Below are 521715 nucleotides of genomic sequence, written 5' to 3'. Positions count from 1 at the left end.
AGCAGTTTCAGGAGACATAAACAATTACAGAAAGAGCTGGCCAAGGTCGCCCGAGGGCTATGTCAACCAGAATAGAATGCTATTTGGTTCTAACAGTAAGACGGAACCTTGCGATGTCCTATCCAACTATGTCGTGAGGTTGCTGCGGTCACAGGTGAAAGCATTTCCAACTGGACAGTGTTAAAAGGCTCAATCCAGGTGGATTCTATGCAAGAAAGCCAGGGGTTTGTATCCCATTAACCCCAAACCCGCAGAGCTCGTCGAAACTGGTGCAAAAACCATGTGACTTTAGCATTAGCATTAGAGAGGCATACGATACAAGAAAGCAAGGTTATGCAGAATATTTGGAGCCCTGAGAGTCGGGATACAATTCTATTCTCTGATGAGTCCCGTTTTAGCCTTCAAACAAATTCTAGACGTTATTCATTCTGGAAACAACGAGAATACAGTACCGCCCCTCCAACATAAGAGAAAGAGACACGGTGCAACGGCCACACTCCACTTCATATTTTTTTATAGGTGTACCGTAACCGCTTAGAGGTAACGAGAACAATTCCTCGAATCCTATGTGCGACTTTTTTAGGGGTGCGGTTGGCCCTGATTTTCTTTTCATGCAAGAAACACAACTGCACACGGAGCTCAAGTGGTGGAAGAATATCGTAAAACTGAAGATATACAACGACTGCCGTGGCCAGCACGGTCACCGAAATTAATTCTTATACAACCTCCCATAAATTTTCAACAGTTCCACATTTCATTATCATTCTGCGGTACACCACCAAACCAAATTTCGTCTCACTTCATCACAAGCTGCAAGAGTTACACTACGTTTTCTACTTGTTCTATTAATTTTGTCCAGCAGTTTTTCTTGCGGAATTTCTTTGAGAAAAAGAAATTCTTTAATATTTGAAAAAAAAATAAATAAAATAAAAGAATTTTGTCTTTCCATCGCACTTATTACTCTAATGCAGAACAAGCTTCACGTTATTAAACAGCTACTTCGATATCCAATTACATAAAACAACGCTCGATTTAAAAATTACCAATTATAACTAATATTTGGCTACCAGAAAGATTAAATATATGATTTTCTTAACTGTTCATCCAAAACACAAAGCCATAATACACCAGTTCGCACTCGTTATGACAATCGGATGCACCAATTAGTAATGAGTGTTCTAGAACTCGCAGTCGCCCAGGGGCTCATACCTGGTGAGCGTTAGTTGAACTTCGTTAGCAGTTAAATTGTACGTTTAAATAAATACATATAACGACTTAGATTACAAACGTAATATAATTAATAACATAACATAATTAATTAATAAATTAATAGAATCATGACTCAGACCAGAGCAGCAAAGCAAAAGGCTCAAGCTAATGGAAGTGCTGTGGCTCAGAGCAGAACTGAGGGGGGCAGTTGTCCTCTGACTCACAGCCTTATAAAATGCACTGTTTGCTTGATGTTTGCAGAGCAATCGGGTACGGGACATGATACTGCCAAGGGGGATGTCTTTGTGTGTGCGCGATGCAAGGAGTGTATCGATATCAGGCAACAACTCGGCGTTCTTGTGGGCCTATATGAGAGCTTGAAGGACAGGGTGGATGCCCTCGAAGAAACTAAATTGAGGGGCCCATCAAGCTCTCAGCTGACCACATCAACGCCAGAGCTTGCACTTGGGCATCGCGTGACACAGAGACAACCCCTAAGGCAGAATGCGCTGGTCCCGAAGGAACTAGTAGTTGTTGGTGACTCTATTGTCAGGGAAACGGGGAACATGCTTTGTAAAAAAGATAGGTGGAACAGGAGCAGGGTATGTCTGCCAGGGGCAAAGGTTGATGACGTTGTAGAGCGAATATCATCTTTTAAGGGCACAAAAGGTGATATAGTTGTACACGTTGGCACTAATAATATTAAGAGTAGGAGACCGGCAGAATTACTTAACAAGTACAGGTCACTGTTGAACAAAAGCCGAGAATTAGGGTTGAATTTGAAAGTGTCTGCAATTCTGCCCAGACATGATAGGAGGGAGTATATGATGAGAGCCTTGTCGATCAATTCGGCCCTGGAAAGATTGTGCAAGGCTCAAGGGGTAGAATTTTTTTCAGCCTGGACTGTACTTGTTAACAGGAGAGATTGCTTCTACAGGGATGGGATACACTTAAATAGAAAGGGCGCAAGAATATTTGCTGATGCTTTCGAGGCAGTGTTAGGTGGGTCGGAAAACTGCTAGCTTGGGGGGAGACAAAGACCAATAGATTGACAGTAGCCACTGGCAGAGGTGAAAGAGATTCTTGCACTGCTTCTATTAGAATGAGCAGAAGCCTGAAAAACAAGGTGCATGGTATTTCAGAGACTGCTGGGAGCCATTGCGGTACATGTAAACACATGGGTTGTGTTAGGGTAGCTAAGAATAGAAACAGGTGCAGGTATACTTGCGTGTACACCAATGCTAGGAGTTTAGTAAATAAATTTGATGAATTTTAGGTATTGCTCAAAACATCGAAGGCAGATATTGTTGGGATATCAGAGACGTGGTGTCACACAGATATAAGGGATGCAGAACTGCAATTTGGGGAGTACAACGTCTACAGAAAGGATAGACAGGATAGGAAGGGGGGAGGGGTTATGCTATTAGTTAAGAAACACATAAAAACCAAGGAAGTGAAGCCAGTCGACATCGCTGGAGAGTGCAGTGTGGAGTCAGTTTGGTGTGACATAAACATTGGGAGATCAAAATTGAGAGTAGGAGTGTGCTATAGGCCTAATGACTCTGATGAGTATAATAAGAAACTGTACAGGGAAATAGAGTGGGCCAGTAAATCAGAGTGTCTTATAATGGGAGATTTTAATTTCCCAGATATTGACTGGAATTTGGGGGCTGATTACTCACACACTAGCAGGGCTTTTGTGGATTTATTGGATGATTGTTTTCTACATCAGCATGTTCGGGAGGCAACTAGAGGGAGTAATACTCTTGATTTGATTATCAGCAGTGATTCGTCATGCATTAAGAATCTGCAGATAAATGAACCACTAGGTGGCAGTGATCACAGTGTGCTGAAGTGGGATTTACTCAAAGAGGTAACTACCATTAGGGGTAAAGGGAAGGGTTATTGCTTCCGTAAAGGCGACTAGGATGGACTGAGACAGTATTTAAATTCAATACAGTGGAACCAACTGATGATGTTACCAACAGCAAATTCAAAATGGGAAGCATTCAAAGAACTTATCTTGGAAGCTACTAGGCTTTACATACCAACTAAGAAATATTGTTCAAGGTTTAGGCCAAAATGGATGTCAGATGAACTAATGAGGCATATGGCAGAGAAGAAAAATGCATGGGATACATACAAATTAACACATGACACAGAAGCCTATGATAGATACAAGTTGATATGCAACCAAGTTACAAAGGAGGTTAGGCAGGCGAAGGCAGATTACGAGAAATCCTTGGCAAGGGATGCAAAGAAAAACAGCAAAGAGTTCTTTACTTATGTAAACTCTAGAAGGAAGGGGATGAATCATATTGGTCCACTTGATATTGATGGGTCAAGTGTTGATGATCCTGCTCAGGTAGCTAACAAACTAAATGAATATTTTGCATCGACATTCACACATGAGGAGTTATTCAGCGAGGGGAATGCCAGAGGTGTATTCAACTCTAGCAGTAAGCTACAGAATCTTGAAATAACTGGGAGTAAAGTGGAGGAGAAACTGTTGAAGATAAACACAAGAAAGGCACCCGGGGTGGATGGGATCTATCCAGTTATATTAAAGGAGGCTGCAAAGGAAGTAAGCAAACCCTTAGCCATAATTATGAGAGCTTCCTTGGACTCAGGGGAGGTACCCATAGACTGGAAATGTGCAAATGTGACCCCAATTCACAAAGGAGGATCAAAGGCTGACACAAGTAATTATAGACCTGTGAGCTTAACTTCTGTTCCAGGAAAATTAATGGAGGCACTGGTTAAAGAAGCACTGCAGGATCATTTAGACAAGACTTCAGTTATAGCTCAGACACAGCATGGTTTTGTTAAGGGGAAGTCTTGCCTGACCAACTTGATTGGATACTATGATGCAGTCACAAAAGAACTGGATGCAGGGAATAACTTTGATATTATATACTTGGATTTTAGAAAGGCTTTTGATACTGTTGCACATGGAAGACTGCTACACAAATTGGAGCAGTGTGACATTGGAGGCAAATTGCTGCTATGGATAAAGGGGTGGTTGAGGGGGAGAAGACAGAGAGTGGTAATCAATGGACACTGCTCATCGTGGACTGATGTTATTAGTGGAGTCCCTCAGGGCTCAGTGTTGGGTCCATTATTGTTTTCTGTATTTATAAATGATATTGATGATGGTATATCGGGCTTAATGTCCAAGTTTGCAGACGATACAAAGGTTGGCAGGGTTGTCAAGGACACTACTGACACTATGCTGCTGCAACAGGATCTGGAAAGGTTGAGCAGATGGGCTGAGAGGTGGCAAATGAAGTTTAACATTGACAAATGTAAAGTACTACACATGGGAAACAGCAACCCCAGAGCAACGTATGAACTCTGTGGTACTACACTGACAGTGGTAGAGAATGAAAGGGACTTGGGGGTGGTTGTGCAGGCAGATATGAAGTTCTCTGAGCAGTGCAGACGGGCTGCAAGAGTAGCTCATGGAGTATTGTCAATGATATACAGGAATTTTTCCAGCAGGAATAAGGAGGTGATTATTCCATTGTATAAGGCGATGGTCAGGCCACACCTAGAGTACTGTATACAGGTCTGGAGGCCTCATTTCAAAAAGGATGTAGAGCTGCTGGAACGAGTACAGAGAAGGGCAACAAGATTAGTGAATGGAACAAAGGGGTGCTCTTACGAAGAAAGGCTTAAGTTTTGCAAATTACAGTGTCTGGAGACTAGGCACCAGCGAGGTGATCTGATAGAGGTGTATAAAGCCTTGAATGGTTTAAGCATGCTCAATGCTGATGGGATTCTTCCTCTAGCTCAGAAAAATCACCTGAGAGGGCATAAATTCAAATTGAGGAAAGACAGATGTAGGATAGACGTGCGGAAATTTGCCTTTAGCCAGCGGGTGGTTGGTTGGTGGAACAGACTTCCATCCCTTGTGGTGGAGGTTGATAGCCTAAATAAGTTTAAGGCTCAGCTGGACAGGTATTTTGAACGAACAGAGGGGTGAAGTGGAAGTGGGTTCTTTTTTTTTTTTTTTGGCTGATGCTGCATAAGCTTGCTTTCTTGCATCAAATGCCTCTGCTAATGCTAATGCTAATGCTAATAGGCTTGGCACACCCAGGGTCCTGAGCTGGATATCATCATTCTTCTCTTTCTTGGTGATTCCTTTCTACCTCTCTCTCTCTCTCTCTCTCTCTCTCTCTCTCTCTCTCTCTCTCTCTCTCTCTCTCTCTCTCTCAGGGTACTCGGGAATTTTTTTTTTTTTTTTTTGGCTGGTGCAGCATAAGCCTCAGGCTTCCTTGCACCATATGGCTAATAATAATAATAATAATAATAATAATAATAATCAATTCAGTATTTTGGAAGGCTGGAAAGCGGAATGGTGTCACTTAATTTCAAAACGGAATTTTTCAGCTAGAACAGCGACGTGTTCAATTCGAGTACTGCTTCTCACACACAAAAAAAAAATAAATAAAAAAATCACTGTAATTTTTATAATCCGTTTTTTAATCGAAGTGCAAACGTTATTAACTTGTTCAGTTTTGCCCAAAATCAGCAAAAGCTATGGAGAATCAGTATATTGTGCCCATTAATTTAATGTGTTTTTTTATAAATATTTAACATGGCAAGTAGTTAAGAAAAAAACTCATCCGAATATCTCCTCTAGTAATTTATCCAGTTTAAACTTAAATCTATTCAAAATTTTTTCTTAAATCTATTCAAATCCATTTCCACAACACTAGATGGTAGTTTGTTACAAAAATTGCACTCCGAAAGAAAGCAAACTTTTCATTTATCTATCCTGCGACCATCCACTGTCCATTTAAGTTTATTACCTCTAATGTCTATTATTATTGCTATTAGCCATATGGTACAAAGAAGCCTTAGGCTTGTGCTGCACCAGCCAAAAAAAAATTCCCGAATTACCCTCAGAGAGAGAGAGAGAGAGAGAGAGAGAGAGAGAGAGAGAGAGAGAGAGAGAGAGAGAGACAGAGAGAGAGAGAGAGACAGAGAGAGAGAGAAGTAGAAAGGAATCACCAAGAAAGGGAATAATGATGATATCCAGATCAGGACCCTGGGTTTGCCAAGCCCATACTCACCATATGTGAGCTTGGGGTTAATGTCCGAGAAAGTAACGATTCCACTTCCAGCCTTAAGCACTTCAACCTGTTCTCCTCGTATGTGCCTAGTTTCCCAGAAATACAATTTGTAAAACTGAAATCTTTCGTTTTAAAGTAGCCTTTTGTGTCCTTAACTAATTTGGTTGTCTATTTTCTCTCTTCCTTCCCAGAGATCCACATCATTCTTCCAATGAGGCTTCCACACCTGTATGTAGTACTCAAGCTGTTGCCCAACTATTGTTTTATACATAATGCTCTTTAACAGAGGCAGCGCTGGTTACCCACTACTCAGCGTTTACTTCTCTGTGAAACATATAGAACTCTGTAGAGTACAGAATGTGCGTAAAGTGTGCTTTGTGTTATTCTTCTAGTAGTTTAGCCGTGGAGCTCCTATTGGGGGGAGCTTCTGCCTGGTGGAAAAATGCTTGTATATCATTGAGAGAATCCTATGAACTTTTCTAGTAGTCTGACTGCGCTGCTTAGAGAATTTAATGTCTAATTGTACAATTACCTTTGAGTCTTTCTTTTTTTTTTTTTTTTTTTGTTCTCCCTTTTTTTTTTGTGTGCTATATCCAAATATCCAATTAGTATGTAACTCTCGGATTACTGTATGAAACCGTGTACGGCATCTTGCCGTTATCAATGTTAACCTTCATTTGCAACTTTTCAGCACAACTAATTAATTTATCTTGTTATAGTAGGATGCTTTGATTCTTGTCATTAACTGCCCTGCCAATCTCTTTATCATCTGAAAATTTAGAAAAAAGGCTTAAAATGCCTTCATAAATATCATTAATAAATGTTGAAAACACTAAGAGGACCCAAAACTGAACCCTGAGGGACTACCCTAACAACATTAGTTGAAGCAAAGTAGTGTCCACTTATAACTTCCCTCTATCTTCACGACTCAACCGTCCCTTTATCTGTAGCAGTAACTTGCCTCTAATGCGCCCTCGTGTTTAGCACAGTTGGTAAGATCGCCGCTCTTCACATACAGGGTAGAAAAGATCTGAGTTTGAGTTCCGCCGATGACGTGAGGAATTTTTATGGGCTTTTCTCACAATGTGGCTGAGTTAGTCGATCTCAGGCGAGAGTAGCATGGTTTTTTCTCCCGGAAACTCGGCTTTTTCGTACAGCAAAAAAAAAAAAAAACAAAATCGACTACAGAACGGTTGCAATTTACTAACACTATACACTGAGAATTATGGCCTTAGTCGCTAATGATCATCATCATCAGCCATTTTCAATCCACTGCAGGATGAAGGCCTCTCCAGTAACTTTCCAGTTCCTTCTGTTTTGAGCACTGGCCATCCATTTACTACTCAAAAACTCATGAATTTCATCTATCCATCTCCGCCTTTGTCTTCCAGGTTTTCTTCTAGCTCCTCTTGGGTACCATTCTGTTATTTTCTTAGTCCATCTGTCATCATGTCTTCTAGCTATGTGTCCTGCCCAAGACCATTTTAGTTCTTTAGTTTTGATAAGAATGTCCTTTACATGAGTTTGCTGCCTAATCCATGTGTTTCTCTTCTTATCTAACAGCCTGATTCCCAATATAATTCGTTCCATTCTTCGCTGTGTAGTTCTTAGCTTCTCTTCCATTCTTTTGGTGAGTGCCCAAGTTTCACTTCCATAAGTCATGGTGGGGAGTATACATTGATTCATTATTTTACGTTTCAGACAAACTGGGATATTGCTCTTCAGTATGTGACTATATTTCTTGAATGCTATCCATCCAAAATTTATTCTTCTCTTGACTTCCAGCAATTTATCATTATTACAGCTAATAACTTGTCCCAGATGAGTATATGACTCCACCTTTTCAATTACTGCTCCTTCAATCATTATTTCCCTTTCCGTGGCATACATGTTCATCATTACTTTCGTTTTAGCCATATTCATCTTTAGTCCAAAATCCTTACTAACTGTGCATAACTGATTAAGATTTTCCTCTAATTCTTTGGGATCGTGGCTTATGACCACAATATCATCTGCAAATCGTAAATGGTTTAGGTACTCTCCGTTCACATTGACTCCTTTCTGCGACCAGTCTAATCTTCTGAAAGCTTCCTCAAGGGCAGCAGTAAACAGCTTCGGAGATATTGTGTCTCCTTGTCGAACTCCTTTCTCGATTTTAAATTTCCTACTGTCTTTGTCTAGTCTAATAAAGGATGTAGCACTCTCATATATTTTCTTCAAAATCATAATATATGGAGTATCTATGCCTTGTCTTTCCAGTGCCCCAAACATTGCCTTATGCTGTATGGAGTCAAATGCCTTTTCATAATCCACAAATGCCAGGCATAATGGTGTTTTATATTCATTTGCTTTCTCCATTAGCTGTGATATTACGTGAAGATGATCCATAGTTGAGAATCCTGTCCTAAAGCCAGCTTGCTCTTTCAGTTGATTCTCATCAAGTATTCTTTCTAATCTGTTAGTAATGACCCTTGTGAACAACTTGTAGATATGGGATAACAAGCTAATTGGTCTATAATTTCCAATTTCTGATTTATCTCCTTTCTTATGCAGCAAAACTATGATTGCATTATTCCACTGCTTAGGCATCACACCTTTTCTAATGCACTTTGTGAAGAGCCCTGCCAGTTTTTGTGTTATGTCTCTTCCTCCCAATTTTAACAACTCTACAGTAACTTCATCTTCCCCCGGGGCTTTCCGATTCTTCATTTTCTTCAATGCATGTTCTACCTCATCAGGAAGAATATCGGGTATGTCGTATGTGTTGCTACTTTGCAATCCATCTTCCCCACTGCTGGTATCATTCCCTCGCTCCTTGTATAATTCTCTATAGTAGTCTTCTGCTATTTGAATTATGCCTTCTCTGCTGTTTATAGGTACACCATCGCTATTCTTCAGTTTCAGTATCATTTGTCTTTCTGTATTACTGCTCATGGTTGCTGATTTAAATCCTTTGTTTTCCCTTAATGCTTGTTCTACCTTTCTTGTGTTAAATCTTCTTATGTCCTCTCTGAGTCTCTTTCTAATGGCTTTGCATAACTCAGTGTACTCAATTTTCTCCCTGTCAGTGTTTTTCTTGCTCTTCATTTGTCGTCTTTGGTTCGTCATGACAAGTGTTTCTTGACTAATTTTTTCTTCTTTGGATTTCTGTTTCCCTATAGGTTTCTTGGGCTTTATCACTTTCAGAAAGTTGTAATATTCCTCGTCGATATCTTGGTCCTGAGCAGTCTGCAGAAGCTCAAACTTGTTCTTAAGTTCCAGTACATACTGCTTTTTCTCCTCCTCTGTTATTTCAAAGACCTTTGTATTATTTACTCGAGTCAGTTTTTTCCTTTCCTTTCCTACATCTATATCAAGTGTACATCTTACCATTCTGTGATCACTTCCAACATTTACCTTACTCAGGACGGTAACATCATTCACAATATATCTTCTGTTAGTGAGGATGAAGTCGATTTCATTAGTTGTTAATCCATTTGGACTCTTCCATGTCCACTTTCTGTTCACCCTTTTCTTGAAAAAAGTGTTCATTACTGACATTCCTTGAGATTCTGCAAATTCCACAAGTCTTTCACCTCTTTTATTTCTTTCACCAATTCCAAAATTTCCTATAGTTCCTCTTTCTGCGCTGTTTTGCCTTTTTCCAACCTTAGCATTGAAGTCCCCCATAATAATAGTGTAGTGGGTTTTCTGCTCATCTAGAAGACTCTCAATTTCAGTGTACATTTCTTCAACCTCTTCATCATCGTGGCTCGATGTTGGTGCATAAATCGTTATAATCTTTAGCTGGTACCTCTAAGAAATCTTGAGTATTAGTCTTGACACCCTTGGTGATGTACTTTTGAATTCCAAAATGTTGTTTTTAAAATCTTTATGGACCAGAAACCCAACTCCACCTTCACTCCTTTCACTGTTTCCATTGGTGCACAGCAGATTTCCACTTGATAAACTTATAAGTGATTCATTTCTTCTTCTTGTTTCAGCCAAACCGATGATATTCCAATTCACATTTTCTAATTCCTTTTCCAGCTCTAATATCCTGTCTTCACCGATGAGTGATCGTACGTTATAACAGGCAAAGTTCAATTTCCGTGCATGGCAGCCTGGTCGTACCCAGAGATTCTTAGCACCCTCTGCTTCCACTCTGATCCTCTCGCTGCCGTAAGAGGGAGAGTGAAAGCTGCTGGGGACTGAGGGCCATTTGTATTGTTGTGCTCTCATTGCTGGAGGGTTTGGTCTTTTCCTCTTCACGCTGACCAGGCGTCTTGAAGAGAACCACTCTACACGTTCGTTGCCACCTAAGTGACGTAACAGGGCTTACCATCGAGAAGGTGTGCATGAGTGGATTTTAGGGAGGCAGGCCAACCGGACTTCTCCTAAATCTTCTGTAATAGAGAGATATTGGATCCATCAGTGTTTTAGGCTGAGTGTCTGATAACACACAGGATACCTGTTCCCCTCTAAGCCCCTCGCTAATGATACTAAACCCTAATGCATACACACACAACCACACGCATGTAATGCCACAATTCTTTAATTTTTTGAGCAGCCTTTTTTGCGGAACAGTAAAAAGTTTTACTAAAATCGAAGTAAAAAAAAAAAAAAAGAAGTAAAGTGCAGTCATTATCAACCCACTGCAGGATGGAAGCCTCCTCAACAATTCATGCTGAGGGAAATGGACCATAATCTGCACGCTGGTCCAGTGCGGGTTGGCAGATCGACCGTATTCAGCAGTCAGGGGCTTGACCCCGGTCTACTCAAAGAGCGTGTGCTACTGCACTCCCGCGGCAAAATCGAAGTATGTGATGTCAAATTATTTTTTTTGAACCCAGATCGTTTGTTACTGAGTTGCAGCTCATCAGATTTGAAAGACAAAAACTTCCACTCTGTAGTTCCATATAGCTCAATTCCTATCAAGATGATCCTGAAATATTTCTTTAAAGTTCTTTAACCACTGACTTCATTATTTTGCCTGGAACAGAGGTTAGACTTACAGGTCTGGAATTACTCATTTTTTTCTTTGACTCAACATTGTGAATAGGAGAGACATTTGCACAACTCCAATCTATAACCCCAGGGGCTCACATCTGGTGAGTATGGGCTTGGCACACCCAGGGTCCTCAGCTGGATATCATCATTTCATCATTCTTCCCTCTCTTGGTGATTCCTTTCTACTTCTGACTCTTGTTTTCTCTCTCACACAGGGTAATTCAGAAATTTTTTTTTGGCTGGTGCTGCATAAGCCTCAGGCTTCCTTGACCACCATATGCTAATAATAATAATATTGTAACCTTCTTCACTCTAAGGATGCTTCCATAATTATGGTCAAATGCCTGTTTATATATTTTACTGCTCCTTTTGTTATAATGAGATGCATTTCATTAACCTCAATTGCTTTTTTTTATTATTTTTTTATTTTCTGCTTCCAAAACCAGGGTCCTGAGCTGGATATCATCATTCTTCTCTTTCTTGGTGATTCCTTTCTCCTTCTCTCTCTCCCTATCAGGGTAATCCGGAAATTTTTTGTTTTTTTTTGGCTGGTGCAGCATAAGCCTCAGGCTTCCTTGCACCATATGGCTAATAATAATACAATACAATACAATTTATTTTTATCAAGAGAATTTGTTTACAATAAATAAACTTGTTAAGAAAAGTAAATTTCTTGACAAGTTGTAATTTTTCATTTACAACAGTTTTTGCATACAAATTTGTTTATTAACAGAAACGATAATGAAATCACAACACATAGTACATTCCGCACTGCAAACAGAGATAGCAATTTATCTGCATAGCAATTCTAATCTACTGTATCATTGAGTATCAAAAATTTTCTTATTAAGAATTTTAATTTGGAGCTAGAATAACTTCTCCTGAGCCTGAAATCTACACTAGCCAACAAGTTGTTTATTATATTCATTGTATGCCTATCTCCAAATCTCTTTAGTACTCTAATGTGAGGCAAAACAATTGCTTTTGGGTTCCTTAAATTATGTGAGACATTTCTTTGCAGATTCGACTCTTCAAAAATAGTGTTAAGATTTTTCAAGAGATTAAATTTAACTTCAGTTTTTGAACTGGATAAAGTATTTTATATTTCAACAAAAATTGCCTTCTCTTATTCAGGTCATTCCAAAAGTTTGTCCCCATTAAAAGTCTCAAAATCCTGTTAATTAAGTTGTTTATTGTCCCTATTTCAGTTATATTTGCTCGTGCCCATTGATTTACAAAATAATTGAGTTGGGAGTCCACTAATGCATAATATAAGGTAACTTTTGTTCTACGATTTAACTTATTCTCAATGTAGTAAAAAAAGTACACATAAAATCTCATTTTTTGTACAAATTTGTTATATGCATTGCCCAACTTAGACTGTAGTCAATCAATCCATAACCCAAGGTAACAATGATTTAAACTTCTTCCACAGTTAGACATTTGCAATTCCAGAAATTCTGATCACGTAGGCATTATTTATGTAGCTATTGTTTATGTAATTTAATAGAGGGATGAATGTCCAAGGTTTGATGAGGTCTAATTACCAAAAATTTTGTTTCTTCAAAGCTGAGTGCTAATTTATTATCGTGCAACCAAGTTTGTAAATGTATTACATCCTGCTGTAAATCTTTAGCCATTTTTGTCAGGTTCTTTCCAATTGTATATAAGATTATATCATCTGCATAAATTTTTATAAAGGAGTTCTTTATTACTTCGAATATGTCATTTATATAGATGTTGAACATGATTGGCCCTGCATGAGTGCCCTGAAGTACTCCTTTCTTTACATTATATGATTTTTCCTTTGTATTTTCTACTTCAACTGTTATTTTTCTTTTGGTTAAATAACATACTAAGAGTTGATTGATTCTTCCTCTTATACCATATTTCAGTAATTTTTGTTGCAATATTGGGATATCAATTAAGTCATATGCTTTGGTCAAATCTATAAATAAAACCATGAAGTTATTGTTGTTTAAATGTAAGTTAAAAGAGTCTACTAAATTCTCTAATAATGTCTGTGTGCTCTTTCCCTTCTGATATGAGAATAGAGAGTTGTTTAACAGTCCCTATTGATGTAAATATTTGCTTATATGGGAAAAAATATAATTTTCTATTATCTTATTTATAACTGACTGTATTGTTATTGATCTATAATTGCTAAAGTCAGCTGGTGATCCCTTTTTATATATAGGAATTACCTTAAATGAAAGTAAATGTGTAGGATAGCTTCCCGACTCTAACATCTGTGTTATAAGCTCCACCAAGAGAACAGAGAACTGTTCTTTATTTCTCTTTATTTTGGTTACTGTAATACAGTCCAGTCCGTAAGATTTATTGTTCTTCAACTGTTCTATAATCTTAATTAAGAATCTCAGTATATTGTGGAGTTAAGACTACACAAGAGTTCACTTTCTGAGGAAGACTATCTTGTTGATTAAAGGAATTTTGGCAAAAATGAATATAATATCTGTTGAGATCTAATACAGCTTTGGCAAACCTATTTGCAGCCTCATATTGTTTGTTTGTACCAGAAATCTGTTCTAATAGTGTTTTAATTTGATTTCCCCTTGATAATTTCTTCCTTGTTGTTATTTGTTATTTGGTTTTTAAGAGTATTAGCAACTAAGGCCATATTGCTCCAGGATATGCGGTGGTCATTCCCTGACCTTTCCGCATCCTCCGTATTTGGTGGTGACGGGCTCGAACCCCGGTCTAATCAAGAAGCGTGTGCTACGCACTGCTGCTCCAATTTCTTCCTTGTACTTAACAGGTTATTTATAATGTTCCATTTATCCTTTTGAGTCATCTGCTTATCCATAAAAAGTTGATTGTAATAAGTGCTTTTTTTGTTTTATAATCATACCTGTGGATCGTAAAGTATGGAAGAATATCACAGAGCAAGTCTGAAACCCTGCGGCACCTACAGCAGCATACTGGTTGCGTGGCCAACCGCCTCCCCCAGCTGCCAGCTAAGGACCAAGAAGAAGAAGAAGAATCATACCTGTCAATTTATTTCTGAATATTTTATAATTGTGATAATGTTCTATCTTTGATGGACAATTTCTATACTACCTGAAGTATTTATCCCTTTGTACCATTAATTCTTCTATTTCGTTAATCATCCAAGGTTTCTTAAGCTTAATCCTGCTACTCCTAGACTTTACGTTTGCAAGCTGAGCGATTTACTTTTCTCTCTGTATTAAACCTCAAATTGTTTATCATTTGTATTATCTTATTTGAAAAGACATTTACATTTTTTGTGTAAGATACTTGCTCTTGTATTAACATATTATCTATGTTCTGTTTCAGTTTACCTGTTGATAAATAATTTTTCTTCATAACATTTGTTAATTTTATATCTTCACATGAATGTTGTTTTGAGTACATATCCACTATTAGTATACATGTTCTGTGTTCTGTCACCCTCCATCCTTTGTTGCCTATTTATTCCAAATAAGGTATGTTCAAATCCATAATTGTTAAAGATTGTAGAGTATCTGAGTAACACATTATCAGTTTCATCGGTTAGTAAAATAATATTAAAATCTCCTACTATGGTCTTATCAGCCTGTATGTCATCCCGTAGCAGAATTGTGTTACCTAATTCAATTAGAAAACTGTTTATAGAATCTGATGGTGGCCTATAAAAAGCACAAATCATGAATGTCTTTTCTGGATCTTCTCCTAATAATTTGATACAGCATTTTTCACAAGACTGAGTTAAGTGGTAAACCTGTACTGCCTTAAAGCATATTCTATAGTATATTATTATTCCTCCACCCCTTTTCAAATCTCTCAACATATAGACCTTGTCATAACCTTGTATGTTATAATTAGAAATTTCATCACTTTTTATGTTAACCTCTGTTAAAACTATACATAAAATAAATTCTTTCATTTCATTTATATATTGCAAGAAGTTAAACCAATTTTTTCTTAATGACCTGATATTTAGAGCTACTAGAAAGAACTGATTTTTATCAGTTATAAGAGCTTGGATATTCGGATTATTTAAAAAATGCGGATTATTTAAAAAAAAAAAAATTAAAAACCCGTGATGTCTTAATTTTACCTTAGCTCTAGATTTCAAGAAATTTCAATTATGCACAATAAAAGAGTCTATTTTATATACTGCAGAACATTTGAGCTCAAAATTCTTATGGCTCTTGAGATTCATTCTTCTTCACATAAATCCTTCCATGTTTCAACCATAAATATTTGTAACTGTGAGTTTTTACTAATTGTTTTTTTTTTTTTTCACAAAACAACTGCTTGAGGTGAGGAGAGTGGTCATTTATGTAGATTGGAATATTCCTATTGTTCTGATAGATATCATTTGCTGTCAGTCCGATCTCCTTAGCCTTTCTAATCCGCTTTTCCTTTACCATATGATTTGAAAATTTTACAATTAGTGTAGGCTTGTCATTTTTTTTTTCTGATTGTTAGGTATATAATAGTGTACTACTTCTTCTTTATTGTGCAGTAGCTTTAATGCAAGCCTTAGCTGCTGTATAACAAGCTCTAGATCTTGACCTGCTAATCCAGTTAAACCTACTATTTCTACATAATTTGCTAACAATTGTTGTTCTATTGAGTCAATCCTTAAGTTAATTAAGTTGGAATTTTCCTCATTTTGCTTGAATGAAGCTTCCAGATCCGCAATTCTTTTGCTGATTGCAGCATTGGAGTCCTGCAGTTTACTTATGATTTTTTGAATTTTGTCAAAGTAATCTGAGACAAATGAAATTGATTTCTTGATATCTTCTGCTTCTGTCTTCAATTTACTTCTTTATTGGTACAATTTCTATTAGTAAATCCACCAAATGGATTTTACTGGATAGCTTCATTGGTATGTCCTCTATATTTAGGGTGTTCGCCTGCTTTTGTGTAACCTATAAGTGTTCGTTTACTACAGTTAGTGAATGCAGCAAATCGTGATATTCTTCTGCCAAGGAGGAAATATCACTTTTTTCTTCCTTCTCTTCTTTCCTGCATAATCCTGCACAATGCAAGAAGTATCAACCGTCTCGATCATCGTGTCAACCACCGATATGGTACCAACGACTCTACATAGCAGCCTATAGCAGCAATAGGTCTCCCAGAGAACACATCCAAGGAACTCCAGAAAGTCACAATCCTGAACACCTGTAGGACAGTAAGAGATTTCCTCGACCAACAGTAACACCAGACATTACAACCACCCTGTGTACTTGGTAGCAGTACCTGTCACGGAATGGAATCCCCCAATCAGGGAGAAATAACATATAAGAGCAACAATAATAATAATAACTCTTTCACTTTCTTCTACGCAAAATCTTTTAACTCTCAGTGATAGCTTGTTGAACTTCTGCTATATCCATCCCAACAAAATTTCTTCACGGGTGAATGTCGATGCAAAATATTTATTTGGTTTCTTATCGATTTGAACAAGAGCAAGAATACTTATGCCATTTATATCTAGTTGGCCAATGTGTTTCATCTCTTTCTTTCTAGTGTTAGCATAAGCAAAGAATTCTTTGCTACTTTTCTTTGCATTCTTAGCCAAAAAATTGCCATAATCTACCTCAGCATTCCTAATCACACAGATAACTTCATTACAGATTAGTTTCTACTCTAGGTTTCAGTGTCCCGTGATAACTTATAATCATCCCATGCATTTTTCGTCTCTACTACTAGTCTTATTAGTTTGACTGATATTCCCTTAGGTATACCTTGAGCAGTATCTCTAGATTTAGAACAAAAACAGAAGCTCAATTTCAATAAAGTGAAATGGCCTGATATGAATTATGCATTTAAAAACTGTAATTGGGAATTACTATTAAAAATCAATGATCCTCAAGAAGCACTGGACTGCTTTTACCAAATCATTAATGAAGTAACTAACAACCTTGTTCCATGCTATACTGTTCCTGATCCAAATTACCCACACTGGTTCTCTAAGGAACTAAAATCCCTACTGGAAAAAAAAAAATGAAAAATGCATAGTAGGTTTAAGACAAATAAAGAAATATGCCTTTACAATAAATATTTCTCCTTAAGAAGACAGGTTAAAATGACATTAAAACAGGACTACAACAAATACTTGTGCTTTGTCGAAAGAAGAATCTTCGAGGCAAAAGATATGAAGCCTATATTCAGCTATTTCAAAGCAAAAAATCAAAATGTGGCTGTAAACACGCTAGATATTCCCAGTGAATTGTCATCTTTGTCTGAGGCAGACTACCTTGCTAGCAGCTTTGAAGAAATTTACAAAACAGATACAGCAGATGACGGGATGGAAGGTAACGAAAATTTTTCTCTCAACTACATTGATACACTAACAGCATTTGAAACCAACCAAGCAGAATTGTTGAGCACAATCCATAGTATGAAAAAGGACCTCACACGAGGCCCGGACGGTATCCCTACTGTCTTATGGAAAAAATGTGGAACCACACTTGTAAAGCCATTACTTCACTTAATAAAATTGGTATTTGAGAGTGGAATCTATCCAGCTCAACTCAAAATATCCTTTGTTACCCCTCTTTACAAAAAAGGAGACCCATCCTCACCCAACAAGTACAGACCAGTTTGTCAATTGAATACACTCTCAAAGATAATTGAATCCATTGTAATGAAGCAGCTATTTAACTTTATGAAACTTAATTTGTCAGATTACTCTCACGGATTTATCAAGGGTCGTTCCACCTGCACAGATATGATTTCGCTTGTTTCGAATATATCCCAGGCACTTGACAAAGAAAACAAGTCGACTCCATCTTCCTTGATTTAAGCAAAGCCTTCAACAAGGTAGTTCATCAGAGACTAATCAATAAACTGCATCACTATGGTCTCAGAGGACAGGCACTAAACTGGATTGAAAACTACTTGGAAGGTAGAGAAATGTCCGTGACATTTAAAGGTAAAACCTCATATCCTTTCAGTCCTGAAATTGGTGTCCCACAGGGTTCATCCTCAGTGCTGCTATTATTTCTTATCTACATCAACGACCTGCCAAGCACCCTTCGAGACTACCAAATCAAAATCAACGTATTTGCAGATGACATAAAAATTTATAAAGCAATTCGCAGTACCAATGACTGCATCATTCTAAATGAAGCTCTTCAACGAGTTATTCAGTGGCTGAAGGAGAACAAAATGGCAGTCAATGAAAACAAGTGTGAGCTGATGAGCTTTGCTAATGCATATCATAAACTTAATTTTTCTTATTGTATCAACAACAACGCAATCAAAAAAGTTAGTACAGCCAAAAATTTAGGTATCTTTATTAAAGAATCATTTTCCTTTGATGTCCATGTCTCTAACATTGTGAAGGCAGCTCGCAAAAAACTAGGTTTCCTGAAAAGAATTAACCAAGACTTCAATCAGTTGGCACTTTTCATCTTTCTTTACAAAATCCATGTTAGGCCAGCTCAATGACACATGTTGACGATGCCACCTGACCTCCGAAACGATACAACGGATCATTGCGGGAAGCAAAGTGATCACCCAGATTGAATACACTCATACACACGACCAGGTAGCCAGGATAATACATCAGAAGCTAGCAAGGAAATACCAGCTGGTCGAAGAAAGTGTACCGTACTACAAGTACGAACCCCAGTCAGTACTAGAGACCCCAACCCACAAGCTGTATTGGGACCGTGCCATAATAACGGTTAAGACAATCCTGCACAACAGACGGGACATAACCCTTGTGGACAAGAAGGTAAAGGCTACCTATCTGATTGACTTTGCAGTACCCAACACTGGTAACCTGTAGAAAACCCATGGGGAAAAAATCAGGAAGTATGCTGACCTAAGACAGGAGATCAGAGAGATGTGGCATATGCAACAAGTAGCGACCATTCGATCATCGAGTCAAACACAGGTATGGTGCAAAAGACTCTACATAACAGCCTAGCAGCAATAGGTCTCCCAGAGAACACCTACAAGGAACTCCAGAAAGTAGCAATCTTGAACATCTGTAGGATAGTCAGAGAGTTCCTCGACCAACAGTAATACCAGAAATAACAACAACCATTTTGTGTACTTGGTAGCAATACCCGTCACCAGGTGGAACCCCCAATCAGGGAGACATAATATAAGAGAACAACAACAATAATAATAATGTTCTTTATTATAACAGACTAAATGGCATACGAAAATAGTTCAAAATGCTTATGTTGCGACTTTTTATGTGCCCAACAGAGGGCGCTGTAGCAATTCTTAAGCAGTTAAGATATTTCGAATTTTCCAAGCAAGTCCTGTCACATATCTACTCTTGTTTCTGTAGAAACCTTAAATTATTTTTGTTCCAAGTGTCTATGTCGATGATAAACAGTAAAATGAAAATTACATGACGGACAGTAAAATAAAATTACATGGCGACCTCTAAAAAAGAACTTAAAGAAGTTCAAATTAAACATTGAGCATACAATAAGTTTTGGAAGACTTGATAGATAATGGTTAACCAGCTCCACAATTTGATGCAAGAAAGTCAAGAGTTGTAAATATTAACAAGAACAATAATGTGATTCTGAAGACTGGGGAGGATAACGACCGCAACGAAAGGTAATGAAAATTACGTAAAACTAACAAAGGTTCTATAATTTTTACATTTTCAAAATTTTTCCAAAAATGATGCATTGATGTTTACCAAGAATTATTGCAAATACGGGGCAACATAAAAATTGAACTCCACACTAGTGATGTAGCAGTGGCAGACTTAAAAGTATTAGAAGATTGGAAGCACAAATTATAAGGAAATTTCCAGAAAAAAAAATTTTGGTTCCGAAATAATCAACGGCAGCATAATTTTATATTGGGGCTACCGAGAACAATAGGATTTTTTTACGAAAATCCGAGTTTCAGAGAGAAAAAATCTTGCTCTTCACGCGTGATACCGACTAACTCAGTCAAGCAGTGAAGGAAGGTCATAAAAGTTGCAAGCGTAATTGAGAGGATCCGAAACCAGACTTTTAACACCCGATGTAGTAGTAGCAGTGGCATGTGATGCAAGAAAGCAAGTGTATGAGCTTATGCAGCATCAGACGAAAAAAAAAAAAAAAAAATTACAAACCCTCTAAATGTTTCTCCAGTTCCTCCTTAAATTTATTTAACCTATCAACTTCAATAGGCCCAGATGGAGGTTTGTTCCAGCAATTAACTACCCGCTGGCTAAAGGCAAATTTCCGCACATTTATTCTACATCTTTCCTTCCTCAATTTCAATTTATGCCCCCTTAGGATCGTAATCTGAACAAGTGGAAGAGTCCCATCAGAATTCAGCGTGCTTAACTCATTCAAGGTCTTGTATACCTCAATCAGATCACCTCGCAGGTGCCTATTCTCCAGCTGCTGCAATTTGCAGAACTTAAGCCTTTCCTGGTAAGAGGATCCCTTCATTCCCCTCACCAATCTTGTTGCCCTTCTCTGTACAGGTTCAAGCAAATCTACATCCCTCTTAAAATGAGGCCTCCAGACCTGCACGCAGTACTGAAGACATGGCCTGACCACTGCCTTATACAGAAGGACAATCACTTCCCTTTTCCCTGCTAGCAAAATTCCTAGATATCATTGACAAAACCCCATGACCTGCCCTGGCAGCCTGCCTCCATTGATCAGAAACTACATATCTAACTGCACAATTACTCCCAGGTCTTTTTCATTTTCTACCACCTTAAGTTTAGTACCACACAGTTGGTACGTTTCTCTGGGGTTACTTCTACCGATATGCAGTACTTTGCATTTTTCAATGTTAAACTTCAGTTGCTACTTCTCAGCCCATCTTCCCAAATTTTCTAGATCCTGTTGCAATAACACACCGTCATTAACAACCCTGCCAACTTTTGTATCATCTGCAAACTTTGACACTAAGCCTGATATACCTTGATATATATCATTGAAAAATATACAAAACAGTGGACCTAACATCGAACCCTGTGGGACTCCACTAATAACATTAGTGCACGAAGAGCAGCACACGTTGATTACCACCCTCTGTCTTCTCCCATTCAACCATCCTTTTGTCCATTGTAGGAACTTTCCCTTAATACTATTCTGTTCCAATTTGTACAGTAGTCTTCCAATGCGCAACAGTGTCAAAAGCTTTCCTGAAATCCAAGTATATGATATCAAAATTATTTTTTGCATTCAGTTCCTTTGTAACCACATCATAATAACCAATCAAATTTGTCTGACAAGACTTTCCCTTAACAAACCGATGCTGTGTCTGAATTATTGTTGCAGTCTTGTCTAGATGATCCTGCAATGCATCTTTAACCAGTGATTCCATTATTTTACCTGAAACAGAGGTTAAACTTACTGGCCTGTAATTATTCGTGTCACCCTTCGCTCCCCCTTTGTGAATTGCGGACACATTTGCACAACTTCAGTTCGTGAGGGACCTTCCCTGAGTCCAACGATGCTCTCATAATTATGGCTAAGGGTTTACTTACTTTTCTTTCCCGCTTCTATTTTTTCCCCCTCTGGAGTGGTCCCTCAGAGGAATCTGGCCCATCTTTTGCCAACGTCCAGGTGGGTCAGAGTCCCGAATTAAGGCAGTGCGAGCTCCATTGAGACTGGCCCACCTTCCTGTGGTGCGGACCAGTACCCAGAATCATCTGTCCAGGTGACTGATGATTCTGGGTAGGCAAGTGGTCAGACACAACAACAGAAAACACACATAATACCCACAAACATACACTACTTATTTCTGGCCAATGTACATTGGTACTGTTCTTCACAGAGATACGAGGCAGAGATGAATTGACGTTCCAGGTGCCGCTCATTACAAAAACACATGTGCACATGTTCCTTTGCCGCGTCCTTTAATATAACTGTATAGATCCCATGGACTCCAGGTGCCTTTCTTATGTTTAACTTCAACAATTCCTCATCCACTTTGTTCTCAGTTATTACAAAATCATTAAGCACCCTGTGACAATTTGATAACCTTGTGGCATTTTCAAACCTTAATTACTCCTCATGTGTGAATATAGATGCAAAATACACATTCAGTTTGTTTGCTATCTGAGCAGGATCATCAACAGTCGAACCATCGATATCAAGCGGACCAATCAGATTCATCCCCTTCCTTTTAGAGTTTATATAAGTAAAGAAATCCTTGCTGTTTTTCTTAGCCTTCTTTGCCAAAGATTTATCGTATTCTGCCTTCGCCTGCCTAACCTCCTTTGTGACTTGATTACAGACTAGCTTATATATATCATAGGATTCTGTGTCGCCTGATAATTTATATGCATCCCATGCATTTTTCTTCTCTGCCACGAGTCTGATTAGTTCATTTGACAACGATTTAGGCCTAAACCTTGAACAATATTTCTTAATAGGTATGAAACGTTTAGCAGCTTCCACGATTTATTCCTTGAATGTTGACCACTTAGTATTTGCTGTTAGTAACGGCATCAGTTGGTCCCACTGTACAGAATTTAAAAACTGTCTGAGACCACTGTAAGAAGGCTGTAATGCACTGTGCTTTACTCGCAGACCAGTTAGAAATGGATAGTTTGAAGGAATTTAAAGAAGAATGGGACACATTATTAGAGGTCGTGGGAAGATAATATGAGGTTTTTTTTTTTTTTTTTTTTTAGGCTAATTCTCTATAAGTTTGCTGCCTTGCGTCATTTGCCACTACTCTTACTACGACTAATACTTATTTAATTTGCAAATATACATGGAGCCTGCAAAAAATATTTCCACTTATCACATTCCACAGAGCACACAAATTTTATTATTTTTTTCAAAATGCCAGCTTGAAAAATACAGTAATGGGAATAGAAAGCCACACTCATATTCGTTTGGCGAATGTTTATCTTATATATTTGTTAAGAGACATTCTTTTTGTTGTAGGATTTCGGCTCCTCAGTGCCTTAGACCAGTACTTCTCAAACTATCTGTGGTGAAGGATCAGTTCCTTTTATTTCCAATCCGTTGCGGACCAGTAATGTCCACGATGAAGTTACAATTCATTGCGGACCAGTAGGAAGCAGTTCGAGGACCGGCACCGCTGCGCTGACCACATTTTGAGTAGCACTGCCTCATACCACATTGCACTGTGCATATTATTTCTGTAAATACCCGTGTTCTGTGGTTAATTTGCCGAAGTATTTACAGAAATAATATGCACCGTGCATATTATTGCTGTAAAACCCGTGTTTTGTGGTTAATTTGCCTGGTTTGTCAGGTAAAAATCTCGAGTTTTTGGAAGAAAAATCATGCAAAACCTGCGTTGAGAATATTCGAGAAACATGAGTTCGAACGTTTCGAACCCATGTTGTGAAAGAGCCCATAAAAAAATTCATCGCTTGCTGACGGGATTCGAAATTGGGTCTTTCCATTCGGTATGAAGAGGATGCCGCTTTTGTGTAATGTGCTGCCGAAGATGGCAGTTGAGCAATGCCGCAATAATTTTCTATATTAAAATTATTGCATATGATTTTATGTTGCCATTACAGGTATATCTATAAACGTTGTAATCATATTTGCTGTTTGGTTATTTGTTTATTTATATTAGTTCTATGCCCTTCCTCTTTATCAGTGAAGAATCACTGCAACTTTCTGCAATATTTGGACATATGGGAGAATCGTAACCAGGCCTTTTCCACCGAGTATAATGAGGACGCACTGTGCATGTGATAATGATATTGGACATCGCACAAAATTTCGTAATTAATCCACACGATTTCTCTCAGAACTTTGTAATTAATGGATTCACTCCTTCCAAAATTGTCCTCATCTGTAACTTGATCGTAAAATACACTGGTGTGCAAAATTTAAAGACCAGTGAGGTTTTCACCTGTAGCTTCCCATAGGAGTGGCCTGGATATGGGAAAAGCATACCAAAGAAACCTCGGCAGGTGCAGAAATGATGAAGAAAACACCGACACAACAATGGAAACAAAACGGTACAGAGGGACTTTATTCTAAAATGGCAACATAGCACTGGCTGCCATGATACAGATGCATCACTGCCAAAGATGGAACAAATGGAAGAGGAGGTGCTTAGTAGGAGATATGGCCACCCCTAATGTTGATGCTGGCTTTGCACCACCTGTCCATACTTAGAACAATGTTGTTGATAAGTTCTTGCGGAAACATTGACGTTGTAGAGCGGATATCATCTTTTAAGGGCACAAAAGGTGATATAGTTGTACACGTTGGCACTAATGATATTAAGAGTAGGAGAGCAGCGGAATTACTTAACAAGTACAGGTCACTGTTGAAAAAAAGCAGTGAAGTAGGGTTGAATTTGACAGTGTCTGCAATTCTGCCCGGACACGATAGGAGGGAGTATATGATGAGAGCCTTGTCGATCAATTCGGCCCTGGAAAGATTGTGCAAGGCTCAAGGGGTAGAATTTTTTTCAGCCTGGACTGTACTTGTTAACAGGAGAGACTGCTTCTACAGTGATGGGATACACTTAAATAGAAAGGGTGCAAGTGCAAGAATATTTCCTGATGCTGTCAAGGCAGTGTTAGGTGGGTCGGAAAACTGCTAGTTGGGGGGATACAAGGACTAATAGATTAACAGTAGCCACTGGCAGAGGTGGAAGTGATTCTGGCACTGCTTCTATTGAAATGAACAGCAGCCTGGAAAACAAGATGCGGGATATTTCAGAGACTGCTGGGAGTCTCTGAAACATCCCACATCTGGAATTTGGGGAATACATAGAAAGGATAGACAGGACAGGAGGGAAGGAGGGGTTATGGCATTAGTTAAGAAACACATAAAATCCAAGGAAGTGAAGCCAGTCGACATCGCTGGACAGTGCAGTGTTGAGTCAGTTTGGTGTGACCTAAGCATAGGGAAATCAAAATTGAGAGTAGGAGTGTGCTATAGGCCTAATGACTCTGATGAGTATAATAAGATACTATACAGGGAAATAGAGTGGGCCAGTAAACCAGAGAGTCTTATAATGGAGGATTTTAATTTCCCAGATATTGGCTGGAATTTGTGGGTTGGACACTCACACACTAGCAAGGCTTTTGTGGATTTTTTGGATGATTGTTTTCTACACCAGAATGTTCGGGAGGCAACTAGAGGGAACAATACTCTTGATCTGATTATCAGTAGTGATTCTTCATGCATTAAGAATCTGCAGAAAAAAGGAACCACTAGGTGGCAGTGATCACAGTGTGTTGAAGATGGGATTTACTCAAGGAGGTAACTACCTTCAGAGGTAAAGGGAAGGGTTTTTGTTTCGTAAAGGAGACTATGATGGTCTGAGACAGTATTTAAATTCTGTACATTGGGACCAACTGATGATGTTACCAACAGCAAATTCAAAATGGGAAGCATTCAAGGAACTTATCTTGTAAGCTACCAGGCTTTACATACCAACCAAGAAATATTGTTCAAGGTTCAGGTCTAAATGGTTGTCAGATGAACTAATGAGACATATGGCAGAGAAGAAAAATGCATGGGATACATACAAATTAATGGGTGACATGGAAGCCTATGATAGATATAAGTTGGTCTATAACCAAGTCGCAAAAGAGATTAGGCAGGCAAAGGCAGATCATGAGAAATCCTTGGCAAAGGGTGAAAAGAAAAACAGAAAAGAGTTCTTTACCTATTTAAATTCAAGAAGGAAAGGGATGAATCATATTGATCCACTGGATATTGATGGTTCAACAGTTGAGGATCCTGCTCAGGTGGCTAACATATCTAAACGAGTATTTTGCATCTACATTCACACATGAGGAGTTATTCAGGAAGGGGAATATCGTAGGTGAAGTAAACATTGGCAGTGAGCTAGATGATTTTGTAATAACTGAGAGGAATGTGGAGGAGAAATTGTTGAGGATAAACATGATAAAGGCACCCGGGTGGATGGGATCTATCCAGTTATATTAAAGGAGGCAGCAAAAGATGTAAGCAAACACCTAGCCATAATTATGAGAGCTTCTTTGGACTCGGGGAGGTACCCATAGACTGGAGAAGTGCAAATGTGACCCCCAATTCACAAAGGAGGATCAAAGGCTAACACAAGTAATTATAGACCTGTTAGTTTAACTTCTGTTCCAGGAAAATTAATGGAGGCACTGGTTAAAGAAGCACTGCAGGATCATCTAGACAAGAATTCAGTTATAGCTCAGACACAGCATGGTTTTGTTAAGGGCAGGTCTTGCCTGACCAATTTGATTGGATACTATGATGTAGTCACAAAAGAACTGGATGCAGTGAATAAATTTGATATTATATATTTGGATCTTAGAAAGGCTTTTGATACCGTTGCACATGGAAGACTGCTGCACAAATTGGAGCGGTGTGGCATTGGAGGCAAATTGCTGCTATTGATAAACGGATGGTTGAGTGACAGAAGACAGAGAGTGGTAATCAATGCACACTGCTCAACGTGGACTAATGTTATTAGTGGAGTTCCTAAGGGTTCAATGTTGGGTCCGTTGTTGTTTTCTGTTTTTATAAATGATATTGATGATGGTATATCAAGCTTAATGTCCAAATTTGCAGACGATACAAATGTTGGCAGGGTTGTTAAGGACAATACTGATGTTATGCTGCTGCAAACGGATCAGGAAAGGTTGAGCAGATGGGCTGAGAGGTGGAAAATGAAGTTTAACATTGACAAATGTAAAGTACTGTACTACATATGGGAAACAGTAACCCCAGAGCAAAGTATCAACTCTGCTGTACTACACTGACAGTGGTAGAGAATGAAAAGGACCTGGGGGTAATTGTGCAGGCAGATATGAAGTTCTCTGAACAGTGCAGACGAGCTGCAAGAGTAGCTCATGGTGTCTTGTCAATGATATACAGGAATTTTTCTAGCAGGGATAAGGAGGTGATTATTCGCTTGTATAAGGCCATGGTCAGGCCACAGCTTGAGTACTGTATACAGGTCTGGAGGCCTCATTTCAAGAAGGATGTAGAGCTGCTGGAACGAATACAGAGAAGGGTAAGAAGATTAGTGAATGGAAGAAAGGGTTGCTCTTACGAAGAAAGGCTTAAGTTTTGCAAATTACAGAGTCTGGAGACTAGGCACCGGCGAGGTGATCTGATTGAGGTGTATAAGGCCTTGAATGGATTGAGCAGGCTCAATGTTGATGGGATTCTACCTCTTGCTCAGATTACAAACCTGAGTGGGCATAAACTGAAGTTGAGGAAAGACAGTTGTCAAACAGATGTGCAGAAATTTGCCTTTAGCCAGCGGGTAGTTGGTTGGTGGAACAGGCTTCCATCACTTGTTGTTGAAGTTGATAGCCTAAACAAATTTAAGGCTCAGCTGGACAGGTATTTCGAAAGAACGGAGGGGTGAAATGGGGGTGGTGGGTTTTTTTTTTTTTTGGCTGATGCTGAATAAGCTTGTTTTCTTGCATCATATGCCTCTACTAATGCTAACATCGTTCATTCCTGTGTCAGCGCCATCATCAGCTGGTGAACATTTTCTGGTGGGTGTGGACGTGCCGCTAGGCGTCTCCCAGAGCGTCCCATATGTGTTCGATGGGATTTAGATCGGAAGAAACGGGCAGGCAAATCCATACGAACAATGTTCTCACTTTCCACAAGCATATCACAGTGCAGTGCGATGGGGTGTGGCGTTATCCTCCATAAACATGAACCTGGGGCCAATGGCAACTCGGAACAGACGCACATGAGGAAGTATTACTTCAGTACAGTAGCGTGCACTGGTTACAGTACCGCCTTGTAGTATCTGGAGTTGTGTATGTCCATCTAAGGTAACTCCTCCCCAGACGAGAAGACCTCGACCGTCATATCGATTCCTTTCAGTGATGTTTGTGGGGTGATACCGTGTGCCAACCTCTCGCCAGATTATCTGACGTCCAGAATCGCTACTGAGACTGAATCTACTCTCATCAGCAAAGAGTACCTTAAGTAAAAATTTTGTCGTTGTAATCTTTAGAAACAGTGTTGGTACTTACGTTTTTCACACCAGTGTAGTGATATGCATTCATTTCTCTCCTATTGAGAGAGAGAGAGAGAGAGAGAGAGAGAGAGAGAGAGAGAGAGAGAGAGAGAGAGAGAGAGAGAGAGAGAGAGAGGATATACATCAATAACAGTAAGAAGATATGCGGTAGAAATTTAATCAGAGCTTTCTGAAATGTATTGAGCTCAATATCTGCCGAGTTTGGAGCATGTGTAGAAATAAATGTTATGACTTTTTAATGAGTTAATATATAATTGAATTTTAATCACTGAATTACATCAATATATGTTAGTAAGGAAAACTGATATAATGCTAAAATTTTGGCCACATCTTCTGGGATCCTACTGGACATCTAATGTGTCGCGGATAGCTCTGCTCTTTCTTATACATTTTTTACATCGGTACCCGGATGTTGTTATTATTGGAGTCTGAAAGCGGTGACATGTAGGCACCTGCTGCCATTGGTAACATAATGAACTCTATTTTATCTTTGGCAAGGTTGGCTGATTATTTGGAAGTAGTGCGGATACAATTCTGGTCACGAGATGTCAAGACCTTCTAACTTGACTGCAGTGTGAAAATCCTCAAAAAAAGTTTTATTATGCAGACGGGGCACTTGTGTTGGCTTAGTTCACATAGTTTGGAGAGACAAAAAAATGATGTCTCATATTAGGATTACCCGAAACCTAATTCAACTGTCTATGTGTACAGTATTACGTCCGTAAATTGTTTGTGTTCTCTGGTCGATTTGCCTATTTTTCTGGACGAAAAACTCGAGTTTCCTCTGGGAAAGAACTTTTCCGACCACACCTGAGATCGACCAACGCAGTCACAAAGTAAAAAAAAAACAAAAACACCCATAAACGTTGTCCCTCGTGTAATCGACGCAGTTCGAACGCAGACTTTTTCCACCTGTAGTGAGAAGGACGGTGATTATCACACTCTACTACCGCGTGGACGTTGCTCAGTTGATATAATCACCATTTTGTCCACACAGATTGGAGCACCAGAGTTCGAATCCTGTTGATGACAGGAGTAATTTTTATGGACTTTAAATTTTACACAAGAAGACTGGTTTCATCGCACGGAAACTAGGATTTTTCGTCCAGGAAACAGTCAAATTTTGACAGACAAAATATACATGGGGCAACTATGGACGTAGTCGCTGATGCGCCCGAAACCCTATAATAACAAAAACGTCTCGGACAGTGTGGAAGGAGACAACGATCGTATCTACTGTGCTTGTGGATAGATTATTTGGTAAGGAGGTACGACTAATGCCGGATTTAGATAGTCTAGAACACTTGGAGAACACGTTTTTAATAACTTAATAATGTCGTTGGAGCCAGGGACAACCAATAAATGCATTGTTCGGGCGACTTCGAGACTGTGGAGCCCCTGTAGCAAGCAGCTGAGCCACTGTATCTCGGTAGATATACCGAGACACAGTTGCAGAGCGGATATCATCTTTTAACGGCACAAAAGGTGATATAGTTGTACACGTTGGCACTAATGATATTATGAGTAGGAGACCGGTAGAATTACTTAACAAGTACAGGGCACTGTTAAAAAAAAGCCGGGAATTACGGTTGAATTTGAAAGTGTCTACAATTCTGCCCAGACACGATAGAAGGGAGTACATGATGAGAGCCTTGTCGATCAATTCGGCCCTGGAAAGATTGTGCAAGGCTCAAGGGATATAATTGTTTTCAGCCTAGTCTGTACTTGTTAACAGGAGAGCCTGCTTCTATGGGGATGGGATACACTTAAATAGAAAGGGTGCAAGAATATTTGCTGATGATTATTATTATTATTATTTCGTATGGCAAAAATGAGGATACATTTTTAACAAACAATGTCAAAAAAAAAAAATAATAATAAATTACAATAAGCCTAAAAACAATATTTACAGAAAAAAAATTATAAGTAACATTTGATGAATTAAAATGTAGTGTCCAGTTTATTCAGCCACTTAATAGCATCATCAGTAACACTATGTAGATCTTGGATGGAGCCTTCAAATCTCCTCTTTGGGCACTCCGAGATGACATGCTGGATGGTCTGAGGCACGTTGTCACAGTCACAGAATGGGTTTTCAGTTTTTCCCCACTCATGCAGCCAAAACTTGCATCTTCCGTGTTTTTTTCGGATTCTGTTCAGGGATGTCCATTCATCTTTCTTGGTAAGTTGAAACCTGGAACAGCTCTGCATGGATCACTGACTAAGCCCAGGTGGTCGGGATTTGAAGTAGTCCAGTCTTCGCGCCAGGTCTGGTCAGCATTAAAATGTGACTTGATAAGTTTCTCACCTAGCTTCCGTGAGGGGTTCCTAGACTTCAATCTCTCCGACTTCTGTGGTTTGCAATCCTGATGTATGGGCAATTGAGGATTTCTTTGACATTTTTGCCATTCTTTCAGCAAAGCTATTTCTCTTCTTATATGAGGGGGATAGATGTTAGATAACACTGGTAGCCATTTTAAAGGTCTCGATTTAATGGTGGCTGATATTGTCCTCATTGTGTCATTCAGTTGGGTATCAACTTTTACAGAGTGTGCACTATTAAGCCATACGGGGCAACAATATTCTGCAACTGAGTAGACTAGAGCAAAGGCTGATGTTCGTAGCACCGTTGCGTTTGCTCTCCAGCCTGTTCCACTGAGTTTATGCAAGATGTTATTCCTAGTTTTTATCTTTGCTGCAATATTACAAAGGTGTTGTTTATACGTCAGTATTCGGTCCATTATAATTCCCAGATATTTTGGACAAGGGTTGTGTTTCAGTCGTTGACCTTTATATTCCACTTGTGGCATGTAATTAGCCCTATGATTATCCAGATGAAAACAGCTAACTTCGGTTTTATTTAAATTAGGTTTAAGTCGCCATGTGTCAAAATATTTATTCAGGTTATGAAGATCCTTTGTAAGTACAATTTCGGCTGCATTGAAGTCAGTAGACTGGGCAGTGGGGGCTATGTCGTCTGTGTACATGAATTTCCTAGAAGCAGTTGCTGGAAGATCTGCAGTATAGATATTAAATAATAATGGGGCTAGAACTGATCCTTGTGGTAAACCATCATTTAATGTATAAGGCTTGCTCACTCTGCCATTTAAGTGTACTTCAAACACTCTGTTGCATAACATATTGTTAAGTAGGATCGCGAGGGGCTTACAAGGAATAATCTTCAAAAATTTCAGAACATTCCTTGTCACCATACTGTGTCATAAGCTGATGTCAAGTCCACAAAGACTGCAATGGTCTTCTTCTTCTCTTGGAATCCGTTCTCGATATGGCTGGTAAGTGCCAGTACCGGATCACAGCAGCTTCGGCCTGATCGGAATCCCGCTTGTTCAATTGGTATGTGTTGGAAGGTTGTGGTTGAAATTCTATTGCAAACCATTCTTTCAATTAATTTATAACATATATTTAAAAGTGCAATTGGGCGATAATCTTCAGGGCAAGATCCACTTTTCCCAGGCTTTAGGATGGCAACTATTTTAGTTCTCGTAAACAAAAACGGGAACCTACCATTCTGCAAGATGTCATTAAAAAATTTAACTAGCCAATTCAGAGCTCTTGCACCACAATGTTTCAGGAACTCTGGATATATTCCGTCCACTCCGGCTGCTTTGCCTGGTTTTATTTCCTTCAGAGCTGTTGAAATCTCTGCAATTGTGAATTCTCCTGAGAATTGGGAGGTTGGTTCAGCCAAGGATAGTCTAGTTCTTAATTCCTTCTTAAGTTTTTTGACTTCATCTTTGTTAGTATCGGTTGGTCTCTTGGAAATGTTGACAATTCTCTTGGCTACTTTTCCTGGGGATACTTCTGAGCTCTTATTAATATATTTGGGAGTACTACTTCCGAGTTTCCTCAGAAGTGTCCATGCTTTTCTGCTTGAGTGTTGGAAATTCATACCTGCTGTCATTATGTTCCATTACTCTTTCCTAGCAGAGTCTAAGCATTGCAATAGTTCATCAGCAATTTCTGTTCTATTGCTAAGTTGGTATTCTTCATATAGCTCATCACATCTTCTGTTCCAGCCAGGAATGTATTCTTTCCTATATCCTCTGGGAATATGTTTCTTTGCTATGGAGCATATTAAATCAACAAATCGCTTATAATTGTCGATTTTTGATGGGATCCATTGAATATTGTGATCCACCTCATTAGTGAAGGCTTCCCAGTGAGCTTTTCCAAAGTTCCAGCGAGGTACAGGCTCTAAGGCATTAAGAAAACATCTTACTATTGGAACTTCAGTACAAATTTTTACAAGAATTGGTCTATGCTGACTACGAGGAAAATTATTCAAAACTTTCCTGCTACACTGCAAAGGTCTTCCGCACTCATCTCTTGAGGCAAAACAGAGGTCTGGGTTGGTATCTTTGTTCCATCTGCCTGAATGAAAGGAACCTTTCTCTTTTGCATCATACATTCAGAAAACATCCCCGACTTCAGACCAGACCATCACACCGAGGCAGTGTCAGCATAGCCCCAAAGAGTACTCCTACTGTTGAAATCTCCCATAATAATTGATGGATAATGCACATTCTGGATAATTTCTTTACACCAAGGTCGAGATGGTGGTTTATAGATATTTATTATTTCTAGGCCCATCACCCCAACCCTAGTAGTGAAAATGTCATTAGAGCTTATGTCCAAAATTTCTATTTGGTCAATTTTATTTCGGATATGCGTAGTGTTACCATAGCTTTTATGGAAAGTAGCCGCGACAAGGCTGTATCCTGGTAATTTACATCTAGAGTAAAGTTGGTTTTGATCTTCACAATGTGTTTCTTGTAGCAGCACAACATCTACATGGTAGTCGTTAAGCACTTTTAAAAGGTAGTCGCTCTTTGATCGGCTTATACCCTCGATATTAAGTTGAAGAATATTCAGAGGGTGTCCTATGTTCTTTGTTGTTGTTTGGTTCTGAAAGGAGCCATTAAGATTAGGATAATGTTCCATGTTCTAAGTATTAATATAATGTATCCTCTAATTGCTGGGATATCCAAAAGCAGAGCTCGAGGTCCAGCAGCCAACACAGTTGCTCACTTAGCACCACCCGGGAGACACGTGTAGGGCAATTTAAGGTTATTCCTACGGACGTGTAGCAACGTTTGTCTCCCATATTTGCTGATGATATCTATGCAGTGTTAGGTGAGTCGGAAAACTGCTAGCTTGGGGGGATACAAGGACTAATAGATTAACAGTAGCCGCAGGCAGAAGTGAAGGTGATTCTTGAACAACTTCTATTAGAATTAGTAGCGACCTGGAGCGAGGGATGTTGGGGGTTTCATGGACGGATGGCAGTCATCGTGAAATACGTGGGTATATGGGATGTGTTACGGTAACTAGGAATAGGAATAGGAGCATGTATGCTTGCATGTATACCAATGCTAGAAGTAGAGTAAATAGATTTGATGAATTTGAAGTGTTGGTCAAGACATCAAAGGCGGATATTGTTGGGACAGCAGAGACGTGGCGTCACACAGATATAAGGAATGCAGAACTGTAATTTGGGGAGTACAATTTGTACAGAAAGGATAGACAGGACAGAAAGGGAGGAGGTATTATGCTGTTAATTAAGAAAAACATAAAATCAAAAGAAGTGCACCCAGTTGATATAGATGAACAGTGCACTGTTGAGTCGGTTGGTGTGACAAAAGCACTGCGAAAGCAAAAATAAGAGTAGGAGTGTGTTATAGGACTAATGACTCGAATGAGTACAACGAACAATTGTACAGAGAAATAGTGTGGGGTAGTAAATCGAGAATGTCTTATAATGGGGCATTTTAACTTCCCAGATATTGACTGAAACTTGTGGGTTGGTCACTCACATACTAGTCAGACTGTGGATATATTGGATGATTTCATTCTGCAGCAGCATGTTCGACAGGCAGCCAGAGAGAGTAATACTCTTGATCTGGTTATCAGCAGTGATCATTCGTGTATTAAGAATTTGCAGATAAAGGAACCACTAAGTGGCAGTGATCACAGTGTACTGATGTGGGTTTTACTTAAAGATTTAATTACCATCAGGGGTAAAGGAAAGGGTTTTTGTTTCCGTAAAGGTGAGTACAGTGGTTTCAGAAAGTTTTTAAATTCTGTACAGTGGGATCAACTGACGATGTTACAAATAGTAAATTCTAAGTGGGAAGCATTCAAGGAATTAATCGTGGATGCTACTAAAAGTTTCATACCTATTAAGAAATATTGTTCAAAGTTTAGGCCTAAATGGTTATCAAATGAACTAATGAGACTAGTAACAGAGAAGAAAAATGCATGGAATGCATATAAATTATCAAGCGACTCAGAAACCTATTGCAGATATAAGCTAGTCTGTAATCAGGTCACAAAGAAGGTTAGGCAAGCGAAGGCAGATTACGAGAAATCCTTGGCAAAAGATGCTAAGAAAAACAGCAAGGATTTCTTTACTTATATAAACTCTAAAAGGAAGGGGATGAATCCGATTGGTCCACTTGACATCGATGGTTCGACTGTTGATGATCCTGCTCAGATAGTAAACAAATTGAATGAGAATGTTTCATCTACATTCACACACGAGGAATTATTAAGGTTTGAAAATGGCAGAAGGTTATCAAATTGCAGCAGGATACTTAATGATTTTGTAATAACCAGAGCAAAGTGGAGGAGAAATTGTTGAAGTTAAACATAAGAAAAGCACCTGTAGTGGACGGGATCTATCCAGTTATATTAAACGAGGCGGCAAAGCAACTAAGCAAACCCTTAGCCATAATTATGAGAGCATCCTTGGACTCAGGGGAGGTTCCCACGGACTGGAGATGTGCAAATGTATCCCCAATTCACAAAGGGGGATCGAAGAGTGACACGAGTAATTACAGACCAGTTTGTTTGACTTCTGTTCCGGGTAAAATAATGGAGTCACTGGTTAAAGATGCTTTGCAAGATCATCTAGACAAGACTGCAGCAATAATTCAGACACAGCATGGGTTTGTTAAGGGAAAGTCTTGTCTGACAAATTTGATAGGGTATTATGATGTGGTTACAAAGGAACTGGATGCAAAAAATAATTTTGATATCATATACTTGGATTTCAGGAAAGCTTTTGACACTGTTCCGCATGGAAGACTTGTACAAATTGGAGCAGAATGGTATTAAGGGTAAGTTGCTACAATGGATAAAAGGATGGTTGAATGGGAGAAGACAGAGGGTGGGAATCAATGGTGCTGCTCTTCGTGGACTAATGTTATTGGTGGAGTCCCACAGGGTTCCGTGTTGGGTCCACTGTTTTGTGTATTTATCAATGATATATATGATGGTATATCAGGCTTAGTGTCGAAGTTTGCAGATGATACAAAGGTTGTTAGGGTTGTTAATGATTGTGTGTTACTGCAACAGGATCTAGAAAATTTGGGAAGATGGGCTGAGAAGTAGCAACTGAAGTTTAACATTGAAAAGTGCAAAGTACTTCATATGGGTAGAAGTAACCCCAGAGAAACATACCAACCGTGTGGTACCAAACTTAATGTGGTAGAAAATGAAAAAGACCTGGAAGTAATTGTGCAGTCAGATATGGAGTTTTCTGAGCAATGCAGATAGGCTGCCAGGGCAGGTCATGGTGTTTTATCAATGATATCTAGGAATTTTGTTAGCAGGGAAAAGGGTGATTGTCCCTCTGTATAAGGCAATGATGAGGCCACGCCTTGAGTACTGCGTACAGGTCCGGAGGCCTCATTTTAGGACGGATGTAGATTTGCTTGAGCGTGTACAGAGAAGAGCAACAAGATTGGTGAGGGAATGAAGGGATCCTCTTATCAAGAGAGGCTTAAAGTCTGCAAATTGTAGTGGCTGGAGACTAGGCACCTGCGCAGTGATCTGATTGAGGTGTATAAGGCCTTGAATGGGTTGATCACGCTGAATTATGATGGGATCCTCCGACTTGTTCATATTACGAACCTAAGGGGGCATAAATTCAAATTAAATGATGACACGAAGGTTGGCAGGGTTGTTAATGACAGTAATGGCAGTGTGCTACTGCAACAGGATCTAGATAATTTGAGCAGATGGGCTAAGAAGTGGCAACTGAAGTTTAACCTTGACAAATGCAAAGTACTGCATATGGGTAGAAGTAACCCCAGAGAAACGTACCAACTGTGTGGTACTACACTTAAGGTGGTAGAAAATGAAAAAGACCTGGGAGTAATTGTGCAGTCAGATATGAATTTTTCTGAGCAATGTAGACAGGCTGCTAGGGCAGGTCATGGGGTTTTGTCAATGATATATAGGAATTTTGCTAGCAGGGAAAAGGAGGTGATTGTCCCTCTGTATAAGGCAATGGCCAGGCCACGCCTTGAGTACTGCGTACAGGTCTGGAGGCCTCATTTTAGGAAGGATGTAGATTTGCTTGAGCGTGTACAGAGAAGAGCAACACGATTGGTGAGGGGAATGAAGGGATCCTCTTACCAAGAGAGGCTTAAGTTCTGCAAATTGCAGTGGCTGGAGACTAGGCACCTGTGCGGTGATCTGATTGAGGTCTATAAGGCCTTGAATGGGTTGAGCACGCTGAATTCTGATGGGATCCTCCCACTTGTTCAGAATACGAAGCTACGGGGACATAAGTTCAAATTAAGAAAGGATAGATGTAGAATAGATGTGCGGAAATTTGCCTTTAGCCAGCGGGTGGTTAATTGCTGGAACAAACTTCCATCTGTCGTTGTGGAAGTTGATAGGTTAAATAAATTTAAGGAGGAACTGGACAGGCATTTGGAGGGTATGGTGTGATTTTTTTATTATTTTTTTTTTTTTTTGGCTGATGCTGCATAAGCTCCTACACTTGCTTTCTTGCATCAAGTGCCACTACTACTACTAAGTAAGGACAGATGTAGTATAGATGTGGGGAAATTTGCCTTTAGCCAGCGGGTGGTTAATTGCTGGAACAAACTTCCATCTATCGCTGTGGAAGTTGATGGGTTGAATAAATTTAAGGAGGAACTGGACAAATATTTGTAGGGGATGGTGTGATTTTTTTTTTTTTTTTTTGCTGATGCTGCCTAAGCTTTTACACTTGCTTTCTGGCATCACATTCCACTACTACTACTTTACATGTTTGGGAAAAGAAAAAAAATTTTTTTTTTTGGTCTTCTTGCTTATAAGTCGTGTACAGCCCTCGGTGCTCTAATATTCACTCTGTCAAGGCGAGTGCGGTGTTTGAGTACAGTATTGTTATAAAAATTTCTAAAAGCTCCCCCTATCTGAAGTAGATTGAAATTACCCACGAGTTCTGTATATAATTTAGGGCAAATGTACAGCACGTTTTCTTGACATGTGTTCTGTTTGAATGTTTAATGATTTTGAGCATGTTTTTCTTTTCAGGTTTCGGTATAATTGTGTTAATTATAAATTTATCGTTATGTTCGAAGCAGTACAAAGGTGAAAAGCCAGACTGGGCTAAGAAGGATATACGCGACTATACGGATGCTGATTTGGAAAGACTTTATGACCAGTGGGAGGTATGGTTGTCACACAAAATAAAGTACAGTACTGTATTTAAAAACCGATAAATAAGTAAATATACATTGTTTTTATATTTTAGCTTGGTATGCCTGTGCTCCCATATAAGTCTGACCGCGTGAATTGCGATTTTTTAAACTAATGTATTATATAATTTTCTGCCAGGAATTTGTAATACAAATTTGTATTATAGTTTCGACGAATTTGTAATTCAAATTCGTCGCAACTATAATATATTGGTTAAAAGGACTAATGACAAAGTAAATGGTATGTGAAGGCAGGGCCGGCGTAAAGCGTATGCAGTGGATGCTGTACACACAAGCTGCTAGCATGGTAGATGTTTGGAACTGACCCGAACGGGAAGGGAATCTTAACCCGTTTGGGAGAGAGCAGCAAAAAATAATAATAATAAATAAAAATAAAATTGGTCGCTTACAGTAGGGTAGAAAACAATTAGCGGCCTAAGGTCATTCAGTGGGCCTCTTACTCTGTACTAATACCCTGGATGAGAAGGCCAAGTGAGAAACCTTGAACCACATTTCTGTTTTTTTTCCTTGCTGTAGTGTCAATCGGAAACAGAAATCTTTTACTGATAACTTAAATATATGAAAACTGTGCATAAAAAAAGATATTACTTAAATATTTGGTCAAGCAGAGCTATATTTTTAGATTTGTACAAGTTTCGTTGTGTACATTGAAGTAATTTATGAAACTAATAATAATTTTAAAAATTATTTATTCCCATAGTTTGAAACTTTATCTGCCCAAAGTTGTGACTGCTGGTTATTGTTTTTATGATTTGTAAATAAATAAATAAATATCAACGTGTGTTAGTTTAGTCAGGGGTGACTTGTGCAGGTTGTGCACCACATAAAGGCACCTAATCAAGGTGGCCACCATTTTAAATTTAATAATTACCTTAAAATTTTTTTAAAAAAAATTTAAATAATTAAAAACAAGGATGATTATTCTGTTTTCTTTATACATTTCTAAACATTACTAATCCATCATATTATCATCAAAACATTTTCTGCTTATTAGAGGGCAGGGGAGCTGATAAGACTTTGCACAAAGGTGCCTCATGGATGCACAGTATTTCAGAGTATAGTGATATTTAGATATTAGCAATTATAGCATTAGGGTGGTCCTTATTTCTGAATTTTCAAATTTTTTTTTTTTTGTGTTATGTGCTAGGTTTTTTTTTTTCTGGTATAAAAATTTTTTTTGGCTGGTCCAGCATAAGCCTCAGGTTTCCTTGCACCACATGGATAATAATAATATTAAAGGTGACCACCCAGGTGCAAACCAACGTAAGCAGGGGCCAAAGTGTGCCTTCCACACCACATGGATGAATGTCGCCCTTCTGTGTTACCAGGCAATCCTAGATGGTAGGTGACTGATCGATTGGTGCTTTACCACCACTTTGCTTATTGGAGGCTTGAAGTGATGGAACCCATGTTTAATTTGCAGAGCAAAGCTCCAGCACCCCCCCCCTCCCCCATCTCTTCCATCATGCAATATGATTCATGTTTTTTGAGGTTATGTGTATCATGGCAAGATCAGTCTTCCTTAAATTTTGAAGGTACAACTCTAAAACTGTGTTTGCAAGCTGACCTCTAGATAGTCCACCAGACTGAACCTTTTTGTAACTCTCTAGGAGGTTTCCGTCAGCAAGTGTATAATCTCACTGCCTCTACTCTGCCAGATAGTGACAGGAGGGAGTCTTAGTGCTGTCTGTGGGAGACATTTTTGAAGCCACATTATGTGAAGGAGCTGGGTATATTCTTGCCACATGTATGCCATATTTAAAAATTTCATTACTTCATTCAGCATGTCCTCCCGATATATTCTTACTGTTGAAATACATCATGAATTGTCAGACCAGTAGAACAAACTTATCTGCAAAAAGATATAAACCTCTCAAATACTTCCTCATTCATTTTACAAATATATGTGATCTCAGTCCCAATCTCAACAATTTCCATTTCTGTTTACAGTCTTCCAAACCCCCACATACTTTTTCTGACAGAATCCCAGTTATCGGTTGATTGAACCACTGCTCATCTCAGTTGTCCAAATTATTTGCTGTATGATTCCTTTTGCTTCAAAGGTGATGCTCGTGCATATGTCAGTTCTGATATTCCTGTCAGAGACTTAGTAATTTGGAATCTCCTCTTTTTGATCTTCTCTGACTTTAAATCTCTTATCACATTCTGTCAAATTCATCTGTTGCCTCTGTTGTTCCACTAATCACTTGGAATTCTGACTTCTCTCTTTGAAACTTGATTTTCTCCAGTTTTACTTTCCTAACAGTGAGGTAATTTTCCTTGATGATTTAATGTTTGCAATCCTAGCTGGCTTCAATTTTTCTAATTGAGATGCTGAGGTCTTTACAATTACCAATGACCTCACATGGATTGTTCATTTACCTACCAGAATATCAGACAATCATAACCACACAGCCAACATGCATTACCTTTTTCTCACAAACAAACATTCTAAGTACACTATCTAGGTGACTGGTCCTCTAGGCGCCTCAGATTACAAATTGATGGTCTCTTCTCCATTTCTCTCATGGCCATTCTCATTTTTATGTTGTTTGGCATTACGAGAATGCAAATTGGGATCGTCTGCGAGATTTCTTTTCTTTTCCTTGGTCGGATTACTGTTTCAAATCTTCTGATGTCAGTGTGCTCAGATCATTCAGTGAAATTATTCTTGTAGGGATGAATAATATTTCTAATTGTTTCAATGCAGAAATCCTTTATTCCACACTCCACCTTAAAATTTTGTCCTTTATCTAAACCTTGGTTTTCCAATAAATGTGCTAAGGCTGTTCAAGATAAGAACATTGCATATTATAATTAGCTTGTATTCAAATCTCCAGGTTAATTTTCTGCCTACACCAAAGCTTGCGACAATTGTAAAGCAGTTATTAATCAGTCTAAAAAATTAGATTTTGAATATGCTAAGAGTAGAAAACTTGCTTCTTGTCCAAATGGTTGTTAAGCATTATGGTCTCTTGCCAAAGCTACTGGCTGCATCTTTTGCCCATCTCTATTCCCACCTCTGTCAAAACCTCTTGTATTGATGATCATGGTAAACCACCTATTAGAGTGAATGCGAGAACACATTCCCAGTTCACTCCATTCAATATCTATGATCTTCTATCAAAAAGGATGTCAGAAAGATTTTGAACAGTCTTGATGCTAAGAAAGCTTTAGGTCCAGATGGTATTTCTCCACTTGTTCTCAAAACCTGTGCCCCTGAACTTACTACTCTGTCACCCTTTTTTCACTTTCTTATTCCAAAGGTGTTTCCCTTCTGCTTGGAAATTTGTTCATATCCAGCCAGTTCCTAAAAAGGGTGACAAATTCCTATCAAATCATTGTCCCATTGCACTTGCTTTCACTCTTTCTAAAGTAATGGCGAAATCAGTTAACTACTGTCTAGAAACCTATATGATCAATGATTGCCAGTATGGATGCTGTCAGTGTCAATATACTGGTTATATTGTGGCTTATATTATCTATCTATGGACAAATTCATATTCTGGAAAAGTTGTGAAACTCAAGCAGTTGCTTGACATTTCAAAGACTTTTGATCATGTTTGGCATAAAGGCTTCTAAATAAACTGCCATCTTATGGTTTGCCAACTGTTTTTTGTAATTGGGTATCCAGTTTTCTCACTGTGGGTGATGGTAGATAGTTCTCTGTCTTCTAACTTCTGCACTAATGCTGGTGTTCCCCAAGGTTCATTTCTTTCTCTCACTCTTTTCCTCTTGTATTTTATCAACCTTCTTCCATTGACTGGAAATCCTATCCGTAGTTTTGCTGATGATATCATGTTGCATTCCACCTTTCAGTTTGAGAAAACTTTCCCTGCACAAACAGCTTCAACTTCTCAAATATACCCTACCAATTTTTTAAATGCTGATCTACAGGTAGTTCTCCAGTGGAGCAAAGGTAACGTGTTGATTTCAATCCTTTTAAAACTCAGTCCTATCTTATATCTAGCAAAAAGAATTGTTCTGCTCCTATGCTTATCTTTGATGACGCTAATTTTTAGTCAAGATCAAACGTCTTTATTAGGAATTACCCTGAATTCTATTCTCTCTCTCTTGGCATAAGCACATTACAAATATTGTTTTGAAAAACTGGATCTTCTCTTTTGCTCTTAGCATTACATTTTTTCTAAACAGCTGTTCACTCTGTACAAGTTGCAAATCTGCCCTACTATGGAATATTGTTCCCACATCTGGGGCAGTGCCCCAAAACCTCTTTCAGACTTCGATTCCATTCAAAAGAGGGCAGTTAGGTTAATTAATGTCTCGTCTTTAACAGAGGCTCTCCACTTTCTGTCTTATAGACTATCTCTTTCTGCTGCATGCCTTTGCTAGGTACTTCCATGGGCACTGTTCTTCTGAATTTGCTTCTATAATTCCCACTCCTTCCAAAGCAGTGCCACATGTTGAAACTAGTCGACATCCTTTTACTGTCCAACTTTTCTTCCTCATTTATTCATTCAACTTCTGTTTTCTGGAACAACCTTCCTTCATATGTATTTCCTGAAAATTAAAATCTACAGAAATTGAAGTGTAATGTAAATAAATTTCTTTCATCTTCGCAACCTTCAACCCATGCACAGTAATAAGTACTATAGTTTCTAATACCTCTCGTTTGGGGGTTTCATAAAAAAAATCAGTTTACAAACCCTATTCCAGGATCCTGTTTTATAAGCACAATGAGTAATAAAAAGGATGAAAATTTGACTTTTTGAAAATGCGTACATTGCATCATGCATGAGATCTAGTGTCTAGCATTCTTGCAGTCTATTGTTCTCTGCCAACCCTCCCCTTGCCTCATTAATCCCTACTTAATTTTTTGTTAGTATTGGGAGTGGCAAATGATGCAAGAAGGAAAATGCTTATAAAGTATCAGCTAAAAAAAAGCTATACACTTTGCCCATCCATATCATCTATGAATTTGTCTAGTTAATGGGATTTATTTAAACCACTCACTTCCATGACAACAGATAGAAGTTTGTTCCAACAATCAATCACCTGCTGACTAAAGGCTAACTTCCACATTTTCCCGCACTTATCCTTCCTCAGCTTGAATTTATGCCCCCTTGTAATCTCAAAAAGAGTAAGATTACCATCAACATTTAGCTTACTCAATCCATTCAAGACCTTAATCAAATTGCCATGCAATTGCCTGGTCTCCAGATGCTGCAGTTTGCAGAACTGCTCTCTCTTCTTGGTAAGAGCACACTTTTTTTTTTCAGTTAACCAAGCTGGTTGCCTTTCTCTTCATCTATTCCAGCAGATCTACATCCTACCTAAAGTTAGACCTGTATATAGTACTCAAGATGCAGCTAACCCTGGCCTCATAAAAGGGGATAATCACCTTCCTATCCCTGCCAGCAAAGTTTCTGTATATCATTGACAAAACCCCATAAGCTGTCCTGGCAGCCTACCTTGATTGCTCAGTGAATTTCATATCTGACTGCACAATTACTCCCAGGTCTCTTTCATTTTCCACTTCCCTGAGTATTGTGCTATATTTATGGAACTACCATAAATAGTCTGCACATACATATTAATGAAATCTTGTTTTAAGATAACTGCAAACTGGTGTAAAACCATAAACCACCATCATGTAGTTCCCTTTAAAGTTGGTACCCAAATGTATATACAGTGGTACCTTGGATTGCGAGTAACTTGGTCTACGAGTGTTTTGCAAGATGAGCAAAAATTTTTAATAAATTTTAACTTGATAAACGAGCAAGGTCTTGCAATACGAGTACAGTCAGTCCTCGTATAACAAGTGTTCGCACTACACGAATTCGATCATACACGATTTATAAATACGCGAACGATAGCTTATATAACACAAACCGAATTCGCTTATGCACGATTCGCCTTTGTGTTTACAAGAAATGGCAGTCGAACGCAGAATCACCCCAACCGAATGCAACACGATCGGAATGAAGAGAAGATTCTGAAAATGTATTTTTTTTAATGTTTTTTATGTCAGTGAAGGGGAAACACATTTCACCATAATAACGTAAAAACCAACACAATTTCAGCTATCAGTATAATCACAAATGCAATTAGATCGAGTTTACTACCAGTTTATAACAGATTCCATTAGCAGAAACGTAATTGGAAATTGTTCTATGGTAGTAACCCCTAGAAATGTGCTTTAGTAAAATGTGAAATGTTAAGTGTATCTCTGCCTTTACGGTGTTTTTTATTCAATTGCTACACGCGGGCAGCTTTGTTTATGTGTATCAAGCGTGCCTCCTCATTTTGTAATAGTGCGAGCGATGAATCTGTTTAACGACAATGCAATGTCATATTTCCGTGAAATCCTCAAGAGGAGGCAAAAGCAAGTGTCATTGGAGAGGTTCCTTGTTAAAGTCGCACAAAAAGAAAGAGTCAACAGATAGCAGTGATTCCGTTAGTGACAGTGAAGGTCGTCCTACCATAAATTCGATTGCTTTATGTATATTAAATTTAAATATTAAAAATATGAAAAGGTATGTATATATTTTGTATTAATCATTTTTACAGTATATGAATATATTTGAGTTTTGGAACAAATCATCTGGGTTTCCATGATTTCTTATGGGAAAATTCGCTTTGATATACGAGTGCTTTGGATTACGAGCACGTTTCTGGAACGAATTATGCTCGCAAACCAAGGTACCACTGTATTTAGATCCCACTGTTAATTCTAAGTATCACTTCATGTATCCATACTGAAATCTCAGCTGCACAGTTTGAGAAATATGAACTAGTCTTACAAGATGAATGGAAAAAATTATGGCACAAAAAAAAAAAAAAAAATTTTTTTTTTTTATTAGCCGAACATTTGATTAATAGATAGCAGAGGCATATGATGCAAGAAAGCAAGCTTATGCAGCATCAGCCAAAAAAAAAAAAAAAAAACCCCTTCCACTTCACCCCTCCCTTCATTCATTCGAAATACCTGTCCAGCTGAGCCTTAAATTTATTTAGGCTATCAACTTCAACAACAAGTGATGGAAGCCTGTTCCACCAACCAACTACCCGCTGGCTAAAGGCAAATTTCTGCACATCTGTTTGACAACTGTCTTTCCTCAATTTCAGTTTATGCTCACTCAGGTTTGTAATCTGAGCAAGAGGTAGAATCCCATCAAGGCCTTATACACCTCAATCAGATCACCTCGCCGGTGCCTAGTCTCCAGACTCTGTAATTTGCAAAACTTAAGCCTTTCTTTGTAAGAGCAACTCTTTGTTACATTCACTAATCTTCTTACCCTTCTCTGTACTCGTTCCAGCAGCTCTACATCCTTCTTGAAATGAGGCCTCCAGACCTGTATACAGTACTCAAGGTGTGCCCTGACCATTGCCTTATACAAGGGAATAATCACCTCCCTATCCCTGCTAGAAAAATTCCTGTATATCATTGATAAGACACCATGGGTTACTCTTGCAGCCAGTCTGCACTGCTCAGAGAACGTCATATCTGCCTGCACAATTACCCTCAGTGTAGTACCACAGAGTTGATACGTTGCTCTGGGGTTGCTGTTTCCCATATGTAGTACTTTACATTTGTCAATGTTAAACTTCATTTGCCACCTCTCAGCCCATCTGCTCAACCTTTCCAGATCCTGTTGCAGCAGCATAACGTCAGTAGTGTCCTTAATACTAACCTGCCAACCTTTGTATCGTCTGCAAACTTGGACATTAAGCTTGATATACCATCATCAATATTATTTATAAATACAGAAAACAACAATGGACCCAACACTGAACCCTGAGGGACTACACTAATAACATTAGTCCACGATGAGCAGTAGCCATTAATTACCACTCTCTGTGTTCTGCCACTCAACCATCCCTTTATCCATAGCAACAATTTGCCACCAATGCCACACTGCTCCAATTTGTGCAGCAGTCTTCCATGTGCAACAGTATCAAAAGCCTTTCTAAGATCCAAATATATAATATCAAAGTTATTCCCTGCATCCAATTCTTTTGTGACTACATCATAGTATCCAATCAAATTGGTCAGGCAAGACCTTCCCTTAACGAAACCATGCTGTGTCTGAGCTATAACTGAATTCTTGTCAAGATGATCCTCCAGTGCTTCTTTAACCAGTGCTTCCATTAATTTTCCTGGAACAGAAGTTAAACTCACAGGTCTATAATTACTTGTGTCAGCTTTTGATCCTCCTTTGTGAATTGGGGTTACATTTGCACATTTCCAGTCTGTGGGTACCTCCCCTGAGTCCAAGGAAGCTCTCATAATCATGGCTAACGGATTGCTTACTTCCTTTGCTGCCATAGTGAACAGACAACTAGTTGAAGGCGCCTCCGTAGCCAGGTGGGCATGTGCAACAGTGCGTAGCACACGTTTCTTGATTAGACCGGGGTTCGAGCCTGTAACCACCAAATACGGAGGATGTGGAAAGGTCAGGGAATGATCACCGCATATCCCCGGAGCAATATGGCCTTAGTTGCTAATGCTCCTAAAAACCCAAATAACAAACAACTAGTTGATCTACGACTACCATATGTGACAGTGAATTTCCATTGCTTACATAATTAGAGTTGAAATTACACTGGAAGACTCTGGAGTTATTACCTTGGTGAGTAAAACTGTGTTCATATAAAATCATTTTTAAGAGCAGAAAGATGTCACATTTAAATCTGTATTACAGTGTTTATCAGATATGGAGTTTTTAAAACTATGACATTTCTGAATGTTCCCAATGGCAAACATTTTGGATATGTATGAACTTTTCCTAAAAAAATTAAGATGGGAGAGAAAAGAAAACAGGTGACATCTCAAACTTATTGTTTTCAGATATTTGGTGCTGTTACTGGAATACACAGTGTGGCAGCGGGAAAAAGACTAATGCTATGAAAAAAAAAAAAATAAAAATGATCCCACGTATGAGTAAATTGACCTTGGTTTATTCAAAGTAACTTCCTCCTGCATCCACACACTGCATGCAATGATCACAAAGTGACTGGTGGAATGTACTGTTCAATGTTCTCATTTCTCTTTGAATGGTGTCGATGCCATGAAAATAACAGCCTTTCAGTGGTGCCTTGAGCTTTGGGAACAGAAAGAAATTGCACAGGGCTGTCTTGTGAATACAGTGAGTGTGACCATAGGCAAACTTTTTTTTTTTTTTTTTTTGCCTAGCCAAAAACTCCTGAACAGTGAGCCTTGTGGCTTGGTGCATTGTTGTGCAATAGGAACCAATTGCCATCTTCTCCATACTGAGGTTGCATATTCAATTGGCAGACATTTGACAGCTTGATTACCAGGGATTTTTCCTCACACAATCCTAACCACCTTAACTCATCTGCTGCTAATGAATTGGTTGACATCTTCAGTAAGCACTAATAAAGGCCTCGTATAAGTCGGCAGTGAAAAAGTCCATCCATCCCACTGTTTTCTCATGTTTGCCAGGGTGGTGTAATAAGCTAGCAACAATGCGTAAGGAGGCCCACAGAGCACGACGGATTTATCAGTGCCATCGCAACTGGTTCCCCCTCTGAAGTGGCAAGATTACCCAGTAGCTACATTGCCAAAAGAATGAATACGCAAAAGCCATTGCTGCCAAGATGAGAGCAACCTGGACTACATTTGTTAATGTTTCGGGGAATTCCAATCCATGGGGCCTTCTTTATAAGATAGCGAAGGAGAAAACATACATGCCTGATATCTTTGGCACAGTCACAACAGTAAGTGCAGAGACCTCTAACTGGACTGACACAATAAATCAAATACTAGACAAATTGTTTCCGGAGGATATTCCGAAGGGGATCTACCAGAGCATTCAGTTATACGAATGGCCAACAAAACCTATGACAATAAGGCAACTACCAACCCCTTTACCATTGATGAACTGTCGGCAGTGATTAATAGGATAAATCCCAAAAAATGCCCTGGGATGGACCTAATAGAATGTTTTTATTCTGCTCTTCAGAGCGGTCTTTTTGCCTATTGTGACATATGCGGCTGGAGTGTGGTTTCATAGAGTGAAGCTAGTCAAAATGAGAGACAAACTTAACTCCATCCAGCGAAGCATGCTTTTGTCTACACATAGAATTTACCTACAATTACTGTACAATAAGTGCCTGCAAGACGGAGTATTTCCCAAAATTTGGAAAGTATCTCTCCTTTGGCTCATCAGGAAATCTGGTAAACCTGCTGATGCCCCCTGCTCCCTCAGGCCTATTGCCCTCCTGGAAAATCTTGGGAAAATACTGGAAAGACTCATGGCACTAAGAATCATGCAGTTGCTCTGTAAACAAAACCTCTTCTCCTCAGCATAGTATGGCTTTATGCCAGGGTGCTCTTCTGAGGAGGCACTGTTTGTCCTGGTACTCCACATAGAAAATTCTACATCCAAATATGAACTGGCTATCTTTGTTAATTTCGAGGGTGCCTTTGACACTGTCTGGTGGGACAGTCCATTGGCCCGCCTCCGCCAGGCTCAGTGCTCCCTCCAGCTATATCAGCTCTTTCGAAATTATTTCACAGAGTGTGAGATAGTAGTTAAATCCAACTACCTGCAGGTAACCAGACCGACCTCTCGAGGGTGCAGACAAGGTTCTGTTCTAGGGCCCTTTGTCTGGAATATGGTCCTCCACAGCTGGCTCACAAAACCCTTGAATGAATGGAGAATAGTGGCTTTCAGTTTGGAAAATCCCGCTTTGACCTAGAGTGTAAAGCAAATCGTATCCTGTCTGATCTTAACTCCTGGACGGTGCTCAATAAACTACGAATCAATCCGGATAAGACAAAAATGATGCTCTTCGAATCCAAGCTAGATCTCAGATGCCCACCACAAATTAACATCTCTGGAAAGCAACTCCTGATCGTAACACAGACGAAAGTCCTGGGGGTGATTATTGATCACAAGCTGAGCTTCCACCAACATCTTATGTACTTACGAACCAAGACTAAAAGATTCTCAGTGGCAATCATTAGATTTTCCAGACATGATTGGGGACTCTCAAATAAAACTGTCCTTATACTACAGAGCGGTCTTTTTGCCTATTGTGACATATGCAGCTGGAGCGTGGTTTCACAGAGTGAAGCTAGTCAAAATGAGACAAACTTAAAATGAGAGACAGACAGACTCCATCCAGCGAAGCATACTTTTGTCTACTCATAGAATTTGCCGGACAGTGCCCACAGCTGCCATTCAAGTGATTGCTGGAACATTACCACTGGATTTGTACGTCATATATCGAGGTCTAAACTTCAGGATCAAGAAGAAAATTCCAACTAAAATCCTTGAAATTGAACTGGATCTAAACAGCAACCCCAAAGCTGAAAGACTCGGGTGCTACAATGAACTAATAAACATTTGGCAGACCAGGTGGGATACCTCTGTAACAGGCGCCGTCACTAGAAAATTCCTTCCAGAGGTCTCGTTTACTGCAATGTAAACTGTTAAGTCCTGGCTGTCGCTGACCTTGGAATCCTCCTTAGTCACTGGACATGGCTCTCTCAATGAGAAGCTTTTTCAGCTAGGACTGTCTACAACAGATAACTGTTTCTGCGGAGAAAAGGAGAATTGGAAGCATCTCCTACTTGAATGTCTGCTGTATGAAGACATAAGAAGAACTCTTACACAGGCAGTACCAAATATCACTGAGCATCAACTGAATCTCCTACTCCGAACACGAGAAAATCTCTGAGCACTGCAGACTTATGTTGCACAAGTCTTTGAGCATAGAAGGCGAACCCATGCTGCAGCAATACACGTTAGAAATTCTCATGCACCAAACTGAAAGTCCACAGTGAAAAACTTTTTTTTCCCTTATTTTTTATTTATTTATTTATCTATATATTTATTTTAATTTTTAATTATTATTATTTATTTATTTTTTATTTTTTTTTATCGCATTCTGCCTGGAGTTAGTTCATCTGCTGCAGCTGGTTTTTTTTTTCTTTTTCTCAAACGCACCAAATTTAAAAAAAAAAATTTTTATAATTATTTTTTCTGCTTAATTTTCCACTTAGATATGACCTTATTGAAATGTATTGTCTACTTATTTTTATTAATTACTTTTTTTTTTAAATCAGTATCACTAGTTTTTTTTATTTATTTTTATTATTTATTTTTTTCCCCCTTTTATTTATTTATTAGTTTTTTTTAAATTTTATTTAGTTAATTTACTACTAATGATATTAAGAGTAGGAGACCGGTGGAATTACTTAACAAGTACAGGTCACTGATGAAAAAAAAGCCGTCAATTAGGGTTGAATTTGAAAGTGTCTGCAATTCTGCCCAGACACGATAGGAGGGAGTATATGATGAGAGCCCTGTCGATCAATTCAGCCCTGGAAAGATTGTGCAGGGCTCAAGGGGTAGAATTTTTTTTCAGATGGTCTGTACTTGTTAAAAGGAGAGACTGCTTCTATGGGGATGGGATACACTTAAATAGAAAGGGTGCAAGAATGTTTGCTGATGCTATCGAGGCAGTGTTAGGTGTGGTGGTAAACTGCTAGATTGGGGGGATACAAGGACTAATAGATTAACAGTAGCCACTGGCAGAGGAGAAAGTGATCCTTGCACTGCTTCTATTGGAATGAGCAGCAGCCTGGAAAATAAGATGCAGGATATTTCAGAGATTGCTGGGAATCATGGGGGTATAAGTAAACACATGGGTTGTGTTAGGGTGGCTAAGAGGAAGAGCAGGTGCATGTATACTTGCGTGTACACCAATGCTAGGAGTTTAGTAAATAAATTTGATGAATTTTAGGTATTGCTCAAAACATCAAAGGCAGATATTGTTGGGATTTCAGAGACGTGGTGTCACACAGATATAAGGAATGCAGAACTAATTTGGGGAGTACAATGTCTACAGAAAGGATAGGAAGGGAGGAGGGGTTATGCTATTAGTTAAGAAACACATAAAATCCAAGGAAGTGAAGCCAGTCGACATCGCTGGACAGTGCAGTGTCGAGTCAGTTTGGTGTGACATAAGCATTGGGAGATCAAAATTGAGAGTAGGAGTGTGCTATAGGCCTAATGACTCTGATGAGTATAATAAGAAACTGTACAGGGAAATAGTGGGCCAGTAAATCAGAGAGTCTTATAATGGGGGATTTTAATTTCCCAGATATTGACTGGAATTTGGGGGCTGGTCACTCACACACTAGCAAGGGTTTTGTGGATTTATTGGATGATTGTTTTCTACATCAGCATGTTCGGGAGGCAACTAGAGGGAGTAATACTCTTGATTTGATTATCAGTAGTGATTCTTGATGCATTAAGAATCTGCAGATAAATGAACCACCAGGTGGCAGTGATCACAGTGTTCTGAAGTGGGATTTACTCAAAGAGGTAACTACCTTCAGAGGTAAAGGGAAGGGTTTTTGTTTCGTAAAGGAGACTATGATGGTCTGAGACAGTATTTAAATTCTGTACATTGGGACCAACTGATGATGTTACCAACAGCAAATTCAAAATGGGAAGCATTCAAGGAACTTATCTTGTAAGCTACCAGGCTTTACATACCAACCAAGAAATATTGTTCAAGGTTCAGGTCTAAATGGTTGTCAGATGAACTAATGAGACATATGGCAGAGAAGAAAAATGCATGGGATACATACAAATTAATGGGTGACATGGAAGCCTATGATAGATATAAGTTGGTCTATAACCAAGTCGCAAAAGAGATTAGGCAGGCAAAGGCAGATCATGAGAAATCCTTGGCAAAGGGTGCAAAGAAAAACAGAAAAGAGTTCTTTACCTATTTAAACTCAAGAAGGAAAGGGATGAATCATATCGATCCACTGGATATTGATGGTTCAACAGTTGAGGATCCTGCTCAGGTGGCTAACATATCTAAACGAGTATTTTGCATCTACATTCACACATGAGGAGTTATTCAGGAAGTGGAATATCGTAGGTGAAGTAAACATTGGCAGTGAGCTAGATGATTTTGTAATAACTGAGAGGAATGTGGAGGAGAAATTGTTGAGGATAAACATGACAAAGGCACCCGGGGTGGATGGGATCTATCCAGTTATATTAAAGGAGGCAGCAAAGGAAGTAAGCAAACCCTTAGCCATAATTATGAGAGCTTCCTTGGACTCAGGGGAGGTACCCATGGACTGGAGATGTGCAAATGTGACCCCAATTCACAAAGGAGGATCAAAGGCTGACACAAGTAATTATCGACCTGTGAGTTTAACTTCTGTTCCAGGAAAATTAATGGAGGCACTGGTTAAAGAAGCACTGCAGGATCATCTAGACAAGACTTCAGTTATAGCTCGGACACAGCATGGTTTTGTTAAGGGGAAGTCTTGCCTGACCAATTTGATTGGATACTATGATGCAGTCACAAAAGAACTGGATGCAGGGAATAACTTTGATATTATATACTTGGATCTTAGAAAGGCTTTTGATACTGTTGCACATGGAAGACTGCTGCACAAATTGGAGCAGTGTGGCATTGGAGGCAAGTTGCTGCCATGGATAAAGGGGTGGTTGAGGGGGAGAAGACAGAGTGGTAATCAATGGACACTGCTCATCGTGGACTAATGTTATTAGTGGGGGCCCTCAGGGTTCAGTATTGGGTCCTTTATTGCTTTCTGTATTTATAAATGATATTGATGATGGTATATCAAGCTTAATGTCCAAGTTTGCAGACGATACGAAGGTTGGCAGGGTTGTCAAGGACACTACTGACACTATGCTGCTGCAACAGGATCTGGAAAGGTTGAGCAGATGGGTTGAGAGGTGGCAAATGAAGTTTAACATTGACAAATGTAAAGTACTGCATATGGGGAACAGCAACCCCAGAGCAACGTATCAACTCTGTGGTACTACACTGACAGTGGTAGAGAATGAAAGGGACCTGGGGGTGGTTGTGCAGGCAGATATGAAGTTCTCTGAGCAGTGCAGACGGGCTGCAAGAGTAGCTCATGGTGTATTTTCAATATATAGGAATTTTTCTAGCAGGGATAAGGAGGTGATTATTCCCTTATATAAGGCAATGGTCAGGCCACACCTAGAGTACTGTATACAGGCCTGGAGGCCTCATTTCAACAAGGATGTAGAGCTGCTGGAACGAGTACAGAGAAGGGCAACAACATTTGTGAACGGAACAAAGGGGTGCTCTTATGAAGAAAGGCTTAAATTTTGCGAATTACAGTGTCTGGAGACTAGGCACCAGCGAGGTGATCTGATAGAGGTGTACAAAGCCTTGAATGGTTTGAGCATGCTCAATGCTGATGGGATTCTTCCTCTAGCTCAGAATAATCACCTGAGAGGGCATAAATTCAAATTGAGAAAGGACAGATGTAGGATAGATGGGCGGAAATTTGCCTTTAGCCAGTGGGTGGTTGGTAGGTGGAACAGACTTCCATCCCTTGTCGTGGAAGTTGATAGCCTAAATAAGTTTAAAGCTCAGCTGGACAGGTATTTCGAACGAACAAAGGGGTGAAGTGGAAGTGGTTATTTTTTATTTATTTATTTTACTTTATTTTTTTTTGGCTGATGCTGCATAAGCTTGCTTTCTTGCATCAAATGCCTCTACTAATGCTAATGCTAATTTTGGCTCTTTGTATATGTTCAAAGGTTGATTTACATGTTGCATGTGGAAGAAAAATGGAAAAAGTTATGGAGGGGGTCCCTAACACCTTCTGCTCAAGCATGTGGGTCAAGTAGTCCTACCCGAACTGATCTTACCTTGCCGGACTGATTGCAAGGACAGAGACAGTGACTGCTGTACAGCGGAGCCAGAAATCGCTTAATCCTAATTCTCCTTGTGGACTGCTCCTGGTGTGAACGAAAACTCGCGGCTTGCTGGACTAAGTTAAAGTCAGGTGTTTCTTCCAGGTGGGGGTTTAGTTTTGTAACAAGAAAACTGTTAACCAGTGTAATGATGTCTGATGATTATTCTTTATTGGACATGCCTGGAGATCTAACATTTAGCTCCAGACTTTCTAAATACTGGGTTGAAAGAACCTTCAGACGAATTTGTAGATATGCTAGGGAAGGAATTACCCCAACTGGGATCACCTGAAGGTGCAGCTGAACCTCACTCGGTAAATAACCCGGAACATTCGAATTGTACGTTTAATTTAGATTACTTAAGTGTTCTGAAAAATAATTTTCTAGATATTTTTAAGTCAGGATCCACCTTACCCCCCCCCCCCTCATGGTGGTGGAAGCTGGTAAAATCTGGAACGATTGGTGATTGATCTCACCATTGATAATGAGAGGCTAAAAACAAATTTAGATTTAAGAGTATTGCCTACCTCCGCCCGCTGCTGAACTGATTCCCTCGGGAACTCAGTCAAAGCATGTAGTATTGATTAAAGCTAGTGAAAAGTGTGAATTAAAAATGAGTGAAGAAGTGAACAGGTGATTGGAATGAATTTTAAATCTGAACTTAAACAGATTAAAATAAAATCTGTCACAAAAGTTAGAGAAAAAGGCATTGCAATTGAAATTGCCACTGATAAAGACATTACTAAATTAAAGAACTGCCTGAAATTTGGGGAACACAAATTAATTGTAGACTTGCCCCGAAAACTGAACCCGACTGTTGATACTCTATGACATACAAAAAGATATGTCAGACCAAGAATTCTTCGAGGATCTGTATGTCAAAAACTTGTGCGAGCACGATGTTAGTGAGGAAGATTTCAAAAAGGGTGTTAAGGTGAGGTTTAAGATTAACACTAAAAACAAAAATAACACACACTGGATAATTGAAGTTCCTGCCTATATCAGGTGAATCGTATTAAAAGATGATGCTTGCATCTACCTGGGCTGGTCGGTTCACAACGTGAAGGATTTTATTATCGCTTCACGTTATTTTAAATGTTTGGCTTTATGGGCATTCGGCTAGATATTGCAGACAGCAGGACTACACATGTGGGCATTGTGGAGTGAAAGGTCATCAGTCGCAATCGTGTCCCACTCCTGAATCACCCGTTACATGCCCAAACTGCAAAATAAAAAAGAGGAAATCAGATCATTCATATCGTGACTCGAAGTGTCCTGAGTTCTTGCGAGCTCAGGAGGTCACCAAATCTCGCACAAATTACATTCAGTAAGATAAAAAATGTACAGCATGGTGAGAGATTAAAAATATAACAGTTAAACTGCCAGCGTTCTGCATCTGCAATTAGTGATATTTCGAAACTAATTACGAATCACAAAATTGACATTCTAGGATTTCAGGAATTATATTCCTGCAAAGTTAAAGGATTACCAAACAGCTGTAGGGTGATTCAACCTCTTGTATCTGTTACAAGACAGGGTGTAAATGCTGTGACAAGGGTGTGGGCAGCTCTTGTTATAGTGGACAAGCAGATCACGATCACAAGGGTAAATGGTCTCTGCTCAGAGCATGCGGCATGTGCATGCTTGGAAGGTAGTTTTGGACAAATATTCTTCATCTCAATCTACATGCAGTGCTCACAGCATTATGAACAAATTGAGCCTTATCTAAACTTCCTTGAGACAGCTTTAATTAGGTTATCAGGCAAAAAGATTATTATTATTATTATTATTATGACCGACGCAAATGCGTCTTCCACCATGTGGAACAGCCCCATAACGAATAATAAAGGTGAATTACTGGAGGAATTCATAATAACTAACAGATTGATTGTCTGGAACTCCCCTGGGCATCTGCCCACTTACTCATCCCCTTCTGGTCAGTCTTACATAGATGTCACTCTGTTGAATGCAACATTTGGGAGATGCATAGAAAACTGGACTGTTCACTCCTCTTGGTTGGTAAGCGAACACAATGTAATAACCTTTGACATAATATCTAATGAAAACGCAGCAGCTTTGAGAGGCACTCATGACTTCCCAAGATACAAAACTCGACAAATCAATTGGAATCCTTTTGAGAAACTACTTAAGGAAAAATTTATGGATTAAAAACTGACAGATCTTACTTTGGACCAACATCCAAAAGAATTGATGGCAATCATCACCGAAATATGTGACAAGACGATTGAGAAGATACGGAGAAGACAAAATTCGGTTCCTTGGTGGTCCCAGAATCTTTCTACTCTAAGGAATCATACTAAGAGTGCAAGACGAGATGTTCAGAGAGCTAGGAGAGATGGTAGACCTGAAGATGAAATAAACCGATTGAATGAAATATACAAAAATGCGAGGAGGACATATTTCAACAATATTTACAAAGAAAAAAGCTCTGCTTGGGAACGCATAGTTAAACAAACTATGGACCAGGAGCCCTGGGTCTTGATCTACAAGCTGACTCTAGACAAAATTCATCCGGGGGAAATATTCTCCTCTGTATTTAGACCTGATAACTCCGAATCTCTGACATGGGCCGAGACTATGGAAACAATTTTGGATGAATTGATTATGCAGGATGAAACTGTACCAGAAAGTCCCATCTTTACCAGAAAGGCCCAACTGTACCATCTTTCCTACGTAGGCCAAAGCCACGAAGATGATTTTGACAGACACGAAGTAGGTCTTGCTGTTGCGACTTTGCGTGATGGCAAATGCCCTGGACTGGACTTATTAGAAGTTACCACAGTTAAAAGAATCTGGAGCACCTGTCCCCAACTGATGATGAACCTCTTTAATGTCTGCCTACAATATGGATCCTTTCCCTCTCCTTGGAAAAAAGCAAATCTTAAATTACTCATTAAGAATCCCAACAAAACAGCAAATCAGGCAAATTCATACTGCCCAATCACTCTACTTCTGGTCTTCAGAAAAATACTAGAGAAGCTGATTGTAGCGAGATTCCAAAAGCACTATAAAGAAAGAAACCTAAACTACCGATATCAGTTTGGCTTCACTGCTGGGATGTCTACAGTGGATGCCATTAACCTAGTTATTAATAATGTTTCAGCCTCCAATGAAAAGTATGTCCTCGGCCTCCTTGTGGATTTCAAAGGGGCCTTTGACACTGTTTGGTGGCAAAGTGTCCTGGAGAGGTTCTGAGAGGTCGGGGTCTCCGTGCCTGTTTATCGTCTCATCACGGATTATTTTCAGAATCGCTCACTTGTGGTCTCCAGTGGATCCTGCTCTGTTGCGAGACCTATGACTCGCGGTTGCCTTCAGGGATCAGTTCTCGGACCAGTATGCTGGAATGTGGTCCTTGATGGGTGGCTGGCTACTGAACATAATTGCACTACTAAGATCACTTATGCAGATCTTAGTAGTGCAATTATCCTTAATTATCCTTGTTTCTGGAAACTCCAGACTACAACTTGAAATCCGTGCTAATGAAGTCCTATCAGACCTAGATGAGTAGTGTAGTACACATGAATTAACTATTTCTGTTCCCAAAACAAAAATTCTTCTCAAAGGAAAATTAGACCCAAATAGACCTCCAAGTATTATGATTAAAGAACAATCAATAAAATTAGTTAACTCGTACAAATACCTAGGAATTATGTTAGATAACAAACTTCAATTCCTTACCCATGCTGAATATGTACTAAGCAGAATCAAGACTTTAGAGGCAAAATAATCAGAATTACCAAAGGTTCTTGGGGTCTGAAACCTTCCACTCTCAAGCTGTACTACTAATGTATATTTATTCCTATTGTCTGTTATGCTGCGGGCACTTGGGCCCCCAGTATACGCAGAGTCACGGTGGAAAAAATCTTGACTCAAGCCCAGCGCTTCTTCCTGATTGCAACTTCAAGAGCTTGTCGCACAATTTCAACATCGGCACTACGTGTAATCAATGGTAAACTACCAATTAAATACAAAGTGCTTTACAGTTACTTTCGGTATTGTAGAAGGAAGGGTATTGCAGCACAGTTCAACCAGTTTTCTGTTAACCTGGACGTGCCAGTGAAAGAAGACAACACTAGATTAAGAAACCAGTTCCTCCAGGAATGTGAAAACGAATGGACTAATGCCAACACTGGAAGAATTACTACCCTTTATACCTAAAGTTGCCGAATTTGACAAAAAACATTGGCCCTGGTTTAACCCAGGTCTTCACCTAACTTTCCTTCTATCCAGGTATGGCAGCCTAAACTCCAAGTTATTTACTCTGGGTTTGGCTGCGTCTCCTCTTTGTAAATGTGGCTCAGAGGAGACGGTCCAACATAGAATCTTAGAATGTCGATATTATGTAGATATTCGATTTGAACTTCAGGCATTGACTGAAGTTTGGTGTAAATAACTTCAAGTATTTAGAATGTAAAGAAAATTATCAGGCACTGGCTAACTTTGCAGACAAGGCTTTCCGCAGAAGGAAAGGACTTGCCAACTGAGAATAATTATGTAATAAGTGTACTACCACTGTATATATATTGCCTTGATATTAATTGAATTGTTACAGGAGCCCTGATGAGGAAATTTGTGTTTATTGCCAGAAGGCAATATTGGCGTTTAGAATATATAAGTCGATGTGCCAGATTCACTGTTGGGTGGGTGGTGTCCTGGGACTTCAGCCTCTAATAAGGTGCATAAATTATAAATCTTAAATTGGAAAAATTGTAAGATATATATCGGACCTCATTGTAACCGAACTGGAAGGTTCTAACTATCTGTATAGTTGTATAAGTTGTGACAGTATGGTCAAATGTGCAGCTATACTACATTGGTCTCAGGCAAGAGACTTATCGTTTGTAATAATTCCTGTGAAGTTGGTGGATCAAGATGTTTTGTAAAACCACAAATTGTAAATATTCTACAGTTACTCTTCAGCGGCGGATAGGGAAAACACTGGAACCCGCAGAAAATAATAAAATACTTTGTCAATACTTTGCCCAAGTTCCAGCTACAGCTTCAGTTGAAGAGGGCTAAAGAATTCATCTAATTACAGATGGGACTTTAACTCAGACATCTCTCAAGATGAATGGCAGGCAATTAAGTTTCTGACTACCAAGCTGCCATAGAGGACAATAAGCATGTACTAACTTATATTTGTATATTGTGTTTGTTATTAAATGGATACCAAACTTTTACAACCAAGAACTTAAATATGTGGTTGATTTTTAAAATAATTAATTTTTTCTTCATAACCTGCACCATGGGTGACTTTTTTCTCTTTTCCCCCCCTTGGGAATGGGCCCCCAGAGGATCCTGGCCCACCTGGCAACACTAGGTGGATCAGCATATCTTTTGAGACAGTATGTGTGTTACTGAGACTGGCCCACCTTCCTGTGGTGTGGATGATTACCCAGAATCATCTGTCCAGGTGAGTGATGCTTCTGGATAGCCAAGTGGCCAGACACAACAATAGAACACACACATCTGGCCCATTTGTAGTGATACTGTTCTTCAGAGAGATAAGAGGTGGAGTTGAACAGACGTTCTAGGTACCGCCCATTACGCATATACACATATTGTGAGATGAAAAGTATTCAGTGACTAAAAAAGTTTGGGAAATGGTGCTCTACAGCATGCATGCTTTGGCTCTTTGTATATGTTCAAAGGTTGATTTTCATGTTACATGGGGAAGAAAAATGGAAAAACTTATGGAGGGGGGGCCCTAACACCTTCTGCCCAAGTTCCAACTACAGCTTCAGTTGAAGAGGTCTAAAGAATTCATCTAATTACAGATGAGACTTGAACCCAGACACTTTCCAGATGAATGGCAGGCAATGAAGTTTCTGACTACCAAGCTGCCATAGAGGACAATAAGCATGTACTAACTTATATTTGTATATTGCATTTATTATTAATGGATACTGAACTTTTACAACCAAGAACTTAAATATGTGGTTGATTTTTAAAATTTATTGTGTTTAGTTTTTTTAAATTATTCAAGTGATTTAAAGTGTGGGTTAAATTGATTTTTATTATCATAATTGGATCATGAAATCATACTACATGCATCTTAATGAATAACCAACATTGGCTTTCTCTAAAAGTTATCTCAAGGAAATTTTTTAAAAGATTGTCCCATATTATTTAATGATAAAGCTAAAATTCATCCTTTTCTTGAAAAGAGTGAACAGAAAGTGGATGTGGAGAAGCCCAAATGGATTAACAACTAATGAACCCGACTTCAGAAGATATTTTGTGAATGATGTTACATCCCGAACAAGGTAAATGTTGGAAGTGTTCACAGAATGGTAAGATGCACACTTGATATAGATGTAATTTTCTTACATCTGTGCATCTTAACAGAAGAGGAGAAAAAGCAGTATGTACTGGAACTTAAGAACAAGTTTGAGCATCTGAAGACTATTCAGGGCCGCGATATCGATGAGGAATACAATTTTTTGAAAGTGATTAATCCCAAGAAACCTATAGGTATTTCCGGCTCCAAAGAAGAAAAAATTTGTCAAGAAACACCTGTCATGATGACCTGAATACGACAAATGAAGAGCAAGATAAACACTGACAAGCACAAAATTGAGTATACTTGAGTTATGAAAAGCCATTAGAAAGAGACTCAGCGAGGACATAAGAAGATTTAACACAAGAAAAGTAGAACAAGCATTAATGGAAAACAAAGGACTTAAATCAGCAGTTATGAGCAGTAATACAGAAAGACAAATGATACTGAAACTAAACAACAGTGTTGGTGTACTTATAAATAGCAGAGAAGGCATAATTCAAATAGCAGAAGACTATTATAAAGAATTATATGAGGTGCAAGGAAATGATGCAACTAGTGGGGAAGATAGATCACAAATTAGCAATACGTACAACGTACTTGATATCCTTCCTGATGAGTTACAACATGCATTGAAGAAAATGAAGAATCAAAGCCCCAGATGAAGATGTAGTAGTGGAATGTGATGCAAGAAAGCATGTGTATGAGCTTATGCAGCATCAGCCAAAAAAAAAAAAAAAAAAACCACACCATTCCCTCCCAATGCCTGTCCAGTTCCTCCTTAAATTTATTCAACCTATCAACTTCCACAATGACAGATGGAAATTTGTTCCAGCAATTAACCACCCACTGGCTAAAGGCAAATTTCCGCACATCTATTCTACATCTGTCTTTTCTTAATTTGAATTTATGTCCCCTTAGGTTCGTAATCTGAACAAGTGGAAGGATCCCATCAGAATTCAGCGTGTTCAACCCATTCAAGGCCTTATACACCTCAATTGGATCACTGTGCAGGTGCCTAGTCTCCAGCCACTGCAATTTACAGAACTTAAGCCTCTCTTGGTAAGAGGATCCCTTCATTCCCCTTACCAATCTTGTTGCCCTTCTCTCTAAATCTACATCCTTCCTAAAATGAGGCATCCAGACCTGTACGCAGTACTCAAGGTGCGGCCTGACCATTGCCTTATACAGAGGGATAATCACCTCCTTTTCCCTGCTAGCAAAATTCCTATATATCATTGACAAAACCCCATGACCTGCCCTGGCAGCCTGTCTGCATTGCTCAGAAAACTTCATATCTGCCTGCACAATTACTCCCAGGTCTTCTTCATTTTCTACCACCTTAAGTGTAGTACCACACAGTTGGTACGTTTCTCTGGGGTTACTTCTACCCATACGCAGTACTTTGCATTTGTCAAGGTTAAACTTCAGTTGCCACTTCTTAGCCCATCTGCCCAAATTATCTAGATCCTGTTGCAGTAGCACACTGCCATTACTGTCATTAACAACCCTGCCTACCTTTGTATCATCTGCAAACTTTGACATTAAGCCTGATATACCTTCATCAATATCATTGATAAATATACAAAACAACAGAAGACCCAACACCAAACCCTGTGGGACTCCACTAATAACATTAGTCCACGAAGAGTAGCATCCATTGATTACCACCCTCTGTTTTCTCCCACTTAACCATTCTTTTATCTATTGTAGCAACTTACCCTTAATACCATTCTGCTCCAATTTGTACAATAGTCTTCCATGCGGAACAGTGTCAAAAGCTTTCCTGAAATCCAGATACAGTATATGATATCAAAATTATTTTTTGCATTCAGTTCCTTTGTAACCACATCATAATATCCTATCAAATTTGTCAGACAAGACTTTCCCTTAACAAACCCATGCTGTGTCTGAATTATTGCTGCAGCCTTGTCTAGATGATCCTGTAATGAATCTTTAACCAGTGACTCCATTATTTTACCTGGAACAGTTACTGTAGAGTTGTTAAAATTGGGAAGAGACATGACACAGAAACTAGCAAGGCTTTTCACAAAATACATTAGGAAAGGCATGACGCCTAAGGAGTGGAATAATGCAATCATAATTTTTCTGCATAAGAAAGGATAAATCAGAAATTGGAAATTATAGACCAATTAGCTTGTTGTCCTACATCTACAAGTGGTTCACAAGGGTAATTACTAACAGATTAGAAAGAATACTTGAAGAGACTCAATTGAAAGAGCAAGGTGGCTTTAGGACAGCATTCTCAACTATCGCTTACCTGCACATAATATTGCAGCTAATGGAGAAAGCAAATTAATATAAAACACCATTATGCCTGGAAATTGTGGATTATGAAAAGGTATGCATAAGGCAATGTTTCGGGCATTAGAAAGAAAGGCATATAGACACCCCATACATTATGATTTTGAAGAAAATATATGAGAACGCTTCCTCCTTTATTAGACTAGGCAAAGACAGTAGCAATTTTAAAATTGAGAAAGGAGTTTGACAAGGAGACGCAATATCTCCGAAGCTATTTACTGCTGCCCTTGAAGCTTTCAGAAGATTAGACTGGTCGCAGAAAGGAGTCAATGTGAATGGAGAGTACCTAAACTATTGCAGATGACATTGTGGTCATAAGCCACGATCCCAAAGAATTAGAGGAAAATCTTAATCAATTGTGCACTGCTAGTAAGGATTTTGGACTAAAGATGAATATGGCTAAAACAAAAGTAATGATGAACAAGTATGCCACAGAAAGGGAAATAATGATTGAAGGAGCAGTAATTGAAAAGGTGGAGTCATACTTATCTGGGACAAGTTATTAGCTGTAATAATGATAAATTGCTGGAAGTCAAGAGAAGAATAAATTTTGGATGGATAGCATTCAGGAAATATAGTCACATACTGAAGAGCAATATCCCAGTTTGTCTGAAACGTAAAATAATGAACCAATGTATACTCCCCACCATGACTTATGGAAGTGAAACTTGGGCACTCACCAAAAGATTGGAAGAGAAGCTGAGAACTACACAGCGAAGAATGGAACGAATTATATTGGGAATCAGACTGTTAGATAAGAAGAGAAACACATGGATTAGGCAGCAAACTCAAGTAAAGGACATTCTTATCAAAACTAAAGAACTAAAATGGTCTTGGGCAGGACACATAGCTCGAAGACATGATGACAGATGGACTAAGAAAATAACAGAATGGTATCCAAGAGGAGCTAGAAGAAAACCTGGAAGACAAAGGCGGAGATGGATAGATGAAATTCACGAGTTCGTAGGTAGTAAATGGATGGCCAGTGCTCAAAACAGAAGGAACTGGAAAGTTGCTGGAGAGGCCTTCATCCTGCAGTGGATTGAAAATGGCTGATGATGATGATGTCAGAATAGCTAACCAGGTTGGTTAACTATTTTGGCAGCCAACCACGTTGGTTAAACATGATATTCCCTTTATACAACAATCCTTGTTTCCTTCACAATTACATTTCTCCTGTTCTGTACTCTTGATCACTGCCTCCATGATTTTCTTTACCACTAAAATCAAACTAACCAGTTGGTAGATATTCACTTTGTTCTTAAAACCACCTTTATGCATTGATGATACACTGTCATTCCAAGAGACTCTCACTTGAGTTCAATAGTGCCCTCATAATTAACCTTAATGGTTCAATTCACTATCTTGCCACCTCTCTCAAAATTACTGGGTATATGTCATCACCACCAAGCACCCTACCGGTCTTTAGGCTTTAGGCATGAGAGTTTTTCAATAAACAACCATCTATAATTTCAATAGTGATAATTTCATAATGCTTTCAAAATTTCATAATCAGAAATTATCAGATAATTTCCTAGCTGATGTTGCTGATGAATTCATCAGCAACATCAGCTAGGTTCATTTAAGACTTCCACCCATTATGCACAGGAACAATCTGATTTGTTTCCTTCTTCTTTGTAATCACATTTATGAAAAACTTCTTATCTCCCTTCTTTAAGGTTCAACCAGCAATTTTTGTCATCCTCATCTTGCCAAGTTAACCTTTTCTGTGGTACTATTACAATTCTGTTTCTATTACAATTTCATAGACAGATGAAATTCACGAGTTAATGGGTAGTAAATGGATGGCCATTGTACTAAACAGAAGGAAGCAGAAAATTGTTGGAGAGGCCTTCATCCTGCAGTGGAGTGAAAGTGGCTGATGATGAAAGCTAAAATTTATTTTAAATGCTTATCCATTTTAATTTAACTTTAAATTCATTTTCTTACTGTCTGGAAATTAAATTAAAATGCAATATGGCTGATCCTGTACCAGTGTTGTTTCAGAATAATCTATTTTTACTCAACAAATTCTGGGTGCTAGGTTGCTATGGTAGCTAGAATATCAATTATGGTACTTAGTGTTTTTTACAGTATTGGTTTAGTGTTTCTGTCTTCATACTAAAAATATTGAAATCTGTACTTTGATTCTAATAACAGTTTAACTGGTGATTATTATAGCAGCCCTCTATTATATGGTACAAATCTAGTTGATTAATACAGCAGTCATATATAACTGCTCTCTCTCAATCTCAAAGTGCTTCCACTAACAAGAACTGGCTTTCATTATGAGAGTGAAAATGAAATAGTTATCAGAAGATGTAGCTGCCTTTATGTAATGCATGTGATAAATGGTACTCTTAGTTTTTGTAACTGGTTTCCTGGTTTTTTTTTTTTTTTTTTTATTTCCACATAACTATACTATTTTTGAATTATCATTTTACTTTTGTGCTAGTAATTTTCAGTATCACAGGAGAAAATTTTTTGTTTTAATCGTTATTTGTAATTGTGTTAGCAGAATTTAAGATGTATGTTGAATATATAGGAAGTTGACTTGTTAATAAAAGTCAACTTTAATTATTGTATTGTAGATAAACTAGTTAATTAAAAAAAATTTTTTATTACTATAATAGATTCTTTAAAAACATAAAGTAACATAAAAAAGTTTCTTTTCACTCAGTTATCTTTTTCTACTCTGATGCAGGAGGAAGATGAACCCTTAGAACCTGATGAGTTACCTGAACATTTGAGGCCTGCACCAAAGCTAGATATTTCTAGTTTGGATACCAAGAATCCTGAGAATTTGCTTAAAATGTCAAAGAAGGGAAGGACGTTAATGACGTTTGTAAGTCTAACAGGCAAGTATCAGGAATATTTCTATAAACAACTTCAGAAATGCAGTCTTTTGTCATAGCAGATGTATGCTTAGAAGAGCCATGGAATTTGTTTCATATCATAACTTTTAGTTTTAAATTGCATATTATATATTTTAAGGTCATTTGAGAGTAAAAGTTGAGAGTTTTTAGAGTCATTTGAGAGTATGGTCTGAGATGAATTGAGCACCAAGAAAGAAAGCTTGGGGGAGAGGTAATTTTGGTACCTGAATCCTTTCTTTCTTGGTAAATAAAATATAAAGAAATGTGATATAGTTTAGAAATTCTTGTTTGCAAATATAGAAGAGATCAGTTTTATAGTCTTCAGTAATCTGATACTTTATTTTTCTGTACAAAACATGTCCACTTGATATGCCATCCAATGATCATTTGAAGCCTGATGGCTTCAAATGATCATTGGTTCCAGATTGATGTGAAACAAACACTGTATAGAAATTGTAGTGTTTGTTTCATATCATCTACAAGAAATGATACTTATTCCATATCTAGAACAGTGTTTCTCAGCTGTGTTTTTACTGTTATCACTCTTAAATACATTTTCAGAATTTAATAGAGAGCAATCTCCCTTCTTAAACTCTTTTTAAATCATGGGTGTGTATTGGGCCCAAAAGACTTAGTATTGTTTACTGAATGAGAAAACTTCTATGAACATAATTTTTATTTATTTTTTATTTTTTTTTGTAATTTATTTGTTCTACTGGACTTTTAAATGAAACTTTTGTATGTAAAATACTACCTTTTCTTTGATGGTAGTTCTTTACATATTTTACAAGTTTTGAATGCCTATATTTATGTATTGCACTAGCATTGGCGGGTTTAGTATTATGTAATATGTAAGACATTAACATTTTATTATTCAAGCAAAAAATGCAGTTAAAGCTCTTTACCCTTCCCCCCCCCCAGGGGAATGAGAAAAATGGTCATATCAAAAAGATGCTATTTTGACAGTTCATAAAATTTGCAAAAGAACAAAGAAAAGCTTGAATGTTTAATATAATTCTCCTAATACAATATAGCAGCAGCTCTCAACCCTTTTCAATATTTGTACAACCAAAACTGAAAAACTTCTGTACCACTCATTCAAATATGCATTTGTATTAAGAGGAAAAGTCAAGAATATTTGCATAATAAGGCAATATTATAAATTATACATATTTTTATTTCATTTTTAATACAAAAATTGAACAAACTAAATAAGTATTAAACAAAACAATACAAAATAAACTAGAAAATGCTTGATTAACATTGCAAGATAAGATTCTGTTGCGATTTTAAACTTTCCGTGAAATATATACCTATCCGCTCGGAGGTTGAACAAAAAAAAATTTGAAAATCAACCCGATTTGTGAACTCCTGTTAGATTGAAAAAAGATAAGTAAAACATCTAATTATTTATCTTTAGAGGGGGAAATTTTTAATGTTTTATTTTTCATAATTTCATAAATTTAAAAAATTCAACCATCCATTATTCACGTACCAAAAATATTTTTCCCAGTACCACTGGTTGAGAAACTGCAATATACATGTAGTATAATCTAATTCAGAATATGTACTACAGTATTAAGAAGATGAAGATTGTACATTTTACGTTGATTGTACAGGATAGTAAGATTAATTTGTAAGTCTCGTATGTGCAGTAATTTACAAAAAAAACTACATATTAAGATTAGTATATATGTATAGTAGCTGTGTATACACTCACGAGCCAAAACATTGACCTTGCTTATCTCTCCATGAGTGGGTGCATTCCATATCACCTAGGAGTGATGGAACTGACCGGTGCAGCATATAGTGACGGCACAGTTCATCAGAACTGTCTTTCGGTTCATCAGTACAAAGCCTTTACAATGGGGAATGGAAAGGAACTGATAGAGTTTTGGACAGGGAATGATTTGTGGTGCTAGGATGGTGGGGCAGGCATCTCAGCAACTGCAGGCATTGTTGGCTGCTTGAGGACTGCCATAGTGAAGGTGCAGCAGGAATGGTCTGAAGAGGGATAGATAACCACCCAATGTGCTGGGATGGGGAGATCACCTCTGGTTGACAGTTAAGGTGAATGACGGTTGGCACGTGCTGTCCAGGACCACAGATAGGTCACAGTCCCTCAGTTAATGGCAGACTACAAACCAAGGTGCACAGAGAAATGTTTCTGAGCATACCCTCTAGAAGACGCCCTTGCAGATATACCTACAGAGTAGCTGACCTGTTTATGTGCCCATGTTGACCTGACCAATTGTCATTGACATTTCCACTTCATTGGGCATGGGAACACTGTTCCTGGACATTGGATGGCTGGAAAAGAGTTGCCTGGTCTGATGAATCAAGAATGTACAGTAGTTCAGGGTTGGGTAGTAGAAAGAGAGATGATCCTGTATAAATTTCCAGATGGTTTTGTTAGAACTTCTTTCATCTTCTTTGGTGTATAATAGAAGAGAACACAGAAGGTGCCAAATATGCTGATACTGGAGCAAGACTAACAGCATATACGTACAGGTAACCCTCGTATAACACTGTAGTTAGGTTCCTATAAAATCTCGTATAGTGCGAAACCATGTTATATGAGACTAAGAACCAATACAAAAAGGGGGCTTAAGTTCCAAAAGCTAACAAAGAATACATTTTTTATAACTATCGGAAACTTAATTTAAAAATTATAATAACTGAACAAACATCTTACAAACTGTGATAACTAATATGTCAGTTAATGTATGTTCATTGCTGCTAAGCACAATCAAACGAGAACGTTTTCTTGGCTGCAGAATATCTTCACCTTCTGAACTTCCTTCTGCAGCATCTAGATTTTGTGTATCTTGCTCTCTTTAAAATATCAGTATTCTGGGATTGTCTGCTTTTGCTTGATAGATCTTTGTAAATTGCATAGTATGGAGCTAAGCATCTTTGAAGCTCCCTTTTGAACTTTGTGTTCTTTCCAGTCGCAGGATCTGCATTAAAAAAAATAAATAAGATTCTAATTGCTCGGCCAAGTTTATGCTTTCCCATATGCTTTGTGTAAAATTTAGAACTTCAGAATTTTCATCTGCGCTATCACCTGAATTTGATTTGGTTTACCTTTGATGCCATTTCCACCAAATCCACTTTACCAGCCTCTTTTCTACCAGTAATTTGTGAATGTGTTCGGTAGTCATATCATAAAAACCTTCCCCTCTACTGACTTAGCAAGTTCTACAATTGTCCCAATATTCTGTTTTCTGCCGTTTGGACCATATTCCTGAATGAACTGACTCTGGCCATACATTTTTCCAACACGCACGTGTTGATGGTTTTACTTCTTTGAGCGATCAAGCGATGTAATATGATTCTGATACAGTCCACAATTGAAAAATGTTTCCATGCCTCCATCACTTCAATAGATTTGGAATCAATTTTTTCCAAAATCCATTGTAACGATTTTCTGATGTAATGAGTTTTAAAGGTAGATATATAATGCCTTTATCTAATGGCTGAATTAAAGAAGTTGTATTATGTGGTAGGAACATTGTTTCAACGTTTTGGATTACTTAAATCTTTTGGATGGTCTAACAATTTAGAATCCATTCTTTAAATAAATCGGTAGTTACCCAAATTATGCCTAATTTCCTTAGGCATAATTTAGAGCTGAAATTTAATTCACAACAAAGAAATTATTCCAATACACTTTTTAAAAACAAAGTTTAGTAATACATACACTGAAAAATTTATAAATGATCAAATAAAAACCAAAACAACCTTACAAAAACCTTAAAGTTACAAACGGCACGTTTCGAAGTCGCAAATTTTTATGGCCTCAAACTAGCAAAAGTTCAATAGCACAGAACCTAACACGGGGATTTTCAAATATTTTATATACAGTAATACCCCGACTTACGCTACCCCGACTTACGCGAACTCAGAGTTACGCGGTTCTTGACTTTTTCGTTTGGCAACGCTGCCGCCCACTATCTTCAAGGTCGTTTTTCATATGTTATCGATATACGGTGCGACGGCGGAGAATGAGAGCGAAAGATGAACAAAATTCAACTTTGCTGCTTTTATGTTTTTTATATCAGTGAAGGGGAAACATATTTCACCATAATAATGTAAAAACCAATACAATTCCAGCTATTGGTATAATCGCAAATGCAATTAGATCGACTTTACTACCAGTTTATAACAGATTTCACTAGCAGAAACGCAACTGGATTTTTTTATTGTTTTATGGTAGTAACCCCTAGAAATGTGAGGTGTTAATAGTGTATCTCTGCCTTTATGGTGTTGTTTATTCAGTTGCTACATGCGCCCAGCTTTGTTTATGCGTATCAAGCGTGCCTCCTCGTTTTGTAATTGTGCTTTATTCCCTAAAAATTAGTAAAATACTTAAAAGGTGTGAAAAGGAAGCGTACTGGTGAAGACACTGCAGATTCAGAGAGAAAAAGAAAAGCAATTATCGATAAACAGAGGCGGACTGGGTCAAAAATTCTTACCCGGGAAAATTTATAGTGGCCTCATACTACGGTTTATGGCCAAAATCACACCGGCCTCCAGCCCACCGTGGTTTTCCCCGTAAGGCTTATGGCCAGTCCGCTTCTGTCAATAGAGAAAAAATATGAAATTGTGAAACGCTTTGAGCGAAATGAAAGACCATGTGATATTGCACGTGCTACAGGCCTAAATGAAGCAACGGCGAAAAGCAGATGACAATTGCAAACTTGACAGGTTGAAAATTGAAAAGGGCTCAATTGTAAAGGGCTTAAAAATTTTAGAAAACATAGACTCCAACGAAGAACGCGTTATAGCTACAAAGCAAGGAATAAAAAAATTATTAGCTTGCTACGAAGAAATTCTGCGTGAAAAAAAGAACGCGCTGTGTCGTCAGACGAATTTGTTAGATTTTATGAAGTCATCGACATCGAAATAACTTTTTAACGTAAGTCATTTGTTTTTTTTAATACATATTTTGTATTAATATGTATAAAGAACTGCAATTTTATTAATATTTTTCTTCTAAACTAGGTGTTTTTGTTAGTCCTTGGTCCCAATTAAGCAAAATTTATATGTATTTATATGCAAAGTTGTACCCCGACTTACGCGAATTCGACTTACGCGATTTTCGTCGGACCCACCTATCGCGTAACTTCGGGGTATTACTGTATATACTATACATTAATTTTATGAAGTATATTAGTGTGTGATAATGAATTTTCATTACCTTCAGCTAATATTATGTTTAATTCAATACTAATTTTAAACATCAATACATTTACTTACCTATATTATAATATAGTACATTCCATCACGTGGCCGTCAATCCCCTTCTTCGGGGGCTTTGAGTGGATTGACAGCCCATCTGATGTAATGTCTCATACCTACCCGTTTCTGTTGTCCCTATACCAGTTTTGCTTTTTTGTTATATTAATTTAACTTTCAATTTTACATTTAAAATTTTTAATTTTCAATTTTATATTTTAAATTTATTATTTCCAAATTTACTTTTAAAATTTTCAATTTTACATTTTAAATTTAATATTTTCAAATTTACATTTTAAATATCTCATTTACTTATTTTTATTTTAGTTTAATTTTTATGATCGTTCTCTACAGCAAACTGTGATAGGGGACACAAAGCCCATCCGATATTGTGCAGGCTCTTACCTACTGTTGCTGTCCTGAGGAAGTTGCAGTTTAGAAAGGGGTTTATTTCCCACCTTCTAATTGTTATATAGGTAGCGAAGCATTTTACTGTGGAGTCGCACTTACTTTATACTGTGTCGTGTTGGTGCATTAGCCTCAGGCCCCGACATGCTATGCTAATGTCTGCTGTGTGTGTGTGTGTGTGTGTGTGGGGGCTTTATTTGGTTGTTGGGTGGTTGGTTTTCTGTTAATTCCTTATGAAATATGCCTACAATGGGATTTAAGTTTGTCTTATCAAATTCTATTTACATTTACCTTTGTATTTACATATCTTTTTACAGTTATTTGTACATTGTTTTTGCCTTACCTCGGACTGCGCCTGTAACGCGTTTCTAAGGCATAACAGCGCATATATGTCCCCTGGTATGGCTATATACATATATACAGCCTCTTACTAGGTGATATTTTCTATTACTTTTATCTTATTTTTATCTGAGGGTTGTAGTGTGGTCAGACGACGAGCCTCGTCTGAGCGCAAAAAACTGTATAAACATGGGGAATTTTATTAAATGTTATGGTATTTTTAGATTATTTTCTAAGAATGTATGTGGGTCGACATTAGGGTGGTACGTTCTAATATTTGCACGTATGGCTGCTTTTCTATGATACCTACTGTATTGGGTGGGTATTTTTTTTTATGTTGAGAGTTTTAATGAGTTTTTGAATGGCTATCTTTACGCTATTTATATTGTTGCATATTTTTATCAACCTGTTTGTTTGATTTCTGATTGTATTTCCGTGTATGTGTTTTGCTATATTGCTCTCCCAGTGGGTGAGTTTTATTGTATTGAAGTTAAAGTGGTCCCTCTTATCGTAGTGATGTGTATATATTTCATTATGGTTGATGGCGATTTTGCTGTCTAAGTAGACTGCTTGCTGGTTGTTATCCGGGTTTGTCCGTTCAATGGTTAGGTCTGTTGGGTAAATATACTGTGCTACTGTTCCAAAATTGTCATGGTTGATCACAAGTACGTCATCAATAAATCTGTAAAATGTAATATTGTCTGTGATGCTGCTTTCATAGTGGTGCAGGTGAAGGTTAGCTATGGAGCATGAACTGCTAGAACCCATAGCTATCCCCCTGTATTGCATGTATATATTATCTCCCATTAATACATAGTTGCCTTTGACACAGAGTTTGACGAGGTCATTCCAATATTGTTTGCTGCATTTTATGATGTGATATTTTTGGTAGTATAGCAGGAGTACTTCTATTAAATTGCCGTGTGCTATACTTGTAAAGAGGTTTTTGAAGTTGTATGTGTATATACTTTTTATGTTATTGCTTTGTTTTGTGATATAGTCCAAATATTTTTTGTTGTCGTTGATAATTCTGGTGTTTTTTTTATTTCATTAGTAATGTCTTTTAATTTATCTTCCATTATCTTACTGGAATACTTTAATAGCTATTTTTGCCTGATGTAATAAATCTTTTTCCTGTTGGCACTTTGTGATAATTTGGTATCCAATATATGTAAGGGTAATGCATCCTGTCTATTTTTATTTTAAGTTTTTTATGCATAGCCAAGATTTTTTTGCTGATGCTGTTTGGTTTGGTGTCTATAAGTTTGTATGTGTCATTGTGATTCAATTCTTCTTTGATAGCTTCTATGTAGTATTTTTTACCCATAATGCTGAAGTTATTATTTTCTTTATCTGTGCTTGTGATCACGAATTTGTTTTGTATTTATTTATTTTGCTGTTGAAGTTTCTTAGTTTAATTTGTTTATCTTGTTTATCATTTTTTTGTAGTGCTATGCTTTCTTTGAAACTGTTTAATATGCTTTCAGTGGTGGTGTTTATCCAGTTTTGGAATGATTCTATAGGTTTGTTGTGTTTGTATGCGGCTTTTAATGCAAATTGTAATAGATCTGTGTATACTGATTTTCGTATGTATTTTAAATTGATTGGGGTGTTTGGTCTGAATTTTGTGCCCTTTTTCATGGTCTCTCTAAGTGTGTTATCTTGGATAATATTGAGGTCACCTGTGATAATATGGTTGTAATGTGTATTAATGAAGTCTTTATATTTACTTTCTTGGCAGTAACACGGTTGGTCTTCTTCATTAATTTTATCTATCGTGTTTTTGTAGTTGCAGATTGTTAATCCTATAGGTTTGGTGTAGCTGTATCTAACTTTAATTTGGGTGTTTCTAATGGGTAGGTAATTCTTATTATTATTTATGATGTTACTTATTCTTACCTTGTTGTATGATCGGTTTAGGAATTTGATTAAGCAGTATTCTATTTTGGTGTGGTCGGCATAATTTATGCCTATTCTGAATATGAATATGTCTTAGAGGGTATGGTTGAGGTGTTTGTTCTGTGTTTTTTGCTTTTGGTATACTTTATTTAGGGCTTTTAGCTTGCTTATTTTAATTGAGAATAGAGTATTGTGTATGTTTTTAATATTTATGGGATCAGTGTCCCATTCTATTAGGAGTTTTTCAAAGTCTTTGATATTTAGTGGCTTTTTATAGTTGTCTTTATTATACTCTTGTAATATTTTACCGTTTTTGTTTCCGTTATTTTGCCAGTTTTTGCTGAGCTGAAAAATAGTGTAAGTACATTTATCGGGGCTAGTGTATGTGAAGTTCCTGCAGTTGAACTGATTGTTTAATCCATAAGGGTATGGGGATTTATATACGAGTATGTACATGTCTTCCATGACTCTTGGTATTGTTTGTGATAATGGCCAGAATGGCAATGGATGTGTTGGTGAAATTATACTTTTGGAAATGCTTATATTCTATTTCGTTATTGTATTTGTCTGTTTTGCTGAGTTTGTCATCTTTTGTGGAGTTTTCATCGTATTTGTTAATTTGTGAGCGGTGTAGGTTCATATGAAGGTGGAGTTCTGAGCTAGTTTGTCCGATGTATTGTATACCACGTATTTTACAAGTTATTAAGTAAATGACGTTTTTTGTGTGACAGAAGGTTGGTTCATTTTCTGTGTTTGCATGTAAGGACAGGTCTTACAAAGTTTGCTACTACATTTTATGAATGTTAGCGGTCTATTTTGGTGCATGTATGTACTATCTTCTTCGTTGTTTAGCTGTATGTGGTTTTTTGTTTCTTTACTTATTATATTAATCCCTAGTGGTGTGGCAGCATTGGATGCAATGTGACCGTTTTTAGGAAGAAACGGGTCCTGTGTGGCCATTTCAGGTCCCGGGGTGCAATTTATGCTGTGATACCCATACAGCATGTTATTCTTTTTCGTTTTTGTGTTCATATTTTATATTTAATGTGTAGTTTGTATTTATATAAGGCCCCTTATTTGTATGTAAGTACCATAATACCTATATGTATGGAATTTATTCTAGAAGAATTTAGTTTTAGACAAAATAGCCTTTAGTCCCAGTAGCTAGTTAGCAATGAATGGGTACTATCAGGGTAAATAATATTATTTTTAGTATGCATAATAGGTTAGATTTTAGCTTATAGTTTAATGAATACTTATGTGCTGATAGTACATAACTGATACTGATAGTATCAGTTATGTACTATCAGTAACATAACTGATAGTACAATGAATGGGTACTGATAGTACCCATTCATTGCTAACTAGCTACTGGGACTACAGGCTATATATATATATATATATATATATATATATTTTTTTTTTTTTTTTTTAATTTTTTTTTATTTTTTTTATTTTTGCATAATGACTAGGAGTTAACAGCGGAGATTCACAAAAAAAATGCAAATGTTTAAAAATTACATCCAACATAATAGCAGGTTTTTCCCCACACAAAAGCTCAAAAATACCGTGTTATGTGCGGTTTGCTGCAATTCTCTAATTGTGTTAGAGCAAAACTGTGTTTTAGAAGTACCGTGTTATACCGGTTGCCTGTGTTTGACAATACAAACATCATTTTATTGTCAACTATGATATTTTAATGTACATTCTGGCAGGATGCATATTAAACTGCACTCTTAAGTCAGCTGACTGTAGGCGTCTCCGTAGCCAGGTGGGAAGGAGCAGCAGTGCGTAGCACACGCTTCTTGATTAGACCGGGGTTCGAGCCCGTCACCACCAAATACGGAGGATGCGGAAAGGTCAGGGAATGACCACCGCATATCCAGGAGCAATATGGCCTTAGTTGCTAATGCTCCTAAAAACCAAATAACAAACTAACAGCTGACTGTGAGAAGGGCAAAGATATGAGTACTCTCCAGAGAAGGAAGTAAGTGGTGCAGTGTGGCTTTGCTGTTATATAAGGCCTATACAGGGTGTCTCAAAAATATTGGTACAAACGTTTAGGGGACGTAGGTAACATCTAAAGGAATGTGAATTGCATAGGTGTATAATTGTATAGGAACCCATAACCGGAAACATCACGGGAAAGTAGTAGCAGAGGCACAAGAAGCAGAAATGACACAAGACAGTAATTAGTGGTAAACATTTATTTGACATAATATTAACAATGGATTACGAGATGGATGCATTTCATGATGTTATAACAGATGCTTGAAGGTTCCACCATGAGATGCAATGCATGCGTGACACCGATTCAGCATGGATTGGTGGACACGGTCGAACACACCTGGAGCTTCTTTGACAGTAGCAGCAGCACAGACAAGTCTCACCACGAGATCCATTTCTGTCTCCACAGGCGATGCATACATGATAGATTTGAGAGCCCCCACAGAAAGAAATCAAGGCTCGATAAATCAGGTGAGCCCCCACAGAAAGAAATCAAGGCTCGATAAATCAGTTGAGCCCCCACAGAAAGAAATCAAGGCTCGATAAATCAGGTGAGTCCCCACAGAAAGAAACCAAGGCTTGATAAATCAGGTGATCGTGGGGGGCCAGGCAACAGGTCCACCACGACCAATCCATCGACGTCCAAAATGCCTCTTCAAATGGTCACGAACACACCTTCCATAATGGGCAAGCACCCCGTCATGTTGAAACCAAATGTTGCGTCTCACATTTGCTGGAACATTGTCAAGTAACCCTGGTAGAACTTGTTCAAGAAAGATCCGATATTTAGCGGAGTTCATGCGGGATGGTAACAGGTATGGGCTGACTAAGCAGTCACCGACCATACCTGCCCACATATTTATTGCCAAGCGATGTTGTGCCAAATGGGGGTGCACATCGTGTGGGTTGTCTTGAGCCCACATATGAGCATTGTGCTGATTGAATAAGCCTTTTCGAGTGAAATAAGCCTCATCCGTGACCAAAATATAGGCTGGAAAATTCAAGTCTTGAACACCTTGGAGAAACCACTGCGCAAAAGCCACACGTGCAGGATTATTTTGGGGGAGCAGTAACTGAACCCTTTGGAGATGAAAGGGGTGTAAGGAATCATTGTGCTGGACACGCTGTACACTGCAACGAGACACACCTGAGGCAACGGATTATTCTGGATGGCATTCAACACTTGGCATTCAATTAGTAGGATGGCATTCAATTAGTAGGATTATTCTGGATGGCATTCAACACACTTTCTTTCATGGCGGGAGTTCGCGTCAAACGTGGTCTGCCCGCACAACTTCTGTTACCTCTAAATGACCCATAATCGCACAAATTTTGATGCACACGTGCAAACAAACGGTGGTCCGGTACACGTCTGTCTGGGAAACGTTCTCCATAAATTCGTTGAGCAGCTCGTCCATTGCCCTCTGCTAATCCACACACTAGGTGCATGTCTGTCAGCTCACAGTTGGTATATCGATGCATGTTCTTCATGCGGCGACTACTGCTTGAATGAGTAAACCATAAATTTTCCCTCTCGCGAACTGATGAACAGCGGCGTCTACCGACTTATGGTGACGTTTCCGGTTATGGTTCCTATGTGATTCACATTCCTTTAGATGTTACCTACCTCCCCTAAACGTTTGTACCAATATTTTTGAGACATCCTGTATATAACACTGGTTAGCATGTAAAATGTTATGAAAACAACCAATTTTGACTAATTTTATGCTGCTAAATACGAAGGTCACATTAAAATTTGTTGATTGGCTCTTGTTTTTGAATTACGGTTGGGGTCTTGTATTAGTGAGTTACTTTACATTATCAATTACGGCTCTCGGCAAAATGCATGGCAACATCAGTTTCAGTACCATCACACTCTTATCACATCTTAGGAATAGGCATAGGAGCATGTATGCTTGCATGTATACCAATGCTAGAAGTATAGTAAATAAATTTGATGAATTTGAAGTGTTGGTCAAGACATCAAAGGCGGATATTGTTGGGATAGCAGAGACGTGGTGTCACAAAGATATAAGGAATGCAGAACTGGAATTTGGGGAGTACAATGTGTACAGAAAGGATAGACAGGACAGAAAGGGAGGAGGTGTTATGCTGTTAATTAAGAAAAACATAAAATCAAAAGAAGTGCATCCAGTTGATATAGATGGACAGTGCACTGTTGAGTCAGTTTGGTGTGACATAAGCACTGCAAAAGCAAAGATAAGAGTAGGAGTGTGTTATAGGCCTAATGACTCGAATGAGTACAATGAACAATTGTACAGAGAAATAGAGTGGGCCAGTAAATCAGAATGTCTTATAATGGGGGATTTTAACTTCCCAGATATTGACTGGAACTTGTGGGTTGGTCACTCACACACTAGTCAGACTTTTGTGGATTTATTGGATGATTGTTTTCTGCAGCAGCATGTTCGAGAGGCAACCAGAGAAAGTAATACTCTTGATCTGGTTATCAGCAGTGATCATTCGTGTATTAAGAATTTGCAGATAAAGGAACCACTAGGTGGCAGTGATCACAGTGTGCTGAAGTGGGATTTACTCAAAGAGGTAACTACCGTCAGGGGTAAAGGAAAGGGTTTTTGCTTCCGTAAAGGGGAGTACAGTGGTCTCAGACAGTTTTTAAATTCTGTACAGTGGGATCGACTGACAATGTTACAAACAGTAAATTCTAAGTGGGAAGCATTCAAGGAATTAATCGTGGAAGCTACTAGACTTTTCATACCGATGAAGAAATATTGTTCAAGGTTTAGGCCTAAATGGTTATCAAATGAACTAATGAGACTCGTGACAGAGAAGAAAAATGCATGGGATGCATATAAATTATCAGGCGACGCAGAAGCCTGTAGCAGATATAAGCTAGTCTGTAATCAGGTCACAAAGGAGGTTCGGCAGGCAAAGGCGGATTACGAGAAATCTTTGGCAAAAGATGCTAAGAAAAACAGCAAGGATTTCTTTACTTATATAAACTCTAAAAGGAAGGGGCTGAATATGATTGGTCCACTTGACATCGATGGTTCGACTGTTGATGATCCTGCTCAGATAGCAAACAAACTGAATGAGTATTTTGCATCTACATTCACACGTGAGGAATCATTACAGTTTGAAAATGGAAGAAGGTTATCAAATTGTAGCAGTGTGCTTAATGATTTTGTAATAACTGAGAGCAAAGTGGAGGAGAAATTGTTTAAGTTAAACATAAGAAAGGCACCTGGGGCGGATGGGATCTATCCAGTTATATTAAAGGAGGCGGCAAAGCAACTAAGCAAACCCTTAGCCATAATTATGAGAGCATCCTTGGATTCAGGGGAGGTTCCCACGGACTGGAGATGTGCAAATGTATCCCCAATTCACAAAGGAGGTTCGAAGGGTGACACAAATAATTACAGACCAGTTAGTTTAACTTCTGTTCCGGGTAAAATAATGGAGTCACTGGTTAAAGATGCATTGCAGGATCATCTAGACAAGACTGCAGCAATAATTCAGACACAGCATGGGTTTGTTAAGGGAAAGTCTTGTCTGACAAATTTGATTGGTTATTATGATGTGGTCACAAAGGAACTGGATGCAAAAAATAATTTTGATATCATATACTTGGATTTCAGGAAAGCTTTTGACACTGTTGCGCATGGAAGACTACTGTACAAATTGGAGCAGAATGGTATTAAGGGTAAGTTGCTACAATGGATAAAAGGATGGTTAAGTGGGAGAAGACAGAGGGTGGTAATCAATGGGTGCTGCTCTTCGTGGACTAATGTTATTAGTGGAGTCCCACAGGGTTCGGTGTTGGGTCCACTGTTGTTTTGTATATTTATCAATGATATTGATGAAGGTATATCAGGCTTAATGTCAAAGTTTGCAGATGACACGAAGGTTGGCAGGGTTGTTAATGACAGTAATGGCAGTGTGCTACTGCAACAGGATCTAGATAATTTGGGCAGATGGGCTAAGAAGTGGCAACTGAAGTTTGACCTTGACAAATGCAAAGTACTGCATATGGGTAGAAGTAACCCCAGAGAAACGTACCAACTGTGTGGTACTACACTTAAGGTGGTAGAAAATGAAAAAGACCTGGGAGTAATTGTGCAGTCAGATATGAAGTTTTCTGAGCAATGTAGACAGGCTGCTAGGGCAGGTCATGGGGTTTTGTCAATGATATATAGGAATTTTGCTAGCAGGGAAAAGGAGGTGATTGTCCCTCTGTATAAGGCAATGGTCAGGCCACGCCTTGAGTACAGGTCTGGAGGCCTCATTTTAGGAAGGATGTAGATTTGCTTGAGCGTGTACAGAGAAGAGCAACACGATTGGTGAGGGGAATGAAGGGATCCTCTTACCAAGAGAGGCTTAAGTTCTGCAAATTGCAGTGGCTGGAGACTAGGCACCTGCGCGGTGATCTGATTGAGGTCTATAAGGCCTTGAATGGGTTGAGCACGCTGAATTCTGATGGGATCCTCCCACTTGTTCAGAATACGAACCTACGGGGACATAAGTTCAAATTAAGAAAGGATAGATGTAGAATAGATGTGCGGAAATTTGCCTTTAGCCAGCGGGTGGTTAATTGCTGGAACAAACTTCCATCTGTCGTTGTGGAAGTTGATAGGTTAAATAAATTTAAGGAGGAACTGGACAGGCAATTGGAGGGTATGGTGTGTTTTTTTTTTTTTTTTTTTTTGGCTGATGCTGCATAAGCTCCTACACTTGCTTTCTTGCATCAGGTGCCACTACTACTACTACTACTACATGATCAGCAACCGTCATCTCGCTTTGCATCATGTGATAAGTTGTTGCCTCAAATGTGTCAGCAACTCTGTTACAGTAATCCTTGAATACGGCTAGGTACTGGGTGATTTGGTTGTTGTCTGTGAGATTACTACTTTTTGCGCAGTATTTATATTGTGTAAGATTATTATGCTCTATAATTTTATGAATAGTTCGGATGACTTCTGTTACGTATGTGGAGAAGTCACATTAGCTTCAAGAAAGAGTCCCTTAACTCGAGCCATATAAAAGGCATACTTCTTTTACTTTGGGTGTAAAGTAGGCAACCAGGACAAGAAGTGGGCTCCACACATATGCTGCACTACCTGTTCATCAAAACTCATGGATGAATCAAAAGGGACGTTTTATGCCTTTCGTAGTGCCCATGATATGGAGGGAGCCAGCAAATCACATCAAAGACTGTTACTTCTGTATGGTGCTCCCATTGCAAACTTGCCTCATGGTGAAGTACTACCTATTCTTGAACCACCTGTCTGTTTTTCTGTACACTCTGATGAAGATGAAGACACTGATGAACATTAACTATATACACTAAGTACAGCAGCTATCTACGTCAAGGGATCCACCATTTTGTCCAAACCTTTATCTTTCTGAACCACATAAGATCACAGAAAGTGAGCTTAATGACCTCATCAGGGATCTTGAACTGCCGAAGAATAAGGCAGAGCTTTTGGCCTTGAGGCTACAACAATGGAATCTTTTAGATCATCTGCTCCCAAACTACTGAGATCTACAGATCCCTTCAAAAATAAAAAGTTTGCAGACCTGTGTGTGTGTGTTACTTGATACCCCATCCGAACCTTTCGCAGGCCCCGTGGAACTGGTCTATAGACCCTCAGGGGTCCACAGACTCCAGTTTGGGAAATGATGTTCTAGAACATTCTGTGACAGTGACATTTTGTAGTCGAAATAAAGACTGTGTGATAAATTCTATGAAACAGAAGGTGAACTTGCAGTTTGTAAGGATGATCTAATGGCAGCAATGAACATGAGGCATGTTCCTGAAGAATGGCGACTATTTATAGATGCTTCTAATTTTAGTACATTGTGTATTTTCCACAATGCAGTAACCTTAGATTTTCCATTGTGGTATATTACACAATGGAAAATATGCTGCCTTCAATGCTTCTTGTGTATGCTGTCCACAAAAAAGAAACATACACAAACAAGGAGAACATCCTCTTAGGTGTACACTATCAGAAGTATGAGTGGCAGATATTTGATGATTTAAAGGTAGTCGCCATTTTATTAGGATTACAGAATGGTTACACTAGGTATTGTTGCTTTCTTTGCGAGTGGGATAGTTGTGCTAAGGAGAAGAGGAGTTGGCCTCAATGAAAGTATTAACACCTGGAATGAAGAATGTAGCATTTGAACCTCTGGTAGATCACATTAAGATATTGCTCTACTACTCCACATCAAACTGGGGGTTCATGAAAAATTTTGTGAAGGCTTTGAAAGTGAATGGTCTTGCATTCATATACTTGCAAGAGAAATTCCCAAGACAGTACAGAGAAGATGAAGGCAGGCATTCATTGGCTCACAAGTAAGTTAACTTTTCAAAGAAGAACAGTTTGAATGTGTCCATAGTGATAGCAAGAAATCAACGTGGAAAGCCTTTTGAAATGTTTCGACTGGTTTTATAGGAAATGTTAAAGCCGGCAATTACAGGCAGCTTGTGGAAGATCTCATTACTTCTTACAAAAACCTGGGCTGTAACATGTCATTGAAGATGCATTTCTTGCACTCACACCTGGATTTCTTTCTGCCAAACTGTGGTGCTGTCAGTGACGAATGAAATTAACACTAGAGTGTTAATGCTTCCATTAAGACAATTGCAGTGATGGAACAAAAATGCAAATGGAGTGCTGCCAATTTAGTTGATTATTGTTGGATTGTGAAAAGGGATGCTCCCAAAGCTGAATACAGGCGAAAAGGTCCAGTGTTTGATTCAGGTATGTTCGTTGCTACATCTTGCTGCCACATAAATAAAAAATACCTTGTATAAATATAAAAAATTACTTTTTTCAAAAAAAAGAGCCAATCTGCCATTTTAAGCACTATTTCCATGTTTAGCACCCCAAAATCTATAAAGTAAGCTTACTTTCATGCCTGTAACTAGATATGACCTAAAATTGTTGTTCAATGTAATTGGAGGAGAGCACTGTATTCTGAGTGTCAGGGGGCTGAATTAGAACGTTTGGCATGAATGGAGTTTGGATGAAGATATTCATGGATAATTTTATGCTTTGCAATGATCCTGTATGATTTCTTTGAGCAATCTAATGAAGAATTCTTTAAGATTCTGCCTCTCTTGATAATTGCTGCCAGAAAATCTGTTATGATTCAATTTACAATTGATCTTCCTCCTTAATTCAAGCATGTTTATGCTAGCATCTTGTAACACCCTTCCTTGAGGTGTTCGTGTAACCTAAAATTATGACTCCCACAAATTTTATAAAATAATTGTAGTGTAGAGAAGGATGCTAGTGGATATCTGGTTATGCTTTAATTTCTAATGATTTTGAATTTTCTTCACAAAATTGACAGAATTTTGTCAGTTTTATGAAGAAAATCTGGACCCTCTGCATCATCAGTAAAAATGGAATTTTAGAAGTGGAGATATGGTTCACTTATCAAATTACTGTCTTAACTTTTTTTTTTTTATTATTATTAATCTCTAGAACTAGGAATATAGCATACACACCATATTCTCAATCCTTGCTTTGCATATTCTGAAGACTGGACAATATGTACTTCCATTTTGAAGGTAAAATGCAGAACTTTGCCAGTATTTAGTGGATTTTCTGTAGATACAGAAGATGGAGGCAAGACATTTGAAATCAGGATGTCTAAGAATAGAACATGTTTGCTAATTTTATTTCAAAAGTGATGCTTGAATGTTTGTTGTTAAGATATGAGTGGAAATTGTGAATATATTTAGTGTCTTGCACCTAAAACAACTGACATTTTGTGACAGTTTGTTTTTCATACTTTCAGTTTTAATTGGTGTCATCGGGATATCTGATGGAATGGAGATTGTGAGGGGAGTTTTGTATTAACCGAGAAATTTTAAAGTGAGAAGAATTTTTTCCTGGAAGAAAAATTTAAGCTTGCCTTTCAGTTAAATAAGCTAGTCAGACATTTTGTTTAGCAAGAGGAACAGAAGTCTGAAACTTTGGAAATCTAAAATTTTGGGTGGTAGAGGATATGTTTATCAGAGATGTTAAATGAGCATAGAGTTGACATCTAAACTTATTAACAAATTACCTTGCTAGATGTGAATAGAGTTAAGCCTGGAAATTCACAGTTTAAGTGAAAGCTTTTCTAGAATAGTCAGATTTTTGCTCCATTAAAACCTCATTCACATTTGAAAATGAAAACAGGCAACCATTCTCCAGCTACAGTTGACAATTCTCTCTGTAGACATAGTAACACTCCGATTTTTGATTTGCATTGTCAGTGCAATAAAATTTATGTAGGCCAGATTTTTACAGGGTTATCCATTTAAAATGTAACTCAGTTGGTAATAATCTAGTTAAAGTGCAACTATTTTGTAATAAGACTAAATTTAATTAATGATATTATAGAATGTGCTGAAAGTATCCAATCTTGTTAAGAGTGGATAAGCATTTGCTCTACTTTTAATGTTGTTTGATGTAACTCTGCAAAATGTTTTTTTGGTATTATTTCCAAATAAACATTTTCTCCTTGGGAATACACATTGCACTAATAAATGCTCCTCAAATATTGCTGTCATAAAGGAACTTCTGCCTGTCTGAAAATACCTTTCTCAATGTCAAATGACATTTTGCCATAGTAACATTGGTAAAGCATATTTACCAGTGGACTGCATGATAAATAGCCCTGTAGAAGGCTGTATTAGTGCTTTGGGGAACATTTGGGAACCTTTAACTGAACTCCATGTCCCTGGTTCTAATTTGGCCCCACCTACAGTACAAAATACAGGCTCTTTCAATTATTGCCTTTCATATAATAGTGAAGCCATTGTACTGCTTCTTATTTACTGTAGTACAGTGCTGCCATCTTTATCCATCCTTTTGTCAGCTTCTCTAACAATCCAGTTCCATGCGCACCTTACTGTAGTAAATGACTTGTCAGTTGACAGCAGCATAGTTTCTGCTTCATGTGCTTAATGCTTTTCCAGTGTGGCATCTTCAAATGTAATTTAACCTTTGAACTGCATCTTTTGTGTTCTGTTTTGTGCCTTATCCCCTTTACCTATCTAGTGGTGGAGTGGATTTTGGGAATCTAATGCAGTGTTACAGAATCGTCTGTTTTTTTTTTCCTGCTTCCTGGCTTTGAAACCAAAAATACTTGGTTCATTATTTCTAGTGGTAAGTTCAGGATACTAGACTCTCCACTAATTATTAGTAATTACAGTTACTAATGAACTATCCATAGTTCATCCCTTTTTTTTCCAGTGTCTGCCTATATTAAATTTATTTTATAAAAATTTTGTAACATTAATGATAAAGGTAGGTAAATTAATAAGTATCATTATGCAGTAGTCAAATAGAAAATAGCAAACATCTGAAGAAAGCGGTTAATTACTTTTACTGCTTCATAGTCAAGTTATTCTCTACCTGGGCAGTAGCATGGCATACCTGCAGTAGATATGAGGATTTTTTATGGACCATTTGTTTGTTTTGTCTCTTATAAGAGATGTTGTGCACACTGACCAAAACTAGCCTCAAATCTTTAATTCATGGTAAACAGTGTTTTATCAAGGTAATGGACAGCTAAAATTTTTTTTTTTTACTTGACTTTTGTTCTTCATTGCTCCTAGTAAATGTATTCTTTGAATTTAGTAAAAGAAACAGATATATATGATATGTAGATTGCTTTGTTATTGATTGTTCCTCTTATGAATGTATGTATAGCAAAATTAAGACATCCTAATTACTTAGACTATATACTTTTTTTTTTAGTGTTTTAACACTCTTGTATGTTAAAGTTATAGTAGTTTTATTATTTTTAGGAAATCCAACAAGAGATGAATTGGAAGAAATTACAAAGCTCTGGCAGACAAGTTTGATGAATAGTCATATAAATGTTGATAGGTATTCCAAATAATGATATAATAGATTAGGTTGTTAATATAATTAAACCAGTTATTGTAAAAAAATAAATGTTTAATTGAGTTTAGGTACAGTTAAACTTCTGAAATCTGGTGACCTTGGGACCTGATGTCTGGATCTTGCAATTTTCCAAATTTTGGGTGGTCATATTATAGTCATAAAAAAAAAAAGCAGCAAAAGACTGTAGCTTACACTGTAAATGTAGTTTTTTTCTTTCAAGAAAATGTATCATTTGGTACTTGGGAAAAGCACAGTAAATATGCTCTACATACTGTGGAGTACAGTAAAATTAATTTTATTTTCCCTAATAGGGTACATAGTGTTGCATGTTCATTGTTGGGCCCCTTTACTGTTTTGAGTATTATTAATGATATTGATAAAGGCTTATCAAGCTAAGTTTTCTGATGTCTAAGCTTTGCTGATGATAGAAAGATTGGCAGGGTGGTTAATGACAGGAATGAAGGCATACAACAAGGTTTAGAAAAAGGAGGTAGGTGGGCTGAGAAGTGGAAAGTGAGGTTTAATGATAAGGATAAATGATCCAGTTGATAAATTGGTTAAATGAATGTTCTCTGAGCAGTGCAGAGAGACTGCTAGGAGAGTTTATCCTGTTGTATAAGACAATGCTTATGCAGAATCTTGAGTACTGTATACAAATCTGGAAGTCTCATTTTAGGAAGGATGCAGATCTGTTGGAACAGGTGCAGAGAAGAACAAAGAACACAAATATCAGACCCAAAAGGGTACTCTTAACAAAAATCTTCAGCTCTGCAAAATGTCAGTGCTTGGAAATTAGGCACTTGTGAGGAGACGTGATTGAAGTGTTTAAAGCTTTAAATGGATTGAATGAACTAAATGCTGATGGCATCCTTACTCTTTCTTAGACAACACACATAAGGGGACGTACTTTTAAGTTGAAAAAGGATGGTTGCAGAATAGATGTGAAAATTTACTTTCAGTCAAAGTGTAATGAATTGCTGGAACAATCTGATGTTGTGAAAGTGGGTTGTTTGAATAAATTTAAACAAAGGATTGACAAATTGTTAGAGAGTATATACAGAAGAGGTAGGTAGTTTTTCTTTCTATTTTTTTATTTTTTTTATTTTTTGGCTGATGTATAAAGTAAAATGCTTCCTTGCATCATTTGCTAATACTGATTTCAGAAGTGTAAAGTCTGTGTCAAGTATGTTTGACAAATATTACCCTTTCTACGATAGATAATGATCTGTATATGTGCTTTGAAAGGCCAGAAGTAGCCTAGACACACCTCTAGGCTACTTCGTTTTCTTTTAGGTGGAATATAGGCAGTTTCATATGAATGAAGTTTCCTATGTTGATGCTTCAAATGAAAATCTAAAGTTCTAAAAACATTCATCAAATAGTAAATGTGTTTTGTGAATCTGAATGTGTTTTTCTCAGTATAATGAATCATGACACTCAGAAGCTGAGTAATGTCCCTTATTATCGATGCGTCATTAATTTTTTTCAGTCATAATGTCCTAACAACAAATTTCCTTGAGTACTAAAGAAACTTAATGGCTCTGAGGTGAAATCTGCAATCTGCATAATCATCGCTAGCTGTTGCTTTGAATGGTCAGTCTGAGAACTAAATTTTTATGTGATTTGCTGGATTTGCCCACTTTCCCAAAAATCTGGAAAATGGGTGATGCCAGAAGGATTTGCCAAATTTGAAAGGTTTAACTGCATTATTAATCATCTGATTGGCATACCATTAAAAATTTCTAAAAGCACCAAATTAGCTGCTGTCATAATTTTTAAATTTAAGTTGCACCAATAGCTTATTTGGTGTGCAGAGTTAACCATTCCATCAGCCATCTTTATTGGCTCAGAAAAGTGTTCCAGAAGTGTGCAATGGTTTTGCTTTGTATACCATTTGTATTGTTTTGCAAAGAATAAGCGTGTGGAATAGAGGAGAATGTTTGCTCTTTATTGTTTTAGCATTGTTTTAATTTGTTATATTTTTAATAAATTTTTTTGATAGTCATTGTGTTGAAAATAGTTGATTGGGTGTGTTGGTTAAAAAAAAAAAAAAAATGGTTAAAAAAAAAAAAAGCATCCAGTCAACTATTTAAAAAAAAAGTTTTGCTATTTTTTTTTTTCCCTTTCTACACCTTGCATTCTTAACATAATTTAAATTCAAAACTAATGGATGAATTCAATGATTAATGTTGTCATAACTTCAATAGAATTTTTTTTTATTATTATTATGAATGCAAAGTAATGTGTACCAAGAGACAAAATCCAAAAATGGAGAACAGTTCTTTTTTTTCTCTTAATATAAGCAGTCAAAAGTCAACACAGATCAGACAATTCCATAGTTGATTGCTAAGGCCTGTAGCACATGCAATATCACATGGTCTTTCATTTCGCTCAGTGTTTCACAATTTCATATTTTATTTCTCTATCGACAGAGGTGGACTGGCCATAAGCCTTGCCAGGGAAACCGCGGTGGGTCGGAGGCCGGTGTGATTTTGGTCACAAACGCTAGTATGAGGCTACTACAAATTTTCATGGGTAAGAATTTTTGACCCAGTTCGTCTCTGTTTATCGATATTGCTTTTCTTTTTCTCTCTGAATCTGTAGTGTCTTCACCAGGACACTTCCTTTTCACACCTTTTTAAGTATTTTACTCATTTTTAGGGAATAAAGCACAATTACAAAATGAGGAGGCATGCTTGATACACATGAACAAAGCTGTGAGCATGTAGCAACTGAATAAACAACACCATAAAGGCAGAGACAACTCTTAACACCTCACTAGCTCACATTTTACTAAAGCACATTTCTGGGGGTTACTACCATAAAACAAAAACAATTTCCAGTTGCGTTCCTGCTAATGGAATCGTTTATAAACTGGTAGTAAACTCGATCTAATTGCATTTGTGATAATACCAATAGCTGGAATTTTACATTATTATGGTGAAATGTGTTTCCCCTTCACTGATATAAAAAACAAATGCATTTTCAGAATCTTCTCTTCATTCCTATCATGTTGCTTTCAGTTGGGGTGATTCCGTGTTCGACTGCCATTTCTTGTAATCACAAAGGCGAATTGTGCATAAGCGAATTCAGTTCGTGTTATATACGATATCGTTCCCCTATTTATAAATCGTGTATGATCGAATTCATGTAGTGTAAACATGTGTTATACGAGGACTGACTGTACTGTATTTATGTAAAGTGCAGCAATTATCAATCCACTGCAGGATGGAAACTTCCTCAACGATTCATGTTGAGGGAAATGGACCATAATCTGCCACACTGGTCCAGTGTGGGTTGGCAGATCGACTGTATTTAGTAGTCAGGGGCTTGAACTCCGGTCTACTCAAAAAGTGTGGGCTACAGCACTCGGCTACAGAGGCCATTGAACTATTTATATAGTGAAATATTAAATTATATAAAACTGTTCTATATTTGTGACTTTGGGCCCTCAAAAAGTTTGCACAGGCTGGAAAACATAGGTGTCTTCAACACTTTTTGTGTAAGATAGAAAATAAAATACATGTTTCAGAATGAGTAAAATTGTTATATTCAGATATGGTGTATAGGAATACAAAACATTATTTCCATTAAATATACTGTCTTTTTAAGGTTCTCTAAACTTTGGTAATTAGAGGTGGTCACCAGTGTGTTTACCAAAGGTAAACCCTAATATTTAACTACATTTTAAATAAGGCCACATTCAAACTCAAAATACATAGATGTTAAATATTAATCCCAGGGGCTCACATCTGGTGAATATGGGCTTGGCACACCCAGGGTCCTGAGCTGGATATCATCATTCTTCTCTTTCCTTGGTGATTCCATTCTACTTCTTACTCTCGTTTGTTTTCTCTCTCTCTCTCTCTCTCTCTCTCTCTCTCTCTCTCTCTCTCTCTCAGGGTAACTCAAATTTTTTTTTTTTTGGCTGGTGCAGCAAAAGTCTCAGGCTTCCTTGCATATGGCTAATGTTAATAATAATTTAATTTCCAAATATTAAATTAATACTAATTTCCAAATACTTGACATTATTACAAGGGAGTCTAAAAATCATGTTTCATGGATGTTTTCTCCTCCACTTCTTCACTTATTGCAATCTTGCTGTTACACTGTCACATAAACACTGAAAGATCAAACTGGTCATCAGTTTGGTTTGCTGTTACACCATTACTGAAAAAGCAGAGCAGGAAACATCCACAAAACCTAGGATTTTTAGATGGTTAGTAATAAACAGATTCTAAACTTTACACAGCTGAAGTGCTTTCATTTCAAATATTTTTATCAAGATAACCTGTACAACATGCACAGGTTATATTAGAATATGCTAATAAACTAATACTAGCATTAGTAGTAGTGAGATGATACAAGGAAGCAGGCTTAAAAAAAAAACATTTTCCCATTTCAAGTAATCTGTCTAGTCCTTTTAAAATTATTTGATTAGACATATTTCAGCTATTCTGCATACCAGATAAACATCAGCTGAATTTATGTATTGTCTTGTTAAATGCTATGGTTCAGTCACCACCGCATTAATTATTTCCTTTAACAAGACTACATAAAAAGATTTTAAAAATATAATAAATAAGAGATTCTTAAAAAAAGCTTTTTATTTTGAGGTGAGATTTAATTTTATTTGCACATTTTTCATCTAGTGATTTTTATCCTAATCTCCAAAGACATTTCACGTGACAATAATAGCTGTTTCCATGAAATCATTTTCCAGCTGATTCTTTTTAGCAGACTTGAATAGTAATAATTTGTTCAAACAAATAAATTGGCTTTTAACTCATTATATTGTGCACTTCAAAACTTATCTCGAATTTAAACTTGACTGAACTTAAATTATTTCTCGAAGCATGTGTTTTGCAATATAAAAACAATCTCCAGCTTGAATAAACCTTTCAAACACTGTTCAAATGAATGCAGTGAGAGAGAGAGAGAGAGAGAGAGAGAGAGAGAGAGAGAGAGAGAGAGAGAGAGAGAGAGATGCAATGTAAATTTCACATAATGAATACAATGATTAAAATATGGAAATATAGCAAGTACTTAAAAAAAACGGTACTCACGGTATTATGAGATTTCTATAATTTCTAGCAATTTGAATACAATGATTTAATTCATAAGGATATATCAACGACATTATTTGATAAGTACTCAAGTAAAATCTAACCTAATAATATTATTACAGAGTTATTAAAGCTATATAAAAATCAAAATAAAATCTAAGTCTTACATTGTGACAAATTAATGATCATTAATGATTCTGGATAACACTTGATATTTGACATAGTGTACTTCATAAACAGTTGAAAGTCCTAGTAGAGGCAAAGCCATATTCTGTCTCCACACTAGCCTTTTTACTTCGTATCCTTCCTGAAATGAGAGTTTTAAACTCGTAAACTCAAAATTTAGCCTAACTAAGGTTTCATGCAATGGGATACATCTTGTTTGTCTTATGACATACATAAACCACCGAAGTTGCTGCATAAATAAAACACTGCTAGTGAAAAGGTCTTGAGTATCAGGAAACATGACACTAAAAGATTTCTTGCAAGTGGCTAAATGCAGGAGTTGAATTGAAACAAAAAGGTTTATATAACATATATGTAAGCAAATAATATATATATATATATATATATATATACAGGGTGTCTCAAAAATATTGGTGCAAACGTTTAGGGAAGGTAGGTAACATCTAAAGGAATGTGAATTGCATAGGAACCCATAACCGGAAACTTCACGGGAAAGTAGTAGCAGAGGCACAAGAAGCAGAAATGACACAAGACAGTAATTAGTGGCAAACATTTATTTGACATAATATTAACAATGGAGTACGAGATGGATGCATTTCATGATGTTACAACAGATGCTCGAAGGTTCCACCATGAGATGCGATGCATGCGTGACACCGACGCAGCCTGGATTGGTGGACACAGTCGAACATACCTGGAGTTTCTTTGACAGCAGCGCAGACGAGTCTTGCCAGGAGATCCATTTCTGTCTCCACAGGCGATTCATACACGATAGATTTAAGGGCCCCCCACAGAAAGAAATCAAGGCTCGATAAATCAGGTGAGCGTGGGGGCCAGGCAACGGGTCTGCCACGGACAATCTATTGACACCCAAAACGCCTGTTCAAATGGTCACGAACACACCTTCCATAATGGGCAAGCACCCCGTCATGTTGAAACCAAATGTTGCGTCTCACATTTGCTGGAACATTGTCAAGTAACCCAAGAAAGATCCGATATTTAGCGGAGTTCATGCGGGATGGTAACAGGTATGGGCCGACTAAGCAGTCACCGATCATACCTGCCCACACATTTATTGCGAAGCAATGTTGTGCCACATGGGGACGCACACCGTGTGGGTTGTCGTGAGCCCACACATGAGCATTGTGCTGATTGAATAAGCCTTCCCGAGTGAAATAAGCCTCATCCGTGAACAAAACAAAGGCTGGAAAATTGAAGTCTTGAACACTTTCTTGGAGAAACCACTGCGTAAAAGCCACACGTGCAGGATGATCTTGGGGGAGCAGTAACTGAACCCTTTGGAGATGAAAGGGGTGCAAGGAATCGTCGTGCCAGACATGCTGTACACTGCAACGAGACACTCCTAAGGCAGAGGCAATGGCACGTGTGCTGGTAGTAGGATTATTCTGGACGGCATTCAACACACTTTCTTCCATGGCGGGAGTTCACGTTGAACGTGGTCTGCCTGCACTACTCCTGTTACCTCTAAATGACCCATAATCGCACAAATTTTGATGCAGACGCGCAAACAAATGGTGGCCCGGTACATATCTGTCTGGGAAGCGTTCTCCATAAAATCGTTGAGTGGCTCGTCCATTGCCCTCTGCTAATCCATACACGAGGTGCATATCTGCCAGCTCACAGTTCGTATATCGATGCATGCTCTTTGTGCGGCGACTACTGCTTGAATGAGTAAACCAGAAATTTTCCCTCTGGTAAACTGATGAACAGCGCCATCTACTGACTTACTGTGACGTTTCCGGTTATGGGTTCCTATGCGATTCACATTCCTTTAGATGTTTGTACCAATATTTTTGAGACACCCTGTATAAACAAATAAAATAAAATAGAATAAAAGCATTTTATTAGTTTTGATTCTGTATGTTTTATTTTATACTTATGTTTGTGTGTGTACAGAGCTTTTTTTTTTAACTGCCTGAAATTGTAAACTAAAAATAAAAAAATTATACTAAAGTTTCTATAAAATTTACCCAATTCATAATACTGCATATACTTTTGAAACATGAAAATAGCCCTAAATTTTTCCATTTGGTGGCATAAAAAAAAAAAAACTGGGAAGTTCACAGCATTCTGGTAACTTGCCTTTTTTTTTCTTTAAGAAAAAAAAAAGCCCGTGTGCTTGTGCAGAGGTTTGGTTTTAACTTCCATGTTTATTACTTTGTTGTAAGAAATATTTCAGTGTTAGCATTGTGTTGTTCTAACAGCATGTCAGTACTGTTTCACAGAATGATATTATTGGATTGCACAATTACTCAAGCATTTTTGATTTCTTTTAGAATTTGATCATTAGAACCCCAAAGGCTTTTTGAGCCTTGTAACTGAAGGAATGCATTCTTTTTTTTTCTTTTCAGATTTATAATTGATGAAAATAGAGCTATATTCATGTTTAAAGATGGAAGTCAGGCTTGGGAAGCAAAAGATTATTTGATTGAGCAAGAAAGATTGAAGGAAGTAGTCATAGAAAATAAATCATACTTTGGAAAATATAGTTCACAGGTGAATTATAAATAACTTAATTTTTCATATTTGTTGTTAGATTGTGTGTGTAAGTATTTAGTTACATATTTAAAAAGAAACCAAAAGCATAATATGCTTTAGTGCAGTAACTGTCAAAAATATAGATTGTAGTAATTAAATAATTTTTATTTGAAGTTTATTACACTGGAGGGAAGCATGCCAGGGGGTCCATTTAAGCACTTGCAGGGCTAGATAGTTTTATTTTAATTTTGGGATTTATCATGCTGTAGGTTAGGGACCCCCCCAAACTAACCAATTTTTATGTGCCCCCTGATATTTTCATGGATGAATGACAAAATAAAAATCGCTCAAGATTAGTAGCAAATGTCGAACATATCATTACAAGAAGTAAAAAGCAAGTATGCTGCTCTCATTATCTCATTAACACTTGTAAGTTGTGAATAATTTATCATATTTGCCTGCCCGCCCAGTTGACTACTTATTAAAATAGGTAATATAAAAGGTGAGACAATTTTTTGTATCTGGCCTCTGAATATTCCTGTGTGGCCCTCCTTTCAAAGAGTTTGGGGTCCCTTCTGTAGGTAAACAGTCTGTGTATGGTATTAATGATAAATATTTTGATTCAGGATTACATGTCATAAACTCTACAGTGGAGTTCTTGACAACAAAAAGAATAAATGATATTTTTTTTTCTTTCAAAAAAATGACGTTATATTGGAATAAATTTAATAACATAAAGCATGCTCATAGCACAATCGACATGAATTTAGAAAATAAAATTTATTAAAAAAATATGCTTATTGATTTATAGGTTACTATTTCCTGCATTTACTGAGTAGAAACTTTCATTGTATGATAGTTATTCATAATGGAATGCAGCACAGGAAGCATTCGATTATGCAAATTATAAAAAAAAAAAAAAAAATTGCACTGTTCAGAGGAGTTTTTGTTCAGACTTCCACATCCTACTGACTAAATGCAGGAAGTGGTATCCTGTAAATCAACAGGAATTTTGTGCTTTTTAAATTTTTTTTTTTTCTAAATTCTTGATAATTTATGTTTTACATTATTTATGAATTCCAGTGTAATCATACCATATTTCATTCATATTTCTGATATTGGAAGTGGTGTCACAATAACCGTAGCATAGTTTGTTTTAGCATTAGCATTATGCATTAGCATTAGTAGAGGCATATGATGCAAGAAAGCAAGCTTATTCAGCATCAGCCAAAAAAAAAAAAAAAAAAAAAAAGTACAGCCACTACTCCCATTTCATCCCTCCGTTCGTTCGAAATACCTGTCCAGCTGAGCCTTAAATTTGTTTAGGCTATCAACTTCAACAACAATTGATGGAAGTCTATTCCACAAACCAACTGCCCGCTGGCTCAAGCCAAATTTCCGCACATCTATCCGACATCCGTCTTTCCTCAATTTGAATTTATGCCCTCTCAGGTGATTATTCTGAGCAAGAGCAAGGATCCCATCGGCATTGAGCATGCTCAAGCCACTCAAAGCCTTATACACCTCTATCAGATCACCTCGCCGATGCCTAGTCTCCAGACTCTGTAATTTGCAAAACTTAAGCCTTTCTTCGTAAGAGCAACCCTTTGTTCCATTCACTAATCTTGTTGCCCTTCTCTGTACTCGTTCCAGCAGCTCTACATCCTTCTTGAAATGAGGCCTCCAGACCTGTATACAGTACTCAAGGTGTGGCCTGACCAATGCCTTATACAAGGGAATAATCACATCCCTATCCCTGCTAGAAAAATTCCTGTATATCATTGACAAGACACCATGAGCTACTCTTGCAGCTCGTCTGCACTGCTCAGAGAACTTCATATCTGCCTGCACAATTACCCCCAGGTCCTTTTCATTCTCCACCACTGTCAGCGTAGTACCACAGAGTTGATACGTTGATCTGGGGTTACTGTTTCCCATATGTAGTACTTTACATTTGTCAATGTTAAACTTTATTTGCCACTTCTCAGCCCATCTGCTCAACCTTTACAGATCCTGTTGCAGCAGCATAGCATCAGTAGTGTTCTTAACAACCCTGCCAACCTTTTGTATCGTCTGCAAACTTGGACATTAAGCTTGATATACCATCATCTATATCATTTATAAATACAGAAAACAACAACGGACCCAACACTGAACCCTGAAGAACTCCACTAATAACATTAGTCCACGTTGAGCACTGTCCATTGATTACCACTCTCTGTCTTCTGCCACTCAACCATCCCGTTATCCATAGCAGCAATTTGCCTCCAATGCCACACTGCTCCAATTTGTGCAGCAGTCTTCCATGCGCAACAGTATCAAAAGCCTTTCTAAGATCCAAATATATAATATCAAAGTTATTCCCTGCATCCAGTTCTTTTGTGACTGCATCATAGTATCCAATCAAATTGGTCAGACAAGACCTGCCCTTAACAAAACCATGCTGTGTCTGAGCTATAACTGAATTCTTGTCCAGATGATCCTGCAGTGCTTCTTTAACCAGTGCCTCCATTAATTTTCCTGGAACCGAAGTTAAACTAACAGGTCTATAATTACTTGTGTCAGCCTTTGATCCTCCTTTGTGAATTGGGGTTACATTTGCACATCTCCAGTCTATGGGTACCTCCCCTGAGTCCAAAGAAGCTCTCATAATTATGGCTAGGGGTTTGCTTACTTCCTTTGCTGCCTCCTTTAATATAACTGGATAGATCCCATCCACCCCGGGTGCCTTTTTTATGTTCATCCTCAACAATTTCTCCTCCACTTTCCTCTCAGTTATTAGAAAATCATTTAGCTCACTGCCAATGTTTACTTCACCTACGACATTCCCCTTCCTGAATAACTCCTCATGTGTGAATTTAGATGCAAAATACTTGTTTAGATTGTTTGCCACCTGAGCAGGATCCTCAACTGTTGAACCATCAACATCCACTGGACCAATCTGATTCATCCCTTTCCTTCGTAAGTTTAAATAGGTAAAGAACTCTTTTCTGTTTTTCTTTGCATCCTTTGCCAAGGATTTCTCATAATCTTCCTTTGCCTGCCTAATCTCCTTTGTGACTTGGTTACAGACCAACTTATATCTGTCATAGGCTTCCATGTCACCCATTAATTTGTATGTATCCCAATAATTTTTCTTCTCTGCCATATGTCTCATTAGTTCATCTGACAACCATTTAGGCCTGAACCTTGAACAATATTTCTTAGTTGGTATGTAAAGCCTGGTAGCTTCCAAGATTAATTCCTTGAATGCTTCCCATTTTGAATTTGCTGTTGGTAACATCATCAGTTGGTCCCACTGTATTGAATTTAAATACTGTCTCAGCCCATCATAGTCGCCTTTACGAAAGCAAAAACCCTTCCCTTTACCTCTGATGGTAGTTACCTCCCTGAGTAAATCCCACTTCAGCACACTGTGATCACTGCTACCTAGTGGTTCCTTTATCTGCAGATTCTTAATGCATGAAGAATCACTACTGATAATCAGATCAAGAGTATTACTCCCTCTAGTTGCCTCCCGAACATGCTGGTGTAGAAAACAATCATCCAATAAATCCACAAAAGCCTTGCTAGTGTGAATGACCAACCCAGAAATTCCAGTCAATATCTGGGAAATTAAAATCCCCCATTATAAGACTCTCTGATTTACTGGCCCATTCTATTTCCCTGTACAGTATCTTATTATACTCATCAGAGTCATTAGGCCTATAGCACACTCCTACTCTCAATTTTGATTTACCCATGCTTATGTCACACCAAACTGACTCGACACTGCCCTGTCCATCGATGTCGACTGGCTTCACTTCCTTGGATTTTATGTGTTTTTTTTAACTAATAGCATAATCCCTCCTCCCTTCCTATCCTGTCTATCCTTTCTGTAGACGTTGTACTCCCCAAATTCCAGTTCTGCATTCCTTATATCTGTGTGACACCACGTCTCTGATATCCCAACAATATCTGCCTTTGATATTTTGAGCGAAACCTCAAATTCATCAAATTTATTTACTAAACTCCTAGCATTGGTGTACACGCAAGTATACATGCACCTGTTTCTATTCTTAGCTACCCTAACACAACCCATGTGTTTACTTGTACCGCAATGACTTCCAGCAGTCTCTGAAATATCCTGCATATTGTTTTTCAGGCTTCTGCTCATTCCAATAGAAGCAGTGCAAGAATCTCTTTCACCTCTGCCACTGGCTACTGTTAATCTATTTGTCTTTGTCTCCCCCCAAGCTAGCAGTTTTCCGACCCACCTAACAATGCCTCGATAGCATCAGCAAATATTCTTGCACCCTTTCTATTTAAGTGTATCCCATCCCTGTAGAAGCAATCTCTCCTGTTAACAAGTACAGTCCAGGCTGAAAAAAATTCTACCCCTTGAGCCTTGCACAATCTTTCCAGGGCCGAATTGATCGACAAGGCTCTCATCATATACTCCCTCCTATCGTGTCTGGGCAGAATTGCAGACACTTTCAAATTCAACCCTACTTCACGGCTTTTTTTCAACAGTTGACCTGTACTTGTTAAGTAATTCCGCTGGTCTCCTACTCTTAATATCATTAGTGCCAACGTGTACAACTATATCACCTTTTGTGCCCTTAAAAGATGATATCCGCTCTACAACGTCAAACTGTCACTTTCTTGAATATTTTTTATTTGTGTTTGTGTGTGCATGCACACCTATTGTCTTTGCCGTTTCCATCCATCTGCATGTAACAGGACTCCCAGCAGATGGATCTTCATCAAATTTTATATTTGAGCCTTTCCTGATTTCATTAAAATCAGACATAGAAATCTGGCAATTATTTTTATTTTTTTACCATGCAATTGAGAAAAACACAAAAAAGTGTGGTGTTGTGTTTTCTTACTATGTTTGTAAAGAATATTTCCTTTGCAGTAGCTTTGAAGGAACTAGTTCCTTTTTAGTGAACTACAAACTCCAGCCATGTGGATTAGTTCCAGCTAGTTCACGTTTTCAAAGGAATTATCTCAGAACTAAGTTCCTTTTTATGATAATTTCTTTTCCAGTTTTAAGTTGCTTTGTCAATTATCATTTTGAAAAATTTTGGGGAAAAGGTTAACTTGTTTTTTTTTATTTCACCGTGACTGCACACTTACTTTACATGTAATATCACAAAACTGCTGAGCAGAGGTAAATTTACAGATAGTGACTTAGAGTAGTGTTTCTCAACAGGCAGTCTACTGTATATATACATGAGGGCTGTTCACTAAAGAATGATGATAAATTTTTATGAACAGCTGTACTGTTTACTATTTCTGGCTGGACTGTGGAATTTTTAAGACTAATATTGCATAGCAGCTGCACAGTTCACTTTAGTCACACAGTGTGACCTTGTCGGTTAGTCAGGTTCTGCCTGTTCAGTTTTGCCTACATAACAATGGATGCGACACGTAAGGAAGAATATGCTGCTCAAATTTTGTTTGTCTCCAGAAAATATCATCTGAAGCATATGAAATGTTAGAGGCTTATGGTGAATCTATGCTTCCATACAGCACAGCTTGTATGTGGTTTTTAATGATTAAAGATGGACTTGATTCAATCCAAAAATCAGTGGTCCTGGAGATCCAACCACCACTGTCACTGCAAAAACCATAAACACTACTTCTGTAATATTGACAGAAGATTGTTGTATAACATTAAGGCAACTGGCAGAGACGTTGAGACTATTAGTAGGAAGCATGCACAGTATTCTCCCTGAACTTTTGCATATGATACATGTTTGTGCATGCTGGGTTTCAAGAATTCTTGCACCTGAGCAACAGCAAGTTTGCATGGAGGTTTGTTAGGAGATACAATAGATAGTTGCTGACGATGGCTGAGGTTCTGCACAAGGTGATATTGGCAGATGAGACATGGCTTCATCATTTCAACCCAAAGAGTAAGCAACAAAGCTCTGTTTGGAGGTCTACATCATTGCCAACATCAAAAAAAGCAAAAGTTGTGATTTCTGCAGAAAAGGTTATGGTCAACTTTTTTTTTATTGATATTCAAGGAATGATTTACCAGAATGTTGTGCCATGTCATATGACCATTATAGGACCTTATTACAGAATTGTACTGTGCACTTTGGGGATCACATTCATTGCAAACAGCGCCTCCGTAGCCAGGTGGGAAGGAGCAGCAGTGCGTAGCACATGCTTCTTGATTAGACCGGGGTTCGAGCCCGTCACCACCAAATACGGAGTATGCGGAAAGGTCAAGGAATGACCACCGCATATCCCGGAGCAATATGGCCTTAGTTGCTAATGCTCCTAAAAACCAAATAACAAACAAACAAATAACATCATTGCAAACAACCATAGCTGCATGCAGGTGGGTGGATGCTGCATCATGACAATGTGAAAGCTCACATTGCTCATACTGTTATTGAGTACTTAGTTGGCATTAATATCAAATGTGTTCCTCATCTGCTGTACAGCCCTGACCTTGCAATTTTTTTTAAATTTCCAAAGTTAAAAAAGCAGCTGCAAGGAAAGCATTTTCAGTTGTTAAAGTTGTCAAGACATCAGAGATGATTCTAAAATGCATGTCAAAAAATGGCTTCCACTGTTTTTGAAGAATGCCAGAAATATTGGAGTAAGTGCATTCATTTCATCAGATGGGGACTATTTTGAAAAGGACCATAAAAATATGAATGATTAATAAAGGTATGTTGTGAAAAAAAAAATTATGAACATCCTTTATTGAACAGCCCCATATTTTTTTCCCCACCTGCAGAATTTTATTGCTATATGTCCTATTATTTGCTATACTGCTTACAATTCTTTTACCTCAATATTGTTTATTGCTTGTCATGTATATATCCAATAGTGACTTATTTCAAAACATAAAAGAATTGACCAATACTTACCATCTTCTCAAAACAAAGTAACTATTGATTCTGGGAAGCAAATATTGAGTTGGTTACTGTAGACAGTAACCAACCAAAGCCAATATTTTCTGATCAGTGGAAAACCATATTCCTTACGTGGCACCCCACTCATAGCAGTTTGTCTAACTTGCCTGTATCTTAAATCTAGGAGATTCTATGGATATTCTTGGAATATTAAAACTTAACTTCTTAAATCATTTTTGTAATGCAGTTATAGCCCTCTTTCATTGGGTTGTTGTTGGACGCAGGATACCAGGAGAAACCTTTAACACTAGAACTGCCACAACAGTCAATTTGAACGTTTGCCTACTTTAAATTGTTGCAGTATTGCAGCCCTTTTAACTACAGAAATGAGACCATGACATTTCCTAACTTTCCATTAACTTAGAGCATGCACAATTGCAAATAACTTGGCATACATTTTTCTTTTAAATTTTAGCTCTTATGAACAGTCAAATTGACCGCCAAAGCAGTCAATTTTACTGTTTGTAAAAGTTCGATAAAATTAGCTAATTTTTATATAGGTAATTATATAGTTCACTACCCTGACACACACCCTTTGAAGTTATTTAGGCTTGTTTCCTTAGCTGTATCATCCTGCTCATTTGAAATGCTGCCACCCTAAAAACATCTTGCCAACTTTGGCTGTTTGCGGTAAGAAACAAGAATTCTTGAGACATTTGCAAACATTACTTTGATCCATATTATCAGATAAATGTGTGTCTATACTCTCCTTCTCTCCCTAACTAGCAGCTTCCTCTGAACCTTTAAGGTATCCTGAACAATACTGGAAAAAAACCCTTGCATCACCTTTGTTCAAATGAATACTGTCTCTATAAATGGATTCCTTCTATCCAGAAATGTGGGCCACACTTTAAAAAAAAAATAATTTCCTGCTTTTTTTTTTTTTTTTTTTTCTCTCTATGTGAACCCCAAACACGAGAGGTATTAGAACCTATAGTACTTAGTACCGTGCTTGGGTTCTTATATAGTACTTAGTACCGTGCTTAGCCTTGTAGGGTCCTTCAAGTCTTGAGTTAATCCACTACGCTTTCAGCATATAATCCTTTGTATTGTCAGCAGAATTGCAGATACATACACATTCTGACCTAATACATGGCATTTTTTCAGCATGGTTATTATTATTATTTCACATGAATAATAATGCTCTCTTTCCCCTGTAAATTCTGACAATCTGTTGGTAACAACATCAATTGTTGCTCCTTCAAACACACCCTAGTTCTGATCCACCTATCTTTATTACACAATGTTTTACCTGTTTACCTGATAATAGTCTCCCAATAAAACTAAATTTCCTTCATCAACTAGAGCAATATGCACTTGAGCATTCTGTTCTGGAACCTGAATGGGGTTGTATCACTTGGTCACGAGATACTTGAGTTCTGATGATCTCCCAGTTACATTTGTTTCTAGGGCAAGCACCTATTTCTTTGGTAACTCAAATCCTTCTATTAATGCACCAAGCTTTAACTTGAGATTGTATGCTCCTTACATTGCAAAATAAAGAATCATCAGTTGAGCTTGGTTTGTCTACCAGACTGACCTTAGAATATATGCCAGGCTATAGAAGTGATGTACTTGAGACATACCGGACATGCTTGCAGGCATGTCTGAGTCGTGGTGTCCTTGGACAGTGTATTGAAAGTGGATCCTGTAACAATCATTATTTAGGTAAAATTTGAACTTAAAGATTACAAAATTGAAATTTACATTGTTTACATATTTTAAATTAAGAAAGTATTACAGAAACCATTATCAAAATTTTATCCACCAGTGAAGTTAAAATTAAGCTACCAAAGTTAACGGAAAGAATTTAACTTAGCTTAGCAGAAATATTTTAGAAAGTTAAGAATTAAATTTACAAAATGTTGTAAGAACTAATTTTAATGAAATTACTGAAATAAAATTTACAATTACAGAAACTAAATTTAAACAAATTTAGTCTACCAGACGCCTAATTTTAATCCCCTTCAATTAAGCTTCCAGAGTCAACTTAAAACATGTCTGCTCTTTTTGACTACCTACATTTAAGTCTTGGGATAAAATGGGACAATATTCAACTGTTTAATCAGTTTTATAGCCAGAAATTTCTGCCATGAAAAGAACAGATGATAAATGCTCTGTGTGGTGCACTATGGCCATAGATGCTGATAAGCCTAATAAATTTCCAAACAAACAAACAAATGCTGTGAGTTTCTGATAGACATTGCACCCCTATATCTGGCTCAACCTGTTTGTTATTGTTGTGTTTCAATGTTTTTAAACATTGAGCATATCATACAAGTTAATTTAAAATTCTTGTATATAAGTCGATTTTTGTAAAATAGGAAGCAAGTGAAGCATCCAACCAGAAAGGAGAAAAACATAGTAAAAAAAAGACATCCAAACATGAAGAGTTATAGTGTAAGTATAAAAAGTAAGTTAAGCTTTTTTGCATTTGTTTTTAGTGTTTGAAGAAGTTAAATGTAAACTTGTATATTTTTATTATGTTAAATGAAATATATAAGCAAATAATTATATGATATCTTTGCTGATTAAAAACAAGTTATAAGCTACTACATGATAATTTTTAAAATTACGTAATTTACTTCTGATACAGTGTATAAATTCAGAAATGGACTTTCAATCTATCCAGTAAATACGGATCATCCAAATTCAGAGAATCATTCACCAATCTAACCTTGCTACACGGTTGTCAACTTGTGAATATTTATTTGCTAAACAGATAGCATTTGAAAACCAACCAAGACAATAACACTGCTATGAGATTACAACAGGAGATTAATATCCAGTATGAATATAATTTAAATCAACTTAACAATTTTAATATTGTATCGTTGTTTTGGAATTAGAGTACTGTTATCAAGCAGTCTCTAAAACAACTTTTCCTGATGCCATTGCTGCTTAGTGATTTGATATGTGGTTGATCTGATAAACATGATGATAAACAATATATAAAATTATATGCTTACAACAAATTTAGCCAATATTTTTGTTGTAGGAATAACAAACTAGAAATCGGAAAATTATCTTTGTGAAATGGTAACATTGATTTCTGCATGTTCCTCATAATAGAAATGGTGTCATGGAAGTCTCTGGTTATATAATTAATAGCTATGTTTTAAATTCAGAAATATCTCTAGACTTTTTAGTTTGCATTTTAGTGACTCGTCCTTATGAAATATTGACCTCCAGTTTTGAATTATTGATCTATGAAGGATAAGAGAAATATAGTACAATATGCTTCATGAAAGGCTCATAACTATGATCAATTCCAAGAATCTCTTACATAAACATTAAGAATTGTACCCAGTTGTATGTGGCTTTCTTGGACCTCAATTGAGGTTTTAAAAAAAGTATCTGATTCTTAAGTCCAATGTCTCAGCTCCATCAAGTAATGCTTTGAATGATTCTAATGTCAAACCCTTTCTGGGGTTTTGTCAAAAGTTTGGCTAAATCGAAACATATGCCTACTTTCTTTGAAGAGCATAATGTTGCTTTTTTTTTTTTTTTTTCCTTCTGCCAAAAAGGCAAATCTTTTCTCCCCATTTTTCTCAGCTTCCTTGAAATGTGACAGTGTTCCTGGCTACTATTCTCAGTTAATAGTTGACATTCAGGATTATCCTGAGTTCACTTGAACTTCAGTTTGGTGATATTTTACATTGTTTATGATGTCAAAGACCACATCACTACAGAATCTGATAGGATACTGGTCACTCTTTAAAGAGTGCTCAAATACATTAGTGCTAACTCTTACTAATTTGTGTTCGGTTTCTGCATTTTCTCAGGTGTTTATAATGCTTTTAAAAGTTCACATTTGTTCCTGTTTACAAGAATTGCAGAGATGAGTCTGATCCCTGTAATTACTGACCCATCTTGATTATCAGTGTTTTAAGATGTTGGAAATGCAATCTTCAAGAATTTGAGTGCGTGCATACATCCATACTTTTATTGATGAACTTCAATTAAAGTTCATGGCCTTTAGTTCAACCTACTCCAATTTGGCCTTAATTTCCCACTTCAAAGGGTCATTTGATTCTGTATGCCACAGTGCTTCATTCTAAGTTATTGTCTTGTGGAGTGCAATCACCTTTGCTTGACTTTATTCAGTCGTTAAATAACAGTTCTTCAAATAAGACTTGGGAAAATAACAGTGCCTACTAGCTGCAATAAATACACCAACTCATATATATGACAAGGACTGGACTTTAATAAAATTAAATTAAATTAAACACAAGATAACACTGTATATTTAATTAAAAAGAAATACCGACAACTATGGAGTTAAAAGGGATAAAAAAAAAAGGCAAAATTAAAATATATGAATATTACAGAGTTAAAAGCAACAAAAAAGCTGCATCATGATCTTCATCCATTGGCTCATATAAATAACATTGTTCCCAAAGCCTTTCTTCTTCTTGATTTCATTAAATGCACTATTTCTGCTTTTGAATAGTGAAGCTGTAGCTGATTGTATACTCAAATTAAATTTGTTTCAAGAAACATTGAGTTCCATCACAGAGATTACAATTGTTTATTCAATATTGTTTATGTTTAATTCTTCTTAGTCTATGACATAATCTTCAGCTGTTTTATTTATAACTTAGTCCATTTTATTGATTCTCCTTGCTCTTCTCTTATTCTTGGCACATTCCTCATGCAGATTCTTGTCTTGAATATATGTTTTCCTTGCCTCTTCTTAGAACAACCTGTTCTTCAGCATCCTGTATCTTCATATGGTTGATATTTTTGTTTCCCAAAATTTGTTCCTGAAGCACTCTTGATGTGGTAAAATAACCACACACACACACACACACACACACACCCCCACCCACCCACGTAAATTGTATTACTCTAAATTTTCATTGCACTTGAAATAATTGCACCTATAGCCTCAAATTTATTATACACTGAAGTAAAATGATTATGCATTTTATTGATAAGAAAAAAACTATTTAGACATGATTTATTTACAAATAATCACAGAAATATACTTGTCTTTCTGTTGTGACCAATAATATTTGAAATTAGGGAAAAAAATACCAGCAGCAAACAAATACGGTTGTGGTACTAATGGGTCTTCTGTAACAGATATTAGTATTTTGTTGGCCCATCATGAGCTTTAATAATCTCTTTGCACCTGTTGCTTGCGGTGTGTATCAGATTCTTGATATAATTGCTTTCATGAATAACGTATTTTTGCCATGTTATCTTGCTTAATGGCCTTTTAGCAGCAATTTTCTATCCCTAAACACTCCAGAAATTTTCAGTCAAGTTCAAATCAATCCTATTTCCTGTTCACGGTAAGGATTGGATATTAGTCTTGAATGAACTTCACCTAAAGATCTGATAAAACAGTCAGTGTTTGAAAAATTATGTAATATTGTACTAACCTTATGTGCAGTGTGGAAAGGCAGAGTCTCATGTTGGAAAACACAATTTTATAGTCCTTGAAAGAGGTCTCTGATAAGTCTCCTTTAAAATTTTTGTGTAGTAGGCACCATTAACTGTACTACTTACAAAATGTATTTTACTCAATCCTTTGCTCTTTATTCATCTCCACACCATCTGGCCCAGTGGAAGCTTTATTGTTGATTTAAATAAAGTCTGGGTGATGAGCTTTGTTAGATCTATGCTGAATGTAGCGTTTACCACCTGATCCATGTAGGTGAAATTTGGATCCATCATAGAATATTAGATTCCTATTGCTAAATTGTCCGATTAGCATGTTCTTTAGCCTAGGTTAGTAATTTTTCCCCCCTCATGGATTTTGTCAATAAGGGCCTTCGGTAATGATATCGTTACCACGATATCATTTCTGACCACTCAACAAGAGTCTTTGAGTGGTCGGAAATTGTCTGGACAATCTATCATTTGCAATTACTCCAGTATGTTCTTATGTAGATTTTTGGTCTGTGGAACCTGCATGATGATCACAGGCATAACTTCAAAACTCTGTACTGCTGCAGTACTTTTCCATTTGTCTGGTTCCAGATTTTTGTTCTGACATCTCCACTCTTGTTTCTTTATAAGTAACCTTAACACAGCAGATGGGTTACATCCAACTTTTGCAGCTATGTGTGGACTAGAAAAGCCCTTCCTATCAAGAGCAATAATTATGCTTTTCTTCCTTGGAGTTAACTGAGAGTATGTGATACCACTGCTGAACAGGAAGTGAACACATAGCAGCAGATGGATGTTTTTATAAACAAGATGATGCAGTATCACTAATTTTACAGGCTTTTTTAAGTGTCTTGAGATAACATAATTTTATCTATAGAGGAATTATTAAACTTTAAGAGTGTGATGCAATTTGTGGCTGCCACTGTATATACTGCCATTAACCTGTTTTGTTTCATTAAGTTTAATGGAGATTATTTAGCCTGTCAATTTTTATGTTATTATCCATATTTTATTATATTTTGTTCAAAGCTGTAAATGGTTTTATATTATTAATGATTGTACATTAATATTAATTTCTTATTTTGTGAGGGCGCCTCCGTAGCCAGGTGGGAAGGAGCAGCAGTGCATAGCATACGCTTCTTGATTAGACCGGGGTTCAAGCCCGTCACCACCAAATACGGAGGGTAAAGGTCAGGGAATGACCACCGCATATCCCCGGAGCAATATGGCCTTAGTTGCTAATGCTCCTAAAAACCAAATAACAAACAAACAAACAACTTATTTTGTGAAGTATTTCTGCATACAGATGAACTAATCTTTTTATCACTGTAATGTAAGCTTTATTTCAAACAAACAAATGCCAGCATATGTCAAAAATAGAAGCAAATTTCAGGTAATTTAGTTTTGACTTTATCTTTCAAAAACCAGTTTCTTTTTATTCAAAAAAATTCTTGCAGGTGGCTAAATTTATTTTTGTTTTCCAGTTTGTATGTGTAAAATGAATTAATTTTGATAGTGCTTAATTAAATGCTTAACTGTAGCACTGCACTGACGGCATGGCCTACCCTATGAAACTGATGCTTATGTGAATGCCACATCACAGTATAACCTTGTCCACCAGTGGTACAAGGTTATACTGTGAAAGCATAATTTGAAAGAAGGCCATCTATGTTTGAACTGTTTTAGTATTGTCCATTCATTTAAATTTCACAAAATTGCTTTCAGTATGCACTGCAAATAGCTCATATAGGTTTTATATGTAGCTAATGGGTAGACAGGAAATTAAATATAGCCTAGACCTTTGCATAACTAGTGTGATCTGTGGACCAGTGCTATATGAGTATAGGAATTGCAGATACAGGTCGACCATTGGTAATCCGGTTCCACTGCTAATTCGGACAACTTCTGCAAACGTAATTTCAAATTTCCACAGTCGGCACACCAACCTGCCACTACTGTTTTGATGGCGTTGGTTGCAGCATCAGCTGTTGGTGTGAACTCTTAAATACTGGCAAGCTATTCCTACTTGTTTTTGTGCATTTATTATTATAACCTGCTCACATTTAGCCCCAGCCATGGTTCCAGTGCACAAAGGAAGTGCTTCTCGTGGTGTAAAGCGCAAACTCCATACATTCTCCATAACAGATAGTCAAAATTCTGAAAAAAACTCTACAGCGGTGTATCTGTGAGTAGTTTAACTCTGCTTAGTTGTAAATTCTAGCAATTTCTCTCAGTTCCTCTTATTTTAATAATTTTCTTTTAGCCATTCCTTTTTAGGTTTTTTTTTTTTTTTTTTTTTTTACAACACACTTGTACAAACTTGTGTAAAAACACAACACAATATGATGGATAATACAGTGCGCTAACGAACTTGTTTTCACAAACGATACTGACAAACGTATTGCGCCGTTTGAGTTTATTTTATCGCAGTTAGTTTTATTGCCGCACATGCAATAAACTAATCGCAAACTACCTTACTAGCGTCACACGTACATGGCTGACGCGGCTTCTCAAGAAATAAAATAACCTACTGGGCTAGGTCGGCCACATATATATGACACAAAAAAAAAAACAACAACACTGACATTACAATATTTTAGAATTACTAATCAAATTATTTGCTAAATATTTTTTGACTCCTGGGAAATTTTTTTCTTAAACTAGCTTTGCAGTCAAGGTAGGATGAGGTGGTTAGCTGTTGGGTAAACTGTATGTGCTAATATAACCACTGGTGATCTGGCAAACTCACTAATCCGGCACCCTGCAGGTCCCAACGCTGCCGGATTAGTGAAGGTCAACCTGTATTACGTGTAGATACGGGTATAGGAATTGCAGAATTTTTACCTGTAAAACATTCTTTAAATCTTTTGATTTTTATAAACTTGTTAAACCTATTCCAAATATAAGAGCATAGACAGAAGCATAGAAAATAAAGGGATATTAATGCATGGCAAAATAAAGGAGGATATTATAATGCATGGCAAAATAAAAAAAAAATTGTAGAATAGAATTAATTCTGTTCTACAAAATTAAACATTTTGTAGAATAGCTTGATCAGGAAGTTCCTCAATTTCAGGTTGTCATCAATTGAAGTTGTTTGCAGAACATTTATGCAGGCCCCCTTAAAACTTGCAGTGACTTTTTGATTCATAGGCTGAATCAAAGGAGTGGTAGTTTTGAGGCGAGAACAGAAGTTTGAAAAAAGCTACTGCAAGGTTAAACTGTTAGTAAACTTATGTTCATAGAAGGTACATTGTCCAACAAGAGAGCCTTTAATGGAATTTGTTCATGATTAGGTAGGCCCTGACTGAGGGAGGAAAAAGGCATTGGCCACCCATTCTGAAAAACAATCTTGTGACCCACACCTTTTGGTTTGATTTCTGGCAGATGCTTAGATGAACCCAGTTAACCTGCTGATTGTTTAAAAATCTTGGGCATGTCTAAATGATAAATCAGTATGGGCTTCAGTTTGATGTCATCAAAGGGATGGGCAGATAAGGTGGGTAATGGTGTTTTTATTTATTTATTTTTACTGATTCTGTAGAAGCTTGCCATATGTCTTGCATCATTTTTATGATGCAAAACATATCATATGCAGATAATTTAAAGATGCTAACCACAATAAATGCCTTTAGATAACGTGCAAGATGTGGTAAATATAATCAACAGCAGCCTCACTGAACTAGGAAACTAACTCAACTATCAGACAAGTCCCCAGGGATGGTCTTTTTATTGAAGCCCAAATCAACAATCATTTTTCCTACACATGAAGAAAAAATCATAAAAAGTGTAGCAAAGCATCATGATCTCACAGTGATCTTAGACACCAAGTTATGGTTCAACCACCATCTTGAACTTCTACGCTTACAATTGAGTTGAAATCACTGGATGGCAAACAGTATCTTCTCTATATCATGAACCCAGGCATTACCAAGAGATTACATAGACTGCCATTTTCCAACGTGTCCTCTACAGAGTAGAAATTTGGGGTTCTGCAACCAAAACTACACTAAAGCCACCATATGAAGCTGAGTTTTAGTTACCGAAATGGGCTACATGGAAGTTTCAGTTACCTCCACAGCAGCAAACTACAGCTCTCGGGTTGGAGCAATTGACAGCAAAGATGGAAGAGAGATGCCCAACTTTCACTGTAAAAATGCTCAGGGGAAAGATTTCCACCCCCAATGTCTGGGATGTGATTCATTGGAGAATTCCTCTTCCTGTGCCGAGAGAAATGCCTCAGCTGTGCTCGACCCATGGGAGACTGCACATCTCTGAGAGATTTCTGCCCACAGAAATGTTAACAAGGATACAGTCGCTTGCCTGTGACAAGCAGTAGAGGAGAAGGATTCTATTGCATGCATGTGATCTGCTCCCTACCAAAGTAGTAGCAGGGAGCTGTGGAAAACTCTGTTGGTGCCACGCTACCTGTGAACCACGTATCCCCTTATCTAGATGTATGAAAAACTGGCTCACATGGTATCTGATCATGGATTTTAATTTTATTGATTTATTATTGTAATTTTGTTACTAGCATTATACACTGTTACTCATTATCACTATTTTGTATATTTATATCCATGTGAGACCCCTGGCAGAATGCCATGATGGGTATATTGTACACAGCATCTTTATGCACAAAGATTATTATTTGCCACTACTACTAACAAGACCAAGTCTGGCAGTACAGAGCTCTGAATATCAAACAATGAAAACAAAGTGCTAAGACTTGTGAATGGGTGCTGCTGATTGGCTGCATAGACCACTTGGACCAAAATTGGCAATCATGTTTCCATCATGTGGAGAGGCCTATTATGCAAAGTCGTCATTCAGGGGTTCATTATAGAAGTTTCATGAAAAGCAACTTTTTTTTTTTTAATTCATCAATGCTATCAGGATAGTTTTTTGGTGATATATTTATTAATTGTTTATTATAAATTTAGCAGAGATGTTCAAACCTAGATTACTGTTAATAATCCAGCCTTACAAAGATTCAGCACATCAGTTTCATGCCTTTAAACACCATATCCAACTCAATTGCAATGCAAAATAAAAGAAAGAAAGATGCTCTCCCATTTCTTGCTGCCATTGTCAGAATGGCCCTACCAGTATATAAGAAAAAGATATAAAAAAGAGTTGGTCATCACTTCTAGTATGAAATATCAGTAGACTTTATGGTATAAATTGATAAGTCTAATAGAGACCAAATCAGCAACAGCTAAGTAGTCTACTAATACAGGTACACAGTACAAACAGCACTGGCAGTGCCATTTGTACTTTGACAGTTTCCTCCAGTGTTAGCCTGAACCATATTTTCCATCTCTTACTCTATGGGGTGACCCTCCCTTTTGCCACACACACACAGCTTGCATATTTCTAATCCTTCTAGATCTTTGCTATAGCTGTGTTGGTGTAAGCGGCACCTGCACATTTTGCAGTGCAGCTAGCTGTAGGTTAAATGTCATCTTCATTGGATGCATAAGTATTTTACAGCATTGACACTATTATTTGCAGCGGCAAGAGTGTTTTGTATTTCAATAAGGAGAAAGTATGTATATATGTTTGTTTTTGTCTGTGTACAAACTTGTATCTTATCTGTCAACCCTTTGTGTTGCTATTCTTTTTAGTTACTTGTGTTGAGATTTAAGCCTGTTGAGGAGAGAATTCTATCATCCCTATACATAAAACTAACAATGTTTAATTTTATCTGAAAAAATAGTATCTGTAGTATTGTAAATTTTTAAAAATCTGAAATCGTATGGTCGATATTGAACATTTAAATACAAACTTCATCCATGGAAATTGAAGACAAACACCTAGATTAGGATATTATCAGTAACTATACTGAATGTAAAATCAAATGAATCTATTTCCCCAGGAATAAATACTTCCAGCCAGTACCTGACTTGGTTTCATTTAATTTAGGTGCATGTAAGATCAAATTCTTATTAAGGCTGTAGCTAGCTGATAGGAGGGTTTCCTGCAAGAGTTATTTTTGGGTTTTTTAGTCCACACAGCACAGATATCAGCTCATTGAACACACTTCCACAGATATAATACACTTATGTGTATTATTAATGACACCAGGAATCAATAATATTTGTAAACTATTGCAAAGATATTGTTCTTTGAAGAAGTGAAGCATTTTATCCAGATTGTGTGTAAGGTGTTGCACAAGCATCAGTGATAATTTGGATACTTTAACTATTATGAACTGGTTCCCCTATTTGAAATACCACCCAGTATGAATCAGGCTGAAAATATAAATATATTTTGGATGATTGGGTTCTACCTTTTTGCTGAGCATTTGAGGGACACTAATGATTATTTTCAACTTTTTCTAGGGCAACAGCTGTCCTTCAGGGCCTCTGCTGTTTTAAAGTGGCAGGAAGGTGTGATAGGGAATTTAAATTAGCTGGGCAAGTCACCAGATTTAATTACTATAGAGAAATTGTGGTACTACCTTAAACAGAAAACACAATAACAGCATCCAAAAAACCTGAAGTGCTGAACGAATTATTGTCTCAGCTGTTTTCAGAATGGCCTAATATTGGTATAAACTATTTAGGGGGGGGGGGGGTCTAGATGAATCTTTGCCAATTAGAATTCATTAAGTGATTCATGCTGAAGGAGGGACTACACATTATTAATTGAAAAAATTACACAGGTGAATAATTTTGTCTGGTCTGTATAAGCATGACAACTTTAAAATACCCTATCTGAGATAAATATGAAATTAACTTACATATTAATTTTTTTTTTTTACAGATTCTTTTTTAAGGCAAACTATTATTGAGAGCAGTCGATATCCATAATAAGAGATAGTTAACAAGGTGTTTAAGATTTTGGAAGATTTACTGCCAAGATTATTGATATATTTTTTCATATAACTCAAAGTAAGTTGTCATGATTATAAAATTTGTGAAGCAGTATCGTTTGTGTGAATTATTTTACATACTTGGCTCATTCATTATGTAGAATGTAAATTAACTCTATCCCCTTCAAAACAAAATCCTTCTACTGAAGGATTTTGTTCTATATTTGTTTAGTTTTTTTTTACTGCCATGATGCATAGCGAGTACCACTCCCATGCCAACATTAATGATAATTCAGATTACTCTGATTGCAGCAGTATTATGCACAGCCTAGGGCAGTCACTGTCATCCTCTTGTAAAAGTGCATGTGTTCAGAAATTTCAAAAATAATAATAATATTGTGTTCTTTAAGTACAAAGACTTTAGACAATGACCTGGGCCAAAAAAAAAAAAACTAAAATCAATTGCCATGTAGTATGAATGCTTAGTTTGTGTTATGCTTTTCTGTTCTTAATTTGTCAGGATTACTTATAACCACTGTATACTTGAACTCATGTTATAATGGCAGACTTTAAACAATTTGTTCCCCCCCCCCCTTTTTTTTTTTTAGGATTTACTGGCAAGTCAGGTATGGCCTTTCATAGGTAGAACATGTTTTTTAAATACTCATGATATTCATTTTTCAGAATATAAACAAATTTAGAAGCAGTAACTATATCCTACAGTCATTACCTCGCTGAAGTTGTGGTGTCTCCTAGTCCTAAAGGTGTCATTATTCTTTTCAATCCTATTCTTCATACAACTGATTTATTTTAGTTGGGGCCTTGCCTTCCAAATCTAATCACTTGAACTACAGCAGTGAGAATGAATATATTTTGTAGGCAGCTTCGCAGCTATTTATTATTACATCATAAGATATTCTAAACTTCTGAAAAAGAACACTTCAAAGAATTCCACTGCACACTGATGTAGAAATTGGGACACATTTTATGCATTTAAAGATTTTTAAATGTAGGAATCAGAATTTTATTCTTTGAGTGTAATTGTTGAAAGGTTATCGAAAATATGCATAATTTTGTCCACTGCTTTTATTAAGAAAAGTATTATTCCTCCCCACATCAAAATTTGTATACAAAAGAGTTAAATGTACTTACATCTTAAAAAATTAACAGATATGTACATAATTTACAGATAATTTCTTTTTTACATTATAAAAATAAGTGGGGTTCTTATGTACTACAAATTCAGTAGAATTTATGTCCTATGTCTAATCACTTTATAATGAGTGTATGGTGCATAAGGTGGCCTAGAAGAGCAGTTCTCTGAAATGCAAATCACTCTGTACTTAGAACCATCCCCTCTCAATAACCAGTCTTGACAAGCTTTTAACATTCCTTGAGTGACATTCTCATCAAGCCAACTTTTATGCCAAGTTGAAAACTTCTGGGACATTAACAGTGACAAGTGATAATGAGTCTGTGAATAGAAATGTGAACAATGAAAAGATACTGAGCAATAATATCAATAAACACATCTTCAAAAATAAAAATGTAGCACTAATAAAACCTGGAAAACATTGATCAGTAACTGTCATAGAAAATTATGAACCCTGCAATTAATATGGTTATAGTTAATGTACATAATATATATACACAAAGTTGTCTCGACCATACAATCATCAATTTATAAAAATATTTTAAGAAATTTCATAAGGAAAACATGGTTGTAATAATTTAGTTCCATAACTGGTGAATATGTGTTCCATTTCCACCATCCAGCCTGCATGACTGGCCATTTGTTTGGAGAGGTCTAGGTTCAGATCATTCTGTTGGGGACTAGGAATTCTTAAAGACCTCTTCAGTTGCAGCTGCAGTTAGCTAATCTCTGGCGGGGGAAAATGGGGTCCATCTCAGACTTAATTCAGTCTCAGTCCCCACCTGATCTATGCAACATGCAAACTAAGTTCTCAGCTAAGATGTTGCTAACAAACTCAAATGGCCAATGAAATTTGGAGCGAAAGGCCCTGTGATATGGAAACCAAGAAGCATATTTGCACAGGTAGGACACAGTTTTGAGGAAACTGTTTGCTACTACTAAGTGCACCAATCTCACCCATCATGACATTGATGCACTCACTTACTTCATCAAAGGAGTTACTTTGATATTTCCTATTCATAGTGATATGATATGCACTTACAAAAGTTCCCGATTTGAAAGGAAATTGATCCACTGATTCCAAAATTGTCTCTATTACAAGAGTCTCCACTAAAAAAAAAAAACTACTGATTTCAAATGTCATACAATATGCTGCCTTAAAAAAGAGCCTTATTCATTTTAAAATACTTTAATCAAACATAATGTATTACATACATTCTATTTGCCTAGAAATGTTTACCACTCAGAATTTTACTTTATACTCCATTTTGTTTTCCCTCTTATGAAATCAGCAGTCCCATCAACTTTGGTACCAATATGAATGTCATGAGGTAAGCATTCCTGTTCATCACATTTTACAAAATTTGAGGGAAAAAAAAAAACGAACTTGAGGGCATTCACCAGCCCATAACTTTAAAACATTGCAGTAAAATTTCCATCAGATTCATAATAATTTTCTTTCCTTCTTACAAGGAATCTATGCAGGACTGCTTTATATGATCACCATTAAGATGGTGCAAGAATTTTTGCTGATGCTGTCGAGGCAGTGTTAGGTGGGTCGGAAAACTGCTAGTTGGGGGGGGGATACAAGGACTAATAGATTAACAGTAGCCACTGGCAGAGGTGGAAGTGATTCTTGCACTGCTTCTATTGAAATGAGCAGAAGCCTGAAAAACAAGATGCAGGATATTTCAGAGACTGCTGGGAGTCATTGTGATACAAGTAAACACATGGGTTGTGTTAGGGTAGCTAAGAATAGAAACAGGTGCATGTATACCTGCGTGTACACCAATGCTAGGAGTTTGGTAAATGAATTTGAGGTATTGCTCAAAACATCAAAGGCAGATATTGTTGGGATATCAGAGACGTGGTGTCACACAGATATAAGTAATGCGGAACTGGAATTTGGGGAATACAATGTGTATAGACAGGCGAGGAGGGGTTATGCTATTAGTTAAGAAACACAAAGTCCAAGGAAGTGAAGCCAGTCGACATCGATGGACAGGGCAGTGTCGAGTCAGTTGGTGTGACATAAGCATAGGGAAATCAAAATTGAGAGTAGGAGTGTGCTATAGGCCTAATGACTCCGATGAGTATAATAAGATATTGTACAGGGAAATAGAGGGGGCCAGTAAATCAGAGAGTCTTATAATGGGGGATTTTAATTTCCCAGATATTGACTAGAATTTGTGGGTTGGTCACTCGCACACTAGCAAGGTTTTTGTGGATTTATTGGATGATTGTTTTCTACATCAGCATGTTCGTGAGGCAACAAGAGGGAGCAATACTCTTGATCTGATTATCAGTAGTGATTCTTCATGCATTAAGAATCTGCAGATAAATGAACCACTAGGTGGCAGTGATCACAGTGTGTTGAAGTGGGATTTACTCAAGGAGGTAGCTACCATCAGAGGTAAAGGGAAGGGTTTTTGTTTTCGTAAAGGCGACTATGATGGTCTGAGACAGTATTTAAATTCTATACAGTGGGACCAACTGATGATGTTACCAACAGCAAACTCAAAATGGGAAGCATTCAAGGAACTAATCTTGGAGGCTACCAGGCTTTACATACCAACTAAGAAATATTGTTCAAGGTTCAGGCCTAAATGGTTGTCAGATGAACTAATGAGACATGTGGAAGAGAAGAAAAATGCATGGGATACGTACAAATTAATGGGTGACATGGAAGCCTATGATAGATATAAGTTGGTCTGTAACCAAGTCACAAAGGAGATTAGGCAGGCAAAGGCAGACTACGAAAAATCCTTGGCAAAGGATGCAAAGAAAAACAGAAAAGAGTTCTTTACCTATTTAAACTCAAGAAGGAAAGGGATGAATCAGATTGGTCCACTGGATATTGATGGTTCAACAGTTGAGGATCCTGCTCAGGTGGCTAACAATCTAAACGAGTATTTTGCATCTACATTCACGCATAAGGAGTTATTCAGGAAGGAGAATGACGTAGGTAAAGTAAACATTGGCAGTGAGCTGGATGATTTTGTAATAACTGAGAGGAAAGTGGAGGAGAGATTGTTGAGGATAAACATAAAAAAGGCACCTGGGGTGGATGGGATCTATCCAGTTATATTAAAGGAGGCAGCAAAGAAAGTAAGCAAACCCTTAGCCATAATTATGAGAGCTTCCTTGGACTCAGGGGAGGTACCCATGGACTGGAGATGTGCAAATGTGACCCCAATTCACAAAGGAGGATCAAAGGCTGACACAAGTAATTATCGACCTGTGAGTTGAACTTCTGTTCAAAATTAATGGAGGCACTGGTTAAAGAAGCACTGCAGGATCATCTAGACAAGAATTCAGTTATAGCTCAGACGCAGCATGGTTTTGTTAAGGGCAGGTCTTGCCTGACCAATTTGATTGGATACTATGATGCAGTCACAAAAGAACTGGATGCAGGGAATAACTTTGATATTATATATTTGGATCTTAGAAAGGCTTTTGATATTGCTGCTATGGATAAGGGGATGGTTGAGTGGCAGAAGACAGAGAGTGGTAATCAATGGACACTGCTCAACGTGGACTAATGTTATTAGTGGAGTTCCTCAGGGTTCAGTGTTGGGTCCGTTGTTGTTTTCGGTGTTTATGAATGATATTGATGATGGGATATCATGTTTAATGTCCAAGTTTGCAGATGATACAAAGGTTGGCAGGGTTGTTAAGGACACTACTGACGCTATGCTGCTGCAACAGGATCTGGAAAGGTTGAACAGATGGGCTGAAAGGTGGCAAATGAAGTTTAATATTGACAAATGTAAAGTACTACATATGGGAAACAGTAACCCCAGAGCAACGTATCAACTCTGCGGTACTACACTGACAGTGGTGGAGAATGAAAAGGACCTGGGGGTAATTGTGCAGGCAGATATGAAGTTCTCTGAGCAGTGCAGACGAGCTGCAAGAGTAGCTCATGGTGTCTTGTCAATGATATACAGGAATTTTTCTAGCAGGGATAAGGAGGTGATTATTCTCTTGTATAAGGCAATGGTTAGGCCACATCTTGAGTACTGTATACAGGTCTGGAGGCCTCATTTCAAGAAGGATGTAGAGCTGCTGGAACGGGTACAGAGAAGGGCAACAAGATTAGTGAATGGAACAAAGGGTTGCTCTTACGAAGAAAGGCTTAAGTATTGCAAATTACAGAGTCTGGAGACTAGGCACCGGCGAGGTGATCTGATAGAGGTGTATAAGGCTTTGAATGGTTTGAGCATGCTCAATGCCAATGGGATTCTTCATCTTGCTCAGAATAATCACCTCAGAGGGCATAAATTCAAATTGAGGAAGGACGGATGTCGGATAGATGTGCGGAAATTTGCCTTTGGCCAGCGGGTGGTTGGTTGGTGGAACCGACTTCCATCACTTGTTGTTGAAGTTGATAGCCTAAACAAATTTAAAGCTCAACTGGACAGCTATTTCGAACGAACGGAGGGGTGAAATGGGAGTGTTGTGTCTTTTTTTTTTTTTTTTTGGCTGATGCTGAATAAGCTTGCTTTCTTGCATCATATGCCTCTGCTAATGCTAAAGATACATCAACTTCAAGGAGGCACAATGAAAATTCCTCCTTTCAGTTTTGCAATAGAAATTTGGAAACACTTTCCTTAGTTATTAGAATCCATTTCTTTCTTCATGCAGTCTTAAATTTTTCATTATCCTAACCTTCATACTAAAAGGTGGAAGAACCTTTTTTTATTATTATTATTCAACCTGTGGACCATATTTTATATTACTTCTCCCTCGTAAAAATTCCTACTGCTGAATAAACGTAGAAGTAACTATTTTGGGGGAACCTCCCCGTAGACCATTGAACCTTAAAGTCACTGCAGACATTCTGAGCAAAGCCGTGGAACTTTATTACACTCAAGATTATTACTTTCAGGTTGAAAGAAACATGATGAAGCAGAGGACTGATTATATTTGTATTGTTTAGCCAAACATATGCCATTCATTAGGATTGTGCTCAGTTTATTCAGAAGACCACTGTTTCTGTAACGATGGTAGTGGTCTTCTGAATAAACTGAAGACCACTAACTGTTTCTGTAAGGATGGTAGTGGTCTTCAGTTTATTCAGAAGACCACTACCATCCTTACAGAAACAGTTATCACAATGAAATATATTAAAAAAACAATGATACATTATAATTTTAGTTCCTTCTTCAAGTAACTTTCACTGTTGTAACCTAGAACAAAGGCATTCTGCTTGCTCTTCAGATAAGTTTAAATCACAAATCAAAGTTGACAGTTCAGCAAAATCTGCAACATATGAATCTTTACTTTGTTTATTGCATGATTTTGGGAAGGGGGGGGGATCCAGTAGCAGAAGTTCTTCATTGTGGAACAGGCCTTATTGTCATATTGACAGGGTATTTGATGTATGTTGTGCTACTTTTTCTGGGCATTCTTGATAATTTTTGTCATGCAGAAATAATCATCATCAGTGTGGGTGTGCAGTTCTTACAGGAAGAGCAAAAGGCATACTTTTCCCAGTTAGCCACATTTTCAGGTTTGTGATGCAAGTAATACAGCATATACATGGATATAAGCTCTGTTCTAATCACCAACCTTGATACCAAAGTATGAAGAATACGCACGTTTAATAATACTATATAGATTTTCTTCCTGTGTGTTTTTGTAAACTGTATACAGAGCAGAAACCGTTGGAGTGGATCACACACTTCATTTGTTCTGCTTACCAAACTTTTCCATTGAATTTGTTCATAGATGAGTAACATAAGCCAGTATATCACCAGTGGATTGACACTGACAGAGTCCATACTGGCAAACATTGATCAAATCGAAAGTTTGAGTTGGTGGTTAATACATTTCTCCATTACTTTAGAAAGAATAGAAGTAAGTGCAATGGGACAATAAAATAGGAAGGATTTATCATCCTTTTTTTGGAACTGGCTGGATATGTAAATTTCCAAGCAGAAGGGAAAACACCTGTGGAATAGGAGTGAAAAAAGGTGACACATAACAGGAGTAAGCTCGTAAGCACAGGAAAAGAAGTGGAGAAATATCATCAGGATCTGGAGCATTCTTAGCATCAAGATTGTTTGCTCAAAATCTTTCTGGTGGAAAACCACAGGAAGCATTGAATGGAGTGTACTGGTAGGAGGTGGTTTACCAAGGTCATCAATACAAGCATCAAAGCAGGTCAGCTTTATCTTTGGCTGTAGTGGCATTAGAACCCAGTGCTTATCTTTGCCCCTAATGCAAACAAAGCAATTGCCTAGGACCCCTAAACATGGTGCCTTTTATGACTGTAGTGTTTTGTTGAATCATAAAATAAAATTTTTTATTTACAATTCACAAAATTCTACCTAGTGCCCTCTACCAATGCAAGAACCCTAAAACTATGGATAAGGAAATGCCAACTGTTCTTCCTTGGCTGCACAAAATGTCTTCTTCTGGAAAGTTTCAGAGTTACCTTCGTATTCATTTTGCTTTAGCCATCAGTGAGCCGCTGGAGTCTAGATAAGTGCACAAACAGAGTTATTGCTACTTGTGTGTGAATGCTTGTATACACCAGTGGCATGATTGGACTTGTTAAGCCCTGCGTAGAACCATTGGGTTTGACAGAGGTGAGAATACAGATGGGCAAAAGTTGGAACAATAGCTTTGGCAAGAGACGAGAATGCAGACTACCATTTGGACAAGAAGCAAGTTTTCTACTCTTAAATGACTGTTCAAAATATAGTTTGGACTGATTAATAACTGCTTTACAAGTAATGCAAACTTTTGTCTTGGCAGAAAATGAACCTGGAGATTTGAATACATTATGCAGCATCCTTATCTTGGGCAGCCTTAGCACATTTATTGGAAACCCAGGATTTAGATAAAGGATGAGATTGTTAAGATGGAGTGTGGAATAAAGGATCATTCCTATAAGAATAATTTCACTGACACAATCCGAGTAAATGCTGACATCAGAAGATTTTAGGATTGTCTGGTAATCTGGTAGGTAAATGAACAATCTGTGTGAGGTCATTAGTAATTGCAAAAGCCTCAGTACCCCAACCAGCTGGGTCTGTGTGACTAGAAAATGTGAGCCAACTGGAGTTGTGAACATTAAAATCACCAAGGAAAATTATCTCACTGTTAGGAAAGTTGGACTGGAAAGAGTCAAGTTTCAAAGAGAGGAAGTCAAAGAGTTCCAAGTGATGAGTGGATGGAGATGGGAGAACGACAGACGCAACAGATGAATTTGACAAATTGTGGTAGAGAGAGATTTTAAGCCAGAGATCCCAAATTACTAATAAAATTATTCACAGTTCTATATGTATGAAATTCATTGGGAGTTGTTTACATTTTGCTTCTCAAAGTGAATTTTTCAAGATTGTCAGTTTCTTTCTCAACATTCTTCCATATTGCGGCATTATTTAGAGATAAGCCAATATGTAATATAGCCAATAAAGAATGGCTTAGTTACATAATCAAAGCCTGCCACGTGCACGCGCACACACGATAGCCCTTGACTAGCTGTTAGCAACTTAACTGAGGTTTTTGGGCACCCTAATATTTGCCTTTACAGATGTTGCTGAGGTTTTGTTTTCATAATCTTTCATGTAAGGATATTGGACATGTTTTCTTCACAACTTACTGTCAGTTAAATAATGTCACAATGTAAACAGTGATTTTTTAATGTATTTTTACTGTAATACATCACTATGCCAAAGATGGGTGGGGGGGGGATTGGTAAATATCAGTATGGATTTTCAAACAAAAATTTAGATTTGTTGCATTTCATTTTTAGGGGGTGATTGACAATGGCACTTTTTGAACACCCTGTATACAGAGAAAACCAGTGACACCTTTTATATTCTGAATTGCAAAGCTGGAGTACAGTAAAACCTGATATGTAGAAATTGATTCATACCTGAATACAGTCGTTGTCATTTACTGAAACTGAACAGAAATGATACTTGAAAACGGCTGTTACTATATTTTTAATGATTACTCAGTACCACTAGAAAACTTTTACAATTGGAAAATAATGTATTGCCATTTGTGCTACTTCAGCAATGACCTTCACTTATAAGATCATTTTTCAGTGGGAACCTGTGCACCATATAAGCACATGCAACAACGAAGTAATGCAAGTGTTAGAAGACAATTTTTGGTAAAACAAGTATTGTACATATCTGAAACAGAAAATCATTAAGTTGAAGAATGAAGATTTTACTTGTGGTTACTGTCACACTAATCATTATTGACGTGTAATCTGATCTTTGACTTTCTTCAAAGAATGTGTCATCTTCAGTGCTGTCAAAGGAATTGCTCTACACAGTTTTACTGATCTTTATTTAGGGAATAAAGAACAAGTTCCAGTAAGCACGGCTAAGATCTCACTCAGATATGTGAAGCAACGATATACAATCTGACTCGTAAAAAAAAAAATCACTGCATGCATCTAGGTACAGTAAAACCTGATATGTGGAATTCAAAAACCCAGAACGTTTTTGAATATTTATCTGAGTGTAATTGACTGTACATGGGCAGAGGGAAAATAGGTGGCTGGACTAAACCAGGTGCCAAATTTATACATATTGCTCTATTAGTAATTTCCACATTTCCTAGAGTGTTATGTCATTGCTACTATGCACTTTTAACATATCAAATTTCATTTCGCAAGACATTCAATACTAGTTCACAGTAGTTTTAGTTTTTAAAGATTTGACTGCTAATCATAGCACACTATTTACACCTCATAATAAAAGTATTGAATAATTGCAACACCCATACCGGATGCAGCATTCAAATTTGAAACTTTAATTTCTTAGGCAAATAGAGTTACCCACTAGGACAATCCAACACTACAGGTTAACATTTTATCTTAATGCTGGTGTCTCCACTTTTTCAAGTTACTGTGGTTGTAGGGAGCAGAGCTACTGCATTATCTAATAAAAATAACGAATTACTCCCGATATCTTGAATATCTAGGCTTACATAAGTAATATGTAAACAGTGCATTTCATAGGCCAATAATTTAGTGATGAGAAGGGGTGGAATAGAAATGTGAGTAACCTTGTCCCACCTATAAAAATTCTCTTTATAATCTTGCCTGTATGTAACTAGTGCAAGAGGATCACAGGGTGAAGATCTTGCCATTCTTTGAATTGCAAAGCTGGTTGACTCCAGCTTTGCAATTCAAATAGTCATGTGGCAATTCAGAATAGAAAAGGTGTCACCGGTTTTCTCTGTATACAGGGTGTTCAGAAAGTGCCATTGTCATCACCCCCTAAAAATGAAATACAACAAATTTAAATGAAGGGAGAGGAGCCACTGCGATGCCATGTATGAGAATTCCTTGCCACAACACATAACAAACCCCCATTTATTAAAAAATAATCAAAGCATGTGTGTTTGGATGATGACAGATATAAACAAACTACCTTAAAACTTACCTCCCTGGCCCTCTGCAGTGCTCTATACTTGTACATAAAGCTTCCTGTGTTTACTACAAATGACATTTTATATAAAGTTCCATTAAATCTACATTGAGTATTATCTTCTAGGTAAGCTGGATAGCTATCATCAAGAGAAAATGAAGAGGATAATTCTGAGAAAACAACTGAATCTTCATTTTCTTTGTTATCTTTTCTTTCAGGGCTGCAACTAATGCCATCTGCTTCTCTATTATTTTCACCAAAACATTCTTCTCCTTCATTTCCTGCCTTAGTTTCTTCACAGTCGTCAGCTATTTTTCTCCAGGGAGGCAGTTTGTGTCTCCATTTTTTCAAGTTTCTGAAAATAAAATTATATACTGAAATTGGATGTACTGACTGCTCTGGCACTAAAATAATAATACTAAAAGACTTGCATACTTATTGTTTCAATTATTAAATAGACATTGATCAAAAGACTGCTCATCAGTAACATTACAGGAATATTCCATGTGGATGTAAAATATGCAAGTATTTTAATGATATGAGTATGTTAATTTTATTTGGCATATTTATATTAAAGCTGACTTGTATAAAAGGAAGTCACTTGATAATATTTATATCACATAATTTACATTTATGCCAACATTATTGATTTCATCTGTAAATAAACTCCATCTGTAAATAAACTGTGTAATGCTATAATAAAGGCAAATGCTTTTTTAAATAAAGTTGTATTTAATAATAAGCATCATCTGAAGTTATTGATCAAACAGTGTGTGGGTGTACCATTTACTCTAAAAGTCAACGTTGTAGAAGGTTGGGGGGAGGGGGAAATTGTCATATGCCAATGACAATCATGTTTTCAACTATTCTATCCACATGTTCTTGCCATTTCAGCCTCTCCATAAAACAGGACAGAAAGAGGGTGGTGAATAGCTAAGCATCCAAATAAGGTAGTGGAAGTTATGTCATGTGACATTACAGGAATGATATTCCCTCTCAAAACTATGGATATGTATATGTTTTATACATATATTATAAAATTCTTCTGTTGTTGTTGTTTGGTTTTTAGGAGCATTAGCAACTAAGGCCATATTGCTCCGGGATATGCGGTGGTCATTCCCTGACCTTTCCACATCATATTTGGTGGTCACGGGCTCGAACTCCAGTCTAATCAAGAAGCGTGTGCTGCTCCTGCCCACCTGAGGGAGGCACCTAAAATTCTTATAAAATCAATGAAATAACTACTGAAAGCATTGCCCCAAACTGTCAAAAAAAAAATAAATAAATAAATAAATAAATTGGCAGAATGAATGGGGAAAGATTAGTATTAGCAATGGCCACACAGTACAAGATGGCTTATGCTCCACCAGCCAAAAAAAAAAAAAAAAAAAAAAAAAATAATAAGAAAATTAAAAATAAATTAATAAAAGAAATAGACAACCTATACATTTCCCTCCTAGGTAGGTAACTATCCAGCTGACCTTTGAATTTCCCTAAACTGTCAGCCTCTACCATCCATGTAGGTAATTAATAACTCGCTGGCTAAAATAAAACTTCCTGCAATCCAGTCTAAATAACTTGAATTTAAGGCCCCTAGTTCTAGAATCATTTATAACTGTGAAAATTTCGTCTTCATTCATTTTACTTATGCCTCTCTTTTGGCCTCAGCTGCACCTGTGCAGCTGAGGCCAAAACCAATACTTATGCACACAAAACTCTTAAACACCTCAATCAAGTCTCCTGTAAGGTGCCTAGTTTCCAAGCTCTTCAACCCACATATTCAAAGCCTTTCCTTGTATGAATGCCCTTTTGCAGATCTTACCAGGCGAGTTACCGGTCTTTTGACCCTTTCAAGAAGTGCATACTAGTACTTGTCAAAGGATAGTCAACATGGAAAGAGGTTACAGCAATGAAGAGTATGCGGACATGCACTTCATGTACGGTAAAGCCAATGGCAGTGCACTCGAGGCTGCATGTTTGTATCAAGAAGCATTTCCCCGCTGAAGGCAGCCCAACATTCATCAGGGTACATCAACGCCTTAGAGAACATGGGCGCTTTGCACATGGAGTATGAGCAGGTAGGCCTACAAGCATAACACCTGATGTTGAGGAAAGGGTGTTAGAGAGAATGAAACAAAATCCAGGAATTTCGACAAGGAGGGTTGCTCTGCAAGAGCATGTACTTAGTGTGTGGCGAATTTTAATTAGCCAATTACTGTACACCTACCATATCCAGCATGTACAAGGTCCCAGCAATACAGACTACCCTCCCAGACTGCTCCCATAGCCAGTGACGGATCTTAACAGAAAATGTGCATTATCTCGAAAATGGTTCATTTGCAGCCCGATTGTCACTGGGACTTTTTTGCTCTTTAGTTTATACTTTTCACCTTTAAATTATTGACTATCATTTTTGAAACACAGTGTATATGGGGATTATGATATCCTTATCTCTACTAGCAAATGTTCGATAAATCATTGATAAGACACCATGGGCCTTCCTTGCAACCTGCCTACAATGCTTGGAGAACTTCATAACCGTATTGTAACACCCCAACCATATAACACCCAAGTCCCTTTCCTCCACTACTGGCTTTTTTTCAACTCCACCAAGTGTTTAAGTTATTTTGGGGTTGCTGTTCCTCCAGGTTTAATACCTTACACTTAGCTGGATTAAAGCATAGCTGCCATTTTTCTGACCATCCCTGAAGTCTATCTAGGTCACTCTGAAGCTCGGCTTGGTGGTGATCATTAACTACTCAACCAATCTTTACATCTGCAAATTTAGACATCATACTCTATACCTTCACTGTCATTTATGACAATCAAAAACAATAGTGGTCCTAATACTGATCCTTGGGGAACCCCACTTCTAACATCAACCCAATCTGAGGAATAACCATTTATCACAACCCTCTACCTCCTGCCCTGAAGTCATCCTGATATCCATCTAAGGATTTTCCCTGTGATTCCAACATGTTACAGCTTATAAAGTACCACTCATGTGGGACTGAGTCAAATGCTTTGCTGAAATCCAAGTAAACAATGTTGAAATTATTCCCTAAATCCAGCTCACGAGTGAACCCTGTCAAAAATTTTCCCACTTCACTCTTAGAACCACCTTTATGCATTGGAGATACATTGGCAGTTTTCCAATCCAACAGAATCACTCCTGAGTCCAGTGATGCTCTCATAATTAGCCGCAATGGTTCAATGCACTCAATTGCCACTTCCCTTAAGATTATAGAGTATATTGCCATCAAACCCCAGGGGCCTTACTGACCAGTATGCATGAAAGTTTTTTCATTAAATAATCATGTGAAATTTCAATATTATTAATTACATATTTTTCAACTTCACTCCCATAATTTCTCTTTGACATAAAGGGTTTTTTCTTCTGTAAATATAGATGCAAAGTAACTGTTGAGTCCACGCCCAATCTGGTTTGTCCTTCTCTTCTTTGCATTTATATATGTAAAGAATTCCACATATATAAATTCAGTCATTTCTGTGCTACTATTACAGATTACTTTGTAGCTGGTATAGGCTTCAGTACTTTTTATTACTCTGAAACTTTTCCATGCCATCGTTTTCCGCTCAAGTAATCTGCCAACTTCATTATTCATCCAACTTGGAATCCTCCTTGTGGAGTATTTTTAAAATGGTCTATATGCATTCAAGGCTTCTGTGATTAATGTTTTAAAGGTATACCATAATTCAGTTGTATTCACTCTCTGTGCAATATCTACCCAGTTAATAGAGGCCATGTAGCACCTTAAGGCATTGTAATTTCCTTTTCTGAAATTATAACCCATTCCTCTGCCTTTAACTACTACTACCTCTCTCTTCATCATCCACCGTAGAACTCTGTGTTCACTTCCTGCTACAGGTTCCTGTACTGTCCTGAACCCTATTATGTATCTGGTTCATGGGTGATGATGAGGTCTAGAATATTCTTTTCCCTAGTACTTTCCCTCACATGTTGGTACAAATAAAAATCATCTAGTTGATTTAAAAATTGTCTCCCAGGTGGAGTTTCATTCCCATTTGCTCCTATCAATTAGAGGCAAATTAAAATCCCATAATAAGACATTCATGCTTACTTGCCCAGTCCATTTGCATGTAGAGGCTCTCATCATAATCTTCACAATCACCTGGCCTGTAGATTACTCCCACTCTCATTATACCTTTGCTTCCAACTATCTCACACCATACAGATTCTATACGAATACGATCATGTGAAATGTTTGAATTTGGGAGAAAACTTTTGTCGTGCTCAGGCTGCTTTTGATAAGAAGCATGATCACTACCCCTTCTATCTGCCCTATCTTTCCTAAATACATTATACATACTGTACTGAAACTCATCATCCACTATTTCTGGGTGGCAATGCATTTCCGTTAGCACTATTATGTGTGTTACTTGTCCTAACCAGCAGTTCGAATTTACTCATTTTGTTGACGACAGTTCTGATATTATTGTATAAACAATTAAGACTTAGTGTTCTTGTATAGTTAACTATACAAGAACACTAAGGAACACTTAAATAACCTTAAAGTTATTTAAGCTTGCTTCCCTGGCATTAGCTACCTGCTCATTTGAAATGTTTCTGCCCTCAGAACATCTTGCTAATATGTTCTGTTGCAGTAACAAACAAGAACTCTTGAGGTATGTGCAAGTGTTACTCTGACCAATATTATCAGATAAATGTGTATCAACATTACCCTTATCTTCCCAAACTAGCAGTTTCTCTGAACCTTTAAGGTATCCTCAATAGTACTGGCAAAAGATTATTGTGAGATGATGTGTGAACTTTTTACCATTAGCATTTATTTTAGTACTATATTTCTTGATGCTGTATTTCTTTATTGGTAGACATCTCTAGAAGTGACTACTAGGGTATTGCCATGGCAATACCCTAGTAGTCACTTAGTAATCACCTAGTAATCACATTTGTTACAAATGACCACAAAGAAATAAAATTAAAAAAAAAAACCACCTTTCTAAATATATACCTTCTATACTTTGTATTATGTCATTTTAATTTTATCAACATCACGATTTTGGCCTTTTGTAATAAAAAATCAAACAATGGCTAACAGCTGCAATGCTCTTCCTCCTACCTTAATATCTATTTTCATATTGCTATCTGTTAAAAACTGTTTACAATTATTTGAAAACACGGATAAGAGATGGGAACACTTACTGGAAGCTTTTAAGCAAATTCATACATAAATGATGATTTTTGTGATTGAATCACATCTATCTTTAAATATTCTAATGATAATAATTTTTCATGGATAACTGTACTGCTTGCTATTTCTAGCTGAGTTGTAGAATTTAAGACCAAACCAAGCTGCAACTGTGAAGTTTGCTTGTGGGCATGGCATGACCTTGGCAGTCAGTCAAGTTTATGCCTATTCAGTTTCACCTAAGTAATAATGGACATGACGCGCAAAGAACAGTAGGCTGCTCTCAAATTTTGTTTCCATCTCAAGAAAAGATCAGCTGAAGCAGATGAAATGTTAAGAGATGCAATGGATGGTTACTGCTGCAGCTCCTGACAAAGATGGGGAGGTTCTACACAAGGTGATAAATGTGCAAGTGTTACTCTGACCTTTCAAGTTAAATAAATTAAATGAGACATTGCTTCATCATTTTGACCCAGAGAGTAAGCAACAAATCTCTGTTTGGAAGTCTACATAATTGCTAACACTAAAAAAAGCAAAAAAGGAAAGGTTATAGTCATCTCTTTTTTTGTTTTTTTGACATTCGAGGAATGGTTTACCAGCATGTTGTGCCACATCATACGACCTGTATGGGACCTTACTACAGAACTGTACTGCACACTTTGCGAGTTCACATTTGTTACAAATGACCACAACTGCACGCAGGTGGGTGGGTGGACGCTGCATCATGACAATGCTAGACCTTACATTGTTCATATAGCCAGAATTAATGTCAAATGTGTTCCTCATCCACCCTACAGCTCTGGTCTTGCATCCTTCAATTTTTATTTTTACTTCCAAAGTTAAAGAAGGAGATGCAAGAATGTTTCCAGTTGTCAGAAGGTGTAAAGACATTGGAGGTGATTCTCAAACATGTCAAAAAATGGCTTCCCCCATGTTTGTTTTTGAAGGATGGAAGAAATTTTGGAGTAAGTGCATTTCATCAAATGGGGACTATTTTGAAAAGGACCATCAAAATATGAGTGATTAACAACAGAGGTATGTTGTGGGGCAAAAAAAAAAAAAAAAAAATTATAATTCTTTATTGGATAGCCCTCGTATCATGCTAATTTTGTATACTATCAAACAGTGACTATTAAAATCTACAGTCTAACAGGCGCCTAAAATGCAATTTCAAGTTTAAAAATCTTCGTGATATGGTTGTTGAACTCTGTGCTTTCCATTAGTTTTGTTGATAACCTTTACCTTCAAGTAAAGTGTTTCATATACGCATTTTCCTAAACTTGCTTACAGCATTAAAAAGAGTGGCAATGATTGTTACCTGAAGATCCCAAATTCTTAGGGCATTCACTTTTGAAGGTTTATCCTACTGGTCAGCATGTATTGGTTGAGTGATCTTGGAGTGAAAGCTTTAAAAGAGGAAGAGCAAATCAAAGTGACTCTCCTCTAGAAAAATTACATCTGGTTAAATAAACAAACAACCTTATTTTCAAGTTAAATAAATTTGAAAGAGTTCATTGTGCACTAATTTTAACTAACTAAACATGGGGAACACTAGAGTTTTAAAGTTTCTGACACTGATTATTTTGATTACAGTATGCCAGTTTATGTGACGTGCTATTTCACTCTTTTTAGGCAAGTTAGCATATACACAAAGTGCCTCTTTTCTTCTCCCTTGTCCGTCTGCTTATCCACATGTAACAACTTGACTGCTGGTGGAAGAATTTTCATAAAATTTTATATTTATTTGGCTTTTTTAGAAAGATTTGTGAAGCTGATCTGAATTTCATTACAATCGTACCAATAGAAACTCAGCAATTATTTTTTGCCTGTCCCTCTGCATGTAATTTTTTAAGAAATTTTACATTTGGCTTTTGATTTGTCAAGCCATCCCAAATTTAATTGAAATTGGACCAAGAGAAATCTGGCAATTATTTCTTTGTCCAACTATCTGTATGTAATAACTTGGCTCTCAGTTGATAGATTGTCAAGAAATTTTGTATGTGGCGCTTTTAGAGGGTGATTTGTCAAGCTTTCCCAAATTTCATTATAACTGTACCAACAGAAATCCTGCAATTATTATTATCTTTTTTTCATATATATCATACCACATAGGCTATTCACATAACATATATTGTAGCTGAAGCACTGGATATTATGTTTGTGATTGGAGAAATGAGTGAACAAAATGGCAGATGTACAGAAACAATGTTCTTAGATTATGCAAAAATGTTATTGCTTTTTTCTACAAATCATGAATTTGCTAACATGCCTGAAATGTATTCATGAGCTGATATGCAGTGCTGTGTGGGCAGAATTTGAAAATTTATTTCCAAGGTAACAAAAATAAAATGCATTCTCTTTCCCAACCCTTATAAAATCCAGATACAGTTTATGAGATCAAATGCAAAAATACCTGTGCAGGCCAATTATGCAAAATTAATCCAATTATAAAAAAACTATTCAGCATTCATAGAAAAAAAGCGATTACCCCCGCCGAAATAAATATTTCTATTCCCATCCTGTGATCACAATATCCTTTTCTAACTTTGCCTACCCTTTCTTACTTCTGTTCCATTGCTAGAAAGCCAAAGCTGAATAAAATCTTGCTATTCAACTACATCCAGATATCGTGAACAGATACAGTAGACTTTCAGAATAACAGCACCTTCAGGGATTCAATGTGGCATTATCCAGAAAGTTTTATTTTTGATATAATGAGGCTAAATAAGAAATAGAGAGATTAAGAATGAAATTTTTTTAACTGCACATAAAAAACAAACATGTTGACGATCCATATCTCCTGCTTACGCCCCGTTCTATTTTCTTTATTATATAAAGTTTAATCTGTGTGGGTGGCAACAGTGGTATCGTCACTGTCCTCCCAACATTGGGTGGAAAAGACCCGGGTTTGAATCCCATCGATGACGCGAGGAACTTTATGGGCCTTTTTCACTCCTTGGCTGATATATGGCAAGGTTTTTTCCTCAGAAACTGGTTTTTCATCCAGCAAAACAGGAAAATCAACCAGAGAACACACGCAATTTACAGACAAAATATACATGGGTATATGAATTAACTTTCAGGGTGAATAATGTAATAGTTTGGATTATATCCAGTTTGTCACTAAGCTTTAATGTTGTTGTTTTCTTCTCTGTATGAGGTTTATTAACTTTAGGAGCCATAGTGAGGGGTTTTTAATTTAAAATAAATGTAAAACAGCGGTATAGTCCGTGATATCAGTACAGAATTCACTTTCAAAATGGCTAATGTAGACAAACACAGTAATTGCTGTTAGCTTGAATGTTCTGTTATTTCGGCAATCTACTGTACTATTAACTAACGTCTCTATAGTTAGGTCAGCACAAATGGTAGCTAGATAAAGCCAATCTGAACAATATGACCGTCAAGCCCACCATGTATTTCTCTTTTTCATAATCATCTTCACCGGGAGGAGCTTTAAATAGAAGAAATCTTAACCCTTAAAAACTTTATTTAGTGAAATGATTAAATCATTTTTTTTTGGGGTGGGGAGGTTTGTTGTTGTTTGTTATTTGGTTTTTAGGAGCATTAGCAACTAAGGCCATATTGCTCCGGGGATATGCGGTGGTCATTCCCTGACCTTTCCGCATCCTCCGTATTTGGTGGTCACGGGCTCGAACCCTGGTCTAATCAAACTTAGTAAGCTACAGAATTGTTTGACATATAAACATTGAAAGTATTAAGGCATCCATTTATACAATATTTAATAGGAAACTACAGAACAACCGATGCATTCATCATCACCATAAAAACTGCCATTGCCAGAAATGACATGACCTTTCCATTAATGTATGTTTATAATAATCATCAATAAAGAAGCTCAACTAACCTTGAAAGGAAAACTGGTGTCTCCACTAAATGTTCTATAATATCGTCACTAGACAAGTCATCCCCTATTATATAGTTGTCCAAATATGTTGACCACTTTTCTACTTCTGCTGGATCATCAACAGGTTCTGGCTCAGAATCAAGTAACTCAATTGTCATCTTTGTTTCCTTTTTGTACTGAGAAATAAATGTTGAATGAAATATAGTTATTTAACATATTAAAAACAGGTAATTTTTACAGAATCTTTAATTTAATAAACTAACCCAAATAACTATGGATTTTCATGCATATTTTAATATAACTACACCAAAAATAAATAAAATAAAATTTAGTGGTTATAATTTTTAAAAAGCTTTTATTTTTCCCAACTTAGTAACTAACAGACTCAGCTTTTAAAGGGGGTAAAGAGCCTTATTATTCACATGGAGACTAATGACATTAAGTGCACATGAACTGATGATGGCGAAGGTAAAGAAAGTCAACACGAGAAACGGATAACTTATGCGGAAAATTAGTTTCCCGATACGGCACTCTAGCATTGCTCGCCCGGTAAACAGATGGTAGGTGTTATCGGTCTGGAGCAGAAGTCAAGAATGATATATTGATTGACAGATAGGCGTGGAAAATGATGTGCTGATTGGTGCGTGAACACAGCACACAATAACATAGGTTTAGTATCACTTTAGTAGCACTCAAGCACTAATGGTCACTTGCCCTAACTGCACATTCCCTAATGAATGCTTTCCATAATGGTGAAAAAAGGTCACGTTACCTCCACTTGAATCCCATGGAAGCTTGAACCCCTCCCAAAATGGAGGGGGTATAACTTTTTTTCTTTAGAATCATGGGTGGACTAGTGCATAAATTGTTTATTAACAAAATATTAATTTTTTATTACTGTACTTTTATTTTTAAAGACACTCGCGTGGATACACACATACCATGTCAATCAACACCTCAATAGCTATTCACTATATACAGGGTGATTCACTACCAGTGCGACAAACTTGCAGGAGGTGTAGGGGGCACAAAGACGAATCGGAATCACATAGCATTGCAGGGTCTGAAATGCCTTCGTCATGCGGTAGAGGTTGGACGGGAGGTCGCGTGAACAGCGATCCCGCTGGAAGTCAGCATTTGCGAACCGTTTCTGTTGAAGAAATCAAGTAGCAAAAGTCCTCCGGAGTGGATAATCCGCAGGCTCCAATGATTGGACGCATTGCAGATGGTATGAACTCATTTGGTTTGTTGACAGTATCCTCCATACAGTGGATTGGGAAATACTCAATCGTTGGCCTATCGCTCAAGTACTCGGATTGCCTTCTGCAAGACGTAGGACATTCTCCTCATTGTCTGGTGTCCTCGTCGTTCGCTCTTGATTCATGGTACCTCTCGTGAAACAACCAGTCTCACATAACCTTCTGTGCACATGTGCGAAAATCGTATGATGAGGAGCACGCCTGTGCGGGAAACGTTCCTGGTACAAGTGCAGAGCGGCGTGCCCGTTACAGTCTGCAGCTTCATACGCGAGGTGCACGTCAGCCAGTTCAACGTTTGAATACTCGTCCATCCTACTGCCTCAGGAACTGGTTCGCAAATGCTGACTTCCAGCGGGATCGCTGTTCACGCAACCTCCTGTTCAACGTCCTCTACCGCATGACGAAAGCATTTCGGACCCTGCAATGTGATTCCGATTCAGCTTTGTGCCCCCTACACCTCCTGCAAGTTTGTCGCACTGGTAGTGTAACAAACTTGCAGGAGGTGTAGGGGGCACAAAGACGAATATTCTTTATATATATATATATATATATATATAAAGAATCTTTCTTTTCTTATTATTTCCTAACCTACCATTTTAAGGTCAGGCTATGAAATATAACGAAAAATAAAGAAACCTTTTCCTTTTTTCGTAACCAAATCTAAATCAACAATATAGTAAAAACACTCATGAACTCCAAAAATCTGCTTTTAATAATGAGAAAAAAACATAATGAAGAACAAAAAAAATGAACGGAACGAAACTTTTATTAATTTATTTTTCATCAAAAAATCAACTAACGTTTTATTTTCCTTACAAATTTCTTCCATCTTTAAAAGATTCATTGCTACTATTACCTGTTTACTGTTCATCACAAAACTATTATGCACTGTTCTTTACTCATAAATACACACTATAATGCCAACCAATGACTACACAGTAGCTTGTTTTCTGTTGCACCTACCACCAATCATTTCATCATTTGCCATGCCTATCTGTCAATCAATATATCCTTCTTGATTTCAGCTCCAGACCGATAACGCCTACCGTCTGTTTACCAAGCAAGCAGTGCTAGAGTCCGGTGTCAGGAAACTAATTTTCTGCGTAAGTTATAAATATAGGAACATTCTGAAAAAATACTGGGAGTTATGTTAAAAAATGTGTCTGTAATTCTATCCAGCCATACTATATTCTTATAGTATGCCTGGATGGAAATGCGGATTTGGCAAGAATCCTGAAACGTCAACTGTCAACAAATCAGTATAATACTGAGCTTGTATTATATATATTATATATAAGTTTAATAAAAACTATCTAAGAATTTTCATGTAGTATAATATTGTTATTGTATTACTATATATATATATATATTATAATATATATATATATATATATATAGTATAAATTTTACTGTATTCATAGAAACCACGTAACGTCCTTTCCAATTATATCATAAGGGGTCATGCTTCTTATCAAAACCAACTTGAGCATAACAAAATCTTTTGCAGAAGCATGTGCTAGTGTAGAATCTGTGTGAGTTAGTTGGAAGAAAGGTATAATAAGAGTTGGAGTAATTTACAGACCAGAAGAATGTGAAGATTATGGTGAGAGCTGCTAGATGTAGAGGGAATGGGTGGGCAAAGGTGCATGTCTTATGGGCAATTTAAATTTTTTCCCTTATTGGAGCAAGTGGGAGGAAAAGTCAACATCAGGATTTTTGCTATTTTCATTGGTTTTTGATGCATCAGCAGCTTAGGCCACATTATGCTATTGGGTATTGTCTGTAGCAGTAGGTGATCACAGATGATTTGAATGTTGAACAGACTGAAAAATTGGAATAATTTATAAGGAAAACTTAACTCCTTCCACCTGATATTGATTAACTACATCAACTAAAGAAGACTTTAGAAATTCCTCCAGTCACAGATGGGAATCAAACAAACCCAGACCTCTCCAAATGAGTGACGAGCAGCAAAACCAGCATATTACTGAGGACTTAACACGAGAAAAAAATTCTTAGACCAGCTAGATTATTATTAGCATTGGCATTACCTGAGGCATATGATGCAAGAAAGCAAGCTTACAGACCATCAGCCAAAAAAAAAAAAAAAACCCACACCCTTCCCATTTCACCCATCCATTCACTCAAACGTTTGTCTAGTTCAGTCTTAAATTTATTTAAGCTATCAACTTCCGCAATGACAGATTGAAGTTTGTTCCAGCAATCAACTACCCATTGGCTAAAGGCAAACTTCCGCACACCTATTCTACAAATGTCTTTCCTCAATTTGAGTCTATGCCCCCTCATGTTCTTAATCTGAGCAAATGGAAGTATCCCATCAGCACTGAGCCTGCTCAAACCATTCACAGCCCTGTACACTTCTATCAGATCACCTGGCAGGTGCCTAGTTTCCAGTGCTGTAACTTGCAGAATTTCTCTCCTGGTAAGAGAACCCCTCTGTTCCCCTCAGCAATCTTGTTGCCTTCTCTATACTCGTTCTAGCAACTCTACATCTTTCCTAAAATGAGGCCTCCAGACCTGTATGCAGTACTCAAGGTGTGGCCTGACCACTGCCTTATACAAAGGGATAATCACCTCCTTGTTTGCTAGCAAAATTCCTATATATCATTGACAAAACTCCATGACCTGCTCTGGCAGCCCGTCTGCACTGCTCATAGAACTTCATATTCGACTGCACAATTACCCGCAGGTCTTTTTCATTCTCCACCTCCCTGAGAGTAGTACCACACAGTTGGTACATTTCACTTGGGTTACTGCTACCCATATGCAGTACTTTGCATTTGTCAATATTAAACTTCAGTTGCCACTTCTCAGCCCATCTACCTAATTTTTCTAGATCCTGTTGCAGTAGCATACTGTCTTTGCTATCATTAACAACCCTGAACATTAAGCCTGATATACCGTTATCAATATCATTAATAAATACACAAAACAACAATGGGCCCAGCACCGAACCCTGGGGGACTCCACTAATAACATTAGTCCATGTAGAGTGGTGTTCATTTATGACCACTCTCTGCTGTCTCCCACTCAACCATCCTTTTATCCATTGTAGCAACTTGCCTTTAATGCCATACTGCTCCAATTTGTACAGCAGTCTTCCATGTGCAACAGTATCAAAAGCTTTCCTGAAATCCAAGTATATACAGTCCATTTAGGTTATTTGGGACACATCGGGACTAGTGCATTTTGGCCTGATTAAGCAGCTGCCCCAATTATCCCAAGTTTCACGTAAATAGTTAAAAATACAATGTACCCCCCCCTTTACAATTGGTTCAGTGTACAATCAAATCACGTTACGACGAACTCACCATAGTAAAGTACCGTTCACTATACGATGTGTAGTAAGCGCCAGTCATTGTGATCACATTTGTGAATTGAATTTTAATTCTAGTAAACAGCGATTCTAATCAGAGAAAATAGGAGGAATATTATCCACAGGCTATAAAAGCAAAGATATATTAAGTACAAATTTACCTTTTATTACCTTACCAATTAAAAAATTAAATGATACGTGAAAATTGGAAGAATATACGTGATAATCGGAATAATTAATACGTACTGTAATATGTACATACGAACTAGTTGACATTTCTGTTCACTGACATTTGTGGGTGGAGGTTAAAATTTAAAACAGTAAAAAGATAAGCAATCAATAACAAAGAAAACGGCACACACAAATTGCAAGTAACACAATACGCACAAGTGAAAACGGAGTAACGAGTTATAAAGCTTTAAAAATAGGAATGAAGAGATCTGAAAATTAATTTTTTTATATGATTGAAGATTTCATGGAAGTGTAAACACATTTCACCATAATAACCCACAGAATTCCAGCTGTCGGTGTTATCGCACATTCAGTAAGATCAAGTTTACTGTCCATTTATGATAGATTTCTGTTTTATGGTTGTGACCTCCAGAATTTCGACCGAACCACGTGGTACCGTCGGAGACAATCGTAGGGTAATCTCCAGTGCTGCGGTCTCCTGCCCTGATTAAACGGCATGCTGTCCCAATTAAGCGAAGTAAGCCCTGGCTATTTTCTCGATTGGTTTCTGTTTTTTAAGATTTGCCCCAAATAAACGGCTGCCCCGATTAACCGGTGGCCCAAATAACCGGAATCCACTGTATATTAAAATTATTTTTGGCATCCAGTTCCTTTGTGACCACATCCAGAGGTGTATTGCTAAAAAAAATATTACTGGAACACTCGATCTCCAGAAGACTATATGATAATGCCACATCGACTGTACAGTAACTGAATCAGACTTTGAATTCACGATTCATAGAACAACCAGTTCTAGTGTTCAGCTCATGGCGAATCAAAATGCAGCATTCATCGTATCACAGTATATCTCATTCGTTGGATCTCTTTATATTTTTGTTTTTAAATAAATTTTTAAAGAAATCTATTAATTTTAAAGATTACTATTAATATATATTTTTAGTAGCAACGGGTAAAATAGATATTTCTCCCTCCCCTTTGATTATGCCATTGTTTCATAATATTAGATGTATAAATTTAATGATTTTCTATTATGACATTTAGAAAAAAGTACCAGAACGTTGTTCTGGTGCGTTCCGGCACGAATACACCACTGACCACATCATAGTATCCAATCAAATTGGTCAGACAAGACTTCCCTTAACAAATGCATGCTGTGTCTGAACTATTACTGCAGTCTTGTCTAGGTGATCCTGCATCACTTCTTTAACCAGTGACTCCATTATTTTCCCTGGAACACATGTTAAATTAACAAGTCTATAATTATTTGTGTCACCCTTTGAACCCCCTTTGTGAATTGGGGATACATTTGCACATCCCCAGTCCATGGGGGCCTCCCCTGAATCTGAGGATTCTCTCATAATTATGGCTAAGGGTTTGCTTCCCTCACTGCCTCCTTCAATATAACTGGATATATTCCATCTGCTCCAGGTGCCTTTTTTTATGTTTATCTTAACAATTTCTCCTCCACTTTGCTGTCTGTTATTACAGAATCATTTAGATCCCTGTTAGAGTTTAGTAAACTTCTGTCCTCCCCTTCCTAACAGAATTCCTCATGTGTGAATGTAGATGCAAAATACCCATTCAGATTATCAGCTATTATGTGAGCAGGATCATCAACAGTGGAACCAACATCAAGTGGGCCAATCTGATTCATGCCCTTCCTTCTAGAGTTTACATAAGTAAAGAAGTCTGTTGTTTTTCTTTACATCCTTTGCCAAGGATTTCTCGTAATCAGCCTTCGCCTGCCTAACCTCCTTTGTGACTTGATTGCAGACTAGCTTATATCTGCCATAGGCTTCTATGTCACCTGCTAATTTATATGCATCTCAAGCATTTTTCTTCTCTGCCACGAGCCTAGCCTCATTAGTTCATCTGACATCCATTTAGGCCTAAATTTTGAACAACATTTCATACTTTGTATGAAAAGCCTAGTAGCTTCCAAGATTATTTCTCTGAAGGCCTCCCATTTAGAATTCACTGTTTTTAACATCATCAGTTGATCCCACTGTATAGAATTCAAAAACTGCCTGAGACCACCATAGTCACCTTTACGTAAACAAAAATCCTTCCCTTTACCCTTGATGGTAGTTACATCTTTAAGTAAATCCCACATCAGTACACTGTGATCACTGTCACCTAGTGGTTCCTTTATCTGCAAATTCCTAATGCAAGAGTCATCACTGCTGATAATCAGATCCCGTCTAACATGTTTCTGTAGAAAACAATTTGTTTGCTTTAAGCAAATACATCAGTCATTACATTGCCATATTCTAATTGAAAACTATTAATTCTTTTAGCAACAGCCCATGGCAGCAGCACTCACCTCAAAATCCATATTAAAAAAGTGAACTCATATGCCTAAAATCCAAATTTGGATTTTAATACACTTGATTCTTAATATGCAATTCCGATTCTTCTTTTATAGACGACAACCTGGGAAAAAGTTGTGAACTTCTTTCTTTCTTCCTTAGGGCATGTTTTTAAATAGTTTAATTTCAACTCTTTTCACTTTTCACCTCCTATGAGTTCAGTTTTTTAATACAGATCCTGAGGTGAGCACTGCTGCCGCAAGCCACTGCTAAATTCGAAAATTGTAGATCTCTTAAAGTACCATTTATAACTGACACAATATAATAGCGTAGCTTAATTTAATTTATTATGATACTCACCTTTTTATAATCTGCATTGATGTTGGAATAAATTGGATGATAATTTTAAATTTAAGTTAGCATGAATAAGTTAGGATTTAAAAACAGAATTAAAATGTGCGCAAGGAAGTAGAAGTGCACGTCTTCGTCCTTGGTTGTCAATGTTGAAATTTGAAATGATTTAAGTTATACGGTTGGAAACAGAAGGCCAATAGCCATAACAAGTGGCTTTTGTTTTACACGTCTTCAGTTGGCAATGGTAGAATGAGAGTAAACACGTGTATTTAAGAAGACTAAGTTCCCGTGATGCTCCTGGATACACGTGGGAATCTCAGGTGCATGAGATTCCAAACCGGTGCTATGTTATAGGGTAGTTTGGAATTTAATACTTGGAGAGTGGAATGGCGGCGAAACCATTCTATAACTAGGGCTTCATATTAGAAAATTTTAAAACTGGATTTCAATTTGATAATAGGAATGGCTGAATCTACTAAGGGGGTGTGGTTGTGGGATTGAACATGTGTTGCTAATTCGGTATTGGACTGTCCCGTCCTAAAGTTATTGTAGTGGTAGTACGCACGTGTGTTTGATGTTTTGGTAGAACTGCATTTTGTGGTGGTGCTACCAATGTAGCAAGTGTTACAGTTATCTTGATATTTTATTAAGTAGATGATATTATTCATGTCACTAATGTGGTAATTTTGTGTATCTTTATATGAGTTGAATAATGAACCTAGTTTATTGTAAGATGAGAATGTAAGGGTGATATCAGTACTTTTGAATAAACGGCAGAATTGTTTGGCAAAATTACTATGGTAAGGGAGGATAATACGTGGATTATTATTGGAAATGCGTTTGGGTGGGTTGATGATATTATTTTGGACTGTGATAATAGTTTGTTTGATTAATTTAATAGGATATTTTCTAGATATGAATTTACTTGTAAGATATTGCAGTTCATTATTAAGGTCATAATGTGTGGAACTGTATTTTATAGCATTGTAAATTTGATTATAAAGGACTGCTTTTTTTTGTGTTGAGGGGGTGATGCAATTCAAAGTGTAAGTATTTGCCCGTGTGAGTATTTTTTCTGAAAATTCTTGTTCCTAGTTTTGTATCGCTTCTGTATATAGTGAGGTTTAGGAAATTAATTTGTTCCTTTTCTTCCAATTCCAGGGTATATTTTAATCTATTATGCATGGAATTAAATTTAATGAAAAGATCATTTATTGTGGATTTGTGCCCTATTAAGAGGATATCGTCAGTGTATCGTATAAATAATTTAATATCTGGGGGGTATGGTTGTAATATATGATTTTCTGCGGAGGCTAGGTAAATTTCAGATGGGGGGCTGAGATCCCTAATCCCATAGGTAGGCCATAGGTTTGCTGGTAAATCTGATTAAGAAATCGGAAGTATCTGGCATCTAATAGAAAGGTTGTGAGCTCTAGTATGCTATTAATTGAAAGGGAAATGCGATTGGATAAGGTTTTGTCGTCTGTTAAGAAATTATGTAAGGTTTGTAAATTTACGGCAAATGTACATTAGTATACAATGAGACTACATCAAAAGATGCTAGGATGTCATCATTGGTTATTGTGATAGAATTTATTTTTTTAAAGGTTTGGGAGGTATTGTTTATTTTAAATTTTGAAAATCTGGTGAGGGGGAGATAATTTTGACCAGGAAGGAAGATAAATATCATCTACTTAATAAAATGTCAAGATAACTGTAACGCTTGCTACATTGGTAGCACCACCACAAAATGCAGTTCTACCAAAACATCAAACACACGTGCGTACTACCACTACAATAGCTTTAGGACGGGACAGTCCAATACCGAATTAGCAACACATGTTCAATCCCATAACCACACCTCCTTAGTAGATTCAGCCATTCCTATTATCAAATTAAAATCCAGTTTTAAAATTTTCTAATATGAAGCCCTAGTTATAGAATGGTTTCGCCGCCATTCCACTCTCCAAGTATTAAATTCCAAACTACCCTATAACATAGCACCGGTTTGGAATCTCATGCACCTGAGATTCCCACGTGTATCCAGGAGCATCACGGGAACTTAGTCTTCTTAAATACACGTGTTTACTCTCATTCTACCATTGCCAACTGAAGATGTGTAAAACGAGAGCCACTTGTTATGGCTATTGGCCTTCTGTTTCCAACCGTATAACTTAAATCATTTCAAATTTCAACATTGATAACCAAGGACGAAGATGTGCACTTCTACTTCCTTGCGCATATTTTAATTCTGTTTTTAAATCCTAACTTATTCATGCTAACTTAAATTTAAAATTATCATCCAATTTATTCCAACATCAATGCAGATTATAAAAAGGTGAGTATCATAATAAATTAAATTAAGCTACGCTATTATATTGTGCCACTGCTAAATGAATTAATGAGAAACTAACAGTACTTCAAGCTCCAGCTAATTAACATAATTTTCTAATTGAAAACTTGTTGAGAACAGTGAGAACCAAGAACATCATTTTCTTAATTAAAATTTCTGTAAAACATGGAACCAGGCATGTAATATTCAAAAGTGGTTTTTGAATGGAATGTCCCTAAGGTGGTAGATAACTTTCATCAACCGGTGAAATACCACCACTTTGCTTATCGGAGGCTTGAAGTGGTGAAACCCACGTTTAGTCTCTAGAGCAAAGTTTCCAGCATCCCTCCCCCCCATACTTTTCCTTCAACCCATGCACGGTACTAAGTACTATAGGTTTTGATACCTTTCGTGTTTGGGGTTTTAACAAAAAAAAAAAAGCATACACAAGTAAAAAGTCCAACTTTTTTTTTTTTTTTCAGTGTTTAAGAGCAAGCTGAAAACCTGTATACTTAATGTACTCTTCATGCTGTTTTGGCACCTTAAATTTTTTTTTTTTGTTTGTTTAAAAAGAACAATGAAATATTTCAAAAAGATTTCATTAATCTTCTGCTGTCATTTTTTAAAATTTATAAATAAAATTGAAATTTCTTGTGTACCTTTGTCCACCAATATTCCCTAAATATACAAATTATCATTTGTATAAGCATATTGGGGAAAGTTAGTACTTGGGGAATATTCTAGACCTGTTCACCCATAAACCATACGACATCATACAGGTAACTGAACAAAAATCATGAGAAGGATTCTCGTACTGTGACCAGAATTAAGGTAGAGTTAATAAGGGCAAAGGAATGGGTTTTAATTTCATGAAAGTGGGCTATGACAATATAAGGTGGTACATGGCCTCTAACTGGATAATTAGTACACAGGAAAGAGGGGGAGGAATAGATTTGAATTATGGAGTACCTTTAAACCAATAGTCAGAGAAGCCACGAATGCATATATTCCATTAAGACAACAGTGTAAGAAGGATGCCGAGATGATGAATAATGTACTAGGAAGAACATGAAAAGATGGCATGGGAAATTTACGGAACAGAAGACCCCTTCACAATGAGGAGAAACTATACGAGTGAAACATGAAATTACAGAGATTGAAGAGACAGGACTTCAGTTACAGTTCGGACACAGCATGGTTTTGTTAAGGGAAAGTCTTGCCTGACCAATTTGATTGGATATTATGATGCAGTCACAAAAGAACTGGATGCAGGGAATAACTTTGATATTATATACTTGGATCTTAGAAAGGCTTTTGAAACTGTTGCACATGGAAGACTGCTGCACAAATTGGAGCAGTGTGGCATTGGAGGCAAATTACTGCTATGGATAAAGGGGTGGTTTGTTTGTTATTTGGTTTTTAGGAGCATTAGCAACTAAGGCCATATTGCTCCGGGGATATGCGGTGGTCATTCCCTGACCTTTCCGCATCCTCCGTATTTGGTCTAATCACGAAGTGTGTGCTATGCACTGCTGCACCTGGCTACGGAAGTGCCGGATAAAGGGGTAGTTGAGGGGGAGAAGACAACAGAGAGTGGTAATCAATGGACACTGCTCATCGTGAATTAATGTTATTAGTGGAGTCCCTCAGGGTTCAGTGTTGGGTCCATTATTGTTTTCTGTATTTATAAATAATATTGATGATGGTATATCAAGCTTAATGTCCAAGTTTGCAGACGATACAAAGGTTGGAAGGGTTGTTAAGGACACTACTGATGCTATGCTGCTGCAACAGGATCTGGAAAGGTTGAGCAGATGGGCTGAGAGGTGGCAAATGAAGTTTAACATTGACAAATGTAAAGTACTACATATGGGAAACAGCAACCCCAGAGCAACGTATCAACTCTGTGGTACTACACTGACAGTGGTAGAGAATGAAAAGGACCTGGGGTAATTGTGCAGGCAGATATGAAGTTCTCTGAGCAGTGCAGACGGGCTGCAAGAGTAGCTCATGGTGTCTTGTCAATGATATACAGGAATTTTTCTAGCAGGGATAAGGAGGTGATTATTCCCTTGTATAAGGCAATGGTCAGGCCACACCTTGAGTACTGTATACAGGTCTGGAGGCCTCATTTCAAGAAGGATGTAGAGCTGCTGGAACGAGTACAGAGAAGGGCAACAAGATTAGTGAATGGAACAAAGGGTTGCTCTTACGAAGAAAGGCTTAAGTTTTGCAAATTACAGTGTCTGGAGACTAGGCACTGGTGAGGTTTTGTTGTTTGTTATTTGGTTTTTAGGAGCATTAGCAACTAAGGCCATATTGCTCCAGGATATGCAGTGGTCATTCCCTTGACCTTTCCGCATCCTCCGTATTTGGTGGTGACGGGCTCGAACCAGGTCTAATCAAGAAGCGTGTGCTACGCACTGCTGCTCCTTCTCACCTGGCTACGGAAGCGCCACTGGCGAGGTGATCTGATAGAGGTGTATAAAGCCTTGAATGGTTTGAGCATGCTCAATGCTGATGAGTTTCTTCCTCTTGCTCAGAATAATACCCTGAGAGGGCATAAATTCAAATTGAAGAAAGACAGATGTTGCATATGGAAATTTGCCTTTAGCCAGCAGGTAGTTGGTTGGTGGAACAGACTTCCATCCCTTGTTGTGGAAGTTGATAGCCTAAATAAATTTAAGGCTCAGCTGGACAGGTATTTTGAACGAATGGAGGGGTGAAGTAGAAGTGGTTTTTTTTTTTTTTTTTTTTTTGACTGATGCTGCATAAGCTTGCTTTCTTGCATCATATGCCTCTACTAATGCTAAACCACCTGTGAGGTGTGCTATACGGAAGCATGGATTCACCATAAGTCTCTATTAACATTTCGTATGCTTCAGCTGATGGTTTTTTGAGACAGAAGCAAAATTTGAGAGTAGCATATTGTTCTTTGCATGTCACGCCCATTGTTACATAGGTGGAACTGAATAGGCATAAACTCGCCGACCTGTCAAGGTCATGCCATGCACACAAACTGTGCAGTTGGTATGTGATGCAGCCTGGTTTGTTCTTAAGGTATCACATGGGTAATTTTATTTATTAGGTTTTTTTTAATTAATTATTATTATTATTTTTTAGCCTCTTCAGCAAAAGCCTTGGCAATTCCTTGAACACACTATATGGCTAATACTAAATAATAAATGATATGATATGGCAAATACATCAAAATAATAAAGTGAAATTATGCTATTCAATAATGTGCTAATCAGTACAAAGAATAAGATGATCAGGTATAATAAATTAAAATTACTAAGATTTTATTATCTCAATGTATATGTAACTGCATTAAAACACTTTCTTTCATTAAATATCAAATGAGTAAAGAAAGTGATGCAGGATGAATAAAACTATTCTACAGGAGCATGCAATTCAATGCACAGAGAAAGAGATGTACAAAGAGCATGCAAAAATTATACAGTCGGTTAAAGAGGTTCTTGGAACTAATAAATGATTCCTCAATTAAAGACACATTCAAAATAAAGAAAATGGAAGAGTTCTGGTGTGATATAAAGGATGCATATCCTAAAAATGAGTGATAGTCTTTCTCATTGTTAGTTATTTGGTTTTTAGGAGCATTAGCAACTAAGGCCATATTGCTCCGGGAATATGTGGTGGTCATTCCCTTGACTTTTTCGCATCCTCCGTATTTGGTGGTGACGGGCTCGAACCCCGGTCTAATCAAAAAGTGTGTGCTATGCACTGCTGCTCCTTCCCACCTGGCTACGAAGGTGCCATTCTTTCTCATCTTGTTGCCCTTTGAATCAACTTATACCTGTGAGGGTAATTTCTCAAAGATATGGGTAGATTTAAAACAAGCTGACAGTGCAAAATGATCTGTGTAATGCTTTGGCAAAGATGATTTTGAGATAACTCAGATAAAGCACTTTCATAGGTCCTGTTTATTAACTATGAATTTTCCTTAATCACAGTTACATTATTTTTTATATTAAATCAAAGAATCTATAGTAATATGTCTTCTGCAGTAGTTATATTTCTTGTATGACATTACATTTGAATAAAACCAAAATATAGGATTTTGTTTATTTTGCTAAAACTTTCTGCTTTTCAACAGCGAGTTTCCTGTATATGGGTGGATTCCCTCACAGTGAATTTTTATAATGGTGGGCTTGGTGGAGTAAGCTTTTTAGAGGAACTTCAAAATTTTGCATAAATGCTGTAAAATATTAATGTATTCTTATTCTGACTTTAATGCTGCCAAAAAACAGAACACAATTACTGTCAGAAATAAAATCAGAATTTAAAAATTATATATATAAATAAAATCCATTGTTACATTTTTGATGCAACAATATCCTCCACATCTATTTATGTATTACTTGATTTGGCATTATTGAGTTGCAGTCACATTGTGATTGAAGAAAGGGATGATAGTGATGATTAAATCTCCAATTCCACCTTCCCCTCTTCAAAGAGTGTGAACATCAAAAGTTGAAATCAGAAGAGACAACAGGAATCATGAAGAATTTCAATCCCAACATTGGAAGAAGCAGTAATGTTGTCAGGATTCTTTGTTATATCACTGCTTGCTCTAAGATTATGATGAAAAGAAGGCAGCTCATCAGCTTTCTTTAAATGAATTTTTGAAATGATTAGTTCAATGGATATGTACAGTAATGTATTTATTCATATTTAATTTTTTTAAAAAAATTAATTATTTGCAAATCATCAGGAATATATCTCAGCAGTTTATGAGTTTATATGTTTATTTAACATAGTTTTCCAGGAATGCACTGCTTATGTTAAATGAGCATTAGGTGTATTGAAAATTTTAGTAGCAATCTAATGGTGGGGGGGGGGGGAGAAGTAATTTATTTATCTCAGATAATATGTCTCATTACTTTATCTCTGATGGTATTTCTCAGTCAGGCAAGCTTTGGTTCCCTGGTGTTATAATTGTTTAGCTTACATCATCCCCAAGTATTTTTAGGTCTCTTTCTCTATCATGGCTTCAGCTCATCATCAGTCTTAAGCTGGTAGTTTCAGCCAACTGAATTTCCCTGATGCAATCATTGGGTCTCACATTTGTCTAGAAATTTTTGCCAAATTGCACACCAGTTTCAACGATGAACTCTTCGGTGATCTGAAGTAACCATGGAAGTTGAGAGGGCGTACAGTTTTTCCTTTCTTCTTTAAGGGTACCATACTCGCTGTTGTTGAGCATAGTGGACATAGGATTGACAGAATCAGAGTGGATACGGGGCATCTCCCTGTAAAATTCCTCTTCTGATGGGGATCAGTCTGATCGTGATGTTCTCTTGATGGTAGTGCTCCACTTTGCTGGTTGCTTCTAGAAAGTGCGTCAATGTCAGGTTGACTTTGTAGATCTGTGTCTCTATCAGCCAGCTATGAGACATGGAGTCAAAGGTCTTGCAGTAGTCAACATAAGCCACGTACAGGTTGCGGTGCTTCTTGTAGGCTTGTTCTATAATTGCTACATCAATGGTCAATTGCTCCTTGTATCCTTTGCTCATCTACTTACATCCCTCCTGCTGCTTGGCCATGATGTTCTAGCTCTCCAAGTAGTCTCATATCTCTTGGCTATGCAGCTGATCAGGATCTTATAGTGTTGGGAGAGTGATCGGTCTATATTTTTCTGGGTTTGTGGTGTCTATCTATAGCCTCCAGATAGATTCTTTGAGTCTTTGACTCAAAGAATCTATCTGGATTCTTTGGTTTTCTCCTGTTTTTCTTGGTTTTCTCCTGTTCCAGGTCTATACAGGGGGGCAAGGCCATTATGGATAATTTCACTGCTCAACAGAACTTCTTGAGTGCTTTAAAGTCAGGGAGTGGCTATTGCTCTCCTCTTCATGTCCAATGATTCCTGTAGAAGGTTTTAATCAAATATCCAGTTGTTTTTCTCTGGAAACTCTCCCTGTATTAGCAGTCTCTTCCTGATTGCAAGAAGATTGGTCTTCACTTTTCTGATCAGCTTCTTATTTCTGGTACCCCATTGTTACTTGGTCAGTTGGCTATCTTCACCCTTAGCTCTTTTATCTTTTGCTGTAGCCTCCTTTCCCAGGCTGGTAGTTCCTTCTCTTTGTTTTGTTTTCTGTTGGTCTCTGGTTTCTCTTCCATTCATCATGGTGGCTGTTACAGTGGCACAGTAAATGGTTGTGTGGATGGCATCTAATGTTACCTCGTTGTTTTTGAGATAAACTGGTATTATGTGCCACTTGATATGGTCTGCCACAGGATTCTGTTGGGTCTCTGCTTCAGTATGGTGTGAGTCTTTGTGGGGTGTATTCCCTTGAATTCTGCTAGGACCTTCTGCTTTTTTTCTATTCTGGATACTGCGACCTCATCTGTTTCCATTTTGGCTGCTCAAGTTTGTACTTCTTGTACTTGTTGTTCCTCCTCTTGTTCTAGTTTGGTTATGTTTGTATTCTTTGTAGTTGGCCTCTCACATTCCGTTTGATTTTTTCCAAGGTTGCAGGAGCTACCAGGTTCTTCATGACTATGGTCCATCTCTAGTCTGCTATTTACTGTTTGGTGACCTAAACAGTCAGGAACCATTCCAAACAATTAGTGTGTAGTTTCATTCTGTACATTGCCGTACTGGTTACTCTGTATTATGCTTGCATGAAGAATATATTCATTTCCCTGCTCCACTTTATGTGTTGGCTTTTCCTTCCTGCTTAGGTGGTCACTAGCACAGTTTTGTAGGAAGCACTTCCAATTGGTTGGGCTGGATGGTCTTGCACTTGCCTTGTGGTAGTTGTATGGCAGGATTAAAACTTGGGTCCAACAGAGCCCCTTTTTATTGCTATTATTATAATTATTAGCCTAACATCAACAAATTACTTATGCAGTCAGCCATTTTTGGTGAATTCAGTAAAAATATTGGCCTATGTCTACGAGTTCACTGAAATGGCAAGTTGCCAGGCTGGCTCCAAGTAGCTGCAAAAGGCCTTAAGCTAAAGGTGTCCATGTTAATTGTATTCCTCCTATTCCTGTGAATTACATTCCTACTAGCAGTTGGATTACTACACTCCTATATTTGCTAACAATGGCTAGAGATGAGCTATTCATGTAGAGATATAAGCACAGAGATAACCATAATCAAATTAAATCTACGTAGTTGTCTGAAAATTCTACATATACAAAGTTCTTGGTTGTTTTGCTTGTAAGAGAACAAACTGGAGCAAAATAAATAAATAAATAAATAATCTGAATTAACAATCATTAAGCCTGTGGCCTATTCAGATTATGGTGATAAATATGTTTTATCTTTAATATTGATTTTAATTATCATTATTATCATCATCTTTGCATGTGTTATGTAATCTCTACTTTACAATGAAGTTTCAGAATCAGATGAGTACCATAAAATTGCAAGCTTATGTGATTGTAATAATTGTAATCAGAAATTAGCTACTCATAAGTAAACGGAATCTCTATGCACACATTATGTCTGAATCTTAATGACAGACACAGTTGAAGATATTTTTAAAGGCCTTTCAGTTTCCCTTTCCAAAATTAAAAAATACATACCAATAAAATTTTGAAACAGTTTTCTTCAGACATTCTTAGTTCAGCTTGTTTTCTATACATTAATTCAGCATTTGAACTATGCAGCATTGAAGTAGAAGTCATTTCATCTTTATTTTGCTGAAGAAAAAGCTGAGTGCAGAAAGTACATGTTTCATCACTGACCACATGTTGCAACTGGAAAAAAAAAAAAAAAATTAATAATACAGTTGTATATATGTAACTAGCTAATTACTATAATCAAACTGAATGAAACCGAGTTAGAGTAGAAGCCCTCTTATCTCTGTTTAACTGCCACTACTCCTTCCCTCTTTAAAACATACATACTCAGCACTCCATGCACACTTAATTCAGTGTCTTTGTAGCAGGTGGGCTAGTGTAGTATAATGCACCAACCTATAATGCACTTTTTTTTTGCAAGTATAATTGCAAAAAAAAAAAAAAAAAAAAAAAAGTGGAGGGAGTGTTGCAAAACATCACATTTCATCATCTAAACAAATGAAAATGACTGATTTTAAGTAAATGAATATATATGTATATGTTTTAAATGATGATAAAATTCCTAAGGGATGTAGGAATACTTTTGTATGATTGCCTGCTTTAACTGACTTTTTCTTTTCTATTAACAAACCAACTATTGGTCCTGATGATGTTGCATAAGAGGGCTTCTACTGTACATCCCTAATTAGTTAAATTTAATTGAAATGATAATATCACAGTGCAAGAATACACACTGTTCAGAACAATGCAAGGAAGCAAAGCTTATATATAATTTACAACAGAAAATAAAAATAATAAAATAAAATAGATAAATAAAAATGTCTCCTAGTTTTTATATTCTTCATTCATCTAATTCTTTCTTAAATCTACATAAGTGCTCTGACTAAATGAAAATTTTTTGCATACATTCTACAACCATCTTTAATTTGAAGCTATGGCAAACTGCTATATGAGGACTAGTTTCTAAACTTCTCCTTACAAAACTGGCAACTCTTCTTGTAAGATATCTCTTTATATCCATTCTAGTCCTGTTGCCCTCTGCACTCCAAATGTATCCTTTCAAGCAAGTCAGTATGTAATTTTACACTCATTTTTTTTGAAATGAGGTTTCTAGACCTGTATGCAAAATTCAAGGGGCAGTGTGACCACTGATTTGTACATAATTTTTTATTTGTTGCATCTTTCCATGGTCATCAAAAACATCTAAAAATTATCCTATATACTAAACTGGATGACTAAGCTTTGCTACCATGCAACAGTCCACTCTTCTCAGGAACAGGTTAGCAAAAACATCAGGCTTATTTATTATTATGAACTACCACAGCAAATAAAGCCTGGATTTTTCATACACTAGTCAAAGTGCATGAAAGAACCAAAGTCCTTTAAGAAAAACCCTACAATTCTTGCCTAAGACTATCAAACCATGTCTTGATCTCAGTTAAGGGGACTCAAGGAGACAGTTCAGAACCAGGCCTCAAGAACAATGGAAAGTGAACAGTCTATGGACTGTTCACTCTCCACCTAGGCTGATTAGCCCCATGTTCTGGCCCTACCAAATGGGTCAGTTCCTCATACTGATTTAAGCTGTCTAACTGCACACTCATGTAATCACAAAGCCAGGCATTTAATCCTTTTCTGAGAGTAGCTATTCATGAATGGGAAGTTTCTTTTCCCCTGCCTTTTGTTGAGTTTACAGTGCACCTCTGCTAAGTCACCAGATGTGCCTCCTTTTGCCCTGAGCAATCAGTACATGATTTCTCTTTCCACAAATATGAGGACTACTATAAAATCAACTAATGAGACTGTGCAGCTCTTTGTTTACATTGTATCAAACATATGCAATAATGAATGGCTACTATCAGAAAAGGATTAATCTTGTGATAGCCCCATCATTCAAAGGGGTGATGGGGTTATCACCCTTTGAGTGACTGTGTGTGTGTGGGGGGGGGACTATCACAAGACTGACTTAGCTAGAAGCAGGCATATTCTTCCCAGTGGAAGATTTGCTAAATTCCTTTTCAAGGGTAATGTACCGATGCAAAGCAAATCCACCATGAAGAATATCTACTGCAGAGGTATATTCTACATATACCCATGTCTGGTTTGAAATGGATTGGGAGGATTCTGGCAAGTTCCCCCCTCCCCTCATTTCAGTGTATAGAAGATGAGGGATTTTTTTGGTATAGGATAGCATAGTTTAACTTACTTCCAGTTTTATTGTCAGAAACCATGACCTGGATTTCTGTGATAGGAACCTACGATTCATATTTGTTGCCTTTTACCATTAATTTAGTAAATTTACTCATTAATCTATATTAAATTTATTTTATAAGCACAAAATCATTTTAATTTTTTTATTACAAGTGTTTAGCATAAAATAAATTTCTTTATGTAGTTAGCAAAAACATTTGATAGCACTAAGTGCAGATCAGTAAGGGGAAGGATGATACTGTTTTCTGATAGCTTCTGAATCTGCTTCTATATGGCATGTGATGCATTTATAACATGTGGCACAACTAGGGAAAAGGAACCACCTATATCTCTGGTATAGGAGGCAGCTTCAGAAACTATGCCCCCCCCCAACACACTCAGAGCTGGGCAGGGGCAAAATCCAGCCCAGGAGACCAAGCTTGCTCACTTTATAGGCCAATACTTTCTTGGTTGCAATGCATTCAAGGCACCTACTTCTGCTTCTCTACTTCGACCTACTTCTCTATTCAAGTTCTGCAGAAGTTGTAGGTGGTAGTCTCAGCAAGAGATTTTACAGTTTAATCAGAAAACCGAAATCCAATACAACACCTTCCAGGAAGTAATAGTTAGGTGTAAATATTAGAGACCGACCTTTCTCGATCTTATTCTTTTATTCCGTTCTTCAGCAGGATAAGTCCTCCATTGAAGGATCTCACTAGGAATGGATGCTAAATCAGACTCACTTCATTCACACAAACACACTCACAAGCTAGTATAAGTCAACATCTGGATTTGACTGGAGACCAACTAACTGCAATGGCAAGACCAAAAAGCTACAAACCAACCAGTGGATAGGAGGGTATACTTGCTTCAGACATCAAGAATACAGGATTGTAACTTTAGTTTACATATTTCAAACCAAACCTTACCTTTTTAAGTTCAGTATCAATGATACTGAATAAAAGACTATTATTCCATAATATTAAAATCACTTTGTTAATCATAATACACTAATGAGGATAAAGTTTCAGACCCTTTGACAGGTCTTTGTTTACACACACAACTACTTATACTATGAGAATAACCTAAGCAGATTTGCCTAATTTGATCTAATCTCCAGGAAATTTCATCAAATTTTGGCACAAAAGTGGTTATACGGGCTAGATTCTACCACAAAACTTAAATGCTCATTGCATGGCTATGTCTGAATATTTCCAGTTAAGTGGGTTTTTTTTTTTTTTTTTTTAGTGCCCAATCCCGCAGCCATTCTATAAACAAAAATGCCAAATGCATAACATCAATAGCCATGATTAAAAAGGTCACATAATTAATATTGACTGATTTTTGCAGAACAACATTTAGAAACACATAATATGGCTGCTATTAAAGATTGCATTTTTTCCCTCTTCATCAGAAATAATATACAAATATCAAAAGTATTATGTAACAAAATAATATATAAATATTGAAAGTAAAATTAAGTTTGTTTTTTTTTAAACTAAACTTCTAAACTTTCCTGATAGAAGAAGACACATAAAATCATTTACTACCCTAAATTGAAATGATCACTATAAAGATTACTCAACAGATTTTTTTCCCCCATTTGTCTCAACAATACAATATTCACTATAAATAATTTGAGTCAGAAGGTAATTTTCATATCTTTAATAACTATTTAAAAAATTTCAAACCTGAGTGATTTCACATAAAGCAACATAGCACTGTTTCTTTGTGGCGTTAACTGCACGTAACCCACCATCCTGACAGAAGCAAGGAACGACTGCAACTCTTGCAGAGGGTGCTTATATAGCTGAAAGTAATAACTATGCAATATTACGTCATTACCTATGCATGTCAATCTTATCTGATGAAATCTATAAGAAATACTGCCATATACTTATGTTATTTGGACGACAATTACAATTTTAAGGGGTGATGCACTTTCTTTGAACACCAGTGTATTGCAATAGTTATAAGGGAATAAACAAATGAAAAATAAAGTTTTTTCTGAATGATTGTTCAGTAGTAGAAGCCATGCTAAGTGTGCAAGGACTATGGACTCAAATTTAATGCAAAAACTGGTGGGAGAGCATCACATGACAAATAGCACACTCAAGCTAAATGCATCCAGCATTCATATGGAGTATGCTCTTTAGAATAACAAACAAATAGGCCAGCAAGGTGCAGTGGATGCGTTATGCTGGTTTCTTACCTCGCAGATTACTGATAAATAAAACGGCAGTTTTTCTGAAAGAAACTAAAACTTTTAATTGAAATTGTTGAATTTTCACTATATGTAAAAATACTTTATTGCTGCCAATAAAATTGTGAAATGTTTTTGAAAGATAGAGGGAAGCTCAGGAAAAATATCTGAAACAATTAAACACACAAGAAACACTGGAATTAGAAATCTACTCCCACACATCCTGCATAGGATTGGGTTAAAAAAAACCACCCGATATCTTGGCATCCAGTTTTACATCCAATGAGGTCAATAAAGTTAACCAAATGATTGGTTAATTTCATTTAATTCCTGTCATAAGTTAGAGAATTCTATCACTTTGCCATCACAATCCTCTGTTAAGTTACTAATTACCTTGTTTGTTTTTTCTTCAAATATACTTCTAAGTTTTCTTAAATTAAGTTTTATTTTTATATTTAATTTTATACATTTCACTATGAAAATCTGATAACTGACTGCCATATTATTATAGTACAAAGTAGTGATTCAAGTTATTTGAATCCCACTAAGTGCAACATACCTAAAAAAGGAAGATTTATAAGGAGATTATTATAAAGGATTGTTTTTTCAAGAAATTTAGACTACTCTGTTTATTTTTAAATGTTTTCAGAATACAGTTATAAACATTACTACTCTAGAAATACTGTTTTTTCAGCAAATTTACAAAACATTTAACTACAAATAGAGTTACAAGATAAACAGCATTAATATAATTTATATAATTAAAAGTTTAATAAATGAGATAACAAGTAAAAAAATTGCATTAAATTACCTGTCGAACTGTGTTCTGAAGTACTTTGTCCATGGTAAAGGCAATGAAAGCATGAATGCCAAATATATTTCTCAATGTATCTTCATAATAAGTTCCATCTATATTTCCATCCAACAGTCGTTTTACTAAATTAAGAAGGGATAAATAAGGATCCTCTACTGTCTGCTCATCTAAACAAAAAAAATCTCACTTTAATTTCAGTAATAAAAGATATGCATACACAGAAATCTATAAGTGGAAATTATAAGCTTAAAAAGCATAAACATAAACAGCAAACCATAAACATTAAAATTATAAAGATGAAACTTTTTGTACACTGGGTATTAAAGCAGTATACTGAGCCATTCTCATCAATACAAAACAACTTTATTATGGTATGTGTGTGTGAGAGAGAGAGAGAATTTTTTTCAACTAACTACAAGTCAGGTAATATATGTATTGTGATACATTTCAGGTGCATTTCATTATCAAATAACATCTTAAAAAAAGTCCTGAAATTTCATAAACCACATCAGCTACAAGAAGATCTATAATAGTACCACAGAAAAACATTAGGGCAGCCAAGGCTGAGTATGAGAAAGCACTGGTTAAGACAGCAAAGAAGGGAGACAGGGAGACAGGGAGATTTTCATGAATCTCCCTGTCTCCCTCTTTCATGATTTTCAGGGTCAAATTTATTGTAATATTTCTGTGTTGGGGGAAGGGGGATAGAAGAATATGGAACCCGGACCAAAGGAAAAGCAAAATGTGTTGAAAATTTGGTGTTTATTGAACTTCTTCAAGCAATAGTTGAACATCCAAACTCATAAAACTCACCAGACTCTAAAATCTCACTAGTAACCACCAGAACATACTCCTCTGAAAACCTGGTGCTTATCTGACTTTTCCTTATCAAGTAATGCTCAAACATCCAAAATATACTTCCATTTACATACAAAACTCATTTTATGTAGAAGGGTTTGTTTGTTTGGTTGGTTTTTAGGAGCATTAGCAACTAAGGCCATATTGCTCCGGGATATGTGGTGGTCATTCCTTTGACCTTTCCGCATCCTCCGTATTTGGTGGTGATGGGCTCGAACCCCGGTCTAATCAAGAAGCGTGTGCTACGCACTGCTGCTCCTTCCCACCTGGCTACGGAGGCGCCATGTAGAAGGGGAATACGAAATTTTTCCAAAGGGTCCAAATATAACACTTACCAAAAATCCATCCACTGGGAGTAGAGTGTTCAAGGGTGTTCTTGGCCTGACTCACTTCCAAATTTTTTGACAAATGGGTGTCAAATTACGAAAGAACATATCTTTTTACGTTAAACGTACCATTTGCCTCAAAAACGCTAATATCCATTTTTATTTTTTACAGATTGAAGAAAGAATTTCAGCCCAAAAACATCACTTTCAGGAAAACTGAAGGTAGAATGGTTGTGAAATACCTATTTCTACAGAGGAAAACATCAAAGGAAATTCATATTGATACATTGGTAATGTTAGAAGTCTTGATGCATTTCAACCATGAAAAGCTGGACTGCAAAATTATTATTATTATTATTATTATTTTATTTATTTATTTATTTTATAACACTGAGGATGCAGAGAGGACAGGAAGATTAATTTCTGTGGCAGTGCCTGAAAATGTTGATGCCATTCACATCATGATATTGTCTGATAGATGAACTTCTGCTAAATGGATAGCCGAGATTCTAGGCATGCCCAGGGAATGTGTTGGATATGTTATTTATGACATTTTAAACATGCAGAAGCTTTCTGCCGAATGGGTCTCCAAATGTCTGAAAGCTGATCAAAAGTGACAGCTTGTCCTGTCTTCAACTGCCATTCTTTACCATTTTGAGCAAGGTGCCAATGATTTTTTCATGTGAATCATGACCATGGATGAAACATGGTTGTTTCATTATGATCCAGAGACCAAAGAACAGTTGAAGGAGTGAAGACACAGTGGCTCCCTCCCCCTCAGTCCAAAGATATTCTACATCTAGACTAGAAATCTGCTGGGAAGGTCATGGTCTCTGTTTTTTGGGACAAGGATGGGATTTTGTTTATTGACTACCTGAAAAGGAGTAAAATGAAAAAAAAACTGTTGAGCATTATTCATCACTTTTGGATAAATTGAAAGATAAATTGAAGGCCAAGCACATGGTTTGTTTGTTTGTTTCGGGATTTATTGGACGCATCATCAACTATGGCCATAGTGCGCCATACATATGGTAGCCAAACACATGGAGATGCTCACCTGAGGGAGTGCCTGTTTTTGCAGGACAGTGCCCCAGTTCACACAGCATATCAAACACTTTCCAAATTGGCTGAACTAGACTTCTGACTTCATCATCCCCAATATTCACCAGACCTTCCACCCTCAGACTACCTCTTTCCAAATCTCAAAAAACATTTAAAGGATAGCAAATTAGCATCAGATGATGATGTCGTACAAACAACAATCTTTAGCTTTCTATATGATCTAGGGTACAGTTTTTAGATTTCTATTTGAGGTTTACAAATGTTGGAACATCACTGTAGAAAGTGTGCGAAGTTGAGAGATGAATACGTTTAATAAACTATGTATATAATTGGATCATCTTGTTTCTTCCTATCATAGGCTGAGAATTTATCAGCACTCCTTCATATGTGGAGATATATGGATAGATGTGGTGACGACAATAGGCACCACATTTGCGAACATGCTTAAAAAGTCTCTATATCAGGGGTTCTTAGCCTTCTTAGTTCCACGGACCCCTTTGCCAGAAAGGTGAATGCCACGGACCACTTCTCAGAATAATGTTTTTAAATGCATAAAATAAAATTACAAAAATACCAGTTTAATGAAATAGTTACCAAAATTAAAAAAAAAAACATACAGTAATATATGTGTTTCTTTCTTAACACATTGAATAATAATACAATACATTTAAAATGTAGGAAAGTTGAAGTTAAATTTTATTTTTTAAGGACATATCAGTGTGAAGACTGTTGTTGTTTATCTTGAATAAGAACATTAAACTGTGATGTGGTATTTGACAAGGCAACACGCATGTCATGTTGGACATCTAATAGATTTCGATTTTTTGTTTTCATTGTTATAAGTGCTGAAAATCCCGATTCACACAGATATATTGTTGCAAATGGTATCAAAGCTTCCATAGCTTGCTTTACAAGATGAGGATAGGCTTCTTCAGGGAACACCAGAATTCTCCAAGGCTTTTTGAGGTAAACTCAAAAAGCCTTGGAGTAAGTTTTTTGACCTAAGATCAATGAGTTCATCTTTGGTTAAGTCAACATCTTCAATACAGTTTATATCAGAAAGAAAAGGATTTCGGATCCATGTTTCAATTTTCATGCCATCAAGGTAGAAATAACTTTTAAAAGAGTTCTGTAATGTTTCCAAGCGTTCGCAGATATCTCTTTTCAAAAAAATTGAGAGAGAAGTTTGCATTTAAACTACATCTTGGTAAAGCACTTCCTGCAAAAGTGGAAGGTTTGCAAGAATGTCTGTCTCTACTCTCTTCTTCCATATTGGTAACTTAGCCAAGAAAGCTTGTAATATTTCAGTTGCATCCATAACGGTGACTTCATGACCTTGAATGGAAAGATTTATCTCATTCATATGGTGAAAAATATCTGCCAGGTAAGCCAACCCATGGATAAAATCCTTCCTTTCAAAATGTTCCAAGAGTGGGTTTTCTCTTTCTTCCAGAAAAAGTGAAACTTCTGCCCTTAGTTCGAACAAGCACTTCAAGACGCGTCCTCTGAAAGCCAGCGCACTTCTGTGTGGTAGAGAAGCACTTCATATTCTGCTCCCATTTCTTGACAAAATCTTTTAAAAATACGATGATTCAGATAACTTCTTTTGATAAAGTTGATAACTTTTATGGCTGTTGACAATACTTCTTTCAGGGTTGTTGGAAGAGTCTTTGTTGCCAGTGCATGTCTGTGTAAAAAGCAATGAGTGACGATAACTTGAGGAGCTTCTTTTTTCACTAAAGTAGCAAAACCAGATGTATTACCAAGCATCGCAGGAACTCCATCAGTGCAAAGAGAATGAAGTTTTCCTTTCTATTCAAAGTTTCGTTTGTAAAAAAAACTTTTTACCATTTCGAAAACGTCGATGGCCTTTGTAGTTTCCGAAAGAGACTCACAAAATAAGAATTCTTCTTTGATGGCGTCAGCATGCACATAGCGAACAAAAACAAGGAGCTGGCTACATAGAAATGTCTGTAGTTTCATCCAATTGCATACTGAAGGGGAATGGTGAGGCTGCCATTTCCTCGATGACCTACTTCGAAATATTAAAAGACATATCAACTATTCTAGAATGTATTACATCATTTGACAAGGGAACAGCTTCCAGTTTTTTTCTCTATTCCAGTCCACAGACCAGTTCAACCATTTCTAGTGCACATGGCTTTACTAAAGTCTCTCCAACAGTGTGGGGCTTCTTTTGCTTGGCAATCCGGTAAGCAACTTTATAGGATGCTTCAAGAAAATGTTTTTGTGAAATGGCAAAGCCAAGTTTTGGAAGTGTCCCTGCTTTTTTGAATTGAGATTTTTTCGCACAAAAAAAACCAGCATCTTTAGATGCATTTTCAGCACAGACAGACTTGAGATGGTCTTTCAGTTTTTCTGGCTTCATACTTCCGTTTGCAAGAATTTTTCTGCACAAAAAACACTGCGGTATTTGAGTCTCGTCAAGTTCATTAATGCAAGTGAAACCAAATAATGCATAGTTTTCATCATACTTCCTTTTCTTCAACATTTCAACTTAAATTTGGTCTGTAACAAATGTTAAATAATTAATGCAATATTAGCAACTAAGAAAGACATATACGAAGACTGTATGTATCGAGAGACACATGGTGGGTGTACATACACGCCTGTAGCACTGCAGGGGCCTCCACCGTTGGACCAGCATACACGCACATAGCAGCGAAAAGGTTGAATTACACACTTCAACTGTTATCTAAACCGTAGGACGTGTTTGAACATACCTGGTTTACACTCGTAGCCAGCACGTTTATTCGTGTTAAAAGTGGCCTACTAGGTGCTGATTTGCTAGATAGTTTGCCAACTATGTCGCACGATAGTCTGTCCACAGCAGGACTGCAATGAAGTGCGATCTAGTGGCAGGTCTAATAACTGCCATAATTTCAAAGTAACGATGAGCGTAAGCGATTTTTCAAGATATGCAATAACTATAATATGATATGAAAATAAATGTTATTTCTATTGGTGACTACAGATACAGCTAATACAATTGTAATTTATTACATACATTCATAAGTGAAGGAAATTAATGAGTTGATTTTTTTCCCATCCAAGCTCACGGACCACCTGAAATCCTTCCACGGACCCCCAAGGGGTCCTTGGACCCCTGGTTAAGAAACCCTGCTCTATATTCATTAAAAAGGAAAACAGTATGTATTAAGTGGCAATTTGAACATTATTTGCTGTGCTAGGAACTGTTAAATAACTTTCCTACACATTAATAAAATCTGTGGAGATTTGAGGACAGTTAGTCATTTCAGGTTTGCAGCAAAAGCCTCACAGCATTTAATTACTTTAGTTCATCAAAGACATTATATTGTGGTTCCTGATGTTTGTTTGTTTGTTATTTGGTTTTTAGGAGCATTAGCAACTAAGGCCATATTGCTCTGAGATATGCGGTGGTCATGGGCTCGAACCCCGGTCTAATCAAGAAGTGTGTGCTACGCACTGCTGCTCCTTCCCACCTGGCTACGGAGGTGCTTGGTTCCTGATGTAACTACTTTTTAAGTAGTAGCATCAGTGAAAACGAGACTTATTCTATCAAGTCACATTTAAAAGAAGTTCTTTCAGAGTTGCTTTTCACAGTATTCTTGCTCTCATTAGTTCAGAACAGAAATAATGCCTTATATTATAAACTAATGCAAAACTAATTTAAACTTTGTATTTAAACTAATGTAATAAATAAGTTACACTGATGTTACTCATATAAATAAAATAAACATTAAACAGCTGGTATACCATTTGGCCCTATTTGAGCTTCAAATAAACTCCACATAATCTGTTCTGCTAATCTAATTTGTCTAAAGTACATCTACCCAGATAAAGCTGACCCTCCATGGTAATACCAATTGTGATGAATTACTCAGATTTTGCATGGTTTTCGATGTATGTACACTAATAGCTGTTTTTAATGCTGATTTCAGAAATGTTATTAATTTTTTTCTGTAACATACCATTTTTTCCCAAATCACTAAAGCTGATGTCATGAGTTGTATTATTCAATGTATTAAGGTAGCAGTTGTGTTATTGGGTTTTTTTAAGAGCAATATCAACTAAGGCCATATTGCTCTGGGGATATGCAGTGGTCATTCCCTGACCTTTCCGCATCCTCCGAATTTGGTGGTCATGGGCTTGAACCCTGGTCTAATCAAGAAGCACGTGCTACGCACTGCTGCTCCTGTCCAACTAGCTATGGAGGTGCCATTAAGGTAGGAGTAAATGCTGGGAATATGTAAACTAAATCTTCACACGTTTGGCAACACTGCCTTCAGTCATTTGTTTCTTGACTTAAGAGCCCATGCAGCAGTTTTATAAGCACAAACTCAGTTCATTTTTGAGGATATCATGTCAACCTTGTGCCAAAAAGTGAGCAAAAATATCTTAACACAAGTGTTTGAACAATCCAAACTTATTTTATATTCGTGTAAGTTATGTAGTCCTTAAGCAAAAACAAAATATTACATAATTTGTAAAAAAATGTGTATTGTACTTATTTTGAAGTGAAACTCTGTGACCAAGATAAACAATGGGGTCCACATAAAGTTAGCCAAACCTGTGTTGAAGCACTGAGATTGTGGAAAAATGGTAAAAAGAAGGCTATGTCATTTCCAATTCCCATGATTTGGCAGGAGCTTGCAAACCACTGTGATGAATGTTACTTTTGCATAGTTAATGTAGAGGGATACAATGTAAAGTGTAAGAAGGGTATTGTGTATCCTAATATTCCATTCGCCATTAGACCAGTCCCACATGGGATAACCTGCCGATTCCATGCCCTCCATTTATATTGGAGAATGTAGCAGCAGAGAGTGCTGAAAGTGAAGCTTCTGAAGATGAAATTGAAGTCTATACACCTGGAGAGATTGAGTCTAGCTCTCAACTGTTTTCACAGCATTAACTCAATGATCTGGTAAGAGATTTAAATTTACCAAAGGAATGAGCAGAACTTCTTGGTTCTAGACTTAAGTCAAAAAATCTTCTAGGAAGCATTAGTGAATTACAGGGTGAGAGGTTTTACCAGGACATTAAAGAAATGGAGATGAGGTCCCAGGGGAGGTGGAATGTCAACATGATGGCTGATTATTGCTGGAAAATCAAAGAAACAAAAATTTGTTTCATCATAGATCAGTTTTTAAAATTAGGCGAATGGTTAGTGGACTTTTCACCACACTATCCTTTTTTCAACATGTATTTAAATATAAAAAAATTTTCATGAAAGAAAATTCAAATTTTCTTTCATGATTTTTCACAAATTTTTTCTTTCAAGAAACCTGATGTGATGGAAACAAATGGAAGTCATTTGTTTGAAACACACATGATTCAGAAACGCTCTTTTTTGAGAAAACATCAGTGAAATTTTTTCAAAATGCACAGTAGTGTTACTGACCTTGGTATAACATGTGGTGCCAAGTTAGTTTCACCCTCATCTGAAAATCTAAATATGAAGATGCAGTGGAAAATTAAATAGAATCAGTGCTACACTACAGTGCCAACAAATATCACCATTCCTTCCCCAAAGATAAGTAGAATTCCTTATAAAATACATGATATATGGCCTACCAATATTACTACAGTAAATATAGTTCACAGCCTCACCTCTGCTCTAAGTGTTTAGGAAACATGATGCCAGAATAATCCTCAGATGTAGCCCATGTTGGTGCTGTGTGTGTGAGGAACAGTTTGCTTCCTCTTAGGATATAAACTGTTCCTCACACACAGATTTCCTCCAGGACAATTGATTTATGTAGTTCAGTTTTTGTTGTTGTTATTTGGTTTTAGGAGCATTAACAACTAAGGCCATATTGCTCCGGGGATATGCGGTGGTCATTCCCTGACCTTTCTGCATCCTCCGTATTTGGTGGTCACGGGCTCAAACCCCGGTCTAATCAAGAAGCGTGTGCTATGCACTGCTGCTCCTGCCCACCTGGCTACGGAGGCACCCTATGTAGTTCAGAACCTAGACATTGATCTCTGCAAATTCAAAGAGGGGGAGGAATACCAGAAGCAAATGAGATTCCCTCCAAATTAACACAACAGCTACCAGTTTGTTCTCAGTGACCTCAATCTGAATTCTCATGAAGGTCATCAATGATGTTTGGATATGGTGCTTATAAAAACTTTCCTGGATGTCTCCCTGTCAATATAATCTCCTACCAAGGGGGTTATTCAGGGGGAAGCAGAGGGGGAATATGTTCCCTAACCATGCATATAAGTGTTTCTAGGTGTATCTAAATAAAAAATTGGTCGTCATGCCCCCCTTATGATGATACCTGGATACGGTACTATCTCCCACCATGTAAACAAGTACAGAACTCTCATCCTAATACATAGTATATAGGCCACTGTGATGAATTCAATTTTCTTTGAGGTAAAGCTTTATCTTAAACTACATTAATAAGTTTAGGCTCCAACTCAACTGTTTTATTACCTCCCAGTGTATACATCTCAATAATCTTAATTTTAGAATTTTCCTGTATATTTTTGCTAAGGCAGAGAGAAGGAATAATCCTAATGGTACGCTGTCTCATGTACAATAATGTAAACCCCCTAGCACTATCACCATCATAGGTGACATTTAGATGAAATACATATCAAACGTGATAAGGATCTACATTTGTAGCAATAACAATAAAACCTTTTCAGAAATAAAACAAAACAAAACTGATTCATTACCTTGTGGCATAGGCTCTTTTTTATCTGTACTGTCTTCATTTTTCCTCTCAGAAACAAGACATGCACTGGCCTCATGCATTTTTCCAAGTCGTTCACACAAGATGTGATGCAGTCGGAAAAAGAGGTACCAAGTACTGTTGACGTAAAACACTGAGTATGCATCGTCCTATCACAAAAAAGAAAGGAGAGAAAAGTTGAAAAATTTTTTTTTTATTTCAACAAACACTTCATTCTGATAAGTGTTTTTTTTTATTCTAACACTTGTGCCTCAATCAAGATGGTGATATTAGCATTAGCATTAGTGGAGGCATTTGATGCAAGAAAGCAAGCTTATGCAGCATCAGCCAAAAAAAAAAAAAAAAAGTAACATAAATAAATAAAAATAACCACTTCCACTTCACCCCTCTGTTCGTTCGAAATACCTGTCCAGCTGAGCTTTAAACTTATTTAGGCTATCAACTTCCACGACAAGGAATGGAAGTCTGTTCCACCTACCAACCACCCGCTGGCTAAAGGCAAATTTCCGCACATCTATCCTACATCTGTCTTTCCTCAATTTGAATTTATGCCCTCTCAGGTGATTATTCTGAGCAAGAGGAAGAATCCCATCAGCATTGAGCATGCTCAAACCATTCAAGGCTTTGTACACCTCTATCAGATCACCTCGCTGGTGCCTAGTTTCCAGACACTGTAATTCGCAAAACTTAAGCCTTTCTTCGTAAGAGCACCCCTTTGTCCCATTCAACAATCTTGTTGCCCTTCTCTGTACTCGTTCCAGCAGCTCTACATCCTTCTTGAAATGAGGCCTCCAGGCCTGTATACAGTACTCTAGGTGTGGCCTGACCATTGCCGTATTAGCATTAGCATTAGTAGAGGCATATGATGCAAGAAAGCAAGCTTATTCAGCATCAGCCAAAAAAAAAAAAAAAAAAAAAAACCAACCACTACTTACTCCCATTTCATCCCTCCGTTCGTTCGAAATACCTGTCCAGCTGAGCCTTAAATTTATTTAGGCTATCAACTTCAACAACAAGCGATGGGAGTCTATTCCACAAACCAACTGCCTGCTGGCTAAAGGCAAATTTCCGCACATCTATCCGACATCCGTCCTTCCTCAATTTGAATTTATGCCCTCTCAGGTGATTATTCTGAGCAAGAGGAAGAATCCCATCGGCATTGAGCATGCTCAAGCCATTCAAAGCCTTATACACCTCTATCAGATCACCTCGCCGATGCCTAGTCTCCAGGCTCTGTAATTTGCAAAACTTAAGCCTTTCTTCGTAAGAGCAACCCTTTGTTCCATTCACTAATCTTGTTGCCCTTCTCTGTACTCGTTCGAGCAGCTCTACATCCTTCTTGAAATGAGGCCTCCAGACCTGTATACAGTACTCAAGGTGTGGCCTGACCAATGCCTTATACAAGGGAATAATCACATCCTTATCCCTGCTAGAAAAATTCCTGTATATCATTGACAAGACACCATGAGCTACTCTTGCAGCTCGTCTGCACTGCTCAGAGAACTTCATATCTGCCTGCACAATTACCCCCAGGTCCTTTTCATTCTCTACCACTGTCAGCGTAGTACCACAGAGTTGATACATTGATCTGGGGTTACTGTTTCCCATATGTAGTACTTTACATTCGTCAATGTTAAACTTCATTTGCCACCTCTCAGCCCATCTGCTCAACCTTTCCAGATCCTGTTGCAGCAGCATAGTATCAGTAGTGTCCTTAACAACCCTGCCAACCTTGGTATCGTCTGCAAACTTGGACATTAAGCCTGATACACCATCATCAATATCATTTATAAATACAGAAAACAACAATGGACCCAACACTGAACCCTGAGGAACTCCACTAATAACATTAGTCCACGTTGAGTAGTGTCCATTGATTACCACTCTCTGTCTTCTGCCACTCAGCCATCCCTTTATCCATAGCAGCAATTTGCCTCCAATGCCACACTTCTCCAATTTGTGCAGCAGTCTTCCATGCGCAACAGTATCAAAAGCCTTTCTAAGATCCAAATATATAATATCAAAGTTATTCCCTGCATCCAGTTCTTTTGTGACTACATCATAGTATCCAATCAAATTGGTCAGACAAGACCTGCCCTTAACAAAACCATGCTGTGTCTGAGCTATAACTGAATTCTTGTCCAGATGATCCTGCAGTGCTTCTTTAACCAGTGCCTCCATTAATTTTCCTGGAACCGAAGTTAAACTAACAGGTCTATAAATACTTGTGTCAGCCTTTGATCCTCCTTTGTGAATTGGGGTTACATTTGCACATCTCCAGTCCATGGGTACCTCCTCTGAGTCCAAAGAAGCTCTCATAATTATGGCTAGGGGTTTGCTTACTTCCTTTGCTGCCTCCTTTAATATAACTGGATAGATCCCATCCACCCCTGGTGCCTTTTTTATGTTTATCCTCAGCAATTTCTCCTCCACATTCCTCTCAGTTATTAGAAAATAATCTAGCTCACTGCCAATGTTTACTTCACCTACGACATTCCCCTTCCTGAATAACTCCTCATGTGTGAATGTAGATGCAAAATACTTGTTTAGATTGTTAGCCACCTGAGCAGGATCCTCAACTGTTGAACCATCAACATCCAGTGGACCAATCTGATTCATCCCTTTCCTTCTTGAGTTTAAATAGGTAAAGAACTCTTTTCTGTTTTTCTTTGCGTCCTTTGCCAAGGATTTCTCATAATCTGCCTTTGCCTGCCTAATCTCCTTTGTGACTTGGTTACAGACCAACTTATATCTATCATAGGCTTCCATGTCACCCATTAATTTGTATGTATCCCATGCATTTTTCTTCTCTGCCACATGTCTCATTAGTTCATCTGACAACCATTTAGGCCTGAACCTTGAACAATATTTCTTGGTTGGTATGTAAAGCCTGGTAGCTTCCAAGATTAGTTCCTTGAATGCTTCCCATTTTGAATTTGCTGTTGGTAACATCATCAGTTGGTCCCACTGTATAGAATTTAAATACTGTCTCAGACCATCATAGTCGCCTTTACGAAAGCAAAAACCCTTCCCTTTGCCTCTGATGGTAGTTACCTCCTTGAGTAAATCCCACTTCAGCACACTGTGATCACTGCCACCCAGTGGTTCCTTTATCTGCAGATTCCTAATGCATGAAGAATCACTACTGATAATCAGATCAAGAGTATTACTCCCTCTAGTTGCCTCTCGAACATGCTGGTGTAGAAAACAATCATCCAATAAATCCACAAAAGCCCTGCTAGTGTGTGAGTGACCAACCCACAAATTCCAGTCAATATCTGGGAAATTAAAATCCCCCATTATAAGACTCTCTGATTTACTGGCCCATTCTATTTCCCTGTACAGTATCTTATTATACTCATCAGAGTCATTAGGCCTATAGCACACTCCTACTCTCAATTTTGATTTACCTATGCTTATGTCACACCAAACTGACTCGACACTGCCCTGTCCATCAATGTCGACTGGCTTCACTTCCTCGGATTTTATGTGTTTTTTAACTAATAGCATAACCCCTCCTCCCCTCCTGTCCTGTCTATCCTTTCTATACACATTGTACTCCCCAAATTCCAGTTCTGCATTCCTTATATCTGTGTGACACCACATCTCTGATATCCCAACAATATCTGCCTTTGATGTTTTGAGCAATACCTCAAATTCATCAAATTTATTTACTAAACTCCTAGCATTGGTGTACATGCAAGTATACCTGCACTTGTTTCTATTCTTAGCTACCCTAACACAACCCATGTGTTTACTTGTATCACAATGACTTCCAGCAGTCTCTGAAATATCCTGCATCTTGTTTTTCAGGCTTCTGCTCATTCCAATAGAATCATACAAGGCTCATTCCAATTCCAATAGAATCATACATCTGCTCATTCCAATAGAATCATACAGTCTCTGAAATATCCTGCATCTTGTTTTTCAGGCTTCTGCTCATTCCAATAGAATCATACAATCAAACAAAATCATACATTCCAATATTATACAAGGGAATAATCACCTCTTTATCCCTGCTAGAAAAATTCCTATATATCATTGACAATACACCATGAGCTACTCTTGCAGCCCGTCTGCACTGCTCAGAGAACTTCATATCTGCCTGCACAACCACCCCAGGTCCTTTTCATTCTCTACCACTGTCAGTGTAGTACCACGGAGTTGATACGTTGCTCTGGGGTTGCTGTTTCCCATATGTAGTACTTTACATTTGTCAATGTTAAACTTCATTTGCCACCTCTCAGCCCATCTGCTCAACCTTTCCAGATCCTGTTGCAGCAGCCTAGCGTCAGTAGTGTCCTTAACAACCCTGCCAACCTTTGTATCGTCTGCAAACTTGGACATTAAGCTTGATATACCATCATCAATATTATTTATACAGAAAACAATAATGGACCCAACACTGAACCCTGAGGGACTCCACTAATAACATTAGTCCTCGATGTGCAGTGTCCATTGATTAACACTCTCTGTCTTCTCCTCCTCAACTACCCCTTTATCCACAGCAGCAATTTGCCTCCAATGCCACACTGCTCCAATTTGTGCAGCAGTCTTCCATGTGCAACAGTATCAAAAGCCTTTCTAAGATCCAAGTATATAATATCAAAGTTATTCCCTGCATCCAGTTCTTTTGTGACTGCATCATAGTATCCAATCAAATTGGTCAGGCAAGACTTCCCCTTAACAAAACCATGCTGTGTCCTAGCTATAAATGAAGTCTTGTCTAGATGATCCTGCAGTGCTTCTTTAACCAGTGCCTCCATTAATTTTCCGGGAACAGAAGTTAAACTCACAGGTCTATAATTACTTGTGTCAGCCTTTGATCCCCCTTTGTGAATTGGGGTCCCATTTGCACATCTCCAGTCCATGGGTACCTCCCCTGAGTCCAAGGAAGCTCTCATAATTATGGCTAAGAGTTTGCTTACTTCCTTTGCTGCCTCCTTTAATATAACTGGATAGATCCCATCCACCCCAGGTGCCTTTCTTGTGTTTATCTTCAACAATATCTCCTCCACTTTGCTCTCAGTTATTACAAGATTCTCTAGCTTACTGCTAGAGTTGAATACACCCCTGGCATTCCCCTCGCTGAATAACTCCTCATGTGTGAATGTCGATGCAAAATATTCATTTAGTTTGTTAGCTACCTGAGCAGGGTCATCAACAGTTGACCCATCGATCTCAAGTGGACCAATCTGATTCATCCCCTTCCTTCTAGAGTTTACATAAGTAAAGAACTCTTTGCTGTTTTTCTTCGCATCCCTTGCCAAGGATCTCTCGTAATCTGCCTTCGCCTGCCTAACCTCCTTTGTAACTTGGTTACAGATCAACTTGTATCTATCATAGGCGTCTGTGTCACGTGTGAATTTGTATGTATCCCATGCATTTTTCTTCTCTGCCATATGCCTCATTAGTTCATCTGACATCCATTTAGGCCTAAACCTTGAACAATATTTCTTAGTTGGTATGTAAAGCCTAGTAGCTTCCAAGATAAGTTCTTTGAATGCTTCCCATTTTGAATTTGCTGTTGGTAACATCATCAGTTGGTCCCACTGTATAGAATTTAAATACTGTCTCAGACCATCGTAGTCGCCTTTATGAAAGCAAAAACCCTTCCCTTTACCCCTGATGGTAGTTACCTCTTTGAGTAAATCCCACTTCAGCACACTGTGATCACTGCCACCTAGTGGTTCCTTTATCTGCAGGTTCTTAATGCATGAAGAATCACTACTGATAATCAAATCAAGAGTATTACTCCCTCTAGTTGCCTCCCGAACATGCTGATGTAGAAAGCTGATGAAGCAAGTATAACTGAATGCTACTATTATTATTACTTATAAATAACAGACAGTCAATCAACTATACACTTACATTATTCACATAAGGATCTGGTTCTTTACTTGCAATTTCATTATTGGCCTGTTCCAAAGTAGCATTTTCTTCCTGTGGGGGCAGTTGTTCTTCTTCCTTTATTTCCACATCACTTTGTGTACTTATACTGTTGTCAACTGATGGTGATGCCTTACCACCATTCATTTCTGGATTCTCAAGGTCAGTTTTGTTGTCAGAAGCCCTCAGCATTTCATTTGAAATTTCTTCTGCCTGTAATTCTTGAAAAAGATTTATTTCAAATGTAAAAGATTATAAACTAAAAAATAAAAATCTTCCAAATATTTCAAAATTAATAGTATATAGAACCATCTTTTTCATACACACATTTAACATGGCAACTATTCAAAGCTACACAGTCATAATATTCACCTACATCATTATAACTGATATGTGAAGAACTGTATGCTGCTCTTATATTTTAGTATCATTTAAAAAAAAATCTGTTTAGAAGGCCTACTCTGTGATGCAGGTAGTCCACAAAAAACTCACACTACTCTATAGCACAAGTAGCCTGCAGTTTAAACAATTTAAAGAATGAAACAAGTTGGTAGCAAAGGCTGGTAGTCCAAGATGTTCAAGCAGCCACCTGTAATAACTAATCAAAACATCGATGCTGTTTCTGCTACAGTGCCTGAAAACTGTCATTTTATATTTTGAGAAGCCTTACTGATATTGTGGATGATACTTTTGGATGTCATAATTATTCATGAATTATGTCTGTGTGTATTATTCCAATATTTTTTTATTTCCAAATATATGTCAGAACAAAAATATACATGCTAACATATATTGAAAATAAAGAAAATATTCACCAATGACTTCTTGACAAAAATTATAGCAGCAACACTCCATGCAGAAATACCCAACTTCTCCATTGCCAAAAAAAAGATAAGATGACAAACACTTACTGGCTAGTATTATGTTTTAATACCTAAGAACCAGCAAAAGCATCTTCACCAGAAACATTTAAAATTCTATATCTGTCAGTGGATGTCCTATCATGACAATTCTCAAATCATTGTGGAATTCTCGGCTTCCCTCCCTAAGCAAAGTGCACTACATAGTTCAGACTGTTAGGGAATGTTAAAAAATCTCAGGCTGGAGTACACTCTCATTTATATGGAACTTTGTCTTCATTGTCATCACTAACTTGGTATCCCTGCTACCATGAATTTTGTTTGTTTATTTATTTTTTTATGTATGAAACCCCTACAAATGAAACAGATTAGAACTTAAAATTACTTAGTTCCGTGTGCATGGACTGAATGTTGAGAAGACAGAAGATACGTGCTGACATTACACTTGAAATTCTGAATATTATAAATTTCAGGAAATACATATGAAAGAATATTGTTCCACAGAACAGAAGTAGAAGGGATAATTGAGGAAAAGTTAATTTGTTAGTTTGGAGATGGACCATGAATTTGATTTTGATTGGTTGATTGTACTGGTTTGAAAGAGAGTGGTAGATTTCAATTCAGAAGAACAGTTCCCATTGAAGTATGTAGAGAAAAGGTATGCAGGAAAAACTGAATTTCTGAGACAGAGAGTGGAGAGACTTTGTATGATATGGGCCATTAATTAACCTGACTGCTATCTCTGTTTTGAACAGTCAAGGTGCTTGAGAAAGGTTTTGGGGGCACCACTCCAGATGCGGGAGCAATAGTCCATGGTAGGAATGAATTTGAGATTTCTAAAGTGTGAGTAGTTATTTAAAAGAAAAGTAATGCCTAGAACAAAAAAAAAATTTTTTTTTTTATGCAGAGGAAGCAACATTTGTGATGTGCTTATGCCAAGAGAGATTAGAAGTTAGGGTAATCCCTAATAGAGATATGTGATCTCATTTAGAAATCTGAGTGATATCAAATATGAGCAAAGGAGCAGAAGATTCTTTTTTTTTGTGAGAAATAATTACAGAACTGAGTTTTAGAAGAACTGAAGTTAAGTTTTCTCTGCCCCACTGGAGAATTACCTGAAGATGAGCAGGTAAGGAATTGGTGGCAGATATTTAAGAAGTTGAAGCTGTTTGTGTAGGACAAGGTTTCTCGAACTGGATGGTGAGATGTAGTGTACCACCATCAGCAAAACTGTGGATAGAATTTCCAGTCAGTGGAAGAAGGTCATTAATATACAACAGGAAAAGAATCAGAAAAAAAAAAACTGAATCTTAGAGAACATTAACCTTCAGAGAAGTTAGAGAGATTGCACTGTCTACAATCACTCACAGTGAGCATTAAGAATGAAAACTGGATACCAAATTGCACAGAATAGTTGGCAAGCCATACAGTGGGAGCCTGTTTAGAAGACCATTATAACAAACATGATCAAAGCCTTAGACATGTCAAGAGAAACTGATTGAATTTTAACAAATGTTTTTATTAATTTGTACAAGGATGAGTGGCATCTTTGGAATGCACCAGTTGATCCAGACACCTCCTGGAGTGTAACTGACATGTTTGGTCTAGTAGATTATCTAACTTCTGGTCTGTGAAACCATTTTATAGCTGTATCGTAGAAATATAAAGAATACTGAATGTCACCATGACACTCATCATACCCTCAAAAGACATCACTCATACTGCATTACACAAGAGATAGGTGTTTGGCACAGTTTTGTTCTGGAGACTGAACATAAAACAGTATTTAGCATTTCAAGCCTCCAATAAGCAAAGTGGTGAGATTGCACTGAATGATGGGAGTCACCTTCCACCTAGTATTGCCTGGTGACACAGAGGGACAGTATTTGTGTGATGCGGATGCCACACAATGACCCATGCTTATATTGGTTCACACCTGGGTAGTCACCTCCAGTATACGAGGTGCAGTGTTTCAGACCTTGTGTATGGGGTACACTCAGGACCACAAACAGTTCCATCATGAAGGTGCAACCAGAGAATTTAGTTGTGCAGAGTGACTGGACTTTATTGAAGTTTGGTTCACTTGACTCATAAGTGGGACCTGAATATCATTTCCATCAGCATTTTAGATTTGCAGGTTGAAAGCCCTAGCTGTCATATATGGAAGGATATTTGTGGAAAGCTTCAGGGACCATTGAAATTTTGGACAATTCCATACTATCTACATTCCATACTATCTACACTGTGACAATGGTTTGGAAATGCCTCTCATGTACCACTGTAAGCTTGGTTCCTTGCATCATTCTGTCAATACTAATATTAATCACAAGAAGATGCAAAGAATTCACTTCCCTAGAAAAGCAAGAGAATCGTGCATTGTCCATCATTCTGGAATCTAAAGGGTACCTTCCAAAGTATGGAGGAAGAGGAGTAGGAATTGGTGTGGGGCTCCTTTTTATGGTTTGCACAAGGGCCACTAATCATAGAAACCTCACAGCAGTGTCTAACATTGAAAATTTCATACTATCTACACAGTTGTAATTTTTTGGAAATGGTTCTCATGTATAAGTACAATAATGCTTTGTGTTACTGGGCTTGTAGATGATGCATCATTCCTTTCAGGCCATTCATGTATGGTGCGAGAGAATCATGTTCTATACATGGGCTTAGCTGAATCCCGTGCAATGAGCTAGAGGTTCAGGACAAAATAATATCAACAATTTTGTCCCATAAATTGGCTAAGAGTATTTCCAAAAGGATCACAGCAACATTTAAGATAACAGATGGGGCAGCCAAAAAAAAAAAAAAAAAAAAAAAAATTTATTTCTGAATAAACATTCATTTTCTTGAAAAGTACTAGGTGTCCAAATATTTTTAAGGCTATAGTGAACTTGCAATGGATTAACAATATCTGAGAATTACATGTTCAATTCCCACTGTGTTCTACACAAACTTTTTCAATATATTTCATGCTCAGTTCTTATTTTGTTAGTCTTAGCCACAGACAAAGATTTCTTCTGAGATAGTTCTGATTTGCTTCTTACAAATACAAAGGACAAACAACTACTCTGTGCATAATTTTAAAGCTAACAATTCTTGCTAATCTTTTTCAGAGGGAGTTTCTTGAACAGTTTTGTCCCCAGTTTTTTGTGGCAGTGGACTCTGTGGGGTGAGTTTCTTCAAGAAATTTTGAAAATTCATAAAAATGAATGTGTTTTCTTTTTGACTTGGATGATGTCCAATATTAGAGTGAAATTATTTCAAAAATCAAAAGAAGAATTTTAAAACAAGCGGCAAAAAATTGTAAAAAGTAAGAATTTGAAAATCATAAAAAATTCGTAAAAAACTCATTCTTTTTTGATGTAATATTCTCTTCTACATCTTTTTATGTATCATGTAATTCAATCAACTTCTGGATCTGAATTCTGGAGAATTTTGCTTTAGTAAGCCATAATCAAGATAATAGCTGACAGGTGCATTCCTCACCTCTGATTCTAAACTCACTTGCTGCCATCTATTATAAACTGTGTCTAAAATTACTTAGAAAGACAGATAAAAGGTAGCAGTACATTCTGAAGTTACATGAAATATATTTGAAATTACCTTTAAAAATGTATTTATACAAACTCCTCAGGACCCACACATGAAAAACATGTATATAGGTACATACTCCAGAAAAGGTTAACAATAGAAGTGTTGTGGGATACCACATTTTGAATGTATTTTTAACTGATATTACATTTTTGCCTTATTACAATATGGATTTGTATCTACAAGGTTACTACTAACATTTATTATTTCATACTGTTATTTAATATGTTTTAACTGATAAATATTTTTATTTATTACTCAGAATGTGCTCATTAGAAAGCAACTTTTTTTTGCAAAATGCATGAAAATCTGGGAGTCATCTACTAATGAAAAGACATTTTATATATGTGCACCTGCATGTGTGTGTTTGTGTGCATGTGCACTTTATATGATTTTAATTCAATTCAAAATATTATGAGCATTCAATGAAATTTTGAAAAGATACCCTCATCTTTGAAGTCTTCTATTACTTCACCAGGAGAAATTCCCAAAAATTCAGGAATAAAATTTCGAAGTAGTTGTGAGATTTTATGCCTGTCTTCCTTATGAATGCCTATAAAAATGTATTATGAAAAAAAGTTTTGAAACCTTTTAAAAGAATAGTCCAAATTTTATATAGTTAAAAAAAGGATAAATAAATCAAAGTAATTTTTAAAATAATTAATTAGTCATTTAGCAGTTTCAGCCATTATTAAATTGAACCTGCTAAATTATTTACTACAATATAATCCTTCACAAAGTGATGGATATAAGGATAATAAGGGGATACTGTAAATGATAATAATAATAAAAAAAAAAACTGAAGTTTTGAAAAACTGAAAATTTATTTTAGCTTGAATTAAATACATATATTATTCAGAATTTATCTGAAATCATGCAAAACTAAGAATTTGTGAAGGTGGTGCATGCTCCAATATGCTATTTTATTAGTGCAAATTTTTTATAAATAACAAACACACGTAAACAATCCTCCCCTTTCAAATACAAATGGATGAATGTTGTTGTATCAATAGTGTTTACAAACATAATATTTATAAAAGTTGTTTAGCTAGCTGAGAAATGAACTTTCTGAATATGTGTAGGCTCAAGGGGACGAGTTTTCTAAAAATGGCAGGCTCTGGGCAGTGTTTCTTCACCGAATTTTGAAAATCTGTAAAATGAAAGCCTTGTATATAAATTAATCTGTTCTTATTTTGACTTAACTGTTTAATATTAGAATGAAATTATTGTCAAAATTTATCAAAAAAAAAAAAGAAAAAAGAAGTTACATTTTTTAATGCAATATCCTCTACATCTATATATGTATCACTTGATCTGATTTCATTAAGTTCTAGATCTAAATTGCAGAGAACTTCAGCTTGTATATGTTGAAAATGGATAATCATGACTGATAGGGGCAATCTTCTCTGATTTTCGAAGCCATTTTTGTGATGGAAAAAAAAAAAAAACTGTGCCTATTAAAACCACATCTACTATTACTTGGCAACACAGGTAAGAGATGACAGAATGTGCTGGAATATTTCAAGACAATTTATATATAAATGGACACAACTGAAGTATGGTCACTCCTCGACTTATGACGGAATTCCACTCTAATTCCACTTAAAATATTTTTCACAGCTGTGAAAAATATTTTAAATTTTTTTATGAAAACAACCGTCATAACAAATTTATTATTTTTTTATTTAATTATTTATTTAACTATTTTTCTTTTTATTTATATTTTAGTTTGTTTTATTAGTTTTATATTTTTTTAATTTAGTTTTTATAAATCTCTAAAACCTGTTTCTTTACAGCATATAAAATTTCTGAATACCCATCATCTAATCAGATATTTCATGTTATATGCATTAAATAAGTTGGTGCCTCCGTAGCCAGGTGGGAAGGAGCAACAGTGCATAGCACACACTTCTTGGATTAGACCGGGATTCGAGCCAGTCACCACCAAATACAGAGGATGCGGAAAGGTCAGGGAATGACCACCGCATATCCCGGAGCAATATGGCCTTAGTTGCTAATGCTCCTAAAAACCAAATAACAAACAAACATTAAATAAGTTGCCAGAAGTCTCCTTGATAAAAATTAATACACTTAGAATTTATATTTTGTCTCATTCTGTTCTCCATTTTTTTTTTTTTTTGTCCCTGTAGGCATGATTTACGTACATAGATAGATGGGTTTTTGAATGTGGATACATGGAATTAATTTTTAGAAAAAACACATCTACCTTGAAATTGATGATTCTGGGAAATTTCATGGGCTACCTGTGCAGGTGCTCCCTTAAAATACCACTGTGCAGGTAGCTGAGGTAGTTGTACGGCAACGTCACAGCTGTGAAAAATATTTTAAATTTTTTTATGAAAACAACCATCATAAGTTGCATACGTCTAAGTTGAGGAAAGACCGTACTTGAAACAACTTTGAAAAACACATATTTCATATACATACTTGTCAGCTAATTTCGAATTGATTGTTAAGTGTTCACACAAATAGACTAGACAATTCTGTGATCATGACAAACTTTGGGGAACAGTGAAAATTTAAGTGCTCCCACCTGCATACAGTTAATTTCTTAAAGGAATACAGATAATTTTCAGACATTTTGTGGTACTTCCTGTATCACTTTTTCAGTGACTGAATAAGTGGTACAAGGTTACCACGAATCTGAGAATTATCAGCATTCCTTTCTGGCATGGTATTCTGTTTCCTGCTAAATCTTTAGCAGAAAATAAGTAAGCCTCTTTTCTCTAATGCTTGCTTAACAAACTAATCCTCCTTCCTTCTGGTCTGCCTCTAGGTATATTACTATTTCTTTCTGCTTCAAATATCTGTTTAGCTAATTTACTTCTCTAATCCTTTCTGCATGCCCATACCATCTTAGGTTTGATCCATTTATACCTTTGATTGGATAGTTTTAGGCTTATAATCATTCATTTTTGCTTCTAATATCTGTTTAACTAATTTCCCTTTTTCCATCCCTTCCATTGCCCATGCCAAATAATGGCTTTCTCACTTACTTTTGATTGGATATATATATATTTTTTTTTTTTTTTTTGATATTTTATGTCAAAAATTTAAAAAAAAAATTATTATTTATAATATGGTCTTGTCATTTCTTACTTTTGTTAGTTCTATTTACTTTTTGTAAAACTCTTTCTGAAGACTGAATTGAAAATATCTTAATCCATTTAATTTAAAGACTGTTTTATTAGTTTTTAATCAGGAAAGAATGATAAATTCTAACTGTGACAAGATAATTATACACAGTTATCACAAAAACATAAAAATATAGTACAGAGTAAAGGCTTTGACAACTAAAGCTAAAACAGAAATCACTACCATAAGATACGGGCATAAACTTACTCGGATAATCTGTCAAAAATATCAATTGGATTGATCTCAAACAATTCTTGTAGTATAGATTTGGGATCAATATCAAGCTTGTTGATTGCTTTAAGGAGAAGTGGTAATACCTTTCAACTGTCTGTTAAGTGGTACAATAGATGGTAGATGCTTACTAATGTGTTCGGATATCTAGTTACCATTCAACCAATGACTAGAGATCAGGGCAACCCCATTGAGTGTTATAAACTTTAAATGAATTATACTGGCTTGCTTATAGTGTTGCACTTTTAAAGTCATTATTTCAACAATTCAGCCATTAAGGATTTTGACTTAATCAATTCAAATTTATCTTTAAAAAAGGTCCCTCTGAGAAACCAATATTCTAGAGTATAGATTTTTTTTAAATTTGTCAATTTAGCTATAGGGATGATTAATACATCACTGTATCTAGATGACTCACTGAACACATTCAAGAAGCTGCAACTCACTATGATGCTGCAATTTCAAGTGCCAAATTCAGTTCCTGAACTCTTTGATCCCACTTTATATGTTTGATGATAATCAAGATATGCTACTGCAACAAGATCTAGAAAAATTAGGCAGATGGGCTGAGAAGTGGCATTTGAAGTTTAACATTGACAAATGCAAAGTACTATATATGGATGGCAGTAATCCCACATTAATGTACCAACTCTGTGGTACCACTCAAGGTAGTGGAGAATGAAAAATATGCAGGGATGGGTAATCGTCAGATCTGAAGTTCTCCAAGAACTGCAGACAGGATGCAAGACAACCCATGAGGTTTTGCTGATAATATATAGGAATTTTGCCAGTATGACTGAGGAGGTGATTATCCTGCTATACAAGGCAATGGTTAGGCTACATCTTGAGCACTATTATAGATAGGTCTGAAAGCCTCATTTTAGGAAGGCTGTGGATATGTTGAAACAGGCACAGAGAAGAGTAATGAGATTAGTAAAGGGAACAAAAGGTGTTGTTACCAGGAAAGGCTTTAGTTCTGCAAACTGCAGCATCTAGAGCAGGCCCGGGCAAACTATGGCGCGCGGGCCGCATGCGGCCTGCCACACAGCTTTGTGCGGCCCGCGAGCTTTAATTGTATTTTATAAAAAAGTTTACTTATTTTATGCCTTTTGCGACACCTTTTTGGAAAATAAATTTGTATATATAATACATTATAGAATTTGTTGACTAGTAAATTGTTTTATCATCTCTGTATTGTTCAAATTGAGATAGAATTTGAAATTGTGCGCGAACCGGAGCGAGCCAACGGGTGCTTTTATAATGGTATAATTTGCGATTAACTAACCGCGCGAAACTACGGTAACAGACAACCAGTGATGACGACAACTGCTTCGGCGCCTCCGTAGCCAGGTGGGAAGGAGCAGCAGTGCATAGCACATGCTTCTTGATTAGACCGGGGTTCGAGCCCGTCACCACCAAATACGGAGGATGCGGAAAGGTCAGGGAATGACCACCGCATATCCCGGAGCAATATGGCCTTAGTTGCTAATGCTCCTAAAAACCAAATAACAAACAAAACAAACGACAACGGCTTTGCTGCGGTGGCGGAGTAATAGGATAGGACTGCTGACCGGCTGCAGTTCCAATCTGTTTTCTCTGACGGTCATCCCGCAGTTAGATTTTTTCGTTATCTTCGGTTATCATCTTGGTGCCAGTAGCGATAAAAATAATATTTACGCCCTTTTAAAAATGAATAAAAAACGAAAAATTCAACAAGAGCATCGTGTCTTCAATGAAGAGTGGAACACAAAATATTTTTTTGCTTACATAAATAACGAGACTGTTTGTCTCATCTGCCGGGATAGTGTCTCAGTGTTGAAAGGGTACAATATTAAAAGACATTTCACTACTAAACATTCCGAATATGGTGCCAATTTAACTCTGGAAGCGAGAAAGAAAACTGCTGATGGATTGATTCAAAATTTATCTATAGACAACAAAATGTGTTTACGCGGCTAACTAAGAAACAAGAAGCTACTGTAGAGGCAAGTTTTGTTATTTCTCATATGATTTGCAAAAAGCAACGAGCCTTTTTCTGATGGAGACTATATTAAAGAATGTATGACTGAAGCTTGTGGAATTATATGTCCTGACATTAAACACAAATTTGAGAATAAGTTTATCTCAGCGAACCGTAGTAAGAAGAATTGAATGTATCGATACAAATTTGAACGAGCAACTATTATCAGTATTAGAATCCATAACATGGTACTCGATGATAGCTCTCGACGAAAGTAACGACCAAAAGAATACTGCGCAGTTATCGATTTTCATACGTGGATGTACCTCTAATTTTGAAATTATTGAAGAGCTTCTTTCAATGGAATCTCTTAAAGGCCAAACAACGGGAGCTGATTTATTTGAAAAAGTTGAGAAATGCTTAACAAGATATAATTTACAATGGAACAAAATGGTAAGCGTAACAACTGACGGAGCACCAAGTTTGACAGGTAAAAACATTGGAGCGTTAAAGAAAATTCAGGATAAAATTTGTGAAAATTATCCTGATTATAATTTAATTACAATTCATTGTATTATACATCAACAAGTATTATGTAAGAATGTGTTAAAATTTGAACATGTCACATGTGCCTTCTGTATATAATAAAGAGTTCTTCTTCATCTTGTATTATTAAACTAGTAAATTTAATACGATCGAAGGGGGCCTGAAACACAGACAATTCGTTAATTTTCTTCAAGATATTGAATCCGAGTACAGATATTCCTTAAAAAAAAAATAAAAAAAAAAAAAAAAAAAAGGTAAAGTGCAGCCATTATCAATCCACTACAGAATGGAAGCCTCCTCAACGATTCATACTGAGGGAAATGGACTATAATCTGCCACGCTGGTCCAGTGCCGGTTGGCAGATCGACCGTATTTAGCAGTCAGGGGCTTGGACCCCGGTCTACTCAAAGAGCGTGTGCTACTGCACTACCGCTCCTGACCACTCGGCTATGGAGGCCGTTTATCATAGCCAAATTTGATGGCTTAGCTTAGGAAGAGTTCTTCGGCGAGTATGGGATCTTAAAGATGACATCGTTCTATTTTTAAAACTGAAAAATATTATGGAATTTCCCGAATTAACTGATAATAACTGGATTTGTGATTTTGCGTTTACCCTGGACATCGTGACACACTTAAATACTTTCAACACTGTGTTACAAGGGAAAACTTTATACGCCCATGATATGGTAAAAAGTTTGAATGGATTTCAATTAAAACTCCAGTTGTTCCTTCGACATTTATTGATTAACAAGGTAGACCACTTTCCAACCATGAAGGTGCTGAAGATTCCAGAAAATAAATTTGAAAATTATTGTGAAATTATCAACGCTTTGAATGACGACTTTTCACGAAGATTTGGCGACTTCCGAAAAATTGAGACAAGTTTGGCAATAGTGCGCAACCCATTTTCAATAGAAATTGATAGTGCACCGAGTGAACTCCAGCTTCAGATTATAGATCTGCAGTGTGATACCGATTTAAGGGAATTGCACCGTCATGAGGAAATCTGTAAATTTTACAATACTCTTAATTCGAACAAATCCGACGAACTTTGCCCGAAAAATGTTGGTTATTTTTGGATCAACCTACATATGTGAACAAACATTTTCCATCGTGAATCTAAATAAAAATTCTTTACGATCGAGCATCACCGATGAACGTTTACAAGCAGTTTTAAGGATTTCAACTACAAAATTAACACCCGAAATTAAAAAAATGTTAAAAGATGTAAAACAGTTCCATTCATCTCATTAAATCCTTGGTTCTTAGAGAATAATTTTTTAATGTTATATTTCTTCTTCATGATAACAAATAATATATATCTAAAAATAGTATTTTACGTGCGGCCCGCCTTCTTTTTGAATTCCTATTGTGGCCCTTCAGCCCAAAAGTTTGCCCAGGCCTGATCTAGAGACAGCCAGAAGATCTGATTGAAGTGTTTGAGACTCAATGGATTGAGTAAGCTTAATGCTGATGGAATGCTTCCTCTTACTCAGACTACATATATGAGGGGCCACAAGTTCAAATTGAGGAAGGATGTTTGCAGGGCAGATGCGTGAAAATTAGCCTTCAGACAGCAGGTAGTTGATTTTTGGAACAAACTTTTATCAGTGTTGTAGAAGTGGATAGTTTGAATAAATTTAAGAACCAGACAAACTATTAGAGGGCATGGACAGATGATATGGGAAGGTTTTTTTTTTTTTTTTTTTTTTGCCGATACTGTGGATGCTTGCTTTCTTGTATCATTGCCTCTACTAATACTAATATTTTCTCACACTAAGAACTGCTATGAGGAATTATTAAATTTCCATGTATAATTTGAGATAATTTGTTATATTCCACACTTCCTTCCTATAACCTTAGCAGTATAAATGCCTATGACTAGTAATTTCCAAAATGGAAGTGGGAAATTTTAAAAAAAATGTTGGTAAAATAAATTTGCACAACAATCAACATATCTAGGAGTAATGACCTTGGTATATGGACGTGAGGTACACTGGATTGAAGGCACAGGCAAATTCAAGCCAGAAGAGGGAAACACAAACAGACTTTCAGCATGAGTAAGGATAACATGCCTAGAATTATCAGCTTACCTGGCTTGTTAAGGTTGCCTTTTAAATTTCCTTGTTTTGTCTTCTTTCAAAACTTTTTGGATCTCGTACTGTTCCAACATGAGTCAGTGCCACTCACTAGTGATCACCTGTACTTCTTCAATTTGGTAACTCAGAAAAGTGCTTATATTGCTTATCTCATGACTTCTAAGGCTGTCATTCTTCTGCTAGCTTAGTTACACATTTAACCACAGATGGTTAACAATTTACACATTTAACCACAGATGGTCAACAATTTAACAATTTACACATTTAACCACAGATGGTCAACTGATGCACACAAATGTGTGCATCAGTTGACAGTTTAAATCTAGGTTTCCTTTTTAGTGCTTCTTTCTAGATAGCAGTAAACGTCCACCAGATATTTATCTACTTTCGTAGGGAGGCATGTAGAGCACACAAATTAATAAGATAAGTTGAATCTCTTAGCACAAAGTGCTCAACCTCCTATTTTAATATCCATGCTTTCAGGTTGATCAGAAAAAGATGTTCAACATTGTACTCTGTATTCACCTTCCAATGCTGGCACTGATAACAAGCTGCTTTCAATTTCATGATTTTTTTCTTTTTTTTTAAATAAATAATCATCACAATGGAATATACCTTGGAATTGCATTGATTACTACCATCTATAGCAAACTAAAAATGGCTTATTTTTCAGAGCCATTACTACCTCTTCTTTTCCTATCCACACAACTTAACTAACAATGCTTGTTGGTTTATTCTTCCATAATTTTTTTGCTGTTTAGTTATTGGGAAACATATTTCTGAAAAATGTGCCTGCATAATCAGCACATCTCAGAGGAAGATTATGTTCTTTAACAAAAGATGCAAATAAACATCAACAGAGAAGAGTAATGAGATTAGTAAAGGGAAAAGCTGTTACACATTTGCCATGTGCAACATCATCATCACCATGAAATGCGCATCTATTTTTGCATTTCTTTCTATGCACTGTACTCTATTAGTATGTTTATTTCTTTGCAAATGTCTGATTTGATTGTTTCCTGCCACTTGAAACTGAAAATTCACATCAAAATTAAAAATTCACATCTACGGGATGATTCACTACCAGTGTGACAAACTTGCAGGAGGTGTAGGGGGCACAAAGACAAATCGGAATTACATAGCATTGCAGGGTCCGAAATGCCTTCGCCATGCCGTAGAGGACGTTGAATGGGAGGTCGCGTGAACAGCGATCCCGCTGGAAGTCAGCATTTGCGAACCGGTTCCCGAGGCAGTAGGATGGACGAGTATTCAAATGTTGAACTGGTTGACATGCACCTCGCGTATGGAGCTGCGGACCGTAATGGGCGTGCTGCTCTGCGCTTGTACCAGGAACGTTTCCCGCACAGGCGTGCTCCTCATCATACGATTTTCGCATGTGTGCACAGAAGGTTATGTGAGACTGGTTGTTTCACGAGAGGTACCATGAATCGAGAGCGAACGACGAGGATGCCAGACAATGAGGAGAACGTCCTACGTCTTGCAGAAGGCAATCCGAGTACGAGTACTCGAGCGATAGGCCAACGATTGGGTATTTCCCAATCCACTGTATGGAGGATACTGTCAACAAAATAAATGAGTTCATACCATCTGCAACGCATCCAATCATTGGAGCCTGTGGATTATCCACTCCGGAGGACTTTTGCTACTTGGTTTCTTCAACAGAAACGGTTCGCAAAAGCGGACTTCCAGCGGGATCGCTGTTCACGCAACCTCCCGTTCAACGTCCTCTACCGCATGACGAAGGCATTTCGGACCCTGCAATGCTATGTGATTCCGATTCGTCTTTGCGCCCCCTACACCTCCTGCAAGTTTGTCGCACTGGTAGTGAATCACCCTGTATATACAGTACACAATGCAAACATCTTACTTTTTTCAGAAATATATGAAATATCTTATATATATATACATTTTACGTTGTATTTCTTTGGCACCTCACTGAAAGACACTGTTAATTAGCTTTGCACTACACAAGTATACAAACAGAGACCAAAGCTATTCTCAAGAATTTCTATTTTGCAATGTAGGCTACAACAGCACACCTCAGGCTAATTTGTTAATGAAAATAAAGTTGAAATTCAAAAAAACAAATCTAATTTTAATGTAGTTTTATTATTTTTTTGTGAAAAGAAAACAACAGAGAAACTCCTTGTCACTAATTATACGACAGTCAAATAGAGCAGAAGAGATTCTCTGTCATAAATCCAGAGAGTTGGCAGCTGTATGTCAACCTCAACCACTTATGGAGATAACTTATTCCCATAATTAAAACTTACTGGCTAAAAGAAAACTTCCTACAATCCAGGCTAAATCTCTTTTCCTGTAATTTGAATTTATGGCCTTGTATTCTGAAATCATTTATCACAGTGAATATTTTGCCCTCAATCATTTTATTACCCCTCTCAGGCTTATAGACTTCAATCACGTCTACTCTGATGTGCCCAGATGCCGAGCTCTGTTTTTTTTTTTTTTTTTTGGTAGTTGTTGGCGCATAGGCTTCTGTGGCCATAATGCACCTCCCAAGGTTTTTGTAGTACTTTGATCCAAGCACGAGGCGGGAATCGAACCCGCAACCTTTGGGTTGCCAGGCAGGCACTTTACCCACCCGGCTAGCCCGGTCGGCGCCGAGCTCTGTGGCCACATAATCAAGGTCTTACCTTATACAGTCACCCTTTTGCCAGTCTCAACCACGCAACTTGCCTCTTTCGACTCTTTCAAGAAGCTCAATGTGTTTTTTTAGGTGAGGTCTCTATACTTGAATATGATATTTCAAAGTGCAGTCTTACAGGCCTTGCTGCCTGTCTACGCTGCTTGGAGAACTTATGTCCACTTGTATCATAAGTCACAAATCCCTTTCTTCTTCTTCTACTTTTAATTCAACACCATAAAGTGTATAAGTTATTTTGCAGTTGCTATTCCTCAAATGTAAGATCTTTCATTTTGCTGTATTAAAGCACAGCTGCCACTTTTCTATCCATCCTTGAAAGCCTATCGAAGTCATCCTGAAGGGGCACCACTTAGTGTTAATCATTAGCAACTCTAAGATTATTGACATCATGCCCTATCTCTTTGTCAATGTCATTAATGAAAATCAGAAACAACAGTGGTCTTAGAACCAAACTTTGGGAACCCAACTTCTAATGTCAGATCAATCTCCAGAGCAACCATTAATTACACCCCTCTGCCTCCTGATCTGCATTCCATCAAAGAATCTTACTTGTAACTCAAACATGTTCCATCTTATATAATCTCTCACAAGTGACTGAATCAAATGCTTCACTAAAATCTAAATAAACAATGCCAAAATCATTTGAGTAGGAGACCGGCGGAATTACTTAACAAGTACAGGTCACTGTTGAAAAAAAGCCGTGAATTAGGGTTGAATTTGAAAGTGTCTGCAATTCTGCCCAGACACGATAGGAGGGAGTATATGATGAGAGCCTTGTCGATCAATTCGGCCCTGGAAAGATTGTGCAAGGCTCAAGGGGTAGAATTTTTTTCAGCCTGGTCTGTACTTGTTAACAGGAGAGACTGCTTCTACAGAGATGGGATACACTTAAATAGAAAGGGTGCAAGAATATTTGCTGATGCTGTCAAGGCAGTGTTAGCTGGGTCGGAAAACTGCTAGTTCGGGGGGATACAAGGCCTAATAGATTAACAGTAGCCACTGGCAGTGGTGGAAAGGATTCTTGCACTGCTTCTATTGAAATGAGCAGCAGCCTGGAAAACAAGATGTGGGATATTTCAGAGACTGCTGGGAGTCATCGCAGAACAGGTAAACACATGGGTTGTGTTAGGGCAGCTAAGAATAAGAACAGGTGCATGTATACTTGCATGTACACAAATGCTAGGAGTTTGGTAAATAAATTTGATGAATTTGAGGTATTGCTCAAAACATCAAAGGCAGGTGTTGTTGGGATATCGGAGACGTGGTGTCACACAGATATAAGGAATGCAGAACTGGAATTTGGGGAATACAATGTGTATAGAAAGGATAGACAGGACAGGAGGGGATGAGGGGTTATGCTATTAGTTAAGAAACACATAAAATCCAAGGAAGTGAAGCCAGTCGACATCGATGGACAGGGCAGTGTCGAGTAAGTTTGGTGTGACATAAGCATAGGGAAATCAAAATTGAGAGTAGGAGTGTGCTATAGGCCTAATGACTCTGATGAGTATAATAAGATACTGTACGGGGAGATAGAGTGGGCCAGTAAATCAGAGAGCCTTATAATGGGGGATTTTAATTTCCCAGATATTGACTAGAATTTGTGGGTTGGTCACTTACACACTAGCAAGGCTTTTGTGGATTTATTGGATGATTGTTTTCTACATCAGCATGTTCATGAGGCAACAAGAGGGAGCAATACTCTTGATCTGATTATCAGTAGTGATTCTTCATGCATTAAGAATCTGCAGATAAAGGAACCACTAGGTGGCAGTGATCACAGTGTGTTGAAGATGGGATTTACTCGAGCAGGTAACTACCATCAGAGGTAAAGGGAAGGGTTTTTGCTTTCGTAAAGGCGACTATGATGGTCTGAGACAGTATTTAAATTGTATACAGTGGGACCAACTGATGATGTTACCAACAGCAAATTCAAAATGGGAAGCATTCAAGGAACTAATCTTCGAAGCTACCAGGCTTTACATACCAACTAAGAAATATTGTTCAAGGTTCAGGCCTAAATGGTTGTCAGATGAACTAATGAGACATATGGCAGAGAAGAAAAATGCATGGGATACATACAAATTAATGGGTGACATGGAAGCCTATGATAGATATAAGTTGGTCTGTAACCAAGCCACAAAGGAGATTAGGCAGGCAAAGGCAGACTATGAGAAATCCTTGGCAAAGGATGCAAAGAAAAACAGAAAAGAGTTCTTTACCTATTTAAACTCAAGAAGGAAAGGGATGAATCAGATTGGTCCACTGGATATTGATGGTTCAACAGTTGAGGATTGTTAGCCACCTGATCACCCTGCTCAGGTGGCTAACAATCTAAACAAGTATTTTGCATCTACATTCACACATGAGGAGTTGTTCAGGAAGGAGAATGACGTAGGTAAAGTAAACATTGGCAGTGAGCTAGATGATTTCGTAATAACTGAGAGGAAAGTGGAGGAGAAATTGTTGAGGATAAACATAACAAAGGCACCCGTGGTGGATGGGATCTATCCAGTTATATTAAAGGAGGCAGCAAAGGAAGTAAGCAAACCCCTAGCCATAATTATGAGAGCTTCTTTGGATTCAGGGGAGGTACCCATAGACTGGAGATGTGCAAATGTAACCCCAATTCACAAAGGAGGATCAAAGGCTGACACAAGTAATTATAGACCTGTTAGTTTAACGTCTGTTCCAGGAAAATTAATGGAGGCACTGGTTAAAGAAGCACTGCAGAATCATCTAGACAAGAATTCAGTTATAGCTCAGACACAGCATGGTTTTGTTAAGGGAAAGTCTTGCCTGACCAATTTGATTGGATACTATGATGTAGTCACAAAAGAACTGGATGCAGGGAATAACTTTGATATTATATATTTGGATCTTAGAAAGGCTTTTGATACTGTTGCACATGGAAGACTGCTGCACAAATTGGAGCATTGTGGCACTGGAGGCAAATTGCTGCTATGGATAAAGGGATGGTTGAGGGGGAGAAGACAGAGAGTGGTAATCAATGGACACTTCTCATCGTGGACTAATGTTATTAGCGGAGTCCCTCAGTGTTCAGTATTGGGTCCATTGTTGTTTTCTGTATTTATAAATGATATTGATGATGGTATATCAAGCTTAATATCCAAGTTTGCAGATGATACAAAGGTTGGCAGTGTTATTAAGGACACTACTGATGCTATGCTGCTGCAACAGGATCTGGAAAGGTTGAGCAGATGGGCTGAGAGGTGGCAAATGAAGTTTAACATTAACAAATGTAAAGTACTACATATGGGAAACAGTAACCCCAGAGCAACGTATCAACTGTGCGGTACTACACTGACAGTGGTGGAGAATGAAAAGGACCTGGGGGTAATTGTGCAGGCAGATATGAAGTTCTCTGAGCAGTGCAGACGAGCTGCAAGAGTAGCTCATGGTGTCTTGTCAATGATATACAGGAATTTTTCTAGCAGGGATAAGGAGGTGATTATTGCCTTGTATAAGGCAATGGTCAGGCCACTTGAAATGAGGCCTCCAGACCTGTATACAGGTCTGGAGGCCTCATTTCAAGAAGGATGTAGAGCTGCTGGAACGAGTACAGAGAAGGGCAACAAGATTAGTGAATGGAACAAAGGGTTGCTCTTACGAAGAAAGGCTTAAGTTTTGCAAATTACAGTCTGGAGACTAGGCAACGCGAGGTGATTTGATAGAGGTGTATAAGGCTTTGGATGGTTTGAGCATGCTCAATGCTGATGGGATTCTTCCTCCTGCTCAGAATAATCACCTCAGAGGGCATAAATTCAAATTGAGGAAAGACAGATGTCAGATAGATGTGCAGAAATTTGCCTTTAGCCAGCGGGTAATCGGTTGGTGGAACCGGCTTCCATCACTTGTTGTTGAAGTTGATAGCCTAAACAAATTTAAGGCTCAACTGGACAGGTATTTCGAACGAACGGAGGGGTGAAATGGGAGTGGTGGTTTTTTTTTTTTTTTTGGCTGATGCTGAATAAGTTTGCTTTCTTGCATCATATGCCTCTACTAATGCTAATGCTAATTTCCTGCATAGAGTTTATGAGTGACTATGTTACCGTCCTGAATAAGGTAAATGTTGGAAGTGATCACAGAATTATAAGATGTACGCTTGATATAGAGGTAGGAAAGGAAAGGAAAAAACTGACTCGAGTAAATAATACAAAGTTCTTTGAGATAACAGAGGAAGAGAAAGAGCAGTATGTACTGGAACTTAAGAACAAGTTTGAGCTTCTGCAGACTGCTCAGGACCAAGATATTGACGAGGAATATTACAACTTTCTGAAAGTAATAAAGCCCAAGAAACCTATAGGGAAAAAGAAATCCAAAGAAGAAAAAATTAGTCAAGAAACACTTGTCATGATGAACCAAAGACGACAAATGAAAAGCAAGAAAAACACTGACAGGGAGAAAATCGAGTATACTGAATTATGCAAAGCCATTAGAAAGAGACTTAGAGAGGACATAAGATTTAACACAAGAAAAGTAGAACAAGCATTAAGGAAAAACAAAGGATTTAAATCAGCAGCCATGAGCAGTAATACAGAAAGACAAATGATACTGAAACTGAAGAATAGTGATGGTGTACTTATAAACAGTAGAGAAGGCATAATTCAAATAGCAGAAGACTACTATAGAGAATTATACAAGTAGCGAGGGAATGATGCCAGCAGTGGGGAAGATGGACTGCAAAGTAGCAACACATATGACATACCCGATATCCTTCCTGATGAGGTAGAACATGCATTGAAGAAAATGAAGAATCAGAAAGCCCCGGGGGAAGATGAAGTTACTGTAGAATTGTTAAAATTGGGAGGAAGAGACATAACACAAAAACTGGCAAGGCTCTTCACAAAGTGCATTAGAAAAGGTGTGACGCCTAAGCAGTGGAATAATGTAATCATAGTTTTGCTGCATAAGAAAGGAGATAAATCAGAAATTGGAAATTATAGACCAATTAGCTTGTTATCCCACATCTACAAGTTGTTCACAAGGGTCATTACTAACAGATTAGAAAGAATACTTGATGAGAATCAACCGAAAGAGCAAGCTGGCTTTAGGACAGGATTCTCAACTATGGATCACCTTCACGTAATATCACAGCTAATGGAGAAAGCAAATGAATATAAAACACCATTATGCCTGGCATTTGTGGATTATGAAAAGGCATTTGACTTCATACAACATAAGGCAATGTTTCGGGCACTGGAAAGACAAGGCATAGATACCCCATATATTATGATTTTGAAGGAAATATATGAGAGTGCTACCTCCTTTATTAGACTAGACAAAGACAGTAGGAAATTTAAAATTGAGAAAGGAGTTCGACAAGGAGACGCAATATCTCCGAAGCTGTTTACTGCTGCCCTTGAGGAAGCTTTTAGAAGATTAGACTGGTCGCAGAAAGGAGTCAATGTGAATGGAGAGTACCTAAACTATTTATGATTTGCAGATGACATTGTGGTCATAAGCCACGATCCCAAAGAATTAGAGGAAAATCTTAATCAATTATGCACTGCTAGTAAGGATTTTGGACTAAAGATGAATATGGCTAAAACAAAAGTAATGATGAACAAGTATGCCACAGAAAGGGAAATAATGATTGAAGGAGCAGTAATTGAAAAGGTGAAGTCATATACTTATCTGGGACAAGTTATTAGCTGTAATAATGATAAATGGCTGGAAGTCAAGAGAAGAATAAATTTTGGATGGATAGCATTCAGGAAATATAGTCACATACTGAAGAGCAATATCCCAGTTTGTCTGAAACGTAAAATAATGAACCAATGTATACTCCCCACCATGACTTATGGAAGTGAAACTTGGGCACTCACCAAAAGAATGGAAGAGAAGCTGAGAACTACACAGCGAAGAATGGAACGAATTATATTGGGAATCAGACTGTTAGATAAGAAGAGAAACACATGGATTAGGCAGCAAACTCAAGTAAAGGACATTCTTATGAAAACTAAAGAACTAAAATGGTCTTGGGCAGGACACATAGCTCGAAGACATGATGACAGATGGACTAAGAAAATAACAGAATGGTATCCAAGAGGAGCTAGAAGAAAACCTGGAAGACAAAGGCGGAGATGGATAGATGAAATTCACGAGTTCGTAGGTAGTAAATGGATGGCCAGTGCTCAAAACAGAAGGAACTGGAAAGTTGCTGGAGAGGCCTTCATCCTGCAGTGGATTGAAAATGGCTGATGATGATGATGATGTCAGAATAGCTAACCAGGTTGGTTAACTATTTTGGCAGCCAACCACGTTGGTTAAACATGATATTCCCTTTATACAACAATCCTTGTTTCCTTCACAATTACATTTCTCCTGTTCTGTACTCTTGATCACTGCCTCCATGATTTTCTTTACCACTAAAATCAAACTAACCAGTTGGTAGATATTCACTTTGTTCTTAAAACCACCTTTATGCATTGATGATACACTGTCATTCCAAGAGACTCTCACTTGAGTTCAATAGTGCCCTCATAATTAACCTTAATGGTTCAATTCACTATCTTGCCACCTCTCTCAAAATTACTGGGTATATGTCATCACCACCAAGCACCCTACCGGTCTTTAGGCTTTAGGCATGAGAGTTTTTCAATAAACAACCATCTATAATTTCAATATTGATAATTTCATAATGCTTTCAAAATTTCATAATCAGAAATTATCAGATAATTTCCTAGCTGATGTTGCTGATGAATTCATCAGCAACATCAGCTAGGTTCATTTAAGACTTTTCCACCCATTATGCACAGGAACAATCTGATTTGTTTCCTTCTTCTTTGTAATCACATTTATGAAAAACTTCTTATCTCACTTCTTTAAGGTTCAACCAGCAATTTTTGTCACCCTCATCTTGCCAAGTTAACCTTTTCTGTGGTACTATTACAATTCTGTTTAAAATTACTATTACAATTTTTACTATTTTTTATCTCCTAAGTGCTCTTCAAAATGGGATTAAGCTCCTGAAGATTTACTTCATCCATAATTTCAATCTTCCAATTGAAATGAACAGATGTTGCTAATTTCCTTTTTTAAAGATATATAAATATAAAAAAAAAACAAAAAAACTTGCATTTTTAATAGCTTTTATTGCAATAATAAAATAATCAGTGATTATATTAAATATTTTATTATAAATAAATACTCATTGCAATATCAAATTTTCCTAACCTGCTTGCTTTTTTACATGGTGCATTATGAGATTAGCAGCATCTTGCAAAACACATGTATTTTTGTATACAAATACCAGGTGAGGTCCAGTGGGAACATCAACTGAGCCTTCTTCTTGCTGTTCACGTCTCTATAAAAGAATCTGATATTCGTTAATAATAATAGATAAAAAAAATTACATGTTCCATAACCAAATACTATAGTTGTACACAACCAATAAGATAAGGAAAAAGTTTAACTTAAATATTCAAAAAATCTGATTAAAAATCAAACAAAAAGGGCCCTCTGCATGGGGAAAAAATGAGATAAAATGTAAAACAAAGTAAAATTATCTGCACACAGTCAGTAATAAAGTATTTTTGAGTGGGAAAGAATCTCAACAAGTTCACTGATGTCGCTGTGTGTACAAGTAAGCACCGTGACATCACATGGATTGATTTATATGGTTTAACTGGTAAATAAAGTGGAAGGGATGACTGAAAACCTCAAATGGAAGAGCCCAGAATCTGTAGCTACACCACTATGATCAGCGCAACAACCCAAGATAACAAAATCAAATTAGACATAGTTAAGTGTAGGGCAATGGTTTTCAACTGGGGTGCCATGGCACCTTAGGGTGCCCCAAAACATTCCAGGGGTGCCACGTAATTTAGGTTTAAGTTACTTAACCTTATTATTATTTTTTAATTGATATGTTTATTTCATTATAAAGAGGTGTACAGTATCTTTTTAATTTTCTGGTGATCTATAATTGATGTTTACTTAGTACCTCTATATAAAGAATAAAATTGTATACTGTATATATATATAATTTGTATTATGAAATTCAATTTTTATAATTATATTATTGTAATAAATATCATATAACATATATTTTTTAATATTATATATAAATATATATATATTAAGAAAATTGAGTAGGGCTGCCGCAAAATAAAATAAATTACTTAGGGGTGTTGTTATAAAAAAGGTTGAAAACCACTGGTATAGGGTAATAGTCTCAAGCTACAAAAGCTATATAAAGTCATTAAACGTGCATGTCGGATATAGCCTTTCCGTACATAGCTATGATCAAACATGGTTTGCTAATTAGGGCATTAATCTCATATTGTGGAGGAACTTTGCCACGATTTGCCTTAGTATTGCACTACTCTAAATAAAAGGCACTGCTCCAGTGGAGAAGCATATTGCTTTTTTATTTAAAGTGCATGCCACTACTCAGACCTGAGTTTTGACTCTGAATGGAATATCATCACTCAGCAACCCAGTGACGAGATATATCCACATACTATAGACCTCATCATGCATTTTATTTAGAGTAGTGCAATATCAAGGCACAGTTCTTACTTGTAACAAACTTATTTCATCAATTAACTTGCTTCAGTTATTGAAATTTGTTATTTTTTAATTTTTATAATATGGGTTTTACATGTCAAACCAATGAAAAATTCTGTTACATGAAGCAAAAAAGAAATCTTTCATAAAATGAAATTTTGGACAAACATAAGTTAAAGACATAAAAAAGCACAATTTATAGTAATAAAAAACATAAAATACAAAGTCAAAGATTATATTTTCTTCAAATAATTTAAATATAGTTAAAAGAATTGGTGAACATTTAAATAATAAATTATATTATTTGCTTTCGTGCTGTTGAAAAGATTTCCATCCTGAGAATGAGGTGAAACATTAACAGAATTTATATTTACTTTGGGAGTCAATATTTGTTTTGAACCAATTTACTTTTTGTTTTTTACCAATGCACACATATATACACATAAAACCTGGTTAAATTCAAAGTTTACATACAAATTAAGAACAAGCTGGTATTAATTAATCAAGTGAAATTTTTAATCAGATATTCTTATTACCAATGTGGAGAATTTTCATAATTCTCATTTAAAATATTAATAATCTTTTTTTTTTTTTTTGGTAGATTCATAAATAAACTAATTCATGAATCTACTTCATGAATTTAGCTTATTCAAGAAGCAGATTGATGAATAAATTAAGTAGTAGTAAAGTAGTTTCACTACTATTAATTCATGAATTAGAGCATTTGTTAATTTCATTCACAAATGCTCTAATTTAGTCAATATAAGAAAGATAAACACTTACTATGTGGAGAAATTCGATAAATTTCTCACACGCAATAACTGATTGCTAAGTTTCATTTTTGCACCTTATTAGTCATACAGCTTGTTTATAAGCTATATGTTCATAAATTAAAATAAATGTTGTTTATTATGTATAGTTGTACATACCTGCTAAAGTGAGAGGGTATTCATCCTTGGGATATTATTGGGATGATATTATTTACTATTTAAATAGTTGCAATCTATACAAAAATGGGAATCTCTCTCTCTTGCATTATTGTTTTCAATAAATTTGTAACTAAGTTTGAACTGTTCTTGCTAATTACTAGACATTGGATTATATGCATTAAAAACAGGTCAAATATGCACTACAATTTTTACATTTATTACAATAATTGAACCACAATTTCTTTGTATTCAACATGTTAAAGTAATAAAACTATTTATGAAAATTTTAACATCTTTTTTATAAGTTTTCTCTATCAAACTGACATCTGGAATAATTTTTGTTACAATACACAATATTTTTCTCAAAGTGGTCCATTATAAATGTGTGGTGTTTATCATCTAAGATCATTTTAATGCCCTTTCTACTTCTATGAGAGTGACTTGAGTTGTATTTAAAAATGTGAGCTTTTGAAGCCTCTATTTGAAACAGAAGTTCATTTCCTTTCCCTTTTATAAATTCATCTATTTTCCTTAAAATATGAAATTCCAAGTTATTTTCTAAAACATAATTGTATTTTCTTCTTATTTCTTCTCCTATGCCTCTAGGCATGGTTGAAATTTGAAATTCAACTTTTTTCATCTCTCCACATGTCAAGTTTGGTTATACAACTAGGTAACCAGCTGAAATGAGTGCATGAACAATAAATGTTTTCTAGCCAAAGAATCAGAAAGCATTGCCTTAGCACTATCAATAGCTGCTGAATACTATCCAAGGAATCAACAAATTCTTTTATAGAATCAAAATTTTTAGCATAAAACAATGCTGCTTGTAACCATGTTCCCCATCTTGTTTGTTGTTTGTTATTTGGTTTTTAGGAGCATTAGCAACTAAGGCCATATTGCTCTGGGGATATGCAGTGGTCATTCCCCGACCTTTCCGCATCCTCCATATATTTGGTGGTCACGGGATTGAACCCTGGTCTAATCAAGAAGTGTGTGTTACGCACTGCTGCTCCTGCCCACCTGGCTACGGAGGTGCCTCCCCATCTTGTGAGAACAGGATCAAATGAGAGAGGAAGAGTAGGTAGCATATTTCTGTAAGTTGCTATTCTCGAAGGTGCTTTTGACAAAACCTTTTTTATACTAGAAATAAGTTTTCTAATTTCACCAAAATTCTTCCGAATTATCTCTGCCAACCAATGTATGCTATGGGCTAAGCAAGTAACATGGATCAAATTTGTATAGAAAACTTGTAATTCAGAAGTGGCTTTTACCATATACGAAGCAGTGCCAATAACAAAAATGCAGACTCTTTCGCTATGGGTCAATTCTGGCCATAATAACTGCAAAGAATCAGTACAAAATCTTACTATTGCAGAGTAATTCACCTTTTTTTGAGGGCCTTACAAGCAAGTAAATGTGGACACAATGGTTCAGCATCTAATTTTCCACATATAAAATGTGCAATATAGCAGCCACAAGTGTCTGTCATTTCATCAATGGACATCCAAATGTAGTTTTCTCTAATACTTCACGAATAATGTTGTCATAAATAGCATTAAGGTAACTCTTGTTACCTTAATGCTATTTATAATTTTAACTCTCAATGTAGATTCACCTAGAATATTTTGATTCATAGAATATTTTTTCAAAAATTGCTTGAAGACTTGATTAACTTATTGAATATTGCTGCTTACCAGAGTGAGACACAAATCCTTTGAAAAATCTCTTTTTTCTTCTTTTGAATTACACGGCTTGGTTAAAAGTGACTGCTCTGGAAATTTTTCCTTGCTTGGCCATAATATGCGATGCTGTTTTCACACGTTGGTCGATCTCGAATTTTTTCTTGCATGGAACATTCTTTTTGCAAACAACACAGAACACGATAATGCTATCCATAGTAAAATCCTTTCCATGATTGCAATCTGTGATTCCATATGAAGTTTTCTGACAGATTTAATTTTTGGCATGTTTACCAAAAACGTTTCATTTGATGTAGTCTATAGCATGAGAACAAATAGCAAAATAGCATTAAAAATGTGGGGTATTTACGTGTTTATTTTTCTTTCCTTTCACTTGCTAGCACTATTTTCTCAATTCGCATATTACCCTCTCTTTCTGGGGCCTTTTTCCCACAGAATTACCAGCTGCTGGGCAACACTTGTCAGTGGCCTCTTTTTTTCCATCATTTTCAACGCATCACCACAATCCTCCTGCAACTCTAGAGCAAAGGCTCCCACTGAAGATCTCTACACTTACCAGATTTCCACTCTGATAGTATAGTAGGGGTTTTGGCATCTTTATGTTATGAGCTGGAATTACGTGGTCTCTTTTGTCTCATTTTCACTATTTTCATATACAGCCTATTACTTCCCTAGCTTGAAGGTCCTCAGATGGTACCATTTGGCCCAAATGGTCATAATTCTTGTGTTTACTAGGTACAGCACAGTTTATTCTCAAAACTATTTCCTTTCCCTTTTAATGTTGCCCCTATTACCTACTCTCTAATGGCTGCACTCCCTCAATTACCAGAAATAAACATATTTGTACTGTTTTCCAAAATTACAAGGAGTCCACTGACTGCCTCCCTTTAACACAAGACTCGTCTTTTTTTCTACTATATTCTTTCTTTCTGAAACAATAAAAATATACATATATAAACATAACACCAACTCAGTGAAATATTATCCTATGCTATATGAAGTTTCGAGATCAATATTTGAAAAAATTATCAAGTTAAGGAATATTAGCATTAGTAGAGGCATATAATGCAAGAAATCAACCTTATGCAGCATCAGCCAAAAAAAATAAAAAAACAGCTCCCATTTCACCTCTCCATTCGTTCCAAATACCTGTCCAGCTCAGCCTTAAATTTATTTAGGCTATCAACTTCCACAACAAAAGATGGAAGTCTGTTCCACCAATCAACTACCCCCTGGCTAAAGGCAAACTTACGTACATCTATCCTACATCTGTCTTTCCTCAATTTGAATTTATGCCCTCTCAGATGATTATTCTGAGCAAGAGGAAGAATCCCACCAGCATTGAGCTTGCTCAAACCATTCAAGGCTTTATACACCTCAATCAGATCACCTCGCAGGTGCCTAGTCTCCAGACACTGTAATCTGCAAAACTTAAGCTTTTCTTCGTAAGAGCAACCCTTCGTTTCATTCACTAGTCTTGTTGCCCTTCTCTGTACTCGTTCCAACAGCTCTACATCCTTCTTAAAATGAGGCCTCCAGACCTGTATACAGTATCCAAGGTGTGGCCTGACCATTGCCATATACAAGGGGATCACCTTCTTATCTCTGCTAGAAAAATTCCTGTATATCATTGACAAGACACCATGAGCTACTTTTGCAGATCGTCTGCTCTGCTCAGAGAACTTCATATCTGCCTGCACAATTACCCACAGATCCTTTTCACTGTCAGTGTAGTACCACACAATTGATACGTTACTCTGGAGTTACTGCTTCCCATATGCAGTACTTTACATTTGTCAATGTTAAACTTCAGTTGCCACCTCACAGCCCATCTGCTCAACTTTTCTAGATCCTGTTGGAGCAGTGTACTGTCATTGGTGTCCTTAATAACACTGCCAACCTTCGTATCGCCTGCAAACTCAGACATTAAGCCTGGTATACCATCATCAATATCATTTATAAATACAGAAAACAACAATGGACCCAACACTGAACCCTGAGGGACTCCACTAATAACATTAGTCCACGAAGAGCAGTGTCCATTGATTATCACTCTCTGTCTTCTTCCACTAAACCATCCCTTTATCCATAGCAGCAATTTGCCTCCAGTGCCACACTGCTCCAATTTGTGCAGCAGCCTTCCATGTGCAACAGTATCAAAAGCCTTTCTAAGATATAAATATATGATATCAAAATTATTCTTTGCATCCAGTTCCTTTGTGACCACATCATAGTATCCAATCAAATTGGTCGGGCAAGACTTCCCCTTAACAAACCCATGCTGTGTCCAAGCTATAACTGAAGTCTTGTCTAGATGATCCTGAAGTGCTTCTTTAACCAGTGCCTCCATTAATTTCCCTGGAACAGAATTTAAACTAATAGGTCTATAATTACTTGTGTCACCCTTTGTCCTCCTTTGTGAATTGGGGTCACATTTGCACACCTCCAGTCCATGGGTACCTCCTCTGAGTCCAAGGAAGCTCTCATAATTATGGCTAAGGGTTTGCTTACTTTCTTTGCTACCTCCTTTAATAAATGCAGTAGTGCTTGTAATATTTGTGTTATATGCAGTTGCATATGTACATATGCAACTGCATATAATCTGAAGTCTATTAATTATGCTGCTTGAGATGGAGACCAGCTGAAAATGTCTGGTATCTGAGACAATGTGTTTGATTGCAGTTGCAAAATTTTACCTTGGCTGTGGAGAATTAAATTTTATTTTTTGTTGTCGTTATTTAGTTTTTAGGAGCATTAACAACTAAGGCCATATTGCTCCGGGAATATGCAGTGGTCCTTCCCTGATCTTTCCGCATCCTCCGTATTTGGTGGCTCACGGGTTCGAACCCCGGTCTAATCAAGAAGCATGTGCTACGCACTGCTGCTCCTGCCCACCTGGCTACGGAGGCGCCCTTTATTTTTTGTTTGTGTGTGTAAATAGGTCACTATTTATAGAAAAGATTAATCATGGAAGCAACTCATTGAAAGGAAAATATTAAATGCAATTTTATAAAAATAAAAGCATAACTATTATGGCAACAAAAACGAAACTCAGTAAGTTTGTTATTTTTAACAAACTTACTGAGTTTCTCAAACTTATGAAACTCAGTAAGTTTGAGAAATTTAGAAAGATTTCACAATATCTTTCTGTGATTCCTTAAGAATAGTAATTTTTTTAAATCTTCCAATTTGAAAGTTTTTTTTTTTTTATTTCAAAAACAGGCAAAATATGCAATGTTCCAAAATATGAAAAATTTCATATGAAAATATGGAACAAAACAAGTTATATGCAATAACCCTTTTTTTTACATCTACTACCAGTTTTAACATAATTAACTGAATTACAATTTCATTGTATTCAGCATTTAAAAGTAACAAAGTTGTTTAATGAAAAATTAACTCAACTTGCTTGTGGAATAACTTGTTTCAGTAAACAGCAATATATTTTTCAATTTGATAAATGTAAATCTGAAGCAATTATCATCCAAAATCATTTTAAAGGCAGAAAATGATCTTTAAGACACAAACACAAGAGGTTAAATGACTGGGTTAATTTAAAAATGTGAGCTTCTACTTGAAATGAAATTTCCTCTTTGTTCCATTAATAAAGTCATCTATTTCCCTTAAAATATGAAATAGGGAGTTGTTTTTTAAAACACTCTCAATTTTATTTTTATTTTCTCTCCTAAGTTTCTGAGGGATGGTTGAAATTTCTAACTGAAGTTTCCCTACCTCTTTAACTGAACTACTCAGAGAAGGTCTCCATGTTTCAAGTTCAGTTACAGAATTAGGTAATTTGAATGTATCTCAAAATCTCAAAGAACTGTTTTAGAAGTTTTCAGATTCTTTGCTTCTCAGTTCATTTTGCAGTACCAACAGCTGCAGCATCCTCATTATCAAAAGCATTGACTTTTTTTTTTTTTTTTTTTTTTTTTAATGCTTTGGATAATGAGGATGCTTTGGATAATGAACATGATCCTTTAAAACCCCAAAAGTTCATTGTTCAGAAAGATTATCATAGAGGATACTAACCTTTTTATACCAACTAAGAGATACTGATCAAGATTAGACTAAAATGGATGTCACATAAACTGCTGAGTTTAGTGGCAGAGGAGAAAAATGCATGACATCATTAAAACTTTCTGGTGAGAGACAATCCAACATTAGCCTTTGTAATATGAAATTTTCCTGTGTGCATAAAATCAATTTATTTTAACTTATATCATCTTAGTTGTATAATGCAAAAAATATACATTTATAGCAATACTCCACAACAGTTATGCTAGAGAGGTTTGCAACCACTAGGAGTTAAAAAAAAAAAGAAAAAAGAAAACCTGAATAAATCAGTAATTAATTATACAGGAAGCAGCAACCAAACATATAGCACTGTTCAATAAAAGCAATCTTTTGTTGTTTGAACAAGTTATCCATAAATGAGATGCCAGCATCCACAAAATAGAAGTTGTAGAAAACAGCAGCATTATTATTGAAGCAATTATCTCGTTTTCTTGTGTGAAGCAGACTGGATATAAGCATGGGAGATAGTCTCATAATTCACTGGAATATCCTCTATTGAATAACTTTCCTGATTTCCAGGCTATTAACTGCTGTCAAAGAGTAAAGTGAGGGGATTAGGTTAGGATGCAAAAACAGATTCATATCAGAATTCTGTTTTTGTAAAAGTGATTATACTGTTCTTAGAAAGTTTTTAGATTATTTTTAGTGGATGTCACTGATGTTATTAAAAAAAGGCAAATGATAAATGGGGAGTGTTCAGGCAGGTTATCATAGAGGTTAATAAGCTTTTTATACCAATGAAGAGATTGTTGTTGTTGTTATTTGGTTTTTTTTAGGAGCAATAGCAACTAAGGCCATATTGCTCCGGGGATATGTGGTGGTCATTCTCTGACCTTTCCGCATCCTCCATATTTGGTGGCCATGGGCTTGAACCCCAGTCTAATTAAGAAGCGTGTGGTACGTACTGCTGCTCCTGCCTCCCTGGCTATGGAGGCACCCCAATTAAGAGATACTATTCAAGATTTATACCAAAATGGATGCTACTTGAACTGCTGAGTTTAGTTCAATAAAGAAAAATGCACAAGACAATTATAAATTGGCAGGGGTGACATAATACAACATTAACACTGCATGGGTGGCACCCCAGTTTTAGCAAAGAAGGTGACACTACACCTGCAGGTATGAACTTCCTTTTTAATTTCTGGAAAAAGTTTATGGAATTTTTGAATTTTGTTTGGAGTGTGCCATATTTCATCTTTTCTTAATGGATTTCAATACTTATTGTATGCATTTTTTCTGTTTTTAATAAAAAAAAAAATAAATATTTAAAAAATGCTGTTTCTTGCATCTTTTATTTTCAAAAACTATTAATTCTGTTGAAAATTAAAAACAAAAACTGTTCTAGGCAAAAAATATAAAGAAGCTATTAGCCACTGATTTTTCAGTTTAAAACCATTAAATCTTGTCTGACCAATTTGATTGGATACTATGATTGGATACTATAATGTGGTCACAAAAGAACTGGATGCAAAGAATAATTTTGATATCATATATTTGGATCTTAGAAAGGCTTTTGATGCTATACTGTTGCACATGGAAGACTGCTGCACAAATTGGAGCAGTGTGGCACTGGAGGCAAATTGCTGCTACGGATAAAGGGGTGGTTTGTTTGTTATTTGGTTTTTAGGAGCATTACTGCTATGGATAAAGGGCTGGTTGAGTGGGAGAAGACAGAGAGTGGTAATCAATGGACATTGCTCTTTGTGGACTAATGTTGTTAGTGGAGTCCCCCAGGATTCAGTGTTGGGTTCATTGTTTTCTGTATTTATTAATGGTATTGATGATGGCATGTCAGGTTTAATGTCCAAGTTTGCAGACGATACGAAAGTCGGCAGGGTTGTTAATGACACTAATGACAGTATGCTGCTGCAACAGGATCTGGAAAGGTTGAGCAGATGGGCTGAGAGGTGGCAACTGAAGTTTAACACTGACAAATGTGAAGTACTGCATATGGGAAGCAGTAACTCCAGTGTAACGTATCAACTGTGTGGTACTACACTGACAGTGGTAGAGAGTGAAAAGGACCTGTAGATAATTGTGCAGGCAGATATGAAGTTTTCTGAGCAGTGCAGATGGTCTGCAAGAGTAGCTCATGTTTTCTTGTCAATGATATACAGGAATTTTTCTAGCAGGGATAAGGAGGTGATTATTCCCTTGTATAAGGCAATGGTCAGGCCACACCTTGAGTACTGTATACAGGTCTGGAGGCCTCATTTCAAGAAGGATGTAGAGCTGCTGGAACGAGTACAGAGAAGGGCAACAAGGTTAGTGAATGGAACAAAGGGTTGCTCTTACGAAGAAAGGCTTAAGTTTTGCAAATTACAGTGTCTGGAGACTAGGCACCGGCGAGGTGATCTGATTGAGATGTATAAAACTTGAATGGTTTGAGCATGCTCAATGCTGATGGGATTCTTCCTCTTGCTCAGAATAATCATCTGAGAGGGCATAAATTGAAATTGAGGAAAGACGGTTGTAGAATAGATGTGTGAAAGTTTGCCTTTAGCCAGCAAGTGGTTGATTGCTGGAACAAACTTCCATCTGTTGTTGTAGAAGTTGATACCTTAAACAGATTCAAGGCAGAACTAGACAAACATTTGGAGCGAGTGAATGGGTGAAATGAGCAGGGTTTGTGTTTTTTATTATTATTATTTATTTATTTTTTTTTGTTTTGGCTGATGCTATATAAGCTTGCTTTCTTGCATCATGTGCCTTTGCTAATGCTAACCACCCTTTTATCCATTGTAGCAACTTGCCCTTAATACCACCCTAAGTGTGCTGCTCCAATTTGTACAGTAGTCTTCCATGTGTAACAGTATCAAAAGCTTTCCTGAAATCCAAGTATATAATATCAATATTTTTTTGCATCCAGTTCATTTCTAATCACATCATAGAATAATACTGACACCATCTGATACTGAGATGTCAGTAAAGCTTTTGATACCATTCAACATGCATAGTTACTGTATAAAATGGAGTAAGGTTGTTACTGTTGGTTTTCAGGCATATCATCAACTTCGGACATATAACACCATTGTGTATTATGTCTGTATAAATGTGTGTTCATGGACTGATTTGATGTTGTACGGGCCGAAAAAAAAACCAAAAAAAACCTGGAATAATTCACTGCAATAAACCCTATTCCTTCTTCCTTAGCTCTGCTAACTACAGACAACCTCATGACAGGACTTGGACACAACCTGTCCAAATGAGTGACCAGTGGCAAAAACCAGTATGCTGTTATAGAGGTCTGGAGCAAAGTGGCAACAGGGACAAGTTACTATTATGGATAAAGGAATGGCTAAGCGATAGAAGACAAAAAGTAGTTTTAAATGGCCATTACTCTTTATGGACTAATATGATGAGTGTAGTACTACAGGGATACAGTGTTGGGTCCTTACTGTTTTTAATATTTATTAATGATATTGATGTATAGGAATTTTATGTTTCAGTTTGCAGATGATACAAAGGTAAGTGCAGTGCTAGATAATAACATTAATCAGCAGTGCTACTTGAAGATCTAGATAATCCACGTAGATGAACTGCAATGGCAATTGAAGTTTAACATTGATAAATACAAGATACTGCATTTAGATAGCAGTAATCCCAGAATAACATATATGGTAACACTTCGGTAGCACCAAACTAGGTAGCTGACAAGAAAAGCCAACATTATGGTCTATCAGTGAGGTGAAATGAGGTTGTGCCACTATGCTAGATATAACAGTTCATATAAACTTTGCATCTATTAAGGCAAATTAGAAGAAGCAATGGCAATTTACATGATATTTTGATGAGATCATAGTTTATATTATTCTTTTATTCAAAGAATATTAAATTTTTTGCATTCAATGTGCATAAAATTATTCAAATGTTTGAATGCCTAATAAGTAGGGAATTACTTTTTTCCTTTTTAATAACATGCAAAAAGGATAAAGGTGTTAAAAAAGCAGAGGTAGTTCATTAGATTAAGTGTGCAGGTTTCAAACTTATATATTAACCATTGTTTCATAAACACTAAAAAGAAAAAAGAAAAAATATGTATATATCAAAATACTGATGAAATTTCACATCCAATATGCACAAAAGGGGAAGTGGGTTTACTTATAACTGAAGCTATTATAGTCATGAAGTACCTGTATATTTCATTTATATTCTAAGCCAATCTACACTGTGAGAAACTACCAATCTAATACATTAACTGTTGTTATTTGGAAAAAAAAAAAAAAAAAAAAAAAAAACACTCCTAAGTGTTTGGTTGTGCATTACCTTCATTATAATTCTGTGAGCTTTTCTGAAATAAGTACAATAGAAATTTCATATTTTGTAACACAAATTCATACATAGTTCTAGTGAAAATGCAACCTTTTAACAAATTGCAGTATTTTTAAAGTCTCTTAGAAAAAGGAAACTACAAACTAAATACAAAATTAATGGCAGACAAAATAACTAAATATCTACAAAGTGCAATAAATTTTTCATAGAAAAATTATATTTACTAGGAATAAATATATATACAAATATCTTTAGATTACCTCTTCATAAACAGTTTCAATTTCATTGATCAAACTCTTAGACCTCAAAAACTTGATATCATTTTGTTTGAATGTGACTCCTTGATGGTCTAAAGATTTTAGATAGTATTTATCTATTTGTTCTCTCCAAATTTGATTAAAGTTTTTCTGTGCTTCTCTCCATTCCTCTTCCTTTGCTTTTAATCTGAAACAATTAAAATGTATTAAGAATATTTGTATTTTGTATAATACAGCAAAAATGAAACCAGCCATTTTTAATAGTAATTTTAAAAAATTTTTCTTAATCATAATCATAATGTAGTATAATGTTAGGATAATATAGCTGAAATTAACTCTGTAAATTTATTACAGTGAAAGTAAACAGAAACATTATGCACAAACAAAGTCATTATTCACTGCAGAGGGTATACCAATAGGTAGAAAAAATCTGCATAAATATGATTGGAAATATATATTGCTCTGGTATTTCAAGGAAATATGTTTCATGATTACCAGGGATTTCATGGCATTTCACAGCAATTAACAGGGCCACACTAAAGTTTTAATGGAATTTGGAGCATCATGTCCAACTGTATCTGGCAGTTGATACTTTCATTATTGTTTGTTTGTTATTTGGTTTTTAGGAGCATTAGCAACTAAGGCCATATTGCTCCGGGAATATGCGGTGGTCATTCCCTTGACCTTTTCGCATCCTCCGTATTTTGTGGTGACAGGCTCGAACCCCGGTCTAATCAAAAAGTGTGTGCTACGCACTGCTGCTCCTTCCCACCTGGCTACGGAGGCGCCCGATACTTTCATTATCTCTGAGTTGATTCTCTGTTACATGATTTGAGTTTATCTATTATATAGTCCAAATTTATATATTAATGGTAATCTGTCTGTGTGAAGACCATTAATTAATTAATTAACAAAACATATATTATGGATCACAGACCTCATATTATAACAATATTAATGATTCAGTGAGTTCCTGACAAATGACTGATCCTTTCTACAGCACTGATTGGTTTTTAAGAAAAGAAACATGATTAATTACAAGCGCAAAGGGAAAAAATTGGAACCTCTTTCAATAAGTTATTCTTATTGAAAGAGGTTCCAATTCTGGAGGAGGCAGCAATATTTCAAAATCAGGGATGTGCATGGTGACTTGAAGGAAGTATTTAAGGTTTTTAATTTAAAAAAGGGTTAAGCACTGAATCTTTCCTCTTTCTCAAGCAAACATACAGATTTCACACAGCAATGATGGTGCCACCCATTGTTATAATTACAGTTGCACCCAGTCTGACAAACCAAAAAAATTTTTTTTTGTTTTTAAAAAATGCTTTTGGTTTCTTTTGAATTTTTCTTAGAGTATATAATTGCTTAATCTAATAAGCAAATATTTATTGATAATATTTATGTTATTAATAAATATTTGCACACATGGAATATGTTTCTGCTTAGAATTCTGATAAGAATATAACAGATGATCCATAATATTTTTAAAATAGATAAATAAATAATAATTGAGATAAGTACTGTTTTATATAATAATTCAAATGTAAAACAATCAGTATGCAACTTACCATAGCAATAATATCAACCATCTGGCAAAAACCATACTTCTTAACACAAAAATGAAAACAAAAATGATAATACATACAGTACAGTACAAGTGGTCATGACTTTTTTCGCCTACATACTGCTACCTCTGCATGGTTTCTGTTCCCTAATTTCAGGATCTCTGTATATGCCTCTATTTAGCAAAGATCCTGAAAATAGGGAGTATGTTGCTTATATATTAGTTGAAGAATATTGCTTACATGTAACACACAATAATGAAAAGAATACTTCAATGCTTATAAAAGTTGAATTTTTAACCTTTTTTTTTTAGCAAGGTGTCCTTTTCATTGGTAATATTCTAGTGATGTATCTCTGATGGCTTTTACTAGCACCTGTGCAACGTATAGTCTAATGTTATCTATAGCACAAATAATGGCTTGTTCAACACCTTTGACTGAATTTTTTTCCCTTGATCTGCATCCCTCAAATGATACTATAGAGACTCCAAGCAATTGCTAGTCATTGTTCAGTTATAGGATATGTCATAGAATGATGCCTGTATCATCAAAAAAGAGGATCAGCATAACCCCTTTCCTGTGGAAGGGGCAGTCCTATTTAATGGCTGCCCTATTTAATGTGTGTTATGGAGTACCTATAAACCAATAGTCACATAAGACAAATGCACATACACAGAGTGATCACTGAATTATGACCACCTACCTAATATGGTGTTGGCCTTTCCGTCTGCATGGATAACAGTTGCTATTCGCCTAGGCATTGACTCTACTAGATGTCTGAAGACATCAGTAGGGATGTGCAGCTGTGCTGCCTGCAAGCCTTTCCCAGTGCTGGAATAGATGACAGGTGTTGTTGTGTGTCCATGCACTTCAATTCCTGTTCCAAAATATCCCAATGTTCAATTGGATTTAGGTTTATATATGTATGTGTTTGTTCACAGGCTGGAAAACACAAATGAACTCATATACAGGGAATCTCTCTCTCTCTCATCTCATCCCATCCCATCTAAAATTGATTAACCTAACCAAAGGAAGGTTCTTTAAGATTTCCCCCAGTCTCAAACACGATATGAACACTAGACCTCTTTCAACAAATGAAAAGTGGTAAACCCACTATAAAAATCTAATAAATATTTATTTGCACATAACAGCTTTTCTCACTTTACTTTCCAGTCAATCTTTGTATTATTCCTTTGAGATGCATAGGTCATTGCAACATAGTCGTGCTTATGTTGCAATGACATGGTGGGGTTTGTTTATTCCTTTCTTTTTCTGCGTATGCATATTTGCAGGTGCATGTGCAGCAATAATTTATTCTTATCATATTAATCACACTGTAAATCACATGGAACATGATTTATTTTTCACAGTTTTTAGCTTTATATGTTAATAACAACAATAAAAATTAAATTAAATCACATGGAACATGATTTACGTTTTCAGTTTTTTTAGCTTTATATGTTAATAACAACAATTAAAATTACTTCAAAGACTAGTTCTCTGTACAATAATTTAAAAATAATGAGATTCAACAAGTGTAGAATATTCAAGTGGTATAAAATACATAATTTATTATAAAAATGATTGTGCCCTATGTTGAAACTTGCTTTCCACACAAAACACAATGATGTGTAACATATCATATCATTTACAAATAATATTATAAATATAAATTTTAAAGCAACTTCTTTTGTGTCAGATGAAAATGCTTTACATATTTAAAGAGCTTATCTACAAAACTGTAATGAAAAACAAAAAAGTAGCATTAAACTAAAATTTAAGAGCTAAAAACTAAAAGACATCCCAATGTGAGAAAAGGTGCACACCTTTATTCTGGTTTGTAAAATTTAAAAGCCTACTATCAGAAAAAAAGTCAAAATTGCATTAAAAGAGAGGAAGCCTGAAAGATTAACAAGGCTTTTAAAACTTCATGAATATCAGCAAAATTTTAAGGAAAGTGGAAAATGAATGATAAATGTAATAGATGTATGCCACAGAGCAAGGGGCCATGTTAATTTATGTAAATGATATGTAGGTTAGCCATCAGATCAGAGATATTTCTATATGTGCATGAATGTTTTAATAATTTGCACAACTACAAATTTCACGAATTAGATAAAAGGTGTAGGTTAGGTTATGTTAGGTTACCTTTTTTGAAAAGACATTCCATGAATGTCTTTTAGATTTAGCTTTTAATTTTTAGTTTCAATTCACTTTGTTGTCTTTCTCACTTATAATTACAATTTTGAGGTAAACTCTGTAAATATTAGATACTTAGGTATATGCCAAGAAATTTTGGATGTTTTTCAAAATAAAAAAGTAAGTGAGGGGAATGATATATGGGTCCTGTCAAGTTTCTACATACAGAGAAAAGTTTATGTTAATAGTATAAATAATATATTTGATGTGGGATTTACTTAAAGATGTAACTACCATCAGAGGTAAAGGGAGGGGTTTTTGCTTTCGTAAAGGCGACTCAGACGACAGTGGTCTCAGAGATTTTTTAGGTTCTATACAGTGAGACAAACTGATGATGTTACCAACAGCAAATTCTAAACGGGAAGCATTCAAGGAATCTTGAATCAAGGGATTCAATATCTTGGAAGCTACTAGGCTTTTTGTTCCAACTAAGAAATATTGCTATAGATTCAGGCCCAAATGGATGTCAGATGAACTAATGAGACTCATGGCAGAGAATAAAAATGCATGGGATGCACAAATTGTCAGGTGACACAGAAGCCTATGGCAGATACAAGCTAGTCTGTAATCAAGTCACAAAAGAGGTTAGGCAACCGAAGGCAGATTATGAAAAATCTTTGGCAAAAGATGCAAAGGAAAACAGCAAAGACTTCCTTACTTATACAAACTCTAAAAGGAATAAGGATGAATCAGACTGGTCCACTTGATATATGGTTTAACTGTAGATGATCATTCTCAGATAGCTGCCGAACTACATGAGTATTTTGCATTGTACATTCACACATAAGGAGTTATTCAAGGAGGAGAGGGTCAGATGTTTATCACTCTGACGGGAAGTTGAATGATTCTGTAATAACTGAGAGCAAAGTGAAGGAGAAATTGTTGAAGTTAGACATAAGAAAGGCAGCTGGGGTGGATGGGATCTATCCAGTTATATTAAAGGAGCAGCAAAGGAAGTAAGTAAACCCTTAGCCATAATTATGAGAGCATCCTTGTTTGGACTCGGGGGTTAGTCCCCACGGACTGGAGATGTGCAAATGTATCTCCAATTCACAAAGGGGGATCGAAGGGTGACACAAGTAATTACAGACCTGTTAGTTTGATTTCGTTCCAAGGAAAATAATGGAGTCACTGGTTAAAAGAAGCATTGGAGAATCATTCAGACAAGACTGCAGCAAGAATTCAGACACAGCATGGGTTTGTCAAGGGGAATTCTTGTCTGACCAATCTGATTGAATACTAATGATGTGGTCATAAATGAACTGGATGCAAAAAATAATTTTGATATCATATACTTGGATTTCAGGAAAGCTTTTGATACTGTTGCACATGGAAGACTACTGTACAAATTGGAGCAGTATGGCATTAACTGCAAGTTGCTACAATGGATAAAATGTGGTTGAGTGGGAGAAAACAGAGAGTGGTGGTCAATGGGTAGTGCTCTATGTGGACTAATGTTATTAGTGGTGTCCCTCAGGGTTCGGTGTTGGGCCCATTGTTGTTTTGTTTATTTCTCAATGATATTGATGAAGGTATATCAAGCTTGATGTCAAAGTTTGCAGATGATACAATGGTTGGTAGGGTTTTTAATAACAGTAATGACAGTATGCTGCTGCAACAGGATCTGGAAAAGTTGGGTAGATGGGCTGAGAAGTGGTAATTGAAGTTTAACATTGACAAATGCAAAGTACATGGGTAGTAGTAACCCCAGAGAAATGTACCAACTATGTGGTGTTACACTCGGGGTAGTGGAGAATGAAAGAGACCTTGGGGTAATGCAGTCAGATATGTAGTTTTCTGAGCAGTGCAGACAGGCTGCCAGAGTAGGTCTTGGGGTCTTGTCAATGATATACAGGAATTTTGTGAGCAGGGATAAGAAGGTGATTATCCCCTTGTATAAGGCAATGGTCAGGCCACACCTTGAATACTGCGTACATGTCCCGAAGCCACATTTTAGGAAGGATGTAGAGTTGCTAGAACAAGTACAGAGAAGGGCAACAAGACTGGAGAAGGGAACAAAGGGGTGCTCTTATGAAGAAAGGCTTAAGTCCTGGAAATTGCAGCTTCTGGAGACTAGGCACCTGCGAGGCGATCTGATTGAGGTGTATAAGGCCTTGAATGGATTGAGCAGGCTCAATGCAGATTACAAACCTGAGGGGGCATAGATTCAAACTGAGGAAAGATAGTTGTAGAATAGATGTGCAGAAGTTTGTCTTTAGCCAGTGGGTAGTTTGCTGGAACAAACTTCCATCTGTTGTTGTGGAAGTTGACAGCTTAAATAAATTCAAAACAAAGCTAGACAAACATTTGGAATGAATGGATCAGTGAAATGGGATTTTTTTTTTTGGCTCATGCTGTATAGGCTTGCTTTCTTGCATCATGTGCTTCTACTAATGCTAATGGCCATATGGTGAAAGGAAGCCGTAAGCTTTTGCTACACCAGCCAAAAAAATAAAAATGAAAACAAATAATAATAAATAAATAAATACAAAAATAATAATAAGTAAATAATAAAATAAACTACCTGTTATTACTTATAATAATTTTTAAATACTTTTTAATGATACTGGGACAAACACCTTTAGCATTATTAGTAGAGGTAAATGATGCAAGAAATCAAGCTTATATAGCATCAGCCAAAAAAAAGAAAGAAAAACCCCTTCCCATTTAACCCATCCATTCACACCAAATGCTTGTCTAGTCCTTGTTCTCAGTTATTTACAGTGCATGCAATGCACAGATTGCCAAATCTAGTTGCTATCAATTTCAAACAACTTCTTAATTATTTAATATTAAGGTAAGTGATAAACAGAATCTTTGATTTTATAAAATCATTAATATAAAAATTTCATTCCATTCATTTACTATCAAAAAAGATTTTCAATCAAATAGTTTTGCATACGTCATCTATTTTGTTATTCCGAAATACACAAAAAGCACATTTTATAATAATGACTTATACACAGGTCAATGCATTTTCTGACTTCTCGAGACTTAAATGTAGGGTTGGGGGGGAGGTAACTTATACTTGTTACCTACAGTATATAAAAAAGCATTTGCTAAATCTATTATTATTATATATAACCCTAATCAACAGAATTACCATATTTAATAAATGGTAATTATTCCTTTATTGATATGAAATTTTTTCTTACCTTCTTAAAACTAAAGGGAGAGCAACTAAAGGATTTTTCTTTAATCCTTCAATTATATCCCCAGCTTTATCACCATATATCCTGAAAAAAAAAAAAATAAAATAAAATAATAATAAATAAATAAATAAAAAATCAAAATTAAAAAATGTGCATGTGTGTATGCACACACAAATATACTTAATAACAGTTCCTCTTGCAAACAAATTTCTTTTAAAGGATACAATAAAGTGCTACAGCATGAAATAAAAAAAACATTAAATACTGTACCTTAATGCACTTGCAAGCAGTGCAGGTTAGGAGAGATTGATATTTTGCTGCACTGCATAGTGGCTACTGACAGAGTCTAAAGAGTTCTTGTGTATCCTCTCTGGAGGTTCAGATGACACAATACAGATGTTTGACCTGTTTGGCAGGCTGGTGGAAGGTGATGGTGAGAAAAACCTGGCTCCTGGTAGTGAAAATATTTTCACTGATTACAAATACTATCATACTGAGACAGTTACATCACTAGATCTCATATGGATGAAAAGCTAGGTTCAGTGGCATGTGCAGCAACAAATGAGGAGATTCTCAGTTCAAGCTCATATACTGTCATGAAAAATGCACAGCATATTGTGAACTGTGGTGCCAGAAAATAAATAAAAATATGGCTTCCCTTAATTAAATATATGCATAGTCAGTGAACACATACTTTTTTGACCCTGGCCACCCAGAGAATAAACCGAAATTTATTTATTTATTTTCAAAGTCTGTTAAAGAGAAGGTTTACTGTATGTCATTTAAATAACGATACTTTGTGCAAACTGAAACTTACAAGGGCAGAAAAATTAATAACTCACTTGCTTCAACCTAATTTTTATATTTTTGGTCAAAACTATACTTTTTTTTTTTTTTTTTTATGAACAGTAACTGTTGACACCATAAAATTCATATAATTAAGATGATACTGACTGAAGAAATTATTGAAAAACAAAACAAAACATGATTATGTCTCAAAACTGCTGTAGAAAAAAGAATATTGCTATACCACCAAGCTAATATATCACATTAATATTGCAATTAAGGTTACACTCAGTGAGGTGCTATACTGCTACCTAAGTACCAAGATACCTTTAACAGTAAAAATAAAATAAAATCATAAACATTAAACAGACTAAAGTGTCATGCTCACCTCCAGCAGTGCAAACTGGTGTAACGTCAGAAGTGGGGTCCCTCAAGGATCAGTTCCTTGACCACTCTTGCTTCTCATTTTCATAAATGACATTGATGAAGGAATAGAAGGTGTCATGTCAAAATTTGCAGATGACTTTCTAGTCCACACTCAGTAATTAATGAATACTAATCAGTGAATTAGGATTGTAGCATTTTATCCATTATGGTGCAGCACAAATTCAAAGGTCAACTGGATAGTTACCTATGTGAGGCAGAAGCAAATAATCTGTATTTTCTTTCTTATCTACTCATCCCCCCATGCAACAAATGCCTGTGGCTTCCTTCCACTATATGACTATTACTATTATTATTATAAATGCAAGACTTCTTGCACAAAGATACAACTCCCACACTCCAAAAGAAGAGTACCACATATGTAATAAATAAAAAAATACAAGGAACTCACAAGAACTAATTCTTCAAGAAACATCAGTTCTTGTGAATTCCAAAGATTGTATTTCAGTCACTGATTACTATTCAGCAAAGTGTCAACAGATGTCCCTATATATTACAAAGAATAAGAAGTAAAGAACAAAATGAACTCAAAAATATAAGAATAGTCATGGATACAACAAATATCATAGCAGCTAGTGTCCATGGCATAGGTTAAATTGATATTTCTGTGTTCAATTTCTCTCTATAATTTAAACAAACAAATATAACAAACAAAATACAGATTTCTATGTCGACTCCACTCACCATTGTGTTTAAATTAAATGCAAATGTGTTTGGTTTAGACCAGTTGAATCGTGGAGTCAACATGGAAATCTGTCTTTTATTTGTTCATTTAACTTATAAAGGTAGTGGCTATCGCATATGTTATTTTTATATTTTTGAGTTCAGTTTGTTCAATGCTTACCATTCTATACCCAGATCCTATATGACATCTGCTTATGCTTTGTTGGACAATAGTCAATAACTAAAAGTTGTTGCTTTCCTCTGCACCCATTCCAACAGGTTCACATCCTTCTTAATATGAGGCCTCCACACCTGTATGCATTAATCAAGATGTAGGCTGACTATTGCCTTATACAATGGGATAACCACCTCTTTATCCCTGCTTGCAAAATTCCTGTATCAATGGCATAAGAGGATACTTAACTTTTAACATTTGTTTCATTTGTAACAAATGAAACAAATTGTAAAAATCTCCGAGTACTGTGTGGCTTTTTATTTTTGATCAAAGCTGGGTGTGGTTTACAACTAATTTTTGCAGCTCACTATGATTGATGGTAATGGAAAACTGATGTGTCAATTTTACAGCAACAGCATAAGAGGATAATTAACTTTTAACCTTTGTTCCTTTAAGTGGAGTATTACATAGAGACACCATAAAATTCATATAATTAAGGTGCCAGCAGTGGCAAAGAGATTACAATCAACAATGTCAAATTTTTTACCAACCACATAAGAGATATTATAATATGCCAGCACGTTATAACAACCTATGTGGTAGATACCACCCAATTTCCTATAAACCTAATGCTATTTTAAATTCCTTATAGCAACACTGAAAGAACAAATTCTCTCTATAATGGCACAAAAATTTCCTCCACTCTATTATGTTTACTTTTATATTACCAATATTCACATTTCAAAATGAAAGAATATTGAAGCTAATGACAAACTTGCAAGCTCACCATGAGAAATCACTTGCTGGCAATTTCTCCCACTCCTTGTAATGAAATTAATTTGACTAAAAGTTAATTTCAATATACAGTATGTAGAGACTGTTGGTTTATCAGTATGGCACCCATGAAGTGGGTAGCTTAGCCAATCACATTATCTACAGCTTGTAAAATTTCACAAGCTGTAGATAATGGTGTGAATTCTAAGACTAATATATTGCTAAACAGTTCAATATTCCTTACAGTACTTTTCACCATTCTGAAAGATTGAAAGCTTAGAGAAATCTGCTGCACTAGGATCAGAGCATGAAAGAAGAAGTATCCGGATCTTGAAAATCTACTATTGGAATAGCTAATGATGTGTGCAAAAAACATTCTCACAGACAGAAATCTTTTAAAAAAATAGGGCTAAATCATTTGCATTTTGGATGAATATTAAAGAAAGTGTTCCAGTGGTTGGTTCCAGAAATTTAAGACTCATCATAGGCTGCCTTTCAAAAAAAGTGTGCAGTAAAGCTGCAGCCATCAACACTGAAACTATGAAGGAATGAAAGGAAAATCCTTTAAAATATACAACCAGAATGACATTTTCAATGCTGCTGAAACTTGACTTTTTTTTTTTTTCTATTAAATAAAATGCTTATCTAATAAGCATTTTATCTAATAAACAACAGCTTATCATTTATGTAATAGCAAACTTGAACTTGTCTGGCACAGAAGTCCTGATGCTTTAAAGGTTTGAAGTCATTATCGACTATGTATCTCAGAAAACCAAAAGGCTTGGATGCCATAAAAAATCTATGAAGAATGAGTGTCTGCACAGGTAGTACAGTGGTTATAATTACCGTCCTCCCCTCAACACTGGATGGAAAAGATCTGGGTTTGAATCCTGTCAATGATGCAAGAAACTTTCATGGATTTTTTTCACTCCATGGCTGAGTTAGTCTCAGGTGTGAATAGCAAGGTTTCTTCTATCCTAAGAAACTCTGGTTTTCTGTCAAGCAAAACAGGCAAATTGAACAGAGAACACAAAATTTATGAACATGTTACACATGAGCAGATGAGCTGATTCTAAGGTGGCCCTAATATGACAGTTTTTATGAAGAATTGATCGGACTTAGAGAAAGAGATCAGCAAGAAGAACAGAAAATTCTGCTGTTTGCAGACAACTGCACCCCCTCACTGCCAAGTGAATGGCTGGTGTGCAAAGACTTGAGTACCTGCCATGTAACAGGACATCAGTTCTTCACCACATGATCAAGGTGTAATCCAGTGCTTTAAGAAAAGTTATCAAAGAATGCTATTAAACAAAATTGTGCTGTTTATTGAAAACAAAACAACGCAAAATCAACATGCTGGGAGGTTAGAAAAAAGTGATTGCTGATGTCTTCAAACTTGCTGGATTCATCATCTTAAATAATGCAATGAATGAAGCTTCTCATGCTGCTGCTTTTTCTATTAATCAAAGAAATTTTTGAGAATGTACATCATCACCAAAACTTAGATGGAAATATTTTAAAGACTATGCTGAAGTGGATGTGGATGTTGTGTGTTTCAAGATATACGCAAATGAAGAGGAACTCATTGCACACGTAATGGGATCTGAAATTTGCAGTATTAAAGAAGAGAAACCTACTATGGTTCCATAAGAAGTTTTGTTCAAAGTCACTCATCAAGGATTAAGAACTTGTACATAGTTTTTTTCAAGCACAACCGAACCGAACTGGAAGTGAACTAAATGCTATCATGCACCTTCATAATTCTCTTTTAAATCATACTCTGTCACTGAAACAGTGCATTCTGACAGATTATTTTAGTTTGAAACAAATTCCCCTGTCTGTGGCTTTGATACATACAGTATCTATGTTACCAATAATTAATCTCACACTGTTCAATCAATGCAAAATGCTCAGTCTTCATTTTCTTGTTTAATACTGCAGTACATAATCTGAATTATATTATACTATACTATAATAGCAAAATTATATTAAATATCATTAGCCTGCATTTTAAGAAAAGTTCTATGATGCTTTATTGCTGATAAGAAATCTGAACTACATTTTTAATGGAAATTGAGTTACTTGAAATTTGCTCTATCATGTCAGAATTTTTTTCAAATATAAAAAAAACAAAAATATTGGTTTTTTTTGCTTCTAGTTTATTTTTATTCTTACATGTTTTATAAATAAGTAATTTTACATAAAATATATTGATAAAAATATGTAAAAACAGAAATATCAAAGGTTATGTTCTCCTCACAAGTCTAGATGGCCACAAACTGGATTTCTTATACATTAGACTGGATAAAATTTCTACAGTGGCTGTTCTCCTATTAGAATCCAGCAGTAGTCAAACATCATACTGGCATTCCATCCATCCTCATCGGTACCTTTCTTTTTTTCATTTCTTTTATATCCCAATGAAATCTTTTCCCTGATTTTCACTTAAACTGTCTAAATTTTCTGGGAAATACTGGAGATGAACTGGAAGAAGTATACCTTAATACTGCAGCCTAGTTTTCTGTACTTCTCTGCCTTGTTGTACACGTTGGCACTAATGATATTAAGAGTAGGAGACCAGCAGAATTACTTAACAAGTACAGGTCACTGTTGAAAAAAAGCCGTGAATTAGGGTTGAATTTGAAAGTGTCTGCAATTCTGCACAGACACGATAGGAGGAAGTATATGATGAGAGCCTTGTCGATCAATTCGGCCCTGGAAAGATTGTGCAAGGCTCAAGGTGTAGAATTTTTTTCAGCCTGGTCTGTACTTGTTAACAGGAGAGACTGCTTCTACAGGGATGGGATACACTTAAACAGAAAGGGTGCAAGAATATTTGCTGATGCTATCGAGGCAGTGTTAGGTGAGTTGGAAAACTGCTAGCATGGGGGGGGGATACAAGTACTAACAGATTAACAGTACCCACTGGCAGAGGTGAAAGTGATTCTTGCACTGCTTCTATTGGAATGAGCAGTAGCCTGGAAAACAAGATGCAGGGCCGTAGCCTAGTGGTCAGGCGCGCGGGTGCATAAGTACACGTGCCTTGAGTGACCGGGGTTCAAGCCCGTGACCACCGAATACGGTGCTGTTTCTTGTATTCTATCTATCTTGTGAACTCTTCTGACCGTTTGGTCGTCCCGGAGTATAAACAGAAAATTTATTTTTTATTTTTACTTCAGAGACTGCTGGAAGTCATTGAGGTGCAAGTAAACACATGGGTTTTGTGTTAGGGTAGCTAAGAATAGGAACAGGTGCATGTATACTTGCGTGTACACCAATGCTAGGAGTTTGGCAAATAAATTTGATGAATTTTAGGTATTGCTCAAAACATCAAAGAAGATATTGTTGAGATATCAGAGACGTGGTGTCACACAGATACAAGTAAACACATGGTTGTGTTAGGGTAGCTAAGAATAGGAACAGGTGCATGTATACTTGCGTGTACACCAATGCTAGGAGTTTGGTAAATAAATTTGATGAATTTGAGGTATTGCTCAAAACATTAAAGGCAGATATTGTTGGGATATCAGAGATGTGGTGTCACACAGATATAAGGAATGCAGAACTGGAATTTAGGGAGTACAATGTGTACAGAAAGGATAGACAGGATAGGAAGGGAGGAGGGGTTATACTATTAGTAAAGAAACACACAAAATCCAAAGAAGTGAAGCCAGTCGACATCACTGGACAGTGCAGTGTCGAGTCAGTTTGGTGTGATATAAGCATTGGGAGATCAAAATTGAGAGTAGGAGTGTGCTATAAGCCTAATGACTCTGATGAGTATAATAAGAAACTGTACAGAGAAATAGAGTGGGCCAGTAAATCAGAGAGTCTTATAATGGGGGATTTTAATTTCCCAGATATTGACTAGAATTTGTGGGTTGGTCACTCACACACTAGCAAGGCTTTTGTGGATTTATTGGATGATTGTTTTCTATATCAGCATGTTCGGGAGGCAACTAGAGGGAGTAATACCCTTTATCTGATTATCAATAGTGATTCTTCATGCATTAAGAATCGGCAGATAAAGGAACCACTAGGTGGCAGTGATCACAGCGCTGAAGTGGGATTTACTCAAAGAGGTAACTACCATCAGGGGTAAAGGGAAGGGTTTTTGCTTTCGTAAAGGCGACTACGATGGTCTGAGACAGTATTTAAATTCTATACAGTGGGACCAACTGATGATTTTACCAACAGCAAATTCAAAATGGGAAGCATTCAAAGAATTTATCTTGGAAGCTACTAGGCTTTACATACCAACTAATGAGACATATGGTAGAGAAGAAAAATGCATGTGATACATATAAATTAATGTGTGACATGGAAGCCTATGACAGATATAAGCTGGTCTGTAACCAAGTCACAAAGGAGATTAGACAGGCAAAGGCAGATTACGAGAAATCCTTGGCAAAGGATGCAAAGAAAGACAGAAAAGAGTTCTTTACCTATGTAAACTCTAGAAGGAAAGGGATGAATCAGATTGGTCCACTGGATATTGATGATTCAACTGTTGATGATCCTGCTCAGGTGGCTAACAAACTAAATGGGTATTTTGCATCTACATTCACCCATGAGGAGTTATTCAGGATGGGGAATGCCAGAGGTGAGTTAAACTCTGGCAGTGAGCTAGATGATTTTGTGATAACTGAGAGGAAAGTGGAGGAGAAATTGTTGAGGATAAACATAAAAAAGACACCAGGGGTGGAAGGGATCTATCCAGTTATATTAATGGAGGCAGCAAAGGAAGTAAGGAAACCTTAGCCATAATTATGAGAGTTTCTTTGGACTCAGGGGAGGTACCCATAGACTGGAGATGTGCAAATGTGACCCCCAATTCACAAAGAAGGATCAAAGACTGACACAAGTAATTATAGACCTGTGAGTTTAACTTCTGTTCCAAGAAAATTAATGGAGGCACTGGTTAAAGAAGCACTGTAGGATCATCTATACAAGACTTCAGTTATAGCTCGGACACAGCATGGGTTTGTTAAGGGAAAGTCTTGCCTGACCAATTTGATTGGATACTATGATGCAGTCACAAAAGAACTGGATGCAAGGAAAAATTTGGTATTATATATTTGGATCTTAGAAAGGCTTTTGATACTGTTGCACATGGAAGACTGCTGCACAAATTAGAGCAGTGTGGTACTGGAGGCAAATTGCTGCTATGGATAAAGGGATGGTTGAGGGGGAGAAGACAGAGAGTGGTAATCAATGGACACTTCTCATCGTGGACTAATGTTATTAGCGGAGTCCCTCAGGGTTCAGTATTGGGTCCATTGTTGTTTTCTGTATTTATAAATGATATTGATGATGGTATATCAAGCTTAATATCCAAGTTTGCAGATGATACAAAGGTTGGCAGGGTTGTTAAGGACACTACTGACAGTATGCTGCTGCAACAGGATCTGGAAAGGTTGAACTGATGGGCTGAGAGGTGGCAAATGAAGTTTAACATTGACAAATGTAAAGTACTACATGAGGGGAAACAGCAACCCCAGAGTTACGTATCAACTCTGTGGTACTACACTGACAGTGGTAGAGAATGAAAAGGATCTGGGGGTAATATACAGGAATTTTTCTAGCAGGGATAAGGAGGTTGATTATCCCCTTGTATAAGGCAATGGTCAGGTCACACCTTGAGTACTGTATATAGATCTGGAGACCTCATTTCAAGAAGGATGTAGAGCTGCTGGAACGAGTACAGAGAAGAGCAACAAGATTAGTGAATGGAACAAAGGGTTGCTCTTATGAAGAAAGGCTTAAGTTTTGCAAATTACAGTGTCTGGCGACTAGGCACCAGCCGGGTGATCTGATAGAGGTGTATAAAGCTTTGAATGGTTTAAGAATGCTCAATGCTGATGGGATTCTTCCTCTTGTTCAGAATAATTACCTGAGAGGGCATAAATTCAAATTGAGGAAAGACAGATGTAGGATAGATGTGCGGAAATTTGCCTTTAGCTAGAGGGTAGTTGGTTGGTGGAACAGATTTCCATCCCTTGTTGTAGAAGTTGATAGCCTAAATAAATTTAAGGCTCAGCTGGACAGGTATTTCGAACAAATGGAGGGGTGAAATGGGAGTGGTTTTTTTTTTTTTTGGCTGATGCTGCATAAGCTTGCTTTCTTGCATCATATGCCTCTACTAATGCTAATGTTACTCATGATTGTCCATAATTTGATTGTTTACTCTTTCTCAAAAATTTGCATATATTTTTAAATCCAGTCCAAGGGTCTCTTGCAGTTTGGTTCATGGATTCTTCAAATACAGTCTAGCAGCAGCTGGCAGATTTGAGGTCCAACAAAAATTCCTGATTTGATTTTTTCATATGTAAGTGATGGGAATTTACTGCAAAAATACTCAAAACAAAATATCCTTCTTTATTCAGAGTTTGGACAAACGTTTTCATTAAAGCTAGCTTGATATGCAGAGGAGGTATCAGTACTTTTTTTCAATCTATTAATGGTTTGTCTTTAAGGTTCTTTGAACTGGTATCAGAGTCTGTCTTGGTGGCCATACTTTTCTTTCCCAATTCTTGATCGACCATCCCACTCACACAGAAATCAAGGCATTTGTGTGTAACCAAGTTAAAAGATGAGCAGCAGACCAATAACTTTAAAATCTCCACATACTAGCCAACCATAATTCCTGTATTGAATTTTTTCCAAAAGATGCTTAAAATTTTTGTAGTTTTCTTTTAAGTGTGCTGAATGGGCTAGAGGAATGGATGCATGTTTTTACATTAAGAACAGAAACTTCTTTGAAGCTTTCCTTTGACAAGTCAATAAAGAGCCTTCACTCTGTTGGTTGGTAGAAAATTTCAAAAACATTCATAACCGCAAAAAATTTCAGAAACATTCATATTGTTGCAGGTTGCAACATTTCACTGAGCCTTCTTCAGAAAAATGGAGAACCAATTCTTCTTCACGATGTCTATACCACGAAAAGAGTGTTACGAGGGCTGGCAGATTCTTGGATTTCAGTCTTGACTCTAACAGCTCTGTAGATCCTTTGGCTAGATTTAAATTGCTCATGAGATTGTTGAGTTTGTTTTTTCTAAACAGCTGTGAATTTCTTTGACACAATAGTTTATACCATTCTCTGGATCGCAAATGTCAGATTTTAGCAGGGTGGCCAACCATCCCAATTTAGAACTTCAAGTCCTGCTTCCCAATAATACCATCATTTTTCTCGATAAGAGAGGAAAAAACTGTTAATTTATTGATTTTACGTATTTTTTATTAATTATAATTGGGATCTAACAGATGTCTTAAAAATTAATTCTAATAACAAGAGAAAAAATGAGAATTGAGAAATCTTTTTTCTCTTTGTTGTTTTAAATTACACATATAACGTATGCCATAGATAAATGAATTTTCCTTTTTTTGAATTGTTAAAGTGAAGTAATTTTGAAAATTAAATAAAAACAGTAATAATCGTTTAAGATATCGTAAAGTACAGTGAATAACCACATTCAAATGCTTCATCAGAAAGGGTTTTCAGCTTAATGACATCTGCTTGGTGGAAAGAGAGAAACCGTCTTTTATTAGAAAATTTAGAAGCCAAACTTATGGTGAAAGAAAACTATAACATGTCCTGTTCAGAATTTAAAAACTTTGTAAAATCTTCGGAAGGAGAAGAAATTTTAAAACTAGCGAAATGCAAAGAAAAATATATAAAGTAAAAGTAGTCTTCCTTGATATTTTTAAAATAACTGTTATAAATACTGTAATATTATATTACAGTAGCTATAACAGTTTTATTTTATTTATAACATATTTTTAATAACAGTTTTATTTATACAACATATTAACAACAATCATATAACAAATAAATACTATGATTGATTGATTGATAAAGAAATGTATTTTAATTGTAATTTTATATATATTTTTTACTTTTTGAAGGAAAAAATGCTACACTACACATTTCGTTTCAAGTTGTCCCACTTACCAAGTTTCAAAATACGGCCACCCTGGATCTTGGGATCTAATGATTCATGAACCATTAGATATGCCATCAGATCAAGGTGGAGGTGGTGCTGGTTGTTCAGGTCCATGGGGTACTAGCCTTACAGCTGAAGAATGTTGTTTTGGTACACAATGCTCTGCTTATTCTTTGTGTTATAACCTTCTACATTTATAGAACACAAGAAGTAATCATTAATAAGATCCCAGGGTTCCCTCCTCACCATGGGAATGGCAAATGTCATGGCTTTTTTTTTTTACATTTCAAAAATCGTAAGCCCTCCACACATGTACAGCACGGGGGAGGTTCAACTTTCAATCTTGGTCACTTAATAAAATTACAGGATACATAGCATATAGAGAGGGCAAACAAAATAATGGAAACACTTGGTATGAAAGTAGTAGTTTTTGTAATGGCTGTGATGTATTTATGAACATTCAGAAATGATTTTTTTTTTTTTTGTTTCTTGCAAGTAGTACTGCAAAGGAAAGACAATAAAAGCTGATGTTTATTTAGAGATTATATAAAAATATAATTGTTGATACACATTTAGCAAGGGCATCAGTGAATAAAACTGCTGATTTGTTTAATATATCAGTGCCACTGTATCAAAAGTTATGTCTATATTCACCAAGTATGAAAAAAAATCTAATTGGATGAATTGTGACAGAAAATTGAAGCTGACCGAAGGACACTGCTGAACACTGAAAAAGGACTGCAGCCTAAAAACATAAAACTAACACCTCAAAAATAATTGAAGAATTTCATGTGCTTCTCAGCAATCCAGTTTTAATGTGCTTCTCAGCAAAACAGTTTGGAAAGAGCTTCATAAAGCTGAAATTTATGGCAGAGCCGCTATTGCCAAGCCACTTGTTACTGATGGTAATGCCAGAAAGAAGATGCAACATATAAAAAAAAAAAAAAAAAAAAAAAAAAAAAAAAAAAAAGCATAAAAACTAGACATTTGATGATTGCAAATATGCCATTTTCAGAAGAATCATCATCCACACTTTTTTTCTAACATCAGGGAGAGTTTACATTAGGTAAATGTAGAATGAAGCACATCACCCTGAGCCTCTTGTGTCACCCATCAAATGTGGAGGAGGACCAACAATTATTTTGGCAGCAATATCTTTGTATTTTTTTGGGTCTGATCATAAACCGGGCGAATTATTGCCGCTGATTATCTTGATATTCTTAGTGACGAGGTTCATCCCCACAAACAATGACATGCTTCAAGATGATAATGGTCCAATACACACACAGCCAGAAGAGTCCAAACTTAGTTTGAGAGGCTAAGCATCTCTCATGGACAACATAATCACCAGACAAACATTATTGAGCCATTGTGGGCATATTTGGAGAGGAGAACGAGAAGTAGATTTCCTCCACTTTCGTCACTCACAGAGCTTGACACTCCTCCACAAAGTGCAACATTTTTATTACGACAGTTCAAGATTTATTTGAATCTATTCCACACTGAATACAAGCAGTTTTAAAAGCAAAGGGTGGTCCAACATCATATTACTACATACCTGTAACTCTTATATCATAAGAATTTCCATTATTTTGTCCACCCCATACATTTTCCCAAACAATGTTATAATCCTGCCTTTGTTTTGCCACAACATAGTTACTACAGATGTAACAAAATATATTTGGATTGTTCATACAACCACAAAGACAAACAATATGAAAATCATGTTAGAAGGGCACTAGTTAGCATAACTACACCAGAAAACAATCGAATGCAGAAGTAGTAGTAGTGGCATGTGATGCAAGTGTATGAGCTTATGCAGCATCAGCCGGAAAAAAAAAAAAAAAAAAATTACAAAACAATCCCCTCAAAATGTTTCTCCAGTTCCTCCTTAATTTTATTTAACCTATCAACTTCCACAATGACAGATGGAAGTTTGTTCCAGCAATTAACCACCTGCCGGCTAAAGGCAAATTTCCGCGCATCTATTCTACATCTGTCTTTCCTCAATTTGAATTTATGCCCCCTTAGGTTCGTAATCTGAACAAGTGGAAGAATCCCATCAGAATTCAGGGTGCTCAACCCATTCAAGGCCTTATACACCATAATCAGGTCATCTCGCAGGTGCCTTCTCCAGCCACTGCAATTTGCAGAACTTAAGCCTCTCCTGGTAAGAGGATCCCTTCATTCCCCTCACCAATCTTGTTGCCCTTCTCTGTACACGCTCAAGTAAATCTACATCCTTCCTAAAATGAGGCCTCCAGACCTGTATGCAGTGCAGTACTCAAGGCGTGGCCTGACCATTGCCTTATACAGAGGGACAATCACCTCCTTTTCCCTACTAGCAAAATTCCTATATATCATTGACAAAATCCCATGACCTGCCCTGGCAGCATTGCTCAGAAAACTTCATATCTGACTGCACAATTACTCCCAGGTCTTTTTCATTTTCTACCACCTTAAGTGTAGTACCACACAGTTGGTATGTTTCTCTGGGGTTACTTCTACCCATATGCAGTACATTGCATTTTTCAATGTTAAACTTCAGTTGCCACTTCTCCGCCCATCTGCCCAAATTTTCTAGATCCTGTTCCAATAGCACACTGCCATTAACAACCCTGCCAACCTTTGTATCATCTGCAAACTTCGACATTAAGCCTGATATACCTTCATCAATATCAATGATAAATATACAAAACAACAGTGTACCCAACACCGAACCTTGTGGGACTCCACTAATAACATTAATCCACGAAGAGCAGCACCCATTGATTACCACCCCCTGTCTTCTCCCACTCAACCATCCTTTTATCCATTGTAGCAACTTACCCTTAATACCATTCTGCTCCAATTTGTACAGTAGTCTTCAATGCACAACAGTGTCAAAAGCTTTCTTGAAATCCAGGTATATGATATCAAAATTATTTTTTGCATCCAGTTCCTTTGTAACCAACATCATAACCACCTTTGTAACCACATCCAATCAAATTTGTCAGACAAGACTTTCCCTTAACAAACCCATGCTGTGTCTGAATTATTGCTGCAGTCTTGTCTCGATGATCCTGCAATGCATCTTTAACCAGTGACTCCATTATTTTACCCGGAATAGAAGTAAAACTAACTGGTCTGTAATTATTCGTGCCACCTTTCGATCCCCTTTTGTGAATTGGGGATACATTTGCACATCTCCAGTCCGTGGGGACTTCCCCTGAGTCCAAGGATGTTCTCATAATTATGGCTAAGGGTTTGCTTACTTCCTCTTATATCCTCTTATGTAGTTGGTAAAAATTTGACATATCAGTTTAATGTTATCATCTCAAACACAGTGGGCAACAAAAAATTTTGATGCGAAACACAGCCATAACACATGGAGGAAGAGCCAGCTCTGATAGAAAATCAAAAGTCAGAAACTGCTTACAAATTTTTTGATAACAACTCTTACAGAAACAAATGTTAAAAAAACTAGGTATTCGCTTATGCTGCTATTAAAAAATTATTCAAATAGACAACTACACATAGCAACACAAACTTGCATAAACATTTAGCAACATAATTTATTTGGATTTTAACGAGTGGAGTTGCCTAGGCTTCAGTGTTGGACCCCACCCCCTAACTATTTTAAATATTAATTAATGATACTGATGTAAGCATATCAAGTTTAACGTCTAAGTGCTACCTAGACCTAGATAAATTAGGCAGATGAGCTGAAAAATGGTTTATCACTAATAAATGCAAGATACATTAGGTTGATACCAAACTCAAGGTATAGGAAAATGAAAAGGACCTAGGCATAACTGTACAGTCTGACAATGGCAGTGCTGGACAGTGCAGACAGACTGCTAAGACAACTCATGGGACTGTGTCAAGGATATACAGGAATTTTGCCTGCAGCGATAAACAGCTAATTATTCTATTGTATAAGGCAGAGGTTCCCAGACTTTTATACCTTGAGCTCCCTTAAAATATTTCATAAATTTCACATGCCCTATAATTTGTCCAATTATTTTCCCAATAGTGCATATATGCAGGTATGACATAAAATCTCAAAGAAATAAAATATGAATAACAGAAATAAATAAAAAATGCTTTGTACCTGGATTAGTGGGAGAGTTTGTCTATATGTGCAGAAATTTGATTTCAGCCAGAGTGATTTATTTTTGGAAAAAATTTCTTGATGTTGTGATTAGTTTGAATAAATTTAGGGGAGACTTGAACAAATTACAATAGAACTTCAGAATAGCAGCACTTTTGAGGATTAAAGGTGCCATTATTTTGATTTTTCTATTATCTAGAAAGTTTCATTTTTAATACATTTAATACAGAAATAATGAGGCTAAATAAGAAATAGAGAGATTAAGAATGCAATTTTATTAACTGCACATAAAAAACATAAACATGTTGATGATCCAATATTATATTCTGCCATTAAACTCCTGCTTATGCCCCGTTCTATTTTCTTTATTATATCAAGTTTAGTCTGAGTGGGTGGTACAGTGGTATTATCACCGTCCTCACCACACTGGGTGGAAAAGGCCTGGGTTCAAATCCTGTTGATGACACGAGGAACTTTTATGGGCTTGTTTCACTCCGTGGCTGAGTTAGTCAGTCTCAGGCATTGATAGCAAGGTTCCCCCCCCCCCAGAAACTGGGGTTCTTCGTCCAGCAAACCAGGCAAATCAACCAGAGAACACATGCAATTTATAGACACAATAATGGGTATATGAATTAACTCTCCAGGCGACCCTAATGTAATAGTTTGGATTATATCAAGTTTGTCACTAAGCTTTAATGTTGTTCTTTTCTTCTCTGTATGAGGTTTATTAACCTTAGTGAGGGGTTTTTAATTTAAAATAAATGTAAAACAGTGGTATAATCCATGATATCAGTACGGAATTCACCTTCAAAATGGCGAATGTAAACAAATACAGTAATCGTGTGACTTCCCGTTTTCTTTTTTCAGCACTGCAGGACATCTGCACTGTATGCAAACATCTGATCTCAATGTGCCATTAGCTCGAATGTTCTGTTATTTCAACAGTATTAGAGACAGGAAAATGATGATTTTTTTTTAAATATCTAATGGTATATATGCATGTTTTCTTGCATTATTTTGCCATTAATACTGCAGAAACCTGCAGTATTAATCTGCAGTTTTCTGATCCACTTTATTGGTAGAGAAAGTGTTTTTATCATTCATTCAAAACATTCTTCATCACTTATTAGGCATAAACACTTATTAGACCTTCATCACTTGTTAGGCCTAAACAAAGTTCAAGTCATATATTATCAGATGGTATGTCATACCATCTGACAAAAACGAAGTACTCATTGAGTACTTTGTTTTTGTCCCATTAGCAGCTGTATTAACATACATGTTTCTTCATGTGAAATTAATGTATTCCAAGAAATCCTTGTCTAAAACAAAAATGCTTTTCAGAGTTCACTTTCCAAGCGAAAATAACAATTTTCATTAAAAACATTTTTCGGTAGAAAATAATATCATTGGAATTCATGGTTACATTTAACGTAGGAACAGGAATAAAATTATTATAACAGGTTTTATATCTCTACATTGACAATACAAAAACAAATAGCAAATCTGAAAATTTGGAAAGCATTGATAAAATTAATGTCAAACTCTTTATTAATAGACAAACTCTTTACAGTTATGTGTAACACAGAAAAAATTTCCACTAAATGGGAAAAAGAGTAAGTATCACAATACTAATTCTGAAAAAAAGGAGATACAAATAAGCTAGAAAATTATAGAGGAATAAATTTATTATGCACCAAACGTGTTGAATATCTTATGAATAATTTGGAATTTCAAGAACAAGGGTTTAGAAAAGAAAGAGCGTGTACGGATGCAGTATTTATATTGAATCAAATTAGAAAAAAAGGCAATTGAATTTAATATGCCAATACACCTACGGTCAAAATTTGAAAAAAGCACTTGATAAAGTAAGACTACAAGATGTACTAAACATATTAGAAAGAAGAACTATACCTAAAACCTTATTAGAATAGTGAAAGAAAGCTATATGGAAAATCAAACACTAATTAAACCTGAAAACATTATCTAAAGAAGTACTAACTAGAAAAGATATATGACAAAGAGATTCATAGAGTCCAACCCTTTTATTATGGACAAAATTATTAGAGCAATAAACGTGGAAGTTAAGAAAGGTGTTAAAATAGGAAATACAGAATTAAAAATGATGAATTATGCAGATGAAACAGTACTCCTTGCAGAAAAAGAAGATGATTTACAAATAGTGCTGCACAGATTTAAACAAATTACAACAAAATATAATATGGAAATTTCAATAAATAAAAGAAAATCATTAACAGTTTCTAAGGACACTGGAAAAGTTAAATTGTAATTAGAAGGAAAAATAATAGAAGGTAAAGATACTGAAATATTTGGGTATAGAAATTAACAGCAGAAATAGAATAGTAGAAGTCATAAACCAGGCAAATAATGCTAAATAAGCAGGATGCTCAAATGGTAATCTTTGGAACAATAAGGACCTAACAAAAGAAACAAAAAAAAGAATACAGAAAGCAGTTATAAGGTCCATTTTGATATACGGATGCAAAAATGGAGCTGAAACAAAAAATTATGCAAATAAATGAAACCACAGAAATGAAAGAAAGTACTATGTAAGATTACAAAAAAAATCATTAAGAGAAAGTCTGGAATTTTGTGATAAGAGATGAATGTGAAATTGAACCCACAAGCTATTGGAGAAAAAAAAAACCAGAAGTTTAAAGTGGAATGAACAAATCAAAAAAATGAAAAAACACAAAATTAGTAAAAAAAAATAAATAAATAAAAATAAGGATCTGAACATCAAAAGACAAAAGAAAGACTAGGAAGATCCAAATTAAGGTGGAAGGATGCAAAGAGGCTGCAAAACTGAATGGACATAACTGCAAGCTTAACATACAAAGGAAGAAGTTCAATACAGAAATTTGTCTACTAATTTATGTAAATGTTTATATTTACTATTAATTGGAAAGGCAGATTAGAGATTGCGACAACTATTGGAAGATTAAGATAATTTGTACATAAAATAAGCATTATAAAATCCATATTATTTGAAACATACATGAAATGTATGTTTACATTTCATTTTTTTTTTATTTCTGTTAACACTGCAAAACAATTAAAACATTCGAATTTATAACAAAATAAGAAACAAATTGCTACAAGTGAAATTACCACATATATGTTTGGTAAAAAATTACTGTTTATAATAAAGGGAGTGAAGGATGTGGCGAGGAATCCATGTAAAACTTATGCCTGACTGAGTCTTATTTAATTTCAAAATTTAATACATCAATAAAACCATGTACATGACCAGACGTTCCAGCCCACATCACTTAATCTACTCTCTAATCAGTGGCTGAATAACAAGAATTGAAGATAACTTAGTTAATTTCAATCCTTCTAAAATGAAATATACATTTAAAATAATAAAAAATAATCAAAAAAATACACTTTATAAAGGAATAAATAAATTTTTTTTGCTTATTTAGTTAAGCACTACATGGTCAAAATCAGATATCCAGCAATCTGATATGGAGGAGAGCATGATATTATTACTGCTTATTACTGCTATTATTAATGAATCATAAGTCAAGAAGCCAAATAAAAAAAAAACAACCTTCTTATAGCCTTCTGATGAATCACAAGAGAACTTCCACCTAATGAATCATCAAGATGAAAGTCTGCTCTTTCTTCTAGATTCATTTTGGACACCTTTTTCTGCACAGATTCTAATGCTCGAATGGTCGCTGTATTAGCTTCCAATGCAACATCCAACTGAGAAAAAAAAAAATTTTTTTTACATAACATTCTGTTACATTGCAAAACAAAACATTCGAATTTATAACAAAATAAGAAACAAATTGCTACAAGTGAAATTACCACATATACTATGCTCTTGGTAAAAAATTACTGTTTATAATAGAGGGAGTGAAGGATGTGGCCAGGAATCTGTGTACAGCTTATGCCTGACCGAGTCTTATTTAATTTCAAAATTTAATAAGCCATCAATAAAACCACGTACATGACCAGATGTTCCAGACCACATCACTTAATCTACTCTCTGATCAGTGGCTGAATAACAAGGATTGAAGATAACTTAGTTAATTTCAATCCTTCTAAAATTCAGTCCTGTCTTGTAAAAAGGATTCTTCTGCTCTTATGCTTATCTTCAATGATACTCAGATTTTTAAACACAATCGCATATCTCTGATGGCATAAGCACATCATAAAGATTGCTTCCTTTGCATTTAAAAAACTGGATTTTCTCTTTTGCTCTTGGTGTTACTTTTCTTCTAAACAGCTACTCACTCCATACAAATCTCAAATCTGTCACACCATGGAATACTGTTCCCACACCTGGAGTAGTGCCCCCGTAATTTCTTTCAGGTTTCTAGACTCCATTTAAAAGAGGGTAGTTAAGTTAATTAATGATCCATACATTACAAGGTCTCTCCACTCTGTCTTATAGATGTTTTGTTTCTGCTGCATGCCTTTTCTATAGTACTTCCATGGGCACTGTTGTTCTGAATTGGCTTCTATAACCCTCCTTCCAAACAAGTCTGAACACGTTCCACAGCCAATCAACATCCATTTACGTTACTGTGCAACTTTGAACTCACAGAATCAACTTTTCTTCTCCCTCATTTTATCCCTTCAACTTCCATTTTCTCAAACAACTTCCCTTCACATATATTTCCTGAAAATTACAATCTACAGAAATTGAAGTTTAATGTCAACAAGTATTTCCTTTCACCTTTTCAATCTATGCATGGTAATAAGTACTACACATTCTAATACCTTTTATGTTGGGAGTTTTCACTAAAAAAAAAATGTGGTGGTGCATATACCCTCACCCAAGGCTGACTAACTCCATTTCATGAAAAACACTGCATAAAACTTCCTTGTCCTGATTGTATTTGAACCCATACCTTTTCCATATAGTATGAAAGAACAGTAATCATAATCACTATGCTACCAACAAGGTTGTTAGTACATAAGTGATTTTCACTGTATGTGTGTGAGTTCAGAGGAGATGGTTTTCCATTAGAGGTCAGCTGTGTGGAGTGAATTTCTTCATGGAATTTTGAAATTCCATAAAAATTAAAAACTTTGATACAATAATATCCTCTGCATCTATTTATGCATCACTTGATTCAATTTCAACAGCTTCTGGATTCAACTGAATTCTGGGAAATTCTGGCTTTTGTAAACCTATACTGGACAATCTCCCGCTGAGTGTGTCTACCATTGTTTGGAAAGAAAGATTAGAGATGGTGGCACCCTGGAAGATACAAGACAATTCGTACATATAAAGACATATTATCTGAAACATACTTGAAATGAATTCGAAAAATGTATATACAGTAAAAGCTTGCATTAATAGACCTCAATTTAATGGACTTTGGGAACAAAATCCACCAAACTAGACTTCTTATTTGTGACATGACTGTCATAGGCTGATTGTATTTGCCATTCATTAAAATATTTTAAAAATAAAGCAAATTTAACTCATAGCTAATGAGAAGGCTGCCTTTCTTTCATTTATCATTGCAATATGAGATAAATAAAATACTGTATGACACATTTTATGACCACTGAAGAAATGTCAAAATATTGCCTAATTGTGTTTACAGTTCTTGCTGTTATAAAATGCAAACAAGCTGAAATTCATATAAAGTAGGAATGTGTTCACTGTACAAGAAACTCATGCATGAGAAAAATGAATTCTGCTTCCATGAGTGTGTCATAAGAGTTTCTTATAATACCATCTTCAAGCCAAAGCTGTCAAAGGTCAGAAAGCTATTAGAAATGGTTATAAACTTAATTTTGTTTTGTCTACAAATCCTGAAATGCAGCTTTATTAACAACAATTAAGGAAATATTATCCAGAGACAGCATCAGAAAATCACCCTAAAGCTTGCAAGGCTTCTCCAAGATTATGCTACTTAAAAGATTTAAATCAGTAGAGAGTGCCAGATATGCAAATTTTTAAAGAATTTTTTTTTTTTTTGAGAGGAGGGCTGTTTGTACTAAAATACTGTCCAACCATTTAGACTATTTAGTTCTTCATTTTGATATCACTTTAAAAGAAAATTTAATTTTAAAATGTCTGCTGCTTGTGTTCTTGGGAAAGTATGCCCTTTAACATAAGTTGTTAATGGGTTTAAAAAAAAAAAAAAAAAAAAAAAAACATGAAACGAGATTTGTACAACAGGTTTATTCAGGCCATAAAATCATTACTAAATATACTTTTAAGCCTAGAGATTGATTTTCTCGTTTCTGAAGAAAAAAGAAGCTTCACAGCCAACTCTGTTCATACTACTAACTTTATTTAGTTCAGTTCTATTTGGGGACATCTTTGGAAAGTGCGTAAAAGACAGACAATTTTTTCAGCATACTCACAAACAGATTAACCTGGTTGCTATATTAGTCATACAGTGCAAAGAAGCTACAAGCTTTATGCTATACTAGACACACACCAAAAATAAATAAATAAATAAAATAATCCCGTTGGCTAAAGGAAAACTTTCTAAAATCCAGATTACAATTGTTTCTCCTTAATTTGAATTCATTACCCCTAGTTTCAGCATCATTTACTACTGAAAATGTTTCCTCTTCATTCATTTAGTGCCTTAGCATGTATGTATAATGTGCCTACAGTCTTCACCATGTGTCCATCTATTTGTTTGTCCATCCATCCACATGTAATAACTCAGCTCCTAGTGAATGGATTTTTGTGAAATTTTATATTTGGACTTTCTAGAACAATGTGTTAAGCCAGTGGTTTTCAACATTTTTTTTAAAAAACAGCACCCCTAAGTAATTTATTTTATTTTGCAGCACCCCTACTCAATTTTCTGCCTGTTAGATCTGATTCTTTCCATGTGTGTGTGTGTGTGTGAGAGAGAGAGAGAGAGAGAGAGAGATTAAAAAATGTGTTATATGATAGTTATTACAATAATATAATTATAAAAATTACACTTCATAATACAATATATATACAGTATATAATTTTATTCTTTAATAAACTAGAGGTACTAAGTAAACATCAATTATAGATCACCACAAAATTAAAAAGATACTGTACACCTTTTTATAATGAAATAAACATATAAATTAAAAAAAAATAATAAGTTTAAGTAACTTAAACCCAAATTATGCAGCACCCTGGTTGAAAACCACTGTGTTAAGCCATCCAAATTCCATTAAAGTTTGGCCAATAGAAATTTCACAATTATTATTTCTTTGTCTGTCCATCTGTATGTAATAACTTGACTTTCAGTGGATGAATTTTTATGAAATTTTATATTTCACTTTTTTAGAATGATTTGTTGAATCTTCCCAAATTTCATTAAAATCAAATCAAATCTGGAAATTATTTCTTTTTCCATCTTTCTACATGTAATAATTCAACTCTCAGTGGATGGATTTTCATGAAATTTTATATTCTCCTCTCTCTCTCTCTCTCTCTCTCTCTCTCTCTGTTAGAACAATTCGTTCAGCCTTGCCATCACTAAAATCGACCAAATAGAACTCCAGAAATTATTATTTTTTTATACATTACATAAACTATCCATATGCTATACATTTTAGCTGAAGCCCTGGATATTATGTTTATTGGACGTGAACATGCCACCACATTGCCCCATTCATTCCTCCAAATTGGAGAAATGAATGGGAGAATGTGGTGGATGTGCAGAAATGAAATGTCTTCAGTTCATGTAAAAGTTGTTGATTTTTCACTTTTTTTTTTTTTGTTTGTTAATAATTCATATAAATCATGAATTATTGCTATTTGCTAACATGCCTGAAATGTAATGCACTGCATACATTAACTAACTTATTTTACCATTCTTCCAAGAGCCTTATAAACCTCAATTAGATCCCTTCTAAGGTATCTAGAAGCAAGCTTACACTATCTCAATCAGCACAGTTATTTAAGTTTTATTGCAATAGAAAAGTCTCAGAAATTTATGGATACACTATCAAAATATTGACAAATTTGAATACGTGGTAAATATATATATTTTTTTAGCTAGTTTCATATGGAAAAGTGATTCTATTTCCAGGAAGGGGGCTGATATTAGAAAATAATATTTGGTAAAAAGTGAGCATTGGGCCCAAAGAAGTTAGGAAATCATTGCTCTAGCGAATTCTGAAGAGTAATCATTAATTACAACTCTCCTTCTTTTCCTGTCATGTAACGAATGCCAGAGTAAATTGCCAGTTTCTGTGCAATTTACTATGTATTTTTATCTAAAAATATTTCATTTTAATGAATATCATCCTAAAGCAAATATCCGTTTAGCAGAAGCAAAATTCATCCTGCTATAAAGAATATAAATAACATGAAATGTGTAGAAGAAGAAAATCCTTAAACAACACAACATAAAATTTTTTTTGATCTTTGGTGGTGGGTGGTTGTTATTTGGTTTTTAGAAGCATTAGCAACTAAGGCGATATTGCTCTGGGGATATGCGGTGGTCATTCCCTGACCTTTCCGCATCCTCCATATTTGGTGGTCACGGGCTCGAACCTCGGTCTAATCAAGAAGTGTGTGCTACGCACTGCTGCTCCTGCCCACCTGGCTACAGAGGTGCCTTGATCTTTGGAGTTGGGCATCTAGTAATGCTGAATGATTTACAAACCAAGCAATTAATTGCCTCTTTAAGATTAGTAGCATCTGATCTGTTTACCTTCCTAAATTCTTACTAGTGTGATTTTGGGAGTGGAGGGATTGTTTATTCAGAGTTACATATTCTTTGGAATGTGCTGATAGGTGAGGTGCAAGCATTATTGAAATTACATTTGTTTGCAGTTTTGTATAAATAAGTATGGTTGTTTACGTTGTATTATCTGATGGTGTCTGCGCTTACTACTAGTTTCATAAATTTTAAAATGGAAGTGACCATAGTTTCATGATAATATTTTTCTTTTTTCCAGCTGTTTCAAAAGAGTTTAAAAGCTCTTAAAAACTTTATAAAAGTTTTGCTTCATTGAAAATAATAATTAATAACAAGTAAGAAAAACAAAATTTCTAATATTCTTGTCTTTCTATACATTAAAATAATTTTCCTACCTAGTGATATTTATTCAACCTATGGGAGAAGAGAGATGCAGGTTATGCAGTAATACATAACAAAAGCTTGTTTTACCTGTGGTATAAACAAGCTTCTCTCTTAAGCATGGTCATGTGCTATGTTTATCTAACACAACCAAGTGGGTACCATTTTTTGACTTTCCATGTATAACATATTTATTTAAATAAACTAAATGCAACAAGGCATAATATTTTAAGGGTTTAAGAATCTATATCTACATAACATCGGTGTAGATACACCACAGATAATTCTTAAAGGAAAAACTACGAACGTAGGTGTGAAAGGCACCCACCGATGAAAAGCCAACTAGCTTTGAAATGGTGCCATCTGGGTGATGGTGCCCACCAAGAATAAGTGACAATAGTCTTCTCTATTAGTGAAGCATTACTTATTCGAGGTAGTGCAATGCATGGTAACTCGTTGTGAAGAATAAGCACAATATGAGATATAGATGAAATGATGCTACCTTTCACACTACAATTGTAGTTTTTCTTTAAGAGTTATCTGATGGTGTATGTACACCGATATTATTATAGATATAGTAATGTATTTATGTATTCATAGCTGAGGAAGAGAGATACACACACAGAGTCGAAAGCTTCTGGAAGTATTTTATTTTTTATCAAAAGAAGCGACAGCAGCGAGTGGAAAACTAACAGGGAGCTAGTTTTTCATTAAAATTTTCATTTCATAAAATTTTATTAAAGTTTTTTTTAATGAAAAACTAGCAGGGAGCTAGTTTTTCATTAAAAAAAAACTAAAATTCAATAAGTAAGTTTCTTTCGATACAATTATTTTATATGCTAACTATTGTTCTGACATTTTTTACTGTGATTCAATGTAATTAAACTTCATTACTGACAGTATGGAGCTGTTTGGCTAGTTCAAACTTGTTGTATTAGTGGCAGTGCCTAAAATCATGATTTACTTAGGCAATTATGCACTACCTGTACTGTGTAGTATAGGTAATGCATAAATGTCAGTATTGGCAGATCCAAGTAATACTTTGTCAGTATCAGAATTGCAATACTCCATATTATACAGGAATGGTTTGTGGACAAATATGTTAAAAAGTTGGGTTGTCTGACTCAGAGTACCTCAAGTCCTCTGTGGGATAAATCAGAATGGCAGATCAGCTTGCAGCGAAAAATGGCCTTCTTCCAAACTGGCAGCTGCTACGAAGGAGGAATGAAAGCATATTTCAGCTGATACTTACTGGAAGTTGGTAGAAAGTATGCTAAGGAAAGTTGTAGCTGTACAGAGAACAAACATGGCGTGCGTGCGTGTTGTTATAAAAGCCCAAAATCTGGTAAATCCTAGAATTTACTGATTTGCTTTGGTAAAAGGCTGAAATTTAAACATTTACCAAAGTGAACTGGTAAGAAGCTTTTTATTAATTTCAGTTTTTATTAAATTCAGCATTTTTATCACTCATCTGGTTGTAACATAAAAGAAGTATTTGTTTATTACCAATATTTATTATAATATTACTTGGATGCAGAAAGTAAATTCATGTTAAAAATTTATTTTCTTTTTTTACATCTGAAAATATGAGCTTCAAGGTTTGTTCAAGAAAATGTCTTTTTTTTATCCTTCAATGCAAAAGTACTTTTTTTTTTCTGAAGCACAATTCACTGATACTTTCTTTCTGAAACTGTACTACGCATGTATAAAATATGCACATGACAACACTTACTGTGACTTTGATTACATTTAAAAAAATGTATGGTTATTTACATTTGTAATCACTAGTACTACCTTTTAGTCATTACAACTGTGTATATATATATATATATATATATACACAAGTTTGTATTAATATATTGAATAAAGCGTGCATAAATGGACGTGAATGTTACACAAAGTGCCAGTAACTAGAAGGGTGAGGATAGTTGAAAAAGAAGTGTAGTAGATATGTGAAAGGTGAAAGAATGTTAATAAGTTAAAAGTTATGGGCTAAATTACAAAGCTAATAGAAGGTTGGAGAACTGTAAAGAAAAATTAGTACAGCAAAATACCAATAAAATAAAAAAAAAATAAAATAAATAATAATAATAAAAAAAAAAGCAAGTGGTACAGCTGTCATCAGATATGGGGGGGGGGGAACATATTTAGGTAATGGTCAAATATAGGTAAGGTAAAAGTGCCTGATCTGATGTCAGCTGCAACAAATATTGATACATGATTAGGTATTTCATCAGGAAACTACACCTGACCATGTATCAAGAACTGTGTTTCTATACTTGTCCATAGTAGTAGAAGAAAAGTGAATGGCCAAAAAGCAACAAAAATTAAATTAGCACTTTCTAATACTGTATGGACAAGGTAGTCCCACCCAACACATTGTAATTCATTAAAGTAAAAATAAGGATCAAGTTAGAATAAATATGGTTAATATAAATATGTAGAATTTAGTGTAGGATTCAAAGGATTTGATAGTATGAACCAGAGCTGTAATGCTCAATATGTTCTACGTTGATATCAATATTTGTAAAATAATAAGAGAAGTTTACCTCAATATAATACTTAGAACACTTCTGTTATGATACTCTCCAGCAATTAAAACAAAAAAAAAACGCAAATCTTACATTACAGTAAAAATTAAAACTCAATTGAACACAATTAGAAAATTAAAAAAACAGGGGTTATCCCCTTGTTACAATAAACTGAATTAGAGTACAAGCTAGGGATAGGATAAAAAATACTACATCAACCAACAATCGTAATATTAAAAAATACTTTATTTCTGTCCCACATGTGGGACCAGGGTGTAATTGCGACCTTTAAGGCGTATTATTTGCGTACGACTTTCAAAGGGATTGTTGAGGCTGTGCAGTCTGATATAACTGTGAGGACTACTGGAAGTCATATAACATCCTGAATGCCATCACAAACATCGATTCTGTCTAGGAATAAGTGTCACACTCTTGCATGAATGGTGTCTGGTGTAAATTGTGGGCCGAAGCAGTGAGTGATTTTTTAAGGATTGAGCCAGTTTCGGAAGTGGCTAAAGATGTTTCTTGCATGGCTAAGGATGTTGGCATTGACAATGTTGATCCAGACGATGTTGACCAGTTGCTGAAGAGTGATGATGAGCCACTTTCAAGGGAGGAATTGGAGGAACTGACTGCACAACTTCAACAACATGAGGCTGACACGCCAGATGGAGTGGAAGAGTTGGAGCCAATCAGAACATTAAAAACAAAACACATTCAGAGTGCTCTTGCCAAAATTCATAGTGCATTTGATGAACTTTGTGATAATGATCCTGATTGGGAATGTAGCCACGGCATCCAAAGAGCTGTCAACATGATATTGAAGCCCTGCTATAACATCTTGGAAGAAAGAAGTAGGAAGTCACGGCAGACTTCAATACTACAGTTCTTGATAAAGAAGGGAAAGGAACCCTCAGAAGCCTCACCCAGGAACCTCCCATTAATGTCGCCCCATTAAATAAGTTTTCTGTTTATACTCCTGCATGACAACCAAGTCAGTAGAGTTTACAATAAATAGTCAATACAAATATTTATCATATTTAGTAGTCACGAGCTTGAACCCCGGTCACTCAAGGAACGCGTGCTATGCACTCTCGCTCCTGACCACTCGGCTACGTCAGGCTTACACCATTATCACATAAAATATCAGTGAAGTAAATACGTACTCAAGCAATGACTCCACAGGACCAAAGTAAGTTTAAATTTTATTTTATTAATTGTTTTATGCATAAGTATAAATAAAACGTGCATTAAATGTTTAAAATATTTAATTATTTATAAAGAACAGAAATATTAGTACATACTTTGGAAAATTTTGGGAATTTTGGAACCTATCTCATTCAATTACATCATAATTTGGTCTTGTTTTATGACTTTTCATTTTATGACCCTGTTTTGCTGGAGCCTAACCCTGCCGTAAAACGGGGTCCTGCCTGTATATGATATCAAAATTATTCTTTGCATCCAGTTCCTTTATGACCACATCATAGCATCCAATAAAATTGGTCAGACAAGACTTAATCTTAACAAACCAATGCTGTGTCCAAGCTATAACTGAAGTCTTGTCTAGATGATCCTGCAGTGCTTCTTTAACCAGTGCCTCAATTAATTTCTCTGGAACAGAAGTTAAACTAACAGGTCTGTAATTACTTCTCCACCCTTTGATCCTCTTTTATGAATTGGGGTCACATTTGCACATCTCCAGTCCATGGATAATTCCCCTGAGTCCAAGGAAGCTCTCACAATTATGGCTAAGGGTTTGCTTACTTCCTTTGCCACCTCCTTTAATATAACTGGATAGATCCCATCCACCCCAGGTGCCTTTCTTATGTTTATCTTCAACAATTTCTCCTCCACTTTGCTCTCAGTTATTACAAAATCACTTAGCTTCCTGATAGAGTTTGATAAACTTCTGGCACTTTCCTCATTGAATAACTCCTCATGTGTGAATGTAGATGCAAAATACTCATTCAGTTTATCAGCTGCCTGAGCATGATCATCAAAAGTCAATCCATCTATTTTAAGTGTTCCAATCTGATTAATCCCTTTCCTTCTAGAGTTTACATAAGAACTCTTTGCTGTTTTTCTTTCATCCTTTGCCAAAGATTTCTCGTAATCTGCCTCTGCCTACCTAACCTCCTTTGTTATGTTTGTTGTTGTTATTTTGGTTTTTAGGAGCATTAGCAACTAAGGCTATATTGCTCCGGGAATATGCGGTGGTCATTCCCTTGACCTTTCCGCATCCTCCGTATTTGGTGGTGACGGGCTCGAACCCCGGTCTAATCAAGAAGCGTGTGCTACGCACTGTTGCTCCTTCCCACTTGGCTACGGAGACGCACCTCCTTTGTGACAGACTAGCTTATACCTGCCAAAGGCTTCTGTGTCACCTGATATTTTATATGCATCCCATACATTTTTCTTCTCTGCCACGAGCCTCATTAATTCATCTGACATCCATTTAGGCCTAAACCTTGAACAGTATTTCTTAGATGAAATGAAAAGCCTAGTAGGCTCCAAAATCAATTCCCTGACGGCTTCCCATTTAGAATTCAACATTGGCAACATCATCAGTTGATCCCACTGTACAGAATTTAAAAACTGTCTGAGACCCCTGTAGTCACCTTTATGAAAGCAAAAGCCCTTCCCTTAAGCCTTGATGGTAGTTACATCTTTAAGTAATTCCCACATTAGCACACTGTGATCACTGTCACCCAGTGGTTCCTTTATCTGCAAATTCTTAATTAATGAATAATCACTGCTGATAATCAGATCAAGAGTATTACTGATCTGGTTGCCTCTCGAACATTTTGCTGTAGAAAACAGTCATCCAATAAATACAAAAGTCTTGCTACTGTGCAAGTGACCAACCCACATGTTCCAGTCAATATCTGGAAAGTTAAAATCCCCCATTATAAGACATTCTGATTTACTGGCCCACTCTATTTCTCTGCACAATTGCTCATTATACTCATCAGATCTATAACATTCACCTACTCTAATTTTTCCTTTCCCAGTGCTTATGCACACCAAACAGACTCAACATTGCATTGTTCACCAACATCAATTGGATGCACTTCCTTAGATTTTATGTGTTTCTTAACTAACAGCATAACCTCTCATCCCTTCCTGGTCTGCCTATCCTTTCTGTACACATTGTACTTCCCAAATTCCAATTCTGCACTGCTTATGTCTGTGTGATACCACATCTCTGATATCCCAACAATATCTGCCTTTGATGTCTTGACTAGCACTTCAAGCTCATAAAATTTATTAACTATACTCCTAGCATTGGTATACATGCACCTGTTTCTACTCTTAGTTACCCCAACACAGCCCATGTATTCCACTATGACTCCCAGCAGTCCTGGAAATCTCCATTACCTTGCTTTCCAGGCTAATAGAAGCTTGCTCATTCTAAGAGAAGCAGTGCAAGAATCACTTTTACCTCTGCCTGCAGCTACTGTTAATCTTTTAGTTTGTGTATCCCCCCCCAAGCTAGCAATTTTCCGACCCACCTAACAATGCCTCGATAGCATCAGCAAATATTCTTGCACCCTTTCTATTTAAGTGTACCCCATCCCTGTAGAAGCAGTCTCTCCTGTCAACAAGCACAGACCAGGCTGAAAAAAAATTCTACCCCTTGAGCCTTGCACAATCACTCCAGGGCCGAATTGACTGACAAGGCTCTCATCATATACTCCCTCCTATCGTGTCTGGGCAGACACTTTCACATTCAACCCTAACTCACGAATTTTTTTCCACATTATTCTATGTAACTTTTTAAATATTACCTTTAAGGGGTCACTCACTCACTCTCACACACACACACACACACACACACACACACACACACACACACACACACACAAAAATATATTTTTTTTTTGAGTGTAATACATTGTTTTCTAATACACTCTAAAATTTCGCTGGATTGTGAATAAATCTGTTTGCTTTTATAAACTACAACTTGAAAATATTTACATATAATTATCAAATAAAAGAGCGGGTTGCACTTCAATATAGGTTGAAATAAGTTTGAGGCCCGACGTAGCCCAGTGGTCAGGAGCGAGAGTGCATAGCACGCGTTCCTTGAGTGGACCGGGGTTCAAGCCCGTGAATACTAAATACGATAAATATTTGTATTGACGATTTATTGTAAACTCTACTGACTTGGTTGTCGTGCCGGAGTATAAACAGAAAAAAAAAAAAAAATAATAAAAAAATAAAAAAATAACTACAGTGTATTGTTTTTCTCTCATTATTGCCTGGGGATCAAACTTCCAGATGTTTTCATCTGGAAGTTTTTCATGTGGACACCTGCTTCATGTCCATTTAGCTTTAATACATTTATTCACCACTTGACACAGTCACTAATTGAGGCTACCTGTTGTCTAAGTATCCCAAATAGGCCTAAAACCAATCACAATGGTACCTTTTAAGGAATAATAGATTCACATGCTGGCAATGCAATTTAATTAAAAATAATACTAGTTACTTCAGGATGACTTGTAGATAAAACATAGTGGTTTCTAAAGAGCGTAAGGCCAAGCTCTGTCGGTGTCATAATACAGTCTCCAGGCAGTAATGACAAAAAAATATAACAGCTTAGCATTATTTTCTCAAACTATATACAATTACATGTAATAATTCTATTTCCCCCCTCCCTCCCCACCACCATAAGTCTGAATTAATGAGGTTTACTTTGGTGTATTCAACACAACAATATTTTTCTAATATTCTGATAAAATGATAAAATAAAATGAGCATGTTTTCTAGTAGTTAAACTATGAATAAAATTTTTCATCAGTTATCGTTAGACATTGCATTATATTCACTTGCATATGTGCACATACAAATGCATATTGTAGCCATTTTAATCATAAATGCATATATCATGACTATTAATGGCAAAACTATATAGTTTGTTAATTTGATTGGTTCTTAGGCATTAAATTCATAAATGTGATTTCAATCATTGAAAACATAACATTACAATAAAATTAGCATGGGAAAAGATTTCAGTTAGTGTTAGAAAACATATCATGGCGTTTTACTTTCATTCTTTTGTCATCAATGATGTTAGATGAAAGTATATTCTTTGAATCTTTGAATGTGTAACATAACACTTCAGTGTTAGTGTCATAATACAGTCTCCATTCTGTTACACATGTGTAACATAACACTTCATAACATTTACAGAATAGGCAGTTCAAGCATTTGTTCAAAATGCCAAATGTCAAATCTGCTAAACTTTTGGAATCACAGAAAAGAGTTCGCTATGATGATGGCAGTATTGTTTTTTGTACTCTTTGTGAAAACAGTGTTCCATATAAGAAAAAAATTCCAGATAAAAAAACATTTGAAAATATCACATAATTTGGCAAAAAAAAAAAAAAAAAAAAGAAAAAAGCAAGGAAATACTACCAGATTAGCCACTTTAACCAAGCTGTATTTCTCAAGAGAAGAGAAAAGTGACTTTTTAACGAATCTCTTTCTCACCTTGGTAATATTCCTTTCAATAAATGGGAAGCATTCAAAGAACTTATCTTGGAAGCTACTAGGCTTTACATACCAACTAAGAAATATTGTTCAAGGTTTAGGCCTAAATGGATGTCAGATGAACTGATGAGGCATATGGCAGAGAAGAAACATGCATGGGATACATACAAATTAACACATGACACAGAAGCCTATGATAGATACAAGTTGATCTGTAACCAAGTTACAAAGGAGGTTAGGCAGGCAAAGGCAGAGTACGAGAAATCTTTGGCAAGGGATGCAAAGAAAAACAGCAAAGAGTTCTTTACTTATGTAAACTCTAGAAGGAAGGGGATGAATCAGATTGGTCCACTTGATTTCGATGGGTCAACTGTTGATGATCCTGCTCAGGTAGCTAACAAACTAAATGAATATTTTGCATCGACATTCACACATGAGGAGTTATTTAGCGAGGCGAAAGCCAGGGGTGTATTCAACTCTAGCAGTAAGCTAGAGAATCTTGTAATAACTGAGAGTAAAGTGGAGGAGAAACTGTTTAAGATAAACACAAGAAAGGCACCTGGGGTGGAAGGGATCTATCCAGTTATATTAAAGGAGGCAGCAGAGGAAGTAAGCAAACCCTTAGCCATAATTATGAGAGCTTCCTTGGACTCAGGGGAGGTACCCGCAGACTGGAGATGTGCAAATGTGACCCCAATTCACAAAGGAGGATCAAAGGCTGACACAAGCAATTATAGACCTGTGAGTTTAACTTCTGTTCCAGGAAAATTAATGGAGGCACTAGTTAAAGAAGCACTGCAGGATCATTTAGACAAGACTTCAGTTATAGCTCGGACACAGCATGGTTTTGTTAAGGGGAAGTCTTGCCTGACCAATTTGATTGGATACTATGATGCAGTCACAAAGGAACTGGATGCAGGGAATAACTTTGATATTATATACTTGGATCTTAGAAAGGCTTTTGATACTGTTGCACATGGAAGACTGCTGCACAAATTGGAGCATTGTGACATTGGAGGCAAATTGCTGCTTTGGATAAAGGGGTGGCTGAGGGGGAGAAGACAGAGAGTGGTAATCAATGGACACTGCTCATCGTGGACTAATGTTATTAGTGGAGTCCCTCAGGGCTCAGTGTTGGGTCCATTATTGTTTTCTGTATTCATAAATGATATTGATGATGGTATATCAAGCTTAATGTCGAAGTTTGCAGACGATACAAAGGTAGGCAGGGTTGTCAAGGACACTACTGACACTATGCTGCTGCAACAGGATCTGGAAAGGTTGAGCAGATGGGCTGAGAGGTGGCAAATGAAGTTTAACATTGACAAATGTAAAGTACTACACATGGGAAACAGCAACCCCAGAGCAACGTATCAACTCTGTGGTACTACACTGACAGTGGTAGAGAATGAAAGGGACCTGGGGGTGGTTGTGCAGGCAGATATGAAGTTCTCTGACAGTGCAGACGGGCTGCAAGAGTAGCTCATGGTGTATTGTCAATGATATATAGGAATTTTTCTAGCAGGGATAAGGAAGTGATTATTCCCTTGTATAAGGCAATGGTCAGGCCACACCTAGAGTACTGTATACAGGTCTGGAGGCCTCATTTCAAGAAGGATGTAGAGCTGCTGGAACGAGTACAGAGAAGGGCAACAAGATTAGTGAATGGAACAAAGGGGTGCTCTTACGAAGAAAGGCTTAAGTTTTGCAAATTACAGTATCTGGAGACTAGGCACCAGCGAGGTGATCTGATAGAGGTGTATAAAGCCTTGAATGGTTTGAGCAGGCTCAGTGCTGATGGGATTCTTCCTCTTGCTCAGAATAATCACCTGAGAGGGCATAAATTCAAATTGAGGAAAGACAGTTGTAGGATAGACGTGCGGAAATTTGCCTTTAGCCAGCGAGTGGTTGGTTGGTGGAACAGACTTCCATCCCTTGTCGTGGAAGTTGATAGCCTAAATAAGTTTAAGGCTCAGCTGGACAGGTATTTTGAATGAACAGAGGGGTGAAGTGGAAGTGGTTTTTTTTTTTTTTTTTTTTGGCTGATGCTGCATAAGCTTGCTTTCTTGTATCAAATGCCTCTACTAATGCTAATGCTAATAAGTTAAGCAATCCAGTTTTTAAACGATTTTTGAAAAAATACAGTAGACTGTCGAAATAACGGTACCCCAAATAACGGAACATTCGACCTAACGGTACATTGAGATCAGATGTTTATATACAACATAGATGTCTTGTAGTGCCGAAAAAAGAAAACGGCAAGTCACATGATTACTGTATTTGTTTATGTTCACCATTTTGAAAGTGAATTCTGTACTGATATCATGGATTATACTGCTGTTTTACATTTACATTTATTTTAAATCAAAAACCCTTGACTATGGCTTCTAAAGTTAGTAAACCTCATACAGAGAAGAAAAGAAGAAGAACATTAAAACTTAGTGACAAACATGATATAATCCAAACTATTACATTAGGGTCACCTGGAGAGTTAATTCATATACCCATATGTATTGTGTCTGTAAATTGCCTGTGTTCTCTGGTCGATTTGCTTATTTTGCTGGACTAAGAACCCCAGTTTCTGGCAGGAAAAACCTTGCTATCTATGCCTGAGACCAACTAACTCAGCTATGGAGTGAAAAAAGCCCATAAAAGTTCCTTGTGTCATCGACAGGATTTGAATACGGGCCTTTTCCGCCCAGTGTGCGGAGGACAGTGACGATACCACTGTGCTACCCACTCAGACTAAACTTGATATAATGAAGAAAATAGAAAGGGGCGTAAGCAGGAGTGTATTAATGGCAGAATATAATATTGGATCGTCAACATGTTTATGTTTTTTATGTGAAGTTAATAAAATTGCATTCCTAATCTTTCTATTTTTTAATTAGCCTTATTATTTCTGCATTAAATATATTAAAAATAAAACTTTCTAGATAACAGAAAAATCGAAATAACAGCACCTTGAATCCCCGAAGGTGCCATTATTCTGAAAGTCCAATGTATTGTATAAATCAAAACATTCCAGACAAATCTACCTTTAAGAAGAATTATCTTATTTATTATCTTATTTATCTTATAATGATATTTATGATATTATTCACAAAAGTTGTCAAGATATTGGAGAAAACTGCATCTAGAACTGTTGATCAAATGTCAGATTCCTGTGGCCATTATACTGTACATTTGGCGTGTGCAGGAAATTAGAATGGCAGAGCTTCTTCTTTTCAGTATTTGCTTGCTTGTAGGGTTCTTGAAAATGTGAATTACTCCACAATTGCAAGATCTGTGAACGATTCTTTGTAGTTATTATGGATAGACCAAGAATTAAACCCAATTTCTGCATTTTTGATAATGACACTGCTCCATATATGATAAAAGCAGCTTTTACATTACAATTTTTCTATTGAAAGCTAATCTGCATTACTTACTTACTTAGCACATGGCTTTCATAAGCTTGCTTGCAGAAATAGCCTTGGACAATTTTGGTAAAATTAATAAGATTATTAATTTTGTGAAAAAAAAAAAAGAAAAAAAAAAAAAAAGAAGCAATGTGTGTACCCTGTATGCACAAAAGATGTTTTATTTGATGTGAAAACATCCTTGGCTTGGACGAGGTTAAAGGGATTTAGTATGAAAAGAATCCAAACATGTTTAACATTTTAAAGCATTTATTTACAAATCAATGGGTTTGTGACAGCTAAAATATGATATGTACACTTGAGATTGTAAGAGTGTAAACGTCTTTGAAGCACAGCATCAATTATAGTTCCATGATCAGTAGTTGAAACATCACAAAATCTTAAGGAAGTTCTTGAATATAATTTCGTGATGTCGATGGTCCAGCTTCTTGATGAGAAGTTGATGTAGATCAAAATCATGAGAAGCAGATTTTATTAAACTCTGCATTTTTTTTCATTCTCTATGTTTTTGAACTTGTTCTTTTGTTAACATGGGAAGCTTCTTTGGTGGCTTTGAAGCTTTTATTCTTGCATACTTATCTTGATTTCGCTCAGCTGGAGTTTTAGCCATCTTCAAAATATTCTTATAGGTCAGGGGTAGCCAACTTAATTTGTGATGCAATCTACTTTTTTGATTCAAAATGTGCCATGACCTACCATCTCAAGAATTTCATTGCACATGGTTAAAAAAGTTAATCAACACATATTGAAAATTGTTGTTTATAAATTTTAAAATTAAATATAATTCAGAATTCTTATTTTAAATTAACATATATTTAAATTTTTAATTTATGTGAAGTTGTGTCTTCATGTCATCTGCCATGCTTTCAAAATCAGGGATATACTGTGATAAGGCCAACAGTAAAGAGTCTTCTGTATGCAAGTCCGTAAGAGTAGAGCGAGTCTTCGTCTTTGTTTGTTTCAAATACGTAAAGGTCGATTCACATAGATATGTGGACCAAAACAGGAATTTAAAAATTCACTGCAATTTTTTACATTTGGGTACTTTTCTAGGCCAACATGTTTCCAAAAGTCTTTTTCTGATGATCTGGCTTTTAGGAACAATCAAATAATAATATTTTCTCCATGTGAAAAATCTCAGCGATTTTTTCTGCAATTTGTTTCGTTTCTAAGTCGACATTAAATGGATAAGAAATATATTGAACAATGTCTTCAATTGTTTTAAAATCACTGAATCTGGTTTCAAAATCATCCACAACTTTCTCAAACACATTTTTCACTATTAAATTCAAAAACAGGATTTCACATCTGGTGAGTATGGGCTCAGGCTTTCTTGCACCATACAGCTAATAATAATAATAAATGATATTTTTGCAAATAATCTTGTATATTTGCAAAATGATAGAATTTTCTTTTCTTTGAGATCCTTAGTCATTGCCAAAAATTGATATTTATATGCAGAAATACTACTAATCGTGTCACCCACATTTTTATTTTTTCCTTGCCATTCCAAATTCAGATCACTTTAATTTACTAGTCAAATCTGCCAAAAGAGCCAGCTCACACAACCACTCTGTATCTTGTAGCTGCTGTTAAAATTTGATCAACAAATTTTTTAATTTCGAAATATCTCTGTAGAAACTTACTCTGACTCAGCCACATCACATCTGCACATCTGTGTGTAATATCAGATGTAGTTCATTTTCATCGAATAGCATTTTGAAATGTCTCCTTTGAAGAGATTGTCCTCTGATGGAATTCACAATTTTGAAAGCTATGTCCATAATACTAAGTATTTAATCTTTTGCTGGCTAACACTTGTTGGTGGATGGTACTGTGGTAACTCAAAAAATCTGGGAATTCATCATCCTTTTGGCACAATGCGATGAATCCGTTAAGATGCCCCATCATTGCTTTAGCTCCATCTGTTGTTATTGACACGAGCATAAATAGTGGTAATTTAATTTTTCAAATGTGTTAAATATATCAAGACCTCTAGTTCTTTCTTTTAACGAAACCCTTCTCTAGTGGCAGAATCATCAAAAAACATACAAACAAAAACAAGCAATTGAGCTATATCACTGACATCTGTAGATTCATCCAGTTGTAAAGAAAAGGACATAACATTAGCAATATGAGCATGCAATTATTTGCTCACATTTCTACTCATTTTTTCGATGCGTCGCATTGCAGTATTTCGAGATAATTGCAGATCTTGAAGAGCACTTTTAAGCCAAGGAAGCATTGCAAATCAAACATTTTGATTTTATCATTACAAAAAAGTATTCTAGTTCCCACTCTTGATGAAAATGATACATTTTACTCTTTTTTGTAGTATTCATTTTAAATCAAAGGGTATTAAATTAACGTATAATTACTGTCCAGTTATTAATATTAAGTAAGCTAAATAAGAATTTGACACATACACATGCTCTCCACAATGTAACTGCATGAATTTTCACTAGACAAGCCTAGCAACTGCTGGCGACAAGAGTACTCACGTGGTTCAACGGATTTGTAATAAGCGTATGCAAGTGGGATGCATAATAATAACATTTACATTTTGACTAATCTATTTTTTATATATATTTAAAATCATCATGACATGATCGACTGAAATTAAAGCTGCAATCGACCGGTAGATCGCGATTGACTTGTTGGCCACCCCTGTTATAGGTTGTTAACTGAAATTAAATTTGTTATTTTTAAAATTCAATAGTTAGCGAAATCCATCACTACTGCAAGAAGTGATTGTTCTTTGTTGCAGTGATTGTTTTATTGTTGTGTTCTTGAATCAAAACTGTTTAAATTTTTGAATGGTTTGATCGAAACTTACTTATGCTACTTAGAAGGTCGATGTTGATCAAAATCTTGAGAAGCAGATTTTATTAAAGTCTGCATTTTTTTCGTTCTCCATGTTTTTGAACTCATTCCTTTTTGACACGGGAGGCTTCTTTGGTAGCTTTGAAGCTTTTATTCTTGCATAATATTACTACCCACTGCTTACTCTACCGAATCAACATTAGTGACTGAGCTGGCATCATTTACGAAGTCATTGGCATCATCTTAGTATGAACTTACTCAACTGAATCAACTACTCACTCTACTGAATCAACGTTAGTGACTGAGTTAGCATCATTTGGGCCATTTAGGAAGTGACATCATTTGAATCATTTAAAATCTAACGGCCACCTAACAGGAAGTGATGCCAATTACACCATTTCTGTAAAAAATTTGTTAATCAATTGCGTCATTTTCATAAGAAGATTTCGTTAACAATCGGTTTTGCTCTAGTGCCGCCACAGATGTTTTCTTATCAAAAATCTTAGTAAAAGCCCCTACACACATAGCTATTCACAGAGATATGCAACCTGGCCTTCCTCTTTCACCACAGTCTATTTTTAACATGTGGGAAACATGATTAGGTGCAGCATTGTTTTATGGCAAAAACTGATTCCATAAAAAAAAAAAGTTGTGAATGATTTGGATATCACTACTATGGATAAAAGATTGGTTAAGTAGTAGGAGACAAGAGAGCTTATAAACAGCCACTGCTCTTCATGGGCTAATGCAACAGGTGAAGTTCCACAGAGGTTGAAGTGGTGCCTTCACTAAAATATTAAAAACAGTGTTTCAAGTTTAATGTCAAAGTTTGCAGATGATACAAAGATGGGTACAGTGGATAACAATGGTAATCAGGGATACTACTTCAAAAGGATCTAGATAAACTAAGCAAAGGGGTTGGATAATGGCAAATGAAGTTTAGCAGTGATAAATGCAAAATACTGAATTCAGAAAGCTGTAATCCCAAAATAGAATACCATTTCTACTCTGGGATCATTTGGAGTGCTGGGTATACAATTCTCTGAGCATTGCAACCTGCTAGAACAGCTCATGGGGTTCTGTCAATGATATACTGGAACTTGACCAGCAAAGAGAAAAAAAAAATAATCCTGTTGTATAAGGTGATACATAGGTCACATCTGGAATACTGCCTACAGATTTGGAAACCTCATTTCAGAAAGACGCATCTGTTGGAAAGATTGTAGAGAAGAGCAAAGAGATTAGTCGGGGAATAAAAGAATATTCTTACCAAAGAAGATTAGATTTCTGTAAACTGCAGTCCCTGAAAACTAAACGGCTGTGTGAATGACCAAACTGAAGCGTATAATGCTTTAAAAGGGTTAAGTAAACTACATGCTGATGGCATCTGTACCCTTTGGTACAGATGCTGATGTATCTTAATTAAGAAAAACATAAAATCAAAGGAAGTGCACCCAGTTAATATAGATGAACAGTGCACTGTTGAGTCAGTTTGGTGTGAGATAAGCACTGCGAAAGCAAAAATAAGAGTAGGAGTGTGTAATAGGCCTAATGACTCGAATGAGTACAATGAACAATTGTACAGAGAAATAGAGTGGGCCAGTAAATCAGAATGTCTTATAATGGGGGATTTTAACTTCCCAGATATTGACTGGAACTTGTGGGTTGGTCACTCAAACACTAGTCAGACTTTTGTGGATTTATTGGATGATTGTTTTCTGCAGCAGCATGTTCGAGAGGCAACCAGAGAAAGTAATACTCTTGATCTGGTTATCAGCAGTGATCATTCGTGTATTAAGAATTTGCAGATAAAGGAACCACTAGGTGGCAGTGATCACAGTGTACTGATGTGGGATTTACTCAAAGAGGTAACTACCATCAGGGGTAAAGGAAAAGATTTTTGCTTCCGTAAAGGTGAGTACACGTGGTCTCAGACAGTTTTTAAATTCTGTACAGTGGGATCAACTGACGATGTTACAAACAGTAAATTCTAAGTGGGAAGCATTCAAGGAATTAATCGTGGATGCTACTAAAAACTTCATACCTATTAAGAAATACTGTTCAAGGTTTAGGCTTAAATGGTTATCAAATGAACTAATGAGACTCGTGACAGAGAAGAAAAATGCATGGGATGCATATAAATTATCAGGCGACCCAGAAGCCTATGGCAGATATAAGCTAGTCTGTAATCAGATCACAAAGGAGGTTCGGCAGGCGAAGGCGGATTACGAGAAATCTTTGGCAAAAGATGCTAAGAAAAACAGCAAGGATTTCTTTACTTATATAAACTCTAAAAGGAAGGGGATGAATCTGATTGGTCCCCTTGACATCGATGGTTCGACTGTTGATAATCCTGCTCAGATAGCAAACAAACTGAATGAGTATTTTGCATCTACATTCACACGTGAGGAATTATTAAGGTTTGAAAATGGAAGAAGGTTATCAAATTGTAGCAGTGTGCTTAATGATTTTGTAATAACTGAGAGCAAAGTGGAGGAGAAATTGTTGAAGTTAAACATAAGAAAGGCACCTGGGGTGGATGGGATCTATCCAGTTATATTAAAGAAGGCGGCAAAGCAACTAAGCAAACCCTTAGCCATAATTATGAGAGCATCCTTGGACTCAGGGGAGGTTCCCACGGACTGGAGATGTGCAAATGTATCCCCAATTCACAAAGGGGGATCGAAGGGTGACAGGAGTAATTACAGACCAGTTAGTTTAACTTCTGTTCCGGGTAAAATAATGGAGTCACTGGTTAAAGATGCATTGCAGGATCATCTAGAGAAGACTGCAGCAATAATTCAGACACAGCATGGGTTTGTTAAGGGAAAGTCTTGTCTGACAAATTTGATTGGCTATTATGATGTGGTCACAAAGGAACTGGATGCAAAAAATAATTTTGATATCACATATTTGGATTTCTGGAAAGCTTTTGACACTGTTGCGTATGGAAGACTACTGTACAAATTGGAGCAGAATGGTATTAAGGGTAAGTTGCTACAATGGATAAAAGGATGGTTAAGTGGGAGAAGACAGAGGGTGGTAATCAATGGGTGCTGCTCTTCGTGGACTAATGCTATTAGTGGAGTCCCACAGGGTTCGGTGTTGGGTCCACTGTTGTTTTGTATAGTTATCAATGATATTGATGAAGGTATATCAGGCTTAATGTCGAAGTTTGCAGATGACACAAAGGTTGGCATGGTTGTTAATGACAGTCATGGCAGTGTGCTACTGCAACAGGATCTAGATAATTTGGGCAGATGGTCTAAGAAGTGGCAACTGAAGTTTAACCTTGACAAATGCAAAGTACTGCATATGGGTAGAAGTAACCCCAGAGAAACGTACCAACTGTGTGGTACTACACTTAAGGTGGTAGAAAATGAAAAAGACCTGGGAGTAATTGTGCAGTCAGATATGAAGTTTTCTGAGCAATGCAGGTAGGCTGCCAGGGCAGGTCATGGGGTTTTGTCAATGATATATAGGAATTTTGATAGCAGGGAAAAGGAGGTGATTGTCCCTCTGTATAAGGCAATGGTCAGGCCACACCTTGAGTACTGCGTACAGGTCTGGAGGCCTCATTTTAGGAAGGATGTCGATTTGCTTGAGCGTGTACAGAGAAGAGCAACAAGATTGATGAGGGGAATGAAGGGATCCTCTTACCAAGAGAGGCTTAAGTTCTGCAAATTGCAGTGGCTGGAGACTAGGCACCTGCGCGGTGATCTGATTGAGGTCTATAAGGCCTTGAATGGGTTGAGCACGCTGAATTCTGATGGGATCCTTCCACTTGTTCAGATTACGAACCTACGGGGGCATAAATTCAAATTAAGAAAGGACAGATGTAGAATAGATGTGCGGAAATTTGCCTTTAGCCAGCGGGTGGTTAATTGCTGGAACAAACTTCCATCTGTCGTTGTGGAAGTTGATAGGTTAAATAAATTTAAGGAGGAACTGGACAGTATTTGGAGGGAATGGTGTGATTTTTTTTTTTTTTTTTTTTTTGGCTGATGCTGCATAAGCTCCTACACTTGCTTTCTTGCATCACGTGCCACTGCTACTACTACTACTACTACTACTTTCTCAGTTGAAACACACAAGGAGGGGGACATAAATTTAAATTGGAAAAAAAAGAATGGTTGCAGATTAGATGTGCAGAAATTTTCATTCAGCCAAAGGGTAATTGGCTGAATGCAAATTGTTTGAATAATTTTCAACCAGTGTTGTGGAGAGGTGAATAGTTTGAGTAAGTTTAAGGAAGGTTCAGACATTTTATTGGAAATGATGGAAAAATTAAGTTTTTTTTTTTGGCTGGTGCTATATAAGCTTTGCTTCCTTGTATCATATTGTCAATACTAACATTAATAATGCAGATGCTGCAGCAAGGGCATTGCTAAGGCAATTATTTCCAATTACTGTTCATCAAGACTTATTTTGTTTGGTTATCTAATTCTATAACCAAACTTGAAGCACAGGAAATTTCTTTGGACAGTTCAACTGAAGAGGTAGAGAAAGTTCAGCTGGGAATTTCAACCATCCCTGGAGACAAAACAGAGAGAGAGAGAGAGAGAGAGAGAGAGAGAGAGAGAGAGAGAGAGAGAGAGAGAGAACCATATTTGATACAATTAAAAAAAAGAATTCTGGATTTTATAATTTAAGGGTAATAGATGACTTTGTTAATGGAAATGAGTAGGAACTTCTATTGCAAGTAGACTAGTTGAAGGCTTACATTTTTAAGTTCCAAAAGATCATTCTCTGCTTTTAAAATGATTTTGGAGAATAAACACCAGAGATTTACAATGAGCCACATTGAAAAATATATTGGGGAATGCACACATAACAGTTCTGATTAAATGTGAATTTTACTTCAAGAAACAGCTTTACTGTTCACTTAAATTATTATTATTATTAGCCATATGGTACAAGGAAGCCTGAGACTTATGCTGCACCAGCCAAAATATCCCTGAGAGAGAGAGAGAGAGAGAGAGAGAGAGAGAGAGAGAGAGAGAGAGAGAGAGAGAGAGAGAGAGTGCGTGTGCGCGCGCGTGCGTGTGTGCGCGCGTGCGTGTGCGTGCGTGCGTGTAATCAGGAATCACAAAGAAAGAGAAGAATGATGATATCCAGCTCAGGACCCTGGTTTGCCAAGCCCGTACTCACCAGATATGAGAAATTAAGTATAACTGATCACATGCTCGGTATAGGTTTGCCAATAGAGGTCACTCACTGGCTGACGAGAAACAGCTGTCCTAGCAGTGGCTCTCATTTTTTAAATGCACAGCTGATTCACCTACTGGACAATGCCATCCATGTGATATAAAAAGATATTGGCAACTTATGCAGAACCATACAACAGTATTTTTCTAAGGTGGACGTAAGACCAAACTTAATTGATCTTTAGTGGGAACAGAATATTCCCTGTAATTGGACTAATGCAGTATTGTACTTGACATCGTCTAGTATTTATTTAATTAATTAATTTCTCCATTAAATACACACAATCCTATATATAATAAAATTACAGGAAACTTTTTCAATGTTTACACACAAATTGTAATTGTTAACAGTAATTTTAATAATTACCTCAAATCTTTCATCTTCACATCTGTACATTATTTCTTCAAACTGTGTTTTACTCGTACTTCCAAAGGTAGAATCCTCTGACCATGATGGAAATGATACCCAAATATCATTTAAAACCTAAACTCAACAGAAAAGAACTTGTGATAAAGCCAGTAGTTTGACCTAAATCTAATATAACATATATAACTTAAGACTAATACTTATTATTTCTAAGTTTAATGAATAATTATATCCATTTGATTACACCAAAAAACACTGGACATTTGTATAATGGCATAACATATTTATCAACAGAATTTCACCTTAAACAAAGAACGTACTGCCTCATATATTTGCAAGACCCACTGACCATAAATTGTCATGAATAAAGGCCCATAGAAAACACCAGGTTATTTGCCTGAACTTATTCACATTATGAAATGTAATCCCAACTAAAAAATTTCAAAACAATCAAAATGGAAAGTGAAATATTCATTGGTTATGTATAATTTGTACATCACACAGGTAATGAACATTTAAATTTAAGAGAAAACATTGAACATTGCACTACAAGCCTCTAAGTCTGATTTCTGTTACTGAATCTAGGTTTAAAGTACATATCACATATCCAGAGCATTTTGATAGTAATGATATTATAAGAGAATAATAATAAGGGTTTGTTAAAACAGCTTTCCTCTGATCCATCTGGCAGAGGACTATGAAGTAAAAATAGAAGCACTGAATGAGAGGAGTAACAGTGAAGACAATTTTCTATATTTTAAAACCAAAATAATAAAATAATACATAATGCTTTTTGCTTTAGTCACCTAGAATTGCTATTTGTATGTGAAGTAAAACACCACTAACTTCACTAATCCCTAGGGGAAAAAAATTGAAATCAACTTCAAATGAAAAAAATTAGAATATATACTTTTTTCAATTTATCTTAGAGCTAGATATTTTGAAAAAACAGGAAAACAAACCAAAACAAACTGAACAAATCCTTTACCCAGAAGTTTGCATCTGTAACTTTTGAATGTGGAATATTTTTTAGGGAGTCTCCATACTGCAATATTTCTTACAATGGTCTTATAAGGTGGGTTTATGACTTTCCTATCTCTGCAAGTAAACGTTCAGCAAATTACTGATAGGATATCATGGGCTCTCCTTGCTGCCTGTCTACACTGCAAGGAGAACTTCATGTCTGCCTGTATTACAATCCCCCGAGTCCTATAACCGAGTGAAAACCAGATAAAATATTGGGTTTTTGTTCATTTTACCATAAAAAGGTAAAATGCAGCCATTATCAACCCAATGCACGATGGAAGCCTCCTCAACAATTCATGTTGAGGGAAATGGACCATAATCTGCCACATTGGCCCAGTGCAGGTTAGCAAATCGACCGTATTTAGCAGTCTGTGGCTTGAACCTCAGTCTACTCAAAGAGGGTGTGATACTACATTCCCACTCCTGACCACTCAGCTATGGAGGCCTTTACCATAATTCATTTGCAACTCTTCATTAAAAAAAAAGGTATGCCTAATGATTAATAGTTACTCTTCAGATTTGTCTAGAGCTACAAGTGGATTCCTCAAGGATCAGTACACAGACTGCTACTGTTTCTGATTTTTTTTAAAATAACAGTGATAAGGGGATACAAGTTGTGACATCAATTTGCAAATGATGTTAAGGAGAGCAGTCAATGATCAGCACCACGCAGCACTCCTTCAAAATGACTTATATAGGCTTAGGGATGGTCAGAATGGTGGTCTTACACCTGAGAAATAGCAACCCCAAAAATAATTTATACGCTTGGAGAAGATGAATGAAAAGTGGTAGAAGAAGACGAAAGAGATTTGAGGGTTATGAAACAAACACAAAGCTCTCCAGGCAGGGAAACAAGTAGCAAGGAATGCCTTTTGGTATCCTATCAATGATTTATCGAAAATTTACTTGCAGCAATAGGGAGGTTGTAATCTATCTAAGGCATTTGTAAGATTGCATTTATCCTTATGGGGACTATATTAAAAAAAAAAAAAAGACTCAGTTTCTTGAAAAAGATCCACAGTAGTAAAATGAACGAGGGCAAAATTTTATATTATTAATGATACTAAGAACTAGGGGTCATAAGTTGAAATTATGGGGAAAGATGTATAAATTGGACTGTAAGAAGTTTTCTTTTACCCAACAAGTTATTAATTACTGAAATAAGTTACCACATTGGTAATTGAGACCTTTCTTGGAGAAATTGAAAGGTTGGCTGGATCAGCATCTATGCAAGGAGCAAAACGTGTAGTTTTTTTTGCTGTGCCACAAAGGCCTGGGCCTTTCTTAAACCATTTGGATAATACTAATATATCTACCAATTCTTATACAGGTTTGTTTGTTTGTTATTTGGTTTTCAGGAGCATTAGCAACTAAGGCCATATTGATCCAGGGATAAGCGGTGGTCATGGGCTCGAACCCCAGTCTAATCAAGAAGCGTGTGCTACGCACTGTTGCTCCTGCCCACCTGGCTACGGAGGCGCCTCTTATACAGGAACTCCCCGACTTACGGAAATTCAACTTTACGTAAGTTTTTGCTGGCCGGTGCAAACTTAAAAAAATCGTGGAAACGTATTTTGCATCCCGTAGGAGTAAATGAAAGTATCATGAAAATGTCGTAATGTAAACCCAATAACACTGGTTTTTTTTTTTTTTTTTTGTAATTGATTCCAAGTCCTTGGAAGTTGAAAATTTCACTATATTACTAAGTGACTTATCTCTCTAAAAAGTCATATTTATAATGGAAATTGCACTACCCTTTCATCGTTATCATATGTTCCCGTTATAAGAATCAGTTTTGAATGCCTTTGTGATATTTTTCTAAAGCACATTTCTGGAGGTCACAACCAGAAAACAATAAAAACAATTTGCATTTTCCAGTTTATTGGGCTTTTCTGTTAGTGCAAGAAATTATAAACCAGTAGTAAACTCGATCTTATTGCATTTGTGATAATACCGATAACTGCAATTGTGTGGGTTTTTACACTATTATGGTGAAATGTATTCCCCTTCACTGACATCTTCAATCATATAAAAAACAAATTTTCAGAAACTTCTCTTCATTCCTATTTATGTATTACAATGATGAAGGGAAAGCGACCAATGAAAAAAAGTGAAAGTGGTGGTAGTGCCAGTAAACAAAAAAAATTGATTTAGAAATAAAGATGAAAATGATTAAAAAGTACGAAGCAGGACAAAGTTTGTCATCTATTGCAAAGGAATTAGGTCTCGCTGCTTCAACAGTGAATACTATTTTAAAGGACAGTGCGCTTATAAAAGAACATGTCAAAGGATCAATGCACTTAAGATCAACGGTGATCACAAAACAACATTCAGGTGCTATATCGAAGATGGAAAAGCTATTAATAATATGGATGGAAAATCAGATTCAGAAACAAGTGCCCCTGAGTCTAATGATCATTCAAGCAAAAGCAAGAAGTATTTAGTATTTATGAAGATATTAAGGATAAGTACGGCGAACTTCAACCCAAGTTCATGACAAGCAACAGGTGGTTTAATAGGTTCAAACATTGTGCTGGTTTCCACAACATTAAAGTATGCAGTGAAGTCGCCAGTGCCGATTCTGCAGCTGCAGAGAAATTTTGTAATGTGTTGGAAAAAATTATTGATGAAGGCGGCTATTCAACACAGCAAAGTTTTAACGTTGACGAGACTGCTCTGTATTGAGAAAAAAAAAAAAAAAAAAATGCTGGATCGAACGTACATTGCCAAAGAGGAAAATACGATGCCAGGTTTCAAGGCGTCAAAAGATGGTGCCATGCTCTTGCTTGGGGCTAATGCAGCAGGAGATTACAGATTAAAATCACTGCTTGTGTACCATTCTGGAAATCCTTGTGCATTTAAGGGTATCAATAAAGCCACCCTACCCATGCATTTCCGATCGAACCAGAGAGCATGGATAACAATATCTCCCTTTGAGGATTGGTTTAAATGCTGCTTCATTCCAGAGGTTGAAAAATATTGTAAAGACAACGACGTTCCTTTCAAGATTTTGTTTCTGTTAGATAATGCTCCTGGACATCCTATGCATCTAGATAATTTCAATTCGAACGTGAGAGTCATATTTCTACCGCCAAACACAACTTCACTCATCCTACCTATGAATTAGGGTGTTATTTCGAATTTAAAAGCATGCTATTTATGCACAACATTTGCTCCGGCATTGTCTGCAGTACACGATGAGAAAAATTTTAAGTTAAGAGACTTTTGGAAATCTTACAATATTTATCATGCCATCTTAAACATTAATAAGGCCTTGGCGGAAATTACTAAAAGTTATTTAAATGGCACATGGAAGAAAATATGCCCATGGCACATAAAAGGGTTCGAAGGATTTGAAAAGGATTTTACAATTTTATCTGTAACCTCATATGAAGAGGTTACAGATAAGATTGTAAAGGTTGCAAAGCTACTTCAGTTGGAGACTGATGCCAAAGACGTGGAGGAGTTAACAGAGGAAGAAGAGAAGGAATTATCTAATGAAGAACTCATTGAATTGCAGGCAGTGATAGTGAAAGAAGAAAATGCTGACGAAGCTCAAGATGAACCAAAATGAGGAGCCAAGATGCTTCTTCATCAGAGATATGACAATGGCATTTCGGGAAATTGCATTGCCAATGGCGAGGTTTGAGAAGATGGATCCTGACAGCAAACAATTCTTAAAAGTTAACAAAGGGGTGAATGATATGCTTGCTTGCTACAAAGAAATTGACGATGAAAATAAAAAAGCCACTATCCAGTCATCCATTAATATGTTCTTTCATAAGGTTGAGTGGCCGACCAATTCTAAATCTCCACAGCCCTCAATCTCCGCAGCGGCGTACTTATGAGCTGAAGATGTCAATTCTGGCAACGATGCTCAATTTACTGGTAAAACTTACTGACGTTATGCTTGTCTATTCTCTTATTTTGATATTTTGTAATTTTTTTAAATTACATGCTTTTGTAATTTTTCCTGTGCATGATATAAAAAATTGAATAAATAGAATAAATAATTCTATTTACATGTTTGTTGAACATTTCTTTATTGATTCAATAAATTCAGCGAGTACTGCACAAGCTTGGGGGAAATTCCGACTCACGTAAAATCCACCTTATGCAGCATTCCGTGGAACACAACCCTTACGTAAGTCGGGGAGTTCCTGTATTGGGAAGCTATTAACAGCTTCCCAAAGAAATAAGAGGCAACAAGAAGCATGAAGTAATAAAGCAATATCTACAAGCATTGTTTGAAGATAACAAAGCACTCAAAACATATGTTGATATTATTATGTTTATTTCCGAATTGGAAATATGTACATAATGGGGTCAAATGTTTCATCGTATTTTCTTAATATTTCACAATAGATCACAAGAACTTAACAAGTTCTTGTGACCAAAGTGATCTTTTGTAACAGTGATATTGCAAAGACAGCTATCACTGAAGAAGTATTACTAGTGGCAAATGATGCCAGAAAGCAAGCATATACAGAATCAATCAAAAAAAACCCCACCCTTCCCATTTCACCTATCCATCCCCTCCAACATTTTGTCTAGTTCTTCCTTGAATTTATTCAAGCTATCTGCTTCCACAACATCAGATGGGAGTTTGTTCCAACAATCAACCACCTACTGGCTAAAGGCAAACTTCTGCACATCCATTCTACAACCATTCTTCCTCAATTTGGATATATGCCCCCCCCCCCCCCGTGCATAGTCTGGGCAAGAGGAAGAATTCCATCAGCGCTGAGCTTGCTCAACCCATTCAAAGCCTTAAATATCTCAATCAGATCGCCTCGCAGGTTCCTAGTCTCCAGATGCTGCAATTTATAGAACCGAAGCCTTTCTTGGTAAGAGAAAGGCTTCAGTTCCCCCATTCTCTTCACCAATCTCGCTGCCCTTCTCTGTACCCACTCCAGCAGCTCTACATCCTTCCTAAAACAAGGCCTTCAGACCTGTATGCAGTGCTCAAGATGTGGCCTGACCATTGCCTTGTACAATGGAATAATTACCTCCTAATCCCCGCTAGCAAAATCCCTGTATATCACTGACAAAACTCCATGTGCTGTCCTAGCAGCCTGTCTGCACTTCTCAGAGAACTTCATATCTGACTGTATAATTACTCCCACATCTTTTTCATTACCCTGAGTGTTGTGCCACACAGTTGGTATGTTAATCTGAGATAATTGCCACCCATATGCAGTAACTTGAATTTGTCAATGTTAAGCCTCAATTGCCATTTCTCAAACCACCTGCCTAATTTTTCTAGATCTTGTTGAAAGAAATAAAACATAATAATATCAATGTAGGTTTTGAGTGCTTTATTATCTTCAAACAACACAATTTCCCTACACATCATGCCACTCAAGGAATACCTTAGATCTACAAGCATAATTATATTTCATGACTACATTGTTTGGTATATCAGTATTCAGAAAACATAACAGAAATGCTTTTTGAAAAACATAACACAAACTTGGATTGAATGATTTTGTAAAGAAGTGGGATTCTATTTCATCACTAGAATATCATAATTTGAAATAATTTTGGAAAATAATGTCTACTACAGTGGATTCCAGTTATTTGGGCCACCGGCTAATCGGGGTAGCCGTTTATTTGGGGCAAATCTTAAAAAACAGAAACCAATCGAGAAAATAGCCAGGGTTTACTTCGCTTAATTGGGACAGCATGCCGTTTAATCGGGGCAGGAGACTGCAGCACTGGAGATTACCCTACGATTGTCTCCAACGGTACCACGTGGTTCAGTCGAAATTCTGGAGGTCACAATCATAAAACAATAAAAACAATTAGTAGTCACCTGTTTATTGGGCTTTTCTGTTAGCGAAATCTATCATAAATGGACAGTAAACTCGACCTTACTGAATTTGCGATAATACCGACAGCTGGAATTCTGTGGGTTATTATGGTGAAATGTGTTTACACTTCAATGAAATCTTCAACATATAAAAAAAATTAATTTTCGGACCTTCTCTTCATTCCTATTTTTAAAGCTTTGTAACTCGTTACTCCGTTCTCACATGCGCGCATTGTGTTACTTGCAATTTGTGTGTGCCGTGATTGATTGCTTATCTTTTTACTGTTTTAAATTTTAACCCCCACCCACAAATGTCAGTGAACAGAAATGTCAACTACTTCATATGTACTTATTACAGTACGTATTAATTATTCCGATTATCACGTATATTCTTCTGATTTTCACATACATTTAATTTTTTAATTGGTAAGGTAATAAAGGGTAAATTTGTGCTTAATATATCTTTGCTTTTATAGCCTGTGGATAATATTCCTCCTATTTTTGCTAATTAGAATCACTGTTTAATAGAATTAAAATTCAATTCACAAACGTGATCACAATGACCGGCACTTACTGCACATCGTATAGTGAACGGTACTTTACTATATCAAATCACGTTACGATGGTGACTCCATCGTAATGTGATGTGATTGTACAGTGAACCAATTGTAAAGGGGGGGGGGGTATTTTTACACATTAAAAATTTGTACATTTGTACATTGTATTTTTAACTATTTACGTGAAACTTCGGATAATTGAGGCAGCCGCTTAATCGGGCCAAAATGCACTAGTCCCGATGTGTCCCAAATAACCGGAATGGACTGTATTTGCAAATACTCATTTCCCCTCTAGCAACATAGCTTGGATTTACAACACTTGAAATGACTATGTTTATTCATGAGTTGAATGAAATTACTAATACAGGTCGACCATCACTAATCTGGCAGTGTTGGGACCTTTTGGGGTGCCGGATTAGTGAGTTTGCCGGATCACTAGTGGTTATTTTAGCACATGCATTTTACCCAACAGCTAACCACCTCCTTCTACCTTTAACACATTGACCACCAAGTTAGTTTAAGAAAAAAATTCACAGGGGCCAAAAAATATATTTAGGAAATAATTTGATTAGTAATTCTAAAATAAATATTGTAATGTCAGTGTTGTCGTTTTTTCGCTTAAAATATAAAAAAAGTCTTTTTTTTTATGTTGCATATATGTGGCCAACGTGGCCACATATGTTGGTTACTTTATTTCTTGAGCAGCCGTGTCGGCCACGTACATGTGACGCTATTATGACATGCATACGAAGGTCGTTTGTGATTAGTTTATTGCACGTGGGGCGAGCGCTGCAATAAAACTAATTACGATTTTTTGTAATAACTGAGAACTAATTGTTCTCAGTTATTACAAAATCATTAAGCACCCTGTTACAATTTTAAAACCTTGTGGCATTTTTAAACCTTAATAACTCCTCATGTGTGAATGTAGATGCAAAATACTCATTCAGTTTGTTTGCTATCTGAGCAGAATCATCAACAGTCGAACCATCGATATCAAGTGGACCAATCAGATTCATCCTCTTCCTTTTAGAGTTTATATAAGTAAAGAAATCCTTGTTGTTTTTCTTAGTATCTTTTGCCAAAGATTACTCATAATCTGCCTTTGCCTGTCTAACCTCCTTTGTGACCCGATTACAGACTAGCTTCTATCTGCCATAGGCTTCTGGGTCGCTTGATAATTTATATGCATCCCATGCATTTTTCTTCTCTGTCACGAGTCTCATTAGTTCATTTGATAACCATTTAGGCCTAAACCTTGAACAATATTTCTTAATAGGTATGAAACTTTTAGTAGCATCCACGGTTAATTCCTTGAATGCTTCCCACTTAGAATTTACTGTTGGTAACATCGTCAGTTGATCCCACTGTACAGAATTTAAAAACTGTCTGAGATCACTGTACTCACCTTTACGGAAGCAAAAACCCTTTCCTTTACCCCTGACGGTAATTAAATCTTTAAGTAAATCCCACATCAGTACACTGTGATCACTGCCACCTAATGGTTCCTTTATCTGCAAATTTTTAATACACGAATGATCACTGCTGATAACCAGATCAAGAGTATTACCCTCTCTGGTTGCCTCTCGAACATGCTGCTGCAGAAAACAATCATCCAATAAATCCACAAAAGTCTTACTAGTGTGTGAGTGACCAACCCACAAGTTCCAGTCAATATCTGGGAAGTTAATATCCCCCATTATAAGACATTCTGATTTACTAGTCCACTCTATTTCTCTGTACAATTGTTCATTGTACTCATTCGAGTCATTAGGCCTATAACACACTCCTACTCTTATTTTTGCTTTTGCAGTGCTTATGTCACACCAAACTGACTGTTCATCTATATCACTGTTCATCTATATCAACTGGATGCACTTCTTTTGATTTTATGTTTTTCTTAATTAACAGCATAACACCTCCTCCCTTCCTATCGTCTATACTTTCTGTACACATTGTACTCCTCAAATTCGATTTCTGCCTTCCTTATATCTGTGTGACACCACGTCTCTGCTATCCCAACAATATCCACCTTTGATGTCTTAACCAAAACTTCAAGTTCATCAAATTTATTTACTATACTTCTAGCATTGGTATACATGGAAGTATACATGTACGTATCCTTATTATTAGTTACCCTAACACATCCCATATACCCACCTGTTTCACGATGACTGCCATCAGTCCCTGAAACCCCAGCACCCCTCGCTCCAGGTCGCTACTTATTCTAATAGAAGTTGTGCAAGAATCACCTTCACCTCTGTTGGAGATTTTTTGAAAACAAGTTCGTTAGCATGCTGTATTATCCATCATATTGTGTTGTGTTTTTCCGCAAGTTTGTATAAGTGTGTTGTAAAAAAAAAAAGAAAATCTAAAAAGGAATGGTTAAAATAAAATTACTATGATAAGAGGAACTTAGAGAAACTGCTGGAATTTACAATTAAGCAGAGTTAAACTTCTCACAGACACACCGATGTCAAATTTTTTCAGAAGTTAAACTTTATCTGTTAAGGAAAATGTATGGTGTTTGCGCTTTACACCATGAGAGGCACTTGCTTTATGCATTGGAACCATGGCTGGGGCAAAATGTGAGCAGTTTATAATAATAAAAGCAGAGAAACAAGTGGGAATGGCTTGCCAGTGTTTACGAGTTTGCGCCGACAGCTGATGCTGCAACCTGGTATTAAGGGTAAGTTGTCACAATGGATAAAAGGATGGTTAAGTGGGAGAAGACAGAGGGTGGTAATCAATGGGTGCTGCTCTTCGTGGACTAATCGGTGTTAGGTCCACTGTTGTTTTGTATATTTATCAATGATATTGATGAAGGTATATCAGGCTTAATGTCGAAGTTTGCAGATGATACAAAGGTTGGCAGGGTTGTTAATGACAGTAATGGCAGTGTGCTACTGCAACAGGATCTAGATAATTTTGGCAGATGGTCTAAGAAGTGGCAACTGAAGTTTAACCTTGACAAATGCAAAGTACTGCATATGGGTAGAAGTAACCCCAGAGAAACGTACCAACTGTGTGGTACTACACTTAAGGTGGTAGAAAATGAAAAAGACCTGGGAGTAATTGTGCAGTCAGATATGAAGTTTTCTGAGCAATGCAGACAGGCTGCCAGGGCAGGTCATGGGGTTTTGTTAATGATATATAGGAATTTTGCTAGCAGGGAGAAGGAGGTGATTGTCCCTCTGTATAAGGCAATGGTCAGGCCACACCTTGAGTACTGCATACAGGTCTGGAAGCCTCATTTTAGGAAGGATGTAGATTTACTTGAGCGTGTACAGAGAAGGGCAACAAGATTGGTGAGGTGAATGAAGGGATCCTCTTACCAAGAGAGGCTTAAGTTCTGAAAATTGCAGTGGCTGGAGACTAGGCACCTGCGTTGATGATCTGATTGAGGTGTATAAGGCCTTGAATGGGTTGAGCACGCTGAATTCTGATGGGATCCTTCCACTTGTTCAGATTACGAACCTAAGGGGGCATAAATTCAAATTAAGAAAGGACAGATGTAGAATAGATGTGCGGAAATTTGCACTTAGCCAGTGGGTGGTTAACAGCTGGAACAAACTTCCATCTGTCATTGTGGAAGTTGATAGGTTGAATAAATTTAAGGAGTAAATGGACAGGTATTTGGAGGGAATGGTGTGATTTTTTTTTTTTTTTTGGCTGATGCTGCATAAGCTCATACACTTGCTTTCTTGCATCACATGCCACTACTACTACTACCAATGCCACCAAAACAATAGTGGCAGGTCGGTGCACCGACCCGGGAAATTTGAAATTATGTTAGCAGAAATTATGTCTGAATTAGCGGTGGAACCGGATTACCGGTGGTCGACCTGTACTGCTTTTAATCAAATAATATCTCCAAGAAGGTGAATTCATAATTCATAAAAAAATCAAAGGCATGGTTGTTACTGGTTTTCAGAGTTATTTGGGTCTGTCATTAGACAACAGGTAGCCTCAATTAGTGACACTGTTGAGTGGTGAATAAACATATTGAATCTAAATGAGAAGCCAAGCAATATGTGGAAGAAAACACCTTTCATTACATTTATAATATAACCTCTATTATTGGGCTGCATTGACTCAATGTATAACAATACACTGGATCAATGCACCCCAGAGTCTAACTTCAGCCCAGGCATAATTATAGCAATTTAGTAAAAAAAAACTGGGATACTATTTCAAACCAGGTAATGAAAATCTTTAGAAAATAATGCTGTTATGCATTACGTTTTTATCTTTACTGTCTAGAGGCAGTCATGTCACTGGAGGGTCACGAGTGGCCACTCTTTTGATATGCCATTTATTATGCCCAGTGCAATGACCTTTGAGAATAAGGGTTTGAGCATCCTGTTGTTATCAAAACAAGTGGAAATGAGAAGTTGCACTTGACTGTTGGCTACTAACTTCTTTCACTATATGTAATTCTAAAAAATAAAAAATTTACCAAAGGAGAATCCTTCTTCAAGCATAATTTTTTTATTCCCACAAAGAGGAGTAAATATCAAACAAATTAACAAGACTGGCAAAGAGTGGTTTGGAGCCCACACCAAAATGAACTGATCAAGCAGCATGATATGTTACGTTGAAGGAGATATTTAAGGAGATATCTACACTATAGATGAAGTAAAAGATGTTAAAAATGAGCTAAATACTGATTCAGTTGTAATTCTAGTTTCTAAATTAGGAGAGTGGATTGACACAGCATCAGGTGGCATTTCTTCTCAGTCAACAGTAAAAGGTTTTATGAAGTGTTGTCTCCAACAGCCTTGAGGAGTGAGGACAAAGTACTTTGGCATGAGCTGTATGAAGATATTTCTTCAAGTGAAGAAGACACTGACTGAAGTTAAACAATTAAGTGAAAAATACAAATAGTGATCAAAAACTGAACGATATTAAGAATTAAATACCATTACAGTTAATAAACAAAACTATTAACATTACAGTAAACCATGATTTTACAGACTAACATAGGGAAAAGAATATCCATTACTGTTGAATGTCTGTTAAATCGAAAGTTTTTTTTCTTGACACCATTTGTACCAACACATAATTGGCAATTTAAACAGTCACTATGTAGATGTTGTATTAAAAACACTGAAATAAGATTAAATAATAAAAAACAAGCTTTTATTGACCATGACTTTATTGGCTGACAGATAGCAGAATATAATTTACCATGGCCATATAGTGGTGTATGTAAAAATTTCATTCGGAGTTGGAGCTAAGATACCGAAGTTGAGATATTGGTGAATCTTCAGAATCAGATTTCTTAAAAGCACACAAGCCTTGATTTTACAATATCTGGAACAGTTCTCTCCCTCCCCCTGGCATATGCTTCACAGTTGTTATGTTGTTATTATTGGTTTTTAGGAGCATTAGCAACTAAGGCCATATTGCTCCGGGTATATGTGGTGGTCATTCCCTGACCTTTCCGCATCCTCCGTATTTGGTGGTCACAGGCTCGAACCCTGGTCTAATCAAGAAGCGTGTGATATATATGCTTCACAGATGTGAGAAGCAACTTCAACAGAGTAATTTCTCTAACAGGTTGAATTTCTGCACGACATGCAAGTACACACACTTTCTTTTTTTGGTTATCTTAAATGCTATGATATAATGTAAGTTAGGGTATAATAATGATATAGGGCACAGATGAACACTTAATGATATGACAGCAAGTATACCATGACACTGGGATGCTTGCTAGTAACTACCACGGCACATGAGTTTCCTATTTCATAAGAACACTCAGAATTTACTGTTGTGTCAGTCAAATTTTTTTCATCTGTTAAATCCCAAATCCATTAAATCGACATCCATAAAATTGAGGGTTTACTGTACTTTATTTATTACCACGAATTATTACTTATTTGAGATACATAATTTTTTTTGTTAATTGAGATGACTTTGGTTGGTCAGCTCATATTCAGATGAATATAGTATATCAACATGTAAATAAATTATTATTCCATCATTATTCAAAACGCTAAATTCATGATAGTCATTATTCGCAATAAAACACCTTTTGGATCAATGACAAACTTACTTCTCTGCAGAGAGCTGTACGGCCACTGCACTTTGGGTGAATATAATTTTTTGGAAGTGCCCTATAACTAGCACCATATATTTTGCAAGAAGAATAGTCTGGAGGTTAAAGAAATGAGATAATTAATAGATGCTTTATGATAAAACATTAAATATATTAAAAGCAATTCATAAAATTTTTGCATTGATTAAATATTCAATTTAAATTTTCTAATGTGACTGACAGAGGGAAAATATATGAAGGGTAATAAAACATGGCAGGGAGAATGAAGAAGAGCAGGGGGGGTTTAGAGTGGGAAGGGGAAGACAAACAAATAACATAAAAGAATACCAAAAGTCTGAAAATATGTTTTATATAGGCAATAGCTGTGATAAAATAAATAAAATTAAATTTAAGATAATTAAGACATGCTAAGTAGGTCAGTAATGAAACTGTAACAATACTAAATAAAACAGAAGCAAGTTATTAGGATACCTCTTCTATATCGTTCTAGGATATAGAAACAATGGCAGCTTTCTGTGAAGCTATCATCTTTTCTCTAGGGATACTAGAAGTTGGCTTCATGGATACTGTCAGGTTTCCTGGAACAGACTAGTTTATGTTGAAGGAAATGGCCATGGCACTGGGTAATTCAATAATGCTTGAAGGCCATTCAGGATGGGATTGACCTTTAGACAGAAGAAACTGGGAATGCTGTAGCTCAGTTTCTTTTGATATTTATGATTACATTATGAAATAAAATGTAGTAAGCTTAGTCAAAGTAAACTCCTTGATCACGTATTATGCATTTTAAAATTTCCAAGACCTTCTGCATCTGAGTGCATGGATGCTATTTCAGATTCCTTAATTCTGACAAATTTCACATCTTTGAAATGTTCATCTACTATGGTGCATGTAACTTCCCATAGGACTCACTAATGGATGTTGAGTTGTACAAACACTAAAAGTAGTACAGAGAGCCCCTGAAGTTGACAGAGTACTAGGGCCTGCATTTTAAGATTTGTCCAAAAAAAGTACTAGCAAAGAAGTTGGGAATATCATGTTCTTTAGTTGTTCTGGCTACTTTGTTGCTCAGCCCTGGTATGCATGATGGGCATTTAAAAGTTCATGGCTTGACTATGAAGGATTTATTTGAGGATTCTGGTACATGTTACTTTTTAACATAGTCCCCACTGGAGTCTATAAGCTTTTGCCACTGATGTTGCAATGCATCGATTCCAGCCCTGAGAAAGTTTTCTCCTGGGCCTCCAGGAATGTATCTACTGCATCGATGACACCACTGTCAGTGGCAAAATGGATGCCAGCCAGGTATTTTTTTTCAAATTAAGAAACAAGTGAAAGTTAAAATGGTGCTAGAACTGGTGAATATGGGGGATGGTCCAATATTTCAAAACCCAACCCATGCAGTGGCCATGGCAATGACAGACTTGTGAGCAAGCACATTGTCCTGATGAAACAAGACTCCTTTAATGAGTTTTGCTTGGAATTTGTCTTGGATGTTTTCATGTAAATACCTCACAAGGTCTGCATTATATGCCCCTGTGGCTGTCTGGCCTTTCTGAGCATAATCCACTAGAAATGCTCCATCAATTTCCAAAAAACTGATGCCATCACCTTGCCATTAGAAGGAAGAATTTACTTGGATTTCTTTGGAAAGGGGGGGGAGAACTGAGTGTCCACTGTTTGAAAACTGCTCCTTTGTTTCTGGCTGAAAGTAATGTCTCATCCATGGTCACAAACCTTGCAGAGAAATTTGTTGAATCTGCTTTAAAATGAGGGAAATGCTCACTTGACAAGTCTCATGCATTTTTGATTTGTTGTCAACAACTTTGCTGTCAACAACATTTTTGATTTGCTGTCAACAACTGACACCTTTTTAATAGCAAGAACCTCTATTATTATGTGGTACACACATTCAGATGAGATGCCCATGGTGCTGGCATTGTACCGAACTGTCACTTGTTGATCACTCATCACAAGGTTGTACACTGTCAACAACTTCTGGAGTGATGGATGTTGCAGGGATTTCCACAGCATGGGTCATCTTCCAGGCTCTCCCTCCCTTGTTTAAATTCTGCTGCCCACTTCTTAAACATAGAATAGGAAGGGGCATCCTCCCCAATGTTGTAACCTATCCTTATGAATTATGTAACCCTTATGTACCTATCCTCATCTTTTTTTTTTTTTTTTTACAAATATTGGATGACTGCATGGTGAGTGATTTTGTCTGTCTTTCTTCATTCGCAAAACTTTGTTGACATCAGAACCTTAATTAAAAACGTTATTGAAACTGCATGAAATTTGGCAAGTTACTGTTTGAAGTTATACATTAAGTACAGAATTTTTAACACTGTACCACAACCCTTTCACACTTAGGCCACAAATTTTTCAAATGTCCCTCATAAGGCATTACGAGATGACATTTTGGGCCTGTTGGGCAGGGGAGGGCAATCATGAAACTTAAGGACAATATTTTTGATAATTTTTTTCAATGACAGTGTAGGAGAATTGTTTTTTTTTGCTATTCATCTAATAAGGTTGTACAGCCTATACTCCTCCCACACACTCCATTAAAATAAATAAATAAATAAATAACCTATCATATTGGTTAGACAAGGTCGCCCCTTAACAAATCCACACTGACGGCAGTATAACTGCATTCCTTTCCAGATGGCCCTGCATTACTTCTTTAACCAGTGACTCCACTGATTTCTCTGGAACAAACGTTAAACTAATGGGTTTGTAATTACTCATGTCACCCTTTGATCCCACCTTTGTGAATTGGGGATATGTCCACACATCTACAATTCACAAGGACCTTCCTTTAATCCATGGATGTTCTCATAATCATGATGAAAGTTTTGCTTACTTCTTTTGCTGCCTCCCTTAATATATTGGATAAATCCATCTGCCTCAGGTGCCTTTCTATTTTTAGCTTCAACATTCCTCTCAGGTATCTCAAAATCATTGAGCTCTCTGTTAGAACTTCTAGAAAATTACTCTTTGTATGATTATAGATGCAAAATACCTATTCATTTAGGGAGCAAGCTGAGCAGGATCAACAACAGTTAAATCATATCTAGTGGACCAATATGATTCATGCACTTCCTTCTAGTGTTTACATATGTAAAGAAGTCTTTGTTGCTTATCTTTGCATTCTTTACCAGAGACTTCTCATAATCTGCATTAGCTTGCTTAACTTCCTTTGTGAATTGATTACAGACTAGTTTATGTATACCGTAAGCTTCTGTATCACCTGATAATTTATATGCACCCCTTCTATTCAAATGTATCCTATCCCTGTAAAAACAGTCTCTCCTGTTAACAAGCACAGACCACATTGAGAAAAATTCTACCCCATGAGCCTTGCACATTCTCTCCAGGGCTGCATTGATTGACAAAGCTCTCAAACATGTACTCCTATTGTGTCTGAACAGAACTGAAGGCACTTTCAAATTCAATTACTAATTTGACTTTTTCCCGACACTGTCCTGTACTTATTAAGAAAGTTTCCAGACCTCCTACTCTTAATATCATCAGTGCCCATGTGCATAACAATATCACCTTTTTTGCCCTTAAAAGATGATATCTGATCTACATCATCTACCTTTACCCCTGAAAGACATACCTTGGTCCCATTCCACCTATCATTCTTGCACAACATATTTCCCAGACAACAGTCATCAACAATAACTACCTCCTGCTGTAGGACTGGTGCATTCTGCTTTGGAGACTGCTGCTTGTTGCCTGATGTACAAGTATGAGTTGTGGCATTGAGTTGGGTAGCTGAGAGCTTGATGCCCCCATTTTAATTCCTTTGAGGGAATCAATCCTTTTCCTCAAACTCTCATAAACGTCCATCAGAAAATTTGAGTTGGCACTTAATTTCTTCCTACACTCTCTACACCAAACACACAAGTGTTAAAATTCTTATCAATACAAGTCAGTTCTGCTAAAACGCAGTATATGTGTTCCTAAAAATCACCACGTTATGGTATTTAACGCATTAAAAATAACAGAGCTTATGGGAAAAACAGGGATAGGGGTAGAGCATTCAAAAAAAAATTTTCAGTGTGGTAAGTAAAACACTAAAAATAGTTAGCAACCCAATAATATTGCTAACACAGGTTTAAGCATCTTAAATTTTTAATAAATATATAAATATTAGAGTAAGTATAGCACTGTAATATATGCATACTAATTGATATTTCTGTTCACTGACTTTTTCTTTCTTTTTTTTTATTGTAAAATTAAAACAGTAAAAAAGATAAGCAATCAATAAGACCGAAAATGGCACGCACAAATTGCACCAGAGACACAGACTAACAACAAGTTTAAGAAGCTTAAAAAATAGGAAAGGAGAGAAAATTCAGAAAATTTATTTAAGTTTTTTATATGATTAAAGATCTCATTGAAGTGGAAACACATTTCACCATAATAACGTAAAAACCAACAGAATTCCAACTATCGGTATTATTGCAAATGCAATAAGATTGAGTTTACTATCGTTTATAATAGATTGTCCTAACAGAAAAGCCCAATAAACCAGGAACTGCAAATTGTTTTTATTATTTTATGGTAGTAATCTCCAGAAACGTGCTCCTCTGCTTATGCTATCATGCCTCAGGAAATTTCTGTTCAAAGAGAAAAATGTGAGCTCCTGAAAACATGAGTTGGCCTACAATATCACCTGTTATCTTGTGAATACAGCAAATGACAACAGTGTCTCTGACCAATACAACTACAGTAAATGGGAAATATAGCTCTTAAACATTTGACATTTTTTAAGCTTAGTAAACTTGTATGTATTGCTGCGCAGGTCGCTATATTCAGCTTGGTGCCGGGTTTTGCATTCACCTTGTTACTCACAGACGAAATTGTGCATGAGGTAATGCAAAAATCGCATTATACTTGCATTGTTCCCTAATATATCAGTTGCGTTGGAGCAAATTCGCATTGCCAAAATGCATGTTATAGCAGAACTGACTGTATAAGAGAAACAGAACCATATATTAAAATTTTTTTTTTGTTTTTACCTTTATCATTATTTCTTTTCTCTAAACATTAATTAAGAATTAGAAATATACATAAACAAGTAAAAAAATATATATATAAAGCATCGATCAAACATAGAATAAAATTTTACAATATCTTTAATGGGCTAGGGCATTGGAATATATCCCTTCCACTTACACTATCTCTTATAGAAAGTTGTTGTTCAACTAACATGATTTCACTTTATTCAAAATTTTTTAAGAACACAACTACTGTGTTAGTTGAAGACTGGGTTTACAAAACTGAACATCATTATTTTTGCTACAAAAAAGCGGCTACAAGTTCACTTTCTGAATGAAAATAAGCTTTTTTTTTTTTCATTCAGAATTTTTCCTCAATTTCCTACTTGGCACTGATAATTTAAGTTTTCAACTGCAAACCTGCTGTAAATGAAAGCCAATTTTACATGCAACATCAATAATTGCATTAAACTTCAAACCATGCACCCATGGTTTGAAGTTTAATGGCACAAGGACCATGAACATATTGTGCCTGATCTGAAGGATTTAATATAACTTTGACAAACCAATATATAAAAACATCAGAAATATGCAAATAAATTAATTCTTTTCAAAAACAAAAAATTCAGCATCATGGTTAACTTCATCTCCAATGATGTACTGCATTGTCAATGTGCTCACTGTTCCTGATATAGCTAAGAAAGCTGCATTTCTTCTACCTTGTTGATAATATTAATTCTCCACAAGCACATGCTTAACTCTAGGAGTCAAAGTGCAGTAAGGGCATAAATGGGTAATTTAGAGTTAGTAGGTATATAACATAAGAATGTTCTATACATATATGTGTCCTGTAGAGCCAACTTCTTGCCAGTCTGAGGGGAAAATATTACAGTTCCAAAATTGTGGATTATGTTTGATTTGCACATAATTTGTTTAGGGCAATAGCCTCAGGTTACGAAGAAGTTAACTAATGTATAAGTTTGTGCTATAGCATCGTGTTTATACATAGCCGTTGTGCTATAGCATCGTGTTTATACATAGCCAACTACTAAGTAGTTACAAAAATTTAAATTAAAGCATTAAAATTTTTAATACTTACCAAAATTGAAAAAGAGACTGATAATGTTAACCCTCCATAAGCTCCCATTTGCTCCAGTCTATGATAACTGTTTTTGTTGATGGGGAAAAAATTTCTAGTAGATTTCAGTATTCAGTGATTACATGCAGCACATCATCAGAATTGTGTCATCCTGACAAAATTACACTGATGGTTCAAAATCTGAATGTAAAAGTTTGTGTAACAGTTGTCTTCCCTGGTACTTCCAACTGAATGCAGAAATTTTTCTACAGAACTATATACACTTAAATTAGCACTAGGAAATATAGATCCAGCTTCAAAGTAATTTTTATTGCTATTTAAGTATAGTTAATGCATTGCAAAATGGATCTACTAACAAGCACCCTTTTCTGAATCAAATTAGATTTCTGTGGTGAAAAATTCACCAAAGTTTGTTTTTTTTTTGTTTTTAGGAGCATTAGCAACTAAGGCCATATTGCTCCGGGATATGCGGTGGTCATTCCCTGACCTTGCCGCATCCTCCGTATTTGGTGGTGACGGGCTTGAACCCCGGTCTACATCAAGAAGCGTGTGCTACGCTTCACCAAAGTAGCAATCCGTAGTATTTTGTGGAACCTAGCATATTCAGGGATCTTAGGGAATATACATACTGATTAAGTTGCCAAAATCCAATGGCTACTGACTTGACTCAAGTTCTGATCAATGATTGCAAATGCACAGAGAGCATCACATGCTTGGGAAGCAAATGTAATTTGCAAAAGTTTGATTTGCACAAATAATCCAACTTTGTGTTAAATAAAGTAACCTAAAGCCAGTTGGCCTATTTCTTTGGGTCAGTTTCTATAGTAAATTTGCTATTGTAGTTCAAAAATGCATTTCCAAGTGAGGAGAACAGGAAGGCTTTACATTTTGACAGCATATGCAGTTTAGCTTGTAAAGTACATTACACTATATGAACTGATAAAAAGTTAAAACTAGCATTTGTACCTGCCTTTATAATGATTATTTTTTTAATCATTTAAAAAATCAAGCTTTAGAAAATCATTCCTGGGCTGAAAATATATTTTATCTCTTGAATCATGCATTTGTTGTAATCAGAGTAAAGTTGGAAATAAGTGGGAATAATTATGTTGGCTGAATCTTTCAGTTGATAAGCTTGGTTAATGCTGCCAAATTTGATAGAACACACTGTGTTTCTTAAAACATTAAGTCCGAGGACTGGAGGGGAGGAGATCCTGTAAACAAGGTGACCTAAGCAAACCAAAGATGAGAAATAACTTTCGGTAATATATATGAATTTCTTCTGTTTCTAAATATTTTGTTGCCAAAGCAAATAAGACCATTAAATATTTGTTACTAACAGAAATATCTGTACTGAAAGAGATGGAATTAAAGTTTTTGAAAGATGTTTAACAGACTTATTGTTTGTTTTTTATAAGTTTCCTTGTGAATGCCATCTTTATAGTTATCTCTATATAACTTTTTCATTTTCATTCACAAAAAGTCAATTTATTCTTTTTTAAAAAGTGGTAATGGAAAATTTTGGTTTCCTCATAAACAATTTCTACAGGTTATCTTAACAAGGATAATTTTCCCATCAGCATTTCAGATCTGTTTTGTGGAGAAATTAACATTAAGAGATCCTTAGGAATTTAGTTTGTGAGGAAACCAAAATTTAAGGAACATGCATCAAGGTAGTGGAGAACAACATGTTTTTCTCTCTTTGCTTAATCTGCAAAACTTGTTTGTTTTCAACATACACATGAAGCAGCATTACTGAAGGAAATTGGAATTCAAATTAGCTTCCCACCAATTAATAAATTTTTGCAATGTTATCAAACTGAGAAATAATAGTCTTTTTTTAGCATTAAGACAAAGAAGCAAGCTTTACTGATTTACCTAATCCAACATAAATTCAGTGTATGGATTTCTTGTGGTAGAGCATGGCAGCAACTGCAACCTTTTGGACTTTAATATGCTAATCCACCAGCTTCTGAAACTTGTCATGGATCTCCAACTGTATCAGAGATTCAAGTGCTTAAAAGAGGCAGCATTTCAGGAAAGTAATAATAAGCTTTTTTTTCACTGTTTTCTTGCAGGTTTTCATCCATCAATCCTTTGTAAAAGCTGTACATATCACATGTACATGTTTGTGTGGAGGTAATGGCAATATGATTGAATCAATGCTGAAATAATATTTTCTTCATAGCAAAATCAATGCTATCATTTAAAAAAATTAAATAAATATTCGAAAAAAAAACTGCTTATTCTCTACCCCTACCTTTGTTTACAAATTCCCTCTTAGTGATATAAGTCTGGATTCATCACTCGTAACACTTTCCGTAACTGAATATGATTTCATCACTCATGTGGAACTAGCGGTACTTAATGACAGTGGTCTCCAAAACTTTTTGGTCGTGCACCCTTATTTTATTTAAAAGGACTAGCACAAACCCAACAATAAAAAATTACATATATGTTTAATATATTTTTTTTATTTATAAATCATTTACATGGAAGGCATTTCAACTAAAATTACATATAATTTAAAAAGATCACAAATAATAAAATACAAAACAAAATTAAATTGAAGTTCAAGCACAAAATGATATAAAATCATTAATGTAACAAGTGTAGTAAATGTAATGTAATGCCATTTGTTTTATTTATAAATAATTTACACGGTATGCATTATATCTAGAATCACATATAATTTGAAAAGATCACAATCTAATTCGATGAAAAAATACAAAACAAAACGAAATTGAGATTAAAGTACGAAGTGGTATAAATCAAATCAACAGCATTTTTTAGTGGGAACAATGTGCTTGAATATTTTTCATTATTGTTGTGTATCTTGGCTTCATATTTTGGGATACAGCTACCCGAAGTTCTGGTTCCAAGTTAAGTTTATTTCTAAATGTGGTTTTAATAATAGTCATTGCAGAGAAAGTCACCTCACATAGGTATGTTGATCCAAATGGAAGGATTGCATCACTCACTTTGCTTACCAAATCGTTCTGTGGATCATCTTGTGCAGCCCTAGGGGTGCATGCACCCCACTTTGGAGACCACTGCTTAATGATATTTTGTCATCATCTTAAATGAACTGACTGAGTTTTCAATATGGCAAATGACACTGAGTTTACTTGTTGATGGCCATTGTGAAGAAGTTTTCAATGGGATTTCTTTCAATCCCTGCCAAAAAAACAAACTTAACAGTAAAAATTTAATAGTAAAATTTTTTTCCTTTACCGACTTCCATAGCCAGATCTCCAGTTACCATTCTCTGTTCTTGCGATGCAACCCTAAAAGGAATACTTTCAACATTAAATCCAGATTCTTTGAGATGAAGGAAGTCTTTAAACCATTTATAGAGCTCTGGTGATTTACTATGAAGAAAAAAAATATAAAGTACACAATTATACAACTGAATATTATTAACAAATTAAAATCAAAAAGATTATCATCTTAAAAAGTAGAGGATATACAATTGGTTACAAAGCAACAGTTCACAGATCAAATTTTAACAGAGTGAAGGTCATATGGATTTTGTGAAATATTTTCCCCAAATTTATGATTTCGAAAATGTGTGAGATCTCAACAATGGAAGTTAACACAGTTGTTCCCATTTAAAAGCTGTTCTACTGGTGGAATGGAGAAATATTTCTGTTTTTGCCATAAAGGCCAAATCACTGCTGTGCTTTTGTGGCAGCATAAGGGCTCAATCTTGTAATGTGCAGATTTGTTTCTGCTCCCATTACCCGAGAACCACAGTCAGACCAACCACAGTGGAATCTTCAGCTCATGACTGCATTTGAGAGAAAACAAGTGGCACATAAAACCTACAAAAATTTCACCTTGCAGGTGTCCTATTCCAACTGCTTTTGACAAGAGAAAGGCCTTTTAAAGAGCTGAAGCAAGAGTCTTTAGGCAAGTTCATCTCTCAACAAGCTAAGAGCTGCAAAATGATATTTTCCTACAAAAACACAAATTCCCTCTAGCTTTCCTGCTCCCATTAACCTGGACGAATGGGCTGATTTCCACCTCACTTCTTTCAGCCTTTCTAAAATATTTCTCTTGAAGAATGAAATATTGGTGCAATAAAAGCCAAGACAAATAAAGCATCTACTGGTGTCAATCTTATTGCTACTTTTGCATTGAAAGTGAACAGGTTCCTCAATAGTCATATTCTAACTACAATTATTAACGTAAAATGATTATTCACATATCTAAATGAATAAAAGATATGAGATATGGAAATAGGACTGCACTGCCTTTTGCAGTGTTTTATATCTTCTCTACTTTGGGAATAAGATGAAACTGCAACTATTACAAAAAAGTTAAAATAAATTAATCTGCATAACAGAAAAGAATTCAGAGGATTTTAAAGTAAAGATAAAAAAACAGAAATGAATTACTACATCTTTTAGAGAAATTTTACTACACTTTTCTATATTAAACTGTTGATGGCCGAATGGTGAAATTTATGCTGAGTTAGTTGGCGAAAACATTTTCCCAAAAGGGAGTCCGGGTTGTGTCATCCTGTTCATAATCCTGTTCATTCAATACAAACATTGCCACAATTATCAGGTTCAGGAAAATTCATCAATGAACACCAAATATCTGGTAGTCAAGTGCTAAACTTTCTAAATGAAGGATTTCTACATTTGTTTACATGTATAGGTGATTAATCAACCTATACTAAGATAAAATCAACACTTCAAATTGCAGTAGTATCAAAATGGCTCAAAATGTTAGTACAATAGTTTATAGTCCATTGGTTCCCGCTTTAACCATATGATTTTGTGCATTACTGTTTTTGTTTTACAGTGAACGCGTTGAAAAGACCATCAGGTATGATGGTCTTTTCAACATTATTACTTTTATGGGTAACAATGTGAAAATAAAGAGAAAACAATTCATTATCAATTGGCAAGAAAGTAGAGATATTGCAAAAGACCTGCCTATTTTATTTAGCATTAGTAGAGGCACATGATGCAAGAAAGCAAGCTTATACAGCATCATATATTAATATATTAATCATACAAACTTATATATTAATGACCTTCTTCCATTGACTGGAAATCCTATCCATAGTTTTGCCGATGATAGCACATTGCATTCCACTTTCCATTTTGAGAAACCTTGTCCTGCTCAATCAGCTTCAACTTCTCGAAAATCTGCTACCAATTCCTTAAATGCCAATCTTCAGGTAATTCTCCAGTGGGACAAAGACAACTTAGTTGATTTCAACCCTTCTAAAACTCAGTCTTGTCTTATATCTCGCAAAAAGGATTCTTCTGCTTCTATGCTTATCTTTAGTGACACTCCGATTTCTAGGCAAAATGATATATCTCTTTTGGGGATTACCCTGACTTCTAATCTCTCTTGGCACAAGCACATTACAAATATTGCTTCCTCTGCATCTAAAAAACTTAGTTTTCTCGTTTGCTCTCGGCATTACTTTTCTTCCAAACAGCTGCTCACTCTGTATAAATCGCAAATCCGCCCTGCCATGGAATATTGTTTCCACATCTGGGGTGGTGCCCCCAAAACCTCTCTCAGGCTTCTTGATTCCATTCAGAAGAGGGCAGTTAGGTTAATTAATGATTCATCTCTAACAGAGTCTCTCCACTTGCTGTCTCATAGACGTACTGTTTCTGCTGCATGCCTCTTCTACAGATTCTTCCATGGGCACTGTTCTTCTGAATTGGCTTCTATAATTCCTGCTGTCTCTTTCAAAACAGTCTGAAAATGTGCCACCGCCAGCAAACATCCATTTACTGTCCAACTTCAAACTCACAGAACCAACTTTTCATCTTCCTCATTTATTCATTCAACTGCCGTTTTCTGGAACAACCTTCCTTCATACCTATTTTCTGAAAATTACAGTCTACAGAAGTTCATGTCCAATGTCAACAAATATCTTCTTTCGTCTTCTCAACCTCCAACCCAAGCATGGTACTAAGTACTATAGGTTCTGATACCTCTCGTGTTTGGGGTTTACATAAAAAAAAAAATAATAAAAAAATCAGCAAAAAAAAAAAAAAAACTTCCCATTTCACCCATCCATTCGCTTCAAAAGTCTAGTTCTTCCTTGAATTTATTCAAGCTATCAAACTTCCACACCAACAGATGGAAGTTTGTTCCAGAGATCAAACACCTGCTGGCTAAAGGAAAATTTACGTACATCTATTCTACAACTGTCTTTCTTCAATTTAAGTTTATGCGCCCTCAGGTTTGTAATCTGAACAAGAGGAAGAATCCCATCAGCATTGAGCCTGCTCAAACCATTCAAGGCCTTATACATCTCAGTCAGATCAGTTCATAAGTGCCTAGTCTCTAGACCCTGCAATTTGCAGAACTTAAGCCTTTCTTGCTAAGAGCAACCCTTTGTTCTCCTCATCAATCTTGTTGTCCTGCTCTGTGCTCATTCTAGCAACTCCATATCCTTGTTAAAATGAAGCCTCCAGACCTGTACGCAGTACTCAAGATGTGGCCTGACCATTGCCTTATACAAAGTGCACACCTCCTTATCCCTGCTGGCAAGTTGAAAATGAAATTTAAAGTTAATGAATAACAGAAAAACTTTGCATAGATTAATATTCCAAATGTGGTGAGATTGCATCTAAACTGCAGTCTGACATATGCACCTGAACTGCATCTGGTGATAATAGTAAAAAAAAAAAAAAGAAAAAAAAAAGTGCATATGTATGTTATACTGTCTGTGCTACTACACATCACTCTCCATGTATACAATAGCAGCATTTGTATCAATCTCTAAATCTTTAAATTCTATACCACCCATGGTGGTATCCAATTTAAATTTAGTTAACTGAAATCTTGTTTTCATTTCGTTGTTTATGCTTACTTTTGTTTTGTTTCTTTATATGTTTATTTTATATATTTACCAAAAATATGATTTTGATCAGTCACAGTTTAAGCTACAGAACTACCACTCTTGACATTGAGAGTGGGTGGGTGCATAAAATATTAATCACAAAGATGAACAAAAGTATTAATTAATTCTAAATTACCACTGCATACAATTTTTGCATGCATACAGACAAAACAAAACACTTACCCTAGAAATGGTTTTACCAAATCTATTAATTCAACTCGAGATATAATTTCTTGATTGTATAGCATCAAACATTTCAGAAAATTATCATACACCTCTTGATAATGCAGGGTTCTTTTAACCTAATGAAAGAAAATAAATTTTAAATAAAGTTATAAGAAATAACAAATTTCTTTATGATTTTTTTTAAAATACAGAAATTACAGTTAACACTGTGCTACTTTACACTTCAGTTTATTTACTGTTGAGGTGACTCTCCTGATCCAGATTTTAGGACACTACATGAGCATACCCTCCTCTCCCTATTTTCATTAAAATAAAATGGCTAAATTAATTTCTAATTTTCATATGAAAAAATCTTTGGTGGATAAATGTTTAGGGATATCAGTTGATTATCAAATTGAATATAGATATTGCCTATACCTGTATGGATGGTATTATTTTATTGGTTCAGGAATAATTAAATGTTTTATTAAAAATTGACAATCTGTACACAAGTAACACTACAAATATACAAACTGATATTATTAATGTTAAATGAATGTTCATCTATGTGCATATTCTAGTATTTTCTGAGCATTCTGTAGTAACAAGACACAAATTACAATTTCTTCATTCAGTCCATATGAAGTAAGTGTCAATGTGAGCTAGGCATGTGTGATCTGATGGGCTTTGAAAAGAATTGTTACAGAATCAAGTGGACAAATAGTGAACAGAAAAGCAGTCACCAGGCCAACAGTGGGCACCCATGTCTCATCAATGATTGTGGTAAATGTAGGCTGTCCCACCTTGTGCTAGCCAACAGACGGAAAATGGTGGAATGGCTGACCATGAATTTTAACCAGGGGTCGACCAGTGGTGTTTGGAAGACCATGCTCCAACAAATCCTCCTCCGTATGGGCCTTCCAGTGTAGGCACCAGGTAAGGTACCATTCTTATGGCCACCAATTGCCAATGGCACCTAAGATTTATATATGGACATAACTGGACCATTGATCACTGGAAAAAAGTTGCCTTTTCCATTGGATCATGTTTCCTGCTATGCCATGTGGATAGTAGATGGAGGGTACAGTGATAAACTGTGGAGAGGAATCGCTCCAATTTCCCGGGTCCAACAGAAACAGGCAGGTGGCAGCAATGTTTGGTATGGGGGATATATTCCTGGGAATCTCTCTCATACCCCTAGACCACACTGAATACTAAAACTACCTATCCATTGTGGTTGATCAGGTACACCTCTACATGGAGACTGTCTGGATGGCACAGGTGTGTTCCAGCAGGATAATGAGTACTGCCATGTTGTTGGTAATGTTTGAGGATGGCTCACCGAAAACGAAAGCGATTTCCAGGTGCTACCCTGGTTGCTGAATTTGCTGGTTATGAATTCCACAGAACATTTTCAGGATTACATAGATCGACAGATCCTCCACCTTGGACTATTGCAGATTTATGGGATGCAATCCTAGTGGCATGGTACAACATATCTGCTTCATCGTTAAAAGGCCTTATAGAATCCATGCCTTGCTGTGTGGCAGTGGTACTGGCAGATAGAAGAAATAAATGTAATCGTCAAACTTGCCATAATGTTACAAAAAAGTGCCATACTACGAAATAAAAAACAATGCTGTAATATTGTATTTCAATGGACCAAGAATGGTATAATATAGTGAAACTGTATAGTGGCAGTAGAAACTCTGGCAGTAGAAATTCTAAAGCTTATTCAGAATCTCTTATGTACCCTCGCTGGGATTTGAGGTGATTCCCTGCTGATGTCCAACATGTTTGTTAAGCTGATGGAAAGTAATAGTAAAGAAATCCTGGCACTTTATTATTAAAATTATTTTAATTGATGGTAGATATCATCACAGTGAAGTAATACCATTGGGTTCCTTACATATGGAAAGCTCTGGTCCAGTGGAAGTTGTCATTATGTCCAAAGTCCATTAAAGTGAGGATTTTACTATTGCTTTAAAGAGAGATATATCCATATCCCGTATATGTCATTTAATACTAATAACACATTCAAAGAAAGCATTGACATTTATCTTTTTCAGTGCTTTCACTTATTCAGTAAAATTTTCAACTTAGTGCAAACCACTCTTGCTATTTACAGCAAGAGCAGTTTGCACTATCCTGTTCATATAAACTGGTCATACAGCATTTGTGTGAGCCAGTGACCAGTTTAATGTCACTTTAGAACAGCTGAGAGCAAAGAGAGACAGAAAATGCCTAGTGTGGGTATGGATGGAAAATGTATTTTTGAATAAATCTGTAGTTAATTTTTTCCATAAATAATGACTTATGTCTTCCCCAAAAGAAAAAAAAATTAATTACAAACAACCAAGGTAAAAAAATTTCACAACTGTAATGAAACTACAAACATAATTTTTCCCAACTGCACTCATAGTAGACATTTTCTGTCTCTCTTCACTCTCAGTCATTCTAAAGTGATGTCACACTAACTCACACAAGTGCTAGACTGGCAAGAGCAATTTGCACTAAGTAACAAAGATGAATAAGTAATAGCACTATCATCCTTTTTTTTTTTTTTTTTTTGTATGGATTAAAAAGTATTAAATGCAAATAATATTTCAAGATCTCTCTCTCTTCCTCCCTAGCAGGTATGACAATTATATATAATAAACAAAGAACTTACTTTGATTTGATGTCTATAATTGTTCATTATACTCATCACAGTCAACTGGTCTCTAACATATTATTTTTGTGTTCTTAGTTTTTATATCACACTAGGCTAACTCAACATTACACTGGCAATGTGTATCAAATGGGTGCACTATGTTAGAATCTATGTGTTTCTTAACAAAAGGGGCTAACTCACCCCCCCCCCGCTCTGTCTCTTCATTCTGTAAAGGTTTTATGTACCGTAATCAAAGCTTGCATCCTGTATGCTAGAGTGGCACTGTGTTTCTAATATTCAAATAATGTCAACATTTAATGACTTACCTACACTTCAAATTTATTTAGTATGCTCCTAGAACTAGTATACAGCAATACCTCGCTTAGCACAGGTTTCACTATAATACAGTTTTAAATTAAGTTTAAGTCGAAAATTTACTGTACATATTAAAACTCATTCAACAGCCTAGACACATACTCTACATATATGCTGCATTGTCGTAGCCTAGGTATGTGTACATATATGCTGCTGTGCCAACTCTATTTTTCACATGCGCCAATAGCTCCCCTCAGGCAGTCAGCAGCAACGTGCAACAGTGTTCAGTATTCTTAATTCCATCCTGACAAGACAACATGATAGCTTTTCAAACTTTTCATTTCACATTTATTTTTTTACTCCTTTAAATACGAAATGATGAGTCAAAAAAGGAAAAGTAATGAAAGCGGTGGAGCTACTAAATGTAAATGGCTTACATTAGAAAAAAAACTTGATATTATCAAGTGCCATGAAGATGGTGCATCATATGCTAAAATCACACGGAGGAAAATGGAATGAATGAAGTATCAGTGCGAACGATTATTCGAAAGAAGTATCAGTGCGAACGATTATTCGAAAGAAGTATCAGTGCGAACGATTATTCGAAAGAAGGATCAGTATAAAGAGCAGGAAATTTCCACAGCATCTTACATGACGAAAGTGATAACTAAGCAAAGAAGTTCGCTATTGATTAATATGGAATGTCTTTTATTAATATGGATAGAAGATGGTAATCAAAAGAGAATTCCTTTGAGTCAAAACATCATTCAAGCGAAAGCCATGAGCCTTTATAACAAGAAGGAAAAAGAAGAAAACGAAGAGGAGAAGACTAAAGAAATATTTACAGCCAGTCGTGGTTGGTTTTTCTGCTTTAAAAACTGTGTTGGGCCTCACAATGTTTGTATCTCAGGTGAAAGTGAAAGTGCAAACAAAGATGTCGCTGCAAGATTTCCCAGTGAATTGAAAGACACCACTGAAGAAGGTGGCTACAAGGGCAAATAAATTTTCAATGTCAACGAAACTGGACTGATCTGAAAAAAAAAAATGGGCTCACGAACTTTTTTAGTTGAAAATGAATAGGCCCAACCTAGAATAAAGCATCAAAAGATCATTTAACACTTTTGTTGGGTGGAAACTCGTCTGGGGATTTTAAATTGAAGCCTCTACTCGTGTTCAGAGAAGAAAACCCAAAATGGTTGTGTAAAAAACACACTGCCTATAATTTAGCGATCCAATAAGAGTTTGGTTTTTTTCTGGGTTTTCTTTTAGGAGCATTAGCAACTAAGGCCATGTTGCTCCGGGGATATGCAATGGTCATTCCCTGACCTTTCCGCATCCTCTGTATTTGGTGGTCATGGGGTCGAACCCCGGTCTAATCAAGAAGTTGTTGTTATTTGGTTTTCAGAAGCATTAGGCCATAATGCTCCGGGGATATGCGGTGGTCATTCCCCGACCATTCCACATCCTCCGTATTTGGTGGTCACAGGCCTGAACCCTGGTCTAATCAAGAAGCATGTGCTACGCACTGCTGCTCCTGCCCACCTGGCTTACGGAGGCCGCATATCCAATAAGAAAGCATAGATTACAAGAGAAATGTTTACAGAATGGTTCACAAATTATTTTTGTCCGACGGTTGAACATTACTGCAAAGATGAATGGATGGAATTCAAAATTTTGTTGCTTTTCACTAGGCCATCCACCTGAAATTTCTGATCTCAATGAAAATGTAAAAATATGCTTTCTTCCACCTAACACAACGTTTCTCTTACAACCATGGATCAAGGCATAATTGCCACATTCAAGGCATATTATCTGCAGCAAACATTTTCTCAAGTGATTGAAGCTTCAACAGGAATGGGATCATCATCTTTACAAACAATTTGGAAAAATTATAACATCAGAAATGTGATCGAAATATATCTGCATCTTGGCTAGAAATCACTCCAACAACATGCATTCTGTTTGGCAGCTTGTTTTGCCCCATTTAGCAAATGATTTCACTGGTTTTGAATTGCAAGTTCAGACATTTGCCAAAGACATAGTGAATATCGGAAAAGATTTGGGATTCGAAACTTTGGACACTGCCAATGTACATGACTGCATTGACTCACGTGAAAATGACAGATAGTAGTAGTAGTGGCATGTGATGCAAGAAAGCAAGTGTATGAGCTTATGCAGCATCAGCCAAAAAAAAAAAAAAATCACACCATTCCCTCCAAATGCCTGTCCAGTTCCTCCTTAAATTTATTCACCCTATCAACTTCCACAACGACAGATGGAAGTTTGTTACAGCTGTTAACCACCTGCTGGCTAAAGGCAAATTTCTGCACATCTATTCTACATCTGTCCTTTCTTAATTTGAATTTATGCCCCCTTAGGTTCGTAATCTGAACAAGTGGAAGGATACAACTCTCCTTGAAATTGACGAGCAAACTGCATATGAAGAAGAGGAAAACAATTCTGAAATGGATAAAACTGAAGTGGCACCAAAAGAATTTTCAACAGAAGAATTGGAGCAAGTTTTTCGGGGGGGGGGGGAGAGGTTAACATGGCCTGCAAGGCGATTATGAATGGAGATCCAAATGTTGAATGTAGCATCAAGATACAGCAAATTTTACAAGATGGGATTTGATGCTACAAAGACTTGTATGCTGAGAAAAAGAAGAGACGACTTCACCAGACTTCATTATTGAAGGACCTAAATAAACAATAAAGCTCTTCTCATCTCTCATGTTGTTACCTTTTCATTAATAAAATTTTGCAATATTTTTTATTTCAAATCCTTTTAATTGGCTATCAAATTGTTTATAGATTTATTATAATTTGTTTATAGACTGTTTCTCTGGTATGTATTCAGTTCAAACCCCATTATAATTATACCTCAATCTACAGAGTAGTAAGATATTTTACTACTCTGTGCCTCAATCTCCATGGTTTCATATAACACAGAACAGTCTCGGTAGATACCAGTTATCCGTGCTATGTGGGGTATTGCTGTATAAGCATATATATGTGTACCTGTTTGTGTTCTTAGTAATTCTAAAACAGACCATATTAATTGCTTATTACATAAGGATCCCTAGCAAGCCTTATTATTTCGTGACCTTGCTTTCAAAGCTACTGCATGTACAACTCCTCCATGACCAGTATAGTGGTTTTTTCACTTGTCACTCGTTTGGAGAGGTCTGGGTATGAGTTCCATCAGAGACTGGAGAAATTTCTAAAGCCTCTTTTATTGGGGCTGTAGTTAGCTAATCAGAAGTGTAGGAAGTAGAGTTTTTCAGTCTGCACAATGTTCAAATTGGCCTTTGAACACACACACTTCTAAAGACATAATACACAATGGCACAATATGGCAGAAGCTACCAATGCACCTAAAATTCAACAACACAAACATGAATGTGCAAATAGAAACAGTGCAAGAATCAATTCAGTCCTGTTAAAAAATTTGTCTCGATACCCTCAACTCCCAAAACACAGTTTCTAGAGTCATCTAACATCAGCAAATATTCTCACATCCCTTCTATTTAAGTGTATGCCATCCCTGTAAAAACTCCCTCCTGTTCACAAGTGCAAACCATGCCAAGAAAAGATACTATCCCAAGAAGCTTTGTACAATCTTCCTCTACAGCCAAACTGATTGACAAGGCTTACATAATCCCTCCTATCATGACTGAGTAAAATTCCAGACACTTTCAAATTTAGTGCTAATTTTGGGCTTTTTCTCAATGTTGCCTCATATTAAATAACTTTGCATATCACTAATACTTATTCTTGTACCAATTTGTACATGAGTATCATAGACCTGATCATCAGCTGTGAACCAGATGACATTATAGGGCTGACATACAGGAACCATTAAAATAGGATGATCAAAGTTGGATGATGAGAAGAGAAGTAGCAGTTGGTAAAGGCAAAGGAATGAGTTTTAATTTCATGAAAGGAGACTATGACAGCTTAAGATGCTACATGGCCTCTATCAAATATGGAAGATAGTTCACAGAGCACAACTACATTAAAATTATGGTAAACCTTTAGAGCTATGGTCACAGAAGCCTTGAATGTGCCTATACCATTGAGGAAATACACCACAAGGATTCCAAGATGGATAAATAATGGACTAGCCAGTTTAACAGAGGAGATAAGGATGACACGGAAAAGTTACAGACTGATAAAAAGAAGTACAAAAGTCAATAACAACTACAAATTTACAATAACAGCCATAGTGCCACAAAAAAGATCAGCTGGCAAAGGTAGATTATGAGAATTCACTGGATTACAAAGCTAAAGAACAGAGACAAGGAGTTTATCATGTATGTGAATATAAAGAAGAAAAGAACAAATCTGACTGGACCACATAATGGGGCAGGAAAGTCTTAGATAACCTAACTGATGTGGATGAATGGAATGGGCACTTGGAAAAGACATTCACTGATGAAAAAAAATCTTCATGGTAAGGAGAAAGTGTGCAAATGAAGCTGGAAAGCATGATATTAGTGATACTGAAATTTTAGATTATTTATTAGATAGACTTTTGAGCCTAAAGGCAAGTAAAGTTCCTGGAGTTGATGGCATATACTCAGTAATTCTGAGGGAGGTGTCAAGAGAGTACATTGAACCATTAAGGTTAATTATGAAGGCATCACTGGGCTCAAGAGAGATTCCCTTGAATGCCAATGTATCACCAATAAATAAAGACATATCTAAAAATGAAATAGATAACCACCAACTAATCAGTCTGACTTCAGTGGTAGGGAAAATCATGGTGGCTATGATCAAGGGGGCATTACAGGATCATTTAGATAGAAATGGAATTCTGAAGGAAACAGCATGGTTTTATAAAGAAAAAATCATGTTTAACCGCCCTGATAGTTATTTTGATAGAGTCACCCATGACGTGAATGCGGGAAGTAATTTTGACACTGTTTACTTGGATGCAAAAGATCCGACTCCACATAGGAGGTTATTGCATAAGGTGGAACATGCTGGAATCACACAGGAAAAATGCTTAAATGGACTGTGTGATGGCTGCAGGGCAGGAGGCAAAGGGCTGTAATCAATGGAACTCTTCAGCCTGGGCTAATGTAAGAAGTGGGACCCTCCAATGATTAGTACTGGGACCACTGTTGTTTTTGATTTTCTTAAATGATATCAATGAAGGAATACAGGGCATAATGTCAAAATTTGCAGATGATATCAAGATTGGTAGAGTAGTTAACAGTCAATGTCAAGCAGAGCTTCTTCAGGATAACTTAGATAAACTTCGAGGTTAGTCAGAAAAGTGGCAGCTATCTTTTAATGCAGCAAAATATAAGATCTTCACTTGGGGTACAGCAACCCAAAAATAACAATAGAGAAAGAAATGGATTTGGGAGTTACAATACAATTGGACATGAATTTCTCCAAGCAGTGAAGAAAGGCAGCAAGGAAGGCCCATGGTGTCCTATCCATGATTTATCAAACATTTGATTGCAGAGATAGGTAGATAATAATCCACTATATAAGGCAACTGTAAGACACACTTGGAATATTGTGTTCAAGTATGGAGACTGCACCTAAAAAAAAGGCATGGGGCTTCTTGAAAGAGTCCAAACATGGGCAACATACCCAGTGAGATCTGAAAATGGGCATCCATATAAGGAAAGACTGATTATGTTGGCTACAGAGCTTGGTAACTAAGCACCTTAGAGGAGACTTGTTGAGGTGTACAAAGCTCTGAGAAGAGAATGTAAAATGAATGAGAGTGAAATTTCTTTCACTGTTATAAATGATTCCAGAACCAGGGACCATAAATTCAAATTACAGGGAAAGAAAAGCAGTTTTCTTTTAGACAATCTGTTGTTAATTACTGGAATAAGTTGCTTCTATGGGTGATTGAGGCTCACAGTTCAGGGAAATTCAACGATCAATTGGATAGATACTTAATAATTACTTGTTATATTTTATTGATAACAAACAGTCAACTGTGAGCCCCTCCAAGCTGCCTCCAGCACAGCCCTGCCCCAGTTTTATTCCACCTATCCTTTTTTCCCATTTCCCTGACAACAGAGTCATCAACGATAGCTATTTCCTGTGGGATAAGCACCTTCTGCCCATAATGAGCTTGCCTGCTGCCTCATGCAAAACAGTGGGCTCAAGCACTGAGTTGGAGAGCTGAGTACTAGATGGTATCCCATTTTAATTTGTTTATCAGCATTAATGCCTTTCTCTAAATGTTCAAATTTGCTAAACGTTGCTGAATTTTCACTAAATATCCTCACACTCATTATTGAAAACACACAAGTATTTCTTGTTGCTTTATTATGTCCTGTTAGAGACAGCTCTGCATGCAAGCCACAAGCATTATGAACAATAATACCTTCATTTGTAGAACTTTGCTTGGCACAACCCCCTCACACAGCAAAGGTATTCTCACTGCTCCAGGTTCTTTGTTTTGCTGCTCTAGCCTGAAGCAATAATAACAGTAGACTATTCCCAATTACTACAGTAATATGTATATATTACATTATAAAATTATGTTGTGTTATAAAATTTATAATTTACAGATTTAAATTAACACTTTATGGTATCAGATAAAATAACATTAAAGAGTGCTTATATTATGCTTATATCAGTACAGTGAACACAATGGTGGCAAAATTTTCTCCTAATTTGGCTATCATTTTTATATTTTTGCTCAAGTAAGAATTTTCATCCACTTAACCTGATAAAACACATAACTTCAATTACATATTTAAGGGGAAAAAAAAGATATTAATAAATTCAATAAATTTTAAATAATAAAAGTCTACTTAGCTGTTGTTGTTGTTATTTGGTTTTTAGGAGCATTAGCAACTAAGGCCATATTGCTTCTGGAATATGCGGTGGTCATTCCCTGACCTTTCCTCCTCCGTATTTGGTGGTGATGGGCTCGAACCCCGGTCTAATCAAGAAGTGTGTGCTACGCACTGCTGCTCCTTCCCACCTGGCTATGGAGGCACCTTATGTATATCATAGCCACACTACCTTAAGTTTTCTTCGCATACTTTTTATTAGATATTCATTACCCCAAGATTTTTTCTTATTTTTTCATATTTGCAACATGGCCTATCTATTAGTTGCATTCTCATTTTGAATCCATTCTTTAATTTCTAACCCAGTTCTCACTACACAGAATTAAAATAAACTTAAATTATGATTTTTTTTTTGTATTACCTTTTGAAAAGTATATTTTATGTTCATCTATAGGTGTCTCATCTGTACCCTGAGTTATCTACACATCTTTTTGCATTCATGTTGGTGAGACAGAGTGCAGCTGTTAAGCACAAACATGTTTTGAAAGGTAATTAAAAAAAAAAAAAAAACAAGTTGACCTAAACCTAACCTACTGATGGGTAAGGATTAAAGTACTGTCTTGCACATGGATTGTTTTTAAAAAGAAAACACATTGCAAACTCAAGGTAAGATGGATCTCAGGCAACAACTTTAATGCCTGCATAAGTGAAACGCATTATAGCTGAAATTTTTTTAGCATCCCCTCCCCAGTTTTTTTAATATATACAGATTTTACTTAGTAAATAAATACTTTATTCACTAAATTTCATAAGCTACTTTCTGGTGCTTTTTCCTTACACGGGTCATCCACATTATCTTCTGAGTCACCCCGTGTCATTTTTCATTATACATATGCAAATGTGACCTGTTTGTTGATTGTCTTCCCACTGTTCACAGAGGCTGCAATTTCTTCCTCGCTCAGGTAATGCACAACTGGAGTGTCCATCTCAATCCAAGCAGCTAGGTCAATTGCTTCAAGCCTGCCACCAAGTACATTACAAGCAGCTGTTGCTTCTTGTTCTAAAAATGCTGCTAATTCAAGGTTATTATTAGTGATCACATCTTTTCCAATATATTTTTCCAGCAGTTTTCAATTGCTGTTGAGCTTACTTTCTTCTATGCTAATCCAAAATTGTATGTAATGCCTTTCAGTGTTAAAGTTTTCAGAAATTATAGAACTTGAATTTCTGAGTTCACAACACCAGCAAGGAGATCACCACGATTGTAGGTTTTAAAGGCCTGATCCGTGGGTGAATTAGTGCAGTTGTGTTCCTTGGCAGGAACACAATTCTGATCTTGCCAACTTTTTATTTCAGAACATCAGCTGAAGGATGAGCCACGCAGTGATCCAACAGTAACAGAGCCTCTTCTTCAATTATTTTGGAAAGTAAGTGGTGTCTCACCAATAATAAACTCACTGTCAAACTATGAAGCAAAAATATCACTCATCACTAGAGCTATTTTTATAAATCACAGGTAGAGATTTCATGTTGACATGCTTAAAACACCAAGGACTTTGAATTTTAACAATGTACATGGATTGTACAAGTGTTTGTGATTTCCAGTCTTGTTTGTGCATAGTAACACAGCAATTCTCTCGTTGTTAATTTCATGTCCACTTTGTTGGGTGCTTTTTTAATATCAATGACATGTCAGGGAGAAGTTTACAGTACAGTTGGTCCTCGTATAACACGTGTTTGCATTACACGAATTCGATCATACACGATTTATAAATAGGGGAACGTTATCTTATATAACACGAACCGAATTCGCTTATACACGATTCGCCTTTGTGTTTACAAGAAATGGCAGTCAAATGCGGAATCACCCCAACTGAACGCAACACGATAGGAACGAAGAAGATTCTGAAAATGTATTTGTGTTTTATATCAGTGAAGGGGAAACACATTTCACCATAATAACGTAAAAACCAACACAATTCCAGCTATCGATATAATCGCAAATGCAATTAGATGGAGTTTACTACCAGTTTATAACAGATTCCACTAGCAGAAACGCAACTGGAAATTGTTTTTATTGTTTTATGGTAGTAACCCCCAGAAATGCGCTTTAGTAAAATGTGAGGTGTTAATAGTGTATCTCGGCCTTTACGGTGTTGTTTATTCAGTTGCTACACGCGCGCAGCTTTGTTTCTGTGTATCAAGCGTGCCACCTCGTTTGTAATTGTGCTTTATTCCCTAAAAATTAGTAAAATACTTAAAAGGTGTGAAAAGGAAGCGTCCTGGCTAAGACACTGCAGATTCAGAGAGAAAAAAAAAAAAAGCAATAACGATAAACAGAGGCGGACTGAGTCAAAAATTCTTACCCGGGAAAATTTGTAGTGGCCTCATACTACGGTTTATGGCCAGTCCGCTTCTGTCGATACAGAAAAAATATGAAATTGTGAAACGCTTTGAGCGAAATGAAAGACCATGTGATATTGCACGTGCTACAGACCTAAATGAGGCAACGCGGAGAATTACAAAGAATGCAGAGAAAATAAAAACAACTTTCATAGCGGGAACAACTCAAAGTGTAATTAAAATCCATTAGATTAAGACACAAAGAATTGGAAGAGATGGAACGGCTGTCATCTCTTTGGATAGAAAATCAAACAAAAAACAAGTTTGCTTACGATAGAAGCAAAAGCATTAGCAATATTTTATTACGACTTACGTATTATAATTTATACTTACGTATTATAAAATACGTAAGTATTTTATTACGACTATTTTATTTAATATAATAAATTTTTTACGAATAAAATACGTATTTTATCCGTAAAAAATACTTTTTTAGTATTAAAAAATACTAAAAATACTTTATTATAATATAATATTATTTTTATTACGTATTTTAATCGTTATAAAATACGTAAGTATTTTATAACGATTAAAATTACCCGATTATTTATTGTGTTTTGTAATGTTTTGGTTCCAAATGTGTGTTCAATCTTGGGTGGTCGGCACCTAACCCTACTTTTCCCATAGGGCCTGTTGTTTATATTGCACGATTTTGCATTGCACGAGGGTTTCTAGGAACGCAACTATCGTGCTATACGAGGACAGACTGTACAGTGCTGTTTTGTCACAGTCATACAACTGTTCAGCTTTGAATTTACCATTTTGAATGACATTTAGCAGAAATTCAGGAAATGTTTCTGCTGCTGTAATGTCACCAAATGCATATTCGTCTACAAGACTAACCTGGAATATTCCATGACGAGCTTTCCATCTCCAAAATTACCTTCAGAAGCTTTAAATGTATCATCATCTCCACCAAGTAGCTTATGAAATTTAAGTGCCTGTGCTTTCAAAATTACCCCATTTATCGGTACTCCTTCACTACACTCTGTATAAACCACTTGTATAAGCATACATGTTGGTCCACATCACTCTTTACATCACTCTTCTGTGTAAGTTTTCGATCTCTAGTTTTCTATCTTTGTAAACCTACTTCATCTATGGAGTCTATGAATGAATGCAATTTCTCTTCCTCTTTCATGCTGGAATTCCACACTTGGAAAATATACTACATTTTGTTTCGCCACTCTTAATTCTTTTGATAATCTTTAACTTTTCTTATAATGTATAATTTTTTCTTTTGGTGGCCATTACTTCAGTCCTACTGATTTACTAATTTTACTGTGTATGTATTTCTGATGCTCTAGAATTCACTGAGTTTTGAGAAAACTATATCAAAACCAAATGTCTAGTATGTGATAGTGACCAAAGTGGTCACATGATTTTTCCATAAATCAGTTGTCATTCATGCATATAGTTTAGCCCTTAGCAGTTTTTGCTATCCTAAGTGTAACTTTTAGTCAAAGAATGTCATGTGCTGTTGTTTACAAAAATTTACACTGTAACTAATGTTACAATGCACTTGACAAAAGGTAGCCGTATTTTCTTCCAGAGGTAGCTGTTGTAATTAGTGTTCCACTGATAAACCCTTTTATTGCATCTCTAGCTGAGGTGAGAAACTGGATGTCTACAGTAATTAGTCCCTGATGAGTCATTAGCATTAGCAGAGGCATATGATGCAAGAAAGCAAGCTTATTCAGCATCAGTCAAAAAAAAAAAAAAAAACCACACCACTCCCATTTCACCCCTCCGTTCGTTCGAAATACCTGTCCAGTTGAGCCTTAAATTTGTTTAGGCTATCAACTTCAACAACAAGTGACGGAAGTCGGTTCCACCAACCAACCACCCGCTGGCCAAAGGCAAATTTCCGCACATCTATCCGACATCCGTCCTTCCTCAATTTGAATTTATGCCCTCTGAGGTGATTATTTTGAGCAAGATGAAGAATCCCATTGGCATTGAGCATGCTCAAACCATTCAAAGCCTTATACACCTCTATGAGATCACCTCGCCGGTGCCTAGTCTCCAGACTCTGTAATTTGCAAAACTTAAGCCTTTCTTCGTAAGAGCAACCCTTTGTTCCATTCACTAATCTTGTTGCCCTTCTATGTACCCGTTCCAGCAGCTGTACATCCTTCTTGAAATGAGGCCTCCAGACCTGTATACAGTACTCAAGATGTGGCCTAACCATTGCCTTATACAAGGGAATAATCACCTCCTTATCCCTGCTAGAAAAATTCCTGTATATCATTGACAAGACACCATGAGCTACTCTTGCAGCTCGTCTGCACTGCTCAGAGAACTTCATATCTGCCTGCACAATTACCCCCAGGTCCTTTTCATTCTCCACCACTGTCAGTGTAGTACCGCAGAGTTGATACGTTGCTCTGGGGTTACTGTTTCCCATATGTAGTACTTTACATTTGTCAATGTTAAACTTCATTTGCCACCTCTCAGCCCATCTGTTCAACCTTTCCAGATCCTGTTGCAGCAGCATACTGTCAGTAGTGTCCTTAACAACCCTGCCAACCTTTGTATCATCTGCAAACTTGGACATTAAACTTGATATCCCATCATCAATATCATTCATAAACACCGAAAACAACAACGGACCCAACACTGAACCCTGAGGAACTCCACTAATAACATTAGTCCACGTTGAGCAGTATCCATTGATTACCACTCTCTGTCTTCTGCCACTCAACCATCCCCTTATCCATAGCAGCAATTTGTCTCCGATGCCACACTGCTCCAATTTGTGCAGCAGTCTTCCATGTGCAACGGTATCAAAAGCCTTTCTAAGATCCAAATATATAATATCAAAGTTATTCCCTGCATCCAGTTCTTTTGTGACTTTTTTTTTTTTTTTTTTTTTTTATGAGAACCCCAAACACGAGAGGTATTATAACCTATAGTACTTAGTACCGTGCTTGGGTTGGAGGTTGAGAAGACGAAAGAAGATACATCATAGTATCCAATCAAATTGGTCAGGCAAGACCTGCCCTTAACAAAACCATGCTGCGTCTGAGCTATAACTGAATTCTTGTCTAGATGATCCTGCAGTGCTTCTTTAACCAGTGCCTCCATTAATTTACCTGGAACAGAAGTTAAACTAACAGGTCTATAATTACTTGTGTCAGCCTTTGATCCTCCTTTGTGAATTGGGGTTACATTTGCACATCTCCAGTCTATGGGTACCTCTCCTGAGTCCAAAGAAGCTCTCATAATTATGGCTAGGGGTTTGCTTACTTCCTTTGCTGCCTCCTTTAATATAACTGGATAGATCCCATCCACCCCAGGTGCCTTTTTTATGTTTATCCTCAACAATCTCTCCTCCACTTTCCTCTCAGTTATTACAAAATCATCCAGCTCACTGCCAATGTTTACTTTACGTACGTCATTCTCCTTCCTGAATAACTCCTCATGCGTGAATGTAGATGGAAAATACTCGTTTAGATTGTTAGCCACCTGAGCAGGATCCTCAACTGTTGAACCATCAATATCCAGAGGAACAATCTGATTCATCCCTTTCCTTCTTGAGTTTAAATAGGTAAAGAACTCTTTTCTGTTTTTCTTTGCATCCTTTGCCAAGGATTTCTCATAGTCTGCCTTTGCCTGCCTAATCTCCTTTTTGACTTGGTTACAGACCAACTTATATCTATCATAGGCTTCCATGTCACCCATTAATCTGTATGTATCCCATGCATTTTTCTTCTCTGCCACATGTCTCATTAGTTCATCTGACAACCATTTAGGCCTAAACCTCGAACAATATTTCTTAGTTGGTATGTAAAGCCTGGTAGCCTCCAAGATTAGTTCCTTGAATGCTTCCCATTTTGAGTTTGCTGTTGGTAACATCATCAGTTGGTCCCACTGTATAGAATTTAAATACTGTCTCAGACCATCATAGTCGCCTTTACGAAAACAAAAACCCTTCCCTTTACCTCTGATGGTAGTTACCTCCTTGAGTAAATCCCACTTCAACACTGTGATCACTGCCACCTAGTGGTTCCTTTATCTGCAGATTCTTAATCCATGAAGAATCACTACTGATAATCAGATCAAGAGTATTGCTCCCTCTTGTTGCCTCACGAACATGCTGATGTAGAAAACAATCATCCAATAAATCCACAAAAGCCTTGCTAGTGTGCGAGTGATCAATCCACAAATTCCAGTCAATATCTGGGAAATTAAAATCCCCCATTATAAGACTCTCTGATTTACTGGCCCACTCTATTTCCCTGTACAATATCTTATTATACTCATCAGAGTCATTAGGCCTATAGCACACTCCTATTCTCAATTTTGATTTCCCTATGCTTATGTCACACCAAACTGACTCGACACTGCCCTGTCCATCGATGTCGACTGGCTTCACTTCCTTGGACTTTATGTGTTTCTTAACTAATAGCATAACCCCTCCTCCCCTCCTGTCCTGTCTATCCTTTCTATACACATTGTATTCCCCAAATTCCAGTTCCGCATTCCTTATATCTGTGTGACACCACGTCTCTGATATCCCAATATCAGAGTCGTGTTGTTTACAAAAATTACTCTGCAAATGAGTACTGAATATACTGAACACATACACAGCCAATTTTTAGCAAATTTCAGCTAATAACCCCTCTTGAAAATGCAGTAGTAGGATGTATGTATATAGTAGATAAGTATATACAGTATTCACCATTTCCAGTTTCCAATATGAAATTGCTAGTTCTTTGAGAACCCATTACTTTTTTTCATAATTCATTTTGGGGAAAGTAATTATAACCATGGTATATCCGAAATTGCTGTACGAAGAGGCACATTATATCAAGGTTGCACTGTACTAAACTTATAACTAGCACTAACTCCCAGCATTTACACATTCTCTTCTCAAATAATCTTTCAATAAAGTCAAAATTTCAAAAATATTTTATTATCAAATTAAAGATGAATATTATCAATCAATAAAAGAAAACATTATTTTCAAATAAGAACAGCATATACATAAAGTACAATGTTTGCATTTTAGTTTGCAATATTTTTCACTAGAATTCCTTATAAAACTTTATAAAACCTCTTGATAGACAACAAATGTGGTGTAGGCGGTGTAGGTCCTTAAATCCCAATTTTGAAACTCCTGTGATGATATAATTTTTAATAGCAGGTGCCTTCCAGCTTTCATATATCCAAAAGATTAAACTTTATTAATAAATGTGAAGTTCTATAAAAGTTGCTTTGTTTTTAAGATATATTAAATGTTATTTTATATAGAGCTTTATTTATTTAGGAATAGTCTACACCACAACATATGTGGTGTAGACAAGGTTGAGTCAGCCTTGTCTACTATGATATTTCAAATCCAAGCAGATCACAGAAAGCTGTATATATCAGTTACAAAGATCCAAAATAATGTTCTTGTTTAACATTCAGCAGTTAGTTTATTTATTTAATAAGTAAATTCTCATAGGGCTAACCTTGTGCACGAAGAGGGAAGTTTTAAATAGATAACCTAGTAGCAGGTGAAAATTACTGCACATGCATTGGAAACATTAGAAGTCTGAAATTAAATATGGTTGTTTAATGTTAATCAAATTGCATTGTGATTTCATTTGTCAAGTTTCTGAAATCAATAGTCTGGTATAATTATGCTGAGTATCTATAACACTGATTTTGTCAAAAGTAAATTTTTGGTTCAGAGTAAATATGTGCTATTAAAACTTGGATGATCCCAGGCAATAAGATATAATATTTAGATTTTGTGACCTCTTATGGAAACCTGGTATGAGGAACTGCATGCTGACATAAATTTTTTTTCCATTTTTTTATTTATTCTTCACATAAAATATATTCGTAGCATTTATATCTACTTTTATTATACTAAACTTGATTATTACATATGTTAAATCTTACTGATCGTGAATGTTCCCCTTGATTTCCATAAGACAGGAAATTAAGGTCGTATTAAGACCAAAACCATTGAAAAAGGAGTTAGGTGAACCTAACTCTTTTTTCAATAAGATTTTGGTGTTAATATTTGCACGAATATCAAGAACTTAACTGTAGATATGTATAATACTATGAATATAATTTATTCATACTTTATCAAAAAAGGCAAATTCATTTAATGTTCCATATTTTGCAGCTTGCGATAGTGATAAATCATCAAATCTTGGTATCTTTCTTTTCTGGAAAAGGAAAAAAAAAATTCTATTATTATAAAAGGCTATATGAATTTTAAAAGAAAGGAAAATATGATTTTTTTTGTGAACACATCTAAAATAATACAAGATATGATTATGTTTCAGGACTGATTGAGGAGCCTCCGTAGCCAGGTGGAAAGGAGCAGCAGTGCGTAGCACATGATTCTTGATTAGACCAGGGTTCGAGCCCGTCACCACCAAATTCGGAGGATGTGGAAAGGTCAGGGAATGACCACCGCCTATCTCGGAGCAATATGGCCTTAGTTGCTAATGCTCCTTAAAAAAAAAACCAAAAAAACAACCAGGACTGATTCCACTGCATGCATGTCAAAGCACTCAGGACCATGACAGAGCATATTGTGGCAGCTGCACATGGTCCTATTGTACAAAACTCACTCAGGTAGGTAAAAGCACGAAAACATAAAGATTGTGTATAAATAAAATTCTGACATTCAATAAAAACATGCTTAATGGTTAAAATGGCACCACACTTGCACATGGTAGGGTTATTGACCCTCAGCAGAAAAAGAATATGTAAGACAACCATGCCCTATGTGGAGTTGAGCAAGAATAACATAATTTCCTCTTGTGCAAACTAGACTGCCATGTTCTGATTATAAGTTTAATGTGATATAATTTGTTTTTAGTCCATCCATTCCATGAATCTGGAAAGACACTACTATATATCACTACTAGTTGTGGAGTTGGGGGCAATCCCTGGTACCGCCAGACAAAAAACACTATGTCACTACTATATCTGAGCAGACACTACTGTAGCAGCAGATGCCACAGATAATTCTAACTTCAAGTCATCTGTGTAAACTGGGAAGTCATAACATTCAGATCCAGTGTTCTGAACAGAATTGCAGGTAAACAGAAGATGGAAGGGGCTGCCTTGGTGATTGGGCAACTGTCTATTGCGATATGTAAATCTTGGAGTAATCTTTGGATGAGAATACCAAAAGGATGGCTGAGAGTCTAATGGGTGTTATACAAGTATTATCATCATGGCTTGAGGAAAACAGATGTCCACAAGGGGTGGACTGCCAGAAATATTAGTCTGAAAGAATACTGTAGAGACAAATGCTACAACCATAGTTGTTGTTGTTATTTGGTTTTTAGGAGCATTAGCAACTAAGGCCATATTGCTCCGGGGATATGCGGTGGTCATTCCCTGACCTTTCCGCATCCTCTGTATTTGGTGGTGACGGGCTCGAATCCTGGTCTAATCAAGAAGTGTGTGCTACGCACTGCTGCTCCTTCCCACCTGGCTACGGAGGCGCCACTACAACCATAGTAATAATAATGCTCACTCATTTACTTCCACGCAGACTCTGGTCAGGATATGTTCAAAATGTTCTGGCAGCAATTTACTGCTTTGGGTTTAATCAATCTGGTAGAAATTTGATGCTTTGTGTTTTGTCCTCTTTATGGGGAATCAAATGTAACCAACAAAATACACTGTTTCTAGCAGATGAGTGTGCCTCATGGTTCCCTCTATCTTGTGCATCGGTACAGTGGTTTTAGAAGTTTTGCACACTAACTTTTTTGAGCAAGCCCTGCATTCTGGACATGGTAAGATTTAACATTGTTGTGACCCCTAAGCTATAACTTTTAGAGGCTGCCTCTACTAAGTAAATTTTAGATTTAATGGCATTTCATGCTTGTCAAAGGATGCATATAAAATGCTACATACATAGTAATACAAACGTTTTTATTAATTGCTAAAAAATAACAGATATTTTTGACATTAGTAATAATAACAATAATATCAATTAAATTAATAATATAATAAAATAAGACATTTTCATTCATTTTTGTTAAAATGAATTGTAACAGATAAATAATTTTATTAATAAAAAATTATTGACTCAAATTATTTAAAATATTCATTTCTGTGATTTCATTATGGTGACATCTGAAACAATGATAAGCTTCTAAGCTTGTCATGTTCCATATATAAGCTCAAGAGAGTCTGTTTTGAAGCATGGTTGTATGACATTCATTTTTAACCATTTTAAGCCTGCTAAATGATATTTCTCCAGAGCAATTATCATCGAGGTAAGAAAAAGTCAAAATATAGTTTCAACATTTGGAAAACTGACTGTATTTTGTCTTGAATTATTATATTGTATAAATTTTGATAATTAAACTCATTTGTTTGAGAATAATTTTTCTTTATATACAGATGAAAATGTTTTATATCTTCATATAAGTTATCATCTATGTCTTCGGGCTAATTATCTACTAAAATTGTTACATTTTCTCTGAGCTCTTCGTCTGTCTGTCTGGTCAAAATTAAATACAAATAAAATATTTTCAGAAATATTCTTATATACTTCAGCTCTTCTTTGTAAATTACTTTCTAAAGAATCCATAATAGGGATGAAAGATTTTATCTTAAATTTATCTCTTGCAGAAAGATTGTCAACATCAGATGCATTTCCATCATTAATCTGTACTTTTCTAGATCTTTTCTTTACACCTTATAATCTATGTCATCTGGTAATTTTTCTTTTGCATTTTGTTCAAATTCATCGAAAATATTTCTGGTTTCTTTTATGAGATCTGATAAATATGCATACAGTTTTGAACATGTAGTAGTAGTAGTAGTGGCATGTGATGCAAGAAAGCAAGTGTATGAGCTTATGCAGCATCAGCCAAAAAAAAAAAAAAAAAAAAAATCACACCATTCCCTCCAAATGCCTGTCCAGTTCCTCCTTAAATTTATTTAACCTATCAACTTCCACAACGACAGATGGAAGTTTGTTCCAGCAATTAACCACCCGCTGGCTAAAGGCAAATTTCCGCACATCTATTCTACATCTGTCCTTTCTTAATTTGAATTTATGCCCCCTTAGGTTCGTAATCTGAACAAGTGGAAGGATCCCATCAGAATTCAGCGTGCTAAATCCATGTACTTAATGATGTTTGAGAGTCTTGTAATATTTTGCTGGTTTTGTGAAACTGTTCCAATATATAATTCCATAATACAAGCATAAACATAAATTCAAGTTCTTCCATTTTTTCGTGGATAATAGAGGCTTCTCTTTTGATTTTGCCAGTTTCGCATTTATCATCCTGAAATTTAATTAAAGCATCGATAACCGAATCACAATTATTCATAACTGCTCTTGTAGCTTTAATATGTGCTTCCCATCTAGTGTCAGAAAGACATTTTGGAACTTCAGATTTGGATTCCAAACCAGATTATAAAATAGACCATCGTTTTGTCGAAGCAGAGAAAAACATTTAAGTTTTTTGCAAAATTGCAAAGAAATTTACTGCGTCTATGCAACAATCAACTGCAGTGCGGCCGACCAAATTTAACGAATGTCCGGCACAGGGAATATATACGGCATATTTATTTTTTTTGAAAAATTTTTTGCTGCATACCCTTATATTTCCCGGACATGTTGGCCGCATTATCGTAGAACTGTCCTCTACACTTGCTAAAATCATTGTTACATTCCTTTATAATATAATCAAGTATCAAATTGGCTAAATTTTCTCCAGAATGGTTTTCTATTGGAATGAACATTCAAAATCATTCAACTGGATGAACGCTGTGAGGACATACATATCTTATAATAACAATTAATTGACCAATATGTGACAGATTAGGAATGGAATCAACAGACAAACTAAAATAACCAGCTTCTTTTGAATCTTCAAAAATAGATTTTCTTACTTTTTTTAACTATTAAATCAATAATTTCGTCGCATGTTGCTTTAGATAAATACGATGGCTTTCCAGATCCAGAATTCCCATAACGACCAATATGATCAGCAAGAAAAGGATCAAATTGAGCAATTAGTTCTAATAATCCGAGAAAATTTCCATTTCGAGGTGAATTAAATTTCTCATCATCACCTTGAAATGGCAATCCTCATTCTGCCAAAATAGATACAAATGCAACAATATGTTGAAGCACCTGCCACCAATATTTTTGTTCTTTTATAATTTGTTTACTAATTTTGAATTTAAAGTGGATCCACAGTTTCATGATAAACATATGAGAAAAGTTGCTCTATGATCAGTTGAATTCTCATGTTGTTTAATTAAAATGGGGTTTTGCCAATCCTTAAAACCACCATTGGCTAAATTGCAACTTGAATTTGAAAAAAGCTTACATACAAAACAGTAGACACATCCAGTCGATGAAGAATATACTAGCCATGCTCAACTGTACTTTTCACCATTAATTTTTGTGGAGTGAAAGAGTCCTTGGGAGCAATACCTTACTTGATTTTTAAATATCTGTTTTGATTTTTCAAATGAATCCTTCCAGTGTTGACAGTCAACAGGTCCTTTTTGAACCCAAAATGAGATATCATCCTTAGTTAAAGTATTCCATAGATACACATCATTGTATTTTGTATAGTTTTGTTAATTCTTTTTTGTATTGTAGTCTGAAATATCAGAATCAGATGTAGTTTCCTTAAAAATATCTATAGGAATAGTTTTTGTTTTATAGTCTGCAATATCAGGATTAGAAGTAATTGCACTAGAAATATCTGTAGGAATAGTTGGTATGGATACATCAGGTTGATTCTCAATAGATGAATCTTCATTAACTTGCATTACTTTAAAATAAGTGTCAACTTTGGGTAAACTAGATAAATGAGCCTGTAATAACTTCTTATTAAGAAAGCAAGCTTATATGGCATCAGCTATAAAAAAGAAAAAAAAAAAAACCTTCCCGTTTCACCCATCCATTCACTCCAGACATTTGTCTAGTTCAGCCTTGAATTTATTTAAGCTGTTGACTTCCACAATGATGAAAATTTGTTCCAGTAATCAACCACCCACTGGCTAAAGGCAAATTTCCACACATCTATTCTACAACTGTTTTTCTTCAATTTGAATTTATGTCCCCTCAGGTGCGGAATCTGAGCAAGAAGAAGAATCCCATCAGCATTGAGTAGTATAAGGCCTTGAATGGTTTGATGCTGCAATTTGCAAAACTTAAGAGCCTGTCTTGGTAACAGCAACCCTTTGTTCCACTCACTAAGCTTGTTGCCCTTCCCTGTACTCATTCTAGTAGCTCAACATCTTTCCTAAAATGAGGCCTTCAGGCCTGTATTCAGTACTCAAAAGGTGTGGCCTGACCATTGCCTTATACAAGGGGATTTCAATCACCTCCTCATCCCTGCTAGCAAAATTCCTATATATCATTGACAAGACCCCATGAGCTACTCTTGCAGCCTGTCTGCACTGCTCAGAAAACTTCATATACCTTCATACATCAAAAGAAAACTTTTGATATCAGCTTGCAAAACTTCTCTTCATTTTTAATCCTAAGCAAAATTTATTTCAGATAAATAAAAAATGTAAAAACAAAAATTTTGAAAATTTCAGTAAATAATAATTATTCACTATTGCTTTTATTACAATATTGCAAATGACATTATGCAAGTAATTTATTTATTTAGATTATTAATTTGATTATTTTATTATTATTGACATTATTTTTATCTGTAAATAAATTATGTTACATAAATTACGTTTCTAACTCTACTCAATTTAAGATAATCATTTCATTAAATAATATTGTTGTAATTATATGTATATTGTTAAACTATTCTTAAAGTCTTGCTCACTTTAACAAGATCACACATACATATTAACATAAAACACTGAAAGCAAACTGTCTGACAAAAGATTAGCTACCCGGTTTTGCCCCACTTTAACCTATAAGTAAGTAAACAATCTCCGATTTGAGGCTTACATTGAGGCTCCATTGGCACATTTGTTGTTGTTGTTATTTTGGTTTTTAGGAACATTAGCAACTAAGGCCATATTGCTCCAGGGATATGCAGTGGTCATTCCCTGACCTTTCCGCATCCTCTGTATTTGGTGGTCACGGGGTCGAACCCCGGTCTAATCAAAAAGCGTGTGCTACGCACTGCTGCTCCTGCCCACCTGGCTATGGAGGTGCCAGCACATTTGTAATTTACTGATTCTAAAAATAGGCGCCATTGTAAAAACAACCAAAAGCATATAGCGACAAATTGTTTTTTTACGATAAGTAAAAGCAGAAAAGCAAAAAGTTTTAACAATAATTTTAATTTTTTTGTATACTGATGTTCATTATTTATAAATTATTTATTTTTTCTATACTGATGCAGAGGCCCCTTGTAATGTGAGGCCCTAAGCTGTAGCTTGTCTAGCTTATGTGTAAATCCAGCCCTGATTCTGGAATGCAGCCAAACATGGTCACACTCCACTCCAGCCTGCCAGGGACTCCTCATGAAGGCAGTTCATATATTTCTAATATTGGAATAAGACTTATGCTTTATATCTGTTAGGAACCATATTTGCAGAAAAACTAAGGACTATAACAAACAATTCAGAGAAATTATTTTTCAGACAAAATGTAGCAGTAGTAGTAATAATGACAAATGATGCAAAAAAAGCAAGCTTATATAGAATCAGCCAAAAAAAAAAAAAAAAAAAACATACACAGTTCACCTATCCGTACCTTCCAAGAAGCTGTTTAAGTTCTTCCTTAAATTTATTCAATCTATTCACTTCTATAAAAACAGATTGAAGCCTGTTCAAACAATCAACCACCTGTTGGCTAAAGGAAAACACTCAATCCATTCAAGGCTTTAAACTCCTCTATCAGATCATCCCACAGGTGCCTAGTCTCAAGGTGCTGCAATTTGAAGAACTGAAGTCTTTCTAGGTAATAGCACCCTTTTGATCCCTTCACCAATATGGCTGCTCTTCTTTGCACTCATTCCAGTAGCTCTACATCTTCCAAAAGTGAAGCCTCCAGGCCTGTATACAGTATCCAAGATGCAGCATAACCATGGGCTTATACAAAGGGATAATCACCTCCTTATCTCTGCTAGCAAAGTTTCTGTGTATCATTGACAAAGATAAGTTAGTTGATTTCAAGTCTTCTAAAATTCAGTACTGTCTTATATCTCCCAAAAAGGATTCTTCTGCTTCTATGATTATTTTAGATAACACTGAAATTTCTAGACAAGATCACATATCTCTATTAGGGATTATCCTGACTTCTCTTGGCATAAGCACATCACAAATATTGATTCCTCAGAATCTAAAAAACTGAGTTTTCTCTTTCACTCTCAGAGCTACTTTTCTTCCAAATGTCAAATCTGCCTTACTACTGATTATTGTTCCCACATCTGTGGTGGTGTTCCCAAAACCTTTCTCGGACTTCTAGACACCATTCAGAAGAGGACAGTTAGGTTAATTTATAACCCATCTCTAACAAAGTCTCTCCATTCTGTCTCATAGATGTTCTGTTTCTGCTGCATGCCTTTTCTATAGATATTTCCATGGGCACTGTTCTTCTGAGTTGGCTTCTATAATTCCCACTCTCTTCCAAATCAGTTTGAATATGTGCTGCAGCCAGTAAGCATGCTTTTACTGTCCAACTTCAAATTCACAGAACCGACTTTTTTCTTTCTCATTTATTCTTTCAACTTTTGTTTTCTGGAACAACCTCCCTTCATAAGTATTGCCTGAAAATTACAATCTACTCTTTCAGATATTCAAGTCTAATGTCAACAAGTATCTTCTTTCATCTCCCCAACCTTCAACCCATACATGGTATCAAGTACTATAGGTTGTAATACCTATCGTGCTCGGAATTTTCATTAAAAAAAAGAAAAGAAAAGAAAAGAAAAAAGTATCAGATTTTCTGTAGTGTGGTAATGACAGGAATAGCCACAACATCTGTTTTGCACTTTTCTAGCTTTTAGCCTTACTAGTAAAATCATAACCTCCACCTAACTAAAAAGAGAACATAAAACTGCATATAAAAATATGAATTTATTGTGAATTAAAATCATTACATCAAAAGAAGTAATAATAAGGTTGTTAATTCTATTATGTTAGAAGTGGAGGGGTTAACATTTACATATTATTCTTCAAACAGGCACTTCAATGAGGACATAAAAAACTAATTATGGGATAGCTATTTCTTCTGGGGCATATGCTATGCTGGAAGTCAAAATGGTGGGGACACATACAAACACACTTGTCTCTCTATGTTCCTGTCTACACAAACATAAACATCAAATTAAACAAATATTTAAACTTAATTAAACCAAACAAATATAAACAATCAAGTCTTTTTTTTTTTTTTTTTTGCTTAACTAGACTAAAAGTAGGATGGGGGAGAGGGTTTGACAAAAGAATTACCACTATAATGGGAAGGATTTCATATTTATACATAGTCAGTCATACCATTAATGTACTACTGCTATCTGCTCTTCATATTTGTTTAACACATTGCATCCATCCTATTTTTAATAATGTAAGCATATCACTTAAAGCTAAGAAATTAATTATTGTTGCTGTAGAGCGCAGGGTAACAAACTGCTGATGGTCCAGGAAATAGAAAATACAGATATTGAGTTTGAAATACACTGAGGAATGGTTTACTGCTCACCTCTGCTGACTAGTGAGAAGTGGACAGTGGCCTTAAGGGGAAGGTGCCACCTATAATAGCAGAGGACTGGACTGCAAAGGAAACCAGAACTCAAGCACTGCTAACAGGGAGGAAGGGAATAGTGGGGCCAGTCAGAATGGGCCTAAACTGCCTATAACTCTGTCCATGGACCCTTAAAAAAGGGAGCATGGAACCTGCATATAATGGCAAAGAAAGCCATCCCGAATGCAACCCTGGTTGACTGGTGAGGCCGAAACCCAGTCAGAGAATAGCTGCTTCTTGGAACACGGAGAGAAAAAAACATATCCACCCCCTTCCCATTTTTCCTTGAGCATATACCCCAGATGCAACAGCTGCCTCATAATTTCTATGGGATGCAGTGTCTGTTTGGAGAATGATTTGAAAAGGAATACAAAATTCATTACAATAATGTTTCGAAAAATGATTCAATATTACAGTCTGTCCCTGCAAGAGATACATTCCAGGACTACTTACGTAAGTTGAGTTTTACATAACTCAGGAATGACTAATAAAATATTACTACTATATCTCTGATGTGCCAAAATTACAAAAACCACATAATATCCTCAGAAGAATGAAGAAAATAGTTATATACCATAATTAAAAACTTTATCTGGGGACAGCAGTGAAGTAGTACCACTTTCACTTATTCTTTTAGGTGGCAGTAAAGAACTTCAGAGTCAAGTTACAAGAGATTCTGTCACACCTTACGACATGCAAATGAAGCACGCACTACACAATGATAGTTTGTCGCGAAGTTGTTGAAAACGATTGGACAACATGAATTTCAACTTCACCACAATAACCTGACGTGTAACAAATATTACATACAAAGTGCAAACAAAAGCTCCCACTTCGCTCTCTAACAAAACTGAACTGATTCTACAACCCAGAAAGAAAGGAAGGGAAAGATATAGAGACAAAGGGCTAGATGTAATTCTCCAAAGAAATAGCCGATGGGACACAGTCCACGTGGCTTGAACATTGTGGGGGTTTCTCTGAAGTGCTTTGAAGTAGTTCACTTGTATCAAACTCATGTTGTCGAATATTTCTTCAGAATTTTTAAAGCAGAAAATGAAATGTTAACTATAGTTATTTACCTAGATTCTAGTTATGCCACAGGTTATTATCTAACATAATTTGTATGGGAATGAAAATAAAACATACTTATTGTTCCTTCATTCGATTTCACTCTTAAAAATTATATTTTTAAATTTAATATCTTCATATTTTGTTTAGGATCCTATATTTTTTTATATATGCTTACAGCCTCTCAAAAGGAGGAAGCAGGGCAACTTCTGAAATGTCAAACAATTTCAGACCCCCCCCCAGCTATTTATTATTATTTCTTTAGATGTAACAACTTTAATCCACAATAAATTCATGTTTTTCTATGCAGTTTTGTGTTCTCTTTTTAGTTATATATTCCACTGTGTAACTCATAAATGCCCTTCCTACAATATGTTTTATAACAGCCTCAACCAAAACTTTTGGGTAAGCCAAGAAACACTTGAATGTTCTTGGGATTGCATGTTTTGCTGCTTATGCAAGTTTCTATATGACATATTTCAGTATGGAATTTATTAATACCACACAAATAAATAACCATTTATTATAAGTGAAAAATACAAAGGGCACTTCCAATTTTATATGTCTAGATGGCACAAAGGACAGAGGGGATAGTCAAGAATTATAACATCATATAATTTGGTATACATGGCTCAACCATACCTTTGAGTAAACAGTAGAGAAAGCTACAATATAATATAAATAAATTACATTAAAGAAAGAGAGACAAAGTTTTGCCAATATATAGAACATATACATATGAAAAGCAGTTATATCATAAAGATAGTAAAGCACTCTGAATAAGTCCAAGTTACAAATCATATAAAATTAAACAATTTCTTTCTATAAGCTGTAACCCATAGCATAAAGGGGCCAATCTCACATTTATTTATTAATGCCAAGCAGATGGCCAGGAAACATTCTATCAATAATCTTAATCCATTTTTTTTTTTTTTTTTAAATAAAACTAATTTAGGTTTTTGCTAGGTGTTTTTATGAGGGATATGCCAGATGATTTCTGACCAGACAGGAGAACACAGCCATATGTGAATGTAAAATCTTGAGAAGGATATACAGGGTGATTCAGGAGGAATAGTAAATATTTTGAGAGGTTATAGCATCGATTATTCTGAGTAAAAAAGTTCATATAAACGAGTCCAATTCTCAATAGATACAAAAATACAGCTGTTTGAAACTGGCATGCACAGCTCCCTTAATCAGATGTGACCAAGAAGCAGTTATAACCTGATGCTGTTTGGTATTAGAAGTGTTGTTCAGAATGTTTGTCTACGGCTTTTGTAGTGGAAGTGCTACTGCTGCTTGTAGAGAATACTATTGACGGTTTCCTAACCACAGAATACGGGATTTAAGAGCGTTTACTAGTGTTAATACCAAACTGCGTGAGACTGGTAAAGTTCCCAGCAATCATATTTCTTCTGAATGTGCAAATGAACAAAATGTGGATGAAATAGAACACATTTTTCAGTCGACAGAATGTATTCCTACTATTAGCAGCACACAAATAATTTCTATGCGTATCGGTGTTCCACAGACAAGAGTATGGCAAACATGTGAGCACGGCTTATATCCACTTCACATACAACAAGTGCAACACCTTCAACCAAGAGACAATGCCCAGCGATTGGAATTTTTTCGGTGGGCAAATACTAATCGCTGATTAATTTCATTAATACTGTTCAGCGATGAAGCTACTTTCACCCATGACGGTATCAACAACACCCTTAACTCTCATAGGTGGTCAGAAGAAAATCCACATGGCACTGTAGAAACAAATTTTCAACATCGCTTCTCTGTAAAATTGTGGTGCAGTATCATCGACAATCAGTTAATTAGGCCTGTTGTGTTACAAAATCGTCTTACAGAACCCATTTACCTAGAATTTCTGCAAAATGGACTTCCACTAGTATTGGAGGATGTTCCCTTGGCTACAAGGATTGGTATGTACTTTCAGCATGATGCTGCTCCTGCACATTATACTCATCTGGTGATACAATACCTAAATAGAACTTTCCCTGAATGACAGATCGGCCACGGTGGCCCCATTCATTAGCCACCAAGATCTTTAGACTTCATTCCGTTAGATTTTTTTTGTGGGGATGGATGAAAAGCACAGTATACAAAGAAAAGGAGAATACAATAGAAGAATTGTTCACTCGCATTTTGGATACTGCTGCCCTCATAAAGGAATGCCAAGATGACCTCAGAAGAACAACATGTCATATTACCACAAGAGTTGCAAAGTGCATTGAGGTTGGCAGTGGGATTTTTGAACATTTATCGTGAACTGTAAAAAAAATTGTCAATTATTTGTCTTTTGTATCATTCGAAAAGCCAATAAATACAAACAATAAGTCATTTATCATTCTTTAATCCTCTCATAACGGCTTTGTGCACAACATTTCAAACAACCGTATCTATTAAGAATTGGATGCTTGTTTATATGAATTTTTTACTCAGAATAATCGATACTATCACCTCCCAAAATATTTACTATTCCTCCTGAATTATCCTGTATATAGATTTTAAACTGATTATTTCGAGAGCAAGGGTAATTTAAGATTAAGGTGATTTTGGTTTTACGTATGTACCTAAATCCTCATTTTAGTTTGCCAATTTTGACATTTAACAAATTAATCAGTTTAACATTTGAGTTGGCAGACATGGCCTACACTTCCAAAGCATATAAAATAGATTGGAACAAGATATTATATATTTTTCTATAATGGGAACTTTAGACACATGGACCAAGATCTGTTTAATAAGCCACATTTTTCTAAGTGCGGAAGCTCTCATTTGTAGGTACAGGCCAAACTGAAATTTATTATTGCTCAATAACCCAAGATCTTTAAGAATAGACACAGAGGACAAGGGTGGACCATCTAGGAAAGGTAGAACAGTGAAAAAGTTTTTTTTTTTGTAATAATCATTAATAATGAGTCCAAACTTAGAGAAATGATCTCTGAATTTAAAGAGAGAAAAATTAAGTTTATTATCATTAACTGCAGCTTTATTAAGGTTCTGGGAAAAGTACCAAATTTTTAAGTCATCTGTTTAAGCAATCTGAGTGCCAACAGAGGAAGAGCAGAATAGAGCAGAGTGGTGCCACTCTGATGAATCCCTGTAGAAACAGTTCTAGAAAGAACCTGATTATCACATGAGAGAGTCAGTGTGCAATTTAAAAGAGAAAAAAAACAGCTCTTCTGAAAAAGTGCATGTCAGGAAGTGAAAGAAAGTATCCAACAACTTATACCTCATTGTGTACGATATTGTCTGTATAAATGTATTCGTGGACTGATTTGCATGTTGTGCAGGCTGAAAAATCCAGAATAACTCATGGGTAGGGGGGGGGAATCTACTCCTTTCACCTGAGATTGATAACTACAGTCCAAATTGAAGAAGCTTTAGAAATTCCTGCAGTCTGTGATGGGATTCGAACTCAGACCCTTCAAATATGTTACATGAAGTGAAACCACCATACTGTCTTGAAGGATGTCCATTTGGTTTTGAAGGGTATGCACGGCTGTCACCAGCTTTTCTTTATTATTCTGTTCTGGTGTTTATGCACATTTGATGGGACTAATATAGGTATATTTTAAGCTTGTTCCTTTCTATTTGCTTATGGCTCATTTAGCATCTTTGTCTGTATTCTTACAGAAATTTCATTACTCACTGCTCGGGTATGTGAAAATTTATTAGCACCAGATGAGAGTACGAATTTTCTTTCTTCTTGACATGTGATATAAAGTTTTCAGTCTGAGTGGTCTTCATCTAATTGGCATAATGTTGGAGCATATTGGCACCATTAGAAAGGCTGAAACCTGTTCAGGCAACTGGAAATTGCATGTTTATCTGGATTCTAGGTTTCCATAGTTAGGACATGCTGGTACCTGTGGGGGAGGGACAACATCTCAGGTTGGTAGCACTTACCACACTGTTGAACCTAGAAAATACTCTGCTTTTTGACAACTCTGAAATTTGTGCTTCCTCCTGCTTCTGCATTGGAAGAACAAGGAGAAAGCACAAACTTCTTCATTTACAGAATGACAGATCTCATCAATTCCAGTTTCTGTAGATTTTTCCAGTACTTGGGCTGCCTACTAATTTGCATTGTGTAGATGCAGCTTATTGCTTCAAGTTTTCTTTTGAGATCAGGCATGCACAGAGTGCACTGAATGCAATCTATGACAAACTCCATGCAGATGACAATTCTCTAAGTGCTGAGATGGGTAGTTCCATAGGTATATGCAGTTTTTATTTCTAATCATAACTATGCAATTGAAAACTATATTATGTATTATTTCACACAACACTAATGTGTTGCGTGAATTATGCTTACTTGTTATCAGCATGGTTATGCTGAAAAACAGCTAAGATACTTATACCCTGATTCACATGCCATAATTTGCATGAACCAGGGCAATCAAGCAATAACAGCAGTACTTGCAGTGGCAAAACCAGAAACTCACACATTCTTATGGACATGGTTCCAGTAACTTATGTATGAAATTCAAGATTGTCTGCAACAGTTATCATTAGAGTATTCAATACTAGAGTGACTGTTTCATTATAATTACCACATAAAAGGCATTGCCTTAAAATATCTAGGCACAGATAAAAAAAAAAAGTCAAAAACACAATAAAAAAGCCAAAAGTGTACAAATAAAGTTCATGCAATGTTTACAATAAAGGCTGTTGTTGTTGTTATTTGGTTTTTAGGAGCATTAGCAACTAAGGCCATATTGCTCCGGGATATGCGGTGGTCATTTCCTGACCTTTCCGCATCCTCCGTATTTGGTGGTGACGGGCTCGAACCCCGGTCTAATCAAGAAACATGTGCTACGCACTGCTGCTCCTTCCCACCTGGACAATAAAGGCCTGAGAGAATTACAGCCAATAATAGAAGATTTAAATTTGTTGCAAATAAGCTGTTTATGAGTTGTGCATGACTTAGAAGGTTATGTCTTCATTTTATTTTTATTTGTTAATTTATTTTATCTCCATTTCTTTGAAACACATTAAACACAGAAAATACAGATTAGCATTAGCAGAGGCATATGATGCAAGAAAGAAAGCTTATATAGCATCAGCCAAAAAAAAAAAAAAAAACCCCTTCCCATATATTAACTCCAAATGTTTGTCTAGTTCAGCCTTGAATTTATTTAAGCTGTCAACTTTTACAATGACAATGGAATTTCGTTCCAGAAATCAACTAACCGCTGGCTAAAAGCAAATTTCCGCACATCTATTCTACAAATGTCTTTATGTCCCGTCAGGAAACCAATCTGGGCAAGAGGAAGAATCCCATCAGCAATAAGCTTGCTTAAACCATTCAAGGCCTTATACGCCTCAATCAGATCACCTCGCAGGTGCCTAGTCTCCAGACATTGTAATTTGCAGAACTTAAGTCTTTCCTTATAAGAGCAACCTTTTGTTCCATTCACCAATCCCATTGTCCTTCTCTGTACTCGTTCCAGCAGCTCTACATGAGGCCTCCAGATCAGTATACAGTACTCAAGGTGTGGTCTGACTACTGCCTTATACAAGGGGATAATCACTTCTTTATCCCTGCCAGCAAAATTCCTGTATATCATTGACAAGACACCATGAGCTACTCTTGCAGACTATCTGCAACGCTCAGAAAACTTCATTTCTGATGGCACAATTACCCCTAGGACTTTTTCATTCTGTAACACCCTGAGTGCAGTACCCCACAGTTGATACATTACTCTGGGGTTACTGCTACCCATATGCAGTACTTTACATTTGTCAATGTTAAACTTCAGTTGCCACCTCTCAGCCCATCTGCTAAACTTTTCCAGATCCTATTGCAGTAGCATACTGTCGTTAGTGTCATTAACAACCCAGCCAACCTTCGTATCATCTGCAAACTTGGACACTAAGCTCGATATACCTTCATCAATATCATCAATAAATACAGAAAGCAACGATGGGTCCAACATGGACCCCTGGGGAACACCACTAATAACATTAGTGAAGTTATTAGTGATGTTATTGATTACCACTCTCTGTCTTCTCCCACTCAACCATCCCTTTATCCATAGCAGCAACAGTATCAAAAAGCTTTCACAATGTTAATGTTTACATTTGTCAATGGTGAAATCCAAGTATATGATATCAAAATTATTTTGTGCATCCAGTTCCTTTGTGACCTAATTGTAGTATCCATTCAAACTGGTCGGACAAGACTTCCCCTTAACAAACCCATGAACTATAACTGCAGTCTTGTCTAGATGATCCTGCATTGCTTCTTTAACCAGTGACTCTATTATTTCCCTGGAATATAAGTTTAACTGGTCTGTAATTACTTATGTCACCCTTTAATCCCCATTACTTATGACCTGTATACAGTACTCAAGGTGTGGTCTGACTACTGCCTTATACAAGGGGATAATCACTTCTTTATCCCTGCCAGCAAAATTCCTGTATATCATTGACAAGACACCATGAGCTACTCTTGCAGACTATCTGCAACGCTCAGAAAACTTCATATCTGATGGCACAATTACTCCTAGGACTTTTTCATTCTGTAACACCCTGAATGCAGTACCCCACAGTTGATACATTACTCTGGGGTTACTGCTACCCATATGCAGTACTTTACATTTGTCAATGTTAAACTTCAGTTGCCACCTCTCAGCCCATCTGCTAAACTTTTCCAGATCCTATTGCAGTAGCATAGTGTCATTAACAACTCAGCCAACCTTCGTATCATCTGCAAACTTGGACACTAAGCTCGATATACCTTCATCAATATCATCAATAAATACAGAAAGCAACAATGGGCCCAACATGGACCCCTGGGGGACACCACTAATAATATTAGTGAAGTTATTAGTGATGTTATTGATTACCACTCTCTGTCTTCTCCCACTCAACCATCCCTTTATCCATAGCAGCAACTTGCCCTTAATGCCATACTGCTCCAATTTGTACAGTAGTTTTCTATGCGCAACAGTATCAAAAGCTTTCCTGAAATCCAAGTATATGATATCAAAATTATTTTGTGCATCCAGTTCCTTTGTGACCTAATTGTAGTATCCATTCAAACTGGTCAGACAAGACTTCCCCTTAACAAACCCATGAACTATAACTGCAGTCTTGTCTAGATGATCCTGCATTGCTTCTTTAACCAGTGACTCCATTATTTCCCTGGAATATAAGTTTAACTGGTCTGTAATTACTTATGTCACCCTTTAATCCCCATTTGTGAATTGGGGATAAATTTGCACATTTCCTGTTCATGGGCCCTCCCCTGAGTCCAAGGAAGCTCTCATAATTATGGCTAAGGGTTTGCTTACTTCCTTTGCTGCCTCCTTTAATATAACTGGATAGATCCCACCACCCTAGGTGCCTTCCTTATGTTTAATTTCAATAATTTCTCCTCCACTTTACTCTCAGTTATTACAAAATCATTTAGCTCTCTACCAGAGTTTGATAAACTTCTGACATTCCCTCCCTGAATAACTCCTCATGTGTGAATATAGATGCAAAATACTCATTCAGTTTGTCAGCTACTTGAGCAGGGTCCTCAACTGCTGAACCATTGATATCAAGTGGACCAATCTGATTCATTCCTTCCTTCAAGAGTTTACATAAATAAAGAACTCTTTGCTGTTTTTCTTTGCATTGTTTTCCAAATATGTCTCGTAATCTGCCTTCACTTGCCTAATCTTCGTAATTTGATTACAGACTAGCTTATATCTGCCATAGGCTTCTGTGTTGAGTGATAATTTATATGCATCCCATGCATTTTTGAGACTCTAATGAGAATCTGCCACGAGTCTCATTAGTTCATCTGATATCTATTTAGGCCTAAACCTTGAACAATATTTCTTAATAAGTATTTAAAATAATTAAATGCACAAGGCATAATACATTAAGAGTTTAATATCTATATAATACCGGTGTGTAGATACACCATAGACAACTCTTAAGTAACTACAAAGTAATTATTGTAGGCATCAATTCCTCTTTCTCATATTGTGCTCTGCCTTCACGACGAGTTGCCGTGATATTGCACTACCTCGAATAAGTAACGCTTCACTAGTAGAGAAGATTATTGTTACTTATTCTCAGTTAGTACCACCACCCAGACATGGTTCAAGGCTATTGGCCTATCATCAGTGGGTGGGCAGGTATCCTGGTATTGCAGACATGACGACCCAGTTGTGAAGATAATCACACAATATGAGAGATGCCAAAAGGTGTATAAGATAATATTTAAAATAATTAAATGCACAAGGCATAATACATTAGGAGTTTAATATCTATATAATACCGGTGTGTAGATACACCATAGACAACTCTTAAGAAACTACAAAGTAGTTGTTGTAGGCATCAATTGCTCTTTCTCATATTGTGCTCTGCCTTCACGACGAGTTGCCGTGATATTGCACTACCTCGAATAAGTAACGCTTCACTAGTAGAGAAGACTGTTGTTACTTATTCTCAGTGAGTACCACTACCCAGACATGTTTGGAAAATAGTATTGGATAAAGATGTCCCTATTAGACCGAGCAAAGAAAAAGAGAGGTAGGAAAGTGACAGCAAGAGAGGGAGAGGAAGAAACATGCCGTCGAAGAATGAAAGGGACAGTAACTCCTTCAACTCACGCCACTCAAAAACTCATAAATTCCTCGAATAGGTAACGCTTACCCCAGTAGAGAAGACTGTTGTTACCTATTCTCGGAAACTCCGTGAATATCAGGCTCCCCAGACACGTTTCAAGGCTATTGGCCTATCATCAGTGGGTGGGCAGGTACCCTAGTATTGCAGACATTACGACCCAGTTGTGAAGATAATCACACAATATGAGAGATGCCAAAAGGTGTATAAGATAATATTTAAAATAATTAAATGCACAAGGCATAATACATTAAGAGTTTAATATCTATATAATACCGGTGTGTAGATACGCCACAGACAACTCTTAAGAAACTACAAAGTAGTTGTTCTAGGCATCAATTGCTCTTTCTCATATTGTGCTCTGCCTTCAGGATGAGTTGCCGTGATAATGCACTACCTCGAATAAGTAACACTTCACTAGTAGAGAAGACTATTGTTACTTATTCTCAGTGAGTACCACCACCCAGACATGTTTCAAGGCTTTGGCCTATCATCAGTGGGTGGGCAGGTACCCTGGTATTGCAGACATGACGACCCAGTTGTGAAGATAATCACACAATATGAGAGGTGCCAAAAGGTGTATAAGATAATATTTAAAATAATTAAATGCACAAGGCATAATACATTAAGAGTTTAATATCTATATAATACCGGTGTGTAGATACACCATAGACAACTCTTAAGAAACTACAAAGTAGTTGTTCTAGGCATCAATTGCTCTTTCTCATATTGTGCTCTGCCTTCAGGACGAGTTGCCATGATAATGCACTACCTCGAATAAGTAACGCTTCACTAGTAGAGAAGACTATTGTTACTTATTCTCAGTGAGTACCACCACCCAGACGTGTTTCAAGGCTTTGGCCTATCATCAGTGGGTGGGCAGGTACCCTAGTATTGCAGACATTACGACCCAGTTGTGAAGATGATCACACAATATGAGAGATGCCAAAAGGTGTATAAGATAATATTTAAAATAATTAAATGCACAAGGCATAATACATTAAGAGTTTAATATCTATATAATACCGGTGTGTAGATACACCACAGACAACTCTTAAGAAACTACAAAGTAGTTGTTCTAGGCATCAATTGCTCTTTCTCATATTGTGCTCTGCCTTCAGGATGAGTTGCCGTGATAATGCACTACCTCGAATAAGTAACACTTCACTAGTAGAGAAGACTATTGTTACTTATTCTCAGTGAGTACCACCACCCAGACATGTTTCAAGGCTTTGGCCTATCATCAGTGGGTGGGCAGGTACCCTGGTATTGCAGACATGACGACACAGTTGTGAAGATAATCACACAATATGAGAGGTGCCAAAAGGTGTATAAGATAATATTTAAAATAATTAAATGCACAAGGCATAATACATTAAGAGTTTAATATCTATATAATACCGGTGTGTAGATACACCATAGACAACTCTTAAGAAACTACAAAGTAGTTGTTGTAGGCATCAATTGCTCTTTCTCATATTGTGCTCATATTTCTAGTTTAAGAAAAAAATTCCCCCTGGGGAATTTTTTGCCTTTGGCCTATCATCAGTGGGTGGGCAGGTAAAAAATTCCCCCTGGGGAATTTTTTTCTTAAACTAGCTTGGCAGTCAACGTGTTAAAGGTAGAAGGAGGTGGTTAGCTGTTGGGTAAAATGTATGTGCTAAAATAACCACTGGCAAACTCATTAATCCGGCACCCCACAGGTCCCAATGCTGCCAGATTAGTTTTGGTCGACCTGTATTCTGTATACATTTATTCACTTGCTGAAGAAGGGGTTTGTTTACCCTGAAAGCTATGAATTAATCTTAGTTATTAAAAATCTAGTTATTGTCTCTACTGGATGTGCCATATTATTATCTCATATTAAATGCTATTCAATTTTAAAGATGAGAAAAAAGCAGAAAATTCTGAAATTGGGGATGTGAATAACCATAATGAGGACTTAAGCTGACAATACTCAAACTTGTCAAATAATTATGCTGATTTCTGTATAAGATATACAATAAACACATAAAAAAAAAATTATTTTGTGTCCTATGGACAAAAGAGGACCAATCTGACCCTAGTAATTGTATTTTCTGCCTTCAGTTAATGGCACTTTAATTTATGTTGTTTATTTCTTACAATATCATTCTTACAAACTTCATTTCTGTTGTGCATATTCCTCTAAGAGCTTGTAACTGCCATCTGCAAAGCAACTTCATAAAACACCATTTTTAAATGCTCACAAGTAAAAACAACGAACCACAACTACTGGGAAAAACTAACTTTAAAAGGTACAGACTGCTCATTTTTGGAAAATTCAGCTTATGAAAGATTTTTTTTTAAAAACAGTTAATGAGGAACAAATTATCAAAACATAAATGAATCGCCCATTTTAAAATTAAAATCCACAAAACCATAATGGTAAACTTTAGCTCAATTTTGAGATAGTATTCTAAATATGGGGTTAAATTGGTGGGAGGAAAAAATTTTTCAGAAAAACTGAAAAACTAATAAGCGAGAAAAAGGCTGGGTAAAATAAAATGCATTATGCCATAATAAATAGCATATTAAATAATTTTAAGCTTTCAACAATTCATTTCATATTTTAAAATATTACCTCAAAGTGGGGACAATGCAAACGCTTTACACCATGACTATGTTCTTCCCCACTCTGAATTTCAGATTTTTCAGATACAGAAGCATCAGATGGTACTGAAACAGCTATACCTTCACCAGAAGGAACTTCGGTACTGATCTACAAAAATTTAAGATATAATATGCAATAATCATTTTAAATCACAGCAATACATCAGTAGTTACCGAAAGTATTTTACAAACAATTAAATAATATTAATTTATATCAAAAACAATATAAATCAGATTTCATCATAAATTAAACTGGTTTAACAACTGAACTGCCTGATTTGCAGAATTTTCCAATTTGATGCAAAATCTGATTTTAATCAGATTCCATATCAAAGATTTTACCATTGCATAGTAAATCTTGAAACCTGATTCCAAAAAAGATGCCAAATTTTCATTATCACACACAGATTTTTCAGAAAACAATGTTTACGTTCACATAAATGAGCTGTTGTTGTTGTTATTTGGTTTTTAGGAGCATTAGCAACTAAGGCCATATTGCTCGGGGGATATGCAGTGGTCATTCCCTGACCTTTCCACATCCTTCGTATTTGGTAGTCACGGGCTCGAACCCCCATAAATGAGCAATTGTGATAGAAATCAGATTGCATTTCACTGAAGTTTAAATGTTGAAAATCATGAGTTATAGATTTTTCCAAGAACAGCTGCATAGGTATTCTGAATCATCACCTGATTTCTCACTGCCAAACAGAAGTGGTAGAGGGGTGCCTCCGTAGCCAGGTGGGCAGGAGCAGCAGTGCGTAGCACACGCTTCTTGATTAGACCGAGGTTCGAACCCGTGACCACCAAATACGGAGGATGCAAAGAGGTCAGGGAATGACTATCGCATATCTCCGGAGCAATATGGCCTTAGTTGCTAATGCTCCTAAAAACCAAATAACAACAACAACAAGCGGTGGAGGGAGTGGTGAGAGCAACCTGAAAAAGCACTACTATTTATATCGATTGGTTGACAGGGTGCATGAATGTGTAGTTTCAGTATTGTACTTGCTTTTGCATGCACATTGTTTTTTTTTTCCTTTTCTTTTCAATTTTCTTTATTTGTGACATTGGCAACAAGAAGTTACACATTACAGAATTCAAGAAAAAGCAGGATTACACGTACTTTTGAATTAAATTTGAGGCTCAAGACAATTACAACTTGTACTTTCTATCTTGCAAACTTTCTTCATCCTATGTGGCTATCCCAGAGAATAAACAAAAAAATATTTATTTTTAGCTAACATCAGATTTTAACTTTATAATTTCTCTACCCCTTTCTTGGACATAACCAAAATTACCCATCCATATCTGATGCTATTACTCCATATATTAATTTAATCATTTTTGCATTACAATTACCTTCTCTCTAATTGGCTAACCAATTCAGCCTATAATTTTGCTTAATTCATTATATCATATAGGATATTCACATTGTTTCTTTCTCACACTTTCAACATCTTCAATTTCTGCTATCCTTCTCCTATTAGTTTTGGCATTTTGTGTAATTTACACATCCATCTTTGCACTTTTCAACAGACTTATTAATTTTACCTCATATATAAACTTTTGTATCCTTTGATGCTGCTTTGCACACTCAGGTGCAAATGTCATATTATTTTTCTTTCTCCATCTCTCCATTACCACTTAACTTTTCACCCCATTATTATACTTATTCCACACACACACACAGTAAATCCTTGCTAATCCAGATTAATTGGGGAGAGAGGTCATCTGGATTAAGCAATAGTCTGGATTAGCAAAGCAAGAGTAGCCCTAAAAGACAAAAAAACTTAGAACACATATAAATCAAAAATTAAATGATATAGGTAGTGGTGATGAAAATAAATAAAAATATCACTGTAGAGCCTTTATTTAAAAACTATAAAAACACAATACATTTATCCACTGATAGACGGCTCAGAAGTTGTACTTGTTTTTGAACGTAATAATGCAGGTTTGAAGAAACTGTCAAGTTTTGTCTCAACAGACCTCTGCTGCTGCTGCTGTTCTTTAATTTAGGATCTCCCTCACAGTTCTTAGGTGTTCATAATGCCTCTGCAATTTTTAGTTTGTTGAAGGGTCTACATAATCGATTACTGCATCAATGTCATCTCTTGCAGAGTTAAGAAGTTTCTTCTTATAGATTCTTGTAGTTCATTTAGTTCATTATCTGATTCTTTTTTCCATAGCATCCGCAGCAATCGTCAGAAGCTGAAATCCAGAATCTCCTTCTTCCAGTTCAAGCCAATCTTGGATATTTTCTTGTATTATTTCTGTCTCTCCAGCTGCCCTCAACACAGTCTGAAAGTCCTCTGGCTCTAATTCCTTAAAGTCAATATCACCATCTGTATTTTGCAAGTTTTTTTTTTTTGAGAATAACAAAGACCTGATTGTATTATTATTTCATTTAATTTTTTTCTAAATGGCTTAACACCTTCAACATCACCACTTAGGGCTTCACCACAAATTTTTCTAGAAGTGATATTGTGATATTACTTGCAATTTAGGATGGCTGTGGCGATAAATCGCCACAGCCATCCTGAATTGCAAGTAAAATTGTGTAACTTCAAATGCTTTGCAAATTTTTCTGCTGTTACCTTTAGCTCAATGTCATGCATGCCAATGCCACTTGATCATTGCTGTGAATACCACTTAAATAAAGCTTCTTCCAACAACTTATTTTGGCTTTTTTAATGTCTGTCTATTTAATACACTGCCTTTATCACTCCCGAATTTTAAAGCACATCAAATTTTAAAGCAAATGCCTTTATAGATTATTTTTGTTTTTTAATATCACAGTTTGTTGGCCAATATTAAATTCTTCAGCAATTTTTTTTTTCCCCAGGAACACAATTTTTCTATCAGGAACACAAGTTATTCTATCACTTTGAGCTTGTTAATGATAATCCAAGTAACACATTTTCTTTTTATTCCACTTTTTAATTCTTTAGAACCTATAATTATATAAAATATGTTAACTTATGTACATATATACGTATAAAGAGGTACGCAACTGAAGTGAGATAAATAATAACATTGGTCTGACTCAGAGTCAACAGCGATACTGAACACACAAGACAATGTAATGTATGTTCCGTCTCTCTCTGTGCAGTCAATCAGAGCACAGTCAGAGTGACTTAACTATGAACAGAATTTTTCATATTTTGATTCGGATAATCCGACATCTGGATTAACTGTAACCAGATCAGCTAGGATTTACTGTGTATACATATATCTCTATCTGTTCACTGACGAAGTAGTGGAGAGATGGCCAAGTGGATGAATGCAATTTTCCTTTTCCTCTAACCTTTTATATTCCTTTTTCAAATTGCTCTTTTATATTCTTTTAATTTAATTTTATTTTAATTTATTGTTATTCAAAATGGTTCTTTACAAGGGAAAAAAAAATGCAAATCAGCAGCTGCTAGTACACCAAACTGCTAGTCAGCACCATTAGGCCTTAATGCCTGAAATGCCCTCCATCCAAGATATAAATACACAGCAAACACAAATCCAAAAATAAATAGGATCATGCCCTAAGTCAATCAATGTGTGTATAATGTTTAATTGACAACTATTAACAATAGGATTAACACCACATATCTATTATACCAATCTGAAAATTAGCAGTTTATTCCTTTATTAAGGTGCATAAAACATAAAATAAACATTTAAGTTTATATATATACATATATATATAAACAGACTTATTAATTCTACCTCACATATAAATATAAAAATATATATATATTTCAAAATCAGCACAGCTGAATTATGAAAAATCACTTATTACAGCCAAAATTTTGTTTAAAAAAGTTTGCAGGCCTAGGTAATCACCCATTTTTATGACAAAAAAGATGATGAAATAGGAGTAAACAAATCCAATTCTTGTTTTAATATTTTAATGGGTAAAATAACCTAAATGGGAAAACTGTAAAAGTACTAAATTGACAGAAATATTTTGCTTTTTGAGATAAATACAAGTGAAAATGATAAAGTAATATGTGGTCAGAAAATATCTAGAATGGCCACAACCAATGACGAAGGTACCAGTGCCTGTTGCTTTAACTAAATGAAGAAACAGATTACATCATGTTTCTTTGTTTATTGGCAATCACAAGTTTTTGCTTTTATCGTGTATCTCTCAATTGTAAACTGGAGTGGATTTTACTCAATAATGCAAAAATATCTGAAAAATTTATATAACATTGTGTGAATCTGCATTTTCTGGTTTAATTGAGAGAATCTATGACCAACAGTCAAGTTTATTTGGGGAGTCTGCAGTGTTGACCAGATGAGTGTGAGTGACAAATGATTTTCTGATGGAAGAGAAAATATTCACAATGATTTTAATGTAGCTACCTGATAATAGTGAGGACTTACATTTTGCAATAAAGATAGGTGGACTAGAATCCAGGTATGCCTGCTGGAAACAAAAATTTATGATGTAATAAACAGGTTGTTAGTTTTTAAGGGGTCTAAAAAGAACATGCAGACAGGCTGCAAGAGCAGGTCATGGGGTTTTGTCAATGATATACATTAATTTTGCTAGCAGGGAAAAGGAGGTGATTATCCCTTTGTATAAGGCAATGGTCAGGCCATGCCTTGAGTACTACATACAGGTCTGGAGCCTTCATTTTATGAAGGATGTAGATCTGCTTGAGCATGTACAGAGAAGGGCAACAAGATTGGTGAATGGAACGAAGGGGTCCTCTTACCAAGAGAGGTAATCTGATTGAGGTGTATAAGGCCTTAAAAGGGTTGAGCCCACTGAATTCTGATGATTCTTTCCCTTGTTCAAATTATGAACCTAAGGGGACATAAATTCAAACTGAGGAAAGACAGCTGTAGAATAGCTGTGCAGAAATTTGCCTTTAGCCAGCAGGTGGTTAACTGCTGGAACAAACTTCCATCTGTCATTGTGGAAGTTGATAGCTTAAATAAATTCAAGGAGGAACTGGACAAACTTTTAGAGGGAATGGTTGTGTGAATTATTATTATTATTATTATTTTTTTTTTTTTTTGGCTGATGCAGCATAAGCTCATATGCTTGCTTTCTTGTGTCAAATGCCTCTATTACTATTACATTATTATTAATATCGGATCTAATGGCATTAACCGAACACAAACTGATGACTGAATAAATATAAGACCATAGTTCAAAATATGCTGCAAGTTTAGCATTAGCATTAGTAGAGGCATATGATGCAAGAAAGCAAGCTTATTCAGCATCAGCCAAAAAAAAAAAAAAAAAAAAAAACACACACCACTCCCATTTCACCCCTCCGTTCGTTCGAAATACCTGTCCAGTTGAGCTTTAAATTTGTTTAGGCTATCAACTTCAACAACAAGTGATGGAAGTCGGTTCCACCAACCAACCACCCGCTGGCCAAAGGCAAATTTCTGCACATCTATCCGACATCCGTCCTTCCTCAATTTGAATTTATGCCCTCTGAGGTGATTATTCTGAGCAAGATGAAGAATCCCATTGGCATTGAGCATGCTCAAACCATTCAAAGCCTTATACACCTCTATCAGATCAACTCGCCGGTGCCTAGTCTCCAGACTCTGTAATTTGCAAAACTTAAGCCTTTCTTCGTAAGAGCAACCCTTTGTTCCATTCACTAATCTTGTTGCCCTTCTCTGTACCCGTTCCAGCAGCTCTACATCCTTCTTGAAATGAGGCCTCCAGACCTGTATACAGTACTCAAGATGTGGCCTAACCATTGCCTTATACAAGGGAATAATCACCTCCTTATCCCTGCTAGAAAAATTCTTGTATATCATTGACAAGACACCACGAGCTACTCTTGCAGCTTGTCTGCACTGCTCAGAGAACTTCATATCTGCCTGCACAATTACCCCCAGGTCCTTTTCATTCTCCACCACTGTCAGTGTAGTACCGCAGAGTTGATACGTTGCTCTGGGGTTACTGTTTCCCATATGTAGTACTTTACATTTGTCAATGTTAAACTTCATTTGCCACCTCTCAGCCCATCTGTTCAACCTTTCCAGATCCTGTTGCAGCAGCATAGCGTCAGTAGTGTCCTTAACAACCCTGCCAACCTTTGTATCATCTGCAAACTTGGACATTAAACTTGATATCCCATCATCAATATCATTCATAAACACCGAAAACAACAACGGACCCAACACTGAACCCTGAGGAACTCCACTAATAACATTAGTCCACGTTGAGCAGTGTCCATTGATTACCACTCTCTGTCTTCTGCCACTCAACCATCCCCTTATCCATAGCAGCAATTTGCCTCCAATGCCACTCTGCTCCAATTTGTGCAGCAGTCTTCCATGTGCAACAGTATCAAAAGCCTTTCTAAGATCCAAATATATAATATCAAAGTTATTCCCTGCATCCAGTTCTTTTGTGACTACATCATAGTATCCAATCAAATTGGTCAGGCAAGACCTGCCCTTAACAAAACCATGCTGCGTCTGAGCTATAACTGAATTCTTGTCTAGATGATCCTGTAGTTCTTCTTTAACCAGTGCCTCCATTAATTTACCTGGAACAGAAGTTAAACTAACAGGTCTATAATTACTTGTGTCAGCCTTTGATCCTCCTTTGTGAATTGGGGTTACATTTGCACATCTCCAGTCTATGGGTACCTCCCCTGAGTCCAAAGAAGCTCTCATAATTATGGCTAGGGGTTTGCTTACTTCCTTTGCTGCCTCCTTTAATATAACTGGATAGATCCCATCCACCCCAGGTGCCTTTTTTATGTTTATCCTCAACAATCTCTCCTCCACTTTCCTCTCAGTTATTACAAAATCATCCAGCTCACTGCCAATGTTTACTTTACCTACATCATTCTCCTTCCTGAAAGTTTGAAAGGTAGGTCAGCATATTTATGAATGTATTTATGTATTACTGCCCAGACACAATAATGGTGAGACTGTGATACTGTAAGCTGTGCGGTTTAACCTCTGGACTAGAGGGACTCTACAAAACTTTGGGGAAAATTTTTATCAGTACAGCTCGGCCTAGTATGAATATACATGGCTAGAGGAAATCCAACAGCATCTAGTGAGAATAGTAAAACGGATTTGTTTTAGATTCAAATCATGGCAGAACAGAATGGCTTCAGGCAAAGATGCACAAAGAAACTACTCAGAAAAGGATTAAAGCAATAACTGTCAAATTCAGTTTTAACTTACATTCCTTTCTAGGCATGCCTCATAAGCAGAAGTTATTTACCAAGTTTCTTTATTCACTATTATGAGATAAGTGGAATAGGAAATCCAATGGTGAGGACAGGGTATCTCTGCCAGGGGCAAAATCTGATGACATTGTAGAGCAGATATCATCATTTAAGGGCACAAAAGGTGATACTGTTGTACAGGTTGGCACTAATGACATTAAGCGTAGAACGGCAGATTTACTTAGCAAGCACAGGTCAATGTTGAAAAAAAGTCATGAGTTAGGGTTAAATTTGAAAGTGTTTGCAATCCTGCCCAGACACGATAGGAGGGAGTATATGATAAGAGCATTGTCAAACAGTGCGGCCCTGGAGAGAAGATAGAATAGATGGATAGAATTTTTCTCAGCATGGTCTTTGCCTGTTAACAGGAAGACTGCTTTCTACAGGGATGGGACACACTTAAATATGGGTGCAAGAATATTTGCTGATACTATCGAAGCAGTGTTAGGTGGGTCGGAAAACTGCTAGCTTGGGGGGGGGGATTCACAGACTAACAGGTTAACAGCAGCCACAGGCAGAGATTGAAATGATTCTTGCACTGCTTCTACTGGAATGAGCAGCAGCCCAGAAAGCAAGTTGCTGGGGATTTCAGGAACTGCCGGGAGTCATGAAATAAGTAAATACATGGGCTGTGTTAGAGTAACCAAGAGTATGAACAGGTGTATGTATACTTGCATGTACACCAATGCTAGGAGTATAGTTAATAAATTTGATGAGCTTGAAGTGTTAGTCAAGACATCAAAGGCAGATATTGTTGGGATATCAGAGATGGTGTCACATAGATATAAGCAGTGCAGAATTGGAAATTGGGGAGTACAATGTGTACAGAAAGGATAGGAAGGTGGTTATGCTGTTAGTTAAGAAACACAAAATCTAAGGAAGTGCATCCAGTTGACATAGATGGACAGTGCAACGTTGAGTCAGTTTGGTGTGAAATAAGCACTGGGAAAGCAAAAATGAGGGTAGCAGTTTGTTATAGGCCTAATGACTCTAATGGGAACAATGAACAATTATACAGAGAAATAGGGTGGGCTAGTAAATCAGAGTTTCTTATAATGGGGGATTTTAATTTCCCAGATATAGACAGGAACTTGTGGGTTGGTCATTTGCAAACTAGCAAGGCTTTTGTGGATTTATTTGATGATTGCTTTCTACAGCAGCATGTTAGAGAGGCAACAAGAGGGAGTAGCACTCTTGATCAGATTATCAGCAGTGATTATTCATCCATTAAGAATTTACAGATAAAGGAACCACTAGGTGGCAGTGATCACAACGTACTGATATGGGATTTACTTAAAGATGTAACTACCATCAGGGGTAAAGGGAAGTGTTTTTGCTTTTGTAAAGGTGACTACAGTGGTCTCAGAGATTTTTTAAGTTCTATACAGTGGGATAAACAGATGATGTTACCAACAGCAAATTCTAAATGGGAAGCATTCAAGGAAGTAGTAACCTTGGAAGATACTAGGCTTTTTGTTCCAACTAAGAAATACTGTTCTAGGTCTAGGTTCAAATGGATGTCAGATAAACTAATGAGACTTGTGGCAGAGAAGAAAAATGCATTGGATGCATATAAATTATCAGGCAACACAGAAGCCTATGGTAGACATAAGCTAGTCTGTAATCAACTGTAATTGTCACAAATGAGGTTAGGCAAGAGAAGGCAGATTATGAGAAATCTTTGGCAAAGGATACAAAGAAAAACAGTAAAGACTTCTTCACTTATATAAACTCCAAAAGGAAGGTGATGAATCAGATTGGTCCACTTGATATCAATGGTTTGACTGTAGATGATCATTCTCAGATAACTGCCACACTAAATGAATATTTTGCATCTACATTCACACACAAGGAGTTATTCAAGGAGGAGATGGCCAGATGTTTAACAAACTCTAACAGGGAGCTAAATGATTTTGTAATAACTGAGAGCAAATTGGAGGAGAAATTGTTGAAATTAAACATAGGAAAGGCACCTGGGGGTGGATGGGATCTATCCAGTTATATTAAAGGAGGCAGCAAAGTAGTAAGCAAACCCTTAGCCATAATTATGAGAGCTTCCTTGGACTCAGGGGAGGTCCCCATGGACTGGAGATATGCAAATGTATCCCCAATTCACAAAGGGAGATCGAAGGGTGACACGAGTAATTACAGATCTGTTAGCTTGACTCCTGTTCCGGGAAAAATAATGGAGTCACTGGTTAAAGAAGCATTGCATGATCATCTAGACAAGACAGCAGAAAAATTCACACACAGCATGGTTTGTTAAGGGGAAGTCTTGTCTGACCAATTTGATAAGATACAATTACGTGATCACAAAGGAACTGGATGCAAAAATTAATTTTAACATTGGATTTTAGGAAAGCTTTTGATACTGTTGCACATGCAAGACTACTGTACAAATTGGAGCAATATGGCATTAATGGCAAGTTGCTACAATGGATAAAAGGATGGTTGAGTGGGAGAAGACAGAAAGTGGTAATCAATGGATACTGTTCTTCATGGACTAATCTTATTAGTGGTGTGCCCCAGGATTCGGTGTTGGGCCCATTGTTGTTTTGCATATTTATCAATGATATTGATGAAGGTATATCACGCTTAAGGACAAAGTTTGCAGATGATACAAAGTTGGCAGGGTTGTTAATAACAGTAATTACAGTATGTTGCTGCAACAGGATATGGAAAAGTTGGACAGATGGGTTGAGAAGTGGTAACTGAAGTTTATCATTGACAAACGCGAAGTACTGCATATGGGTAGCAGTAACCCCAAAGAAATGTACCAACTGTGTGGTACTACACTCAGGGTAGCGGAGAATGGAAGAGACCTGGGGGTAATTGTGCAGTCAGACATGAAGTTTTCTGAGCAGTGCAGACAGGCTGCCAAAGTAGGTCATGGGGTCTTGTCAATGATATACAGGAATTTTCCGAGCAGGGATAAGGTGATTATCCCCTTGTATAAGGCAATGGTGAGGCCAGACCTTGAGTACTGTGTACAGGTCTTGAAGCCTCACTTTAGGAAGGATGCAGAGTTGCTAGAATGATTGTTATTTGTTTGTTATTTGGATTTTAGGAGCATTAGTAACTAAGACCATATTGCTCCGGGATATGCGGTGGTCATTCTCTGACCTTTCAGCATCCTCCGTATTTGGTGGTGACGGGCTCGAACCCCGGTCTAATCAAGAAGCATGTGCTACGCACTGCTGCAACTTTCCAACTGGCTACGGAGGCGCCTGCTAGAATGAGTATGGAGAAGGACAACAAGGCCGGTGACGGGAACAAAGGGGTGCTCTTCAGAAGAAAGGCTTAAGTTCTGCAAATTGCAGCTTATGGAGACTAGTCACCTGCGAGGTGATCTGATTGAGGGTTATAAGGCCCTGAATGGATTGAGCAGGCTCAATGCTGATGGGATTTTTCCTCTTGCTCAGATTACAAACCTGAGGGGACATAATTTCAAACTGAGGAAAAATAGTTGTAGAATAATGTGTGGAATTTGCCTTTAGTCAGCAGATTGCTGAAGCAAACTTCCATCTGTTGTAGTGAAGTCGATAGCTTAAATTAATTCAAGGCAGAACTAGACAAACATTTGGAACGAATGGATCAGTGAAGTAGGAAGGTTGTTTTTTTTTTTTTTTTTTTTTTTTGGCTGATGCTGTATAAGCTTGCTTTCTTGCATCATGTGCCTCTACTAATGCTAAACCATGGATGTGTATGTTATGGAAGGTAAACTGTAGCGATTTACTTTCCAGACTTTAGGAAGATATCCGCTGAAAAATTTTTTATCCTGTTGTAGTTCAACTCAGTGATTACTGGATGGTAAAAGGTACACAGCTGGTAAATGTCAGGCTCCTAGTGAACTTGAAAAGTAATAAGCTGCACTCATTGGTATCTTCTATATCAAATAATCTTTCAAGTCAGTTGATTGGATAAGTTATTTAATCTTCTGTGGAAGGCAAGAAGTGTACAATTTATCTGTTTTACATGCTCTTAGTCTCCTTTGTTGGAAATATACCACTCAATGTATAATTAATGCACATGCTCCGACAAGATGGAATACAATCAACACATTTTATTACCTCCAATATATACTGTAATGATGTTTCCTGATAGGTAGACTGGATGGTGGGGTGTATTTCCCTATTGTTTAGCCAGAAGGCTTTCTGGATATCATCCCTCTCAATTTTCATCCTATGGAAATTTGCTAAAAATAATTCATATAAACAACCTCCACAATACCAAGACACAGGAGTCAGAATCTGACATGCCTGTGCAGCTACGGCTTCTGAAATGACGACAATGTGATGATGTTCAGTGAAAAGATCAACAAATATTCAGAAGTTAATAATGATCATATTGGGAATTTATTGCATTAGATAAGCAAAAGTTTAATTTAGTTTCAGATTTAATGTATTTTAACAAAAGAGAAAGAAATAGAAGAAATTACATTTTGCTTACTTGTATGCTACTTTATTAAATCTGTATTAATTTGGTTTGGAAAGATTTTGATTGATGGAAGGATAGGTAATACCACTGGCCATCTTCATTCTCTAGCAGTTAATGAACGAATACTTGACAGATGTTACTTTAATATAGTTTACATAAGTAAAAAACTAAGTTTTTGTGGGAGTTTCATTAAAATTTAGTTTATTGTAGAACAAATCTAGTAATGCAGTATACTATCAAGCAGATACAACACACAAAATTTTACTTTGGCTAAGTTTTGTGATCCTTGCTGAATCCCATCTTCAGGCTAATACTGGAACTGGAGAATACTATAACAAGAACTACACAAAGCAGTCTCTAATGTGAATTGTGTAGTACTGTTAACTATTACAGGGTTCTACAGCTCCAGTACTGGCTTGAGGATAAGATTAAGCAAGAATCCAGAAATTCAGCTAGAGTAAATTTTTAGTGCTGCATGTGATTAACACATTTTCTGCCACTAAAATCTGAGAGAATGTATTCAGTGTGCTGTAATTTTAAAAATGTTGAAAAACGTTAACTTCCAAACATACCCAACATTATAAAATTTCATAAATAATGGTTGAAATTTAAAAGTTTGGAATTCACTGCGAAAAGCAAACATTTACTTTTTTTCTGAGCTGTAAATCAGAACAAATCTCAAAATTTCATAAAAAGTACAGTGGAACTTCTCTATTACAAACTTCTATTTAACGAATTTCTCTATATTACGAATTTTTTCGCAAAACATTGCACCTTGAAACGAAATTACATGTAAAATTAACCCCATATAGCGAAGTATTAGTCTCTCTATAACGAATTTTTAAAGAAATTAGTAAAGCATTTTTGAAGATTTTCAAGCATTTACTGCTAAACAGCAGCTCATATATACCGCCTCCTTCCTTCCGAAATTGCGCATTAGCATCTGGAATTAAATAATCATCCTTTTAGTGAACACATGTGGCCATTGACGCCACATGTGTTCTATAAATATCTAAAATGAGTTTTCTTAAAAGTGGTCGTAAACTTTATAATAAATAGGGTAGATTTGTAAATTGATGTTGGCTCAGGGGAAAACGAAATTCGCTGCGGTAAACCTTTAGCATGCTGTGGCGGCAATACATAGAATGCTACCATAGTCGGTTTTTAGTAACGCCTACTGAGTGACATTCGTTTCTCACCTCAACTGTACCACGTGACCTTCATGTCAATCATTATATGATATGTCCATTCTCATCTAACTGGACTCCCAGTAGATGGTTTTCATGATTTTTTTTTTTTTTTTTTATTTCATTCGTCATCAGTCACATAGGCTATATGCTCTTGTATTTTTTTTTTTTTTTTTCTGAAAAGTAACATACAGCATACGTTGATCATAAATTTTTTTTCGTGTATATATGAATGAAAGTAGAATAAAAGAAATTCACAAAGTTGTATATTTCTTCAAAGTGAGTGATACATTTGACTTGGCAAGCGAACATCATTGAGTAGGGTGTACCTGAACTAACAATTCACTATATGGCCAGCACAGCGAAGTTTGCGGTGTATGTATCGGCAAGAGCTGCAGTCCAGTAATTTTTACAATTGCGAAAACAATGTCGAAGAGAAAGTGTTTAAGTATTAATGATAAAGCAAAGATTGTTATGATATTGACCAGGGTTTTAAGAAAAAAGATGTTGCGGAGAAATATGGCAATCTGCAAGCAGTTTATCTACGATTTTAAAAAAACCAAGAATCAATTTTAAATGCAATTGAAGGAGGAGCAGACAAGAAACGAATTAAGTTGTGTATATACGAAGATGTTGATAAAGCTGTTCTAAAATGGGTGCAAATGATACGTGAAAAGAATATCCAAATATCGGGCCTAATAAATAAGCAACAAGCTCTGAAATTTGCACAGTCCCTTGGATATACAGAATTTAATGCGAGCACTGGGTGGCTAGATAAATTTAAGAAGCGCCACAGAATTGTGGAAAAGGTTATTTGTGGAGAAAGTGTTAATGTAAGCGAAGAAGATTGCAACAGTTGGAGGAAGATTTGGAAAGAATATGAGCATAAGAATGTTTTTAATGCTAACGAAATGGGTTTATTCTTTAAATGTTTACCGAATAGAACACTTGCTTTTAAGGATGATAAATGTTTTGGCGGAAAACAAAGCAAAGAAAGAATCACTGTGCTAGTTGGAGCAAATATGACAGGAAGTGAAAAATTGACTTTTAGTCATCGGAATATCAAAAAACCCAAGATGTTTTAGAGGAACAAAATCTTTGGAAGTTGACTACATCTTTTAATAAAAAAGCATGGATGACAAGTGATATTTTTGAAGAATGGATATTAAAACTAGACAAGCATATAACAAAAGAAAAAAGGAAAATCGTGTTGGTAACTGTCCGGCACATCCTGTCAGTATTTCTGCCAAACTTAAAAGTGCGAAGTTGTTTTTACAACCAAACGTAACGTCAAAACTCCAGCCAATGGACCAAGGCATTATTAAAAATTTTAAATTTCATTATCGAAAGAGAATAATAATGAAGATTGTCAATGCATTATCAGAAAATAGAAACTTGGAGGTTACAATTAACCTTAGAGATTGCATCTCTGAACTGGCAAAAGTTTGGACAAACTATGTCATTGAATACACTATTCAAAATTGTTTTTCGAAAGCGGGATTTGCATTGAATACAGAAGTCAAAAACGACTGGACGAACAAGATGAACTGCCCCTTTCACAACTGAAAAACTTTTGGACATTATTAGAATCGTTTGGAAACATCAAAAATGAAATAACACTGGATAGTTATGTTTATGTAGACCACAGCAGAACATCCAAATGAAGGTGAAATACTGCTGAACAGTGTTAGATGCGACCATGATCACGAAGAAATTAACAATGATGCTGAAGAGATGCATCAGAACAACCCGTAGAAAAGCCAACTCGCGAAGAAATGATTAATGCTTTTAAAACGGTTCGTATGGGTCTACAGTTTTGTGAAAATGTTCCTGATAATGTTTTTAATGCTCTGAATAAATGTGAGGTTTTCTTTGAGAATCAGACAATTTTTTAATTGTACTGTGCAAACGAAAATTAGATTTTTTTTAATTTGTGATACTTACCAGCGAAAATTGTGTAAACGTAATTTAAATAAGTAATGTTTTGATATAAAATACATTAAAAATAAATGTAGATTCGTTTTCATTCTCTAATTAGATAACAATTTCTAATAAAAAAGATATTCTCTGTATAGCGAAATTTCTCTATAACGAATTTTTTCGCCGGATTTATCGAATTCGTTATAGGGAAGTTCGACTGTATATTTATATACATAAAATAACATCAACGCAAGCAAAGAACAAATAAAACTGTGTGCTAAGTCTATAAACAAAAGCCAAGCATTGATGCAAAGCGTTCGATTAGTGTGCCAATACCAAGTAGTTATTAATGTTACGTGCTTTTACATTTATGACACTTGTTGGTTGACAGCTTATGAATAACAGATTAATGTGTGTTGCAGCGCATCACTTATAGTGCTGTTTTATGCTTATATGCATAAAAGCAGAGAAGGTGTTAATAGTGTATTGCACTACTGTATTGATCCTGTAGTAAACTAAATTTCACAAAACTCATTCATGTTTTTCCAACTTAAACTGTATTAGATGTTTCTGGACACAAGATAAACACAGAAAATGACAAGTAAAAATATTTTTGCCTAGCCAAAAAATCTTAAAAAAAACAGCACTGGAGAAAGATCTACAGTAAGCAATAATATATTTCTTATTTTTTCCCCTCTTAAATAGCAATGCTCCTTCCTTAGCTATCTACTAAAGGAAAAAAAGTCAACCTACCTTTCTTTCACATACTGTCATTTTTCTTTTTATGACATGTTTAAACAATGACCAATATGCGTCACATTTTAGTATTTTTAATGCATACTTCTTATTTCTTAAAAACTTACACATTCTACTAATGGCGAGGAAATGGATGAATCAAAGTCTGATTCTGAAGTTCCAGTCTCTCCAAAAACAACACCAGATGAACCACTGTCAGGAAGAACAGATGACTGTGAAACAGAAGAATGAAGCTGTGTTACCCTATTACTATAGTTTCGATTTGGTCTCACAGTTAACTGGAAATCTTGAGGCAGAAAGTTGTTAAATCCAGCAATCAACTCAGGATCACCCTTTAAAAGGTGGTACACATTATGCATGGTGTCTTGGAGACTCTCTCTAAATAGTAAAAAAATAAGATTACTGATTTATTGACAGCACTGAGAGAAATGGTTAGTTTTACTAAACATATAACAGTCACATTTATGCATGATGCACATTCTAGGAAAATAGAGGAATCATCGTGGTTCATGGTTTGCCTAATGGTAAGCATATTTCATTCTCCATAGTTGCTCTGAGCAATAAAAAACTGCATACACTCTCTGCTGACAGGGCAAAGTGGTTTGATTTCATTTGATTTTTATAGTGAATTTGGCAACTTATGCTATGATGCACTAGTCAAAAAATTAAACACATTAAAAGTTACAGGCAACCTAAAAATAGATTATCATGCCAATTTATATGATTTTTATATCTATAAAATATCTATAAATATCTATAAAAACAAGTAAAGAATAAGAGTGTACATGGTAAGTATTAAAAATGCATATATTATATATAGGGTGTCTCAAAAATACATGGCATAACTTCAGGAATGAGTTCCTCATATGTAGACAATAAAAATATTTTATATCAACATAGTTCTGGAAATGCTTGGTTTCCCAGTTTTGAAGGTCTGTCTATGACACTTAACTGTTCACATCACCTTATAGTAATTGTTCAAAATTTCCACCTTCTGCCTGAATACAGGCCTCACATCAACTTGCGAAGACGATGCCAAATTCCTGGCATATTTCATATGGTCTCACAACCTGCCACAATTCGAGTGCGGAGAGTTTCCACATCAGCCACCGGAGTCGAATACACCAATGACTTTAAATGGCCCCACAAGAAGAAATCTAGTGGGTTTAAATCAGTGAGCGTGGAGGCCAGGCAGTTGGTCCACCCTCTACTTCAGGAGTTGTAGATCTTGGTCGTCCTCTGTCGGCAGCATGAGGTGTAAAGGTCCCATTTTCACAAAGGCAGCGATGGATACCTTCAAAACGTTTTCCTGTCTGGACATCTTCGTTCTGGGAACCTTTCGTGGTACAAACAACGAGCCTCCAGAGCGTTGCCGTCTGCCAAACCGTACATAAAGTGCATATCCACTTGCTCCTGATTTGAGTACATGGTCAGAAGGGAAAACCACCAGATTCTGTCAGTACCTTGTGATGAACGAAATCACCTGCGGGAGATAAGACATTCCGGTTAATAACTCGGGAACCAAGCATTTCCGGAACTATACTGATATAAAATATTTTTGCTGTATACATATGAGGAACTCATTCCTGAAGTTTTGCCATGTATTTTTGAGACACCCTGTATATTTGTATAGGTTTAGAGCATGTAAAAATTTTAAAAAATGTAGGCATATTACCTCTGTCAAATAAGAAGTAAGGTGTATTACTCAGATGGTTAAAAGTGCTAAAACATATGGTGTGCATAAATAAAACTTGTGCATTCAATAAAATCACATCTGATAGTTAAAATAATGTCACATTCTTACACATAGGAGGGTCATCAGCAAAAAAGAATGTGAGACATGATGACTGTACCCTATGTGGAGCTGGGATATAACAACTTTATCTTTATGATTACTGTGCAGACTAGACTGCCACAGTTGGATTACAGGCTTAATTTCATAATTAGTTTGAATCCTGCCTATGCCACGAATGTTGCCATTGGGAAAGCAATTTCTTTTGTATTACTTGCCCATAGTCTGTACAAGAGACGAGCAGACAAAGATTATTCAGGGTCACCGTTGATTTAGTTTCAATGTCAGCCAAATCATTTTCTTTGATCTCAATGTGGCTGAGGATCTAGCAGAATCAAATATCAAAATCAGATTCCAAATGTAATGTAGCCTCTACTGTAGAGGGGGATGGAAATGGATGAGGATTAAAATGTATCATTGATAAGGCCTGCAATTAATTTAGAGAATCAGTATATATAATGCATTTTGGTGGTCGCAGATTTACATGTAATCCAAGGCTAACTCTACAGGATGCAATTCTGTAGGATATATACTGCAGTCGGGGAATCTGCTCAGATATGACAATGTCTTGAAAGACAGTGGCAGATCACATAGATATTTCTGACTTTGAGCCATCTATGTATAAACTAGCAAAAAGTCAATGTTTGGCGTGGTGGGCCAAGTACAGTTGCAGGTAAATAGAAGATGGAATGTCAGTCTTCCCCAGATATTAAGGAATAAGTAGAAGGCCAGTACACAAGAATGATAGGGCAGAGGAGGTTGCATTGGCAAGGGAGCAACCCTGTCTACCATGATATGCAAATCACTGCATAGCCTTTGGATATGAATACTGAAAGATTGTTGGCAGCCTGATGGGTGTTATAAAGTTTTTTTTTTCGCAGCACATACAGACTTTGGATAGATGTTCTAAATTCCCCAGTAACAATATGGATAATCTGATGGTGGATAGGAGCTAGCCACTGAAGGACACTGTTTCTGGCAGATGCATTAGATTATGGGTGCCAGGTATAACTGCAATCAATGACTTGTTGGAGTTATACCTAAAACCCATAATCTAATTTTGATCACACAAGAACATGATACAAATCGAGGAAAGTGCACCAATCTGCATCCCATGAAGTATAGGAAAGAACACAGAGGATGTTCAACCCTCTTGTGCACTTTGTGCATAGTTGACAAACATGTTGAAGAAAGGTTAACTTCTTATTAAATATGAGTCCCAATAAATTTGCCTCAGGTGCTACTTGGATTAGCATTTTGTCTAAGCCTCAATTCAGGTTTCAGATGAAGATAACACTTGTCATAAAAATGTATGCAAACAAATTTCTGTGGCAAGAACCTGAAGCCAACAGCCATTGCCCAAGTAACTGAGGCAATCAATGACTTGTTGCAGTTATCTTCCAAAGTTCCTTATGTTGCATGGCATGATTGGAAACAACTAGAATAGTTGTTTCAAATCTAATTAAAGGATCCAAAATGAGTTTTTCAGAAACTGCACTGCATGTCATTTCTTCTAAATACTATGTATGACGAGCACTGACCATTCACTTTTAAGATTTTTTATTAACAGATAGTCAAACAATACAGTAATTATAAACTGGCACTTTGAAATCCTTTTCTGAGCTTAGGGAAGGCAAGGAGAGCTGCCATTACCAAGCATCCAGAAATTGCTCTTCAAGAAAAAATTCTGTTATATTCCTGCATTAAGAATCTTTTACTTTCATAAGGGTGACTACAGTGGTCTCAGACAGTTTTTAATTTCTGCGCTGTGGGACCAACTGATGATGTTGCCAACAGCAAATTATAAATAAGTAGTATTCAAGGAAGTAATCAAAGACGATACCAGGCTTTTCATACCAACAAAGAAATACTGTTCAAAGCTTAGACCTAAATGGATGTCAGATGAACTACTGAGACACATGGCAAAGAAGAAAAGTGCATGGGATGCATATAAATTATCAGGTGATACAGAAGCCTATTGTAGATATAAATTAGTCTGTAATCAAGTCAAGAAGAAAGTTAGGCAAACTAAGGCACATTATGAGACATCTCTGGCAAAGAATGCCAAGAAAAACACCAAAGACTTCTTTGTGTGTATTAAAAGTAGAAGGAATGGGTTGAATCACATTGGGCCACTTGATGATTATGGGTTAACTGTTGATGAGCCTGCTCAGGTTGCAGATAAAGTGAATAGGTATTTTGTATCTATATTCACACAAGAGGAATCCTTTAGGAAACGGGGTACCAGAAGTTTATCAAACTCTAATGAGAAGCTAAATTACTTTGTGATAACTGAAAGGAAACTTGAGGAGAAATTGTTGAAGGTGGACATAAAAAAGGCACCTGGGGTGGTTGGAATCTATCCAATTATATTAAGTGAGGCAGCAAAGGAGGTAAGCAAACCTTTAGCCATATTTATGAGAGCATCCTTGGATTCAGGGGAGATCTCTATGAATTGGAGATGTTCGAATGTATCCCCAATTCATAAAGGAGACATGAGTAATTACAGACCTGTTAGCTTAACTTCTAATCTAAGGAAAATAATGGAATCACTGGATAAAGAAGTAATACAGGACTATGTGGACAGGCATGCAATTATACTGCAATCACAACATAAATTTTTTAAGGGACAGTGTTATCTAACCAATCTGATAGGCTACTATGATGCAGCAACCAAGGAACCGGATGCAATAAATAATTTTGACATAATATGTTTGGATTTCATGAAGGCTCTTGATAATGTTGCATATAAAGGACCACTGTACAAACTGGAGCAACTGGCATTAAGGGGAAGTTCCTGCTATGGATGAGGGGATGATTAAGTGGAAGATAGAGAGTGGTTATCAATGGGCATTGCCCTTCGTGGACTAACTTTATTGGAGTTCCCCAAGGCACAGTGCTCGGTCCATTGTTGTTTTCAATATTTATCACTGATATTAATGAAGGTATATCAGGCTTAATAACTAAGTTTGTGGATGATATAAAGGTTGGCAGGGTTGTTAACAAGTCATCAGGGTGAGCTACTGCAACAAGATCTAGAAAAATTGGGTCCATGGGATGAGAAATGGCAGTTGAAGTTTAACATTGACAAATGCAAGGTACTACATATGGGTAGCAGTAATCCAAAGTAACTTACCAACTGTGTGGTACTACACTCAGGGCAGTGGAGAATGCAAAAGACCTTCGGGTAATTGTGCAGCCAGACATGAAATATCAAAGTCTGCTGACGATGCTAGTGGGAGCCAGACGTGTTCAAAGCCGCAAGTGGATTTTCTTATTTATTGATTTGAAATTATTGTCTTTCTAAAACTTTTGATTTAAATTTAGTAGTATAGCATTATTTTGTGATTTTCTGATTAATCTGGTGTATTTATTCTTTACTTGGCCTTGTAATTGCATAAAAGTATCGGTAAGGGTATCAAATCCACGTGTTACAAGTTGCACCTCCGATGAACGAGACGTTTTTTAGCCATATTTAGCCGCTTTATTGACCAATTGTTACATCAAATTATTTTCTATAAGTAGCTTATAGACCTAGTCAGGATCGCTAGTTTATTCTGAATTGAGACAGAGAGATTTGGAAGTTAATTAATACTTAAGTGTCCGTAGATTTACCATTCGTAACTTGCCGCCTTTGTTATACGATACAACGTATATCCCGAACTAGATAGCGTTAGTATAGTATATAATATAATATTGTCAATTAATCAGTTAAATCTAGATCGTATGTATAGCTTAGCTTAATTTTCAGCACTCACCTCATAGTAATCCGCTTAGCTGGTGGAGGGTTTTACCACATACATAGTGGTTATAGGATTCTAATACTTTACAGGGATTATGGGTTTAAAATTAAGTTATGGGCTGTAGAAAAATTTTTAAGAAAGGAAAGTGCACTTTCCATGGTTGCCTAATTAAATTAAATTAAATGTAGAGAAAAAAAAAAGAAAGGAAAATATAAGCTAATAATCGCGCACGAGCGACTTTCGAGTTTCCTCGTCTTCAGTTAGCTATAGTGGAGGGGGGGAAGAGAGCGCGCTTGTGTTATATGCGGGTTGGGTTCCCGAAATGAATTTCAGTGCACGTGGAAACTTGATACGTGCTAAATTCCAAATGGGGGAGAAATTGGCGGGAATCTTTTTGTTTAACACGTTGAGTGATGTATGGCGCACGTGGAAACATATCAAGTTTCCACGTGCACTGAAATGCATTTCGGGAACCCAACCCGCATATAACACAAGCGCGCTCTCTTCCCCCCCTCCACTATAGCTAACTGAAGACGAGGAAACTCGAAAGTCGCTCGTGCGCGATTATTAGCTTATATTTTCCTTTATTTTTTTTTCTCTACATTTAATTTAATTTAATTAGGCAACCATGGAAAGTGCACTTTCCTTTCTTAAAAATTTTTCTACAGCCCATAACTTAATTTTAAACCCATAATCCCTGTAAAGTATTAGAATCCTATAACCACTATGTATGTGGTAAAACCCTCCACCAGCTAAGCAGATTACTATGAGGTGAGTGCTGAAAATTAAGCTAAGCTATACATACAATCTAGTTATTACATTACAGCACATAAGGACTCCTTAAAATATCAAGAGTCAGTTAAATCTATTAATTTTGTTGAACTTCATTGTCAATTAAATTGTACTTTAACTAAATACATATAACGACTTTGATTACAAACGTAACATATTTAATTAATACATAACTTGATACGGAAGTTATATAAAGGGAACTCGTAGATAATATTTGATACTGAAAAAAATATATATAGCGTTATAATTGTGTTGGGATACAAGTTTAGGGTTATAATTTTGTACAGAAATTGAAATTTTATTGAAATTAAATCGAAATCATCACTCAGACCAGAGCAGCAAAGCAAAAGGCTCAAGCTAATGGGAGTGCTGTGACTCAGAGGAGAACTGAGGGGGGGGGGGGCAGTTGCCCTCTGAATCACAGCCTTTTAAAATGCACTGCTTGCATGATGTTTGTGGAGCAATTGGATACAGGACATGATATTGCCATGGGGGACGTCTTTGTGTGTGCGCGCGATGCAAGGAGTGTAACGAAATCAGGCAACAACTCAGCGTTGTTATGGGCCTATATGAGAGCTTGAAGGACAGGGTGGATGCCCTCAAAGGATCTAAATTGAGGGGCCCATCAAGCTCTCAGCTGCCCACATCAACGCAAGAGCTTGCACTTGGTCATCACGCAACACAGCGGCAACCCCCAAGGCAGAATGCACTGGTCCCACAGGAACTAGTAGTTGTTGGTGACTCTATTGTCAGGGAAACGGCGAACATGGTATGTAAAAAGGATAGGTGGAACAGGACCAAGGTATGTCCGCCAGGGGCAAAGGCTGATGACGTTGTAGAGCGGATATCATCTTTTAAGGGCACAAAAGGTGATATAGTTGTACACGTTGGCACTAAGAGTTGGAGACTGGCAGAATTACTTAACAAGTACAGGTCACTGTTGAAAAAAAAGCTGTGAATTAGGGTTGAATTTTAAAGTGTCTGCAATTCTGCCCAGACATGATAGGAGGGAGTATATGATGAGAGCCTTGTCGATCAATTCGGCCCTGGAAAGACTGTGTAAGGCTCAAGGGGTAGAATTTTTTTCAGCCTGGTCTGTACTTGTTAACAGGAGAGACTGCTTCTACAGGGATGGGATACACTTAAATAGAAAGGGTGCAAGAATATTTGCTGATGCTATCGAGGCAGTGTTAGGTGGGTCGGTAAACTGCTAGCTTGGAGGATACAAGGTTTAATAGATTAACAGTAGCCACTGACAGAGGTGAAAGTGATTATTGCACTGCTTCTATTGGAATGAGCAGAAGCCTGGAAAACAAGATGCAGGATATTTCAGAGACTGCTGGGAGTCATTGCGATACAAGTAAACACATGGGTTGTGTTAGGGTAGCTAAGAATAGGAACAGGTGCATGTATACTTGCGTGTACACCAATGCTAGGAGTTTGGTAAATAAATTTGATGAATTTGAGATATTGCTCAAAGCATCAAAGGCAGATATTGTTGGGATATCGGAGACGTGATGTCACACAGATATAAGGAATGCAGAACTGGAATTTGGGGAGTACAACGTCTACAGAAAGGATAGACAGGATAGGAAGGGAGGAGGGGTTATGCTATTAGTTAAGAAACACATAAAATCTAAGGAAGTGAAGCCAGTCGACATCGCTGGACAGTGCAGTGTTGAGTCAGTTTGGTGTAACATAAGCATTGGGAGATCAAAATTGAGAGTAGGAGTGTGCTATAGGCCTAATGACTCTGATGAGTATAATAAGAAACTGTACAGGGAAACAGAGTGGGCCAGTAAATCAGAGAGTCTTATAATTGGGGATTTTAATTTCCCAGATATTGACTGGAATTTGTGGGTTGGTCACTCACACACTAGCAAGGCTTTTGTGGATTTATTGGATTATTGTTTTCTACATCAGCATGTTCAGGAGGAAACTAGAGGGAGCAATACTCTTGATTTGATTATCAGTAGTGATTCTTCATGCATTAAGAATCTGCAGATAAAGGAACCACTAGGTGGCAGTGATCACAGTGTGCTGAAGTGGGATTTACTCAAAGAGGTAACTACCATCAGGGGTAAAGGGAAAGGTTATTGCTTTCGTAAAGGCAACTACGATGGTCTGAGACAGTATTTAAATTCTATATAGTGGGACCAATTGATGATGTTACCAACAGCAAATTCAAAATGGGAAGCATTCAAAGAACTTATTTTGGAAGCTACTAGGCTTTATATACCAACTAAGAAATATTGTTCAAGGTTTAGGCCTAAATGGATGACAGATGAACTAATGAGACACATGGCAGAGAAGAAAAATGCATGGGATACATATAAATTAACACGTGACACAGAAGAGGATGATAGATATAAGCTGGTCTGTAACCAAGTCACAAAGAAGGTTAGCCAGGCAAAGGCAGATTATGAGAAATCTTTGGCAAAGGATGCAAAGAAAAACAGCAAAGAGTTCTTTACTTATGTAAACTCTAGAAGGAAGGGGATGAATCAGATCGGTCCACTTGATATCGATGGTTCAACTGTTGATGATCCTGCTCAGGTAGCTAACAAACTAAATGAATATTTTGCATCGACATTCACACATGAGGAGTTATTCAGCGAGGAGAATGCCAAAGGTGAATTCAACTCTGGCAATAAGCAAGATAATCTTGTAATAACTGAGAGTAAAGCGGAGGAGACATTGTTGAAGATAAACACAAGAAAGGCACCTGGGGTGGATGGGATCTATCCAGTTATATTAAAGGAGGCAGCAAAGGAAGTAAGGAAACTCTTAGCCATAATTATGAGAGCTTCCTTGGACACAGGGGAGGTATCCATAGACTGGAGATGTGCAAATGTGACCCCAATTCACAAAGGAGGATCAAAGGCTGACACAAGTAATTATAGACCTGTGAGTTTAACTTCTGTTCCAGGAAAATTAATGGAGGAACTGGTTAAAGAAGCACTGCAGGATCATCTAGACAAGACTTCAGTTATAGCTCGGACACAAGCATGGTTTTGTTAAGGGGAAGTCTTGCCTGACCAATTTGATTGGATACTATGATGCAGTCACAAAAGAGCTGGATGCAGGGAATAACTTTGATATTATATACTTGGATCTTAGAAAGGCTTTTGATACTGTTGCACATGGAAGACTGCTGCACAAATTGGAGCAGTGTGGCATTGGAGGCAAATTGCTGCTATGGATAAAGGGGTAGTTGAGGAGGAGAAGACAGAGTGGTAATCAATGGACACTGCTCATCGAGGACTATGTTATTAGTGGAGTCCCTGAGGGTTCAGTGTTGGGTCCATTATTGTTTTCTGTATAAATAATATTGATGATGGTATATCAAGCTTAATGTCCAAGTTTGCAGACGATACAAAGGTTGGCAAGGTTGTTAAGGACACTACTGACGTTAGGCTGCTGCAACAGGATCTGGAAAGGTTGAGCAGATGGGCTGAGAGGTGGCAAATGAAGTTTAACATTGACAAATGTAAAGTACTACATATGGGAAACAGCAACCCCAGAGCAACGTATCAACTCTGTGGTACTACACTGACAATGGTAGAGAATGAAAAGGACCTGGGGTGGTTGTGCAGGCAGATATGAAGTTCTCTGAGCAGTGCAGACGGGCTGCAAGAGTAGCTCATGGTATCTTGTCAATGATATACAGGAATTTTTCTAGCAGGGATAAGGAAGTGATTATTCCCTTGTATAAGGCAATGCTCAGGCCACACCTTGAGTATTGTATACAGGTCTGGAGGCCTCATTTCAAGAAGGATGTAGAACTGCTGGAACGAGTACAGAGAAGGGCAACAAGATTAGTGAATGGAACAAAGGGTTGCTCTTACGAAGAAAGGCTTAAGTTTTGCAAATTACAGTGTCTGGAGACTAGGCACCGGCGAGGTGATCTGGTAGAGGTGTATAAAGCCATGAATGGTTTGAGCTTGCTCAATGCTGATGGGATTCTTCCTCTTGCTCAGAATAATCACATGAGAGGGCATAAATTCAAATTGAGGAAAGACAGATGTAGGATAGATGTGCGGAAATTTGCCTTTAGCCAGCGGGTAGATGGTTGGTGGAACAGACTTCCATCCCTTGTTGTGGAAGTTGATAGCCTAAATAAATTTAAGGCTCAGCTGGACAGGTATTTTGAACGAACGGAGGGGTAAAGTGGAAGGGATTTTGTTTTTTTTTTTTTTTGGCTGATGCTGCATAAGCTTGCTTTCTTTCATCATATGCCTCTACTAATGCTAATGCTAAATTCTCTGGACAGCGCAGACATGTTGCCAGGACAGCTCATGTGGTTTTGTCAATGTTATACAGAAACTTTGCTAGCAGGGATAAGGGGTGATTATTCCTTTGTACAAGGCCACATTTTTTTGTTTTTATGAAACCCCTAAACACAAAAGGTATTAAAACCTATAGTACTTAGTACCGTGCTTGGGTTTAAGAGATGGGGGGGGGGATGCTGGAAACTTTGCTGCTCTGGTGACTAAACATGGGTTTCACCACTTCAAGCCTCCAGTAAGCAAAGTGGTGCTATTGCACAGGTTGTTGGGAGTCATCTACCACCTAGTACAGTAAACCCCCGCTATTCGCGGGGGTTACGTTCCTGAGAAATGTCGCGAATACCGAAAACGCGAATACTGAGTTATGGCTCCCATAGTAATAAAGGGGTTCCGTTCCAAAGTATGAAATATATAAGAAAAACTAGTCTAAAATTTTGTCTATGTATGTATTATATGTACCTTCATAATATGACTATGTACATAGACAGTACATAGTGAAATGCAAGCATATGGCATCGAAATGAAAATAAGAAACAATTTAATATTAAATGTAATATTTATTAGAAATTTCAAACCAGCGCCTTTGCTAGCAAAAAAAAAACATCCCGCCAGTGCTATCACCAGTTTCGCTAAAGTGTTGATAAAGGAGTTTTGCCTTTTCGCGAATGATGAGTGAACTTAACGGAATTTTATTTTGAGTTCGGTCTTCTATCCACAGATTTAAAGCCTTTTCCATTTTTTCTAATTTAACATCACGAGTTACAGAGCAAATTTTTGAAGCAATTAGCGCGTTTTCACGGACACTACGGCGGATTTTTTCTTCCGATTTCTTGATTGATCGTACCGTTGACTCATTGATTTTATAATGTTTTTCCACTGAGGAGACACTTTCACCATTAGAAATTTTGTCTAATAACTCAATTTTATTCGCTAATGTTATCACCTTCTTTGATATTTTCACATTTCTCTTTTTATTCGTAGCCATATTTTTGTAAGGGTTAGAAAGAACTTGTCCACAATAAAGTCACTTTCTTCCGTTAACACACTCGAAAAACTCTGTTTTACACTGCAAAACGGTAGATTTATCACTTTTGGAAGCATATAAATTGATAAATTTATTGTTTATAAGCATATAAATTAAAAGTAAACGACGAAACCTTCCATGACTAACACATACTGAACAAGGATTACCGAGAAACATCCACGCTCGCGATTTTTTCACCCCTCTCCCCCACCCACTGAGCGCTGTTTTGACCGGGAAAGATAATTTTAGCCACGCCCATGTTTTTTATGGCGGAAAATATTCACGGCGCTTTAAAATTCACATTTTTTTAGGTTTCATTTTATATTAAATCGGCGATCGCGAATACGCGAAACCGCGAATACAGATACCGCGAATAGCGGGGGTTTGCTGTATTTTATATTAGTATTACTACTAGTAGTACCATGCATGGGCTGAGGGAGAAGGGGGGGAATGCTGGAAACTTTGCTGTAGAGCAGTGGTTTTCGACTTTTTTTCAATAACGGAAACTAAGTAATTTGTGTTATTTTGTGGCACTCCTACTCAATTTTCTGCTTGTTAGATCCAATTGTCCGTGTGCACATGTGTGCATGTGAGCGTGTATGCATATGCATGCATGTGTATAAATAATATTTAAAAAAATGTTATATGATAGTTATTACAATAATATAGCTATAAACAAAATTACAATTCATAATACAAATTATATATATATAATAATTTTATTCTTTATACAGTGGTACTAAATAAACATCAATTATAAATCACCAAAAAATAAAAAGATACCGTACACCTTTTTATAATGAAATAAATATATAAATTAAAAAAGAAAATAAGTTTAAGTAACTTAAACCCAAATTATGTGGCACCCTTGAATGTTGTTGCGGTACCCTAAAGTGCCACGGCATCCTGGTTGAAAACCACTGCTCTAGAGATAAACATGGGTTTTGCCACTTCAAGGCTCCAATAAGCAAAGTAATGGTAAGTGGTGGTATTGCACCGGTTGATGACAGTCATCTGCCACATAGTGTCAATATTAGTATGTATTAGTATTATATTGTATTATTAGTGTTATTCTTTTTATTAGTAGTACCATGCTTGGGTTGAGGGAGGGCCACATCTTGAGTATTCTATACAGGCCTGGAGGCTTCCATTCCACACCCATTCCAGCAGATCTATATCACTTTAGGAAGTGATATAGATCTGCTGGAATGGGTGCAGAGAAGGGCAACCAGACTGGTGAAGGAAATGAAAGGGTGCTCTTACCTAAAAAAGATTCAGTTCTGCAGATACTGAATAAACATCAATACTGAATAAACATTTCGAAAGTGTCTGCAATTCTGCCCAGACACGATAGGAGGGAGTATATGATGAGAGCCTTGTCGATCAATTCGGCCCTGGAAAGATTGTGCAAGGCTCAAGGGGTAGAATTTTTTTCAGCCTGGACTGTACTTGTTAACAGGAGAGATTGTTTCTACAGGGATGGGATACACTTAAATAGAAAGGGTGCAAGAATATTTGCTGATGCTATCGAGGCAGTGTTAGGTGGGTCGGAAAACGGCTAGCTTGGGGGGAGACAAAGACCAATAGATTGACAGTAGCCACTGGCAGAGGTGAAAGAGATTCTTGCACTGCTTCTATTAGAATGAGCAGAAGCCTGAAAAACAAGATGCATGGTATTTCAGAGACTTCTGGGAGCCATTGCGGTACAAGTAAACACATGGGTTGTGTTAGGGTAGCTAAGAATAGAAACAGGTGCAGGTATACTTGCGTGTACACCAATGCTAGGAGTTTAGTAAATAAATTTGATGAATTTGAAGTATTGCTCAAAACATCAAAGGCAGATATTGTTGGGATATCAGAGACGTGGTGTCACACAGATATAAGGGATGCAGAACTGCAATTTGGGGAGTACAACGTTTACAGAAAGGATAGACAGGACAGGAGGGGAGGAGGGGTTATGCTATTAGTTAAGAAACACGTAAAAACCAAGGAAGTGAAGCCAGTCAACATCGCTGGACAGTGCAGTGTTGAGTCAGTTTGGTGTGACATAAGCATTGGGAGATCAAAATTGAGAGTAGGAGTGTGCTATAGGCCTAATGACTCTGATGAGTATAATAAGGAACTGTACAGGGAAATAGAGTGGGCCAGTAAATCAGAGAGTCTTATAATGGGAGATTTTAACTTCCCAGATATTGACTGGAATTTGGGGGCTGGTTACTCACACACTAGCAGGGCTTTTGTGGATTTATTGGATGATTGTTTTCTACATCAGCATGTTCGGGAGGCAACAAGAGGGAGTAATACTCTTGATTTGATTATCAGCAGTGATTCTTCATGCATTAAGAATCTGCAGATAAATGAACCACTAGGTGGCAGTGATCACAGTGTGCTGAAGTGGGATTTACTCAAAGAGGTAACTACCATCAGGGGTAAAGGGAAGGGTTATTGCTTCCGTAAAGGCGACTACGATGGACTGAGACAGTATTTAAATTCTATACAGTGGGACCAACTGATGATGTTACCAACAGCAAATTCAAAATGGGAAGCATTCAAAGAACTTATCTTGGAAGCTACTAGGCTTTACATACCAACTAAGAAATATTGTTCAAGGTTTAGGCCAAAATGGATGTCAGATGAACTAATGAGGCATATGGCAGAGAAGAAAAATGCATGGGATACTTACAAATTAACACATGACACAGAAGCCTATGATAGATACAAGTTGATATGCAACCAAGTTACAAAGGAGGTTAGGCAGGCGAAGGCAGATTACGAGAAATCTTTGGCAAGGGAAGCAAAGAAAAACAGCAAAGAGTTCTTTACTTATGTAAACTCTAGAAGGAAGGGGATGAATCAGATTGGTCCACTTGATATTGATGGGTCAACTGTTGATGATCCTGCTCAGGTAGCTAACAAACTAAATGAATATTTTGCATCGACATTCACACATGAGGAGTTATTCAGCAAGGGGAATGCCTGAGGTGTATTCAACTGTAGCAGTAAGCTACAGAATCTTGATATAACTGGGAGTAAAGTGGAGGAGAAACTGTTGAAGATAAACACAAGAAAGGCACCCGGGGTGGATGGGATCTATCCAGTTATATTAAAGGAGGCAGCAAAGGAAGTAAGCAAACCCTTAGCCATAATTATGAGAGCTTCCTTGGACTCAGGGGACGTACCCATAGACTGGAAATGTGCAAATGTGACCCCAATTCACAAAGGAGGATCAAAGGCTGACACAAGTAACTATAGACCTGTGAGCTTAACTTCTGTTCCAGGAAAATTAATGGAGGCACTGGTTAAAGAAGCACTGCAGGATCATTTAGACAAGACTTCAGTTATAGCTCAGACACAGCATGGTTTTGTTAAGGGGAAGTCTTGCCTGACCAACTTGATTGGATACTATGATGCAGTCACAAAAGAACTGGATGCAGGGAATAACTTTGATATTATATACTTGGATCTTAGAAAGGCTTTTGATACTGTTGCACATGGAAGACTGCTACACAAATTGGAGCAGTGTGGCATTGGAGGCAGGTTGCTGCTATGGATAAAGGGGTGGTTGAGGGGGAGAAGACAGAGAGTGGTAATTAATGGACACTGCTCATCGTGGACTAATGTTATTAGTGGAGTCCCTCAGGGCTCAGTGTTGGGTCCATTATTGTTTTCTGTATTTATAAATGAAATTGATGATGGTATATCAAGCTTAATGTCCAAGTTTGCAGATGATACAAAGGTTGGCAGGGTTGTCAAGGACACTACTGACACTATGCTGCTGCAACAGGATCTGGAAAGGTTGAGCAGATGGGCTGAGAGGTGGCAAATGAAGTTTAACATTGACAAATGTAAAGTACTACACATGGGAAACAGCAACCCCAGAGCAACGTATCAACTCTGTGGTACTACACTGACAGTGGTAGAGAATGAAAGGGACTTGGGGGTGGTTGTGCAGGCAGATATGAAGTTCTCTGAGCAGTGCAGACGGGCTGCAAGAGTAGCTCATGGAGTATTGTCAATGATATACAGGAATTTTTCCAGCAGGGATAAGGAGGTGATTATTCCATTGTATAAGGCAATGGTCAGGCCACACCTAGAGTACTGTATACAGGTCTGGAGGCCTCATTTCAAGAAGGATGTAGAGCTGCTGGAACGAGTACAGAGAAGGGCAACAAGATTAGTGAATGGAACAAAGGGGTGCTCTTACGAAGAAAGGCTTAAGTTTTGCAAATTACAGTGTCTGGAGACTAGGCACCAGCGAGGTGATCTGATAGAGGTGTATAAAGCCTTGAATGGTTTAAGCATGCTCAATGCTGATGGGATTCTTCCTCTAGCTCAGAAAAATCACCTGAGAGGGCATAAATTCAAATTGAGGAAAGACAGATGTAGGATAGACGTGCGGAAATTTGCCTTTAGCCAGCGGGTGGTTGGTTGGTGGAACAGACTCCCATCCCTTGTGGTGGAGGTTGATAGCCTAAATAAGTTTAAGGCTCAGCTGGACAGGTATTTTGAACGAACAGAGGGGTGAAGTGGAAGTGGGTTTTTTTTTTTTTTTTTTTTGGCTGATGCTGCATAAGCTTGCTTTCTTGCATCAAATGCCTCTACTAATGCTAATGCTAATACAGTGTCTTGAGACTAGGCACCTGCAAAGAGATCTGACTGAGGTGTTTAAAGCTTTGAATGGATTGAGTAAGTTGAATGTTAATGGTATTATTCCACTAGCTGAGACTACACACATGAGGGAGTATAAATTCAAGTTGAGGATGCAAGATAGATGTGTGGAACTTTGCCTTCAGCCAGTGGTTGGTTGATTGTTGGGACAGGCTTCCATGTGTTGTTGTGGAAATGCATAGGTTGAATAAATTCAAGCAAGAACTAGACAAATGGAGGGTAAGGTTGAGTGAACTCCGTAGGGGTTTTTTTTTTTTTGACTGATGCTATATAAGCTTTTTTTCCTTGTATCATTTGCCATTATTACTACTTCTATTATAAAGAGTAGGTGATCTACAGATTTTTGTGAAGGATATTTAATCATTTCATATTGGATGTTATCTGGTCCAAAAGCACTTGATTTGGTAAGATTTAAAGTTATTTTTAACTCTTGTTTAGTAAATGAGCCATTGTAAGGGTAAAAACTTTTTGATCTGAAGTTAAGTGCTTTCTTTTCATTTTTACGTTTCAGGATCAGGCATTCTGAGAGAGAGAGAGAGAGAGAGAGAGAGAGAAATAGAAAGGAATCACCAAGAAAGAGAAAAATGATGATATCCAGCTCAGGACCCTGGGTGTGCCAAGCCCATACTCACCAGATGTAAGCCCCTGGGATCATTACAATATCCTTCCAAGCTTTACAGTCTGCATTTTTTGGCTGCTGTACATTCTACATTCCACTGTGATTTTGGAAATGGTGGAAAACAGGTAGATGTTTCTGGAATTGCAATTGCAGTGCTGGATGATATTTTCTATGATGTACATTACTACATCACTGATAGGCTCTTAACTGACTATAGTGATTTCAAACTCTGCCAGATGTTGGAAGGCCAGATGTTTAAGGCATCTGTTCTTAAACTCAGCCAGATGTTTAAGGCATCCAGTTATCCTGATCAACCTTCCATCATCATCATCGAAGGGAGACATGGTCTCCCACTAAAGAGAATAGTTATCGATTCTATAAGGATTCTCTTTCAAGTAAATGAAGGGAGAGGAGAAGGGCAGCAGATCAAAGGATCACTGGCAGATAATGCTCAGGCTTTACAGGATTTGGATTTTATTGGTGAAAAGCGACTAAGGCTATGATGCACCAATGCTCAGGCAGGCATATGGAAGAGTATTGGCTCCCACAGGAGAGATTACTGTCAGTGAACATACAGCCTTTTCTTTAATATTAGTACTACTCCACAGAATGTCATCATCTCTGCCAAAATCCCCAAGGATAGGGGGATGCATTGCATAATACACTGGTGTGCAAAACTTAAGGACCAACACTATTTCTAAAGGTTACAACCACAAAATCTTTACTTAAGATACTCTTTACTGATGAGAGTAGATTCAGTTTCGGCAGCAATTTTGGATGTCAGCTAATCTGGCGAGAGGTTGGCACACGGTATCCACCCCACAAACATCACTGAAAGGGATCGATATGGCGGTCAGGTGTTCTCATCTGGGGAGGCATTATCTTGGATAGACATACACAACTCCAGATACTGGAAGGCGGTACTGTAACCGGTGCATGCTACTGTACTGAGGTAATCCTTCCCCATGTGCGCCTGTTCCGAGGTGCCATTGTCCCCGAGTTAGTGTTTATGGATGATAACGTCACACCCCATCGCACTGCAGCTGTTGATATGCTTTTGGAAAGTGAGGACATTGTTCGTATGGATTGGCCAGCCCATTCAACCGATCTAAATCCTGTCGAACACATATGGGAAGCTCTGAGGAGACGCCGAGCAGCACATCCACACCGACCAGAAAATGTTCACCAGCTGAAGATGGCGCTGACAGAGGAATGGAAGATGTTACTACAAGAACTTATCAACAACATTGTTCTAAGTATGGGCAGGCAATGCAAAGCCTACATTGACATTAGGGGTGGCCATATCTCCTACTGAGAGTCACCTCTTCCTTTTGTTCCATCTTTGGCAGTGATGCATCCGTATCATGGCAGCCAGTGCTATGTTGCCATTTTTGAATAAAGTCCCTCTGTACCGTTTTTTTCCATTGTTGTGTTGGTGTTGTTTCCTTCGTCATTTTTGTACCTCACGAGGTTCCTTTGGTATGCTTTTCCCATATCCAAGCCACTCTTATTAGAAACTACAAATTTAAATTTTGCACACCAGTGAAAGATCGTCAAGGTGTCTGGGTGATGTCTGTCCCAGGTTGCAAATGGAGCACAATGTTAATAAAAACTCAACTCCTCTATGTTTGTTTGGAGTAGCAAAGGCTGAAACTGGATCTGATTGCTCACAAGGATAGAAACTCCTCCCTGGTTAAGTCCATCCCCGGTTCAACCTTATAGATGATAGTAATATTATGCAAAGAAGGGCCTTCATTTGCTTTTAGATATGTCCCCTGTAAGCTGATCACATTTTTGCAGGAGGACCTTGATGCCATCATTTTGCTGGAATCCACTATAATTACACTGTGGAATTTAGCCATTATTTATGGTTGTTGGATCCATCAGTCAGTTTCTGAAGTGCTGAGAGCACTAAATTTCTCAGTTATGGATTTCCCTTTTTTGGGGAAATATGGATGGTGTCCTGTGTTCATTTCTTCCTCCACAAAGGGTAGGTTCCAGGACTGAGTCTTCAAGTACTTCCTTAACTTTTACATCCATTGTTTCTTGTATTATCACTGGTACTTAGTTTTCTGTGGTTTTTCTTTACCACTGGATTTTGGTAAAGCATTAGGCGGTACTGATATCAGAGGGGCAGCTGCCTGAGTTTTCTGTGTAGGATTTTGAGAACTCCATAAATATCAGGGATTGGAATGATTCTTTTCATGGAATAGTCATTTCTGTTTACTTTCTCAATGGAAAACTTTCCTGTAATCTTTTGAATATTATAAGGGTTTATTGCTTTCTCACCTCCTGGTATTAGCATTAGCAGAGGCACATGATGCAAGAAAACAAGCTTATGCAGCATCAACCAAAAAAAAAAACCGCTCCCATTTCACCCCTCTATTAATTCCAAATACCTGTCCAGCTCAGCCTTAAATTTATTTAAGGCTATCAGCTTCCACAACAAAGGATGGAAGTCTGTTCCACCAACCAACTACCCGCTGGCTAAAGGCAAACTTCCGCACATCTATCCTACATCTGTCTTTCCTCAATTTGAATTTATGCCCTCTCAGGTGATTATTCTGAGCAAGAGGAAGAATCCCTTGCTCAGAATATTATCAGAAGTATGATAATATTCAGCTCTGCTTTAAGTCTCTGTTTCTTTTTCCTCTTTCCACCACTGGCATATTCAAGAGCACAAAGGTGTTATCCTTCACAGTTAATATACGTGGGTTTTTGAGCTGAGTAGACTGTGACTTCATGGTCCTTTCCATTCCACTGAGTGTATACAAGGGCACAACACAGACCATTTGCAAATGTCCATACTTCTGGCACTCTAAGCACCTCAAAGGTTTTGGTGGCCATACACCAAAACAGCTTTCACTAAATTAGATGTTGGTAAGGAGAGGTTTCTAATGGGTACCAGATTTTCATCCCTACATACAAATATTTGTTTTGCAGCATCACTCCTTGAAGTTTTCAGTACAGAACAGATTTCTTTCTGAGACTTCAAGACGATTCCAATCTGAGATTATTTCTCTGAATGAATTCAGTGTCCTCCTGTGGGATGCTACTACAATCTGTATTCCCACAACAGATGTGGCTAAGAGGAGCTATTGTGAGTGCTCATCATTTCTGGTCTCAAAAATGGATATCATCAGAATGAAGCCACTTGACTGATTTTGGGGAGTCCGCCAGCATTTAATACACTTCTGAACGAAGAAGGGTGACATTTTTCCCGTGGGTTTTTCAACATTGGAATGTATTACAATAGGTATTGAGGTGTTGGACACGATATTTTTGCCATGGGCTTTTCACCAGTGGAATGTACTGTCAAGTACTGAGGTGCAGGACCTGATATATCCTCAGTTCTGGATCTCTTTGCTATGGTGACGTGATCAATTTTCTGGTAAGGACCTTGCTGTGATGCTCTGTATAGATTGGTATTGTTATTTCTGGTGCAAGGGCTACTAGGGCCATATTGCACCTATCAACGGCATGGAGGTCAGAAATAGTGATTATAGAATCATGTCAAAGGAGATCATATAGCTGTATCCCTTTTAGGAAGCAGAAAAATTCTGGAAGGTTTGCATCATTGCCTATAATATGACGAAGTGTTAAGGGTTCTTGAAGATTTCATAGAATACTGAATGAGGCTTTTCGGGCATCAGTGTATAGCATACAATCAACGAGAATGTGTTTGATTGTGAGAAAAGAGTTTCAGTGCATACACTTCGGAGGATCGTCTCCTGTGAGTAGATAAAGATGGGTGAAGTGACTGTGACTGATTCGTGCTCTGGATAGGAGGACTTCTTCCTTTCTGTTTACATGGAAACTGGAAGCCCATAACTGTGGTTCAGATTTTATTTGAAGGAGCTTGTTCTGCAGTTGAGCTTGACATAGGAGTGTCCACTGTTCCTTACATACATGTCTTATATAGGATCTGTAGTCAATATATGGAACATAGTAATCTGTCAATGCTATGTTGGATGATTTTTTTGCTGCATAATCCGCTTTTTCATTCCCTGATATCCTAGTGTGGCCTGGGATCCAACAAAAGATGACTTCTTGCTGGTGTTCATGGATATGCATCAGCTGAGTTTTTATTGTTGTTATTACAGGATGTGTTGGTGAGGAGGAATTTTGCAAGGCTAAAAGTGCATTCTGTGAGTCTGTATATATTACACTTTTTTGGATGCACAGAGGGAGGATATTTCCTAAGGCAAGCTTGATGGCATTTGATGGGATTCTGCTGTATAACTGCTGCATTCAGTGGGCAGGGAAACAGAGATGCTCTGTATAGAGCTTCACAGACTGTTTTCACGGGGAAAGTGGCAGTACATACGTACAACAACCACAATCAGATATCAACTGTTTACACAATGCGATGAACACCACAATTGTTTCATAGAGCAGTGAAAATCAGTTCCAAATCTCGATACATCTTATTTAATATAAAACCAATGTGTGTCGGGATACTTTTTTTTTGGAAAGAACTCCATAACAAATCTGAATGAGAAGAAAATTACTGTGTGGAAGAAAAACTTCAAATGAAACTTTTGATTATTAAACCTTTGCTGTTGGGCTGGCTGCATTGACCCACTGCAGTAATTAAATAAAGGAACAGTTACGTTCAATGCAGGTGTTGGAATAATATGATAAAAAACACTTCTTTGCATAATATTCTTCTCTGTCTTGCTAAAGTTTTGTTCCCTCCAATGACAAGCTTGGTCTTATACAATGAACTAGCAGGAACAAGAAGACATATCCATTAGATTTGATATTTTGTTTGCTGTTTAGTACAAGGTTGAGAAGTCAGTGAGCTCTGAAACTAGTTAGTGGTACCTTCAGAGTTTTCAGTGGATTTGCCATCTTAGTGGTGTTATTTGACAAAAAATGACATTAGAAACTTTGGGTCAACTCTTGGATAATTCTATTTCTAAAGTGAGTATAAGCCCAAACCTGTCACTGGAGGGGAAAAAAGCTTCCCTAAGACAATGCAGAAAAATATAATACAGAGAAGCATTTATTATCATATTATTTCAACACCAGACTTATTTAATTGCTACAATGGACAAATGAAGCTCAGTATTAAGGATTTAATAATCATAACTCTCATTATATTTGCACTAAAAGTCGTTCAACACACTGCTTGGCTTTTCATATAGATGCAATGTACTGTTCACCTCTCAGCACAAGGTTGATAACTTGAGGCCACTGACCTGTGAAACTGGTAACAGCAGTACCTTAGATTTTAATGAATAATGTATTTGCCTTCTTGGTGATGTTATCCAATTAAAAATTATATTAGAAACTTCAGGATAAGTCATGGATAACAAAACTGTTTCTAAAGTGACATAAGCCCAAGCCTGTCATTGTCACTAGAGGGAACAAAGTTTCCCCAAGGCAGAAAAACACAATGAGAGTAGCATTTATTATACTATAACGTGGCAGACAGTCACTGTATATAGCCCTCATTTAAGGTACAAAAATCTTACCCTCCAGACAAATATTAAATCAAGACTTAGTGGAAATAGATAAGTTATGAAACTGTAAAGAATAACTTTTTTTATGACATATGCTACATAAGTTTGACTTTCTTGCATCATCCTGGCATTTTGAAACTAATACCAAATTCAGGGCAATAAACTCAAAAAGTTAGCCTAAAATCCTCTTTATAAGAGAAACAATAATCATTTTAGAGATAACATTCAGCAGAACTGAAAAATCAGAAACAGATACAGGACTGAATGTTCCAGTTAACTGCTATAATGTTGAAATAAATAAATACTAAAGACCTCAAGTCAGAGAGATAAAAGTAATCTCTAACCAATAAAGAAACAAGGAGTTTTAATCAACATGCCATGGCTTTATCTTTTAAATAATACTAGTGTCAGGTTAACACATCCATCAGATAAACAGAACCACTCCTTTCAAGTGTTTTTCCTCTTCACAAACTTAGCCAAAAGAGGTTGCCATCTCTGTTGCCTACAGAAGGCACTAACACTGCACCAAGAGTAGCAACCTATACTTGATTTTGTAACTCTGATGATCAGCCATTGACAGCACTGTACTGATAAAATTTAACTGCATTATGTTAATGGAAAAGTCTACTGCAATCCATTATCTTGAAGGAAGATAATATGAATATTCCTTAAAAGATGAATATTTTTAAACATTGGATAGTACAAATGGGAAATTGATTCTTAATTTTATTAAATCATATTAGTTATAAGGATAATGGATTAATTTAACAGAAATATATTTAAAAAAATATATTAATAAAAATTAGATAGTATGAATCAGAGCTGTAATACTCAATACGTTCTACGTTGATATTAATATTTGTAAAATAATAAGAGGAGTTTACCTCAATATAATATGTAGAACACTTCCGTATGATACTCTCCAGAAATTAAAACGAAAAAATCGACAACTTACCGGTACATTAGAGTAAAATATAAATAATTAAAAACCAATTGATCGTTTTGAATATTTTTGTTAGATTCTTTTTAATTGTGTTAAATTGATTTTTAATTGTTTTAAATTGATTTGAATTGTGTTAAATTGGTTTTTAATTATTTATATTTTACTCTAATGTACCGGTAAGTCATCGATTTTTTCATTTTAATTTCTGGAGAGTATCATACGGAAGTGTTCTACGTACTATATTGAGGTAAACTCCTCTTATTATTTTACAAATATTAATAAAAATTATAAAAATGTTTATTCCATATTAAGGTGTTTGTAGGTTACTGTGTTATAACTAAATTCGCCATACCTCTGAACATGAACTGTTTTGTACTATGAAACAATTCATGTTCAGAGGTTTGGTGAATGTTTATAAACCTTGAGATTATTTAAGAATGTTTTTCTAATATATGTAATATTCAAATAACTTACTTATGCCCTTGAGTTTCCTTCATTACAGAAATCAACTGCTTTATGATATTTGGCTGGCCTCCAAACTTTCTCTTGACTAATTCAATATAAGACAAAGCATCATCAACTGATGACACTGGTTCCCTCCTCTGTGCGTAGAATTGAGTTGTTTGTGCCTATACAATAAAATTTATGAATAATTTTACAACAAAAAAACGAACAATATTCAATTCAATAGAAAGTAATAAAATGAGCAAAACATTTAAAAAACAAATTGTGTTTTGGTGCATTTTATATATGGTTTGTGGTTTGGCATACAGTTCAGCATGCAGCAGGGGACGTACCAGTTAAGTGTACTTGTTTTGACAGAAATAGCTTGATGAAACTTATTAGAACTTAGTTCTAGTTTTATTAAATATAGTTTTGTGATTTCTCGTAATTTCAGTTTAATATTTAAATATCAAATTTTAAAGGTAACTCATTGGTGCTCTACTGAATATATTTATTTTGATAATTCTCTAACTTGCATTAGTAGTATATTGAGTACATTGTGACATATCTGTAATTTTTTACTTTCATAATGGTTAATACAAGATTGAGCCAGACTGCTGCAACACAGGATTACATGACTGACAAGGAATGGCTTCAGACAATTCCAATATGAGTCATCAGTTGAATGATGAATCTTTGTGTATCCTTGATGTAAGGAGTGTACTGATCTTCAATTAAATGGAGTGTACCTTCAATTAAAGGAGTACACCAAACTTTGCTTAAAGCTTGGTGCATTACTGGATGAAAATGAATCACTCAAGAAGTGAATAAATGCCCTAAAAAGAAATAAAACTGAGTACATAAGCAGAGACTTTCAAGTGGTGCACTCCCAATTCAGGCTTCAGCACAGAATAACTGAGTGTATACTGTTCTGATTAATCCAGAGCTAGTTGCGCCTACTTAGTTAGTTTAACTTCTGTTCCGGGTAAAATAATGGAGTCGCTGGTTAAAGATGCATTGCAGGATCATCTAGACAAGACTGCAGCAATAATTCAGACACAGCATGGGTTTGTTAAGGGAAAGTCTTGTCTGACAAATTTGATAGGATATTATGATGTGGTTACAAAGGAACTGCATGCAAAAAATAATTTTGATATCATACATTTGGATTTCAGGAAAGCTTTTGACACTGTTGCGCATGAAAGACTATTGTACAAATTGGAGCAGAATGGTATTAAGGGTAAGTTGCTACAATGGATAAAAGGATGGTTAAGTGGGAGAAGACAGAGGGTGGTAATCAATGGGTGCTGCGCTTCTTGGACTAATGTTATTAGTGGAGTCCCACAGGGTTCGGTGTTAGGTCCACTGTTGTTTTGTATATTTATCAATGATATTGATGAAGGTATATCAGGCTTAATGTCGAAGTTTGCAGATGATACAAAGGTTGGCAGGGTTGTTAATGACAGTAATGGCAGTGTGCTACTGCAACAGGATCTAGATAATTTGGGCAGATGGGCTAAGAAGTGGCAACTGAAGTTTAACCTTGACAAATGCAAAGTACTGCATATGGGTAGAAGTAACCCCAGAGAAACGTACCAACTGTGTGGTATTACACTTAAGGTGGTAGAAAATGAAAAAGACCTGGGAGTAATTGTGCAGTCAGATATGAAGTTCTCTGAGCAATGTAGACAGGCTGCCAGGGCAGGTCATGGGGTTTTGTCAATGATATATAGGAATTTTGCTAGCAGGGAAAAGGAGGTGATTATCCCTCTGTATAAGGCAATGGTGAGGCCACGCCTTGAGTACTGCGTACAGGTCTGGAGGCCTCATTTTAGGAAGGATGTAGATTTACTTGAGCGTGTACAGAGAAGGGCAACAAGATTGGTGAGGGGAATGAAGGGATCCTCTTACCAAGAGAGGCTTAAGTTCTGCAAATTGCAGTGGCTGGAGACTAGGCACCTGCCTGGTGATCTGATTGAGGTATATAAGGCCTTGAATGGGTTGAGCACGCTGAATTCTGATGGGATCCTTCCACTTGTTCAGATTACGAACCTAAGGGGGCATAAATTCAAATTAAGAAAAGACAGATGTAGAATAGATGTGCGGAAATTTGCCTTTAGCCAGCGGGTGGTTAATTGCTGGAACAAACTTCCATCTGTCGTTGTGGAAGTTGATAGGTTGAATAAATTTAAGGAGGAACTGGACAGGCATTTGGAGGGAATGGTGTGATTTTTTTTTTTTTTTTTTTGGCTGATGCCAAAATGGGGTTGCAGGACAGGTGACCAAATTTCGTTTTTTTGAAAAATGTTTTCAGATTTTTTTGAATGCTGATTGCAGTATAGACTTTTTTTTTGTATCTAACTTTTTAATTTTTTAATATAAACGTTAAATATTTAAAAATGCCATGATTTTTAGTGTCATTTAAAAAAAATATATATATATATATATATATATATATTAATTCTGCTGAAAGTGAAAAAAATTTACAGCAATAAAATATAAACATGAAACTAATAGTCACATTTATTTTTTTGATGAAGTTTTCTGCACCAAAAACATGCTGTTAACCATGAAATTTCAAAATTGTGCATGATGTGCATGCGTTTCTGCTTTTTTTTATTATGTTATATAAGCTGAAATATGCAGAAATATTTATTAATTCTGCTTAAAAATGAAAAAGTGACAATCATAAAATATAAACATGAAACTATTAGGTACTTTGATTTTCGAGCTCATAAAATTGTTAAGTGCATTATATATATACAGCTGATAAATTAGAGTGCTTATTATTTATTCACAGCTGAAGTTCTTTATAAAAATAATTACAAGAGGAGTTTGAATGGTCAGAACAACTTTTTTGAGAGTTGTCACATGTTTTTCTCATCATTTATTTTTAGCTGAAAAAACAAGTTTATTTTGAGAAAGCCATGAAATATTCTTTCCCCCCACCACACACAAAGCTGAGACTGCTTTATTATGAAATTTTAGAGAACGTAACTAGTGTTTTCTTCAACTAGAATGACATGGATACTACTTTCTTTTTTTTGTTAATCTAGGGGTTTATTTGTTGTTCCTACTATGAAATGGACTAAACTAACAATGCAACTTGTAGAAAGCAAACTAGAATAGCAATTCAATGCAAAAAAAAAACTAGAGTGTTACCTGTGAATTCTACATGCCTAAGGAAAATGAAAGTTGGAAAAGGAGGCCATAGTGCACCTGTTTTGTTCCTTCACACAATTACTGTGAAAGCCATAAAATATTACTAAAAAAATAAATAAGTCATCTTCAACCAACAAAAAAGAAAACAAAAAAAAATTAATTTTTTCAAGCAAGTCACCTGATTAGTCCTGTGCTTTTTATCCCTCAATGGGATAAAAAGGATTGTTTATTTGGGTGGGGGAAAGGGAGAGTGGACCCTTATTGCCAGGACAACAAGCAAAATTTCTTGTAGTTAGGATAGGTGCCCTAGAACTAGTGTGTGTCTACCAGGAGCTAAAACTGATGATTTTAGCAACATTTGTTGTCTTTCATGTGAGTAAAGAGAACAGTATTATTCATGGGGAAATGAATGATATTAACCATACATGAAATGATAACCTTCTGGATAAGTATAGGGTTGTGCTGAAAAAATAATGCAAGTTAGGTCATAATGCATTTTTTTAGCAATTTTGCCCAAGCAAAATAGGAGGGACTATGGCTGATAATGCACAAAGTCTCAGTTATTAAAGATAAGGACAGGTACTTTAATTCCAGGAAAGGGGACCATGACAGTAAGATGCTACATCGTGGTCTCTATTAACAGGAAAGACAGCATGAGTAGAGAAAATATAGGCAAATTATGGAATATCTCTAAAGCAGCAACAGAAGCTATGAGTGCATATATATTATCAAGAATGGTTAGTGTAGTATCTCAAATAGAGAGCTTTATGGTAACCGAAAAAAGTTTCTAGTACCCCGGCCTGGCCTAAAACTGAGGAATTGATGAAAACGTTGTCTATTTGAGTCTTTCCAGTTTAATAGAATTAATTGGGGCAGGAGACCGCAGCATTCGAGATTACCCTATGATTGTCACCGACAATCATAGGGTAATCTCGAGTGCTGCGGTCCTGTCGGATTTCTGGAAGTCACAACTATAACACAATAAAACAATTAGCAGTTTCCTGTTTATTGGGCTTTTCTGTTAGTGCAATCTATTATAAATGGATAGTAAACTCGATCTTATTGAATTTGCGATAATACTGACAGCTGGAATTCTGTGGGTTTTTACATTATTATGGTGAAATATGTTTCCCCTTCCATGAAATCTTCAATCATATAAAAAGCATAAATAAATTTTCAGAATCTTCTCTTCATTCCTATTTTTTAAGCTTCGTAATTTGTTACTCCATTCTCACTTGTGCATATTGTGTTAGTTGCAATTCGTGCAGGCCACGTTCTTCGTTACTGATTGCTCATCTTTTTTACTGTTTTAAATTTTAATCCCTCCCCCAAATGTCAGTGAACAGAAATATCAACTAGTTAGTATGTACACATTACAGTACGTATTAATTACACTATGCATGTAAGCATAAATTTATTTTGCTAACCTGTGGAAAATATTCTTCCTATTTTCACATATCATTTAATTTTTTAATTGGTAAGGTAATAAAGTGTATATCTGTGCTTTATATCTTTACTTTTATAGCCTGTGGATAATATTCCTCCTGTTTTCACTTATTAGAATTGCCATTTAATAGAATTAAAATTCAATTCACAAACACGATCACAATGACCGGCACTTACTACATATCGTATAGTGAACGGTACTTTACTATGGTGAGTCCATCGTAACGTGATTGGATTGTACAGAGAATCAATCATAAAGCAGGGGTCCACTGTATTTTTAACTATTTATGTGAAACTTCACATAACTGGGACAGCTACTTAATTTGGCCAAAATGCACTAGTCCAAATGTGTCCCAAATAACCGGAATCGACTGTATATAACTAAATAAAAATAATAAAAATACATAAAAAATAAAATAAACAACCTATCTGTTTCTGTCCATACGTAGGTAACTATCCCATCACACATTTGCTTTTTTTTTTCTTTCTTTTTTAACTTTATCAACGAAGTTACTTATGTAATTCATGTTCCTCGTATATTCTTATATTAAAAACAAAATTAAACATGAAGTGTGGCTATCAACAGTTTGTTATTCCATAAACTACTTAACTGAGCAGTTTCTCATTTTAACTATGGAAGAATATTTATATGTGATTCAGTATGCATTTTCCTTAAACAAACAGATTGGTACAATTAAAGATCAGATCTACTAAAATTGTTATGCATGGTTATATAAAACTGTGTTGTCAACGTATGAATCTGTTTCTAGCATTACCATAATTATTACTCCTGGAATCTATACTCAACATACCTGGGAATGAGCATGGGCCTGATGAAGGACATGTTGCTGCTGAGCTACTACTTGATGTGAGACATGTGGAACTAGCCCAGGCATGGCTACTAACTTTGCAAACTATTAAAACAATTTATATATTGTTATAAAATCTAAAACAAACCAAATAGGAGGTAAGAACATTTCATCCTATTAATTACATCAACAAAACAACTTACTTAAATACTTACTCGAATGACAATGGCAAATTGTACAAAATTAGATATCATCTGCCATGTGATTTCCTCTCTTTAACCAGTAGTGCAAAGAATTGTTACTCCTCTAGGCACTGGGACTAAGTGATTCCATGAGCATGCAGTTTTAAAAATCAGCAAGAAATAATTCAAAATTGTTCACTTTTTTCATGCCACTTTATTTTCAATCATTTCTGAACCCAACTGTGAAAAATCCATTTTATTTTATATTAAAAACATATATTCAATTAATTTTTACAAATAAAACTCCCTTTATATCTGTTGGTGAGCAAAATACAAATTGAAACACTTGCACACTTCAACAAAGGAATGCAATTGGATGCCAGCCTATCAGTAACATGAGTGCCACTGCATGAAACGTAAAGTGAGTATCGAGGGTTGGATTCCAGATGATGCTTCAATATCACAAACCAGAGAGTGTTACCGACAGGTGGAAAGCACACGTCAATAAAGTTAGCTCACTGTCAACAACTGTACACAACAGATGACCACTCAACACTGCATATAATTAGACATATCCTAATTAATAACAAATAAATTTTCTGTTTATATTCCGGGACGACCACACAGTCAGAGGAGTTCACAAGGTAGAGAGAATACAAGAAGCAGCACCGTATTCAGCAATCACGGGCTTGAACCTGGGTCAGTCCAGGCACGTGTACTTATGCACCCATGCACCTGACTACGGCTACGGCAGCCTTAATTAATGCTTTTATCTCTGTGCATGATAATTAATGGAGATTTCTAAAATTTTCTGTGGAGAAATATAGACGATTAGCTAAAAATATTGTTTGTGGTCTCATCAACCTAATGCACCTGACATGGTTAATTCAGTTACCCAGCAATGAGTAAGAGTTGAAACAAGCATACCAACTTCACATTGATTTGAACAGTTAGTTCATCAATTAAATGGTATTCATGCTTCAATAAATATTGTTATATATTAAAATTATTTTTGAGATCAACATCCTTTAGTGTCACTATTGCCAATACTCGTGGGCCAACTTTCGTGAAAGTTAATGGTGAAAATTTGTGATCTTATTAGAAATAACAGAAGCTATGACAGAAAATATATTTATGCACATTTAAAAGTTAAATGTTGAAATCTGACAAGGCTGAAGTGATAATGCACCAAGAAATAACTGTCTTAGATAATGTTTAAAAATAAATGACTAATCAGCAAATGTCTAATGGAAATAAAAAGTTTGTTTAAACACAAGGAGCAAATTCCAAGAGTGTGATGAATGAAGTTCCACAAGGGTTGGAGTTGGGTTTCCTTACTATTTTTAACGTTTATTAATGAAGATATTTCAAGTTTGATGTCTAAGTCTGCTGATACAAAGGCGGGCAATATCAGGGTATGCTACTTCAAGAGGATCTAGATAAATTAAGGAGATGGGCTGGAAAATGCCAATTGAGGTATGATAGTGATAAACAGAAGGAACTACATTTGGGTAGTAATCACAGAGAGGCAGCAAAGGAGGTAAGCAAACCCTTGGCCAATATTATGAGAGCATCTTCGGACTCAGGAGAGGTCCCTATGGACTGGATATGTGCAAATGTATCCCCAATTCACAAAGTAGGATCAAAGGGTGACATGAATAATTAGAGAAAGAAGTACTGCAGGACCATCTAGACAGGAATGTAGTCACAGCAGGACCACTAGAATACTGCAGTCACAGCATGGAATTGTTAAGGAGCGGTCTTGTCTGACCAATCTGATTGGATACTATGATGCAGTAACAAAGGAACTGGATGCAAAAAAACAATTTTGATGTCATATACTTGGATTTTGGGAAAGCCTTTGATACCGTTGCACATAAAAGACTTGTACAAATTGGAGCATTCTGGCATTAAGGGTAAGTCACTGCTCTGGATAATGGGATGGTTGAGTGAGAGAAGACAGAGTAGTTATTAATGGATAATGCTCCTCATGAACTAATGTTATTAGCAGAGTCCACCAGAGTCCATCAGTGCTGGGCCCATTGTTGTTGCCCATTGATTGCGCCCATTAATGTCTAAGTTTGCAGATAATACAAAGGTTGGCAGGGATGGTTAATGACAGTAATCAGGGTAAGCTGTTGCAACAAGTTATAAACAAATTAGGCCGATGGACTAAGAATGGCAGTTGAAGTTTAACATTGATAAATGTACTTTAATCTGGAATTATTCCTGCCCATATTGCATATGGGTAGGAATAATCCCAGATTACCCCCAGGGCCTCTCTCTCTCTCATGGTAATAGGGAAATTTTTTTTTTTTTTTTTTTTTTGGCCAGTGCAGCATAAGCCTCAGGCTTCCTTGCACCATATAGCTAATAATAATAATAATAATAATGTACCAACTCTGTGTTACTACACTCAGGGTTTGTTTGTTATTTGGTTTTTAGGAGCATTAGCAACTAAGGCCATATTGCTCGGGGGATATGCGGTGGTCATTCCCTGACCTTTCCACATCCTCTGTATTTGGTGGTCACAGGCTTGAACCCCGGTCTAATCAAGAAGCGTGTGCTACGCACGTCTGCTCCTGCCCACCTGACTACGGAGGTGCCGACACTCAGGGTAGTGGGCCCCCTCTACCTTGAGGTGATTAAGAGAGGTCTCTTCCACAACTTAAAGAAAGGAACACCAAGAGAGATCCTTGGCGTCCATCTTGACCTGGCAAATGATCCTAAGGCGGAGTGCAAGCATATTACTGACAAATTCCTTGAAATCTGGCAAGACTCCTTGTCCAATACTATCTAAGGTGCTATAATCAAGCTCTTTCTTCTCTCTGTTACCTCCACTGCCCAAAGCCTCCTTCCTGGTTTTCACTGGGATTTCAAGTAACCTTCATCCTCACTGGACATGGTCCTTTCAAACAAAAACTAATCGACTTAGGGTTAGAGCAGGATCCTCACTGCACTTGTGAAGAACCTGAAACTTGAGAGCATGTTATGTACATCTGTCTCCTTTATGACTTCAGAATTATAATCAAAATCCAAGCTAATCTCTGACACAAGGAACACCTCTACCTCCAGGATGAGCGTCGTTACCTTGCCCTTACTGAATTTGACCAATCAACATTCTAACTGAGATGGATGATACAGCAAAGAAACTGCTCATGAGCAGGTCCTCTTGAGAACATAATCACCTAATGTCACTACTCTTCCTCCTAAAACTGTAATGTAGCTGAGACCTCTGCTGGCACTCCGTTGGAGTGCGGAATTGCCCTCTTGTGGAGGGGATCCTCTCGGGAACTATGATTGCGGAGTAGGATGTATTCTCCTAGGGGGGTAGGATTTTCTGTTAACCCCTTTCAGGATGGGCTCTTTACAGGCTCTTCATCCCGCATTTTTATCCTTTCCCTGGGTTGAGTAGGTTTCCCAATTACTTCACCTGTTCTCCTCCCTCTACTGGAGGATGCTTCTTTCTTCATTCTCTCCTGTCACTTGCACTCTACTCCTATCTCCCTCACTTTTTTTTTTTTTTTTTTTGACCTCTGTCAGGAAGCTCAGGAGACCCTGGCAAAGACCAGCCAGAGAACTATGGATTGTCTGGCTTACCTCCTAGTGATGGTGGCAGGCAATGTAGAGTTCCATTAGGGGGCCCTGCAGTGAAAAACCAGAAGAACAACAGAACCCAACAGTATTCTAACACCAAACTACACACTACACCCACTTCTGGCATTTACAGAGTTGTGTTTACTTCACACAAGTATTGATGGCACAGTTGTGGGAAACCACCAGTGGGAAACAATACTTCACACGAGAAATTATGGCACAGTTTTGGGAAACTACTGGTGACACCCCAACCTAAAACACTATGCCACACAGGGTAGTAGAAAATGAAAAGGACCTGGGAGTAATTGTGCAGTCAGATATGAAGTTCTGTGAGCAATGCAGACAGACTACCAGGACAGCTCATGGAGTTTTGTCTATGATATACAAGAACTTTGCTAGCATTGACAAGGAAGTGCACCATAATCACATTGTATAAGGTAATTGTTAGGAAGCATCTTGATTATTGCATACAGATCTGGAGGCCTCTTTTCAGGAAGGATGTAGATCTGTTGTTGGAGCAAGTGCAGAGATGGGCAACAAGATTGGTGAAGAAGGGTGGTCTTACAAAGATACGCTTCTGTTCTGCAAATTGCAACAATTTGAGACTAGGCACCCATGAGGTGATCTGATGGAGGTGTTTAAGGCTTTGAATCAATTGAATATGTCAGTTCTGACTGAATGTTTTCTCTTGCCCAGTCTACACATGAGGGAATAATTCAAATTGAGGAAGGATGGTTGCAGGATAAATGTGAGGAGATTTTCTATCACTGGCTCATGCTTTATAAGCTTTCTTTCTTACATCATATGCTACTAATAATAATAATAACATACCATCTGCTCGGTACCAAACTCATAATACTGGATTATGAAAAAAATCTAGGGGTAACTGTAGTTTGACATGAAATTTGCTCTGCAGTGCATCGGGGTATCTTAAATCTCTCATGCAATAGCTTCTCAGTAGCATTTACAAATCATAATTTTCCATAGGATAAGAAAAGAATACTGAACTAATGGGAGGTTACGTTGAAAAGGAATAACCAATCAGAAGCTCAATAAAACAAGGTTTTTTTAATTTTTATATTTTAATTTGTTTCAATCTTATACACGAACTTTGATAGCAGGAACATAGTGCAGATTTAGAAAATTCATTTTTGGAAGAATACAGATCAGTTCAAAAGGATACAGCAAAAAAAAAAAAAAAAAAAAAAAAAGCAACAAGGTCCGATGGGATCACAAAAGGATATTCTTACTAAGAAATTCTTAGTAATGATATCCTTTTCAGGTTCTGTAAATTGCAACATCTGGAAACTAGGAATTTGCATGGTGACTTAAGTTGTTAAAAGACTTTAAAAGGGTTCAGTACTCTAAATGCAGATGTTATCTTTCTTCTTTTTTAGATATTACGAAGGGAACATAAATTTAACTTGAAACAAAAAAAAAAAAACAGATGTGTGGAAATTTGCCTTCAGTCATAGAGTAACTGATTGTTGGAATTAATTGCCACCTAGGGTTGCAATGGTCTGAATAAATTTATAAAAGATGAGAAAAATTATTAGAAGGGGAAAAGAATATCAGAACAAATGGGACATATTATCAGAAGGGCATATGAAATGGATACATCATAATTTTTTTCTTTTTTTGCTGATGTAGATGTTACAGATGCTTGCTTCATACACCCTACATGTAAAATGTAACACCATGACATGCTGTTTATGGCAAAACGTTAGGAGTAGAGTTGGCAGCCAGAGAACAGATACAGAAGGAAGAAACTTGTGCAGTAAATGGACTCTGTAGCACATGAAGTAGAGCAGTGGGTCCCAAACCTTTTTTTTTGGGAATGTAATCCATTTTACAATTCGGCAAGGCCAAAATCAACTGAAACCTGGGAAAGGGAATTACTCCACCACCATTATAATTTTTTGACAATGATCACATCAAATGCATCCAGTAAGGGATACTTTTATATTACATCAAAAAAAAGTGCCGATCACTTCTTAAATTACCTATATTTAGTATTTAAATGACACTGCAATTCACATAATTTCAGTGATTAATTGAAAATAATTTCCATGCATTCAAAATAAATCTACACTTTTGTCAAGATATATCATTTTTTCCAGTCATTTTTCAAATACAGGGCAAAAAAAAATTTACAAGACACTGCTATATTAATAACAAAATTCTGCATAAGTAAGCTTACACGAAGCAAACATTAGATTGCTGCTTTACAAAAAAAAATGTGTGCATACACATTTGCTCCGAACTTGTGCTACAAGAAACACAAGTTTGGAGAAAGGTACTGTATATTAATTTGTGATTTACAGTAATGCAGAAGTAATATTTTATTAAATACAGTATTATTTATCAGTATTTTATTAAATATAACATAAAAAGATATTAACAAAAATATATTTTGGCAACTTGTGTTTGTCGGGACCAATTTAAACCGAGTATCAAGCTATATTGATTTGTTTATATAATACTGAAAAAGAAGGTCACTCAAGTGCCTAAAAGCTACAGCATTAGTATTCTGTCAGTGTACTGTGTTGTATTTTATACTGTTTCAATGCAATACAGTTAAGAAATTATGTCAGTTAACTTTTTTAATTTCATAATGGTTGGTGTCATTTTCTTTCATTGTATATTAGCTGTGTTGCAGCAATTGAATCTGCAAATTCAAGAAATGAATTTAAATAATCAATATAGTTTTCTAGGCCTCTTTTCAAATATAAGCTTGCTTGCTTTTATCACTTTTTCCAATACTAACATTACTGCTGTTTCAAAGGTGGTGTTTCAGTTAATAGTAGAAACAATCAAATGTGCAAATTCTCATCTGTGCCTCCAATGAATAATAAATATTACTGAAAACACTTTAATACATTGAAACTTCTTTTTTTAGTGTTTCTCTGGGAAACCAAGGTTTTTATGCATTAACTGAGGTAAAACTTTATGAACATAATGTCTGTTGATTAATTTACTTAAGAGTAATATAACATGTGGGACCCAATTCAAGGATGGATTCAGGACCTAAAAGCAATAAAAAAAATAGTTCATATAAACATTGGGCTGATTTCACCTTGTTTCCAAGTTACAGCCATTTTTGTGTTACAGCAGCCATCTGCTTAGATTTACAGGAAATGCTCAAATATCTTTTGAAAGACCTCCTTACCCTTTCAAAAGTTTCAGGTGATGTCTGCCAGATTTGCTGGCAGCCTTGTTCCACCTGTCGGCAGAGCATTTCAATGTTATTAATTGGTGTGGAATAAACAGCGACTTTCAGATGTCCCCACAAATAAAAATCAAGTGGATTCAGGTGTAGGGAGCACGCAGGCCAGGAAATGGGTCCTACGTGACCTATCCACTTATTAGGGAATCGCTCATCCAAAACGTTTCTAGTGACATGGCTAAAATGAGGCAGAGCACCATCATGTATAAACCACGTGACAAATGTCATCAAGTATAACTTCTGCCAACAACTCATCTAAATGTTCTCTTAAAAAATTGCAGTAGGATGCTTCTGTTAACCTAGCAGACAGAACAATAGGCCCAATTAAATTGCTAGAAACTATTCTTGCCCATACATTCATGCTGAATTGCTGCTGGTGTCTTGATTGAACAATGGCATGGGGATTTTCTTCAGCCCATTAATGAATGTTGTGAAAATTGGCCACGCCATCCAGCTTCATTAGTAAACACAGTGGATAGGAAATGCTCATCATGAACAAACATCTACAGAAATTAAGTACAAAAAGCTTCTTGTGGGGGAAGTCAACTTCAGTAAGTCCTTGTAATCTCTGAAGATGCTATGGATAAAGCTGATTGGCCCCTAAAATTCTCCACGCAGTCACATATCTCACATTCTGTGTTGCTATCCTTCAGGTGCTGTCGCCATCATTTTTCAAAATGATTGAAGATCCATTCTTCCAAATCAACAATTCTGGTGCTGATGTGTCTACCATTATCTGAAACTTGCTTTCTAAACAAACCAGTTTCTGAAAAGCATTTCACATATTCTCTGAAAGGTCTTATTTGGCACATGACGATTAGGGAAGTGTTCTGCATACAGACATCTTGCTTGGCTGCATTGCATCTAGCAAGCCATACATGAGATGCATGGCTGCAATCTTTTGATTTCAATAAGCCTCCATTATCAGAAGTGCACAGTATCAAAATGTTAATAACGATCTCCAAATATAGTGCCCTTGTCAGGAGAACTAACTGAAATCACTCGAAGAACACTACAGGATCTTGTTTATATAACTATAGTAAGGCCTTCTATAAGATATCGAGCATTATTTGTAAACAACTGAATGCAGTCAGCTAAGTTTGTGGAAAGAATTGCTGGAACACAAAAATAGCTATGACTTGGAAATAAGGTGAAATGAGAGCTGTTTATATGAAATTTCTTTTTTACTTCTAGACCCTAATACATCCTTGAAGTGGGTCCCACATGTTATAATACATCCTGTATACTTTAAAACATTTTTAAACCTTGAAAAGAACCTAACAAGAATACAAATGTAGCAATCCTTGTTTACAATATAGAATGCATTATTGTTATTGTAAGCCAAGTTCTCGGGAAAGCAAAATTTCAAGCAAACAGAAACTGATTTTGTACATGTATGATGTAACCGTTTAAAAACAGCTACATCATATATAGTTTTAAACATCTAAATGACCTTTCATAGCATTTTTATATTACATAAATGGAAGTGAACAAAAACACTTCATATTTTGATACTACATCAAATATTGCTAAACAAAAGCTAATGAAAGGTCCAACTTTTTTCTGTTTTCTTCCTTGATGGATTTATAATAGAATCACTTTTTACTCGTTTGGAGAGGCCTAGGATCAAATTCCATTGAAGACTGAAGAAGCTTCTTCAATTAAGGCTGCAGTTAGCCGATTTCAGATGGAGGGAGCATGGCTTCCTCCAGTAAATTTCAGGTTTAGCAGCAACGAATATATCCAGATATAGATATAGAGTAAAATCTCGTCAATACAAACTTGGTTATACAAAGTACTAGTTTATATGAAGCACATACCGTTCCCCTGAGAAAGGATAGGCTTTTCTATGTAAATATATTCATTTATTATAAAATTTGGTTAATACGTATTACAAAGTTCGTTTTCACCCTGTGAGAAATAAATATTATTATTTTGTATGCTTAATACAAATCTTGGCACAGCTGTCTAATCACTGCATTTATCATTGTCTTTAGCCACCTGGTTCCCTGCTTCCCAAACAATGACACTGACTTGTTAGAAATTACTTGTGTGTAAACAAAACCAATTTATGGTAGCTACAACTTAAGTGCACTCTGAAAAACATCTTTGTGAAGGATGAGTTGTTAAATTAACAAAAGAATACAAACAGTTTTTCTAAGTTGTTTACACACACTCCCTTGCTCTCCACTGGATTAAGGTCAGTTGCAATTGTTATGTTAGTTCAAAGTCTTTTGCTACAGTACAGTATAATCTATTTTTTGTGCCATTTTATCTGAGTTGATGCCTTTTTTGGAACTTGTCTTTAAATTAATTTAAAGTTTGTTTATATTAAATCTCATCTAGTAGTATTATGGCTACAAAACATAAACAGACAAAAATACACCTGAAAATTAAACTGAAAATTATACATGAGGCTGATAGGATGGAAGTATTATAGGAACGAAGTAAAACGGACATTGCAAAGGAATGCAACATCCCTTTACCTACTTTATCTACAATACTGAAAAACCGAAAAACTTCAAGAAGTGCATGATACTGGAGCAATGATAAAAAAAAAAAAAAGGAAACAAATTCATGATGCAAAACACAAAGAGCTTGAAACAAACTTTTTGAGTGGTACCAACAAATGTTTGCATCTAATTTGCCAATATCAGGTCCAATTTTGCAAGAAAAGGCAAATTATCTAGCTCAGCAAAATGGAATTAGAAGATGCAGCACTTCAAATGTAGCAGTGGCTTGCTCCAAAGATTTAAAAACAGGAATAACTTGGTTTCGCAAAATGTTTGCAGCGAGTCTGGATTAGTTGACAAAGAAAAGGCTACAGACTGGTTGCATTTTGTACAGACCATTCTTGAAAAATATGAGGCAAAGGATATTTTTAATCTTAACGAGACAGGTTTATTTTATAATTTGCTGCCAAACAAAACATTTGCTGTTCAAGGAGAGTCCTGTCATGGTGGAAAATTAAGTAAACAAAGACTCACTATTCTCTTATGCTGCAATTCAAATGGCAGTACAAACCTACAACCACTTGTGATTGGTAAGTTTTCCAAGCCAAAATGTTTTAAAGAAATTAACCAACTTCCCTGTGATTATGAGGCCAACAGAAGTACTTGGCTTACAGTAAAAATTTTTCAGTCTTGGTTATTAAAAGTGGACAGAAGAAGAATGGCTTCAGAAAAAAGGAACATTCTGATGATTCTAGATCGTTGTACAGCACATTCTGCTGAGACACTTAAGTTGACAAATATACAACTGTTGTTGTTACCTCCAATACCACCAGTTTTATGCACCCATTGGATCAAGGAATTATTTATAACCTCAAGAAACCATATAGAGCCCGCCTGATAAGGTACTTGATCCACAACATAGAAGGAGGGAACAATTTGCAGCCAAACTGGAATGCCTTGGATGCTACCTGTAATCTTGTTATTGCTTGGGACAGTACTAACATCAAGTGTAATAATCAACTGTTTCAGAAAGAGTGGTTTTGGAGAGCATATCATCAAAATCACATGGTCCAGCAGATGAATATGATAGCAACATCGAGGAATGGAAGAATTTGAAGGAACATATGGATTTTGTTGGCGAATTTGAAGAGTTTGTGAAGGTGGATGCTGAAGTTGCTACTACAGCAACACCAGAACAGCTGCTGAGCACCAAGCAAAACGATGTTTTTGTTACCAGCAATAGAAAAAGTAAAGCAGCACACACACACACACACTACCATCTAAAAAAGATGCCCAAAATGCATTGGGCATAAAGAGATTGTGTTGGCCTGCAGTATTGTTGATAAAGAAACAACTATTGCATTTGATGTCTGTGCTGTAGTTAAAAACACATACAGGGTGTCTCAAAGATATTGGTACAAACGTTTAGGGGAGGTAGGTAACATCTAAAGGAATGTGAATCGCATAGGAACCCATAACTGGAAACGTCATGGGAAAGTAGTAGCAGAGGCACAAGAAGCAGAAATGACACAAGACAGTAATTAGTGGCAAACATTTATTTGACATAATATTAACAATGGAGTACGAGATGGATGCATTTCATGATGTTACAACAGATGCTCGAAGGTTCCACCATGAGATGCGATGCATGCGTGACACCGACGCAGCATGGATTGGCGGACATGGTCAAACACACCTAGAGTTTCTTTGACAGTAGCAGCAGCGCAGACGAGTCTCGCCACGAGATCCATTTCCGTCTCCACAGGCGATTCATACATTTTAGATAGATTTTATAGATTTTAGATTTTAGAGCCCCACAGAAAGAAATCAAGGCTCGATAAATCAGGTGATCATAGGGCCAGGCAACGGGTCCACCATGGCCAATCCATCAACGCCCAAACCGCCTGTTCAAATGGTCACGAACACACCTTCCATAATGGGCAGGCGCTCCGTCATGTTGAAACCAAATGTTGCGTTCACATTTGCTGGAACATCGTCAAGTAACCCTGGTAGAACTTGTTCAAGAAAGATCCGATATTTAGTGGAGTTCATGCAGGATGGTAACAGGTATGGGCCGACTAAGCAGTCACTGACCATACCTGCCCACACATTTATTGCAAAGCGATGTTGTGCTGAGGGCATGCACCATGTGGGCCCTCTGCTAATCCATACACTAGGTGCATGTCTGCCAGCTCACAGTTCGTATATTGATGCATCCTCTTCATGCTGCGACTACTGCTTGAATGAGTAAACCAGAAATTTTCTCTCTCGCAAACTGATGAACAGCGCCATGTACTGACTTACAGTGACGTTTCCGGTTATGGGTTCCTATGCGATTCACATTCTTTTAGATGTTACCTACCTCCCCTAAACGTTTGTACCAATATTTTTGAGACACCCTCTATGGGACAAAAACTGTGGAAGCAACATTGGATTCTTTCTTTAAATTAGATTAATTTATTAAAAAGTTAATGGTTTATATGTCTCCTTTGATATTAAGACTGTAATTCTTTTTACTGTGATACAAAAATATTGTATATATCAAAATAGTGGTAATCAATTACTGTACAATATTTTCATTTCCGTTAACTGCTTTTCTTTTAGTTTATCTTACAAATCAAATAAAATCTTAAAATTAAAATAAAATCTTTAAAAAAATCTTAATAAAATCTTTAAAAAGATTATTCCTATTACTGTATTGTTAGAAAAGGCTTTTGTTTTTATTACTTTTTATTTTTATTAATTTAAATCAATATATTTTTTCATTTATTTTTGATATTATTATTATTTATTATTATTCTTAGATATATAGTATGTACCAAAAAAAAAGTAAAATTTTGACCCTTTTAGGGGACCTCGTTATTACAAAACATGAAAATTTAGGTCACTTGAACGTCTTATTAAATGGATTCGACTGTAATACAGAAAAAACACTGTATGAAATGGCATACTATGACTTGAGTAGTTCAGGAGCCAAATGCCCCAAAAACAAATAAACAACCAATCTTCTCAGTAGCTGAAAGTTAAATTATTTTAATATTAAAATAATAAACCCATGCTATGTTATAGTTTAGACACAGCATGGGTTTGTTAAGGGGAAGTCTTTTCTGACCAATTTGATCGGACACCATGATATGGTCACAATGGAACTGGATGCAAAAAATTATTTTGATATCATATACTTGGAAAGCTTTAGGAAAGCTTTTGATACTGTTGCACATGGAAGACTACTGTACCAGTTGGAGCAGTATGGCATTAAGGGAAAGTTTCTGCTATGAATAAATGGATGGTTGAGTGGGAGAAGACAGAGAGTGGTAATCAATAACATCACTAATAATTTCACTAACATTATTAGTGGTGTCCCCCAGGGGTCCATATTGGGCACATTGTTGTTTTCTGTCTTTATCAATGATATTGACGAAGGTATATCAGGCTTTATGTCCAAGTTTGCAAATGATATGAAGGTGGGTAGGGTTGTAATGACAGTAAGGATGATATGCTACTGTAACAGGATCTGTAAAAGTTGAGCAGATTGGCTGGGAGGTGACAACTGAAGTTTAACATTGACAAATGCAAAGTACTGCATATGGGTAGCAGAAACCTGAGAGTAACATACCAACTGTGTGGTACTACACTCAGGGTAGTGAAGAATGAAAAAGACCTGAGGGTAATTGTGCAGTCAGATATGAAGTTTTCTGAGCAGTGCAGACAGGCTGCAAGAGTAGCTCATAGGGTTTTGTCAATAATATATAGCAATTTTGCTAGCAGGGATAAGAAGGTGATTATCCCCTTGTATAAGACAATGGTCAGGCCACAACTTGAGTATGGCATACAGGTCTGGAGGTCTCATTTTAGGAAAGATGTAGAGCTGCTAGAATGAGTACAGAGAAGGACAACAAGGTTGGTGGGGGGAATAAAGGGGTGCTCTTAAAAGAAAGGTTTAAGTTCTGCAAATTGCAGCATCTGGAGACTAGGTGCCTGCGAGGCGATCTGATGGAGGTGTATAAGGCCTTAAATGGTTTGAGCAAGCTCAATGCTGATGGAATTCTTCCTCTTGCTAAGATTTCACACCTGAGGACGTATAAATTCAAATTGAGGAAAGACAGTTGTAGACTAGATGTGCAGAAATTTGCCTTTAGCCAGCAGGTGGTTGATTGCTGGAACAAACTTCCATCTGCATTGTGGAAGTTGACATCTTAAATAAATTCAAGGCTGAACTAGACAAACTTTTGGAGTGAATGGATGGGTGAAACAGGAAGATTTATTTTTTTGTGGCTGATGCTGTATAAGCTTGCTTTCTTGCATTGTATGCCTCTGTTAATGCTAATTTGATCTAAAATAAACTGATACTCTGCTTGCACCCAAGCATTGTTATAAATTGAAGCCCTTTAACACATATATCAAAAGTTATAACTGCATATTTAATGAAATTAAATAGATCACTATTATAATTATAAAAATCTCATGTATAATTATTACGACATATAATTAATATTAGTTAATTAAATATGACCCTTGAAAAGGTTTCACAATCCCCTGTATTCAATATTTGAATAACTGTCTTTTTCAGATAGACATTCTTCATTTGGAAAAGTTTCAGTCTTTTGTACAAAACTGAGCTTTGATAAGCCATCTAAGAATGCAACTCCCATTTATAACATTGTATCTATGAGAAAATCCATTTCAGGTAGTGCTATTTTCCAGGAATTAATCTATACAGTAACATTAAACAGAGCCTTTCTGTTCAAATTTGTTACTGGACCTCTGTTGGTATCTGTGCACAGAGGCATAGCTAGGTTTTTGGCAACCTTGGCTATGCACCTTTTTTTGATAAGTGGTAAAATCATAATAAATAATGGTTAATCTTTACAAGATGGTACCCTTCCAGTTGAGTTTCTAGGAGGCGTGACGTCACTGCATATGCTGAGTCCGCTATGTCAGTCTTAGGGTGTTTATCCCCTCCCTTACTGCTGTTTTAAAATCGGGAAGGAACTCATTTTCCAATTTTAAAACAGCAGAAAGGGGTGATAAACACCCTAAGTAAGGCTAACCATAGCGGGCTACGCATGTCAGTCTGCTACTTGCAACAATCAACTGGAAGGGTACCAGCATGTAAAGTTTAACCTAAATAATAAGTACAGTCAGAACTCTGTTTAACAAACTTCTTTATAGCAAATTTTTCTATTTAGCCAATTTTTTGAATTCCGCTATTTAAAATCATTTCCGTAGAACAAAGAAAATTTTCCATATAATGAATGGATTACAATGGTGGCATGTCTAAAATTAATTGGGCTTTTGTTGTTTTATTTAAATTATAAATCACTATATTCACGATTAACTGTTTATATAGCAAGCACAAAAAAAGACACGTTATTTGTAACTTCTAACTTATTCAGTAACGTAGAATGTGCACAATGCGTGAATTGCGAATGCTATGCATTAGAGCATGTGCTGATGAAGCAGTCGGCTGATTCGTCCCTCCAAAGTTATGTTCTGGACTGCAAATAGATCTATGCTGCTATGCAGTATGTACTCAGATTTAAGGATGCATGCAGGCTTAAATCGGCCTCTGAAAACATGCCATTTGATGAAAATTAATTTTCACCTCCCCTGCTCTCATCCTGATGGGACATCATCTAGGGCGCCATTTTGTCAACTAACATCAGGTGTTGAAATGGCTTGGCACAGAACTGATGTGGGCTGTCAGTGGCTCCCTTCTGATACCAGTGCCCTTGGCACCTGTCCCAATGCCAAGGCTTTCCTATGCTACTATCTGTGCATGTAAAGCAGTTGCTCTAAAAATATATACAGTAAACTTTTTAAAATCCACCTCCCTCAAGGAGTGAGAGATGACTGATTTTATAGAGGTACACTTATTGGCAAAGCAACTTAATTTCCGGAAAAAAAAAAAAAACCATGATCCTCACCTAATACTGACTAACTCAGCCCCATTTTGAAAAATGTCCGTAAAAATTCCTCCTATCATCAATGGGACTCAAACTCAGGTCTTTTTCCACCGGGCGTGGGAAGGACACTGATTTTACCAACAGAAACAGTTGAGGCTGACTGTTTATCTGATATGCCTAAATAATTTTTTTTTAATGAATGAATAGAATTCCAAATATATTTCTTTAAACTTAATTTTTTTTTTTTTAGTTTATATGTTATAAAACTTTTTTTATGTGGAAAGTCACTGCAAGTACTCACTTTTCTCACTCTTCAGCAAAACTATATTTGCTACATCATTCTTATATTTTATAACATTAATACAAGACTTAAAAAGAAAAAGGTTGCTAAAATTAAGTCTCCCTCCCCCCCATCAATGAGAGTTAAAGAAAAAGCATTATAAGAAAAAAGAAGTATATAAATGTGTGCACAACAGGTCCCTATTTTAAAAATAGTGAATGAACTAAATACTGGGGATATTTTTCCATTATTTCCTCTATCATGTAAAACTAAAGAAAACTGATTTAAACAAATTAAGATAATTAGCATTAGTAGAGGCATTTGATGCAAGAAAGCAAGCTTATGCAGCATCAGCCAAAAAAAAAAAAAAAAAAAAAAAAAACCACTTCACCCCTCTGTTCGTTCGAAATACCTGTCCAGTTGAGCCTTAAACTTATTTAGGCTATCAACTTCCACGACAAGGGATGGAAGTCTGTTCCACCAATCAACCACCCGCTGGCTAAAGGCAAATTCCCGCACCTCTATCCTACATCTGTCTTTCCTCAATTTGAATTTATGCCCTCTCAGGTGATTATTCTGAGCGAGAGAAAGAATCCCATCAGCACTGAGCATGCTCAAACCATTCAAGGCTTTATACACCTCTATCAGATCACCTCGCTGGTGTCTAGTCTCCAGACACTGTAATTTGCAAAACTTAAGCCTTTCTTCGTAAGAGCACCCCTTTGTTCCATTCACTAATCTTGTTGCCCTTCTCTGTACTCGTTCCAGCAGCTCTACATCCTTCTTGAAATGAGGCCTCCAGACCTGTATACAGTACTCTAGGTGTGGCCTGACCATTGCCTTATACAAGGGAATAATCACCTCCTTATCCCTGCTAGAAAAATTCCTATATATCATTGACAATACACCATGGGCTACTCTTGCAGCCCGTCTACACTGCTCAGAGAACTTCATATCTGCCTGCACAACCACCCCCAGGCCCCTTTCATTCTCTACCACTGTCAATGTAGTACCACAGAGTTGATACGTTGCTCTGCGGTTGCTGTTTCTCATGTGTAGTACTTTACATTTGTCAATGTTAAACTTCATTTGCCACCTCTCAGCCCAACTGCTCAACCTTTCCAGATCCTGTTGCAGCAGCATAGTGTCAGTAGTGTCCTTGACAACCCTGCCAACCTTTGTATCATCTGCAAACTTGGACATTAAGCTTGATATACCATCATCAATATCATTTATAAATACAGAAAACAATAATGGACCCAACACTGAGCCCTGAGGGACTCCACTAATAACATTAGTCCACGATGAGCAGTGTCCATTGATTACAATTCTCTGTCTTCTCCCCCTCAACCACCCCTTTATCCATAGCAGCAATTTGCCTCCAATGTTACACTGCTCCAATTTGTGCAGCAGTCTTCCATGTGCAACAGTATCAAAAGCCTTTCTAAGATCCAAGTATATAATATCAAAGTTATTCCCTGCATCCAGTTCTTTTGTGACTGCATCATAGTATCCAATCAAATTGGTCAGGCAAGACTTCCCCTTAACAAAACCATGCTGTGTCCGAGCTATAACTGAAGTCTTGTCTAAATGATCCTGCAGTGCTTCTTTAACCAGTGCCTCCATTAATGTTCCTGGAACAGAAGTTAAACTCACAGGTCTATAATTACTTGTGTAAGCCTTTGATCCTCCTTTGTGAATTGTGGTCACATTTGCACATCTCCAGTGTGTCGGTACCTCCCCTGAGTCCAAGGAATCTCTCATAATTATAGCTAAGGGTTTGCTTACTTCCTTTGCTGCCTCCTTTAATATAACTGGATAGATCCCATCCACCCCAGGTGCCTTTCTTGTGTTTATCTTCAACAATGTCTCCTCCACTTTACTCTCAGTTATTACAAGATTCTCTAGCTTACTGCTAGAGTTGAATACACCCCTCGCTTTCGCCTCGCTGAATAACTCCTCATGTGTGAATGTCGATACAAAATATTCATTTAGTTTATTAGCTACCTGAGCAAGATCATCAACAGTTGACCCATCGATATCAAGTGGACCAATCTGATTCATCCCCTTCCTTCTAGAGTTTACTAGAGAATCTGATTCATCCCCTTCCTTCTAGAATTATTCTTATTAGTTTAAAATAAGTAATATTAATGCATTAATATCAGCTTGCATAAGATTTGCTTTCATTCAAAGAAAAACTAAATGCAGTACAAACTCACAATTACCATGGAAGTGAAAAATTTGTACAAATTGAAAATTGACAGAAATAATTATAAAAAAAAAAAAAAAATCAGGTGATAAGTTATGTAAACGAAGAATGAAATTCTTCCCCAATCACTTAGAATGACGTTACCTAAATTTTTCTCATTGTTACATTATTTTGTTAATATGAGCAACTGTGCTTAATGTTTTGGATGAATGCGCTAGAAACTCAGCATTCCAGGAAAATGAAAATAATACCCCCAGTGAATGCAAAATCTGCATTCACTGGGGGTATTATTTATATAACCTCCAGTGGTTTTGAAAATATATAACCCTTACGATTTCCATGAGTCCCTGTATTAAAAATTGAATACAGAGTGCATAATTAGCTTTTTTTGGGGATTATTACACAACGTTTGTTTATAGAACTCAGATAAATGGTAGCAATCTCACTTCAAAGCATTCTCTCACGAAAACTTAGTCATGCTCCTGCAACAAATTCAAGTACTGATTGTGTATTGAAAGTGTCTATTCAATGACTTTTTTTCAGCCAAAACTCTCACAGGAGTGAGTTGAGATTTATGAACAGACTAGGAGACATTATTCCAGGCCACTTTGATGTTTCAAGAATACCTTCATTATGCGAAAATGTTTCAACCGGTAAAATAATTTTGAGATAACAAAACAGGCAACCTCCTGGCACCAGAACTCAGCAGTGACCACAATGTAGTGACGATGAAACTACATATAACAAGTGTACACAGTCTCACTCCCACCCAATACTACTCTTTCTTTTTTTTTTTCTTTTTGCATAAAAGAATTTTATTGTTTCATTTTCTGAAATGTAAACCTGTTGCAATGAATGGCAGTACAATACATACAATTTATTGTACTCATACTGATGGCAGTTTATTGGGAAATGAGAATTCTCCACTAATGGTGGCAATATGAACTGTCATATCTGCTAAAACCATTTGAAGTATTCCGTCAAATAACAGAGAAGCCTTCAAGTGATATGATATTTAAAAGAAAAATCAAACAACGTATATTTAATTCTTAACCCAGCAGTAGCATCCTGGCCCCTGACATAGCCAGCAGAAAACTATTCAATCCTGGGACTCACTGGTCCTGGCTCCTGACAAAGCCAGCAGAAAAAAATTTAATCCTGACTCAATGGTTGGGGATTAGCTGATTCTTTTTGTACCTTCCTAATATTGTTTTCAGTCTTGTTTTACATGTGCAGCTTTTTTTTATCTGTTTATATTGTTTTTCATTTTACTAAAGTAGAGTGGTCCTGTGAGAGTAGACAATATCACTTATGTTACTCTCTTGTCTCTAATCAAATAGCCTGTCATGTAACAAAATATTGCTTTCGTCACGACAGCATGTTTTTCACTGTCCAAAAGCTTCTCAAAGTACTCACATAGGTAAGTGCCACTCGCCTATGTGAGAATTATAATGGAAAATAAGAAAAATTCCAGTAGAATTTGTGGTCTTCAACAGTGAATCCCAGCGAATTTGCATTCCAGGAAGGTGTCACAAAAGTATCCTATGTTACCAAAAAAGACCAGAATGTTGTTATTGTTACAGGAAGTGTGCAGGCAGTAAAACTACTACTTCAATAGAAAAAAAGGCTACATAGTGTCACATTTTACAATTCTATAAAAGAGAAGAAGGCTGATGTTTGGATGAATTGTGGGCTGTATATGATATCAGCCAAAATACTATAGGCTTGTCTAGGATGATTTTTGCTTCCTTAATGAATTTAGAAGGCATCAATTTGAAAGCAACATGCAGGGGGTAATATGCAAAGAAGGCTGTTCATAAGAAAAATAAAAGTGATTGCAACTGATCACAATAAAAAATAGGGCTGAACTCCAGTATAGGATACACTGATGAAGGTGAGGAACAATGGCAGTGAATGACAGGTGAAGGCACCTCTCACTCAGTGCTGTGATTGACAGGAGAATGTCACGCTAGAGTACGTGGTTGTTTTGGATTGTATCAGTAAATGTGAAATTATTATTCTATTATTATCAGTCTTGTTTGTCTGGAGGTGTGTGGTTTGGTTCCATCTTGTTATTTTTCTGCACTGTTGTTGTAAGCCTTTTTTTTTCTCGCTGCCATCACATTTTTTTGCTTCTTTTTATTTTTAATTATTATTTTGTTATTTTATTTTATTTATTTTTTGTTTGTTCATTCCCCATGGAATATATGAATGCGGAATTTTTATTTGTACGGTCTAGTTCTGCGACTGGGTGATTATTGTGGAGGCAATTTCTTTCTAATTGTTTTGTGTCATCGAGGAGAGAGTGCTTAGCTTAGGTAGGGTGTTTATCCCCTGTCTGTCCCGCTGTTTTTGAACTGGAAAATGAGTTTGCGATCTAAAAACAGCAGCAAGTGTAGGGAAAAACAGCCTAGGCATATCAACCTTGTTGGCTGATGCTGCATAAGCTCATACACTTGCTTTCTTGCATCACATGCCACTACTACTACCTTATCAATATATTTTCTGAAAATTTAAGTATAATGAACAAACTTTTTATTTCATTAAAACTAATGAGTGTTTTTAATGGGGAGAAAAAACACACATTTACAAATTTTTAATTACTATTAAAAAATTTAAACATGAAATCACTAAATATTGCAATCTACTGGTAAGGTCAAACATTAATTAGTTCACTAAAAGCACAATTCAAAAAATTAAATAATTTTTTTCAAGTATTAAAGTTAAAATCTGTTGCCCGTCGAGGGACTCACTCATGTCATAAGGGGGGGGGGGGGGGTGCTACTGCTTGGGTTAAAAACTTTAAGCACTTTTAAGGCAGTAATAATCTTGATGAATTAGCAAGAATGTATTCCTATTACAGCACTTCTGGGTTATCTCTGAAAAAATAATAAATACGAAACTGATCACATTTAACAGGAAATCAAGTTATTATAAAATGTAGGCGCATATATACCAGTGCTCACACGAACATTCTCATGTATATAAACATATCACTATCATATTTCACTAAACATTACAACACTTCCAATCTCCAAAATATGTTTCAGCACAACCCCAAAACAAAACTTTCAAAAAGGCCCTCTAACGGTACAAATTTCAAAAAACAACACATTAACAATTACTTCTGTGATTTGAGGAGAACGGAACGCAAAGAAAGCGCCTACGTAAACGAATGATCACTGACCTTAAAAGGAACCACAAACGGGTCAGTCTGACTTTAGTAGTAGCATGGAAGCAATGACAAAGGCTGAAATACTGTACAGAGACATTTAGAAATTAATTTCTGAAAGGTACCCAATATAGTTTTGTTAAGGAGAAAGTTAGGTTTAACAAACATGGTCAGCTATTTTAACAGTCATTCTAGACGTCAGATATAATTTCGAAATTTTCTATTTATATTTTAGAAAAAGCATTAGACTCAGTCTCGCAAGACTCGATACTGTATAACCTGATAGCTTTGAGCAGAATCACTGCATTAGAGAGCGATCACGATGCAGTTAATACTACGGCAAAATAGCTACGGCAAGATCTCGGCGATAAACTTGATATTATATCCAACTTAATATAAACGTGGATATCCAAGCCTAAATTAGCATTCCGCCTAAGTCAGAATTAGTATTAGAGTTAGTAGAGGCATATGAAGCAAGCCTCCACATCATCAAACACACACACACACACACACACACACACACACACACACACACACACACACACACACACACACAAATAAACCTTCCCTTTTCAATCATCCATTTGCTCCACAAGTTTTTCAGTTCTTCCTTGATTTTATTTTAGCTATCAGCTTCCACAATGACAGATGAAAGTTTGTTCCAGTTACCAACAACCCACATCCATCTTGTTTCCCTTCTCTGTACCCGTTATAGCAACTCTACATTCTTCCTAAAATGATGTCTGCAGACCTGTACAAAGTACTCAAGGTGTGGCCTGACCATTGCGTTATACAAAGGGACAATCATCTCCTTGTCTCTGCTAGAACAATTCCTATATATCATTGACAAAACTCCATGACCTGCTGTGGCAGCTCGTCTGCCTACTCAGAGAACTTCATATCTGACTGCAAAATTACCCCCAGGTCTTTTTCTTTCTCCACCTCCCTGAGTCTGGTACCACACAGTTGGTACGTTACTCTTAGGTCACTACTACCCATATGCGGTACTTTGCATTTGTCAATGTTAAACTTCAGTTGTCACCGCTTAGCCCATCTGCCCAACTTTTCTAGATCCTGTTGCAATAGCACAATATCATTACTGTTATTACAACCCTACCCCCCTTTGTATAATCTGCAAATTTGGATATTAAGCCTGTTATACCTTCATCGATATCATTGACATATACAATGGGCAAATATACATTGACAACAACAATGGGCCCTGCACCGAACCCTGGGGAATTCCACTAATAACATTACTCCACATAAAGCAGTGTCCATTTATTACCACGCTTTGCCGTTTCACACTCAACCAGTTGCGTAGAAACGCCTTGGAATTGGGGCAGGTGCCAAGGGCGCCAGTATCAGAAGTGTGCCACTGACAGGACATATCAATTCTGTGACAAGTTAATCCAATACCCGAGGCTAGATTAAAAAATGGCACCACTAGATGATGTCGTATCAGGATGAGAGCAGAGGAGGGAGTGAAAATTAATTTTCGCCAAATGGCGTGTTTACAGAGGGCGATTTAAGTCTGCATGCATCCGTAAATCTGAGTAAATACTGTATAACAGCATTTGTCGTTCAAAACGTAGCTTTGAAGGGACCATTCAGGCGACCGCTTCATCAGCGCATGCTCGAATGCATAGCAGTTCGCAATAGACGTATTATGTCTGCGCGGTAGCACAGTAGTATCGTCACCGTCCTCCCCACGCCGGGTGGAAAAGGCCCGGGTTCAAATCCTGTTGATGACGCGAGGAACTTTAATGGGCTTTTTTCACTTCGTGGCTGAGTTAGTCGGTCTCAGGTGTAAAAAGCAAGCTTTTTCCCCAGAAAATAGGGTTTTTTTTTTCTTCCAGAAAAACAAGCAAATCAACCAGAGAACACATGCAATTTATGGACACAAATACAGGTTTATGTAAGAAATTACAAGTGACCTTAATATAATAATTAAATAAATCACGCATCGTGTAGGTTGTACGATACTGAAAAAGTTTGAAATTATAAATAATGTGTGTATAGTGTTTTGTGCTTAAAATGAAGTTATTCAGAATATTGCCATTTATAATTTAAATAAAAGAACAAAAGCCCAACAAACTAGAGCCTATTGTCCGAATGTCGAATACGCCTTGATCTGCCCACTGGCTATGGACACACAGAAAGTAGTTGACCAGCTCGGCTTCCTGGGGTGTGGAGCAGATAGTTGGATAGGTTTTAGGGATACCACTAAGTTTCAGATCGTAATCTCTTTAGTTTTTAATTCGTGCTTAGCAACAGCACTATTACCTAAATTGATTGAAGGCCAACGGTGCAAACAATGCTCGAGTATAAGTATTTTATATTCGTTATATGGAAAATTTTCTTCGTTCTACGGAAATTATTTTAAATGTAATTACCCCTTGGTAATTACATTTAAAAAAAAATTCGCTATAAAGAAGTTCATTAAACAGAAGTCCGACTCTACTTATTATTATTTATTATAATTTTACCAATTATGGAAAAAAGGCGCGTTGGGACCAATTTGCCAATGGTGCCAAAAACCTAGCTACGCCTCTGCACTCAACCATCCCTTTATCCATTGTAGCAACTTGCCCTTAATGCCATACCGCTCCAATTTGTATAGCAGTCTTCCATGTGCAACAGTATTGTCGGAACTGGATCATTCTACTTTATCTTATTTAACTATTTAACAATATAATTACATTCTTTCTAATACTCCTATACTTTGGAACTCAAATTGGTAATTTTAATTTTCCAAAAGTGAACAACTGGCATCTCATTGCCCTAAAGTCCACAAGCTATCTGACTGCTCGATTATTTTATTTTATTTACCGTTTCCAGTATCAGAAGATTCCCGATTATATGGATTTGTTTTATTCTCCTCAGCCAGGATACGCTCAGCCATTAACTATAGGGCTGTATCTATTTCTCTTCGAATGATGAGACATTTTCATTATGAACATAACAAAGTTTTTTTGCAATGTTAGAATCAATGGAAAAACACAAGTACTAAATTAATCATAAATGTACAACCACTCACTGCTTTCTTCTACTCTACATAACAGGATGCAATATTTGATGAAAGCCTTGTCGATCAATGCGGCCTGGAAAGATTGTGCAAGGCTCAAGGTGTAGAAATTTTCTCAGCCTGGTCTGTGCTTGTTAACAGGAGAGACTGCTTCTACAGGGATGAGATACACTTAAATAGAAAGGGTGCAAGAATATTTGCTGATGACATCAAGGCAGTGTTAGGTGGGTTGGAAAACTGATAGCTTGGGGGGAGATACAAGGACTAATAGTATAACAGTAGCCGCAGGCAGAGGTGAATGTGTTTCTTGCACAACTTCTATTAGAATAAGTAGCGACCTGGAGCGAGGGGTGTTGACGGTTTCAGGGACGAATGGCAGTCATCGTGAAATAGGTGGGTATATGGGATGTGTTAGGGTAACTAGGAATAGGAATAGGAGCATGTATGCTTGCATGTATACCAATGCTAGAAGTATAGTAAATAAATTTGATGAATTTGAAGTGTTAGTCAAGACATCAAAGACGAATATTGTTGGGATAGCAGAGACGTGGTGTCACGCAGATATAAGGAATGCAGAACTGGACTTTTGGGAGTACAATGTGTACAGAAAGGATAGACAAGATAGAAAGAGAGGAGGTGTTATGCTGTTAATTAAGAAAAACATAAAGTCAAAAGAAGTGTACCCAGCTGATATAGATGAACAGTGCACTGTTCAGTCAGTTTGGTGTGATATAAGCATTGCGAAAGCAAAAATAGGAGTAGGAGTGTGTTATAGGCCTAATGACCCGAATGTGTACAATGAACAATTGTACTGAGAAATAGAGTGGGCTAGTAAATCAGAATGTCTTATAATGGGGGGGTTAATTTCCCAGATATTGACTGGAACTTGTGGATTGGTCACTCACACACTAGTAAGACTTTTGTGGATTTATTGGATGATTGTTTTCTGCAGCAGCATGTTCGAGAGGCAACCAGAGAGTGTAATACTCTTGAACTGGTTATCAGCAGTGATCATTCGGGTATTAAGAATTTGCAGATAAAGGAACCACTGGGTGGCAGTGATCACAGTGTACTGATGTGGGATTTACTTAAAGATTTAATTACCATCAGGGGTAAAGGAAAGGGTTTTTGCTTCCATAAAGGTGAGTACAGTGGTCTCAGAAAGTTTTTAAATTCTGTACAGTGGGATCAACTGACGATGTTACAACAGTAAATTCTAAGCGGAAAGCATTCAAGGAATTAATCGTGGATGCTACTAAAAGTGTTATACCTATTAAAAAATACTGCTCACGATTTAGGCCTAAATGGTTATCTAATGAACTAATGAGACTCGTAACAGAGAAGAAAAATGCATGGGATGCATATAAATTATCAAGCGACTTAGAACGCTATGGCAGATATATGCTAGTCTGTAATCAGGTCACAAAGGAGGTCAAGCAGGCGAAGGCAGATTACGAGAAATCCTTGACAAAGGATGCTAAGAAAAACAGCAAGTATTTCTTTACTTATATAAACTCTAAAAGGAAGGGGATGAATCTGATTGGTCCACTTGACATCGATGGTTCGACTGTTGATGATCCTGCTCAGAGAGCAAACAAACGGAATGAGTATTTTGCATCTGCATTCACACATCAGGAACTATTAAGGTTTGAATATGCAGAAGGTTATCAAATTGTAGCAGGATACTTAATGATTTTGTAATAACTGAGAGCAAACAGGAGGAGAAATTGTTGAAGTTAAACATAAGAAAAGCACCTGGGGTGGTTGGGATCTATCCAGTTTTATTAAAGGAGCCGGCAAAGCAACTAAACAAACCCTTAGCCCTAATTATGAGAGCATCCTTGGACTCAGGGGCGGTTCCCACGGACTGGAGATGTGCAAATGTATCCCCAGTTCACAAAGGGGGATCGAAGGGTGAAACGAGTATTTACAGACCAGTTAGTTTAACTTCTGTTCCGGGTAAAATAATGGAGTCACTGGTTAAAGATGCATTGCAGGAACATCTAGACAAGACTGCAGCAATAATTCAGACACAGCATGGTTTTGTTAAGGGAAAGTCTTGTCTGACAAACTTGCTTGGTTATAATGATGTTGTTACAAAGGAACTGGATGCAAAAAATAATTTTCATTTCATATACTTGGATTTCAGGAAAGCTTTTGACACTGTAGCGCATGGAAGACTACTGTACAAATTGGAGCAGAATGGTATTAAGGGTAAGTTGCTACAATGGATGAAAGGGTGGTTGAGTGGGAGAAGACAGAGGGTGGTAATCAATGGGTGCTGCTCTTCGTGGACTAAGTTATTAGTGGAGTCCCACAGGGTTCGGTGTTGGGTCCACTGTTGTTTTGTATATTTATCAATAATATTGATGAAGGTATATCAGGCTTAATGTCGAAGGTTGCAGATGATACAAAGGTTGGCAGGGTTGCCAATGACAGTAATGGCAGTGTGCTACTGCAACAGGATCTAGATAATTTGGGCAGATGGGCTAAGAAGTGGCAACTGAAGTTTAACCTTGACAAATGCAAAGTACTGCATATGGGTAGAAGTAACCCCAGAGAAACGTACCAACTGTGTGGTACTACACTTAAGGTGGTAGAAAATGAAAAAGACCTGGGAGTAATTGTGCAGTCAGATATGAAGCTTTCTGAGCAATGCAGACAGGCTGCCAGGGCAGGTCATGGGGTTTTGTCAATGATATATAGGAATTTTGCTAGTAGGGAAAAGGAGGGTATTGTCCCTCTGTATAAGGCAATGGTCAGGCCACGCCTTGAGTACTGCGTACAGGTCTGGAGGCCTCATTTTAGGAAGGATGTAGATTTACGTGAGCGTGTACAGAGAAGGGCAACAAGATTGGTGAGGTGAATGAAGGGATCCTCTTACCAAGAGAGGCTTAAGTTCTGCAAATTGCAGTGGCTGGAGACTAGGCACCTGCCTGGTGATCTGATTGAGGTGTATAAGGCCTTGAATGGGTTGAGCATGCTGAATTCTGATGGGATCATTCCAACTGTTCAAGAAGGAAAGGGATGAATCAGATTGGTCCACTGGATATTGATGGTTCAACAGTTGAGGATCCTGCTCAGGTGGCTAACAATCTAAACGATTATTTTGCATCTATATTCACGCATGAGGAGTTATACAGGAAGGAGAATGATGTAGGTAAAGTAAACATTGGCAGTGAGCTGGATGATTTTGTAATAACTGAGAGGAAAGTGGAGGAGAGATTGTTGAGGATAAACATAAAAAAAGCACCTGGGGTGGATGGGATCTATCCAGTTATATTAAAGGAGGCAGCAAAGGAAGTAAGCAAACCCCTAGCCATAATTATGAGAGCTTCTTTGGACTCAGGGGAGGTACCCATAGACTGGAGATGTGCAAATGTAACCCCAATTCACAAAGGAGGATCAAAGGCTGACACAAGTAATTATAGACCTGTTAGTTTAACTTCTGTTCCAGGTAAATTAATGGAGGCACTGGTTAAAGAAGCACTGCAGGATCGTCTAGACAAGAATTCAGTTATAGCTCAAACGCAGCATGGTTTTGTTAAGGGCAGGTCTTGCCTGACCAATTTGATTGGATACTATGATGTAGTCACAAAAGAACTGGATGCAGGGAATAACTTTGATATTATATATTTGGATCTTAGAAAGGCTTTTGATACTGTTGCACATGGAAGACTGCTGCACAAATTGGAGCAGTGTGGCATTGGAGGCAAATTGCTGCTATGGATAAGGGGATGGTTGAGTGGCAGAAGACAGAGAGTGGTAAACAATGGACACTGCTCAACGTGGACTAATGTTCTAATGTTATTAGTGGAGTTCCTCAGGGTTCAGTGTTGGGGCCGTTGTTGTTTTCGGTGTTTATAAATGATATTGATGATGGGATATCAAGTTTAATGTCCAAGTTTGCAGATGATACAAAGGTTGGCAGGGTTGTTAAGGACACTACTGACAGTATGCTGCTGCAACAGGATCTGGAAAGGTTGAACAGATGGGCTGAGAGGTGGCAATTGAAGTTTAACATTGACAAATGTAAAGTACTACATATGGGAAACAGTAACCCCAGAGCAACGTATCAACTCTGCGGTACTACACTGACAGTGGTGGAGAATGAAAAGGACCTGGGGGTAATTGTGCAGGCAGATATGAAGTTCTCTGAGCAGTGCAGACGAGCTGCAAGAGTAGCTCATGGTGTCTTGTCAATGATATACAGGAATTTTTCTAGCAGGGATAAGGAGGTGATTATTCCCTTGTATAAGGCAATGGTCAGACGACACCAAGTGTACTGTATACAGGTCTGGAGGCCTCATTTCAAGAAGGATGTAGAGCTGCTGGAACGGGTACAGAGAAGGGCAACAAGATTAGTGAATGGAACAAAGGGTTGCTCTTACGAAGAAAGGCTTAAGTTTTGCAAATTACAGAGTCTGGAGACTAGGCACCGGCGAGGTGATCTGATAGAGGTGTATAAGGCTTTGAATGGTTTGAGCATGCTCAATGCCAATGGGATTCTTCATCTTGCTCAAAATAATCACCTCAGAGGGCATAAATTCAAATTGAGGAAGGACGGATGTCGGATAGATGTGCGGAAATTTGCCTTTGGCCAGCGGGTGGTTGGTTGCTGGAACCGACTTCCGTCACTTGTTGTTGAAGTTGATAGCCTAAACAAATTTCAGGCTCAACTGGACAGGTATTTCGAACGAACGGAGGGGTGACATGGGAGTGGTGTGTTTTTTTTTTTTGTTTTTTTTTTGGCTGATGCTGAATAAGCTTGCTTTCTTGCATCATATGCCTCTACTAATGCTAATGCTAATTACGAACCTAAGGGGGCATAAATTCAAATTAAGAAAGGACAGATGTAGAATAGATGTGCGGAAATTTGCCTTTAGCCATCGGGTGGTTAATTGCTGGAACAAACTTTCATCTGTCGTTGTGGAAGTTGATAGGTTGAATAAATTTAAGGAGGAACTGGACAGACATTTGGAGGGAATGGTGTGATTTTTTTTTTTTTTTTTTTTGCTGATGCTGCATAAGCCCATACTCTTTCTTTCTTGCATCACATGCCACTTCTACTACTACATCCTTCCTAAAATGAGGCCTCCAGACCAGTATGCAGTACTTAAGTTTTCACTTGACCATTGCCTTATACAATGGGATAATCTCCTCCTTATCACTGCTAGCAAATTTCTATAACTATAATAGTTATAGTTTATTGGAAATTAGAATTGATGATTCGATTATCTCACATACTTGTGGGCCGCCCCTTTTTCGCTGGCCTGACGCCTTTATATATGTATATTTGAAAAATGAAAAGGAAAAATGCAAAAAGCAAATGAAAAGAAAAAACAAAGTAATACGTTGAAATATTCATTCTGTAAGATCAGGCCCATGCAGTTACTTGAGGGTCCGGAAGCAAAAAAGGTTACGGCGCCTTGTTTATTTATGATGAAACTTTGATGGCTCCTTCAATTGGTCCCTGGTGCTGCCCATCCATTGCGCCCCCCTATGTAAGATGCCGATCTATAAGAAGTAGCAGGGATAGGAAGTGGAAGCGCATGAAAGGAAGGTAGGTATAAATGCATAAAAGAATATTAAAAACGCAAATGATTTGATTAATAATGATATAATATTATTTATATACATATAATGCAAAATACTAGCACTGATAAAGTTACAATTTAAATAAATTGGAAATTTTGCCATGTTTTGAAAAAGACAAATCAACAAGACAATAAAAATTAACAAAATAAAAACAGTTTTATTGTATTAAGTTAGTAGAATTTTTTGGCGATTATTAAAAATTAATTTAATTACTGAAATGTAATATTAAGGTTTTGCTTGAGCAGATCTGCCTACTCTTCGAAGAACTGCAGGCAAGTAGTAAGATATCTTATTACTCTGACTGTAACTATAGACTCCACTCGCTCTCTGCCTAGTGGGCCTCGTACATAGTGTTGCCAACTCTTAATAATATTTCCCGCTAGCCGCATGTTTAAAATCCGCTATTTTTAACACTTAACCCGCCAAATTTTTAAATTTTCATTTGGGCTATGTATATAAAGTGCTTAGCATCATAATACACAGCCATTTCTGAATATAAACAGAAAATTTTTAAGGTGGCATCGTTTTAGGTTATATCTCATATTGTGAATACCTTCACAACGAGTTGCCATGATATTGCACTACTTCGAATAAGTAACGCTTCACCTAAGGAGAAGACTAGTGTTACTTATTCTCAGATAGGTACCACCACCCAGACAGCACTGTTTCAGGGCTATTTGGCCCTTCGTCAGTGAGTGGGTAGGTACCCAAGTGATGCAATGATGGCAAAAACAGTTATGAAGTATAACTCCACAATATGAGAGATGCCTGATGGTGTATGATGTATTTAGACTAAGGCGCATTTAGGGCTAGAGCCTCAAGCTGCGAACAAATTTAGACTATGTATATAAAGTGCTTAGCATCATAATACACAGCCATTTCTGAATAAACAGAAAATTTTTATGGTGGCATCGTTTTAGGTTATATCTCATATTGTGAATGCCTTCACAACGAGTTGCCATGATATTGCACTACTTCGAATAAGTAACGCTTCACCTAAGGAGAAGACTAGTGTTACTTATTCTCAGATAGGTACCACCACCCAGACAGCACTGTTTCAGGGCTATTTGGCCCTTCGTCAGTGAGTGGGTAGGTACCCAAGTGATGCAATGATGGCAAAAACAGTTATGAAGTATAACTCCACAATATGAGAGATGCCTGATGGTGTATGATGTATTTAGACTAAGGCGCATTTAGGGCTAGAGCCTCAAGCTGCGAACAAATTTAGACTATGTATATAAAGTGCTTAGCATCATAATACACAGCCATTTCTGAATATAAACTGTTGAATATAAACATTTCTGAATATAAAGCTGTCTGGGTGGTGGTACCTATCTGAGAATAAGTAACACTAGTCTTCTCCTTAGGTGAAGCGTTACTTATTCGAAGTAGTGCAATATCATGGCAACTCGTTGTGAAGGTATTCACAATATGAGATATAACCTAAAACGATGCCACCTTAAAAATTTTCTGTTTATATTCAGAAATGGCTGTGTATTCACATACATACATCAAATAGCCCTGAAACAGTGCTGTCTGGGTGGTGGTACCTATCTGAGAATAAGTAACACTAGTCTTCTCCTTAGGTGAAGCGTTACTTATTCGAAGTAGTGCAATACCTTGGCAACTCGTTGTGAAGGTATTCACAATATGAGATATAACCTAAAACGATGCCACCTTAAAAATTTTCTGTTTATATTCAGAAATGGCTGTGTATTATGATGCTAAGCACTTTATATACATAGTCTAAATTTGTTCGGAGCTTGAGGCTCTAGCCCTAAATGCGCCTTAGTCTAAATTTTCATTTGGGTTAAATCCTATTAATTGGTGCCATAAAAAATAATGGGTGCCTCAAAATTTTTTAAAACCCCTACATTATGGCCAAACAAAAACTTCCAAATTGCATATCAAATGCAGTTTATTCTGAGGAAGGAGTCAAAAATAACAACCACCGTTTAACGGAGTTGATGAATTTATGCAGTGGCAATATTGATCACTTGATTGGCGAAAAATCACATTTTGCAAAATACAGATTTTTGTGAAGTTTGCAGTCTTGAAATGTGGCTTACAAAAAGTAAATGTAAAACTGATATGTTTAGATGGGTTTGTAGGAAGCTTGCCGTAAAACGAAGAGTATTAGACATAAATCATTTTTTGATGATAGTAGATAATCGTTATTTCAAAATTTATTATTTCTATACTTCTGGCCCGAAGATTGGTCTCAAGATCGCACTACTCTTGACTTAAATATCAATAAAAACACTGTTATTGAAAAATGCAAAGATCTGAGGGAGATCTGAATGATATCAACAATTGATTCAGTTAGTTAACTAGGGGGGATATCAGAAAATGGAATATCCATCGAAGTTGAAATTGATGAATCAGCATTTTTCAAAAGAGTATATAATAGAAGACGATTAATAGGAACCCAATGGGCTTTTGTGAATTCGAAAGAATTACCAAAGGATGTTTTTTTTAGTTCCGGTAGAAAATAGAGATAAAACAACTCTATTATCAATTATAAGAGAAAGAATATGCCAGGTACAAGAATCATCAGTGATGGATGGCCTGCATATAAAGATCTCTACTGAGACATTAATTATACCCATGATGAGGTTATTTATCGCTATAATTTTGTTTCTCCAGATGATTCAAGTGCTCTTACTCAAAATATTGAAAAACACTTGGTTACATGTCAAAAGAAAATTAAAATACCAATTTGGAACACAGGATAGTCTACTAGAAGATTATCTATATGAGTTTCTATTTAGAAGAAAATTTTCTAAAGAAAAATTCTTTAATTACCTTATTTTAGATATAAATAAATTAGAAAGGTAAATTTTTTTTTGTATTCTGAAAGTTTCAATTGAATTTTTGATAATTTTTTATTTGTTAAAAAAATTTTCTAACTTTTTAAGCATATATTTTTTATGGCACCCATTAATAGGTTTTAGCCTTCATATTTTGTAGGGATTTAAAAAATATATATTATACATAAAAAAGTTATTTATTTTCTGTTTTTAATATAAAATAAATATCTAAAAATCTAAATTAGAGTCCAAATTCAATGCCTCCTCATCATATGCTTCTTGTGTGCCTATTTTGCGAAGCAGTTCTTTAGGTAAAACAATTTTTACAACACTTTTCAACTCTTTTGAGCCCACATTTTTCGATTTGATTCAACAATTTAAAGCTATGACCAACGGTCATGTCGTTTGTCCGCGAGTGTAACTACCTATTGAAATTGTTGGGTTCCCCTCAGGGGAATCCCTGAACGGTCATGTCACTTTATATCCCATACCTGGGATTGCCAAGCCCATACTCACCAGATGTGAGCCCCGGGGGTTCACATCTGGTGAGTATGGGCTTGGCAAACCCAGGGTTCTGAGCTGGATATCATCATCTTCTTCTCTTTCTTGGTGATTCCTTTCTACTTCTCTCTCTCTCAGGGTAACTCGGGGAATTTTTTTTTTTTTTTTTTTTTTTTGGCTGGTGCAGCATAAGCCTCAGGCTTCCTTGTACCATACGGCTAATAATAATAATAATATGTATATCAATAAAACATTTCAATTATGAAATATTTATATTGTAAAATAAATATTTCTTAATTTAAATGTTACATTGAAAAAATATATAAAATGCTAAACATATTTTATACTCTTTCCGCTAAAAAATCCGCTATCCGCATTTTGATCCGCCAAACCTGAAGCAATTCCGCTAAAACTAGCGGAAAACCGCTAAATTGGCAACACTGCTCGTACACGGGCGCCATACAGTCTGAGCCGCTGTTTTTCAAAAAAACCCGACTACAGCTGAATTAAAATTTTTCATTTTTTTTATTCATTTTATTTTCAAAAGGCGGCGCTTCATGAAAAGTTCGTAAGGTCAAATTTTGAGTTTGTGCATTGAATATACGATGTCAAAAGTTTTGTTTGTAAAATCAAAATTTCGTAAACCGAGAACTTACTGTACAGTATAGATTCAAATATCGCTTTATGCAATACGTTGTTAAAAACCAGTCCAACTGCAAATAGACCTGTTTTGAACACGTGTCATGGCGAAGGAAATTTGGGAAGAATTTTTCCTGGCGAATCCCCCGCCGGTGGATATACGCGCAAAAAGTGATAATGTGGATGCTTTCATTGAAAAGCATGCTAAAGATGGAACTCGCGTTGTTCTTATAACAGTAAGTTATATTTCATTAAGCATACGTCCATTCATTTTTACTTACAATTTTCTTCTAAGTATCGGTTCTGTAAACTCAAGTTTTAAATTCAGGAAATATTTCGTAATTCTTGAAATCTCCCGCAGAGAGCGCCGCATACTAAGCATTAGCACGTATGCTAGTAAACATTCAGCACGTGAATATTCAGGAATGTTCACGTGTTTATAGTTGCGAATTTCTTTTGTGCGGGAAGGTGTACAAATATGTAGCCTAAGAAATTATGAAAGCCCCAGAACAGCAATAAAGTCGACCTCTGGAGTACTAAAAAGTCATATAAAATTTTAAGTTTGACTCATAAAATCCTAAACTTGAATTGACGGCACGTGCACGTAGAAAGATGAATTATTTTAAAAAAATTAAATATTCTTATTGAATATATAATTTTACACCAATATGCATTGTTTCTTTTTAAACCAAAAAAAAAAAAAAAATTGTTCACTTTCTTCAGACAAAAACAGTCCATGGAATTAAGTTAGTTTTCTTGTTTGCTTTACAAGATTTAAACAAGCATGCTTTCAAAATTCAAACCGAGGCATTTACAGAGAAACTAATGTGCAGTACAGCGCCAAACTGGTAAGGAATGACTCTGTTTCATTATCAAAATCACACATCAGTAAGAGCAATGTCAAGCCTGTTTTGGTTTCCTGATCTACCTTAGGCTGCTTTCACACAAGTGGACGCAGAGGTGCTTCTTACCCAAGCAACCAATAAAACTAAACTGTGAAGTATCTTTATTTTTATTGGTTGGTTTTGGTAGTACGTATCCCACATCGCTTGAGTGAACGCCGCCATAATGAGTACTGTACACCCTTACCGCTTTTTTTTTTTTTTTTACAATTATCAATTACAATTTTTTTACAATTATCTATCTATATATATATATATATATAGATAGATAGATAATACAACATAGTTCTTTATTTCCAACAAAATGAATTATAAAAACTGTGTTCTAAGGGCAATATACATAAAATAAATAATATAATTCTTTTATCAATATTCTTTATAATAAAATAATAATAATAATTATTATTTTATTATAAAGAAGGAAGGGCAAATAAATTGCACTCTCTGGGAACTACATAACCTCATTGCAGCTATATGAATTTCTGTAAAATCTGCATTAATAATCCTTTTTAAGTAATTCATGGCAGTGTCATATATTGGCTGATGTAATATTATATATTTATTATTTTATATAAGAACATATTTGGTATGTTGTAATATAATAAAATGAAATGATATAAGTATAATTCATTCAAAGTGTAGGTAGCTTGAAAGCACGATGTAGATAAAAAAAACAGTTTGTAGTTACCATTTTTTATTTTGTAAATAATTACAAAATAAATTTAATTTCAATATGCACAAAAAGTAATAAAATTATTTTTATTATTTATGTATCAATAAACAAAGCCTCTTGTTTTTATGTTAAAGGGGTACTAGTTATTCATCATAACCTAATCAACATCAGCTTACTCAGTCTCATTTTCTGCATTCACATGGACTATGTTTATACAGTAAGTACAGGGTGGCTATAATTAAAGTATCTCTATTCAGAGCTCTCTATAGCTCTAAGTAACCCCAGGGGCTCACATCTGGTGAGTATGGGCTTGGCACACCCAGGGTCCTGAGCTGGATATCATCATTCTTCTCTTTCTTGGTGATTCCCTTCTATTTCTCTCTCTCTCTCTCTCTCTCACACACACACACACACACAAGAGTAGCTCAGGAATTTTTTTTTTTTTGGCTGGTGCAGCAAAAGCCTCAGGCTTCCTTGCACCATATGGCTAATTATAATAATAATTAATAATAAAGTGTGTTTAGTGCCAAGTGGCACCAGGGGTTTTCCCCATTGGATCCCTGCTGAGGCCCAATGTTGCCCCATTTTTGCCCCGTGGAGGCAGACCAGGTACTCAGTAGTCAATAGTTCACTCTGGCAGGTCCTGCCACCTAATTTCCTGAGATTTCAGTGGCTAGGACCTAAAAAAGGTGGGGGGGGAGTGCACATGTATATATACATACACATACACATCAATTGGTATGGGTTAGTTTGCGTGGTAAAGGCACTAGAATGAGAAGCCGAGAGGTTTGGGCAAAATTTATTTTGATGGTTAAATTTGGATTGTGTGGGACTTTCGCTTGCATATAGTTAGAGTGGGGGGGGGAGACTGAAGACCGGGGAGGATATAGTAAGAGATAAGGAGCCAATAGGGAAGGTAGCACCAGCTTGCAGTGGGGCATGCCCATACCCTACCAGAAAGAAGGGTGGCGGGGGTTGTAGGAGACGTCAAGCCGTCTCCCTCCCCTGTCGGGGAAGGGGAGGAATAGTGAGCCAGACAAGGGAGCTGGCCCAGATAGCCAATAGGGCGTTAACCCCTGTGGCTGCGAAGTGGTCGTCTATCGTCAGTGGCCTACCATCCAGGACTGATGGAGTTCGTTCAGGCTTTCTAGTCAGGTCCCTACAATGACTGTGCAGGTTCTTCATCTTTTGTTGGAGTCGCTCATGGGACTGAATCCCGTCCATGTGTCATTAGTTGGGAATGATTTTCATCTGGGTTGAAAGTCCAATCGTGGCCATTTGGTGTCTTTGCAGCACGACAGCTGCTTGGTCATTAGTCTTTATAGATTGGGCAATGCCCCTGCTGTGGGTTAAAAGAGTCAGATCTTTACTACCACTGTTCGTGGGATGTGTTCTCGTCATAGTGGCGGTCTTTACATGTTCATTTCCATGCTGTGGTCCCATCCTGGGTTGTGTAGAGTCATTTGCACGATACAGGTTGGACTTGTCTTTGGTAGTCGTGGTTTCTCCGTGGGCCCTATGGCCTGTCCGGGAGTTAAAGTCAGGATGTTTGGATTCAGTCACAATGGGGAGATAGGGAGTCAAGACTCCTGTTTTTGTTGTGCTGGTTATTCTGCAGGTCAGTATGGCTTGGTGTGGTCGTGCAAGCAGTTAGCTATGTTGGTTCTGGTTGCCCAGGATTTGCTTGTGGCGGGAGAGTTTGCCATCTTGTGTAGAGGCTCTGGGCAAATTTAGAGAATAGCTTGTAAGTTTCTTCATTCTCCAGTAGATAATGCTCCTGGTTTTTGGGGTTGAATTGTATCTGTGTGATCAGGTGTCCACGTAGATCTTCATAGTGCTCACATTCATGCATTATGTGGTCCCATGTCTCCAGGGAGCCACATGGGGTTATCTGTGATGCCAAGCAGGTTCAGTTTGTTGTGGATTGCTCCGTATCCTGTGAGGAGGTAAGTAGTGTAGAGTCCGGGGTTGAACCATTGCGGATATTGTGGGTGGGTAGACCTGTTGGAGATTAGGTAGAAACTTTCGAGTTATATCGCCTTTGGTTGAGTCAGTCTAACGTTGTTGCCAGATTGTTTGTAGATATGTTTCCAGTCTTTTCTTCTCTGCCTGTCTGCTATTTATTGGATCTGTGGTATGGTCTAGATACGTTGTGGCTTTTCCACACTTGAGTTGCTGCTGTATTCCTGTGTGGATTACTTCCAAGTCGAAAGGTAGGGTTCCCCTGATAACTTGCAGTGCATGTGTCGATACTGTATTGTATGCTTGGGTGATGGTTAGGAGGATCAGTCTGTGTATTATGTCCCAGTCGTTGGCAATTCACCACTGTTGAGGCCTTGTGATACCAGGCGCCAGAGGCATATGTAATTGCCAGGATGATGGCTGCCTTGTAGAGGAGCGCGAAGGTGTCTCTCTTCAGCCCCCAGTCTCGGCAGGTGACCCTGGCAAGCATGACCACATAATTTTTAATCTTTGTCTGAATATAGTTGAGGTGGGGGGGTAAATGATCAGTTTGTCTAGTATAATTCCAAGGTATTTAAGTTCAGCGACAAGCTTAGCGGTACTATCATTGATCCTAATTTGTGGCAGTCTGGTTGGGGTTAGCTAGCCTTTTAGGAGAATGGATTTTGTCTTGGTTGATGAGATGGTCAGGTGATATACCTCCGCCCAGTCTCGGAGGGTGGTTAGTGCTTCGTTTGCAATGATTTCCATCTGAGCCCTAGAGTTAGCAGCCAGTACCAGGGAGAGATCATCAGCAAACGCCAGTGACTGACATTCCCTAGATCCTTGCAGAGGAACTCGTCAAGTACACAGTTCCATGGTTCGTCAAGTACACAGCCCCCTACTACACCCTACAGTAGGGCGCATCTACTAAGATCCTTCTGTTATTTAGGTAGCTCTAGTAATAAGCAGAATACCACCAAAATTAGTAAGTAAACTATTCAAGGCATGGGGAGAAGGTTCCTGTGAAAAAAAAATTAGTTCCAAAATCTGCCAACGGGGGATAACATGGTGCTGTACAAGAGGAAAGACATTACAAATTTTTATTTGTGCTCTTTGCAAAAAAAACAGAAAAAAACTGAATTGCACTAAAGTTGTCCTCAGGGGTCTGTCCTGGGGCCCCTGGTCCGGAACATGGTTCTCCAAAATTGGCTTGGTAACTCCTTTGACAACACAACAATTGTAGCATTTGCAGACGATCTCACCATCATCGTGTCTGGAAACTCATGCTCTGCTCTGGAAGCTAATGCTCAGGTTTTGTCCAATCTCTCCATCTGGACCAGGTTAAACAAGCTCCACATAAATCCAGCTAAATCCAAAATGATGATCTTCAAGAACAAACTTGACCTGCGGAGACCCCCGCAAATCAAGATCTCTGGTGTGCAACTGCCTTTAGTTACGCAAGCAAGGGTCTTAGGGGTCACTATAGACCACAAACTCTGCTTCTTCCAACACCTCAGCACCAAAGTTAAAGGTTTTTCTGCCTCCATCCTCAGAGTCTCTCGAAGTGATTGTCTAAGAGAACGTTATTGCTATACTACAAAGCAGTATTCCTACCCATTGTAACTTATGCCGCCAGTGTGTAGTTCCACCGTGCAGTTATTATAAAAATGAGAAACAAACTGAACTCCATTCAAAGAGGAATGATCCTGGCCACCCACCGTATATGCAGGACTGTCTCCATGGCAGCTATTCACGTAATTGCGGGAACTCTCCTGTTTGATTTGTTTACAATATTCCGTGGGCTCTGCTTCAGAATCAGAAAAAAATACCAACCTGTATTCTGGATATTGAGCTTAATCTCACTGCAGATGATAAGTGTGAAAAAACAAGATGTTGAACTGGTCAACATCTGGAAAACCAGGTGGAATACGTCGCCACAAGGCACAGTAACCAAAAGATTCCTCCCCAAGGTAAAGTTTGCGATGACCAAAACTGTAAGATCCTGGTTCTCTCTCAGCCTTTAAACATCCTTCTTGGTGACCGGCCACGGCTCCCTGAATGAAAAGCTGTACCAACTGGGGCTTCTTGCTACCAACCTATGCTTTTGTGGAGGCAAGGAAAACTGATACCACCTTCTTTTTGACTGTGACTTGTACAAGGATCTCAGAGATCAACTTCGGGGAGACATTCTGAACTTCTCCCCAAACAATGTGGATCAACTAACCCAGACTCCAGACAATCTTTCCTCCCTGCAGGCCTATGCATCTGGCATTTTTACCCGGTGAAAGACCTTGTATGCCAGTGCCAACCAAAACCAGACAAACAATTCTATAGCCTAGATTTCACACTTGTGAAGGGGAAAGAAGGTTAAATTAAAATTTTTTTATATATATATATATTTTTTTTTTTAAAAATTTTTTATCTTATTTATTTTTATTTTAATTTTTATTATTTTTATTTTATTTTATTTTATTATTAATATTATTATTATAATTTTTTTTTTAGTTCGGGGGGGGGGTTGCTAAATTTGCCATGCTATCAATTTTTATTTTATTTTATTTTTCCTATATAAATATATTACTTTATTATTATAATATATTACAATGTATTACCTGCATGCACCACTAGCTTTTTTTATTATTATTTTTTATTCTATTTTTATTTATTTATTATTTATATATTTTTATTTTTTATTTTATTATTATTTTTTAAATTTAAATTTAAATTTTTTTATTTTTTATGTATTTATTTATTTTTATTTTTTTATTTTTTATTATTATTATATATTTTTTTATTTTACAACTTGCACCACGGGTAGGTTTTTTTTTTTTTTTCCCTCCTCTCTTCCCTCTGGAATGGGCCCCCAGAGTTCTTGGCCCGCCTGCTGACAACACCAGGTGGGTCAGAGTGTCTTTTGAGATGGTATGTGTTTTACTGGGAGTGGCCCACCTTCCCATGGTGTGGACAAGTACCCAGAATTATCTGTCCAAGTGACTGATGCTTCTGGGTAGCCAAGCGGCCAGACACAACAGAACACACACATAATACACACAAACCTAATACACACACATCTGGCCCATTTGTAGTGATACTGTTCTTCACAGAGATACGAGGTGGAGTTGAACAAACGTTCTAGGTGCTGCCCTTACATGTCCACATGTCCACAATCCAAACTAAAAAAGCTGCTCCTAAGACAGCAGAAAATTTGCATAATCTGAGTTAATTTAATTTTCCCAGCAGCAGAGAGCTATTAAGGCACAACGCGAACATTGCAAGTGTATTCTGTAAGTTTACCATTAACAATTCGTCTCACTCTGCCTGATCGTGCTTTAATTGCGAAGTTCTTCTGCGTTAATGGATGCAATTCAGTAGCCGCCGCTCTGCGTGAATTTGGCCGCTGTAAGAACTTATATCAAGGTCCTTTATCAGCTGCAGCAGTTAGAAGGATGATTAACAAATTTGAGGAAACTGGGTCCTTTGTTGTTAAGCCTGGAAGAGGAAGGAAGCCTGTTTCACCTCAGATAGCAGAGGAAGTTGCAATGGCTGTCATCGACCGATCCATGGATACAGCTGCTGGAACTAGTAGCAGCACACACAGGGAATGGCTAGGCAATTGGATGTCCCATATTCCACTGTTTGGAAAATTCTTCGGAAACTAATCCACTTTTATCCATACTAGATCAGTCGCCAGCAGCAGCTGCAATAGATGATCCTGAAAAATGAATGGCATTTGCTCTAACGTTTTTGGCCAAAATGGAAGTGGATGATGCCTGGCCATGTAACATTCTTTGGGGAGATGAGGCCCATTTTTATCTCAGTGGGACTGTCAACACTCAAAACTGCTGAATATGGGCTTTAGAAGCACTGCATGCTATTCAGCAAATCCCATTGCACTCATCTGGTGTGATGTGACTTCAAATTTCATCCTAGGGTCATACTTTTTCAAGGAATTGCACTCAGCAGGAGCAGCCACCTGTTCCGTTACAGCACAAAGATATCACATGCTGAACAGTTTCATTATTCCTCAACTGCAGCAAAGAGGATGCCTGGATGAGACAATTTTTATGCAAGACGGGGCTGCTCCTCAAATTGCACAACCAGTACAGCAGCTTCTCCAGCATCACTTTACTGCAGAAAGAGTCAGTCGTTTGTTTTCCATTGCATGGCCACCATGTTCACCTGATCTTACACTGCGTGATTTTGGCTGTGGGGTCACATCAAGGCCAATGTCTGTCAAGGAAGGACAGCCAGGTTCCTAACCTGGCTGTCTTAAAGGACAATGTAATGCAGCATTTGCGGAACATTACTCCAGCGATGTTGCATTCTGCAGTTGAGCACACTGTGCATCGAATGCAATTTCTAGTCCAGAACAATGGTAATCACGTCGAAAACCAACTCCACCATCAGTGTCATCATCGACCATTGGGAGTAAACTGCGAGTGAGTTTGCAGCTGAGAAACCATTTCCTCTGGCAGTTTAGTTCAGTTTCTTTCTGTTTTTTGCAAAGAGCACAAATAAAAATTTGTAATTTCATTAAGGTTTGTCTTAGTTATTTATTTGTTGGTACTTTGTCATGGCTTTCCTCTTGTATAGCATCATATTATCCCCTATCTGCAGATTTTGGAGCTATTTATTTTTTCATGGGATCCTTCTCCTCATGCCTTGAATAGTTTACTTACTAATTTTGGTGGCATTCCGCTTATTACTTAGAGCTACAGAGAGCTTTGAATAGGGATACTTTAATTATGGCCACCCTGTATTCCATCTCATGTTTTCAGTGCCAATTTCTCCCCTGGTGGTGGAAATTTGAACTAATTTTTTTTCTTCTACAGATCGCTTTCTCATACCCTAAATGACATACCCACCGATTTTCACAGCGCTTTCTCTAACCGTTTTGACACTAGGCTCTCCTAAATAAGGAAACTTATTTTATAACCACTCGGTACTTTAATGTGGCTTTTCCCGACACAGTTCTCTTACTTCAACACATTGTTTACAAAGTATCGAAGCTACTGCCAGTCAGTTTAGATGTATAAAATTTAAAAAAGCATAAGGTACCAAAATTAAAATAACAATAATTATAAAAGTTTTAAGAATTTTGCAAAATTTGCCCTAAAATGTCTGGCCAATCGAAATACTTTGTGCTTCCATAAACCGCAGTCATGTTGTGGCTTCTTGTAAAGATTATATATACCATTGTCTATGATATATAATTTTATTTTTTTTTTATCTATCTTATCTATGCTCATATTATTATATTAATCTTTACTTAACTCACTGTGCATTAAATAGCCTTTTATAATTTACAATTATGCAATAAATTTTCATTATGCATTAACATTATATTTTCTAAATGTGCATTTTATTTTATTATTCCTCTTGGCTATTGCTGGTTAGAGCATGGGTTCCTGTACATTCCATGTATTTGCCACCTTTTTTTCATACACATTCCAAATAATAACTATTCTTCAATTTTTCCCAGTAAAATTTTGAATATAGCCCTATGGTTCTTTATATCAAGGCAGGTACACTGGTGTTTCACTGTACTGAAACCATATCTATTCACCCACCTGAGCCCATTAATTCTAAAAATTCTTATATAGTAAATTTTTTGGCTAGGCTGTGTATTCTAATATAGTAATTTTATATGGCTAAGCTTTCTATTACAACAGTGAATTGACAGTGGTTCCAGATTTATTTTTTATAATATATATACAGGAGGCCTGATTATCCAAGGTAACGTGGACCAAGGGAACCTTGGATAATCAAACCCTAGGATGACACGGAAGGTTTGGTAAATTATTATTAAATAAATTGGATTTGAATACATTAACATGATGATGTACACTCTATTTTCAGGTTAGACCTACTTATTAAACATAATGACTTTTAAATTATACAATAAAACACTTTTAATTTTATTTACGACTGTTTCATTATAAAAATTACAAAAATCAAAAAAAAATACGTAGTACATGTATAAAAATTACAAGTCATAGACAAGAAAAATGTATACTTACAGTCATTAGCATGAAACAGAAAAATTCCTTAATGGATTTGTGTTTCATAGAAGCTTCTCGCTTTTTAGCTGCTATATTTTGTAGGCGCCTAAGTAACAAAACATTGGCGGGCATGGTATTCTCCTGCTGTACAATATAACATAAAGCTGACTCAGTAGCATTTAGACCTTCCATGTGTGTAATTTTTTTGTAGTTTCTGTGCACTCTTTATCATCAACTTCACTTTCATCTTTTTGTTTGTCAACGAGCCTTATGATCTTGTCATCAGTCACTTCCAGCTGTTCATCAGAATTCATCCACTTTTTAATATCCACTGTAGTAAGAGTATCCAAAACAGGAAGGTTATTTTCTAGTTCTAAAATGGTTTCCTCACCTCTTTCATCTTCATTTCCCATCTCATTCTCATTGGCTTCATTTTGGGAGCATAAAATATTTTTCCAGGATTTAATAAGAGTAGATCTTTTAAAGTCATTCCATGCTTCTTCTGACTGGTAAATAATGTCCTTGATATTTATTTTTTAAAGATTCTCAACAACACTGGTCCCTGTTTCAAGATTTTGAAGCAGCTGTTTTAAGACATTGCCTATAGTTGCATTTCAGTCTCCAAAACACATTGATCTAGAGGTTGAAGAAGGGATGTCACATTAGGTGGCAAAAACAGAGCTCTGATGCCACCAAAAACTAGTTAACTTTTGTCTGGATAGGATGGAGCATTGTCTAAAATTAATAGCTTTATGGGGAAGTTTCTTTCTGGTCAAATATTTTTTGTGCTAGGGACAAATTCTTCATGAAACCATGTTTTATACAAACTTAACTCCATCCATGCATTTTTTTGATTTGTGTAGTTAACAGGCAAACACTTAACATTTTTTAAAGCTCAGGAGTTCTTTGACTTTCCAATGAGAGTTAGTTTAAGCTTATGATCCCCTGATGAATTTGAACATGCCAGAACCATCATTCTCTCTTTGCTTCATTTATAACCAGGAGCTGATTTTTCTTTTCTAGTTGTAAGTATTTTGAATAGGAGTATTTTGTAATTCAGGCCCATTTTGTCACAATTGTAAATTTAATCCAAATTCAAATTTTCTTCTTGAGTAATTTTTGCTAATTTAGCAGTAAATGTTGCTATTTCCGTATTAGCCAACAAAAACTATTTTTTTCCTACCTCTGCAATGAAAATATGTGATTCTGGAGGAAATAAATGTGCTGATTCTGAAAATCACCATAAAAAGTCTCTATCATATCTATATCAAAAGATGTACCAACATTTAATGTTAAAATAAAGGGATATATACTTATAATTCAAGTTTGTAATACAAATGTAAAAAAATATTATACTTTCTCTATAACTCATTTAACTTCAGAAAAAATATCATAAATCATTGAAAATAATTATATTTCAATAATATATAATCAGCATACTTGTAGTTGCATACCTGTAATAAGAGATTTTCTCTTGTATTCCTGCTTACTCTCCCTCACAAGGAACCTGCAGTAATCCCCCATCATTACAGGATCCCAGTGACCTAGGATTCGCATTTCCATCATGGAAATATCTTGATGAAACCGCTCCCCTGTTCATCACTCGCATCTCCCTGATTTTCAGGAAAAAATTCGAGATGGGAATGAAAAAAATGAATTTTCAACGACATTCGACAGCCCATGTTTTTGTAGCACTCGAGTAAATTAAACACCAACATTTCATAGTTTTCTTCTTTCCTTTTTTTTTTTTATCCTCGCCTTTTCCCATTATATATAGAGGTCAGTGTTTTTATTGTTTTGGCATGCAATTTTTACAGCCAGATGCCCTTCCTGATGCCAACCCTTTATCCAGGCTGGGGATATGTGATGGTCATTCCCTGACCTTCCCCATCCTCCGTATTTGGTGGTCACGGGCTCGAACCCCGGTCTAATTAAGAAGCGTGTGCTACGTACTGCTGCTCCTGCCTGCCTGCCCGCCTGGCTATGGAGGTGCCAGTTTTCTTCTTTCCTATTACTCAAAAAACCATGTACTACTGCCTTAAATGATTGCCAAGCTGCCAATTCAACCTCCTTTAACTGGGTTTCAAACACATTGTCTTTCAGAAGTTTCCTAATTTGGGGATCCTATGAAAGTTCCTTCCTTAAGTTTGGCATATGTTAAATTAGGAAACATGCTTCTCAAGTATGCAAATCCGTTACCATCTTTATCTAGTCCCTTCACGAAATTTTTCATCGATCCAAGTTTGATGTGCAGGGGTAGAAGAAGAACCTTGTTTGATTGCATTGCACTAAAGGAATATATTTTACATTACATTGTCCTGGTATGAACTCATCCCACTTGTCCCAATGTTGCACAGCATAATGTTCGTCTGTCGCTCGGCTGTCCCACAAACACAAAAAACAACATTTTGTGAAACCTCCCCTGCAAACCAACATGCAAACCAATAACCTTAAGATCACTGCATATGTTAAAAATAATATTGATATTTTATAGCATGTAGAGCCTTAGACATGCTTTCATGACTTTCTTTAAGTCCAACTGAATGAAACACAGGAACTGATGAAAATTCATTGCCATTATGAAGCAAAACTGCTTTAAAACTTAATTTTGAGGCATCTATGAATAAACACCATTCATCTGACTTATGCACGACACCTAGTTCTTTCAGAAATCCAATAATGTCTTTGCAAAAACACATACTGTCCTCCATAGAAAATATTTCAAAAACTTTTCTTAGCACAAGGGTTACAGGCCACACCCTTCTACTCTCGAGGGGCTGTTTATGTTTGGATGATAGATTTACAACCTGAGAACATGTGACGATCAGTTAATACTTGGAAAACCTTGGCACAGCCTACAAAAATCCTCACCAAAAATGCTAAGTGTGCTCTCTTCAAATTGTAAATTGTTGCATTGGAATTTGAACTTAAGAACCATAGGTAGCAGTCTGATTATGTTTATCACAAGAAAACCGAGACCAGAATCGATTGCTAAAATTAAGAGAATTAGCTTATATCTGTTAAAATAAATCAGTATGTCATACATTAAATTAAAAATTAAATTTTCTGTTTATACTCCGGGACGACCAAACGGTCAGAGGAGTTCACAAGATAGACAGAATACAAGAAACAGTATCGTATTCAGCAGTCACGGGCTTAAACCCCGGTCACTCAAGGCAAGTGTACTTATGCACCCACGCACCTGACAACTAGGCTACGGCGGCCTTTCTGGCTAGGTTATGAGAAATTGGCATATTTTGGTAAAATGTAACTCCCTCTATATTTAATAACTGTGACATGTTTGTATACTAATACAAATGTCACATGTTTGTATACTAATACTAGAATTATAGTTAATAAATTTAATGAATTTGACATACTGATTAAATCAATGAATGCAGTTATAATATGGATGTCAGAAACTTGGTGCCACTGAAATATATTAGATGCAGAATTCGAATAAACTACATGTTAGTAAATCATGTGCTGATACTTTGTAGGTTGCCAGCTAACTGAGATTTGAAATGGAACTTGTGAAATTGGGGCGGGGACGGGGGGGGGGGGGTGTACAACCTGAGCTATTCCTGCATGGAATGATCAAATTTCATTGGTTACACTAGTCAAGTAGCATTAGCATTAGTGAGAGGCATATGATGCAAGAAAGCAAGCTTATGCAGCATCAGCCAGAAAAAAAAAAAAAAAAATCCCACTCCCATTTCACCCTTCCGTTCGTTCGAAATACCTGTCCAGCTGTGCCTTAAATTTATTTAGGCTATCAACTTCCACAACAAGGGATTGAAGTCTGTTCCACCAACCAACTACTCGCTGGCTAAAGGCAAATTTCCGCACATCTATCCTACATCTGCCTTTCCTCAATTTGAATTTATGCCCTCTCAGGTGATTATTCTGAGCAAGAGGAAGAATCCCATCGGCATTGAACATGCTCAAACCATTGAAGGCTTTATACACCTCTATCAGATCACCTCACCAGTGCCTAGTCTCCAGACACTGTAATTTTCAAACTTAAGCCTTTCTTCGTATGAGAAATCCTTTGTTCCATTCACTAATCTTGTTGCTCATCTCTGTACTCGTTCCAGCAGCTCTACATCCTTCTTGAAATGAGGCCTCCAGACCTGTATACAGTACTCAAGGTGTGGCCTGACCATTGTCTTATACAAGGGAATAATCATCTCCTTATCCCTGCTAGAAAAATTCCTGTATATCATTGACAAGACACCATGAGCTACTCTTGCAGCCCGTCTGCACTGTTCAGAGAACGTCATATCTGCCTGCGCAATTACCCCCAGGTCCTTTTCATTCTCTACCACTGTCAGTGTAGTACCACAGAGTTGATACATTGCTCTGGGGTTACTGTTTCCCATATGTAGTACTTTACATTTGTCAACGTTAAACTTCATTTGCCACCTCTCAGCCCATCTGCTCAACCTTTCCAGATCCTGTTGCAGCAGCATAGCGTCAGTAGTGTCCTTGACAACCCTGCCAACCTTTGTATCGTCTGCAGATTTGGACACTAAGCTTGATATACCATCATCAATATCATTTATAAATACAGAAAACAACAATGGACCCAACACTGAACCCTGAGGAACTCCAATAATAACATTAGTCCACGATGAGCAGTGTCCATTGATTAACACTCTCTGTCTTCTCCCCCTCAACCATCCCTTTATCCATAGCAGCAATTTGCCTCCAATGCCACACTGCTCCAATTCGTGCAGCAGTCTTCCATGTGCAACAGTATTAAAAGCCTTTCTAAGATCCAAGTATATAATATCAAAGTTATTCCCTGCATCCAGTTCTTTTGTGACTGCATCATAGTATCCAATCAAATTGGTCAGGCAAGACTATCCCTTAACAAAACCATGCTGTGTCCAAGCTATAACTGAAGTTTTGTCTAGATGATCCTGCAGTGCTTCTTTAAACAGTGCCTCCATTAATTTTCCTGGAACAGAAGTTAAACTCACAGGTCTATAATTACTTGTGTCAGCCTTTGATCCTCCTTTGTGAATTGGAGTCACATTTGCACATCTCCAGTCTATGGGTACCTCCACTGAGTCCAAGGAAGCTCTCATAATTATGGCTAAGGGTTTGCTTACTTCCTTTGCTGCCTCCTTTAATATAACTGGATAGATCCCATTCACCCCAGGTGCCTTTTTTATGTTCATCCTCAACAATTTCTCCTCCACTTTCCTCTCTCTTATTACAAAATCATCTAGCTCACTGCCAGAGTTTACTTCACCTGTGGCATTCCCCTTCCTGAATAACTCCTCATGTGTGAATGTAGATCCAAAATACTTGTTTAGTTTGTTAGCCACGTGAGCAGGATCCTCAACCGTTGAACCATCAATATTCAGTGGACCAATCTGATTCATCCCTTTCCTTCTAGAGTTTACATAGGTAAAGAACTCTTTTCTATTTTTCTTTGCATCCTTTGCCAAGGATTTCTTATAATCTTCCTTTGCCTGCCTAATCTCCTTTGTGACTTGGTTACAGACCAGCTTATATCTATCATAGGCTTCCATGTCACCCATTAATTTATATGTATCCCATGCATTTTTCTTCTCAGCCATATGTCTCATTAGTTCATCTGACATCCATTTAGGCCTAAACCTTGAACAATATTTCTTAGTTGGTATGTAAAGCCTAGTAGCTTCCAAGATAATTAATAACATGTAGCTGAAATACCATTTTTGATTCCATTGTATCATTTGATTCCGTTGTTGCAACGTAAATACATTGCATAGAATGATAAAATACTTTCTTTTCCTTAGTGTCTCGATGTCAACTGATTTTTTCCCCAGGAATTTAAAATTCGAGAAGGAAGCTGATTACCTATTAGTAATCATTAAACCAATAGGTTGCCATTTCCAAGGAATACACATTCATTTACATTTCATAATTATGCAGTTATGCATGCTTTATATACAAGAGTGGTGCCTCCGTTGCCAGGTGGGAAGGAGCAACAGTGCATAGCACACGCTTCTTGAATAGACCAGGGTTCGAGCCCGTCGCTACCAAATACGGAGGATGCAGAAAGGTTAGGGAATGACCTCCGCATATTCCCGGAGCAATATGGCCTTAGTTGCTAATGCTCCTAAAAACCAAACAACAAACAAACATATACAAGAGTATTGGGCAAAAAGCAATTTGTAAAAGAGTACAGATTACTTTTTTGGACCAGTTGTTAATCTGTGAATATAGGAATGCAAATTTTGTTAAACCAAATTATTATACTCGTTTTATTAACATACCAAAAATTAAAGAAATGGATTGAAATGAGTAATTTGATTTTTGGAGATTATAAGAAATGTGATGGTACCAAACTGAAATTAAATAAAAACTACACGCAATTCTGCTGTGCTTCAGGAGAGATTGGGTGACTTTGCTATCATTAAACACTGCTGTAGTTGAAAAAGTAAAATCTTTTATAGTGCTATTTGTTCTTAGGTTATTGTTGTAAGTTATTATTATATTAATTCTCTCTGTTGTGGGTTCCACCCCTTAACAGGTACTTCCACCAAGTGCACAGGGTGGTTGTTTGTCTGGTGTTACAGTTGGTTGAGGAACTCTCTGACTATTCTACAGGTGTTCAGGATTGCAATTTTCTGGAGTTGCTTGTACGTGTTCTCTGGGAGGCCAGTTCCTGCTACACCGCTATATAGGATCTTTGGCACCATACCAGAGGTTCACCAATGATTGGGATGGTCATTACTTGTTGGATATGGCACATCTCTTTGATCTTCTGTATTAGGTCTGTGTGATCTTTTTCTCATGGGAACCACCAGCCAGCGTTGGGCACCACTATGTCAATTAGATAGGTAGCCTTTTTCTTCTTGTCGACAAGGGTTATGTTTGGTCTGTTGTGCAGGATTGTTTTATCCTTTATTTTGGCCCGGTCCCAGTCCAGCTTGTGGGTTGGGGTCTCTAGCACAGCCTGGGGTTTGTAGTTATAATACATTACTCTTTCTTTGATCAACTGGTATTTCCTCTCTAGCTTCTGATGTATTATCATGGTTACTTGGTCATGTCTTCTATCTGGGTGATCACCTTGCATTCTGTGGTGATGTGTTGGATCATTTCTGAGGCCAGGTAGCATCGTCAACATGTCATCTGACACTCTAGGCTCCTTTGTGGTGTATAGCAGGCTGCTGAATCCTGATGGTATTTTTCAGTCAGGCAAGCCTTGATCTTTTGCTCCAACTGCTGAGCCTGCATCATCCCTAGGTATTTGTGGGTCTCTCCCCATTGTGGCTTTGATCTCTCAACCAAACTGCAGCTGTAGTTTTAGCCGACTAATTTCCCCTGATGCAATCCATACATCTTGCATTTGTCTAGACCAAATTCCATCCTGATATCATTGCCGAATTCTTCTGTGATTTGGAATAGTTGTTGGACTTGCCTCTCTTCTTGGTTGCCACATAGAGCTTGATGTCATCCATGTACATCAGGTGGGAGAAAGTGTACAGGTTTTTCCTTCCTTGAGGTTATATCCATACTTGCTGTTGTTGAGCATGGTGGATAGTGGGTTGAGTGCTAGACAGAACCACATTTGGGCTTTAGGGGAACTTCCTGAAAGATTCTTCTCCTGATGGGGACCATTCTGATTGTGATATTCCCGACCTTGACGATGGCACCCCATTTTGCCATGGTTGCTTCTAGGAAGTTTGTTGCTGTAGGATTGACTTTGTAGATCTTCAGTGTCTCTATTAGGCAACTATGAGGCATGGAGTCAAAAACTTTGTGGTAATCAATGTAGGCTGTGTACAGGTTGCGGCACTCTTGTAGGCTTGCTCTCTAACTGTGACATCCTTGCATTCTTTGCTCATCTGCTTGCATCCTTTCTGCTGTTCGGCCATAATATTCAGGCTCTCCAAGTGGTCTGATATATCCTTGGTTATGCAGCTGGTCAGGATCTTGTAAATTGATGGGAGACAGGTGATCGGCCTGTATTTCACCAGGTTTCTTGTATCTTGGTGTTTGGCATTCAGGTATGTGATTTCTTGAGTAAGAAATTCTTGTAGGCTTCTTGTAGCATCTTGTTGGCTTGCTTTCTAACTGTGACATCAAATGTTTAATTGCTCCTTGCATTCTTTACTCATCTGCTTGCGTCCTTTCTGCTGTTTGGCCATGATATTCAGGCTCTCCAAGTGGTCTGAAATATTCTTGGTTATGCAGCTGGTCGGGATCTTATAAATCATTGGGAGACAGGTGATCGGCCTGTACTTCACCAGGTTTCTTGTATCTTGGTGTTTGGCATTCAGATATATGAGATTTCTTGAGTAAGAAACTCTGGGATTGTTTCTGGTGACTTACCATTCTTCTACTTTTCCTCTTCTTCGTGTTTGATAATAATTTTATTGGAAGTAATTGTTTTTCTTGTTGAGATGGTCTCACATTTATCAATGTGAAAATTGATTGGATACATAGCACGCAAATTAGTAATTAAATGCTCTCTCTTTATAAATTTCTTGCCTTTTATTTTTAAAGTAATATATATCATTTTATACTTAATTATTTTATTTATAATTTATCAATTTGAATATTTGATGTGTGTATTTCAGTCTGGAGGCACCACAGTCCCTTTGGAGCACAATACTGTTCGTTTCCTCGATAATTTCAGTGCAGGAACTAGGGGATCTGCTTCTGCTGAGTATCCTTCATTCGTTTTATTGTTATTTTTTTACCCTTCAATTTACTATGAATAAAAGTTTTTTACATATTTTCTTTATATATTATATAAATACAGGGTGTTTCAAAAATGATGGTCAATAATTTAAAGGTGAAAAGTGCAAACTAAAATAAGCAAAGTGAACATCTGGCCACAAAGTAACCGTTTTCGAGTTAATGCACATTTTCTGTTAAGAACTGCCACTGACTATGAGTGCACTAGTTTAGCAAAAAGCTGTGAATCCTTTGCTAAGGGTGATTTTATTAAACATAAGATAATACATTTTTAATTTTTGGTTTCAACACCACAGGATTTTACAGATGTTACAAAAGGTGTTCAAAAACTTTGTCAGACTGCTATGATTCAGTATGCAGTTTTGTAATCTTCTCTGCATTGAGTTGCAAACCCTCTCAGGCATTCCTGGGTCATTTCTGATTTGCTGAAAGGCTCCTTCAACCCGACGCTGCAATTCTTCAACTGTGTTTATGTCAAAAGTATACACCAAGCTTTTTACATGATCCCAGATACAAAAATCCATGGGATTTAAGTCTGGTGATCTTGGGAGGCCACATTACAAGCCTACCTCTACCTATCCACCATTGACCATACCTTCTAGTTATATACTGAGTCACAACTCTAGCAAAATGTGCCAGCGCACCATCATGCATAAACCACTTGTTCTGGCTTTTCTGAAGTGGAATCTTATCATCATCAAGGAGGTCTGGAAGAACATTCTGCAGGAACTGAATGTACAGCTCTCCTGTTAGCCTGTTTGGCAGAAAGTGTGGTACAATTAGATGGATTCCTAGTAGTCCTGCCCAGACATTCAACGAGAAACGTTCCTGATGTCATGACTCGTGAATTGCATTAGGATTTTCGTTGGACCAAACGTGACAGTTATGAAAATTAAAAATACAGTAAACCCCCGCGAATAGCGGGGGTTACGTTCCTGAGAAATGTTGCGAATACTGAAAACGCGAATACTGAGTTATGGCTCCCATAGTAATAAAGGGATTCCGTTCCAAAGTATGAAATATATAAGAAAAACTAGTCTAATATTTTGTCTATGTATGTATTATATGTACCTTCATAATATGACTGTACATAGACAGTATATAGTGAAATGCAAGCATATGGCATCGAAATGAAAATAAGAAACAATTTAATATTAAATGTAATATTTATTAGAAATTTCAAACAAATCTTTCAAATCAGCGCCTTTGCTAGCTAAAAAACTTATCCCGCCAGTGTTATCACCAGTTTCGCTAAAGTGTTGATAAAGGAGTTTTGCCTTTTCACGAATGATGAGTGAACTTAAGTTAAAGCTTTTTCCATTTTTTCCAAATTTAACATCACGAGTTACAGAGCAAATTTTTGAAGCAATTAGCGCGTTTTCACGGACACTACGGCGGATTTTTTCTTCCGATTTTTTGATTGATCGTACCGTTGACTCATTGATTTTATAATGTTTTGCCAGTGAAGAGACACTTTCACCATTAGAAATTTTGTCTAATAACTCAATTTTATTCGCTAATGCCATCACCTTCTTTGATATTTTCACATTTCTCTTGTTATTCGTAGCCATATTTTTGTACGGGTAAAAAAGAACTTGTCCACAATAAAGGCACTTTCTTCCGTTAACACACTTGGAAAAAGTCTGTTTTACACTGCAAAACGGTAGATTTATCACTTTTGCAAGCATATCAATTTATGAATTTATTCAATTTATAAGCATATAAATTAAAAGCAAACGACCAAACCTTCCATGACAAGCGCATAACACATACTGAACAAAGATTAGCGAGAAACATCCATGCTCGCGATTTTGTCACCCCTCTCCCCCCACCCACTGAATGCTGTTTTGATCGGGAAAGATAATTTTAGCCACGCCCATGTTTTTTTATGACGGAAAATATTCACGGCGCTTTAAAATTCACATTTTTTTAGGTTTCATTTTATATTAAATCGGCGATCGCGAATACACGAAACCGCGAATACAGATACCGTGAATGGCGAGGGTTTACTGCACCATCACGAGTAAAAACAGCTTCATCAGTGAACAAAATGTTGTTTAAAAATTGGGGGTTCAGGACACACTGTTGTTGCATCCACTGGCAGAAGTTCACTCCAGGAGGGTAGTCTGTATTGCTGAGACATTGTACACGCTGGATATGGTAGGGGTACAGTAAAATTTTCCACACACTGCTATGATTCAGTACACACTCTTGCAGAGCAGCCCTCCTTGACAAAATTCCTGGATTTTGTTCTATTCTTTCTAACACCCTTTCCTTAACATCAGGTGTTCTTCTGAGCCTACCTGCTCGTACTCCATGTGCGAAGCACCCATGTTCTATAAGGTGTTGATGAACCCTGATGAATGTGCGTCTGCTGGGCTGCCTTCGGCAGGAAAATGCTTCTTGGTACAAACGTGCAGCCTCGAGTAACCTCTTTCCATGTTGGCTATCCTTTGACAAGTACTAGTATGCCTGCTATGTCTCAGAACATTGAGAGAGGGGAAAGGGAGAGAATGAGCATAACTTAATGTAAACAAACAAGTCAGTGGTGGATCCTAACTCTGTACAATTCACCTTGTCAGTGGTGGATCCCAACTAGAAATTTGCAATATCTCGTAAATGATTCACTTAAGGACCCATGTTTACTAGGCTTTTTTTGCATATTGTAGTCTGTACAGCTCACCTTTAAATTATTGACCATCACTTTTGAAACATCCTGTATATTACTTATCGGACAAGTTGGTACAATTGCATCATATTAGTATGTAGTGAACCACCAAAGTAGGTGGAATGGCATCATTTTTTGTTATATCTCATATTATGAATGCCTTCACAATGAGTTGCCCTGATATTGCACTATCTTGAGTAAGCAATGCTTCACCAGTGAAAAAGACTAATGTTACTTATTCTCGGCGGATACCACCATCCAGACAACACCGTTTCAAGGCTAACTGGCCCCTCTTCAGTGGGCAGGTAGGTACCCTGGTTTTGCAATAAGTGACAACCCTACATACTAATGTGATGCAATTGCACTAACTTAGCATTAGCATCAGTAGAGGCATATGATGCAAGAAAGCAAGCTTATATAGCATCATCCAAAAAAAAAAAAAAAACCCTTCCCATTTCACCCATCCATTCACTCCAAATGCTTGTCTGTTGGTTGTTTGTTATTTGGTTTTTAGAAGCATTAGCAACTAAGGCCATATTGCTCCGGGGATATGCGGTGGTCATTCCCTGACCTTTCCGCATTCTCCGTATTTGGTGGGCACAGGCTCGAACCTCGGTCTAATCAAGAAGCATGTGCTATGCACTGCTGCTCCTGCCCACCTGGCTACGGAGGTGCCTAAAAAAAAAAAAAAATACTTGTCTAGTTCTGCCTTGATATTATTTAAGTTGTCAGCCTACACTACAACAGATGGAAGTTTGTTCCAACTATCAACTAACCGCTGGCTAAGGGTACCCTGGTTTTGCAATAAGTGACAACCCTACATACTAATATGATGCGTTTGCACTAAATTAGCATCAGCATCAGTAGAGGCATATGATGCAAGAAAGCAAGCTTATATAGCATCATCCAAAAAAAAAAAAAAAAAACCCTTCCCATTTCACTCATCCATTCACTCCAAATGCTTGTCTAGTTCTGCCTTGATATTATTTAAGTTGTCAGTCTACACTACAACAGCTGGAAATTTGTTCCAACTATCAGCTACCTGCTGGCTAAGGGCAAATTTCCGCACATCTATTCTACAATTGTCTTCCCTAAATTTGAATTTATGTCAGCTCAGGTGAATAATCTGAGCAAGAGGAAGAATCCCATTAGCATTGATCTTGCTTAAACCGTTCAAGGCCTTTACACCTCAGTTAGATCACCTCACAGGTGCCTAGTTTCCAGACGCTGCAATTTCCAAAATTTAAGCCTTTCTTGGTAACAACAACCATTTGTTCCACTCGCCAATCTCATTGCCCTTCTCTGTACTCATTCCAGCAGCTCTACATCCTTCCTAAAATGAGGCCTCCAGACCTGTACGCAGTACTGAAGGTGTGGTCTGACCATTGGCTTATACAAGGGGTCAATCACCTTATCTCTGCCAGCAAAATTCCTGTATATCATTGACAAGACACCATGAGTTATTCTTGCAGCCTGTCTGCACTGCTCAAAAAACTTCACATCTGACTGCACAGGTACTCCCCCCCGGGTCCTTTTCATTCTCTACTACACTGAGTGCAGTACCACACGGTACATTACTCTGGGGTTACTACTACCCATATGCAGTACTTTACATTTGTCAATGTTAAACTTCAGTTGCCACTTCTCAGACCATCTGCTGAAGTTATCAAGATCCTGTTGCAATAGTGTACTATCATTACTGTCATTAACAACCCTGCAAACCTTTATATCATCTGCAAACTTAGATGTTAACCCTGAAATTCCTTCATCAATATCATTGATAAATACAGAAAACAACAGTGGGCCCAACACTGAACACTGGGAGAGTCCACGAAGAACAGTGTCCATTTATTACTACTCTCTATGTTCTCCCACTCAACCATCATTTTATCTATTGTAGCAACTTGCCCTTAATGCCATACTGCTCCAATTTGTACAGTAGTCTTCCATGTGTAACAGTATCAAAAGCTTTCCTAAAATCCAAGTATATGATATCGAAATTATTTTTTTGCATCCAGTTCCTTTATGATCACATCATAGTATCCAGTCAAATTTGTCAGATAAGACTTCCTCTTAACAAACCCATGCTGTGTCTGAACTATAAATGCATTCTAGTCTAGATGATCCTGCATTGCTTCTTTAACGAGTGACTCCATTATTTCCCTGGAATATAAGTTTAACTGGTCTGTAATTACTTATGTCACCCTTTGATCCCCATTTGTGAATTGGGGACACATTTGCACATCTCCAGTCCATGGGGACTTCCCCTGAGTCCAAGGAAGCTTTCATTATTATGGCTAAGGGTTTGCTTACTTCCTCTGCTGCCTCCTTTAATGTAACTGGATAGATCCCATCCACCCCAGGTGCCTTTCTTATGTTCAATTTCAGCAATTTCTCCTCCACTTTGCTCTCATCAGTTATTACAAAATCACTTAGCTCTCTACTAGAGTTTGAAAAGCTTCTGACCTCGACTTCCCTACAGACTTCCTCATATTTGAATGTAGATGCAAAATACTCATTCAGTTTGTCAGCTACCTCAGCAAGTTCTTCAACAATCGAACCGTGAATATCAAGTGGACCAATCTGATTCATCCCCTTCCTTCTAGAGTTTACATAAGTAAAGAAGTGTGCTTTTTTTTTTTTTTTTTTTGCATCCTTTGCCAAAGATTTCTCATAATCTGCCTTCGCTTTACCTAACCTTCTTTGTGACTTGATTACAGACTATCTTATATCTAACAGTCTTCTGTGTCGCCTGATAATTTATACGCATCCCATGCATTTTTCTTCTCTGCCACAAGTCTCATTAGTTCATCTGCCATCCATTTAGACCTAAACCTTGAACAGTATTTTTTAGTTGGGACAAAAAGCCTAGTAGCTTCCAAGATTACTTCCTTGAATCCTTCCCATTTAGAATTTGCAGTTGGTAACCTCGGCAGTTGATCTGACTGTGTAGAATTTAAAAACTGTCTGAGACTACTGTAGTCACTTTTACGGAAGTAAAAACACTTCCCTTTACTTCTGACGGTAGTTACATCTCTAAGTAAATCCCACATCAGCACACTGTGATTATTGCCATCTAATGGTTCCTTTACCTGCAGATTTTTAATGCATGAAGAATCGTTGCTGATAATTATATCAAGAGTGTTGCCCTTCTAGTTGCCTCTCGAACATGCTGCTGTAGAAAACAATCATTCAATAAATCCACAAAAGCCTTGCTAGTGTGCGATTGGCAAACCACAAGTTCCATCAATATCTGGGAACTTAAAATCCCCAGTTATAAGACAATCTGATTTACTAGTATACTCTATTTCTCTGCACAGTTGTTTGCTGTACTCATCAGAGTCATTAGGCCTCAGGCTTAATGTCCAAGTTTGCAGACGATACAAAGGTTGGCAGAGTTGTTAATGACACTAATGACAGTACACTGCTGCAACAGGATCTAGAAAAGTTGAGCAGATGGGCTGAGAGGTGGCAAACGAAGTTTAACATTGACAAATGTAAAGTACTACATATGGGAAGCAGTAATCCCAGAGTAACGTATCAACTCTGTGGTGCCACACTGACAGTGGTAGAAAATGAAAAGGACCTGGGGTGGTTGTGCAGGCAGATATGAAGTTCTCTTAGCAGTGCAGACGGGCTGCAAGAGTAGCTCATGGTGTCTTGTCAATGATATACAGGAATTTTTCTAGCAGGGATAAGGAAGTGATTATCCCCTTGTAAAAGGCAATGGTCAGGCCATACCTTGAGTACTGTATACAGGTCTGGAGGCCTCATTTTAAGAAGGATGTAGAGCTGTTGGAATGAGTACAGAGAAGGGCAACAAGATTAGTGAATGGAACAAAGGTTGCTCTTACAAAGAAAGGCTTAAGTTTTGCAAATTACAGTGTCTGGAGACTAGGCACCTGCGAGGTGATCTGATTGAGGTGTATAAAGCCTGGAATGGTTTGAGCATGCCGAATGCTGATGGGATTCTTCCTCTTGCTCAGAATAATCACCTGTGAGGGCATAAATTCAAATTGAGGAAAGACGGTTGTAGGATAGATGTGCGGAAGTTTGGCTTTAGCCAGCGGGTGGTTGATTGCTGGAACAAACTTCCATCTATCGTTGTAGAAGTTGATAGCTTAAATAGATTCAAGGCAGAACTTGACAAACATTTGGAGCGAGTTGATGGGTGAAATAATGTTTTTTTTTTTTTTTTTTTTTGGCTGATGCTTTCTTGCATCATGTGCCTTTGCTAATGCTAATGCCTATAACACATTTCTACTCTCAATTTTACTTTCCCAGTGCTTATGTCACACCAAATTCATTCAACATTGTGCTGGCCTCCCACGTCAGCTGGATGCACTTCCTTAGATTTTGTGTGTTCCTTTACTAACAGCATAACCGTTCCTCTCTTCCTATCCTGTCTATCCTTTCTATATACATGGTACTCCTCAAATTACAATTGGGATATTATTCAGAAATGGTGTATTATTCAGAGACTATTGTCACACAAATGTACTTTACGTTTATTAATGTTATCCTTTAATTGCCACTTTTCAGCCCATCTGCCTAATTTTTTTAGATCTTGTTGCAGTATTTTCATTCTCTAATTATTATCATTAAAATCACCCTGTCAACCTTTCTAACATCTGCAGAATTAAACATCAAGTCCTAATATGCCATTATCATTAATAAATACAGAAAATAAACAATGGACAAAGCACTGAACCTGGGGGGAATCCACTAATAGCATTAGTCCAAGAAGAGCAGTGCCCATTGATACCACTCTCTATCTTCTTCCACTGAACCATCCCTATACCCATCACTTTGACTTGCCCTTAATGCTGCACTGATCTAATTTTGACAGCTGTGTTTTATGTGCAAAAGCATCAAAAGATTTTCTGAAATCTAAGTATATGATGTCAAAATTCATTTTTGCATCCAGGTCCCCATTTGTTATTGCATCATAGTATCCAATCAGATTGGTCACATAAATGAATAAGGAGTTATTGCTAATAGTGATCAAGGGTATCACTTTCCTTGTTGCCTCTCTGACTTACTAGTGTAGAAAACAATCACCCAGTAAATCCTGAAATGTCTTGTTGCTGTGAGAATGACTAACCCACAATTTTCAGGTTCCAGTCAATATCTGGAAAGTTAAAATCCTCCCTTATTAACACTAGCATTAGTAGAGACATATGATGCAAAAAAGCAAGCTTATATAGCATCAGCCAAAAAAAAAAAACCTTCCCATTTCACCCATCCATTAACTCCAAATGTTTGTCTAGTTTTGCCTTGAATTTATTTAAGTTGTTGACCTCCTCTACAACAGATGGAAGTCTGTTCCAGCAATCAACCACCCACTGGCTAAAGGCAAATCTCTGCACATCCACTCTATAACCGTCCTTCCTGAACTTGAACTTATGTCCCCCCCAGGTGACTAATCTGGGCAAGAGGAAGAATCCCATTAGCATTGAGCTTGCTCAAACCATTCAAGGCCCTATACGCCTCCATCAGATCAACTTGCAGGATGCCCAGGCTCCAGACACTGCAATCTGCAGAACTTGTCTTTTTTTGTAAGAGCAACCCATTGTTCCATTCACCAATCTCATTGTCCCTCCCTGCACCCGTTCAAGCAGCTCCACATCCTTCCCAAAATGAGGTCTCCAGAGCTGTACACAGTACTCAAGGTGTGGCCTGACCATTGCCTTATACAAGGGAATAATCACCAACCCCATTCTTGCTAGAAAAATTCCTTTATATCATCGACAAGACACCATGAACTACTTTTTCAGACTATCTGCACTGCTCTGAAAATCTCATATCCTACTGCACAATTATCCCCCAGGTATTTTTCATTCTCTACCACCCAGTTGATACGCTACTCTGGGATTACCGCCATCCACATGCAGCACCCTACATCTGTCAATGTTAAACTTCAGCTGCCACCTCACAGCCCATCTTCTCAACTTTTCTAGATCCTGTTGCAGTAGCATATTCTCATTAGTGTCATTAACAACCCTGCTAACCTTCGTATTGTCTGCAAACCTGGACATTAAGCCCAATATACCCCATCAACAAATACAGACAACAATAATTGGCCCAAAATGGACCCATGGGGGACACCACCAGTAACACTACTCCCTGAACAGCAGCATCCATTAATTGCCACTCTCTGTTCTCTCTCCCCTCGACGTGGGCACCTGTACGTGGTGAGGGGACCTCCCAGTGATGCTGCTGGGTTTCCAGATTAGCATCACTGGGATCTAACGCCCATACCTTGGTTCCAGGGTTACATCTTTGGAATCCGGCGTGTGCAGCCGTGCGCCGCAACCCGTGGAAGCGGAAAGGGGGATCCTGGTGGTTGAGGGGCCCAGCCTTAATACACCACTTTGGCCCCTGCTTCGACGAGACGGGTGGTCCCGGACCGGCCCGACTGGGATCAATCGGCGGGTGGTTTTATACTGCTAGGGTCAACTGCGTTCCAATAAGTCTCCCTCCCTTTGGTCCTGGGACGGGATAAAGACTTATTGGTAACGTGGGTATGGTGCTCTAAGCGAACTCGGCGTCCCATTCGTGTATGCAGTACCTGCTAGTTCACGAGTGGGCGTCCCCTCGTAGGGCTCCGTGGTGGGTGAGGTACTTAGGCATCAGACATTTTCTCTTTACTCATATGAGTAATTTAAATCCCCTTTCTTCTGGGGCCCCAACAAGGCCCCTACCTAATCGAGACGATGAAAAAGAAAACACCTCTGCAAAAAGAGCCAGAACTGAGGATACACCATCACCATCAGTGACACCGCTCTTCCTCATACTCCATTCCATCGGAGAATAGTCAATTGGAAAGATATCACCCTTCTTTATCCAGAAAGGATTAGAAGGGTTGGCAGGTTCACCAAAATCCGTTAAACGACTGCGTTCTGGCGATCTTTTAGTTGAAGCTTCCAGCACAAAACAAGCTGAAAAACTCTTAAACTCTACATCCATAGGGGGAATACCTATCACCGTAACCCCCCACAAAACTCTGAATTCTTCACGTGGTGTTATATCAGAGTGGGACCTTCTTCATGTTTCTGAAGAAGAGATCTGCTCTGAATTGAACGACCAAGGAGTGACAGCTGTGAAAAGAATATCGATACGAAAGGATGGGAATCTCGTCCCTACCCGAGTTCTTATCCTCACGTTCAATACCCCAAGGCCTCCAAGTTCCATCAAGGCAGGCTATCTAAACTGCCCAGTGAGGATTTACATCCCAAACTCACTGAGGTGTTTTAGATGCCAAAAATACGGCCACTCACAAACATCTTGTCGTGGTAACCCTGCCTGTGCTCGATGTGGTGTTAAAGACCACGAGAGCAAGGAATGTTCAGCTTCGAAACCGATCTGTATTAATTGCGAAGGAGAGCACCCCGCCTATTCTCGAGCATGCCAGCGGTGGAAGGATGAAAAAGAAATCCAAAAACTGAAAACAGAGCTGAATATCTCCTACCCAGAGGCCAGAAAACGTATCGAACCAATAAATAGCGGGAAACCTTCCTATGCTCAGAAGGTTTCTGCCAAGTGCACTATCGGTACTCAAACTGAGATGACTATACCACCAAAAGAGTCATTCACTCCGATTGCACGCTATTTATTGAATTCAGAAAAGCCCACCAAAAAAACACAATCAGTTGCCACTCCTATATCCGTACCTCCTAGTGCTCCACCACTACCAAAACCAAGTGGTAAAAAAGAGCAAAAACGTTCTGAAGAGTCACCCGTAATACCAGAAACAATGGATGTAGAGAACAAGGAGGTACAGGATGAATCAGTCTTGGAACTCTTTGCGGAGGAAGAAATGGACACGGGACATCGTCCATTCTTCCCCAAAAAAGACAAAGCCAAGACTGATAAAAGTAAGCCCTCAGCACCTCGGAAGCCGCCTGATGGACCCACCAAGCCAAAATAATGGCTAAATTTCTACAATGGAATTGTCGTGGATTCCGGCGAAATACTGATGACATCAAGGCCCTCCTGCAAAAGCACGAGCCAGTTTGCTTTTGCTTGCAGGAGACTTATCTAAAGGCAAATGATGATCCCACCATGCATAACATCACAATCTTTCGTAAGGATAGAATTGTGGATGGTCCTGCTCATGGAGGAGTGGCTATCCTTGTGGGTAATCAGACCCCAGTTCAGCCCTTGCTAATTACAACCAGCATAGAGGCTGTTGCAATTCGCCTTACAGTGGGATTTTTAATAACGGTCTGCTCTATTTATTTGCCACCTGGGACTGACATCTCCCAGGAAGACCTTAATGATCTTGTAACGCAGTTGCCTCCCCCTTTCTTACTTCTCGGGGATTTTAATGGACATAACACCCTGTGGGGTAGTGCAAACATTAATGGAAGGGGACGAGTCATAGAGCGTATGCTCAATGACAATGACCTTTCCCTTCTAAATATTGGAACAAACACCTTCTTCCACATGCCTACCCGTACCCTTTCTGCCATTGATCTGTCTATATGCTCCCCTTCTCTACTCCCTTCACTCACTTGGGAAGTGGAGGAGAATCCATACGGAAGTGATCACTTCCCCGTGATAACCTTGTTACACAGTGGGAGACCATGTCTTCCCTTCAGGTTACCACGGTGAAAGATTGATCAGGCTGACTGGTCTGCCTTCCAACATCAGGCAAATTTTGATCTCAGCACCGTCAGTCAGGAGCCGATCAATGATGCAGTAAAGTACATCACAGAAATTATCGTCCAAGCAGCTGCGAATGCTATTCCAAAAACATCTGCCCGGTTTCCACCATTTCCCAAACCTTGGTGGAATTCCCAATGCACAGCATCAAAAAAGGCTCAAAACAAAGCGTGGGGGATATTCCGCCGATATCCTACCACGAACAACCTTATAGCGTTTAAACGTGCACGAGCCAAAGCACGATATATCCGCCGTCAGAATCAAAGGGAATCGTGGATCCGTTTTGCATCATCTATTACCCAGTCTACCAACTCTAAGGTAGTCTGGGATAAAATCCGGAAAATGAAGGGAAAACATACATCCCACCCTTCTTCAATCCTAGATTATAATGGATGCGCTATTGCAGATCCAACTGCAATAGCCAATTCTCTTGGGGAAACATTCTCTAAAATCTGTGCAACATCTTCGTATTCCCCAGAGTTCCTGGTCCTGAAACATAAAATAGAAAAACAGGCACTTAATTTTAAGTGTAAGAGCGACTGTCCCTACAACGGGGAATTCACTATACATGAACTGAAAAGAGCGCTCACTCTTTCCAAAGCAAGTGCTGTTGGACCAGATGGCATCCATTATGATATGATTAAACATCTTTCACCAAAATCTATGGACTATCTGCTCTTTCTGTATAACAGAATCTTTACCGAAGGGCAGTTTCCGGATTCCTGGCGCAAGGCAACCGTTCTTGCCTTCGCTAAGCCAGGAAAGGATCCAAAAGTCACTAGAAATTATCGTCCCATTGCTCTGACTAGCTGTTTGTGCAAAATCCTGGAGAGAATGGTGAATTCTCGTTTAATCTGGTATTTAGAATCAAATGACCTTCTCTCCAACCTCCAGTGCGGCTTCCGAAGGAACCGGTCCACTTTGGACCATCTTATTAGAATGGAAACATCCATCCGGGATGCTTTCCTAAAATGCGAACACCTGGTGTCGGTGTTCTTTGACATGGAGAAAGCGTATGACACAACTTGGAGATTTGGCATCTTAAAAGATTTACACAGCCTAGGCCTTAGAGGGCATCTCCCCGTGTTTATTCAAAACTTTTTAGCCAATCGATCTTTCCAAGTTCGTGTGGGATCCTCACTCTCTCGTTCCTTCAGCCAAGAGGAGGGAGTACCACAAGGATCAGTATTAAGTGTCACGCTTTTCGCCATCAAAATAAATTCCATCACAGAACAACTTCCTCCAACTGTAAACAGTGCCCTCTATGTTGATGACTTTAGCATTTTTTGTCAGTCATGCAACATGAGGGTTATTGAAAGACAACTGCAGAAAGCCATTGACCGCCTCAACTCCTGGGCACTTGCAAATGGCTTCAGGTTCTCGCCGGAGAAGACTGTTTGCGTACATTTTTGTCGTAAGCGTAATCTTCATCCTGAACCTGAATTAATGCTCGGACAAAATGCTATTCCAGTAGCAGCGGACACAAAATTCTTGGGACTTGTATTTGATAAAAAGTTGACCTTTCTGCACCACATCCGTCAACTTCGCACAAAGTGCACACGCGGGCTTAATATTCTCCGCTCGCTCTCCTCTACATCTTGGGGAGCGGACCGATCACGCTTCTTCGGCTTTACCGTGCACTTGTGCGATCCAAACTTGATTATGGGTCCCAGGTATATTCTTCAGCCAGAGACAGTGCCCTTCGATGGCTGGATCCTGTCCATCACCAGGCTCTTCGTATCGCTACTGGAGCATATAGAACATCTCCTGTCCAGAGTTTATACGTCGAAGCAAACGAACCACCGTTATCGCTTCGACGTAAGCAGTTGTCTCTAAACTACGCTTTTAAACTGAAATCCCTGCCAGACTATCCTACGTGGCCATTCGTATTTGAGCCACGATGGGAAAATTTGTACAATACCCGTAAGACTGCTAATCGTCCTTTTGGTATTCGCCTCCAAGAGCTACTCATAGAACTTGATATCAAGGTAGACAAGGTTGCCCAAACACCGAAGCAACCCCTTCCACCCTGGCATGCTCGTATTCCAATATGTGACTTGTCCCTTAAAAATTGGGGAAAGTCGGACACTCCATCATCGGTCTACCTGCAGCTTCATTCAGCACACCGAGCTGAACATTCTGACTTCGCGCCAGTTTACACAGACGGTTCGAAGTCGGAATCATATGTGGGATCTGCTGCTGTCTTTAGAGACACGACTACATCGGAGCAGATTCCCTCTGAATGCAGTATATTTACTGCAGAGCTGCACGCTATAGAGTTAGCCTTGGATCACATTAGTAAATGCCAATACCAACGGTTCATTTTATATTCTGATTCTCTTAGTGTGTTACAGGCTTTAATATCTGTGAGGTATAATCCTCATCCAGTTCTGTCTAGCATTCAGCAGAAGATTCACTTCCTCCGGGAATGTGAATATGATATCCGCTTCTGCTGGATTCCTAGCCACATTGGGATTAAGGGAAATGATTTGGCTGACACCGCAGCCAAATCAGCAATTCCCAATAATATCCGCTGCCTTTCAGTCCCTTATACAGACTACAGGCAAATAATACACGAGAAAATACACTCCCAATGGCAGGATTCGTGGAATAGACAGACTGCGAATAAATTATATCATATAAAGCCTGTAATTGAACCGTGGCAGTCTAGTCTGCGCAGGAATCGTAAGGAGGAAGTTGTTCTTGCCCGGACCCGCATAGGACATAGTCGCCGATCGGGCTAGCCGAGTGGGTAAAGTACCTACCCGGCAACCCAAAGGTCGCGGGTTCGATTCCCGCCTCGGGCTTGGATCAAAGTACTGCAAAAAAAACCTTGGGAGGTGCAATATGGCCACAGAAGCCGATGCGCCAACAACTACCAAATCAAAAAAAAAAAAAAAAAAAATAGGACATAGTCATCTGACACATTCTTTTTTGCTGAGGGCTGATGACCCTCCTATGTGTGAGTCTTGTGGCACAATTTTATCAATCAGACACCTTTTAATCGAATGTTCAGATTTTAGCAATATCCGTTTTACCGCTTTTAATCATCTGACTGAGCCGTATACACTCAGTCAGATTTTATCTGACAATGACCATGTGTCTGCTATTTTTAGTTATTTGAAATCAATAAAGGTTTTTACTTGTATTTAATATTTACATGTTATTGTTATTTCCTTATTGATTTATCTCTTCTACATTTTATACCTTTGTTATTTTATATACTGACATGCTGGCATAAGTAATTAGGTCAGTGAAAACTTATTTTTTATATATGACCTTAGTTTGGCGCATTATAGCCTTAGTAGCTAATGCGCCAATAAAACCAAACAAACATCTGTTCTCTCCCACTCAACCAGGCATTTTCTCCAAACTGTACTGCACCAATAAATCATAATATGTTAGCCTATAACACATTCCTACTCTCAGTTTTATTTTTCCAGTGCTTCTATCACACCAAGCTAACTCAGCATTGCACTGGCCACCCATATAAATTGGTTGCACTGCCAAAAATTTGTGCTGCTTAATAAAGAGCATAAATCTCTCCCCCCCCTCCCATTCCTGTCTGTCCTTTCTGTACGAATTGTATTCACCATATTCAATTCTGCATCCCTTCTGTTTGAGTGACACCACTTCTCTGATATCCTTACAATTTCCACATCTGATGACTTAACCTGCATTTCATATTTATCATATTTGTAAATTTTAATCCAGTTATGCCCCTGTGAGTACTGAGCAAAATATTATCTGCCCTTATATTAACCCTTCGTTGGATGCACCAGCAGACCAAACATAGTTGGTCGCAATGTATCTCTCAGATACATACTATGTTTTGTATTGAAAAAGTAAAGACTGTGTTTAAAAGTCACTCTAGTTTATTCATAAATAACATATACAAAGGTTTCAAATGTTTATACGTTAAGAAAATTTTGTTTACATACATTTTTTTATAAAATATTTTTATATAAAAAATTATTTTTCATTTTCTTGTTCATGGAACATTACTTTTTAGAGCATGATGCACAAATCATTTCTGCATGCTCTAAGCAGAGGTATTGCTTACAATCTATGTAATACCTCTGGCCTTCTTTGTTGCTTGTCAACAATTAGTGCACTACTTACGAATGCTCTCCCATTCTGAATTTGTAGAAGGCTCAGTGCTCTAACCTTAGTTGAAGGGAGGTTACACTTCAAAGGACTTGGCTCCCCCAATGAAGTTCCTCAGCCACAAATTCTGCAAAAAGTTACTTGAAGAAGAGTCTGCAGCTCTTTACTTCTTTTTCATTTTCCATGTAGATCACTTGTGCATTGATTCTACTAATGTTTAGCATGCCGTAGAATATCACCATTGGTCAGTGATGGCAAGCTCTTGCCACACTTTAAGTTGCAAACACATCTGATCCACGGTATCTACTCCAGACTTGGTTGTATTACAAAATGTTACAATTTCTGGTTTCAGCTGACTGCCTGTTTCACAGTCAATGGCATCATCAAAATGCAACAAGGAAATCAAGGTGACATTCTTCGATTTCTTTGGTACATAAGAAACAATTGTTGCTCTTCCCTGAAGCCAAACAAACTCAATTTTTCAGGTTGGTTCTTGGCTGACACAAATTCAATTGGGAGTTGCAGTCTGTTCTTTTTTATCTTTCCAATGTAAGAGAGTTTCCTTTTTCTGAGTTCCAAAACCAAACTGACATCCATAAACCAATTTTCTGCCATAATGTTCCGTCCAGTGCCATGGATAGGCTCTGCCAGTCTTTTGACAACATCATCTGATCTATTACTGATTTGATTTGGACCTTCAGGTTACTTCCCTGTGTATATTCCAAGATTGTAAAAGTATAGTACCATAGCATCTACTAAGGCATATTTTTTGAGTTCATATTTGTTGGGCTTTGAAGGTATGTACTGTGTGAAACCGCATTTTCAGGCGCCTCTGTAGCCTGGTGGGCAGGAGCCGCAGTGCGTAGCACATGCTTCTTGATTAGACCGGGGTTCGAGCCTATGCCCGCCAAATACAGAGGATGCGGAAAGGTCAGGGAATAACAACCACATATCCCCGGAGCAATATGGCCTTAGTTGCTAATGCTCCTAAAAACCAAATAACAAACAAACAAACAAACCGCATTTTCCTCTGAAGGCCTCTAGTTTCTCATCAATAGTTAGATTCTGACTCAGAGAACACTTCTTGCAGTTTTCCACAAATTCAGTGAAAATTTCTCTCTCTTATGGTGGGTGAGGCAATCATGTTTTCTTTTCTCATCCCTGGTTGCTCAATCATCGAATCTTATTACACCTGGTGAGGAACTTGAAGCATTCCTGGTTCATTACTAAGCAAAATTTTTCAATGCCATTTCCGTTAGTTCTCCATAACTCTTCCAATCTTTGTATGTTACTTCAAAATGTTCCATCTAAATAAAAAAAGGCCAGTGAAAGCTTTTATTTCAATTTTGTCTGTAAATTTGGCATCTCTTTCCTAGCTGTAGTTTGACTGAACTGTTTGAATATACTGATTTGCATATTCAACAATTTCATCTAAAATTATTGTCTGTAATAATTCAGTTCCATGCTTTGGAGGGTGTGCTGGCATCTGATCTATTTGCACCAAATATCTGATTCGCACCAAATTTGTGTTGATCTCTTTACTTTCTTCCACTTTGTCGATTTATCCTTTCCTATGAAAAAACTGTCAGTGTCATCCTCTTTGTCGCATCTTTTCTCCTCTGATGTAGCATTTTGTGCACTCTCCGAGTTGTCTTCTCTTGTTTCAACATAATCCTCATCGGATTCTGTCCCATCACTGATTTTGTCACTTACTTCCTCAGAAAACAGCAGAGCATGAATAATTTCGTGCATCATTTGCATTACTTGGGTCTAAGCAATCCATCCCTGCCATCAAAAGGATACTAAGATATGAATGGCAGACTGAATCAAAACCAAATGGCTTGGGGAATGAAACCAATTCCAATGGCTTCCAAAAAGCAATGTAGGAAGATACTGAGAAACAGGGCCGGCACTGATATGTAAGGCGCAAAGGCGCCTTAATTACAGCTTTTCAGCACCACTTCAATGACCTAACTGTAAATTTAAGCCCTTAGACCCAGAAGCACTATAATAATCACTGTTTATGAAGAGGAAAAAGGAAAGATGTTGATACTACATACATACAACAACCTTTCACTACATAAATGCTTTAATAACAAAAATAATGAATAGTTACAAGAAAAATAATATCATTTTTTATGATTATAAAGATATTTCTAACATATTTTTAATACAATATTGTAACTTTTCTGGCCTTTAAACTAGCAAACTTTTTAATTATATTACTTAAATCTAATTTTTCTAATACTTCACTTTCTATAGAAATTGTCAATAAATTAGATAATCTCTCTTGAGACATTGAGGATCTTAAATAATTTCTTTTTTTCTTCAGTTTTGAAATACTTCGTTCGACAGTAGCAACTGTTACCGGTAATGACAAATGGATTCTTAAATGAATAGCAATATTTCGAAAAGAAGCAACTAAATAATTATTATAAATAAAATTCAAAACATCCTTGGGTGTCATCTTTTTATTTAAGAAACATTGCAAAGATTTTATTTCTTCGAATAGAGATACACCATCTATGTCACTACTCTTATTTGAGTAATCTGTTAGTTTTAGTTATAAATCTTTATAATGTGTTAGTATTCCACTTTCATCCCAATCCTATAGTGTACTTAATTTCGATATAACTTTAAACATGTCGTTATATTCTTCTAAAAGTTTAAATCGCTCACACAATGACAATTAAAGCAGAATCTATTAATACTAAAAAAAAGGATGTTCTAAAATTTAATTTTGGATCTATGATGCATTCGTCTATTGATTCGTAATCAAAACATCTTTTCTTTCCTCTTTGTCTGGTATTGACAGGAAACGTTGGTTTGATACCTATGTCTTCTGCGATTTGAATCACACAACTTATGATAGATTCAAATGATTCATCTGTTCTAAATTTGTTTAAATCACCTTTAATTTTTTTAAATTTTTGAGAGCTTCGCTCAAGTTAAAATCGGGACTCAGTAGCATTTTGCTAATTTTACTCAAAATGTCATGTCACACAATAATGGAACAAATAAATTTAAATGATGTTAATTTTGATATCAATGTGTTAGCCTGAAATCTTGTGTCCATATCTTTTGTTGAATCATTTGCAATTTCTTTTAAAGCAAGATATATTTCTTTGGTCTGTAATTTTAAAGGTCTAATCACTTCGATTCGACTTTCCCATCTTGTATTAGGTAATGGTTTTAGTGTTAGTTTTTTTACATATTTAAGTAAATTAGTAAATTAATAAGAGGAGTTTACCTCAATATAGTACGTGGAACACTTCTGGAGGGTATCATACGGAAGTGTTCCACGTACTATATTGAGGTAAACTCCTCTTATTAATTTACTAATATTATTATCAACGTAGAACATATTGAGTATTACAGCTCTGATTCATACTATATATTTAAGTAAAATACTCCATCGCTTCGTGGATACAGAAAAGAAATTGTAAAATTCTTGAACTACACTGAAGAAATTAACAGTTTCAAATGAAATTTTTGCAGCATCATTGATGACTAAATTAAGACTATGGGCTGAGCAAGGAACATAAGCTTTACAGTTAGTTTCCAGTATTTTTTGCTGTAGCCCATTGTATTTACCCCTCATATTAGCGGCATTATCGTATCCTTGTCCGTGAAGATTTTGAATGTCCAATTTTAGTCTATAAATATGACTTAAAATGAATTCATAGAACCCCTGTCTAGTTATGTCATCTACAGGTAAAAAAAGAAAAAAGGTAAACTGCAGCCATTATCAACCCACTGCAGGATGGAAGCCTCCTCAACAATTCATGCTGAGAGAAATGGACCATAATCTGCCATGCTGGTCCAGTGCGGGTTGGCAGATCAACCATATGTAGCAGTCAGGGGCTTGAACCCCGGTCTACTCAAAGAGCATGTGCTACTGTACTTCCACTCCTGACCACTGGGCTACGGAGGCCAAAAGCCTAAAAAATGTTCTCTGATTTCATTTGTGCTTGCTTTTTTATTATAATGTACGAAACGGATTATAACTGCCATTTGTTCAACGTGATTTACATCAGGGGTTGTGTCCAAAATAACGGAAAATACTATTTTGCATCTTTGACCATTTCTATTATATTTTGGCTAATAGCATTAGAAAGTAGTTCAACAATTTCATTTTGAATTTGAAGTCCCAAATAATGAGCGATGTTTTTTGAAGTTAAGCTTTGAATACGACATAAATGTTCTGCCATAACTGCATCAAATTTTGAAAAAAGTTTCTATTAACTTCAAAAAATTTCCATTATTATTTACATATATAACTGTTCAGGTGATCCGCAGAAAGCTATAGATTGTCAGGCTAAAATTGTACTGCATGAATTATACGTTCGATTACCGAATACCAGTACTTTTTTTCTCTCTCATACAACTTCTGTTCTCGAGAATCAATTGTGATATTTTTTGCTAACTTTGTTTGAAGTTGAGTGAAACTACTACTATTTTTGATATGAGATTCACTTTTTTCATGTTTACTTAAAATATGTGACAAATGTTGCCAGTCTTTGCATCCAAATTCATTATTAAGTTGCGATTTGCCATCTCCGAAAAGTTTGCAATACAAACAAAATACCGAATCTCTAGAAACTGAGTATACTAGCCATGATCTTAATACTTTTTCTCCATTTGGAAGTAATCTACTATAATAAGTGGAAAATTTCCTTTCTAAATTATCTCTTAGAAAATCTGATTTGATTATTTGAGAAGGAGGATGTTCAACTAAATAGTCTCTTTGTTTCATTATTAAAAATTTTGGCCACGTACCTAGATCTTCTAATTGGGAGAAATTTTTAGAAACGTCATCAATTTCTGTTTGTTTAATCAATTCTAGAAGAGTAGTAGTAGATGTTGATGGCACACTCTGTTGTATTTGCGTTTCTGTTCTACTTGTTTTTTCTGGTTCTGTTTGATCAACCCTACTCAGGGGCTTACACCTGGTGAGTATGGTCTTGTCACACCCAGGGTCCTGAGCTGGCTATCATCATTGTCTTTCTTGGTGATTCCCTTCTACTTCTGACTCTCTCTCTCTCTCTCTCTCTCTCTCTCTCTCTCTCTCTCTCTCTCAGGGTAACTTGGAAATTTTTTTTTAGCCGGTGCAGCATAAGCCTCAGGCTTCCTTGCTCTATATGGCTAGTAATAATAATAAACATTCAATTCTGAAAGAATAACAGTGGACTTTGATGGCACACTCCGTTGTTCTTGTGCTTCTGTTCCACTTCCTTCTTCTGACGATTGAAAAATTTCAGAACATGGTGGTGATTTTTCAGTCTTCTTTCTTTTTTCTGAGGTTTCTAAGAACTTGCTTAAAGAACCGGACGATTGGTTGCACAATTCCTCTCATGCAGCCTTCCGATTTTTATTTTGAGCACCAGATAATTTTGTTGATTTTTTTCTCAGACATCTAGCATAAATAGGAATTAGTTTATTGTTTAATGAGCAGGAAATTGGAGTTGTTTTTTTTCCGTACGAGAGAATTCATAGCTACTCAAGATAAAAACAAAGGGGTTATAGTCATTCAAAGTAAATTTAATTTTTAAATTTCAAAAATTGAAAATTGATCTGAATTTCTGAAAAATATGTTACTCATTTGACAATTTTTGTTATATTAAAAGCACTAATTAATTTTCAAAATTTAAAAATTATGTTGATTCAGAACTACAGTAATTCTTTTGTTATTATTTTGAATCGAATTGAATTTCAATTCTTATAACTAATGAGAGAAACAGAAAAAAATTATAAAATTTTATTTAACATGAGGAAAATGAATAGGAATTCACATAAACAACTATAAATATTAAATAACAAAAACAATAATGCTTGATAAAGAAAATTGCTTTATGTTTTTATTCCACCAACTAGAAATGTCGAGTAAGGACCTAAGACAATTGTGGACTTATATTACATACTGCTTTTTCTCCTCTTCTTTATCTCACAGACCTTCCTATTATTTACTCGAGTCAGTTTTTTCCTTTCTTTTCTTGCATCTATATCAAGTGTGCATCTTACCATTCTGTGATCACTTCCAACATTTACCTTGTTCAGGAAAATAGATCTTTAACGGATTTCTGTTCTCAGAAAATAAACAATTAGTGCTGATAACAAGCCGCAATTCTTTTTCTATGAATCTCTGTGCCCAATAATTAGTAAATATTCTATAAAATTGCATAAATAATGAATTAACATAATTGTTTAATTTAATGTATTATTAAAAATAATTTTTTTATTATTATTTTATAACATTTTTCCTACGACCGCTTATAAAGTACTCATTTTTGGCATGCATTTTATTAGCGTGTAAAATATCACTTTTTGATAACAGTGCCTAAAAAAGTATTTCACGCACTGGTGTGTGTAACATAAATCAATATGGCCACCACAAATGTCAAATTATATGAAATATCAACAATTGAACTGATCAATTTGTATTGATTTAAGTTTTTTTATTATTTTTGGTTAGTACTAAACAAGTTTAGTACAAGGTTTATTATAATTTGTAAGAATTACTGAATCTAATAATTTGTTTGACATGTTCGCATTTTTATGATACCAGCATACAGTTACCAAAAAATACTTACTATCAATTGTCAACTATTATTAGTCGTGTCAATTATACATGTAATTATAATTTATTATCAATTCTTGCAATTGTAGAAAAAATTTGTGTAATACATGTGTAAAGGGCTGTTTTTGATCTTGTGCTACTGTTTTCATGTTTGACTAATGCCTCATGTGTATACCTTCGCACTCAATCAAAAATGCCTCCTTTACATATTTATTATATAAATAACTATTTCAGATATTTCATACATTTATATTTTATGTACTTATATTTTTTATATTTTATATACTTATATTTTTTATATATTTACATTTTATTATTTATTATTATTATTATTTAAAACCCAATTTGGTGCAGCGCACAACCTGCACACCTATTTGTGCTGGTCCTGCTGAGAAGCACATGTGCATTGCTACATCTTGTTCCAAGAAACAAAGAAAGATATGATGTATGCATCTGAGAGATACATGGCGACTGACGAAGGGTTAAATAGAATTCAAAAGGAAGTTTCATGTGCAGACCAAATTTATATTTTAAGAATTGTAATAGAACAATGTGAAGAATGCAATCACCTCTTTGGTCCCTGTGGTTTTTCAGAGATATTATTATGACAGGCTAGTGCTACCTCCCTGGAAGTCTAAAACACTGATGGAGAGTAATGATGGAACTAATATTGAAATCCTACTTTTGAGTCAAGTAGACCAAAATTTGGTGAAGTCCTGTTGTTCTGCAACAAAATCCTTTGCTTGTATGGATGCTCAAGGCCTGAAACACTGCACTTAGTATATTGGTGATAACTCAGGTGTGAAGCAACATAAGTAAGGGTCAAGTTGTGGCATCCACATCACACAGAACAATGCTACTCCTCTGTATCACCAGGCATTACTAGGTGGTAGATGACTTTCATCATCCAGTGCAATACCCCCACTTTGCTTATTGGAGGCTTGAAGTGGTGAAACGTGTTTAGTCTCCAGAGCAATGCTCTGGCAGCCTAAAATATTTTTCATCATGCAGCATGACCAACGTATTTTGAAGTTATGATGGGATCCAACATGCAGTATCAGTGGAAAAGTTAGTAGATGACTCTCTGTCTAATAACTTCCCCACTAATACTGCTGTTCCCTGAGGTTTTGGTCTTTCTCCCATTCTTTTCATTTTGTGTATTAATGACCTTCTTCTACTGACCGGAAATCCTATCCATAGTTTTTCTGATGAAAACACACTACATTCCACCATCTAATTTGTGAAACATTGCCCTGCTCAAATAGCTTCAATTTCTCAAATACCCACCACCAATTCGATATATGCCATTTTCCAGGTAATTCCGCACTGGGGAAAAGAAACTTTACATTTTGATGGTATGGTTCTAAAATAGTTTTCACAGGCCAGCCACTAGATAGTCCATTGGACTGAAGTTTTTGCTAACTCTTTAGAAGAGCTAGTATCAGTTAGTATATAATCTCACTACCTCTACTCTGCCATCTTAGAAAATTGGACTAATGAGTATGTGGGAGGCATTGTTGAGGCTACATTATGTCAAGAGCTGGGTATATTCGTGATGTATGTATGCCATATCCAAAAAGAAATCATACAACAAACTGTCCCTGCCCCTCTGCTTTTATTTTATCTACCGAATGCATCGCGAATAGTCAAACTAATAGAATCAAACTAATAGAACAAAACTTTTTTGACAGCAACCTTGCAAAACAGTCATTAATCAATTTAAACTCAATTTTGAACAAACTAAGACTAGAAAACTTGCTGCTTGTCTAAATGGTAGTTGAGCATTCTGACCTCTTCCCAAACTATTCTCAGCCCATTGGCCCAATTTTCCTAAATCTTGTTGTAGTAGCTCACCCTGATGACTGTCGTTAACCACCCTGCCAACCTTTATATCATCTGAAAACTTTAACATTAAGCCTGATATACCTTCATCAATATTTTGGGCTACTGCTTCAAACTTTTTACCTTGGCCTTGGTCGCCTGAGGTCAAATTAGACCTCAGGCGACCACTGCAGGTCAAGATTTCTGGTGTGCAACTAGCGATTGTTAAACAAACTAAAATATTTGGCATAATCATTGACCATAAACTAAGTTTTCTACATCTAATCCATCTTAGTGAAAAGATCAAAAAGTTCTCAAGTGCAATCATCTGAATAACCAGGAATAAATGGGGACTCTCCAAAAAAAGTCCCTACTTCTGTACTATAAAGCAGTTTTCCTACTAGTTGTGACCTAAGTGGCTGGTGCCTGGTTCCATCAGGTAAAACTGGTCAAGATGTGCAACAAGTTGATTTCTATCCAGTGATCAATGCTGCTGCCAATATGCAGGGTCTGCAGAAATGTTTCAACCCCAGCCGTCCAAGTCATTGCCGGAATCCTACCACTTGACCTATATGTCATATTCTGGGGGCTGACATTCAAAATAAAAAAAAACATCCCTACAAAGTTACTTGTCATTGAGCTCAACCCCAATGCAGATCCCAAAGCTGAGAAGTCAAGATGTTACAATGAGCTCCTAAACATCTGGCAAACCTGATGAGACACTTCCATTTTTGGAGCAGTCACATGCAGATTCCTCTGGGATGTTACTTATCCCACCTCCAAATTTGTGCAGAAATGGTTCACCCCAGCACTAGAAACTTCATTCTTGATCACAGGTCGTGGATCGATGAATGGAAAATTGTATCAACTGGGCTTGCATCCTACTGACCTCTGCACCTGTGGTTCCAGTGAAACTTGGTGGCACATCCTCTTTGAATGTGCCCTTTATGATGATCTCTGTCTAAACTTGGTCATCTGCACTTGAATTTTTGATGAACACCCGGAGCTCCTACAGGACTTTGCAACGAGGGCCTTCAAATGCAGAAGAATGATGTACAGAACCCCACTGGTTGCCAATGAGGACATGGCAGCTACTTGATAAGGTTTTTTTTTTTTTTTTTTTATGATGATAGCACATAAAAAAAATTTTGTTTTCTCGCTGCGGGATGAAATTTATTTTATTATTATTTTTATATTTTATTATTTATTTATTTTATTTATTTATTTCATTTAATTATTTTTTTTTCTTGCTTTTTTTTCCTTCCTTTTCTCCTCCCTGAAGTGTCCCTTTTTTTTTTCTTTTTTAATTACACCACAGGAATCTTTTTTTTTTTTTTTTTTTAAATCCTCTGGAATGGGACCCCAGAGGAATCTGGCCTACCTTTTGGTAACGTCAGGTGGGTCAGAGTCTCGCATTGATACAATACATGCTCCATTGGGACTGGCCCACCTTCCTGTGGTGTGGATGGGTACCCAGAATCATCTCTCCAGGTGACTGATGCGTCTGGCTAGCCAAGCAACCAGGACACAGCAACAGAACACACACAAATCTATACTACTCTCATATCTGGCCCCCTTACAGTGGTACTGTTCTTCACAGAGATACGAGGCAGAGGTGAACAGACGTTCTGGGAGCTGCCTGTTACAAAAACACATGTAGATCCTACAAGCTCCAAAGTAAGTTGCTGTGCTATGAAGGCCCTATGATCCCTCTCAGTTAGGACAAAATAATGATTATCTTGTGTGGAGATGGCATGAGGATGGCCTCAGATAGATCATCAAGAGACAGTGCATGTTTTGAAACTGCTTATAATTCTGTAAGTCACTCTCAGCCATTTTACTACTTTGGCTTGACTTTGTTCTGCCCCACATTGTTTCTGTCGCTCTCTATCCCAAATAATCATCCAAATGATATGTGTTTGACCTTTCACAATAACTTTTCATAATTTGTTGACCATCACTTTTGAAACACCCTGTATAATAAAAAGGATATAAAATGTATTGCTGCGACCAAACCGTCTTGTTTGTGGTATACAAAGGAAGAATTAGCCACAAGTACAATCAGTCCTCGTATAACACTTGTTTACACTGCACGAATTCGATCATACATGATTTATAAATAGGGGAACGATATCGTATATAACATGAACCGAATTCGCTTATGCACAATTCGCCTTTGTGTTTACAAGAAATGGCATAGCAATGAAGAGAAGATTCTGAAAATGTATTTACGTTTTTTATATCAGTGAAGGGGAAACGCTTTTCGCCATAATAACGTAAAAACCCACACAATTCCAGCTATCGGTATTATCACACATGCAATTAGATCGAGTTTACTACCTGTTTATAAAGATTCCACTAGCAGAAACGCAGCTGGAAATTGTTTTTATTGTTTTATGGTAGTAACCCCCAGAAATGTGTTTTAGAAAAATGCAAGCTAGTGAGGTATTCATAGTGTATCTCTGCCTTTACGGTGTTGTTTATTCAGATGCTACATGCATGCAGCTTTGTTTTTGTGTATCAAGCGTGCCTCCTCATTTTGTAATTGTGCTTTATTCCCTAAAAATGAGTAAAATACTTAAAAGGTGTGAAAAGGAAGCGTCCTGGTGAAGACACTACAGATTCAGAGAGAAAAAGAAAAGCAATATCGATAAACAGAGGCGAACTGGATCAAAAATTCTTACCCGGGAAAATTTGTAGTGGCCTCATACTAGCGTTTATGGCCAAAATCACACCGGCCTCCATCCTCTTCTGGCCTCAGGCCCACCGCAATTTCCCCAGTAAGGATTATGGCCAGTCCGCCTCTGTTGATAGAAAAAAAAATGAAAATTTGAAACACTTTGAGCGAAATGAAGACCATGTGATATTGCACATGGTACTGGCCTAAATGAGGCAATGCCGAGAATAAGAAAGAATGCAGAGAAAATAAAAACAACTTTCATAGCAGAACAACTCAAAGTGTAAATAAAATCCATTAAATCAAGACACAAAGAATTGGAAGAGATGGAAAGGCTGTCATCTGTTTGGATAGAAAATCAAACAAAAAAACAAGTTTGCTTACGATAGAAGCAAAAGCAGTAGCAATATTTTATTACGATTATTTATTGTGTTTGGTAATGTTTTGGTTACAAATGTGTGTTCAATCTTGGGTGGTCGGCACCTAACCCTATTTTTCCCATAGGGCCTGTTATTTATATTGCACGATTTTCCATTGCACGAGGATTTCTAAGAACACAACTATCGTGCTATACAAGGATTGACTGTACACCCTTGATGTGAAAAAAACAAATAAAGGGAATGTGAAAACCATAAAGTGAAACTGCTCACGATTGAGTTAATGGCTGCAGACTCCCCTGAAAGCTGCGGGACACTTTATAAATACAATTACAATAGCATCTGTCAGGAATGAATTCAGGCGAACCTGTTCGTGGCCTGAAATCTTGTTTGCTATATACAAACAAAGAATTAGTCACAAGTAGACCGTTTGTGTAAAACACTATCAAGAGATATCTTTATTAAATATCTTTATTGCAGGCAGTGATTGGTTACATGATTGCCTGATGCAATAATACCCACAACAGCAACAGTGCTAGGGGTTCGTGTGAAAGTAAAAGGGTAATGAAAACCATAAAACGAAAATGTGGACAATTGAAATAGTGGATTTTAGTTGCAATTTGTGCAGCCAGAAATATTGCCCATTTAATTATTTTGAAATTTTCGTGTCTTTTGAATTTTAGTGATTTATTTTTGCCGTGTACCACCTAACAAGTACCATATTAGTTGATGTGATGGGTAAGGTAAAGAAAGCTAACACGAGAATAACGAGAAACATCGGATAGCTTACGCGGAAAATTAGTTTCCCGACACAGGACTCTAGTGCTGCTCTCTCGGTAAACAGACGGTAGGTGTTATCGGTCTGGAGCCGAAATCGAGAAGGATATATTGATTGACAGGTTGGCATGGCAAACGATGAAATGATTGGTGGTGGGCACGACAGATGACAAGTTACTGCGTAGTCATTGGTTGGCGTTATAACGTGTATTTATGAGTAAAGAACGGTGCATAATAGTTTTGTGATGAACGGTAGACAGGTAATAGTAGCAATGAATCTTTTAAAGATGGAAGAAATTTGTAAGAAAAATAAAATCTTGGTTGATTTTTTGATGAAAACTAAATTAATAAAAGTTTCGTTCAGTTCATTTTTATGTTCTTCATTACGTCTTTTTCTCATTATTAAAAGCAGATTTTTGGAGTTCATGAGTGTTTTTACTATATTGTTGATTTAGATTTGGTTACGAAAAAAGGAAAAGGTTTCTTTATTTTTCGTTATATTTCATAACCTGACCTTAAATGGTAGATTATGAAATAATAGAAAAGGTTTCCTTATATTTCGTGACCTAAACTTAAATGTTAGGTTAGGAAATAATAGGAAAAGAAAGATTCCTTATATATATATATATAGCTATTGAAGCGTTGATTGACGTTATGATACGGGTGTATCCGCACAAGTAACTTTAAAAATAAAAGTACAGTAATAAAAAATTAACATTTTGTTAATAAACAATTTATGCGCTAGTCCACCCATGATTCTAAAGAAAAAAGGTTAGGTTACCCCCTCCACTTTGGGAGGGGTTCAAGCTTCCATGGGATTCAAGTGGAGGTAACCTGACCTTTTTTAACCATTATGGAAAGCATTAATTAGGGCAAGTTACCATTAGTGCTTCTGAGTGATAGTAAACCGGTGTTATCGTGTGTTGTGTTCGCCCACCAATCAGCACATCGTTTGCCATGCCTACCTGTCAATCAGTATATCGTTCTCGACTTTGCTCCAGACCGATAACACTTACCGTCTGTTTATCGAGCGAGCAGCACTAGAGTGCCGTATCAGGAAAGTAATTTTCTGCGTAAGTTATCCGACGTTTCTCGTCGTTCTCATGTTGTCTTTACTTTCGCTGATGTGATTTTTGTGTGTTGTGTTTATTTGACATAAATTTATTGAATTTGTGTTTTATAAAATAAAAATTACTATTTTTTCACTGGGGCAAATTTTATTCCACTGGGGGTGAAACTCACCCCTGGTCACCTCTCTGGATTCAACACTGCATATAAATTATCAGGCGACACAGCAGCCTATGGCAGATATTAGCTAGTCTGTAGTCAAGTCACAGACGAAGTTGGGTGGGCAAGGGCAGATTACGAGAAATATTTGGCAAAGGATGCAAAGAAAAACAGCAAGGACTTCTTTACTTATATAAACTCTAAAAGGATGGAGGTGAATCAGATTGGTCCACTTGATATCAATGGTTTGACTGTAGATGATCATTCTCAGATGGCTGCCAGGCTGAATGAGTGTTTTGTATCTACATTCACACATGAGGAGTTATTCAAGGAGAGGGCCAGATATTTATCAGACTCTAATGGAGCTGAGTGGTTTTATGGTAACTGAGAGCAAAAGAGAGGAGAGATTGTTGGAGTTAAAAACATAAGGAGGGCACCTGTGGTGAATGGGATCTGTCCGGCTGTATTGGGGGAGGTGGCAGGGGATGTGAGTGGGCCCTTAGCCATAATTATAAAAGCTTCCTTGGACTCAGGGAAGATCCCCGTGGACTGGAGATGAGCAAAATGTGTCCCCAGTTCACAATGGGGGATCGGGGGGGGGGGGGGTGACACGCGTGATTACGGGCTTGTTAGTCTGGCTTCTGTTCCGGGGAGAATAATGGAGTCACTGGTTAAGGAAGCGAATCAGGATCATCTAGACAGGACTGCAGTTATAGTTCAGACACACCATGGGTTTGTTGAGGGGAGGTCTTGTATGACAGATTTAATTGGATACTGGGATGTGGTTGGGAGGGAATTGGATGCAAAGAATAATTTTGATATCATATACTTGGATTTTAGAAAAGCTTTTGATACTGTGGCACATGGAAGACTACTGTACAAATTGGAGCAGTATGGCATTAAGGGCAGGTTGATACAATTGATAAAAGAATGGTTGAATGTGAGAAGACAGAGTGGTTATCAGTGGACACTGCTCTTCATCGACTAATGTTATTAGTGGAGACCCCCAGGATTCGGTGTTGGGTCCATTGTTGTTTTTAGTATTTATCAATGATATTGATGAAGGTATATCAGGGTTAACGTCTAAATTTGCAGATGATATGAAAGTTGGCAGGATTGTTAATGACAGTAATGATAATATGCTACTGCAATAGGATCTGTAAAAGTTGAGCAGATGAGCTGAGAGGTGGCAACTGATGTTTAACATTGACAAATATAGGGTGCTACATATGGGTGGCAGTGGTCCTGGAGTGGTGTACCAGCTGGGTGGTGCCGCGCTTGGCGTTGTGCAGGGTGAAGGGGACCTGCGGGTGGTATTGCGGTCAGATATGAAGTTTTCTGAGTGGTGAAAAAAGGCTGAAAGAATAGCTCATGGCATCTTGTCAGTGATGTGCAGGAATTTTTCTGGTGGGGATAAGGGGGTGATTGTCTCCTTGTATAAGGCCACACCTTGAGTGCTGCGTATGGGTCTGGGGGCCTTATTTTGGGGGTTGTGGAGCTGCTGGGGTGGGGAGCAGTGGGATAGGTGGGTGGAACGGGGGATTCTGTTGCCAGAAAAGGCTTAGGTTCTGTAGGTTGCAGAACCTAAGCCTTTTCTGGCAACACATGCAGGGTGGTTTAATTGGGGTGTGTAGGGCCTTGAATGGGTTGGGCGGGCTCAGTGCTAATGGGGTTCTTCCTCTTGCTCAGATTACCCACCTGAGGGGGCGTAACTTCAAACTGAGGAAAGACAATTGTAGAGTAGTTGTGCGGAAATTCGCCTTTAGCCAGCAGGCGGTTGATAGTTGGAACAAACTTTCATCTGTTGTAGTGGAGTCAGCAACATAAGTCCAAGGCAGAGCTAGACAAACATTTAGAGTGAATGGATGGGAAGGGTGCATTTTTTTTTTTTTTTTTTGGCTGATGCTATATAAGCATGCTTTCTTGCATCATATTGTCCTATTAATGCTAATGACAATTGTTTTTTTTTTTTTTAGGAGTATTAGCAACTAAGACCATATTGCTCCGAGGATATGCAGTCGTCATTCCCTGATCTTTCCGCATCCTCCATATTTGGTGGTCACAGGTTCGAACCCCGGTCTAATCAAGAAGCGTGTGCTACGCACTACTGCTCCTGCCCACCTGGCTATGGAGGTGCCACTAATGACAAATTGAAATTGATAGTGCCAGTGTTAAATGCAAAATGTGCCATATTTATCTGGTTGCTTGATTTGTATGTTATCAGGTTTTACACAACTTTGTGTACGTGACAATGTAGATTTTTTTTTCATAAGTAATGAATATTCATTACTATTTTTATATGCATTTAAAAAGTGTATTTGCACTTTTGTGTTTGTTCCTTAGCTACTGAGCACTAGTATTTATATAATGGGAAAATTGCTTTGGAAGTACGGTGGCCAACTGTTTCAGGTTTTGAATTAGAGAAGCTCTGAATGCCAGCAGTAAGTGAAAGACAAGAAAAATTTTATAAAGAAATTTTCTGTTTATAGTCTGGAATTGCCACACTGGGTTAGAGAATGTTACAAGTTAAAGCCTATAAGAATATTACTGTGATGTCATTGGATTCATATCAGTGGATTAATACATGTTGCATGGGCTTTGTTCTTTCACACTGACTACCTGGCTATGGTGATTCCTTGGTAATTAAAATATATTTGTTATAAACTCATAAATTTGTTTAATTACGTATCACAATTTAATTTCACTTCCTCACAAAATATTAGATGATTCAATAATTTTAATCTTGAATTTGAATTTAGCACATTGAAATTTACCAGAATCCCATTTTATTTTAAAGGTAAGATAGAAAGTTCAAATTTATTGCATAATTATTAATATACTGAATATTAAAAAAAAAATAAAATAAAACAGTACAGGAATTGGTATCAGAAAATTTGTAGGAATCATCTAATTCTGTAAATGAAAAAAATAGTTTAAATTATTTATGATTAAAATTAATCCTTCTTTAACTGATTACAGGTTAATCATGTTGATGTATTTTTAATTGGTTATTCATGAAATTTTTGTATTGGATTATTCATGAAATTTTTGTATTGGATTATTCACAAAATAATCTTACATATTAAGCATAGAGTTATGCATAGTTCTATTTTAGTTTCTTAAAACTTTTGTTCAGTGTAATTACCAAAATTTATGATTTAGTATAATAGGTGCTCTTTAACTTCAATTCCTAAACAGATGGTTTCTTAAGCATGGTTATGCTGTGATATTTTTATATCGAAATAAGAGTTTAGAACCATTTCTTCGCCGCCTTTTACCTTCTTCTTCTTTATTGGATATATTGCAGATTTCTAGGAATGATGAATCTTGTTGGAAAATAGAAGGTTTGTATATCATAATGCATTGTGTAATTTAAGGCATTTTTTTATATATTTTTGTAGTTTTAATGGTTGACAACTCTTATTAAAAAATGAATATCTGTTTTATATTGGATTGATTATATATTTTTAAAAGATTAATGAATAAGTTATCTTATACAGTATGATTCTGTTACACAAAGTACTACTTTAATGAAAATTTCATTCTAAATAAATAATTTTTCATTCCAGATGACTTCTCTTATTATTATTAGTGTTCTGTAAGTTTCATCTGAACAAAATAGTTTTGACAAAAAAAATTTTAATTCCACCTCAAAAATTGTATTGGTTGAACAAAGAATTATATGTGACAATTACAATTCATTAATGCAAGTATGAATAAATGTTGGTTTTTACATTTGTGCTTGAACTATTACTTTCTTAGCCCTATCATAAATATGGCTAAGAAAGGAATAAAGGAACACAAACATTTATACTTCTGTTGGATGCAGAAGTCTGGAAAGTAAGATATGGGGTATTATAAGGCCTACTGGCAGTCCTTATGAAACAAGCAAATATATGGGCTGTGTTAGGGTTACTTAATAGCAAAAAAACACACACACACACACACACACACACACACACACACACACACACACACACACACACACACACACACACACACACACACACACACACACACACACACACACACAAGTGCTGTACACTAATGCTAGGAGCATAATACATAAATTTGGTGAATTTGAAATATTAAGTTATCAAATGCATACATTATTAAGATATCAGAACATGGTGCCATTCAGATGTAGTGGATGCAAAATTTGAATATAGGGAGTACAACATGTACAGACTGGACAAAGGGGGGGGAACATTTACATAGAGTTTAAGGCAGTGCACCCAATTCACATGGGCTACCAGGATAAAGTTGAGTAATTTTCGTGTGACATAAGCACTGGGAAAACAAAAATGAGGGTAGCAGTATGTTATAGGCCAAATGAACACAGTGAGTATAATGAACAACTATACTGATAAATAGAGTGGGCCAGTAAATTAGCTGTCACGGACAACTTACAGTCCTTCATTTTCTGGTTGATTGTCCCTTACGTTCAACCATTCAGTCAAACACTTTTCAGTCACTCTCCACATTGAACATCTCACGTCTTAGGAAATGAAGTAAATATAAAAGAGCTTTTAATGTATGTAAAACGTATTGGCCTTTACAGGAACATATAATTTAGCATCTCTAACAATATGCTGCATGTAAATAAACTATGAACAGACACAATTTGGCCTCAGTAGCCCTTGTGTCGTTAAACCCAATACCAAGAACAACCAGTAAATCAGAATGTCATAACACATTCATTATCATCAGCCATTTTCAATCCACTGCAGGATGAAGGCCTCTCCAGCAACTTTCTAGTTCCTATCTGTTTTGAGCACTGGCCATCCATTTACTACCCAAAAACTCATGAATTTCATCTATCCATCTCCGCCTTTGTCTTCCAGGTTTTCTTCTAGCTTCTCTTGGGTATCATTCTATTATATTTTTAGTTCATCTGTCATCATGTCTTCGAGCTATGTGTCGTGCCCAAGACCGTTTTAGTTCTTTAGTTTTGATTAGAATGTCCTTTACTTGAGTTTGCTGCCTAATCCATGTGTTTCTCTTCTTATCTAACAGTCTGATTTCTAATATAATTCGTTCCATTCTTCGCTGTGTAGTTCTCAGCTTCTCTTCCATTCTTTTGGTAAGTGCCATTTCCATAAGTCATGGTGAGCAGTATACATTGGTTTATTATTTTGCATTTCAGACAAATTGGAATGTTGCTCCTCAGTATGTGTCTATATTTCCTGAATGCTATCCATCCGAAATTTATTCTTCTCTTGACTTTCAGCCATTTATCATTATTACAGCTAATGACTTGTCCCAGATAAGTATATGAATCCACCTTTCAATTACTGCTTCTTCAATGATTATATTACTTTCTGTGGCATACGTGTTCATCATTACTTTTGTTTTAGCCATATTCATCTTTAGTCCGAAATCCTTACTAACTCTACATAACTGATTAAGATTTTGCTCTAATTCTTTGGGATCACGGCTTATGATCCCAATGTCATCTGCAAATCGTAAATGGTTTAGGTACTCTCCATTCACATTGACTCCTTTCTGTGACCAGTCTAATCTTCTGAAAGCTTCTTCAAGGGCAGCAGTAAACAACTTCAGAAATAGTATCTCCTTGTTGAACTCCTTTCTCAATTTTAAATTTGTTACTCTCTTTGTCTAGTCTAATAAAGGACGTATCATTCTCATATATCTTCTTCAAAATCATAATATATGGGGCAGCTATACCTTGTCTTTCCAGTGTCCGAAACATTGCCTTATCCTGTATGGAGTCAAATGCCTTTTCATAATCCACAAATGCCATGCATAATGGTGTTTTATATTCATTTGCTTTCTCCATTAGCTATGATATTACGTGAAGGTGATCTATAGTTGAGAATCCTGTCCTAAAGCTAGGACAGGATTCTCTTTCGGTTGATTCTCATCAAGTATTCTTTCTAATCTGTTAGTAATGACCCTTGTGAACAACTTGTAGATGTGGGATAACAAACTAATTGGTCTATAATTTCCAATTTCTGATTTATCTCCTTTCTTATGCAGCAAAACTATGATTGCATTATTCCACTCCTTAGGTGTCACGCCCAGGGATGTTCCTAGGTTATGTGGCACCTGAGTGCCAATCGCAATTTGCTGCCCTCTTTAAAATTTTCCTCATATGTAGTATGAACCAGAGCTCCAGTGCTCAATTTCTTCATATATGTATGTAAGTTTCAGGCACCCCTTGAACCCTCAGGATGGCCCACCCCTGGTCATGCCTTTTCTAATGCATTTTGTGAAGAATTTTGCCAATTTCTGTGTCATGGCTCTTCCTCTCAATTTTAACAACTCTACAGTAACTTCATTTTCCCCTGGGGCTTTCTGATTTTTCGTTTTCTTCAACGCATGTTCTACCTCATCAGGAAGGATATCGGGGTCATGTCGTATGTGTTACTAATTTGTGATCCATCTTCCCCACTGCTGGCATCATTCCCTTGCTCCTTGTATAATTCTCTATAGTAATCTTCTGCTATTTGAATTATGCCTTCTCTGCTATTTATAAGTATCGCTATTCTTCAGTTTCAATATCATTTGTCTTTCTGTATTACTGCTCATGGCAGCTAATTTAAGTCCTTTGTTTTCCTTTAATCTTGTTCTACTTTTCTTGTGTTAAATCTTATTATGTCCTTTCTGAGTCTCTTTCTAATGGCTTTGCATAACTCAGTATACTCAATTTTATCCTTGTCAGTATTTATCTTGCTCTTCATTTGTCATCTTTAGTTCATCATGAAAAGTGTTTCTTGACTAATTTTTTCTTCTTTGGATTTCTTTTTACCTATAGGGCTTTATCATTTTCAGAAAGTTGTAGTATTCCTCATCGATATCTTGGTCTTGAACAGTCTGCAGAAGCTCAAACTTGTTCTTAAGTTCCAGTACATACTGCTTTTTCTCCTCTTCTTTATCTCACAGACCTTCCTATTATTTACTCGAGTCAGTTTTTTCCTTTCTTTTCTTGCATCTATATCAAGTGTGCATCTTACCATTCTGTGATCACTTCCAACATTTACCTTGTTCAGGATGGTAACATCATTCATGATATATCTTCTGTTAGTGAGGATGAAGTTGATTTCATTAGTTATTAATCCATTTGGACTCTTCCATGTCCACTTTCTGTTCACCCTTTTCTTGAAAAAAGTGTTCATTACTGACATTCCTCGAGATTCTGCAAATTGCACAAGTCTTTCACCTCTTTCATTTCTTTCACCAATTCCAAAATTTCCTATAGTTCCCCTTTCTGCACTGTTTTGTCTCTTTCCAACCTTAGCATTGAAGTCCCCCATAATGATAGTGTAGTGTAGTGGGTTTTCTGCTTATCTAGAAGACTTTCAATTTCGGTGTACATTTTTTCAACCTCTTCATCATCATGGCTCGATGTTGGTGCATAAATCATTATAACCTTTAGCTTGTACCTCTTAGAAATCCTGATTAGTAGTCTTGCTACCCTTGATGATGTACTTTTGAATTCCAAAATGTTGTTTTTTTATATCTTTATGGATCGGAAAGCCAACTCTACCTTCGCTTCTCTCACTGTTTCCATTGGTGTACAGCAGATTTCCACTTGATAAAGTTATAAGTGATTCTTTTCTTCTTGTTGTTTCCCCATAATGTCTTATGACATTAGGGGGATTTTAACTTTCTAGATATTGACTGGAACTTGTAGGTTGGTCACTCATACAGTAGCAAGATTTTCTGGATTTATGGGTTGACTGTTTTCTAAACTGGCATGTTAGGGAGACACAGAATGCAGTACTCTTGATCTGATTATCAGAAGTGATTCTTCATACATTAGAAATATCCAGATAAAAGAACCACTAGATGGCAGTGATCATCGATGTGGTATTTTCTTAAAGATGTAACTACTGTTAAGGATAAAGGGAAGGCATTTTGCTTTCCTAAAGATGACTACAGTGGTCTTAGATAGTTTTGAATTCTTTTCAATGGTACCAACTGCTGATGTTAACAACTGCAAATTCTAAATAAGAAGTGTTCAGGGAAGTAATTGTAGAAGGTTCTAAGTTTTTTTATACCCACTGAGTGATATTGGTCAAGATTTAGACCTAAATGGATGTCAAATGAACTGATAAGACTAATGGTAAAGAAAAAATACATGGTGTGTTATAAATTATCAGAGGACATAGAGACCTGCAGTAAGTACAAACTAAGTCGGCAATCAAGTGACTGAGGTAAGCCAAGGTAGATTACAAGAGGCCTTTAGCTAAGAATGTTAAGAAAAGTAGTAAAGATTTCTTTTCTTATGTTAACTAAAAGGAAAGGGATGAATCATATTGGTGGTTTAGAATGGCATAACTGTTGATGACTGTTCAGATTGCTGACAAACTGTATAAATAGTTTTCTTCTACATTCATTCACGAAGAACATTTTAGGGAGATAAATAATGAAGGAAAACTTCACTTGAATACAGATTTGTGAAGAGTTCTATGATCAAGAATTAATTACAATCATACCATTTTCATTCATGCAAATTGTATCTGTATTAATTATCAGACTTTGAATTGTTTATAATAATCATTCTGAATTAAATGCTAGTAATAAATAATAAAATACTTCAGTTATCTGAATTTTTTGTTTATATTTTTAGTAGGTCAAGAGAAAGTAAAGCAGCTCTTGCCTATATTAGAAAGTTACCAGTCAGTCAAGAACTCTGGCAGACTTTTAAAAATTACTTTTACAACGTTAACTGAATATTTACATCTGCTTCGGATTGTAGCCAAAGCTCTTAATCCACTAGAACAAAAGGCCCTTCTTTATCTAGCTGCCGCTGTATCAGACTTTTACATTCCTTCTCCAGATATGGTTTGTTTTCATTTTTAATATAGAAAAGAGAAAAATTTGATAATATATTATTTTTAACAACTTTTAAATTATGGCGATAAACAGGTGAGTGTGACCAGTATATGCTCAGTACAATAAATATTTCAGAGATAAAAATATGCTTATTCTGTAATTGTTTTATTTCTTCTAAAATTGGAAAACTAAACTGAATTAGTTTTCATGGAATTTGATTAACCAATAGCACTGCTGAAATTGAGGTATTCAGTGAAGTATATAATGCATGGTTATGCACATTTAGTAATATACACATAGTCTGACATTGCTTCATGTAATGCAATGCCAGACCTCTATATATATATGTGTACTTAACTTATTTATACATTATTATTTTTAAATTGTGGTACTACTTGGGAGTGTATATATAAATTTAATCATACTGATAATAGTGACATCTAGCATCATTTCAGCAAGAGTATAAAGATTGTTGTAATAAGTATTTGTAACCAATTTTTGTTATGTTTATATTAAATATTGGATAAACATCTTCATTATCTTTTGAATCTAAAAGAAAATGGTGTCTGTTAACCTTTTCATGAGCAAGTTATTTGAATGTGGATAGACTCTTGGAAATGAGTTTTCAGGCCAGCATAGAGCTGGCCTGAAAACTCTATAGAAGAGTGAATTTCTTCATGTAATTTTAAAATTTTTAAAATGTGAGAGCTTTGTACATAAATGCTTTTAAATAGTAATTTGTTCTTATTTTGATTACATTTCCCGACATAAGAGTGAAATTATTGTCAAAAATAAAATCAGAATTAAAAAAAAAAAAAAAAAAATCAATAAAATAAAATTTCCCCAAAAAATTCATAAAAAGGATATGTTATTACTGTTTTTTGATACAACATGGTTTAGTTTCATCACCTATCAATTTCTGGATCTGAATTCCAGAAAACTTTTTTAATTTTGGACTTTTTTTTTTTTTAAGTTCAAATTGGACAGCCAAGGCTAACAAATGTGATTTCTTCTTCCTCCAATTTTTGAAGCTATTTTGGCACTGCTGTCTGTTATGTGTGTACAATTATTGAAGAGAGATGGTATCACTTTTTGAAAGTTTTCAAGGCAGTTCATACATTAACACGTTCATTGCTTCCTGAATGCAAATGTACAGCTTCAAATTTTGATCCACTTGGAGGGGAAGCCACCCTATTTTTAGAACTTTTTCTTCAGAAACTGGATATTTTTGTCAAGCAACCTTACCAGAGGGGCAGAAGAAAGCCCAAAAATATTTCTGCCCTTTTCAATCCAGATTGCCATAATCCCGTGGTTTTTAATCCCGAGTCAAAAAGATCATCAGAAAAGCCAGCGAAAGTGTTAAAAGACACATTGGTTGAAATGACCTTAAAAGCTTTACTGTATAAGCCTGAATATTTTCCATTATCTGGCTGAAGCACTGTATATTCAGTCTTTTACCACTTTTACCATTCTGATAAAATCCAAAATTCTAGCATTTAACAGTTTGTTTTGGTAAAATTTGATAATCACATTTGCAAATTCTTTTCTGTTATGACTGAATGACTGTGAATGAAGCAGGAAATTATCATTACTTGCCTTTACATGATGTCAAATTATCACTTATTCAATTTTTAAACAATGGCATAGGGAGGATATATTCCCCATCCCCAAAAAAAAGGTCAGGCCCAGCTGTTATTAATAATGATTCAAGTGAGGCACAAATGTAAAAAGTTTTAGAAATACTGGGTTAGAGAAGAAACAATGAGAAAATAAAAACTAAGTATGCTGTGAGAAGGAACAAGACCAAGTTTACCACTTTTTGAGAATCAAGTGAGTGACTTATTTGAGAAAATTAGTAGAACCCATGTTAAAATAATCTTTTGTTGTTAAAGATCACTTTGCATAAATATTGTTTCTTAACTAATTTTTTGAGGATTTTCTTTAATTTAGATCTACTTTAAGCTATTTTATAACATTTGGTGAGATTATATAATATTGAGGAGAGTTCAAACAACATTAATAGTTTACATTAAACAAAATTAATCACATCTAATTTTTATTAATTTTCGATTTTGTTATGTAAATGATATGAACAATACTAATTTTGTAAAATTTGGTATAATTATCTAATTTACTGGAGGGTAATGTTGTCTTATGACAACATTGGCATAGTATTGTTCACATCCTCTCTCTCTTTTTGTAGACTAGCAAAACAATTTGGTCAATTCTTTTTTTTTTTTTTTTTTTGTAGCTAAATCTAAGCATTCAGAGACTAGTATTTATTCCTTTATTCACACATAGCCTTATGTATTTTAAAGGAGTCTATACTACCTTATATAATTATGTGCTTGCAGCTAGCACAGTATTTATAATTGCTATCCTAACCTATGAAAATGGCCAAGGATTGAGTTCTATCTAAGTGGTAGGAACCTTTATGAACTTTTTTCATAGCATAACTTTGTTAGTCATTCTTGGGTGAGTTTGTGTCTTTTTTTTTTTTTTTTTATGTGAAAACTGGTGTTTCATTTAGAAAACATGTAAATCAAACACGTGCCATTTACAGACATAGTACATGTGATTCTTAATAACTTAGGTTGTCATGACAAATTCCAAACCAACCTCATATAGGACTGTAATTTTGCACTGTTTTCTGTTAGTAATTAGCATTAGAGGCATATGATGCAATAAAGCAAGCTTATACAGCATCAGTCAAAAAAAAAAAAAAAACACTTCCCATTCCACCCATCCATTCATTCCAAATGTTTGTCTAGTTCTGCCTTGAATTTATTTAAGCTATCAACTTCCACAATGACAGATGGAAGTTTTTTCCAGCAATCAACTCATTTTTTTACCCTCTGAATAAAAAAAAATTTCCACACATCTGTTCGTCAACTGCCTTTACTCAATTTCAGTTTATGCCCCCTCAGGTTTGTAATCTGAGCAAGAGTAAGAATCCCATCAGCATTGAGCCTGCTCAATCCATTCAAGGCCTTGTACACCTCAATCAGATCGACTCACAGGTGCCTAGTCCCAGACACTGCAATTTGCAGAACCTAAGCCTTTCGTTGTAAGGCCACCCCTTTGTTCCCCTCACCAGTCTTGCTGCCCCTTCTCTGTACTCATTCTAGCAACTCCTACATCCTTCCGAAAATGAAGCTTCCAGACCTGTAGAGCCTTACACAAGGGGATAATCACCTCCTTATCCCTGCTCCCAAAATTCTTGTATATCATTGACAAGACTCCATGACCTACTCTGGCAGCCTGTCTGCACTGCTCAGAAAACTTCATATCTGACTGCACAGTTATCCCCAAGTTTCTTTTATTCTCCACTACCCTGAGTGTAACACCACCCAATTGGTACATTTCTCTGGGGTTACTGCTACCCATATGCAGTACTTTGCATTTGTCAATGTTAAACTTCAGTTGCCTCTTCTCAGCCCATCTGCCCACCTTTTTCAGATCCTGTTGCAGCAGCATACTGTCATTATTGTTATTAACAACCCTCCCAACCTTTGTATCATCTGCAAACTTTGACATTAAGCCTGATATACCTTCATCAATATCATTGATAAATATATAAAACAACAATGGGACCAACAAAGAACCCTGGGGCACACCACTAATAAGATTAGTCCACAAAGAGCAGTATCCATTGATTACCACTCTGTCTTCTCCCACTCAACCATCCTTTATCCATTGTAGCAACTTGCGCTTAATGCCACACTGCTCCAGTTTGTACAGTAGTCTTCCATGTGCAATAGTATCAAAAGCTTTCTTGAAATCCAAGTGTATAACATCAAAATTATTTTTTGCATCCAGTTCCTTTATGACCACATCATAGTATCCAATCAAATTGGTCAGCAATACTTCCCCTTAACAAACCAATGCTGTGCCTGAATTATTACTGCTGTCTTGTCTAGATGATCCTGCAACACTTCTTTAACCTGTGACTCCATTAATTTCCCTGGAACAGAAGTCAAACTAACAGGTTGGTCAATTGATGTCAAGTGGACCAATTTAATGACTCGTGTCACCCTTTGATCCCCTTTTTGAATTGGCGATATATTTGCACATCTCCAGTCCATGGGGACTTCCCTTGAGTCCAAGGATGCTCTCATAATTATGGATAAGGTTTGCTTACTTCCTTTGCCACCTCCTTTAATATAAGAAAGGCACCTGGATAGATCCCATCCACCGCAGGTGCCTTTCTTATATTTAACTTCAACAACTTCTTCACTTTGCTCTCAGTTATTACAAAATCATTTAACTCCCTGTTAGAGTTTGATAACCATCTGGCCCTCTCCTCCATGAATAACTCCTCATGTGTGAATGTAGATGCAAAATACACATTTAGTTTGACAGCTATCTGAGAATGATCAGCTACAGTCAAACTATTGATATCAAGTGGACCAATCTGATTCATCCTCTTCCTTTTAGAGTTTTTATAAGTAAAGAGCAATGTCAACGTGGTTTGTATAATTTGTTTACAAAAACGTTTATCTGGCCAAGTAACTGATTGATTTGTCCATATGATTATTGAGTGTAATTTGTATTAATGCTGTTGTTTGCCATGAATATAGGTGTTGACTGCTACTTTCTTTTCAAGCAAATACACCCATTATTATGAAAGCTGATTAGCTGAACGAAGGAACAGGGTACAAGCATGATAAGCCAAACTTTTTTATAACTTTTGAAACTGAAAATGCTGCAACATTTTTATTTTCCTTAACACTGAAAAAGCTGTTACAGAAAATAAAAGTTCATTGTCATGATTTTATTGTGTACAGTGTAGCACCTTTTATTTCAGAAAGGAAAATAAACAATAAATTAACTTTTATGTTCTAATCTCTGCTTTGCAGAAAACAGTGGAACAATAAGACATCTTTTTCATTAAGAAAATATATAATTTTTTGTAATAGGTCGTGCATAAAATTCAGTCAGCTGATGGGCCATTGCATCTACACCTTCAACTTGTTCCCAAAATACTTCAGCCACTTGTTTGTCACTGGGTACCTAAAGCTTTTGTTGTATCCTTTAAGGTAAGAACTTTTCTGTTTTGACTTACCTAATCTCTCCACACACATGCTTGAGTCAAAATTATGACTATAAAATATAACTAATTCAAAATTGAATGTTATATTTTATAGAGAGAACAGCTACTCTGAATAAAAAGGTTGTTCATTTTAAAGCTATTTCATGAAATAGCTTTAAACCGAACAACATATATTCAACAACTAATAAAATATACAATTAGGTTTTCAACCATTTTTAATTATGTTGCAGATTAATTGGTGACCCATTGACTATGGAAAATAATCAACTGACATTTGGAGAAAGGAAGTGCATTCTAAAATACTATGAAAATATACTAAAGAGCATATACACATACATTTAGCATATGTGAGAGTGTTAGTAAAGGTACAAATGCATCTAAGGAAAGCTGTGGAAGGAAACGAACATCAAGTAGTGCTAAAAACATCCATGCTATTAGAAGTGCATACAGTCAGTCACCAAAGAAGTCATAAAGCCAGTGTTCCAAGAACTGCATTTGAGTCAACCAAGTATCATGAGAATCTGTAAGGACATAATCTTTCATATCTTGGCTGTTGCATGTGACTCAAGAAGACAGTCTTGAGCCAAGAAGACAGACAATCAATGAGTACAATTTTGTGTGTGTGTGAGAGATACTGTCAGAAGAACAGGGAAGCTGGTGATTTTTAGGATTTAAAAATTCAAAACTCACCAGCTTGCCTGTTCTTATCAAATGTTCTAATCATATGGTCAGGCAAAGCAATGTTCAAATTAAATAATAACATGAATCATCACAACTCTGTTTATTGGACCAGTGTCAATCCTCACCTCACTCTACAGAAAGATGTTTACCTACCAAGGATCAGTGTGTGGATGGGACTCTCCTTTCATAGGATAATCAGACCTTACAGATTCAATGATACTCTTATTGGGTAGAATTGTTAAATGAATGATGCAGTTGAATTGTTAATGAGTGATGCATTTCTCGCTATAAGAAATATGTTTCTGTATACATTGGTAATACTTTCAACTGGATGGTGCACCTTCACATTTTCACTCTGTGTGCATTTGCCTAGTGAATTAGCCAAATAATGGATGGGTCATAGGAAGAATGCTTTTGAATACAGTGAAGGTCTGTAGAGTTCACTGACTTTTTTTTTGAACAGAAATACCTGAAAGATAAAGTGTACACTCATAAACCAGAAACATTGCAGGATTTGTGAGTGATGATATGACAAGAACAGCAAAATTACAACTGATGCATACAACCATTAACAAATGATACCATTCACATAGGAATATGTGAATGGTATCAGTGTGACATAATTTCTGTAGTGCATCCTATTTCTGTATATCTAATTTATTTGAAACCCACTTTGGTTCAGGCTTACTCAGCAAACATTTTAATCTTAAAGAGTGTTTATTGAATTTACAGCATGTTTATACATGCATAAATTTATGCATAATTTTGACACCCTATATACAGAGGTGAAAAAGAAAGTTTTATAGCAATACTTCAGAAGTTGTTAGGAAAATCATTTGGAATGAAGAATACATTATTATAGGGTCAGAACTCTGTCTGATTCTAGTTTTCCAAACACTTTGTTTCAGGTAATAATATGAATAATATGAAATAAAAACGTTTTATTTCATATTATTCAGTTTAATACAGTGTTAAAAATCATAAAAGTTGATTAAAAATGTCCTGCTTCTCCTTAAATATATTTTTATTAGTATAAGATACTAATACATGATAATACTGATATATTAGTATATCAGCAGTACCATATATATGGTAATACTACTTGCATCTTATGGTAATGTATTACCATAAGATGCAAGGAAGCTAACTCTTCTCATCTGGATGATGGAAAGAGTATGATAAAAGGTGCTGAAGAAGATACTGATACAATTGCCTTTAAATCTCACCAGACTGTCAACCTCAGCCACCCAAAAGACAGTTTATTACACTTCATTGCCATAAATATACACAGAGAGATCTAACAAAATGATCTCCAAAAACATGTGGCCTGATAAAGACTGTTGTTTACAGGTCCACTAGATTATTTGCAACTCCAGACATTGACCATTTAATGTCTGGTAGAATAAAGAGTTTCGTAAGTATGTCAATTGTCTCTATGCGGCTTATGTATTCAGAATGTGTATATTACTCAATTTCTTGTAAATTTTGCTTTATCATACGCAATACCTGTTTTGTGGAGATTCATCTGTTGTGTGTTGTAAATGCCATTTAGAAAATTGCACACGAGATTGCAGTCTTCTGGTTGTTGCACCTGTATAATTTGCATATGATGGGAGTATAAAATCCTTACTGTTTAATGTTTTTGCCATACCACATTTTGTTATATGCCATTCTGCAGATTTTTGTACCCTTCTGCAAAATTTTCAAAGTGTAAATTGACAGAACATTCACGACAGTGATTATAATGCTGTTATCTGCCCATCCCCTCCAATAGTTTGTCTAGTCCTTCCTTGAATTTACCCACTTCCACCAATGATAGATGGAACGTAGTTCCAACCATCTGCTGGCTGAAGGCAAACCTGTACATCTGTCCTGCAGCCATCTTTCTTCAATTTGCATTTATGTCCCCTTGTTTGTAGTCTGAACAAGAGGAAAAATGCTGTTAGCATTGAGCCTGCTCAATCCATTCAAACCCTTAAACATCTTAATCAGATCACATTGCAGATGCCTTTCGTGGTAAAAAAGGCATCTGCAGGACCTTTCATGAAGGCTGCATTGAAGTCTTTCTTAATAAGAGCACCCTTTTGTTTCCCTCACCAATCTTTTTTCCCTTCTCTGCACTGATTCCATCAATTCTACATCCTTTCTAAAATGAGGCCTCTAGACCTGTATGCAGTACTCAAGATGCATCCTAATCATTACCTTGTACAATGGGATAATCACCACCTTATCCCTGCTAACAAAATTCTTGTATATCATTGGCAAAACCCCACAAGCTGTCCTGGCAGCAAGAATTCACTGCTCCGAGAACTTCATATCTGACTGCAGAATTACTCCCAGGTCTTTTCATTTCCCTCTACCACGAGTGTAGTTCCTTGCAGTTGGTACATTGATCTGGGCTAACTGCTACTTATATGCAGTACCTTGCATTTCTCAGTGTTAAATTTCAACTGCCATTTCTCAGCCAATCTGAATAATTTTTTTAGATCTTGTGTTGTAGTACACCTTATTGTTATTAACCATCCTGTCAACCTTTGTATCATCTGCCAACTTAGACATTAAGCCTGATATATCTTCATCAATATCATTAATATATATAGAAAACAACAATGGGCCCAGCACTGAACATTAGCATTAGTAGAGGCATATGATGCAAGAAAGCAAGCTTATTCAGCATCAGCCAAAAAAAAAAAAAAAAAAAAAACCACCACTACTCCCATTTCACCCCTCCGTTCGTTCGAAATACCTGTCTAGCTGAGCCTTAAATTTATTTAGGCTATCAACTTCAACAACAAGCGATGGGAGTCTATTCCACAAACCAACTGCCCGCTGGCTAAAGGCAAATTTCTGCACATCTATCCGACATCTGTCCTTTCTCAATTTGAATTTATGCCCTCTCAGGTGATTATTCTGAGCAAGAGGAAGAATCCCATCGGCATTGAGCATGCTCAAGCCATTCAAAGCCTTATACACCTCTATCAGATCACCTCGCCGATGCCTAGTCTCCAGGCTCTGTAATTTGCAAAACTTAAGCCTTTCTTCGTAAGAACAATCCTTTGTTCCATTCACTAATCTTGTTGCCCTTCTCTGTACTCGTTCCAGCAGCTCTACATCCTTCTTGAAATGAGGCCTCCAGACCTGTATACAGTACTCAAGGTGTGGCCTGACCAATGCCTTATACAAGGGAATAATCACATCCCTGTCCCTGCTAGAAAAATTCCTGTATATCATTGACAAGACACCATGAGCTACTCTTGCAGCTCGTCTGCACTGCTCAGAGAACTTCATATCTGCCTGCACAATTACCCCCAGGTCCTTTTCATTCTCTACCACTGTCAGCGTAGTACCACAGAGTTGATACGTTGATCTGGGGTTACTGTTTCCGATATGTAGTACTTTACATTTGTCAATGTTAAACTTCATTTGCCACCTCTCAGCCCATCTGCTCAACCTTTCCAGATCCTGTTGCAGCAGCATAGTATCAGTAGTGTCCTTAACAACCCTGCCAACCTTGGTATCGTCTGCAAACTTGGACATTAAGCCTGATACACCATCATCAATATCATTTATAAATACAGAAAACAACAATGGACCCAACACTGAACCCTGAGGAACTCCACTAATAACATTAGTCCACGTTGAGCAGTGTCCATTGATTACCACTCTCTGTCTTCTGCCACTCAACCATCCCTTTATCCATAGCAGCAATTTGCATCCAATGCCACACTTCTCCAATTTGTGCAGCAGTCTTCCATGCACAACAGTATCAAAAGCCTTTCTAAGATCCAAATATATAATATCAAAGTTATTCCCTGCATCCAGTTCTTTTGTGACTACATCATAGTATCCAATCAAATTGGTCAGACAAGACCTGCCCTTAACAAAACCATGCTGTGTCTGAGCTATAACTGAATTCTTGTCCAGATGATCCTGCAGTGCTTCTTTAACCAGTGCCTCCATTAATTTTCCTGGAACCGAAGTTAAACTAACAGGTCTATAATTACTTGTGTCAGCCTTTGATCCTCCTTTGTGAATTGGGGTTACATTTGCATATCTCCAGTCCATGGGTACCTCCCCTGAGTCCAAAGAAGCTCTCATAATTATGGCTAGGGGTTTGCTTACTTCCTTTGCTGCCTCCTTTAATATAACTGGATAGATCCCATCCACCCTGGGTGCCTTTTTTATGTTTATCCTCAACAATTTCTCCTCCACTTTCCTCTCAGTTATTGGAAAATAATCTAGCTCACTGCCAATGTTTACTTCACCTACGACATTCTCCTTCCTGAATAACTCCTCATGTGTGAATGTAGATGCAAAATACTCGTTTAGATTGTTAGCCACCTGAGCTGGATCCTCAACTGTTGAACCATCAACATCCAGTGGACCAATCTGATTCATCCCTTTCCTTCTTGAGTTTAAATAGGTAAAGAACTCTTTTCTGTTTTTCTTTGCGTCCTTTGCCAAGGATTTCTCATAATCTGCCTTTGCCTGCCTAATCTCCTTTGTGACTTGGTTACAGACCAACTTATATCTATCATAGGCTTCCATGTCACCCATTAATTTGTATGTATCCCATGCATTTTTCTTCTCTGCCATATGTCTCATTAGTTCATCTGACAACCATTTAGGCCTGAACCTTGAACAATATTTCTTGGTTGGTATGTAAAGCCTGGTAGCTTCCAAGATTAGTTCCTTGAATGCTTCCCATTTTGAATTTGCTGTTGGTAACATCATCAGTCGGTCCCACTGTATAGAATTTAAATACTGTCTCAGACCATCATAGTCGCCTTTACGAAAGCAAAAACCCTTCCCTTTACCTCTGATGGTAGTTACCTCCTTGAGTAAATCCCACTTCAGCACACTGTGATCACTGCCACCCAGTGGTTCCTTTATCTGCAGATTCCTAATGCATGAAGAATCACTACTGATAATCAGATCAAGAGTATTACTCCCTCTAGTTGCCTCCCGAACATGCTGGTGTAGAAAACAATCATCCAATAAATCCACAAAAGCCCTGCTAGTGTGTGAGTGACCAACCCACAAATTCCAGTCAATATCTGGGAAATTAAAATTCCCCCATTATAAGACTCTCTGATTTACTGGCCCATTCTATTTCCCTGTACAGTATCTTATTATACCCATCAGAGTCATTAGGCCTATAGCACACTCCTACTCTCAATTTTGATTTACCTATGCTTATGTCACACCAAACTGACTCGACACTGCCCTGTCCATCAATGTCGACTGGCTTCACTTCCTTGGATTTTATGTGTTTTTTAACTAATAGCATAACCCCTCCTCCCCTCCTGTCCTGTCTGTCCTTTCTATACACATTGTACTCCCCAAATTCCAGTTCTGCATTCCTTATATCTGTGTGACACCACGTCTCTGATATCCCAACAATATCTGCCTTTGATGTTTTGAGCAATACCTCAAATTCATCAAATTTATTTACTAAACTCCTAGCATTGGTGTACACGCAAGTATACATGCACCTGTTTCTATTCTTAGCTACCCTAACACAACCCATGTGTTTACTTGTATCACAATGACTTCCAGCAGTCTCTGAAATATCCTGCATCTTGTTTTTCAGGCTTCTGCTCATTCCAATAGAAGCAGTGCAAGAATCTCTTTCACCTCTGCCAGTGGCTACTGTTAATCCATTAGTCTTTGTCTCCCCCCAAGCTAGCAGTTTTCCGACCCACCTAACACTGCCTCGATAGCATCAGCAAATATTCTTGCACCCTTTCTATTTAAGTGTATCCCATCCCTGTAGAAGCAATCTCTCCTGTTAACAAGTACATTCCAGGCTGAAAAAAATTCTACCCCTTGAGCCTTGCACAATCTTTCCAGGGCCGAATTGATCGACAAGGCTCTCATCATATACTCCCTCCTATCGTGTCTGGGCAGAATTGCAGACACTTTCAAATTCAACCCTACTTCACGGCTTTTTTTCAACAGTGACCTGTACTTGTTAAGTAATTCCGCTGGTCTCCTACTCTTAATATCGTTAGTGCCAACGTGTACAACTATATCACCTTTTGTGCCCTTAAAAGATGATATCTGCTCTACAACGTCATCAACCTTTGCCCCTGGCAGACATACCCTGGTCCTGTATGTCATGGGGGGGACTCCACTAATTAGTCCAGGAAGAGCATTCTCCATTAATAATGAACAGTGTCTTCTCTCACTCAATGATCCACCAGTAATTTTCCCTTAATGCACAGTGCTCCAATTTCCAGAAATTCAAGTATAGATATCAGAATTATTTTTGATATCATATACATGCATCCAGTTCGTTTGTTACTGCATCACAATATACAATCAGATTAGTCAGACAAGATTCTTAACAAATCTGTGCTGTGATTGCAGTATTGCTTCCTCCTGTCTCGATGGTCCTGCATTACTTCTTTAACCAGTGACTCCATTATTTTTCCTGGAACAGAAGTTAAGCTAAGAGGTTTGTAGTTATCCATGTTACTGTTTGATTCTCCTTTGTGAATTTGGAATATATTTGCACATCTCCAGTCCATAGGGGCCACCCAAGAATCCAAAGATGTATTAAAACATTAAAATGATGCACTCATAATTGTCTAGAGATTTGCTTACCTATTTTGCTGCCTCCCTTAATATAAATGGATAGATCCCATTGACACCATACACCTTTTTTATGTTTAGCTTTAAAATTTCTTTTCCAGTTTTCTCTCAGTTATCACAAAATCATATAGCTTTCTGTTAAAGTTTGATAAACTTCTGGCATCCCCTTCCCTAAAGAATTGTTTTGTGAATACAGCTGCAAAATACCTATTCTGTTAGTCAACAACCTGGGCAGGATCATTAGCAGTTAAACCACTGATATCAAGTGGACCACTATGATTCATCCCTTTCCTTCTAATGTTTACATAAGTAAATAAGTCTTTGCTGTTATTTTTCTTTGCATCCTTGCCAAAGAATTATCATAATCTGGCTTAGTTTGCCTAACCTCCTTTGTGATATGACTGCTGACTATTTTATATCTACCATAGGCTTCTGTGTCACCTGATAATTTATACATATCCCATGCATTTTTCTTCTATGCCACGAGTCTCTTTAGTTCTTCCAACATCCATTTAGGTCTAAGCCTTTAAGAGTATTTCTATGTTTATATGACAAGTCCAGTAGCTTACTACAATTACTTCTCTAACTGCTTCTGATTTAAAATTTTCTGTTGGTTAAAATCATCAGTTGGCCCTACTGCACAGAATTTAAAAACTGTCTGAGACCACTGTAGTCACCCTTACAAAAGCAAAACTCTTCCCTTAACCCTTTACAATAGCTACATCTTTAAGTAAATCTTACAGTGGTACACTGTGACCACTGCCATCCATTGGGTATTTTATTTGCAGATTTTTAATGCATGAAGGGTTGTTGCTTATAATCAGATTAAGAGTATCATTTTCTCTTGTGCCTCTCAAACTTGCTGGTTTAGGAAACAGTCATCCAATAAATCCACAAAAGTCTTGCTGGGGTGAGAGTGACGTTCTGATTTATTGGCCCACACTATATCTCTGTTTAGTTATTTGGTATTCTCATCACTGTCATTAGGCATATAACACTCTTGCTCTCATTTTCGTTTTCCCAGTGGTTTTGTCACACCAAACTGACTCAGCATTGCACTGGATTCCCGTGTCAACTGGATGCACTGCCTTAGATTTAATATGCTTCTCAATTAAGAGCATAACTCTCCTCTCCTCCCTCTCTGTCCGTTTTGTACTCATTGTACTCTCCATATTCAAATTCTTCATCCCTTATGTCTGCATTTGACATCACACTTCCTATATCCCTATAATTTCTGCATTTCGTGACTTAATCAAGGACTTCAATTTATTAAATTAATTACATGCTTTTTTGCATTAATGTACATGCCAGTATACATGCACTTGTTGTTACTCTTAGTTACCCCAACACAGCCCATGTATTTACTTGTTCCACGAGGATCCCCAGCAGGCCTTGAAATGTCCAACATCTTGTTTTCCAGGCTACTGCTTGTTCTAATAGAAGCAGTGCAAGAATCACTCACAGCCTATGGCTGTTTTTAATCTAGTATTCCCCCCCCCACGAAATTTATGTATTATGCTATAATGTTATGTTTGTAAAGTTAGAAATTAGTTATAGCCATTAAGATAATAAAATTTCTTAGCCAAACACAAAAATAAATGTCACCCTACATGATTAGAACCTTAGATATACTTATATACAATTAAAACATTAAAATTCTGCTACCATACTACACTACTTATGCCACATGTTCAATCTGTTGTCACCTGCATGGTAAGATGTATTCATGTATTTGTAAGGTTAAATTAGGACAAGGTATTTCTGCACCCAATTCACCCATTGCACCTAAACCAACTATTGAGAAGTATGCCCCCACTTCATCAGCTGATTATAACTTCCGAACCTAGCCCATTAAATCCTTTAACTCTTCTACTCTTTTCAGTCATGTGCCTGAAGCAAGTGTCTTGGTTGCTGTACCATTGACCAAGTTCTGCTAAGATTTCGTTCCATCAAAATCATAGCAGAATTTGGACAAGGTATTTCATCTTAGTTCTGCTACATGTACAGAGTGTTTCAGAATTATGTATACACACTTTAAAATTTTATATTTAATGAACAATATGCACCAATTTAATTTTCTTAAACTCATTTTGTAACTTAAAAATAGACAATTTTTTTTTTACAATAATTTAATTTTTGTTTTATTTTATAGATACCCTTAAAACGATGGAGAGTACCCAATTAAGTTTTGAAGAAAGAAAGGCAGTTATAAAATGGTGTTAGAAATATGAAAATATCAGTGAAGTTCAGTGTGCTTAGAAATCACGATATGGAACAAAAGCACCCACACATTTAACAATTACTCATTTGTGGGATAAATTTGAGGAGCATGGAACCATTCAGAATATCAATAACTTAGCATGTGGCAGGAAGAGGACATCAAGAAGTAATGAAAACATTGAAGCTGTAAGAAATGCAATCTTGTGCACCCAAGAAAATCAATAAGGTGGTGTTCACAAGAGCTAGGTTTAAACCTTAGAAGTGTCTTTAGAATGATGAAAGAATTAATAATCGTGCACAGTTGTGCGTGATTATCTTGACAATGAATTTCATGATCAATGGATAGGTCATCAAGGGAGTGCTTTTGAATATCCTCCAAGGTTTCCAGATCTTACCCCTGTAGATATTTTTGCTTGGGGATGCTTGAAAAATCGGGTTTACAGTCACAAACCGCAAACATTGGAGGAATTTTGGATGAAAATTCAACGAGAAGCAGAAAACATTTCACCTGATTTGTGCATTTCATTATGTAGATTAGTATGTAGTTTCATTACTAAAGTTTTAGTAATGAAACTGCTTGAGGGAGCCTCTGCACTAGTGATTTCATTTTATCTTTTCATTTGATTTTGCTAAAGTTTTGCATGTATAGTTTGATTCTATAAAAATTAGATGGGGGGAAAAATTGGTGACAGGATAGTGACTGTATTACTTGCTACCTGTTTGGAAAGTTCCAGGTTTTAATGTGGTTGGTGACAGGAGGAACTTAGAATCCTTTCAAGGGGGCTGGAGTTGCTATCAGAATAGAATTTTGTTTCCCTTTGCCCACCATATTTCACATAGAACAAAACCTGCCTTAGAGCTTGCAGTTTACAGGCATGACACCTTAGGGCATCCTGCCTGGGTTTCCTTAGAACTAATCAAAAGATTTTCAATTGCCTTGCCCTCTAGTAATCAAACTGTTTGTACAACACTTTAAGAAGAAAATTTTTAAATTCAGACAGATTAATATTAACAGAAGATTTGCTCTGTCCTTTATATTTGCTTATGTATGTGAAACTTTTAGCTTATCCTAAGAGATTAATTAACCTAATTTGATATGTATATTTCAGTTGGAAACTAACAAAAGTATTTTGTTGGATAAAGCTCTACAAGCTCTTGAAAAATACGGACATAAGGTAAATATTATTATATAATATGCTTATATATAGTACTAACTTTGGTTACTTTGGGTCAAATTTTTCAAACATGTATTAAGAACATGGTCAAGTTCTGGATGGTTTTGTCCTTCTGAAACTCAGAATTTTCATCCATTTTTCAATAATAGAATACTCATAATTTACTGACATTATATATAATATTTTGTTATGTACTGACCAAATTTCAGGAGCATGTTGTAGAGATGATTTTGGGCAGAAAAAATGCCCTTATAAACCATAGGCCAACCAAAAATATTTTAAAGTTAAGTACTGGTGTAATGTAGCATTGAATACAAAATCGATTTTAAATTCATCTTTATTATAATCACCTTAAACATTTACAAATAGAATATAGTTTCAATTTACCTTCAGTTTATTATTATAAATTTGCAAGATTACACATGGCAAAATCCAATTTTCAAAATGACTAACTTGTAATTGCATGCTTGCTGCCAGGCATTGTTTCACTGTGTGTTCTCATTGCATGTGTGCTATTTTGTTTCTGATGCCAACAGTGTCTTCGTTTATTGCCTCTACTAACTCGTGCTGTGTGTCTGGCTCATCCCCATGGTGGTACACCCTAGACGTCATGCAACCCCAAAGGAAGAAAATTAATGTGTTTAAGTCAGCTGACTGAGCTCCATGCCACTAGTCAACCGCTTCCTATCCATCTTCCTTGATAATTTTCATTCAGGAACTGTGTAACCTCTCAGCTGAAAGTTTAGGTGCTCTGTCATGTATGCACATTCATTATCATATTGAAAGCGGCACATCTACCAAATACAGCAGTAGTTTATTTTCAGAAAATATACTGCTCTTAAATGTTCCTTGATAAAATGTGGTCCAAGTAGGTAGTAGCCTAATACACCACATCACATATTTAAATAAAATCAGAGTTTAAAATTACATTCTGCTGCCTAGTGTGAATATTTTTGCATCTAAGAGTGTGAATTCCTTAGGTTGGTAGTACCATAATTGGTAAATTGAACCTCATCCATAAACAGAATATCAGGTAGCATTTGTAGTCATACTTGCTGCTATTCACAAAATTTCGCATGGCTAGCATCTCCTGGTAAAAGGTATTGACTCATTGAAGGTGATGCAGATAAGAAGTATTGTACTCCTGGTAAGAGGTTTTGTATTCATTGAAAGTGATACATGCTCATCAGTCTGCAAAATCGTCTATACCCACATTTGTACAGTACCAGTTGTCATAGAAATTCATGTGGGTTTTATTACACTGCAACTAGAATATCATCTTTTCCAAGCTGTTGTTTCTCGTGTGTCGGTGCCTCCATAGCCAGGTGGGCAAGAGCAGCAGTGCGTAGCATACGCTTCTTGATTAGACTGGGGTTCGAGCCCATCACCACCAAATACGGTGAATGCAGAAAGGTCGGGGAATGACCACTGGATATCCCTGGAGCAATATGGCCCTAGTTGCTAATGCTCCTAAAAACCAAATAACAAACAGTTTCTCGTGTTCTGCATTTGCTTGTAGAAAGGAACTGGTCTTCATCAAAGTTCTGTGTACATTCTTAAAAAAGTTGTGATGTGACTTTTGCTGCTGGTATTCCATTACAGCAGCTTTACCATTTCTATTGCAAAAACTATATATACAATGCATGTTAGCATATTCTTCCAATATAAATGTTTGTGGTATTTGGAATAACTCTGTAACACAATTCAAGCCACACTATTCAAGACCTGCAAGCAGACCAACATTGCTCCAAATCCTGAAGTTTTGCCAGTACATTGTTGACCACCCTGTATACCATTGCCACATGGCCTTAGGTGCCCCAGCACTAAAGACACGAAGCCACAAAGATAAATAATAATTTGTGCTTTTTTTGTTTTTAGGAGTCTCAACTTAGACCATATCACTCCATTAGCATTAGTAGAGGCATATGATGCAAGAAAGCAAGCTTATGCAGCATCAGCCAGAAAAAAAAAAAGAAAAAAAAACCACTTCCATTTCACCCCTCCGTTCATTCAAAATAAACTGTCCAGCTGAGCCTTAAATTTATTTAGGCTATCAACTTCCACAACAAGGGATGGAAGTCTGTTCCACCAACCAACTACCCGCTGGCTAAAGGCAAATTTCCGCACATCTATCCTACATCTGTCTTTCCTCAATTTGAATTTATGCCCTCTCAGGTGATTATTCTGAGCAAGAGGAAGAATCCCATCAGCATTGAGCATGCTCAAACCATTGAAGGCTTTATACACCTCTATCAGATCACCTCGCTGGTGCCTAGTCGCCAGACACTGTAATTTTCCAAACTTAAGCCTTTCTTCATAAGAGCAACCATTTGTTCCATTGACTAATCTTGTTGCCCTTCTCTGTACTCGTTCCAGCAGCTCTACATCCTTCTTGAAATTAGGCCTCCAGACTTGTGTACAGTACTCAAGGTGTGGCCTGACCATTGCCTTATACAAGGGAATAATCACCTCCTTATCCCTGCTAGAAAAAATTCTGTATATCATTGACAAGACACCATGACCTACTCTTGCAGCCCGTCTGCACTGCTCAGAGAACTTCATATTTGCCTGCACAATTACCCCCAGGTCCTTTTCATTCTCTATCACTGTCAGTGTAGTACCACAGAATTGATACGTTGCTCTGGGGTTGCTGTTTCCCATATATAGTACTTTACATTTGTCAATGTTAAACTTCATTTGCCACCTCTCAGCCCATCTGCTCAACCTTTCCAGATCCTGTTGCAGCAGCATAGCATCAGTCGAGTCCTTAACAACTTTACCAACCTTTGTATCATCTGCAAACTTGGACATTAAGCTTGATATACCATCATCAATATCATTTATAAATACAAAAAACAATAATGGACCCAACACTGAACCCTGAAGGACTCCAATAATAACATTAGTCCACGATGAGCAGTGTCCATTGATTACCACTCTCTGTCTTCTTCCCCTCAACCATCCTTTTATCCTGGCGCCTCGGTAGCCAGGTGGGAAGGAGCAGCAGTGCGTAGTACACGCTTCTTGATTAGACCGGGGTTCGAGCCCGTCACCACCAAATACGGAGGATGCGGAAAGGTCAAGGAAATGACCACCGCATATCAAGGAGCAATATGGCCTTAGTTGCTAATGCTCCTAAAAACCAAATAACAAACTAACTAACAAACCATCCTTTTATCCATAACAGCAATTTGCCTCCAATGCCACACCGCTCCAATTTGTGCAGCAGTCTTCCATGTGCAACAGTATCAAAAGCCTTTCTAAGATCCAAATATATAATATATAATATAATATAATATTTGAATTTGAAAGTGTCTGCAATTCTGCCCAGACACGATAGGAGGGAGTATATGATGAGAGCCTTGTCGATCAATTCGGCCCTGGAAAGATTGTGCAAGGCTCAAGGGGTAGAATTTTTTTCAGCCTGGAATGTACTTGTTAACATGAGAGATTGCTTCTACAGGGATGGGATACACTTAAATAGAAAGGGTGCAAGAATATTTGCTGATGCTATCGAGGCAGTGTTAGGTGGGTCGGAAAACTGCTAGCTTGGGGGGGAGATAAAGAACAATAGATTGACAGTAGCCACTGGCAGAGGTGAAAGAGATCCTTGCACTGCTTCTATTAGAATGAGCAGAAGCCTGAAAAACAAGATGCATGGTATTTCAGAGACTGCTGGGAGCCATTGCGGTACAAGTAAACACATGGGTTGTGTTAGGGTAGCTAAGAATAGAAACAGGTGCAGGTATACTTGCGTGTACACCAATGCTAGGAGTTTAGTAAATAAATTTGATGAATTTGAGGTATTGCTCAAAACATCAAAGGCAGATATTGTTGGGATATCAGAGATGTGGTGTCACACAGATATAAGGGATGCAGAACTGCAATTTGGGGAGTACAACGTCTACAGAAAGGATAGACAGGATAGGAAGGGGGGAGGAGTTATGCTATTAGTTAAGAAACACGTAAAAACCAAGGAAGTGAAGCCAGTCGACATCGCTGGACAGTGCAGTGTTGAGTCAGTTTGGTGTGACATAAGCATTGGGAGATCAAAATTGAGAGTAGGAGTGTGCTATAGGCCTAATGAGTCTGATGAGTATAATAAGGAACTGTACAGGGAAATAGAGTGGGCCAGTAAATCAGAGAGTCTTATAATGGGAGATTTTAATTTCCCAGATATTGACTGCAATTTGGGGGCTGGTTACTCACACACTAGCAGGGCTTTTGTGGATTTGTTGGATGATTGTTTTCTACATCAGCATGTTCGGGAGGCAACTAGAGGGAGGAATACTCTTGATTTGATTATCAGCAGTGATTCTTCATGCATTAGGAATTTGCAGATAAATGAACCACTAGGTGGCAGTGATCACAGTGTGCTGAAGTGGGATTTACTCAAAGAGGTAACTACCATTAGGGGTAAAGGGAAGGGTTATTGCTTCCGTAAAGGCGACTACGGTGGACTGAGACAGTATTTAAATTCTATACAGTGGGACCAACTGATGATGTTACCAACAGCAAATTCAAAATGGGAAGCATTCAAAGAACTTATCTTGGAAGCTACTAGGCTTTACACACCAACTAAGAAATATTGTTCAAGGTTTAGGCCAAAATGGATGTCAGATGAACTAATGAGGCATATGGCAGAGAAGAAAAATGCATGGGATACTTACAAATTAACACATGACACAGAAGCCTATGATAGATACAAGTTGATATGCAACCAAGTTACAAAGGAGGTTAGGCAGGCGAAGGCAGATTACGAGAAATCCTTGGCAAGGGATGCAAAGAAAAACAGCAAAGAGTTCTTTACTTATGTAAACTCTAGAAGGAAGGGGATGAATCAGATTGGTCCACTTGATATTGATGGGTCAACTGTTGATGATCCTGCTCAGGTAGCTAACAAACTAAATGAATATTTTGCATCGACATTCACACATGAGGAGTTATTCAGCAAGGGGAATGCCAGAGGTGTATTCAACTCTAGCAGTAAGCTACAGAATCTTGAAATAACTGGGAGTAAAGTGGAGGAGAAACTGTTGAAGATAAACACAAGAAAGGCACCCGGGGTGGATGGGATCTATCCAGTTATATTAAAGGAAGCAGCAAAGGAAGTAAGCAAACCCTTAGCCATAATTATGAGAGCTTCCTTGGACTCAGGGAAGGTACCCATAGACTGGAAATGTGCAAATGTGACCCCAATTCACAAAGGAGGATCAAAGGCTGACACAAGTAATTATAGACCTGTGAGCTTAACTTCTGTTCCAGGAAAATTAATGGAGGCACTGGTTAAAGAAGCACTGCAGGATCATTTAGACAAGACTTCAGTTATAGCTCAGACACAGCATGGTTTTGTTAAGGGGAAGTCTTGCCTGACCAACTTGATTGGATACTATGATGCAGTCACAAAAGAACTGGATAATAACTTTGATATTATATACTTGGATCTTAGAAAGGCTTTTGATACTGTTGCACATGGAAGACTGCTACACAAATTGGAGCAGTGTGACATTGGAGGCAAATTGCTGCTATGGATAAAGGGGTGGTTGAGGGGGAGAAGACAGAGAGTGGTAATCAATGGACACTGCTCATCGTGGACTAATGTTATTAGTGGAGTCCCTCAGGGCTCAGTGTTGGGTCCATTATTGTTTTCTGTATTTATAAATGATATTGATGATGGTATATCAAGCTTAATGTCCAAGTTTGCAGATGATACAAAGGTTGGCAGGGTTGTCAAGGACACTACTGACACTATGCTGCTGCAACAGGATCTGGAAAGGTTGAGCAGATGGGCTGAGAGGTGGCAAATGAAGTTTAACATTGACAAATGTAAAGTACTACACATGGGAAACAGCAACCCCAGAGCAACGTATCAACTCTGTGGTACTACACTGACAGTGGTAGAGAATGAAGGGGACTTGGGGGTGGTTGTGCAGGCAGATATGAAGTTCTCTGAGCAGTGCAGACGGGCTGCAAGAGTAGCTCATGGAGTATTGTCAATGATAAACAGGAATTTTTCCAGCAGGGATAAGGAGGTGATTATTCCATTGTATAAGGCAATGGTCAGGCCACACCTAGAGTACTGTATACAGGTCTGGTGGCCTCATTTCAAGAAGGATGTAGAGCTGCTGGAACGAGTACAGAGAAGGGCAACAAGATTAGTGAATGGAACAAAGGGGTGCTCTTACAAAGAAAGGCTTAAGTTTTGCAAATTACAGTGTCTGGAGACTAGGCACCAGCGAGGTGATCTGATAGAGGTGTATAAAGCCTTGAATGGTTTAAGCATGCTCAATGCTGATGGGATTCTTCCTCTAGCTCAGAAAAATCACCTGAGAGGGCATAAATTCAAATTGAGGAAAGACAGATGTAGGATAGACGTGCGGAAATTTGCCTTTAGCCAGCGGGTGGTTGGTTGGTGGAACAGACTCCCATCCCTTGTGGTAGAGGTTGATAGCCTAAATAAGTTTAAGGCTCTGCTGGACAGGTATTTTGAACGAACAGAGGGGTGAAGTGGAAGTGGTTTTTTTTTTTTTTTTTGGCTGATGCTGCATAAGCTTGCTTTCTTGCATCAAATGCCTCTACTAATGCTAATGCTAATATCAAAGTTATTCCCTGCATCCAGTTCTTTTGTGACTGCATCATAGTATCCAATCAAATTGGTCGGGCAAGACTTTCCCTTAACATAACCATGCTGTGTCCGAGCTATAACTGAAGTCTTGTCTAGATGATCCTGCAATGCTTCTTTAACCAGTGCCTCCATTAATTTTCCTGGAACAGAAGTGAAACTCACAGGTCTATAATTACTTGTGTCAGCCTTTGATCCTCCTTTGTGAATTGGGCTCACATTTGCACATCTCCAATCTATGGGTACCTTCCCTGAGTCCAAGGAAGCTCTCATAATTATGGCTAAGGGTTTTCTTACTTCCTTTGGTGCCTCCTTTAATATAACTGGATAGAATCCATCCACCCCAGGTGCCTTTCTTATGTTTAACTTCAAAAATTACTCCTCCACTTTGCTCTCAGTTATTACAAAATCATTTAACTCCCTATTAGAGTTTGATAAACATGTGGCCCTCTCCTCCTTGAATAACTCCTCATGTGAATGTAGATGCAAAATACTCATTTAGTTTGACAGCTATCTGAGAACGATCATCTACAGTCAAACCATTGATATCAAGTGGACCAATCTGATTCATCCACTTCGTTTAAGAGTTTATATAAGTAAAGAAGTCTTTGCATCCTTTGCCAAAGATTTTTCATAATCTGCATTCGCTTGCCTAACCTCCTTTGTGACTTGATTACAGACTAGCTTGAATCTATCATAGGCTTCTGTGTCACCTGACAATTTATGTGCATCCCATGCATTTTTCTTCTCTGACACTAGTCTCATTAGTTCATCTGACATCCATTTGGGCATAATCCTAGAGCAGTATTTCTTAGATGGAACAAAAAGCCCAGTAGCTTCCAAATTTGCTGTTGGTAACATCATCAGTTGGCCCCCCACTGTATAGAATTTAAAAAATTTCTGAGACCACTATAGTTGCCTTTACAAAAGCAAAAACACTTCCAGTTACCCCTGATGGTAGTTACATCTTTAAGTAAATCCCACATCAGTACACTGTGATCACTGCCTCCTAGTGGTTCCTTTATCTGTAAATTCTTAATGCATGAATAATCACTGCTGATAATCAGATCAAGAATGTTACTCTCTCTTTTGTTGCTTCTCTAACATGCTGCTGTAGAAAACAATCATCCAATAAATCCACAAAAGTCTTACTAGTGTGTGAGTGACCAACCCACAAGTTCCAGTCAATGTCTGGCAAGTTAAAATCCCCCATTATAAGACACTCTGATTTACTAGTCCACTCTATTTCTCTGTATAATTGTTCATTGTACTCACTAGAGTCATTAGGCCTATTACAAACTCCTACCCTCATTTTTGCTTTTCCAGTACTTACGTCACACCAAACTTACTCAAAATTGCACTGTCCACCCTTGTCAACTGGATGCACTTCCTTAGATTTTGTGTGTTTCTTAACTAACAGCATAATCACTCCTCCCTTTCAATCCTGCCTGTCCTTTCCGTACACATTGTACTCCCCAAATTCCAATTCTGCATTCCTTATATCTGAGTGACACCAATTACCTGATATCCCAACAATATCAGCCTGGGATGTCTTAATCAGCACTTCAAATTCATCAAATTTATTTACTATACTTCTAGCATTAGTGTAAATGCAAGTATACACGCACCTGTTCTTACTCTTAATTTCTCTAACACAGCCCATGTATTTACTTGTTTCATGACTCCCAGCAGTTCCTGAAATTCTCAGAAACTGGCTTTCTGGGCTGCTGCTCATTCCAATAGAAACAGTGGAAGAATGAATTCCACCTCTGCCTGCAGATACTGTTAACCTATTAGTCTATGAATCCCCCCCCCCCAAGCTAGCAGTTTTCCAACCCATGTAACATTGTCTTGATAGCATCAGCAAATATTCTTGCACCCTTTCTATTTAAGTGTATGCCATCCCTGTAGAAACAATCTCTCCTGTTAACAAGCACAGACCACGCTGAGAAAATTCTACCCCACGAACACTGCACAATCTCTCCAAGGCCAAGTTGATTGAAGGCTCTCATCATATACTCCCTCCTATCGTGTCTGAGCAGGATTGTAGACACTTTCAAATTCAACCCTAACTCGTGACTTTTTTTTAATAAATCCGCAGATCTCCTTCACTTAATGTCATTAGTACCAACGTGTACAACGATATCATCTTTTGTGCCCTTAAAAGATGATATCTGCTGTACAACGTCATCAACATTTTGCCTCTGGCAGGCATTCCCTGGTCCTATTCCACCTATCCTTTTTGCCCAATATATTTCCTGTTTCTCTGACAACCTAATATTATAATAAGGATCATACATGCTTATTATAATATAGTAGCAATAACATATTGCTACTATATTCTCTTAGTCGGCACCGTGATAACAGTCAAAATGAAATTTTTTGGAAAGAAATTCACAGGGTTAAAGCGAAAACTCAGTATTATCACCTTACACGAGCTTACATTTCTGGAGGTCCCTACCATAAAAACAGTTTGCACGTTCCGGTTTATTGGGCTTTTCTGTTAGCACAATCCATTATAAATGGGTAGTAAACTGATCTTATTGCATTTGCGATAATACCAATAACTGGAATTTGTGCGTGAAATGTGTTCTCCTTCACTGAAATCTTCAAAAAAAAACAAATTTTAAGAATCTTCTCTTCTTTCCTATTTTTTTCCTTGTTACTCCGTATCTCACTTGTGCAATTTGTGCTTGCCATGATCATCGTTATTGATTGCTTATTATTTTTTTTTTTGTTTGTTTTAAATTTTACAATCCTTAAAAAAAAAAAAATTGAGTGAAAAAAATTTACGTCAAGTCCGAAGTTGCATAAGTCGGGGACTTACTGTATCAAAAAATGTTCAGCAACCTACGTAACAAATATGGTGATAGATAAAAAAACGAAAAAACTTACCATGCACTACTCGCATGTCTAATACGATGCTTCCCTTTATTTTTTTTAAGATGTCCATTTTAAATCTAATAGCTTCCCTTTATTTTTTACAACATTGCGTATGGTTTGGTCACCAACAGTATAATGGTTCACTGAAGATTTAACGGACGCACCATTTTCAAACTTTTGAATAATTTCAAGTTTTCGTTTAACTGAAAGCCCAACTCTTTTGCGTTTACCCATCATTTTCGCGATTTCTAAACAAAAAAAAAAAAAAAAAAATCTGACATCCCTGACATAAATAAAAAAAACAAAATTTGTCTTTTTGCGGTGCAACGGAACACAACAATCAATGCGGCCCACTGAAACAAACTAAACATTTGTTCCCTTTTTTTTTTCTTTTTTTGAGTGGCGGGTGTGAAGACAGCGGGGGTTGTAAGATAATAGGTACAGTAATCTCCCACTGACAACTTATAACACCGCTTCTTGTCACTTATTTATGAATTTTATGATTTCTGGTTGATTTTTTTTTTTTTTTAATTTGGAGTCTTGAAACAAAAAAAGAGAGAGAGAGAGAAAGACTCAAGTCGGTAGAAGATGAGCTGAGAGTAAGCCTCATAATCACAATAAATCCTCGTATTAAAAAAACTGTGCTTCCCATCAAACCCAACTGTCTCACTGATTAAAATGATATAATTGTATATTTGTTTTTATGATTATGTTAATGTTTTACATATTTTCTTTTAAATTTCATGCAATTCATGTATGTTCAAAAAAGAACATTAAAGCATTTAAAACAAATAATAAATGTATTATTAAATATACCCAACAGAAATAATTTCCAATTGTGAATATATATATATATATTATTTATAATTTTTGTTTATTTTTATTTATAAATTTTATTTATAATATTTATAGATATTTATAATATATACTAGGGGGCTTCGCCCCCCCACTGCGCGGCGCCTCCGTAGCCAGGTGGGAAGGAGCAGTAGTGCGTAGCACACGCTTCTTGATTAGACCGGGGTTTGAGCCCGTCACCACCAAATACGGAGGATGCGGAAAGGTCAAGGGCGCCTGCGTAGCCAGGTGGGAAGGAGCAGCAGCAGTGCATAGCACACGCTTCTTGATTAGACCGGGGTTCGAGCCCGTCACCACCAAATACGGAGGATGCGGAAAGGTCAGGGAATGACCACCGCATATCCCGGAGCAATATGGCCTTAGTTGCTAATGCTCCTTAAAAAACCAAACAACAACAACAGCGGAAAGGTCAGGGAATGACCACCGCATATCCCCGGAGCAATATGGCCTTAGTTGCTAATGCTCCTAAAAACCAAATAACAAACAACAAACAAACCCCCCCCCCCCCCCCCCGCGCACGCTTTTCTATGTAAAATGTAGATGTATACGGAGTAAGTCAAATCTTTTCTATGTAAAAGACACACCTGTCGAAACACACTGGTCGATAGCTAATCAGGAAATGACCTATGTAATTATTTACCTGTGCATTTGTAGTGCACTGTATTCTCAAGGTCGAATAAATATCATGGTAAACTCCAGAATGGTGTACACTCTCCAACATGGCGGCAGAAAAACAGTGGGAAAGCAGTGATTGACAAGTTGTGACTCCCATATTTCGATAAACGGATGGGAACAAAGCAGTGATTGTCAGATGCCACTGCTTTCCTCACCCACTGTCCTTCTAGGTTGATTTTCCCAACATTTGCCACTGTTTTTAAATCGAGAACTCATTTTCCCATTTTAAAACAGCGGGATGGAGGTATAAACACTCTACCTAAGCTAAGCCCCCCCCCTCCTTGATGACACAAAACAATCAGAAAAGGGAGGTGCCTTCACCTGCCAATTATTGCTGTCTTCCTTGCTTTCATCGAAGTACCTGCCTGTGTATAGTATACTGAACTTCAGCCAATATCACTATGTAATTATTTACCTGCTTTTACATAGGTCACTTAGGAAAAGGCCTTTTGCTTCGGGTTCCATAATACATGAGGAATATTGTTGCATCCAAAAGAGCAGGACTAAAATATTTAACTGAAATATTTACAAACTATACAAATATTATTTAAAATATTTACAAAATACTAAACTACAGTAATTACAAATATACAATATTCATTAATATACAAAAAACATTACAATGGAACATCAAATGTTAGACAGTGAATCATGTGCAAGAGGTTGGTGAATGTTATGGAAGCAGTTGTCAATAGTTAATTGCATTTATAAGGACGTAATTGCCTCGCCCTCTTCTCCCATTGACTCGATTAAATATCACTAGGAGGAAAACTTTTTAATGTATAGATAGATATTACAAATATATATTATATATATGTATATATTATTATGTATGAGTATAATGGTGACTGTAGTGTAGATAGATATTACAAATATATATTATATATATGTATATATTATTATGTATGAGTATAATGGTGACTGTAGTGTGCTTCAAGATTTTAATGCCTTTAAAAGTGTGCTGCAACAATGAAAAGGTTGAGACATTAGGCCCTCAATTTAACAGACTAATTGGGGGAAGGGCTGTCCGCTATTGCCAAAAGTCCATTAAATCGAATGTATTTTAAAAACGTATATTAATAACGAACTTACAATGTACAGGATGTATTAAAAAGTTATTATAATGTACATTGAGTAATTTATATGCAGCACTAAAACATCTGTTAAAAATATAAAATAAATTTACAACAGGAACCAAACTTTATTTTAATTAAACACGTTAAAAACTATACAGCGTAACACTAATGGAGTGTTTCCACCACTTTTTTTTTTTTTTCTTAAAGCTCACACAAAGTTGTTTTCAATGTGAACATTAGTTTTTTTATTTAAATCCATTTTAGAGGGAAAAAAAAAAACCTTTAAAAATTTCTTATAAACTCCATTGAATAAAAAACATACAAAAAACGTTAAAAAAAGATATGTAATATTCAATATTAATATTAACTTAATTGAAAGAATCACAATTTTCGGAGTCAGAAACAACTGTAATATGGAGGGAAAGGTGTTAATTCCTTGTTGATAGAGGATTCTGGTGAAACAGGTGCAGTTGATGAAGTGGTCTTGAAGAAATCAGTTGCCTTACACCTTGGTGTTGCTTCCTTATTACTGTAGATCGAAATTCTCTAAAATGTTCATAATAAGGAAGCACATCAGGGCCTGATGATGATTCAGTATAATGTATGATGTCATCCATATGTTGTCTTATAACAGACAATTTAGGATGAGATGAAACTGATTCTTCATCTTTGTCATCATCATCCTCTTATTCTCCATGAAGAACATTTTCTGCAATCTACCTCAGAAAAAATTTAATAGCCCAGATCACCTCATCATTTTTGAGCCACTGTTCCACATCATTGTCCTGAAAATTACACACCTCAACTCCCTCAAGGTGCCTCCATAGCCAGGTGGGCAGGAGCAGCAGTGCATAGCACATGTTTATTGATTAGACTGGGGTTCGAGCCCGCGACCACCAAATACTGAGAATGCAGAAAGGTCAGGGAATGACCACTGCATATCCCCAGAGCAATATGGCCTTAGTTGCTAATGCTCCTAAAAACCAAATAACAACATAAATAACAACAACTCCCTCAAAGTCCATTTCGGATTCTATGTCATACAACTTCAGCCATCAACATTTGCACAAAATAAAACTGAAATTTGCTCCTTATTTAGCTTATGACCAGGGGTGCTTGTTTCATGCTTGTGAGCCTGGGTATTTTCAGGAACAGCACAATAAAAAAGCCGTCTCGTCATCTTTATAAATATCTAAATGACCTCATTTTTAATGAGGTTATTTAGATATTTTCTGAAAGCCTCAACTTGTTCTTCATGTGCACCTAAAGATTCACCACAGGTTCTTTTATTAACAATGCTGTGGTGCTTTCGAAAATGCCACAGCCATCCATCACTCCCCTGAAATTTTAGGCCCATATGCTTAGCAAGCCTTTCAGTAGCTGACTTTAACTCAACACCTCTAACAACACCACCACTTGAGCACTGCTGAAGAAACCACTTGTACACTGCTTCCTCCAGATTTTTATCTTTGGCCCCCTTTCATATGTTTTCTACTGCCAACTGTAGAAGTATTGGAACAACCATCTACACTGTATTTTAATGCAAACATCTTAAGTTTTATTTTTATTTTTGCAAATGTCTGAAACTGTTTGCTTTTTGACTCTTTGACTCTATAAATCTCGCACACACACACACACGAAACAGTTACTCCACCTTCAAGCTTCTCAATCAGTTCTAATTTTTGTGCAACACTCAAGTTAACATGTTTATACTTTACTTCTTTATCCCGCAAGGCCATAACGATAGACAAATATTACATATTTATTACATATAGATGCATGATAATATAATGCTGACTCATTGATCCAACCTTTTAGTGTGCTCTATTCGCAAATAAAAATAAAAAAGGTTCCAAATTTTTCCTTTAGAACAGAAATTTTTTGTCCGTTAAATCGAGGGCTTACTGTACTTTGATTTTAGGAAAGCGTTTGATACTGTTGCATGTGGAAGACTATGTACAAATTGGAGCAGTATGGCATTAAGGACAAGTTGCTGCAATGGATAAAAAGATGGTTGAGTGGGAGAAGGCAAAGGGTAATCAATGGACGCTGCTCCTCATGGACTAATGTTATTAGTGGAGTCCCTCAGGGTTCGGTGTTGAGCTCAGTGTTGTTTTCTGTATTTATCAATGATATTGATGAATGTATATGAGGGTTAATGTCTAAGTTTGCTGACGATACAAAGGTTGGCAGTGTTGGTAATGACAGTAATGATAGTATACTACCACAACAGGATCTCGAAAATTTGACCAGATGGGCTGAGAGGTGGCAACTGAAGTTTAACATTGACAAATGTAAAGTACTGCATATGGGTAGCAGTAACCCCACAGTAACATACCAACTGTGTGGTACTACACTCAGGGTAGTAGAGAATGAAAAGGATCTGGGGGTAATTGTGCAGTCAGAGATGAAGTTTTTAGAGCAGTGCAGACAGGCTGCAAGAGTAGCTCATGGTAAATTGTCAATGATATACAGAAATTTTGATAGCAGGGATAAGGAGGTGATTGTCCCCTTATATAAGGAAATAGTCAGGCCACACCTTGAGTACTGCATACAGGTCTGGAGGCCTCATTTTAGGAAGGATGTAGAGCTGCTGGAATAAGTACAGAGAAGAGCAATGAGATTGGTGAGTGGAACAAAGGGTTGCTCTTACCATGAAAGACTTAAGTTCTGCAACTTGCAGTGTCTGGAGACTAGGCACCTATGAGGTGATCTAATTGAGATGTATAAGGCCTTGAATGGTTTGAGCAAGCTCAATGCTGATGGGATTCTTCCTCTTGCTCTGATTACTCATTTGAGGGGACATAAATTCAAATTGAGGAAAGACAATTGTAGAATAGATGTGTGGAAATTTGCCTTTAGCCAGCAGGTGGTTGATTGCTGAAACAAACTTCCATCTGTCATTGTAGAAGTTGACATCTTAAATAAATTCAAGGCAGAACTAGACAAGCATTTGGAGTGAATGGATGGGTGAAGTAGGAAGGTTTTTTTTTTGGCTGATGCCAAAGAAGTTTGCTTTTTTGCATCATATGCCTCTGCTAATGCTAATGTTTGCTCAGATCATATCAGTGAAATTATTCTTGCAGGGATGAAATCCTTTATTCCACATTCCACCTTAAATTTTCGTCCTTTACCTAAACTTTAGTTTTACAATAAATGTGCTAATGCTGTTCAAGATAAGAATGTTGCATATCGCAATTAACTTCCATTAAAATCTCCACGTTTATTTTCTGCTTACACCAAAGCTTGCAACAATTGTAAAGCAGTTATTAATCAGTCCAAATTAATTTTGAACAGGCATTTAAGAGTAGAAAACTTTCTTCTTGTCCAAATGATAGTCAAGCATTCTGGTCTCTTGCTTAAGATGTTGGCCACAACTTTTTCCCATCTCTGTTCTTTACCTCTCTCAAAACCAGATGTTTCTATTGCAGCTTCAGCTAAAGATAAAGCTGACCTGCTAGCATCCTACTTTTCTTCGAACTCATGTATTGATGATCTTGGTAAGCTTCCTCCTACCATTCAATGCCTCCTGTTGTCTTCTGTCAAAAAGATATCAGAAGAATTTTGAACAGCCTTGATGCCAAAAAAGTGCCAGGTCCTGATGGTATTTCTTCACTTGATTTCAAAACTTGTGCTCCTGAGCTTATTCCTATTCTGTGTCACCTTTTTACACTTTCTTATTCTACCGATGTTTTCTCTTCTGCTTGGAAATTTTGCTTATATCCAACCAGTTCCTAAAATGAGTGATAAATCCCTCCCATCCAATTATCATCTGATTACATTTTCTTCTGCTCTTTATTGCCAACTCTTAAACTACTTAGAAATATTCCATCTGATCAATGATCACTGGTATGGATTTCATCAGTGTCGATCTACTGTCGATATACTGGCTTATGTTGCTAATTAATGGATAAATTCAATGGAAACATTTGGTGAAACTCAAGCAGTTGCTCTTGACATTTCAAAGGCTTTTGATTGTGTTTGGCATAAAGGTATTCTAAATAAGCTTCCATCTTATGGTTTGCCAACTGTTTTTTGTAATTGGGTATCCAGTTTTCTCTCTGACTGCTCACTATAGGGGATGGTAGATGGCTGTCTTCTAACTTCTTCACTAATGCGGGCATTCTCCAAGATTCAGTCCTCTTTCTTCCACTCTTTTCCTCTTATATATTAATGACTTTCTTACATCAACTGAAAATCCTATCTACTGTACTGCTGATGAAAGCACATTGCATTCCACCTTCCAGTTTGATAAACCTTAACCTGCACAGACAGCTCCAACTTTTCAGTTATCCACTACCAATTCTTTAAATGCCGATCTTCGTATAATTCTCCAGTGGGGCAAAGATAACTTAGTTAATTTCAATCCTTCTAAAACTCAGTCCTGTTTTATATCTTGCAAAAAGGATTATTTTGCTCCCATGCTTATCTTTAATAACACTCAGATTTCTAGACAAGGTCACATTTTTTTTAGCCGGCAAGCCATTGATAGCTGGAACAAGTTGCCCTCACAGGTAGTTGAGGCTAACAGTTTGAATAAATTCAAAGGGCTACTGGATATTTACCTGTGTAAGAAGGGAAACATATAATTTGTGTTTTCTTATCTACTTAGTCGGTTTTTTTTTTTTTTTTTTTTGCCAGTGCAGCAAAACCCTGGCTTCCTTGCACTATTTGGCAAATACTATTACTACATCTGTATCGGGAATTACCCTGAATTATAATCTTTCTTGGCATAAGCCCATCACAAATATTGCTTCCTCTGCATCTAAATTTTCTCTTTTGCTCTTGGTGTTACTTTTCTTCCAAACAGCTGTTCACTCTGTACAAATTGCAAATCTGCCCTGTCATGGAATATTGTTCCCACATCTGGGGCAGTGCCCCCAAGACCTCTCCCAGGCTTCCAGATTCCATTCAGAAGAGGGCAGTTAGATTAATTAATTACTCATCTCTAACAACGTCTCTCCACTCTCTGTCTCATGGACATTGTTTCTGATGCATGCCTTTTCAATAGATACTTCCATGGGCACTGTTTTTCTGAACTGGCTTCTATAATTACCTCTCTCTCTCTCTTTCAAACCAGTCCAAACACATGCTGCAACCAGTCAGCATCCTTTTACTGTCCAACTTCAAACTCACAAAACCAACTTTTTTTCATTCACATTTATTCCTTCAACTTTTGTTTTCTAGACCAACTTCCCTTCATACATATTTCCTGGAAATTACAATCTACAGAAATTTTAAATCCAGTGTCAAGTACCTTCTTTCATCTTCTCAATCTTCAACCTATGCACAGTACTAATTATCAGAGGTTCCAATACCCTTTCATGCCTGGGGTTTTCATAAAAAATATATAAATAAAGGTTTGCTTATTTCTTTTGCTACCCCTTTTAATATAATTGGATAGAATTCATCAGCTCCAATGCCTTACTTATTTTTAGCTTGAACCTTTCTCTTTCACCTTCCTCTTGGTTATCATAAAATCTTTTAAATTCCCAATTAGAATTGGTCTGGTATCCCCATCCCTAAAAATTTCATGTTATGTTGCTACAGTACATTGCCATCTTCATAAAATATGTACCTAAACGTTGCCAATAGAAAAAAGTATTATGTAATAGATCACCTAAACTAACTAAAACATACTTTGTTTTTTAAACAAAATAAAAGAAATGAGAGCTGATTTAGGTCTATTCTTTATTTTCCCATCATGTGAAATTAAAGATGATTAGAAGGGGGAAAAGTTCATATATCCTATAAATTAAAACATGATATTGACCATTTTGAACTTACACTAATTCTCTTGGTCATAATATTAATACAGTCGATTCCGGTTATTTGGGACACATCAGGACTAGTGCATTTTGGCCCAATTAAGCGGCTGCCCCAATTATCCAAAGTTTCACATAAATAGTTAAAAATACAATGAACCCCCACCTTACAATTGGTTCACTGTGCTAACTGGCCTTGCAATGTTGTGCATACATCACAGAGTACTCAATGCGGATTTGTGGGGAACCACAGGAAACGCTTGACAAAAACACTATGTCCACTATGTACAATCAAATCACGTTCCGATGGACTCACCATAGTAAAGTACTGTTCACTATACGTGTAGTAAGCACCAGTCATTGTGATCACGCTTGTGAATTGAATTTTAATTCTATTAAACAGTGATTCTAATTAGTGAAAATAGGAAGAATATTATCCATAGGCTATAAAAGTGAAGATATACTATATTAAGCACAAATTTACCCTTTATTACCTTACAAATTAAAAAATTAAATGATACGTGAAAATCGAAGAATATACGCGATAATCAGAATAATTAATACGTACTGTAATATGTACATATTAATTAGTTGACATTTCTGTTCACTGACATTTGTGGGTGGGGGTTAAAATTTAAAACAGTAAAAAGATAAGTAATCAATAACAAGAACATGGCACACACAAATTGCAAGTAACACGATACACGCAAGTGAGAATGGAGTAACCAGTTACGAAGCTTTAAAAATAGGAATGAAGAGAAGATTCTGAAAATTAATTTATATGATTGAAGATTTCACGGACGTGTAAACGCATTTCACCATAATAACCCACAGAATTCCAGCTGTCGGTATTATCGCAAATTCAATAAGATCGAGTTTACTACCCGTTTATGATAGATTGCATTAACAGAAAAGCCCAATAAATAATTCCATGAATCTATTGTCAGGGAAGCAGGGAACATGCTTTGTAAAAAGGATAGGTGGAGGTGGAACAGGACCAGGGTATGTCTGCCAGGGGCAAAGGTTGATGACGTTGTAGAGCGGATATCATCTTTTAAGAGCACAAAAGGTGATATAGTTGTACACGTTGGCACTAATGATATTAAGAGTAGGTGACCAGCGGAATTACTTAACAAGTACAGGTCACTGTTGAAAAAAAGCCGTGAAGTAGGGTTGAATTTGAAAGTGTCTGCAATTCTGCCCAGACACGATAGGAGGGAGTATATGATGAGAGCCTTGTCGATCAATTCGGCCCTGGAAAGACTGTGCAAGGCTCAAGGGGTAGAATTTTTTTCAGCCTGGACTGTACTTGTTAACAGGAGAGATTGCTTCTACAGGGATGGGATACACTTAAATAGAAAGGGTGCAAGAATATTTGCTGATGCTATCGAGGCAGTGTTAGGTGGGTCGGAAAACTGCTAGCTTGGGGGGAGACAAAGACTAATGGATTAACAGTAGCCACTGGCAGAGGTGAAAGAGATTCTTGCACTGCTTCTATTGGAATGAGCAGAAGCCTGAAAAACAAGATGCAGGATATTTCAGAGACTGCTGGAAGTCATTGCGGTAAAAGTAAACACATGGGTTGTGTTAGGGTAGCTAAGAATAGAAACAGGTGCATGTATACTTGCGTGTACACCAATGCTAGGAGTTTAGTAAATAAATTTGATGAATTTGAGGTATTGCTCAAAACATCAAAGGCAGATATTGTTGGGATATCAGAGACGTGGTGTCACACAGATATAAGGAATGCAGAACTGGAATTTGGGGAGTACAACGTCTACAGAAAGGATAGACAGGACAGGAGGGGAGGAGGGGTTATGTTATTAATTAAGAAACACATAAAATCCAAGGAAGTGAAGCCAGTCGACATCGATGGACAGGGCAGTGTCGAGTCAGTTTGGTGTGACATAAGCATAGGGAAATCAAAATTGAGAGTAGGAGTGTGCTATAGGCCTAATGACTCTGATGAGTATAATAAGATACTGTACAGGGAAATAGAATGGGCCAGTAAATCAGAGAGTCTTATAATGGGGGATTTTAATTTCCCAGATATTGACTGGAATTTGTGGGTTGGTCACTCACACAATAGCAAGGCTTTTGTGGATTTATTGGATGATTGTTTTCTACACCAGCATGTTTGGGAGGCAACTAGAGGGAGTAATACTCTTGATCTGATTATCAGTAGTGATTCTTCATGGATTAAGAATCTGCAGATAAAGGAACCACTAGGTGGCAGTGATCACAGTGTGCTGAAGTGGGATTTACTCAAGGAGGTAACTACCATCAGAGGTAAAGGGAAGGGTTTTTGCTTTCGTAAAGGCGACTATGATGGTCTGAGACAGTATTTAAATTCTATATAGCAGGACCAACTGATGATGTTACCAACAGCAAATTCAAAATGGGAAGCATTCAAGGAACTAATCTTGGAAGCTACCAGGCTTTACATACCAACCAAGAAATATTGTTCAAGGTTCAGGCCTAAATGGTTGTCAGATGAACTAATGAGACATATGGCAGAGAAGAAAAATGCATGTAATACATACAAATTAATGCGGTGACATGGAAGCCTATGATAGATATAAGTTGGTCTGTAACCAAGTCACAAAGGAGATTAGGCAGGCAAAGGCAGATTATGAGAAATCCTTGGCAAAGGATGCAAAGAAAAACAGAAAAGAGTTCTTTACCTATTTAAACTCAAGAAGGAAAGGCATGAATCAGATTGGTCCACTGGATGTTGATGGTTCAACAGTTGAGGATCCTGCTCACGTGCTAACAATCTAAACGAGTATTTTGCATCTACATTCACACATGAGGAGTTATTCAGGAAGGGGAATGTCGTAGGTGAAGTAAACATTGGCAGTGAGCTAGATGATTTTCTAATAACTGAGAAGAAGGTGGAGGAGAAATTGTTGAGGATAAACATAAAAAAGGCACCCAGGGTGGATGGGATCTATCCAGTTATATTAAAGGAGGTAGCAAAGGAAGTAAGCAAACCCCTAGCCATAATTATGAGAGCTTCTTTGGACTCAGGGGAGGTACCCATAGACTGGAGATGTGCAAATGTAACCCCAATTCACAAAGGAGGATCAAAGGCTGACACAAGTAATTACAGACCTGTTAGTTTAACTTCGGTTCCAGGAAAATTAATGGAGGCACTGTTTAAAGAAGCACTGCAGGATCATCTAGACAAAACTTCAGTTATAGCTTGGACACAGCATGGTTTTGTTAAGGGATAGTCTTGCCTGACCAATTTGATTGGATACTATGATGTAGTCACAAAAGAACTGGATGCAGGGAATAACTTTAATATTATATATTTGGATCTTAGAAAGGCTTCTGATACTGTTGCGCATGGAAGACTGCTGCACAAATTGGAGCAGTGTGGCATTGGAGGCAAATTGCTGCTATGGATAAAGGGATGGTTGAGTGGCAGAAGACAGAGAGTGGTAATCAATGGACACTGCTCAACGTGGACTAATGTTATTAGTGGAGTTCCTCAGGGTTCAGTGTTGGGTCCATTGTTGTTTTCTGTATTTATAAATGATATTGATGATGGTATATCAAGCTTAATGTCCAAGTTTGCAGACGATACAAAGGTTGGCAGGGTTGTTAAGGACACTACTGATGCTATGCTACTGCAACAGGATCTGGAAAGGTTGAGCAGATGGGCTGAGAGGTGGCAAATGAAGTTTAACATTGACAAAAGTAAAGTACTACATATGGGAAACAGTAACCCCAGATCAACGTATCAACTCTGTGGTACTACGCTGACAGTGGTAGAGAATGAAAAGGACCTGGAGGTAATTGTGCAGGCAGATATGAAGTTCTCTGAGCAGTGCAGACGAGCTGCAAGAGTAGCTCATGGTGTCTTGTCAATGATATACAGGAATTTTTCTAGCAGGGATACGGATGTGATTATTCCCTTGTATAAGGCATTGGTCAGGCCACACCTTGAATAGTGTATACAGGCCTGGAGGCCTCATTTCAAGAAGGATGTAGAGCTGTTGGAACGAGTACAGAGAAGGGCAACAAGATTAGTGAATGGAACAAAGGGTTGCTCTTACGAAGAAAGGCTAAAGTTTTGCAAATTACAGAGTCTGGAGACTAGGCATCGGCGAGGTGATCTGATAGAGGTGTATAAGGCTTTGAATGGCTTGAGCATGCTCAATGCCGATGGGATTCTTCCTCTTGCTCAGAATAATCACCTGAGAGGGCATAAATTCAAATTGAGGAAGGACGGATGTCGGATAGATGTGCGGAAATTTGCCTTTAGCCAGCGGGCAGTTGGTTTGTGGAATAGACTTCCATCACTTGTTGTTGAAGTTGATAGCCTAAACAAATTTAAGGCTCAGCTGGACAGGTATTTCGAACGAACGGAGGGGTGAAATGGGAGTAGTGGTTGTTTTTTTTTTTTTTTTTTTCGCTGATGCTGAATAAGCTTGCTTTCTTGCATCATATGCCTCTACTAATGCTAATAATGCTAATGCTAAGATTCATAGAGGTGCCTGCTAATTGTTTTTATTGTTTTATGGTTGTGACCTCCAGAAATCCAACTGAACCACGTGGTATGGTCAGAGACAATCATGGGATAATCTCCAGTGCTGCGGTCTCCTCCCCGATTAAACGGCATGTTGTCCCAATTAAGCGAAGTAAACCCTGGCTATTTTCTCAATTGAGTTCTGTTTTTTTAGATTTGCCCCAAATAAATGGCTGCCCTGATTAACCGGTGGCCCAAATAATTGGAATCCACTGTACTAATTTAACACAACATGCTAGTTAATTTAACATTTTTTCAAAGAGAGAGAGAGAATGCAGCACTACAAAAACACTGACATGAAATAATTGTATGTTAATCATCAGATTATATAAAACTGTAAAAATTTTAATTGCTGGGATATGGTCATTAGATATGGTTTTATGTAAGTGTTTCTGCTATGATGTTTGGTTTTGCTCTCTCTCTTTTTCTGGAAAAAAAAACACATTAATTTAATTAGTATATAATTTAACTAGTTAATTTAATGTATACACTCCTTGGCATGTAAAAGTCCTCCATCAATGCATTGTCGACCCAGTGTGTTAATATCCATTTGCACAACTTCAGCCATTTATGCCTATCTCTTCTGGCTGAAATACGGCTCAAACCTGCTGTTCATAGTACAGATGCAAAGTTTATGCTTGCACTGTGCATCAAACAAGACTTTGATAAGACACTATGAGTGATGATGATGATGAAAGAGTCAGCAAACATCAACTCTTTCAATAGATGCTGAATAATGCCAACTACAGTTACTTCTTCCAATCTATTCCTTGAGGTTGTATGAATAGTGATAAATGCATGCTAGTTGAAATGCCAGTACTACAGAAATTGATAAATAATAAAAATAAATAAATTTCCATTTATTGTCTAGATGGCCAAGGTCAGATGAGCTTAAAAATTCAGTGATTGCATAAATATTGAATTATTAAGGACAACTGGATTTATTGGTGCTGCAGTTTACAATGGACTATACATTTTTTTGTGGCAGTTATGGAGTTGAGCGTGAAACCTCCTTACTTGTAACTGCACATACTAACCACGGGATCACAACTGACCCAAGGTGGTGATATGCTGCACAATCTTTATTGGCATACTCAGTTTATGTGAGCATTCTCTACTTTTGTCTTTTTACAATGATTCAATATTTCAGTACCTGAACAGTTATTATATTGTTTTCTGATGGGTAAAAATACTACAATACACGGGATGGTTTCAGTCAGACCATAAATATGTATCTTAAAGTATTTCAATATATAGTTTAAACAAAATATTTAATTATGTAATTTAAACAAAATATTTCAATATATAGTTTAAACAAAATATTTCAATATATAGTTTAAACAAAGTATTTCACAAAATTGACATTTCTAGCAGGGATTGTGGCTAACATTTTTGCTTTAGAAACATTGTCAAAAATTGGCACATTATTTTCATGAAAAATAGCAGTGATTTATCCAAGTGCTTTGAGTAATAGAATGGGCTTTTGTTTATTATGTAAGTTCAGTCCATATACAGTAATCTGAACTATTAACATATTATGTGGGCTGTGCTTTAAATCCGAAAATGTATCTATCCTTTTTATTTGTATTTTTGTAAGGAAGGTCCATTGAAATTTGTACCCTAGTTTTGAATCATCCAAAAAAAAATTTTTCACTTTGACTCATTTAGCTTTTTCTTCTTTTGTTTGTTTGTTTCAGCTGGTCATAGCAAACACACTTCATGACAGGAAGCAACAAGTTGTGTTAGTAACAAAAGAAAAACAAGAACTTGTAGCACTCACTGATGAAGAAATTTCCTGTGGAAAGGAAATAGAAGAAAAAATTGTGACAGAGTTAATTACTCGGCATACTAATTTTGTTGGTGAGGTGTCATAAGTTGTGAAATTAAATATATATTCTTAAAAAAATTGTTGTGTGTGTGTGTGTGTGCGCGCGTGCATGCAGTCCCATTTGTGCCCACATACACAAAGGATTGTTTAAATGAAAGACAAAATGGGCATATTTTACTTTGCATTGTAAAAGATTATATAAAATCACTATGTTGAGCTTTTTGTCACAATGTTGCACACTTTGTGATAGGATCAGGATCTATCTTTATAATAACATTTCATGTTATTATAAAGATATATCTATGTGTGGTTTAAGCACTTAGATAAGCACTTAGTAAGCACCTAGCCTTGCAAGCAGTCTGTGACATCACAGCAGTAGTCCTGGTGCTCTGATATTCTCTCAATAAAAAGAAAATAATTTTTTATTATTATCATGTTTTTTTGGCTGATGTTGTATAAGCTTGCTTTCTTGCATCATTTACCACTACTAATATTAATATCCTATATGTCCTCTTTTTATGTATCAGATACATATTCAGATAAAGAAAATTTCATATGAATTATTAATTTTTATACCGTAGGATTTAAGTTATTTGTGGCAGTTGAATAATTGAAACCACGGATAATCTGCAGAATGAAAGAAAAACTCATTAAAGTGACAAAATTTATAAATTTATTTACATACATGCTATATTCATTTTTATAAAAATATACTAAAGATGAGAAGATTTGACATAATTTAATACATACATGTTATCTATTGAAAAATGAAAACAGTGAAGTTCACTTAAGTTAGCTTTATTGCTTAGTGCTTCCCTGTGAAAAGTACTATGTAAATTTCAAAGAATCATCTTGTCAGCAAGGGCAGCAGCATCTCCTTGTTGGGTGCCTCCGTAGCCAGGTGGGAAGGAGCAGCAGTGCATAGTACACGCTTCTTGATTAGACCGGGGTTCGAGCCCATCACCACTAAATACGGAGGATGCGGAAAGGTCAGGGAATGACCACCGCATATTTCCAGAGCAATATGGCCTTAGTTGCTAATGCTCCTAAAAAAACAAATAATATAATAATCTCCTTGTTGTTAAATCAAGTAGAGACTTAGCACTTTAGCACCCTTTTCATATTTATTGATAAACTGAAGTTTTTGTTTAATAGAAGAACAACCCTTTTCTATTTTAACTTGATAGATGCGCATGAATCTAAATTAAAAAAAAAAAAAAACTGAGACAAATTAAAATTAACTATATTTTGCTAAAACTGAAAGATTATTGAAATTTAACTAAAATGAGCAAGTAGGTAGAAAGCAAGGGTGTAGATGAGAATTTCTTCAAAATTCAAGGGTCTCATTTACAGGAAAATTACAAAATATTAACAAACACCATTTGTAACTTTAGAGTTGCCACAAAGCAAACCTGAAAAATTTCACATAAAATGCACATCTTTTAGATTACTTTGTAGCTAAAAAATTAACTTGTTAAATGTTATTCATTAACAAAAAAATTACTACAAGGACTTTTGGTATAACTATTAATGTGTATAGATTTTCTGATTTCCAGTTTAGGACCTTATCACTGTGCCACAGTTTAAAACAAAGGCCAGCAAATGATTGCTCACAAAGCATATTTTGGTTAATAGTAGCACATAAAAATGAAAATATAATTTTCTGAGGAGACCAATGTCAGAATTGTTATTATTTGCCTGATTTAGAGTTTAAGTTTACCTCAGATAGTGAATTTTTTTAAATAAGGCAAAGGAAAAACTATTCTAGGTCCCCTTAAGAGAGTCTCGAAAGGCCCCTATGCCCTTTCCCAACCATACAAAACAATTCCATTCTTCCACCACAGACACAATGGCAGCCCTGGTGGTATAGTAGTTTCACAACTGAAATGGAAATAAACTTGTAAAAATATTGGCTCAATCTCTTGACCTTGTTTTTATTTTTAAAGTACTTCATACAGGAAAGGTTGCTGGATCCAGGTTTAAAACATATTGTGGTACATGATATAAATATTTTAAAAAATAATTATTAAAAATAGTAAAAATATATATACATATTAACATACGATAATATTGCATTTGCCTCAAAATGGAATGTAAATTTTATTTTTTCTCCACCATTCTCAGACCAGAGAAATAATAACAGAATCGTGTGCCCAGACATGGCATGCTTAAACCAGAGGAGTGGTAATTAAACTTGTAATTGGATTCCAAATTTCTTTTTGTTGTCCAACTTTTAATGACTTAGACTTCCATGGACCAGGTTTTACTATCCTGAATAACTTGGCATCTTACTATTGGTCAATAGATTTAATCCCTCACATAAATTAAATGTTGGCAGCACTTCTTGCCAATATGCACATCAGGTTTTGAAAGCATCGACAAGCAGGAGTCTGACAGCAGGTAAGAATTTATTTTTATGTATGTACAGTGTATTTACTTATTCTTAATTAGCATTAGTAGAGGCATATGATGCAAGAAAGCAAGATTATGCAGCATCAACCAAAAAAAAAAAAAAACTTCCACTTCACCCCTCCGTTCGTTCAAAATACCTGTCCAGCTGAGCCTTAAATTTATTTAGGCTATCAACTTCCACAACAAGGGATGGAGGTCTGTTCCACCAACCAACTACCCACTGGCTAAAGGCAAATTTCTGCACATCTATCCTACATCTGTCTTTCCTCAATTTGAATTTATACCCTCTCAGGTGATTATTCTGAGCAAGAGGAATAATTCCATCAGCATTGAGCATGCTCAAACCACTCAAGGCTTTATACACCTCTATAAGACCACCTCGCTGGTGCCTAGTCTCCAGACACTGTAATTTGCAAAACTTAGCCCTTTCTTCGTAAGAGCAACCATTTGTTCCATTCACTAATCTTGTTCTGCTTCTCTATACTCATTCGAGCAGCTCTACACTCTTCTTGAAATGAGGCCTCCAGACCTGTATACAGTACTCAAGAGGCGCATTATAGACTTAGTCGCTAATGCACCAATAAAACCCAACAACCAACCAACCAACAGTACTCAAGGTGTGACCTGACCATTGCCTTATACAAGGGAATAATCACCTCCTTATCCCTGCTAGAAAAATTCCTGTATATCATTCACAAGACACCATGAGCTACTCTTGCAGCTCGTCTGCACTGCTCAGAGAACTTCATATCTGCCTGCACAATTACCCCCAGGTCCTTTTCATTCTCTATCACTGTCAGTGTAGTACCACAGAGTTGATATGTTGCTCTGGGGTTGCTGTTTCCCATATGTAGTATTTTACATTTGTCAGTGTTAAACTTCATTTGCCACCTCTCAGCCCATCTGCTCAACCTTTCCCGATCCTGTTGCAGCAGCATAGCGTCAGTAGTGTCCTTAACAACCCTGCCAACCTTTGTATCGTCTGCAAACTTGGACATTAAGCTTGACATACCATCATCAATATTATTTATAAATACAGAAAACAATAATGGACCTAACACTGAACCCTGAGGGACTCCACTAATAACATTAGTCCACGATGAGCAGTGTCCATTGATTACCACTCTCTGTCTTCTCTCCCTCAACCACCCCTTTATGCATAGCAGCAATTTGCCTCCAATGCCACTCTGCTCCAATTTGTGCAGCAGTTTTCCATGTGCAACAGTATCAAAAGCCTTTCTAAGATCCAAAATATACAATATCAAAGTTATTCCCTGCATCCAATTCTTTTGTGACTGCATCATTGTATCCAATCAAATTGGTCAGGCAAGACTTCCCCTTAACAAAACCATGCTGTGTCCGAGCTATAACTGAAGTCTTGTCTAGATGATTCTGCAGTGCTTCTTTAACCAGTGTCTCCATTAATTTTCCTGGAACAAAAGTTAAACTCACAGGTCTATAATTACTTGTGTCAGCCTTTGATCCTGCTTTGTGAATTGGGGTCACATTTGCACATCTCCAGTCTATGGGTACCTCCCCTGAGTCCAAGGAAATTCTCATAATTATGGCTAAGGGTTTTCTTACTTCTTTTGGTGCCTCCTTTAATATAACTGGATAGATCCCATCCACCCCAGGTGCCTTTCTTGTGTTTATCTTCAACAATTTCTCCTCCACTTTACTCTGTTATTACAAGATTATCTAGCTTACTGCCAGAGTTGAATACACCTCTGGCATTCCCCTCGCTGAATAACTCCTCATGTGTAAATGTCGATGCAAAATATTCATTTAGTTTGTTAGCTACCTGAGCAGGATCATCAAGAGTTGAACCATCGATATCAAGTGGACCAATCTGATTCATCCCCTTCCTTCTAGAGTTTACATAAGTAAAGAACTCTTTGCTGTTTTTCTTTGCATCCTTTGCCAAAGATTTCTCATAATCTGCCTTTGCCTGCCTAGCCTCCTTTGTGACTTGGTTACAGACCAGCTTATATCTATCATAGGCTTTTTTTTGTTTTCTAGTGTATATCCCAAACAGAAATTTAACCTAAAATCCTTTGGACTTAAAATTCACAATTAATATTTATTGATGTGAAAACATCTATAGCGTCACCTAATGATGGAATGTAAAGAAAATGCAAGACGAAAAAAGAAATTGTTGACAAATATTTGTATTGCTGCAGTCATATGACAAATATTTGTATTATTGCAATCATACTATTCAACAAATGGATAAAATCATACTTCCTAATTAGACTATTGGCTTGGATTTTGCTAACCTCTTCCAAGCCAAGGATATTTTCACATAAAACACCTTTCGTGCATACAGGGTATACACACAAGTTTTTTGGATTATAATTAATTAAAAATGTTCCTAAATTGTAACCCTTTCTATTTTCTACCCCTAATAGCATGGTCTGATGATGGGTATCAGTAAGATGCCTGAAATGTCACCTTAAAATGTATTGTGGTTTGGGCTATAAGCTTAATAAACTATATTATTAATTTCACGTTGTATAAGAGTGGTTATTAATTATAGTAATTAATTTTCATGGAAAACAACCATGTAACATCCTTCCCTAACTATATTTACCACAAAACAAAATGTTCAGACATGTATTAACATTGTTACAGTATTATGATTAACAAACTTAGATGAGCATATTGTTATTAGAGCCTAATGTTTTTGAAATTATCTTTTCAGTAATATTATACTATGACATAATATAATATTATATTTTGACATAAATATAATATAATGTCAAAATAATTGTGATTTTCAGCATTTTTATAATTTCAGATTATAAATTCATAATTTTATAATTTCACTTTTTGTCAGAAAATAATTTATCATTAATTAAAATTTTTGTGCCACAAAAAAATCAGATCAAATCATTAATTAAATGCTTTTTTGATATTCTGTCTGTTATCAGTTCCAATAAAATCAACATTGCATTTTATTACTTTTAGCTGCATGCATTTTTTAATGCATGCAATTAAAATGCATTTTTTAAGTCTGCAGCTCTTTTCATCTGGACCCATTGATCAGTGGGACCAGAAGAAAAGAGTGTTAAAAGTGGGATAGAGTTATAAGCAGGAGCGTTATAATGGAAGTTTACTGTATGTATGAGCTGGTGAGAATCAGAGTAGTGCAAGTCATCAATTTAAAAAAAAAAAATAAGTTGCACCCACATACATACAAGTTACTAGTTCCATGAGTGCCCACAGGGAGAAAAACATCATTGTCATACTGAATGAAAATTAAAATTAGAATTAGAATATTCAGAAAGAGTGGTGTAAATCAGTAATAGGTTACATTTATATTGTGAAAACAGTAGTTCTGATTATTGAGGAAATTATTTTATGCATTATTGTAATTATTTTACAGAGAAAATTTTAAAACTTTTAAAGTTTAGTAAATCACTTTACATTTTATTTAAATTATTACTAAGGAATTTTTATGGATAACCACAAGGTTGGTAATAGTCATATTATTTCAGTAATTTTACTGTTGTGGGCATCTGTGAAGAAAAAGTATTAAAATAAAGAACGTGGCATTGGCTCATCACAAGGAAGTTTATTTGTAGAATGCAGTCAGAAGAGTTTTCTACAACTTTAGAAAAGAGCATCACTGGGGGAGCTGAACTGGATAAAAATTAGTGGCAAAATTATAAATTCCGGGTATCCCCACCAATTTATTCAAAATATCCACCAGAGAGTATTTTGAATAAATTTAATATAGAATTGGGCATATTATTAGAGGGAATGGACAAATGAGGTGGGTAGTGGTTTTTTTTTTTTTTTTTTTTGGCTGATGTATAGGCTTGCTTCCTTGCATCATTTGCCACTACTACTAATAATAATAATTTCATTTGAAAATTAAGATAAAATGTTATATTTACTTTATTTATTTTTATTTTTCTTAAATATGTTAGTAGCATAAGTCATTTTTGCCATTCAGAACACACATTTTTTTAATTTTAGTAATCATCTAATAATATTTTAACTCTTTTACTATAACAATAACAGTAACTAAGAAGTATAGTGGAATCTCATTAATACAAAGTTCAAGGGACCTAAATTTTCACGTTTTGTAATTACGAGGTTTGTAGTAATGAGGTCGCCCAAAAGTGTCAAAATTTTACCCTTTTTTTTTTTTTTTTTTTTTTTTTTTTTTTTTTTTGTTCATATTGTATATCTAAGAATAATAATAAATAATAATAATAATATCAAAAATAAATTAATAAAATAAAATAATAAAAATAAGATAAAATAAAAACAAAAGCCTTGTCTAACATACATATTTTTTAAAGATTTTATTTTATTTGTAAGATAAACTAAGAGAAAAGCAATACTAACGGAAATGAAAATATTGTACAGTATATATTTTGATATATACAATATTTTAGTATCACAGTAAAAAGAATTACGATCTTAATATAAAAGGAGACATACAAACCATTTAACTTTTTAATAAATTAATCTAATTTAAAGAAAGAATCCAATGTTGTTTGCACAGTTTTTGTCCTATATGCATTTTTAACTACCGCACAGACATTATCAAATGCAATAGTTTTCTTTATCAACGTTACTACAGGCCAACGCATTCTCTACAGTTCAATGCATTTTGGGCATCTTTTTTTTAGATGGCAGTGTGTTTGCTTCTACACTTTTGCTGTCGCTGGTAACAAAACATCATCGTTTTGTATGGTGCTCAGCACTTCTGGTGTTAGCGTTGCAGTGGTAGCAACTTCATCATTCATCTTCACAAACTGTTCAAATTCGCCAAAAAAATCCATATGCTCCTTCAAATTCCTCCATTCCTCAATGATGCTATCACATTCGTCTGTTGGACCATGTTTTTCGATAATGTTCTCTCCAAGGCCTCTTTCTAAAGCAGTTGATTATTACACTTGATGCAATACTGTCCCAAGCAATAACAAGATTACAGATAGCATCCAAGACATTCCAATTTGGCTGCAAATTGTTCCCTCCTTCTATGTTGCGGATCAAGTACCTTATCAGACGGGCTATATATATGCTCTCTTGAGATTATAAATAATGCCTTGATCCAGTGGTTGCATTAAACTGTGGTATTGGGGGTTGTTGTTATGTTGTTATTATTTGGTTTTTAGGAGCATTAGCAACTAAGGCCATATTGCTCCGGGATATGCGGTGGTCATTTCCTGACCTTTTCCACATCCTCCGTATTTGGTGGTGACGGGCTCGAACCCCGGTCTAATCAAGAAGCGTGTGCTACGCACTGCTGCTCCTTCCCACCTGGCTACGGAGGCGCCATATCGGGGGTAAAAACAACAGCCGTATATTTGTCAACTTAAGTGTCTCAGCAGAATGTGCTGTACAACAGTCTAAAATCATCAAAATGTTCCTTTTTTCTGAAGCCATTCTTCTGTCCAATTTTGATAACCAAGACTGAAAAATTTTGACCATAAGCCAAGCACTTCTATTGGCCTCATAATCACAGGGAAGTTGGTTAACTGCTTTAAAACATCTTGGCTTGGAAAACTTACCAATCACAAGTGGGCGTAGTTTTGTGCTGCCCTCTGAATTGCAGAATAACAGAACAGTGAGTCTTTGTTTACTTAATTTTCCACCATGACAAGACTCTCCTTGAACAGCAAATGTTTTGTTTGGCAACAAATTATAAAATAAACCTGTCTCGTCAAGATTAAAAATATTTTTCAAGGATGGACCTTACAGAACACAACCAGTCTGTAGCCTTTTCTTTGCCAACTAATCCAGACTCACTGCAAACATTTTGCGAAACCAAGTTATTCCTGTCTTTAAATCTTTGGAGCCACCATTGCTGCATTTGAAGTCGCTAATCCCATGTTGGTGAGCTAAATAATTTGCCTTTTCTTGCAAAATCGGATCTGATATTGGCAAATTAGATGCACGCATTTGTTGGTACCACTCAAAAAGTTTTGTTTCAAGCTCCTCGTGTTTTGCACCATGAATTTGTTTCCTGTTTTTCATTGCTGCTGCAGTGTCTCGCAATTGAAGTCTTTTTCGATTTTTCAGCGTTGTAGATAAAGTAGGTAAAGGGATGTTGTATTCCTTTGCAGTGTCCCCATTTTGCTTCTTTCTATCCTATCAGCCTCTTGTATAATTTTTAGTTTAATTTCCAGGCTTCTGTCCATCTACGTTTTTTTTGCCATAACTGTGCTAGATAAGATTTAATATAAACAAATTTTAAATTAATTTAAAGACACAAGTTCCGAAAAAGACGTCAGCTCAGATAAAATGGCACAAAAAATACATTACTGTATATGATAGCAAAAGACTCTTTGAACTGAGGTAACAATTGTAACTGACCTTATTCCCGTGGAGAGCAAGGGAATGCATGTAAACAACTTAGAAAAACTTTTTATTCTTTTGTTAATTTAACAATTCATAATTCAGAAAGATGTTTTTCAGAGTGCACTTGACAATGTAGCTACCATAAACTGCTTTTGTTTACACAAAACTAATTTCTAACAAGCCAGTGCCATCCTTCGGGAAGTAGGAAGCCAGGTGGCCGGGGGCAATAATTGGATCGCTCTGTTATTATACATACAAAATGACAATGTTTATTACTCACGGGGTGAAAAAGAACTTTGTAATACATATTAACCGAATTTTGTAATAAACGAATATATTTACATAGAAAAGCCTATCCTTTCGCAGGAGAATGGTAAGTGCTTCGTATAAATGAGTACTTTGTATAAACCAAGTTTGTATTAACGAGATTTTACTGTATCATCATATTTCTTGATTTTTATGTGATAAAATACTAAAAATAGTATAAATTTGAATTATACCACTGATTCTCATTGGCTCACTCATATATTTTTAGTTATTTTATAATAAATAACTCTAGGGAAGCCTATACCTCAGAGGCTATGTACTTTAAACAGTAGCCCTTCTAGTTAAATATGGGGGGGAGGGAAATATTGTTGGAGTAAAGTTCACATTTTTACACAGTTGCCTTATTATGATTTTAGGGATAAACTTTGAGATAAACATCGTATTCCTTTCAAACTAAACATTTCTAAATACCAAATTGTTTTATGTCATGAGAGCAAAAGTTTTGTTTAAGTTAGTAATGTAATTCTAAAGAAATGTTATTTTTATTTAATTGCTTTGTTAATATGCAGTAATTTTATAATCTACATGCTTGCATTTTAATTCATGGTTAAATAAAAGTCACTAAAAATTGGCTGTTCTTACCTTTTTGCTTGGTGTGCAGATGTTGCTGATAAATGGATTTTAATTTTTAATGGTTAAGTAAAAGTTTAATTATTATCATAAAATATTAGCCTTAAATCATTTAACTGTGCTTTGTTACTCATATTTTGTTAAATTAGCATATGTAACTTCTTAATTCAAAAGTTTTTAACATAAATATCAAAAGAGTAAATTGTGTCAAGATGTTTTAATGGTTCTATATTTTGTATGAAATAGGATTTAAAATACTACTGATATTTTAAATCCTATACTTGTACAGTTGCTTTATTATAAAATTGCCCTGTTCATTATTTTTGGATGTAAATTTTGGAAATGATTGGGCTTAAATACTTCATATAGGTAGATATTATTTGTACAGTAAAAATCTCTATATGGAAAAAAACATTTTATATAATTTTTTATTTAGATTTGTTTTTCTATAGATAAATAATTCAGAAGTTTTGTTTTTCACATTTATTTTTTTTAATACTGTTGTGTATATTCAAAGAAATATGTGTTACTACAGATGAATGACTATTTTTGGACCATAAATATGAAATCCTGTATCAGTTTTAAACTGTGCAATAAAGTTAACTAAAACAAACAGAAAATATGACTGATCATATTTGCTTGAAGAATTTATTTTAGAGTCCATTAAATTTTCCATTAGTGGTACTGTGCTAGAAGAGAGTATTATGATTTTCACATTTCTACTGATATTACTGTGTCTCAACTAAAAAACTTTTTAAACTTTGTCTTAAAAGAGGGCAGACAAAAAATTAAAAGTTGATATTCATTTAGTTTTTTAAGGTGCTAAATTGTTTGCAACTGTTTTATTCAGTTTTCTGCATGAAAGATGGGGGGGGGGATTCAAGTTATATTTGTTTATTAAAATTTAGTCATTATGATAATTCTCTTTATCAAATTAATAACGTGAAATAATGGATATTTTTTAAAGTTATTAATTCAATAATGGATATTATTAAAAAAAAATTTGATAATAAGTTTATATCAATACGTTAGCTAGGTAGGTCTAACAAACTTATTAATAAATTTTCCCTGTTCAAAAGTTGAAATGATTAGTGTAACAATTCCATGATGACCAAATAATAGCTTAAATGAATTAATCACTCTTAAACCATATGAAATGCTGAAACTGCAGCTTATTCATTTAAGAGTGATTAATTCATTTAAACTGCTCGTTTATTTGTTAAATATACCCTGTAAGTTCTCTTTTTATCTATTTGAAGGAATTCCATGATGCTTTTCAGCAGTTGCAACTTGGAAAACTGAATTTCAGTGAAAAAATTCAGTTTTCATACCCTTCACAGAACTATGTAGTTACTGGAACAGTACAAATCCTATGCAAAATTTGACATCTGAAATTCTAATGCAAAATTTGACTTCTGATTTTTTAATATTAAAAAACAGCCTTTGTGGGTAGCACAGTTGGTAGGATCGCCGTCCTCCACACTGGGTGGAAAAGATGAGTTCGGGTCCCATTGATGACGTGAGGAATTTTTATGGACCTTTTTCACACTGTGGCTGGGGTAGTCAGTCTCAAGTGAGGGTAGCATGGTTTTTTTCTCCTGGAAACTTGGGGTTTTTGTCCAGAAAAATAAAAGAAAGACCTTAGAAGAGGGTTCAAAGAAGGGCAACAAAATTAGTGATGAGTACAAATTTGTGTATTTACAAAGAACATCTTGAAAAGTGTGAATTGCGAAGTTTGCCAACTAGGCATCTACGAGAAGATCTGATTGAGGTGTATAAGACACTGAAGGGGGGGTTGAGTAAAATGAATAAAGAAGGTCTGTTTTCCATTGGGGAAACAGAATTTAAGGGAATAACAGGAGATTGATCTCATGAAGTTCACCTATAGGTAGTGGGTTGTCAAACACTGGAATTAAGCTGTCCCCCAGTGCGGACTTGTAGGACAGCTTAATTGATGCTAGTTTTAACAATAATTCATACTAGTTTTAACAACAATATTCATACTAGTTTTGGACTCCAAAACTAGTATGAATATTGGATTTTTTTTGGCCAATGCAGAAAAAGCAGCTTCCTTGCATTATTTGGTCTTATTAGTTTACTAAAGATTAACTAGTCATTATCTTCTAAGACAAAGGTTTTTTTTGTTTATAGTTTTTCTTTGTATACAAATTCTGAATGGACAGAAACAGAATTAAATGACTGGGTTATGTCCATCACAGGTTCGCTTACACCAGATCCTTTTAACCCCGATTATTTCATCCCTGAAGTGATTACTTTCCGTGACTATTTTCACAGTGTTCATGTATCTGTACATGACCATTTTCCAGACGTACACAATAAATAGTGGCAAAACATTGGGCCCCACCATAGTGGCAGACATCGAGGTCTTCCATTGCAAAGGGGCCTGAAAGCTCAGGGGGATGGCTAGACAGCTGGTTCGAATTGCCCATTGTTGTTTTGCAGGGTAAGCAGAAAAATTCATAAAGAGAAAATGAATATACAAAGGTCATTCAAATGAAACTGCAAAAGTTAAAAGTCATACGTCACAAACAAAAAGGAAACTGTATGTTAACCCAAATGTAGACCCCCGTTCCACACTTCTAACACTGAACTAATGCCTAGATTCCTCAAGAGAGGAAGTTATGTGGTTGGTGATGAAACCATTTGGGAGCTGTCTTCTCTTCCTTTATTGAGAAGTGACATCCTATTAGTGGCCAAAAAAGGTGATAATCACATAGAGCTAAGTTTGGTGAATGTGGAAGATGGAGTAATACCTCAAACTTCATCTCCTATACTAGATATGCTGTAGGGAGGGCCATGTAACGAGGAGCATTATTGTGCTGCAGGCACACGCCTGAGTATAGCAAACTACATTTCTTTTGAATTGCTTTCTTTAATTGATTTAGAAGACTATTACAGTATTTGGTTAGAATGCAGTTAAACCGGCCTTCTGACAACTAAACATGAAACTATGTGACTTGCTGTTTGTGTCATCGAGAAGGAGGTGCTTAGTTTTAATTGGTAGGTCATTATTTTACATCATTGTATGCTTAGTGGCTAGTGAAAAAAGGTTAGTTAGTTTACGTCACTAATTTCGGATGAATTCAAGCAGGCTAGTGAAAAAAGGTTAGGTTAGGTTATGTTACGCTGGAGTATACACCCTATTCTGAAGTTTTACCCAGATTTGTCTTCTAGAATAGTATAATATAGCAGCTTTTCTTCTGCTTTTTTTTATCTTTTAGCACAGAGTTCGATCTGCACAAGTGGTGAGGAAAGCGATGTGTGGGATGTAGCTTGTTTCTGCCAATCACTGTTGGCGCCACTCCTCCTCACCTTCGCCGAAGGTAAGTCATGTAGTTTCACATTTAGTCATCAGGACTGCCAGCTTAAATGCATTTTTACCCAGTATTTGTTGCTCGTAACTGTGTTTCTCCTTTCTCTAGATAATGTTCCAGAATCACTTTTTTATAATCCCAGAATATAATGAATAACACTTTTCTAACCAATGCTTGGATCTGGACTTTTTTTTGTCAAGGTGAACCTGTATGGCATGACTCTGAATATGTACATTTTCTTTCTGGTTTGTACAATGATGCAGCTAGAATTTTCGAGCCTCTATGCAAAGAAGAGGCACTTTCTCTCTATTTTTATTAACATGAAATGCCAGTGCCTTACATAAAATTATTATTTATCATGTACATTTCAATATTCAACAAATTTAAACTTTAAAAAAATAAAAAAATTTCGTACATTAAAATAAGCAATTTAATAATCTATAATCTTATTAAATTGGTTAAATTACAAATTTTGTTCTTTTTGCCTTTATGTTTGCAAATTCACTAATGAGTTCTTAAAGGTCCATTTTGGCAGCTTTTGTGTGTTTAATAGCTGGTATAATAAGATCATTTATAGGGTTAGCCCTGTAAAATTCTATTTGTAGTCTTGCATTGTTTTTTAATTTACTGAATGACTTCTCAGCACTAACCACTGTTACAGGAAACGTAATAACGTATGATGGCTCTCCATAGATGTAGATGTGCTAACGTAGATGGGCAGGAGCAGCAGTGCGTAGCACACGCTTCTTGATTAGACCAGGGTTTGAGCCCGTGACCACCAAATATGGAGGATGCGGAAAGGTCAGGGAATGACCACCGCATATCCCTGGAGCAATATGGCCTTAGTTGCTAATGCTCCTAAAAACCAAATAACAAACCCTATTATACAGGGTGGCCTCGAAATCGACATTTAATATTTATCAAGGGAATGGTTTCATTAAAATATGTGGAGAAAGTCTACACTTAGTTCAAAGTAGGAGCAATGGATTTTGAGTTAGAGCATAGTATTTTGCATATAATAGTAAATTTATGAAAAGCATTATGAAATAATGCTTTTTCATAAATTTATGAAAACGTAAAAAAACGTTTCTTTACAGAAATGTTTTTATTTTAATTATTACTAATTATTAGTAATAACAATAAATCCAGAAAATAAATGCCCATTGATTCAAATTTAGTTATGAATTGATGAGCACTCAGAAACACAACAAACCTTGTACAGCAGGAGTAAATGAATTTTATTAGTACTGAAATCAACTGAAGCATGATCAAAAGAAATATCACAAAAGATGTTCAAAATGAGTGACGTGTGACATGAGACAGGCTTCAACACGGTGTGAGAAGGAATCCTGTACATGTGCGAATAAGCGGTATAGGACAAAACCCCTCCCTGGGACAAAACCTCCTCAATTAAAGCACAAAGTAGAACAAAAGCCCCCATTTTTTTCTATTTTCAGACTTTTAATTTAAATTTTAATTTTAATAATGGAGTAATCCTAAAAATTATAATCTTTGATCAAATAGAGTGAACCAACAATCTTTGTTGGTTCACTCTATTTGATCACTGTTTTGTCTACTTGAGTAATCCTCCAAAAGTGACCTGACACACTAAAGTCACCATTTAGTGATCATATGACCCTAACCTCAGGTCATTTCTAGAGAGAGTGTCAGCATTTAATTATTTCGCACGTATGTTTTTATTCCTCCAAAGTGTATGGGCTCTATATGTGAGTTCCACACCAAATTGCAGACATCCTCCAAAATTGTCAGCATTTAATTATAAGAGGTACTTTCAATTGTTATATCAATGGGATTAACAAACCCATATAATTGTCTAACCTTATATCTTACCAGCCTGCTGGGGATTAAATCAGAATTAGCCTCGGATCATTGCTGGAGAGGGCAAGTCAGGTGTGTATATAAGGCTGCTAGATCTAACCTGTTAGTGTCTGTGGGAATATATTGTTGTAAGTATTGTAGTGTTTATAAAGGTTATATGCTCTAAGTGACCTGAAAAATTGGTCTACCTTCAACCACCATGGAGATCATCAAGAACAATGCACAAAACCTTGGCGCCTCCATAGCCAGGTGGGAAGGAGCAGCAGTGCGTAGCACATGCTTCTTGATTAGACCGGGGTTCGAGCCCATCACCACCAAATACGGAGGATGCGGAAAGGTCAGGGAATGACCACCGCATATTCTGGAGCAATATGGCCTTAGTTGCTAATGCTCCTAAAAAAAAAAACCAAATAACAAAATAGCACAAAACCTTATCTGCAAAAAAGATCTAAACCTCCCAAACTTCCCCCCTCCCCATTCGTTTCACAAATATACTTGGCCTCAGTTCTAATCTCAATGATGTCCATTTCCATTTAGTCTGCCTAACCCCGTGTACTTTTCCTGACAGAATCTCAGTTATCAGCTGATTCAACCACTTCTCATCTCAGTTGTCCGAATTATTCACTGTATGATTCCTTTCACTTCAAAGGTGCTACTTGTGCTTATGTCCGTTCTGATATTCCCTATCAAAGATTTAGTAATTTGGAACGTCCTCTTTTCGATCTTCTCTGGCTTAAAATCTCTCTACCACATTCTGTCAAATTCATCTATTGTCTCTATTGTTCTTCCAACTCCACTAACAAATATCTTTCATCTCAGCCTCCAACCTATGCACAGTACTAAGTACTATAGGTTGTAATACCTCTTGTGTTTGGGGTTTTCATAATTCTAAATTGTATGCAGAAAGCTACTTATACACCAAGAAGAGCTCAAACAGTACTCGAATACGTTGGCAATGTTCTTAGAGGAATGCAACTTTTTTGCAAAGGTTGTGCTGATACAGATTCAGAGGTGAAGCAACTACTTTCTGTGACTGAATGCAGCCATGACCCAGATCCTAACAAGGTTAAACCAGCTGAAGTAAAGAATGTCATAAAGACAGCTGCTTTGACCAACAGAGTCAGACCTGCACATATCGTTGCAGATACCATATGTTAACAACCAACTGAAGTCCATTGTGCCATTGGTTGGCTTGACACTTTGAAACGTAATGTTTGACCTTTATAGAAAGGAGCATTGCCAAAGGAACCCAACATCCTTATGGGAATTGGAGCACATCGGTGGTGAATGGAAGAAAACTACAGGGGCACCAGAATACCTGAATTTCCTCATTTATGACAATGGACTCGACAGAGGGAATTATAGTGTTTGCAACCAACCAGGCACTTGAACATTTAGCCAGAAGTACAACATGATTTATGGATGGGACTTTTGCAACAGCTCCAAGTCTGTTCTAGCAATTATACACTGGTGTTCAAAGAAAGTGCATCACCCCTTAAAATTCTAATTGTCATCCGAATATCGTAAGTATATGAAATATTTTTTACAGATTGCATCAGATAAGATTAACATGCATAGGTGATGACATAATATTGCATGGGCTGTTACTTTCAGCTATATAAGCACGCTCTGCAAGAGTTGCAGTCATTCCTTCCCTGTGTAAGAATGCCGAGTTATGTGCAGTTGACGCCACGAAGAAAGAGTACTATTGTTGCTTTACATGAGAAAGGATGTTCTTCCCGTCATATTGCTTATCGAGTGTCTTGTAATCATTGGTATTTATTACTTAAAGCGGTCCCAGACAACCAATGGCAACCCCGCTGTCAGTTACACATAATTTAGCAGTACTCTTATATACTCCCTCTCCTGTTCGCCCAAGTACAGGGAGGGAAAAAACCTGCCATGACCAAAAAAAATTGATATGAACAAATTGAAAAATAAATATACATATAATTAAATTTCAGACAGTCCAGACTTCATTGGAAAGATCTGCATCTGTTCACAGTCTATTGGAAAGCCAGCAGTGTCTTGTAATCAGTCAACAGTGAGTAGATTTCTTTCCAAACTCAAGAATACTGGTTCTGCTGATAGGGAAAAAGGAACCGGACACAAATGAGTCTACGCCAAAACAGGACCACGTTTTGAAGCACGTATACCTTAAAAACCGTAACGCTTCTTCGTCTAAGCCGAAAAGAGAATGGGAAGAACATACAGAAGTGGTAGCAAGTGCAGTAACAGTCAGAATATGCCTCTTCAAAAATGGGACTCGTAGTCCCAAGAAGAAGCTCCTCCTCACACAAAAAATGAAAAAAACTCAATTAATTTGGTGTAAGGAGCATGTCAAATGGATCCCTGAGTAGTGGAAGTCAGTTATTTTCTCGGATGAGAAGAAATTCAACCTGCATGGCTCTGATGGGATACAAAACGATTCGCCGTAGACGTGAAGAATAGCAACCCGACTATATGGTGTCTACAGTGAAATTCCCTACCAGCCAAATGATATGGGGGTGCATTTCGTATCGCGGAGTAGGTCACCTGCAGTTTATAAAAGGTTCCGTAAATGCCAATTGATACCTGGCTATATTGGAAGGCAAATTGCTGCCAGCCATTAGAGACCATTTCATCTGCCAAGTAACTTCATTTTCAGGACGACTCTGCTCCTTGTCATCAGGCGAAAAGTGCAAGTAGGCACTTTTGTAGTTACTTTAGCTTCATTTCTGCATTAGAGGTTTGACAGTAATGTGTTTTCATTTGTTACAGGTGAAAAAATAGTTTGAACAATGGTCCATTACAACTGTTAGTTGGCCAGGAAACAGCCCGGACCCGAATCCTATAGGGAACTGTTGGCATCGTGTGGAATCTGCAGTTGCCAGAAAGAAATCAAAGACCCTTCGTGAACTTCAGGAAGCCATAATTTGTGTCTGTAACCACGAACTATCAGTTGATTATCTTCAGAAATTGATCTCGTCAATGCCTCGACGGTGTGCTGCTGTCATCAGGGCCAGAGGCGGTTCAACTAAATATTACTTTGCACCTGGTGAACTTTTCATTTGGCACTTAATGATAAAATGAAGCAGATTGATGGCTTCTGATAACATTTCAGCCATAATTGTCGTGTTTACCAAAACTGTTGTATAAAGGTTGCAAATGCTCATTTTGGAATATTTTGAAAGCATCTGTCAAATATTACTTAGCTTTGCCTTAACTCTTAAAAAATATCTTTTGTTTATATTTCTATTTGTGATGCTAGTCATTAATGTAACAAACCATCCTGAAAAATGGTTAGAAATGTGAAATTCCTAGGCGATGCACTTTCTTTGAACACCAGTATACATCATCTGGGCTCCTCTTGGGCAACGTGTGTACGCATTTCTGTCTGCAAAGTTTCAATCAACCTATGAAGGTCTCCTCCGGGCAATCTTGGATAAATGTGATCATCTGGGATTCAATATAGATCCCATCACTGTGATGACCGATTTTGAATGTGCAATGATCAATGCTATTTCTGCAGTCCTGGGACCACGTGTTATCTCTTTGCTGTTTCTACCATCTGACCCAAAGTACATGGAGAAAGGTGCAAAGTTTAGGACTGACTGCTGCGTACAAGAGTTATGATCGAATGAAATATTTTTGTGGAACGTTGGATGGACTGTCTTTTCTACCTATAAACAAAGTGGTCAATGGGATGGATCAGCTGATGGAGAATACACCTTATGTTGAAGGACTGTAAGGCCTAGTGGACTATTTCCGTAGCGCCTATGTGTTAGGCACTTGTCGTCACATCCAGCCACCAGCTGTTCCTGATGGATTACTTCCTCCAATACATATGAGAGCAATCCTCCTGTTTCCACCACAGTTATGGGATGTCCATCAGGCAACCATTGATGAGGAGGATCGCACCAACAACCTATGCCAGAGTTGGAATTTTGCTTTCCATGGGGCATGTGGAATTTTGCTTGTTGGGCATGGCCACCCAACCATCTGGAAGGCCATTTAAAGTACTGTATTAGAAAGGATTAGGCTCTTATGTCAACAGCCCTGATTAAGGATTCTCGAGGTAAGCCTCCAAGAAAACGAGTCAAATGTGCCACAAAGGAGTAGCAACAGCATTTGAAGAACCTATGTCTGGACTGTGTGAACGAGAGAAAGACCTTGGAGTAATTTCGGAATTGCATAGGTCACATAAAAGGACGTAGTTCCTTTTATAATGTTCATTTTAATGATTGTGTAAATAATTTTGTTCTCCTCTAAAACAGTAAGCTATAAATTTATAATGACAGTGATGGCATAAGCCTACAATAAGGAAGGCATTATAAGTGTTGAAACTTATAATGTCTTCCTTATTGTAGGCTTATGATATAATGAATGTAATATTTTACATCTCAGAGAAGTATTCATAAACTACAAATAATAAGAATGAAAATTTCGTATTATTATTATTAATTCCAGGGGGGTTTTGTCCCACATTGCACTTTAATTGAGGGGGTTTGTCCCGGGGTTTTTGTTCTTGGGGGGTTTTGTCCAGACCCAGCAAGTAGTACTGCGTTGTTTTTAATAGCAGCAGCAGCAGCACCTTAGTGGATGCGATTCAACAAAATCATCTCAGTTGTTAACTTCTGTGCTGTAAACAGTTTCATGTTACCCCACACATAAAACGGGTTAGGGTAAAAAAAAAATAAATAAATAAAAACTATTATATTAGGGTCACCTAGAAGGTCACTTTATCTACGCATGTGTAGGTCCTCTGGTCGATTTGTTTGCTTTGCTGGACGAAAAACTCCAGTTTTTCCAGTGGGAAACCCTTCTATCTTACGCCTGAGACCGACTAACTCAGCCACAGAGTGAAAAAAGCCCATAAAAGTTCATCACGTCACCAACGGGATGCGAAACCGGGCCTTTTACACCCGGTGTGGGGAGGACGGTGGCGATACCACTGTGCTAATCGTGAAGACAACGGGTTAAGGTCAGGAGAATGTGGCGGCCAAGAAATGGGACGTTCGCGACCATTCCGGTGATTCCGTTAACGACCATTTAAGAACATTCTTATGTATCGTCCAAAATATAGAGGCGCTTCATCATGCTCAAACCACACGTTGGCACATACACTTAAAGGAATATCTTCCTGGAGTATTGGCAATATCCTCTGCAAAAACTAAGTAATGATCAGCGTTTAGGCAGGTAAGGAATTCGTGATTAATAAAGTTATCTCCTACAATGCCGGCCCACATATTGACGCTAAACCCCACTTGGAAACGGAATTGCCGAATGGTGTGAGGATTTTCCACTGACCATGTATGGAGATTGCACATGCTGAATATCCCATCTCCTGTGAACGCTGCTTCGTCAGTCTACAGGATATTGACAAGAAAGTCAGGGCTGTTGTTGATGCAATTATCCATAAATAGAACTGCTCACGCCCAACTGAATCTCCTGCTTGCAGTGCCTGAACTCTGCATATGATATTCGTATAGTTCGTGATTGCGTTTACCGACAGCATGATAAATCCCAAAATTAAAATAATTCCAAATAGTCCTGGACGATGGAATCATGCACCTGTTCTGCTTGTAGAATATGATGGCTGCCGGCCTCGGTCATGATGCCTTTCACTCTACCCCATTTCTTCAGGGTGTCGCCTTGTTGAAAAACGACACTGATATTCGGTGGCTGCAGCGCTAGCATTTCCTTCCCATACACCATACAAAAAGTTAATGTCCGCGTATTCTCCTAACGTTAATGCCCTTCTACACTTTATGCATGAAATGAAGTTACAATACCACCGCAGCAATTCGTTCGTTGCGGCCTTACATTTTCATCACCCATTTTATAAAAAATACAGTATGACAGTTTGCGTAATATTTGGTGTAACAGTCTGATTTGCACACCCCACTTCGTGATGTCCAAAAAATACTAGCTGAAATTGAAGAGGGAAATGACGTCACGAATTTGTTTAACTCTTAACTCAAAATCTGTTGCTCCTATTTCGAACTCATTGTAGACTTTTCTTCTTGTATTTTAATGGACCATTCCTTTAATAAATATCGACGTCGATTTCAAGAACACTCTGTAATGGCTCTAACCAATGTTATACAGAGATCTCTGTATACAATTGGAACTATTAAAGAAGATTCTGATCTTTATCCACAGCCAGAAGATCTCTTTTGTTTAATATTATTATTCTTTTTTTACCTAAGTAGCTACACCTCTTGGTTTAGTAATGCACACAAGATTCATGATCGGCCTCTGTATGCCCTAAGAAGACGTTTCCATGCATGTGCCGTCGAAAGGAGCACCAAAAAGACATTCAGCTAAAGGGCGAGGAATCCAACGAGTACACACTTTTGGGATGTGCAGCTCCCAAAAGTGTGTACTCGTTGATTAATATTATTATTCTTTTTTTACCTAAGTAGCTACACCTCTTGGTTTAGTAATGCACACAAGATTCATGATTGGCCTCTGTGTGCCCTAAGAAGACGTTTCCATGCACGTGCCGTCGAAAGGAGCACCAAAAAGACATTCAGCTAAAGGGCGAGGAATCCAACAAGTACACACTTTTGGGATGTGCAGCTCCCAAAAGTGTGTACTTGTTGGTTTGCTGCATACTATCATTAGATAGTATGCAGCGAATCAACACTAATCTTGCATGCCGTGGCAATTTCTTCAATAGTAATAGGACGGTTTCCTTGTCTGCTTCCATTGCCTCTATAACCTTTGGTGTCACAACACCAAAGATTAGGGTAACTTGCCCTGGCTGAGGAGAACCTCCCTAACATTTTAAATCTCCCTCGTGGAAAGCGGGTGATAATTATGTACACGGGACGATGATTATATAGACTGTGCTACATGGTGATGCTATTTGTGAAAATAGGAGGTTCTTATTCTGTAATCGAACCACCGCTTTGGGCCTATATAGTGCTGTGGTGCAAATTAGTTTCTTAGAAACAATGTCTCGCTACAGTAGCGCATTCAGTATGTGAAATTGTACAATCTGGAAGTAAAATACCCCAGAAAACATAACCCCTAGCGAATTCCATGAACTGTTGTTTTCGTGTAATAAAGATTAAGAGAGAACAACAGTAGCTAGTTGGTTGGTATATTCTTTTATGGCACAAGGATTACTAAGGCCAAATTGTGCATATTTCTATGTTGTATTCCAAGGTTGAACAATAATGTATATTTGTATAAGCCAGTGATCTCCTATATATGTTTCTGTTTCTTGTATTCTCTATATCTTGTGAATTCCTCTGACAGTGTGGTCATCCCAGAGTATAAACAGCAAATTTATTCTTTTATATATACTGTATATATGAATTAACAATAAATGTATTGGGTACTTTCTAATCCTAAGCTCATGCCTTTAATTGAAGTTGGGGATTTTAATACTCGGCGTAATATAAGTTGACCTTAAATTTTTAGATGATTTTTCAGTGCTTCAAAGGTCGATTTATACGCCGGAATATGCTGTAATTCTGGCGAATTTTCATAATGTCATTATGGTGAAAACTTGCGACCCATATCAAAATCTATGCTATGAAATGTTTATTCTGTTGTAGCGAAGCCACTTAAATGGTGGAACCGTCATAAAGAGGACTTTAAAAAGGATCTCATCTCAACTTTTCCAGTAATATTTAATTTTCCTGGTACTAGATGAAACAACAGAAAGAAGTGAAAAGTGAAGATCCGTTTTTAAATTCTTGTTGATTTATTATTGCTTTGTGAGATATATATATATATAGGGAATTCCTCGTTTCGTGAATTTTCCCACTTGTCTGTCATTGTGCACACCAGTCTAGAACAGTTTGGATCGGATCATATTGCTGTTAAATCAGTTTCATTTGTGCATTTATTGAAAATTTCTCAAAATTTCATTGCAACCTTAATGTTAATTTCAATTATTTAAATATTTTCAAGAATAATTTTTAAAAAAAGCTAAAAAATATCTCCAGCTGTTTTGATGCACTTCTTACTTTTATTAATTAAATTATTATAAATTTTCTAATTAAATTTACGTAAAGCAAGAATTTGGCGAAAGTGCCAACAAAGAAGCTTTTAATAATAGTCATGGATAGTTTGATCGCTTTAGTATTATTATTATTAGCAACATGGTGCAAGGAAGCCTGAGGCTTATGTTATACTAGCCAAAAAAAAAAAAAAAAAAAATTCCCTCGTTACCCTGAGAGAGATAGAGAGAATCAAAAGTAGAAGGGAATCACCAAGAAGGGGAAGAATGATGATATCCTGCTCAGGACCTTGGGTGTGCCAAGCCCATACTCATCACATGCCAGCCCCTGGAGTTAATATGCAATTTCCCCTTTACAAAGTGAAAGAAAAGCAAACAAAATAATCAAAAAGTGAGGCCGCAGTATCTGAGTCTTTGCAGAAATAAATTGGTGAATTTTTTGTTTATTTGTTGCTCAAATTACTTGAAGTTTATACTAAGGAGAAAAACAGTTGCTGATTCGAGAGCACAGATTATGCGGGAGAGCGCAAGACGTATGAGGAGTGGGGGGTATTCAGTCACCAATTGTTTTTCTATATAGTTATTTTATACTTTTTTAAAAGTAATAAATATGATCTTATATAAATACATGAGTTAAACTGACATGTCCGTAATTACTTGACTCACTTTGATCCTCCTTTGTGAATTGGGGTCACATTTGCCCTTTCTCCAGTCGATGGATACCTCCTCTAAGTCTAAGGAAGCTCTCATAATTATAGCTGCGTTTGCTTACTTTCTTTGTTGCATCCTTTAATATAACTGGATAGATCTCATCCACCCCAGGTGTTTTTCTTATGTTTATCTTCAACAATTTCTCCTCCACTTTACTCTCAGTTATTACAAAATCATCTAGCTCACTTTTTTTTTTTTTTTTTTTATTTGATAGTTGTTGGCGCATCGGCTTCTGTGGCCATAATGCACCTCCCAAGGTTTCTGCAGTACTTTGATCCAAGCCCGAGGTGGGATTCGAACCCGCGACCTTTGGGTTGCTAGGTAGGCACTTTACCCACCCGGCTAGCCCAGTCGGCCCTCTAGCTCACTACCAGCATTTAATACACCTCTGGCAATCCCCTCCCTCACGTGTAAATGTATATGCAAAATACTCATTTAGTTTGTTAGCTACCTGATCAGGATCATCAACAGCTGAATCTTCAATATCAAGCAAACCAATGTGATTCATCCCCTTTCTCCTAGAGTTTACATAAGTAAAGAACTCTTTGCTGTTTTTCTTTGCGTCTTAAAACGATGCCACCTTAAAAATTTTCTGTTTATACAGAAATGGCTGTGTATTATGATGCTAAGCACTTTATATACATAGTCTAAATTTGTTCGCAGCTTGAGGCTCTAGCCCTAAATGCGCCTTAGTCTAAATACATCATACACCATCAGGCATCTCTCATATTGTGGAGTTATACTTCATAACTGTTTTTGCCATCATTGCATCACTTGGGTACCTACCCACTCACTGACGAAGGGCCAAATAGCCCTGAAACAGTGCTGTCTGGGTGGTGGTACCTATCTGAGAATAAGTAACACTAGTCTTCTCCTTAGGTGAAGCGTTACTTATTCGAAGTAGTGCAATATCATGGCAACTCGTTGTGAAGGTATTCACAATATGAGATATAACCTAAAACGATGCCACCTTAAAAATTTTCTGTTTATACAGAAATGGCTGTGTATTATGATGCTAAGCACTTTATATACATAGTCTAAATTTGTTCGCAGCTTGAGGCTCTAGCCCTAAATGCGCCTTGGTGCCAAATGATTTAAAATGGTTCCAAATGCCATTTCGAATTTGGACGGCTTTTTTCATAAAGTCTTAAACAAGAGGTGTCAAACCCATTTGGGCCACGGGCTATTTCCCCATTTAGTGTACCTCACGTGGATCGTACACGACCTGCAAACCAAGATATCAGACCACTTGGAAAGCCAGAACATAATGGCCGAACAGCAGAAAGGGTGGAAGCGGCTGAGCAAAAGATGCAAAAGATGAAATTAACCATAGATGCCGCAATTATGGAGCAAGCCTACAAGAAGCACCGCAACCTATGCACGGCCTACATCGATTACTGCAAAGCTATCGACTCCGTATCTCATAGCTGGCTAATAGAGACCCTAAAGATCTACAGGGTCAATCCGATAGTGACAAACTTCCTAGGAGCAAATGGAATATCACTATTAAGATCGAAAACATCATAACCAGGCCAATTCCCATCAGCAGAGAGAAATCTTTCAGGGAGATGCCCTGAGCCCATTGGGGTTCTGTCTAGCACTTAATCTGCTATCCACCACGCTAATTAGTAGCAAGTACGGATATAACCTCAAAGAAAGAAGGAAGAACCTGTACACCCTCACCCATCTGATGTACATGGATGACATCAAGCTCTACGCGGGAACCGAGAAGCACCTCCAGCAACTGCTCCAGATCACCGAAGAATTCAATTCAGCAATGGTATTAGGATGGAATTTGGTCTAGACAAATGCAAGACCCACGGATTGCACCAGGGAAAATGAGTCAACCGAAACTACTAGCTGCAGACTAGTAAAGAGATCGAAGCCATGATAGAGGTAGAGGCCTACAAATACTTGGGGATGTTGCAGAATCAGCAGTTACAGCACAAGGAAATTAAGGCCTGCCTGACCGAAAAATACCATCAGAGACTCAGAAGCCTGCTGAAAGCAAAGCTGAATGGAGGGAACACAGTTAGAGCCATAAACATCTATGCAGTCGCAGTGTTAACGTACTCCTTCGGGGTCATAAATTGGACTAACAGCGAGTTGGAGGATATCATGAGAAAGAGAAGGACAATGATGACCAAGAGCCGCCAACACTACCGGAAATCTGCAGTGGAGAGACTGACAATTGCCCGGAAAGAAGGAGGAAGGGGCCTGATAGACCTCATTGAGCAACAGAAGACAGCGATAATTAACCTGAAGGATTACTTCCAGAAACACAGCAGCACTCCACCAGGCTATAAGGAAGATAGACAAGCAGTATACCCCACTCAACCTAAGCGAGGAGTTCCCCCCAGCCAGGAGGCACAAACGAAGCTAGAAAGATGGGCAGAGAAGACACTCCATGGCAGATACTACAATGATCTCCATGTGTCAATACCTTTCCAAGAAATTCTGAATGATCAGTTGGTAACTATAAACTCTTAGGCTACCTATATACAAAGCTGTAGTCAAAATATTTGGGTGTAGATCTCCACCCCCACATCTTTAGTCATGTAATATTTTTGTGAACAGATTTAGGGACACTGCTCTGCACCATATTGTTTGCAGCAACAGTGTTCATTGCTTTCTTGCAAAGGCGCCTCCGTAGCCAGGTGGGAAGGAGCAGCAGTGCGTAGCACACGCTTCTTGTTTAGACCGGGGTTCAAGCCCGTCACCACCAAATACGGAGGATGCGGAAGGTCAGGGAATGACCACCGCATATTCGGAGCAATATGGCCTTAGTTGCTAATGCTCCTAAAAACCAAATAAACAAACAAACAAACAAGCTTTCTTGCAACAGTGAACTAATAAATTTTGCAATTTCCAAAGCTTTTGATTTTTATTAAAAATGGTGTTTGTTTGTCCTTATTTTATTTGAAAATTGTTTTAGGAAAGCAGTTAGAAGAGTGGAAAAATTGACACTTTTATGAAAGAGTTTTTTTATTAATTTATTAATTTTTTTTTAACTACTGTAACTATGAATAAGCCAATTTATTTTTTTAAAATAGCCCACATATTAATGACTGAAAAATTTAATTTTGGGGCATTCACCATATAAGTGGTATATGTTTCTGATTGGTAGTGTATGAAAATGAGTGTGTACAACTTAAAAGAGTATGGGCTTGGCACACCCAGGGTCCTGAGCTGGATATCACCATTCTTCTCTTTCTTGGTGACTCCTTTATTTCTGACACTCTCTCTCTCTCTCTCTCTCTCTCTCTCTCTCTCTCTCTCTCTCTCTCTCTCTCTCAGGGTAACTTGAATTTTTTTTGGCTGGTGCAGTATAAGCCTTGGGCTTCCTTGCACCGTATAGCTGATAATAATAATAATAATAATAATAATAAAAGCAGACCAAAGTTTTGTACTGATGGGGGAAGGCAAAATTTATTGAGAAATACAGAAACATATGCAGGCTATAAGTATTTTAAGATTAACTCTCACACTCCAACACATGTTTAGCGATTTCTGCTGGTGGGGTAAGCAGTTTTCAATTTTTTAGAATTTATTTTATATGAGTAAAAATAATTTTAAACATATGACAAACAAACTTGTGAACTTATCCATAAAAATGTAATTTCGGAATTCTTTTGTATTTTTTTCCAAACTTGTTAAGAAGTGGATGCAACCCCACAAATAAATTAGAAAACCTTATTTAATGAAAGCCAATGTGTGCAACTGAAAGGTAATTTATGAGATAATTTGTGAAAATCTTAGACTATCTTTTGGGTTTTGTTGTGTAGGAATAAATATTCCTTAACTTATGTGGAAGCTCATTACACAAAGTGAATAGTAGATCTTGAACACTTCCTCTGCTTCCAGTATTACCTTGAATTATTACTCACAAATCCTAATATAATTTCACAAGTAATAGCAACTGCATCAATGTCACAAATTTTCCATTGAATTTGCTCATAGATGTGTAATATAAGCCGTATATCAAATGGTCAACACTGATGGAATCCATACTGGTGATCACTGGTCAGATGGAAGGTTTCTAGATAGTTTTAGGAGTTGGCGGTTAATTG

General features: G+C 36.8%; 3 protein-coding genes across 9 annotated transcripts; 2 read left to right on the top strand and 1 right to left on the bottom strand.

The window, feature by feature from the left end:
• The first annotated feature begins 37452 nt into the window (after positions 1 to 37452).
• boca (LDLR chaperone boca) lies at positions 37453 to 122419 on the top strand. 2 transcript variants are annotated; one of them, XM_090389368.1, is made up of 7 exons: positions 37453 to 37678; positions 64776 to 64929; positions 84638 to 84719; positions 92362 to 92506; positions 101733 to 101808; positions 111577 to 111704; positions 122309 to 122419. In XM_090389368.1, the coding sequence occupies exons 1-5, from the start codon at positions 37514 to 37516 to the stop codon at positions 101805 to 101807; spliced, it is 621 nt and encodes a 206-aa protein (XP_090245494.1). In that variant the 5' UTR covers positions 37453 to 37513; the 3' UTR covers position 101808; positions 111577 to 111704; positions 122309 to 122419. The 2 variants fall into 2 exon arrangements, with proteins under 2 accessions (XP_090245494.1, XP_090245493.1); XM_090389367.1 differs by having other exon boundaries at positions 101733 to 101821.
• Positions 112850 to 398605, bottom strand: LOC150074896 (paired amphipathic helix protein Sin3a-like). 6 transcript variants are annotated; one of them, XM_090389366.1, is made up of 22 exons: positions 398567 to 398605; positions 364688 to 364789; positions 359298 to 359452; positions 335593 to 335863; positions 319937 to 320074; positions 299045 to 299131; positions 280836 to 280954; positions 277004 to 277140; positions 267656 to 267753; positions 254200 to 254316; positions 228902 to 229059; positions 210450 to 210530; positions 203537 to 203720; positions 190961 to 191090; positions 173528 to 173635; positions 168614 to 168852; positions 162726 to 162891; positions 153784 to 153953; positions 148583 to 148756; positions 131243 to 131418; positions 122198 to 122537; positions 112850 to 113099 (listed from the first exon to the last, which is right to left on the bottom strand). In XM_090389366.1, exons 2-22 carry the CDS (start codon positions 364769 to 364771, stop codon positions 112878 to 112880), a joined length of 3354 nt encoding a protein of 1117 aa, XP_090245492.1. In that variant the 5' UTR covers positions 364772 to 364789; positions 398567 to 398605; the 3' UTR covers positions 112850 to 112877. The 6 variants fall into 6 exon arrangements, with proteins under 6 accessions (XP_090245492.1, XP_090245489.1, XP_090245491.1 ...); XM_090389363.1 differs by lacking the exon at positions 398567 to 398605 and adding an exon at positions 385494 to 385597; XM_090389365.1 differs by lacking the exon at positions 398567 to 398605 and adding an exon at positions 385504 to 385587.
• On the top strand, positions 398390 to 516625 carry Ppcs (phosphopantothenoylcysteine synthetase). The gene is made up of 9 exons (XM_090389375.1): positions 398390 to 398521; positions 416389 to 416477; positions 448606 to 448751; positions 454004 to 454218; positions 459129 to 459248; positions 469870 to 469935; positions 494046 to 494208; positions 507046 to 507147; positions 516528 to 516625. The coding sequence occupies exons 1-9, from the start codon at positions 398390 to 398392 to the stop codon at positions 516623 to 516625; spliced, it is 1131 nt and encodes a 376-aa protein (XP_090245501.1).
• Positions 516626 to 521715: the final 5090 nt, after the last annotated feature.

The sequence above is a fragment of the Mastigoproctus giganteus genome, unplaced genomic scaffold (assembly GCF_048544385.1).
Source record: "Mastigoproctus giganteus isolate SK-2022 unplaced genomic scaffold, ASM4854438v1 scaffold_15, whole genome shotgun sequence".
Classification (NCBI taxonomy): domain Eukaryota; kingdom Metazoa; phylum Arthropoda; class Arachnida; order Uropygi; family Thelyphonidae; genus Mastigoproctus; species Mastigoproctus giganteus.
Note: the sequence above shows the minus strand (reverse complement) of the source record. Positions and strands in the feature narration are given on the sequence as shown.

Excerpts from the sequence above, each read along its gene's own strand:
- boca (XM_090389368.1), top strand. The coding sequence starts at position 37,514 with ATGATTTTGAGCATGTTTTTCTTTTCAGGTTTCGGTATAATTGTGTTA. Across the intron at positions 37,679-64,775 it reads GACTTTATGACCAGTGGGAG|GAGGAAGATGAACCCTTAGA; the intron begins GTATGGTTGTCA and ends ACTCTGATGCAG. Across the intron at positions 92,507-101,732 it reads TTGGAAAATATAGTTCACAG|GAAGCAAGTGAAGCATCCAA; the intron begins GTGAATTATAAA and ends TTTGTAAAATAG.
- LOC150074896 (XM_090389361.1), bottom strand. The coding sequence starts at position 364,938 with ATGATATCTAATTTTGTACAATTTGCCATTGTCATTCGA. Across the intron at positions 254,317-267,655 it reads GTACAGCTCTCTGCAGAGAA|GTTTTAAATGATATTTGGGT; the intron begins GTAAGTTTGTCA and ends TGTTGAGTTTAG. Across the intron at positions 229,060-254,199 it reads GTGAAGATGAAAGATTTGAG|TTGGATGTTGCATTGGAAGC; the intron begins GTAATTATTAAA and ends TTTTTTTCTCAG.
- Ppcs (XM_090389375.1), top strand. The coding sequence starts at position 398,390 with ATGGCGAAGGAAATTTGGGAAGAATTTTTCCTGGCGAATCCCCCGCCG. Across the intron at positions 448,752-454,003 it reads ATCTTGTTGGAAAATAGAAG|TAGGTCAAGAGAAAGTAAAG; the intron begins GTTTGTATATCA and ends TTATATTTTTAG. Across the intron at positions 459,249-469,869 it reads CTTTTGTTGTATCCTTTAAG|TTGGAAACTAACAAAAGTAT; the intron begins GTAAGAACTTTT and ends TGTATATTTCAG.